Source organism: Ascaphus truei (assembly GCF_040206685.1).
Source record: "Ascaphus truei isolate aAscTru1 chromosome 18 unlocalized genomic scaffold, aAscTru1.hap1 SUPER_18_unloc_1, whole genome shotgun sequence".
Classification (NCBI taxonomy): Eukaryota; Metazoa; Chordata; class Amphibia; order Anura; family Ascaphidae; genus Ascaphus; species Ascaphus truei.
The window spans coordinates 1583561-2147099 of record NW_027453856.1 but is presented as its reverse complement, the minus strand read 5'-3'; positions in this window follow the sequence as shown (position 1 = coordinate 2147099).

Below are 563539 nucleotides of genomic sequence, written 5' to 3'. Positions count from 1 at the left end.
AGAGAGAGAGAAAGAAAGAGCGCAGAGAGAGAAAGAAAGAGCGCAGAGAGAGAAAGATATAGCGCAGAGAGAGAGAAAGAGCGCAGAGAGAGAGAGGAAGAAAGAGCGCAGAGAGAGAGAAAGAAAGAGCGCAGAGAGAAAGAAAGAGCACATAGAGAGAGAAAGAGCGCAGAGAGAGAGAAAAAGCGCAGAAAGAGAAATAAAGAGCGCAGAGAGAGAAAGAAAGAGCGCAGAGAGAGAAAGAAAGAGCGCAGAGAAAGAAAGAGCGCAGAGAGAGAGAAAGAAAGAGCGCAGAGAGAGAAAGAAAGAGAGCAGAGAGAGAAAGAAAGAGCGCAAAGAGAGAAAAAAAGAGCGCAGAGAGAAAGAAAGAAAGAGCGCAGAGAGAAAGAAAGAGCGCAGAGAAAGAGAGCGCAGAGAGAGAAAGAGAAAGAAAGAGCGCAGAGAGAGAAAGAGAAAGAAAGAGCGCAGAGAGAGAGAAAGAGCGCAGAGAGAGAGAGAAAGAGCGCAGAGAGAGAGAAAGAGAAAGAAAGAGCGCTGAGAGAGAAAGAAAAAGCGCAGAGAGAGAAAGAAAGAGCGCAGAGAGAGAGAAAGAGCGCAGAGAGAGAGAAAGAGCGCAGAGAGAGAGAAAGAGCGCAGAGAGAGAGAAAGAGCGCAGAGAGAGAGAAAGAGCACAGAGAGATAGAAAGAAAGAGCGCAGAGAGAGAAATAAAGAGCGCAGAGAGAGAAATAAAGAGCGCAGAGAGAGAAATAAAGAGCGCAGAGAGAGAGAGAAAGAAAGAGCGCAGAGAGAGAGAGAGAAAGAAAGAGCGCAGAGAGAGAGAGGAAGAAAGAGCGCAGAGAGAGAGAAAGAGCGCAGAGAGAGAGAAAGAGCGCAGAGAGAGAGAAAGAGCGCAGAGAGAGAGAAAGAGCACAGAGAGAGAGAAAGAGCACAGAGAGAGAGAAAGAGCACAGAGAGAGAGAAAGAGCACAGAGAGAGAGAAAGAGCACAGAGAGAGAGAAAGAGCACAGAGAGAGAGAAAGAGCACAGAGAGAGAGAAAGAGCACAGAGAGAGAGAGAGAGCACAGAGAGAGAGAAAGAGCACAGAGAGAGAGAAAGAGCACAGAGAGAGAGAAAGAAAGAGCGCAGAGACAGATAAAGAAAGAGCGCAGAGAGAGCGCAGAGAGAGAGAGAGAGCGCAGAGAGAGAAATAAAGAGCGCAGAGAGAGAAATAAAGAGCGCAGAGAGAAATAAAGAGCGCAGAGAGAGAAATAAAGAGCGCAGAGTGAGAAATAAAGAGCGCAGAGAGAGAAATAAAGAGCGCAGAGAGAGAAATAAAGAGCGCAGAGAGAGAAATAAAAAGCGCAGAGAGAGAAATAAAGAGCGCAGAGAAAGAAAGAGCGCAGAGAGAGATAAAGAAAGAGCGCAGAGAGAGAGAAAAAGAGCGCAAAGAGAGAAAAAAAGAGCGCAGAGAGAAAGAAAGAAAGAGCGCAGAGAGAAAGAAAGAGCGCAGAGAGAGAGAGCGCAGAGAGAGAAAGAGAAAGAAAGAGCGCAGAGAGAGAGAGAAAGAGCGCAGAGAGAGAGAGAGAGAAAGAGCGCAGAGAGAGAGAAAGAGAAAGAAAGAGCGCAGAGAGAGAAAGTGCGCAGAGAGAGAAAGAGCGCAGAGAGAAAGAAAGAGCGCAGAGAGAGAGAGAGAGAAAGAGTGCAGAGAGAGAAAGAAATAGCGCAAAGAGAGAAAAAAAGAGCGCAGAAAGAAAGAAAGAGCGCAGAGAGAGAAAGAAAGAGCGCAGAGAGAGAGAAAGAGCGCAGAGAGAGAGAAAGAGCACAGAGAGAGAGAAAGAGCACAGAGAGAGAGAAAGAAAGAGCGCAGAGAGAGAGAAAGAGCGCAGAGAGAGAGAAAGAGCGCAGAGAGAGAGAAAGAGCACAGAGAGAGAGAAATATAGAGCGCAGAGAGAGAAATAAAGAGCGCAGAGAGAGAAATAAAGAGCGCAGAGAGAGAAATAAAGAGCGCAGAGAGAGAGAGAAAGAAAGAGCACAGAGAGAGAGAGGAAGAAAGAGCGCAGAGAGAGAAAGAGCGCAGAGAGAGAGAAAGAGCGCAGAGAGAGAGAAAGAGCGCAGAGAGAGAGAAAGAGCGCAGAGAGAGAGAAAGAGCACAGAGAGAGAGAAAGAGCACAGAGAGAGAGAAAGAGCACAGAGAGAGAGAAAGAGCACAGAGAGAGAGAAAGAGCACAGAGAGAGAGAAAGAAAGAGCGCAGAGAGAGAGAAAGAAAGAGCGCAGAGAGAGAGCGCAGAGAGAGAGAGCGCAGAGAGAGAAATAAAGAGCGCAGAGAGAGAAATAAAGAGCGCAGAGAGAGAAATAAAGAGCGCAGAGAGAGAAATAAAGAGCGCAGAGAGAGAAATAAAGAGCGCAGAGAGAGAAATAAAGAGCGCAGAGAGAGAAATAAAGAGCGCAGAGAGAGAAATAAAAAGCGCAGAGAGAGAAATAAAGAGCGCAGAGAAAGAAAGAGTGCAGAGAGAGAGAAAGAAAGAGCGCAGAGAGAGAGAAAAAGAGCGCAAAGAGAGAAAAAAAGAGCGCAGAGAGAAAGAAAGAAAGAGCGCAGAGAGAAAGAAAGAGCGCAGAGAGAGAGAGCGCAGAGAGAGAAAGAGAAAGAAAGAGCGCAGAGAGAGAGAAAGAGCGCCGAGAGAGAGAGAGAGAAAGAGCGCAGAGAGAAAGAAAGAGCGCAGAGAGAGAGAGAGAGAAAGAGCGCAGAGAGAGAAAGAAAGAGCGCAAAGAGAGAAAAAAAGAGCGCAGAAAGAAAGAAAGAGCGCAGAGAGAAAGAAAGAAAGAGCGCAGAGAGAGAGAAAGAGCGCAGAGAGAGAAAGAGAAAGAAAGAGCGCAGAGAGAGAGAGAGCGCAGAGAGAGAGAGAGAAAGAGCGCAGAGAGAGAGAGAGCGCAGAGAGAGAAAGAGAAAGAAAGAGCGCAGAGAGAGAAAGAGCGCAGAGAGAGAAAGAGCGCAGAGAGAGAAAGAGCGCAGAGAGAAAGAAAGAGCGCAGAGAGAGAAGAGCGCAGAGAGAAAGAAAGCGCGCAGAGAGAGAGAGAAAGAGCGCAGAGAGAGAGAAAGAGCGCAGAGAGAGAGAAAGAGCGCAGAGAGAGAGAAAAAAAGAGTGCAGAGAGAGAAAGAAAAAGCACAGAGAGAGACAAAGAGCGCAGAGAGAGAGAAAGAAAGAGCGCAGAGAGAGAAAGAAAGAGCTCAGAGAGAGAAAGAAAGAGCGCAGAGAGTGAGAGAATAAGAGCGCAGAGAGAAAGAAAGAGCGCAGAGAGAGAGAGAAAGAAAGAGCGCAGAGAGAGAGAGAAAGAAAGAGCGCAGAGAGAGAAAGAAAGAGCGCAGAGAGAGAAAGAAAGAGCGCAGAGAGAGAGAAAGAAAGAGCGCAGAGAGAGAGAAAGAGCGCAGAGAGAGAAATAAAGAGCGCAGAGAGAGAAATAAAGAGCGCAGAGAGAGAAATAAAGAGCGCAGAGAGAGAAATAAAGAGCGCAGAGAGAGAAATAAAGAGCGCAGAGAGAGAAATAAAGAGCGCAGAGAGAGAGAAAAAGCGCAGAGAGAGAAATAAAGAGCGCAGAGAGAGAAAGAAAGAGCGCAGAGAAAGAAAGAGCGCAGAGAGAGAGAAAGAAAGAGCGCAGAGAGAGAAAGAAAGAGCGCAAAGAGAGAAAAAAAGAGTGCAAAGAGAGAAAAAAAGAGCGCAGAGAGAAAGAAAGAGTGCAGCGAGAAAGAAAGAGCGCAGAGAGAGAGCGCAGAGAGAGAAAGAGAAAGAAAGAGCGCAGAGAGAGAAAGAGAAAGAAAGGCGCAGAAAGAGAGAGAGAAAGAGCGCAGAGAGAGAGAAAGAAAGAGCGCAGAGAGAGAGAAAGAAAGAGCGCAGAGAGAGAAAGAAAGAGCGCAGAGAGAGAGAAAGAAAGAGCGCAGAGAGAAAGAGCGCAGAGAGAGAAAGAGAAAGAAAGAGCGCAGAGAGAGAAAGAGAAAGAAAGAGCGCAGAGAGAGAAAGAGAAAGAAAGAGCGCAGAGAGAGAGAAAGAGCGCAGAGAGAAAGAAAGAGCGCAGAGAGAGAGAAAGTAAGAGTGCAGAGAGAAAGAAAGAGTGCAGAGAGAAAGAAAGAAAGAGCGCAGAGAGAGAGAGAAAGAAAGAGCGCAGAGAGAGAGAAAGAGCACAGAGAGAGAGAAAGAAAGAGCGCAGAGAGAGAGAGAGAGAGCGCAGAGAGAGAGAGAGCGCAGAGAGAGAGCGCAGAGAGAGAGAGCGCAGAGAGAGAGAGCGCAGAGAGAGAGAGAGCACAGAGAGAGAGAGAGAGCGCAGAGAGAGAGAGAGCGCAGAGAGGGAGAGAGCGCAGAGAGAGAGAGAGCGCAGAGAGAGAGAGAGCGCAGAGAGAGAGAGAGCGCAGAGAGAGAGAGCGCAGAGAGAGAGAGAGCGCAGAGAGTGAGAGAGTGCAGAGAGAGAGAGAGCGCAGAGAGAGAGAAAGAGCGCAGAGAGAGAGAAAGAGCGCAGAGAGAGAGAAAGAGAGCAGAGAGAAAGAAAGTGCGCAGAGAGAAAGAAAGAGCGCAGAGAGAGAGAAAGAAAGAGCGCAGAGAGAGAAAGAAAGAGCGCAGAGAGAGAGCGCAGAGAGAGAGCGCAGAGAGAGAGAGAGCGCAGAGAGAGAGAGAGCGCAGAAAGAGAGAGAGTGCAGAGAGAGAGAGAGTGCAGAGAGAGAGAGAGCGCAGAGAGAGAGAAAGAGAGCAGAGAGAAAGAAAGTGCGCAGAGAGAAAGAAAGAGCGCAGAGAGAGAGAAAGAAAGAGCGCAGAGAGAGAAAGAAAGAGCGCAGAGAGAGAGAGAAAGAGCGCAGCGAGAGAGAGAGAGAGCGCAGAGAGAGAGAAAGAAAGAGCGCAGAGAGAGAGAGAAAGAAAGAGCGCAGAGAGAGAAAGAAAGAGCGCAGAGAGAGAGAAAGAGCGCAGAGAGAGAGAAAAAGCGCAGAGAGAGAAAGAGCGCAGAGAGAGAAAGAGCGCAGAGAGAGAAAGAGCGCAGAGAGAGAAAGAGCGCAGAGAGAGAAAGAGCGCAGAGAGAGAAAGAGCGCAGAGAGAGAAAGAGCGCAGAGAGAGAAAGAGCGCAGAGAGAAAGAAAGAGCGCAGAGAGAGAGAGAGAGCTCAGAGAGAGAGAAAAAAAGAGCGCAGAGAGAGAAAAAAAGAGCGCAGAGAGAGAGAAAGAAAAAGCGCAGAGAGAGAAAGAAAGAGCGCAGAGAGAGAGAGAAAGAGCGCAGAGAGTGAGAAAGAAAGAGCGCAGAGAGAAAGAAAGAGCGCAGAGAGAGAGAGGAAGAAAGAGCGCAGAGAGAGAGAAAGAGCGCAGAGAGAGAGAAAGAGCGCAGAGAGAGAAAGAGCAGAGAGAGAGAAAGAGCACAGAGAGAGAGAAAGAGCACAGAGAGAGAGAAAGAAACAGCGCAGAGAGAGAAATAAAGGGGCAGAGAGAGAAATAAAGAGCGCAGAGAGAGAGAAAAAGAGCGCAAAGAGAGAAAAAAAGAGCGCAGAGAGAAAGAAAGAAAGAGTGCAGAGAGAAAGAAAGAGCGCAGAGAGAGAGAGCGCAGAGAGAGAAAGAGAAAGAAAGAGCGCAGAGAGAGAGAGAGAGAGAAAGAGCGCCGAGAGAGAGAGAGAAAGAGCGCAGAGAGAGAGAAAGAAAAAGAAAGAGCGCAGAGAGAGAAAGTGCGCAGAGAGAGAAAGAGCGCAGAGAGAAAGAAAGAGCGCAGAGAGAGAGAGAGAGAAAGAGCGCAGAGAGAGAAAGAAAGAGCGCAAAGAGAGAAAAAAAGAGCGCAGAAAGAAAGAAAGAGCGCAGAGAGAAAGAAAGAAAGAGCGCAGAGAGAGAGAAAGAGCGCAGAGAGAGAAAGAGAAAGAAAGAGCGCAGAGAGAGAGAGAGGGCGCAGAGAGAGAGAGAAAGAGCGCAGAGAGAGAGAGAGAGCGCAGAGAGAGAAAGAGAGAGAAAGAGCGCAGAGAGAGAAAGAGCGCAGAGAGAGAAAGAGCGCAGAGAGAGAAAGAGCGCAGAGAGAGAAAGAGCGCAGAGAGAGAAAGAGCACAGAGAGAGAAAGAGCGCAGAGAGAGAAAGAGCGCAGAGAGAGAAAGAGCGCAGAGAGAGAAAGAGCGCAGAGAGAGAAAGAGCGCAGAGAGAAAGAAAGAGCGCAGAGAGAGAAGAGCGCAGAGAGCGAGAGAAAGAGCGCAGAGAGCGAGAGAAAGAGCGCAGAGAGAGAGAAAGAAAGAGCGCAGAGAGAGAGAAAGAAAAAGCGCAGAGAGAGAAAGAAAGAGCGCAGAGAGAGAAAGAAAAAGCGCAGAGAGAGAAAGAAAGAGCGCAGAGAGAGAAAGAAAGAGCGCAGAGAGAGAAAGAAAGAGCGCAGAGAGTGAGAGAGAAAGAGCGCAGAGAGTGAGAGAGAAAGAGCGCAGAGAGAAAGAAAGAGCGCAGAGAGAGAAAGAAAAAGAGCATAGAGAGACAAAGAGCGCAGAGAGAGAGCGCAGAGAGAGAGAGCGCAGAGAGAGAAATAAAGAGCGCAGAGAGAGAAAGAAAGAGCGCAGAGAAAGAAAGAGCGCAGAGAGAGAGAAAGAAAGAGCGCAGAGAGTGAAAGAAAGAGCGCAAAGAGAGAAAAAAAGAGCGCAAAGAGAGAAAAAAAGAGCGCAGAGAGAGAGAGCGCAGAGAGAGAAAGAGAAAGAAAGAGCACAGAGAGAGAAAGAGAAAGAAAGAGCGCAGAGAGAGAGAGAGAAAGAGCGCAGAGAGAGAGAAAGAAAGAGCGCAGAGAGAGAAAGAAAGAGCGCAGAGAGAGAGCGCAGAGAGAAAGAAAGAGCGCAGAGAGAGAGAAAGAGCGCAGAGAGAGAGAAAGAAAGAGCGCAGAGAGAAAGAGCGCAGAGAGAGAAAGAGAAAGAAAGAGCACAGAGAGAGAAAGAGAAAGAAAGAGCGCAGAGAGAGAAAGAAAGAGCGCAGAGAGAGAGAGAGCGCAGAGAGAAAGAAAGAGCGCAGAGAGAAAGAAAGAGCGCAGAGAGAAAGAAAGAGCGCAGAGAGAAAGAAAGAGCGCAGAGAGAGAGAAAGAGCGCAGAGAGAGAGAAAGAAAGTGCGATGAGAGAAAGAAAGAGCACAGAGAGAAAGAGCGCAGAGAGAGAAAGAGAAAGAAAGAGCGCAGAGAGAGAGAGAGAGAAAGAGCGCAGAGAGAGAAAGAGAAAGAGCGCAGAGAGAGAGAAAGAGAAAGAAAGAGCGCAGAGAGAGAGAAAGAGCGCAGAGAGAGAGAAAGAGCGCAGAGAGAGAGAGGAAGAAAGAGCGCAGAGAGAGAGAAAGTAAGAGTGCAGAGAGAAAGAAAGAGCGCAGAGAGAAAGAAAGAAAGAGCGCAGAGAGAAAGAAAGAAAGAGTGCAGAGAGAAAGAAAGAGCGCAGAGAGAGAGAGAGCGCAGAGAGATAGAGAGCGCAGAGAGAGAGAGAGCGCAGAGAGAGAGAGCGCAGAGAGAGAGAGAGCGCAGAGAGAGAGAGAGCGCAGAGAGAGAGAGAGAGCGCAGAGAGATAGAAAGAGCACAGAGAGAGAGAAAAAAAGAGCGCAGAGAGAGAGAAAAAAAGAGCGCAGAGAGAGAGAAAGAAAAAGCGCAGAGAGAGACAAAGAGCGCGGAGAGAGAGGAAGAAAGAGCGCAGAGAGAGAGAGAAAGAGCGCAGAGAAAGAGAAAGAGCGCAGAGAGAGAAAGAGAAAGAAAGAGCGCATAGAGAGAAAGAGCGCAGAGAGAGAAATAGCGCAGAGAGAAGGAAAGAGCGCAGAGAGAGAGAGAGAAAGTGCGCAGAGAGAGAGAAAGAGCGCAGAGAGAGAGAAAGAGCGCAGAGAGAGAGAAAGAAAAAGCGCAGAGAGAGAGAAAGAGCGCAGAGAGAGAGAAAGAGCGCAGAGAGAGAGAAAGAAAAAGCGCAGAGAGAGAAAGAAAGAGCGCAGAGAGAGAAAGAAAGAGCGCAGAGAGAGAAAGAAAGAGCGCAGAGAGTGAGAGAGAAAGAGCGCAGAGAGAAAGAAAGAGCGCAGAGAGAGAGAGAAAGAAAGAGCGCAGAGAGAGAGAGATAGAAAGAGCGCAGAGAGAGAGAGGAAGAAAGAGCGCAGAGAGAGAGAAAGAAAGAGCACAGAGAGAAAGAAAGAGCACATAGAGAGAGAAAGAGCGCAGAGAAAGAGAGAAAGAGCGCAGAGAGAAAAAGAGAGCACAGAGAGAGAGCGCAGACAGAGAGAGAGACGCAGACAGAGAGAGAGACGCAGACAGAGAGAGAGAGCGCAGAGAGAGAGCGCAGAGAGAGAGAGCGCAGAGAGAGAGAGCGCAGAGAGAGAGAGCGCAGAGAGAAAGAGAGCGCAGAGAGAGAGAGAGAAAGAAAGAAAGAGCGCAGAGAGAGAGAAAGAGCGTAGAGAAAAAAAGAGCGCAGAGAGAGAGAGCGCAGAGAGAGAAAGAAAGAGCGCAGAGAGAGAGAGCGCAGAGAGAGAAAGAGCGCAGAGAAAGAAAGAGCACAGAGAGAGAAAGAAAGAGCGCAGAGAGAGAAAGAAAGAAAGAGCGCAGAGAGAGAGAAAGAAAGAGCGCAGAGAGAGAGAAAAAGCGCAGAGAGAGAAATAAAGAGCGCAGAGAGAGAAAGAAAGAGCGCAGAGAAAGAAAGAGCGCAGAGAGAGAGAAAGAAAGAGCGCAGAGAAAGAAAGAGCACATAGAGAGAGAAAGAGCGCAGAGAGAGAGAGAAAGAGCGCAGAGAGAAAAAGAGAGCACAGAAAGAGAGCGCAGACAGAGAGAGAGACGCAGACAGAGAGAGAGACGCAGACAGAGAGAGAGACGCAGACAGAGAGAGAGAGCGCAGAGAGAGAGCGCAGAGAGAGAGCGCAGAGAGAGAGAGCGCAGAGAGAGAGAGCGCAGAGAGAAAGAGAGCGCAGAGAGAGAGAGAGAAAGAAAGAAAGAGCGCAGAGAGAGAGAAAGAGCGTAGAGAAAAAAAGAGCGCAGAGAGAGAGAGCGCAGAGAGAGAAAGAAAGAGCGCAAAGAGAGAGAGCGCAGAGAGAGAAAGAGCGCAGAGAAAGAAAGAGCACAGAGAGAGAAAGAAAGAGCGCAGAAAGAAAAAGAAAGAAAGAGCGCAGAGAGAGAGAAAGAAAGAGCGCAGAGAGAGAGAAAAAGCGCAGAGAGAGAAATAAAGAGCGCAGAGAGAGAAAGAAAGAGCGCAGAGAAAGAAAGAGCGCAGAGAGAGAGAAAGAAAGAGCGCAGAGAAAGAAAGAGCACAGAGAGAGAGAGAAAGAAAGAGCACAGAGAAAGAAAGAGCGCAAAGAGAGAAAAAAAGAGCGCAGAGAGAAAGAAAGAAAGAGCGCAGAGAGAAAGAAAGAGCGCAGAGAGAGAGAGCGCAGAGAGAGAAAGAGAAAGAAAGAGCGCAGAGAGAGAAAGAGAAAGTAAGAGCGCAGAGAGAGATAGAGAAAGAGCGCAGAGAGAGAGAGAAAGAGCGCAGAGAGAGAAAGAGAAAGAAAGAGCGCAGAGAGAGAAAGAAAGAGCGCAGAGAGAGAGAAAGAGAGCAGAGAGAAAGAAAGTGCGCAGAGAGAAAGAAAGAGCGCAGAGAGAAAGAAAGAGCGCAGAGAGAGAGAAAGAAAGAGCGCAGAGAGAGAGAGAAAGAGCGCAGAGAGAAAGAAAGAAAGAGCGCAGAGAGAGAGAGAAAGAAAGAGCGCAGAGAGAGAAAGAAAGAGCGCAGAGAGAGAGAGAGCGCAGAGAGAGAGGAAGAAAGAGCGCAGAGAGAGAGAGAAAGAGCGCAGAGAGAGAGAGAAAGAGCGCAGAGAAAGAGAAAGAGCGCAGAGAGAGAAAGAGAAAGAAAGAGCGCAGAGAGAGAAAGAGCGCAAAGAGAGAAAGAGCGCAGAGAGAAAGAAAGAGCGCAGAGAGAGAGAGAGAAAGAGCGCAGAGAGAGAGAGAGAAAGAGCGCAGAGAGAGAGAAAGAGCGCAGAAAGAAAGAAAGAGCGCAGAGAGAGAGAAAGAAAGTGCGCAGAGAGAAAGAAAGAGCGCAGAGAGAGAGCGCAGAGAGAGAAAGAGAAAGAAAGAGCGCAGAGAGAGAGAGAGAAAGAGCGCAGAGTGAGAGAGAGAAAGAGCGCAGAGAGAGAGAAAGAGAAAGAAAGAGCGCAGAGAGAGAGAAAGAGCTCAGAGAGAGAGAGAGAAAGAGCGCAGAGGGAGAGAAAGAAAGAGCGCAGAGAGAGAGAAAGTAAGAGTGCAGAGAGAAAGAAAGCGCGCAGAGAGAAAGAAAGAAAGAGCGCAGAGAGAGAGAGAGAAAGAAAAAGCGCAGAGAAAGAAAGAGCGCAGAGAGAGGAAGAAAGAGCGCAGAGAAAGAGAGAAAGAAAGATCGCAGAGAGAGAGAAAGAGCGCAGAGAGAGAGAAAGAAAGAGCGCAGAGAGAGAGCGGAGAGAGAGAGCGCAGAGAGAGAGAGAGAGCGCAGAAAGAGAGAGAGTGCAGAGAGAGAGAGAGCGCAGAGAGAGAGAGAGCACAGAAAGAGAGAGAGTGCAGAGAGAGAGAGAGCGCAGAGAGAGAGAATGAGCGCAGAGAGAAAGAAAGAGCGCAGAGAGAGAAAGAAAGAGCGCAGAGAGAGAGAAAGAGCGCAGAGAGAGAGAAAGAGCGCAGAGAGAGAAAGAAAGAGTGCAGAGAGAGAGCGCAGAGAGAGAGAGAGAGTGCAGAGAGAGAAATAAAGAGCGCAGAGAGAGAAATAAAGAGCGCAGAGAGAGAAATAAAGAGCGCAGAGAGAGAAATAAAGAGCGCAGAGAGAGAAATAAAGAGCGCAGAGAGAGAAATAAAGAGCGCAGAGAGAGAGAAAGAAAGAGCGCAGAGAGAGAGAAAAAGAGCGCAAAGAGAGAAAAAAAGAGCGCAGAGAGAAAGAAAGAAAGAGCGCAGAGAGAAAGAAAGAAAGAGCGCAGAGAGAGAGAGCGCAGAGAGAGAAAGAGAAAGAAAGAGCGCAGAGAGAGAGAGAGAGAAAGAGCGCCGAGAGAGAGAGAGAAAGAGCGCAGAGAGAGAGAAAGAGAAAGAAAGAGCGCACAGAGAGAAAGTGCGCAGAGAGAGAAAGAGCGCAGAGAGAAAGAAAGAGCGCAGAGAGAGAGAGAGAGAAAGAGAAAGAAAGAGCGCAGAGAGAGAAAGAAAGAAAGAGCGCAGAGAAAGAAAGAAAGAGCGCAGAGAGAGAGAAAGAGCGCAGAGAGAGAAAGAGAAAGAAAGAGCGCAGAGAGAGAGAGAGAGGGCGCAGAGAGAGAGAATAAGCGCAGAGAGAGAAATAAAGAGCGCAGAGAGAGAAAGAAAGAGCGCAGAGAAAGAAAGAGCGCAGATAGAGAGAAAGAAAGAGCGCAGAGAGAGAAAGAAAGAGAGCAGAGAGAGAAAGAAAGAGCGCAAAGAGAGAAAAAAAGAACGCAAAGAGAGAAAAAAAGAGCGCAGAGAGAAAGAAAGAAAGAGCGCAGAGAGAAAGAAAGAGCGCAGAGAGAGAGAGAGCGCAGAGAGAGAAAGAGAAAGAAAGAGCGCAGAGAGAGAGAGAGAAAGAGCGCAGAGAGAGAAAGAAAGAGCGCAGAAAGAGAGAAAGAGAAAGAAGAGCGCAGAGAGAGAAAGAAAGAGCGCAGAGAGAGAAAGAGCGCAGAGAGAGAGAAAGAGCGCAGAGAGAGAGAAAGAGCGCAGAGAGAGAGAAAGAGCGCAGAGAGAGAGAAAGAAAGAGCGCAGAGAGAGAGCAAGAGCGCAGAGAGAGAAAGAAAGAGCGCAGAGAGAAAGAAAGAGCGCAGAGAGAGAGCGCAGAGAGAGAGAAAGAGCGCAGAGAGAGAAATAAAGAGCGCAGAGAGAGAAATAAAGAGCGCAGAGAGAGAAATAAAGAGCGCAGAGAGAGAAATAAAGAGCGCAGAGAAAGAAAGAGCGCAGAGAGAGAGAAAGAAAGAGCGCAAAGAGAGAAAAAAAGAGCGCAAAGAGAGAAAAAAAGAGCGCAAAGAGAGAAAAAAAGAGCGCAGAGAGAAAGAAAGAAAGAGCGCAGAGAGAAAGAAAGAGCGCAGAGAGAGAGAGCGCAGAGAGAGAAAGAGAAAGAAAGAGCGCAGAGAGAGAGAGAGAGAAAGAGCGCCGAGAGAGAGAAAGAGTGCAGAGAGAGAGAAAGAGCGCAGAGAGAGAGAGAAAAAAAGAGCGCAGAGAGAGAAAGAAAAAGCGCAGAGAGAGAAAGAAAGAGCGCAGAGAGAGAGAAAGAGCGCAGAGAGTGAGAGAGAAAGAGCGCAGAGAGAAAGAAAGAGCGCAGAGAGAGAAAGAAAGAGCGCAGAGAGAGAGAGAAAGAAAGAGCGCAGAGAGAGAAAGAAAGAGCGCAGAGAGAGAAAGATATAGCGCAGAGAGAGAGAAAGAGCGCAGAGAGAGAGAGGAAGAAAGAGCGCAGAGAGAGAGAAAGAAAGAGCGCAGAGAGAAAGAAAGAGCACATAGAGAGAGAAAGAGCGCAGAGAGAGAGAAAAAGCGCAGAAAGAGAAATAAAGAGCGCAGAGAGAGAAAGAAAGAGCGCAGAGAGAGAAAGAAAGAGCGCAGAGAAAGAAAGAGCGCAGAGAGAGAGAAAGAAAGAGCGCAGAGAGAGAAAGAAAGAGAGCAGAGAGAGAAAGAAAGAGCGCAAAGAGAGAAAAAAAGAGCGCAGAGAGAAAGAAAGAAAGAGCGCAGAGAGAAAGAAAGAGCGCAGAGAAAGAGAGCGCAGAGAGAGAAAGAGAAAGAAAGAGCGCAGAGAGAGAAAGAGAAAGAAAGAGCGCAGAGAGAGAGAAAGAGCGCAGAGAGAGAGAGAAAGAGCGCAGAGAGAGAGAAAGAGAAAGAAAGAGCGCAGAGAGAGAAAGAAAAAGCGCAGAGAGAGAAAGAAAGAGCGCAGAGAGAGAAAGAGCGCAGAGAGAGAGAAAGAGCGCAGAGAGAGAGAAAGAGCGCAGAGAGAGAGAAAGAGCGCAGAGAGAGAGAAAGAGCGCAGAGAGAGAGAAAGAGCACAGAGAGAGAGAAAGAAAGAGCGCAGAGAGAGAAATAAAGAGCGCAGAGAGAGAAATAAAGAGCGCAGAGAGAGAAATAAAGAGCGCAGAGAGAGAGAGAAAGAAAGAGCGCAGAGAGAGAGAGAAAGAAAGAGCGCAGAGAGAGAGAGGAAGAAAGAGCGCAGAGAGAGAGAAAGAGCGCAGAGAGAGAGAAAGAGCGCAGAGAGAGAGAAAGAGCACAGAGAGAGAGAAAGAGCACAGAGAGAGAGAAAGAGCACAGAGAGAGAGAAAGAGCACAGAGAGAGAGAAAGAGCACAGAGAGAGAGAAAGAGCACAGAGAGAGAGAAAGAGCACAGAGAGAGAGAGAGAGCACAGAGAGAGAGAAAGAGCACAGAGAGAGAGAAAGAGCACAGAGAGAGAGAAAGAAAGAGCGCAGAGACAGATAAAGAAAGAGCGCAGAGAGAGCGCAGAGAGAGAGAGAGCGCAGAGAGAGAAATAAAGAGCGCAGAGAGAGAAATAAAGAGCGCAGAGAGAAATAAAGAGCGCAGAGAGAGAAATAAAGAGCGCAGAGAGAGAAATAAAGAGCGCAGAGAGAGAAATAAAGAGCGCAGAGAGAGAAATAAAGAGCGCAGAGAGAGAAATAAAGAGCGCAGAGAGAGAAATAAAAAGCGCAGAGAGAGAAATAAAGAGCGCAGAGAAAGAAAGAGCGCAGAGAGAGATAAAGAAAGAGCGCAGAGAGAGAGCAAAAGAGCGCAAAGAGAGAAAAAAAGAGCGCAGAGAGAAAGAAAGAAAGAGCGCAGAGAGAAAGAAAGAGCGCAGAGAGAGAGAGCGCAGAGAGAGAAAGAGAAAGAAAGAGCGCAGAGAGAGAGAGAAAGAGCGCAGAGAGAGAGAGAGAGAAAGAGCGCAGAGAGAGAGAAAGAGAAAGAAAGAGCGCAGAGAGAGAAAGTGCGCAGAGAGAGAAAGAGCGCAGAGAGAAAGAAAGAGCGCAGAGAGAGAGAGAGAGAAAGAGCGCAGAGAGAGAAAGAAAGAGCGCAAAGAGAGAAAAAAAGAGCGCAGAAAGAAAGAAAGAGCGCAGAGAGAGAAAGAAAGAGCGCAGAGAGAGAGAAAAAGCACAGAGAGAGAGAAAGAGCGCAGAGAGAGAGAAAGAGCACAGAGAGAGAGAAAGAGCACAGAGAGAGAGAAAGAAAGAGCGCAGAGAGAGAGAAAGAGCGCAGAGAGAGAGAAAGAGCGCAGAGAGAGAGAAAGAGCACAGAGAGAGAGAAATATAGAGCGCAGAGAGAGAAATAAAGAGCGCAGAGAGAGAAATAAAGAGCGCAGAGAGAGAAATAAAGAGCGCAGAGAGAGAAATAAAGAGCGCAGAGAGAGAGAGAAAGAAAGAGCACAGAGAGAGAGAGGAAGAAAGAGCGCAGAGAGAGAAAGAGCGCAGAGAGAGAGAAAGAGCGCAGAGAGAGAGAAAGAGCGCAGAGAGAGAGAAAGAGCGCAGAGAGAGAGAAAGAGCACAGAGAGAGAGAAAGAGCACAGAGAGAGAGAAAGAGCACAGAGAGAGAGAAAGAGCACAGAGAGAGAGAAAGAAAGAGCGCAGAGAGAGAGAAAGAAAGAGCGCAGAGAGAGAGCGCAGAGAGAGAGAGCGCAGAGAGAGAAATAAAGAGCGCAGAGAGAGAAATAAAGAGCGCAGAGAGAGAAATAAAGAGCGCAGAGAGAGAAATAAAGAGCGCAGAGAGAGAAATAAAGAGCGCAGAGAGAGAAATAAAGAGCGCAGAGAGAGAAATAAAAAGCGCAGAGAGAGAAATAAAGAGCGCAGAGAAAGAAAGAGTGCAGAGAGAGAGAAAGAAAGAGCGCAGAGAGAGAGAAAAAGAGCGCAAAGAGAGAAAAAAAGAGCGCAGAGAGAAAGAAAGAAAGAGCGCAGAGAGAAAGAAAGAGCGCAGAGAGAGAGAGCGCAGAGAGAGAAAGAGAAAGAAAGAGCGCAGAGAGAGAGAAAGAGCGCCGAGAGAGAGAGAGAAAGAGCGCAGAGAGAAAGAAAGAGCGCAGAGAGAGAGAGAGAGAAAGAGCGCAGAGAGAGAAAGAAAGAGCGCAAAGAGAGAAAAAAAGAGCGCAGAAAGAAAGAAAGAGCGCAGAGAGAAAGAAAGAAAGAGCGCAGAGAGAGAGAAAGGGCGCAGAGAGAGAAAGAGAAAGAAAGAGCGCAGAGAGAGAGAGAGCGCAGAGAGAGAGAGAGAAAGAGCGCAGAGAGAGAGAGAGCGCAGAGAGAGAAAGAGAAAGAAAGAGCGCAGAGAGAGAAAGAGCGCAGAGAGAGAAAGAGCGCAGAGAGAGAAAGAGCGCAGAGAGAAAGAAAGAGCGCAGAGAGAGAAGAGCGCAGAGAGAAAGAAAGGGTGCAGAGAGAGAGAGAAAGAGCGCAGAGAGAGAGAAAGAGCGCAGAGAGAGAGAAAGAGCGCAGAGAGAGAGAAAAAAGAGTGCAGAGAGAGAAAGAAAAAGCGCAGAGAGAGACAAAGAGCGCAGAGAGAGAGAAAGAAAGAGCGCAGAGAGAGAAAGAAAGAGCTCAGAGAGAGAAAGAAAGAGCGCAGAGAGTGAGAGAATAAGAGCGCAGAGAGAAAGAAAGAGCGCAGAGAGAGAGAGAAAGAAAGAGCGCAGAGAGAGAGAGAAAGAAAGAGCGCAGAGAGAGAGGAAGAAAGAGCGCAGAGAGAAAGAAAGAGCACATAGAGAGAGAAAGAGCGCAGAGAGAGAGAGAAAGAGCGCAGAGAGAGAGAAATAAAGAGCGCAGAGAGAGAAATAAAGAGCGCAGAGAGAGAAATAAAGAGCGCAGAGAGAGAGAGAAAGAAAGAGCACAGAGAGAGAGAGGAAGAAAGAGCGCAGAGAGAGAAAGAGCGCAGAGAGAGAGAAAGAGCGCAGAGAGAGAGAAAGAGCGCAGAGAGAGAGAAAGAGCGCAGAGAGAGAGAAAGAGCACAGAGAGAGAGAAAGAGCACAGAGAGAGAGAAAGAGCACAGAGAGAGTGAAAGAGCACAGAGAGAGAGAAAGAGCACAGAGAGAGAGAAAGAAAGAGCGCAGAGAGAGAGAAAGAAAGAGCGCAGAGAGAGAGCGCAGAGAGAGAGAGCGCAGAGAGAGAAATAAAGAGCGCAGAGAGAGAAATAAAGAGCGCAGAGAGAGAAATAAAGAGCGCAGAGAGAGAAATAAAGAGCGCAGAGAGAGAAATAAAGAGCGCAGAGAGAGAAATAAAGAGCGCAGAGAGAGAAATAAAAAGCGCAGAGAGAGAAATAAAGAGCGCAGAGAAAGAAAGAGTTCAGAGAGAGAGAAAGAAAGAGCGCAGAGAGAGAGAAAAAGAGCGCAAAGAGAGAAAAAAAGAGCGCAGAGAGACAGAAAGAAAGAGCGCAGAGAGAAAGAAAGAGCGCAGAGAGAGAGAGCGCAGAGAGAGAAAGAGAAAGAAAGAGCGCAGAGAGAGAGAAAGAGCGCCGAGAGAGAGAGAGAAAGAGCGCAGAGAGAAAGAAAGAGCGCAGAGAGAGAGAGAGAGAAAGAGCGCAGAGAGAGAAAGAAAGAGCGCAAAGAGAGAAAAAAAGAGCGCAGAATGAAAGAAAGAGCGCAGAGAGAAAGAAAGAAAGAGCGCAGAGAGAGAGAAAGAGCGCAGAGAGAGAAAGAGAAAGAAAGAGCGCAGAGAGAGAGAGAGCGCAGAGAGAGAGAGAGAAAGAGCGCAGAGAGAGAGAGAGCGCAGAGAGAGAAAGAGAAAGAAAGAGCGCAGAGAGAGAAAGAGCGCAGAGAGAGAAAGAGCGCAGAGAGAGAAAGAGCGCAGAGAGAAAGAAAGAGCGCAGAGAGAGAAGAGCGCAGAGAGAAAGAAAGCGCGCAGAGAGAGAGAGAAAGAGCGCAGAGAGAGAGAAAGAGCGCAGAGAGAGAGAAAAAGCGCAGAGAGAGAGAAAAAAAGAGTGCAGAGAGAGAAAGAAAAAGCACAGAGAGAGACAAAGAGCGCAGAGAGAGAGAAAGAAAGAGCGCAGAGAGAGAAAGAAAGAGCTCAGAGAGAGAAAGAAAGAGCGCAGAGAGTGAGAGAATAAGAGCGCAGAGAGAAAGAAAGAGCGCAGAGAGAGAGAGAAAGAAAGAGCGCAGAGAGAGAGAGAAAGAAAGAGCGCAGAGAGAGAGGAAGAAAGAGCGCAGAGAGAAAGAAAGAGCACATAGAGAGAGAAAGAGCGCAGAGAGAGAGAGAAAGAGCGCAGAGAGAGAGAGAGAAAGAGCGCAGAGAGAAAGAAAGAGCGCAGAGAGAGAGAGAGAGAAAGAGCGCCGAGAGAGAGAGAGAAAGAGCGCAGAGAGAGAGAAAGAGAAAGAAAGAGCGCACAGAGAGAAAGTGCGCAGAGAGAGAAAGAGCGCAGAGAGAAAGAAAGAGCGCAGAGAGAGAGAGAGAGAAAGAGCGCAGAGAGAGAAAGAAAGAGCGCAAAGAGAGAAAAAAAGAGCGCAGAAAGAAAGAAAGAGCGCAGAGAGAAAGAAAGAAAGAGCGCAGAGAGAGAGAAAGAGCGCAGAGAGAGAAAGAGAAAGAAAGAGCGCAGAGAGAGAGAGAGCGCAGAGAGAGAGAGAGAAAGAGCGCAGAGAGAGAGAGAGCGCAGAGAGAGAAAGAGAAAGAAAGAGCGCAGAGAGAGAAAGAGCGCAGAGAGAGAAAGAGCGCAGAGAGAGAAAGAGCGCAGAGAGAAAGAAAGAGCGCAGAGAGAGAAGAGCGCAGAGAGAAAGAAAGCGCGCAGAGAGAGAGAGAAAGAGCGCAGAGAGAGAGAAAGAGCGCAGAGAGAGAGAAAGAGCGCAGAGAGAGAGAAAAAAAGAGTGCAGAGAGAGAAAGAAAAAGCGCAGAGAGAGACAAAGAGCGCAGAGAGAGAGAAAGAAAGAGCGCAGAGAGAGAAAGAAAGAGCTCAGAGAGAGAAAGAAAGAGCGCAGAGAGTGAGAGAATAAGAGCGCAGAGAGAAAGAAAGAGCGCAGAGAGAGAGAGAAAGAAAGAGCGCAGAGAGAGAGAGAAAGAAAGAGCGCAGAGAGAGAGGAAGAAAGAGCGCAGAGAGAAAGAAAGAGCACATAGAGAGAGAAAGAGCGCAGAGAGAGAGAGAAAGAGCGCAGACAGAGAGAGAGCGCAGAGAGAGTGAGCGCAGAGAGAAAGAGAGAGAGAGCGCAGAGAGAGAGAAAGAAAGAGCGCAGAGAGAGAGAAAGAAAGAGCGCAGAGAGAGAAAAAGAGCGTAGAGAAAAAAAGAGCGTAGAGAGAGAGAGAGGAAGAAAGAGCGCAGACAGAGAAAGAAAGAGCGCAGACAGAGAAAGAAAGAGCGCAGAGAGAGAAAGAGCGCAGAGAGAGAGAAAGAGCGCAGAGAGAGAGAAAGAGCGCAGAGAGACAAAGAGCACAGAGAGAGAGAAAGAGCGCAGAGAGAGAAAGAAAGAGCGCAGACAGAGAAAGAAAGAGCGCAGAGAGAGAGAAAGAGCGCAGGAGAGAAAGAAAGAGCGCAGAGAGAGAGAAAGAAAGAGCGCAGAGAGAGAAAAAGAGCATAGAGAAAAAAAGAGCGTAGAGAGAGAGAGAGGAAGAAAGAGCGCAGACAGAGAAAGAAAGAGCGCAGACAGAGAAAGAAAGAGCGCAGAGAGAGAAAGAGCGCAGAGAGAGAGAAAGAGCGCAGAGAGAGAGAAAGAGCGCAGAGAGAGAAAGAGCACAGAGAGAGAGAAAGAGCGCAGAGAGAGAAAGAAAGAGCGCAGACAGAGAAAGAAAGAGCGCAGAGAGAGAGAAAGAGCGCAGGAGAGAAAGAAAGAGCGCAGAGAGAGAGAAAGAAAGAGCGCAGAGAGAGAGAAAGAAAGAGCGCAGAGAGAGAGAAAGAGCGCAGAGAGAGAAATAAAGAGCGCAGAGAGAGAAATAAAGAGCGCAGAGAGAGAAATAAAGAGCGCAGAGAGAGAAATAAAGAGCGCAGAGAGAGAAATAAAGAGCGCAGAGAGAGAAATAAAGAGCGCAGAGAGAGAGAAAAAGCGCAGAGAGAGAAATAAAGAGCGCAGAGAGAGAAAGAAAGAGCGCAGAGAAAGAAAGAGCGCAGAGAGAGAGAAAGAAAGAGCGCAGAGAGAGAAAGAAAGAGCGCAAAGAGAGAAAAAAAGAGTGCAAAGAGAGAAAAAAAGAGCGCAGAGAGAAAGAAAGAGTGCAGCGAGAAAGAAAGAGCGCAGAGAGAGAGCGCAGAGAGAGAAAGAGAAAGAAAGAGCGCAGAGAGAGAAAGAGAAAGAAAGGCGCAGAAAGAGAGAGAGAAAGAGCGCAGAGAGAGAGAAAGAAAGAGCGCAGAGAGAGAGAAAGAAAGAGCGCAGAGAGAGAAAGCAAGAGCGCAGAGAGAGAGAAAGAAAGAGCGCAGAGAGAAAGAGCGCAGAGAGAGAAAGAGAAAGAAAGAGCGCAGAGAGAGAAAGAGAAAGAAAGAGCGCAGAGAGAGAAAGAGAAAGAAAGAGCGCAGAGAGAGAGAGAAAGAGCGCAGAGAGAGAGAGAGAAAGAGCGCAGAGAGAGAGAGAGAAAGAGCGCAGAAAGAGAGAAAGAAAGAGCGCAGAGAGAGAAAGAAAGAGCGCAGAGAGAGAGAGCGCAGAGAGAAAGAAAGAGTGCAGAGAGAGAGAAAGAAAGTGCGCAGAGAGAAAGAAAGAGCGCAGAGAGAAAGAGCGCAGAGAGAGAAAGAGAAAGAAAGAGCGCAGAGAGAGAGAGAGAAAGAGCGCAGAGAGAGAGAGAGAGAAAGAGCGCAGAGAGAGAGAAAGAGAAAGAAAGAGCGCAGAGAGAGAGAAAGAGCGCAGAGAGAGAGAAAGTAAGAGTGCAGAGAGAAAGAAAGAGCGCAGAGAGAAAGAAAGAAAGAGTGCAGAGAGAGAGAAAGAAAGAGCGCAGAGAGAGAAAGAGCGCAGAGAGAGAAAGAGCGCAGAGAGAGAAAGAGCACAGAGAGAGAGAAAGAGCGCAGAGAGAGAGAAAGAACGCAGAGAGAGAAAGAAAGAGCGCAGAGAGAGAAAGAAAGAGCGCAGAGAGAGAGAAAGAAAGAGCGCAGAGAGAGAGCACAGAGAGAGAGAGAGCGCAGAGAGAGAAATAAAGAGCGCAGAGAGAGAAAGAAAGAGCGCAGAGAAAGAAAGAGCGCAGAGAGAGAGAAAGAAAGAGCGCAGAGAGAGAAAGAAAGAGCGCAAAGAGAGAAAAAAAGAGCGCGAAGAGAGAAAAAAAGAGCGCAGAGAGAAAGAAAGAGCGCAGAGAGAGAGAGCGCAGAGAGAGAGAGAAAGAGCGCAGAGAGAGAGAAAGAAAGAGCGCAGAGAGAGAAAGAAAGAGCGCAGAGAGAGAGCGCAGAGAGAAAGAAAGAGCTCAGAGAGAGAGAAAGAGCGCAGAGAGAGAGAAAGAAAGTGCGCAGAGAGAAAGAAAGAGCGCAGAGAGAGAAAGAGAAAGAAAGAGCACAGAGAGAGAAAGAGAAAGAAAGAGCGCAAAGAGAGAGAGAAAGAGCGCACAGAGAGAGAGAGAAAGAGCGCAGAGAGAGAAAGAAAGAGCGCAGAGAGAGAGAGCGCAGAGAGAAAGAAAGAGCGCAGAGAGAAAGAAAGAGAGCAGAGAGAAAGAAAGAAAGAGTGCAGAGAGAGAGAAAGAAAGAGCGCAGAGAGAGAAAGAGCGCAGAGAGAGAAAGAGCGCAGAGAAAGAAAGAGCGCAGAGAGAGAAAGAAAGAGCGCAGAGAGAGAGAAAGAAAGAGCGCAGAGAGAGAGTGCAGAGAGAGAGAGAGCGCAGAGAGAGAGAGAGCGCAGAGAGAGAAATAAAGAGCGCAGAGAGAGAAAGAAAGAGCGCAGAGAGAGAAAGAAAGAGCGCAGAGAAAGAAAGAGCGCAGAGAGAGAGAAAGAAAGAGCGCAGAGAGAGAAAGAAAGAGCGCAAAGAGAGAAAAAAAGAGCGCGAAGAGAGAAAAAAAGAGCGCAGAGAGAAAGAAAGAGCGCAGAGAGAGAGAGCGCAGAGAGAGAAAGAAAGAGCGCAGAGAGAGAGAGAAAGAGCGCAGAGAGAGAGAAAGAAAGAGCGCAGAGAGAGAAAGAAAGAGCGCAGAGAGAGAGCGCAGAGAGAAAGAAAGAGCGCAGAGAGAGAGAAAGAGCGCAGAGAGAGAGAAAGAACGTGCGCAGAGAGAAAGAAAGAGCGCAGAGAGAAAGAGCGCAGAGAGAGAAAGAGAAAGAAAGAGCACAGAGAGAGAAAGAGAAAGAAAGAGCGCAAAGAGAGAGAGAAAGAGCGCACAGAGAGAGAGAGAAAGAGCGCAGAGAGAGAAAGAAAGAGCGCAGAGAGAAAGAAAGAAAGAGTGCAGAGAGAGAGAAAGAAAGAGCGCAGAGAGAGAAAGAGCGCAGAGAGAGAAAGAGCGCAGAGAGAGAAAGAGCGCAGAGAGAGAAAGAGCACAGAGAGAGAGAAAGAGCGCAGAGAGAGAGAAAGAGCGCAGAGAGAGAAAGAAAGAGCGCAGAGAGAGAGAAAGAAAGAGCGCAGAGAGAGAGCGCAGAGAGAGAGAGAGCGCAGAGAGAGAAATAAAGAGCGCAGAGAGAGAAAGAAAGAGCGCAGAGAGAGAAAGAAAGAGCGCAGAGAAAGAAAGAGCGCAGAGAGAGAGAAAGAAAGAGCGCAGAGAGAGAAAGAAAGAGCACAGAGAGAGAAAGAAAGAGCGCAAAGAGAGAAAAAAAGAGCGCGAAGAGAGAAAAAAAGAGCGCAGAGAGAAAGAAAGAGCGCAGAGAGAGAGCGCAGAGAGAGAAAGAAAGAGCGCAGAGAGAGAGAGAAAGAGCGCAGAGAGAGAGAAAGAAAGAGCGCAGAGAGAGAAAGAAAGAGCGCAGAGAGAGAGCGCAGAGAGAAAGAAAGAGCGCAGAGAGAGAGAAAGAGCGCAGAGAGAGAGAAAGAAAGTGCGCAGAGAGAAAGAAAGAGCGCAGAGAGAAAGAGCGCAGAGAGAGAAAGAGAAAGAAAGAGCACAGAGAGAGAAAGAGAAAGAAAGAGCGCAAAGAGAGAGAGAAAGAGCGCACAGAGAGAGAGAGAAAGAGCGCAGAGAGAGAAAGAAAGAGCGCAGAGAGAGAAAGAGAAAGAAAGAGCGCAGAGAGAGAAAGAGAAAGAAAGAGCGCAGAGAGAGAGAGAGAAAGAGCGCAGAGAGAGAGAGAGAAAGAGCGCAGAGAGAGAGAAATAGAAAGAAAGAGCGCAGAGAGAGAGAAAGAGCGCAGAGAGAGAGAAAGTAAGAGTGCAGAGAGAAAGAAAGAGCACAGAGAGAAAGAAAGAAAGAGTGCAGAGAGAGAGAAAGAAAGAGCGCAGAGAGAGAAAGAGCGCAGAGAGAGAAAGAGCACAGAGAGAGAGAAAGAGCGCAGAGAGAGAGAAAGAACGCAGAGAGAGAAAGAAAGAGCGCAGAGAGAGAAAGAAAGAGCGCAGAGAGAGAGAAAGAAAGAGCGCAGAGAGAGAGCGCAGAGAGAGAGAGAGCGCAGAGAGAGAAATAAAGAGCGCAGAGAGAGAAAGAAAGAGCGCAGAGAGAGAAAGAAAGAGCGCAGAGAAAGAAAGAGCACAGAGAGAGAGAAAGAAAGAGCGCAGAGAGAGAAAGAAAGAGCGCAAAGAGAGAAAAAAAGAGCGCGAAGAGAGAAAAAAAGAGCGCAGAGAGAAAGAAAGAGCGCAGAGAGAGAGAGCGCAGAGAGAGAAAGAAAGAGCGCAGAGAGAGAGAGAAAGAGCGCAGAGAGAGAGAAAGAAAGAGCGCAGAGAGAGAAAGAAAGAGCGCAGAGAGAGAGCGCAGAGAGAAAGAAAGAGCGCAGAGAGAGAGAAAGAGCGCAGAGAGAGAGAGAAAGAAAGTGCGCAGAGAGAAAGAAAGAGCGCAGAGAGAAAGAGCGCAGAGAGAGAAAGAGAAAGAAAGAGCACAGAGAGAGAAAGAGAAAGAAAGAGCGCAAAGAGAGAGAGAAAGAGCGCACAGAGAGAGAGAGAAAGAGCGCAGAGAGAGAAAGAAAGAGCGCAGAGAGAGAGAGCGCAGAGAGAAAGAAAGAGCGCAGAGAGAAAGAAAGAGCGCAGAGAGAAAGAAAGAGCGCAGAGAGAGAGAAAGAGCGCAGAGAGAGAGAAAGAAAGTGCGCAGAGAGAAAGAAAGAGCACAGAGAGAAAGAGCGCAGAGAGAGAAAGAGAAAGAAAGAGCGCAGAGAGAGAGAGAGAGAAAGAGCGCAGAGAGAGAGAGAAAGAGCGCAGAGAGAGAGAAAGAGAAAGAAAGAGCACAGAGAGAGAGAAAGAGCGCAGAGAGAGAGAAAGAGCGCAGAGAGAGAGAAAGAAAGAGCGCAGAGAGAGAGAGAAAGAAAAAGCGCAGAGAAAGAAAGAGCGCAGAGAGAGAGAGAGAAAGAAAGAGCGCAGAGAGAGAGAGAGCGCAGAGAGAGAGAGAGCGCAAAGAGAGAGAGAGCGCAGAGAGAGAGAGAGAGCGCAGAGAGAGAGAGAGCGCAGAGAGAGAGAGAGCGCAGAGAGAGAGAGAGCGCAGAGAGAGAGAGAGCGCAGAAAGAGAGAGAGCGCAGAGAGTGAGAGAGCGCAGAGAGAGAGATTGCGCAGAGAGAGAGATTGCGCAGAGAGAGAGAGAGCGCAGAGAGAGAGAAAGAGTGCAGAGAGAGAGAAAGAGTGCAGAGAGAGAGAAAGAGTGCAGAGAGAGAGAAAGAGAGCAGAGAGAAAGAAAGTGCGCAGAGAGAAAGAAAGAGCGCAGAGAGAAAGAAAGAGCGCAGAGAGAGAGAAAGAAAGAGCGCAGAGAGAGAAAGAGCGCAGAGAGAGAGAGAAAGAGCGCGGAGAGAAAGAAAGAAAGAGCGCAGAGAGAGAGAGAAAGAAAGAGCGCAGAGAGAGAAAGAAAGAGCGCAGAGAGAGAGAGAGAGCGCAGAGAGAGAGGAAGAAAGAGCGCAGAGAGAGAGAGAAAGAGCGCAGAGAGAGAGAGAAAGAGCGCAGAGAAAGAGAAAGAGCGCAGAGAGAGAAAGAGAAAGAAAGAGCGCAGAGAGAGAAAGAGCGCAGAAAGAGAAAGAGCGCAGAGAGAAAGAAAGAGCGCAGAGAGAGAGAGAGAAAGAGCACAGAGAGAGAGAAAGAGCGCAGAGAGAGAGAAAGAGCGCAGAGAGAGAGAAAGAGCGCAGAGAGAGAGAAAAAAAAGAGCGCAGAGAGAGAGAAAGAAAAAGCGCAGAGAGAGACAAAGAGCGCGGAGAGAGAGAAAGAAAGAGCGCAGAGAGAGAAAGAAAAAGCGCAGAGAGAGAAAGATAGAGCGCAGAGAGTGAGAGAGAAAGAGCGCAGAGAGAAAGAAAGAGCGCAGAGAGAGAGAGAAAGAAAGAGCGCAGAGAGAGAAAGAAAGAAAGAGCGCAGAGAGAGAGAGAAAGAAAGAGCGCAGAGAGAGAAAGAAAGAGCGCAGAGAGAGAAATAAAGAGCGCAGAGAGAGAAAGAAAGAGCGCAGAGAAAGAAAGAGCGCAAAGAGAGAAAAAAAGAGCGCAAAGAGAGATAAAAAGAGCGCAGAGAGAAAGAAAGAAAGAGCGCAGAGAGAAAGAAAGAGCGCAGAGAGAGAGAGCGCAGAGAGAGAAAGAGAAAGAAAGAGCGCAGAGAGAGAAAGAGAAAGAAAGAGCGCAGAGAGAGAGAGAGAAAGAGCGCAGAGAGAGAGAGAAAGAGCGCAGAGAGAGAGAAAGAGAAAGAAAGAGCGCAGAGAGAGAGAAAGAAAGAGCGCAGAGAGAGAGAAAGAAAGAGCGCAGAGAGAGAGAAAGAGCGCAGAGAGAGAGAAAGAGCGCAGAGAGAGAGAAAGAGCGCAGAGAGAGAGAAAGAGCACAGAGAGAGAGAAAGAGCGCAGAGAGAGAGAAAGAAAGAGCGCAGAGAGAGAGAAAGAGCGCAGAGAGAGAAAGAAAGAGCGCAGAGAGAAAGAAAGAGCGCAGAGAGAGAAAGAGCGCAGAGAGAGAAAGAAAGAGCGCAGAGAGAGAGAAAGAAAGAGCGCAGAGAGAGAGCGCAGAGAGAGAGAGAAAGAGCGCAGAGAGAGAAATAAAGAGCGCAGAGAGAGAAATAAAGAGCGCAGAGAGAGAAATAAAGAGCGCAGAGAGAGAAATAAAGAGCGCAGAGAGAGAAATAAAGAGCGCAGAGAAAGAAAGAGCGCAGAGAGAGAGAAAGAAAGAGCGCAGAGAGAGAAAGAAAGAGCGCAAAGAGAGAAAAAAAGAGCGCAAAGAGAGAAAAAAAGAGCACAGAGAGAAAGAAAGAAAGAGCGCAGAGAGAAAGAAAGAGCGCAGAGAGAGAAAGAGAAAGAAAGTGCGCAGAGAGAAAGAGAGAGAAAGAGCGCCGAGAGAGAGAAAGAGCGCAGAGAGAGAAAGAAATAGCGCAGAGAGAGAGAAAGAGCGCAGAGAGAGAGAAAGAGCGCAGAGAGAGAGAGGAAGAAAGAGCGCAGAGAGAGAGAAAGAAAGAGCGCAGAGAGAGAGAAAGAAAGAGCGCAGAGAGAAAGAAAGAGCACATAGAGATAGAAAGAGCGCAGAGAGAGAGAAAAAGCGCAGAGAGAGAAATAAAGAGCGCAGAGAGAGAAAGAAAGAGCGCAGAGGAAGAAAGAGCGCAAAGAGAGAGAAAGAGCGCAGAGAGAGAGAAAAAGCGCAGAGAGAGAAATAAAGAGCGCAGAGAGAGAAAGAAAGAGCGCAGAGAAAGAAAGAGCGCAAAGAGAGAAAGAAAGAGCGCAAAGAGAGAAAAAAAGAGCGCAGAGAGAAAGAAAGAGCGCAGAGAGAAAGAAAGAGCGCAGAGAGAGAGAGCGCAGAGAGAGAAAGAGAAAGAAAGAGCGCAGAGAGAGAAAGAGAAAGAAAGAGCGCAGAGAGAGAGAAAGAGCGCAGAGAGAGAGAAAGAGCGCAGAGAGAGAGAGGAAGAAAGAGCGCAGAGAGAGAGAAAGAAAGAGCGCAGAGAGAGAGAAAGAAAGAGCGCAGAGAGAAAGAAAGAGCACATAGAGAGAGAAAGAGCGCAGAGAGAGAGAAAAAGCGCAGAGAGAGAAATAAAGAGCGCAGAGAGAGAAAGAAAGAGCGCAGAGAAAGAAAGAGCGCAACGAGAGAAAGAAAGAGCGCAAAGAGAGAAAAAAAGAGCACAGAGAGAAAGAAAGAGCGCAGAGAGAAAGAAAGAGCGCAGAGAGAGAGAGCGCAGAGAGAGAAAGAGAAAGAAAGAGCGCAGAGAGAGAAAGAGAAAGAAAGAGCGCAGAGAGAGAGAGAGAAAGAGCGCAGAGAGAGAGAGAAAGAGCGCAGAGAGAGAGAAAGAGAAAGAAAGAGCGCAGAGAGAGAGAAAGAGCGCAGAGAGAGAGAAAGATCGCAGAGAGAGAGAAAGAGCACAGAGAGAGAGAAAGAGCGCAGAGAGAGAGAAAGAAAGAGCGCAGAGAGAGAGAAAGAGCGCAGAGAGAGAAAGAAAGAGCGCAGAGAGAAAGAAAGAGCGCAGAGAGAGAGCGCAGAGAGAGAGAGAAAGAGCGCAGAGAGAGAGAAAGAGCGCAGAGAGAGAAAGAGCACAGAGAGAGAAAGAAAGAGCGCAGAGAGAGAGCGCAGAGAGAGAAAGAAAGAGCGCAGAGAGAGAAATAAAGAGCGCAGAGAGAGAAATAAAGAGCGCAGAGAGAGAAATAAAGAGCGCAGAGAGAGAAATAAAGAGCGCAGAGAGAGAAATAAAGAGCGCAGAGAAAGAAAGAGCTCAGAGAGAGAGAAAGAAAGAGCGCAGAGAGAGAAAGAAAGAGCGCAAAGAGAGAAAAAAAGAGCGCAAAGAGAGAAAAAAAGAGCGCAGAGAGAAAGAAAGAGCGCAGAGAGAAAGAAAGAGCGCAGAGAGAGAAAGAGAAAGAAAGTGCTCAGAGAGAGAGAGAGAGAAAGAGCGCCGAGAGAGAGAAAGAGCACAGAGAGAGAAAGAAATAGCGCAGAGAGAGAGAAAGAGCGCAGAGAGAGAGAAAGAGCGCAGAGAGAGAGAGGAAGAAAGAGCGCAGAGAGAGAGAAAGAAAGAGCGCAGAGAGATAGAAAGAGCACATAGAGAGAGAAAAAGCGCAGAGAGATAGAAAAAGCGCAGAGAGAGAAATAAAGAGCGCAGAGAGAGAAAGAAAGAGCGCAGAGAAAGAAAGAGCGCAAAGAGAGAAAGAAAGAGCGCAAATAGAGAAAAAAAGAGCGCAGAGAGAAAGAAAGAGCGCAGAGAGAAAGAAAGAGCGCAGAGAGAGAGAGCGCAGAGAGAGAAAGAGAAAGAAAGAGCGCAGAGAGAGAAAGAGAAAGAAAGAGCGCAGAGAGAGAGAGAGAAAGAGCGCAGAGAGAGAGAGAAAGAGCGCAGAGAGAGAGAAAGAGAAAGAAAGAGCGCAGAGAGAGAAAGAAAGAGCGCAGAGAGAGAAAGAAAGAGCGCAGAGAGAGAGAAAGAGCGCAGAGAGAGAAAGAGCACAGAGAGAGAGAAAGAGCACAGAGAGAGAGAAAGAAAGAGCGCAGAGAGAGAGAAAGAGCGCAGAGAGAGAGAAAGAGCGCAGAGAGAGAGAAAGAGCGCAGAGAGAGAGAAAAAAAGAGCGCAGAGAGAGAGAAAGAAAAAGCGCAGAGAGAGAAAGAAAGAGCGCAGAGAGAGAAAGAGCGCAGAGAGAGAGAAAGAGCGCAGAGAGAGAGAAAGAGCGCAGAGAGAGAAAGAGCGCAGAGAGAGAGAAAGAGCGCAGAGAGAGAGAAAAAAAGAGCGCAAAGAGAGAGAAAGAAAAAGCGCAGAGAGAGAGAAAGAAAGAGCGCAGAGAGAGAAAGAAAGAGCGCAGAGAGAGAAAGAAAGAGCACAGAGAGAGAAAGAAAGAGCGCAGAGAGAGAAAGAAAGAGCGCAGAGAGAGAAAGAAAGAGCGCAGAGAGTGAGAGAAAGAAAGAGCGCAGAGAGAGAGAGAAAGAAAGAGCGCAGAGAGAGAGAGAAAGAAAGAGCGCAGAGAGAGAAAGAAATAGCGCAGAGAGAGAGAAAGAGCGCAGAGAGAGAGAAAGAGCGCAGAGAGAGAGAGGAAGAAAGAGCGCAGAGAGAGAGAAAGAAAGAGCGCAGAGAGAAAGAAAGAGAAAGAAAGAGCACAGAGAGAGAGAAAGAAAGAGCGCAGAGAGAGAGAAAAAGCGCAGAGAGAGAAATAAAGAGCGCAGAGAAAGAAAGAGCGCAGAGAGAGAGAAAGAAAGAGCGCAGAGAGAGAGAAAGAAAGAGCGCAGAGAGAGAAAGAAAGAGCGCAGAGAGAGAGGAAGAAAGAGCGCAGAGAGAGAGAAAGAAAGAGCGCAGAGAGAGAAAGAGCGCAGAGAGAGAGAGAAAGAGCGCGGAGAGAAAGAAAGAAAGAGCGCAGAGAGAGAGAGAAAGAAAGAGCGCAGAGAGAGAAAGAAAGAGCGCAGAGAGAGAGGAAGAAAGAGCGCAGAGAGAGAGAGAAAGAGCGCAGAGAGAGAGAGAAAGAGCGCAGAGAAAGAGAAAGAGCGCAGAGAGAGAAAGAGAAAGAAAGAGCGCAGAGAGAGAAAGAGCGCAGAAAGAGAAAGAGCGCAGAGAGAAAGAAAGAGCGCAGAGAGAGAGAGAGAAAGAGCACAGAGAGAGAGAAAGAGCGCAGAGAGAGAGAAAGAGCGCAGAGAGAGAGAAAGAGCGCAGAGAGAGAGAAAAAAAGAGCGCAGAGAGAGAGAAAGAAAAAGCGCAGAGAGAGACAAAGAGCGCGGAGAGAGAGAGAAAGAGCGCAGAGAGAGAAAGAAAAAGCGCAGAGAGAGAAAGATAGAGCGCAGAGAGTGAGAGAGAAAGAGCGCAGAGAGAAAGAAAGAGCGTAGAGAGAGAGAGAAAGAAAGAGCGCAGAGAGAGAGAGAAAGAAAGAGCGCAGAGAGAGAGAGAAAGAAAGAGCGCAGAGAGAGAAAGAAAGAGCGCAGAGAGAGAGAGAGAAAGAGCACAGAGAGAGAGAAAGAGCGCAGAGAGAGAGAAAGAGCGCAGAGAGAGAGAAAGAGCGCAGAGAGAGAGAAAAAAAAGAGCGCAGAGAGAGAGAAAGAAAAAGCGCAGAGAGAGACAAAGAGCGCGGAGAGAGAGAGAAAGAGCGCAGAGAGAGAAAGAGCGCAGAAAGAGAAAGAGCGCAGAGAGAAAGAAAGAGCGCAGAGAGAGAGAGAGAAAGAGCACAGAGAGAGAGAAAGAGCGCAGAGAGAGAGAAAGAGCGCAGAGAGAGAGAAAGAGCGCAGAGAGAGAGAAAAAAAAGAGCGCAGAGAGAGAGAAAGAAAAAGCGCAGAGAGAGACAAAGAGCGCGGAGAGAGAGAGAAAGAGCGCAGAGAGAGAAAGAAAAAGCGCAGAGAGAGAAAGATAGAGCGCAGAGAGTGAGAGAGAAAGAGCGCAGAGAGAAAGAAAGAGCGTAGAGAGAGAGAGAAAGAAAGAGCGCAGAGAGAGAGAGAAAGAAAGAGCGCAGAGAGAGAGAGAAAGAAAGAGCGCAGAGAGAGAAAGAAAGAGCGCAGAGAGAGGAAGAAAGAGCGCAGAGAGAGAGAAAGAAAGAGCACAGAGAGAAAGAAAGAGCACATAGAGAGAGAAAGAGCGCAGAGAGAGAGAGAAAGAGCGCAGAGAGAAAAAGAGAGCACAGAGAGAGAGCGCAGACAGAGAGAGAGCGCAGACAGAGAGAGAGCGCAGAGAGAGAGAGCGCAGAGAGAAAGAGAGAGAGCGCAGAGAGAGAGAAAGAAAGAAAGAGCGCAGAGAGAGAGAAAGAGCGTAGAGAAAAAAAGAGCGCAGAGAGAGAGAGAGGAAGAAAGAGCGCAGACAGAGAAAGAAAGAGCGCAGAGAGAGAGAGCGCAGAGAGAGAAAGAGCGCAGAGAAAGAAAGAGCACAGAGAGAGAAAGAAAGAGCGCAGAGAGAGAAAGAAAGAAAGAGCGCAGAGAGAGAGAAAAAAAGAGCGCAAAGAGAGAGAAAGAAAAAGCGCAGAGAGAGAGAAAGAAAGAGCGCAGAGAGAGAAAGAAAGAGCGCAGAGAGAGAAAGAAAGAGCACAGAGAGAGAAAGAAAGAGCGCAGAGAGAGAAAGAAAGAGCGCAGAGAGAGAAAGAAAGAGCGCAGAGAGTGAGAGAAAGAAAGAGCGCAGAGAGAGAGAGAAAGAAAGAGCGCAGAGAGAGAGAGAAAGAAAGAGCGCAGAGAGTGAAAGAAATAGCGCAGAGAGAGAGAAAGAGCGCAGAGAGAGAGAAAGAGCGCAGAGAGAGAGAGGAAGAAAGAGCGCAGAGAGAGAGAAAGAAAGAGCGCAGAGAGAAAGAAAGAGAAAGAAAGAGCACAGAGAGAGAGAAAGAAAGAGCGCAGAGAGAGAGAAAAAGCGCAGAGAGAGAAATAAAGAGCGCAGAGAAAGAAAGAGCGCAGAGAGAGAGAAAGAAAGAGCGCAGAGAGAGAGAAAGAAAGAGCGCAGAGAGAGAAAGAAAGAGCGCAGAGAGAGAGGAAGAAAGAGCGCAGAGAGAGAGAAAGAAAGAGCGCAGAGAGAGAAAGAGCGCAGAGAGAGAGAGAAAGAGCGCGGAGAGAAAGAAAGAAAGAGCGCAGAGAGAGAGAGAAAGAAAGAGCGCAGAGAGAGAGAGAAAGAAAGAGCGCAGAGAGAGAAAGAAAGAGCGCAGAGAGAGAGAGAGAGCGCAGAGAGAGAGGAAGAAAGAGCGCAGAGAGAGAGAGAAAGAGCGCAGAGAGAGAGAGAAAGAGCGCAGAGAAAGAGAAAGAGCGCAGAGAGAGAAAGAGAAAGAAAGAGCGCAGAGAGAGAAAGAGCGCAGAAAGAGAAAGAGCGCAGAGAGAAAGAAAGAGCGCAGAGAGAGAGAGAGAAAGAGCGCAGAGAGAGAGAGAAAGAGCGCAGAGAGAGAGAGAAAGAGCGCAGAGAAAGAGAAAGAGCGCAGAGAGAGAAAGAGAAAGAAAGAGCGCAGAGAGAGAAAGAGCGCAGAAAGAGAAAGAGCGCAGAGAGAAAGAAAGAGCGCAGAGAGAGAGAGAGAAAGAGCACAGAGAGAGAGAAAGAGCGCAGAGAGAGAGAAAAAAAAGAGCGCAGAGAGAGAGAAAGAAAAAGCGCAGAGAGAGACAAAGAGCGCGGAGAGAGAGAAAGAAAGAGCGCAGAGAGAGAAAGAAAAAGCGCAGAGAGAGAGAGAAAGAAAGAGCGCAGAGAGAGAGAGAAAGAAAGAGCGCAGAGAGAGAGAGAAAGAAAGAGCGCAGAGAGAGAAAGAAAGAGCGCAGAGAGAGGAAGAAAGAGCGCAGAGAGAGAGAAAGAAAGAGCACAGAGAGAAAGAAAGAGCACATAGAGAGAGAAAGAGCGCAGAGAGAGAGAGAAAGAGCGCAGAGAGAAAAAGAGAGCACAGAGAGAGAGCGCAGACAGAGAGAGAGCGCAGACAGAGAGAGAGCGCAGAGAGAGAGAGCGCAGAGAGAAAGAGAGAGAGCGCAGAGAGAGAGAAAGAAAGAAAGAGCGCAGAGAGAGAGAAAGAGCGTAGAGAAAAAAAGAGCGCAGAGAGAGAGAGAGGAAGAAAGAGCGCAGACAGAGAAAGAAAGAGCGCAGAGAGAGAGCGCAGAGAGAGAAAGAGCGCAGAGAAAGAAAGAGCACAGAGAGAGAAAGAAAGAGCGCAGAGAGAGAAAGAAAGAAAGAGCGCAGAGAGAGAGAAAAAAAGAGCGCAAAGAGAGAGAAAGAAAAAGCGCAGAGAGAGAGAAAGAAAGAGCGCAGAGAGAGAAAGAAAGAGCGCAGAGAGAGAAAGAAAGAGCACAGAGAGAGAAAGAAAGAGCGCAGAGAGAGAAAGAAAGAGCGCAGAGAGAGAAAGAAAGAGCGCAGAGAGTGAGAGAAAGAAAGAGCGCAGAGAGAGAGAGAAAGAAAGAGCGCAGAGAGAGAGAGAAAGAAAGAGCGCAGAGAGAGAAAGAAATAGCGCAGAGAGAGAGAAAGAGCGCAGAGAGAGAGAAAGAGCGCAGAGAGAGAGAGGAAGAAAGAGCGCAGAGAGAGAGAAAGAAAGAGCGCAGAGAGAAAGAAAGAGAAAGAAAGAGCACAGAGAGAGAGAAAGAAAGAGCGCAGAGAGAGAGAAAAAGCGCAGAGAGAGAAATAAAGAGCGCAGAGAAAGAAAGAGCGCAGAGAGAGAGAAAGAAAGAGCGCAGAGAGAGAGAAAGAAAGAGCGCAGAGAGAGAAAGAAAGAGCGCAGAGAGAGAGGAAGAAAGAGCGCAGAGAGAGAGAAAGAAAGAGCGCAGAGAGAGAAAGAGCGCAGAGAGAGAGAGAAAGAGCGCGGAGAGAAAGAAAGAAAGAGCGCAGAGAGAGAGAGAAAGAAAGAGCGCAGAGAGAGAAAGAAAGAGCGCAGAGAGAGAGAGAGAGCGCAGAGAGAGAGGAAGAAAGAGCGCAGAGAGAGAGAGAAAGAGCGCAGAGAAAGAGCGCAGAGAAAGAGAAAGAGCGCAGAGAGAGAAAGAGAAAGAAAGAGCGCAGAGAGAGAAAGAGCGCAGAAAGAGAAAGAGCGCAGAGAGAAAGAAAGAGCGCAGAGAGAGAGAGAGAGAAAGAGCACAGAGAGAGAGAAAGAGCGCAGAGAGAGAGAAAGAGCGCAGAGAGAGAGAAAGAGCGCAGAGAGAGAGAAAAAAAAGAGCGCAGAGAGAGAGAAAGAAAAAGCGCAGAGAGAGACAAAGAGCGCGGAGAGAGAGAAAGAAAGAGCGCAGAGAGAGAAAGAAAAAGCGCAGAGAGAGAAAGATAGAGCGCAGAGAGTGAGAGAGAAAGAGCGCAGAGAGAAAGAAAGAGCGCAGAGAGAGAGAGAAAGAAAGAGCGCAGAGAGAGAGAGAAAGAAAGAGCGCAGAGAGAGAGAGAAAGAAAGAGCGCAGAGAGAGAAAGAAAGAGCGCAGAGAGAGGAAGAAAGAGCGCAGAGAGAGAGAAAGAAAGAGCACAGAGAGAAAGAAAGAGCACATAGAGAGAGAAAGAGCGCAGAGAGAGAGAGAAAGAGCGCAGAGAGAAAAAGAGAGCACAGAGAGAGAGCGCAGACAGAGAGAGAGCGCAGACAGAGAGAGAGCGCAGAGAGAGAGAGCGCAGAGAGAAAGAGAGAGAGCGCAGAGAGAGACAAAGAAAGAAAGAGCGCAGAGAGAGAGAAAGAGCGTAGAGAAAAAAAGAGCGCAGAGAGAGAGAGAGGAAGAAAGAGCGCAGACAGAGAAAGAAAGAGCGCAGAGAGAGAGAGCGCAGAGAGAGAAAGAGCGCAGAGAAAGAAAGAGCACAGAGAGAGAAAGAAAGAGCGCAGAGAGAGAAAGAAAGAAAGAGCGCAGAGAGAGAGAAAAAGCGCAGAGAGAGAAATAAAGAGCGCAGAGAGAGAAAGAAAGAGCGCAGAGAGAGAGAGAAAGAAAGAGCGCAGAGAGAGAAAGAAAGAGAGCAGAGAGAGAAAGAAAGAGCGCAAAGAGAGAAAGAAAGAGCGCAAAGAGAGAAAAAAAGAGCGCAAAGAGAGATAAAAATAGCGCAGAGAGAAAGAAAGAAAGAGCGCAGAGAGAAAGAAAGAGCGCAGAGAGAGAGAGCGCAGAGAGAGAAAGAGAAAGAAAGAGCGCAGAGAGAGAAAGAGAAAGAAAGAGCGCAGAGAGAGAGAGAGAAAGAGCGCAGAGAGAGAGAGAAAGAGCGCAGAGAGAGAGAAAGAGAAAGAAAGAGCGCAGAGAGAGAGAAAGAAAGAGCGCAGAGAGAGAGAAAGAGCGCAGAGAGAGAGAAAGAGCGCAGAGAGAGAGAAAGAGCGCAGAGAGAGAGAAAGAGCACAGAGAGAGAGAAAGAGCGCAGAGAGAGAGAAAGAAAGAGCGCAGAGAGAGAGAAAGAGCGCAGAGAGAGAAAGAAAGAGCGCAGAGAGAAAGAAAGAGCGCAGAGAGAGAGAGAAAGAGCGCAGAGAGAGAGAAAGAGCACAGAGAGAGAGAAAGAAAGAGCGCAGAGAGAGAAAGAGCGCAGAGAGAGAAAGAAAGAGCGCAGAGAGAGAGCGCAGAGAGAGAGAGAAAGAGCGCAGAGAGAGAAATAAAGAGCGCAGAGAGAGAAATAAAGAGCGCAGAGAGAGAAATAAAGAGCGCAGAGAGAGAAATAAAGAGCGCAGAGAGAGAAATAAAGAGCGCAGAGAAAGAAAGAGCGCAGAGAGAGAGAAAGAAAGAGCGCAGAGAGAGAAAGAAAGAGCGCAAAGAGAGAAAAAAAGAGCGCAAAGAGAGAAAAAAAGAGCGCAGAGAGAAAGAAAGAAAGAGCGCAGAGAGAAAGAAAGAGCGCAGAGAGAGAAAGAGAAAGAAAGTGCGCAGAGAGAGAGAGAGAGAAAGAGCGCCGAGAGAGAGAAAGAGCGCAGAGAGAGAAAGAAATAGCACAGAGAGAGAGAAAGAGCGCAGAGAGAGAGAAAGAGCGCAGAGAGAGAGAGGAAGAAAGAGCGCAGAGAGAGAGAAAGAAAGAGCGCAGAGAGAGAGAAAGAAAGAGCGCAGAGAGAGAAAGAGCGCAGAGAGAGAGAGAAAGAGCGCGGAGAGAAAGAAAGAAAGAGCGCAGAGAGAGAGAGAAAGAAAGAGCGCAGAGAGAGAAAGAAAGAGCGCAGAGAGAGAGAGAGCGCAGAGAGAGAGGAAGAAAGAGCACAGAGAGAGAGAGAAAGAGCGCAGAGAGAGAGAGAAAGAGCGCAGAGAAAGAGAAAGAGCGCAGAGAGAGAAAGAGAAAGAAAGAGCGCAGAGAGAGAAAGAGCGCAGAAAGAGAAAGAGCGCAGAGAGAAATAAAGAGCGCAGAGAGAGAGAGAGAAAGAGCACAGAGAGAGAGAAAGAGCGCAGAGAGAGAGAAAGAGCGCAGAGAGAGAGAAAGAGCGCAGAGAGAGAGAAAAAAAAGAGCGCAGAGAGAGAGAAAGAAAAAGCGCAGAGAGAGACAAAGAGCGCGGAGAGAGAGAAAGAAAGAGCGCAGAGAGAGAAAGAAAAAGCGCAGAGAGAGAAAGATAGAGCGCAGAGAGTGAGAGAGAAAGAGCGCAGAGAGAAAGAAAGAGCGCAGAGAGAGAGAAAGAAAGAGCGCAGAGAGAGAGAGAAAGAAAGAGCGCAGAGAGAGAGAGAAAGAAAGAGCGCAGAGAGAGAAAGAAAGAGCGCAGAGAGAGGAAGAAAGAGCGCAGAGAGAGAGAAAGAAAGAGCACAGAGAGAAAGAAAGAGCACATAGAGAGAGAAAGAGCGCAGAGAGAGAGAGAAAGAGCGCAGAGAGAAAAAGAGAGCACAGAGAGAGAGCGCAGACAGAGAGAGAGCGCAGACAGAGAGAGAGCGCAGAGAGAGAGAGCGCAGAGAGAAAGAGAGAGAGCGCAGAGAGAGAGAAAGAAAGAGCGCAGAGAGAGAGAAAGAGCGTAGAGAAAAAAAGAGCGCAGAGAGAGAGAGAGGAAGAAAGAGCGCAGACAGAGAAAGAAAGAGCGCAGAGAGAGAGAGCGCAGAGAGAGAAAGAGCGCAGAGAAAGAAAGAGCACAGAGAGAGAAAGAAAGAGCGCAGAGAGAGAAAGAAAGAAAGAGCGCAGAGAGAGAGAAAAAGCGCAGAGAGAGAAATAAAGAGCGCAGAGAGAGAAAGAAAGAGCGCAGAGAAAGAAAGAGCGCAGAGAGAGAGAGAAAGAAAGAGCGCAGAGAGAGAAAGAAAGAGAGCAGAGAGAGAAAGAAAGAGCGCAAAGAGAGAAAGAAAGAGCGCAAAGAGAGAAAAAAAGAGCGCAAAGAGAGATAAAAAGAGCGCAGAGAGAAAGAAAGAAAGAGCGCAGAGAGAAAGAAAGAGCGCAGAGAGAGAGAGAGCAGAGAGAGAAAGAGAAAGAAAGAGCGCAGAGAGAGAAAGAGAAAGAAAGAGCGCAGAGAGAGAGAGAGAAAGAGCGCAGAGAGAGAGAGAAAGAGCGCAGAGAGAGAGAAAGAGCGCAGAGAGAGAGAAAGAGCGCAGAGAGAGAGAAAGAGCACAGAGAGAGAGAAAGAGCGCAGAGAGAGAGAAAGAAAGAGCGCAGAGAGAGAGAAAGAGCGCAGAGAGAGAAAGAAAGAGCGCAGAGAGAAAGAAAGAGCGCAGAGAGAGAGAAAGAGCGCAGAGAGAGAGAAAGAACACAGAGAGAGAGAAAGAAAGAGCGCAGAGAGAGAAAGAAAGAGCGCAGAGAGAGAGAAAGAAAGAGCGCAGAGAGAGAGCGCAGAGAGAGAGAGAAAGAGCGCAGAGAGAGAAATAAAGAGCGCAGAGAGAGAAATAAAGAGCGCAGAGAGAGAAATAAAGAGCGCAGAGAGAGAAATAAAGAGCGCAGAGAGAGAAATAAAGAGCGCAGAGAGAGAAATAAAGAGCGCAGAGAAAGAAAGAGCGCAGAGAGAGAGAAAGAAAGCGCGCAGAGAGAGAAAGAAAGAGCGCAAAGAGAGAAAAAAAGAGCGCAAAGAGAGAAAAAAAGAGCGCAGAGAGAAAGAAAGAAAGAGCGCAGAGAGAAAGAAAGAGCGCAGAGAGAGAAAGAGAAAGAAAGTGCGCAGAGAGAGAGAGAGAGAAAGAGCGCCGAGAGAGAGAAAGAGCGCAGAGAGAGAAAGAAATAGCGCAGAGAGAGAGAAAGAGCGCAGAGAGAGAGAAAGAGCGCAGAGAGAGAGAGGAAGAAAGAGCGCAGAGAGAGAGAAAGAAAGAGCGCAGAGAGAGAGAAAGAAAGAGCGCAGAGAGAGAAAGAGCGCAGAGAGAGAGAGAAAGAGCGCGGAGAGAAAGAAAGAAAGAGCGCAGAGAGAGAGAGAAAGAAAGAGCGCAGAGAGAGAAAGAAAGAGCGCAGAGAGAGAGAGAGCGCAGAGAGAGAGGAAGAAAGAGCGCAGAGAGAGAGAGAAAGAGCGCAGAGAGAGAGAGAAAGAGCGCAGAGAAAGAGAAAGAGCGCAGAGAGAGAAAGAGAAAGAAAGAGCGCAGAGAGAGAAAGAGCGCAGAAAGAGAAAGAGCGCAGAGAGAAATAAAGAGCGCAGAGAGAGAGAGAGAAAGAGCACAGAGAGAGAGAAAGAGCGCAGAGAGAGAGAAAGAGCGCAGAGAGAGAGAAAGAGCGCAGAGAGAGAGAAAAAAAAGAGCGCAGAGAGAGAGAAAGAAAAAGCGCAGAGAGAGACAAAGAGCGCGGAGAGAGAGAAAGAAAGAGCGCAGAGAGAGAAAGAAAAAGCGCAGAGAGAGAAAGATAGAGCGCAGAGAGTGAGAGAGAAAGAGCGCAGAGAGAAAGAAAGAGCGCAGAGAGAGAGAAAGAAAGAGCGCAGAGAGAGAGAGAAAGAAAGAGCGCAGAGAGAGAGAGAAAGAAAGAGCGCAGAGAGAGAAAGAAAGAGCGCAGAGAGAGGAAGAAAGAGCGCAGAGAGAGAGAAAGAAAGAGCACAGAGAGAAAGAAAGAGCACATAGAGAGAGAAAGAGCGCAGAGAGAGAGAGAAAGAGCGCAGAGAGAAAAAGAGAGCACAGAGAGAGAGCGCAGACAGAGAGAGAGCGCAGACAGAGAGAGAGCGCAGAGAGAGAGAGCGCAGAGAGAAAGAGAGAGAGCGCAGAGAGAGAGAAAGAAAGAAAGAGCGCAGAGAGAGAGAAAGAGCGTAGAGAAAAAAAGAGCGCAGAGAGAGAGAGAGGAAGAAAGAGCGCAGACAGAGAAAGAAAGAGCGCAGAGAGAGAGAGCGCAGAGAGAGAAAGAGCGCAGAGAAAGAAAGAGCACAGAGAGAGAAAGAAAGAGCGCAGAGAGAGAAAGAAAGAAAGAGCGCAGAGAGAGAGAAAAAGCGCAGAGAGAGAAATAAAGAGCGCAGAGAGAGAAAGAAAGAGCGCAGAGAAAGAAAGAGCGCAGAGAGAGAGAGAAAGAAAGAGCGCAGAGAGAGAAAGAAAGAGAGCAGAGAGAGAAAGAAAGAGCGCAAAGAGAGAAAGAAAGAGCGCAAAGAGAGAAAAAAAGAGCGCAAAGAGAGATAAAAAGAGCGCAGAGAGAAAGAAAGAAAGAGCGCAGAGAGAAAGAAAGAGCGCAGAGAGAGAGAGAGCAGAGAGAGAAAGAGAAAGAAAGAGCGCAGAGAGAGAAAGAGAAAGAAAGAGCGCAGAGAGAGAGAGAGAAAGAGCGCAGAGAGAGAGAGAAAGAGCGCAGAGAGAGAGATAGAGCGCAGAGAGAGAGAAAGAGCGCAGAGAGAGAGAAAGAGCACAGAGAGAGAGAAAGAGCGCAGAGAGAGAGAAAGAAAGAGCGCAGAGAGAGAGAAAGAGCGCAGAGAGAGAAAGAAAGAGCGCAGAGAGAAAGAAAGAGCGCAGAGAGAGAGAAAGAGCGCAGAGAGAGAGAAAGAACACAGAGAGAGAGAAAGAAAGAGCGCAGAGAGAGAAAGAAAGAGCGCAGAGAGAGAGAAAGAAAGAGCGCAGAGAGAGAGCGCAGAGAGAGAGAGAAAGAGCGCAGAGAGAGAAATAAAGAGCGCAGAGAGAGAAATAAAGAGCGCAGAGAGAGAAATAAAGAGCGCAGAGAGAGAAATAAAGAGCGCAGAGAGAGAAATAAAGAGCGCAGAGAGAGAAATAAAGAGCGCAGAGAAAGAAAGAGCGCAGAGAGAGAGAAAGAAAGCGCGCAGAGAAAGAAAGAGCGCAAAGAGAGAAAAAAAGAGCGCAAAGAGAGAAAAAAAGAGCGCAGAGAGAAAGAAAGAAAGAGCGCAGAGAGAAAGAAAGAGCGCAGAGAGAGAAAGAGAAAGAAAGTGCGCAGAGAGAGAGAGAGAGAAAGAGCGCCGAGAGAGAGAAAGAGCGCAGACAGAGAAAGAAATAGCGCAGAGAGAGAGAAAGAGCGCAGAGAGAGAGAAAGAGCGCAGAGAGAGAGAGGAAGAAAGAGCGCAGAGAGAGAGAAAGAAAGAGCGCAGAGAGAGAGAAAGAAAGAGCGCAGAGAGAAAGAAAGAGCACATAGAGAGAGAAAGAGCGCAGAGAGAGAGAAAAAGCGCAGAGAGAGAAATAAAGAGCGCAGAGAGAGAAAGAAAGAGCGCAGAGAAAGAAAGAGCGCAAAGAGAGAGAAAGAGCGCAGAGAGAGAGAAAAAGCGCAGAGAGAGAAATAAAGAGCGCAGAGAGAGAAAGAAAGAGCACAGAGAAAGAAAGAGCGCAAAGAGAGAAAGAAAGAGCGCAAAGAGAGAAAAAAAGAGCACAGAGAGAAAGAAAGAGCGCAGAGAGAAAGAAAGAGCGCAGAGAGAGAGAGCGCAGAGAGAGAAAGAGAAAGAAAGAGCGCAGAGAGAGAAAGAGAAAGAAAGAGCGCAGAGAGAGAGAAAGAGCGCAGAGAGAGAGAAAGAGCGCAGAGAGAGAGAGGAAGAAAGAGCGCAGAGAGAGAGAAAGAAAGAGCGCAGAGAGAGAGAAAGAAAGAGCGCAGAGAGAAAGAAAGAGCACATAGAGAGAGAAAGAGCGCAGAGAGAGAGAAAAAGCGCAGAGAGAGAAATAAAGAGCGCAGAGAGAGAAAGAAAGAGCGCAGAGAAAGAAAGAGCGCAAAGAGAGAAAGAAAGAGCGCAAAGAGAGAAAAAAAGAGCGCAGAGAGAAAGAAAGAGCGCAGAGAGAAAGAAAGAGCGCAGAGAGAGAGAGCGCAGAGAGAGAAAGAGAAAGAAAGAGCGCAGAGAGAGAAAGAGAAAGAAAGAGCGCAGAGAGAGAGAGAGAAAGAGCGCAGAGAGAGAGAGAAAGAGCGCAGAGAGAGAGAAAGAGAAAGAAAGAGCGCAGAGAGAGAAAGAAAGAGCGCAGAGAGAGAGAAAGAGCGCAGAGAGAGAGAAAGATCGCAGAGAGAGAGAAAGAGCACAGAGAGAGAGAAAGAGCGCAGAGAGAGAGAAAGAAAGAGCGCAGAGAGAGAGAAAGAGCGCAGAGAGAGAAAGAAAGAGCGCAGAGAGAAAGAAAGAGCGCAGAGAGAGAGCGCAGAGAGAGAGAGAAAGAGCGCAGAGAGAGAGAAAGAGCGCAGAAAGAGAAAGAGCGCAGAGAGAGAAAGAAAGAGCGCAGAGAGAGAGCGCAGAGAGAGAAAGAAAGAGCGCAGAGAGAGAGCGCAGAGAGAGAAAGAAAGAGCGCAGAGAGAGAAATAAAGAGCGCAGAGAGAGAAATAAAGAGCGCAGAGAGAGAAATAAAGAGCGCAGAGAGAGAAATAAAGAGCGCAGAGAAAGAAAGAGCTCAGAGAGAGAGAAAGAAAGAGCGCAGAGAGAGAAAGAAAGAGCGCAAAGAGAGAAAAAAAGAGCGCAGAGAGAAAGAAAGAGCGCAGAGAGAGAGCGCAGAGAGAGAAAGAGAAAGAAAGAGCGCAGAGAGAGAAAGAGAAAGAAAGAGCGCAGAGAGAGAGAGAGAAAGAGCGCAGAGAGAGAGAGAAAGAGCGCAGAGAGAGAGAAAGAGAAAGAAAGAGCGCAGAGAGAGAAAGAAAGAGCGCAGAGAGAGAAAGAAAGAGCGCAGAGAGAGAGAAAGAGCGCAGAGAGAGAAAGAGCCCAGAGAGAGAGAAAGCACAGAGAGAGAGAAAGAAAGAGCGCAGAGAGAGAGAAAGAGCGCAGAGAGAGAGAAAGAGCGCAGAGAGAGAGAAAGAGCGCAGAGAGAGAGAAAAAAAGAGCGCAGAGAGAGAGAAAGAAAAAGCGCAGAGAGAGAAAGAAAGAGCGCAGAGAGAGAAAGAGCGCAGAGAGAGAGAAAGAGCGCAGAGAGAGAGAAAGAGCGCAGAGAGAGAAAGAGCGCAGAGAGAGAGAAAGAGCGCAGAGAGAGAGAAAAAAAGAGCGCAAAGAGAGAGAAAAAAAGAGCGCAAAGAGAGAGAAAGAAAAAGCGCAGAGAGAGAGAAAGAAAGAGCGCAGAGAGAGAAAGAAAGAGCGCAGAGAGAGAAAGAAAGAGCGCAGAGAGAGAAAGAAAGAGCGCAGAGAGTGAGAGAGAAAGAGCGCAGAGAGAAAGAAAGAGCGCAGAGAGAGAGAGAAAGAAAGAGCGCAGAGAGAGAGAGAAAGAAAGAGTGCAGAGAGAGAGAGAAAGAAAGAGCGCAGAGAGAGAAAGAAATAGCGCAGAGAGAGAGAAAGAGCGCAGAGAGAGAGAAAGAGCGCAGAGAGAGAGAGGAAGAAAGAGCGCAGAGAGAGAGAAAGAAAGAGCGCAGAGAGAAAGAAAGAGAAAGAAAGAGCACAGAGAGAGAGAAAGAAAGAGCGCAGAGAGAGAGAAAAAGCGCAGAGAGAGAAATAAAGAGCGCAGAGAAAGAAAGAGCGCAGAGAGAGAGAAAGAAAGAGCGCAGAGAGAGAGAAAGAAAGAGCGCAGAGAGAGAAAGAAAGAGAGCAGAGAGAGAAAGAAAGAGCGCAAAGAGAGAAAAAAGGAGCGCAAAGAGAGATAAAAAGAGCGCAGAGAGAAAGAAAGAAAGAGCACAGAGAGAAAGAAAGAGCGCAGAGAGAGAGAGCGCAGAGAGAGAAAGAGAAAGAAAGAGCGCAGAGAGAGAGAGAAAGAGCGCAGAGAGAGAAAGAGCGCAGAGAGTGAAAGAAAGAGCGCAGAGAGAGAGAAAGAAAGAGCGCAGAGAGAGAGCGCAGAGAGAGAGAGAAAGAGCGCAGAGAGAGAAATAGAGCGCAGAGAGAGAAATAAAGAGCGCAGAGAGAGAAATAAAGAGCGCAGAGAGAGAGCGCAGAGAGAGAAAGAGAAAGAAAGAGCGCAGAGAGAGAGAGAGAGAAAGAGCGCCGAGAGAGAGAAAGAGAAAGAGCACCGAGAGAGAGAAAGAGCGCAGAGAGAGAGAAAGAGAAAGAAAGAGCGCAGAGAGAGAGAGAAAGAGCGCAGAGAGAGAGCGCAGAGAGAGAGAAAGAAAAAGCGCAGAGAGAGAAAGAAAGAGCGCAGAGAGAGAAAGAGCGCAGAGAGAGAGAAAGAGCGCAGAGAGAGAGAAAAAAAGAGCGCAAAGAGAGAGAAAGAAAAAGCGCAGAGAGAGAGAAAGAAAGAGCGCAGAGAGAGAAAGAAAGAGCGCAGAGAGAGAAAGAAAGAGCGCAGAGAGAGAAAGAAAGAGCGCAGAGAGTGAGAGAGAAAGAGCGCAGAGAGAAAGAAAGAGCGCAGAGAGAGAGAGAAAGAAAGAGCGCAGAGAGAGAGAGAAAGAAAGAGTGCAGAGAGAGAGAGAAAGAAAGAGCGCAGAGAGAGAAAGAAATAGCGCAGAGAGAGAGAAAGAGCGCAGAGAGAGAGAAAGAGCGCAGAGAGAGAGAGGAAGAAAGAGCGCAGAGAGAGAGAAAGAAAGAGCGCAGAGAGAAAGAAAGAGAAAGAAAGAGCACAGAGAGAGAGAAAGAAAGAGCGCAGAGAGAGAGAAAAAGCGCAGAGAGAGAAATAAAGAGCGCAGAGAGAGAGAAAGAAAGAGCGCAGAGAGAGAGAAAGAAAGAGCGCAGAGAGAGAAAGAAAGAGAGCAGAGAGAGAAAGAAAGAGCGCAAAGAGAGAAAAAAAGAGCGCAAAGAGAGAAAAAAAGAGCGCAGAAAGAAAGAAAGAAAGAAAGAGCGCAGAGAGAAAGAAAGAGCGCAGAGAGAGAGAGCGCAGAGAGAGAAAGAGAAAGAAAGAGCGCATAGAGAGAGAGAAAGAGCGCAGAGAGAGAAAGAGCGCAGAGAGTGAAAGAAAGAGCGCAGAGAGAGAGAAAGAAAGAGCAAAGAGAGAGAGCGCAGAGAGAGAGAGAAAGAGCGCAGAGAGAGAAATAGAGCGCAGAGAGAGAAATAAAGAGCGCAGAGAGAGAAATAAAGAGCGCAGAGAGAGAGCGCAGAGAGAGAAAGAGAAAGAAAGAGCGCAGAGAGAGAGAGAGAGAAAGAGCGCCGAGAGAGAGAAAGAGAAAGAGCGCCGAGAGAGAGAAAGAGCGCAGAGAGAGAGAAAGAGAAAGAAAGAGCGCAGAGAGAGAGAGAGAAAGAGCGCAGAGAGAGAGCGCAGAGAGAGAGAGAGCGCAGAGAGAGAAATAAAGAGCGCAGAGAGAGAAAGAAAGAGCGCAGAGAGAGAAAGAAAGAGCGCAGAGAAAGAAAGAGCGCAGAGAGAGAGAAAGAAAGAGCGCAGAGAGAAAAAAAGAGCGCGAAGAGAGAAAAAAAGAGCGCAGAGAGAAAGAAAGAGCGCAGAGAGAGAGAGCGCAGAGAGAGAAAGAAAGAGCGCAGAGAGAGAGAGAAAGAGCGCAGAGAGAGAGAAAGAAAGAGCGCAGAGAGAGAAAGAAAGAGCGCAGAGAGAGAGCGCAGAGAGAAAGAAAGAGCGCAGAGAGAGAGAAAGAGCGCAGAGAGAGAGAAAGAAAGTGCGCAGAGAGAAAGAAAGAGCGCAGAGAGAAAGAACGCAGAGAGAGAAAGAGAAAGAAAGAGCACAGAGAGAGAAAGAGAAAGAAAGAGCGCAAAGAGAGAGAGAAAGAGCGCACAGAGAGAGAGAGAAAGAGCGCAGAGAGAGAAAGAAAGAGCGCAGAGAGAGAGAGCGCAGAGAGAAAGAAAGAGCACAGAGAGAAAGAAAGAGCGCAGAGAGAAAGAAAGAGCGCAGAGAGAGAGAAAGAGCGCAGAGAGAGAGAAAGAAAGTGCGCAGAGAGAAAGAAAGAGCACAGAGAGAAAGAGCGCAGAGAGAGAAAGAGAAAGAAAGAGCGCAGAGAGAGAGAGAAAGAGCGCAGAGAGAGAGAGAAAGAGCGCAGAGAGAGAGAAAGAGAAAGAAAGAGCGCAGAGAGAGAGAAAGAGCGCAGAGAGAGAGAAAGAGCGCAGAGAGAGAGAAAGAAAGAGCGCAGAGAGAGAGAGAAAGAAAAAGTGCAGAGAAAGAAAGAGCGCAGAGAGAGGAAGAAAGAGCGCAGAGAGAGAGAGAGAAAGAAAGAGCGCAGAGAGAGAGAGAGAGAGCGCAGAGAGAGAGAGAGCGCAGAGAGAGAGCGCAGAGAGAGAGAGAGAGCGCAGAGAGAGAGAGAGCGCAGAGAGAGAGAGAGAGCGCAGAGAGAGAGAGAGCGCAGAGAGAGAGAGCGCAGAAAGAGAGAGAGCGCAGAGAGTGAGAGAGCGCAGAGAGTGAGAGAGCGCAGAGAGAGAGATTGCGCAGAGAGAGAGAGAGCGCAGAGAGAGAGAAAGAGTGCAGAGAGAGAGAAAGAGTGCAGAGAGAGAGAAAGAGTGCAGACAGAGAGAAAGAGAGCAGAGAGAAAGAAAGTGCGCAGAGAGAAAGAAAGAGCGCAGAGAGAAAGAAAGAGCGCAGAGAGAGAGAAAGAAAGAGCGCAGAGAGAGAAAGAGCGCAGAGAGAGAGAGAAAGAGCGCGGAGAGAAAGAAAGAAAGAGCGCAGAGAGAGAGAGAAAGAAAGAGCGCAGAGAGAGAAAGAAAGAGCGCAGAGAGAGAGAGAGCGCAGAGAGAGAGGAAGAAAGAGCGCAGAGAGAGAGAGAAAGAGCGCAGAGAGAGAGAGAAAGAGCGCAGAGAAAGAGAAAGAGCGCAGAGAGAGAAAGAGAAAGAAAGAGCGCAGAGAGAGAAAGAGCGCAGAAAGAGAAAGAGCGCAGAGAGAAAGAAAGAGCGCAGAGAGAGAGAAAGAGCACAGAGAGAGAGAAAGAGCGCAGAGAGAGAGAAAGAGCGCAGAGAGAGAGAAAGAGCGCAGAGAGAGAGAAAAATAAGAGCGCAGAGAGAGAGAAAGAAAAAGCGCAGAGAGAGACAAAGAGCGCGGAGAGAGAGAAAGAAAAAGCGCAGAGAGAGAAAGATAGAGCGCAGAGAGTGAGAGAGAAAGAGCGCAGAGAGAAAGAAAGAGCGCAGAGAGAGAGAGAAAGAAAGAGCGCAGAGAGAGAGAGAAAGAAAGAGCGCAGAGAGAGAGAGAGAAAGAAAGAGCGCAGAGAGAGAAAGAAAGAGCGCAGAGAGAGGAAGAAAGAGCGCAGAGAGAGAGAAAGAAAGAGCACAGAGAGAAAGAAAGAGCACATAGAGAGAGAAAGAGCGCAGAGAGAGAGAGAAAGAGCGCAGAGAGAAAAAGAGAGCACAGAGAGAGAGCGCAGACAGAGAGAGAGCGCAGACAGAGAGAGAGCGCAGACAGAGAGAGAGCGCAGAGAGAAAGAGAGAGAGCGCAGAGAGAGAGAAAGAAAGAAAGAGCGCAGAGAGAGAGAAAGAGCGTAGAGAAAAAAAGAGCGCAGAGAGAGAGAGAGGAAGAAAGAGCGCAGACAGAGAAAGAAAGAGCGCAGAGAGAGAAAGAGAGAGCGCAGAGAGAGAAAGAGCGCAGAGAAAGAAAGAGCACAGAGAGAGAAAGAAAGAGTGCAGAGAGAGAAAGAAAGAAAGAGCGCAGAGAGAGAGAAAAAGCGCAGAGAGAGAAATAAAGAGCGCAGAGAGAGAAAGAAAGAGCGCAGAGAAAGAAAGAGCGCAGAGAGAGAGAGAAAGAAAGAGCGCAGAGAGAGAAAGAAAGAGAGCAGAGAGAGAAAGAAAGAGCGCAAAGAGAGAAAGAAAGAGCGCAAAGAGAGAAAGAAAGAGCGCAAAGAGAGAAAAAAAGAGCGCAAAGAGAGATAAAAAGAGCGCAGAGAGAAAGAAAGAAAGAGCGCAGAGAGAAAGAAAGAGCGCAGAGAGAGAGAGCGCAGAGAGAGAAAGAGAAAGAAAGAGCGCAGAGAGAGAAAGAGAAAGAAAGAGCGCAGAGAGAGAGAGAAAGAGCGCAGAGAGAGAGAGAAAGAGCGCAGAGAGAGAGAAAGAGAAAGAAAGAGCGCAGAGAGAGAGAAAGAGCGCAGAGAGAGAGAAAGAGCGCAGAGAGAGAGAAAGAGCACAGAGAGAGAGAAAGAGCGCAGAGAGAGAGAAAGAAAGAGCGCAGAGAGAGAGAAAGAGCGCAGAGAGAGAAAGAAAGAGCGCAGAGAGAAAGAAAGAGCGCAGAGAGAGAGAGAAAGAGCGCAGAGAGAGAGAAAGAGCACAGAGAGAGAGAAAGAAAGAGCGCAGAGAGAGAAAGAGCGCAGAGAGAGAAAGAAAGAGCGCAGAGAGAGAGAAAGAAAGAGCGCAGAGAGAGAGCGCAGAGAGAGAGAGAAAGAGCGCAGAGAGAGAAATAAAGAGCGCAGAGAGAGAAATAAAGAGCGCAGAGAGAGAAATAAAGAGCGCAGAGAGAGAAATAAAGAGCGCAGAGAGAGAAATAAAGAGCGCAGAGAGAGAAATAAAGAGCGCAGAGAAAGAAAGAGCGCAGAGAGAGAGAAAGAAAGAGCGCAGAGAGAGAAAGAAAGAGCGCAAAGAGAGAAAAAAAGAGCGCAAAGAGAGAAAAAAAGAGCGCAGAGAGAAAGAAAGAAAGAGCGCAGAGAGAAAGAAAGAGCGCAGAGAGAGAAAGAGAAAGAAAGTGCGCAGTGAGAGAGAGAGAGAAAGAGCGCCGAGAGAGAGAAAGAGCGCAGAGAGAGAAAGAAATAGCGCAGAGAGAGAGAAAGAGCGCAGAGAGAGAGAAAGAGCGCAGAGAGAGAGAGGAAGAAAGAGCGCAGAGAGAGAGAAAGAAAGAGCGCAGAGAGAGAGAAAGAAAGAGCGCAGAGAGAAAGAAAGAGCACAAAGAGAGAGAAAGAGCGCAGAGAGAGAGAAAAAGAGCAGAGAGAGAAATAAAGAGCGCAGAGAGAGAAAGAAAGAGCGCAGAGAAAGAAAGAGCGCAAAGAGAGAAAGAAAGAGCGCAGAGAGAGAGAAAGAGCGCAGAGAGAGAGAGAGAAAGAAAGAGCACAGAGAGAGAGAGAAAGAAAGAGTGCAGAGAGAGAGAAAGAGCGCAGAGAGAGAGAAAGAAAGAGCACAGAGAGAGAAAGAAAGAGAGCAGAGAGAGAAAGAAAGAGCGCAAAGAGAGAAAAAAAGAGCGCAGAGAGAAAGAAAGAAAGAGCGCAGAGAGAAAGATAGAGCGCAGAGAGAGAGAGCGCAGAGAGAGAAAGAGAAAGAAAGAGCGCAGAGAGAGAAAGAGAAAGAAAGAGCGCAGAGAGAGAGAGAGAAAGAGCGCAGAGAGAGAGAAAGAGCGCAGAGAGAGAAAGAGAAAGAAAGAGCGCAGAGAGAGAAAGAAAGAGCGCAGAGAGAGAAAGAAAGAGCGCAGAGAGAGAGAAAGAGTGCAGAGAGAGAGAAAGAGCGCAGAGAGAGAGAAAGAGCGCAGAGAGAGAGAAAGAGCACAGAGAGAGAGAAAGAGCACAGAGAGAGAGAAAGAAAGAGCGCAGAGAGAGAAAGAGCGCAGAGAGAGAAAGAAAGAGCGCAGAGAGAGAGAAAGAAAGAGCGCAGAGAGAGAGCGCATAGAGAGAGAGAAAGAGCGCAGAGAGAGAAATAAAGAGCGCAGAGAGAGAAAAAAAGAGCGCAGAGAGAGAAATAAAGAGCGCAGAGAGAGAAATAAAGAGTGCAGAGAAAGAAAGAGCGCAGAGAGAGAAAGAAAGAGCGCAAAGAGAGAAAAAAAGAGCGCAAAGAGAGAAAAAAAGAGCGCAGAGAGAAAGAAAGAAAGAGCGCAGAGAGAGAGAGCGCAGAGAGAGAAAGAGAAAGAAAGAGCGCAGAGAGAGAGAGAGAGAGAAAGAGCGCCGAGAGAGAGAGAGAAAGAAAGAGCGCAAAGAGAGAGAGAGAGAAAGAGCGCAGAGAGAGATAAAGAGCGCAGAGAAAGAAAGAGAAAGAAAGAGCGCAGAGAGAGAAAGAGCGCAGGGAGAGAGAGAGCGCAGAGAGAGAAAGAGCGCAGAGAAAGAAAGAGAAAGAAAGAGCGCAGAGAGAGAAAGAGAGAGCGCAGAGAGAGAAAGAAAGAGCGCAAAGAGAGAAAAAAAGAGCGCAGAAAGAAAGAAAGAGCGAGAGAGAAAGAAAGAAAGAGCGCAGAGAGAGAGAAAGAAAGAGCGCAGAGAGAGAGAAAGAAAGAGCGCAGAGAGAGAGAGAAAGAGCACCGAGAGAGAGAAAGAGCGCAGAGAGAGAGAAAGAGAAAGAAAGAGCGCAGAGAGAGAGAGAGAAAGAGCGCAGAGAGAGAGAAAGAGCGCAGAGAAAGAAAGAGAAAGAAAGAGCGCAGAGAGAGAAAGAGCGCAGAGAGAGAAAGAGCGCAGGGAGAGAGAGAGCGCAGAGAGAGAAAGAGCGCAGAGAGAGAGCGCAGAGAGAGAGAGAGCGCAGAGAGAGAAAGAGCGCAGAGAGAGAGAAAGAGAGCAGAGAGAGAGCGCAGAGAGAGAGAGCGCAGAGAGAGAAAGAGCGCAGAGAGAGAAATAAAGAGCGCAGAGAGAGAAATAAAGAGCGCAGAGAGAGAAATAAAGAGCGCAGAGAGAGAAATAAAGAGTGCAGAGAAAGAAAGAGCGCAGAGAGAGAGAAAGAAAGAGCGCAGAGAGAGAAAGAAAGAGCGCAAAGAGAGAAAAAAAGAGCGCAGAAAGAAAGAAAGAGCGCAGAGAGAAAGAAAGAAAGAGCGCAGAGAGAGAGAAAGAGCGCAGAGAGAGAAAGACAAAGTAAGAGCGCAGTGAGAGAGAGAGAAAGAGCGCAGAGAGAGAGAGAAAGAGCGCAGAGAGAGAGAAAGAGCGCAGAGAAAGAAAGAGAAAGAAAGAGTGCAGAGAGAGAAAGAGTGCAGAGAGAGAAAGAGCGCAGAGAGAGAAAGAGCGCAGAGAGAGAAAGAGCGCAGAGAGAGAGCGCAGAGAGAGAGCGCAGACAGAGAAAGAGCGCAGAGAGAGAGAAAGAGCGCAGAGAGAGAGAAAGAGCGCAGAGAGAGAGAAAGAGCGCAGAGAGAGAGAAAGAAAGAGCGCAGAGAGAGAAAGAAAGAGCGCAAAGAGAGAAAAAAAGAGCGCAAAGAGAGAAAAAAAGAGCGCAGAGAGAAAGAAAGAAAGAGCGCAGAGAGAAAGAAAGAGCGCAGAGAGAGAGAGCGCAGAGAGAGAAAGAGAAAGAAAGAGCGCAGAGAGAGAGAGAGAGAAAGAGCGCCGAGAGAGAGAAAGAGCGCAGAGAGAGAGAAAGAGAAAGAAAGAGCGCAGAGAGAGAGAGAGAAAGAGCGCAGAGAGAGAGAAAGAGCGCAGAGACAGAAAGAGAAAGAAAGAGCGCAGAGAGAGAAAGAGCGCAGGGAGAGAGAGAGCGCAGAGAGAGAAAGAGCGCAGAGAAAGAAAGAGAAAGAAAGAGCGCAGAGAGAGAAAGAGAGAGCGCAGAGAGAGAAAGAAAGAGCGCAAAGAGAGAAAAAAGAGCGCAGAAAGAAAGAAAGAGCGCAGAGAGAAAGAAAGAAAGAGCGCAGAGAGAGAGAAAGAGCGCAGAGAGAGAAAGAGAAAGTAAGAGCGCAGAGAGAGAGAGAGAGAAAGAGCGCAGAGAGAGAAAGAGCGCAGAGAGAGAGAAAGAGCGCAGAGAAAGAAAGAGAAAGAAAGAGTGCAGAGAGAGAAAGAGCGCAGAGAGAGAAAGAGCGCAGAGAGAGAAAGAGCGCAGAGAGAGAGCGCAGAGAGAGAGCGCAGAGAGAGAAAGAGCGCAGAGAGAGAGAGAAAGAGCGCAGAGAGAGAGAAAAAGCGCAGAGAGAGAGAAAGAGCGCAGAGAGAGAGAAAGAGCGCAGAGAGAGAAAGAAAGAGCGCAGAGAGAGAAAGAAAGAGCGCAGAGAGAGAAAGAAAGAGCGCAGAGAGAGAAAGAAAGAGCGCAGAGAGAGAAAGAAAGAGCGCAGAGAGTGAGAGAGAAAGAGCACAGAGAGAAAGAAAGAGCGCAGAGAGAGAGAGAAAGAAAGAGCGCAGAGAGAGAGAGAAAGAAAGAGCGCAGAGAGAGAAAGAGCGCAGAGAGAGAGAGGAAGAAAGAGCACAGAGAGAGAGAAAGAAAGAGTGCAGAGAGAGAGAAAGAGCGCAGAGAGAGAGAAAGAAAGAGCACAGAGAGAGAAAGAAAGAGAGCAGAGAGAGAAAGAAAGAGCGCAAAGAGAGAAAAAAAGAGCGCAGAGAGAAAGAAAGAAAGAGCGCAGAGGGAAAGATAGAGCGCAGAGAGAGAGAGCGCAGAGAGAGAAAGAGAAATAAAGAGCGCAGAGAGAGAAAGAGAAAGAAAGAGCGCAGAGAGAGAGAGAGAAAGAGCGCAGAGAGAGAGAGAGCGCAGAGAGAGAGAAAGAGAAAGAAAGAGCGCAGAGAGAGAAAGAAAGAGCGCAGAGAGAGAAAGAAAGAGCGCAGAGAGAGAGAAAGAGCGCAGAGAGAGAGAAAGAGCGCAGAGAGAGAGAAAGAGCGCAGAGAGAGAGAAAGAAAGAGCGCAGAGAGAAAGAAAGAGCACAAAGAGAGAGAAAGAGCGCAGAGAGAGAGAAAAAGCGCAGAGAGAGAAATAAAGAGCGCAGAGAGAGAAAGAAAGAGCGCAGAGAAAGAAAGAGCGCAAAGAGAGAAAGAAAGAGCGCAGAGAGAGAGAAAGAGCGCAGAGAGAGAGAGAGAGAAAGAAAGAGCACAGAGAGAGAGAGAGAAAGAAAGAGTGCAGAGAGAGAGAAAGAGCGCAGAGAGAGAGAAAGAAAGAGCACAGAGAGAGAAAGAAAGAGAGCAGAGAGAGAAAGAAAGAGCGCAAAGAGAGAAAAAAAGAGCGCAGAGAGAAAGAAAGAAAGAGCGCAGAGAGAAAGATAGAGCGCAGAGAGAGAGAGCGCAGAGAGAGAAAGAGAAAGAAAGAGCGCAGAGAGAGAAAGAGAAAGAAAGAGCGCAGAGAGAGAGAGAGAAAGAGCGCAGAGAGAGAGAAAGAGCGCAGAGAGAGAAAGAGAAAGAAAGAGCGCAGAGAGAGAAAGAAAGAGCGCAGAGAGAGAAAGAAAGAGCGCAGAGAGAGAGAAAGAGTGCAGAGAGAGAGAAAGAGCGCAGAGAGAGAGAAAGAGCGCAGAGAGAGAGAAAGAGCACAGAGAGAGAGAAAGAGCACAGAGAGAGAGAAAGAAAGAGCGCAGAGAGAGAAAGAGCGCAGAGAGAGAAAGAAAGAGCGCAGAGAGAGAGAAAGAAAGAGCGCAGAGAGAGAGCGCATAGAGAGAGAGAAAGAGCGCAGAGAGAGAAATAAAGAGCGCAGAGAGAGAAAAAAAGAGCGCAGAGAGAGAAATAAAGAGCGCAGAGAGAGAAATAAAGAGTGCAGAGAAAGAAAGAGCGCAGAGAGAGAAAGAAAGAGCGCAAAGAGAGAAAAAAAGAGCGCAAAGAGAGAAAAAAAGAGCGCAGAGAGAAAGAAAGAAAGAGCGCAGAGAGAGAGAGCGCAGAGAGAGAAAGAGAAAGAAAGAGCGCAGAGAGAGAGAGAGAGAGAAAGAGCGCCGAGAGAGAGAAAGAGCGCAGAGAGAGAGAAAGAGAAAGAAAGAGCGCAAAGAGAGAGAGAGAGAAAGAGCGCAGAGAGAGATAAAGAGCGCAGAGAAAGAAAGAGAAAGAAAGAGCGCAGAGAGAGAAAGAGCGCAGGGAGAGAGAGAGCGCAGAGAGAGAAAGAGCGCAGAGAAAGAAAGAGAAAGAAAGAGCGCAGAGAGAGAAAGAGAGAGCGCAGAGAGAGAAAGAAAGAGCGCAAAGAGAGAAAAAAAGAGCGCAGAAAGAAAGAAAGAGCGAGAGAGAAAGAAAGAAAGAGCGCAGAGAGAGAGAAAGAAAGAGCGCAGAGAGAGAGAAAGAAAGAGCGCAGAGAGAGAGAGAGAGAGAAAGAGCACCGAGAGAGAGAAAGAGCGCAGAGAGAGAGAAAGAGAAAGAAAGAGCGCAGAGAGAGAGAGAGAAAGAGCGCAGAGAGAGAGAAAGAGCGCAGAGAAAGAAAGAGAAAGAAAGAGCGCAGAGAGAGAAAGAGCGCAGAGAGAGAAAGAGCGCAGGGAGAGAGAGAGCGCAGAGAGAGAAAGAGCGCAGAGAGAGAGCGCAGAGAGAGAGCGCAGAGAGAGAAAGAGCGCAGAGAGAGAGAAAGAGCGCAGAGAGAGAGAGAAAGAGCGCAGAGAGAGAGAAAGAGCGCAGAGAGAGAAATAAAGAGCGCAGAGAGAGAAATAAAGAGCGCAGAGAGAGAAATAAAGAGCGCAGAGAGAGAAATAAAGAGTGCAGAGAAAGAAAGAGCGCAGAGAGAGAGAAAGAAAGAGCGCAGAGAGAGAAAGAAAGAGCGCAAAGAGAGAAAAAAAGAGCGCAGAAAGAAAGAAAGAGCGCAGAGAGAAAGAAAGAAAGAGCGCAGAGAGAGAAAGAGCGCAGAGAGAGAAAGACAAAGTAAGAGCGCAGTGAGAGAGAGAGAAAGAGCGCAGAGAGAGAGAGAAAGAGCGCAGAGAGAGAGAAAGAGCGCAGAGAAAGAAAGAGAAAGAAAGAGTGCAGAGAGAGAAAGAGTGCAGAGAGAGAAAGAGCGCAGAGAGAGAAAGAGCGCAGAGAGAGAAAGAGCGCAGAGAGAGAGCGCAGAGAGAGAGCGCAGACAGAGAAAGAGCGCAGAGAGAGAGAAAGAGCGCAGAGAGAGAGAAAGAGCGCAGAGAGAGAGAAAGAGCGCAGAGAGAGAGAAAGAAAGAGCGCAGAGAGAGAGAGCGCAGAGAGAGAAAGAGAAAGAAAGAGCGCAGAGAGAGAAAGAGAAAGAAAGAGCGCAGAGAGAGAGAGAAAGAGCGCAGAGAGAGAGAGAAAGAGCGCAGAGAGAGAGAAAGAGAAAGAAAGAGCGCAGAGAGAGAGAAAGAGCGCAGAGAGAGAGAAAGAGCGCAGAGAGAGAGAAAGAGCACAGAGAGAGAGAAAGAGCGCAGAGAGAGAGAAAGAAAGAGCGCAGAGAGAGAGAAAGAGCGCAGAGAGAGAAAGAAAGAGCGCAGAGAGAAAGAAAGAGCGCAGAGAGAGAGAGAAAGAGCGCAGAGAGAGAGAAAGAGCACAGAGAGAGAGAAAGAAAGAGCGCAGAGAGAGAAAGAGCGCAGAGAGAGAAAGAAAGAGCGCAGAGAGAGAGAAAGAAAGAGCGCAGAGAGAGAGCGCAGAGAGAGAGAGAAAGAGCGCAGAGAGAGAAATAAAGAGCGCAGAGAGAGAAATAAAGAGCGCAGAGAGAGAAATAAAGAGCGCAGAGAGAGAAATAAAGAGCGCAGAGAGAGAAAAAAAGAGCGCAAAGAGAGAAAAAAAGAGCGCAGAGAGAAAGAAAGAAAGAGCGCAGAGAGAAAGAAAGAGCGCAGAGAGAGAAAGAGAAAGAAAGTGCGCAGAGAGAGAGAGAGAGAAAGAGCGCCGAGAGAGAGAAAGAGCGCAGAGAGAGAAAGAAATAGCGCAGAGAGAGAAAGAGCGCAGAGAGAGAGAAAGAGCGCAGAGAGAGAGAGGAAGAAAGAGCGCAGAGAGAGAGAAAGAAAGAGCGCAGAGAGAGAGAAAGAAAGAGCGCAGAGAGAAAGAAAGAGCACAAAGAGAGAGAAAGAGCGCAGAGAGAGAGAAAAAGCGCAGAGAGAGAAATAAAGAGCGCAGAGAGAGAAAGAAAGAGCGCAGAGAAAGAAAGAGCGCAAAGAGAGAAAGAAAGAGCGCAGAGAGAGAGAAAGAGCGCAGAGAGAGAGAGAGAAAGAAAGAGCACAGAGAGAGAGAGAAAGAAAGAGTGCAGAGAGAGAGAAAGAGCGCAGAGAGAGAGAAAGAAAGAGCACAGAGAGAGAAAGAAAGAGAGCAGAGAGAGAAAGAAAGAGCGCAAAGAGAGAAAAAAAGAGCGCAGAGAGAAAGAAAGAAAGAGCGCAGAGAGAAAGATAGAGCGCAGAGAGAGAGAGCGCAGAGAGAGAAAGAGAAAGAAAGAGCGCAGAGAGAGAAAGAGAAAGAAAGAGCGCAGAGAGAGAGAGAGAAAGAGCGCAGAGAGAGAGAAAGAGCGCAGAGAGAGAAAGAGAAAGAAAGAGCGCAGAGAGAGAAAGAAAGAGCGCAGAGAGAGAAAGAAAGAGCGCAGAGAGAGAGAAAGAGTGCAGAGAGAGAGAAAGAGCGCAGAGAGAGAGAAAGAGCACAGAGAGAGAGAAAGAGCACAGAGAGAGAGAAAGAAAGAGCGCAGAGAGAGAAAGAGCGCAGAGAGAGAAAGAAAGAGCGCAGAGAGAGAGAAAGAAAGAGCGCAGAGAGAGAGCGCATAGAGAGAGAGAAAGAGCGCAGAGAGAGAAATAAAGAGCGCAGAGAGAGAAAAAAAGAGCGCAGAGAGAGAAATAAAGAGCGCAGAGAGAGAAATAAAGAGTGCAGAGAAAGAAAGAGCGCAGAGAGAGAAAGAAAGAGCGCAAAGAGAGAAAAAAAGAGCGCAAAGAGAGAAAAAAAGAGCGCAGAGAGAAAGAAAGAAAGAGCGCAGAGAGAGAGAGCGCAGAGAGAGAAAGAGAAAGAAAGAGCGCAGAGAGAGAGAGAGAGAAAGAGCGCCGAGAGAGAGAAAGAGCGCAGAGAGAGAGAAAGAGAAAGAAAGAGCGCAAAGAGAGAGAGAGAGAAAGAGCGCAGAGAGAGATAAAGAGCGCAGAGAAAGAAAGAGAAAGAAAGAGCGCAGAGAGAGAAAGAGCGCAGGGAGAGAGAGAGCGCAGAGAGAGAAAGAGCGCAGAGAAAGAAAGAGAAAGAAAGAGCGCAGAGAGAGAAAGAGAGAGCGCAGAGAGAGAAAGAAAGAGCGCAAAGAGAGAAAAAAAGAGCGCAGAAAGAAAGAAAGAGCGAGAGAGAAAGAAAGAAAGAGCGCAGAGAGAGAGAAAGAAAGAGCGCAGAGAGAGAGAAAGAAAGAGCGCAGAGAGAGAGAGAGAGAGAAAGAGCACCGAGAGAGAGAAAGAGCGCAGAGAGAGAGAAAGAGAAAGAAAGAGCGCAGAGAGAGAGAGAGAAAGAGCGCAGAGAGAGAGAAAGAGCGCAGAGAAAGAAAGAGAAAGAAAGAGCGCAGAGAGAGAAAGAGCGCAGAGAGAGAAAGAGCGCAGGGAGAGAGAGAGCGCAGAGAGAGAAAGAGCGCAGAGAGAGAGCGCAGAGAGAGAGCGCAGAGAGAGAAAGAGCGCAGAGAGAGAGAAAGAGCGCAGAGAGAGAGAGAAAGAGCGCAGAGAGAGAGAAAGAGCGCAGAGAGAGAAATAAAGAGCGCAGAGAGAGAAATAAAGAGCGCAGAGAGAGAAATAAAGAGCGCAGAGAGAGAAATAAAGAGCGCAGAGAGAGAAATAAAGAGTGCAGAGAAAGAAAGAGCGCAGAGAGAGAGAAAGAAAGAGCGCAGAGAGAGAAAGAAAGAGCGCAAAGAGAGAAAAAAAGAGCGCAGAAAGAAAGAAAGAGCGCAGAGAGAAAGAAAGAAAGAGCGCAGAGAGAGAGAAAGAGCGCAGAGAGAGAAAGACAAAGTAAGAGCGCAGTGAGAGAGAGAGAAAGAGCGCAGAGAGAGAGAGAAAGAGCGCAGAGAGAGAGAAAGAGCGCAGAGAAAGAAAGAGAAAGAAAGAGTGCAGAGAGAGAAAGAGTGCAGAGAGAGAAAGAGCGCAGAGAGAGAAAGAGCGCAGAGAGAGAAAGAGCGCAGAGAGAGAGCGCAGAGAGAGAGCGCAGACAGAGAAAGAGCGCAGAGAGAGAGAAAGAGCGCAGAGAGAGAGAAAGAGCGCAGAGAGAGAGAAAGAGCGCAGAGAGAGAGAAAGAGCGCAGAGAGAGAGAAAGAAAGAGCGCAGAGAGAGAAAGAAAGAGCGCAAAGAGAGAAAAAAAGAACGCAAAGAGAGAAAAAAAGAGCGCAGAGAGAAAGAAAGAAAGAGCGCAGAGAGAAAGAAAGAGCGCAGAGAGAGAGAGCGCAGAGAGAGAAAGAGAAAGAAAGAGCGCAGAGAGAGAGAGAGAGAGAAAGAGCGCCGAGAGAGAGAAAGAGCGCAGAGAGAGAGAAAGAGAAAGAAAGAGCGCAGAGAGAGAGAGAGAAAGAGCGCAGAGAGAGAGAAAGAGCGCAGAGAAAGAAAGAGAAAGAAAGAGCGCAGAGAGAGAAAGAGCGCAGGGAGAGAGAGAGCGCAGAGAGAGAAAGAGCGCAGAGAAAGAAAGAGAAAGAAAGAGCGCAGAGAGAGAAAGAGAGAGCGCAGAGAGAGAAAGAAAGAGCGCAAAGAGAGAAAAAAGAGCGCAGAAAGAAAGAAAGAGCGCAGAGAGAAAGAAAGAAAGAGCGCAGAGAGAGAGAAAGAGCGCAGAGAGAGAAAGAGAAAGTAAGAGCGCAGAGAGAGAGAGAGAGAAAGAGCGCAGAGAGAGAAAGAGCGCAGAGAGAGAGAAAGAGCGCAGAGAAAGAAAGAGAAAGAAAGAGTGCAGAGAGAGAAAGAGCGCAGAGAGAGAAAGAGCGCCGAGAGAGAAAGAGCGCAGAGAGAGAGCGCAGAGAGAGAGCGCAGAGAGAGAAAGAGCGCAGAGAGAGAGAAAGAGCGCAGAGAGAGAGAGAAAGAGCGCAGAGAGAGAGAAAAAGCGCAGAGAGAGAGAAAGAGCGCAGAGAGAGAGAAAGAGCGCAGAGAGAGAAAGAAAGAGCGCAGAGAGAGAAAGAAAGAGCGCAGAGAGAGAAAGAAAGAGCGCAGAGAGAGAAAGAAAGAGCGCAGAGAGTGAGAGAGAAAGAGCACAGAGAGAAAGAAAGAGCGCAGAGAGAGAGAGAAAGAAAGAGCGCAGAGAGAGAGAGAAAGAAAGAGCGCAGAGAGAGAAAGAGCGCAGAGAGAGAGAGAGGAAGAAAGAGCACAGAGAGAGAGAAAGAAAGAGTGCAGAGAGAGAGAAAGAGCGCAGAGAGAGAGAAAGAAAGAGCACAGAGAGAGAAAGAAAGAGAGCAGAGAGAGAAAGAAAGAGCGCAAAGAGAGAAAAAAAGAGCGCAGAGAGAAAGAAAGAAAGAGCGCAGAGGGAAAGATAGAGCGCAGAGAGAGAGAGCGCAGAGAGAGAAAGAGAAAGAAAGAGCGCAGAGAGAGAAAGAGAAAGAAAGAGCGCAGAGAGAGAGAGAGAAAGAGCGCAGAGAGAGAGAGAGCGCAGAGAGAGAGAAAGAGAAAGAAAGAGCGCAGAGAGAGAAAGAAAGAGCGCAGAGAGAGAAAGAAAGAGCGCAGAGAGAGAGAAAGAGCGCAGAGAGAGAGAAAGAGCGCAGAGAGAGAGAAAGAGCGCAGAGAGAGAGAAAGAAAGTGCGCAGAGAGAAAGAAAGAGCGCAGAGAGAGAGAAAGAGCGCAGAGAGAGAAAGAAAGAGCGCAGAGAGAGAAAGAAAGAGCGCAGAGAGAGAAAGAAAGAGCGCAGAGAGAGAAAGAAAGAGCGCAGAGAGAGAAAGAAAGAGCGCAGAGAGTGAGAGAGAAAGAGCACAGAGAAAAAGAAAGAGCGCAGAGAGAGAGAAAGAAAGAGCGCAGAGAGAGAAAGAAAGAGCGCAGAGAGAGAAAGAAATAGCGCAGAGAGAGAGAAAGAGCGCAGAGAGAGAGAGAGGAAGAAAGAGCGCAGAGAGAGAGAAAGAAAGAGCGCCGAGAGAGAGAAAGAGCGCAGAGAGAGAGAAAGAAAGAGCGCAGAGAGAGAAAGAAAGAGCGCAGAGAGAGAAAGAAAGAGCGCAGAGAGTGAGAGAGAAAGAGCACAGAGAGAAAGAAAGAGCGCAGAGAGAGAGAGAAAGAAAGAGCGCAGAGAGAGAAAGAGCGCAGAGAGAGAGAGAGGAAGAAAGAGCGCAGAGAGAGAGAAAGAAAGAGTGCAGAGAGAGAGAAAGAGCGCAGAGAGAGAGAAAGAAAGAGCACAGAGAGAGAAAGAAAGAGAGCAGAGAGAGAAAGAAAGAGCGCAAAGAGAGAAAAAAAGAGCGCAGAGAGAAAGAAAGAAAGAGCGCAGAGAGAAAGATAGAGCGCAGAGAGAGAGAGCGCAGAGAGAGAAAGAGAAAGAAAGAGCGCAGAGAGAGAAAGAGAAAGAAAGAGCGCAGAGAGAGAGAGAGAAAGAGCGCAGAGAGAGAGAGAAAGAGCGCAGAGAGAGAGAAAGAGAAAGAAAGAGCGCAGAGAGAGAAAGAAAGAGCGCAGAGAGAGAAAGAAATAGCGCAGAGAGAGAGAAAGAGCGCAGAGAGAGAGAGAGGAAGAAAGAGCGCAGAGAGAGAGAAAGAAAGAGCGCAGAGAGGAAGAAAGAGCACATAGAGAGAGAAAGAGCGCAGAGAGAGAGAGAGAAAGGGCGCAGAGAGAGAGAGAAAGAGCGCAGAGAGAGAGAGAAAGAGCGCAGAGAGAGAGAGAAAGAGCGCAGAGAGAGAAAGAAAGAGCGCAGAGAGAGAAAGAAAGAGCGCAGAGAGAGAAAGAAAGAGCGCAGAGAGAGAAAGAAATAGCGCAGAGAGAGAGAAAGAGCGCAGAGAGAGAGAGAGGAAGAAAGAGCGCAGAGAGAGAGAAAGAAAGAGCGCAGAGAGAAAGAAAGAGCACATAGAGAGAGAAAGAGCGCAGAGAGAGAGAGAGAAAGAGCGCAGAGAGAGAGAGAAAGAGCGCAGAGAGAGAGAGAAAGAGCGCAGAGAGAGAGAGAAAGAGCGCAGAGAGAGAAATAAAGAGCGCAGAGAGAGAAAGAAAGAGCGCAGAGAAAGAAAGAGCGCAGAGAGAGAAAGAAAGAGCGTAGAGAGAGAAAGAAAGAGAGCAGAGAGAGAAAGAAAGAGAGCAGAGAGAGAAAGAAAGAGCGCAAAGAGAGAAAAAAGGAGCGCAGAGAGAAAGAAAGAAAGAGCGCAGAGAGAAAGAAAGAGCGCAGAGAGAGAGAGAGAGCGCAGAGAGAGAAAGAGAAAGAAAGAGCGCAGAGAGAGACAGAGAAAGAGCGCAGAGAGAGAGAGAAAGAGCGCAGAGAGAGAGAAAGAGAAAGAAAGAGCGCAGAGAGAGAGAAAGAGCACAGAGAGAGAGAAAGAGCGCAGAGAGAGAGAAAGAAAGAGCGCAGAGAGAGAAAGAGCGCAGAGAGAGAAAGAAAGAGCGCAGAGAGAGAGAAAGAAAGAGCGCAGAGAGAGAGCGCAGAGAGAAAAAAAGAGCGCAGAGAGAGAAATAAAGAGCGCAGAGAAAGAAAGAGCGCAGAGAGAGAGAGAAAGAAAGAGCGCAGAGAGAGAAAGAAAGAGCGCAGAGAGAGAAATAAAGAGCGCAAAGAGAGAAAAAAAGAGCGCAAAGAGAGAAAAAAAGAGCGCAAAGAGAGAAAAAAAGAGCGCAGAGAGAAAGAAAGAAAGAGCGCAGAGAGAAAGAAAGAGCGCAGAGAGAAAGAAAGAGCGCAGAGAGAGAGAGAGAGCGCAGATAGAGAAAGAGAAAGAAAGAGCACAGAGAGAGAGAGAGAGAGAGAAAGAGCGCCGAGAGAGAGAGAGCGCAGAGAGAGAGAAAGAGAAAGAAAGAGCGCAGAGAGAGAAAGTGCGCAGAGAGAGAAAGTGCGCAGAGAGAGAAAGTGCGCAGAGAGAGAAAGAGCGCAGAGAGAAAGAAAGAGCGCAGAGAGAGAGAGAGAAAGAGCGCAAAGAGAGAAAAAAAGAGCGCAGAAAGAAAGAAACAGCGCAGAGAGAAAGAAAGAGCGCAGAGAGAAAGAAAGAAAGAGCGCAGAGAGAGAGAAAGAGCGCAGAGAGAGAGAGAGAAAGAAAAAGCGCAGAGAAAGAAAGAGCGCAGAGAGAGGAAGAAAGAGCGCAGAGAGAGAGAAAGAAAGAGTGCAGAGAGAGAGAAAGAGCGCAGAGAGAGAGAAAGAAAGAGCACAGAGAGAGAAAGAAAGAGAGCAGAGAGAGAAAGAAAGAGCGCAAAGAGAGAAAAAAAGAGCACAGAGAGAAAGAAAGAAAGAGCGCAGAGAGAAAGATAGAGCGCAGAGAGAGAGAGCGCAGAGAGAGAAAGAGAAAGAAAGAGCGCAGAGAGAGAAAGAGAAAGAAAGAGCGCAGAGAGAGAGAGAGAAAGAGCGCAGAGAGAGAGAGAAAGAGAGCAGAGAGAGAAAGAGAAAGAAAGAGCGCAGAGAGAGAAAGAAAGAGCGCAGAGAGAGAAAGAAAGAGCGCAGAGAGAGAGAAAGAGCGCAGAGAGAGAGAAAGAGCGCAGAGAGAGAGAAAGAGCACAGAGAGAGAGAAAGAGCACAGAGAGAGAGAAAGAAAGAGCGCAGAGAGAGAAAGAGCGCAGAGAGAGAAAGAAAGAGCGCAGAGAGAGAGAAAGAAAGAGCGCAGAGAGAGAGCACATAGAGAGAGAGAAAGAGCGCAGAGAGAGAAATAAAGAGCGCAGAGAGAGAAATAAAGAGCGCAGAGAGAGAAATAAAGAGCGCAGAGAGAGAAATAAAGAGCGCAGAGAGAGAAATAAAGAGTGCAGAGAAAGAAAGAGCGCAGAGAGAGAAAGAAAGAGCGCAGAGAGAGAAAGAAAGAGCGCAGAGAGAGAAAGAAAGAGCGCAGAGAGTGAGAGAGAAAGAGCACAGAGAGAAAGAAAGAGCGCAGAGAGAGAGAGAAAGAAAGAGCGCAGAGAGAGAGAGAAAGAAAGAGCGCAGAGAGAGAAAGAGCGCAGAGAGAGAGAGAGGAAGAAAGAGCGCAGAGAGAGAGAAAGAAAGAGTGCAGAGAGAGAGAAAGAGCGCAGAGAGAGAGAAAGAAAGAGCACAGAGAGAGAAAGAAAGAGAGCAGAGAGAGAAAGAAAGAGCGCAGAGAGAGAGAGAAAGAAAGAGCGCAGAGAGAGAAAGAGCGCAGAGAGAGAGAGAGGAAGAAAGAGCGCAGAGAGAGAGAAAGAAAGAGTGCAGAGAGAGAGAAAGAGCGCAGAGAGAGAGAAAGAAAGAGCACAGAGAGAGAAAGAAAGAGAGCAGAGAGAGAAAGAAAGAGCGCAGAGAGAGAGAAAGAGCGCAGAGAGAGAGAAAGAGCGCAGAGAGAGAGAAAGAGCGCAGAGAGAGAGAAAGAAAGTGCGCAGAGAGAAAGAAAGAGCGCAGAGAGAGAAAGAAAGAGCGCAGAGAGAGAAAGAAAGAGCCCAGAGAGTGAGAGAGAAAGAGCACAGAGAAAAAGAAAGAGCGCAGAGAGAGAGAAAGAAAGAGCGCAGAGAGAGAAAGAAAGAGCGCAGAGAGAGAAAGAAATAGCGCAGAGAGAAAGAAAGAGCGCAGAGAGAGAGAGAGGAAGAAAGAGCGCAGAGAGAGAGAAAGAAAGAGCGCAGAGAGAAAGAAAGAGCACATAGAGAGAGAAAGAGCGCAGAGAGAGAGAAAGAGCGCAGAGAGAGAGAAAGAGCGCAGAGAGAGAGAAAGAGCGCAGAGAGAGAGAAAGAGCGCAGAGAGAGAGAAAGAGCGCAGAGAGAGAAAGAAAGAGCGCAGAGAGAGAAAGAAAGAGCGCAGAGAGAGAAAGAAAGAGCGCAGAGAGAGAAAGAAAGAGCCCAGAGAGTGAGAGAGAAAGAGCACAGAGAAAAAGAAAGAGCGCAGAGAGAGAGAAAGAAAGAGCGCAGAGAGAGAAAGAAAGAGCGCAGAGAGAGAAAGAAATAGCGCAGAGAGAAAGAAAGAGCGCAGAGAGAGAGAGAGGAAGAAAGAGCGCAGAGAGAGAGAAAGAAAGAGCGCAGAGAGAAAGAAAGAGCACATAGAGAGAGAAAGAGCGCAGAGAGAGAGAGAGAAAGAGCGCAGAGAGAGAGAGAAAGAGCGCAGAGAAAGAAAGAGAAAGAAAGAGCGCAGAGAGAGAAAGAGAGAGCGCAGAGAGAGAAAGAAAGAGCGCAAAGAGAGAAAAAAAGAGCGCAGAAAGAAAGAAAGAGCGCAGAGAGAAAGAAAGAAAGAGCGCAGAGAGAGAGAAAGAGCGCAGAGAGAGAAAGAGAAAGTAAGAGCGCAGAGAGAGAGAGAGAGAAAGAGCGCAGAGAGAGAGAAAGAGCGCAGAGAAAGAAAGAGAAAGAAAGAGCACAGAGAGAGAGAAAGAGCGCAGAGAGAGAGCGCAGAGAGAGAAAGAGCGCAGAGAGAGAGAAAGAGCGCAGAGAGAGAGAAAGAGCGCAGAGAGAGAGAAAGAGCGCAGAGAGAGAGAAAGAGCGCAGAGATAGAGAAAGAGCGCAGAGAGAGAGAAAGAACGCAGAGAGAGAGAAAGAGCGCAGAGAGAGAGAAAGAGCGCAGAGAGAGAAAGAAAGAGCGCAGAGAGAGAAAGAAAGAGCGCAGAGAGAGAAAGAAAGAGCGCAGAGAGAGAAAGAAAGAGCGCAGAGAGTGAGAGAGAAAGAGCACAGAGAGAAAGAAAGAGCGCAGAGAGAGAGAGAAAGAAAGAGCGCAGAGAGAGAGAGAAAGAAAGAGCGCAGAGAGAGAAAGAGCGCAGAGAGAGAGAGAGGAAGAAAGAGCGCAGAGAGAGAGAAAGAAAGAGTGCAGAGAGAGAGAAAGAGCGCAGAGAGAGCGAAAGAAAGAGCACAGAGAGAGAAAGAAAGAGAGCAGAGAGAGAAAGAAAGAGCGCAAAGAGAGAAAAAAAGAGCGCAGAGAGAAAGAAAGAAAGAGCGCAGAGAGAAAGATAGAGCGCAGAGAGAGAGAGCGCAGAGAGAGAAAGAGAAAGAAAGAGCGCAGAGAGAGAAAGAGAAAGAAAGAGCGCACAGAGAGAGAGAGAAAGAGCGCAGAGAGAGAGAGAAAGAGCGCAGAGAGAGAGAAAGAGAAAGAAAGAGCGCAGAGAGAGAAAGAAAGAGCGCAGAGAGAGAAAGAAATAGCGCAGAGAGAGAGAAAGAGCGCAGAGAGAGAGAGAGGAAGAAAGAGCGCAGAGAGAGAGAAAGAAAGAGCGCAGAGAGAAAGAAAGAGAACATAGAGAGAGAAAGAGCGCAGAGAGAGAGAGAGAAAGAGCGCAGAGAGAGAGAGAAAGAGCGCAGAGAGAGAGAGAAAGAGCGCAGAGAGAGAGAGAAAGAGCGCAGAGAGAGAAAGAAAGAGCGCAGAGAGAGAAAGAAAGAGCGCAGAGAGAGAAAGAAAGAGCGCAGAGAGAGAAAGAAATAGCGCAGAGAGAGAGAAAGAGCGCAGAGAGAGAGAGAGGAAGAAAGAGCGCAGAGAGAGAGAAAGAAAGAGCGCAGAGAGAAAGAAAGAGCACATAGAGAGAGAAAGAGCGCAGAGAGAGAGAGAGAAAGAGCGCAGAGAGAGAGAGAAAGAGCGCAGAGAGAGAGAGAAAGAGCGCAGAGAGAGAGAGAAAGAGCGCAGAGAGAGAAATAAAGAGCGCAGAGAGAGAAAGAAAGAGCGCAGAGAAAGAAAGAGCGCAGAGAGAGAAAGAAAGAGCGCAGAGAGAGAAAGAAAGAGAGCAGAGAGAGAAAGAAAGAGAGCAGAGAGAGAAAGAAAGAGCGCAAAGAGAGAAAAAAGGAGCGCAGAGAGAAAGAAAGAAAGAGCGCAGAGAGAAAGAAAGAGCGCAGAGAGAGAGAGAGAGCGCAGAGAGAGAAAGAGAAAGAAAGAGCGCAGAGAGAGAGAGAGAAAGAGCGCAGAGAGAGAGAGAAAGAGCGCAGAGAGAGAGAAAGAGAAAGAAAGAGCGCAGATAGAGAGAAAGAGCACAGAGAGAGAGAAAGAGCGCAGAGAGAGAGAAAGAAAGAGCGCAGAGAGAGAAAGAGCGCAGAGAGAGAAAGAAAGAGCGCAGACAGAGAGAAAGAAAGAGCGCAGAGAGAGAGCGCAGAGAGAGAAAAAAAGAGCGCAGAGAGAGAAATAAAGAGCGCAGAGAAAGAAAGAGCGCAGAGAGAGAGAGAAAGAAAGAGCGCAGAGAGAGAAAGAAAGAGCGCAGAGAGAGAAATAAAGAGCGCAAAGAGAGAAAAAAAGAGCGCAAAGAGAGAAAAAAAGAGCGCAAAGAGAGAAAAAAAGAGCGCAGAGAGAAAGAAAGAAAGAGCGCAGAGAGAGAGAGAGAGCGCAGAGAGAGAAAGAGAAAGAAAGAGCACAGAGAGAGAGAGAGAGAGAAAGAGCGCCGAGAGAGAGAGAGCGCAGAGAGAGAGAAAGAGAAAGAAAGAGCGCAGAGAGAGAAAGTGCGCAGAGAGAGAAAGTGCGCAGAGAGAGAAAGTGCGCAGAGAGAGAAAGTGCGCAGAGAGAGAAAGAGCGCAGAGAGAAAGAAAGAGCGCAGAGAGAGAGAGAGAGAGAAAGAGCGCAAAGAGAGAAAAAAAGAGCGCAGAGAGAGAGAAAGAGAAAGAAAGAGCACAGAGAGAGAGAGAGAGAGAAAGAGCGCCGAGAGAGAGAGAGAGAGCGCAGAGAGAGAGAAAGAGCGCAGAGAAAGAAAGTGCGCAGAGAGAGAAAGTGCGCAGAGAGAGAAAGAGTGCAGAGAGAAAGAAAGAGCGCAGAGAGAGAGAGAGAGAAAGAGCGCAAAGAGAGAAAAAAAGAGCGCAGAAAGAAAGAAACAGCGCAGAGAGAAAGAAAGAAAGAGCGCAGAGAGAGAGAAAGAGCGCAGAGAGAGAGAGAGAAAGAAAAAGCGCAGAGAAAGAAAGAGCGCAGAGAGAAGAAGAAAGAGCGCAGAGAGAGAGAGAAAGAGCGCAGAGAGAGAGAAAGAGCGCAGAGAAAGAAAGAGAAAGAAAGAGCGCAGAGAGAGAAAGAGCGCAGAGAGAGAAAGAGCGCAGAGAGAGAAAGAGCGCAGAGAGAGAAAGAGCGCAGAGAGAGAGAGAGAGCGCAGAGAGAGCGCAGAGAGAAAGAAAGAGCGCAGAGAGAGAGAAAGAGCGCAGAGAGAGAGAAAGAGCGCAGAGAGTGAGAAAGAGCGCAGAGAGAGAGAAAGAGCGCAGAGAGTGAGAAAGAGCGCAGAGAGAGAAAGAAAGAGCGCAGAGAGAGAAAGAAAGAGCGCAGAGAGAGAAAGAAAGAGCGCAGAGAGAGAAAGAAAGAGCGCAGAGAGAGAAAGAAAGAGCGCAGAGAGAGAAAGAAAGAGCGCAGAGAGTGAGAGAGAAAGAGCACAGAGAGAAAGAAAGAGCGCAGAGAGAGAGAGAGAAAGAAAGAGTGCAGAGAGAGAGAGAAAGAAAGAGCGCAGAGAGAGAGAGAAAGAAAGAGCGCAGAGAGAGAAAGAGCGCAGAGAGAGAGAGGAAGAAAGAGCGCAGAGAGAGAGAAAGAAAGAGCGCAGAGAGAAAGAAAGAGCACATAGAGAGAGAAAGAGCGCAGAGAGAGAGAAAGAAAGAGCGCAGAGAGAGAGAAAGAGCGCAGAGAGAGAGAGAAAGAGCGCAGAGAGAGAAATAAAGAGCACAGAGAGAGAAAGAAAGAGCGCAGAGAGAGAGAAAGAAAGAGCGCAGAGAGAGAAAGAAAGAGAGCAGAGAGAGAAAGAAAGAGAGCAGAGAGAGAAAGAAAGAGCGCAAAGAGAGAAAAAAAGAGCGCAGAGAGAAAGAAAGAAAGAGCGCAGAGAGAAAGAAAGAGCGCAGAGAGAGAGAGAGCGCAGAGAGAAAGAGAAAGAAAGAGCGCAGAGAGAGAGAGAGAAAGAGCGCCGAGAGAGAGAGAGAGAGCGCAGAGAGAGAGAAAGAGAAAGAAAGAGCGCAGAGAGAGAAAGTGCGCAGAGAGAGAAAGAGCGCAGAGAGAAAGAAAGAGCGCAGAGAAAGAAAGAGCGCAGAGAGAGGAAGAAAGAGCGCAGAGAGAGAGAGAAAGAAAGAGCGCAGAGAGAGAGAAAGAGTGCAGAGAGAGAGAGAAAGAACGCAGAGAGAGAGAAAAAGCGCAGAGAGAAAGAAAGTGCGCAGAGAGAGAGAAAGAGCGCAGAGAGAGAGAGAGAAAGAAAAAGCGCAGAGAAAGAAAGAGCGCAGAGAGAGGAAGAAAGAGCGCAGAGAGAGAGAGAAAGAAAGAGCGCAGAGAGAGAGAAAGAGCGCAGAGAGAGAGAGAAAGAACGCAGAGAGAGAGAAAGAGCGCAGAGAGAGAGAAAGAGCGCAGAGAGAGAGAAAGAGCGCAGAGAGAGAGAAAGAGCGCAGAGAGAGAGAGAGCGCAGAGAAAGAGAAAGAGCGCAGAGAGAGAGAAAGAGCGCAGAGAGAGAAATAAAGAGCGCAGAGAGAGAAATAAAGAGCGCAGAGAGAGAAATAAAGAGCGCAGAGAGAGAAATAAAGAGCGCAGAGAAATAAAGAGCGCAGAGAAAGAAAGAGCGCAGAGAGAGAGAAAGAAAGAGTGCAGAGAGAGAAAAAAGAGCGCAAAGAGAGAAAAAAAGAGCGCAAAGAGAGAAAAAAAGAGCGCAAAGAGAAAGAAAGAAAGAGCGCAGAGAGAAAGAAAGAGCGCAGATAGAGAGCGCAGAGAGAGAAAGAGAAAGAAAGAGCGCAGAGAGAGAGAGAGAGAAAGAGCGCAGAGAGAGAGAAAGAGCGCAGAGAGAGAGAAAGAGAAAGAAAGAGCGCAGAGAGAGAGAGAGAAAGAGCGCAGAGAGAGAGAAAGAGCGCAGAGAAAGAAAGAGAAAGAAAGAGCGCAGAGAAAGAAAGAGAGCAGAGAGAGAAAGAAAGAGCGCAAAGAGAGAAAAAAAGAGCGCAGAGAGAAAGAAAGAAAGAGCGCAGAGAGAAAGAAAGAGCGCAGATAGAGAGCGCAGAGAGAGAAAGAGAAAGAAAGAGCGCAGAGAGAGAGAGAGAGAAAGAGCGCCGAGAGAGAGAAAGAGCGCAGAGAGAGAGAAAGAGAAAGAAAGAGCGCAGAGAGAGAGAGAGAAAGAGCGCAGAGAGAGAGAAAGAGCGCAGAGAAAGAAAGAGAAAGAAAGAGCGCAGAGAGAGAAAGAGCGCAGAGAGAGAAAGAGCGCAGAGAGAGAGAGCGCAGAGAGAGAAAGAGCGCAGAGAAAGAAAGAGAAAGAAAGAGCGCAGAGAGAGAAAGAGAGAGCGCAGAGAGAGAAAGAAAGAGCGCAGAAAGAAAGAAAGAGCGCAGAGAGAGAGAAAGAAAGAGCGCAGAGAGAGAGAAAGAAAGAGCGCAGAGAGAGAGAAAGAAAGAGCGCAGAGAGAGAGAGAAAGAACGCAGAGAGAGAGAAAGAGCGCAGAGAGAGAGAAAGAGCGCAGAGAGAGAGAAAGAGCGCAGAGAGAGAGAAAGAGCGCAGAGAGAGAGAAAGAGCGCAGAGAGAGAAAGAGAAAGTAAGAGCGCAGAGAGAGAGAGAGAAAAAGCGCAGAGAGAGAGAGAAAGAGCGCAGAGAGAGAGAAAGAGCGCAGAGAGAGAGAAAGAGCGCAGAGAAAGAAAGAGAAAGAAAGAGTGCAGAGAGAGAAAGAGCGCAGAGAGAGAAAGAGCGCAGAGAGAGAGCGCAGAGAGAGAAAGAGCGCAGAGAGAGAGAAAGAGCACAGAGAGAGAGAAAGAGAGCAAAGAGAGAGAAAGAGCGCAGAGAGAGAGAAAGAGCGCAGAGAGAGAGAAAGAGCGCAGAGAGAGAGAAAGAAAGAGCGCAGAGAGAGAAAGAAAGAGCGCAGAGAGAGAAAGAAAGAGCGCAGAGAGAGAAAGAAAGAGCGCAGAGAGAGAAAGAAAGAGCGCAGAGAGAGAAAGAAAGAGCGCAGAGAGTGAGAGAGAAAGAGCACAGAGAGAAAGAAAGAGCGCAGAGAGATAGAGAAAGAAAGAGCGCAGAGAGAGAGAGAAAGAAAGAGCGCAGAGAGAGAGAGAAAGAAAGAGCGCAGAGAGAGAGAGAGAAAGAGCGCAGAGAGAGAGAAAGAGAAAGAAAGAGCACAGAGAGAGAGAGAGAAAGAGCGCCGAGAGAGAGAGAGCGCAGAGAGAGAGAAAGAAAGAGCGCAGAGAGAGAAAGTGCGCAGAGAGAGAAAGTGCGCAGAGAGAGAAAGAGTGCAGAGAGAAAGAAAGAGCGCAGAGAGAGAGAGAGAGAGAAAGAGCGCAAAGAGAGAAAAAAAGAGCGCAGAGAGAGAGAAAGAGAAAGAAAGAGCACAGAGAGAGAGAGAGAGAAAGAGCGCCGAGAGAGAGAGAGAGAGCGCAGAGAGAGAGAAAGAAAGAGCGCAGAGAGAGAAAGTGCGCAGAGAGAGAAAGTGCGCAGAGAGAGAAAGAGTGCAGAGAGAAAGAAAGAGCGCAGAGAGAGAGAGAGAGAAAGAGCGCAAAGAGAGAAAAAAAGAGCGCAGAAAGAAAGAAACAGCGCAGAGAGAAAGAAAGAAAGAGCGCAGAGAGAGAGAAAGAGCGCAGAGAGAGAGAGAGAAAGAAAAAGCGCAGAGAAAGAAAGAGCGCAGAGAGAAGAAGAAAGAGCGCAGAGAGAGAGAGAAAGAGCGCAGAGAGAGAGAAAGAGCGCAGAGAAAGAAAGAGAAAGAAAGAGCGCAGAGAGAGAAAGAGCGCAGAGAGAGAAAGAGCGCAGAGAGAGAAAGAGCGCAGAGAGAGAAAGAGCGCAGAGAGAGAGAGAGCGCAGAGAGAGCGCAGAGAGAAAGAAAGAGCGCAGAGAGAGAAAGAGCGCAGAGAGAGAGAAAGAGCGCAGAGAGAGAGAAAGAGCGCAGAGAGAGAGAAAGAGCGCAGAGAGAGAGAAAGAGCGCAGAGAGAGAGAAAGAGCGCAGAGAGAGAAAGAAAGAGCGCAGAGAGAGAAAGAAAGAGCGCAGAGAGAGAAAGAAAGAGCGCAGAGAGAGAAAGAAAGAGCGCAGAGAGAGAAAGAAAGAGCGCAGAGAGTGAGAGAGAAAGAGCACAGAGAGAAAGAAAGAGCGCAGAGAGAGAGAGAGAAAGAAAGAGCGCAGAGAGAGAGAGAAAGAAAGAGCGCAGAGAGAGAGAGAAAGAAAGAGCGCAGAGAGAGAAAGAGCGCAGAGAGAGAGAGGAAGAAAGAGCGCAGAGAGAGAGAAAGAAAGAGCGCAGAGAGAAAGAAAGAGCACATAGAGAGAGAAAGAGCGCAGAGAGAGAGAAAGAAAGAGCGCAGAGAGAGAGAAAGAGCGCAGAGAGAGAGAGAAAGAGCGCAGAGAGAGAAATAAAGAGCACAGAGAGAGAAAGAAAGAGCGCAGAGAAAGAAAGAGCGCAGAGAGAGAGAAAGAAAGAGCGCAGAGAGAGAAAGAAAGAGAGCAGAGAGAGAAAGAAAGAGAGCAGAGAGAGAAAGAAAGAGCGCAAAGAGAGAAAAAAAGAGCGCAGAGAGAAAGAAAGAAAGAGCGCAGAGAGAAAGAAAGAGCGCAGAGAGAGAGAGAGCGCAGAGAGAAAGAGAAAGAAAGAGCGCAGAGAGAGAGAGAGAAAGAGCGCCGAGAGAGAGAGAGCGCAGAGAGAGAGAAAGAGAAAGAAAGAGCGCAGAGAGAGAAAGTGCGCAGAGAGAGAAAGAGCGCAGAGAGAAAGAAAGAGCGCAGAGAAAGAAAGAGCGCAGAGAGAGGAAGAAAGAGCGCAGAGAGAGAGAGAAAGAAAGAGCGCAGAGAGAGAGAAAGAGCGCAGAGAGAGAGAGAAAGAACGCAGAGAGAGAGAGAAAAAGCGCAGAGAGAAAGAAAGTGCGCAGAGAGAGAGAAAGAGCGCAGAGAGAGAGAGAGAAAGAAAAGGCGCAGAGAAAGAAAGAGCGCAGAGAGAGGAAGAAAGAGCGCAGAGAGAGAGAGAAAGAAAGAGCGCAGAGAGAGAGAAAGAGCGCAGAGAGAGAGAGAAAGAACGCAGAGAGAGAGAAAGAGCGCAGAGAGAGAGAAAGAGCGCAGAGAGAGAGAAAGAGCGCAGAGAGAGAGAAAGAGCGCAGAGAGAGAGAGAGCGCAGAGAAAGAGAAAGAGCGCAGAGAGAGAGAAAGAGCGCAGAGAGAGAAATAAAGAGCGCAGAGAGAGAAATAAAGAGCGCAGAGAGAGAAATAAAGAGCGCAGAGAGAGAAATAAAGAGCGCAGAGAAATAAAGAGCGCAGAGAAAGAAAGAGCGCAGAGAGAGAGAAAGAAAGAGTGCAGAGAGAGAAAAAAGAGCGCAAAGAGAGAAAAAAAGAGCGCAAAGAGAGAAAAAAAGAGCGCAAAGAGAAAGAAAGAAAGAGCGCAGAGAGAAAGAAAGAGCGCAGATAGAGAGCGCAGAGAGAGAAAGAGAAAGAAAGAGCGCAGAGAGAGAGAGAGAGAAAGAGCGCAGAGAGAGAGAAAGAGCGCAGAGAGAGAGAAAGAGAAAGAAAGAGCGCAGAGAGAGAGAGAGAAAGAGCGCAGAGAGAGAGAAAGAGCGCAGAGAAAGAAAGAGAAAGAAAGAGCGCAGAGAGAGAAAGAGCGCAGAGAGAGAAAGAGCGCAGAGAGAGAAAGAGCGCAGAGAGAGAGAGAGCGCAGAGAGAGAGCGCAGAGAGAAAGAAAGAGCGCAGAGAGAGAGAAAGAGCGCAGAGAGAGAGAAAGAGAAGAGCGCAGAGAGAGAGAAAGAGCGCAGAGAGAGAGAAAGAGCGCAGAGAGAGAGAAAGAGCGCATAGAGAGAGAAAGAGCGCAGAGAGAGAGACAGAGCGCAGAGAGAGAAAGAAAGAGCGCAGAGAGAGAAAGAAAGAGCGCAGAGAGAGAAAGAAAGAGCGCAGAGAGAGAAAGAAAGAGCGCAGAGAGAGAAAGAAAGAGCGCAGAGAGAGAAAGAAAGAGCGCAGAGAGTGAGAGAGAAAGAGCACAGAGAGAAAGAAAGAGCGCAGAGAGAGAGAGAGAAAGAAAGAGCGCAGAGAGAGAGAGAAAGAAAGAGCGCAGAGAGAGAGAGAAAGAAAGAGCGCAGAGAGAGAAAGAGCGCAGAGAGAGAAAGAGCGCAGAGAGAGAAAGAGCGCAGAGAGAGAGAGAGAGAGCGCAGAGAGAGAGCGCAGAGAGAAAGAAAGAGCGCAGAGAGAGAGAAAGAGCGCAGAGAGAGAGAAAGAGCGCAGAGAGAGAGAAAGAGCGCAGAGAGAGAGAAAGAGCGCAGAGAGAGAGACAGAGCGCAGAGAGAGAAAGAAAGAGCGCAGAGAGAGAAAGAAAGAGCGCAGAGAGAGAAAGAAAGAGCGCAGAGAGAGAAAGAAAGAGCGCAGAGAGAGAAAGAAAGAGCGCAGAGAGAGAAAGAAAGAGCGCAGAGAGTGAGAGAGAAAGAGCACAGAGAGAAAGAAAGAGCGCAGAGAGAGAGAGAGAAAGAAAGAGCGCAGAGAGAGAGAGAAAGAAAGAGCGCAGAGAGAGAGAGAAAGAAAGAGCGCAGAGAGAGAAAGAGCGCAGAGAGAGAGAGGAAGAAAGAGCGCAGAGAGAGAGAAAGAAAGAGCACAGAGAGAAAGAAAGAGCACATAGAGAGAGAAAGAGCGCAGAGAGAGAGAAAGAAAGAGCGCAGAGAGAGAGAAAGAGCGCAGAGAGAGAGAGAAAGAGCGCAGAGAGAGAAATAAAGAGCACAGAGAGAGAAAGAAAGAGCGCAGAGAAAGAAAGAGCACAGAGAGAGAGAAAGAAAGAGCGCAGAGAGAGAAAGAAAGAGAGCAGAGAGAGAAAGAAAGAGAGCAGAGAGAGAAAGAAAGAGCGCAAAGAGAGAAAAAAAGAGCGCAGAAAGAAAGAAAGAGCGCAGAGAGAAAGAAAGAGCGCAGAGAGAGAGAGAGCGCAGAGAGAAAGAGAAAGAAAGAGCACAGAGAGAGAGAGAGAAAGAGCGCCGAGAGAGAGAGAGAGAGCGCAGAGAGAGAGAAAGAGAAAGAAAGAGCGCAGAGAGAGAAAGTGCGCAGAGAGAGAAAGAGCGCAGAGAGAAAGAAAGAGCGCAGAGAAAGAAAGAGCGCAGAGAGAGGAAGAAAGAGCGCAGAGAGAGAGAGAAAGAACGCAGAGAGAGAGAAAAAGCGCAGAGAGAAAGAAAGTGCGCAGAGAGAGAGAAAGAGCGCAGAGAGAGAGAGAGAAAGAAAAAGCGCAGAGAAAGAAAGAGCGCAGAGAGAGAGAAAGAGCGCAGAGAGAGAGAGAAAGAACGCAGAGAGAGAGAAAGAGCGCAGAGAGAGAGAAAGAGCGCAGAGAGAGAGAAAGAGCGCAGAGAGAGAGAAAGAGCGCAGAGAGAGAGAGCGCAGAGAAAGAGAAAGAGCGCAGAGAGAGAGAAAGAGCGCAGAGAGAGAAATAAAGAGCGCAGAGAGAGAAATAAAGAGCGCAGAGAGAGAAATAAAGAGCGCAGAGAGAGAAATAAAGAGCGCAGAGAAATAAAGAGCGCAGAGAAAGAAAGAGCGCAGAGAGAGAGAAAGAAAGAGTGCAGAGAGAGAAAAAAGAGCGCAAAGAGAGAAAAAAAGAGCGCAAAGAGAGAAAAAAAGAGCGCAAAGAGAAAGAAAGAAAGAGCGCAGAGAGAAAGAAAGAGCGCAGATAGAGAGCGCAGAGAGAGAAAGAGAAAGAAAGAGCGCAGAGAGAGAGAGAGAGAAAGAGCGCAGAGAGAGAGAAAGAGCGCAGAGAGAGAGAAAGAGAAAGAAAGAGCGCAGAGAGAGAGAGAGAAAGAGCGCAGAGAGAGAGAAAGAGCGCAGAGAAAGAAAGAGAAAGAAAGAGCGCAGAGAGAGAAAGAGCGCAGAGAGAGAGAGAGCGCAGAGAGAGAAAGAGCGCAGAGAAAGAAAGAGAAAGAAAGAGCGCAGAGAGAGAAAGAGAGAGCGCAGAGAGAGAAAGAAAGAGCGCAGAAAGAAAGAAAGCGCGCAGAGAGAGAGAAAGAAAGAGCGCAGAGAGAGAGAAAGAAAGAGCGCAGAGAGAGAGAGAAAGAACGCAGAGAGAGAGAAAGAGCGCAGAGAGAGAGAAAGAGCGCAGAGAGAGAGAAAGAGCGCAGAGAGAGAGAAAGAGCGCAGATAAAGAGAAAGAGCGCAGAGAGAGAGAAAGAGCGCAGAGAGAGAAATAAAGAGCGCAGAGAGAGAAATAAAGAGCGCAGAGAGAGAAATAAAGAGCGCAGAGAAATAAAGAGCGCAGAGAAAGAAAGAGCGCAGAGAGAGAAAGAAAGAGCGCAGAGAGAGAAAGAAAGAGCGCAAAGAGAGAAAAAAAGAGCGCAAAGAGAGAAAAAAAGAGCGCAGAGAGAAAGAAAGAAAGAGCGCAGAGAGAAAGAAAGAGCGCAGATAGAGAGCGCAGAGAGAGAAAGAGAAAGAAAGAGCGCAGAGAGAGAGAGAGAGAGAAAGAGCGCCGAGAGAGAGAAAGAGCGCAGAGAGAGAGAAAGAGAAAGAAAGAGCGCAGAGAGAGAGAGAGAGAAAGAGCGCAGAGAGAGAGAAAGAGCGCAGAGAAAGAAAGAGAAAGAAAGAGCGCAGAGAGAGAAAGAGCGCAGAGAGAGCGCAGAGAGAGAAAGAGCGCAGAGAAAGAAAGAGAAAGAAAGAGCGCAGAGAGAGAAAGAAAGAGCGCAGAAAGAAAGAAAGAGCGCAGAGAGAAAGAAAGAAAGAGCGCAGAGAGAGAGAAAGAGCGCAGAGAGAGAAAGAGAAAGAAAGAGCGCAGAGAGAGAGAGAGAAAGAGCGCAGAGAGAGAGAGAAAGAGTGCAGAGAGAGAGAGAAAGAGCGCAGAGAGAGAGAAAGAGCGCAGATAAAGAAAGAGAAAGAAAGAGCGCAGAGAGAGAAAGAGCGCAGAGAGAGAAAGAGCGCAGAGAGAGAGCGCAGAGAGAGAAAGAGCGCAGAGAGAAAGAAAGAGCGCAGAGAGAGAAAGAAAGAGCGCAGAGAGAGAAAGAAAGAGCGCAGAGAGAGAAAGAAAGAGCGCAGAGAGAGAAAGAAAGAGCGCAGAGAGTGAGAGAGAAAGAGCACAGAGAGAAAGAAAGAGCGCAGAGAGATAGAGAAAGAAAGAGCGCAGAGAGAGAGAGAAAGAAAGAGCGCAGAGAGAGAAAGAGCGCAGAGAGAGAGAGAGAAAGAGCGCAGAGAGAGAGAAAGAGAAAGAAAGAGCACAGAGAGAGAGAGAGAGAAAGAGCGCCGAGAGAGAGAGAGAGAGCGCAGAGAGAGAGAAAGAAAGAGCGCAGAGAGAGAAAGTGCGCAGAGAGAGAAAGTGCGCAGAGAGAGAAAGAGTGCAGAGAGAAAGAAAGAGCGCAGAGAGAGAGAGAGAGAAAGAGCGCAAAGAGAGAAAAAAAGAGCGCAGAAAGAAAGAAACAGCGCAGAGAGAAAGAAAGAAAGAGCGCAGAGAGAGAGAAAGAGCGCAGAGAGAGAGAGAGAAAGAAAAAGCGCAGAGAAAGAAAGAGCGCAGAGAGAAGAAGAAAGAGCGCAGAGAGAGAGAGAAAGAGCGCAGAGAGAGAGAGAGCGCAGAGAGAGAGTGCAGAGAGAAAGAAAGAGCGCAGAGAGAGAGAAAGAGCGCAGAGAGAGAGAAAGAGCGCAGAGAGAGAGAAAGAGCGCAGAGAGAGAGAAAGAGCGCAGAGAGAGAGAAAGAGCGCAGAGAGAGAGAAAGAGCGCAGAGAGAGAAAGAAAGAGCGCAGAGAGAGAAAGAAAGAGCGCAGAGAGAGAAAGAAAGAGCGCAGAGAGAGAAAGAAAGAGCGCAGAGAGAGAAAGAAAGAGCGCAGAGAGAGAAAGAAAGAGCGCAGAGAGAGAAAGAAAGAGCGCAGAGAGTGAGAGAGAAAGAGCACAGAGAGAAAGAAAGAACGCAGAGAGTGAGAGAGAAAGAGCACAGAGAGAAAGAAAGAGCGCAGAGAGAGAGAAAGAGCGCAGAGAGAGAGAGAAAGAGCGCAGAGAGAGAAATAAAGAGCACAGAGAGAGAAAGAAAGAGCGCAGAGAAAGAAAGAGCGCAGAGAGAGAGAAAGAAAGAGCGCAGAGAGAGAAAGAAAGAGAGCAGAGAGAGAAAGAAAGAGCGCAAAGAGAGAAAAAAAGAGCGCAGAGAGAAAGAAAGAAAGAGCGCAGAGAGAAAGAAAGAGCGCAGAGAGAGAGAGAGAGCGCAGAGAGAAAGAGAAAGAAAGAGCGCAGAGAGAGAGAGAGAAAGAGCGCCGAGAGAGAGAGAGAGAGCGCAGAGAGAGAGAAAGAGAAAGAAAGAGCGCAGAGAGAGAAAGTGCGCAGAGAGAGAAAGAGCGCAGAGAGAAAGAAAGAGCGCAGAGAAAGAAAGAGCGCAGAGAGAGGAAGAAAGAGCGCAGAGAGAGAAAGAAAGAGCGCAGAGAGAGAGAAAGAGCGCAGAGAGAGAGAGAAAGAACGCAGAGAGAGAGAAAGAGCGCAGAGAGAAAGAAAGTGCGCAGAGAGAGAAAGAGCGCAGAGAGAGAGAGAGAAAGAAAAAGCGCAGAGAAAGAAAGAGCGCAGAGAGAGGAAGAAAGAGCGCAGAGAGAGAGAGAAAGAAAGAGCGCAGAGAGAGAGAAAGAGCGCAGAGAGAGAGAGAAAGAACGCAGAGAGAGAGAAAGAGCGCAGAGAGAGAAAGAGAAAGAAAGAGCGCAGAGAGAGAGAGAGAAAGAGCGCAGAGAGATAGAGAAAGAGTGCAGAGAGAGAGAGAAAGAGCGCAGAGAGAGAGAAAGAGCACAGATAAAGAAAGAGAAAGAAAGAGCGCAGAGAGAGAAAGAGCGCAGAGAGAGAAAGAGCGCAGAGAGAGAGCACAGAGAGAGAAAGAGCGCAGAGAGAAAGAAAGAGCGCAGAGAGAGAAAGAAAGAGCGCAGAGAGAGAAAGAAAGAGCGCAGAGAGAGAAAGAAAGAGCGCAGAGAGAGAAAGAAAGAGCGCAGAGAGTGAGAGAGAAAGAGCACAGAGAGAAAGAAAGAGCGCAGAGAGATAGAGAAAGAAAGAGCGCAGAGAGAGAGAGAAAGAAAGAGCGCAGAGAGAGAAAGAGCGCAGAGAGAGAGAGAGAAAGAGCGCAGAGAGAGAGAAAGAGCGCAGAGAGAGAGAGAGAGAAAGAGCGCAAAGAGAGAAAAAAAGAGCGCAGAAAGAAAGAAACAGCGCAGAGAGAAAGAAAGAAAGAGCGCAGAGAGTGAGAAAGAGCGCAGAGAGAGAGAGAGAAAGAAAAAGCGCAGAGAAAGAAAGAGCGCAGAGAGAAGAAGAAAGAGCGCAGAGAGAGAGAGAAAGAGCGCAGAGAGAGAGAAAGAGCGCAGAGAAAGAAAGAGAAAGAAAGAGCGCAGAGAGAGAAAGAGCGCAGAGAGAGAAAGAGCGCAGAGAGAGAAAGAGCGCAGAGAGAGAAAGAGCGCAGAGAGAGAGAGAGCGCAGAGAGAGAGCGCAGAGAGAAAGAAAGAGCGCAGAGAGAGAGAAAGAGCGCAGAGAGAGAGAAAGAGCGCAGAGAGAGAGAAAGAGCGCAGAGAGAGAGAAAGAGCGCAGAGAGAGAGAAAGAGCGCAGAGAGAGAGAAAGAGCGCAGAGAGAGAGAAAGAGCGCAGAGAGAGAAAGAAAGAGCGCAGAGAGAGAAAGAAAGAGCGCAGAGAGAGAAAGAAAGAGCGCAGAGAGAGAAAGAAAGAGCGCAGAGAGAGAAAGAAAGAGCGCAGAGAGAGAAAGAAAGAGCGCAGAGAGTGAGAGAGAAAGAGCACAGAGAGAAAGAAAGAGCGCAGAGAGAGAGAGAGAGAAAGAGCGCAAAGAGAGAAAAAAAGAGCGCAGAAAGAAAGAAACAGCGCAGAGAGAAAGAAAGAAAGAGCGCAGAGAGTGAGAAAGAGCGCAGAGAGAGAGAGAGAAAGAAAAAGCGCAGAGAAAGAAAGAGCGCAGAGAGAAGAAGAAAGAGCGCAGAGAGAGAGAGAAAGAGCGCAGAGAGAGAGAAAGAGCGCAGAGAAAGAAAGAGAAAGAAAGAGCGCAGAGAGAGAAAGAGCGCAGAGAGAGAAAGAGCGCAGAGAGAGAAAGAGCGCAGAGAGAGAAAGAGCGCAGAGAGAGAGAGAGCGCAGAGAGAGAGCGCAGAGAGAAAGAAAGAGCGCAGAGAGAGAGAAAGAGCGCAGAGAGAGAGAAAGAGCGCAGAGAGAGAGAAAGAGCGCAGAGAGAGAGAAAGAGCGCAGAGAGAGAGAAAGAGGGCAGAGAGAGAGAAAGAGCGCAGAGAGAGAAAGAAAGAGCGCAGAGAGAGAAAGAAAGAGCGCAGAGAGAGAAAGAAAGAGCGCAGAGAGAGAAAGAAAGAGCGCAGAGAGAGAAAGAAAGAGCGCAGAGAGAGAAAGAAAGAGCGCAGAGAGTGAGAGAGAAAGAGCACAGAGAGAAAGAAAGAGCGCAGAGAGAGAGAGAAAGAAAGAGCGCAGAGAGAGAGAGAAAGAAAGAGCGCAGAGAGAGAGAGAAAGAAAGAGCGCAGAGAGAGAAAGAGCGCAGAGAGAGAGAGGAAGAAAGAGCGCAGAGAGAGAGAAAGAAAGAGCGCAGAGAGAAAGAAAGAGCACATAGAGAGAGAAAGAGCGCAGAGAGAGAGAAAGAAAGAGCGCAGAGAGAGAGAAAGAGCGCAGAGAGAGAGAGAAAGAGCGCAGAGAGAGAAATAAAGAGCACAGAGAGAGAAAGAAAGAGCGCAGAGAAAGAAAGAGCGCAGAGAGAGAGAAAGAAAGAGCGCAGAGAGAGAAAGAAAGAGAGCAGAGAGAGAAAGAAAGAGCGAAAAGAGAGAAAAAAAGAGCGCAGAGAGAAAGAAAGAAAGAGCGCAGAGAGAAAGAAAGAGCGCAGAGAGAGAGAGAGAGCGCAGAGAGAAAGAGAAAGAAAGAGCGCAGAGAGAGAGAGAGAAAGAGCGCCGAGAGAGAGAGAGAGAGCGCAGAGAGAGAGAAAGAGAAAGAAAGAGCGCAGAGAGAGAAAGTGCGCAGAGAGAGAAAGAGCGCAGAGAGAAAGAAAGAGCGCAGAGAAAGAAAGAGCGCAGAGAGAGGAAGAAAGAGCGCAGAGAGAGAGAGAAAGAAAGAGCGCAGAGAGAGAGAAAGAGCGCAGAGAGAGAGAGAAAGAACGCAGAGAGAGAGAAAGAGCGCAGAGAGAAAGAAAGTGCGCAGAGAGAGAGAAAGAGCGCAGAGAGAGAGAGAGAAAGAAAAAGCGCAGAGAAAGAAAGAGCGCAGAGAGAGGAAGAAAGAGCGCAGAGAGAGAGAGAAAGAAAGAGCGCAGAGAGAGAGAAAGAGCGCAGAGAGAGAGAGAAAGAACGCAGAGAGAGAGAAAGAGCGCAGAGAGAGAGAAAGAGCGCAGAGAGAGAGAAAGAGCGCAGAGAGAGAGAAAGAGCGCAGAGAGAGAGAGAGCGCAGAGAAAGAGAAAGAGCGCAGAGAGAGAGAAAGAGAAAGAAAGAGCGCAGAGAGAAATAAAGAGCGCAGAGAGAGAAATAAAGAGCGCAGAGAGAGAAATAAAGAGCGCAGAGAGAGAAATAAAGAGCGCAGAGAAAGAAAGAGCGCAGAGAGAGAAAGAAAGAGCGCAGAGAGAGAAAGAAAGAGCGCAAAGAGAGAAAAAAAGAGCGCAAAGAGAGAAAAAAAGAGCGCAGAGAGAAAGAAAGAAAGAGCGCAGAGAAAAAGAAAGAGCGCAGATAGAGAGCGCAGAGAGAGAAAGAGAAAGAAAGAGCGCAGAGAGAGAGAGAGAGAGAAAGAGCGCCGAGAGAGAGAAAGAGCGCAGAGAGAGAGAAAGAGAAAGAAAGAGCGCAGAGAGAGAGAGAGAGAAAGAGCGCAGAGAGAGAGAAAGAGCGCAGAGAAAGAAAGAGAAAGAAAGAGCGCAGAGAGAGAAAGAGCGCAGAGAGAGAGAGCGCAGAGAGAGAAAGAGCGCAGAGAAAGAAAGAGAAAGAAAGAGCGCAGAGAGAGAAAGAAAGAGCGCAGAAAGAAAGAAAGAGCGCAGAGAGAAAGAAAGAAAGAGCGCAGAGAGAGAGAAAGAGCGCAGAGAGAGAAAGAGAAAGAAAGAGCGCAGAGAGAGAGAGAGAAAGAGCGCAGAGAGAGAGAGAAAGAGCGCAGAGAGAGAGAGAAAGAGCGCAGAGAGAGAGAAAGAGCGCAGATAAAGAAAGAGAAAGAAAGAGCGCAGAGAGAGAAAGAGCGCAGAGAGAGAAAGAGCGCAGAGAGAGAGCGCAGAGAGAGAAAGAGCGCAGAGAGAAAGAAAGAGCGCAGAGAGAGAGAGAATGAGCGCAGAGAGAGAGAGAGAGCGCAGAGAGAGAGAAAGAGCGCAGAGAGAGAGAAAGAGCGCAGAGAGAGAGAGAAAGAGTGCAGAGAGAGAGAAAGAGCGCAGAGAGAGAGAAAGAGCGCAGAGAGAAAGAAAGAGCGCAGAGAGAGAGCGCAGAGAGAGAGAGAAAGAGCGCAGAGAGAGAGAGAAAGAGCGCAGAGAGAGAAATAAAGAGCGCAGAGAGAGAAATAAAGAGCGCAGAGAGAGAAATAAAGAGCGCAGAGAAAGAAAGAGCGCAGAGAGAGAGAAAGAAAGAGCGCAGAGAGAGAAAGAAAGAGCGCAAAGAGAGAAAAAAAGAGCGCAAAGAGAGAAAAAAAGAGCGCAGAGAGAAAGAAAGAAAGAGCGCAGAGAGAAAGAAAGAGCGCAGAGAGAGAGCGCAGAGAGAGAAAGAGAAAGAAAGAGCGCAGAGAGAGAGAGAAAGAGCGCCGAGAGAGAGAAAGAGAGCAGAGAGAGAGAAAGAGAAAGAAAGAGCGCAGAGAGAGAAAGTGCGCAGAGAGAGAAAGAGCGCAGAGAGAAAGAAAGAGTGCAGAGAGAGAGAGAGAGCGCAGAGAGAGAAAGAAAGAGCGCAAACAGAGAAAAAAAGAGCGCAGAAAGAAAGAAAAAGCGCAGAGAGAAAGAAAGAAAGAGCGCAGAGAGAGAGAAAGAGCGCAGAGAGAGAAAGAGAAAGAAAGAGCGCAGAGAGAGAGAGAGAAAGAGCGCAGAGAGAGAGAGAAAGAGCGCAGAGAGAGAGAGCGCAGAGAAAGAAAGAGAAAGAAAGAGCGCAGAGAGAGAAAGAGCGCAGAGAGAGAAAGAGCGCAGAGAGAGAGAGAGCGCAGAGAGAGAAAGAGTGCAGAGAGAGAGAGAAAGAGCGCAGAGAGAGAGAGAAAGAGCGCAGAGAGAGAGAGAAAGAGCGCAGAGAGAGAGAAAGAGTGCAGAGAGAGAGAAAGAGCGCAGAGAGAAAGAGCGCAGAGAGAGAGAAAGAGCGCAGAGAAAGAGAAAGAGCGCAGAGAGAGAGAAAGAGCGCAGAGAGAGAAATAAAGAGCGCAGAGAGAGAAATAAAGAGCGCAGAGAGAGAAATAAAGAGCGCAGAGAGAGAAATAAAGAGCACAGAGAGAGAAATAAAGAGCGCAGAGAGAGAAAGAAGAGCGCAAAGAGAGAAAAAAAGAGCGCAAAGAGAGAAAAAAAGAGCGCAGAGAGAAAGAAAGAAAGAGCGCAGAGAGAAAGAAAGAGCGCAGAGAGAGAGAGCGCAGAGAGAGAAAGAGAAAGAAAGAGCGCAGAGAGAGAGAGAGAGAGAAAGAGCGCCGAGAGAGAGAAAGAGCGCAGAGAGAGCGAAAGAGAAAGAAAGAGCGCAGAGAGAGAAAGAGCGCAGAGAGAGAGAAAGAGCGCAGAGAAAGAAAGAGAAAGAAAGAGCGCAGAGAGAGAGAGAGCGCAGAGGGAGAAAGAGCGCAGAGAAAGAAAGAGCGCAGAGAGAGAAAGAGAGAGCGCAGAGAGAGAAAGAAAGAGCGCAGAAAGAAAGAAAGAGCGCAGAGAGAAAGAAAGAAAGAGCGCAGAGAGAGAGAAAGAGCGCAGAGAGAGAAAGAGAAAGAAAGAGCGCAGAGAGAGAGAGAGAAAGAGCACAGAGAGAGAGAGAGAAAGAGCGCAGAGAGAGAGAAAGAGCGCAGAGAAAGAAAGAGAAAGAAAGAGCGCAGAGAGAGAAAGAGCGCAGAGAGAGAGAGAGCGCAGAGAGAGAAAGAGCGCAGAGAGAAAGAAAGAGCGCAGAGAGAGAGAGAAAGAGCGCAGAGAGAGAGAAAGAGCGCAGAGAGAGAGAAAGAGCGCAGAGAGAAAGAAATAGCGCAGAGAGAGAGGGGAAGAAAGAGCGCAGAGAGAGAGAAAGAAAGAGCGCAGAGAGAAAAAAAGAGCACATAGAGAGAGAAAGAGCGCAGAGAGAGAGAAAGAAAGAGCGCAGAGAGAGAGAGAAAGAGCGCAGAGAGAGAGAGAAAGAGTGCAGAGAGAGAAATAAAGAGCGCAAAGAGAGAAAGAAAGAGCGCAGAGAAAGAAAGAGCGCAGAGAGAGAGAAAAAAAGAGCGCAGAGAGAGAAAGAAAGAGAGCAGAGAGAGAGAAAGAGCGCAGAGCGAGAGAGAAAGAGCGCAGAGAGAGAGAAAGAGAAAGAAAGAGCACAGAGAGAGAAAGAAAGAGCACAGAGAGAGAGAAAGAGCGCAGAGAGAGAGAAAGAAAGAGCGCAGAGAGAGAAAGAGCGCAGAGAGAGAAAGAAAGAGCGCAGAGAGAGAGAAAGAAAGAGCGCAGAGAGAGAGCGCAGAGAGAGAAATAAAGAGCGCAGAGAGAGAAATAAAGAGCGCAGAGAAAGAAAGAGCGCAGAGAGAGAGAGAAAGAAAGAGCGCAGAGAGAGAAAGAAAGAGCGCAGGGAGAGAAAGAAAGAGCGCAAAGAGAGAAAAAAAGAGCGCAAAGAGAGAAAAAAAGAGCGCAGAGAGAAAGAAAGAAAGAGCGCAGAGAGAAAGAAAGAGCGCAGAGAGAGAGAGAGAGAGCGCAGAGAGAAAGAGAAAGAAAGAGCACAGAGAGAGAGAGAGAGAAAGAGCGCCGAGAGAGAGAGAGAGAGAGAGCGCAGAGAGAGAGAAAGAGAAAGAAAGAGCGCAGAGAGAGAAAGTGCGCAGAGAGAGAAAGTGCGCAGAGAGAGAAAGAGCGCAGAGAGAAAGAAAGAGCGCAGAGAGAGAGAGAGAAAGAGCGCAAAGAGAGAAAAAAAGAGCGCAGAAAGAAAGAAACAGCGCAGAGAGAAAGAAAGAAAGAGCGCAGAGAGAGAGAAAGAGCGCAGAGAGAGAAAGAGAAAGAAAGAGCGCAGAGAGAGAGAGAAAGAGCACAGAGAGAGAGAGAAAGAGCGCAAAGAGAGAGAAAGAGCGCAGAGAGAGAAAGAGAAAGAAAGAGCGCAGAGAGAGAAAGAGCGCAGAGAGAGAAAGAGCACAGAGAGAGAAAGAGCGCAGAGAGAGAAAGAGCGCAGAGAGAGAAAGAGCGCAGAGAGAGAAAGAGCGCAGAGAGAAAGAAGAGCGCAGAGAGAGAAAGAGCGCAGAGAGAAAGAAAGAGCGCAGAGAGAAAGAAAGAGCGCAGAGAGAGAGAGAAAGAGCGCAGAGAGAGAGAGAAAGAGCTTAGAGAGAGAGAAAAAAGTGCGCAGAGAGAGAGAAAAAAGAGCGCAGAGAGAAAGAAAGAGCGCAGAGAGAGAAAGAAAGAGCGCAGAGAGAGAAAGAAAGAGCGCAGAGAGTGAGAGAGAAAGAGCGCAGAGAGAGAGAGAAAGAAAGAGCGCAGAGAGAGAGAGAAAGAAAGAGCGCAGAGATAGAAAGAAATAGCGCAGAGAGAAAGAAATAGCGCAGAGAGAGAGAAAGAGCGCAGAGAGAGAGGAAGAAAGAGCGCAGAGAGAGAGAAAGAAAGAGCGCAGAGAGAAAGAAAGAGCACATAGAGAGAGAAAGAGCGCAGAGAGAGAGAGAAAGAGCGCAGAGAGAAAGAGAGAGCGCAGAGAGAGAGAGCGCAGACAGAGAGAGCGCAGAGAGAGAGAGCGCAGAGAGAAAGAGAGAGAGCGCTGAGAGAGAGAAAAAAAGAGCGGAGAGAGAGAGAAAGAGCGTAGAGAAAAAAAGAGCGCAGAGAGAGAGAGAGGAAGAAAGAGCGCAGACAGAGAAAGAAAGAGCGCAGAGAGAGAAAGAAAGAGCCACACTGTAATGGGGACCGGTTAGACCACAGGGGCCAATGTGAGATTGGGTGGGTCAGGCCGGGCCAGAAATACCGTTACATTTGGAGGCACTGCTGAGATCAGATCTGTCATCAGGACAGGCTCTAGCTAGGCACACTGGGAAACAGGGAGAGTGTCTGCTGCCACTTTGTGCTGCGTAGGGACGGACCTAGGGGTAGTCAGGGGGCTGACGGGATATTGTCAGTTCGCAGGGACAACCTAGGGGCCTGAAGGGAGTGAGGGGTCTGGAGCCGGGCTATAGCTGACCGAGTCACCTTGAGGCAGTGCTAGTTGGTAGGATGCCTGAAGGGATAGCCTGTTAACATGGTCAGGAATCCTGGAGAGGGTCTGCGCTAGGCTGACCAAGACAGGTAGACGCCCCAAGTACTGCATGGCAGAGCCAGAGTACCTAGCCCATTCCAGACACTCAACCGTAGGGAGCACAGACTGGGAGGAAGGAGTCACAGCAGACACTGAGAGAGTGAGCCTAGCCTGAGGTAGTGCAACACTGGGTCACACCTAGATAAGGTACACATGTGGTGGTGCATCTGAAGCTAATCTTTATTGTACCGGTGTGGTGGCTGCCCCGCAGAGTGGAGCCCCATGTACGATAACTGTTACGAGAGAGTGGAGGATCCGCGTGGTGCGGAGAACATGAAATGGCGGACAGAGGCTGATGGGGAGGGCACCCGTGGCGTGCAACCCACTGAAGAGCAGACTGTCGCCGAATTGTCATTAACGAATCTGCTCTGGAGCGGAGCGAAGGCCGTGGCTGCCCCGTTTTTATCCTGTCTGGAACAGCGAGGGGCCACCCTTGAAGAGTGTGAGGACATTGTAATAATTGGGGGAGAACCTCGTGAGGAGAGCAAACAAATGGACTTTTTGGGCTTAAAAGTCAACCAAAATGGCGGTTCCCGCTTGCTAGGGAAACCGCATGGGCCAGTCGCAGAGAAAATGGCTGACGCAGGACTTGCAAAGAGCTGGCCGGGAATGGCGCGAACAGCAGAGCCCCGCCCTGATGGGGGGCATGGCGCGAAAGCTATAGCTGCGCCGGGATGGACAGTGACTAATTCAGCCCCTGTGCTGAGTCAACCGCTAAGTCTATGGGACCCTCCCCTGATTTCTACCAGGGGGAGTCATTTTCAACTATGGCCTGTGGGGATGCACCCACTGGGCCCAGGGACTGATATCCAGACGGCGCCACTACAAAAAGTAGTTCCGGCCGCGGGAGTGAATTACCAAAAAGAAGGATACTTTGCACGCAAAGCTGCTGCAAGGAGAAGGCGGGAACTAGCCGCGGGAAAAGACTACAGCTCTGAGGAGGAAACTGGCGCGAAAACGCAGACCGCGCCCACCAGGACTGAGAAAGGCGCGGCCTTAATTAAGGGGCATGATATTCCCCTGTGGGACCCGCCCAATATTGCAACCCCTGGGGGCGGGTTTCACTCTCACAACATTATGGCTGGTTGGAGACAGTCCGAACCACAAGTACCGGGTCCATGGTTCTGGCCGTATACTGGGGGGACGGGGACGACTCCCATTAACCCCTGACTATACCGGGGATACGCTTATCACACTGCCTTTCTGGTCTGTGCTGAAGCAGGGCATTCTGGCAGGCAAGTGGCTTGACCTTTATTAGTGAGCCTGGTTACCCCCTCTCGGAACCACAGACTTAGAAATCGCCAGCTCATATACAGTGCATAAAATATATTTACTGTATATATATACCCTTATACACCATTTTAATAAAAAATATCACAAAATTCTTCTAAGTCCCTCGGGAAGAGTGAAAGACGCGTACGTTCATTTTCAGAGCTCCTAGACCTTCCAATAAGAAGTTAGCTAAAAAGTAGCTTCGAAAAACGCTTAGGTTAAGTTTCAGAGTTGCTTCTAATGTTCCAAAGCTGGACTTAGACATAATTTCACTCTCACAACATTATGGCTGGTTGGAGACAGTCCGAACCACAAGTACCGGGTCCATGGTTCTGGCCGTATACTGGGGGGACGGGGACGACTCCCATTAACCCCTGACTATACCGGGGATACGCTTATCACAATGCCTTTCTGGTCTGTGCTGAAGCAGGGCATTCTGGCAGGCAAGTGGCTTGACCTTTATTAGTGAGCCTGGTTACCCCCTCTCGGAACCACAGACTTAGAAATCGCCAGCTCATATACAGTGCATAAAATATATTTATATATATACCCTTATACACCATTTTAATAAAAAAATATCACAAAATTCTTCTAAGTCTCTCGGGAAGAGTGAAAGACGCGCACGTTCATTTTCAGAGCTCCTAGACCTTCCTATAAGAAGTTAGCCAAAAAGTAGCTTCGAAAAACGCTTAGGTTAAGTTTCAGAGTTGCTTCTAATGTACCAAAGCTGGACTTAGACATAATTTCACTCTCACAACATTATGGCTGGTTGGAGAGGGTCCGAACCACAAGTACCGGGTCCATGGTTCTGGCCATATACTGGGGGGACGGGGACGACTCCCATTAACCCCTGACTATACCGGGGATACGCTTATCACAATGCCTTTCTGGTCTGTGCTGAAGCAGGGCATTCTGGCAGCCAAGTGGCTTGACCTTTATTAGTGAGCCTGGTTACCCCCTCTCGGAACCACAGACTTAGAAATCGCCAGCTCATATACAGTGCATAAAATATATTTATATATATACCCTTAAACACCATTTTAATAAAAAAATATCACAAAATTCTTCTAAGTCTCTCGGGAAGAGTGAAAGACGCGCACGTTCATTTTCAGAGCTCCTAGACCTTCCTATAAGAAGTTAGCCAAAAAGTAGCTTCGAAAAACGCTTAGGTTAAGTTTCAGAGTTGCTTCTAATGTACCAAAGCTGGACTTAGACATAATTTCACTCTCACAACATTATGGCTGGTTGGAGAGGGTCCGAACCACAAGTACCGGGTCCATGGTTCTGGCCGTATACTGGGGGGACGGGGACGACTCCCATTAACCCCTGACTATACCGGGGATACGCTTATCACAGTGCCTTTCTGGTCTGTGCTGAAGCACGGCATTCTGGCAGCCAAGTGGCTTGACCTTTATTAGTGAGCCTGGTTACCCCCTCTCGGAACCACAGACTTAGAAATCGCCAGCTCATATACAGTGCATAAAATATATTTATATATATACCCTTATACACCATTTTAATAAAAAAATATCACAAAATTCTTCTAAGTCTCTCGGGAAGAGTGAAAGACGCGCACGTTCATTTTCAGAGCTCCTAGACCTTCCTATAAGAAGTTAGCCAAAAAGTAGCTTCGAAAAACGCTTAGGTTAAGTTTCAGAGTTGCTTCTAATGTACCAAAGCTGGACTTAGACATAATTTCACTCTCACAACATTATGGCTGGTTGGAGACAGTCCGAACCACAAGTACCGGGTCCATGGTTCTGGCCGTATACTGGGGGGACGGGGACGACTCCCATTAACCCCTGACTATACCGGGGATACGCTTATCACAATGCCTTTCTGGTCTGTGCTGAAGCAGGGCATTCTGGCAGGCAAGTGGCTTGACCTTTATTAGTGAGCCTGGTTACCCCCTCTGGAACCACAGACTTAGAAATCGCCAGCTCATATACAGTGCATAAAATATATTTATATATATACCCTTATACACCATTTTAATAAAAAATATCACAAAATTCTTCTAAGTCCCTCGGGAAGAGTGAAAGACGCGCACGTTCATTTTCAGAGCTCCTAGACCTTCCTATAAGAAGTTAGCCAAAAAGTAGCTTCGAAAAACGCTTAGGTTAAGTTTCAGAGTTGCTTCTAATGTACCAAAGCTGGACTTAGACATAATGTCACTCTCACAACATTATGGCTGGTTGGAGACAGTCCGAACCACAAATACCGGGTCCATGGTTCTGGCCGTATACTGGGGGGACGGGGACGACTCCCATTAACCCCTGACTATACCGGGGATACGCTTATCACAATGCCTTTCTGGTCTGTGCTGAAGCAGGGCATTCTGGCAGCCAAGTGACTTGACCTTTATTAGTGAGCCTGGTTACCCCCTCTCGGAACCACAGACTTAGAAATCGCCAGCTCATATACAGTGCATAAAATATATTTATATATATACCCTTATACACCATTTTAATAAAAAATATCACAAAATTCTTCTAAGTCTCTCGGGAAGAGTGAAAGACGCGCACGTTCATTTTCAGAGCTCCTAGACCTTCCTATAAGAAGTTAGCTAAAAAGTAGCTTCGAAAAACGCTTAGGTTAAGTTTCAGAGTTGCTTCTAATGTACCAAAGCTGGACTTAGACATAATTTCACTCTCACAACATTATGGCTGGTTGGAGAGGGTCCGAACCACAAGTACCGGGTCCATGGTTCTGGCCGTATACTGGGGGGACGGGGACGACTCCCATTAACCCCTGACTATACCGGGGATACGCTTATCACAATGCCTTTCTGGTCTGTGCTGAAGCAGGGCATTCTGGCAGGCAAGTGGCTTGACCTTTATTAGTGAGCCTGGTTACCCCCTCTCGGAACCACAGACTTAGAAATCGCCAGCTCATATACAGTGCATAAAATATATTTATATATATACCCTTATACACCATTTTAATAAAAAAATATCACAAAATTCTTCTAAGTCTCTCGGGAAGAGTGAAAGCCGCGCACGTTCATTTTCAGAGCTCCTAGACCTTCCTATAAGAAGTTAGCCAAAAAGTAGCTTCGAAAAACGCTTAGGTTAAGTTTCAGAGTTGCTTCTAATGTACCAAAGCTGGACTTAGACATAATTTCACTCTCACAACATTATGGCTGGTTGGAGAGGGTCCGAACCACAAGTACCGGGTCCATGGTTCTGGCCGTATACTGGGGGGACGGGGACGACTCCCATTAACCCCTGACTATACCGGGGATACGCTTATCACAATGCCTTTCTGGTCTGTGCTGAAGCAGGGCATTCTGGCAGGCAAGTGGCTTGACCTTTATTAGTGAGCCTGGTTACCCCCTCTGGAACCACAGACTTAGAAATCGCCAGCTCATATACAGTGCATAAAATATATTTATATATATACCCTTATACACCATTTTAATAAAAAATATCACAAAATTCTTCTAAGTCTCTCGGGAAGAGTGAAAGACGCGCACGTTCATTTTCAGAGCTCCTAGACCTTCCTATAAGAAGTTAGCTAAAAAGTAGCTTCGAAAAACGCTTAGGTTAAGTTTCAGAGTTGCTTCTAATGTACCAAAGCTGGACTTAGACATAATTTCACTCTCACAACATTATGGCTGGTTGGAGAGGGTCCGAACCACAAGTACCGGGTCCATGGTTCTGGCCGTATACTGGGGGGACGGGGACGACTCCCATTAACCCCTGACTATACCGGGGATACGCTTATCACAATGCCTTTCTGGTCTGTGCTGAAGCAGGGCATTCTGGCAGCCAAGTGGCTTGACCTTTATTAGTGAGCCTGGTTACCCCCTCTCGGAACCACAGACTTAGAAATCGCCAGCTCATATACAGTGCATAAAATATATTTATATATATACCCTTATACACCATTTTAATAAAAAAATATCACAAAATTCTTCTAAGTCTCTCGGGAAGAGTGAAAGACGCGCACGTTCATTTTCAGAGCTCCTAGACCTTCCTATAAGAAGTTAGCCAAAAAGTAGCTTCGAAAAACGCTTAGGTTAAGTTTCAGAGTTGCTTCTAATGTACCAAAGCTGGACTTAGACATAATTTCACTCTCACAACATTATGGCTGGTTGGAGACAATCCGAACCACAAGTACCGGGTCCATGGTTCTGGCCGTATACTGGGGGGACGGGGATGACTCCCATTAACTCCTGACTATACCGGGGATACGCTTATCACAATGCCTTTCTGGTCTGTGCTGAAGCAGGGCATTCTGGCAGCCAAGTGGCTTGACCTTTATTAGTGAGCCTGGTTACCCCCTCTCGGAACCACAGACTTAGAAATCGCCAGCTCATATACAGTGCATAAAATATATTTATATATATACCCTTATACACCATTTTAATAAAAAAATATCACAAAATTCTTCTAAGTCTCTCGGGAAGAGTGAAAGACGCGCACGTTCATTTTCAGAGCTCCTAGACCTTCCTATAAGAAGTTAGCCAAAAAGTAGCTTCGAAAAACGCTTAGGTTAAGTTTCAGAGTTGCTTCTAATGTACCAAAGCTGGACTTAGACATAATGTCACTCTCACAACATTATGGCTGGTTGGAGACAGTCCGAACCACAAGTACCGGGTCCATGGTTCTGGCCGTATACTGGGGGGACGGGGACGACTCCCATTAACCCCTGACTATACCGGGGATACGCTTATCACAATGCCTTTCTGGTCTGTGCTGAAGCAGGGCATTCTGGCAGGCAAGTGGCTTGACCTTTATTAGTGAGCCTGGTTACCCCCTCTGGAACCACAGACTTAGAAATCGCCAGCTCATATACAGTGCATAAAATATATTTATATATATACCCTTATACACCATTTTAATAAAAAATATCACAAAATTCTTCTAAGTCCCTCGGGAAGAGTGAAAGACGCGCACGTTCATTTTCAGAGCTCCTAGACCTTCCTATAAGAAGTTAGCCAAAAAGTAGCTTCGAAAAACGCTTAGGTTAAGTTTCAGAGTTGCTTCTAATGTACCAAAGCTGGACTTAGACATAATGTCACTCTCACAACATTATGGCTGGTTGGAGACAGTCCGAACCACAAGTACCGGGTCCATGGTTCTGGCCGTATACTGGGGGGACGGGGACGACTCCCATTAACCCCTGACTATACCGGGGATACGCTTATCACAATGCCTTTCTGGTCTGTGCTGAAGCAGGGCATTCTGGCAGCCAAGTGGCTTGACCTTTATTAGTGAGCCTGGTTACCCCCTCTCGGAACCACAGACTTAGAAATCGCCAGCTCATATACAGTGCATAAAATATATTTATATATATACCCTTATACACCATTTTAATAAAAAATATCACAAAATTCTTCTAAGTCTCTCGGGAAGAGTGAAAGACGCGCACGTTCATTTTCAGAGCTCCTAGACCTTCCTATAAGAAGTTAGCTAAAAAGTAGCTTCGAAAAACGCTTAGGTTAAGTTTCAGAGTTGCTTCTAATGTACCAAAGCTGGACTTAGACATAATGTCACTCTCACAACATTATGGCTGGTTGGAAACAGTCCGAACCACAAGTACCGGGTCCATGGTTCTGGCCGTATACTGGGGGGACGGGGACGACTCCCATTAACCCCTGACTATACCGGGGATACGCTTATCACAATGCCTTTCTGGTCTGTGCTGAAGCAGGGCATTCTGGCAGGCAAGTGGCTTGACCTTTATTAGTGAGCCTGGTTACCCCCTCTGGAACCACAGACTTAGAAATCGCCAGCTCATATACAGTGCATAAAATATATTTATATATATACCCTTATACACCATTTTAATAAAAAATATCACAAAATTCTTCTAAGTCCCTCGGGAAGAGTGAAAGACGCGCACGTTCATTTTCAGAGCTCCTAGACCTTCCTATAAGAAGTTAGCCAAAAAGTAGCTTCGAAAAACGCTTAGGTTAAGTTTCAGAGTTGCTTCTAATGTACCAAAGCTGGACTTAGACATAATGTCACTCTCACAACATTATGGCTGGTTGGAGACAGTCCGAACCACAAGTACCGGGTCCATGGTTCTGGCCGTATACTGGGGGGACGGGGACGACTCCCATTAACCCCTGACTATACCGGGGATACGCTTATCACAATGCCTTTCTGGTCTGTGCTGAAGCAGGGCATTCTGGCAGCCAAGTGGCTTGACCTTTATTAGTGAGCCTGGTTACCCCCTCTCGGAACCACAGACTTAGAAATCGCCAGCTCATATACAGTGCATAAAATATATTTATATATATACCCTTATACACCATTTTAATAAAAAATATCACAAAATTCTTCTAAGTCTCTCGGGAAGAGTGAAAGACGCGCACGTTCATTTTCAGAGCTCCTAGACCTTCCTATAAGAAGTTAGCTAAAAAGTAGCTTCGAAAAACGCTTAGGTTAAGTTTCAGAGTTGCTTCTAATGTACCAAAGCTGGACTTAGACATAATTTCACTCTCACAACATTATGGCTGGTTGGAGACAGTCCGAACCACAAGTACCGGGTCCATGGTTCTGGCAGTATACTGGGGGGACGGGGACGACTCCCATTAACCCCTGACTATACCGGGGATACGCTTATCACAATGCCTTTCTGGTCTGTGCTGAAGCAGGGCATTCTGACAGGCAAGTGGCTTGACCGTTATTAGTGAGCCTGGTTACCCCCTCTGGAACCACAGACTTAGAAATCGCCAGCTCATATACAGTGCATAAAATATATTTATATATATACCCTTATACACCATTTTAATAAAAAATATCACAAAATCCTTCTAAGTCCCTCGGGAAGAGTGAAAGACGCGCACGTTCATTTTCAGAGCTCCTAGACCTTCCTATAAAAAGTTAGCCAAAAAGTAGCTTCGAAAAACGCTTAGGTTAAGTTTCAGAGTTGCTTCTAATGTACCAAAGCTGGACTTAGACATAATGTCACTCTCACAACATTATGGCTGGTTGGAGACAGTCCGAACCACAAGTACCGGGTCCATGGTTCTGGCCGTATACTGGGGGGACGGGGACGACTCCCATTAACCCCTGACTATACCGGGGATACGCTTATCACAATGCCTTTCTGGTCTGTGCTGAAGCAGGGCATTCTGGCAGGCAAGTGGCTTGACCTTTATTAGTGAGCCTGGTTACCCCCTCTGGAACCACAGACTTAGAAATCGCCAGCTCATATACAGTGCATAAAATATATTTAAATATATACCCTTATACACCATTTTAATAAAAAATATCACAAAATTCTTCTAAGTCCCTCGGGAAGAGTGAAAGACGCGCACGTTCATTTTCAGAGCTCCTAGACCTTCCTATAAGAAGTTAGCCAAAAAGTAGCTTCGAAAAACGCTTAGGTTAAGTTTCAGAGTTGCTTCTAATGTACCAAAGCTGGACTTAGACATAATTTCACTCTCACAACATTATGGCTGGTTGGAGACAGTCCGAACCACAAGTACCGGGTCCATGGTTCTGGCCGTATACTGGGGGGACGGGGACGACTCCCATTAACCCCTGACTATACCGGGGATACGCTTATCACAATGCCTTTCTGGTCTGTGCTGAAGCAGGGCATTCTGGCAGCCAAGTGGCTTGACCTTTATTAGTGAGCCTGGTTACCCCCTCTCGGAACCACAGACTTAGAAATCGCCAGCTCATATACAGTGCATAAAATATATTTATATATATACCCTTATACACCATTTTAATAAAAAAATATCACAAAATTCTTCTAAGTCTCTCGGGAAGAGTGAAAGACGCGCACGTTCATTTTCAGAGCTCCTAGACCTTCCTATAAGAAGTTAGCCAAAAAGTAGCTTCGAAAAACGCTTAGGTTAAGTTTCAGAGTTGCTTCTAATGTACCAAAGCTGGACTTAGACATAATTTCACTCTCACAACATTATGGCTGGTTGGAGACAGTCCGAACCACAAGTACCGGGTCCATGGTTCTGGCCGTATACTGGGGGGACGGGGACGACTCCCATTAACCCCTGACTATACCGGGGATACGCTTATCACAATGCCTTTCTGGTCTGTGCTGAAGCAGGGCATTCTGGCAGGCAAGTGGCTTGACCTTTATTAGTGAGCCTGGTTACCCCCTCTGGAACCACAGACTTAGAAATCGCCAGCTCATATACAGTGCATAAAATATATTTATATATATACCCTTATACACCATTTTAATAAAAAATATCACAAAATTCTTCTAAGTCCCTCGGGAAGAGTGAAAGACGCGCACGTTCATTTTCAGAGCTCCTAGACCTTCCTATAAGAAGTTAGCCAAAAAGTAGCTTCGAAAAACGCTTAGGTTAAGTTTCAGAGTTGCTTCTAATGTACCAAAGCTGGACTTAGACATAATGTCACTCTCACAACATTATGGCTGGTTGGAGACAGTCCGAACCACAAGTACCGGGTCCATGGTTCTGGCCGTATACTGGGGGGATGGGGACGACTCCCATTAACCCCTGACTATACCGGGGATACGCTTATCACAATGCCTTTCTGGTCTGTGCTGAAGCAGGGCATTCTGGCAGGCAAGTGGCTTGACCTTTATTAGTGAGCCTGGTTACCCCCTCTCGGAACCACAGACTTAGAAATCGCCAGCTCATATACAGTGCATAAAATATATTTAAATATATACCCTTATACACCATTTTAATAAAAAATATCACAAAATTCTTCTAAGTCCCTCGGGAAGAGTGAAAGACGCGCACGTTCATTTTCAGAGCTTCTAGACTTTCCTATAAGAAGTTAGCCAAAAAGTAGCTTCGAAAAACGCTTAGGTTAAGTTTCAGAGTTGCTTCTAATGTACCAAAGCTGGACTTAGACATAATGTCACTCTCACAACATTATGGCTGGTTGGAGACAGTCCGAACCACAAGTACCGGGTCCATGGTTCTGGCCGTATACTGGGGGGACGGGGACGACTCCCATTAACCCCTGACTATACCGGGGATACGCTTATCACAATGCCTTTCTGGTCTGTGCTGAAGCAGGGCATTCTGGCAGCCAAGTGGCTTGACCTTTATTAGTGAGCCTGGTTACCCCCTCTCGGAACCACAGACTTAGAAATCGCCAGCTCATATACAGTGCATAAAATATATTTATATATATACCCTTATACACCATTTTAATAAAAAATATCACAAAATTCTTCTAAGTCTCTCGGGAAGAGTGAAAGACGCGCACGTTCATTTTCAGAGCTCCTAGACCTTCCTATAAGAAGTTAGCTAAAAAGTAGCTTCGAAAAACGCTTAGGTTAAGTTTCAGAGTTGCTTCTAATGTACCAAAGCTGGACTTAGACATAATTTTACTCTCACAACATTATGGCTGGTTGGAGACAGTCCGAACCACAAGTACCGGGTCCATGGTTCTGGCCGTATACTGGGGGGACGGGGACGACTCCCATTAACCCCTGACTATACCGGGGATACGCTTATCACAATGCCTTTCTGGTCTGTGCTGAAGCAGGGCATTCTGGCAGCCAAGTGGCTTGACCTTTATTAGTGAGCCTGGTTACCCCCTCTCGGAACCACAGACTTAGAAATCGCCAGCTCATATACAGTGCATAAAATATATTTATATATATACCCTTATACACCATTTTAATAAAAAATATCACAAAATTCTTCTAAGTCTCTCGGGAAGAGTGAAAGACGCGCACGTTCATTTTCAGAGCTCCTAGACCTTCCTATAAGAAGTTAGCTAAAAAGTAGCTTCGAAAAACGCTTAGGTTAAGTTTCAGAGTTGCTTCTAATGTACCAAAGCTGGACTTAGACATAATTTTACTCTCACAACATTATGGCTGGTTGGAGACAGTCCGAACCACAAGTACCGGGTTCATGGTTCTGGCCGTATACTGGGGGGACGGGGACGACTCCCATTAACCCCTGACTATACCGGGGATACGCTTATCACAATGCCTTTCTGGTCTGTGCTGAAGCAGGGCATTCTGGCAGGCAAGTGGCTTGACCTTTATTAGTGAGCCTGGTTACCCCCTCTCGGAACCACAGACTTAGAAATCGCCAGCTCATATACAGTGCATAAAATATATTTATATATATACCCTTATACACCATTTTAATAAACAATATCACAAAATTCTTCTAAGTACCTCGGGAAGAGTGAAAGACGCGCACGTTCATTTTCAGAGCTCCTAGACCTTCCTATAAGAAGTTAGCCAAAAAGTAGCTTCGAAAAACGCTTAGGTTAAGTTTCAGAGTTGCTTCTAATGTACCAAAGCTGGACTTAGACATAATGTCACTCTCACAACATTATGGCTGGTTGGAGACAGTCCGAACCACAAGTACCGGGTCCATGGTTCTGGCCGTATACTGGGGGGACGGGGACGACTCCCATTAACCCCTGACTATACCGGGGATACGCTTATCACAATGCCTTTCTGGTCTGTGCTGAAGCAGGGCATTCTGGCAGCCAAGTGGCTTGACCTTTATTAGTGAGCCTGGTTACCCCCTCTCGGAACCACAGACTTAGAAATCGCCAGCTCATATACAGTGCATAAAATATATTTATATATATACCCTTATACACCATTTTAATAAAAAATATCACAAAATCCTTCTAAGTCCCTCAGGAAGAGTGAAAGACGCGCACGTTCATTTTCAGAGCTCCTAGACCTTCCTATAAGAAGTTAGCCAAAAAGTAGCTTCGAAAAACGCTTAGGTTAAGTTTCAGAGTTGCTTCTAATGTACCAAAGCTGGACTTAGACATAATGTCACTCTCACAACATTATGGCTGGTTGGAGACAGTCCGAACCACAAGTACCGGGTCCATGGTTCTGGCCGTATACTGGGGGGACGGGGACGACTCCCATTAACCCCTGACTATACCGGGGATACGCTTATCACAATGCCTTTCTGGTCTGTGCTGAAGCAGGGCATTCTGGCAGGCAAGTGGCTTGACATTTATTAGTGAGCCTGGTTACCCCCTCTGGAACCACAGACTTAGAAATCGCCAGCTCATATACAGTGCATAAAATATATTTAAATATATACCCTTATACACCATTTTAATAAAAAATATCACAAAATTCTTCTAAGTCCCTCGGGAAGAGTGAAAGACGCGCACGTTCATTTTCAGAGCTCCTAAACCTTCCTATAAGAAGTTAGCCAAAAAGTAGCTTCGAAAAACGCTTAGGTTAAGTTTCAGAGTTGCTTCTAATGTACCAAAGCTGGACTTAGACATAATGTCACTCTCACAACATTATGGCTGGTTGGAGACAGTCCGAACCACAAGTACCGGGTCCATGGTTCTGGCCGTATACTGGGGGGACGGGGACGACTCCCATTAACCCCTGACTATACCGGGGATACGCTTATCACAATGCCTTTCTGGTCTGTGCTGAAGCAGGGCATTCTGGCAGCCAAGTGGCTTGACCTTTATTAGTGAGCCTGGTTACCCCCTCTCGGAACCACAGACTTAGAAATCGCCAGCTCATATACAGTGCATAAAATATATTAATATATATACCCTTATACACCATTTTAATAAAAAATATCACAAAATTCTTCTAAGTCTCTCGGGAAGAGTGAAAGACGCGCACGTTCATTTTCAGAGCTCCTAGACCTTCCTATAAGAAGTTAGCTAAAAAGTAGCTTCGAAAAACGCTTAGGTTAAGTTTCAGAGTTGCTTCTAATGTACCAAAGCTGGACTTAGACATAATTTTACTCTCACAACATTATGGCTGGTTGGAGACAGTCCGAACCACAAGTACCGGGTCCATGGTTCTGGCCGTATACTGGGGGGACGGGGACGACTCCCATTAACCCCTGACTATACCGGGGATACGCTTATCACAATGCCTTTCTGGTCTGTGCTGAAGCAGGGCATTCTGGCAGGCAAGTGGCTTGACCGTTATTAGTGAGCCTGGTTACCCCCTCTGGAACCACAGACTTAGAAATCGCCAGCTCATATACAGTGCATAAAATATATTTATATATATATACACCCTTATACACCATTTTAATAAAAAATATCACAAAATTCTTCTAAGTACCTCGGGAAGAGTGAAAGACGCGCACGTTCATTTTCAGAGCTCCTAGACCTTCCTATAAGAAGTTAGCCAAAAAGTAGCTTCGAAAAACGCTTAGGTTAAGTTTCAGAGTTGCTTCTAATGTACCAAAGCTGGACTTAGACATAATGTCACTCTCACAACATTATGGCTGGTTGGAGACAGTCCGAACCACAAGTACCGGGTCCATGGTTCTGGCCGTATACTGGGGGGACGGGGACGACTCCCATTAACCCCTGACTATACCGGGGATACGCTTATCACAATGCCTTTCTGGTCTGTGCTGAAGCAGGGCATTCTGGCAGCCAAGTGGCTTGACCTTTATTAGTGAGCCTGGTTACCCCCTCTCGGAACCACAGACTTAGAAATCGCCAGCTCATATACAGTGCATAAAATATATTTATATATATACCCTTATACACCATTTTAATAAAAAATATCACAAAATCCTTCTAAGTCCCTCGGGAAGAGTGAAAGACGCGCACGTTCATTTTCAGAGCTCCTAGACCTTCCTATAAGAAGTTAGCCAAAAAGTAGCTTCGAAAAACGCTTAGGTTAAGTTTCAGAGTTGCTTCTAATGTACCAAAGCTGGACTTAGACATAATGTCACTCTCACAACATTATGGCTGGTTGGAGACAGTCCGAACCACAAGTACCGGGTCCATGGTTCTGGCCGTATACTGGGGGGACGGGGACGACTCCCATTAACCCCTGACTATACCGGGGATACGCTTATCACAATGCCTTTCTGGTCTGTGCTGAAGCAGGGCATTCTGGCAGGCAAGTGGCTTGACCTTTATTAGTGAGCCTGGTTACCCCCTCTGGAACCACAGACTTAGAAATCGCCAGCTCATATACAGTGCATAAAATATATTTAAATATATACCCTTATACACCATTTTAATAAAAAATATCACAAAATTCTTCTAAGTCCCTCGGGAAGAGTGAAAGACGCGCACGTTCATTTTCAGAGCTCCTAGACCTTCCTATAAGAAGTTAGCCAAAAAGTAGCTTCGAAAAACGCTTAGGTTAAGTTTCAGAGTTGCTTCTAATGTACCAAAGCTGGACTTAGACATAATGTCACTCTCACAACATTATGGCTGGTTGGAGACAGTCCGAACCACAAGTACCGGGTCCATGGTTCTGGCCGTATACTGGGGGGACGGGGACGACTCCCATTAACCCCTGACTATACCGGGGATACGCTTATCACAATGCCTTTCTGGTCTGTGCTGAAGCAGGGCATTCTGGCAGCCAAGTGGCTTGACCTTTATTAGTGAGCCTGGTTACCCCCTCTCGGAACCACAGACTTAGAAATCGCCAGCTCATATACAGTGCATAAAATATATTTATATATATACCCTTATACACCATTTTAATAAAAAATATCACAAAATTCTTCTAAGTCTCTCGGGAAGAGTGAAAGACGCGCACGTTCATTTTCAGAGCTCCTAGACCTTCCTATAAGAAGTTAGCTAAAAAGTAGCTTCGAAAAACGCTTAGGTTAAGTTTCAGAGTTGCTTCTAATGTACCAAAGCTGGACTTAGACATAATTTTACTCTCACAACATTATGGCTGGTTGGAGACAGTCCGAACCACAAGTACCGGGTCCATGGTTCTGGCCGTATACTGGGGGGACGGGGACGACTCCCATTAACCCCTGACTATACCGGGGATACGCTTATCACAATGCCTTTCTGGTCTGTGCTGAAGCAGGGCATTCTGGCAGGCAAGTGGCTTGACCTTTATTAGTGAGCCTGGTTACCCCCTCTCGGAACCACAGACTTAGAAATCGCCAGCTCATATACAGTGCATAAAATATATTTATATATATACCCTTATACACCATTTTAATAAAAAATATCACAAAATTCTTCTAAGTCCCTCGGGAAGAGTGAAAGACGCGCACGTTCATTTTCAGAGCTCCTAGACCTTCCTATAAGAAGTTAGCCAAAAAGTAGCTTCGAAAAACGCTTAGGTTAAGTTTCAGAGTTGCTTCTAATGTAGCAAAGCTGGACTTAGACATAATGTCACTCTCACAACATTATGGCTGGTTGGAGACAGTCCGAACCACAAGTACCGGGTCCATGGTTCTGGCCGTATACTGGGGGGACGGGGACGACTCCCATTAACCCCTGACTATACCGGGGATACGCTTATCACAATGCCTTTCTGGTCTGTGCTGAAGCAGGGCATTCTGGCAGCCAAGTGGCTTGACCTTTATTAGTGAGCCTGGTTACCCCCTCTCGGAACCACAGACTTAGAAATCGCCAGCTCATATACAGTGCATAAAATATATTTATATATATACCCTTATACACCATTTTAATAAAAAATATCACAAAATTCTTCTAATTCCCTCGGAAAGAGTGAAAGACGCGCACGTTCATTTTCAGAGCTCCTAGACCTTCCTATAAGAAGTTAGACAAAAAGTAGCTTCGAAAAACGCTTAGGTTAAGTTTCAGAGTTGCTTCTAATGTACCAAAGCTGGACTTAGATATAATTTCACTCTCACAACATTATGGCTGGTTGGAGACAGTCCGAACCACAAGTACCGGGTCCATGGTTCTGGCCGTATACTGGGAGGGACGGGGACGACTCCCATTAACCCCTGACTATACCGGGGATACGCTTATCACAATGCCTTTCTGGTCTGTGCTGAAGCAGGGCATTCTGGCAGCCAAGCGGCTTGACCTTTATTAGTGAGCCTGGTTACCCCCTCTCGGAACCACAGACTTAGAAATCGCCAGCTCATATACAGTGCATAAAATATATTTATATATATACCCTTATACACCATTTTAATAAAAAAATATCACAAAATTCTTCTAAGTCTCTCGGGAAGAGTGAAAGACGCGCACGTTTATTTTCAGAGCTCCTAGACCTTCCTATAAGAAGTTAGCCAAAAAGTAGCTTCGAAAAACGCTTAGGTTAAGTTTCAGAGTTGCTTCTAATGTACCAAAGCTGGACTTAGACATAATTTCACTCTCACAACATTATGGCTGGTTGGAGACAGTCCGAACCACAAGTACCGGGTCCATGGTTCTGGCCGTATACTGGGGGGACGGGGACGACTCCCATTAACCCCTGACTATACCGGGGATACGCTTATCACAATGCCTTTCTGGTCTGTGCTGAAGCAGGGCATTCTGGCAGCCAAGTGGCTTGACCTTTATTAGTGAGCCTGGTTACCCCCTCTCGGAACCACAGACTTAGAAATCGCCAGCTCATATACAGTGCATAAAATATATTTATATTTATACCCTTATACACCATTTTAATAAAAAATATCACAAAATCCTTCTAAGTCCCTCGGGAAGAGTGAAAGACGCGCACGTTCATTTTCAGAGCTCCTAGACTTTCCTATAAGAAGTTAGCCAAAAAGTAGCTTCGAAAAACGCTTAGGTTAAGTTTCAGAGTTGCTTCTAATGTACCAAAGCTGGACTTAGACATAATGTCACTCTCACAACATTATGGCTGGTTGGAGACAGTCCGAACCACAAGTACCGGGTCCATGGTTCTGGCCGTATACTGGGGGGACGGGGACGACTCCCATTAACCCCTGACTATACCGGGGATACGCTTATCACAATGCCTTTCTGGTCTGTACTGAAGCAGGGCATTCTGGCAGGCAAGTGGCTTGACCTTTATTAGTGAGCCTGGTTACCCCCTCTGGAACCACAGACTTAGAAATCGCCAGCTCATATACAGTGCATAAAATATATTTAAATATATACCCTTATACACCATTTTAATAAAAAATATCACAAAATTCTTCTAAGTCCCTCGGGAAGAGTGAAAGACGCGCACGTTCATTTTCAGAGCTCCTAGACCTTCCTATAAGAAGTTAGCCAAAAAGTAGCTTCGAAAAACGCTTAGGTTAAGTTTCAGAGTTGCTTCTAATGTACCAAAGCTGGACTTAGACATAATGTCACTCTCACAACATTATGGCTGGTTGGAGACAGTCCGAACCACAAGTACCGGGTCCATGGTTCTGGCCGTATACTGGGGGGACGGGGACGACTCCCATTAACCCCTGACTATACCGGGGATACGCTTATCACAATGCCTTTCTGGTCTGTGCTGAAGCAGGGCATTCTGGCAGCCAAGTGGCTTGACCTTTATTAGTGAGCCTGGTTACCCCCTCTCGGAACCACAGACTTAGAAATCGCCAGCTCATATACAGTGCATAAAATATATTTATATATATACCCTTATACACCATTTTAATAAAAAAATATCACAAAATTCTTCTAAGTCTCTCGGGAAGAGTGAAAGACACGCACGTTCATTTTCAGAGCTCCTAGACCTTCCTATAAGAAGTTAGCTAAAAAGTAGCTTCGAAAAACGCTTAGGTTACGTTTCAGAGTTGCTTCTAATGTACCAAAGCTGGACTTAGACATAATTTTACTCTCACAACATTATGGCTGGTTGGAGACAGTCCGAACCACAAGTACCGGGTCCATGGTTCTGGCCGTATACTGGGGGGACGGGGACGACTCCCATTAACCCCTGACTATACCGGGGATACGCTTATCACAATGCCTTTCTGGTCTGTGCTGAAGCAGGGCATTCTGGCAGGCAAGTGGCTTGACCTTTATTAGTGAGCCTGGTTACCCCCTCTCGGAACCACAGACTTAGAAATCGCCAGCTCATATACAGTGCATAAAATATATTTATATATATACCCTTATACACCATTTTAATAAAAAATATCACAAAATTCTTCTAAGTCCCTCGGGAAGAGTGAAAGACGCGCACGTTCATTTTCAGAGCTCCTAGACCTTCCTATAAGAAGTTAGCCAAAAAGTAGCTTCGAAAAACGCTTAGGTTAAGTTTCAGAGTTGCTTCTAATGTACCAAAGCTGGACTTAGACATAATGTCACTCTCACAACATTATGGCTGGTTGGAGACAGTCCGAACCACAAGTACCGGGTCCATGGTTCTGGCCGTATACTGGGGGGACGGGGACGACTCCCATTAACCCCTGACTATACCGGGGATACGCTTATCACAATGCCTTTCTGGTCTGTGCTGAAGCAGGGCATTCTGGCAGCCAAGCGGCTTGACCTTTATTAGTGAGCCTGGTTACCCCCTCTCGGAACCACAGACTTAGAAATCGCCAGCTCATATACAGTGCATAAAATATATTTATATATATACCCTTATACACCATTTTAATAAAAAAATATCACAAAATTCTTCTAAGTCTCTCGGGAAGAGTGAAAGACGCGCACGTTTATTTTCAGAGCTCCTAGACCTTCCTATAAGAAGTTAGCCAAAAAGTAGCTTCGAAAAACGCTTAGGTTAAGTTTCAGAGTTGCTTCTAATGTACCAAAGCTGGACTTAGACATAATTTCACTCTCACAACATTATGGCTGGTTGGAGACAGTCCGAACCACAAGTACCGGGTCCATGGTTCTGGCCGTATACTGGGGGGACGGGGACGACTCCCATTAACCCCTGACTATACCGGGGATACGCTTATCACAATGCCTTTCTGGTCTGTGCTGAAGCAGGGCATTCTGGCAGCCAAGTGGCTTGACCTTTATTAGTGAGCCTGGTTACCCCCTCTCGGAACCACAGACTTAGAAATCGCCAGCTCATATACAGTGCATAAAATATATTTATATATATACCCTTATACACCATTTTAATAAAAAAATATCACAAAATTCTTCTAAGTCTCTCGGGAAGAGTGAAAGACGCGCACGTTCATTTTCAGAGCTCCTAGACCTTCCTATAAGAAGTTAGCCAAAAAGTAGCTTCGAAAAACGCTTAGGTTAAGTTTCAGAGTTGCTTCTAATGTACCAAAGCTGGACTTAGACATAATGTCACTCTCACAACATTATGGCTGGTTGGAGACAGTCCGAACCACAAGTACCGGGTCCATGGTTCTGGCCGTATACTGGGGGGACGGGGACGACTCCCATTAACCCCTGACTATACCGGGGATACGCTTATCACAATGCCTTTCTGGTCTGTGCTGAAGCAGGGCATTCTGGCAGCCAAGTGGCTTGACCTTTATTAGTGAGCCTGGTTACCCCCTCTCGGAACCACAGACTTAGAAATCGCCAGCTCATATACAGTGCATAAAATATATTTATATATATACCCTTATACACCATTTTAATAAAAAATATCACAAAATTCTTCTAAGTCTCTCGGGAAGAGTGAAAGACGCGCACGTTCATTTTCAGAGCTCCTAGACCTTCCTATAAGAAGTTAGCTAAAAAGTAGCTTCGAAAAACGCTTAGGTTAAGTTTCAGAGTTGCTTCTAATGTACCAAAGCTGGACTTAGACATAATTTTACTCTCACAACATTATGGCTGGTTGGAGACAGTCCGAACCACAAGTACCGGGTCCATGGTTCTGGCCGTATACTGGGGGGACGGGGACGACTCCCATTAACCCCTGACTATACCGGGGATACGCTTATCACAATGCCTTTCTGGTCTGTGCTGAAGCAGGGCATTCTGGCAGGCAAGTGGCTTGACCTTTATTAGTGAGCCTGGTTACCCCCTCTCGGAACCACAGACTTAGAAATCGCCAGCTCATATACAGTGCATAAAATATATTTATATATATACCCTTATACACCATTTTAATAAAAAATATCACAAAATTCTTCTAAGTACCTCGGGAAGAGTGAAAGACGCGCACGTTCATTTTCAGAGCTCCTAGACCTTCCTATAAGAAGTTAGCCAAAAAGTAGCTTCGAAAAACGCTTAGGTTAAGTTTCAGAGTTGCTTCTAATGTACCAAAGCTGGACTTAGACATAATGTCACTCTCACAACATTATGGCTGGTTGGAGACAGTCCGAACCACAAGTACCGGGTCCATGGTTCTGGCCGTATACTGGGGGGACGGGGACGACTCCCATTAACCCCTGACTATACCGGGGATACGCTTATCACAATGCCTTTCTGGTCTGTGCTGAAGCAGGGCATTCTGGCAGCCAAGTGGCTTGACCTTTATTAGTGAGCCTGGTTACCCCCTCTCGGAACCACAGACTTAGAAATCGCCAGCTCATATACAGTGCATAAAATATATTTATATATATACCCTTATACACCATTTTAATAAAAAATATCACAAAATCCTTCTAAGTCCCTCGGGAAGAGTGAAAGACGCGCACGTTCATTTTCAGAGCTCCTAGACCTTCCTATAAGAAGTTAGCCAAAAAGTAGCTTCGAAAAACGCTTAGGTTAAGTTTCAGAGTTGCTTCTAATGTAGCAAAGCTGGACTTAGACATAATGTCACTCTCACAACATTATGGCTGGTTGGAGACAGTCCGAACCACAAGTACCGGGTCCATGGTTCTGGCCGTATACTGGGGGGACGGGGACGACTCCCATTAACCCCTGACTATACCGGGGATACGCTTATCACAATGCCTTTCTGGTCTGTGCTGAAGCAGGGCATTCTGGCAGCCAAGTGGCTTGACCTTTATTAGTGAGCCTGGTTACCCCCTCTCGGAACCACAGACTTAGAAATCGCCAGCTCATATACAGTGCATAAAATATATTTATATATATACCCTTATACACCATTTTAATAAAAAATATCACAAAATTCTTCTAATTCCCTCGGAAAGAGTGAAAGACGCGCACGTTCATTTTCAGAGCTCCTAGACCTTCCTATAAGAAGTTAGACAAAAAGTAGCTTCGAAAAACGCTTAGGTTAAGTTTCAGAGTTGCTTCTAATGTACCAAAGCTGGACTTAGATATAATTTCACTCTCACAACATTATGGCTGGTTGGAGACAGTCCGAACCACAAGTACCGGGTCCATGGTTCTGGCCGTATACTGGGAGGGACGGGGACGACTCCCATTAACCCCTGACTATACCGGGGATACGCTTATCACAATGCCTTTCTGGTCTGTGCTGAAGCAGGGCATTCTGGCAGCCAAGCGGCTTGACCTTTATTAGTGAGCCTGGTTACCCCCTCTCGGAACCACAGACTTAGAAATCGCCAGCTCATATACAGTGCATAAAATATATTTATATATATACCCTTATACACCATTTTAATAAAAAAATATCACAAAATTCTTCTAAGTCTCTCGGGAAGAGTGAAAGACGCGCACGTTTATTTTCAGAGCTCCTAGACCTTCCTATAAGAAGTTAGCCAAAAAGTAGCTTCGAAAAACGCTTAGGTTAAGTTTCAGAGTTGCTTCTAATGTACCAAAGCTGGACTTAGACATAATTTCACTCTCACAACATTATGGCTGGTTGGAGACAGTCCGAACCACAAGTACCGGGTCCATGGTTCTGGCCGTATACTGGGGGGACGGGGACGACTCCCATTAACCCCTGACTATACCGGGGATACGCTTATCACAATGCCTTTCTGGTCTGTGCTGAAGCAGGGCATTCTGGCAGCCAAGTGGCTTGACCTTTATTAGTGAGCCTGGTTACCCCCTCTCGGAACCACAGACTTAGAAATCGCCAGCTCATATATAGTGCATAAAATATATTTATATTTATACCCTTATACACCATTTTAATAAAAAATATCACAAAATCCTTCTAAGTCCCTCGGGAAGAGTGAAAGACGCGCACGTTCATTTTCAGAGCTCCTAGACTTTCCTATAAGAAGTTAGCCAAAAAGTAGCTTCGAAAAACGCTTAGGTTAAGTTTCAGAGTTGCTTCTAATGTACCAAAGCTGGACTTAGACATAATGTCACTCTCACAACATTATGGCTGGTTGGAGACAGTCCGAACCACAAGTACCGGGTCCATGGTTCTGGCCGTATACTGGGGGGACGGGGACGACTCCCATTAACCCCTGACTATACCGGGGATACGCTTATCACAATGCCTTTCTGGTCTGTACTGAAGCAGGGCATTCTGGCAGGCAAGTGGCTTGACCTTTATTAGTGAGCCTGGTTACCCCCTCTGGAACCACAGACTTAGAAATCGCCAGCTCATATACAGTGCATAAAATATATTTAAATATATACCCTTATACACCATTTTAATAAAAAATATCACAAAATTCTTCTAAGTCCCTCGGGAAGAGTGAAAGACGCGCACGTTCATTTTCAGAGCTCCTAGACCTTCCTATAAGAAGTTAGCCAAAAAGTAGCTTCGAAAAACGCTTAGGTTAAGTTTCAGAGTTGCTTCTAATGTACCAAAGCTGGACTTAGACATAATGTCACTCTCACAACATTATGGCTGGTTGGAGACAGTCCGAACCACAAGTACCGGGTCCATGGTTCTGGCCGTATACTGGGGGGACGGGGACGACTCCCATTAACCCCTGACTATACCGGGGATACGCTTATCACAATGCCTTTCTGGTCTGTGCTGAAGCAGGGCATTCTGGCAGCCAAGTGGCTTGACCTTTATTAGTGAGCCTGGTTACCCCCTCTCGGAACCACAGACTTAGAAATCGCCAGCTCATATACAGTGCATAAAATATATTTATATATATACCCTTATACACCATTTTAATAAAAAAATATCACAAAATTCTTCTAAGTCTCTCGGGAAGAGTGAAAGACACGCACGTTCATTTTCAGAGCTCCTAGACCTTCCTATAAGAAGTTAGCTAAAAAGTAGCTTCGAAAAACGCTTAGGTTACGTTTCAGAGTTGCTTCTAATGTACCAAAGCTGGACTTAGACATAATTTTACTCTCACAACATTATGGCTGGTTGGAGACAGTCCGAACCACAAGTACCGGGTCCATGGTTCTGGCCGTATACTGGGGGGACGGGGACGACTCCCATTAACCCCTGACTATACCGGGGATACGCTTATCACAATGCCTTTCTGGTCTGTGCTGAAGCAGGGCATTCTGGCAGGCAAGTGGCTTGACCTTTATTAGTGAGCCTGGTTACCCCCTCTCGGAACCACAGACTTAGAAATCGCCAGCTCATATACAGTGCATAAAATATATTTATATATATACCCTTATACACCATTTTAATAAAAAATATCACAAAATTCTTCTAAGTCCCTCGGGAAGAGTGAAAGACGCGCACGTTCATTTTCAGAGCTCCTAGACCTTCCTATAAGAAGTTAGCCAAAAAGTAGCTTCGAAAAACGCTTAGGTTAAGTTTCAGAGTTGCTTCTAATGTACCAAAGCTGGACTTAGACATAATGTCACTCTCACAACATTATGGCTGGTTGGAGACAGTCCGAACCACAAGTACCGGGTCCATGGTTCTGGCCGTATACTGGGGGGACGGGGACGACTCCCATTAACCCCTGACTATACCGGGGATACGCTTATCACAATGCCTTTCTGGTCTGTGCTGAAGCAGGGCATTCTGGCAGCCAAGCGGCTTGACCTTTATTAGTGAGCCTGGTTACCCCCTCTCGGAACCACAGACTTAGAAATCGCCAGCTCATATACAGTGCATAAAATATATTTATATATATACCCTTATACACCATTTTAATAAAAAAATATCACAAAATTCTTCTAAGTCTCTCGGGAAGAGTGAAAGACGCGCACGTTTATTTTCAGAGCTCCTAGACCTTCCTATAAGAAGTTAGCCAAAAAGTAGCTTCGAAAAACGCTTAGGTTAAGTTTCAGAGTTGCTTCTAATGTACCAAAGCTGGACTTAGACATAATTTCACTCTCACAACATTATGGCTGGTTGGAGACAGTCCGAACCACAAGTACCGGGTCCATGGTTCTGGCCGTATACTGGGGGGACGGGGACGACTCCCATTAACCCCTGACTATACCGGGGATACGCTTATCACAATGCCTTTCTGGTCTGTGCTGAAGCAGGGCATTCTGGCAGCCAAGTGGCTTGACCTTTATTAGTGAGCCTGGTTACCCCCTCTCGGAACCACAGACTTAGAAATCGCCAGCTCATATACAGTGCATAAAATATATTTATATATATACCCTTATACACCATTTTAATAAAAAAATATCACAAAATTCTTCTAAGTCTCTCGGGAAGAGTGAAAGACGCGCACGTTCATTTTCAGAGCTCCTAGACCTTCCTATAAGAAGTTAGCCAAAAAGTAGCTTCGAAAAACGCTTAGGTTAAGTTTCAGAGTTGCTTCTAATGTACCAAAGCTGGACTTAGACATAATGTCACTCTCACAACATTATGGCTGGTTGGAGACAGTCCGAACCACAAGTACCGGGTCCATGGTTCTGGCCGTATACTGGGGGGACGGGGACGACTCCCATTAACCCCTGACTATACCGGGGATACGCTTATCACAATGCCTTTCTGGTCTGTGCTGAAGCAGGGCATTCTGGCAGCCAAGTGGCTTGACCTTTATTAGTGAGCCTGGTTACCCCCTCTCGGAACCACAGACTTAGAAATCGCCAGCTCATATACAGTGCATAAAATATATTTATATATATACCCTTATACACCATTTTAATAAAAAATATCACAAAATTCTTCTAAGTCTCTCGGGAAGAGTGAAAGACGCGCACGTTCATTTTCAGAGCTCCTAGACCTTCCTATAAGAAGTTAGCTAAAAAGTAGCTTCGAAAAACGCTTAGGTTAAGTTTCAGAGTTGCTTCTAATGTACCAAAGCTGGACTTAGACATAATTTTACTCTCACAACATTATGGCTGGTTGGAGACAGTCCGAACCACAAGTACCGGGTCCATGGTTCTGGCCGTATACTGGGGGGACGGGGACGACTCCCATTAACCCCTGACTATACCGGGGATACGCTTATCACAATGCCTTTCTGGTCTGTGCTGAAGCAGGGCATTCTGGCAGGCAAGTGGCTTGACCTTTATTAGTGAGCCTGGTTACCCCCTCTCGGAACCACAGACTTAGAAATCGCCAGCTCATATACAGTGCATAAAATATATTTATATATATACCCTTATACACCATTTTAATAAAAAATATCACAAAATTCTTCTAAGTACCTCGGGAAGAGTGAAAGACGCGCACGTTCATTTTCAGAGCTCCTAGACCTTCCTATAAGAAGTTAGCCAAAAAGTAGCTTCGAAAAACGCTTAGGTTAAGTTTCAGAGTTGCTTCTAATGTACCAAAGCTGGACTTAGACATAATGTCACTCTCACAACATTATGGCTGGTTGGAGACAGTCCGAACCACAAGTACCGGGTCCATGGTTCTGGCCGTATACTGGGGGGACGGGGACGACTCCCATTAACCCCTGACTATACCGGGGATACGCTTATCACAATGCCTTTCTGGTCTGTGCTGAAGCAGGGCATTCTGGCAGCCAAGTGGCTTGACCTTTATTAGTGAGCCTGGTTACCCCCTCTCGGAACCACAGACTTAGAAATCGCCAGCTCATATACAGTGCATAAAATATATTTATATATATACCCTTATACACCATTTTAATAAAAAATATCACAAAATCCTTCTAAGTCCCTCGGGAAGAGTGAAAGACGCGCACGTTCATTTTCAGAGCTCCTAGACCTTCCTATAAGAAGTTAGCCAAAAAGTAGCTTCGAAAAACGCTTAGGTTAAGTTTCAGAGTTGCTTCTAATGTACCAAAGCTGGACTTAGACATAATGTCACTCTCACAACATTATGGCTGGTTGGAGACAGTCCGAACCACAAGTACCGGGTCCATGGTTCTGGCCGTATACTGGGGGGACGGGGACGACTCCCATTAACCCCTGACTATACCGGGGATACGCTTATCACAATGCCTTTCTGGTCTGTGCTGAAGCAGGGCATTCTGGCAGGCAAGTGGCTTGACATTTATTAGTGAGCCTGGTTACCCCCTCTGGAACCACAGACTTAGAAATCGCCAGCTCATATACAGTGCATAAAATATATTTAGATATATACCCTTATACACCATTTTAATAAAAAATATCACAAAATTCTTCTAAGTCCCTCGGGAAGAGTGAAAGACGCGCACGATCATTTTCAGAGCTCCTAGACCTTCCTATAAGAAGTTAGCCAAAAAGTAGCTTCGAAAAACGCTTAGGTTAAGTTTCAGAGTTGCTTCTAATGTACCAAAGCTGGACTTAGACATAATGTCACTCTCACAACATTATGGCTGGTTGGAGACAGTCCGAACCACAAGTACCGGGTCCATGGTTCTGGCCGTATACTGGGGGGACGGGGACGACTCCCATTAACCCCTGACTATACCGGGGATACGCTTATCACAATGCCTTTCTGGTCTGTGCTGAAGCAGGGCATTCTGGCAGCCAAGTGGCTTGACCTTTATTAGTGAGCCTGGTTACCCCCTCTCGGAACCACAGACTTAGAAATCGCCAGCTCATATACAGTGCATAAAATATATTTATATATATACCCTTATACACCATTTTAATAAAAAATATCACAAAATTCTTCTAAGTCTCTCGGGAAGAGTGAAAGACGCGCACGTTCATTTTCAGAGCTCCTAGACCTTCCTATAAGAAGTTAGCAAAAAAGTAGCTTCGAAAAACGCTTAGGTTAAGTTTCAGAGTTGCTTCTAATGTACCAAAGCTGGACTTAGACATAATTTTACTCTCACAACATTATGGCTGGTTGGAGACAGTCCGAACCACAAGTACCGGGTCCATGGTTCTGGCCATATACTGGGGGGACGGGGACGACTCCCATTAACCCCTGACTATACCGGGGATACGCTTATCACAATGCCTTTCTGGTCTGTGCTGAAGCAGGGCATTCTGGCAGGCAAGTGGCTTGACCTTTATTAGTGAGCCTGGTTACCCCCTCTCGGAACCACAGACTTAGAAATCGCCAGCTCATATACAGTGCATAAAATATATTTATATATATACCCTTATACACCATTTTAATAAAAAATATCACAAAATTCTTCTAAGTACCTCGGGAAGAGTGAAAGACGCGCACGTTCATTTTCAGAGCTCCTAGACCTTCCTATAAGAAGTTAGCCAAAAAGTAGCTTCGAAAAACGCTTAGGTTAAGTTTCAGAGTTGCTTCTAATGTACCAAAGCTGGACTTAGACATAATGTCACTCTCACAACATTATGGCTGGTTGGAGACAGTCCGAACCACAAGTACCGGGTCCATGGTTCTGGCCGTATACTGGGGGGACGGGGACGACTCCCATTAACCCCTGACTATACCGGGGATACGCTTATCACAATGCCTTTCTGGTCTGTGCTGAAGCAGGGCATTCTGGCAGCCAAGTGGCTTGACCTTTATTAGTGAGCCTGGTTACCCCCTCTCGGAACCACAGACTTAGAAATCGCCAGCTCATATACAGTGCATAAAATATATTTATATATATACCCTTATACACCATTTTAATAAAAAATATCACAAAATTCTTCTAAGTCTCTCGGGAAGAGTGAAAGACGCGCACGTTCATTTTCAGAGCTCCTAGACCTTCCTATAAGAAGTTAGCAAAAAAGTAGCTTCGAAAAACGCTTAGGTTAAGTTTCAGAGTTGCTTCTAATGTACCAAAGCTGGACTTAGACATAATTTTACTCTCACAACATTATGGCTGGTTGGAGACAGTCCGAACCACAAGTACCGGGTCCATGGTTCTGGCCATATACTGGGGGGACGGGGACGACTCCCATTAACCCCTGACTATACCGGGGATACGCTTATCACAATGCCTTTCTGGTCTGTGCTGAAGCAGGGCATTCTGGCAGGCAAGTGGCTTGACCTTTATTAGTGAGCCTGGTTACCCCCTCTCGGAACCACAGACTTAGAAATCGCCAGCTCATATACAGTGCATAAAATATATTTATATATATACCCTTATACACCATTTTAATAAAAAATATCACAAAATTCTTCTAAGTACCTCGGGAAGAGTGAAAGACGCGCACGTTCATTTTCAGAGCTCCTAGACCTTCCTATAAGAAGTTAGCCAAAAAGTAGCTTCGAAAAACGCTTAGGTTAAGTTTCAGAGTTGCTTCTAATGTACCAAAGCTGGACTTAGACATAATGTCACTCTCACAACATTATGGCTGGTTGGAGACAGTCCGAACCACAAGTACCGGGTCCATGGTTCTGGCCGTATACTGGGGGGACGGGGACGACTCCCATTAACCCCTGACTATACCGGGGATACGCTTATCACAATGCCTTTCTGGTCTGTGCTGAAGCAGGGCATTCTGGCAGGCAAGTGGCTTGACCTTTATTAGTGAGCCTGGTTACCCCCTCTCGGAACCACAGACTTAGAAATCGCCAGCTCATATACAGTGCATAAAATATATTTATATATATACCCTTATACACCATTTTAATAAAAAATATCACAAAATTCTTCTAAGTCTCTCGGGAAGAGTGAAAGACGCGCACGTTCATTTTCAGAGCTCCTAGACCTTCCTATAAGAAGTTAGCCAAAAAGTAGCTTCGAAAAACGCTTAGGTTAAGTTTCAGAGTTGCTTCTAATGTACCAAAGCTGGACTTAGACATAATTTCACTCTCACAACATTATGGCTGGTTGGAGACAGTCCGAACCACAAGTACCGGGTCCATGGTTCTGGCCGTATACTGGGGGGACGGGGACGACTCCCATTAACCCCTGACTATACCGGGGATACGCTTATCACAATGCCTTTCTGGTCTGTGCTGAAGCAGGGCATTCTGGCAGGCAAGTGGCTTGACCTTTATTAGTGAGCCTGGTTACCCCCTCTGGAACCACAGACTTAGAAATCGCCAGCTCATATACAGTGCATAAAATATATTTATATATATACCCTTATACACCATTTTAATAAAAAATATCACAAAATTCTTCTAAGTCCCTCGGGAAGAGTGAAAGATGCGCACGTTCATTTTCAGAGCTCCTAGACCTTCCTATAAAAAGTTAGCCAAAAAGTAGCTTCGAAAAACGCTTAGGTTAAGTTTCAGAGTTGCTTCTAATGTACCAAAGCTGGACTTAGACATAATGTCACTCTCACAACATTATGGCTGGTTGGAGACAGTCCGAACCACAAGTACCGGGTCCATGGTTCTGGCCGTATACTGGGGGGACGGGGACGACTCCCATTAACCCCTGACTATACCGGGGATACGCTTATCACAATGCCTTTCTGGTCTGTGCTGAAGCAGGGCATTCTGGCAGGCAAGTGGCTTGACCTTTATTAGTGAGCCTGGTTACCCCCTCTCGGAACCACAGACTTAGAAATCGCAAGCTCATATACAGTGCATAAAATATATTTATATATATACCCTTATACACCATTTTAATAAAAAATATCACAAAATTCTTCTAATTCCCTCGGAAAGAGTGAAAGACGCGCACGTTCATTTTCAGAGCTCCTAGACCTTCCTATAAGAAGTTAGCCAAAAAGTAGCTTCGAAAAACGCTTAGGTTAAGTTTCAGAGTTGCTTCTAATGTACCAAAGCTGGACTTAGACATAATTTCACTCTCACAACATTATGGCTGGTTGGAGACAGTCCGAACCACAAGTACCGGGTCCATGGTTCTGGCCGTATACTGGGGGGACGGGGACGACTCCCATTAACCCCTGACTATACCGGGGATACGCTTATCACAATGCCTTTCTGGTCTGTGCTGAAGCAGGGCATTCTGGCAGCCAAGTGGCTTGACCTTTATTAGTGAGCCTGGTTACCCCCTCTCGGAACCACAGACTTAGAAATCGCCAGCTCATATACAGTGCATAAAATATATTTATATATATACCCTTATACACCATTTTAATAAAAAAATATCACAAAATTCTTCTAAGTCTCTCGGGAAGAGTGAAAGACGCGCACGTTCATTTTCAGAGCTCCTAGACCTTCCTATAAGAAGTTAGCCAAAAAGTAGCTTCGAAAAACGCTTAGGTTAAGTTTCAGAGTTGCTTCTAATGTACCAAAGCTGGACTTAGACATAATGTCACTCTCACAACATTATGGCTGGTTGGAGACAGTCCGAACCACAAGTACCGGGTCCATGGTTCTGGCCGTATACTGGGGGGACGGGGACGACTCCCATTAACCCCTGACTATACCGGGGATACGCTTATCACAATGCCTTTCTGGTCTGTGCTGAAGCAGGGCATTCTGGCAGCCAAGTGGCTTGACCTTTATTAGTGAGCCTGGTTACCCCCTCTCGGAACCACAGACTTAGAAATCGCCAGCTCATATACAGTGCATAAAATATATTTATATATATACCCTTATACACCATTTTAATAAAAAATATCACAAAATTCTTCTAAGTCTCTCGGGAAGAGTGAAAGACGCGCACGTTCATTTTCAGAGCTCCTAGACCTTCCTATAAGAAGTTAGCTAAAAAGTAGCTTCGAAAAACGCTTAGGTTAAGTTTCAGAGTTGCTTCTAATGTACCAAAGCTGGACTTAGACATAATTTTACTCTCACAACATTATGGCTGGTTGGAGACAGTCCGAACCACAAGTACCGGGTCCATGGTTCTGGCCGTATACTGGGGGGACGGGGACGACTCCCATTAACCCCTGACTATACCGGGGATACGCTTATCACAATGCCTTTCTGGTCTGTGCTGAAGCAGGGCATTCTGGCAGGCAAGTGGCTTGACCTTTATTAGTGAGCCTGGTTACCCCCTCTCGGAACCACAGACTTAGAAATCGCCAGCTCATATACAGTGCATAAAATATATTTATATATATACCCTTATACACCATTTTAATAAAAAATATCACAAAATTCTTCTAAGTACCTCGGGAAGAGTGAAAGACGCGCACGTTCATTTTCAGAGCTCCTAGACCTTCCTATAAGAAGTTAGCCAAAAAGTAGCTTCGAAAAACGCTTAGGTTAAGTTTCAGAGTTGCTTCTAATGTACCAAAGCTGGACTTAGACATAATGTCACTCTCACAACATTATGGCTGGTTGGAGACAGTCCGAACCACAAGTACCGGGTCCATGGTTCTGGCCGTATACTGGGGGGACGGGGACGACTCCCATTAACCCCTGACTATACCGGGGATACGCTTATCACAATGCCTTTCTGGTCTGTGCTGAAGCAGGGCATTCTGGCAGCCAAGTGGCTTGACCTTTATTAGTGAGCCTGGTTACCCCCTCTCGGAACCACAGACTTAGAAATCGCCAGCTCATATACAGTGCATAAAATATATTTATATATATACCCTTATACACCATTTTAATAAAAAATATCACAAAATCCTTCTAAGTCCCTCGGGAAGAGTGAAAGACGCGCACGTTCATTTTCAGAGCTCCTAGACCTTCCTATAAGAAGTTAGCCAAAAAGTAGCTTCGAAAAACGCTTAGGTTAAGTTTCAGAGTTGCTTCTAATGTAGCAAAGCTGGACTTAGACATAATGTCACTCTCACAACATTATGGCTGGTTGGAGACAGTCCGAACCACAAGTACCGGGTCCATGGTTCTGGCCGTATACTGGGGGGACGGGGACGACTCCCATTAACCCCTGACTATACCGGGGATACGCTTATCACAATGCCTTTCTGGTCTGTGCTGAAGCAGGGCATTCTGGCAGCCAAGTGGCTTGACCTTTATTAGTGAGCCTGGTTACCCCCTCTCGGAACCACAGACTTAGAAATCGCCAGCTCATATACAGTGCATAAAATATATTTATATATATACCCTTATACACCATTTTAATAAAAAATATCACAAAATTCTTCTAATTCCCTCGGAAAGAGTGAAAGACGCGCACGTTCATTTTCAGAGCTCCTAGACCTTCCTATAAGAAGTTAGACAAAAAGTAGCTTCGAAAAACGCTTAGGTTAAGTTTCAGAGTTGCTTCTAATGTACCAAAGCTGGACTTAGATATAATTTCACTCTCACAACATTATGGCTGGTTGGAGACAGTCCGAACCACAAGTACCGGGTCCATGGTTCTGGCCGTATACTGGGAGGGACGGGGACGACTCCCATTAACCCCTGACTATACCGGGGATACGCTTATCACAATGCCTTTCTGGTCTGTGCTGAAGCAGGGCATTCTGGCAGCCAAGCGGCTTGACCTTTATTAGTGAGCCTGGTTACCCCCTCTCGGAACCACAGACTTAGAAATCGCCAGCTCATATACAGTGCATAAAATATATTTATATATATACCCTTATACACCATTTTAATAAAAAAATATCACAAAATTCTTCTAAGTCTCTCGGGAAGAGTGAAAGACGCGCACGTTTATTTTCAGAGCTCCTAGACCTTCCTATAAGAAGTTAGCCAAAAAGTAGCTTCGAAAAACGCTTAGGTTAAGTTTCAGAGTTGCTTCTAATGTACCAAAGCTGGACTTAGACATAATTTCACTCTCACAACATTATGGCTGGTTGGAGACAGTCCGAACCACAAGTACCGGGTCCATGGTTCTGGCCGTATACTGGGGGGACGGGGACGACTCCCATTAACCCCTGACTATACCGGGGATACGCTTATCACAATGCCTTTCTGGTCTGTGCTGAAGCAGGGCATTCTGGCAGCCAAGTGGCTTGACCTTTATTAGTGAGCCTGGTTACCCCCTCTCGGAACCACAGACTTAGAAATCGCCAGCTCATATACAGTGCATAAAATATATTTATATTTATACCCTTATACACCATTTTAATAAAAAATATCACAAAATCCTTCTAAGTCCCTCGGGAAGAGTGAAAGACGCGCACGTTCATTTTCAGAGCTCCTAGACTTTCCTATAAGAAGTTAGCCAAAAAGTAGCTTCGAAAAACGCTTAGGTTAAGTTTCAGAGTTGCTTCTAATGTACCAAAGCTGGACTTAGACATAATGTCACTCTCACAACATTATGGCTGGTTGGAGACAGTCCGAACCACAAGTACCGGGTCCATGGTTCTGGCCGTATACTGGGGGGACGGGGACGACTCCCATTAACCCCTGACTATACCGGGGATACGCTTATCACAATGCCTTTCTGGTCTGTACTGAAGCAGGGCATTCTGGCAGGCAAGTGGCTTGACCTTTATTAGTGAGCCTGGTTACCCCCTCTGGAACCACAGACTTAGAAATCGCCAGCTCATATACAGTGCATAAAATATATTTAAATATATACCCTTATACACCATTTTAATAAAAAATATCACAAAATTCTTCTAAGTCCCTCGGGAAGAGTGAAAGACGCGCACGTTCATTTTCAGAGCTCCTAGACCTTCCTATAAGAAGTTAGCCAAAAAGTAGCTTCGAAAAACGCTTAGGTTAAGTTTCAGAGTTGCTTCTAATGTACCAAAGCTGGACTTAGACATAATGTCACTCTCACAACATTATGGCTGGTTGGAGACAGTCCGAACCACAAGTACCGGGTCCATGGTTCTGGCCGTATACTGGGGGGACGGGGACGACTCCCATTAACCCCTGACTATACCGGGGATACGCTTATCACAATGCCTTTCTGGTCTGTGCTGAAGCAGGGCATTCTGGCAGCCAAGTGGCTTGACCTTTATTAGTGAGCCTGGTTACCCCCTCTCGGAACCACAGACTTAGAAATCGCCAGCTCATATACAGTGCATAAAATATATTTATATATATACCCTTATACACCATTTTAATAAAAAAATATCACAAAATTCTTCTAAGTCTCTCGGGAAGAGTGAAAGACACGCACGTTCATTTTCAGAGCTCCTAGACCTTCCTATAAGAAGTTAGCTAAAAAGTAGCTTCGAAAAACGCTTAGGTTACGTTTCAGAGTTGCTTCTAATGTACCAAAGCTGGACTTAGACATAATTTTACTCTCACAACATTATGGCTGGTTGGAGACAGTCCGAACCACAAGTACCGGGTCCATGGTTCTGGCCGTATACTGGGGGGACGGGGACGACTCCCATTAACCCCTGACTATACCGGGGATACGCTTATCACAATGCCTTTCTGGTCTGTGCTGAAGCAGGGCATTCTGGCAGGCAAGTGGCTTGACCTTTATTAGTGAGCCTGGTTACCCCCTCTCGGAACCACAGACTTAGAAATCGCCAGCTCATATACAGTGCATAAAATATATTTATATATATACCCTTATACACCATTTTAATAAAAAATATCACAAAATTCTTCTAAGTCCCTCGGGAAGAGTGAAAGACGCGCACGTTCATTTTCAGAGCTCCTAGACCTTCCTATAAGAAGTTAGCCAAAAAGTAGCTTCGAAAAACGCTTAGGTTAAGTTTCAGAGTTGCTTCTAATGTACCAAAGCTGGACTTAGACATAATGTCACTCTCACAACATTATGGCTGGTTGGAGACAGTCCGAACCACAAGTACCGGGTCCATGGTTCTGGCCGTATACTGGGGGGACGGGGACGACTCCCATTAACCCCTGACTATACCGGGGATACGCTTATCACAATGCCTTTCTGGTCTGTGCTGAAGCAGGGCATTCTGGCAGCCAAGCGGCTTGACCTTTATTAGTGAGCCTGGTTACCCCCTCTCGGAACCACAGACTTAGAAATCGCCAGCTCATATACAGTGCATAAAATATATTTATATATATACCCTTATACACCATTTTAATAAAAAAATATCACAAAATTCTTATAAGTCTCTCGGGAAGAGTGAAAGACGCGCACGTTTATTTTCAGAGCTCCTAGACCTTCCTATAAGAAGTTAGCCAAAAAGTAGCTTCGAAAAACGCTTAGGTTAAGTTTCAGAGTTGCTTCTAATGTACCAAAGCTGGACTTAGACATAATTTCACTCTCACAACATTATGGCTGGTTGGAGACAGTCCGAACCACAAGTACCGGGTCCATGGTTCTGGCCGTATACTGGGGGGACGGGGACGACTCCCATTAACCCCTGACTATACCGGGGATACGCTTATCACAATGCCTTTCTGGTCTGTGCTGAAGCAGGGCATTCTGGCAGCCAAGTGGCTTGACCTTTATTAGTGAGCCTGGTTACCCCCTCTCGGAACCACAGACTTAGAAATCGCCAGCTCATATACAGTGCATAAAATATATTTATATATATACCCTTATACACCATTTTAATAAAAAAATATCACAAAATTCTTCTAAGTCTCTCGGGAAGAGTGAAAGACGCGCACGTTCATTTTCAGAGCTCCTAGACCTTCCTATAAGAAGTTAGCCAAAAAGTAGCTTCGAAAAACGCTTAGGTTAAGTTTCAGAGTTGCTTCTAATGTACCAAAGCTGGACTTAGACATAATGTCACTCTCACAACATTATGGCTGGTTGGAGACAGTCCGAACCACAAGTACCGGGTCCATGGTTCTGGCCGTATACTGGGGGGACGGGGACGACTCCCATTAACCCCTGACTATACCGGGGATACGCTTATCACAATGCCTTTCTGGTCTGTGCTGAAGCAGGGCATTCTGGCAGCCAAGTGGCTTGACCTTTATTAGTGAGCCTGGTTACCCCCTCTCGGAACCACAGACTTAGAAATCGCCAGCTCATATACAGTGCATAAAATATATTTATATATATACCCTTATACACCATTTTAATAAAAAATATCACAAAATTCTTCTAAGTCTCTCGGGAAGAGTGAAAGACGCGCACGTTCATTTTCAGAGCTCCTAGACCTTCCTATAAGAAGTTAGCTAAAAAGTAGCTTCGAAAAACGCTTAGGTTAAGTTTCAGAGTTGCTTCTAATGTACCAAAGCTGGACTTAGACATAATTTTACTCTCACAACATTATGGCTGGTTGGAGACAGTCCGAACCACAAGTACCGGGTCCATGGTTCTGGCCGTATACTGGGGGGACGGGGACGACTCCCATTAACCCCTGACTATACCGGGGATACGCTTATCACAATGCCTTTCTGGTCTGTGCTGAAGCAGGGCATTCTGGCAGGCAAGTGGCTTGACCTTTATTAGTGAGCCTGGTTACCCCCTCTCGGAACCACAGACTTAGAAATCGCCAGCTCATATACAGTGCATAAAATATATTTATATATATACCCTTATACACCATTTTAATAAAAAATATCACAAAATTCTTCTAAGTACCTCGGGAAGAGTGAAAGACGCGCACGTTCATTTTCAGAGCTCCTAGACCTTCCTATAAGAAGTTAGCCAAAAAGTAGCTTCGAAAAACGCTTAGGTTAAGTTTCAGAGTTGCTTCTAATGTACCAAAGCTGGACTTAGACATAATGTCACTCTCACAACATTATGGCTGGTTGGAGACAGTCCGAACCACAAGTACCGGGTCCATGGTTCTGGCCGTATACTGGGGGGACGGGGACGACTCCCATTAACCCCTGACTATACCGGGGATACGCTTATCACAATGCCTTTCTGGTCTGTGCTGAAGCAGGGCATTCTGGCAGCCAAGTGGCTTGACCTTTATTAGTGAGCCTGGTTACCCCCTCTCGGAACCACAGACTTAGAAATCGCCAGCTCATATACAGTGCATAAAATATATTTATATATATACCCTTATACACCATTTTAATAAAAAATATCACAAAATCCTTCTAAGTCCCTCGGGAAGAGTGAAAGACGCGCACGTTCATTTTCAGAGCTCCTAGACCTTCCTATAAGAAGTTAGCCAAAAAGTAGCTTCGAAAAACGCTTAGGTTAAGTTTCAGAGTTGCTTCTAATGTACCAAAGCTGGACTTAGACATAATGTCACTCTCACAACATTATGGCTGGTTGGAGACAGTCCGAACCACAAGTACCGGGTCCATGGTTCTGGCCGTATACTGGGGGGACGGGGACGACTCCCATTAACCCCTGACTATACCGGGGATACGCTTATCACAATGCCTTTCTGGTCTGTGCTGAAGCAGGGCATTCTGGCAGGCAAGTGGCTTGACATTTATTAGTGAGCCTGGTTACCCCCTCTGGAACCACAGACTTAGAAATCGCCAGCTCATATACAGTGCATAAAATATATTTAGATATATACCCTTATACACCATTTTAATAAAAAATATCACAAAATTCTTCTAAGTCCCTCGGGAAGAGTGAAAGACGCGCACGATCATTTTCAGAGCTCCTAGACCTTCCTATAAGAAGTTAGCCAAAAAGTAGCTTCGAAAAACGCTTAGGTTAAGTTTCAGAGTTGCTTCTAATGTACCAAAGCTGGACTTAGACATAATGTCACTCTCACAACATTATGGCTGGTTGGAGACAGTCCGAACCACAAGTACCGGGTCCATGGTTCTGGCCGTATACTGGGGGGACGGGGACGACTCCCATTAACCCCTGACTATACCGGGGATACGCTTATCACAATGCCTTTCTGGTCTGTGCTGAAGCAGGGCATTCTGGCAGCCAAGTGGCTTGACCTTTATTAGTGAGCCTGGTTACCCCCTCTCGGAACCACAGACTTAGAAATCGCCAGCTCATATACAGTGCATAAAATATATTTATATATATACCCTTATACACCATTTTAATAAAAAATATCACAAAATTCTTCTAAGTCTCTCGGGAAGAGTGAAAGACGCGCACGTTCATTTTCAGAGCTCCTAGACCTTCCTATAAGAAGTTAGCAAAAAAGTAGCTTCGAAAAACGCTTAGGTTAAGTTTCAGAGTTGCTTCTAATGTACCAAAGCTGGACTTAGACATAATTTTACTCTCACAACATTATGGCTGGTTGGAGACAGTCCGAACCACAAGTACCGGGTCCATGGTTCTGGCCATATACTGGGGGGACGGGGACGACTCCCATTAACCCCTGACTATACCGGGGATACGCTTATCACAATGCCTTTCTGGTCTGTGCTGAAGCAGGGCATTCTGGCAGGCAAGTGGCTTGACCTTTATTAGTGAGCCTGGTTACCCCCTCTCGGAACCACAGACTTAGAAATCGCCAGCTCATATACAGTGCATAAAATATATTTATATATATACCCTTATACACCATTTTAATAAAAAATATCACAAAATTCTTCTAAGTACCTCGGGAAGAGTGAAAGACGCGCACGTTCATTTTCAGAGCTCCTAGACCTTCCTATAAGAAGTTAGCCAAAAAGTAGCTTCGAAAAACGCTTAGGTTAAGTTTCAGAGTTGCTTCTAATGTACCAAAGCTGGACTTAGACATAATGTCACTCTCACAACATTATGGCTGGTTGGAGACAGTCCGAACCACAAGTACCGGGTCCATGGTTCTGGCCGTATACTGGGGGGACGGGGACGACTCCCATTAACCCCTGACTATACCGGGGATACGCTTATCACAATGCCTTTCTGGTCTGTGCTGAAGCAGGGCATTCTGGCAGCCAAGTGGCTTGACCTTTATTAGTGAGCCTGGTTACCCCCTCTCGGAACCACAGACTTAGAAATCGCCAGCTCATATACAGTGCATAAAATATATTTATATATATACCCTTATACACCATTTTAATAAAAAATATCACAAAATTCTTCTAAGTCTCTCGGGAAGAGTGAAAGACGCGCACGTTCATTTTCAGAGCTCCTAGACCTTCCTATAAGAAGTTAGCAAAAAAGTAGCTTCGAAAAACGCTTAGGTTAAGTTTCAGAGTTGCTTCTAATGTACCAAAGCTGGACTTAGACATAATTTTACTCTCACAACATTATGGCTGGTTGGAGACAGTCCGAACCACAAGTACCGGGTCCATGGTTCTGGCCATATACTGGGGGGACGGGGACGACTCCCATTAACCCCTGACTATACCGGGGATACGCTTATCACAATGCCTTTCTGGTCTGTGCTGAAGCAGGGCATTCTGGCAGGCAAGTGGCTTGACCTTTATTAGTGAGCCTGGTTACCCCCTCTCGGAACCACAGACTTAGAAATCGCCAGCTCATATACAGTGCATAAAATATATTTATATATATACCCTTATACACCATTTTAATAAAAAATATCACAAAATTCTTCTAAGTACCTCGGGAAGAGTGAAAGACGCGCACGTTCATTTTCAGAGCTCCTAGACCTTCCTATAAGAAGTTAGCCAAAAAGTAGCTTCGAAAAACGCTTAGGTTAAGTTTCAGAGTTGCTTCTAATGTACCAAAGCTGGACTTAGACATAATGTCACTCTCACAACATTATGGCTGGTTGGAGACAGTCCGAACCACAAGTACCGGGTCCATGGTTCTGGCCGTATACTGGGGGGACGGGGACGACTCCCATTAACCCCTGACTATACCGGGGATACGCTTATCACAATGCCTTTCTGGTCTGTGCTGAAGCAGGGCATTCTGGCAGGCAAGTGGCTTGACCTTTATTAGTGAGCCTGGTTACCCCCTCTCGGAACCACAGACTTAGAAATCGCCAGCTCATATACAGTGCATAAAATATATTTATATATATACCCTTATACACCATTTTAATAAAAAATATCACAAAATTCTTCTAAGTCTCTCGGGAAGAGTGAAAGACGCGCACGTTCATTTTCAGAGCTCCTAGACCTTCCTATAAGAAGTTAGCCAAAAAGTAGCTTCGAAAAACGCTTAGGTTAAGTTTCAGAGTTGCTTCTAATGTACCAAAGCTGGACTTAGACATAATTTCACTCTCACAACATTATGGCTGGTTGGAGACAGTCCGAACCACAAGTACCGGGTCCATGGTTCTGGCCGTATACTGGGGGGACGGGGACGACTCCCATTAACCCCTGACTATACCGGGGATACGCTTATCACAATGCCTTTCTGGTCTGTGCTGAAGCAGGGCATTCTGGCAGGCAAGTGGCTTGACCTTTATTAGTGAGCCTGGTTACCCCCTCTGGAACCACAGACTTAGAAATCGCCAGCTCATATACAGTGCATAAAATATATTTATATATATACCCTTATACACCATTTTAATAAAAAATATCACAAAATTCTTCTAAGTCCCTCGGGAAGAGTGAAAGATGCGCACGTTCATTTTCAGAGCTCCTAGACCTTCCTATAAAAAGTTAGCCAAAAAGTAGCTTCGAAAAACGCTTAGGTTAAGTTTCAGAGTTGCTTCTAATGTACCAAAGCTGGACTTAGACATAATGTCACTCTCACAACATTATGGCTGGTTGGAGACAGTCCGAACCACAAGTACCGGGTCCATGGTTCTGGCCGTATACTGGGGGGACGGGGACGACTCCCATTAACCCCTGACTATACCGGGGATACGCTTATCACAATGCCTTTCTGGTCTGTGCTGAAGCAGGGCATTCTGGCAGCCAAGTGGCTTGACCTTTATTAGTGAGCCTGGTTACCCCCTCTCGGAACCACAGACTTAGAAATCGCAAGCTCATATACAGTGCATAAAATATATTTATATATATACCCTTATACACCATTTTAATAAAAAATATCACAAAATTCTTCTAATTCCCTCGGAAAGAGTGAAAGACGCGCACGTTCATTTTCAGAGCTCCTAGACCTTCCTATAAGAAGTTAGCCAAAAAGTAGCTTCGAAAAACGCTTAGGTTAAGTTTCAGAGTTGCTTCTAATGTACCAAAGCTGGACTTAGATATAATTTCACTCTCACAACATTATGGCTGGTTGGAGACAGTCCGAACCACAAGTACCGGGTCCATGGTTCTGGCCGTATACTGGGGGGACGGGGACGACTCCCATTAACCCCTGACTATACCGGGGATACGCTTATCACAATGCCTTTCTGGTCTGTGCTGAAGCAGGGCATTCTGGCAGCCAAGCGGCTTGACCTTTATTAGTGAGCCTGGTTACCCCCTCTCGGAACCACAGACTTAGAAATCGCCAGCTCATATACAGTGCATAAAATATATTTATATATATACCCTTATACACCATTTTAATAAAAAAATATCACAAAATTCTTCTAAGTCTCTCTGGAAGAGTGAAAGACGCGCACGTTTATTTTCAGAGCTCCTAGACCTTCCTATAAGAAGTTAGCCAAAAAGTAGCTTCGAAAAACGCTTAGGTTAAGTTTCAGAGTTGCTTCTAATGTACCAAAGCTGGACTTAGACATAATTTCACTCTCACAACATTATGGCTGGTTGGAGACAGTCCGAACCACAAGTACCGGGTCCATGGTTCTGGCCGTATACTGGGGGGACGGGGACGACTCCCATTAACCCCTGACTATACCGGGGATACGCTTATCACAATGCCTTTCTGGTCTGTGCTGAAGCAGGGCATTCTGGCAGCCAAGTGGCTTGACCTTTATTAGTGAGCCTGGTTACCCCCTCTCGGAACCACAGACTTAGAAATCGCCAGCTCATATACAGTGCATAAAATATATTTATATATATACCCTTATACACCATTTTAATAAAAAAATATCACAAAATTCTTCTAAGTCTCTCGGGAAGAGTGAAAGACGCGCACGTTCATTTTCAGAGCTCCTAGACCTTCCTATAAGAAGTTAGCCAAAAAGTAGCTTCGAAAAACGCTTAGGTTAAGTTTCAGAGTTGCTTCTAATGTACCAAAGCTGGACTTAGACATAATTTCACTCTCACAACATTATGGCTGGTTGGAGACAGTCCGAACCACAAGTACCGGGTCCATGGTTCTGGCCGTATACTGGGGGGACGGGGACGACTCCCATTAACCCCTGACTATACCGGGGATACGCTTATCACAATGCCTTTCTGGTCTGTGCTGAAGCAGGGCATTCTGGCAGCCAAGTGGCTTGACCTTTATTAGTGAGCCTGGTTACCCCCTCTCGGAACCACAGACTTAGAAATCGCCAGCTCATATACAGTGCATAAAATATATTTATATATATACCCTTATACACCATTTTAATAAAAAAATATCACAAAATTCTTCTAAGTCTCTCGGGAAGAGTGAAAGACGCGCACGTTCATTTTCAGAGCTCCTAGACCTTCCTATAAGAAGTTAGCCAAAAAGTAGCTTCGAAAAACGCTTAGGTTAAGTTTCAGAGTTGCTTCTAATGTACCAAAGCTGGACTTAGACATAATGTCACTCTCACAACATTATGGCTGGTTGGAGACAGTCCGAACCACAAGTACCGGGTCCATGGTTCTGGCCGTATACTGGGGGGACGGGGACGACTCCCATTAACCCCTGACTATACCGTGGATACGCTTATCACAATGCCTTTCTGGTCTGTGCTGAAGCAGGGCATTCTGGCAGCCAAGTGGCTTGACCTTTATTAGTGAGCCTGGTTACCCCCTCTCGGAACCACAGACTTAGAAATCGCCAGCTCATATACAGTGCATAAAATATATTTATATATATACCCTTATACACCATTTTAATAAAAAATATCACAAAATCCTTCTAAGTCCCTCGGGAAGAGTGAAAGACGCGCACGTTCATTTTCAGAGCTCCTAGACCTTCCTATAAGAAGTTAGCCAAAAAGTAGCTTCGAAAAACGCTTAGGTTAAGTTTCAGAGTTGCTTCTAATGTACCAAAGCTGGACTTAGACATAATGTCACTCTCACAACATTATGGCTGGTTGGAGACAGTCCGAACCACAAGTACCGGGTCCATGGTTCTGGCCGTATACTGGGGGGACGGGGACGACTCCCATTAACCCCTGACTATACCGGGGATACGCTTATCACAATGCCTTTCCGGTCTGTGCTGAAGCAGGGCATTCTGGCAGCCAAGTGGCTTGACCTTTATTAGTGAGCCTGGTTACCCCCTCTCGGAACCACAGACTTAGAAATCGCAAGCTCATATACAGTGCATAAAATATATTTATATATATACCCTTATACACCATTTTAATAAAAAATATCACAAAATTCTTCTAATTCCCTCGGAAAGAGTGAAAGACGCGCACGTTCATTTTCAGAGCTCCTAGACCTTCCTATAAGAAGTTAGCCAAAAAGTAGCTTCGAAAAACGCTTAGGTTAAGTTTCAGAGTTGCTTCTAATGTACCAAAGCTGGACTTAGATATAATTTCACTCTCACAACATTATGGCTGGTTGGAGACAGTCCGAACCACAAGTACCGGGTCCATGGTTCTGGCCGTATACTGGGGGGACGGGGACGACTCCCATTAACCCCTGACTATACCGGGGATACGCTTATCACAATGCCTTTCTGGTCTGTGCTGAAGCAGGGCATTCTGGCAGCCAAGCGGCTTGACCTTTATTAGTGAGCCTGGTTACCCCCTCTCGGAACCACAGACTTAGAAATCGCCAGCTCATATACAGTGCATAAAATATATTTATATATATACCCTTATACACCATTTTAATAAAAAAATATCACAAAATTCTTCTAAGTCTCTCTGGAAGAGTGAAAGACGCGCACGTTTATTTTCAGAGCTCCTAGACCTTCCTATAAGAAGTTAGCCAAAAAGTAGCTTCGAAAAACGCTTAGGTTAAGTTTCAGAGTTGCTTCTAATGTACCAAAGCTGGACTTAGACATAATTTCACTCTCACAACATTATGGCTGGTTGGAGACAGTCCGAACCACAAGTACCGGGTCCATGGTTCTGGCCGTATACTGGGGGGACGGGGACGACTCCCATTAACCCCTGACTATACCGGGGATACGCTTATCACAATGCCTTTCTGGTCTGTGCTGAAGCAGGGCATTCTGGCAGCCAAGTGGCTTGACCTTTATTAGTGAGCCTGGTTACCCCCTCTCGGAACCACAGACTTAGAAATCGCCAGCTCATATACAGTGCATAAAATATATTTATATATATACCCTTATACACCATTTTAATAAAAAAATATCACAAAATTCTTCTAAGTCTCTCGGGAAGAGTGAAAGACGCGCACGTTCATTTTCAGAGCTCCTAGACCTTCCTATAAGAAGTTAGCCAAAAAGTAGCTTCGAAAAACGCTTAGGTTAAGTTTCAGAGTTGCTTCTAATGTACCAAAGCTGGACTTAGACATAATTTCACTCTCACAACATTATGGCTGGTTGGAGACAGTCCGAACCACAAGTACCGGGTCCATGGTTCTGGCCGTATACTGGGGGGACGGGGACGACTCCCATTAACCCCTGACTATACCGGGGATACGCTTATCACAATGCCTTTCTGGTCTGTGCTGAAGCAGGGCATTCTGGCAGCCAAGTGGCTTGACCTTTATTAGTGAGCCTGGTTACCCCCTCTCGGAACCACAGACTTAGAAATCGCCAGCTCATATACAGTGCATAAAATATATTTATATATATACCCTTATACACCATTTTAATAAAAAAATATCACAAAATTCTTCTAAGTCTCTCGGGAAGAGTGAAAGACGCGCACGTTCATTTTCAGAGCTCCTAGACCTTCCTATAAGAAGTTAGCCAAAAAGTAGCTTCGAAAAACGCTTAGGTTAAGTTTCAGAGTTGCTTCTAATGTACCAAAGCTGGACTTAGACATAATGTCACTCTCACAACATTATGGCTGGTTGGAGACAGTCCGAACCACAAGTACCGGGTCCATGGTTCTGGCCGTATACTGGGGGGACGGGGACGACTCCCATTAACCCCTGACTATACCGTGGATACGCTTATCACAATGCCTTTCTGGTCTGTGCTGAAGCAGGGCATTCTGGCAGCCAAGTGGCTTGACCTTTATTAGTGAGCCTGGTTACCCCCTCTCGGAACCACAGACTTAGAAATCGCCAGCTCATATACAGTGCATAAAATATATTTATATATATACCCTTATACACCATTTTAATAAAAAATATCACAAAATCCTTCTAAGTCCCTCGGGAAGAGTGAAAGACGCGCACGTTCATTTTCAGAGCTCCTAGACCTTCCTATAAGAAGTTAGCCAAAAAGTAGCTTCGAAAAACGCTTAGGTTAAGTTTCAGAGTTGCTTCTAATGTACCAAAGCTGGACTTAGACATAATGTCACTCTCACAACATTATGGCTGGTTGGAGACAGTCCGAACCACAAGTACCGGGTCCATGGTTCTGGCCGTATACTGGGGGGACGGGGACGACTCCCATTAACCCCTGACTATACCGGGGATACGCTTATCACAATGCCTTTCCGGTCTGTGCTGAAGCAGGGCATTCTGGCAGGCAAGTGGCTTGACCTTTATTAGTGAGCCTGGTTACCCCCTCTGGAACCACAGACTTAGAAATCGCCAGCTCATATACAGTGCATAAAATATATTTAAATATATACCCTTATACACCATTTTAATAAAAAATATCACAAAATTCTTCTAAGTCCCTCGGGAAGAGTGAAAGACGCGCACGTTCATTTTCAGAGCTCCTAGACCTTCCTATAAGAAGTTAGCCAAAAAGTAGCTTCGAAAAACGCTTAGGTTAAGTTTCAGAGTTGCTTCTAATGTACCAAAGCTGGACTTAGACATAATGTCACTCTCACAACATTATGGCTGGTTGCAGACAGTCCGAACCACAAGTACCGGGTCCATGGTTCTGGCCGTATACTGGGGGGACGGGGACGACTCCCATTAACCCCTGACTATACCGGGGATACGCTTATCACAATGCCTTTCTGGTCTGTGCTGAAGCAGGGCATTCTGGCAGGCAAGTGGCTTGACCTTTATTAGTGAGCCTGGTTACCCCCTCTCGGAACCACAGACTTAGAAATCGCCAGCTCATATACAGTGCATAAAATATCTTTATATATATACCCTTATACACCATTTTAATAAAAAATATCACAAAATTCTTCTAAGTACCTCGGGAAGAGTGAAAGACGCGCACGTTCATTTTCAGAGCTCCTAGACCTTCCTATAAGAAGTTAGCCAAAAAGTAGCTTCGAAAAACGCTTAGGTTAAGTTTCAGAGTTGCTTCTAATGTACGAAAGCTGGACTTAGACATAATGTCACTCTCACAACATTATGGCTGGTTGCAGACAGTCCGAACCACAAGTACCGGGTCCATGGTTCTGGCCGTATACTGGGGGGACGGGGACGACTCCCATTAACCCCTGACTATACCGGGGATACGCTTATCACAATGCCTTTCTGGTCTGTGCTGAAGCAGGGCATTCTGGCAGGCAAGTGGCTTGACCTTTATTAGTGAGCCTGGTTACCCCCTCTCGGAACCACAGACTTAGAAATCGCCAGCTCATATACAGTGCATAAAATATATTTATATATATACCCTTATACACCATTTTAATAAAAAATATCACAAAATTCTTCTAAGTACCTCGGGAAGAGTGAAAGACGCGCACGTTCATTTTCAGAGCTCCTAGACCTTCCTATAAGAAGTTAGCCAAAAAGTAGCTTCGAAAAACGCTTAGGTTAAGTTTCAGAGTTGCTTCTAATGTACCAAAGCTGGACTTAGACATAATGTCACTCTCACAATATTATGGCTGGTTGGAGACAGTCCGAACCACAAGTACCGGGTCCATGGTTCTGGCCGTATACTGGGGGGACGGGGACGACTCCCATTAACCCCTGACTATACCGGGGATACGCTTATCACAATGCCTTTCTGGTCTGTGCTGAAGCAGGGCATTCTGGCAGCCAAGTGGCTTGACCTTTATTAGTGAGCCTGGTTACCCCCTCTCGGAACCACAGACTTAGAAATCGCCAGCTCATATACAGTGCATAAAATATATTTATATATATACCCTTATACACCATTTTAATAAAAAATATCACAAAATTCTTCTAAGTCTCTCGGGAAGAGTGAAAGACGCGCACGTTCATTTTCAGAGCTCCTAGACCTTCCTATAAGAAGTTAGCCAAAAAGTAGCTTCGAAAAACGCTTAGGTTAAGTTTCAGAGTTGCTTCTAATGTACCAAAGCTGGACTTAGACATAATTTCACTCTCACAACATTATGGCTGGTTGGAGACAGTCCGAACCACAAGTACCGGGTCCATGGTTCTGGCCGTATACTGGGGGGACGGGGACGACTCCCATTAACCCCTGACTATACCGGGGATACGCTTATCACAATGCCTTTCTGGTCTGTGCTGAAGCAGGGCATTCTGGCAGGCAAGTGGCTTGACCTTTATTAGTGAGCCTGGTTACCCCCTCTGGAACCACAGACTTAGAAATCGCCAGCTCATATACAGTGCATAAAATATATTTATATATATACCCTTATACACCATTTTAATAAAAAATATCACAAAATTCTTCTAAGTCCCTCGGGAAGAGTGAAAGACGCGCACGTTCATTTTCAGAGCTCCTAGACCTTCCTATAAGAAGTTAGCCAAAAAGTAGCTTCGAAAAACGCTTAGGTTAAGTTTCAGAGTTGCTTCTAATGTACCAAAGCTGGACTTAGACATAATGTCACTCTCACAACATTATGGCTGGTTGGAGACAGTCCGAACCACAAGTACCGGGTCCATGGTTCTGGCCGTATTCTGGGGGGACGGGGACGACTCCCATTGACCCCTGACTATACCGGGGATACGCTTATCACAATGCCTTTCTGGTCTGTGCTGAAGCAGGGCATTCTGGCAGCCAAGTGGCTTGACCTTTATTAGTGAGCCTGGTTACCCCCTCTCGGAACCACAGACTTAGAAATCGCCAGCTCATATACAGTGCATAAAATATATTTATATATATACCCTTATACACCATTTTAATAAAAAATATCACAAAATTCTTCTAATTCCCTCGGAAAGAGTGAAAGACGCGCACGTTCATTTTCAGAGCTCCTAGACCTTCCTATAAGAAGTTAGCCAAAAAGTAGCTTCGAAAAACGCTTAGGTTAAGTTTCAGAGTTGCTTCTAATGTACCAAAGCTGGACTTAGATATAATTTCACTCTCACAACATTATGGCTGGTTGGAGACAGTCCGAACCACAAGTACCGGGTCCATGGTTCTGGCCGTATACTGGGGGGACGGGGACGACTCCCATTAACCCCTGACTATACCGGGGATACGCTTATCACAATGCCTTTCTGGTCTGTGCTGAAGCAGGGCATTCTGGCAGCCAAGTGGCTTGACCTTTATTAGTGAGCCTGGTTACCCCCTCTCGGAACCACAGACTTAGAAATCGCCAGCTCATATACAGTGCATAAAATATATTTATATATATACCCTTATACACCATTTTAATAAAAAAATATCACAAAATTCTTCTAAGTCTCTCGGGAAGAGTGAAAGACGCGCACGTTTATTTTCAGAGCTCCTAGACCTTCCTATAAGAAGTTAGCCAAAAAGTAGCTTCGAAAAACGCTTAGGTTAAGTTTCAGAGTTGCTTCTAATGTACCAAAGCTGGACTTAGACATAATTTCACTCTCACAACATTATGGCTGGTTGGAGACAGTCCGAACCACAAGTACCGGGTCCATGGTTCTGGCCGTATACTGGGGGGACGGGGACGACTCCCATTAACCCCTGACTATACCGGGGATACGCTTATCACAATGCCTTTCTGGTCTGTGCTGAAGCAGGGCATTCTGGCAGGCAAGTGGCTTGACCTTTATTAGTGAGCCTGGTTACCCCCTCTCGGAACCACAGACTTTGAAATCGCCAGCTCATATACAGTGCATAAAATATATTTATATATATACCCTTATACACCATTTTAATAAAAAAATATCACAAAATTCTTCTAAGTCTCTCGGGAAGAGTGAAAGACGCGCACGTTCATTTTCAGAGCTCCTAGACCTTCCTATAAGAAGTTAGCCAAAAAGTAGCTTCGAAAAACGCTTAGGTTAAGTTTCAGAGTTGCTTCTAATGTACCAAAGCTGGACTTAGACATAATTTCACTCTCACAACATTATGGCTGGTTGGAGACAGTCCGAACCACAAGTACCGGGTCCATGGTTCTGGCCGTATACTGGGGGGACGGGGACGACTCCCATTAACCCCTGACTATACCGGGGATACGCTTATCACAATGCCTTTCTGGTCTGTGCTGAAGCAGGGCATTCTGGCAGGCAAGTGGCTTGACCTTTATTAGTGAGCCTGGTTACCCCCTCTGGAACCACAGACTTAGAAATCGCCAGCTCATATACAGTGCATAAAATATATTTATATATATACCCTTATACACCATTTTAATAAAAAATATCACAAAATTCTTCTAAGTCCCTCGGGAAGAGTGAAAGACGCGCACGTTCATTTTCAGAGCTCCTAGACCTTCCTATAAGAAGTTAGCCAAAAAGTAGCTTCGAAAAACGCTTAGGTTAAGTTTCAGAGTTGCTTCTAATGTACCAAAGCTGGACTTAGACATAATTTCACTCTCACAACATTATGGCTGGTTGGAGACAGTCCGAACCACAAGTACCGGGTCCATGGTTCTGGCCGTATACTGGGGGGACGGGGACGACTCCCATTAACCCCTGACTATACCGGGGATACGCTTATCACAATGCCTTTCTGGTCTGTGCTGAAGCAGGGCATTCTGGCAGGCAAGTGGCTTGACCTTTATTAGTGAGCCTGGTTACCCCCTCTCGGAACCACAGACTTTGAAATCGCCAGCTCATATACAGTGCATAAAATATATTTATATATATACCCTTATACACCATTTTAATAAAAAAATATCACAAAATTCTTCTAAGTCTCTCGGGAAGAGTGAAAGCCGCGCACGTTCATTTTCAGAGCTCCTAGACCTTCCTATAAGAAGTTAGCCAAAAAGTAGCTTCGAAAAACGCTTAGGTTAAGTTTCAGAGTTGCTTCTAATGTACCAAAGCTGGACTTAGACATAATTTCACTCTCACAACATTATGGCTGGTTGGAGACAGTCCGAACCACAAGTACCGGGTCCATGGTTCTGGCCGTATACTGGGGGGACGGGGACGACTCCCATTAACCCCTGACTATACCGGGGATACGCTTATCACAATGCCTTTCTGGTCTGTGCTGAAGCAGGGCATTCTGGCAGGCAAGTGGCTTGACCTTTATTAGTGAGCCTGGTTACCCCCTCTCGGAACCACAGACTTAGAAATCGCCAGCTCATATACAGTGCATAAAATATATTTATATATATACCCTTATACACCATTTTAATAAAAAATATCACAAAATTCTTCTAATTCCCTCGGAAAGAGTGAAAGACGCGCACGTTCATTTTTAGAGCTCCTAGACCTTCCTATAAGAAGTTAGCCAAAAAGTAGCTTCGAAAAACGCTTAGGTTAAGTTTCAGAGTTGCTTCTAATGTACCAAAGCTGGACTTAGATATAATTTCACTCTCACAACATTATGGCTGGTTGGAGACAGTCCGAACCACAAGTACCGGGTCCATGGTTCTGGCCGTATACTGGGGGGACGACGACGACTCCCATTAACCCCTGACTATACCGGGGATACGCTTATCACAATGCCTTTCTGGTCTGTGCTGAAGCAGGGCATTCTGGCAGGCAAGTGGCTTGACCTTTATTAGTGAGCCTGGTTACCCCCTCTGGAACCACAGACTTAGAAATCGCCAGCTCATATACAGTGCATAAAATATATTTATATATATACCCTTATACACCATTTTAATAAAAAATATCACAAAATTCTTCTAATTCCCTCGGAAAGAGTGAAAGACGCGCACGTTCATTTTCAGAGCTCCTAGACCTTCCTATAAGAAGTTAGCCAAAAAGTAGCTTCGAAAAACGCTTAGGTTAAGTTTCAGAGTTGCTTCTAATGTACCAAAGCTGGACTTAGACATAATGTCACTCTCACAACATTATGGCTGGTTGGAGACAGTCCGAACCACAAGTACCGGGTCCATGGTTCTGGCCGTATACTGGGGGGACGGGGACGACTCCCATTAACCCCTGACTATACCGGGGATACGCTTATCACAATGCCTTTCTGGTCTGTGCTGAAGCAGGGCATTCTGGCAGGCAAGTGGCTTGACCTTTATTAGTGAGCCTGGTTACCCCCTCTGGAACCACAGACTTAGAAATCGCCAGCTCATATACAGTGCATAAAATATATTTATATATATACCCTTATACACCATTTTAATAAAAAATATCACAAAATTCTTCTAAGTCCCTCGGGAAGAGTGAAAGACGCGCACGTTCATTTTCAGAGCTCCTAGACCTTCCTATAAGAAGTTAGCCAAAAAGTAGCTTCGAAAAACGCGTAGGTTAAGTTTCAGAGTTGCTTCTAATGTACCAAAGCTGGACTTAGACATAATGTCACTCTCACAACATTATGTCTGGTTGGAGACAGTCCGAACCACAAGTACCGGGTCCATGGTTCTGGCTGTATACTGGGGGGACGGGGACGACTCCCATTAACCCCTGACTATACCGGGGATACGCTTATCACAATGCCTTTCTGGTCTGTGCTGAAGCAGGGCATTCTGGCAGCCAAGTGGCTTGACCTTTATTAGTGAGCCTGGTTACCCCCTCTCGGAACCACAGACTTAGAAATCGCCAGCTCATATACAGTGCATAAAATATATTTATATATATACCCTTATACACCATTTTAATAAAAAATATCACAAAATTCTTCTAATTCCCTCGGGAAGAGTGAAAGACGCGCACGTTTATTTTCAGAGGTCCTAGACCTTCCTATAAGAAGTTAGCCAAAAAGTAGCTTCGAAAAACGCTTAGGTTAAGTTTCAGAGTTGCTTCTAATGTACCAAAGCTGGACTTAGACATAATTTCACTCTCACAACATTATGGCTGGTTGGAGACAGTCCGAACCACAAGTACCGGGTCCATGGTTCTGGCCGTATACTGGGGGGACGGGGACGACTCCCATTAACCCCTGACTATACCGGGGATACGCTTATCACAATGCCTTTCTGGTCTGTGCTGAAGCAGGGCATTCTGGCAGGCAAGTGGCTTGACCTTTATTAGTGAGCCTGGTTACCCCCTCTCGGAACCACAGACTTTGAAATCGCCAGCTCATATACAGTGCATAAAATATATTTATATATATACCCTTATACACCATTTTAATAAAAAAATATCACAAAATTCTTCTAAGTCTCTCGGGAAGAGTGAAAGCCGCGCACGTTCATTTTCAGAGCTCCTAGACCTTCCTATAAGAAGTTAGCCAAAAAGTAGCTTCGAAAAACGCTTAGGTTAAGTTTCAGAGTTGCTTCTAATGTACCAAAGCTGGACTTAGACATAATTTCACTCTCACAACATTATGGCTGGTTGGAGACAGTCCGAACCACAAGTACCGGGTCCATGGTTCTGGCCGTATACTGGGGGGACGGGGACGACTCCCATTAACCCCTGACTATACCGGGGATACGCTTATCACAATGCCTTTCTGGTCTGTGCTGAAGCAGGGCATTCTGGCAGGCAAGTGGCTTGACCTTTATTAGTGAGCCTGGTTACCCCCTCTCGGAACCACAGACTTAGAAATCGCCAGCTCATATACAGTGCATAAAATATATTTATATATATACCCTTATACACCATTTTAATAAAAAATATCACAAAATTCTTCTAATTCCCTCGGAAAGAGTGAAAGACGCGCACGTTCATTTTTAGAGCTCCTAGACCTTCCTATAAGAAGTTAGCCAAAAAGTAGCTTCGAAAAACGCTTAGGTTAAGTTTCAGAGTTGCTTCTAATGTACCAAAGCTGGACTTAGATATAATTTCACTCTCACAACATTATGGCTGGTTGGAGACAGTCCGAACCACAAGTACCGGGTCCATGGTTCTGGCCGTATACTGGGGGGACGACGACGACTCCCATTAACCCCTGACTATACCGGGGATACGCTTATCACAATGCCTTTCTGGTCTGTGCTGAAGCAGGGCATTCTGGCAGCCAAGTGGCTTGACCTTTATTAGTGAGCCTGGTTACCCCCTCTCGGAACCACAGACTTAGAAATCGCCAGCTCATATACAGTGCATAAAATATATTTATATATATACCCTTATACACCATTTTAATAAAAAAATATCACAAAATTCTTCTAAGTCTCTCGGGAAGAGTGAAAGACGCGCACGTTCATTTTCAGAGCTCCTAGACCTTCCTATAAGAAGTTAGCCAAAAGGTAGCTTCGAAAAACGCTTAGGTTAAGTTTCAGAGTTGCTTCTAATGTACCAAAGCTGGACTTAGACATAATTTCACTCTCACAACATTATGGCTGGTTGGAGACAGTCCGAACCACAAGTACCGGGTCCATGGTTCTGGCCGTATACTGGGGGGACGGGGACGACTCCCATTAACCCCTGACTATACCGGGGATACGCTTATCACAATGCCTTTCTGGTCTGTGCTGAAGCAGGGCATTCTGGCAGGCAAGTGGCTTGACCTTTATTAGTGAGCCTGGTTACCCCCTCTGGAACCACAGACTTAGAAATCGCCAGCTCATATACAGTGCATAAAATATATTTATATATATACCCTTATACACCATTTTAATAAAAAATATCACAAAATTCTTCTAAGTACCTCGGGAAGAGTGAAAGACGCGCACGTTCATTTTCAGAGCTCCTACACCTTCCTATAAAAAGTTAGCCAAAAAGTAGCTTCGAAAAACGCTTAGGTTAAGTTTCAGAGTTGCTTCTAATGTACCAAAGCTGGACTTAGACATAATGTCACTCTCACAACATTATGGCTGGTTGGAGACAGTCCGAACCACAAGTACCGGGTCCATGGTTCTGGCCGTATACTGGGGGGACGGGGACGACTCCCATTAACCCCTGACTATACTGGGGATACGCTTATCACAATGCCTTTCTGGTCTGTGCTGAATCAGGGCATTCTGGCAGCCAAGTGGCTTGACCTTTATTAGTGAGCCTGGTTACCCCCTCTCGGAACCACAGACTTAGAAATCGCCAGCTCATATACAGTGCATAAAATATATTTATATATATACCCTTATACACCATTTTAATAAAAAATATCACAAAATTCTTCTAAGTCTCTCGGGAAGAGTGAAAGACGCGCACGTTCATTTTCAGAGCTCCTAGACCTTCCTATAAGAAGTTAGCTAAAAAGTAGCTTCGAAAAACGCTTAGGTTAAGTTTCAGAGTTGCTTCTAATGTACCAAAGCTGGACTTAGACATAATTTCACTCTCACAACATTATGGCTGGTTGGAGACAGTCCGAACCACAAGTACCGGGTCCATGGTTCTGGCCGTATACTGGGGGGACGGGGACGACTCCCATTAACCCCTGACTATACCGGGGATACGCTTATCACAATGCCTTTCTGGTCTGTGCTGAAGCAGGGCATTCTGGCAGCCAAGTGGCTTGACCTTTATTAGTGAGCCTGGTTACCCCCTCTGGAACCACAGACTTAGAAATCGCCAGCTCATATACAGTGCATAAAATATATTTATATATATACCCTTATACACCATTTTAATAAAAAATATCACAAAATTCTTCTAAGTACCTCGGGAAGAGTGAAAGACGCGCACGTTCATTTTCAGAGCTCCTACACCTTCCTATAAAAAGTTAGCCAAAAAGTAGCTTCGAAAAACGCTTAGGTTAAGTTTCAGAGTTGCTTCTAATGTACCAAAGCTGGACTTAGACATAATGTCACTCTCACAACATTATGGCTGGTTGGAGACAGTCCGAACCACAAGTACCGGGTCCATGGTTCTGGCCGTATACTGGGGGGACGGGGACGACTCCCATTAACCCCTGACTATACCGGGGATACGCTTATCACAATGCCTTTCTGGTCTGTGCTGAAGCAGGGCATTCTGGCAGCCAAGTGGCTTGACCTTTATTAGTGAGCCTGGTTACCCCCTCTCGGAACCACAGACTTAGAAATCGCCAGCTCATATACAGTGCATAAAATATATTTATATATATACCCTTATACACCATTTTAATAAAAAATATCACAAAATTCTTCTAAGTCTCTCGGAAAGAGTGAAAGACGCGCACGTTCATTTTCAGAGCTCCTAGACCTTCCTATAAGAAGTTAGCCAAAAAGTAGCTTCGAAAAACGCTTAGGTTAAGTTTCAGAGTTGCTTCTAATGTACCAAAGCTGGACTTAGACATAATTTCACTCTCACAACATTATGGCTGGTTGGAGAGGGTCCGAACCACAAGTACCGGGTCCATGGTTCTGGCCGTATACTGGGGGGACGGGGACGACTCCCATTAACCCCTGACTATACCGGGGATACGCTTATCACAATGCCTTTCTGGTCTGTGCTGAAGCAGGGCATTCTGGCAGCCAAGTGGCTTGACCTTTATTAGTGAGCCTGGTTACCCCCTCTCGGAACCACAGACTTAGAAATCGCCAGCTCATATACAGTGCATAAAATATATTTATATATATACCCTTATACACCATTTTAATAAAAAAATATCACAAAATTCTTCTAAGTCTCTCGGGAAGAGTGAAAGACGCGCACGTTCATTTTCAGAGCTCCTAGACCTTCCTATAAGAAGTTAGCCAAAAAGTAGCTTCGAAAAACGCTTAGGTTAAGTTTCAGAGTTGCTTCTAATGTACCAAAGCTGGACTTAGACATAATTTCACTCTCACAACATTATGGCTGGTTGGAGACAGTCCGAACCACAAGTACCGGGTCCATGGTTCTGGCCGTATACTGTGGGGACGGGGACGACTCCCATTAACCCCTGACTATACCGGGGATACGCTTATCACAATGCCTTTCTGGTCTGTGCTGAAGCAGGGCATTCTGGCAGCCAAGTGGCTTGACCTTTATTAGTGAGCCTGGTTACCCCCTCTGGAACCACAGACTTAGAAATCGCCAGCTCATATACAGTGCATAAAATATATTTATATATATACCCTTATACACCATTTTAATAAAAAATATCACAAAATTCTTCTAAGTCTCTCGGGAAGAGTGAAAGACGCGCACGTTCATTTTTAGAGCTCCTAGACCTTCCTATAAGAAGTTAGCCAAAAAGTAGCTTCGAAAAACGCTTAGGTTAAGTTTCAGAGTTGCTTCTAATGTACCAAAGCTGGACTTAGATATAATTTCACTCTCACAACATTATGGCTGGTTGGAGACAGTCCGAACCACAAGTACCGGGTCCATGGTTCTGGCCGTATACTGGGGGGACGACGACGACTCCCATTAACCCCTGACTATACCGGGGATACGCTTATCACAATGCCTTTCTGGTCTGTGCTGAAGCAGGGCATTCTGGCAGCCAAGTGGCTTGACCTTTATTAGTGAGCCTGGTTACCCCCTCTCGGAACCACAGACTTAGAAATCGCCAGCTCATATACAGTGCATAAAATATATTTATATATATGCCCTTATACACCATTTTAATAAAAAAATATCACAAAATTCTTCTAAGTCTCTCGGGAAGAGTGAAAGACGCGCACGTTCATTTTCAGAGCTCCTAGACCTTCCTATAAGAAGTTAGCCAAAAGGTAGCTTCGAAAAACGCTTAGGTTAAGTTTCAGAGTTGCTTCTAATGTACCAAAGCTGGACTTAGACATAATGTCACTCTCACAACATTATGGCTGGTTGGAGACAGTCCGAACCACAAGTACCGGGTCCATGGTTCTGGCCGTATACTGGGGGGACGGGGACGACTCCCATTAACCCCTGACTATACTGGGGATACGCTTATCACAATGCCTTTCTGGTCTGTGCTGAATCAGGGCATTCTGGCAGCCAAGTGGCTTGACCTTTATTAGTGAGCCTGGTTACCCCCTCTCGGAACCACAGACTTAGAAATCGCCAGCTCATATACAGTGCATAAAATATATTTATATATATACCCTTATACACCATTTTAATAAAAAATATCACAAAATTCTTCTAAGTCTCTCGGGAAGAGTGAAAGACGCGCACGTTCATTTTCAGAGCTCCTAGACCTTCCTATAAGAAGTTAGCTAAAAAGTAGCTTCGAAAAACGCTTAGGTTAAGTTTCTGAGTTGCTTCTAATGTACCAAAGCTGGACTTAGACATAATTTCACTCTCACAACATTATGGCTGGTTGGAGACAGTCCGAACCACAAGTACCGGGTCCATGGTTCTGGCCGTATACTGGGGGGACGGGGACGACTCCCATTAACCCCTGACTATACCGGGGATACGCTTATCACAATGCCTTTCTGGTCTGTGCTGAAGCAGGGCATTCTGGCAGGCAAGTGGCTTGACCTTTATTAGTGAGCCTGGTTACCCCCTCTGGAACCACAGATTTAGAAATCGCCAGCTCATATACAGTGCATAAAATATATTTATATATATACCCTTATACACCATTTTAATAAAAAATATCACAAAATTCTTCTAAGTACCTCGGGAAGAGTTAAAGACGCGCACGTTCATTTTCAGAGCTCCTACACCTTCATATAAAAAGTTAGCCAAAAAGTAGCTTCGAAAAACGCTTAGGTTAAGTTTCAGAGTTGCTTCTAATGTACCAAAGCTGGACTTAGACATAATGTCACTCTCACAACATTATGGCTGGTTGGAGACAGTCCGAAACACAAGTACCGGGTCCATGGTTCTGGCCGTATACTGGGGGGATGGGGACGACTCCCATTAACCCCTGACTATACCGGGGATACGCTTATCACAATGCCTTTCTGGTCTGTGCTGAAGCAGGGCATTCTGGCAGCCAAGTGGCTTGACCTTTATTAGTGAGCCTGGTTACCCCCTCTCGGAACCACAGACTTAGAAATCGCCAGCTCATATACAGTGCATAAAATATATTTATATATATACCCTTATACACCATTTTAATAAAAAATATCACAAAATTCTTCTAAGTCTCTCGGGAAGAGTGAAAGACGCGCACGTTCATTTTCAGAGCTCCTAGACCTTCCTATAAGAGGTTAGCTAAAAAGTAGCTTCGCAAAACGCTTAGGTTAAGTTTCAGAGTTGCTTCTAATGTACCAAAGCTGGACTTAGACATAATTTCACTCTCACAACATTATGGCTGGTTGGAAACAGTCCGAACCACAAGTACCGGGTCCATGGTTCTGGCCGTATACTGGGGGGACGGGGACGACTCCCATTAACCCCTGACTATACCGGGGATACGCTTATCACAATGCCTTTCTGGTCTGTGCTGAAGCAGGGCATTCTGGCAGCCAAGTGGCTTGACCTTTATTAGTGAGCCTGGTTACCCCCTCTCGGAACCACAGACTTAGAAATCGCCAGCTCATATGCAGTGCATAAAATATATTTATATATATACCCTTATACACCATTTTAATAAAAAAATATCACAAAATTCTTCTAAGTCTCTCGGGAAGAGTGAAAGACGCGCACGTTCATTTTCAGAGCTCCTAGACCTTCCTATAAGAAGTTAGCCAAAAAGTAGCTTCGAAAAACGCTTAGGTTAAGTTTCAGAGTTGCTTCTAATGTACCAAAGCTGGACTTAGACATAATTTCACTCTCACAACATTATGGCTGGTTGGAGACAGTCCGAACCACAAGTACCGGGTCCATGGTTCTGGCCGTATACTGGGGGGACGGGGACGACTCCCATTAACCCCTGACTATACCGGGGATACGCTTATCACAATGCCTTTCTGGTCTGTGCTGAAGCAGGGCATTCTGGCAGGCAAGTGGCTTGACCTTTATTAGTGAGCCTGGTTACCCCCTCTGGAACCAAAGACTTAGAAATCGCCAGCTCATATACAGTGCATAAAATATATTTATATATATACCCTTATACACCATTTTAATAAAAAATATCACAAAATTCTTCTAAGTCCCTCGGGAAGAGTGAAAGACGCGCACGTTCATTTTCAGAGCTCCTAGACCTTCCTACTGTATAAGAAGTTAGCCAAAAAGTTGCTTCGAAAAACGTTTAGGTTAAGTTTCAGAGTTGCTTCTAATGTACCAAAGCTGGACTTAGACATAATGTCACTCTCACAACATTATGGCTGGTTGGAGACAGTCCGAACCACAAGTACCGGGTCCATGGTTCTGGCCGTATACTGGGGGGACGGGGACGACTCCCATTAACCCCTGACTATACCGGGGATACGCTTATCACAATGCCTTTCTGGTCTGTGCTGAAGCAGGGCATTCTGGCAGCCAAGTGGCTTGACCTTTATTAGTGAGCCTGGTTACCCCCTCTCGGACCCACAGACTTAGAAATCGCCAGCTCATATACAGTGCATAAAATATATTTATATATATACCCTTATACACCATTTTAATAAAAAATATCACAAAATTCTTCTAAGTCTCTCGGGAAGAGTGAAAGACGCGCACGTTCATTTTCAGAGCTCCTAGACCTTCCTATAAGAAGTTAGCTAAAAAGTAGCTTCGAAAAACGCTTAGGTTAAGTTTCAGAGTTGCTTCTAATGTACCAAAGCTGGACTTAGACATAATTTCACTCTCACAACATTATGGCTGGTTGGAGACAGTCCGAACCACAAGTACCGGGTCCATGGTTCTGGCCGTATACTGGGGGGACGGGGACGACTCCCATTAACCCCTGACTATACCGGGGATACGCTTATCACAATGCCTTTCTGGTCTGTGCTGAAGCAGGGCATTCTGGCAGGCAAGTGGCTTGACCTTTATTAGTGAGCCTGGTTACCCCCTCTCGGAACCACAGACTTAGAAATCGCCAGCTCATATACAGTGCATAAAATATATTTAAATATATACCCTTATACACCATTTTAATAAAAAATATCACAAAATTCTTCTAAGTCCCTCGGGAAGAGTGAAAGACGCGCACGTTCATTTTCAGAGCTCCTAGACCTTCCTATAAGAAGTTAGCCAAAAAGTAGCTTCGAAAAACGCTTAGGTTAAGTTTCAGAGTTGCTTCTAATGTACCAAAGCTGGACTTAGACATAATGTCACTCTCACAACATTATGGCTGGTTGGAGACAGTCCGAACCACAAGTACCGGGTCCATGGTTCTGGCCGTATACTGGGGGGACGGGGACGACTCCCATTAACCCCTGACTATACCGGGGATACGCTTATCACAATGCCTTTCTGGTCTGTGCTGAAGCAGGGCATTCTGGCAGCCAAGTGGCTTGACCTTTATTAGTGAGCCTGGTTACCCCCTCTCGGAACCACAGACTTAGAAATCGCCAGCTCATATACAGTGCATAAAATATATTTATATATATACCCTTATACACCATTTTAATAAAAAATATCACAAAATTCTTCTAAGTCTCTCGGGAAGAGTGAAAGACGCGCACGTTCATTTTCAGAGCTCCTAGACCTTCCTATAAGAAGTTAGCTAAAAAGTAGCTTCGAAAAACGCTTAGGTTAAGTTTCAGAGTTGCTTCTAATGTACCAAAGCTGGACTTAGACATAATGTCACTCTCACAACATTATGGCTGGTTGGAGACAGTCCGAACCACAAGTACCGGGTCCATGGTTCTGGCCGTATACTGGGGGGACGGGGACGACTCCCATTAACCCCTGACTATACCGGGGATACGCTTATCACAATGCCTTTCTGGTCTGTGCTGAAGCAGGGCATTCTGGCAGCCAAGTGGCTTGACCTTTATTAGTGAGCCTGGTTACCCCCTCTCGGACCCACAGACTTAGAAATCGCCAGCTCATATACAGTGCATAAAATATATTTATATATATACCCTTATACACCATTTTAATAAAAAATATCACAAAATTCTTCTAAGTCTCTCGGGAAGAGTGAAAGACGCGCACGTTCATTTTCAGAGCTCCTAGACCTTCCTATAAGAAGTTAGCTAAAAAGTAGCTTCGAAAAACGCTTAGGTTAAGTTTCAGAGTTGCTTCTAATGTACCAAAGCTGGACTTAGACATAATTTCACTCTCACAACATTATGGCTGGTTGGAGACAGTCCGAACCACAAGTACCGGGTCCATGGTTCTGGCCGTATACTGGGGGGACGGGGACGACTCCCATTAACCCCTGACTATACCGGGGATACGCTTATCACAATGCCTTTCTGGTCTGTGCTGAAGCAGGGCATTCTGGCAGGCAAGTGGCTTGACCTTTATTAGTGAGCCTGGTTACCCCCTCTCGGAACCACAGACTTAGAAATCGCCAGCTCATATACAGTGCATAAAATATATTTAAATATATACCCTTATACACCATTTTAATAAAAAATATCACAAAATTCTTCTAAGTCCCTCGGGAAGAGTGAAAGACGCGCACGTTCATTTTCAGAGCTCCTAGACCTTCCTATAAGAAGTTAGCCAAAAAGTAGCTTCGAAAAACGCTTAGGTTAAGTTTCAGAGTTGCTTCTAATGTACCAAAGCTGGACTTAGACATAATGTCACTCTCACAACATTATGGCTGGTTGGAGACAGTCCGAACCACAAGTACCGGGTCCATGGTTCTGGCCGTATACTGGGGGGACGGGGACGACTCCCATTAACCCCTGACTATACCGGGGATACGCTTATCACAATGCCTTTCTGGTCTGTGCTGAAGCAGGGCATTCTGGCAGCCAAGTGGCTTGACCTTTATTAGTGAGCCTGGTTACCCCCTCTCGGAACCACAGACTTAGAAATCGCCAGCTCATATACAGTGCATAAAATATATTTATATATATACCCTTATACACCATTTTAATAAAAAATATCACAAAATTCTTCTAAGTCTCTCGGGAAGAGTGAAAGACGCGCACGTTCATTTTCAGAGCTCCTAGACCTTCCTATAAGAAGTTAGCTAAAAAGTAGCTTCGAAAAACGCTTAGGTTAAGTTTCAGAGTTGCTTCTAATGTACCAAAGCTGGACTTAGACATAATTTTACTCTCACAACATTATGGCTGGTTGGAGACAGTCCGAACCACAAGTACCGGGTCCATGGTTCTGGCCGTATACTGGGGGGACGGGGACGACTCCCATTAACCCCTGACTATACCGGGGATACGCTTATCACAATGCCTTTCTGGTCTGTGCTGAAGCAGGGCATTCTGGCAGGCAAGTGGCTTGACCTTTATTAGTGAGCCTGGTTACCCCCTCTCGGAACCACAGACTTAGAAATCGCCAGCTCATATACAGTGCATAAAATATATTTATATATATACCCTTATACACCATTTTAATAAAAAATATCACAAAATTCTTCTAAGTACCTCGGGAAGAGTGAAAGACGCGCACGTTCATTTTCAGAGCTCCTAGACCTTCCTATAATAAGTTAGCCAAAAAGTAGCTTCGAAAAACGCTTAGGTTAAGTTTCAGAGTTGCTTCTAATGTACCAAAGCTGGACTTAGACATAATGTCACTCTCACAACATTATGGCTGGTTGGAGACAGTCCGAACCACAAGTACCGGGTCCATGGTTCTGGCCGTATACTGGGGGGACGGGGACGACTCCCATTAACCCCTGACTATACCGGGGATACGCTTATCACAATGCCTTTCTGGTCTGTGCTGAAGCAGGGCATTCTGGCAGCCAAGTGGCTTGACCTTTATTAGTGAGCCTGGTTACCCCCTCTCGGAACCACAGACTTAGAAATCGCCAGCTCATATACAGTGCATAAAATATATTTATATATATACCCTTATACACCATTTTAATAAAAAAATATCACAAAATTCTTCTAAGTCTCTCGGGAAGAGTGAAAGACGCGCACGTTCATTTTCAGAGCTCCTAGACCTTCCTATAAGAAGTTAGCCAAAAAGTAGCTTCGAAAAACGCTTAGGTTAAGTTTCAGAGTTGCTTCTAATGTACCAAAGCTGGACTTAGACATAATTTCACTCTCACAACATTATGGCTGGTTGGAGACAGTCCGAACCACAAGTACCGGGTCCATGGTTCTGGCCGTATACTGGGGGGACGGGGACGACTCCCATTAACCCCTGACTATACCGGGGATACGCTTATCACAATGCCTTTCTGGTCTGTGCTGAAGCAGGGCATTCTGGCAGGCAAGTGGCTTGACCTTTATTAGTGAGCCTGGTTACCCCCTCTCGGAACCACAGACTTAGAAATCGCCAGCTCATATACAGTGCATAAAATATATTTATATATATACCCTTATACACCATTTTAATAAAAAATATCACAAAATTCTTCTAATTCCCTCGGAAAGAGTGAAAGACGCGCACGTTTATTTTCAGAGCTCCTAGACCTTCCTATAAGAAGTTAGCCAAAAAGTAGCTTCGAAAAACGCTTAGGTTAAGTTTCAGAGTTGCTTCTAATGTACCAAAGCTGGACTTAGATATAATTTCACTCTCACAACATTATGGCTGGTTGGAGACAGTCCGAACCACAAGTACCGGGTCCATGGTTCTGGCCGTATACTGGGGGGACGGGGACGACTCCCATTAACCCCTGACTATACCGGGGATACGCTTATCACAATGCCTTTCTGGTCTGTGCTGAAGCAGGGCATTCTGGCAGCCAAGTGGCTTGACCTTTATTAGTGAGCCTGGTTACCCCCTCTCGGAACCACAGACTTAGAAATCGCCAGCTCATATACAGTGCATAAAATATATTTATATATATACCCTTATACACCATTTTAATAAAAAATATCACAAAATTCTTCTAATTCCCTCGGAAAGAGTGAAAGACGCGCACGTTTATTTTCAGAGCTCCTAGACCTTCCTATAAGAAGTTAGCCTAAAAGTAGCTTCGAAAAACGCTTAGGTTAAGTTTCAGAGTTGCTTCTAATGTACCAAAGCTGGACTTAGATATAATTTCACTCTCACAACATTATGGCTGGTTGGAGACAGTCCGAACCACAAGTACCGGGTCCATGGTTCTGGCCGTATACTGGGGGGACGGGGACGACTCCCATTAACCCCTGACTATACCGGGGATACGCTTATCACAATGCCTTTCTGGTCTGTGCTGAAGCAGGGCATTCTGGCAGGCAAGTGGCTTGACCTTTATTAGTGAGCCTGGTTACCCCCTCTCGGAACCACAGACTTAGAAATCGCCAGCTCATATACAGTGCATAAAATATATTTATATATATACCCTTATACACCATTTTAATAAAAAATATCACAAAATTCTTCTAATTCCCTCGGAAAGAGTGAAAGACGCGCACGTTTATTTTCAGAGCTCCTAGACCTTCCTATAAGAAGTTAGCCAAAAAGTAGCTTCGAAAAACGCTTAGGTTAAGTTTCAGAGTTGCTTCTAATGTACCAAAGCTGGACTTAGATATAATTTCACTCTCACAACATTATGGCTGGTTGGAGACAGTCCGAACCACAAGTACCGGGTCCATGGTTCTGGCCGTATACTGGGGGGACGGGGACGACTCCCATTAACCCCTGACTATACCGGGGATACGCTTATCACAATGCCTTTCTGGTCTGTGCTGAAGCAGGGCATTCTGGCAGCCAAGTGGCTTGACCTTTATTAGTGAGCCTGGTTACCCCCTCTCGGAACCACAGACTTAGAAATCGCCAGCTCATATACAGTGCATAAAATATATTTATATATATACCCTTATACACCATTTTAATAAAAAATATCACAAAATTCTTCTAATTCCCTCGGAAAGAGTGAAAGACGCGCACGTTTATTTTTAGAGCTCCTAGACCTTCCTATAAGAAGTTAGCCTAAAAGTAGCTTCGAAAAACGCTTAGGTTAAGTTTCAGAGTTGCTTCTAATGTACCAAAGCTGGACTTAGATATAATTTCACTCTCACAACATTATGGCTGGTTGGAGACAGTCCGAACCACAAGTACCGGGTCCATGGTTCTGGCCGTATACTGGGGGGACGGGGACGACTCCCATTAACCCCTGACTATACCGGGGATACGCTTATCACAATGCCTTTCTGGTCTGTGCTGAAGCAGGGCATTCTGGCAGCCAAGTGGCTTGACCTTTATTAGTGAGCCTGGTTACCCCCTCTCGGAACCACAGACTTAGAAATCGCCAGCTCATATACAGTGCATAAAATATATTTATATATATACCCTTATACACCATTTTAATAAAAAAATATCACAAAATTCTTCTAAGTCCCTTGGGAAGAGTGAAAGACGCGCACGTTCATTTTCAGAGCTCCTACACCTTCCTATAAGAAGTTAGCCAAAAAGTAGCTTCGAAAAACGCTTAGGTTAAGTTTCAGAGTTGCTTCTAATGTTCCAAAGCTGGACTTAGACATAATGTCACTCTCACAACATTATGGCTGGTTGGAGACAGTCCGAACCACAAGTACCGGGTCCATGGTTCTGGCCGTATACTGGGGGGACGGGGACGACTCCCATTAACCCCTGACTATACCGGGGATACGCTTATCTCAATGCCTTTCTGGTCTGTGCTGAAGCAGGGCATTCTGGCAGGCAAGTGGCTTGACCTTTATTAGTGAGCCTGGTTACCCCCTCTGGAACCACAGACTTAGAAATCGCCAGCTCATATACAGTGCATAAAATATATTTATATATATATACCCTTATACACCATTTTAATAAAACATATCACAAAATTCTTCTAAGTCCCTCGGGAAGAGTGAAAGACGCGCACGTTCATTTTCAGAGCTCCTACACCTTCCTATAAGAAGTTAGCCAAAAAGTAGCTTCGAAAAACGCTTAGGTTAAGTTTCAGAGTTGCTTCTAATGTACCAAAGCTGGACTTAGACATAATGTCACTCTCACAACATTATGGCTGGTTGGAGACAGTCCGAACCACAAGTACCGGGTCCATGGTTCTGGCCGTATACTGGGGGGACGGGGACGACTCCCATTAACCCCTGACTATACCGGGGATACGCTTATCACAATGCCTTTCTGGTCTGTGCTGAAGCAGGGCATTCTGGCAGCCAAGTGGCTTGACCTTTATTAGTGAGCCTGGTGGCCCCCTCTCGGAACCACAGACTTAGAAATCGCCAGCTCATATACAGTGCATAAAATATATTTATATATATACCCTTATACACCATTTTAATAAAAAATATCACAAAATTCTTCTAAGTCTCTCGGGAAGAGTGAAAGACGCGCACGTTCATTTTCAGAGCTCCTAGACCTTCCTATAAGAAGTTAGCTAAAAAGTAGCTTCGAAAAACGCTTAGGTTAAGTTTCAGAGTTGCTTCTAATGTACCAAAGCTGGACTTAGACATAATTTTACTCTCACAACATTATGGCTGGTTGGAGACAGTCCGAACCACAAGTACCGGGTCCATGGTTCTGGCCGTATACTGGGGGGACGGGGACGACTCCCATTAACCCCTGACTATACCGGGGATACGCTTATCACAATGCCTTTCTGGTCTGTGCTGAAGCAGGGCATTCTGGCAGGCAAGTGGCTTGACCTTTATTAGTGAGCCTGGTTACCCCCTCTCGGAACCACAGACTTAGAAATCGCCAGCTCATATACAGTGCATAAAATATATTTATATATATACCCTTATACACCATTTTAATAAAAAATATCACAAAATTCTTCTAAGTACCTCGGGAAGAGTGAAAGACGCGCACGTTCATTTTCAGAGCTCCTAGACCTTCCTATAATAAGTTAGCCAAAAAGTAGCTTCGAAAAACGCTTAGGTTAAGTTTCAGAGTTGCTTCTAATGTACCAAAGCTGGACTTAGACATAATGTCACTCTCACAACATTATGGCTGGTTGGAGACAGTCCGAACCACAAGTACCGGGTCCATGGTTCTGGCCGTATACTGGGGGGACGGGGACGACTCCCATTAACCCCTGACTATACCGGGGATACGCTTATCACAATGCCTTTCTGGTCTGTGCTGAAGCAGGGCATTCTGGCAGCCAAGTGGCTTGACCTTTATTAGTGAGCCTGGTTACCCCCTCTCGGAACCACAGACTTAGAAATCGCCAGCTCATATACAGTGCATAAAATATATTTATATATATACCCTTATACACCATTTTAATAAAAAAATATCACAAAATTCTTCTAAGTCTCTCGGGAAGAGTGAAAGACGCGCACGTTCATTTTCAGAGCTCCTAGACCTTCCTATAAGAAGTTAGCCAAAAAGTAGCTTCGAAAAACGCTTAGGTTAAGTTTCAGAGTTGCTTCTAATGTACCAAAGCTGGACTTAGACATAATTTCACTCTCACAACATTATGGCTGGTTGGAGACAGTCCGAACCACAAGTACCGGGTCCATGGTTCTGGCCGTATACTGGGGGGACGGGGACGACTCCCATTAACCCCTGACTATACCGGGGATACGCTTATCACAATGCCTTTCTGGTCTGTGCTGAAGCAGGGCATTCTGGCAGGCAAGTGGCTTGACCTTTATTAGTGAGCCTGGTTACCCCCTCTCGGAACCACAGACTTAGAAATCGCCAGCTCATATACAGTGCATAAAATATATTTATATATATACCCTTATACACCATTTTAATAAAAAATATCACAAAATTCTTCTAATTCCCTCGGAAAGAGTGAAAGACGCGCACGTTTATTTTCAGAGCTCCTAGACCTTCCTATAAGAAGTTAGCCAAAAAGTAGCTTCGAAAAACGCTTAGGTTAAGTTTCAGAGTTGCTTCTAATGTACCAAAGCTGGACTTAGATATAATTTCACTCTCACAACATTATGGCTGGTTGGAGACAGTCCGAACCACAAGTACCGGGTCCATGGTTCTGGCCGTATACTGGGGGGACGGGGACGACTCCCATTAACCCCTGACTATACCGGGGATACGCTTATCACAATGCCTTTCTGGTCTGTGCTGAAGCAGGGCATTCTGGCAGCCAAGTGGCTTGACCTTTATTAGTGAGCCTGGTTACCCCCTCTCGGAACCACAGACTTAGAAATCGCCAGCTCATATACAGTGCATAAAATATATTTATATATATACCCTTATACACCATTTTAATAAAAAATATCACAAAATTCTTCTAATTCCCTCGGAAAGAGTGAAAGACGCGCACGTTTATTTTCAGAGCTCCTAGACCTTCCTATAAGAAGTTAGCCTAAAAGTAGCTTCGAAAAACGCTTAGGTTAAGTTTCAGAGTTGCTTCTAATGTACCAAAGCTGGACTTAGATATAATTTCACTCTCACAACATTATGGCTGGTTGGAGACAGTCCGAACCACAAGTACCGGGTCCATGGTTCTGGCCGTATACTGGGGGGACGGGGACGACTCCCATTAACCCCTGACTATACCGGGGATACGCTTATCACAATGCCTTTCTGGTCTGTGCTGAAGCAGGGCATTCTGGCAGGCAAGTGGCTTGACCTTTATTAGTGAGCCTGGTTACCCCCTCTCGGAACCACAGACTTAGAAATCGCCAGCTCATATACAGTGCATAAAATATATTTATATATATACCCTTATACACCATTTTAATAAAAAATATCACAAAATTCTTCTAATTCCCTCGGAAAGAGTGAAAGACGCGCACGTTTATTTTCAGAGCTCCTAGACCTTCCTATAAGAAGTTAGCCAAAAAGTAGCTTCGAAAAACGCTTAGGTTAAGTTTCAGAGTTGCTTCTAATGTACCAAAGCTGGACTTAGATATAATTTCACTCTCACAACATTATGGCTGGTTGGAGACAGTCCGAACCACAAGTACCGGGTCCATGGTTCTGGCCGTATACTGGGGGGACGGGGACGACTCCCATTAACCCCTGACTATACCGGGGATACGCTTATCACAATGCCTTTCTGGTCTGTGCTGAAGCAGGGCATTCTGGCAGCCAAGTGGCTTGACCTTTATTAGTGAGCCTGGTTACCCCCTCTCGGAACCACAGACTTAGAAATCGCCAGCTCATATACAGTGCATAAAATATATTTATATATATACCCTTATACACCATTTTAATAAAAAATATCACAAAATTCTTCTAATTCCCTCGGAAAGAGTGAAAGACGCGCACGTTTATTTTTAGAGCTCCTAGACCTTCCTATAAGAAGTTAGCCTAAAAGTAGCTTCGAAAAACGCTTAGGTTAAGTTTCAGAGTTGCTTCTAATGTACCAAAGCTGGACTTAGACATAATGTCACTCTCACAACATTATGGCTGGTTGGAGACAGTCCGAACCACAAGTACCGGGTCCATGGTTCTGGCCGTATACTGGGGGGACGGGGACGACTCCCATTAACCCCTGACTATACCGGGGATACGCTTATCTCAATGCCTTTCTGGTCTGTGCTGAAGCAGGGCATTCTGGCAGGCAAGTGGCTTGACCTTTATTAGTGAGCCTGGTTACCCCCTCTGGAACCACAGACTTAGAAATCGCCAGCTCATATACAGTGCATAAAATATATTTATATATATATACCCTTATACACCATTTTAATAAAACATATCACAAAATTCTTCTAAGTCCCTCGGGAAGAGTGAAAGACGCGCACGTTCATTTTCAGAGCTCCTACACCTTCCTATAAGAAGTTAGCCAAAAAGTAGCTTCGAAAAACGCTTAGGTTAAGTTTCAGAGTTGCTTCTAATGTACCAAAGCTGGACTTAGACATAATGTCACTCTCACAACATTATGGCTGGTTGGAGACAGTCCGAACCACAAGTACCGGGTCCATGGTTCTGGCCGTATACTGGGGGGACGGGGACGACTCCCATTAACCCCTGACTATACCGGGGATACGCTTATCACAATGCCTTTCTGGTCTGTGCTGAAGAAGGCCATTCTGGCAGCCAAGTGGCTTGACCTTTATTAGTGAGCCTGGTTACCCCCTCTCGGAACCACAGACTTAGAAATCGCCAGCTCATATACAGTGCATAAAATATATTTATATATATACCCTTATACACCATTTTAATAAAAAATATCACAAAATTCTTCTAAGTCTCTCGGGAAGAGTGAAAGACGCGCACGTTCATTTTCAGAGCTCCTAGACCTTCCTATAAGAAGTTAGCTAAAAAGTAGCTTCGAAAAACGCTTAGGTTAAGTTTCAGAGTTGCTTCTAATGTACCAAAGCTGGACTTAGACATAATTTCACTCTCACAACATTATGGCTGGTTGGAGACAGTCCGAACCACAAGTACCGGGTCCATGGTTCTGGCCGTATACTGGGGGGACGGGGACGACTCCCATTAACCCCTGACTATACCGGGGATACGCTTATCACAATGCCTTTCTGGTCTGTGCTGAAGCAGGGCATTCTGGCAGGCAAGTGGCTTGACCTTTATTAGTGAGCCTGGTTACCCCCTCTCGGAACCACAGACTTAGAAATCGCCAGCTCATATACAGTGCATAAAATATATTTATATATATACCCTTATACACCATTTTAATAAAAAATATCACAAAATTCTTCTAAGTCCCTCGGGAAGAGAGAAAGACGCGTACGTTCATTTTCAGAGCTCCTAGACCTTCCTATAAGAAGTTAGCTAAAAAGTAGCTTCGAAAAACGCTTAGGTTAAGTTTCAGAGTTACTTCTAATGTACCAAAGCTGGACTTAGACATAATTTCACTCTCACAACATTATGGCTGGTTGGAGACAGTCCGAACCACAAGTACCGGGTCCATGGTTCTGGCCGTATACTGGCGGGACGGGGACGACTCCCATTAACCCCTGACTATACCGGGGATACGCTTATCACAATGCCTTTCTGGTCTGTGCTGAAGCAGGGCATTCTGGCAGCCAAGTGGCTTGACCTTTATTAGTGAGCCTGGTTACCCCCTCTCGGAACCACAGACTTAGAAATCGCCAGCTCATATACAGTGCATAAAATATATTTATATATATATACCCTTATACACCATTTTAATAAAAAAATATCACAAAATTCTTCTAAGTCTCTCGGGAAGAGTGAAAGACGCGCACGTTCATTTTCAGAGCTCCTAGACCTTCCTATAAGACGTTAGCCAAAAAGTAGCTTCGAAAAACGCTTAGGTTAAGTTTCAGAGTTGCTTCTAATGTACCAAAGCTGGACTTAGACATAATTTCACTCTCACAACATTATGGCTGGTTGGAGACAGTCCGAACCACAAGTACCGGGTCCATGGTTCTGGCCGTATACTGGGGGGACGGGGACGACTCCCATTAACCCCTGACTATACCGGGGATACGCTTATCACAATGCCTTTCTGGTCTGTGCTGAAGCAGGGCATTCTGGCAGGCAAGTGGCTTGACCTTTATTAGTGAGCCTGGTTACCCCCTCTGGAACCACAGACTTAGAAATCGCCAGCTCATATACAGTGCATAAAATATATTTATATATATACCCTTATACACCATTTTAATAAAAAATATCACAAAATTCTTCTAAGTCCCTCGGGAAGAGTGAAAGACGCGCACGTTCATTTTCAGAGCTCCTAGACCTTCCTATAAGAAGTTAGCCAAAAAGTAGCTTCGAAAAACGCTTAGGTTAAGTTTCAGAGTTGCTTCTAATGTACCAAAGCTGGACTTAGACATAATTTCACTCTCACAACATTATGGCTGGTTGGAGACAGTCCGAACCACAAGTACCGGGTCCATGGTTCTGGCCGTATACTGGGGGGACGGGGACGACTCCCATTAACCCCTGACTATACCGGGGATACGCTTATCACAATGCCTTTCTGGTCTGTGCTGAAGCAGGGCATTCTGGCAGGCAAGTGGCTTGACCTTTATTAGTGAGCCTGGTTACCCCCTCTCGGAACCACAGACTTAGAAATCGCCAGCTCATATACAGTGCATAAAATATATTTATATATATACCCTTATACACCATTTTAATAAAAAATATCACAAAATTCTTCTAAGTCCCTCGGGAAGAGAGAAAGACGCGTACGTTCATTTTCAGAGCTCCTAGACCTTCCTATAAGAAGTTAGCTAAAAAGTAGCTTCGAAAAACGCTTAGGTTAAGTTTCAGAGTTACTTCTAATGTACCAAAGCTGGACTTAGACATAATTTCACTCTCACAACATTATGGCTGGTTGGAGACAGTCCGAACCACAAGTACCGGGTCCATGGTTCTGGCCGTATACTGGCGGGACGGGGACGACTCCCATTAACCCCTGACTATACCGGGGATACGCTTATCACAATGCCTTTCTGGTCTGTGCTGAAGCAGGGCATTCTGGCAGCCAAGTGGCTTGACCTTTATTAGTGAGCCTGGTTACCCCCTCTCGGAACCACAGACTTAGAAATCGCCAGCTCATATACAGTGCATAAAATATATTTATATATATATACCCTTATACACCATTTTAATAAAAAAATATCACAAAATTCTTCTAAGTCTCTCGGGAAGAGTGAAAGACGCGCACGTTCATTTTCAGAGCTCCTAGACCTTCCTATAAGACGTTAGCCAAAAAGTAGCTTCGAAAAACGCTTAGGTTAAGTTTCAGAGTTGCTTCTAATGTACCAAAGCTGGACTTAGACATAATTTCACTCTCACAACATTATGGCTGGTTGGAGACAGTCCGAACCACAAGTACCGGGTCCATGGTTCTGGCCGTATACTGGGGGGACGGGGACGACTCCCATTAACCCCTGACTATACCGGGGATACGCTTATCACAATGCCTTTCTGGTCTGTGCTGAAGCAGGGCATTCTGGCAGGCAAGTGGCTTGACCTTTATTAGTGAGCCTGGTTACCCCCTCTGGAACCACAGACTTAGAAATCGCCAGCTCATATACAGTGCATAAAATATATTTATATATATACCCTTATACACCATTTTAATAAAAAATATCACAAAATTCTTCTAAGTCCCTCGGGAAGAGTGAAAGACGCGCACGTTCATTTTCAGAGCTCCTAGACCTTCCTATAAGAAGTTAGCCAAAAAGTAGCTTCGAAAAACGCTTAGGTTAAGTTTCAGAGTTGCTTCTAATGTACCAAAGCTGGACTTAGACATAATTTCACTCTCACAACATTATGGCTGGTTGGAGACAGTCCGAACCACAAGTACCGGGTCCATGGTTCTGGCCGTATACTGGCGGGACGGGGACGACTCCCATTAACCCCTGACTATACCGGGGATACGCTTATCACAATGCCTTTCTGGTCTGTGCTGAAGCAGGGCATTCTGGCAGCCAAGTGGCTTGACCTTTATTAGTGAGCCTGGTTACCCCCTCTCGGAACCACAGACTTAGAAATCGCCAGCTCATATAGAGTGCATAAAATATATTTATATATATATACCCTTATACACCATTTTAATAAAAAAATATCACAAAATTCTTCTAAGTCTCTCGGGAAGAGTGAAAGACGCGCACGTTCATTTTCAGAGCTCCTAGACCTTCCTATAAGACGTTAGCCAAAAAGTAGCTTCGAAAAACGCTTAGGTTAAGTTTCAGAGTTGCTTCTAATGTACCAAAGCTGGACTTAGACATAATTTCACTCTCACAACATTATGGCTGGTTGGAGACAGTCCGAACCACAAGTACCGGGTCCATGGTTCTGGCCGTATACTGGGGGGACGGGGACGACTCCCATTAACCCCTGACTATACCGGGGATACGCTTATCACAATGCCTTTCTGGTCTGTGCTGAAGCAGGGCATTCTGGCAGGCAAGTGGCTTGACCTTTATTAGTGAGCCTGGTTACCCCCTCTGGAACCACAGACTTAGAAATCGCCAGCTCATATACAGTGCATAAAATATATTTATATATATACCCTTATACACCATTTTAATAAAAAATATCACAAAATTCTTCTAAGTCCCTCGGGAAGAGTGAAAGACGCGCACGTTCATTTTCAGAGCTCCTAGACCTTCCTATAAGAAGTTAGCCAAAAAGTAGCTTCGAAAAACGCTTAGGTTAAGTTTCAGAGTTGCTTCTAATGTACCAAAGCTGGACTTAGACATAATTTCACTCTCACAACATTATGGCTGGTTGGAGACAGTCCGAACCACAAGTACCGGGTCCATGGTTCTGGCCGTATACTGGGGGGACGGGGACGACTCCCATTAACCCCTGACTATACCGGGGATACGCTTATCACAATGCCTTTCTGGTCTGTGCTGAAGCAGGGCATTCTGGCAGGCAAGTGGCTTGACCTTTATTAGTGAGCCTGGTTACCCCCTCTCGGAACCACAGACTTAGAAATCGCCAGCTCATATACAGTGCATAAAATATATTTATATATATACCCTTATACACCATTTTAATAAAAAATATCACAAAATTCTTCTAAGTCCCTCGGGAAGAGAGAAAGACGCGTACGTTCATTTTCAGAGCTCCTAGACCTTCCTATAAGAAGTTAGCTAAAAAGTAGCTTCGAAAAACGCTTAGGTTAAGTTTCAGAGTTACTTCTAATGTACCAAAGCTGGACTTAGACATAATTTCACTCTCACAACATTATGGCTGGTTGGAGACAGTCCGAACCACAAGTACCGGGTCCATGGTTCTGGCCGTATACTGGCGGGACGGGGACGACTCCCATTAACCCCTGACTATACCGGGGATACGCTTATCACAATGCCTTTCTGGTCTGTGCTGAAGCAGGGCATTCTGGCAGCCAAGTGGCTTGACCTTTATTAGTGAGCCTGGTTACCCCCTCTCGGAACCACAGACTTAGAAATCGCCAGCTCATATACAGTGCATAAAATATATTTATATATATATACCCTTATACACCATTTTAATAAAAAAATATCACAAAATTCTTCTAAGTCTCTCGGGAAGAGTGAAAGACGCGCACGTTCATTTTCAGAGCTCCTAGACCTTCCTATAAGACGTTAGCCAAAAAGTAGCTTCGAAAAACGCTTAGGTTAAGTTTCAGAGTTGCTTCTAATGTACCAAAGCTGGACTTAGACATAATTTCACTCTCACAACATTATGGCTGGTTGGAGACAGTCCGAACCACAAGTACCGGGTCCATGGTTCTGGCCGTATACTGGGGGGACGGGGACGACTCCCATTAACCCCTGACTATACCGGGGATACGCTTATCACAATGCCTTTCTGGTCTGTGCTGAAGCAGGGCATTCTGGCAGGCAAGTGGCTTGACCTTTATTAGTGAGCCTGGTTACCCCCTCTGGAACCACAGACTTAGAAATCGCCAGCTCATATACAGTGCATAAAATATATTTATATATATACCCTTATACACCATTTTAATAAAAAATATCACAAAATTCTTCTAAGTCCCTCGGGAAGAGTGAAAGACGCGCACGTTCATTTTCAGAGCTCCTAGACCTTCCTATAAGAAGTTAGCCAAAAAGTAGCTTCGAAAAACGCTTAGGTTAAGTTTCAGAGTTGCTTCTAATGTACCAAAGCTGGACTTAGACATAATTTCACTCTCACAACATTATGGCTGGTTGGAGACAGTCCGAACCACAAGTACCGGGTCCATGGTTCTGGCCGTATACTGGGGGGACGGGGACGACTCCCATTAACCCCTGACTATACCGGGGATACGCTTATCACAATGCCTTTCTGGTCTGTGCTGAAGCAGGGCATTCTGGCAGGCAAGTGGCTTGACCTTTATTAGTGAGCCTGGTTACCCCCTCTCGGAACCACAGACTTAGAAATCGCCAGCTCATATACAGTGCATAAAATATATTTATATATATACCCTTATACACCATTTTAATAAAAAATATCACAAAATTCTTCTAAGTCTCTCGGGAAGAGTGAAAGACGCGCACGTTCATTTTCAGAGCTCCTAGACCTTCCTATAAGAAGTTAGCTAAAAAGTAGCTTCGAAAAACGCTTAGGTTAAGTTTCAGAGTTGCTTCTAATGTACCAAAGCTGGACTTAGACATAATTTCACTCTCACAACATTATGGCTGGTTGGAGACAGTCCGAACCACAAGTACCGGGTCCATGGTTCTGGCCGTATACTGGGGGGACGGGGACGACTCCCATTAACCCCTGACTATACCGGGGATACGCTTATCACAATGCCTTTCTGGTCTGTGCTGAAGCAGGGCATTCTGGCAGGCAAGTGGCTTGACCTTTATTAGTGAGCCTGGTTACCCCCTCTGGAACCACAGACTTAGAAATCGCCAGCTCATATACAGTGCATAAAATATATTTATATATATACCCTTATACACCATTTTAATAAAAAATATCACAAAATTCTTCTAAGTCCCTCGGGAAGAGTGAAAGACGCGCACGTTCATTTTCAGAGCTCCTAGACCTTCCTATAAGAAGTTAGCCAAAAAGTAGCTTCGAAAAACGCTTAGGTTAAGTTTCAGAGTTGCTTCTAATGTACCAAAGCTGGACGTAGACATAATGTCACTCTCACAACATTATGGCTGGTTGGAGACAGTCCGAACCACAAGTACCGGGTCCATGGTTCTGGCCGTATACTGGGGGGACGGGGACGACTCCCATTAACCCCTGACTATACCGGGGATACGCTTATCACAATGCCTTTCTGGTCTGTGCTGAAGCAGGGCATTCTGGCAGCCAAGTGGCTTGACCTTTATTAGTGAGCCTGGTTACCCCCTCTCGGAACCACAGACTTAGAAATCGCCAGCTCATATACAGTGCATAAAATATATTTATATATATACCCTTATACACCATTTTAATAAAAAATATCTCAAAATTCTTCTAAGTCTCTCGGGAAGAGTGAAAGACGCGCACGTTCATTTTCAGAGCTCCTAGACCTTCCTATAAGAAGTTAGCTAAAAAGTAGCTTCGAAAAACGCTTAGGTTAAGTTTCAGAGTTGCTTCTAATGTACCAAAGCTGGACTTAGACATAATTTCACTCTCACAACATTATGGCTGGTTGGAGACAGTCCGAACCACAAGTACCGGGTCCATGGTTCTGGCCGTATACTGGGGGGACGGGGACGACTCCCATTAACCCCTGACTATACCGGGGATACGCTTATCACAATGCCTTTCTGGTCTGTGCTGAAGCAGGGCATTCTGGCAGCCAAATGGCTTGACCTTTATTAGTGAGCCTGGTTACCCCCTCTCGGAACCACAGACTTAGAAATCGCCAGCTCATATACAGTGCATAAAATATATTTATATATATACCCTTATACACCATTTTAATAAAAAATATCACAAAATTCTTCTAAGTACCTCGGGAAGAGTGAAAGACGCGCACGTTCATTTTCAGAGCTCCTACACCTTCCTATAAAAAGTTAGCCAAAAAGTAGCTTCGAAAAACGCTTAGGTTAAGTTTCAGAGTTGCTTCTAATGTACCAAAGCTGGACTTAGACATAATTTCACTCTCACAACATTATGGCTGGTTGGAAACAGTCCGAACCACAAGTACCGGGTCCATGGTTCTGGCCGTATACTGGGGGGACGGGGACGACTCCCATTAACCCCTGACTATACCGGGGATACGCTTATCACAATGCCTTTCTGGTCTGTGCTGAAGCAGGGCATTCTGGCAGCCAAGTGGCTTGACCGTTATTAGTGAGCCTGGTTACCCCCTCTCGGAACCACAGACTTAGAAATCGCCAGCTCATATACAGTGCATAAAATATATTTATATATATACCCTTATACACCATTTTAATAAAAAATATCACAAAATTCTTCTAAGTCTCTCGGGAAGAGTGAAAGACGCGCACGTTTATTTTCAGAGCTCCTAGACCTTCCTATAAGAAGTTAGCTAAAAAGTAGCTTCGAAAAACGCTTAGGTTAAGTTTCAGAGTTGCTTCTAATGTACCAAAGCTGGACTTAGACATAATTTCACTCTCACAACATTATGGCTGGTTGGAGACAGTCCGAACCACAAGTACCGGGTCCATGGTTCTGGCCGTATACTGGGGGGACGGGGACGACTCCCATTAACCCCTGACTATACCGGGGATACGCTTATCACAATGCCTTTCTGGTCTGTGCTGAAGCAGGGCATTCTGGCAGCCAAATGGCTTGACCTTTATTAGTGAGCCTGGTTACCCCCTCTCGGAACCACAGACTTAGAAATCGCCAGCTCATATACAGTGCATAAAATATATTTATATATATACCCTTATACACCATTTTAATAAAAAAATATCACAAAATTCTTCTACAGTAAGTCTCTCGGGAAGAGTGAAAGACGCGCACGTTCATTTTCAGAGCTCCTAGACCTTCCTATAAGAAGTTAGCTAAAAAGTAGCTTCGAAAAACGCTTAGGTTAAGTTTCAGAGTTGCTTCTAATGTACCAAAGCTGGACTTAGACATAATTTCACTCTCACAACATTATGGCTGGTTGGAGACAGTCCGAACCACAAGTACCGGGTCCATGGTTCTGGCCGTATACTGGGGGGACGGGGACGACTCCCATTAACCCCTGACTATACCGGGGATACGCTTATCACTATGCCTTTCTGGTCTGTGCTGAAGCAGGGCATTCTGGCAGGCAAGTGGCTTGACCTTTATTAGTGAGCCTGGTTACCCCCTCTGGAACCACAGACTTAGAAATCGCCAGCTCATATACAGTGCATAAAATATATTTATATATATACCCTTATACACCATTTTAATAAAAAATATCACAAAATTCTTCTAAGTCTCTCGGGAAGAGTGAAAGACGCGCACGTTCATTTTCAGAGCTCCTAGACCTTCCTATAAGAAGTTAGCCAAAAAGTAGCTTCGAAAAACGCTTAGGTTAAGTTTCAGAGTTGCTTCTAATGTACCAAAGCTGGACTTAGACATAATGTCACTCTCACAACATTATGGCTGGTTGGAGACAGTCCGAACCACAAGTACCGGGTCCATGGTTTTGGCCGTATACTGGGGGGATGGGGACGACTCCCATTAACCCCTGACTATACCGGGGATACGCTTATCACAATGCCTTTCTGGTCTGTGCTGAAGCAGGGCATTCTGGCAGCCAAGTGGCTTGACCTTTATTAGTGAGCCTGGTTACCCCCTCTCGGAACCACAGACTTAGAAATCGCCAGCTCATATACAGTGCATAAAATATATTTATATATATACCCTTATACACCATTTTAATAAAAAATATCACAAAATTCTTCTAAGTCCCTCGGAAAGAGTGAAAGACGCGCACGTTCATTTTCAGAGCTCCTAGACATTCCTATAAGAAGTTAGCCAAAAAGTATCTTCGAAAAACGCTTAGGTTAAGTTTCAGAGTTGCTTCTAATGTACCAAAGCTGGACTTAGATATAATTTCACTCTCACAACATTATGGCTGGTTGGAGACAGTCCGAACCACAAGTACCGGGTCCATGGTTCTGGCCGTATACTGGGGGGACGGGGACGACTCCCATTAACCCCTGACTATACCGGGGATACGCTTATCACAATGCCTTTCTGGTCTGTGCTGAAGCAGGGCATTCTGGCAGCCAAGTGGCTTGACCTTTATTAGTGAGCCTGGTTACCCCCTCTCGGAACCACAGACTTAGAAATCGCCAGCTCATATACAGTGCATAAAATATATTTATATATATACCCTTATACACCATTTTAATAAAAAAAGTTCACAAAATTCTTCTAAGTCTCTCGGGAAGAGTGAAAGACGCGCACGTTCATTTTCACAGCTCCTAGACCTTCCTATAAGAAGTTAGCCAAAAAGTATCTTCGAAAAACGCTTAGGTTAAGTTTCAGAGTTGCTTCTAATGTACCAAAGCTGGACTTAGACATAATGTCACTCTCACAACATTATGGCTGGTTGGAGACAGTCCGAACCACAAGTACCGGGTCCATGGTTTTGGCCGTATACTGGGGGGACGGGGACGACTCCCATTAACCCCTGACTATACCGGGGATGCGCTTATCACAATGCCTTTCTGGTCTGTGCTGAAGCAGGGCATTCTGGCAGCCAAGTGGCTTGACCTTTATTAGTGAGCCTGGTTACCCCCTCTCGGAACCACAGACTTAGAAATCGCCAGCTCATATACAGTGCATAAAATATATTTATATATATACCCTTATACACCATTTTAATAAAAAATATCACAAAATTCTTCTAAGTCTCTCGGGAAGAGTGAAAGACGCGCACGTTCATTTTCAGAGCTCCTAGACCTTCCTATAAGAAGTTAGCTAAAAAGTAGCTTCGAAAAACGCTTAGGTTAAGTTTCAGAGTTGCTTCTAATGTACCAAAGCTGGACTTAGACATAATTTCACTCTCACAACATTATGGCTGGTTGGAGACAGTCCGAACCACAAGTACCGGGTCCATGGTTCTGGCCGTATACTGGGGAGACGGGGACGACTCCCATTAACCCCTGACTATACCGGGGATACGCTTATCACAATGCCTTTTTGGTCTGTGCTGAAGCAGGGCATTCTGGCAGCCAAGTGGCTTGACCTTTATTAGTGAGCCTGGTTACCCCCTCTCGGAACCACAGACTTAGAAATCGCCAGCTCATATACAGTGCATAAAATATATTTATATATATACCCTTATACACCATTTTAATAAAAAATATCACAAAATTCTTCTAAGTCCCTCGGGAAGAGAGAAAGACGCGTACGTTCATTTTCAGAGCTCCTAGACCTTCCTATAAGAAGTTAGCTAAAAAGTAGCTTCGAAAAACGCTTAGGTTAAGTTTCAGAGTTGCTTCTAATGTACCAAAGCTGGACGTAGACATAATTTCACTCTCACAACATTATGGCTGGTTGGAGACAGTCCGAACCACAAGTACCGGGTCCATGGTTCTGGCCGTATACTGGGGGGACGGGGACGACTCCCATTAACCCCTGACTATACCGGGGATACGCTTATCACAATGCCTTTCTGGTCTGTACTGTAGCAGGGCATTCTGGCAGCCAAATGGCTTGACCTTTATTAGTGAGCCTGGTTACCCCCTCTCGGAACCACAGACTTAGAAATCGCCAGCTCATATACAGTGCATAAAATATATTTATATATATACCCTTATACACCATTTTAATAAAAAATATCTCAAAATTCTTCTAAGTCTCTCGGGAAGAGTGAAAGACGCGCACGTTCATTTTCAGAGCTCCTAGACCTTCCTATAAGAAGTTAGCTAAAAAGTAGCTTCGAAAAACGCTTAGGTTAAGTTTCAGAGTTGCTTCTAATGTACCAAAGCTGGCCTTAGACATAATTTCACTCTCACAACATTATGGCTGGTTGGAGACAGTCCGAACCACAAGTACCGGGTCCATGGTTCTGGCCGTATACTGGGGGGACGGGGACGACTCCCATTAACCCCTGACTATACCGGGGATACGCTTATCACAATGCCTTTCTGGTCTGTGCTGAAGCAGGGCATTCTGGCAGGCAAGTGGCTTGACCTTTATTAGTGAGCCTGGTTACCCCCTCTCGGAACCACAGACTTAGAAATCGCCAGCTCATATACAGTGCATAAAATATATTTATATATATACCCTTATACACCATTTTAATAAAAAAATATCACAAAATTCTTCTAAGTCTCTCGGGAAGAGTGAAAGACGCGCACGTTCATTTTCAGAGCTCCTAGACCTTCCTATAAGAAGTTAGCCAAAAAGTAGCTTCGAAAAACGCTTAGGTTAAGTTTCAGAGTTGCTTCTAATGTACCAAAGCTGGACTTAGACATAATTTCACTCTCACAACATTATGGCTGGTTGGAGACAGTCCGAACCACAAGTACCGGGTCCATGGTTCTGGCCGTATACTGGGGGGACGGGGACGACTCCCATTAACCCCTGACTATACCGGTGATACGCTTATCACAATGCCTTTCTGGTCTGTGCTGAAGCAGGGCATTCTGGCAGGCAAGTGGCTTGACCTTTATTAGTGAGCCTGGTTACCCCCTCTGGAACCACAGACTTAGAAATCGCCAGCTCATATACAGTGCATAAAATATATTTATATATATACCCTTATACACCATTTTAATAAAAAATATCACAAAATTCTTCTAAGTCTCTCGGGAAGAGTGAAAGATGCGCACGTTCATTTTCAGAGCTCCTAGACCTTCCTATAAGAAGTTAGCCAAAAAGTAGCTTCGAAAAACGCTTAGGTTAAGTTTCAGAGTTGCTTCTAATGTACCAAAGCTGGACTTAGACATAATGTCACTCTCACAACATTATGGATGGTTGGAGACAGTCCGAACCACAAGTACCGGGTCCATGGTTCTGGCCGTATACTGGGGAGACGGGGACGACTCCCATTAACCCCTGACTATACCGGGGATACGCTTATCACAATGCCTTTCTGGTCTGTGCTGAAGCAGGGCATTCTGGCAGGCAAATGGCTTGACCTTTATTAGTGAGCCTGGTTACCCCCTCTCGGAACCACAGACTTAGAAATCGCCAGCTCATATACAGTGCATAAAATATATTTATATATATACCCTTATACACCATTTTAATAAAAAAATATCACAAAATTCTTCTAAGTCTCTCGGGAAGAGTGAAAGACGCGCACGTTCATTTTCAGAGCTCCTAGACCTTCCTATAAGAAGTTAGCCAAAAAGTAGCTTCGAAAAACGCTTAGGTTAAGTTTCAGAGTTGCTTCTAATGTACCAAAGCTGGACTTAGACATAATTTCACTCTCACAACATTATGGCTGGTTGGAGACAGTCCGAACCACAAGTACCGGGTCCATGGTTCTGGCCGTATACTGGGGGGACGGGGACGACTCCCATTAACCCCTGACTATACCGGTGATACGCTTATCACAATGCCTTTCTGGTCTGTGCTGAAGCAGGGCATTCTGGCAGGCAAGTGGCTTGACCTTTATTAGTGAGCCTGGTTACCCCCTCTGGAACCACAGACTTAGAAATCGCCAGCTCATATACAGTGCATAAAATATATTTATATATATACCCTTATACACCATTTTAATAAAAAATATCACAAAATTCTTCTAAGTCTCTCGGGAAGAGTGAAAGACGCGCACGTTCATTTTCAGAGCTCCTAGACCTTCCTATAAGAAGTTAGCCAAAAAGTAGCTTCGAAAAACGCTTAGGTTAAGTTTCAGAGTTGCTTCTAATGTACCAAAGCTGGACTTAGACATAATGTCACTCTCACAACATTATGGATGGTTGGAGACAGTCCGAACCACAAGTACCGGGTCCATGGTTCTGGCCGTATACTGGGGAGACGGGGACGACTCCCATTAACCCCTGACTATACCGGGGATACGCTTATCACAATGCCTTTCTGGTCTGTGCTGAAGCAGGGCATTCTGGCAGGCAAATGGCTTGACCTTTATTAGTGAGCCTGGTTACCCCCTCTCGGAACCACAGACTTAGAAATCGCCAGCTCATATACAGTGCATAAAATATATTTATATATATACCCTTATACACCATTTTAATAAAAAAATATCACAAAATTCTTCTAAGTCCCTCGGGAAGAGTGAAAGACGCGCACGTTCATTTTCAGAGCTCCTACACCTTCCTATAAGAAGTTAGCCAAAAAGTAGCTTCGAAAAACGCTTAGGTTAAGTTTCAGAGTTGCTTCTAATGTACCAAAGCTGGACGTAGACATAATTTCACTCTCACAACATTATGGCTGGTTGGAGAGGGTCCGAACCACAAGTACCGGGTCCATGGTTCTGGCCGTATACTGGGGGGACGGGGACGACTCCCATTAACCCCTGACTATACCGGGGATACGCTTATCACAATGCCTTTCTGGTCTGTACTGTAGCAGGGCATTCTGGCAGCCAAATGGCTTGACCTTTATTAGTGAGCCTGGTTACCCCCTCTCGGAACCACAGACTTAGAAATCGCCAGCTCATATACAGTGCATAAAATATATTTATATATATACCCTTATACACCATTTTAATAAAAAATATCTCAAAATTCTTCTAAGTCTCTCGGGAAGAGTGAAAGACGCGCACGTTCATTTTCAGAGCTCCTAGACCTTCCTATAAGAAGTTAGCTAAAAAGTAGCTTCGAAAAACGCTTAGGTTAAGTTTCAGAGTTGCTTCTAATGTACCAAAGCTGGCCTTAGACATAATTTCACTCTCACAACATTATGGCTGGTTGGAGACAGTCCGAACCACAAGTACCGGGTCCATGGTTCTGGCCGTATACTGGGGGGACGGGGACGACTCCCATTAACCCCTGACTATACCGGGGATACGCTTATCACAATGCCTTTCTGGTCTGTGCTGAAGCAGGGCATTCTGGCAGGCAAGTGGCTTGACCTTTATTAGTGAGCCTGGTTACCCCCTCTCGGAACCACAGACTTAGAAATCGCCAGCTCATATACAGTGCATAAAATATATTTATATATATACCCTTATACACCATTTTAATAAAAAAATATCACAAAATTCTTCTAAGTCTCTCGGGAAGAGTGAAAGACGCGCACGTTCATTTTCAGAGCTCCTAGACCTTCCTATAAGAAGTTAGCCAAAAAGTAGCTTCGAAAAACGCTTAGGTTAAGTTTCAGAGTTGCTTCTAATGTACCAAAGCTGGACTTAGACATAATTTCACTCTCACAACATTATGGCTGGTTGGAGACAGTCCGAACCACAAGTACCGGGTCCATGGTTCTGGCCGTATACTGGGGGGACGGGGACGACTCCCATTAACCCCTGACTATACCGGTGATACGCTTATCACAATGCCTTTCTGGTCTGTGCTGAAGCAGGGCATTCTGGCAGGCAAGTGGCTTGACCTTTATTAGTGAGCCTGGTTACCCCCTCTGGAACCACAGACTTAGAAATCGCCAGCTCATATACAGTGCATAAAATATATTTATATATATACCCTTATACACCATTTTAATAAAAAATATCACAAAATTCTTCTAAGTCTCTCGGGAAGAGTGAAAGACGCGCACGTTCATTTTCAGAGCTCCTAGACCTTCCTATAAGAAGTTAGCCAAAAAGTAGCTTCGAAAAACGCTTAGGTTAAGTTTCAGAGTTGCTTCTAATGTACCAAAGCTGGACTTAGACATAATGTCACTCTCACAACATTATGGATGGTTGGAGACAGTCCGAACCACAAGTACCGGGTCCATGGTTCTGGCCGTATACTGGGGAGACGGGGACGACTCCCATTAACCCCTGACTATACCGGGGATACGCTTATCACAATGCCTTTCTGGTCTGTGCTGAAGCAGGGCATTCTGGCAGGCAAATGGCTTGACCTTTATTAGTGAGCCTGGTTACCCCCTCTCGGAACCACAGACTTAGAAATCGCCAGCTCATATACAGTGCATAAAATATATTTATATATATACCCTTATACACCATTTTAATAAAAAAATATCACAAAATTCTTCTAAGTCTCTCGGGAAGAGTGAAAGACGCGCACGTTCATTTTCAGAGCTCCTAGACCTTCCTATAAGAAGTTAGCCAAAAAGTAGCTTCGAAAAACGCTTAGGTTAAGTTTCAGAGTTGCTTCTAATGTACCAAAGCTGGACTTAGACATAATTTCACTCTCACAACATTATGGCTGGTTGGAGACAGTCCGAACCACAAGTACCGGGTCCATGGTTCTGGCCGTATACTGGGGGGACGGGGACGACTCCCATTAACCCCTGACTATACCGGTGATACGCTTATCACAATGCCTTTCTGGTCTGTGCTGAAGCAGGGCATTCTGGCAGGCAAGTGGCTTGACCTTTATTAGTGAGCCTGGTTACCCCCTCTGGAACCACAGACTTAGAAATCGCCAGCTCATATACAGTGCATAAAATATATTTATATATATACCCTTATACACCATTTTAATAAAAAATATCACAAAATTCTTCTAAGTCTCTCGGGAAGAGTGAAAGACGCGCACGTTCATTTTCAGAGCTCCTAGACCTTCCTATAAGAAGTTAGCCAAAAAGTAGCTTCGAAAAACGCTTAGGTTAAGTTTCAGAGTTGCTTCTAATGTACCAAAGCTGGACTTAGACATAATGTCACTCTCACAACATTATGGATGGTTGGAGACAGTCCGAACCACAAGTACCGGGTCCATGGTTCTGGCCGTATACTGGGGAGACGGGGACGACTCCCATTAACCCCTGACTATACCGGGGATACGCTTATCACAATGCCTTTTTGGTCTGTGCTGAAGCAGGGCATTCTGGCAGCCAAGTGGCTTGACCTTTATTAGTGAGCCTGGTTACCCCCTCTCGGAACCACAGACTTAGAAATCGCCAGCTCATATACAGTGCATAAAATATATTTATATATATACCCTTATACACCATTTTAATAAAAAATATCACAAAATTCTTCTAAGTCCCTCGGGAAGAGAGAAAGACGCGTACGTTCATTTTCAGAGCTCCTAGACCTTCCTATAAGAAGTTAGCTAAAAAGTAGCTTCGAAAAACGCTTAGGTTAAGTTTCAGAGTTGCTTCTAATGTACCAAAGCTGGACGTAGACATAATTTCACTCTCACAACATTATGGCTGGTTGGAGACAGTCCGAACCACAAGTACCGGGTCCATGGTTTTGGCCGTATACTGGGGGGATGGGGACGACTCCCATTAACCCCTGACTATACCGGGGATACGCTTATCACAATGCCTTTCTGGTCTGTGCTGAAGCAGGGCATTCTGGCAGCCAAGTGGCTTGACCTTTATTAGTGAGCCTGGTTACCCCCTCTCGGAACCACAGACTTAGAAATCGCCAGCTCATATACAGTGCATAAAATATATTTATATATATACCCTTATACACCATTTTAATAAAAAATATCACAAAATTCTTCTAAGTCTCTCGGGAAGAGTGAAAGACGCGCACGTTCATTTTCAGAGCTTCTAGACCTTCCTATAAGAAGTTAGCTAAAAAGTAGCTTCGAAAAACGCTTAGGTTAAGTTTCAGAGTTGCTTCTAATGTACCAAAGCTGGACTTAGACATAATTTCACTCTCACAACATTATGGCTGGTTGGAGAGGGTCCGAACCACAAGTACCGGGTCCATGGTTCTGGCCGTATACTGGGGGGATGGGGACGACTCCCATTAACCCCTGACTATACCGGGGATACGCTTATCACAATGCCTTTCTGGTCTGTGCTGAAGCAGGGCATTCTGGCAGCCAAGTGGCTTGACCTTTATTAGTGAGCCTGGTTACCCCCTCTCGGAACCACAGACTTAGAAATCGCCAGCTCATATACAGTGCATAAAATATATTTATATATATACCCTTATACACCATTTTAATAAAAAAATATCACAAAATTCTTCTAAGTCTCTCGGGAAGAGTGAAAGACGCGCACGTTCATTTTCAGAGCTCCTAGACCTTCCTATAAGAAGTTAGCCAAAAAGTAGCTTCGAAAAACGCTTAGGTTAAGTTTCAGAGTTGCTTCTAATGTACCAAAGCTGGACTTAGACATAATTTCACTCTCACAACATTATGGCTGGTTGGAGACAGTCCGAACCACAAGTACCGGGTCCATGGTTCTGGCCGTATACTGGGGAGACGGGGACAACTCCCATTAACCCCTGACTATACCGGGGATACGCTTATCACAATGCCTTTCTGGTCTGTGCTGAAGCAGGGCATTCTGGCAGCCAAGTGGCTTGACCTTTATTAGTGAGCCTGGTTACCCCCTCTCGGAACCACAGACTTAGAAATCGCCAGCTCATATACAGTGCATAAAATATATTTATATATATACCCTTATACACCATTTTAATAAAAAATATCACAAAATTCTTCTAAGTCCCTCGGGAAGAGGGAAAGACGCGCACGTTCATTTTCAGAGCTCCTAGACCTTCCTATAAGAAGTTAGCCAAAAAGTAGCTTCGAAAAACGCTTAGGTTAAGTTTCAGAGTTGCTTCTAATGTACCAAAGCTGGACTTAGACATAATTTCATTCTCACAACATTATGGCTGGTTGGAGAGGGTCCGAACCACAAGTACCGGGTCCATGGTTCTGGCCGTATACTGGGGGGACGGGGACGACTCCAATTAAACCCTGACTATACCGGGGATACGCTTATCACAATGCCTTTCTGGTCTGTGCTGAAGCAGGGCATTCTGGCAGCCAAGTGGCTTGACCTTTATTAGTGAGCCTGGTTACCCCCTCTCGGAACCACAGACTTAGAAATCGCCAGCTCATATACAGTGCATAAAATATATTTATATATATACCCTTATACACCATTTTAATAAAAAATATCACAAAATTCTTCTAAGTCCCTCGGAAAGAGTGAAAGACGCGCACGTTCATTTTCAGAGCTCCTAGACCTTCCTATTAGAAGTTAGCCAAAAAGTATCTTCGAAAAACGCTTAGGTTAAGTTTCAGAGTTGCTTCTAATGTACCAAAGCTGGACTTAGATATAATTTCACTCTCACAACATTATGGCTGGTTGGAGACAGTCCGAACCACAAGTACCGGGTCCATGGTTCTGGCCGTATACTGGGGGGACGGGGACGACTCCCATTAACCCCTGACTATACCGGGGATACGCTTATCACAATGCTTTTCTGGTCTGTGCTGAAGCAGGGCATTCTGGCAGCCAAGTGGCTTGACCTTTATTAGTGAGCCTGGTTACCCCCTCTCGGAACCACAGACTTAGAAATCGCCAGCTCATATACAGTGCATAAAATATATTTATATATATACCCTTATACACCATTTTAATAAAAAAATATCACAAAATTCTTCTAAGTCTCTCGGGAAGAGTGAAAGACGCGCACGTTCATTTTCAGAGCTCCTAGACCTTCCTATAAGAAGTTAGCCAAAAAGTAGCTTCGAAAAACGCTTAGGTTAAGTTTCAGAGTTGCTTCTAATGTACCAAAGCTGGACTTAGACATAATGTCACTCTCACAACATTATGGCTGGTTGGAGACAGTCCGAACCACAAGTACCGGGTCCATGGTTTTGGCCGTATACTGGGGGGACGGGGACGACTCCCATTAACCCCTGACTATACCGGGGATACGCTTAACACAATGCCTTTCTGGTCTGTGCTGAAGCAGGGCATTCTGGCAGCCAAGTGGCTTGACCTTTATTAGTGAGCCTGGTTACCCCCTCTCGGAACCACAGACTTAGAAATCGCCAGCTCATATACAGTGCATAAAATATATTTATATATATACCCTTATACACCATTTTAATAAAAAATATCACAAAATTCTTCTAAGTCTCTAGGGAAGAGTGAAAGACGCGCACGTTCATTTTCAGAGCTCCTAGACCTTCCTATAAGAAGTTAGCTAAAAAGTAGCTTCGAAAAACGCTTAGGTTAAGTTTCAGAGTTGCTTCTAATGTACCAAAGCTGGACTTAGACATAATTTCACTCTCACAACATTATGGCTGGTTGGAGACAGTCCGAACCACAAGTACCGGGTCCATGGTTCTGGCCGTATACTGGGGAGACGGGGACGACTCCCATTAACCCCTGACTATACCGGGGATACGCTTATCACAATGCCTTTCTGGTCTGTGCTGAAGCAGGGCATTCTGGCAGCCAAGTGGCTTGACCTTTATTAGTGAGCCTGGTCACCCCCTCTCGGAACCACAGATTAGAAATCGCCAGCTCATATACAGTGCATAAAATATATTTATATATATACCCTTATACACCATTTTAATAAAAAAATATCACAAAATTCTTCTAAGTCTCTCGGGAAGAGTGAAAGACGCGCACGTTCATTTTCAGAGCTCCTAGACCTTCCTATAAGAAGTTAGCCAAAAAGTAGCTTCGAAAAACGCTTAGGTTAAGTTTCAGAGTTGCTTCTAATGTACCAAAGCTGGACTTAGACATAATTTCACTCTCACAACATTATGGCTGGTTGGAGACAGTCCGAACCACAAGTACCGGGTCCATGGTTCTGGCCGTATACTGGGGGGACGGGGACGACTCCCATTAACCCCTGACTATACCGGGGATACGCTTATCACAATGCCTTTCTGGTCTGTGCTGAAGCAGGGCATTCTGGCAGGCAAGTGGCTTGACCTTTATTAGTGAGCCTGGTTACCCCCTCTCGGAACCACAGACTTAGAAATCGCCAGCTCATATACAGTGCATAAAATATATTTATATATATACCCTTATACACCATTTTAATAAAAAAATATCACAACATTCTTCTGTCTCTCGGGAAGAGTGAAAGACGCGCACGTTCATTTTCAGAGCTCCTAGACCTTCCTATAAGAAGTTAGCCAAAAAGTAGCTTCGAAAAACGCTTAGGTTAAGTTTCAGAGTTGCTTCTAATGTACCAAAGCTGGACTTAGACATAATGTCACTCTCACAACATTATGGCTGGTTGCAGACAGTCCGAACCACAAGTACCGGGTCCATGGTTTTGGCCGTATACTGGGGGGACGGGGACGACTCCCATTAACCCCTGACTATACCGGGGATACGCTTATCACAATGCCTTTCTGGTCTGTGCTGAAGCAGGGCATTCTGGCAGCCAAGTGGCTTGACCTTTATTAGTGAGCCTGGTTACCCCCTCTCGGAACCACAGACTTAGAAATCGCCAGCTCATATACAGTGCATAAAATATATTTATATATATACCCTTATACACCATTTTAATAAAAAAATATCACAAAATTCTTCTAAGTCTCTCGGGAAGAGTGAAAGACGCGCACGTTCATTTTGAGAGCTCCTAGACCTTCCTAAAAGAAGTTAGCCAAAAAGTAGCTTCGAAAAACGCTTAGGTTAAGTTTCAGAGTTGCTTCTAATGTACCAAAGCTGGACTTAGACATAATGTCACTCTCACAACATTATGGCTGGTTGGAGACAGTCCGAACCACAAGTACCGGGTCCATGGTTTTGGCCGTATACTGGGGGGACGGGGACGACTCCCATTAACCCCTGACTATACCGGGGATACGCTTATCACAATGCCTTTCTGGTCTGTGCTGAAGCAGGGCATTCTGGCAGCCAAGTGGCTTGACCTTTATTAGTGAGCCTGGTTACCCCCTCTCGGAACCACAGACTTAGAAATCGCCAGCTCATATACAGTGCATAAAATATATTTATATATATACCCTTATACAGTACACCATTTTAATAAAAAATATCACAAAATTCTTCTAAGTCTCTAGGGAAGAGTGAAAGACGCGCACGTTCATTTTCAGAGCTCCTAGACCTTCCTATAAGAAGTTAGCTAAAAAGTAGCTTCGAAAAACGCTTAGGTTAAGTTTCAGAGTTGCTTCTAATGTACCAAAGCTGGACTTAGACATAATTTCACTCTCACAACATTATGGCTGGTTGGAGACAGTCCGAACCACAAGTACCGGGTCCATGGTTCTGGCCGTATACTGGGGAGACGGGGACGACTCCCATTAACCCCTGACTATACCGGGGATACGCTTATCACAATGCCTTTCTGGTCTGTGCTGAAGCAGGGCATTCTGGCAGCCAAGTGGCTTGACCTTTATTAGTGAGCCTGGTTACCCCCTCTCGGAACCACAGACTTAGAAATCGCCAGCTCATATACAGTGCATAAAATATATTTATATATATACCCTTATACAGTACACCATTTTAATAAAAAATATCACAAAATTCTTCTAAGTCTCTAGGGAAGAGTGAAAGACGCGCACGTTCATTTTCAGAGCTCCTAGACCTTCCTATAAGAAGTTAGCTAAAAAGTAGCTTCGAAAAACGCTTAGGTTAAGTTTCAGAGTTGCTTCTAATGTACCAAAGCTGGACTTAGACATAATTTCACTCTCACAACATTATGGCTGGTTGGAGACAGTCCGAACCACAAGTACCGGGTCCATGGTTCTGGCCGTATACTGGGGAGACGGGGACGACTCCCATTAACCCCTGACTATACCGGGGATACGCTTATCACAATGCCTTTCTGGTCTGTGCTGAAGCAGGGCATTCTGGCAGCCAAGTGGCTTGACCTTTATTAGTGAGCCTGGTTACCCCCTCTCGGAACCACAGACTTAGAAATCGCCAGCTCATATACAGTGCATAAAATATATTTATATATATACCCTTATACACCATTTTAATAAAAAAATATCACAAAATTCTTCTAAGTCTCTCGGGAAGAGTGAAAGACGCGCACGTTCATTTTCAGAGCTCCTAGACCTTCCTAAAAGAAGTTAGCCAAAAAGTAGCTTCGAAAAACGCTTAGGTTAAGTTTCAGAGTTGCTTCTAATGTACCAAAGCTGGACTTAGACATAATTTCACTCTCACAACATTATGGCTGGTTGGAGACAGTCCGAACCACAAGTACCGGGTCCATGGTTCTGGCCGTATACTGGGGAGACGGGGACGACTCCCATTAACCCCTGACTATACCGGGGATACGCTTATCACAATGCCTTTCTGGTCTGTGCTGAAGCAGGGCATTCTGGCAGCCAAGTGGCTTGACCTTTATTAGTGAGCCTGGTTACCCCCTCTCGGAACCACAGACTTAGAAATCGCCAGCTCATATACAGTGCATAAAATATATTTATATATATACCCTTATACACCATTTTAATAAAAAATATCACAAAATTCTTCTAAGTCTCTCGGGAAGAGAGAAAGACGCGCACGTTCATTTTCAGAGCTCCTAGACCTTCCTATAAGAAGTTAGCTAAAAAGTAGCTTCGAAAAACGCTTAGGTTAAGTTTCAGAGTTGCTTCTAATGTACCAAAGCTGGACTTAGACATAATTTCACTCTCACAACATTATGGCTGGTTGGAGACAGTCCGAACCACAAGTACCGGGTCCATGGTTCTGGCCGTATACTGGGGAGACGGGGACGACTCCCATTAACCCCTGACTATACCGGGGATACGCTTATCACAATGCCTTTCTGGTCTGTGCTGAAGCAGGGCATTCTGGCAGCCAAGTGGCTTGACCTTTATTAGTGAGCCTGGTTACCCCCTCTCGGAACCACAGACTTAGAAATCGCCAGCTCATATACAGTGCATAAAATATATTTATATATATACCCTTATACACCATTTTAATAAAAAAATATCACAAAATTCTTCTAAGTCTCTCGGGAAGAGTGAAAGACGCGCACGTTCATTTTCAGAGCTCCTAGACCTTCCTAAAAGAAGTTAGCCAAAAAGTAGCTTCGAAAAACGCTTAGGTTAAGTTTCAGAGTTGCTTCTAATGTACCAAAGCTGGACTTAGACATAATTTCACTCTCACAACATTATGGCTGGTTGGAGACAGTCCGAACCACAAGTACCGGGTCCATGGTTCTGGCCGTATACTGGGGAGACGGGGACGACTCCCATTAACCCCTGACTATACCGGGGATACGCTTATCACAATGCCTTTCTGGTCTGTGCTGAAGCAGGGCATTCTGGCAGCCAAGTGGCTTGACCTTTATTAGTGAGCCTGGTTACCCCCTCTCGGAACCACAGACTTAGAAATCGCCAGCTCATATACAGTGCATAAAATATATTTATATATATACCCTTATACACCATTTTAATAAAAAATATCACAAAATTCTTCTAAGTCCCTCGGGAAGAGGGAAAGACGCGCACGTTCATTTTCAGAGCTCCTAGACCTTTCTATAAGAAGTTAGCCAAAAAGTAGCTTCGAAAAACGCTTAGGTTAAGTTTCAGAGTTGCTTCTAATGTACCAAAGCTGGACATAGACATAATTTCACTCTCACAACATTATGGCTGGTTGGAGAGGGTCCGAACCACAAGTACCGGGTCCATGGTTCTGGCCGTATACTGGGGGGACGGGGACGACTCCAATTAACCCCTGACTATACCGGGGATACGCTTATCACAATGCCTTTCTGGTCTGTGCTGAAGCAGGGCATTCTGGCAGCCAAGTGGCTTGACCTTTATTAGTGAGCCTGGTTACCCCCTCTCGGAACCACAGACTTAGAAATCGCCAGCTCATATACAGTGCATAAAATATATTTATATATATACCCTTATACACCATTTTAATAAAAAATATCACAAAATTCTTCTAAGTCCCTCGGAAAGAGTGAAAGACGCGCACGTTCATTTTCAGAGCTCCTAGACCTTCCTATTAGAAGTTAGCCAAAAAGTATCTTCGAAAAACGCTTAGGTTAAGTTTCAGAGTTGCTTCTAATGTACCAAAGCTGGACTTAGATATAATTTCACTCTCACAACATTATGGCTGGTTGGAGACAGTCCGAACCACAAGTACCGGGTCCATGGTCCTGGCCGTATACTGGGGGGACGGGGACGACTCCCATTAACCCCTGACTATACCGGGGATACGCTTATCACAATGCCTTTCTGGTCTGTGCTGAAGCAGGGCATTCTGGCAGCCAAGTGGCTTGACCTTTATTAGTGAGCCTGGTTACCCCCTCTCGGAACCACAGACTTAGAAATCGCCAGCTCATATACAGTGCATAAAATATATTTATATATATACCCTTATACACCATTTTAATAAAAAATATCACAAAATTCTTCTAAGTCTCTCGGGAAGAGTGAAAGACGCGCACGTTCATTTTCAGAGCTCCTAGACCTTCCTATTAGAAGTTAGCCAAAAAGTATCTTCGAAAAACGCTTAGGTTAAGTTTCAGAGTTGCTTCTAATGTACCAAAGCTGGACTTAGATATAATTTCACTCTCACAACATTATGGCTGGTTGGAGACAGTCCGAACCACAAGTACCGGGTCCATGGTCCTGGCCGTATACTGGGGGGACGGGGACGACTCCCATTAACCCCTGACTATACCGGGGATACGCTTATCACAATGCCTTTCTGGTCTGTGCTGAAGCAGGGCATTCTGGCAGCCAAGTGGCTTGACCTTTATTAGTGAGCCTGGTTACCCCCTCTCGGAACCACAGACTTAGAAATCGCCAGCTCATATACAGTGCATAAAATATATTTATATATATACCCTTATACACCATTTTAATAAAAAAATATCACAAAATTCTTCTAAGTCTCTCGGGAAGAGTGAAAGACGCGCACGTTCATTTTCAGAGCTCCTAGACCTTCCTATAAGAAGTTAGCCAAAAAGTAGCTTCGAAAAACGCTTGGTTAAGTTTCAGAATTGCTTCTAATGTACCAAAGCTGGACTTAGACATAATGTCACTCTCACAACATTATGGCTGGTTGGAGACAGTCCGAACCACAAGTACCGGGTCCATGGTTTTGGCCGTATACTGGGGGGACGGGGACGACTCCCATTAACCCCTGACTATACCGGGGATACGCTTATCACAATGCCTTTCTGGTCTGTGCTGAAGCAGGGCATTCTGGCAGCCAAGTGTCTTGACCTTTATTAGTGAGCCTGGTTACCCCCTCTCGGAACCACAGACTTAGAAATCGCCAGCTCATATACAGTGCATAAAATATATTTATATATATACCCTTATACACCATTTTAATAAAAAATATCACAAAATTCTTCTAAGTCTCTCGGGAAGAGTGAAAGACGCGCACGTTCATTTTCAGAGCTCCTAGACCTTCCTAAAAGAAGTTAGCCATAAAGTAGCTTCGAAAAACGCTTAGGTTAAGTTTCAGAGTTGCTTCTAATGTACCAAAGCTGGACTTAGACATAATTTCACTCTCACAACATTATGGCTGGTTGGAGACAGTCCGAACCACAAGTACCGGGTCCATGGTTCTGGCCGTATACTGGGGAGACGGGGACGACTCCCATTAACCCCTGACTATACCGGGGATACGCTTATCACAATGCCTTTCTGGTCTGTGCTGAAGCAGGGCATTCTGGCAGCCAAGTGGCTTGACCTTTATTAGTGAGCCTGGTTACCCCCTCTCGGAACCACAGACTTAGAAATCGCCAGCTCATATACAGTGCATAAAATATATTTATATATATACCCTTATACACCATTTTAATAAAAAATATCACAAAATTCTTCTAAGTCCCTCGGGAAGAGGGAAAGACGCGCACGTTCATTTTCAGAGCTCCTAGACCTTCCTATAAGAAGTTAGCCAAAAAGTAGCTTCGAAAAACGCTTAGGTTAAGTTTCAGAGTTGCTTCTAATGTACCAAAGCTGGACTTAGACATAATGTCACTCTCACAACATTATGGCTGGTTGGAGACAGTCCGAACCACAAGTACCGGGTCCATGGTTCTGGCCGTATACTGGGGGGACGGGGACGACTCCCATTAACCCCTGACTATACCGGGGATACGCTTATCACAATGCCTTTCTGGTCTGTGCTGAAGCAGGGCATTCTGGCAGCCAAGTGGCTTGACCTTTATTAGTGAGCCTGGTTACCCCCTCTCGGAACCACAGACTTAGAAATCGCCAGCTCATATACAGTGCATAAAATATATTTATATATATACCCTTATACACCATTTTAATAAAAAATATCACAAAATTCTTCTAAGTCTCTCGGGAAGAGTGAAAGACGCGCACGTTCATTTTCAGAGCTCCTAGACCTTCCTATAAGAAGTTAGCCAAAAAGTATCTTCGAAAAACGCTTAGGTTAAGTTTCAGAGTTGCTTCTAATGTACCAAAGCTGGACTTAGATATAATTTCACTCTCACAACATTATGGCTGGTTGGAGACAGTCCGAACCACAAGTACCGGGTCCATGGTTCTGGCCGTATACTAGGGGGACGGGGACGACTCCCATTAACCCCTGACTATACCGGGGATACGCTTATCACAATGCCTTTCTGGTCTGTGCTGAAGCAGGGCATTCTGGCAGCCAAGTGGCTTGACCTTTATTAGTGAGCCTGGTTACCCCCTCTGGAACCACAGACTTAGAAATCGCCAGCTCATATACAGTGCATAAAATATATTTATATATATACCCTTATACACCATTTTAATAAAAAATATCACAAAATTCTTCTAAGTCTCTCGGGAAGAGTGAAAGACGCGCACGTTCATTTTCAGAGCTCCTAGACCTTCCTATAAGAAGTTAGCTAAAAAGTAGCTTCGAAAAACGCTTAGGTTAAGTTTCAGAGTTGCTTCTAATGTACCAAAGCTGGACTTAGACATAATTTCACTCTCACAACATTATGGCTGGTTGGAGAGGGTCCGAACCACAAGTACCGGGTCCATGGTTCTGGCCGTATACTGGGGGGACGGGGACGACTCCCATTAACCCCTGACTATACCGGGGATACGCTTATCACAATGCCTTTCTGGTCTGTGCTGAAGCAGGGCATTCTGGCAGCCAAGTGGCTTGACCTTTATTAGTGAGCCTGGTTACCCCCTCTCGGAACCACAGACTTAGAAATCGCCAGCTCATATACAGTGCATAAAATATATTTATATATATACCCTTATACACCATTTTAATAAAAAAATATCACAAAATTCTTCTAAGTCTCTCGGGAAGAGTGAAAGACGCGCACGTTCATTTTCAGAGCTCCTAGACCTTCCTATAAGAAGTTAGCCAAAAAGTAGCTTCGAAAAACGCTTAGGTTAAGTTTCAGAGTTGCTTCTAATGTACCAAAGCTGGACTTAGACATAATTTCACTCTCACAACATTATGGCTGGTTGGAGACAGTCCGAACCACAAGTACCGGGTCCATGGTTCTGGCCGTATACTGGGGGGACGGGGACGACTCCCATTAACCCCTGACTATACCGGGGATACGCTTATCACAATGCCTTTCTGGTCTGTGCTGAAGCAGGGCATTCTGGCAGCCAAGTGGCTTGACCTTTATTAGTGAGCCTGGTTACCCCCTCTCGGAACCACAGACTTAGAAATCGCCAGCTCATATACAGTGCATAAAATATATTTATATATATACCCTTATACACCATTTTAATAAAAAATATCACAAAATTCTTCTAAGTCTCTCGGGAAGAGTGAAAGACGCGCACGTTCATTTTGAGAGCTCCTAGACCTTCCTAAAAGAAGTTAGCCAAAAAGTAGCTTCGAAAAACGCTTAGGTTAAGTTTCAGAGTTGCTTCTAATGTACCAAAGCTGGACTTAGACATAATTTCACTCTCACAACATTATGGCTGGTTGGAGACAGTCCGAACCACAAGTACCGGGTCCATGGTTCTGGCCGTATACTGGGGGGACGGGGACGACTCCCATTAACCCCTGACTATACCGGGGATACGCTTATCACAATGCCTTTCTGGTCTGTGCTGAAGCAGGGCATTCTGGCAGCCAAGTGGCTTGAACTTTATTAGTGAGCCTGGTTACCCCCTCTGGAACCACAGACTTAGAAATCGCCAGCTCATATACAGTGCATAAAATATATTTATATATATACCCTTATACACCATTTTAATAAAAAATATCACAAAATTCTTCTAAGTCTCTCGGGAAGAGTGAAAGACGCGTACGTTCATTTTCAGAGCTCCTAGGCCTTCCTATAAGAAGTTAGCTAAAAAGTAGCTTCGAAAAACGCTTAGGTTAAGTTTCAGAGTTGCTTCTAATGTACCAAAGCTGGACTTAGACATAATTTCACTCTCACAACATTATGGCTGGTTGGAGAGGGTCCGAACCACAAGTACCGGGTCCATGGTTCTGGCCGTATACTGGGGGGACGGGGACGACTCCCATTAACCCCTGACTATACCGGGGATACGCTTATCACAATGCCTTTCTGGTCTGTGCTGAAGCAGGGCATTCTGGCAGCCAAGTGGCTTGACCTTTATTAGTGAGCCTGGTTACCCCCTCTCGGAACCACAGACTTAGAAATCGCCAGCTCATATACAGTGCATAAAATATATTTATATATATACCCTTATACACCATTTTAATAAAAAAATATCACAAAATTCTTCTAAGTCTCTCGGGAAGAGTGAAAGACGCGCACGTTCATTTTCAGAGCTCCTAGACCTTCCTATAAGAAGTTAGCCAAAAAGTAGCTTCGAAAAACGCTTAGGTTAAGTTTCAGAGTTGCTTCTAATGTACCAAAGCTGGACTTAGACATAATTTCACTCTCACAACATTATGGCTGGTTGGAGAGGGTCCGAACCACAAGTACCGGGTCCATGGTTCTGGCCGTATACTGGGGGGACGGGGACGACTCCCATTAACCCCTGACTATACCGGGGATACGCTTATCACAATGCCTTTCTGGTCTGTGCTGAAGCAGGGCATTCTGGCAGCCAAGTGGCTTGACCTTTATTAGTGAGCCTGGTTACCCCCTCTCGGAACCACAGACTTAGAAATCGCCAGCTCATATACAGTGCATAAAATATATTTATATATATACCCTTATACACCATTTTAATAAAAAAATATCACAAAATTCTTCTAAGTCTCTCGGGAAGAGTGAAAGACGCGCACGTTCATTTTCAGAGCTCCTAGACCTTCCTATAAGAAGTTAGCCAAAAAGTAGCTTCGAAAAACGCTTAGGTTAAGTTTCAGAGTTGCTTCTAATGTACCAAAGCTGGACTTAGACATAATTTCACTCTCACAACATTATGGCTGGTTGGAGACAGTCCGAACCACAAGTACCGGGTCCATGGTTCTGGCCGTATACTGGGGGGACGGGGACGACTCCCATTAACCCCTGACTATACCGGGGATACGCTTATCACAATGCCTTTCTGGTCTGTGCTGAAGCAGGGCATTCTGGCAGCCAAGTGGCTTGACCTTTATTAGTGAGCCTGGTTACCCCCTCTGGAACCACAGACTTAGAAATCGCCAGCTCATATACAGTGCATAAAATATATTTATATATATACCCTTATACACCATTTTAATAAAAAATATCACAAAATTCTTCTAAGTCTCTCGGGAAGAGTGAAAGACGCGCACGTTCATTTTCAGAGCTCCTAGACCTTCCTATAAGAAGTTAGCCAAAAAGTAGCTTCGAAAAACGCTTAGGTTAAGTTTCAGAGTTGCTTCTAATGTACCAAAGCTGGACTTAGATATAATTTCACTCTCACAACATTATGGCTGGTTGGAGACAGTCCGAACCACAAGTACCGGGTCCATGGTTCTGGCCGTATACTGGGGGGACGGGGACGACTCCCATTAACCCCTGACTATACCGGGGATACGCTTATCACAATGCCTTTCTGGTCTGTGCTGAAGCAGGGCATTCTGGCAGCCAAGTGGCTTGACCTTTATTAGTGAGCCTGGTTACCCCCTCTGGAACCACAGACTTAGAAATCGCCAGCTCATATACAGTGCATAAAATATATTTATATATATACCCTTATACACCATTTTAATAAAAAATATCACAAAATTCTTCTAAGTCTCTCGGGAAGAGTGAAAGACGCGTACGTTCATTTTCAGAGCTCCTAGGCCTTCCTATAAGAAGTTAGCTAAAAAGTAGCTTCGAAAAACGCTTAGGTTAAGTTTCAGAGTTGCTTCTAATGTACCAAAGCTGGACTTAGACATAATTTCACTCTCACAACATTATGGCTGGTTGGAGAGGGTCCGAACCACAAGTACCGGGTCCATGGTTCTGGCCGTATACTGGGGGGACGGGGACGACTCCCATTAACCCCTGACTATACCGGGGATACGCTTATCACAATGCCTTTCTGGTCTGTGCTGAAGCAGGGCATTCTGGCAGCCAAGTGGCTTGACCTTTATTAGTGAGCCTGGTTACCCCCTCTCGGAACCACAGACTTAGAAATCGCCAGCTCATATACAGTGCATAAAATATATTTATATATATACCCTTATACACCATTTTAATAAAAAAATATCACAAAATTCTTCTAAGTCTCTCGGGAAGAGTGAAAGACGCGCACGTTCATTTTCAGAGCTCCTAGACCTTCCTATAAGAAGTTAGCCAAAAAGTAGCTTCGAAAAACGCTTAGGTTAAGTTTCAGAGTTGCTTCTAATGTACCAAAGCTGGACTTAGACATAATTTCACTCTCACAACATTATGGCTGGTTGGAGAGGGTCCGAACCACAAGTACCGGGTCCATGGTTCTGGCCGTATACTGGGGGGACGGGGACGACTCCCATTAACCCCTGACTATACCGGGGATACGCTTATCACAATGCCTTTCTGGTCTGTGCTGAAGCAGGGCATTCTGGCAGCCAAGTGGCTTGACCTTTATTAGTGAGCCTGGTTACCCCCTCTCGGAACCACAGACTTAGAAATCGCCAGCTCATATACAGTGCATAAAATATATTTATATATATACCCTTATACACCATTTTAATAAAAAAATATCACAAAATTCTTCTAAGTCTCTCGGGAAGAGTGAAAGACGCGCACGTTCATTTTCAGAGCTCCTAGACCTTCCTATAAGAAGTTAGCCAAAAAGTAGCTTCGAAAAACGCTTAGGTTAAGTTTCAGAGTTGCTTCTAATGTACCAAAGCTGGACTTAGACATAATGTCACTCTCACAACATTATGGCTGGTTGGAGACAGTCCGAACCACAAGTACCGGGTCCATGGTTCTGGCCGTATACTGGGGGGACGGGGACGACTCCCATTAACCCCTGACTATACCGGGGATACGCTTATCACAATGCCTTTCTGGTCTGTGCTGAAGCAGGGCATTCTGGCAGCCAAGTGGCTTGACCTTTATTAGTGAGCCTGGTTACCCCCTCTCGGAACCACAGACTTAGAAATCGCCAGCTCATATACAGTGCATAAAATATATTTATATATATACCCTTATACACCATTTTAATAAAAAATATCACAAAATTCTTCTAAGTCCCTTGGGAAGAGTGAAAGACGCGCACGTTCATTTTCAGAGCTCCTAGACCTTCCTATAAGAAGTTAGCCAAAAAGTAGCTTCGAAAAACGCTTAGGTTAAGTTTCAGAGTTGCTTCTAATGTACCAAAGCTGGACTTAGACATAATTTCACTCTCACAACATTATGGCTGGTTGGAGAGGGTCCGAACCACAAGTACCGGGTCCATGGTTCTGGCCGTATACTGGGGGGACGGGGACGACTCCCATTAACCCCTGACTATACCGGGGATACGCTTATCACAATGCCTTTCTGGTCTGTGCTGAAGCAGGGCATTCTGGCAGCCAAGTGGCTTGACCTTTATTAGTGAGCCTGGTTACCCCCTCTCGGAACCACAGACTTAGAAATCGCCAGCTCATATACAGTGCATAAAATATATTTATATATATACCCTTATACACCATTTTAATAAAAAAATATCACAAAATTCTTCTAAGTCTCTCGGGAAGAGTGAAAGACGCGCACGTTCATTTTCAGAGCTCCTAGACCTTCCTATAAGAAGTTAGCCAAAAAGTAGCTTCGAAAAACGCTTAGGTTAAGTTTCAGAGTTGCTTCTAATGTACCAAAGCTGGACTTAGACATAATTTCACTCTCACAACATTATGGCTGGTTGGAGAGGGTCCGAACCACAAGTACCGGGTCCATGGTTCTGGCCGTATACTGGGGGGACGGGGACGACTCCCATTAACCCCTGACTATACCGGGGATACGCTTATCACAATGCCTTTCTGGTCTGTGCTGAAGCAGGGCATTCTGGCAGCCAAGTGGCTTGACCTTTATTAGTGAGCCTGGTTACCCCCTCTCGGAACCACAGACTTAGAAATCGCCAGCTCATATACAGTGCATAAAATATATTTATATATATACCCTTATACACCATTTTAATAAAAAAATATCACAAAATTCTTCTAAGTCTCTCGGGAAGAGTGAAAGACGCGCACGTTCATTTTCAGAGCTCCTAGACCTTCCTATAAGAAGTTAGCCAAAAAGTAGCTTCGAAAAACGCTTAGGTTAAGTTTCAGAGTTGCTTCTAATGTACCAAAGCTGGACTTAGACATAATGTCACTCTCACAACATTATGGCTGGTTGGAGACAGTCCGAACCACAAGTACCGGGTCCATGGTTCTGGCCGTATACTGGGGGGACGGGGACGACTCCCATTAACCCCTGACTATACCGGGGATACGCTTATCACAATGCCTTTCTGGTCTGTGCTGAAGCAGGGCATTCTGGCAGCCAAGTGGCTTGACCTTTATTAGTGAGCCTGGTTACCCCCTCTCGGAACCACAGACTTAGAAATCGCCAGCTCATATACAGTGCATAAAATATATTTATATATATACCCTTATACACCATTTTAATAAAAAATATCACAAAATTCTTCTAAGTCTCTCGGAAAGAGTGAAAGACGCGCACGTTCATTTTCAGAGCTCCTAGACCTTCCTATAAGAAGTTAGCCAAAAAGTAGCTTCGAAAAACGCTTAGGTTAAGTTTCAGAGTTGCTTCTAATGTACCAAAGCTGGACTTAGACATAATTTCACTCTCACAACATTATGGCTGGTTGGAGAGGGTCCGAACCACAAGTACCGGGTCCATGGTTCTGGCCGTATACTGGGGGGACGGGGACGACTCCCATTAACCCCTGACTATACCGGGGATACGCTTATCACAATGCCTTTCTGGTCTGTGCTGAAGCAGGGCATTCTGGCAGCCAAGTGGCTTGACCTTTATTAGTGAGCCTGGTTACCCCCTCTCGGAACCACAGACTTAGAAATCGCCAGCTCATATACAGTGCATAAAATATATTTATATATATACCCTTATACACCATTTTAATAAAAAAATATCACAAAATTCTTCTAAGTCTCTCGGGAAGAGTGAAAGACGCGCACGTTCATTTTCAGAGCTCCTAGACCTTCCTATAAGAAGTTAGCCAAAAAGTAGCTTCGAAAAACGCTTAGGTTAAGTTTCAGAGTTGCTTCTAATGTACCAAAGCTGGACTTAGACATAATTTCACTCTCACAACATTATGGCTGGTTGGAGACAGTCCGAACCACAAGTACCGGGTCCATGGTTCTGGCCGTATACTGTGGGGACGGGGACGACTCCCATTAACCCCTGACTATACCGGGGATACGCTTATCACAATGCCTTTCTGGTCTGTGCTGAAGCAGGGCATTCTGGCAGCCAAGTGGCTTGACCTTTATTAGTGAGCCTGGTTACCCCCTCTGGAACCACAGACTTAGAAATCGCCAGCTCATATACAGTGCATAAAATATATTTATATATATACCCTTATACACCATTTTAATAAAAAATATCACAAAATTCTTCTAAGTCTCTCGGGAAGAGTGAAAGACGCGCACGTTCATTTTCAGAGCTCCTAGACCTTCCTATAAGAAGTTAGCCAAAAAGTATCTTCGAAAAACGCTTAGGTTAAGTTTCAGAGTTGCTTCTAATGTACCAAAGCTGGACTTAGATATAATTTCACTCTCACAACATTATGGCTGGTTGGAGACAGTCCGAACCACAAGTACCGGGTCCATGGTTCTGGCCGTATACTGGGGGGACGGGGACGACTCCCATTAACCCCTGACTATACCGGGGATACGCTTATCACAATGCCTTTCTGGTCTGTGCTGAAGCAGGGCATTCTGGCAGCCAAGTGGCTTGACCTTTATTAGTGAGCCTGGTTACCCCCTCTGGAACCACAGACTTAGAAATCGCCAGCTCATATACAGTGCATAAAATATATTTATATATATACCCTTATACACCATTTTAATAAAAAATATCACAAAATTCTTCTAAGTCTCTCGGGAAGAGTGAAAGACGCGTACGTTCATTTTCAGAGCTCCTAGGCCTTCCTATAAGAAGTTAGCTAAAAAGTAGCTTCGAAAAACGCTTAGGTTAAGTTTCAGAGTTGCTTCTAATGTACCAAAGCTGGACTTAGACATAATTTCACTCTCACAACATTATGGCTGGTTGGAGAGGGTCCGAACCACAAGTACCGGGTCCATGGTTCTGGCCGTATACTGGGGGGACGGGGACGACTCCCATTAACCCCTGACTATACCGGGGATACGCTTATCACAATGCCTTTCTGGTCTGTGCTGAAGCAGGGCATTCTGGCAGCCAAGTGGCTTGACCTTTATTAGTGAGCCTGGTTACCCCCTCTCGGAACCACAGACTTAGAAATCGCCAGCTCATATACAGTGCATAAAATATATTTATATATATACCCTTATACACCATTTTAATAAAAAAATATCACAAAATTCTTCTAAGTCTCTCGGGAAGAGTGAAAGACGCGCACGTTCATTTTCAGAGCTCCTAGACCTTCCTATAAGAAGTTAGCCAAAAAGTAGCTTCGAAAAACGCTTAGGTTAAGTTTCAGAGTTGCTTCTAATGTACCAAAGCTGGACTTAGACATAATTTCACTCTCACAACATTATGGCTGGTTGGAGAGGGTCCGAACCACAAGTACCGGGTCCATGGTTCTGGCCGTATACTGGGGGGACGGGGACGACTCCCATTAACCCCTGACTATACCGGGGATACGCTTATCACAATGCCTTTCTGGTCTGTGCTGAAGCAGGGCATTCTGGCAGCCAAGTGGCTTGACCTTTATTAGTGAGCTTGGTTACCCCCTCTCGGAACCACAGACTTAGAAATCGCCAGCTCATATACAGTGCATAAAATATATTTATATATATACCCTTATACACCATTTTAATAAAAAAATATCACAAAATTCTTCTAAGTCTCTCGGGAAGAGTGAAAGACGCGCACGTTCATTTTCAGAGCTCCTAGACCTTCCTATAAGAAGTTAGCCAAAAAGTAGCTTCGAAAAACGCTTAGGTTAAGTTTCAGAGTTGCTTCTAATGTACCAAAGCTGGACTTAGACATAATTTCACTCTCACAACATTATGGCTGGTTGGAGACAGTCCGAACCACAAATACCGGGTCCATGGTTCTGGCCGTATACTGGGGGGACGGGGACGACTCCCATTAACCCCTGACTATACCGGGGATACGCTTATCACAATGCCTTTCTGGTCTGTGCTGAAGCAGGGCATTCTGGCAGCCAAGTGGCTTGACCTTTATTAGTGAGCCTGGTTACCCCCTCTCGGAACCACAGACTTAGAAATCGCCAGCTCATATACAGTGCATAAAATATATTTATATATATACCCTTATACACCATTTTAATAAAAAATATCACAAAATTCTTCTAAGTCTCTCTGGAAGAGTGAAAGACGCGCACGTTCATTTTCAGAGCTCCTAGACCTTCCTATAAGAAGTTAGCTAAAAAGTAGCTTCGAAAAACGCTTAGGTTAAGTTTCAGAGTTGCTTCTAATGTACCAAAGCTGGACTTAGACATAATTTCACTCTCACAATATTATGGCTGGTTGGAGAGGGTCCGAACCACAAGTACCGGGTCCATGGTTCTGGCCGTATACTGGGGGGACGGGGACGACTCCCATTAACCCCTGACTATACCGGGGATACGCTTATCACAATGCCTTTCTGGTCTGTGCTGAAGCAGGGCATTCTGGCAGCCAAGTGGCTTGACCTTTATTAGTGAGCCTGGTTACCCCCTCTCGGAACCACAGACTTAGAAATCGCCAGCTCATATACAGTGCATAAAATATATTTATATATATATACCCTTATACACCATTTTAATAAAAAATATCACAAAATTCTTCTAAGTCTCTCTGGAAGAGTGAAAGACGCGCACGTTCATTTTCAGAGCTCCTAGACCTTCCTATAAGAAGTTAGCTAAAAAGTAGCTTCGAAAAACGCTTAGGTTAAGTTTCAGAGTTGCTTCTAATGTACCAAAGCTGGACTTAGACATAATTTCACTCTCACAACATTATGGCTGGTTGGAGAGGGTCCGAACCACAAGTACCGGGTCCATGGTTCTGGCCGTATACTGGGGGGACGGGGACGACTCCCATTAACCCCTGACTATACCGGGGATACGCTTATCACAATGCCTTTCTGGTCTGTGCTGAAGCAGGGCATTCTGGCAGCCAAGTGCTTGACCTTTATTAGTGAGCCTGGTTACCCCCTCTCGGAACCACAGACTTAGAAATCGCCAGCTCATATACAGTGCATAAAATATATTTATATATATATACCCTTATACACCATTTTAATAAAAAATATCACAAAATTCTTCTAAGTCTCTCGGGAAGAGTGAAAGACGCGCACGTTCATTTTCAGAGCTCCGAGACCTTCCTATAAGAAGTTAGCTAAAAAGTAGCTTCGAAAAACGCTTAGGTTAAGTTTCAGAGTTGCTTCTAATGTACCAAAGCTGGACTTAGACATAATTTCACTCTCACAACATTATGGCTGGTTGGAGAGGGTCCGAACCACAAGTACCGGGTCCATGGTTCTGGCCGTATACTGGGGGGACGGGGACGACTCCCATTAACCCCTGACTATACCGGGGATACGCTTATCACAATGCCTTTCTGGTCTGTGCTGAAGCAGGGCATTCTGGCAGCCAAGTGGCTTGACCTTTATTAGTGAGCCTGGTTACCCCCTCTCGGAACCACAGACTTAGAAATCGCCAGCTCATATACAGTGCATAAAATATATTTATATATATACCCTTATACACCATTTTAATAAAAAATATCACAAAATTCTTCTAAGTCCCTCGGGAAGAGGGAAAGACGCGCACGTTCATTTTCAGAGCTCCTAGACCTTCCTATAAGAAGTTAGCCAAAAAGTAGCTTCGAAAAACGCTTAGGTTAAGTTTCAGAGTTGCTTCTAATGTACCAAAGCTGGACTTAGACATAATGTCACTCTCACAACATTATGGCTGGTTGGAGACAGTCCGAACCACAAGTACCGGGTCCATGGTTCTGGCCGTATACTGGGGGGACGGGGACGACTCCCATTAACCCCTGACTATACCGGGGATACGCTTATCACAATGCCTTTCTGGTCTGTGCTGAAGCAGGGCATTCTGGCAGCCAAGTGGCTTGACCTTTATTAGTGAGCCTGGTTACCCCCTCTCGGAACCACAGACTTAGAAATCGCCAGCTCATATACAGTGCATAAAATATATTTATATATATACCCTTATACACCATTTTAATAAAAAATATCACAAAATTCTTCTAAGTCCCTCGGAAAGAGTGAAAGACGCGCACGTTCATTTTCAGAGCTCCTAGACCTTCCTATAAGAAGTTAGCCAAAAAGTATCTTCGAAAAACGCTTAGGTTAAGTTTCAGAGTTGCTTCTAATGTACCAAAGCTGGACTTAGATATAATTTCACTCTCACAACATTATGGCTGGTTGGAGACAGTCCGAACCACAAGTACCGGGTCCATGGTTCTGGCCGTATACTAGGGGGACGGGGACGACTCCCATTAACCCCTGACTATACCGGGGATACGCTTATCACAATGCCTTTCTGGTCTGTGCTGAAGCAGGGCATTCTGGCAGCCAAGTGGCTTGACCTTTATTAGTGAGCCTGGTTACCCCCTCTGGAACCACAGACTTAGAAATCGCCAGCTCATATACAGTGCATAAAATATATTTATATATATACCCTTATACACCATTTTAATAAAAAATATCACAAAATTCTTCTAAGTCTCTCGGGAAGAGTGAAAGACGCGCACGTTCATTTTCAGAGCTCCTAGACCTTCCTATAAGAAGTTAGCTAAAAAGTAGCTTCGAAAAACGCTTAGGTTAAGTTTCAGAGTTGCTTCTAATGTACCAAAGCTGGACTTAGACATAATTTCACTCTCACAACATTATGGCTGGTTGGAGAGGGTCCGAACCACAAGTACCGGGTCCATGGTTCTGGCCGTATATTGGGGGGACGGGGACGACTCCCATTAACCCCTGACTATACCGGGGATACGCTTATCACAATGCCTTTCTGGTCTGTGCTGAAGCAGGGCATTCTGGCAGCCAAGTGGCTTGACCTTTATTAGTGAGCCTGGTTACCCCCTCTCGGAACCACAGACTTAGAAATCGCCAGCTCATATACAGTGCATAAAATATATTTATATATATACCCTTATACACCATTTTAATAAAAAAATATCACAAAATTCTTCTAAGTCTCTCGGGAAGAGTGAAAGACGCGCACGTTCATTTTCAGAGCTCCTAGACCTTCCTATAAGAAGTTAGCCAAAAAGTAGCTTCGAAAAACGCTTAGGTTAAGTTTCAGAGTTGCTTCTAATGTACCAAAGCTGGACTTAGACATAATTTCACTCTCACAACATTATGGCTGGTTGGAGACAGTCCGAACCACAAGTACCGGGTCCATGGTTCTGGCCGTATACTGGGGGGACGGGGACGACTCCCATTAACCCCTGACTATACCGGGGATACGCTTATCACAATGCCTTTCTGGTCTGTGCTGAAGCAGGGCATTCTGGCAGCCAAGTGGCTTGACCTTTATTAGTGAGCCTGGTTACCCCCTCTCGGAACCACAGACTTAGAAATCGCCAGCTCATATACAGTGCATAAAATATATTTATATATATACCCTTATACACCATTTTAATAAAAAATATCACAAAATTCTTCTAAGTCTCTCGGGAAGAGTGAAAGACGCGCACGTTCATTTTGAGAGCTCCTAGACCTTCCTAAAAGAAGTTAGCCAAAAAGTAGCTTCGAAAAACGCTTAGGTTAAGTTTCAGAGTTGCTTCTAATGTACCAAAGCTGGACTTAGACATAATTTCACTCTCACAACATTATGGCTGGTTGGAAACAGTCCGAACCACAAGTACCGGGTCCATGGTTCTGGCCGTATACTGGGGAGACGGGGACGACTCCCATTAACCCCTGACTATACCGGGGATACGCTTATCACAATGCCTTTCTGGTCTGTGCTGAAGCAGGGCATTCTGGCAGCCAAGTGGCTTGACCTTTATTAGTGAGCCTGGTTACCCCCTCTCGGAACCACAGACTTAGAAATCGCCAGCTCATATACAGTGCATAAAATATATTTATATATATACCCTTATACACCATTTTAATAAAAAATATCACAAAATTCTTCTAAGTCCCTCGGGAAGAGGGAAAGACGCGCACGTTCATTTTCAGAGCTCCTAGACCTTCCTATAAGAAGTTAGCCAAAAAGTAGCTTCGAAAAACGCTTAGGTTAAGTTTCAGAGTTGCTTCTAATGTACCAAAGCTGGACTTAGACATAATGTCACTCTCACAACATTATGGCTGGTTGGAGACAGTCCGAACCACAAGTACCGGGTCCATGGTTCTGGCCGTATACTGGGGGGACGGGGACGACTCCCATTAACCCCTGACTATACCGGGGATACGCTTATCACAATGCCTTTCTGGTCTGTGCTGAAGCAGGGCATTCTGGCAGCCAAGTGGCTTGACCTTTATTAGTGAGCCTGGTTACCCCCTCTCGGAACCACAGACTTAGAAATCGCCAGCTCATATACAGTGCATAAAATATATTTATATATATACCCTTATACACCATTTTAATAAAAAATATCACAAAATTCTTCTAAGTCCCTCGGAAAGAGTGAAAGACGCGCACGTTCATTTTCAGAGCTCCTAGACCTTCCTATAAGAAGTTAGCCAAAAAGTATCTTCGAAAAACGCTTAGGTTAAGTTTCAGAGTTGCTTCTAATGTACAAAAGCTGGACTTAGATATAATTTCACTCTCACAACATTATGGCTGGTTGGAGACAGTCCGAACCACAAGTACCGGGTCCATGGTTCTGGCCGTATACTGGGGGGACGGGGACGACTCCCATTAACCCCTGACTATACCGGGGATACGCTTATCACAATGCCTTTCTGGTCTGTGCTGAAGCAGGGCATTCTGGCAGCCAAGTGGCTTGACCTTTATTAGTGAGCCTGGTTACCCCCTCTGGAACCACAGACTTAGAAATCGCCAGCTCATATACAGTGCATAAAATATATTTATATATATACCCTTATACACCATTTTAATAAAAAATATCACAAAATTCTTCTAAGTCTCTCGGGAAGAGTGAAAGACGCGCACGTTCATTTTCAGAGCTCCTAGACCTTCCTATAAGAAGTTAGCCAAAAAGTAGCTTCGAAAAACGCTTAGGTTAAGTTTCAGAGTTGCTTCTAATGTACCAAAGCTGGACTTAGACATAATTTCACTCTCACAACATTATGGCTGGTTGGAGACAGTCCGAACCACAAATACCGGGTCCATGGTTCTGGCCGTATACTGGGGGGACGGGGACGACTCCCATTAACCCCTGACTATACCGGGGATACGCTTATCACAATGCCTTTCTGGTCTGTGCTGAAGCAGGGCATTCTGGCAGCCAAGTGGCTTGACCTTTATTAGTGAGCCTGGTTACCCCCTCTCGGAACCACAGACTTAGAAATCGCCAGCTCATATACAGTGCATAAAATATATTTATATATATACCCTTATACACCATTTTAATAAAAAATATCACAAAATTCTTCTAAGTCTCTCTGGAAGAGTGAAAGACGCGCACGTTCATTTTCAGAGCTCCTAGACCTTCCTATAAGAAGTTAGCTAAAAAGTAGCTTCGAAAAACGCTTAGGTTAAGTTTCAGAGTTGCTTCTAATGTACCAAAGCTGGACTTAGACATAATTTCACTCTCACAATATTATGGCTGGTTGGAGAGGGTCCGAACCACAAGTACCGGGTCCATGGTTCTGGCCGTATACTGGGGGGACGGGGACGACTCCCATTAACCCCTGACTATACCGGGGATACGCTTATCACAATGCCTTTCTGGTCTGTGCTGAAGCAGGGCATTCTGGCAGCCAAGTGGCTTGACCTTTATTAGTGAGCCTGGTTACCCCCTCTCGGAACCACAGACTTAGAAATCGCCAGCTCATATACAGTGCATAAAATATATTTATATATATATACCCTTATACACCATTTTAATAAAAAATATCACAAAATTCTTCTAAGTCTCTCTGGAAGAGTGAAAGACGCGCACGTTCATTTTCAGAGCTCCTAGACCTTCCTATAAGAAGTTAGCTAAAAAGTAGCTTCGAAAAACGCTTAGGTTAAGTTTCAGAGTTGCTTCTAATGTACCAAAGCTGGACTTAGACATAATTTCACTCTCACAACATTATGGCTGGTTGGAGAGGGTCCGAACCACAAGTACCGGGTCCATGGTTCTGGCCGTATACTGGGGGGACGGGGACGACTCCCATTAACCCCTGACTATACCGGGGATACGCTTATCACAATGCCTTTCTGGTCTGTGCTGAAGCAGGGCATTCTGGCAGCCAAGTGCTTGACCTTTATTAGTGAGCCTGGTTACCCCCTCTCGGAACCACAGACTTAGAAATCGCCAGCTCATATACAGTGCATAAAATATATTTATATATATATACCCTTATACACCATTTTAATAAAAAATATCACAAAATTCTTCTAAGTCTCTCGGGAAGAGTGAAAGACGCGCACGTTCATTTTCAGAGCTCCGAGACCTTCCTATAAGAAGTTAGCTAAAAAGTAGCTTCGAAAAACGCTTAGGTTAAGTTTCAGAGTTGCTTCTAATGTACCAAAGCTGGACTTAGACATAATTTCACTCTCACAACATTATGGCTGGTTGGAGAGGGTCCGAACCACAAGTACCGGGTCCATGGTTCTGGCCGTATACTGGGGGGACGGGGACGACTCCCATTAACCCCTGACTATACCGGGGATACGCTTATCACAATGCCTTTCTGGTCTGTGCTGAAGCAGGGCATTCTGGCAGCCAAGTGGCTTGACCTTTATTAGTGAGCCTGGTTACCCCCTCTCGGAACCACAGACTTAGAAATCGCCAGCTCATATACAGTGCATAAAATATATTTATATATATACCCTTATACACCATTTTAATAAAAAATATCACAAAATTCTTCTAAGTCCCTCGGGAAGAGGGAAAGACGCGCACGTTCATTTTCAGAGCTCCTAGACCTTCCTATAAGAAGTTAGCCAAAAAGTAGCTTCGAAAAACGCTTAGGTTAAGTTTCAGAGTTGCTTCTAATGTACCAAAGCTGGACTTAGACATAATGTCACTCTCACAACATTATGGCTGGTTGGAGACAGTCCGAACCACAAGTACCGGGTCCATGGTTCTGGCCGTATACTGGGGGGACGGGGACGACTCCCATTAACCCCTGACTATACCGGGGATACGCTTATCACAATGCCTTTCTGGTCTGTGCTGAAGCAGGGCATTCTGGCAGCCAAGTGGCTTGACCTTTATTAGTGAGCCTGGTTACCCCCTCTCGGAACCACAGACTTAGAAATCGCCAGCTCATATACAGTGCATAAAATATATTTATATATATACCCTTATACACCATTTTAATAAAAAATATCACAAAATTCTTCTAAGTCCCTCGGGAAGAGGGAAAGACGCGCACGTTCATTTTCAGAGCTCCTAGACCTTCCTATAAGAAGTTAGCCAAAAAGTAGCTTCGAAAAACGCTTAGGTTAAGTTTCAGAGTTGCTTCTAATGTACCAAAGCTGGACTTAGACATAATGTCACTCTCACAACATTATGGCTGGTTGGAGACAGTCCGAACCACAAGTACCGGGTCCATGGTTCTGGCCGTATACTGGGGGGACGGGGACGACTCCCATTAACCCCTGACTATACCGGGGATACGCTTATCACAATGCCTTTCTGGTCTGTGCTGAAGCAGGGCATTCTGGCAGCCAAGTGGCTTGACCTTTATTAGTGAGCCTGGTTACCCCCTCTCGGAACCACAGACTTAGAAATCGCCAGCTCATATACAGTGCATAAAATATATTTATATATATACCCTTATACACCATTTTAATAAAAAATATCACAAAATTCTTCTAAGTCCCTCGGAAAGAGTGAAAGACGCGCACGTTCATTTTCAGAGCTCCTAGACCTTCCTATAAGAAGTTAGCCAAAAAGTATCTTCGAAAAACGCTTAGGTTAAGTTTCAGAGTTGCTTCTAATGTACCAAAGCTGGACTTAGATATAATTTCACTCTCACAACATTATGGCTGGTTGGAGACAGTCCGAACCACAAGTACCGGGTCCATGGTTCTGGCCGTATACTAGGGGGACGGGGACGACTCCCATTAACCCCTGACTATACCGGGGATACGCTTATCACAATGCCTTTCTGGTCTGTGCTGAAGCAGGGCATTCTGGCAGCCAAGTGGCTTGACCTTTATTAGTGAGCCTGGTTACCCCCTCTGGAACCACAGACTTAGAAATCGCCAGCTCATATACAGTGCATAAAATATATTTATATATATACCCTTATACACCATTTTAATAAAAAATATCACAAAATTCTTCTAAGTCTCTCGGGAAGAGTGAAAGACGCGCACGTTCATTTTCAGAGCTCCTAGACCTTCCTATAAGAAGTTAGCTAAAAAGTAGCTTCGAAAAACGCTTAGGTTAAGTTTCAGAGTTGCTTCTAATGTACCAAAGCTGGACTTAGACATAATTTCACTCTCACAACATTATGGCTGGTTGGAGAGGGTCCGAACCACAAGTACCGGGTCCATGGTTCTGGCCGTATACTGGGGGGACGGGGACGACTCCCATTAACCCCTGACTATACCGGGGATACGCTTATCACAATGCCTTTCTGGTCTGTGCTGAAGCAGGGCATTCTGGCAGCCAAGTGGCTTGACCTTTATTAGTGAGCCTGGTTACCCCCTCTCGGAACCACAGACTTAGAAATCGCCAGCTCATATACAGTGCATAAAATATATTTATATATATACCCTTATACACCATTTTAATAAAAAAATATCACAAAATTCTTCTAAGTCTCTCGGGAAGAGTTAAAGACGCGCACGTTCATTTTCAGAGCTCCTAGACCTTCCTATAAGAAGTTAGCCAAAAAGTAGCTTCGAAAAACGCTTAGGTTAAGTTTCAGAGTTGCTTCTAATGTACCAAAGCTGGACTTAGACATAATTTCACTCTCACAACATTATGGCTGGTTGGAGACAGTCCGAACCACAAGTACCGGGTCCATGGTTCTGGCCGTATACTGGGGGGACGGGGACGACTCCCATTAACCCCTGACTATACCGGGGATACGCTTATCACAATGCCTTTCTGGTCTGTGCTGAAGCAGGGCATTCTGGCAGCCAAGTGGCTTGACCTTTATTAGTGAGCCTGGTTACCCCCTCTCGGAACCACAGACTTAGAAATCGCCAGCTCATATACAGTGCATAAAATATATTTATATATATACCCTTATACACCATTTTAATAAAAAATATCACAAAATTCTTCTAAGTCTCTCGGGAAGAGTGAAAGACGCGCACGTTCATTTTGAGAGCTCCTAGACCTTCCTAAAAGAAGTTAGCCAAAAAGTAGCTTCGAAAAACGCTTAGGTTAAGTTTCAGAGTTGCTTCTAATGTACCAAAGCTGTACTTAGACATAATTTCACTCTCACAACATTATGGCTGGTTGGAGACAGTCCGAACCACAAGTACCGGGTCCATGGTTCTGGCCGTATACTGGGGAGACGGGGACGACTCCCATTAACCCCTGACTATACCGGGGATACGCTTATCACAATGCCTTTCTGGTCTGTGCTGAAGCAGGGCATTCTGGCAGCCAAGTGGCTTGACCTTTATTAGTGAGCCTGGTTACCCCCTCTCGGAACCACAGACTTAGAAATCGCCAGCTCATATACAGTGCATAAAATATATTTATATATATACCCTTATACACCATTTTAATAAAAAATATCACAAAATTCTTCTAAGTCCCTCGGGAAGAGGGAAAGACGCGCACGTTCATTTTCAGAGCTCCTAGACCTTCCTATAAGAAGTTAGCCAAAAAGTAGCTTCGAAAAACGCTTAGGTTAAGTTTCAGAGTTGCTTCTAATGTACCAAAGCTGGACTTAGACATAATGTCACTCTCACAACATTATGGCTGGTTGGAGACAGTCCGAACCACAAGTACCGGGTCCATGGTTCTGGCCGTATACTGGGGGGACGGGGACGACTCCCATTAACCCCTGACTATACCGGGGATACGCTTATCACAATGCCTTTCTGGTCTGTGCTGAAGCAGGGCATTCTGGCAGCCAAGTGGCTTGACCTTTATTAGTGAGCCTGGTTACCCCCTCTCGGAACCACAGACTTAGAAATCGCCAGCTCATATACAGTGCATAAAATATATTTATATATATACCCTTATACACCATTTTAATAAAAAATATCACAAAATTCTTCTAAGTCCCTCGGAAAGAGTGAAAGACGCGCACGTTCATTTTCAGAGCTCCTAGACCTTCCTATAAGAAGTTAGCCAAAAAGTATCTTCGAAAAACGCTTAGGTTAAGTTTCAGAGTTGCTTCTAATGTACCAAAGCTGGACTTAGATATAATTTCACTCTCACAACATTATGGCTGGTTGGAGACAGTCCGAACCACAAGTACCGGGTCCATGGTTCTGGCCGTATACTGGGGGGACGGGGACGACTCCCATTAACCCCTGACTATACCGGGGATACGCTTATCACAATGCCTTTCTGGTCTGTGCTGAAGCAGGGCATTCTGGCAGCCAAGTGGCTTGACCTTTATTAGTGAGCCTGGTTACCCCCTCTGGAACCACAGACTTAGAAATCGCCAGCTCATATACAGTGCATAAAATATATTTATATATATACCCTTATACACCATTTTAATAAAAAATATCACAAAATTCTTCTAAGTCCCTCGGGAAGAGGGAAAGACGCGCACGTTCATTTTCAGAGCTCCTAGACCTTCCTATAAGAAGTTAGCCAAAAAGTAGCTTCGAAAAACGCTTAGGTTAAGTTTCAGAGTTGCTTCTAATGTACCAAAGCTGGACTTAGACATAATGTCACTCTCACAACATTATGGCTGGTTGGAGACAGTCCGAACCACAAGTACCGGGTCCATGGTTCTGGCCGTATACTGGGGGGACGGGGACGACTCCCATTAACCCCTGACTATACCGGGGATACGCTTATCACAATGCCTTTCTGGTCTGTGCTGAAGCAGGGCATTCTGGCAGCCAAGTGGCTTGACCTTTATTAGTGAGCCTGGTTACCCCCTCTCGGAACCACAGACTTAGAAATCGCCAGCTCATATACAGTGCATAAAATATATTTATATATATACCCTTATACACCATTTTAATAAAAAATATCACAAAATTCTTCTAAGTCCCTCGGGAAGAGGGAAAGACGCGCACGTTCATTTTCAGAGCTCCTAGACCTTCCTATAAGAAGTTAGCCAAAAAGTAGCTTCGAAAAACGCTTAGGTTAAGTTTCAGAGTTGCTTCTAATGTACCAAAGCTGGACTTAGACATAATGTCACTCTCACAACATTATGGCTGGTTGGAGACAGTCCGAACCACAAGTACCGGGTCCATGGTTCTGGCCGTATACTGGGGGGACGGGGACGACTCCCATTAACCCCTGACTATACCGGGGATACGCTTATCACAATGCCTTTCTGGTCTGTGCTGAAGCAGGGCATTCTGGCAGCCAAGTGGCTTGACCTTTATTAGTGAGCCTGGTTACCCCCTCTCGGAACCACAGACTTAGAAATCGCCAGCTCATATACAGTGCATAAAATATATTTATATATATACCCTTATACACCATTTTAATAAAAAATATCACAAAATTCTTCTAAGTCCCTCGGAAAGAGTGAAAGACGCGCACGTTCATTTTCAGAGCTCCTAGACCTTCCTATAAGAAGTTAGCCAAAAAGTATCTTCGAAAAACGCTTAGGTTAAGTTTCAGAGTTGCTTCTAATGTACCAAAGCTGGACTTAGATATAATTTCACTCTCACAACATTATGGCTGGTTGGAGACAGTCCGAACCACAAGTACCGGGTCCATGGTTCTGGCCGTATACTAGGGGGACGGGGACGACTCCCATTAACCCCTGACTATACCGGGGATACGCTTATCACAATGCCTTTCTGGTCTGTGCTGAAGCAGGGCATTCTGGCAGCCAAGTGGCTTGACCTTTATTAGTGAGCCTGGTTACCCCCTCTGGAACCACAGACTTAGAAATCGCCAGCTCATATACAGTGCATAAAATATATTTATATATATACCCTTATACACCATTTTAATAAAAAATATCACAAAATTCTTCTAAGTCTCTCGGGAAGAGTGAAAGACGCGCACGTTCATTTTCAGAGCTCCTAGACCTTCCTATAAGAAGTTAGCTAAAAAGTAGCTTCGAAAAACGCTTAGGTTAAGTTTCAGAGTTGCTTCTAATGTACCAAAGCTGGACTTAGACATAATTTCACTCTCACAACATTATGGCTGGTTGGAGAGGGTCCGAACCACAAGTACCGGGTCCATGGTTCTGGCCGTATACTGGGGGGACGGGGACGACTCCCATTAACCCCTGACTATACCGGGGATACGCTTATCACAATGCCTTTCTGGTCTGTGCTGAAGCAGGGCATTCTGGCAGCCAAGTGGCTTGACCTTTATTAGTGAGCCTGGTTACCCCCTCTCGGAACCACAGACTTAGAAATCGCCAGCTCATATACAGTGCATAAAATATATTTATATATATACCCTTATACACCATTTTAATAAAAAAATATCACAAAATTCTTCTAAGTCTCTCGGGAAGAGTTAAAGACGCGCACGTTCATTTTCAGAGCTCCTAGACCTTCCTATAAGAAGTTAGCCAAAAAGTAGCTTCGAAAAACGCTTAGGTTAAGTTTCAGAGTTGCTTCTAATGTACCAAAGCTGGACTTAGACATAATTTCACTCTCACAACATTATGGCTGGTTGGAGACAGTCCGAACCACAAGTACCGGGTCCATGGTTCTGGCCGTATACTGGGGGGACGGGGACGACTCCCATTAACCCCTGACTATACCGGGGATACGCTTATCACAATGCCTTTCTGGTCTGTGCTGAAGCAGGGCATTCTGGCAGCCAAGTGGCTTGACCTTTATTAGTGAGCCTGGTTACCCCCTCTCGGAACCACAGACTTAGAAATCGCCAGCTCATATACAGTGCATAAAATATATTTATATATATACCCTTATACACCATTTTAATAAAAAATATCACAAAATTCTTCTAAGTCTCTCGGGAAGAGTGAAAGACGCGCACGTTCATTTTGAGAGCTCCTAGACCTTCCTAAAAGAAGTTAGCCAAAAAGTAGCTTCGAAAAACGCTTAGGTTAAGTTTCAGAGTTGCTTCTAATGTACCAAAGCTGTACTTAGACATAATTTCACTCTCACAACATTATGGCTGGTTGGAGACAGTCCGAACCACAAGTACCGGGTCCATGGTTCTGGCCGTATACTGGGGAGACGGGGACGACTCCCATTAACCCCTGACTATACCGGGGATACGCTTATCACAATGCCTTTCTGGTCTGTGCTGAAGCAGGGCATTCTGGCAGCCAAGTGGCTTGACCTTTATTAGTGAGCCTGGTTACCCCCTCTCGGAACCACAGACTTAGAAATCGCCAGCTCATATACAGTGCATAAAATATATTTATATATATACCCTTATACACCATTTTAATAAAAAATATCACAAAATTCTTCTAAGTCCCTCGGGAAGAGGGAAAGACGCGCACGTTCATTTTCAGAGCTCCTAGACCTTCCTATAAGAAGTTAGCCAAAAAGTAGCTTCGAAAAACGCTTAGGTTAAGTTTCAGAGTTGCTTCTAATGTACCAAAGCTGGACTTAGACATAATGTCACTCTCACAACATTATGGCTGGTTGGAGACAGTCCGAACCACAAGTACCGGGTCCATGGTTCTGGCCGTATACTGGGGGGACGGGGACGACTCCCATTAACCCCTGACTATACCGGGGATACGCTTATCACAATGCCTTTCTGGTCTGTGCTGAAGCAGGGCATTCTGGCAGCCAAGTGGCTTGACCTTTATTAGTGAGCCTGGTTACCCCCTCTCGGAACCACAGACTTAGAAATCGCCAGCTCATATACAGTGCATAAAATATATTTATATATATACCCTTATACACCATTTTAATAAAAAATATCACAAAATTCTTCTAAGTCCCTCGGAAAGAGTGAAAGACGCGCACGTTCATTTTCAGAGCTCCTAGACCTTCCTATAAGAAGTTAGCCAAAAAGTATCTTCGAAAAACGCTTAGGTTAAGTTTCAGAGTTGCTTCTAATGTACCAAAGCTGGACTTAGATATAATTTCACTCTCACAACATTATGGCTGGTTGGAGACAGTCCGAACCACAAGTACCGGGTCCATGGTTCTGGCCGTATACTGGGGGGACGGGGACGACTCCCATTAACCCCTGACTATACCGGGGATACGCTTATCACAATGCCTTTCTGGTCTGTGCTGAAGCAGGGCATTCTGGCAGCCAAGTGGCTTGACCTTTATTAGTGAGCCTGGTTACCCCCTCTGGAACCACAGACTTAGAAATCGCCAGCTCATATACAGTGCATAAAATATATTTATATATATACCCTTATACACCATTTTAATAAAAAATATCACAAAATTCTTCTAAGTCTCTCGGGAAGAGTGAAAGACGCGCACGTTCATTTTCAGAGCTCCTAGACCTTCCTATAAGAAGTTAGCCAAAAAGTATCTTCGAAAAACGCTTAGGTTAAGTTTCAGAGTTGCTTCTAATGTACCAAAGCTGGACTTAGATATAATTTCACTCTCACAACATTATGGCTGGTTGGAGACAGTCCGAACCACAAGTACCGGGTCCATGGTTCTGGCCGTATACTGGGGGGACGGGGACGACTCCCATTAACCCCTGACTATACCGGGGATACGCTTATCACAATGCCTTTCTGGTCTGTGCTGAAGCAGGGCATTCTGGCAGCCAAGTGGCTTGACCTTTATTAGTGAGCCTGGTTACCCCCTCTGGAACCACAGACTTAGAAATCGCCAGCTCATATACAGTGCATAAAATATATTTATATATATACCCTTATACACCATTTTAATAAAAAATATCACAAAATTCTTCTAAGTCTCTCGGGAAGAGTGAAAGACGCGTACGTTCATTTTCAGAGCTCCTAGGCCTTCCTATAAGAAGTTAGCTAAAAAGTAGCTTCGAAAAACGCTTAGGTTAAGTTTCAGAGTTGCTTCTAATGTACCAAAGCTGGACTTAGACATAATTTCACTCTCACAACATTATGGCTGGTTGGAGAGGGTCCGAACCACAAGTACCGGGTCCATGGTTCTGGCCGTATACTGGGGGGACGGGGACGACTCCCATTAACCCCTGACTATACCGGGGATACGCTTATCACAATGCCTTTCTGGTCTGTGCTGAAGCAGGGCATTCTGGCAGCCAAGTGGCTTGACCTTTATTAGTGAGCCTGGTTACCCCCTCTCGGAACCACAGACTTAGAAATCGCCAGCTCATATACAGTGCATAAAATATATTTATATATATACCCTTATACACCATTTTAATAAAAAAATATCACAAAATTCTTCTAAGTCTCTCGGGAAGAGTGAAAGACGCGCACGTTCATTTTCAGAGCTCCTAGACCTTCCTATAAGAAGTTAGCCAAAAAGTAGCTTCGAAAAACGCTTAGGTTAAGTTTCAGAGTTGCTTCTAATGTACCAAAGCTGGACTTAGACATAATTTCACTCTCACAACATTATGGCTGGTTGGAGAGGGTCCGAACCACAAGTACCGGGTCCATGGTTCTGGCCGTATACTGGGGGGACGGGGACGACTCCCATTAACCCCTGACTATACCGGGGATACGCTTATCACAATGCCTTTCTGGTCTGTGCTGAAGCAGGGCATTCTGGCAGCCAAGTGGCTTGACCTTTATTAGTGAGCCTGGTTACCCCCTCTCGGAACCACAGACTTAGAAATCGCCAGCTCATATACAGTGCATAAAATATATTTATATATATACCCTTATACACCATTTTAATAAAAAAATATCACAAAATTCTTCTAAGTCTCTCGGGAAGAGTGAAAGACGCGCACGTTCATTTTCAGAGCTCCTAGACCTTCCTATAAGAAGTTAGCCAAAAAGTAGCTTCGAAAAACGCTTAGGTTAAGTTTCAGAGTTGCTTCTAATGTACCAAAGCTGGACTTAGACATAATTTCACTCTCACAACATTATGGCTGGTTGGAGACAGTCCGAACCACAAATACCGGGTCCATGGTTCTGGCCGTATACTGGGGGGACGGGGACGACTCCCATTAACCCCTGACTATACCGGGGATACGCTTATCACAATGCCTTTCTGGTCTGTGCTGAAGCAGGGCATTCTGGCAGCCAAGTGGCTTGACCTTTATTAGTGAGCCTGGTTACCCCCTCTCGGAACCACAGACTTAGAAATCGCCAGCTCATATACAGTGCATAAAATATATTTATATATATACCCTTATACACCATTTTAATAAAAAATATCACAAAATTCTTCTAAGTCTCTCTGGAAGAGTGAAAGATGCGCACGTTCATTTTCAGAGCTCCTAGACCTTCCTATAAGAAGTTAGCTAAAAAGTAGCTTCGAAAAACGCTTAGGTTAAGTTTCAGAGTTGCTTCTAATGTACCAAAGCTGGACTTAGACATAATTTCACTCTCACAATATTATGGCTGGTTGGAGAGGGTCCGAACCACAAGTACCGGGTCCATGGTTCTGGCCGTATACTGGGGGGACGGGGACGACTCCCATTAACCCCTGACTATACCGGGGATACGCTTATCACAATGCCTTTCTGGTCTGTGCTGAAGCAGGGCATTCTGGCAGCCAAGTGGCTTGACCTTTATTAGTGAGCCTGGTTACCCCCTCTCGGAACCACAGACTTAGAAATCGCCAGCTCATATACAGTGCATAAAATATATTTATATATATATACCCTTATACACCATTTTAATAAAAAATATCACAAAATTCTTCTAAGTCTCTCTGGAAGAGTGAAAGACGCGCACGTTCATTTTCAGAGCTCCTAGACCTTCCTATAAGAAGTTAGCTAAAAAGTAGCTTCGAAAAACGCTTAGGTTAAGTTTCAGAGTTGCTTCTAATGTACCAAAGCTGGACTTAGACATAATTTCACTCTCACAACATTATGGCTGGTTGGAGAGGGTCCGAACCACAAGTACCGGGTCCATGGTTCTGGCCGTATACTGGGGGGACGGGGACGACTCCCATTAACCCCTGACTATACCGGGGATACGCTTATCACAATGCCTTTCTGGTCTGTGCTGAAGCAGGGCATTCTGGCAGCCAAGTGCTTGACCTTTATTAGTGAGCCTGGTTACCCCCTCTCGGAACCACAGACTTAGAAATCGCCAGCTCATATACAGTGCATAAAATATATTTATATATATATACCCTTATACACCATTTTAATAAAAAATATCACAAAATTCTTCTAAGTCTCTCGGGAAGAGTGAAAGACGCGCACGTTCATTTTCAGAGCTCCGAGACCTTCCTATAAGAAGTTAGCTAAAAAGTAGCTTCGAAAAACGCTTAGGTTAAGTTTCAGAGTTGCTTCTAATGTACCAAAGCTGGACTTAGACATAATTTCACTCTCACAACATTATGGCTGGTTGGAGAGGGTCCGAACCACAAGTACCGGGTCCATGGTTCTGGCCGTATACTGGGGGGACGGGGACGACTCCCATTAACCCCTGACTATACCGGGGATACGCTTATCACAATGCCTTTCTGGTCTGTGCTGAAGCAGGGCATTCTGGCAGCCAAGTGGCTTGACCTTTATTAGTGAGCCTGGTTACCCCCTCTCGGAACCACAGACTTAGAAATCGCCAGCTCATATACAGTGCATAAAATATATTTATATATATACCCTTATACACCATTTTAATAAAAAAATATCACAAAATTCTTCTAAGTCTCTCGGGAAGAGTGAAAGACGCGCACGTTCATTTTCAGAGCTCCTAGACCTTCCTATAAGAAGTTAGCCAAAAAGTAGCTTCGAAAAACGCTTAGGTTAAGTTTCAGAGTTGCTTCTAATGTACCAAAGCTGGACTTAGACATAATTTCACTCTCACAACATTATGGCTGGTTGGAGACAGTCCGAACCACAAATACCGGGTCCATGGTTCTGGCCGTATACTGGGGGGACGGGGACGACTCCCATTAACCCCTGACTATACCGGGGATACGCTTATCACAATGCCTTTCTGGTCTGTGCTGAAGCAGGGCATTCTGGCAGCCAAGTGGCTTGACCTTTATTAGTGAGCCTGGTTACCCCCTCTCGGAACCACAGACTTAGAAATCGCCAGCTCATATACAGTGCATAAAATATATTTATATATATACCCTTATACACCATTTTAATAAAAAATATCACAAAATTCTTCTAAGTCTCTCTGGAAGAGTGAAAGATGCGCACGTTCATTTTCAGAGCTCCTAGACCTTCCTATAAGAAGTTAGCTAAAAAGTAGCTTCGAAAAACGCTTAGGTTAAGTTTCAGAGTTGCTTCTAATGTACCAAAGCTGGACTTAGACATAATTTCACTCTCACAATATTATGGCTGGTTGGAGAGGGTCCGAACCACAAGTACCGGGTCCATGGTTCTGGCCGTATACTGGGGGGACGGGGACGACTCCCATTAACCCCTGACTATACCGGGGATACGCTTATCACAATGCCTTTCTGGTCTGTGCTGAAGCAGGGCATTCTGGCAGCCAAGTGGCTTGACCTTTATTAGTGAGCCTGGTTACCCCCTCTCGGAACCACAGACTTAGAAATCGCCAGCTCATATACAGTGCATAAAATATATTTATATATATATACCCTTATACACCATTTTAATAAAAAATATCACAAAATTCTTCTAAGTCTCTCTGGAAGAGTGAAAGACGCGCACGTTCATTTTCAGAGCTCCTAGACCTTCCTATAAGAAGTTAGCTAAAAAGTAGCTTCGAAAAACGCTTAGGTTAAGTTTCAGAGTTGCTTCTAATGTACCAAAGCTGGACTTAGACATAATTTCACTCTCACAACATTATGGCTGGTTGGAGAGGGTCCGAACCACAAGTACCGGGTCCATGGTTCTGGCCGTATACTGGGGGGACGGGGACGACTCCCATTAACCCCTGACTATACCGGGGATACGCTTATCACAATGCCTTTCTGGTCTGTGCTGAAGCAGGGCATTCTGGCAGCCAAGTGCTTGACCTTTATTAGTGAGCCTGGTTACCCCCTCTCGGAACCACAGACTTAGAAATCGCCAGCTCATATACAGTGCATAAAATATATTTATATATATATACCCTTATACACCATTTTAATAAAAAATATCACAAAATTCTTCTAAGTCTCTCGGGAAGAGTGAAAGACGCGCACGTTCATTTTCAGAGCTCCGAGACCTTCCTATAAGAAGTTAGCTAAAAAGTAGCTTCGAAAAACGCTTAGGTTAAGTTTCAGAGTTGCTTCTAATGTACCAAAGCTGGACTTAGACATAATTTCACTCTCACAACATTATGGCTGGTTGGAGAGGGTCCGAACCACAAGTACCGGGTCCATGGTTCTGGCCGTATACTGGGGGGACGGGGACGACTCCCATTAACCCCTGACTATACCGGGGATACGCTTATCACAATGCCTTTCTGGTCTGTGCTGAAGCAGGGCATTCTGGCAGCCAAGTGGCTTGACCTTTATTAGTGAGCCTGGTTACCCCCTCTCGGAACCACAGACTTAGAAATCGCCAGCTCATATACAGTGCATAAAATATATTTATATATATACCCTTATACACCATTTTAATAAAAAAATATCACAAAATTCTTCTAAGTCTCTCGGGAAGAGTGAAAGAGGCGCACGTTCATTTTCAGAGCTCCTAGACCTTCCTATAAGAAGTTAGCCAAAAAGTAGCTTCGAAAAACGCTTAGGTTACGTTTCAGAGTTGCTTCTAATGTACCAAAGCTGGACTTAGACATAATTTCACTCTCACAACATTATGGCTGGTTGGAGACAGTCCGAACCACAAGTACCGGGTCCATGGTTCTGGCCGTATACTGGGGGGACGGGGACGACTCCCATTAACCCCTGACTATACCGGGGATACGCTTATCACAATGCCTTTCTGGTCTGTGCTGAAGCAGGGCATTCTGGCAGCCAAGTGGCTTGACCTTTATTAGTGAGCCTGGTTACCCCCTCTCGGAACCACAGACTTAGAAATCGCCAGCTCATATACAGTGCATAAAATATATTTATATATATACCCTTATACACCATTTTAATAAAAAATATCACAAAATTCTTCTAAGTCTCTCTGGAAGAGTGAAAGACGCGCACGTTCATTTTCAGAGCTCCTAGACCTTCCTATAAGAAGTTAGCTAAAAAGTAGCTTCGAAAAACGCTTAGGTTAAGTTTCAGAGTTGCTTCTAATGTACCAAAGCTGGACTTAGACATAATTTCACTCTCACAATATTATGGCTGGTTGGAGAGGGTCCGAACCACAAGTACCGGGTCCATGGTTCTGGCCGTATACTGGGGGGACGGGGACGACTCCCATTAACCCCTGACTATACCGGGGATACGCTTATCACAATGCCTTTCTGGTCTGTGCTGAAGCAGGGCATTCTGGCAGCCAAGTGGCTTGACCTTTATTAGTGAGCCTGGTTACCCCCTCTCGGAACCACAGACTTAGAAATCGCCAGCTCATATACAGTGCATAAAATATATTTATATATATATACCCTTATACACCATTTTAATAAAAAATATCACAAAATTCTTCTAAGTCTCTCTGGAAGAGTGAAAGACGCGCACGTTCATTTTCAGAGCTCCTAGACCTTCCTATAAGAAGTTAGCTAAAAAGTAGCTTCGAAAAACGCTTAGGTTAAGTTTCAGAGTTGCTTCTAATGTACCAAAGCTGGACTTAGACATCATTTCACTCTCACAACATTATGGCTGGTTGGAGAGGGTCCGAACCACAAGTACTGGGTCCATGGTTCTGGCCGTATACTGGGGGGACGGGGACGACTCCCATTAACCCCTGACTATACCGGGGATACGCTTATCACAATGCCTTTCTGGTCTGTGCTGAAGCAGGGCATTCTGGCAGCCAAGTGGCTTGACCTTTATTAGTGAGCCTGGTTACCCCCTCTCTGAACCACAGACTTAGAAATCGCCAGCTCATATACAGTGCATAAAATATATTTATATATATACCCTTATACACCATTTTAATAAAAAATATCACAAAATTCTTCTAAGTCTCTCGGGAAGAGTGAAAGACGCGCACGTTCATTTTCAGAGCTCCGAGACCTTCCTATAAGAAGTTAGCTAAAAAGTAGCTTCGAAAAACGCTTAGGTTAAGTTTCAGAGTTGCTTCTAATGTACCAAAGCTGGACTTAGACATAATTTCACTCTCACAACATTATGGCTGGTTGGAGACAGTCCGAACCACAAGTACCGGGTCCATGGTTCTGGCCGTATACTGGGGGGACGGGGACGACTCCCATTAACCCCTGACTATACCGGGGATACGCTTATCACAATGCCTTTCTGGTTTGTGCTGAAGCAGGGCATTCTGGCAGCCAAGTGGCTTGACCTTTATTAGTGAGCCTGGTTACCCCCTCTCGGAATCACAGACTTAGAAATCGCCAGCTCATATACAGTGCATAAAATATATTTATATATATATACCCTTATACACCATTTTAATAAAAAATATCACAAAATTCTTCTAAGTCTCTCTGGAAGAGTGAAAGACGCGCACGTTCATTTTCAGAGCTCCTAGACCTTCCTATAAGAAGTTAGCTAAAAAGTAGCTTCGAAAAACGCTTAGGTTAAGTTTCAGAGTTGCTTCTAATGTACCAAAGCTGGACTTAGACATAATTTCACTCTCACAACATTATGGCTGGTTGGAGACAGTCCGAACCACAAGTACCGGGTCCATGGTTCTGGCCGTATACTGGGGGGACGGGGACGACTCCCATTAACCCCTGACTATACCGGGGATACGCTTATCACAATGCCTTTCTGGTCTGTGCTGAAGCAGGGCATTCTGGCAGCCAAGTGGCTTGACCTTTATTAGTGAGCCTGGTTACCCCCTCTCGGAACCACAGACTTAGAAATCGCCAGCTCATATACAGTGCATAAAATATATTTATATATATACCCTTATACACCATTTTAATAAAAAATATCACAAAATTCTTCTAAGTCTCTCTGGAAGAGTGAAAGACGCGCACGTTCATTTTCAGAGCTCCTAGACCTTCCTATAAGAAGTTAGCTAAAAAGTAGCTTCGAAAAACGCTTAGGTTAAGTTTCAGAGTTGCTTCTAATGTACCAAAGCTGGACTTAGACATAATTTCACTCTCACAACATTATGGCTGGTTGGAGACAGTCCGAACCACAAGTACCGGGTCCATGGTTCTGGCCGTATACTGGGGGGACGGGGACGACTCCCATTAACCCCTGACTATACCGGGGATACGCTTATCACAATGCCTTTCTGGTCTGTGCTGAAGCAGGGCATTCTGGCAGCCAAGTGGCTTGACCTTTATTAGTGAGCCTGGTTACCCCCTCTCGGAACCACAGACTTAGAAATCGCCAGCTCATATACAGTGCATAAAATATATTTATATATATACCCTTATACACCATTTTAATAAAAAATATCACAAAATTCTTCTAAGTCTCTCTGGAAGAGTGAAAGACGCGCACGTTCATTTTCAGAGCTCCTAGACCTTCCTATAAGAAGTTAGCTAAAAAGTAGCTTCGAAAAACGCTTAGGTTAAGTTTCAGAGTTGCTTCTAATGTACCAAAGCTGGACTTAGACATAATTTCACTCTCACAATATTATGGCTGGTTGGAGAGGGTCCGAACCACAAGTACCGGGTCCATGGTTCTGGCCGTATACTGGGGGGACGGGGACGACTCCCATTAACCCCTGACTATACCGGGGATACGCTTATCACAATGCCTTTCTGGTCTGTGCTGAAGCAGGGCATTCTGGCAGCCAAGTGGCTTGACCTTTATTAGTGAGCCTGGTTACCCCCTCTCGGAACCACAGACTTAGAAATCGCCAGCTCATATACAGTGCATAAAATATATTTATATATATATACCCTTATACACCATTTTAATAAAAAATATCACAAAATTCTTCTAAGTCTCTCTGGAAGAGTGAAAGACGCGCACGTTCATTTTCAGAGCTCCTAGACCTTCCTATAAGAAGTTAGCTAAAAAGTAGCTTCGAAAAACGCTTAGGTTAAGTTTCAGAGTTGCTTCTAATGTACCAAAGCTGGACTTAGACATAATTTCACTCTCACAACATTATGGCTGGTTGGAGAGGGTCCGAACCACAAGTACCGGGTCCATGGTTCTGGCCGTATACTGGGGGGACGGGGACGACTCCCATTAACCCCTGACTATACCGGGGATACGCTTATCACAATGCCTTTCTGGTCTGTGCTGAAGCAGGGCATTCTGGCAGCCAAGTGCTTGACCTTTATTAGTGAGCCTGGTTACCCCCTCTCGGAACCACAGACTTAGAAATCGCCAGCTCATATACAGTGCATAAAATATATTTATATATATATACCCTTATACACCATTTTAATAAAAAATATCACAAAATTCTTCTAAGTCTCTCGGGAAGAGTGAAAGACGCGCACGTTCATTTTCAGAGCTCCGAGACCTTCCTATAAGAAGTTAGCTAAAAAGTAGCTTCGAAAAACGCTTAGGTTAAGTTTCAGAGTTGCTTCTAATGTACCAAAGCTGGACTTAGACATAATTTCACTCTCACAACATTATGGCTGGTTGGAGAGGGTCCGAACCACAAGTACCGGGTCCATGGTTCTGGCCGTATACTGGGGGGACGGGGACGACTCCCATTAACCCCTGACTATACCGGGGATACGCTTATCACAATGCCTTTCTGGTCTGTGCTGAAGCAGGGCATTCTGGCAGCCAAGTGGCTTGACCTTTATTAGTGAGCCTGGTTACCCCCTCTCGGAACCACAGACTTAGAAATCGCCAGCTCATATACAGTGCATAAAATATATTTATATATATACCCTTATACACCATTTTAATAAAAAAATATCACAAAATTCTTCTAAGTCTCTCGGGAAGAGTGAAAGACGCGCACGTTCATTTTCAGAGCTCCTAGACCTTCCTATAAGAAGTTAGCCAAAAAGTAGCTTCGAAAAACGCTTAGGTTAAGTTTCAGAGTTGCTTCTAATGTACCAAAGCTGGACTTAGACATAATTTCACTCTCACAACATTATGGCTGGTTGGAGACAGTCCGAACCACAAGTACCGGGTCCATGGTTCTGGCCGTATACTGGGGGGACGGGGACGACTCCCATTAACCCCTGACTATACCGGGGATACGCTTATCACAATGCCTTTCTGGTCTGTGCTGAAGCAGGGCATTCTGGCAGCCAAGTGGCTTGACCTTTATTAGTGAGCCTGGTTACCCCCTCTCGGAACCACAGACTTAGAAATCGCCAGCTCATATACAGTGCATAAAATATATTTATATATATATACCCTTATACACCATTTTAATAAAAAATATCACAAAATTCTTCTAAGTCTCTCTGGAAGAGTGAAAGACGCGCACGTTCATTTTCAGAGCTCCTAGACCTTCCTATAAGAAGTTAGCTAAAAAGTAGCTTCGAAAAACGCTTAGGTTAAGTTTCAGAGTTGCTTCTAATGTACCAAAGCTGGACTTAGACATCATTTCACTCTCACAACATTATGGCTGGTTGGAGAGGGTCCGAACCACAAGTACTGGGTCCATGGTTCTGGCCGTATACTGGGGGGACGGGGACGACTCCCATTAACCCCTGACTATACCGGGGATACGCTTATCACAATGCCTTTCTGGTCTGTGCTGAAGCAGGGCATTCTGGCAGCCTAGTGGCTTGACCTTTATTAGTGAGCCTGGTTACCCCCTCTCGGAACCACAGACTTAGAAATCGCCAGCTCATATACAGTGCATAAAATATATTTATATATATACCCTTATACACCATTTTAATAAAAAATATCACAAAATTCTTCTAAGTCTCTCGGGAAGAGTGAAAGACGCGCACGTTCATTTTCAGAGCTCCGAGACCTTCCTATAAGAAGTTAGCTAAAAAGTAGCTTCGAAAAACGCTTAGGTTAAGTTTCAGAGTTGCTTCTAATGTACCAAAGCTGGACTTAGACATAATTTCACTCTCACAACATTATGGCTGGTTGGAGACAGTCCGAACCACAAGTACCGGGTCCATGGTTCTGGCCGTATACTGGGGGGACGGGGACGACTCCCATTAACCCCTGACTATACCGGGGATACGCTTATCACAATGCCTTTCTGGTTTGTGCTGAAGCAGGGCATTCTGGCAGCCAAGTGGCTTGACCTTTATTAGTGAGCCTGGTTACCCCCTCTCGGAATCACAGACTTAGAAATCGCCAGCTCATATACAGTGCATAAAATATATTTATATATATACCCTTATACACCATTTTAATAAAAAATATCACAAAATTCTTCTAAGTCTCTCTGGAAGAGTGAAAGACGCGCACGTTCATTTTCAGAGCTCCTAGACCTTCCTATAAGAAGTTAGCCAAAAAGTAGCTTCGAAAAACGCTTAGGTTAAGTTTCAGAGTTGCTTCTAATGTACCAAAGCTGGACTTAGACATAATTTCACTCTCACAACATTATGGCTGGTTGGAGACAGTCCGAACCACAAGTACCGGGTCCATGGTTCTGGCCGTATACTGGGGGGACGGGGACGACTCCCATTAACCCCTGACTATACCGGGGATACGCTTATCACAATGCCTTTCTGGTCTGTGCTGAAGCAGGGCATTCTGGCAGCCAAGTGGCTTGACCTTTATTAGTGAGCCTGGTTACCCCCTCTCGGAACCACAGACTTAGAAATCGCCAGCTCATATACAGTGCATAAAATATATTTATATATATACCCTTATACACCATTTTAATAAAAAATATCACAAAATTCTTCTATGTCCCTCGGAAAGAGTGAAAGACGCGCACGTTCATTTTCAGAGCTCCGAGACCTTCCTATAAGAAGTTAGCTAAAAAGTAGCTTCGAAAAACGCTTAGGTTAAGTTTCAGAGTTGCTTCTAATGTACCAAAGCTGGACTTAGACATAATTTCACTCTCACAACATTATGGCTGGTTGGAGACAGTCCGAACCACAAGTACCGGGTCCATGGTTCTGGCCGTATACTGGGGGGACGGGGACGACTCCCATTAACCCCTGACTATACCGGGGATACGCTTATCACAATGCCTTTCTGGTTTGTGCTGAAGCAGGGCATTCTGGCAGCCAAGTGGCTTGACCTTTATTAGTGAGCCTGGTTACCCCCTCTCGGAATCACAGACTTAGAAATCGCCAGCTCATATACAGTGCATAAAATATATTTATATATATATACCCTTATACACCATTTTAATAAAAAATATCACAAAATTCTTCTAAGTCTCTCTGGAAGAGTGAAAGACGCGCACGTTCATTTTCAGAGCTCCTAGACCTTCCTATAAGAAGTTAGCTAAAAAGTAGCTTCGAAAAACGCTTAGGTTAAGTTTCAGAGTTGCTTCTAATGTACCAAAGCTGGACTTAGACATAATTTCACTCTCACAATATTATGGCTGGTTGGAGAGGGTCCGAACCACAAGTACCGGGTCCATGGTTCTGGCCGTATACTGGGGGGACGGGGACGACTCCCATTAACCCCTGACTATACCGGGGATACGCTTATCACAATGCCTTTCTGGTCTGTGCTGAAGCAGGGCATTCTGGCAGCCAAGTGGCTTGACCTTTATTAGTGAGCCTGGTTACCCCCTCTCGGAACCACAGACTTTGAAATCGCCAGCTCATATACAGTGCATAAAATATATTTATATATATATACCCTTATACACCATTTTAATAAAAAATATCACAAAATTCTTCTAAGTCTCTCTGGAAGAGTGAAAGACGCGCACGTTCATTTTCAGAGCTCCTAGACCTTCCTATAAGAAGTTAGCTAAAAAGTAGCTTCGAAAAACGCTTAGGTTAAGTTTCAGAGTTGCTTCTAATGTACCAAAGCTGGACTTAGACATAATTTCACTCTCACAACATTATGGCTGGTTGGAGAGGGTCCGAACCACAAGTACCGGGTCCATGGTTCTGGCCGTATACTGGGGGGACGGGGACGACTCCCATTAACCCCTGACTATACCGGGGATACGCTTATCACAATGCCTTTCTGGTCTGTGCTGAAGCAGGGCATTCTGGCAGCCAAGTGCTTGACCTTTATTAGTGAGCCTGGTTACCCCCTCTCGGAATCACAGACTTAGAAATCGCCAGCTCATATACAGTGCATAAAATATATTTATATATATATACCCTTATACACCATTTTAATAAAAAATATCACAAAATTCTTCTAAGTCTCTCTGGAAGAGTGAAAGACGCGCACGTTCATTTTCAGAGCTCCTAGACCTTCCTATAAGAAGTTAGCTAAAAAGTAGCTTCGAAAAACGCTTAGGTTAAGTTTCAGAGTTGCTTCTAATGTACCAAAGCTGGACTTAGACATAATTTCACTCTCACAACATTATGGCTGGTTGGAGACAGTCCGAACCACAAGTACCGGGTCCATGGTTCTGGCCGTATACTGGGGGGACGGGGACGACTCCCATTAACCCCTGACTATACCGGGGATACGCTTATCACAATGCCTTTCTGGTCTGTGCTGAAGCAGGGCATTCTGGCAGCCAAGTGGCTTGACCTTTATTAGTGAGCCTGGTTACCCCCTCTCGGAACCACAGACTTAGAAATCGCCAGCTCATATACAGTGCATAAAATATATTTATATATATACCCTTATACACCATTTTAATAAAAAATATCACAAAATTCTTCTAAGTCTCTCTGGAAGAGTGAAAGACGCGCACGTTCATTTTCAGAGCTCCTAGACCTTCCTATAAGAAGTTAGCTAAAAAGTAGCTTCGAAAAACGCTTAGGTTAAGTTTCAGAGTTGCTTCTAATGTACCAAAGCTGGACTTAGACATAATTTCACTCTCACAATATTATGGCTGGTTGGAGAGGGTCCGAACCACAAGTACCGGGTCCATGGTTCTGGCCGTATACTGGGGGGACGGGGACGACTCCCATTAACCCCTGACTATACCGGGGATACGCTTATCACAATGCCTTTCTGGTCTGTGCTGAAGCAGGGTATTCTGGCAGCCAAGTGGCTTGACCTTTATTAGTGAGCCTGGTTACCCCCTCTCGGAACCACAGACTTTGAAATCGCCAGCTCATATACAGTGCATAAAATATATTTATATATATATACCCTTATACACCATTTTAATAAAAAATATCACAAAATTCTTCTAAGTCTCTCTGGAAGAGTGAAAGACGCGCACGTTCATTTTCAGAGCTCCTAGACCTTCCTATAAGAAGTTAGCTAAAAAGTAGCTTCGAAAAACGCTTAGGTTAAGTTTCAGAGTTGCTTCTAATGTACCAAAGCTGGACTTAGACATAATTTCACTCTCACAACATTATGGCTGGTTGGAGAGGGTCCGAACCACAAGTACCGGGTCCATGGTTCTGGCCGTATACTGGGGGGACGGGGACGACTCCCATTAACCCCTGACTATACCGGGGATACGCTTATCACAATGCCTTTCTGGTCTGTGCTGAAGCAGGGCATTCTGGCAGCCAAGTGCTTGACCTTTATTAGTGAGCCTGGTTACCCCCTCTCGGAACCACAGACTTAGAAATCGCCAGCTCATATACAGTGCATAAAATATATTTATATATATATACCCTTATACACCATTTTAATAAAAAATATCACAAAATTCTTCTAAGTCTCTCGGGAAGAGTGAAAGACGCGCACGTTCATTTTCAGAGCTCCGAGACCTTCCTATAAGAAGTTAGCTAAAAAGTAGCTTCGAAAAACGCTTAGGTTAAGTTTCAGAGTTGCTTCTAATGTACCAAAGCTGGACTTAGACATAATTTCACTCTCACAACATTATGGCTGGTTGGAGACAGTCCGAACCACAAGTACCGGGTCCATGGTTCTGGCCGTATACTGGGGGGACGGGGACGACTCCCATTAACCCCTGACTATACCGGGGATACGCTTATCACAATGCCTTTCTGGTTTGTGCTGAAGCAGGGCATTCTGGCAGCCAAGTGGCTTGACCTTTATTAGTGAGCCTGGTTACCCCCTCTCGGAATCACAGACTTAGAAATCGCCAGCTCATATACAGTGCATAAAATATATTTATATATATATACCCTTATACACCATTTTAATAAAAAATATCACAAAATTCTTCTAAGTCTCTCTGGAAGAGTGAAAGACGCGCACGTTCATTTTCAGAGCTCCTAGACCTTCCTATAAGAAGTTAGCTAAAAAGTAGCTTCGAAAAACGCTTAGGTTAAGTTTCAGAGTTGCTTCTAATGTACCAAAGCTGGACTTAGACATAATTTCACTCTCACAACATTATGGCTGGTTGGAGACAGTCCGAACCACAAGTACCGGGTCCATGGTTCTGGCCGTATACTGGGGGGACGGGGACGACTCCCATTAACCCCTGACTATACCGGGGATACGCTTATCACAATGCCTTTCTGGTCTGTGCTGAAGCAGGGCATTCTGGCAGCCAAGTGGCTTGACCTTTATTAGTGAGCCTGGTTACCCCCTCTCGGAACCACAGACTTAGAAATCGCCAGCTCATATACAGTGCATAAAATATATTTATATATATACCCTTATACACCATTTTAATAAAAAATATCACAAAATTCTTCTAAGTCTCTCTGGAAGAGTGAAAGACGCGCACGTTCATTTTCAGAGCTCCTAGACCTTCCTATAAGAAGTTAGCTAAAAAGTAGCTTCGAAAAACGCTTAGGTTAAGTTTCAGAGTTGCTTCTAATGTACCAAAGCTGGACTTAGACATAATTTCACTCTCACAATATTATGGCTGGTTGGAGAGGGTCCGAACCACAAGTACCGGGTCCATGGTTCTGGCCGTATACTGGGGGGACGGGGACGACTCCCATTAACCCCTGACTATACCGGGGATACGCTTATCACAATGCCTTTCTGGTCTGTGCTGAAGCAGGGCATTCTGGCAGCCAAGTGGCTTGACCTTTATTAGTGAGCCTGGTTACCCCCTCTCGGAACCACAGACTTAGAAATCGCCAGCTCATATACAGTGCATAAAATATATTTATATATATATACCCTTATACACCATTTTAATAAAAAATATCACAAAATTCTTCTAAGTCTCTCTGGAAGAGTGAAAGACGCGCACGTTCATTTTCAGAGCTCCTAGACCTTCCTATAAGAAGTTAGCTAAAAAGTAGCTTCGAAAAACGCTTAGGTTAAGTTTCAGAGTTGCTTCTAATGTACCAAAGCTGGACTTAGACATAATTTCACTCTCACAACATTATGGCTGGTTGGAGACAGTCCGAACCACAAGTACCGGGTCCATGGTTCTGGCCGTATACTGGGGGGACGGGGACGACTCCCATTAACCCCTGACTATACCGGGGATACGCTTATCACAATGCCTTTCTGGTCTGTGCTGAAGCAGGGCATTCTGGCAGCCAAGTGGCTTGACCTTTATTAGTGAGCCTGGTTACCCCCTCTCGGAACCACAGACTTAGAAATCGCCAGCTCATATACAGTGCATAAAATATATTTATATATATACCCTTATACACCATTTTAATAAAAAATATCACAAAATTCTTCTAAGTCTCTCTGGAAGAGTGAAAGACGCGCACGTTCATTTTCAGAGCTCCTAGACCTTCCTATAAGAAGTTAGCTAAAAAGTAGCTTCGAAAAACGCTTAGGTTAAGTTTCAGAGTTGCTTCTAATGTACCAAAGCTGGACTTAGACATAATTTCACTCTCACAATATTATGGCTGGTTGGAGAGGGTCCGAACCACAAGTACCGGGTCCATGGTTCTGGCCGTATACTGGGGGGACGGGGACGACTCCCATTAACCCCTGACTATACCGGGGATACGCTTATCACAATGCCTTTCTGGTCTGTGCTGAAGCAGGGCATTCTGGCAGCCAAGTGGCTTGACCTTTATTAGTGAGCCTGGTTACCCCCTCTCGGAACCACAGACTTAGAAATCGCCAGCTCATATACAGTGCATAAAATATATTTATATATATATACCCTTATACACCATTTTAATAAAAAATATCACAAAATTCTTCTAAGTCTCTCTGGAAGAGTGAAAGACGCGCACGTTCATTTTCAGAGCTCCTAGACCTTCCTACTGTATAAGAAGTTAGCTAAAAAGTAGCTTCGAAAAACGCTTAGGTTAAGTTTCAGAGTTGCTTCTAATGTACCAAAGCTGGACTTAGACATAATTTCACTCTCACAACATTATGGCTGGTTGGAGAGGGTCCGAACCACAAGTACCGGGTCCATGGTTCTGGCCGTATACTGGGGGGACGGGGACGACTCCCATTAACCCCTGACTATACCGGGGATACGCTTATCACAATGCCTTTCTGGTCTGTGCTGAAGCAGGGCATTCTGGCAGCCAAGTGCTTGACCTTTATTAGTGAGCCTGGTTACCCCCTCTCGGAACCACAGACTTAGAAATCGCCAGCTCATATACAGTGCATAAAATATATTTATATATATATACCCTTATACACCATTTTAATAAAAAATATCACAAAATTCTTCTAAGTCTCTCTGGAAGAGTGAAAGACGCGCACGTTCATTTTCAGAGCTCCTAGACCTTCCTACTGTATAAGAAGTTAGCTAAAAAGTAGCTTCGAAAAACGCTTAGGTTAAGTTTCAGAGTTGCTTCTAATGTACCAAAGCTGGACTTAGACATAATTTCACTCTCACAACATTATGGCTGGTTGGAGAGGGTCCGAACCACAAGTACCGGGTCCATGGTTCTGGCCGTATACTGGGGGGACGGGGACGACTCCCATTAACCCCTGACTATACCGGGGATACGCTTATCACAATGCCTTTCTGGTCTGTGCTGAAGCAGGGCATTCTGGCAGCCAAGTGCTTGACCTTTATTAGTGAGCCTGGTTACCCCCTCTCGGAACCACAGACTTAGAAATCGCCAGCTCATATACAGTGCATAAAATATATTTATATATATATACCCTTATACACCATTTTAATAAAAAATATCACAAAATTCTTCTAAGTCTCTCGGGAAGAGTGAAAGACGCGCACGTTCATTTTCAGAGCTCCGAGACCTTCCTATAAGAAGTTAGCTAAAAAGTAGCTTCGAAAAACGCTTAGGTTAAGTTTCAGAGTTGCTTCTAATGTACCAAAGCTGGACTTAGACATAATTTCACTCTCACAACATTATGGCTGGTTGGAGACAGTCCGAACCACAAGTACCGGGTCCATGGTTCTGGCCGTATACTGGGGGGACGGGGACGACTCCCATTAACCCCTGACTATACCGGGGATACGCTTATCACAATGCCTTTCTGGTTTGTGCTGAAGCAGGGCATTCTGGCAGCCAAGTGGCTTGACCTTTATTAGTGAGCCTGGTTACCCCCTCTCGGAATCACAGACTTAGAAATCGCCAGCTCATATACAGTGCATAAAATATATTTATATATATATATACCCTTATACACCATTTTAATAAAAAATATCACAAAATTCTTCTAAGTCTCTCTGGAAGAGTGAAAGACGCGCACGTTCATTTTCAGAGCTCCTAGACCTTCCTATAAGAAGTTAGCTAAAAAGTAGCTTCGAAAAACGCTTAGGTTAAGTTTCAGAGTTGCTTCTAATGTACCAAAGCTGGACTTAGACATAATTTCACTCTCACAACATTATGGCTGGTTGGAGACAGTCCGAACCACAAGTACCGGGTCCATGGTTCTGGCCGTATACTGGGGGGACGGGGACGACTCCCATTAACCCCTGACTATACCGGGGATACGCTTATCACAATGCCTTTCTGGTCTGTGCTGAAGCAGGGCATTCTGGCAGCCAAGTGGCTTGACCTTTATTAGTGAGCCTGGTTACCCCCTCTCGGAACCACAGACTTAGAAATCGCCAGCTCATATACAGTGCATAAAATATATTTATATATATACCCTTATACACCATTTTAATAAAAAATATCACAAAATTCTTCTAAGTCTCTCTGGAAGAGTGAAAGACGCGCACGTTCATTTTCAGAGCTCCTAGACCTTCCTATAAGAAGTTAGCTAAAAAGTAGCTTCGAAAAACGCTTAGGTTAAGTTTCAGAGTTGCTTCTAATGTACCAAAGCTGGACTTAGACATAATTTCACTCTCACAATATTATGGCTGGTTGGAGAGGGTCCGAACCACAAGTACCGGGTCCATGGTTCTGGCCGTATACTGGGGGGACGGGGACGACTCCCATTAACCCCTGACTATACCGGGGATACGCTTATCACAATGCCTTTCTGGTCTGTGCTGAAGCAGGGCATTCTGGCAGCCAAGTGGCTTGACCTTTATTAGTGAGCCTGGTTACCCCCTCTCGGAACCACAGACTTAGAAATCGCCAGCTCATATACAGTGCATAAAATATATTTATATATATATACCCTTATACACCATTTTAATAAAAAATATCACAAAATTCTTCTAAGTCTCTCTGGAAGAGTGAAAGACGCGCACGTTCATTTTCAGAGCTCCTAGACCTTCCTATAAGAAGTTAGCTAAAAAGTAGCTTCGAAAAACGCTTAGGTTAAGTTTCAGAGTTGCTTCTAATGTACCAAAGCTGGACTTAGACATAATTTCACTCTCACAACATTATGGCTGGTTGGAGAGGGTCCGAACCACAAGTACCGGGTCCATGGTTCTGGCCGTATACTGGGGGGACGGGGACGACTCCCATTAACCCCTGACTATACCGGGGATACGCTTATCACAATGCCTTTCTGGTCTGTGCTGAAGCAGGGCATTCTGGCAGCCAAGTGCTTGACCTTTATTAGTGAGCCTGGTTACCCCCTCTCGGAACCACAGACTTAGAAATCGCCAGCTCATATACAGTGCATAAAATATATTTATATATATATACCCTTATACACCATTTTAATAAAAAATATCACAAAATTCTTCTAAGTCTCTCGGGAAGAGTGAAAGACGCGCACGTTCATTTTCAGAGCTCCGAGACCTTCCTATAAGAAGTTAGCTAAAAAGTAGCTTCGAAAAACGCTTAGGTTAAGTTTCAGAGTTGCTTCTAATGTACCAAAGCTGGACTTAGACATAATTTCACTCTCACAACATTATGGCTGGTTGGAGAGGGTCCGAACCACAAGTACCGGGTCCATGGTTCTGGCCGTATACTGGGGGGACGGGGACGACTCCCATTAACCCCTGACTATACCGGGGATACGCTTATCACAATGCCTTTCTGGTCTGTGCTGAAGCAGGGCATTCTGGCAGCCAAGTGGCTTGACCTTTATTAGTGAGCCTGGTTACCCCCTCTCGGAACCACAGACTTAGAAATCGCCAGCTCATATACAGTGCATAAAATATATTTATATATATACCCTTATACACCATTTTAATAAAAAAATATCACAAAATTCTTCTAAGTCTCTCGGGAAGAGTGAAAGACGCGCACGTTCATTTTCAGAGCTCCTAGACCTTCCTATAAGAAGTTAGCCAAAAAGTAGCTTCGAAAAACGCTTAGGTTAAGTTTCAGAGTTGCTTCTAATGTACCAAAGCTGGACTTAGACATAATTTCACTCTCACAACATTATGGCTGGTTGGAGACAGTCCGAACCACAAGTACCGGGTCCATGGTTCTGGCCGTATACTGGGGGGACGGGGACGACTCCCATTAACCCCTGACTATACCGGGGATACGCTTATCACAATGCCTTTCTGGTCTGTGCTGAAGCAGGGCATTCTGGCAGCCAAGTGGCTTGACCTTTATTAGTGAGCCTGGTTACCCCCTCTCGGAACCACAGACTTAGAAATCGCCAGCTCATATACAGTGCATAAAATATATTTATATATATACCCTTATACACCATTTTAATAAAAAATATCACAAAATTCTTCTAAGTCTCTCGGGAAGAATGAAAGACGCGCACGTTCATTTTCAGAGCTCCTAGACCTTCCTATAAGAAGTTAGCTAAAAAGTAGCTTCGAAAAACGCTTAGGTTAAGTTTCAGAGTTGCTTCTAATGTACCAAAGCTGGACTTAGACATCATTTCACTCTCACAACATTATGGCTGGTTGGAGAGGGTCCGAACCACAAGTACTGGGTCCATGGTTCTGGCCGTATACTGGGGGGACGGGGACGACTCCCATTAACCCCTGACTATACCGGGGATACGCTTATCACAATGCCTTTCTGGTCTGTGCTGAAGCAGGGCATTCTGGCAGCCAAGTGGCTTGACCTTTATTAGTGAGCCTGGTTACCCCCTCTCGGAACCACAGACTTAGAAATCGCCAGCTCATATACAGTGCATAAAATATAATTATATATATACCCTTATACACCATTTTAATAAAAAATATCACAAAATTCTTCTAAGTCTCTCGGGAAGAGTGAAAGACGCGCACGTTCATTTTCAGAGCTCCGAGACCTTCCTATAAGAAGTTAGCTAAAAAGTAGCTTCGAAAAACGCTTAGGTTAAGTTTCAGAGTTGCTTCTAATGTACCAAAGCTGGACTTAGACATAATTTCACTCTCACAACATTATGGCTGGTTGGAGACAGTCCGAACCACAAGTACCGGGTCCATGGTTCTGGCCGTATACTGGGGGGACGGGGACGACTCCCATTAACCCCTGACTATACCGGGGATACGCTTATCACAATGCCTTTCTGGTTTGTGCTGAAGCAGGGCATTCTGGCAGCCAAGTGGCTTGACCTTTATTAGTGAGCCTGGTTACCCCCTCTCGGAATCACAGACTTAGAAATCGCCAGCTCATATACAGTGCATAAAATATATTTATATATATACCCTTATACACCATTTTAATAAAAAATATCACAAAATTCTTCTAAGTCTCTCTGGAAGAGTGAAAGACGCGCACGTTCATTTTCAGAGCTCCTAGACCTTCCTATAAGAAGTTAGCTAAAAAGTAGCTTCGAAAAACGCTTAGGTTAAGTTTCAGAGTTGCTTCTAATGTACCAAAGCTGGACTTAGACATAATTTCACTCTCACAACATTATGGCTGGTTGGAGACAGTCCGAACCACAAGTACCGGGTCCATGGTTCTGGCCGTATACTGGGGGGACGGGGACGACTCCCATTAACCCCTGACTATACCGGGGATACGCTTATCACAATGCCTTTCTGGTCTGTGCTGAAGCAGGGCATTCTGGCAGCCAAGTGGCTTGACCTTTATTAGTGAGCCTGGTTACCCCCTCTCGGAACCACAGACTTAGAAATCGCCAGCTCATATACAGTGCATAAAATATATTTATATATATACCCTTATACACCATTTTAATAAAAAATATCACAAAATTCTTCTATGTCCCTCGGAAAGAGTGAAAGACGCGCACGTTCATTTCAGAGCTCCTAGACCTTCCTATAAGAAGTTAGCCAAAAAGTATCTTCGAAAAACGCTTAGGTTAAGTTTCAGAGTTGCTTCTAATGTACCAAAGCTGGACTTAGACATAATTTCACTCTCACAACATTATGACTGGTTGGAGACAGTCCGAACCACAAGTACCGGGTCCATGGTTCTGGCCGTATACTGGGGGGACGGGGACGACTCCCATTAACCCCTGACTATACCGGGGATACGCTTATCACAATGCCTTTCTGGTCTGTGCTGAAGCAGGGCATTCTGGCAGCCAAGTGCTTGACCTTTATTAGTGAGCCTGGTTACCCCCTCTCGGAACCACAGACTTAGAAATCGCCAGCTCATATACAGTGCATAAAATATATTTATATATATATACCCTTATACACCATTTTAATAAAAAATATCACAAAATTCTTCTAAGTCTCTCGGGAAGAGTGAAAGACGCGCACGTTCATTTTCAGAGCTCCGAGACCTTCCTATAAGAAGTTAGCTAAAAAGTAGCTTCGAAAAACGCTTAGGTTAAGTTTCAGAGTTGCTTCTAATGTACCAAAGCTGGACTTAGACATAATTTCACTCTCACAACATTATGGCTGGTTGGAGACAGTCCGAACCACAAGTACCGGGTCCATGGTTCTGGCCGTATACTGGGGGGACGGGGACGACTCCCATTAACCCCTGACTATACCGGGGATACGCTTATCACAATGCCTTTCTGGTTTGTGCTGAAGCAGGGCATTCTGGCAGCCAAGTGGCTTGACCTTTATTAGTGAGCCTGGTTACCCCCTCTCGGAATCACAGACTTAGAAATCGCCAGCTCATATACAGTGCATAAAATATATTTATATATATATACCCTTATACACCATTTTAATAAAAAATATCACAAAATTCTTCTAAGTCTCTCTGGAAGAGTGAAAGACGCGCACGTTCATTTTCAGAGCTCCTAGACCTTCCTATAAGAAGTTAGCTAAAAAGTAGCTTCGAAAAACGCTTAGGTTGAGTTTCAGAGTTGCTTCTAATGTACCAAAGCTGGACTTAGACATAATTTCACTCTCACAACATTATGGCTGGTTGGAGACAGTCCGAACCACAAGTACCGGGTCCATGGTTCTGGCCGTATACTGGGGGGACGGGGACGACTCCCATTAACCCCTGACTATACCGGGGATACGCTTATCACAATGCCTTTCTGGTCTGTGCTGAAGCAGGGCATTCTGGCAGCCAAGTGGCTTGACCTTTATTAGTGAGCCTGGTTACCCCCTCTCGGAACCACAGACTTAGAAATCGCCAGCTCATATACAGTGCATAAAATATATTTATATATATACCCTTATACACCATTTTAATAAAAAATATCACAAAATTCTTCTATGTCCCTCGGAAAGAGTGAAAGACGCGCACGTTCATTTCAGAGCTCCTAGACCTTCCTATAAGAAGTTAGCCAAAAAGTATCTTCGAAAAACGCTTAGGTTAAGTTTCAGAGTTGCTTCTAATGTACCAAAGCTGGACTTAGACATAATTTCACTCTCACAACATTATGACTGGTTGGAGACAGTCCGAACCACAAGTACCGGGTCCATGGTTCTGGCCGTATACTGGGGGGACGGGGACGACTCCCATTAACCCCTGACTATACCGGGGATACGCTTATCACAATGCCTTTCTGGTCTGTGCTGAAGCAGGGCATTCTGGCAGCCAAGTGCTTGACCTTTATTAGTGAGCCTGGTTACCCCCTCTCGGAACCACAGACTTAGAAATCGCCAGCTCATATACAGTGCATAAAATATATTTATATATATATACCCTTATACACCATTTTAATAAAAAATATCACAAAATTCTTCTAAGTCTCTCGGGAAGAGTGAAAGACGCGCACGTTCATTTTCAGAGCTCCGAGACCTTCCTATAAGAAGTTAGCTAAAAAGTAGCTTCGAAAAACGCTTAGGTTAAGTTTCAGAGTTGCTTCTAATGTACCAAAGCTGGACTTAGACATAATTTCACTCTCACAACATTATGGCTGGTTGGAGACAGTCCGAACCACAAGTACCGGGTCCATGGTTCTGGCCGTATACTGGGGGGACGGGGACGACTCCCATTAACCCCTGACTATACCGGGGATACGCTTATCACAATGCCTTTCTGGTTTGTGCTGAAGCAGGGCATTCTGGCAGCCAAGTGGCTTGACCTTTATTAGTGAGCCTGGTTACCCCCTCTCGGAATCACAGACTTAGAAATCGCCAGCTCATATACAGTGCATAAAATATATTTATATATATATACCCTTATACACCATTTTAATAAAAAATATCACAAAATTCTTCTAAGTCTCTCTGGAAGAGTGAAAGACGCGCACGTTCATTTTCAGAGCTCCTAGACCTTCCTATAAGAAGTTAGCTAAAAAGTAGCTTCGAAAAACGCTTAGGTTAAGTTTCAGAGTTGCTTCTAATGTACCAAAGCTGGACTTAGACATAATTTCACTCTCACAACATTATGGCTGGTTGGAGACAGTCCGAACCACAAGTACCGGGTCCATGGTTCTGGCCGTATACTGGGGGGACGGGGACGACTCCCATTAACCCCTGACTATACCGGGGATACGCTTATCACAATGCCTTTCTGGTCTGTGCTGAAGCAGGGCATTCTGGCAGCCAAGTGGCTTGACCTTTATTAGTGAGCCTGGTTACCCCCTCTCGGAACCACAGACTTAGAAATCGCCAGCTCATATACAGTGCATAAAATATATTTATATATATACCCTTATACACCATTTTAATAAAAAATATCACAAAATTCTTCTAAGTCTCTCTGGAAGAGTGAAAGACGCGCACGTTCATTTTCAGAGCTCCTAGACCTTCCTATAAGAAGTTAGCTAAAAAGTAGCTTCGAAAAACGCTTAGGTTAAGTTTCAGAGTTGCTTCTAATGTACCAAAGCTGGACTTAGACATAATTTCACTCTCACAATATTATGGCTGGTTGGAGAGGGTCCGAACCACAAGTACCGGGTCCATGGTTCTGGCCGTATACTGGGGGGACGGGGACGACTCCCATTAACCCCTGACTATACCGGGGATACGCTTATCACAATGCCTTTCTGGTCTGTGCTGAAGCAGGGCATTCTGGCAGCCAAGTGGCTTGACCTTTATTAGTGAGCCTGGTTACCCCCTCTCGGAACCACAGACTTAGAAATCGCCAGCTCATATACAGTGCATAAAATATATTTATATATATATACCCTTATACACCATTTTAATAAAAAATATCACAAAATTCTTCTAAGTCTCTCTGGAAGAGTGAAAGACGCGCACGTTCATTTTCAGAGCTCCTAGACCTTCCTATAAGAAGTTAGCTAAAAAGTAGCTTCGAAAAACGCTTAGGTTAAGTTTCAGAGTTGCTTCTAATGTACCAAAGCTGGACTTAGACATAATTTCACTCTCACAACATTATGGCTGGTTGGAGAGGGTCCGAACCACAAGTACCGGGTCCATGGTTCTGGCCGTATACTGGGGGGACGGGGACGACTCCCATTAACCCCTGACAATACCGGGGATACGCTTATCACAATGCCTTTCTGGTCTGTGCTGAAGCAGGGCATTCTGGCAGCCAAGTGCTTGACCTTTATTAGTGAGCCTGGTTACCCCCTCTCGGAACCACAGACTTAGAAATCGCCAGCTCATATACAGTGCATAAAATATATTTATATATATATACCCTTATACACCATTTTAATAAAAAATATCACAAAATTCTTCTAAGTCTCTCGGGAAGAGTGAAAGACGCGCACGTTCATTTTCAGAGCTCCGAGACCTTCCTATAAGAAGTTAGCTAAAAAGTAGCTTCGAAAAACGCTTAGGTTAAGTTTCAGAGTTGCTTCTAATGTACCAAAGCTGGACTTAGACATAATTTCACTCTCACAACATTATGGCTGGTTGGAGAGGGTCCGAACCACAAGTACCGGGTCCATGGTTCTGGCCGTATACTGGGGGGACGGGGACGACTCCCATTAACCCCTGACTATACCGGGGATACGCTTATCACAATGCCTTTCTGGTCTGTGCTGAAGCAGGGCATTCTGGCAGCCAAGTGGCTTGACCTTTATTAGTGAGCCTGGTTACCCCCTCTCGGAACCACAGACTTAGAAATCGCCAGCTCATATACAGTGCATAAAATATATTTATATATATACCCTTATACACCATTTTAATAAAAAAATATCACAAAATTCTTCTAAGTCTCTCGGGAAGAGTGAAAGACGCGCACGTTCATTTTCAGAGCTCCTAGACCTTCCTATAAGAAGTTAGCCAAAAAGTAGCTTCGAAAAACGCTTAGGTTAAGTTTCAGAGTTGCTTCTAATGTACCAAAGCTGGACTTAGACATAATTTCACTCTCACAACATTATGGCTGGTTGGAGACAGTCCGAACCACAAGTACCGGGTCCATGGTTCTGGCCGTATACTGGGGGGACGGGGACGACTCCCATTAACCCCTGACTATACCGGGGATACGCTTATCACAATGCCTTTCTGGTCTGTGCTGAAGCAGGGCATTCTGGCAGCCAAGTGGCTTGACCTTTATTAGTGAGCCTGGTTACCCCCTCTCGGAACCACAGACTTAGAAATCGCCAGCTCATATACAGTGCATAAAATATATTTATATATATATACCCTTATACACCATTTTAATAAAAAATATCACAAAATTCTTCTAAGTCTCTCTGGAAGAGTGAAAGACGCGCACGTTCATTTTCAGAGCTCCTAGACCTTCCTATAAGAAGTTAGCTAAAAAGTAGCTTCGAAAAACGCTTAGGTTAAGTTTCAGAGTTGCTTCTAATGTACCAAAGCTGGACTTAGACATCATTTCACTCTCACAACATTATGGCTGGTTGGAGAGGGTCCGAACCACAAGTACTGGGTCCATGGTTCTGGCCGTATACTGGGGGGACGGGGACGACTCCCATTAACCCCTGACTATACCGGGGATACGCTTATCACAATGCCTTTCTGGTCTGTGCTGAAGCAGGGCATTCTGGCAGCCAAGTGGCTTGACCTTTATTAGTGAGCCTGGTTACCCCCTCTCGGAACCACAGACTTAGAAATCGCCAGCTCATATACAGTGCATAAAATATATTTATATATATACCCTTATACACCATTTTAATAAAAAATATCACAAAATTCTTCTAAGTCTCTCTGGAAGAGTGAAAGACGCGCACGTTCATTTTCAGAGCTCCTAGACCTTCCTATAAGAAGTTAGCTAAAAAGTAGCTTCGAAAAACGCTTAGGTTAAGTTTCAGAGTTGCTTCTAATGTACCAAAGCTGGACTTAGACATAATTTCACTCTCACAATATTATGGCTGGTTGGAGAGGGTCCGAACCACAAGTACCGGGTCCATGGTTCTGGCCGTATACTGGGGGGACGGGGACGACTCCCATTAACCCCTGACTATACCGGGGATACGCTTATCACAATGCCTTTCTGGTCTGTGCTGAAGCAGGGCATTCTGGCAGCCAAGTGGCTTGACCTTTATTAGTGAGCCTGGTTACCCCCTCTCGGAACCACAGACTTAGAAATCGCCAGCTCATATACAGTGCATAAAATATATTTATATATATATACCCTTATACACCATTTTAATAAAAAATATCACAAAATTCTTCTAAGTCTCTCTGGAAGAGTGAAAGACGCGCACGTTCATTTTCAGAGCTCCTAGACCTTCCTATAAGAAGTTAGCTAAAAAGTAGCTTCGAAAAACGCTTAGGTTAAGTTTCAGAGTTGCTTCTAATGTACCAAAGCTGGACTTAGACATAATTTCACTCTCACAACATTATGGCTGGTTGGAGAGGGTCCGAACCACAAGTACCGGGTCCATGGTTCTGGCCGTATACTGGGGGGACGGGGACGACTCCCATTAACCCCTGACAATACCGGGGATACGCTTATCACAATGCCTTTCTGGTCTGTGCTGAAGCAGGGCATTCTGGCAGCCAAGTGCTTGACCTTTATTAGTGAGCCTGGTTACCCCCTCTCGGAACCACAGACTTAGAAATCGCCAGCTCATATACAGTGCATAAAATATATTTATATATATATACCCTTATACACCATTTTAATAAAAAATATCACAAAATTCTTCTAAGTCTCTCGGGAAGAGTGAAAGACGCGCACGTTCATTTTCAGAGCTCCGAGACCTTCCTATAAGAAGTTAGCTAAAAAGTAGCTTCGAAAAACGCTTAGGTTAAGTTTCAGAGTTGCTTCTAATGTACCAAAGCTGGACTTAGACATAATTTCACTCTCACAACATTATGGCTGGTTGGAGAGGGTCCGAACCACAAGTACCGGGTCCATGGTTCTGGCCGTATACTGGGGGGACGGGGACGACTCCCATTAACCCCTGACTATACCGGGGATACGCTTATCACAATGCCTTTCTGGTCTGTGCTGAAGCAGGGCATTCTGGCAGCCAAGTGGCTTGACCTTTATTAGTGAGCCTGGTTACCCCCTCTCGGAACCACAGACTTAGAAATCGCCAGCTCATATACAGTGCATAAAATATATTTATATATATACCCTTATACACCATTTTAATAAAAAAATATCACAAAATTCTTCTAAGTCTCTCGGGAAGAGTGAAAGACGCGCACGTTCATTTTCAGAGCTCCTAGACCTTCCTATAAGAAGTTAGCCAAAAAGAAGCTTCGAAAAACGCTTAGGTTAAGTTTCAGAGTTGCTTCTAATGTACCAAAGCTGGACTTAGACATAATTTCACTCTCACAACATTATGGCTGGTTGGAGACAGTCCGAACCACAAGTACCGGGTCCATGGTTCTGGCCGTATACTGGGGGGACGGGGACGACTCCCATTAACCCCTGACTATACCGGGGATACGCTTATCACAATGCCTTTCTGGTCTGTGCTGAAGCAGGGCATTCTGGCAGCCAAGTGGCTTGACCTTTATTAGTGAGCCTGGTTACCCCCTCTCGGAACCACAGACTTAGAAATCGCCAGCTCATATACAGTGCATAAAATATATTTATATATATATACCCTTATACACCATTTTAATAAAAAATATCACAAAATTCTTCTAAGTCTCTCTGGAAGAGTGAAAGACGCGCACGTTCATTTTCAGAGCTCCTAGACCTTCCTATAAGAAGTTAGCTAAAAAGTAGCTTCGAAAAACGCTTAGGTTAAGTTTCAGAGTTGCTTCTAATGTACCAAAGCTGGACTTAGACATAATTTCACTCTCACAACATTATGGCTGGTTGGAGAGGGTCCGAACCACAAGTACCGGGTCCATGGTTCTGGCCGTATACTGGGGGGACGGGGACGACTCCCATTAACCCCTGACAATACCGGGGATACGCTTATCACAATGCCTTTCTGGTCTGTGCTGAAGCAGGGCATTCTGGCAGCCAAGTGCTTGACCTTTATTAGTGAGCCTGGTTACCCCCTCTCGGAACCACAGACTTAGAAATCGCCAGCTCATATACAGTGCATAAAATATATTTATATATATATACCCTTATACACCATTTTAATAAAAAATATCACAAAATTCTTCTAAGTCTCTCGGGAAGAGTGAAAGACGCGCACGTTCATTTTCAGAGCTCCGAGACCTTCCTATAAGAAGTTAGCTAAAAAGTAGCTTCGAAAAACGCTTAGGTTAAGTTTCAGAGTTGCTTCTAATGTACCAAAGCTGGACTTAGACATAATTTCACTCTCACAACATTATGGCTGGTTGGAGAGGGTCCGAACCACAAGTACCGGGTCCATGGTTCTGGCCGTATACTGGGGGGACGGGGACGACTCCCATTAACCCCTGACTATACCGGGGATACGCTTATCACAATGCCTTTCTGGTCTGTGCTGAAGCAGGGCATTCTGGCAGCCAAGTGGCTTGACCTTTATTAGTGAGCCTGGTTACCCCCTCTCGGAACCACAGACTTAGAAATCGCCAGCTCATATACAGTGCATAAAATATATTTATATATATACCCTTATACACCATTTTAATAAAAAAATATCACAAAATTCTTCTAAGTCTCTCGGGAAGAGTGAAAGACGCGCACGTTCATTTTCAGAGCTCCTAGACCTTCCTATAAGAAGTTAGCCAAAAAGTAGCTTCGAAAAACGCTTAGGTTAAGTTTCAGAGTTGCTTCTAATGTACCAAAGCTGGACTTAGACATAATTTCACTCTCACAACATTATGGCTGGTTGGAGACAGTCCGAACCACAAGTACCGGGTCCATGGTTCTGGCCGTATACTGGGGGGACGGGGACGACTCCCATTAACCCCTGACTATACCGGGGATACGCTTATCACAATGCCTTTCTGGTCTGTGCTGAAGCAGGGCATTCTGGCAGCCAAGTGGCTTGACCTTTATTAGTGAGCCTGGTTACCCCCTCTCGGAACCACAGACTTAGAAATCGCCAGCTCATATACAGTGCATAAAATATATTTATATATATATACCCTTATACACCATTTTAATAAAAAATATCACAAAATTCTTCTAAGTCTCTCTGGAAGAGTGAAAGACGCGCACGTTCATTTTCAGAGCTCCTAGACCTTCCTATAAGAAGTTAGCTAAAAAGTAGCTTCGAAAAACGCTTAGGTTAAGTTTCAGAGTTGCTTCTAATGTACCAAAGCTGGACTTAGACATCATTTCACTCTCACAACATTATGGCTGGTTGGAGAGGGTCCGAACCACAAGTACTGGGTCCATGGTTCTGGCCGTATACTGGGGGGACGGGGACGACTCCCATTAACCCCTGACTATACCGGGGATACGCTTATCACAATGCCTTTCTGGTCTGTGCTGAAGCAGGGCATTCTGGCAGCCAAGTGGCTTGACCTTTATTAGTGAGCCTGGTTACCCCCTCTCGGAACCACAGACTTAGAAATCGCCAGCTCATATACAGTGCATAAAATATATTTATATATATACCCTTATACACCATTTTAATAAAAAATATCACAAAATTCTTCTAAGTCTCTCGGGAAGAGTGAAAGACGCGCACGTTCATTTTCAGAGCTCCGAGACCTTCCTATAAGAAGTTAGCTAAAAAGTAGCTTCGAAAAACGCTTAGGTTAAGTTTCAGAGTTGCTTCTAATGTACCAAAGCTGGACTTAGACATAATTTCACTCTCACAACATTATGGCTGGTTGGAGACAGTCCGAACCACAAGTACCGGGTCCATGGTTCTGGCCGTATACTGGGGGGACGGGGACGACTCCCATTAACCCCTGACTATACCGGGGATACGCTTATCACAATGCCTTTCTGGTTTGTGCTGAAGCAGGGCATTCTGGCAGCCAAGTGGCTTGACCTTTATTAGTGAGCCTGGTTACCCCCTCTCGGAATCACAGACTTAGAAATCGCCAGCTCATATACAGTGCATAAAATATATTTATATATATACCCTTATACACCATTTTAATAAAAAATATCACAAAATTCTTCTAAGTCTCTCTGGAAGAGTGAAAGACGCGCACGTTCATTTTCAGAGCTCCTAGACCTTCCTATAAGAAGTTAGCTAAAAAGTAGCTTCGAAAAACGCTTAGGTTAAGTTTCAGAGTTGCTTCTAATGTACCAAAGCTGGACTTAGACATAATTTCACTCTCACAACATTATGGCTGGTTGGAGACAGTCCGAACCACAAGTACCGGGTCCATGGTTCTGGCCGTATACTGGGGGGACGGGGACGACTCCCATTAACCCCTGACTATACCGGGGATACGCTTATCACAATGCCTTTCTGGTCTGTGCTGAAGCAGGGCATTCTGGCAGCCAAGTGGCTTGACCTTTATTAGTGAGCCTGGTTACCCCCTCTCGGAACCACAGACTTAGAAATCGCCAGCTCATATACAGTGCATAAAATATATTTATATATATACCCTTATACACCATTTTAATAAAAAATATCACAAAATTCTTCTATGTCCCTCGGAAAGAGTGAAAGACGCGCACGTTCATTTTCAGAGCTCCTAGACCTTCCTATAAGAAGTTAGCCAAAAAGTATCTTCGAAAAACGCTTAGGTTAAGTTTCAGAGTTGCTTCTAATGTACCAAAGCTGGACTTAGACATAATTTCACTCTCACAACATTATGACTGGTTGGAGACAGTCCGAACCACAAGTACCGGGTCCATGGTTCTGGCCGTATACTGGGGGGACGGGGACGACTCCCATTAACCCCTGACTATACCGGGGATACGCTTATCACAATGCCTTTCTGGTCTGTGCTGAAGCAGGGCATTCTAGCAGGCAAGTGGCTTGACCTTTATTAGTGAGCCTGGTTACCCCCTCTGGAACCACAGACTTAGAAATCGCCAGCTCATATACAGTGCATAAAATATATTTATATATATACCCTTATACACCATTTTAATAAAAAATATCACAAAATTCTTCTAAGTCCCTCGGGAAGAGTGAAAGACGCGCACGTTCATTTTCAGAGCTCCTAGACCTTCCTATAAGAAGTTAGCCAAAAAGTAGCTTCGAAAAACGCTTAGGTTAAGTTTCAGAGTTGCTTCTAATGTACCAAAGCTGGACTTAGACATAATGTCACTCTCACAACATTATGGCTGGTTGGAGACAGTCCGAACCACAAGTACCGGGTCCATGGTTCTGGCCGTATACTGGGGGGACGGGGACGACTCCCATTAACCCCTGACTATACCGGGGATACGCTTATCACAATGCCTTTCTGGTCTGTGCTGAAGCAGGGCATTCTGGCAGCCAAGTGGCTTGACCTTTATTAGTGAGCCTGGTTACCCCCTCTCGGAACCACAGACTTAGAAATCGCCAGCTCATATACAGTGCATAAAATATATTTATATATATACCCTTATACACCATTTTAATAAAAAATATCACAAAATTCTTCTAAGTCTCTCGGGAAGAGTGAAAGACGCGCACGTTCATTTTCAGAGCTCCTAGACCTTCCTATAAGAAGTTAGCTAAAAAGTAGCTTCGAAAAACGCTTAGGTTAAGTTTCAGAGTTGCTTCTAATGTACCAAAGCTGGACTTAGACATAATTTCACTCTCACAACATTATGGCTGGTTGGAGAGGGTCCGAACCACAAGTACCGGGTCCATGGTTCTGGCCGTATACTGGGGGGACGGGGACGACTCCCATTAACCCCTGACTATACCGGGGATACGCTTATCACAATGCCTTTCTGGTCTGTGCTGAAGCAGGGCATTCTGGCAGCCAAGTGGCTTGACCTTTATTAGTGAGCCTGGTTACCCCCTCTCGGAACCACAGACTTAGAAATCGCCAGCTCATATACAGTGCATAAAATATATTTATATATATACCCTTATACACCATTTTAATAAAAAAATATCACAAAATTCTTCTAAGTCTCTCGGGAAGAGTGAAAGACGCGCACGTTCATTTTCAGAGCTCCTAGACCTTCCTATAAGAAGTTAGCCAAAAAGTAGCTTCGAAAAACGCTTAGGTTAAGTTTCAGAGTTGCTTCTAATGTACCAAAGCTGGACTTAGACATAATTTCACTCTCACAACATTATGGCTGGTTGGAGACAGTCCGAACCACAAGTACCGGGTCCATGGTTCTGGCCGTATACTGGGGGGACGGGGACGACTCCCATTAACCCCTGACTATACCGGGGATACGCTTATCACAATGCCTTTCTGGTCTGTGCTGAAGCAGGGCATTCTGGCAGCCAAGTGGCTTGACCTTTATTAGTGAGCCTGGTTACCCCCTCTCGGAACCACAGACTTAGAAATCGCCAGCTCATATACAGTGCATAAAATATATTTATATATATATACCCTTATACACCATTTTAATAAAAAATATCACAAAATTCTTCTAAGTCTCTCTGGAAGAGTGAAAGACGCGCACGTTCATTTTCAGAGCTCCTAGACCTTCCTATAAGAAGTTAGCTAAAAAGTAGCTTCGAAAAACGCTTAGGTTAAGTTTCAGAGTTGCTTCTAATGTACCAAAGCTGGACTTAGACATAATTTCACTCTCACAACATTATGGCTGGTTGGAGAGGGTCCGAACCACAAGTACCGGGTCCATGGTTCTGGCCGTATACTGGGGGGACGGGGACGACTCCCATTAACCCCTGACTATACCGGGGATACGCTTATCACAATGCCTTTCTGGTCTGTGCTGAAGCAGGGCATTCTGGCAGCCAAGTGGCTTGACCTTTATTAGTGAGCCTGGTTACCCCCTCTCGGAACCACAGACTTAGAAATCGCCAGCTCATATACAGTGCATAAAATATATTTATATATATACCCTTATACACCATTTTAATAAAAAAATATCACAAAATTCTTCTAAGTCTCTCGGGAAGAGTGAAAGACGCGCACGTTCATTTTCAGAGCTCCTAGACCTTCCTATAAGAAGTTAGCCAAAAAGTAGCTTCGAAAAACGCTTAGGTTAAGTTTCAGAGTTGCTTCTAATGTACCAAAGCTGGACTTAGACATAATTTCACTCTCACAACATTATGGCTGGTTGGAGACAGTCCGAACCACAAGTACCGGGTCCATGGTTCTGGCCGTATACTGGGGGGACGGGGACGACTCCCATTAACCCCTGACTATACCGGGGATACGCTTATCACAATGCCTTTCTGGTCTGTGCTGAAGCAGGGCATTCTGGCAGCCAAGTGGCTTGACCTTTATTAGTGAGCCTGGTTACCCCCTCTCGGAACCACAGACTTAGAAATCGCCAGCTCATATACAGTGCATAAAATATATTTATATATATATACCCTTATACACCATTTTAATAAAAAATATCACAAAATTCTTCTAAGTCTCTCTGGAAGAGTGAAAGACGCGCACGTTCATTTTCAGAGCTCCTAGACCTTCCTATAAGAAGTTAGCTAAAAAGTAGCTTCGAAAAACGCTTAGGTTAAGTTTCAGAGTTGCTTCTAATGTACCAAAGCTGGACTTAGACATCATTTCACTCTCACAACATTATGGCTGGTTGGAGAGGGTCCGAACCACAAGTACTGGGTCCATGGTTCTGGCCGTATACTGGGGGGACGGGGACGACTCCCATTAACCCCTGACTATACCGGGGATACGCTTATCACAATGCCTTTCTGGTCTGTGCTGAAGCAGGGCATTCTGGCAGCCAAGTGGCTTGACCTTTATTAGTGAGCCTGGTTACCCCCTCTCGGAACCACAGACTTAGAAATCGCCAGCTCATATACAGTGCATAAAATATATTTATATATATACCCTTATACACCATTTTAATAAAAAATATCACAAAATTCTTCTAAGTCTCTCGGGAAGAGTGAAAGACGCGCACGTTCATTTTCAGAGCTCCGAGACCTTCCTATAAGAAGTTAGCTAAAAAGTAGCTTCGAAAAACGCTTAGGTTAAGTTTCAGAGTTGCTTCTAATGTACCAAAGCTGGACTTAGACATAATTTCACTCTCACAACATTATGGCTGGTTGGAGACAGTCCGAACCACAAGTACCGGGTCCATGGTTCTATTGCCGTATACTGGGGGGACGGGGACGACTCCCATTAACCCCTGACTATACCGGGGATACGCTTATCACAATGCCTTTCTGGTTTGTGCTGAAGCAGGGCATTCTGGCAGCCAAGTGGCTTGACCTTTATTAGTGAGCCTGGTTACCCCCTCTCGGAATCACAGACTTAGAAATCGCCAGCTCATATACAGTGCATAAAATATATTTATATATATACCCTTATACACCATTTTAATAAAAAATATCACAAAATTCTTCTAAGTCTCTCTGGAAGAGTGAAAGACGCGCACGTTCATTTTCAGAGCTCCTAGACCTTCCTATAAGAAGTTAGCTAAAAAGTAGCTTCGAAAAACGCTTAGGTTAAGTTTCAGAGTTGCTTCTAATGTACCAAAGCTGGACTTAGACATAATTTCACTCTCACAACATTATGGCTGGTTGGAGACAGTCCGAACCACAAGTACCGGGTCCATGGTTCTGGCCGTATACTGGGGGGACGGGGACGACTCCCATTAACCCCTGACTATACCGGGGATACGCTTATCACAATGCCTTTCTGGTCTGTGCTGAAGCAGGGCATTCTGGCAGCCAAGTGGCTTGACCTTTATTAGTGAGCCTGGTTACCCCCTCTCGGAACCACAGACTTAGAAATCGCCAGCTCATATACAGTGCATAAAATATATTTATATATATACCCTTATACACCATTTTAATAAAAAATATCACAAAATTCTTCTATGTCCCTCGGAAAGAGTGAAAGACGCGCACGTTCATTTTCAGAGCTCCTAGACCTTCCTATAAGAAGTTAGCCAAAAAGTATCTTCGAAAAACGCTTAGGTTAAGTTTCAGAGTTGCTTCTAATGTACCAAAGCTGGACTTAGACATAATTTCACTCTCACAACATTATGACTGGTTGGAGACAGTCCGAACCACAAGTACCGGGTCCATGGTTCTGGCCGTATACTGGGGGGACGGGGACGACTCCCATTAACCCCTGACTATACCGGGGATACGCTTATCACAATGCCTTTCTGGTCTGTGCTGAAGCAGGGCATTCTAGCAGGCAAGTGGCTTGACCTTTATTAGTGAGCCTGGTTACCCCCTCTGGAACCACAGACTTAGAAATCGCCAGCTCATATACAGTGCATAAAATATATTTATATATATATACCCTTATACACCATTTTAATAAAAAATATCACAAAATTCTTCTAAGTCTCTCGGGAAGAGTGAAAGACGCGCACGTTCATTTTCAGAGCTCCTAGACCTTCCTATAAGAAGTTAGCTAAAAAGTAGCTTCGAAAAACGCTTAGGTTAAGTTTCAGAGTTGCTTCTAATGTACCAAAGCTGGACTTAGACATAATTTCACTCTCACAACATTATGGCTGGTTGGAGAGGGTCCGAACCACAAGTACCGGGTCCATGGTTCTGGCCGTATACTGGGGGGACGGGGACGACTCCCATTAACCCCTGACTATACCGGGGATACGCTTATCACAATGCCTTTCTGGTCTGTGCTGAAGCAGGGCATTCTGGCAGCCAAGTGGCTTGACCTTTATTAGTGAGCCTGGTTACCCCCTCTCGGAACCACAGACTTAGAAATCGCCAGCTCATATACAGTGCATAAAATATATTTATATATATACCCTTATACACCATTTTAATAAAAAAATATCACAAAATTCTTCTAAGTCTCTCGGGAAGAGTGAAAGACGCGCACGTTCATTTTCAGAGCTCCTAGACCTTCCTATAAGAAGTTAGCCAAAAAGTAGCTTCGAAAAACGCTTAGGTTAAGTTTCAGAGTTGCTTCTAATGTACCAAAGCTGGACTTAGACATAATGTCACTCTCACAACATTATGGCTGGTTGGAGACAGTCCGAACCACAAGTACCGGGTCCATGGTTCTGGCCGTATACTGGGGGGACGGGGACGACTCCCATTAACCCCTGACTATACCGGGGATACGCTTATCACAATGCCTTTCTGGTCTGTGCTGAAGCAGGGCATTCTGGCAGCCAAGTGGCTTGACCTTTATTAGTGAGCCTGGTTACCCCCTCTCGGAACCACAGACTTAGAAATCGCCAGCTCATATACAGTGCATAAAATATATTTATATATATACCCTTATACACCATTTTAATAAAAAATATCACAAAATTCTTCTAAGTCTCTCGGGAAGAGTGAAAGACGCGCACGTTCATTTTCAGAGCTCCTAGACCTTCCTATAAGAAGTTAGCTAAAAAGTAGCTTCGAAAAACGCTTAGGTTAAGTTTCAGAGTTGCTTCTAATGTACCAAAGCTGGACTTAGACATAATTTCACTCTCACAACATTATGGCTGGTTGGAGAGGGTCCGAACCACAAGTACCGGGTCCATGGTTCTGGCCGTATACTGGGGGGACGGGGACGACTCCCATTAACCCCTGACTATACCGGGGATACGCTTATCACAATGCCTTTCTGGTCTGTGCTGAAGCAGGGCATTCTGGCAGCCAAGTGGCTTGACCTTTATTAGTGAGCCTGGTTACCCCCTCTCGGAACCACAGACTTAGAAATCGCCAGCTCATATACAGTGCATAAAATATATTTATATATATACCCTTATACACCATTTTAATAAAAAAATATCACAAAATTCTTCTAAGTCTCTCGGGAAGAGTGAAAGACGCGCACGTTCATTTTCAGAGCTCCTAGACCTTCCTATAAGAAGTTAGCCAAAAAGTAGCTTCGAAAAACGCTTAGGTTAAGTTTCAGAGTTGCTTCTAATGTACCAAAGCTGGACTTAGACATAATTTCACTCTCACAACATTATGGCTGGTTGGAGACAGTCCGAACCACAAGTACCGGGTCCATGGTTCTGGCCGTATACTGGGGGGACGGGGACGACTCCCATTAACCCCTGACTATACCGGGGATACGCTTATCACAATGCCTTTCTGGTCTGTGCTGAAGCAGGGCATTCTGGCAGCCAAGTGGCTTGACCTTTATTAGTGAGCCTGGTTACCCCCTCTCGGAACCACAGACTTAGAAATCGCCAGCTCATATACAGTGCATAAAATATATTTATATATATATACCCTTATACACCATTTTAATAAAAAATATCACAAAATTCTTCTAAGTCTCTCTGGAAGAGTGAAAGACGCGCACGTTCATTTTCAGAGCTCCTAGACCTTCCTATAAGAAGTTAGCTAAAAAGTAGCTTCGAAAAACGCTTAGGTTAAGTTTCAGAGTTGCTTCTAATGTACCAAAGCTGGACTTAGACATAATTTCACTCTCACAACATTATGGCTGGTTGGAGACAGTCCGAACCACAAGTACCGGGTCCATGGTTCTGGCCGTATACTGGGGGGACGGGGACGACTCCCATTAACCCCTGACTATACCGGGGATACGCTTATCACAATGCCTTTCTGGTCTGTGCTGAAGCAGGGCATTCTGGCAGCCAAGTGGCTTGACCTTTATTAGTGAGCCTGGTTACCCCCTCTCGGAACCACAGACTTAGAAATCGCCAGCTCATATACAGTGCATAAAATATATTTATATATATACCCTTATACACCATTTTAATAAAAAATATCACAAAATTCTTCTATGTCCCTCGGAAAGAGTGAAAGACGCGCACGTTCATTTTCAGAGCTCCTAGACCTTCCTATAAGAAGTTAGCCAAAAAGTATCTTCGAAAAACGCTTAGGTTAAGTTTCAGAGTTGCTTCTAATGTACCAAAGCTGGACTTAGACATAATTTCACTCTCACAACATTATGACTGGTTGGAGACAGTCCGAACCACAAGTACCGGGTCCATGGTTCTGGCCGTATACTGGGGGGACGGGGACGACTCCCATTAACCCCTGACTATACCGGGGATACGCTTATCACAATGCCTTTCTGGTCTGTGCTGAAGCAGGGCATTCTAGCAGGCAAGTGGCTTGACCTTTATTAGTGAGCCTGGTTACCCCCTCTGGAACCACAGACTTAGAAATCGCCAGCTCATATACAGTGCATAAAATATATTTATATATATACCCTTATACACCATTTTAATAAAAAATATCACAAAATTCTTCTAAGTCTCTCGGGAAGAGTGAAAGACGCGCACGTTCATTTTCAGAGCTCCTAGACCTTCCTATAAGAAGTTAGCTAAAAAGTAGCTTCGAAAAACGCTTAGGTTAAGTTTCAGAGTTGCTTCTAATGTACCAAAGCTGGACTTAGACATAATTTCACTCTCACAACATTATGGCTGGTTGGAGAGGGTCCGAACCACAAGTACCGGGTCCATGGTTCTGGCCGTATACTGGGGGGACGGGGACGACTCCCATTAACCCCTGACTATACCGGGGATACGCTTATCACAATGCCTTTCTGGTCTGTGCTGAAGCAGGGCATTCTGGCAGCCAAGTGGCTTGACCTTTATTAGTGAGCCTGGTTACCCCCTCTCGGAACCACAGACTTAGAAATCGCCAGCTCATATACAGTGCATAAAATATATTTATATATATACCCTTATACACCATTTTAATAAAAAAATATCACAAAATTCTTCTAAGTCTCTCGGGAAGAGTGAAAGACGCGCACGTTCATTTTCAGAGCTCCTAGACCTTCCTATAAGAAGTTAGCCAAAAAGTAGCTTCGAAAAACGCTTAGGTTAAGTTTCAGAGTTGCTTCTAATGTACCAAAGCTGGACTTAGACATAATTTCACTCTCACAACATTATGGCTGGTTGGAGACAGTCCGAACCACAAGTACCGGGTCCATGGTTCTGGCCGTATACTGGGGGGACGGGGACGACTCCCATTAACTCCTGACTATACCGGGGATACGCTTATCACAATGCCTTTCTGGTCTGTGCTGAAGCAGGGCATTCTGGCAGCCAAGTGGCTTGACCTTTATTAGTGAGCCTGGTTACCCCCTCTCGGAACCACAGACTTAGAAATCGCCAGCTCATATACAGTGCATAAAATATATTTATATATATACCCTTATACACCATTTTAATAAAAAATATCACAAAATTCTTCTAAGTCCCTCGGGAAGAGGGAAAGACGCGCACGTTCATTTTCAGAGCTCCTAGACCTTCCTATAAGAAGTTAGCCAAAAAGTAGCTTCGAAAAACGCTTAGGTTAAGTTTCAGAGTTGCTTCTAATGTACCAAAGCTGGACTTAGACATAATGTCACTCTCACAACATTATGGCTGGTTGGAGACAGTCCGAACCACAAGTACCGGGTCCATGGTTCTGGCCGTATACTGGGGGGACGGGGACGACTCCCATTAACCCCTGACTATACCGGGGATACGCTTATCACAATGCCTTTCTGGTCTGTGCTGAAGCAGGGCATTCTGGCAGCCAAGTGGCTTGACCTTTATTAGTGAGCCTGGTTACCCCCTCTCGGAACCACAGACTTAGAAATCGCCAGCTCATATACAGTGCATAAAATATATTTATATATATACCCTTATACACCATTTTAATAAAAAATATCACAAAATTCTTCTAAGTCTCTCGGGAAGAGTGAAAGACGCGCACGTTCATTTTCAGAGCTCCTAGACCTTCCTATAAGAAGTTAGCTAAAAAGTAGCTTCGAAAAACGCTTAGGTTAAGTTTCAGAGTTGCTTCTAATGTACCAAAGCTGGACTTAGACATAATTTCACTCTCACAACATTATGGCTGGTTGGAGAGGGTCCGAACCACAAGTACCGGGTCCATGGTTCTGGCCGTATACTGGGGGGACGGGGACGACTCCCATTAACCCCTGACTATACCGGGGATACGCTTATCACAATGCCTTTCTGGTCTGTGCTGAAGCAGGGCATTCTGGCAGCCAAGTGGCTTGACCTTTATTAGTGAGCCTGGTTACCCCCTCTCGGAACCACAGACTTAGAAATCGCCAGCTCATATACAGTGCATAAAATATATTTATATATATACCCTTATACACCATTTTAATAAAAAAAATCACAAAATTCTTCTAAGTCTCTCGGGAAGAGTGAAAGACGCGCACGTTCATTTTCAGAGCTCCTAGACCTTCCTATAAGAAGTTAGCCAAAAAGTAGCTTCGAAAAACGCTTAGGTTAAGTTTCAGAGTTGCTTCTAATGTACCAAATCTGGACTTAGACATAATTTCACTCTCACAACATTATGGCTGGTTGGAGAGGGTCCGAACCACAAGTACCGGGTCCATGGTTCTGGCCGTATACTGGGGGGACGGGGACGACTCCCATTAACCCCTGACTATACCGGGGATACGCTTATCACAATGCCTTTCTGGTCTGTGCTGAAGCAGGGCATTCTGGCAGCCAAGTGGCTTGACCTTTATTAGTGAGCCTGGTTACCCCCTCTCGGAACCACAGACTTAGAAATCGCCAGCTCATATACAGTGCATAAAATATATTTATATATATACCCTTATACACCATTTTAATAAAAAAATATCACAAAATTCTTCTAAGTCTCTCGGGAAGAGTGAAAGACGCGCACGTTCATTTTCAGAGCTCCTAGACCTTCCTATAAGAAGTTAGCCAAAAAGTAGCTTCGAAAAACGCTTAGGTGAAGTTTCAGAGTTGCTTCTAATGTACCAAAGCTGGACTTAGACATAATTTCACTCTCACAACATTATGGCTGGTTGGAGACAGTCCGAACCACAAGTACCGGGTCCATGGTTCTGGCCGTATACTGGGGGGACGGGGACGACTCCCATTAACTCCTGACTATACCGGGGATACGCTTATCACAATGCCTTTCTGGTCTGTGCTGAAGCAGGGCATTCTGGCAGCCAAGTGGCTTGACCTTTATTAGTGAGCCTGGTTACCCCCTCTCGGAACCACAGACTTAGAAATCGCCAGCTCATATACAGTGCATAAAATATATTTATATATATACCCTTATACACCATTTTAATAAAAAATATCACAAAATTCTTCTAAGTCTCTCTGGAAGAGTGAAAGACGCGCACGTTCATTTTCAGAGCTCCTAGACCTTCCTATAAGAAGTTAGCTATTAAGTAGCTTCGAAAAACGCTTAGGTTAAGTTTCAGAGTTGCTTCTAATGTACCAAAGCTGGACTTAGACATAATTTCACTCTCACAACATTATGGCTGGTTGGAGACAGTCCGAACCACAAGTACCGGGTCCATGGTTCTGGCCGTATACTGGGGGGACGGGGACGACTCCCATTAACCCCTGACTATACCGGGGATACGCTTATCACAATGCCTTTCTGGTCTGTGCTGAAGCAGGGCATTCTGGCAGCCAAGTGGCTTGACCTTTATTAGTGAGCCTGGTTACCCCCTCTCGGAACCACAGACTTAGAAATCGCCAGCTCATATACAGTGCATAAAATATATTTATATATATACCCTTATACACCATTTTAATAAAAAATATCACAAAATTCTTCTAAGTCCCTCGGGAAGAGTGAAAGACGCGCACGTTCATTTTCAGAGCTCCTAGACCTTCCTATAAGAAGTTAGCCAAAAAGTAGCTTCGAAAAACGCTTAGGTTAAGTTTCAGAGTTGCTTCTAATGTACCAAAGCTGGACTTAGACATAATGTCACTCTCACAACATTATAGCTGGTTGGAGACAGTCCGAACCACAAGTACCGGGTCCATGGTTCTGGCCGTATACTGGGGGGACGGGGACGACTCCCATTAACCCCTGACTATACCGGGGATACGCTTATCACAATGCCTTTCTGGTCTGTGCTGAAGCAGGGCATTCTGGCAGCCAAGTGGCTTGACCTTTATTAGTGAGCCTGGTTACCCCCTCTCGGAACCACAGACTTAGAAATCGCCAGCTCATATACAGTGCATAAAATATATTTATATATATACCCTTATACACCATTTTAATAAAAAATATCACAAAATTCTTCTAAGTCTCTCGGGAAGAGTGAAAGACGCGCACGTTCATTTTCAGAGCTCCTAGACCTTCCTATAAGAAGTTAGCTAAAAAGTAGCTTCGAAAAACGCTTAGGTTAAGTTTCAGAGTTGCTTCTAATGTACCAAAGCTGGACTTAGACATAATTTCACTCTCACAACATTATGGCTGGTTGGAGAGGGTCCGAACCACAAGTACCGGGTCCATGGTTCTGGCCGTATACTGGGGGGACGGGGACGACTCCCATTAACCCCTGACTATACCGGGGATACGCTTATCACAATGCCTTTCTGGTCTGTGCTGAAGCAGGGCATTCTGGCAGCCAAGTGGCTTGACCTTTATTAGTGAGCCTGGTTACCCCCTCTCGGAACCACAGACTTAGAAATCGCCAGCTCATATACAGTGCATAAAATATATTTATATATATACCCTTATACACCATTTTAATAAAAAAATATCACAAAATTCTTCTAAGTCTCTCGGGAAGAGTGAAAGACGCGCACGTTCATTTTCAGAGCTCCTAGACCTTCCTATAAGAAGTTAGCCAAAAAGTAGCTTCGAAAAACGCTTAGGTTAAGTTTCAGAGTTGCTTCTAATGTACCAAAGCTGGACTTAGACATAATTTCACTCTCACAACATTATGGCTGGTTGGAAACAGTCCGAACCACAAGTACCGGGTCCATGGTTCTGGCCGTATACTGGGGGGACGGGGACGACTCCCATTAACCCCTGACTATACCGGGGATACGCTTATCACAATGCCTTTCTGGTCTGTGCTGAAGCAGGGCATTCTGGCAGCCAAATGGCTTGACCTTTATTAGTGAGCCTGGTTACCCCCTCTCGGAACCACAGACTTAGAAATCGCCAGCTCATATACAGTGCATAAAATATATTTATATATATACCCTTATACACCATTTTAATAAAAAAATATCACAAAATTCTTCTAAGTCTCTCGGGAAGAGTGAAAGACGCGCACGTTCATTTTCAGAGCTCCTAGACCTTCCTATAAGAAGTTAGCCAAAAAGTAGCTTCGAAAAACGCTTAGGTTAAGTTTCAGAGTTGCTTCTAATGTACCAAAGCTGGACTTAGACATAATTTCACTCTCACAACATTATGGCTGGTTGGAGACAGTCCGAACCACAAGTACCGGGTCCATGGTTCTGGCCGTATACTGGGGGGACGGGGACGACTCCCATTAACCCCTGACTATACCGGGGATACGCTTATCACAATGCCTTTCTGGTCTGTGCTGAAGCAGGGCATTCTGGCAGCCAAGTGGCTTGACCTTTATTAGTGAGCCTGGTTACCCCCTCTGGAACCACAGACTTAGAAATCGCCAGCTCATATACAGTGCATAAAATATATTTATATATATACCCTTATACACCATTTTAATAAAAAATATCACAAAATTCTTCTAAGTCTCTCGGGAAGAGTGAAAGACGCGCACGTTCATTTTCAGAGCTCCTAGACCTTCCTATAAGAAGTTAGCCAAAAAGTAGCTTCGAAAAACGCTTAGGTTAAGTTTCAGAGTTGCTTCTAATGTACCAAAGCTGGACTTAGACATAATGTCACTCTCACAACATTATGGCTGGTTGGAGACAGTCCGAACCACAAGTACCGGGTCCATGGTTTTGGCCGTATACTGGGGGGATGGGGACGACTCCCATTAACCCCTGACTATACCGGGGATACGCTTATCACAATGCCTTTCTGGTCTGTGCTGAAGCAGGGCATTCTGGCAGCCAAGTGGCTTGACCTTTATTAGTGAGCCTGGTTACCCCCTCTCGGAACCACAGACTTAGAAATCGCCAGCTCATATACAGTGCATAAAATATATTTATATATATACCCTTATACACCATTTTAATATAAAATATCACAAAATTCTTCTAAGTCCCTCGGGAAGAGTGAAAGACGCGCACGTTCATTTTCAGAGCTCCTAGACCTTCCTATAAGAAGTTAGCCAAAAAGTAGCTTCGAAAAACGCTTAGGTTAAGTTTCAGAGTTGCTTCTAATGTACCAAAGCTGGACTTAGACATAATGTCACTCTCACAACATTATAGCTGGTTGGAGACAGTCCGAACCACAAGTACCGGGTCCATGGTTCTGGCCGTATACTGGGGGGACGGGGACGACTCCCATTAACCCCTGACTATACCGGGGATACGCTTATCACAATGCCTTTCTGGTCTGTGCTGAAGCAGGGCATTCTGGCAGCCAAGTGGCTTGACCTTTATTAGTGAGCCTGGTTACCCCCTCTCGGAACCACAGACTTAGAAATCGCCAGCTCATATACAGTGCATAAAATATATTTATATATATACCCTTATACACCATTTTAATAAAAAATATCACAAAATTCTTCTAAGTCTCTCGGGAAGAGTGAAAGACGCGCACGTTCATTTTCAGAGCTCCTAGACCTTCCTATAAGAAGTTAGCTAAAAAGTAGCTTCGAAAAACGCTTAGGTTAAGTTTCAGAGTTGCTTCTAATGTACCAAAGCTGGACTTAGACATAATTTCACTCTCACAACATTATGGCTGGTTGGAGAGGGTCCGAACCACAAGTACCGGGTCCATGGTTCTGGCCGTATACTGGGGGGACGGGGACGACTCCCATTAACCCCTGACTATACCGGGGATACGCTTATCACAATGCCTTTCTGGTCTGTGCTGAAGCAGGGCATTCTGGCAGCCAAGTGGCTTGACCTTTATTAGTGAGCCTGGTTACCCCCTCTCGGAACCACAGACTTAGAAATCGCCAGCTCATATACAGTGCATAAAATATATTTATATATATACCCTTATACACCATTTTAATAAAAAAATATCACAAAATTCTTCTAAGTCTCTCGGGAAGAGTGAAAGACGCGCACGTTCATTTTCAGAGCTCCTAGACCTTCCTATAAGAAGTTAGCCAAAAAGTAGCTTCGAAAAACGCTTAGGTTAAGTTTCAGAGTTGCTTCTAATGTACCAAAGCTGGACTTAGACATAATTTCACTCTCACAACATTATGGCTGGTTGGAAACAGTCCGAACCACAAGTACCGGGTCCATGGTTCTGGCCGTATACTGGGGGGACGGGGACGACTCCCATTAACCCCTGACTATACCGGGGATACGCTTATCACAATGCCTTTCTGGTCTGTGCTGAAGCAGGGCATTCTGGCAGCCAAGTGGCTTGACCTTTATTAGTGAGCCTGGTTACCCCCTCTCGGAACCACAGACTTAGAAATCGCCAGCTCATATACAGTGCATAAAATATATTTATATATATACCCTTATACACCATTTTAATATAAAATATCACAAAATTCTTCTAAGTCCCTCGGAAAGAGTGAAAGACGCGCACGTTCATTTTCAGAGCTCCTAGACCTTCCTATAAGAAGTTAGCCAAAAAGTATCTTCGAAAAACGCTTAGGTTAAGTTTCAGAGTTGCTTCTAATGTACCAAAGCTGGACTTAGATATAATTTCACTCTCACAACATTATGACTGGTTGGAGACAGTCCGAACCACAAGTACCGGGTCCATGGTTCTGGCCGTATACTGGGGGGACGGGGACGACTCCCATTAACCCCTGACTATACCGGGGATACGCTTATCACAATGCCTTTCTGGTCTGTGCTGAAGCAGGGCATTCTAGCAGGCAAGTGGCTTGACCTTTATTAGTGAGCCTGGTTACCCCCTCTCGGAACCACAGACTTAGAAATCGCCAGCTCATATACAGTGCATAAAATATATTTATATATATACCCTTATACACCATTTTAATAAAAAATATCACAAAATTCTTCTAAGTCCCTCGGGAAGAGTGAAAGACGCGCACGTTCATTTTCAGAGCTCCTAGACCTTCCTATAAGAAGTTAGCCAAAAAGTAGCTTCGAAAAACGCTTAGGTTAAGTTTCAGAGTTGCTTCTAATGTACCAAAGCTGGACTTAGACATAATGTCACTCTCACAACATTATAGCTGGTTGGAGACAGTCCGAACCACAAGTACCGGGTCCATGGTTCTGGCCGTATACTGGGGGGACGGGGACGACTCCCATTAACCCCTGACTATACCGGGGATACGCTTATCACAATGCCTTTCTGGTCTGTGCTGAAGCAGGGCATTCTGGCAGCCAAGTGGCTTGACCTTTATTAGTGAGCCTGGTTACCCCCTCTCGGAACCACAGACTTAGAAATCGCCAGCTCATATACAGTGCATAAAATATATTTATATATATACCCTTATACACCATTTTAATAAAAAATATCACAAAATTCTTCTAAGTCTCTCGGGAAGAGTGAAAGACGCGCACATTCATTTTCAGAGCTCCTAGACCTTCCTATAAGAAGTTAGCTAAAAAGTAGCTTCGAAAAACGCTTAGGTTAAGTTTCAGAGTTGCTTCTAATGTACCAAAGCTGGACTTAGACATAATTTCACTCTCACAACATTATGGCTGGTTGGAGAGGGTCCGAACCACAAGTACCGGGTCCATGGTTCTGGCCGTATACTGGGGGGACGGGGACGACTCCCATTAACCCCTGACTATACCGGGGATACGCTTATCACAATGCCTTTCTGGTCTGTGCTGAAGCAGGGCATTCTGGCAGCCAAGTGGCTTGACCTTTATTAGTGAGCCTGGTTACCCCCTCTCGGAACCACAGACTTAGAAATCGCCAGCTCATATACAGTGCATAAAATATATTTATATATATACCCTTATACACCATTTTAATAAAAAAATATCACAAAATTCTTCTAAGTCTCTCGGGAAGAGTGAAAGACGCGCACGTTCATTTTCAGAGCTCCTAGACCTTCCTATAAGAAGTTAGCCAAAAAGTAGCTTCGAAAAACGCTTAGGTTAAGTTTCAGAGTTGCTTCTAATGTACCAAAGCTGGACTTAGACATAATTTCACTCTCACAACATTATGGCTGGTTGGAAACAGTCCGAACCACAAGTACCGGGTCCATGGTTCTGGCCGTATACTGGGGGGACGGGGACGACTCCCATTAACCCCTGACTATACCGGGGATACGCTTATCACAATGCCTTTCTGGTCTGTGCTGAAGCAGGGCATTCTGGCAGCCAAATGGCTTGACCTTTATTAGTGAGCCTGGTTACCCCCTCTCGGAACCACAGACTTAGAAATCGCCAGCTCATATACAGTGCATAAAATATATTTATATATATACCCTTATACACCATTTTAATAAAAAATATCACAAAATTCTTCTAAGTCTCTCGGGAAGAGTGAAAGACGCGCACGTTCATTTTCAGAGCTCCTAGACCTTCCTATAAGAAGTTAGCCAAAAAGTAGCTTCGAAAAACGCTTAGGTTAAGTTTCAGAGTTGCTTCTAATGTACCAAAGCTGGACTTAGACATAATTTCACTCTCACAACATTATGGCTGGTTGGAGACAGTCCGAACCACAAGTACCGGGTCCATGGTTCTGGCCGTATACTGGGGGGACGGGGACGACTCCCATTAACCCCTGACTATACCGGGGATACGCTTATCACAATGCCTTTCTGGTCTGTGCTGAAGCAGGGCATTCTGGCAGCCAAGTGGCTTGACCTTTATTAGTGAGCCTGGTTACCCCCTCTCGGAACCACAGACTTAGAAATCGCCAGCTCATATACAGTGCATAAAATATATTTATATATATACCCTTATACACCATTTTAATAAAAAATATCACAAAATTCTTCTAAGTCTCTCCGGAAGAGTGAAAGACGCGCACGTTCATTTTCAGAGCTCCTAGACCTTCCTATAAGAAGTTAGCTAAAAAGTAGCTTCGAAAAACGCTTAGGTTAAGTTTCAGAGTTGCTTCTAATGTACCAAAGCTGGACTTAGACATAATTTCACTCTCACAACATTATGGCTGGTTGGAGAGGGTCCGAACCACAAGTACCGGGTCCATGGTTCTGGCCGTATACTGGGGGGACGGGGACGACTCCCATTAACCCCTGACTATACCGGGGATACGCTTATCACAATGCCTTTCTGGTCTGTGCTGAAGCAGGGCATTCTGGCAGCCAAGTGGCTTGACCTTTATTAGTGAGCCTGGTTACCCCCTCTCGGAACCACAGACTTAGAAATCGCCAGCTCATATACAGTGCATAAAATATATTTATATATATACCCTTATACACCATTTTAATAAAAAATATCACAAAATTCTTCTAAGTCCCTCGGGAAGAGTGAAAGACGCGCACGTTCATTTTCAGAGCTCCTAGACCTTCCTATAAGAAGTTAGCCAAAAAGTAGCTTCGAAAAACGCTTAGGTTAAGTTTCAGAGTTGCTTCTAATGTACCAAAGCTGGACTTAGACATAATGTCACTCTCACAACATTATAGCTGGTTGGAGACAGTCCGAACCACAAGTACCGGGTCCATGGTTCTGGCCGTATACTGGGGGGACGGGGACGACTCCCATTAACCCCTGACTATACCGGGGATACGCTTATCACAATGCCTTTCTGGTCTGTGCTGAAGCAGGGCATTCTGGCAGCCAAGTGGCTTGACCTTTATTAGTGAGCCTGGTTACCCCCTCTCGGAACCACAGACTTAGAAATCGCCAGCTCATATACAGTGCATAAAATATATTTATATATATACCCTTATACACCATTTTAATAAAAAATATCACAAAATTCTTCTAAGTCTCTCGGGAAGAGTGAAAGACGCGCACGTTCATTTTCAGAGCTCCTAGACCTTCCTATAAGAAGTTAGCTAAAAAGTAGCTTCGAAAAACGCTTAGGTTAAGTTTCAGAGTTGCTTCTAATGTACCAAAGCTGGACTTAGACATAATTTCACTCTCACAACATTATGGCTGGTTGGAGAGGGTCCGAACCACAAGTACCGGGTCCATGGTTCTGGCCGTATACTGGGGGGACGGGGACGACTCCCATTAACCCCTGACTATACCGGGGATACGCTTATCACAATGCCTTTCTGGTCTGTGCTGAAGCAGGGCATTCTGGCAGCCAAGTGGCTTGACCTTTATTAGTGAGCCTGGTTACCCCCTCTCGGAACCACAGACTTAGAAATCGCCAGCTCATATACAGTGCATAAAATATATTTATATATATACCCTTATACACCATTTTAATAAAAAAATATCACAAAATTCTTCTAAGTCTCTCGGGAAGAGTGAAAGACGCGCACGTTCATTTTCAGAGCTCCTAGACCTTCCTATAAGAAGTTAGCCAAAAAGTAGCTTCGAAAAACGCTTAGGTTAAGTTTCAGAGTTGCTTCTAATGTACCAAAGCTGGACTTAGACATAATTTCACTCTCACAACATTATGGCTGGTTGGAAACAGTCCGAACCACAAGTACCGGGTCCATGGTTCTGGCCGTATACTGGGGGGACGGGGACGACTCCCATTAACCCCTGACTATACCGGGGATACGCTTATCACAATGCCTTTCTGGTCTGTGCTGAAGCAGGGCATTCTGGCAGCCAAATGGCTTGACCTTTATTAGTGAGCCTGGTTACCCCCTCTCGGAACCACAGACTTAGAAATCGCCAGCTCATATACAGTGCATAAAATATATTTATATATATACCCTTATACACCATTTTAATAAAAAAATATCACAAAATTCTTCTAAGTCTCTCGGGAAGAGTGAAAGACGCGCACGTTCATTTTCAGAGCTCCTAGACCTTCCTATAAGAAGTTAGCCAAAAAGTAGCTTCGAAAAACGCTTAGGTTAAGTTTCAGAGTTGCTTCTAATGTACCAAAGCTGGACTTAGACATAATTTCACTCTCACAACATTATGGCTGGTTGGAGACAGTCCGAACCACAAGTACCGGGTCCATGGTTCTGGCCGTATACTGGGGGGACGGGGACGACTCCCATTAACCCCTGACTATACCGGGGATACGCTTATCACAATGCCTTTCTGGTCTGTGCTGAAGCAGGGCATTCTGGCAGGCAAGTGGCTTGACCTTTATTAGTGAGCCTGGTTACCCCCTCTGGAACCACAGACTTAGAAATCGCCAGCTCATATACAGTGCATAAAATATATTTATATATATACCCTTATACACCATTTTAATAAAAAATATCACAAAATTCTTCTAAGTCTCTCGGGAAGAGTGAAAGACGCGCACGTTCATTTTCAGAGCTCCTAGACCTTCCTATAAGAAGTTAGCCAAAAAGTAGCTTCGAAAAACGCTTAGGTTAAGTTTCAGAGTTGCTTCTAATGTACCAAAGCTGGACTTAGACATAATGTCACTCTCACAACATTATGGCTGGTTGGAGACAGTCCGAACCACAAGTACCGGGTCCATGGTTTTGGCCGTATACTGGGGGGATGGGGACGACTCCCATTAACCCCTGACTATACCGGGGATACGCTTATCACAATGCCTTTCTGGTCTGTGCTGAAGCAGGGCATTCTGGCAGCCAAGTGGCTTGACCTTTATTAGTGAGCCTGGTTACCCCCTCTCGGAACCACAGACTTAGAAATCGCCAGCTCATATACAGTGCATAAAATATATTTATATATATACCCTTATACACCATTTTAATATAAAATATCACAAAATTCTTCTAAGTCCCTCGGAAAGAGTGAAAGACGCGCACGTTCATTTTCAGAGCTCCTAGACCTTCCTATAAGAAGTTAGCCAAAAAGTATCTTCGAAAAACGCTTAGGTTAAGTTTCAGAGTTGCTTCTAATGTACCAAAGCTGGACTTAGATATAATTTCACTCTCACAACATTATGACTGGTTGGAGACAGTCCGAACCACAAGTACCGGGTCCATGGTTCTGGCCGTATACTGGGGGGACGGGGACGACTCCCATTAACCCCTGACTATACCGGGGATACGCTTATCACAATGCCTTTCTGGTCTGTGCTGAAGCAGGGCATTCTAGCAGGCAAGTGGCTTGACCTTTATTAGTGAGCCTGGTTACCCCCTCTCGGAACCACAGACTTAGAAATCGCCAGCTCATATACAGTGCATAAAATATATTTATATATATACCCTTATACACCATTTTAATAAAAAATATCACAAAATTCTTCTAAGTCCCTCGGGAAGAGTGAAAGACGCGCACGTTCATTTTCAGAGCTCCTAGACCTTCCTATAAGAAGTTAGCCAAAAAGTAGCTTCGAAAAACGCTTAGGTTAAGTTTCAGAGTTGCTTCTAATGTACCAAAGCTGGACTTAGACATAATGTCACTCTCACAACATTATAGCTGGTTGGAGACAGTCCGAACCACAAGTACCGGGTCCATGGTTCTGGCCGTATACTGGGGGGACGGGGACGACTCCCATTAACCCCTGACTATACCGGGGATACGCTTATCACAATGCCTTTCTGGTCTGTGCTGAAGCAGGGCATTCTGGCAGCCAAGTGGCTTGACCTTTATTAGTGAGCCTGGTTACCCCCTCTCGGAACCACAGACTTAGAAATCGCCAGCTCATATACAGTGCATAAAATATATTTATATATATACCCTTATACACCATTTTAATAAAAAATATCACAAAATTCTTCTAAGTCTCTCGGGAAGAGTGAAAGACGCGCACGTTCATTTTCAGAGCTCCTAGACCTTCCTATAAGAAGTTAGCCAAAAAGTAGCTTCGAAAAACGCTTAGGTTAAGTTTCAGAGTTGCTTCTAATGTACCAAAGCTGGACTTAGACATAATTTCACTCTCACAACATTATGGCTGGTTGGAGAGGGTCCGAACCACAAGTACCGGGTCCATGGTTCTGGCCGTATACTGGGGGGACGGGGACGACTCCCATTAACCCCTGACTATACCGGGGATACGCTTATCACAATGCCTTTCTGGTCTGTGCTGAAGCAGGGCATTCTGGCAGCCAAGTGGCTTGACCTTTATTAGTGAGCCTGGTTACCCCCTCTCGGAACCACAGACTTAGAAATCGCCAGCTCATATACAGTGCATAAAATATATTTATATATATACCCTTATACACCATTTTAATAAAAAAATATCACAAAATTCTTCTAAGTCTCTCGGGAAGAGTGAAAGACGCGCACGTTCATTTTCAGAGCTCCTAGACCTTCCTATAAGAAGTTAGCCAAAAAGTAGCTTCGAAAAACGCTTAGGTTAAGTTTCAGAGTTGCTTCTAATGTACCAAAGCTGGACTTAGACATAATTTCACTCTCACAACATTATGGCTGGTTGGAAACAGTCCGAACCACAAGTACCGGGTCCATGGTTCTGGCCGTATACTGGGGGGACGGGGACGACTCCCATTAACCCCTGACTATACCGGGGATACGCTTATCACAATGCCTTTCTGGTCTGTGCTGAAGCAGGGCATTCTGGCAGCCAAATGGCTTGACCTTTATTAGTGAGCCTGGTTACCCCCTCTCGGAACCACAGACTTAGAAATCGCCAGCTCATATACAGTGCATAAAATATATTTATATATATACCCTTATACACCATTTTAATAAAAAAATATCACAAAATTCTTCTAAGTCTCTCGGGAAGAGTGAAAGACGCGCACGTTCATTTTCAGAGCTCCTAGACCTTCCTATAAGAAGTTAGCCAAAAAGTAGCTTCGAAAAACGCTTAGGTTAAGTTTCAGAGTTGCTTCTAATGTACCAAAGCTGGACTTAGACATAATTTCACTCTCACAACATTATGGCTGGTTGGAGACAGTCCGAACCACAAGTACCGGGTCCATGGTTCTGGCCGTATACTGGGGGGACGGGGACGACTCCCATTAACCCCTGACTATACCGGGGATACGCTTATCACAATGCCTTTCTGGTCTGTGCTGAAGCAGGGCATTCTGGCAGCCAAGTGGCTTGACCTTTATTAGTGAGCCTGGTTACCCCCTCTCGGCACCACAGACTTAGAAATCGCCAGCTCATATACAGTGCATAAAATATATTTATATATATACCCTTATACACCATTTTAATAAAAAAATATCACAAAATTCTTCTAAGTCTCTCGGGAAGAGTGAAAGACGCGCACGTTCATTTTCAGAGCTCCTAGACCTTCCTATAAGAAGTTAGCCAAAAAGTAGCTTCGAAAAACGCTTAGGTTAAGTTTCAGAGTTGCTTCTAATGTACCAAAGCTGGACTTAGACATAATGTCACTCTCACAACATTATGGCTGGTTGGAGACAGTCCGAACCACAAGTACCGGGTCCATGGTTTTGGCCGTATACTGGGGGGACGGGGACGACTCCCATTAACCCCTGACTATACCGGGGATACGCTTATCACAATGCCTTTCTGGTCTGTGCTGAAGCAGGGCATTCTGGCAGCCAAGTGGCTTGACCTTTATTAGTGAGCCTGGTTACCCCCTCTCGGAACCACAGACTTAGAAATCGCCAGCTCATATACAGTGCATAAAATATATTTATATATATACCCTTATACACCATTTTAATAAAAAATATCACAAAATTCTTCTAAGTCCCTCGGGAAGAGGGAAAGACGCGCACGTTCATTTTCAGAGCTCCTAGACCTTCCTATAAGAAGTTAGCCAAAAAGTAGCTTCGAAAAACGCTTAGGTTAAGTTTCAGAGTTGCTTCTAATGTACCAAAGCTGGACTTAGACATAATTTCACTCTCACAACATTATGGCTGGTTGGAGAGGGTCCGAACCACAAGTACCGGGTCCATGGTTCTGGCCGTATACTGGGGGGACGGGGACGACTCCAATTAACCCCTGACTATACCGGGGATACGCTTATCACAATGCCTTTCTGGTCTGTGCTGAAGCAGGGCATTCTGGCAGCCAAGTGGCTTGACCTTTATTAGTGAGCCTGGTTACCCCCTCTCGGAACCACAGACTTAGAAATCGCCAGCTCATATACAGTGCATAAAATATATTTATATATATACCCTTATACACCATTTTAATAAAAAATATCACAAAATTCTTCTAAGTCCCTCGGAAAGAGTGAAAGACGCGCACGTTCATTTTCAGAGCTCCTAGACCTTCCTATTAGAAGTTAGCCAAAAAGTATCTTCGAAAAACGCTTAGGTTAAGTTTCAGAGTTGCTTCTAATGTACCAAAGCTGGACTTAGATATAATTTCACTCTCACAACATTATGGCTGGTTGGAGACAGTCCGAACCACAAGTACCGGGTCCATGGTTCTGGCCGTATACTGGGGGGACGGGGACGACTCCCATTAACCCCTGACTATACCGGGGATACGCTTATCACAATGCCTTTCTGGTCTGTGCTGAAGCAGGGCATTCTGGCAGCCAAGTGGCTTGACCTTTATTAGTGAGCCTGGTTACCCCCTCTCGGAACCACAGACTTAGAAATCGCCAGCTCATATACAGTGCATAAAATATATTTATATATATACCCTTATACACCATTTTAATAAAAAAATATCACAAAATTCTTCTAAGTCTCTCGGGAAGAGTGAAAGACGCGCACGTTCATTTTCAGAGCTCCTAGACCTTCCTATAAGAAGTTAGCCAAAAAGTAGCTTCGAAAAACGCTTAGGTGAAGTTTCAGAGTTGCTTCTAATGTACCAAAGCTGGACTTAGACATAATGTCACTCTCACAACATTATGGCTGGTTGGAGACAGTCCGAACCACAAGTACCGGGTCCATGGTTTTGGCCGTATACTGGGGGGACGGGGACGACTCCCATTAACCCCTGACTATACCGGGGATACGCTTATCACAATGCCTTTCTGGTCTGTGCTGAAGCAGGGCATTCTGGCAGCCAAGTGGCTTGACCTTTATTAGTGAGCCTGGTTACCCCCTCTCGGAACCACAGACTTAGAAATCGCCAGCTCATATACAGTGCATAAAATATATTTATATATATACCCTTATACACCATTTTAATAAAAAATATCACAAAATTCTTCTAAGTCTCTCGGGAAGAGTGAAAGACGCGCACGTTCATTTTCAGAGCTCCTAGACCTTCCTATAAGAAGTTAGCTAAAAATTAGCTTCGAAAAACGCTTAGGTTAAGTTTCAGAGTTGCTTCTAATGTACCAAAGCTGGACTTAGACATAATTTCACTCTCACAACATTATGGCTGGTTGGAGACAGTCCGAACCACAAGTACCGGGTCCATGGTTCTGGCCGTATACTGGGGAGACGGGGACGACTCCCATTAACCCCTGACTATACCGGGGATACGCTTATCACAATGCCTTTCTGGTCTGTGCTGAAGCAGGGCATTCTGGCAGCCAAGTGGCTTGACCTTTATTAGTGAGCCTGGTTACCCCCTCTCGGAACCACAGACTTAGAAATCGCCAGCTCATATACAGTGCATAAAATATATTTATATATATACCCTTATACACCATTTTAATAAAAAAATATCACAAAATTCTTCTAAGTCTCTCGGGAAGAGTGAAAGACGCGCACGTTCATTTTCAGAGCTCCTAGACCTTCCTATAAGAAGTTAGCCAAAAAGTAGCTTCGAAAAACGCTTAGGTTAAGTTTCAGAGTTGCTTCTAATGTACCAAAGCTGGACTTAGACATAATTTCACTCTCACAACATTATGGCTGGTTGGAGACAGTCCGAACCACAAGTACCGGGTCCATGGTTCTGGCCGTATACTGGGGGGACGGGGACGACTCCCATTAACCCCTGACTATACCGGGGATACGCTTATCACAATGCCTTTCTGGTCTGTGCTGAAGCAGGGCATTCTGGCAGCCAAGTGGCTTGACCTTTATTAGTGAGCCTGGTTACCCCCTCTCGGAACCACAGACTTAGAAATCGCCAGCTCATATACAGTGCATAAAATATATTTATATATATACCCTTATACACCATTTTAATAAAAAAATATCACAAAATTCTTCTAAGTCTCTCGGGAAGAGTGAAAGACGCGCACGTTCATTTTCAGAGCTCCTAGACCTTCCTATAAGAAGTTAGCCAAAAAGTAGCTTCGAAAAACGCTTAGGTGAAGTTTCAGAGTTGCTTCTAATGTACCAAAGCTGGACTTAGACATAATGTCACTCTCACAACATTATGGCTGGTTGGAGACAGTCCGAACCACAAGTACCGGGTCCATGGTTTTGGCCGTATACTGGGGGGACGGGGACGACTCCCATTAACCCCTGACTATACCGGGGATACGCTTATCACAATGCCTTTCTGGTCTGTGCTGAAGCAGGGCATTCTGGCAGCCAAGTGGCTTGACCTTTATTAGTGAGCCTGGTTACCCCCTCTCGGAACCACAGACTTAGAAATCGCCAGCTCATATACAGTGCATAAAATATATTTATATATATACCCTTATACACCATTTTAATAAAAAATATCACAAAATTCTTCTAAGTCTCTCGGGAAGAGTGAAAGACGCGCACGTTCATTTTCAGAGCTCCTAGACCTTCCTATAAGAAGTTAGCTAAAAATTAGCTTCGAAAAACGCTTAGGTTAAGTTTCAGAGTTGCTTCTAATGTACCAAAGCTGGACTTAGACATAATTTCACTCTCACAACATTATGGCTGGTTGGAGACAGTCCGAACCACAAGTACCGGGTCCATGGTTCTGGCCGTATACTGGGGAGACGGGGACGACTCCCATTAACCCCTGACTATACCGGGGATACGCTTATCACAATGCCTTTCTGGTCTGTGCTGAAGCAGGGCATTCTGGCAGCCAAGTGGCTTGACCTTTATTAGTGAGCCTGGTTACCCCCTCTCGGAACCACAGACTTAGAAATCGCCAGCTCATATACAGTGCATAAAATATATTTATATATATACCCTTATACACCATTTTAATAAAAAAATATCACAAAATTCTTCTAAGTCTCTCGGGAAGAGTGAAAGACGCGCACGTTCATTTTCAGAGCTCCTAGACCTTCCTATAAGAAGTTAGCCAAAAAGTAGCTTCGAAAAACGCTTAGGTTAAGTTTCAGAGTTGCTTCTAATGTACCAAAGCTGGACTTAGACATAATTTCACTCTCACAACATTATGGCTGGTTGGAGACAGTCCGAACCACAAGTACCGGGTCCATGGTTCTGGCCGTATACTGGGGGGACGGGGACGACTCCCATTAACCCCTGACTATACCGGGGATACGCTTATCACAATGCCTTTCTGGTCTGTGCTGAAGCAGGGCATTCTGGCAGCCAAGTGGCTTGACCTTTATTAGTGAGCCTGGTTACCCCAGACTTAGAAATCGCCAGCTCATATACAGTGCATAAAATATATTTATATATATACCCTTATACACCATTTTAATAAAAAAATATCACAAAATTCTTCTAAGTCTCTCGGGAAGAGTGAAAGACGCGCACGTTCATTTTCAGAGCTCCTAGACCTTCCTATAAGAAGTTAGCCAAAAAGTAGCTTCGAAAAACGCTTAGGTTAAGTTTCAGAGTTGCTTCTAATGTACCAAAGCTGGACTTAGACATAATGTCACTCTCACAACATTATGGCTGGTTGGAGACATTCCGAACCACAAGTACCGGGTCCATGGTTTTGGCCGTATACTGGGGGGACGGGGACGACTCCCATTAACCCCTGACTATACCGGGGATACGCTTATCACAATGCCTTTCTGGTCTGTGCTGAAGCAGGGCATTCTGGCAGCCAAGTGGCTTGACCTTTATTAGTGAGCCTGGTTACCCCCTCTCGGAACCACAGACTTAGAAATCGCCAGCTCATATACAGTGCATAAAATATATTTATATATATACCCTTATACACCATTTTAATAAAAAATATCACAAAATTCTTCTAAGTCTCTCGGGAAGAGTGAAAGACGCGCACGTTCATTTTCAGAGCTCCTAGACCTTCCTATAAGAAGTTAGCTAAAAAGTAGCTTCGAAAAACGCTTAGGTTAAGTTTCAGAGTTGCTTCTAATGTACCAAAGCTGGACTTAGACATAATTTCACTCTCACAACATTATGGCTGGTTGGAGACAGTCCGAACCACAAGTACCGGGTCCATGGTTCTGGCCGTATACTGGGGAGACGGGGACGACTCCCATTAACCCCTGACTATACCGGGGATACGCTTATCACAATGCCTTTCTGGTCTGTGCTGAAGCAGGGCATTCTGGCAGCCAAGTGGCTTGACCTTTATTAGTGAGCCTGGTTACCCCCTCTCGGAACCACAGACTTAGAAATCGCCAGCTCATATACAGTGCATAAAATATATTTATATATATACCCTTATACACCATTTTAATAAAAAATATCACAAAATTCTTCTAAGTCTCTCGGGAAGAGTGAAAGACGCGCACGTTCATTTTCAGAGCTCCTAGACCTTCCTATAAGAAGTTAGCCAAAAAGTAGCTTCGAAAAACGCTTAGGTTAAGTTTCAGAGTTGCTTCTAATGTACCAAAGCTGGACTTAGACATAATTTCACTCTCACAACATTATGGCTGGTTGGAGACAGTCCGAACCACAAGTACCGGGTCCATGGTTCTGGCCGTATACTGGGGGGACGGGGACGACTCCCATTAACCCCTGACTATACCGGGGATACGCTTATCACAATGCCTTTCTGGTCTGTGCTGAAGCAGGGCATTCTGGCAGCCAAGTGGCTTGACCTTTATTAGTGAGCCTGGTTACCCCCTCTCGGAACCACAGACTTAGAAATCGCCAGCTCATATACAGTGCATAAAATATATTTATATATATACCCTTATACACCATTTTAATAAAAAATATCACAAAATTCTTCTAAGTCTCTCGGGAAGAGTGAAAGACGCGCACGTTCATTTTCAGAGCTCCTAGACCTTCCTATAAGAAGTTAGCTAAAAAGTAGCTTCGAAAAACGCTTAGGTTAAGTTTCAGAGTTGCTTCTAATGTACCAAAGCTGGACTTAGACATAATTTCACTCTCACAACATTATGGCTGGTTGGAGACAGTCCGAACCACAAGTACCGGGTCCATGGTTCTGGCCGTATACTGGGGAGACGGGGACGACTCCCATTAACCCCTGACTATACCGGGGATACGCTTATCACAATGCCTTTCTGGTCTGTGCTGAAGCAGGGCATTCTGGCAGCCAAGTGGCTTGACCTTTATTAGTGAGCCTGGTTACCCCCTCTCGGAACCACAGACTTAGAAATCGCCAGCTCATATACAGTGCATAAAATATATTTATATATATACCCTTATACACCATTTTAATAAAAAAATATCACAAAATTCTTCTAAGTCTCTCGGGAAGAGTGAAAGACGCGCACGTTCATTTTCAGAGCTCCTAGACCTTCCTATAAGAAGTTAGCCAAAAAGTAGCTTCGAAAAACGCTTAGGTTAAGTTTCAGAGTTGCTTCTAATGTACCAAAGCTGGACTTAGACATAATGTCACTCTCACAACATTATGGCTGGTTGGAGACAGTCCGAACCACAAGTACCGGGTCCATGGTTTTGGCCGTATACTGGGGGGACGGGGACGACTCCCATTAACCCCTGACTATACCGGGGATACGCTTATCACAATGCCTTTCTGGTCTGTGCTGAAGCAGGGCATTCTGGCAGCCAAGTGGCTTGACCTTTATTAGTGAGCCTGGTTACCCCCTCTCGGAACCACAGACTTAGAAATCGCCAGCTCATATACAGTGCATAAAATATATTTATATATATACCCTTATACACCATTTTAATAAAAAATATCACAAAATTCTTCTAAGTCTCTCGGGAAGAGTGAAAAACGCGCACGTTCATTTTCAGAGCTCCTAGACCTTCCTATAAGAAGTTAGCTAAAAAGTAGCTTCGAAAAACGCTTAGGTTAAGTTTCAGAGTTGCTTCTAATGTACCAAAGCTGGACTTAGACATAATGTCACTCTCACAACATTATGGCTGGTTGGAGAGGGTCCGAACCACAAGTACCGGGTCCATGGTTCTGGCCGTATACTGGGGGGACGGGGACGACTCCCATTAACCCCTGACTATACCGGGGATACGCTTATCACAATGCCTTTCTGGTCTGTGCTGAAGCAGGGCATTCTGGCAGCCAAGTGGCTTGACCTTTATTAGTGAGCCTGGTTACCCCCTCTCGGAACCACAGACTTAGAAATCGCCAGCTCATATACAGTGCATAAAATATATTTATATATATACCCTTATACACCATTTTAATAAAAAATATCACAAAATTCTTCTAAGTCTCTCGGGAAGAGTGAAAAACGCGCACGTTCATTTTCAGAGCTCCTAGACCTTCCTATAAGAAGTTAGCCAAAAAGTAGCTTCGAAAAACGCTTAGGTTAAGTTTCAGAGTTGCTTCTAATGTACCAAAGCTGGACTTAGACATAATTTCACTTTCACAACATTATGGCTGGTTGGAGACAGTCCGAACCACAAGTACCGGGTCCATGGTTCTGGCCGTATACTGGGGAGACGGGGACGACTCCCATTAACCCCTGACTATACCGGGGATACGCTTATCACAATGCCTTTCTGGTCTGTGCTGAAGCAGGGCATTCTGGCAGCCAAGTGGCTTGACCTTTATTAGTGAGCCTGGTTACCCCCTCTCGGAACCACAGACTTAGAAATCGCCAGCTCATATACAGTGCATAAAATATATTTATATATATACCCTTATACACCATTTTAATAAAAAATATCACAAAATTCTTCTAAGTCCCTCGGGAAGAGGGAAAGACGCGCACGTTCATTTTCAGAGCTCCTAGACCTTCCTATAAGAAGTTAGCCAAAAAGTAGCTTCGAAAAACGCTTAGGTTAAGTTTCAGAGTTGCTTCTAATGTACCAAAGCTGGACTTAGACATAATGTCACTCTCACAACATTATGGCTGGTTGGAGACAGTCCGAACAACAAGTACCGGGTCCATGGTTCTGGCCGTATACTGGGGGGACGGGGACGACTCCCATTAACCCCTGACTATACCGGGGATACGCTTATCACAATGCCTTTCTGGTCTGTGCTGAAGCAGGGCATTCTGGCAGCCAAGTGGCTTGACCTTTATTAGTGAGCCTGGTTACCCCCTCTGGAACCACAGACTTAGAAATCGCCAGCTCATATACAGTGCATAAAATATATTTATATATATACCCTTATACACCATTTTAATAAAAAATATCACAAAATTCTTCTAAGTCTCTCGGGAAGAGTGAAAGACGCGCACGTTCATTTTCAGAGCTCCTAGACCTTCCTATAAGAAGTTAGCTAAAAAGTAGCTTCGAAAAACGCTTAGGTTAAGTTTCAGAGTTGCTTCTAATGTACCAAAGCTGGACTTAGACATAATTTCACTCTCACAACATTATGGCTGGTTGGAGAGGGTCCGAACCACAAGTACCGGGTCCATGGTTCTGGCCGTATACTGGGGGGACGGGGACGACTCCCATTAACCCCTGACTATACCGGGGATACGCTTATCACAATGCCTTTCTGGTCTGTGCTGAAGCAGGGCATTCTGGCAGCCAAGTGGCTTGACCTTTATTAGTGAGCCTGGTTACCCCCTCTCGGAACCACAGACTTAGAAATCGCCAGCTCATATACAGTGCATAAAATATATTTATATATATACCCTTATACACCATTTTAATAAAAAATATCACAAAATTCTTCTAAGTCCCTCGGGAAGAGGGAAAGACGCGCACGTTCATTTTCAGAGCTCCTAGACCTTCCTATAAGAAGTTAGCCAAAAAGTAGCTTCGAAAAACGCTTAGGTTAAGTTTCAGAGTTGCTTCTAATGTACCAAAGCTGGACTTAGACATAATGTCACTCTCACAACATTATGGCTGGTTGGAGACAGTCCGAACCACAAGTACCGGGTCCATGGTTTTGGCCGTATACTGGGGGGACGGGGACGACTCCCATTAACCCCTGACTATACCGGGGATACGCTTATCACAATGCCTTTCTGGTCTGTGCTGAAGCAGGGCATTCTGGCAGCCAAGTGGCTTGACCTTTATTAGTGAGCCTGGTTACCCCCTCTCGGAACCACAGACTTAGAAATCGCCAGCTCATATACAGTGCATAAAATATATTTATATATATACCCTTATACACCATTTTAATAAAAAATATCACAAAATTCTTCTAAGTCTCTCGGGAAGAGTGAAAAACGCGCACGTTCATTTTCAGAGCTCCTAGACCTTCCTATAAGAAGTTAGCTAAAAAGTAGCTTCGAAAAACGCTTAGGTTAAGTTTCAGAGTTGCTTCTAATGTACCAAAGCTGGACTTAGACATAATTTCACTCTCACAACATTATGGCTGGTTGGAGACAGTCCGAACCACAAGTACCGGGTCCATGGTTCTGGCCGTATACTGGGGAGACGGGGACGACTCCCATTAACCCCTGACTATACCGGGGATACGCTTATCACAATGCCTTTCTGGTCTGTGCTGAAGCAGGGCATTCTGGCAGCCAAGTGGCTTGACCTTTATTAGTGAGCCTGGTTACCCCCTCTCGGAACCACAGACTTAGAAATCGCCAGCTCATATACAGTGCATAAAATATATTTATATATATACCCTTATACACCATTTTAATAAAAAAATATCACAAAATTCTTCTAAGTCTCTCGGGAAGAGTGAAAGACGCGCACGTTCATTTTCAGAGCTCCTAGACCTTCCTAAAAGAAGTTAGCCAAAAAGTAGCTTCGAAAAACGCTTAGGTTAAGTTTCAGAGTTGCTTCTAATGTACCAAAGCTGGACTTAGACATAATTTCACTTTCACAACATTATGGCTGGTTGGAGACAGTCCGAACCACAAGTACCGGGTCCATGGTTCTGGCCGTATACTGGGGAGACGGGGACGACTCCCATTAACCCCTGACTATACCGGGGATACGCTTATCACAATGCCTTTCTGGTCTGTGCTGAAGCAGGGCATTCTGGCAGCCAAGTGGCTTGACCTTTATTAGTGAGCCTGGTTACCCCCTCTCGGAACCACAGACTTAGAAATCGCCAGCTCATATACAGTGCATAAAATATATTTATATATATACCCTTATACACCATTTTAATAAAAAATATCACAAAATTCTTCTAAGTCCCTCGGGAAGAGGGAAAGACGCGCACGTTCATTTTCAGAGCTCCTAGACCTTCCTATAAGAAGTTAGCCAAAAAGTAGCTTCGAAAAACGCTTAGGTTAAGTTTCAGAGTTGCTTCTAATGTACCAAAGCTGGACTTAGACATAATGTCACTCTCACAACATTATGGCTGGTTGGAGACAGTCCGAACAACAAGTACCGGGTCCATGGTTCTGGCCGTATACTGGGGGGACGGGGACGACTCCCATTAACCCCTGACTATACCGGGGATACGCTTATCACAATGCCTTTCTGGTCTGTGCTGAAGCAGGGCATTCTGGCAGCCAAGTGGCTTGACCTTTATTAGTGAGCCTGGTTACCCCCTCTGGAACCACAGACTTAGAAATCGCCAGCTCATATACAGTGCATAAAATATATTTATATATATACCCTTATACACCATTTTAATAAAAAATATCACAAAATTCTTCTAAGTCTCTCGGGAAGAGTGAAAGACGCGCACGTTCATTTTCAGAGCTCCTAGACCTTCCTATAAGAAGTTAGCTAAAAAGTAGCTTCGAAAAACGCTTAGGTTAAGTTTCAGAGTTGCTTCTAATGTACCAAAGCTGGACTTAGACATAATTTCACTCTCACAACATTATGCTGGTTGGAGAGGGTCCGAACCACAAGTACCGGGTCCATGGTTCTGGCCGTATACTGGGGGGACGGGGACGACTCCCATTAACCCCTGACTATACCGGGGATACGCTTATCACAATGCCTTTCTGGTCTGTGCTGAAGCAGGGCATTCTGGCAGCCAAGTGGCTTGACCTTTATTAGTGAGCCTGGTTACCCCCTCTCGGAACCACAGACTTAGAAATCGCCAGCTCATATACAGTGCATAAAATATATTTATATATATACCCTTATACACCATTTTAATAAAAAATATCACAAAATTCTTCTAAGTCTCTCTGGAAGAGTGAAAGACGCGCACGTTCATTTTCAGAGCTCCTAGACCTTCCTATAAGAAGTTAGCTAAAAAGTAGCTTCGAAAAACGCTTAGGTTAAGTTTCAGAGTTGCTTCTAATGTACCAAAGCTGGACTTAGACATAATTTCACTCTCACAACATTATGGCTGGTTGGAGACAGTCCGAACCACAAGTACCGGGTCCATGGTTCTGGCCGTATACTGGGGGGACGGGGACGACTCCCATTAACCCCTGACTATACCGGGGATACGCTTATCACAATGCCTTTCTGGTTTGTGCTGAAGCAGGGCATTCTGGCAGGCAAGTGGCTTGACCTTTATTAGTGAGCCTGGTTACCCCCTCTCGGAACCACAGACTTAGAAATCGCCAGCTCATATACAGTGCATAAAATATATTTATATATATACCCTTATACACCATTTTAATAAAAAATATCACAAAATTCTTCTAAGTTCCTCGGGAAGAGTGAAAGACGCGCACGTTCATTTTCAGAGCTCCTAGACCTTCCTATAAGAAGTTAGCCAAAAAGTATCTTCGAAAAACGCTTAGGTTAAGTTTCAGAGTTGCTTCTAATGTACCAAAGCTGGACTTAGACATCATTTCACTCTCACAACATTATGGCTGGTTGGAGAGGGTCCGAACCACAATTACTGGGTCCATGGTTCTGGCCGTATACTGGGGGGACGGGGACGACTCCCATTAACCCCTGACTATACCGGGGATACGCTTATCACAATGCCTTTCTGGTCTGTGCTGAAGCAGGGCATTCTGGCAGCCAAGTGGCTTGACCTTTATTAGTGAGCCTGGTTACCCCCTCTCGGAACCACAGACTTAGAAATCGCCAGCTCATATACAGTGCATAAAATATATATTTTATATATACCCTTATACACCATTTTAATAAAAAATATCACAAAATTCTTCTAAGTCTCTCGGGAAGAGTGAAAGACGCGCACGTTCATTTTCAGAGCTCCGAGACCTTCCTATAAGAAGTTAGCTAAAAAGTAGCTTCGAAAAACGCTTAGGTTAAGTTTCAGAGTTGCTTCTAATGTACCAAAGCTGGACTTAGACATAATTTCACTCTCACAACATTATGGCTGGTTGGATACAGTCCGAACCACAAGTACCGGGTCCATGGTTCTGGCCGTATACTGGGGGGACGGGGACGACTCCCATTAACCCCTGACTATACCGGGGATACGCTTATCACAATGCCTTTCTGGTTTGTGCTGAAGCAGGGCATTCTGGCAGCCAAGTGGCTTGACCTTTATTAGTGAGCCTGGTTACCCCCTCTCGGAACCACAGACTTAGAAATCGCCAGCTCATATACAGTGCATAAAATATATTTATATATATACCCTTATACACCATTTTAATAAAAAATATCACAAAATTCTTCTAAGTCTCTCTGGAAGAGTGAAAGACGCGCACGTTCATTTTCAGAGCTCCTAGACCTTCCTATAAGAAGTTAGCTAAAAAGTAGCTTCGAAAAACGCTTAGGTTAAGTTTCAGAGTTGCTTCTAATGTACCAAAGCTGGACTTAGACATAACTTCACTCTCACAACATTATGGCTGGTTGGAGACAGTCCGAACCACAAGTACCGGGTTCATGGTTCTGGCCGTATACTGGGGGGACGGGGACGACTCCCATTAACCCCTGACTATACCGGGGATACGCTTATCACAATGCCTTTCTGGTCTGTGCTGAAGCAGGGCATTCTGGCAGCCAAGTGGCTTGACCTTTATTAGTGAGCCTGGTTACCCCCTCTCGGAACCACAGACTTAGAAATCGCCAGCTCATATACAGTGCATAAAATATATTTATATATATACCCTTATACACCATTTTAATATAAAATATCACAAAATTCTTCTAAGTCCCTCAGAAAGAGTGAAAGACGCGCACGTTCATTTTCAGAGCTCCTAGACCTTCCTATAAGAAGTTAGCCAAAAAGTATCTTCGAAAAACGCTTAGGTTAAGTTTCAGAGTTGCTTCTAATGTACCAAAGCTGGACTTAGACATAATTTCACTCTCACAACATTATGACTGGTTGGAGACAGTCCGAACCACAAGTACCGGGTCCATGGTTCTGGCCGTATACTGGGGGGACGGGGACGACTCCCATTAACCCCTGACTATACCGGGGATACGCTTATCACAATGCCTTTCTGGTCTGTGCTGAAGCAGGGCATTCTAGCAGGCAAGTGGCTTGACCTTTATTAGTGAGCCTGGTTACCCCCTCTGGAACCACAGACTTAGAAATCGCCAGCTCATATACAGTGCATAAAATATATTTATATATATACCCTTATACACCATTTTAATAAAAAATATCACAAAATTCTTCTAAGTCCCTCGGGAAGAGTGAAAGACGCGCACGTTCATTTTCAGAGCTCCTAGACCTTCCTATAAGAAGTTAGCCAAAAAGTAGTTACGAAAAACGCTTAGGTTAAGTTTCAGAGTTGCTTCTAATGTACCAAAGCTGGACTTAGACATAATGTCACTCTCACAACATTATGGCTGGTTGGAGACAGTCCGAACCACAAGTACCGGGTCCATGGTTCTGGCCGTATACTGGGGGGACGGGGACGACTCCCATTAACCCCTGACTATACCGGGGATACGCTTATCACAATGCCTTTCTGGTCTGTGCTGAAGCAGGGCATTCTGGCAGCCAAGTGGCTTGACCTTTATTAGTGAGCCTGGTTACCCCCTCTCGGAACCACAGACTTAGAAATCGCCAGCTCATATACAGTGCATAAAATATATTTATATATATACCCTTATACACCATTTTAATAAAAAATATCACAAAATTCTTCTAAGTCTCTCGGGAAGAGTGAAAGACGCGCACGTTCATTTTCAGAGCTCCTAGACCTTCCTATAAGAAGTTAGCTAAAAAGTAGCTTCGAAAAACGCTTAGGTTAAGTTTCAGAGTTGCTTCTAATGTACCAAAGCTGGACTTAGACATAATTTCACTCTCACAACATTATGGCTGGTTGGAGAGGGTCCAAACCACAAGTACCGGGTCCATGGTTCTGGCCGTATACTGGGGGGACGGGGACGACTCCCATTAACCCCTGACTATACCGGGGATACGCTTATCACAATGCCTTTCTGGTCTGTGCTGAAGCAGGGCATTCTGGCAGCCAAGTGGCTTGACCTTTATTAGTGAGCCTGGTTACCCCCTCTCGGAACCACAGACTTAGAAATCGCCAGCTCATATACAGTGCATAAAATATATATTTTATATATACCCTTATACACCATTTTAATAAAAAATATCACAAAATTCTTCTAAGTCTCTCGGGAAGAGTGAAAGACGCGCACGTTCATTTTCAGAGCTCCGAGACCTTCCTATAAGAAGTTAGCTAAAAAGTAGCTTCGAAAAACGCTTAGGTTAAGTTTCAGAGTTGCTTCTAATGTACCAAAGCTGGACTTAGACATAATTTCACTCTCACAACATTATGGCTGGTTGGAGACAGTCCGAACCACAAGTACCGGGTCCATGGTTCTGGCCGTATACTGGGGGGACGGGGACGACTCCCATTAACCCCTGACTATACCGGGGATACGCTTATCACAATGCCTTTCTGGTTTGTGCTGAAGCAGGGCATTCTGGCAGCCAAGTGGCTTGACCTTTATTAGTGAGCCTGGTTACCCCCTCTCGGAACCACAGACTTAGAAATCGCCAGCTCATATACAGTGCATAAAATATATTTATATATATACCCTTATACACCATTTTAATAAAAAATATCACAAAATTCTTCTAAGTCTCTCTGGAAGAGTGAAAGACGCGCACGTTCATTTTCAGAGCTCCTAGACCTTCCTATAAGAAGTTAGCTAAAAAGTAGCTTCGAAAAACGCTTAGGTTAAGTTTCAGAGTTGCTTCTAATGTACCAAAGCTGGACTTAGACATAATTTCACTCTCACAACATTATGGCTGGTTGGAGACAGTCCGAACCACAAGTACCGGGTCCATGGTTCTGGCCGTATACTGGGGGGACGGGGACGACTCCCATTAACCCCTGACTATACCGGGGATACGCTTATCACAATGCCTTTCTGGTCTGTGCTGAAGCAGGGCATTCTGGCAGCCAAGTGGCTTGACCTTTATTAGTGAGCCTGGTTACCCCCTCTCGGAACCACAGACTTAGAAATCGCCAGCTCATATACAGTGCATAAAATATATTTATATATATACCCTTATACACCATTTTAATATAAAATATCACAAAATTCTTCTAAGTCCCTCGGAAAGAGTGAAAGACGCGCACGTTCATTTTCAGAGCTCCTAGACCTTCCTATAAGAAGTTAGCCAAAAAGTATCTTCGAAAAACGCTTAGGTTAAGTTTCAGAGTTGCTTCTAATGTACCAAAGCTAGACTTAGACATAATTTCACTCTCACAACATTATGACTGGTTGGAGACAGTCCGAACCACAAGTACCGGGTCCATGGTTCTGGCCGTATACTGGGGGGACGGGGACGACTCCCATTAACCCCTGACTATACCGGGGATACGCTTATCACAATGCCTTTCTGGTCTGTGCTGAAGCAGGGCATTCTAGCAGGCAAGTGGCTTGACCTTTATTAGTGAGCCTGGTTACCCCCTCTGGAACCACAGACTTAGAAATCGCCAGCTCATATACAGTGCATAAAATATATTTATATATATACCCTTATACACCATTTTAATAAAAAATATCACAAAATTCTTCTAAGTCCCTCGGGAAGAGTGAAAGACGCGCACGTTCATTTTCAGAGCTCCTAGACCTTCCTATAAGAAGTTAGCCAAAAAGTAGTTACGAAAAACGCTTAGGTTAAGTTTCAGAGTTGCTTCTAATGTACCAAAGCTGGACTTAGACATAATGTCACTCTCACAACATTATGGCTGGTTGGAGACAGTCCGAACCACAAGTACCGGGTCCATGGTTCTGGCCGTATACTGGGGGGACGGGGACGACTCCCATTAACCCCTGACTATACCGGGGATACGCTTATCACAATGCCTTTCTGGTCTGTGCTGAAGCAGGGCATTCTGGCAGCCAAGTGGCTTGACCTTTATTAGTGAGCCTGGTTACCCCCTCTCGGAACCACAGACTTAGAAATCGCCAGCTCATATACAGTGCATAAAATATATTTATATATATACCCTTATACACCATTTTAATAAAAAATATCACAAAATTCTTCTAAGTCTCTCGGGAAGAGTGAAAGACGCGCACGTTCATTTTCAGAGCTCCTAGACCTTCCTATAAGAAGTTAGCCAAAAAGTAGCTTCGAAAAACGCTTAGGTTAAGTTTCAGAGTTGCTTCTAATGTACCAAAGCTGGACTTAGACATAATGTCACTCTCACAACATTATGGCTGGTTGGAGACAGTCCGAACCACAAGTACCGGGTCCATGGTTCTGGCCGTATACTGGGGGGACGGGGACGACTCCCATTAACCCCTGACTATACCGGGGATACGCTTATCACAATGCCTTTCTGGTCTGTGCTGAAGCAGGGCATTCTGGCAGCCAAGTGGCTTGACCTTTATTAGTGAGCCTGGTTACCCCCTCTCGGAACCACAGACTTAGAAATCGCCAGCTCATATACAGTGCATAAAATATATTTATATATATACCCTTATACACCATTTTAATAAAAAAAATATCACAAAATTCTTCTAAGTCTCTCGGGAAGAGTGAAAGACGCGCACGTTCATTTTCAGAGCTCCTAGACCTTCCTATAAGAAGTTAGCCAAAAAGTAGCTTCGAAAAACGCTTAGGTTAAGTTTCAGAGTTGCTTCTAATGTACCAAAGCTGGACTTAGACATAATGTCACTCTCACAACATTATGGCTGGTTGGAGACAGTCCGAACCACAAGTACCGGGTCCATGGTTCTGGCCGTATACTGGGGGGACGGGGACGACTCCCATTAACCCCTGACTATACCGGGGATACGCTTATCACAATGCCTTTCTGGTCTGTGCTGAAGCAGGGCATTCTGGCAGCCAAGTGGCTTGACCTTTATTAGTGAGCCTGGTTACCCCCTCTCGGAACCACAGACTTAGAAATCGCCAGCTCATATACAGTGCATAAAATATATTTATATATATACCCTTATACACCATTTTAATAAAAAATATCACAAAATTCTTCTAAGTCTCTCGGGAAGAGTGAAAGACGCGCACGTTCATTTTCAGAGCTCCTAGACCTTCCTATAAGAAGTTAGCTAAAAAGTAGCTTCGAAAAACGCTTAGGTTAAGTTTCAGAGTTGCTTCTAATGTACCAAAGCTGGACTTAGACATAATTTCACTCTCACAACATTATGGCTGGTTGGAGAGGGTCCAAACCACAAGTACCGGGTCCATGGTTCTGGCCGTATACTGGGGGGACGGGGACGACTCCCATTAACCCCTGACTATACCGGGGATACGCTTATCACAATGCCTTTCTGGTCTGTGCTGAAGCAGGGCATTCTGGCAGCCAAGTGGCTTGACCTTTATTAGTGAGCCTGGTTACCCCCTCTCGGAACCACAGACTTAGAAATCGCCAGCTCATATACAGTGCATAAAATATATATTTTATATATACCCTTATACACCATTTTAATAAAAAATATCACAAAATTCTTCTAAGTCTCTCGGGAAGAGTGAAAGACGCGCACGTTCATTTTCAGAGCTCCGAGACCTTCCTATAAGAAGTTAGCTAAAAAGTAGCTTCGAAAAACGCTTAGGTTAAGTTTCAGAGTTGCTTCTAATGTACCAAAGCTGGACTTAGACATAATTTCACTCTCACAACATTATGGCTGGTTGGAGACAGTCCGAACCACAAGTACCGGGTCCATGGTTCTGGCCGTATACTGGGGGGACGGGGACGACTCCCATTAACCTCTGACTATACCGGGGATACGCTTATCACAATGCCTTTCTGGTTTGTGCTGAAGCAGGGCATTCTGGCAGCCAAGTGGCTTGACCTTTATTAGTGAGCCTGGTTACCCCCTCTCGGAACCACAGACTTAGAAATCGCCAGCTCATATACAGTGCATAAAATATATTTATATATATACCCTTATACACCATTTTAATAAAAAATATCACAAAATTCTTCTAAGTCTCTCTGGAAGAGTGAAAGACGCGCACGTTCATTTTCAGAGCTCCTAGACCTTCCTATAAGAAGTTAGCTAAAAAGTAGCTTCGAAAAACGCTTAGGTTAAGTTTCAGAGTTGCTTCTAATGTACCAAAGCTGGACTTAGACATAATTTCACTCTCACAACATTATGGCTGGTTGGAGACAGTCCGAACCACAAGTACCGGGTCCATGGTTCTGGCCGTATACTGGGGGGACGGGGACGACTCCCATTAACCCCTGACTATACCGGGGATACGCTTATCACAATGCCTTTCTGGTCTGTGCTGAAGCAGGGCATTCTGGCAGCCAAGTGGCTTGACCTTTATTAGTGAGCCTGGTTACCCCCTCTCGGAACCACAGACTTAGAAATCGCCAGCTCATATACAGTGCATAAAATATATTTATATATATACCCTTATACACCATTTTAATAAAAAATATCACAAAATTCTTCTAAGTCTCTCGGGAAGAGTGAAAGACGCGCACGTTCATTTTCAGAGCTCCTAGACCTTCCTATAAGAAGTTAGCTAAAAAGTAGCTTCGAAAAACGCTTAGGTTAAGTTTCAGAGTTGCTTCTAATGTACCAAAGCTGGACTTAGACATAATTTCACTCTCACAACATTATGGCTGGTTGGAGAGGGTCCGAACAACAAGTACCGGGTCCATGGTTCTGGCCGTATACTGGGGGGACGGGGACGACTCCCATTAACCCCTGACTATACCGGGGATACGCTTATCACAATGCCTTTCTGGTCTGTGCTGAAGCAGGGCATTCTGGCAGCCAAGTGGCTTGACCTTTATTAGTGAGCCTGGTTACCCCCTCTCGGAACCACAGACTTAGAAATCGCCAGCTCATATACAGTGCATAAAATATATTTATATATATACCCTTATACACCATTTTAATAAAAAATATCACAAAATTCTTCTAAGTCTCTCTGGAAGAGTGAAAGACGCGCACGTTCATTTTCAGAGCTCCTAGACCTTCCTATAAGAAGTTAGCTAAAAAGTAGCTTCGAAAAACGCTTAGGTTAAGTTTCAGAGTTGCTTCTAATGTACCAAAGCTGGACTTAGACATAATTTCACTCTCACAACATTATGGCTGGTTGGAGACGGTCCGAACCACAAGTACCGGGTCCATGGTTCTGGCCGTATACTGGGGGGACGGGGACGACTCCCATTAACCCCTGACTATACCGGGGATACGCTTATCACAATGCCTTTCTGGTCTGTGCTGAAGCAGGGCATTCTGGCAGCCAAGTGGCTTGACCTTTATTAGTGAGCCTGGTTACCCCCTCTCGGAACCACAGACTTAGAAATCGCCAGCTCATATACAGTGCATAAAATATATTTATATATATACCCTTATACACCATTTTAATATAAAATATCACAAAATTCTTCTAAGTCCCTCGGAAAGAGTGAAAGACGCGCACGTTCATTTTCAGAGCTCCTAGACCTTCCTATAAGAAGTTAGCCAAAAAGTATCTTCGAAAAACGCTTAGGTTAAGTTTCAGAGTTGCTTCTAATGTACCAAAGCTGGACTTAGACATAATTTCACTCTCACAACATTATGACTGGTTGGAGACAGTCCGAACCACAAGTACCGGGTCCATGGTTCTGGCCGTATACTGGGGGGACGGGGACGACTCCCATTAACCCCTGACTATACCGGGGATACGCTTATCACAATGCCTTTCTGGTCTGTGCTGAAGCAGGGCATTCTAGCAGGCAAGTGGCTTGACCTTTATTAGTGAGCCTGGTTACCCCCTCTCGGAACCACAGACTTAGAAATCGCCAGCTCATATACAGTGCATAAAATATATATATATATATACCCTTATACACCATTTTAATATAAAATATCACAAAATTCTTCTAAGTCTCTCGGGAAGAGTGAAAGACGCGTACGTTCATTTTCAGAGCTCCTAGACCTTCCTATAAGAAGTTAGCCAAAAAGTAGCTTCGAAAAACGCTTAGGTTAAGTTTCAGAGTTGCTTCTAATGTACCAAAGCTGGACTTAGACATAATGTCACTCTCACAACATTATAGCTGGTTGGAGACAGTCCGAACCACAAGTACCGGGTCCATGGTTCTGGCCGTATACTGGGGGGACGGGGACGACTCCCATTAACCCCTGACTATACCGGGGATACGCTTATCACAATGCCTTTCTGGTCTGTGCTGAAGCAGGGCATTCTGGCAGCCAAGTGGCTTGACCTTTATTAGTGAGCCTGGTTACCCCCTCTCGGAACCACAGACTTAGAAATCGCCAGCTCATATACAGTGCATAAAATATATTTATATATATACCCTTATACACCATTTTAATAAAAAATATCACAAAATTCTTCTAAGTCTCTCGGGAAGAGTGAAAGACGCGCACGTTCATTTTCAGAGCTTCTAGACCTTCCTATAAGAAGTTAGCTAAAAAGTAGCTTCGAAAAACGCTTAGGTTAAGTTTCAGAGTTGCTTCTAATGTACCAAAGCTGGACTTAGACATAATTTCACTCTCACAACATTATGGCTGGTTGGAGAGGGTCCGAACCACAAGTACCGGGTCCATGGTTCTGGCCGTATACTGGGGGGACGGGGACGACTCCCATTAACCCCTGACTATACCGGGGATACGCTTATCACAATGCCTTTCTGGTCTGTGCTGAAGCAGGGCATTCTGGCAGCCAAGTGGCTTGACCTTTATTAGTGAGCCTGGTTACCCCCTCTCGGAACCACAGACTTAGAAATCGCCAGCTCATATACAGTGCATAAAATATATTTATATATATACCCTTATACACCATTTTAATAAAAAAAATATCACAAAATTCTTCTAAGTCTCTCGGGAAGAGTGAAAGACGCGCACGTTCATTTTCAGAGCTCCTAGACCTTCCTATAAGAAGTTAGCCAAAAAGTAGCTTCGAAAAACGCTTAGGTTAAGTTTCAGAGTTGCTTCTAATGTACCAAAGCTGGACTTAGACATAATTTCACTCTCACAACATTATGGCTGGTTGGAGACAGTCCGAACCACAAGTACCGGGTCCATGGTTCTGGCCGTATACTGGGGGGACGGGGACGACTCCCATTAACTCCTGACTATACCGGGGATACGCTTATCACAATGCCTTTCTGGTCTGTGCGGAAGCAGGGCATTCTGGCAGCCAAGTGGCTTGACCTTTATTAGTGAGCCTGGTTACCCCCTCTCGGAACCACAGACTTAGAAATCGCCAGCTCATATACAGTGCATAAAATATATATATATATATACCCTTATACACCATTTTAATATAAAATATCACAAAATTCTTCTAAGTCCCTCGGGAAGAGTGAAAGACGCGTACGTTCATTTTCAGAGCTCCTAGACCTTCATATAAGAAGTTAGCCAAAAAGTAGCTTCGAAAAACGCTTAGGTTAAGTTTCAGAGTTGCTTCTAATGTACCAAAGCTGGACTTAGACATAATGTCACTCTCACAACATTATAGCTGGTTGGAGACAGTCCGAACCACAAGTACCGGGTCCATGGTTCTGGCCGTATACTGGGGGGACGGGGACGACTCCCATTAACCCCTGACTATACCGGGGATACGCTTATCACAATGCCTTTCTGGTCTGTGCTGAAGCAGGGCATTCTGGCAGCCAAGTGGCTTGACCTTTATTAGTGAGCCTGGTTACCCCCTCTCGGAACCACAGACTTAGAAATCGCCAGCTCATATACAGTGCATAAAATATATTTATATATATACCCTTATACACCATTTTAATAAAAAATATCACAAAATTCTTCTAAGTCTCTCGGGAAGAGTGAAAGACGCGCACGTTCATTTTCAGAGCTCCTAGACCTTCCTATAAGAAGTTAGCTAAAAAGTAGCTTCGAAAAACGCTTAGGTTAAGTTTCAGAGTTGCTTCTAATGTACCAAAGCTGGACTTAGACATAATTTCACTCTCACAACATTATGGCTGGTTGGAGAGGGTCCAAACCACAAGTACCGGGTCCATGGTTCTGGCCGTATACTGGGGGGACGGGGACGACTCCCATTAACCCCTGACTATACCGGGGATACGCTTATCACAATGCCTTTCTGGTCTGTGCTGAAGCAGGGCATTCTGGCAGCCAAGTGGCTTGACCTTTATTAGTGAGCCTGGTTACCCCCTCTCGGAACCACAGACTTAGAAATCGCCAGCTCATATACAGTGCATAAAATATATATTTTATATATACCCTTATACACCATTTTAATAAAAAATATCACAAAATTCTTCTAAGTCTCTCGGGAAGAGTGAAAGACGCGCACGTTCATTTTCAGAGCTCCGAGACCTTCCTATAAGAAGTTAGCTAAAAAGTAGCTTCGAAAAACGCTTAGGTTAAGTTTCAGAGTTGCTTCTAATGTACCAAAGCTGGACTTAGACATAATTTCACTCTCACAACATTATGGCTGGTTGGAGACAGTCCGAACCACAAGTACCGGGTCCATGGTTCTGGCCGTATACTGGGGGGACGGGGACGACTCCCATTAACCTCTGACTATACCGGGGATACGCTTATCACAATGCCTTTCTGGTTTGTGCTGAAGCAGGGCATTCTGGCAGCCAAGTGGCTTGACCTTTATTAGTGAGCCTGGTTACCCCCTCTCGGAACCACAGACTTAGAAATCGCCAGCTCATATACAGTGCATAAAATATATTTATATATATACCCTTATACACCATTTTAATAAAAAATATCACAAAATTCTTCTAAGTCTCTCTGGAAGAGTGAAAGACGCGCACGTTCATTTTCAGAGCTCCTAGACCTTCCTATAAGAAGTTAGCTAAAAAGTAGCTTCGAAAAACGCTTAGGTTAAGTTTCAGAGTTGCTTCTAATGTACCAAAGCTGGACTTAGACATAATTTCACTCTCACAACATTATGGCTGGTTGGAGACAGTCCGAACCACAAGTACCGGGTCCATGGTTCTGGCCGTATACTGGGGGGACGGGGACGACTCCCATTAACCCCTGACTATACCGGGGATACGCTTATCACAATGCCTTTCTGGTCTGTGCTGAAGCAGGGCATTCTGGCAGCCAAGTGGCTTGACCTTTATTAGTGAGCCTGGTTACCCCCTCTCGGAACCACAGACTTAGAAATCGCCAGCTCATATACAGTGCATAAAATATATTTATATATATACCCTTATACACCATTTTAATAAAAAATATCACAAAATTCTTCTAAGTCTCTCGGGAAGAGTGAAAGACGCGCACGTTCATTTTCAGAGCTCCTAGACCTTCCTATAAGAAGTTAGCTAAAAAGTAGCTTCGAAAAACGCTTAGGTTAAGTTTCAGAGTTGCTTCTAATGTACCAAAGCTGGACTTAGACATAATTTCACTCTCACAACATTATGGCTGGTTGGAGAGGGTCCGAACAACAAGTACCGGGTCCATGGTTCTGGCCGTATACTGGGGGGACGGGGACGACTCCCATTAACCCCTGACTATACCGGGGATACGCTTATCACAATGCCTTTCTGGTCTGTGCTGAAGCAGGGCATTCTGGCAGCCAAGTGGCTTGACCTTTATTAGTGAGCCTGGTTACCCCCTCTCGGAACCACAGACTTAGAAATCGCCAGCTCATATACAGTGCATAAAATATATTTATATATATACCCTTATACACCATTTTAATAAAAAATATCACAAAATTCTTCTAAGTCTCTCTGGAAGAGTGAAAGACGCGCACGTTCATTTTCAGAGCTCCTAGACCTTCCTATAAGAAGTTAGCTAAAAAGTAGCTTCGAAAAACGCTTAGGTTAAGTTTCAGAGTTGCTTCTAATGTACCAAAGCTGGACTTAGACATAATTTCACTCTCACAACATTATGGCTGGTTGGAGACGGTCCGAACCACAAGTACCGGGTCCATGGTTCTGGCCGTATACTGGGGGGACGGGGACGACTCCCATTAACCCCTGACTATACCGGGGATACGCTTATCACAATGCCTTTCTGGTCTGTGCTGAAGCAGGGCATTCTGGCAGCCAAGTGGCTTGACCTTTATTAGTGAGCCTGGTTACCCCCTCTCGGAACCACAGACTTAGAAATCGCCAGCTCATATACAGTGCATAAAATATATTTATATATATACCCTTATACACCATTTTAATATAAAATATCACAAAATTCTTCTAAGTCCCTCGGAAAGAGTGAAAGACGCGCACGTTCATTTTCAGAGCTCCTAGACCTTCCTATAAGAAGTTAGCCAAAAAGTATCTTCGAAAAACGCTTAGGTTAAGTTTCAGAGTTGCTTCTAATGTACCAAAGCTGGACTTAGACATAATTTCACTCTCACAACATTATGACTGGTTGGAGACAGTCCGAACCACAAGTACCGGGTCCATGGTTCTGGCCGTATACTGGGGGGACGGGGACGACTCCCATTAACCCCTGACTATACCGGGGATACGCTTATCACAATGCCTTTCTGGTCTGTGCTGAAGCAGGGCATTCTAGCAGGCAAGTGGCTTGACCTTTATTAGTGAGCCTGGTTACCCCCTCTCGGAACCACAGACTTAGAAATCGCCAGCTCATATACAGTGCATAAAATATATATATATATATACCCTTATACACCATTTTAATATAAAATATCACAAAATTCTTCTAAGTCTCTCGGGAAGAGTGAAAGACGCGTACGTTCATTTTCAGAGCTCCTAGACCTTCCTATAAGAAGTTAGCCAAAAAGTAGCTTCGAAAAACGCTTAGGTTAAGTTTCAGAGTTGCTTCTAATGTACCAAAGCTGGACTTAGACATAATGTCACTCTCACAACATTATAGCTGGTTGGAGACAGTCCGAACCACAAGTACCGGGTCCATGGTTCTGGCCGTATACTGGGGGGACGGGGACGACTCCCATTAACCCCTGACTATACCGGGGATACGCTTATCACAATGCCTTTCTGGTCTGTGCTGAAGCAGGGCATTCTGGCAGCCAAGTGGCTTGACCTTTATTAGTGAGCCTGGTTACCCCCTCTCGGAACCACAGACTTAGAAATCGCCAGCTCATATACAGTGCATAAAATATATTTATATATATACCCTTATACACCATTTTAATAAAAAATATCACAAAATTCTTCTAAGTCTCTCGGGAAGAGTGAAAGACGCGCACGTTCATTTTCAGAGCTTCTAGACCTTCCTATAAGAAGTTAGCTAAAAAGTAGCTTCGAAAAACGCTTAGGTTAAGTTTCAGAGTTGCTTCTAATGTACCAAAGCTGGACTTAGACATAATTTCACTCTCACAACATTATGGCTGGTTGGAGAGGGTCCGAACCACAAGTACCGGGTCCATGGTTCTGGCCGTATACTGGGGGGACGGGGACGACTCCCATTAACCCCTGACTATACCGGGGATACGCTTATCACAATGCCTTTCTGGTCTGTGCTGAAGCAGGGCATTCTGGCAGCCAAGTGGCTTGACCTTTATTAGTGAGCCTGGTTACCCCCTCTCGGAACCACAGACTTAGAAATCGCCAGCTCATATACAGTGCATAAAATATATTTATATATATACCCTTATACACCATTTTAATAAAAAAAATATCACAAAATTCTTCTAAGTCTCTCGGGAAGAGTGAAAGACGCGCACGTTCATTTTCAGAGCTCCTAGACCTTCCTATAAGAAGTTAGCCAAAAAGTAGCTTCGAAAAACGCTTAGGTTAAGTTTCAGAGTTGCTTCTAATGTACCAAAGCTGGACTTAGACATAATTTCACTCTCACAACATTATGGCTGGTTGGAGACAGTCCGAACCACAAGTACCGGGTCCATGGTTCTGGCCGTATACTGGGGGGACGGGGACGACTCCCATTAACTCCTGACTATACCGGGGATACGCTTATCACAATGCCTTTCTGGTCTGTGCGGAAGCAGGGCATTCTGGCAGCCAAGTGGCTTGACCTTTATTAGTGAGCCTGGTTACCCCCTCTCGGAACCACAGACTTAGAAATCGCCAGCTCATATACAGTGCATAAAATATATATATATATATACCCTTATACACCATTTTAATATAAAATATCACAAAATTCTTCTAAGTCCCTCGGGAAGAGTGAAAGACGCGTACGTTCATTTTCAGAGCTCCTAGACCTTCATATAAGAAGTTAGCCAAAAAGTAGCTTCGAAAAACGCTTAGGTTAAGTTTCAGAGTTGCTTCTAATGTACCAAAGCTGGACTTAGACATAATGTCACTCTCACAACATTATAGCTGGTTGGAGACAGTCCGAACCACAAGTACCGGGTCCATGGTTCTGGCCGTATACTGGGGGGACGGGGACGACTCCCATTAACCCCTGACTATACCGGGGATACGCTTATCACAATGCCTTTCTGGTCTGTGCTGAAGCAGGGCATTCTGGCAGCCAAGTGGCTTGACCTTTATTAGTGAGCCTGGTTACCCCCTCTCGGAACCACAGACTTAGAAATCGCCAGCTCATATACAGTGCATAAAATATATTTATATATATACCCTTATACACCATTTTAATAAAAAATATCACAAAATTCTTCTAAGTCTCTCGGGAAGAGTGAAAGACGCGCACGTTCATTTTCAGAGCTCCTAGACCTTCCTATAAGAAGTTAGCTAAAAAGTAGCTTCGAAAAACGCTTAGGTTAAGTTTCAGAGTTGCTTCTAATGTACCAAAGCTGGACTTAGACATAATTTCACTCTCACAACATTATGGCTGGTTGGAGAGGGTCCGAACCACAAGTACCGGGTCCATGGTTCTGGCCGTATACTGGGGGGACGGGGACGACTCCCATTAACCCCTGACTATACCGGGGATACGCTTATCACAATGCCTTTCTGGTCTGTGCTGAAGCAGGGCATTCTGGCAGCCAAGTGGCTTGACCTTTATTAGTGAGCCTGGTTACCCCCTCTCGGAACCACAGACTTAGAAATCGCCAGCTCATATACAGTGCATAAAATATATTTATATATATACCCTTATACACCATTTTAATAAAAAAAATATCACAAAATTCTTCTAAGTCTCTCGGGAAGAGTGAAAGACGCGCACGTTCATTTTCAGAGCTCCTAGACCTTCCTATAAGAAGTTAGCCAAAAAGTAGCTTCGAAAAACGCTTAGGTTAAGTTTCAGAGTTGCTTCTAATGTACCAAAGCTGGACTTAGACATAATTTCACTCTCACAACATTATGGCTGGTTGGAGACAGTCCGAACCACAAGTACCGGGTCCATGGTTCTGGCCGTATACTGGGGGGACGGGGACGACTCCCATTAACTCCTGACTATACCGGGGATACGCTTATCACAATGCCTTTCTGGTCTGTGCGGAAGCAGGGCATTCTGGCAGCCAAGTGGCTTGACCTTTATTAGTGAGCCTGGTTACCCCCTCTCGGAACCACAGACTTAGAAATCGCCAGCTCATATACAGTGCATAAAATATATATATATATATACCCTTATACACCATTTTAATATAAAATATCACAAAATTCTTCTAAGTCCCTCGGGAAGAGTGAAAGACGCGTACGTTCATTTTCAGAGCTCCTAGACCTTCATATAAGAAGTTAGCCAAAAAGTAGCTTCGAAAAACGCTTAGGTTAAGTTTCAGAGTTGCTTCTAATGTACCAAAGCTGGACTTAGACATAATGTCACTCTCACAACATTATAGCTGGTTGGAGACAGTCCGAACCACAAGTACCGGGTCCATGGTTCTGGCCGTATACTGGGGGGACGGGGACGACTCCCATTAACCCCTGACTATACCGGGGATACGCTTATCAAAATGCCTTTCTGGTCTGTGCTGAAGCAGGGCATTCTGGCAGCCAAGTGGCTTGACCTTTATTAGTGAGCCTGGTTACCCCCTCTCGGAACCACAGACTTAGAAATCGCCAGCTCATATACAGTGCATAAAATATATTTATATATATACCCTTATACACCATTTTAATAAAAAATATCACAAAATTCTTCTAAGTCTCTCGGGAAGAGTGAAAGACGCGCACGTTCATTTTCAGAGCTCCTAGACCTTCCTATAAGAAGTTAGCTAAAAAGTAGCTTCGAAAAACGCTTAGGTTAAGTTTCAGAGTTGCTTCTAATGTACCAAAGCTGGACTTAGACATAATTTCACTCTCACAACATTATGGCTGGTTGGAGAGGGTCCGAACCACAAGTACCGGGTCCATGGTTCTGGCCGTATACTGGGGGGACGGGGACGACTCCCATTAACCCCTGACTATACCGGGGATACGCTTATCACAATGCCTTTCTGGTCTGTGCTGAAGCAGGGCATTCTGGCAGCCAAGTGGCTTGACCTTTATTAGTGAGCCTGGTCACCCCCTCTCGGAACCACAGACTTAGAAATCGCCAGCTCATATACAGTGCATAAAATATATTTATATATATACCCTTATACACCATTTTAATAAAAAAAATATCACAAAATTCTTCTAAGTCTATCGGGAAGAGTGAAAGACGCGCACGTTCATTTTCAGAGCTCCTAGACCTTCCTATAAGAAGTTAGCCAAAAAGTAGCTTCGAAAAACGCTTAGGTTAAGTTTCAGAGTTGCTTCTAATGTACCAAAGCTGGACTTAGACATAATTTCACTCTCACAACATTATGGCTGGTTGGAGAGGGTCCGAACCACAAGTACCGGGTCCATGGTTCTGGCCGTATACTGGGGGGACGGGGACGACTCCCATTAACCCCTGACTATACCGGGGATACGCTTATCACAATGCCTTTCTGGTCTGTGCTGAAGCAGGGCATTCTGGCAGCCAAGTGGCTTGACCTTTATTAGTGAGCCTGGTTACCCCCTCTCGGAACCACAGACTTAGAAATCGCCAGCTCATATACAGTGCATAAAATATATTTATATATATACCCTTATACACCATTTTAATAAAAAAATATCACAAAATTCTTCTAAGTCTCTCGGGAAGAGTGAAAGACGCGCACGTTCATTTTCAGAGCTCCTAGACCTTCATATAAGAAGTTAGCCAAAAAGTAGCTTCGAAAAACGCTTAGGTTAAGTTTCAGAGTTGCTTCTAATGTACCAAAGCTGGACTTAGACATAATTTCACTCTCACAACATTATGGCTGGTTGGAGACAGTCCGAACCACAAGTACCGGGTCCATGGTTCTGGCCGTATACTGGGGGGACGGGGACGACTCCCATTAACTCCTGACTATACCGGGGATACGCTTATCACAATGCCTTTCTGGTCTGTGCGGAAGCAGGGCATTCTGGCAGCCAAGTGGCTTGACCTTTATTAGTGAGCCTGGTTACCCCCTCTCGGAACCACAGACTTAGAAATCGCAAGCTCATATACAGTGCATAAAATATATTTATATATATATACCCTTATACACCATTTTAATAAAAAATATCACAAAATTCTTCTAAGTCTCTCGGGAAGAGTGAAAGACGCGCACGTTCATTTTCAGAGCTCCGAGACCTTCCTATAAGAAGTTAGCTGAAAAGTAGCTTCGAAAAACGCTTAGGTTAAGTTTCAGAGTTGCTTGTAATGTACCAAAGCTGGACTTAGACATAATTTCACTCTCACAACATTATGGCTGGTTGGAGACAGTCCGAACCACAAGTACCGGGTCCATGGTTCTGGCCGTATACTGGGGGGACGGGTACGACTCCCATTAACCCCTGACTATACCGGGGATACGCTTATCACAATGCCTTTCTGGTCTGTGCTGAAGCAGGGCATTCTGGCAGCCAAGTGGCTTGACCTTTATTAGTGAGCCTGGTTACCCCCTCTCGGAACCACAGACTTAGAAATCGCCAGCTCATATACAGTGCATAAAATATATTTATATATATACCCTTATACACCATTTTAATATAAAATATCACAAAATTCTTCTAAGTCCCTCGGAAAGAGTGAAAGACGCGCACGTTCATTTTCAGAGCTCCTAGACCTTCCTATAAGAAGTTAGCCAAAAAGTATCTTCGAAAAACGCTTAGGTTAAGTTTCAGAGTTGCTTCTAATGTACCAAAGCTGGACTTAGACATAATTTCACTCTCACAACATTATGACTGGTTGGAGACAGTCCGAACCACAAGTACCGGGTCCATGGTTCTGGCCGTATACTGGGGGGACGGGGACGACTCCCATTAACCCCTGACTATACCGGGGATACGCTTATCACAATGCCTTTCTGGTCTGTGCTGAAGCAGGGCATTCTAGCAGGCAAGTGGCTTGACCTTTATTAGTGAGCCTGGTTACCCCCTCTCGGAACCACAGACTTAGAAATCGCCAGCTCATATACAGTGCATAAAATATATATATATATATACCCTTATACACCATTTTAATATAAAATATCACAAAATTCTTCTAAGTCCCTCGGGAAGAGTGAAAGACGCGTACGTTCATTTTCAGAGCTCCTAGACCTTCCTATAAGAAGTTAGCCAAAAAGTAGCTTCGAAAAACGCTTAGGTTAAGTTTCAGAGTTGCTTCTAATGTACCAAAGCTGGACTTAGACATAATGTCACTCTCACAACATTATAGCTGGTTGGAGACAGTCCGAACCACAAGTACCGGGTCCATGGTTCTGGCCGTATACTGGGGGGACGGGGACGACTCCCATTAACCCCTGACTATACCGGGGATACGCTTATCACAATGCCTTTCTGGTCTGTGCTGAAGCAGGGCATTCTGGCAGCCAAGTGGCTTGACCTTTATTAGTGAGCCTGGTTACCCCCTCTCGGAACCACAGACTTAGAAATCGCCAGCTCATATACAGTGCATAAAATATATTTATATATATACCCTTATACACCATTTTAATAAAAAATATCACAAAATTCTTCTAAGTCTCTCGGGAAGAGTGAAAGACGCGCACGTTCATTTTCAGAGCTCCTAGACCTTCCTATAAGAAGTTAGCTAAAAAGTAGCTTCGAAAAACGCTTAGGTTAAGTTTCAGAGTTGCTTGTAATGTACCAAAGCTGGACTTAGACATAATTTCACTCTCACAACATTATGGCTGGTTGGAGAGGGTCCGAACCACAAGTACCGGGTCCATGGTTCTGGCCGTATACTGGGGGGACGGGGACGACTCCCATTAACCCCTGACTATACCGGGGATACGCTTATCACAATGCCTTTCTGGTCTGTGCTGAAGCAGGGCATTCTGGCAGCCAAGTGGCTTGACCTTTATTAGTGAGCCTGGTTACCCCCTCTCGGAACCACAGACTTAGAAATCGCCAGCTCATATACAGTGCATAAAATATATTTATATATATACCCTTATACACCATTTTAATAAAAAAAATATCACAAAATTCTTCTAAGTCTCTCGGGAAGAGTGAAAGACGCGCACGTTCATTTTCAGAGCTCCTAGACCTTCCTATAAGAAGTTAGCCAAAAAGTAGCTTCGAAAAACGCTTAGGTTAAGTTTCAGAGTTGCTTCTAATGTACCAAAGCTGGACTTAGACATAATTTCACTCTCACAACATTATGGCTGGTTGGAGAGGGTCCGAACCACAAGTACCGGGTCCATGGTTCTGGCCGTATACTGGGGGGACGGGGACGACTCCCATTAACCCCTGACTATACCGGGGATACGCTTATCACAATGCCTTTCTGGTCTGTGCTGAAGCAGGGCATTCTGGCAGCCAAGTGGCTTGACCTTTATTAGTGAGCCTGGTTACCCCCTCTCGGAACCACAGACTTAGAAATCGCCAGCTCATATACAGTGCATAAAATATATTTATATATATACCCTTATACACCATTTTAATAAAAAAATATCACAAAATTCTTCTAAGTCTCTCGGGAAGAGTGAAAGACGCGCACGTTCATTTTCAGAGCTCCTAGACCTTCATATAAGAAGTTAGCCAAAAAGTAGCTTCGAAAAACGCTTAGGTTAAGTTTCAGAGTTGCTTCTCATGTACCAAAGCTGGACTTAGACATAATTTCACTCTCACAACATTATGGCTGGTTGGAGACAGTCCGAACCACAAGTACCGGGTCCATGGTTCTGGCCGTATACTGGGGGGACGGGGACGACTCCCATTAACTCCTGACTATACCGGGGATACGCTTATCACAATGCCTTTCTGGTCTGTGCGGAAGCAGGGCATTCTGGCAGCCAAGTGGCTTGACCTTTATTAGTGAGCCTGGTTACCCCCTCTCGGAACCACAGACTTAGAAATCGCCAGCTCATATACAGTGCATAAAATATATTTATATATATATACCCTTATACACCATTTTAATAAAAAATATCACAAAATTCTTCTAAGTCTCTCGGGAAGAGTGAAAGACGCGCACGTTCATTTTCAGAGCTCCGAGACCTTCCTATAAGAAGTTAGCTGAAAAGTAGCTTCGAAAAACGCTTAGGTTAAGTTTCAGAGTTGCTTGTAATGTACCAAAGCTGGACTTAGACATAATTTCACTCTCACAACATTATGGCTGGTTGGAGACAGTCCGAACCACAAGTACCGGGTCCATGGTTCTGGCCGTATACTGGGGGGACGGGTACGACTCCCATTAACCCCTGACTATACCGGGGATACGCTTATCACAATGCCTTTCTGGTCTGTGCTGAAGCAGGGCATTCTGGCAGCCAAGTGGCTTGACCTTTATTAGTGAGCCTGGTTACCCCCTCTCGGAACCACAGACTTAGAAATCGCCAGCTCATATACAGTGCATAAAATATATTTATATATATACCCTTATACACCATTTTAATAAAAAATATCACAAAATTCTTCTAAGTCTCTCGGGAAGAGTGAAAGACGCGCACGTTCATTTTCAGAGCTCCTAGACCTTCCTATAAGAAGTTAGCCAAAAAGTATCTTCGAAAAACGCTTAGGTTAAGTTTCAGAGTTGCTTCTAATGTACCAAAGCTGGACTTAGACATAATGTCACTCTCACAACATTATGGCTGGTTGGAGACAGTCCGAACCACAAGTACCGGGTCCATGGTTCTGGCCGTATACTGGGGGGACGGGGACGACTCCCATTAACCCCTGACTATACAGGGGATACGCTTATCACAATGCCTTTCTGGTCTGTGCTGAAGCAGGGCATTCTGGCAGCCAAGTGGCTTGACCTTTATTAGTGAGCCTGGTTACCCCCTCTCGGAACCACAGACTTAGAAATCGCCAGCTCATATACAGTGCATATACGCGATTTCAGAATGTGTTCCTAGAACAGCTGCGAGCAACTTTTTTACTCAACGTTAACAACACATCTGAAGCTCAATATTTCTGGGCTGAAGCGGGGAGGATTAGACAAAGTGTGCACTGTAAAGGGGAAGTCTGTGGCATTAACAGGAAGGGAGAAAAAGTACTTTCTACCCATTTTTAGTTCAGCGGTAAAACTGAAATTTCTATGGAACTGCAGCTCGTCTTGTGACTGTGGTTTTCCCGGTCACACAAAAATGCTGAAATTCGACTTATACAATGTTTGTGCTTATTAAACTTGATGAATTCTCTCCTCTTGACGGTAGAATAGTGTGTAAAGCAAAGCACAATACATTGCTATGTGTAGAAGCAAAGATATACGCGATTTCAGAATGTGTTCCTAGAACAGCTGCGAGCAACTTTTTTACTCAACGTTAACAACACATCTGAAGCTCAATATTTCTGGGCTGAAGCGGGGAAGATTAGACAAAGTGTGCACTGTAAAGGGGAAGTCTGTGGCATTAACAGGAAGGGAGAAAAAGTACTTTCTACCCATTTTTAGTTCAGCGGTAAAACTGAAATTTCTATGGAACTGCAGCTCGGCTTGTGACTCTGGTTTTCCCGGTCACACAAAAATGCTGAAATTCGACTTATACAGTGTTTGTGCTTATTAAACTTGATGAATTCTCTCCTCTTGACGGTAGAATAGTGTGTAAAGCAAAGCACAATACATTGCTATGTGTAGAAGCAAAGATATACGCGATTTCATAATGTGTTCCTAGAACAGCTGCGAGCAACTTTTTTACTCAACGTTAACAACACATCTGAAGCTCAATATTTCTGGGCTGAAGCGGGGAGGATTAGACAAAGTATGCACTGTAAAGGGGAAGTCTGTGGCATTAACAGGAAGGGAGAAAAAGTACTTTCTACCATTTTTAGTTCAGCGGTAAAACTGAAATTTCTATGGAACTGCAGCTCGGCTTGTGACTGTGGTTTTCCCGGTCACACAAAAATGCTGAAATTCGAGTTATACAGTGTTTGTGCTTATTAAACTTGATGAATTCTCTCCTCTTGACGGTAGAATAGTGTGTAAAGCAAAGCACAATACATTGCTATGTGTAGAAGCAAAGATATACGCGATTTCATAATGTGTTCCTAGAACAGCTGCGAGCAACTTTTTTACTCAACGTTAACAACACATCTGAAGCTCAATATTTCTGGGCTGAAGCGGGGAGGATTAGACAAAGTGTGCACTGTAAAGGGGAAGTCTGTGGCATTAACAGGAAGGGAGTAAAAGTACTTTCTACCCATTTTTAGGTTCAGCGGTAAAACTGAAGTTTCTATGGAACTGCAGCTCGGCTTGTGACTGTGGTTTTCCCGGTCACACAAAAATGCTGAAATTCGACTTATACAGTGTTTGTGCTTATTAAACTTGATGAATTCTCTCCTCTTGACGGTAGAATAGTGTGTAAAGCAAAGCACAATACATTGCTATGTGTAGAAGCAAAGATATACGCGATTTCATAATGTGTTCCTAGAACAGCTGCGAGCAACTTTTTTACTAAACGTTAACAACACATCTGAAGCTTAATATTTCTGGGCTGAAGCGGGGAGGATTAGACAAAGTGTGCACTGTAAAGGGGAAGTCTGTGGCATTAACAGGAAGGGAGAAAAAGTACTTTCTACCCATTTCTAGTTCAGCGGTAAAACTGAAATTTCTATGGAACTGCAGCTCGGCTTGTGACTCTGGTTTTCCCGGTCACAGAAAAATGCTGAAATTCGACTGTTACAGTGTTTGTGCTTATTAAACTTGATGAATTCTCTCCTCTTGACGGTAGAATAGTGTGTAAAGCAAAGCACAATACATTGCTATGTGTAGAAGCAAAGATATACGCGATTTCATAATGTGTTCCTAGAACAGCTGCGATCAACTTTTTTACTCAACGTTAACAACACATCTGAAGCTCAATATTTCTGGGCTGAAGCGGGGAGGATTAGACAAAGTGTGCACTGTAAAGGGGAAGTCTGTGGCATTAACAGGAAGGGAGAAAAAGTACTTTCTACCCATTTTTAGTTCAGCGGTAAAACTGAAATTTCTATGGAACTGCAGCTCGGCTTGTGACTGTGGTTTTCCCGGTCACACAAAAATGCTGAAATTCGACTTATACAGTGTTTGTGCTTATTAAACTTGATGAATTCTCTCCTCTTGACGGTAGAATAGTGTGTAAAGCAAAGCACAATACATTGCTATGTGTAGAAGCAAAGATATACGCGATTTCATAATGTGTTCCTAGAACAGCTGCGAGCAACTTTTTTACTCAACGTTAACAACACATCTGAAGCTCAATATTTCTGGGCTGAAGCGGGGAGGATTAGACAAAGTGTGCACTGTAAAGGGGAAGTCTGTGGCATTAACAGGAAGGGAGAAAAAGTACTTTCTACCCATTTTTAGTTCAGCGGTAAAACTGAAATTTCTATGGAACTGCAGCTCGGCTTGTGACTGTGGTTTTCCCGGTCACACAAAAATGCTGAAATTCGACTTATACAGTGTTTGTGCTTATTAAACTTGATGAATTCTCTCCTCTTGACGGTAGAATAGTGTGTAAAGCAAAGCACAATACATTGCTATGTGTAGAAGCAAAGATATACGCGATTTCAGAATGTGTTCCTAGAACAGCTGCGAGCAACATTTTTACTCAACGTTAACAACACATCTGAAGCTCAATATTTCTGGGCTGAAGCGGGGAGGATTAGACAAAGTGTGCACTGTAAAGGCGAAGTCTGTGGCATTAACAGGAAGGGAGAAAAAGTACTTTCTACCCATTTCTAGTTCAGCGGTAAAACTGAAATTTCTATGGAACTGCAGCTCGGCTTGTGACTGTGGTTTTCCCGGTCACACAAAAATGCTGAAATTCGAGTTATACAGTGTTTGTGCTTATTAAACTTGATGAATTCTCTCCTCTTGACGGTAGAATAGTGTGTAAAGCAAAGCACAATACATTGCTATGTGTAGAAGCAAAGATATACGCGATTTCATAATGTGTTCCTAGAACAGCTGCGAGCAACTTTTTTACTCAACGTTAACAACACATCTGAAGCTCAATATTTCTGGGCTGAAGCGGGGAAGATTAGACAAAGTGTGCACTGTAAAGGGGAAGTCTGTGGCATTAACAGGAAGGGAGAAAAAGTACTTTCTACCCATTTTTAGTTCAGCGGTAAAACTGAAATTTCTATGGAACTGCAGCTCGTCTTGTGACTGTGGTTTTCCCGGTCACACAAAAATGCTGAAATTCGACTTATACAGTGTTTGTGCTTATTAAACTTGATGAATTCTCTCCTCTTGACGGTAGAATAGTGTGTAAAGCAAAGCACAATACATTGCTATGTGTAGAAGCAAAGATATACGCGATTTCAGAATGTGTTCCTAGAACAGCTGCGAGCAACTTTTTTACTCAACGTTAACAACACATCTGAAGCTCAATATTTCTGGGCTGAAGCGGGGAAGATTAGACAAAGTGTGCACTGTAAAGGGGAAGTCTGTGGCATTAACAGGAAGGGAGAAAAAGTACTTGCTACCCATTTTTAGTTCAGCGGTAAAACTGAAATTTCTATGGAACTGCAGCTCGGCTTGTGACTCTGGTTTTCCCGGTCACACAAAAATGCTGAAATTCGACTTATACAGTGTTTGTGCTTATTAAACTTGATGAATTCTCTCCTCTTGACGGTAGAATAGTGTGTAAAGCAAAGCACAATACATTGCTATGTGTAGAAGCAAAGATATACGCGATTTCATAATGTGTTCCTAGAACAGCTGCGAGCAACTTTTTTACTCAACGTTAACAACACATCTGAAGCTCAATATTTCTGGGCTGAAGCGGGGAGGATTAGACAAAGTATGCACTGTAAAGGGGAAGTCTGTGGCATTAACAGGAAGGGAGAAAAAGTACTTTCTACCCATTTTTAGTTCAGCGGTAAAACTGAAATTTCTATGGAACTGCAGCTCGGCTTGTGACTGTGGTTTTCCCGGTCACACAAAAATGCTGAAATTCGAGTTATACAGTGTTTGTGCTTATTAAACTTGATGAATTCTCTCCTCTTGACGGTAGAATAGTGTGTAAAGCAAAGCACAATACATTGCTATGTGTAGAAGCAAAGATATACGCGATTTCATAATGTGTTCCTAGAACAGCTGCGAGCAACTTTTTTACTCAACGTTAACAACACATCTGAAGCTCAATATTTCTGGGCTGAAGCGGGGAGGATTAGACAAAGTGTGCACTGTAAAGGGGAAGTCTGTGGCATTAACAGGAAGGGAGTAAAAGTACTTTCTACCCATTTTTAGGTTCAGCGGTAAAACTGAAGTTTCTATGGAACTGCAGCTCGGCTTGTGACTGTGGTTTTCCCGGTCACACAAAAATGCTGAAATTCGACTTATACAGTGTTTGTGCTTATTAAACTTGATGAATTCTCTCCTCTTGACGGTAGAATAGTGTGTAAAGCAAAGCACAATACATTGCTATGTGTAGAAGCAAAGATATACGCGATTTCATAATGTGTTCCTAGAACAGCTGCGAGCAACTTTTTTACTAAACGTTAACAACACATCTGAAGCTTAATATTTCTGGGCTGAAGCGGGGAGGATTAGACAAAGTGTGCACTGTAAAGGGGAAGTCTGTGGCATTAACAGGAAGGGAGAAAAAGTACTTTCTACCCATTTCTAGTTCAGCGGTAAAACTGAAATTTCTATGGAACTGCAGCTCGGCTTGTGACTCTGGTTTTCCCGGTCACAGAAAAATGCTGAAATTCGACTGTTACAGTGTTTGTGCTTATTAAACTTGATGAATTCTCTCCTCTTGACGGTAGAATAGTGTGTAAAGCAAAGCACAATACATTGCTATGTGTAGAAGCAAAGATATACGCGATTTCATAATGTGTTCCTAGAACAGCTGCGATCAACTTTTTTACTCAACGTTAACAACACATCTGAAGCTCAATATTTCTGGGCTGAAGCGGGGAGGATTAGACAAAGTGTGCACTGTAAAGGGGAAGTCTGTGGCATTAACAGGAAGGGAGAAAAAGTACTTTCTACCCATTTTTAGTTCAGCGGTAAAACTGAAATTTCTATGGAACTGCAGCTCGGCTTGTGACTGTGGTTTTCCCGGTCACACAAAAATGCTGAAATTCGACTTATACAGTGTTTGTGCTTATTAAACTTGATGAATTCTCTCCTCTTGACGGTAGAATAGTGTGTAAAGCAAAGCACAATACATTGCTATGTGTAGAAGCAAAGATATACGCGATTTCATAATGTGTTCCTAGAACAGCTGCGAGCAACTTTTTTACTCAACGTTAACAACACATCTGAAGCTCAATATTTCTGGGCTGAAGCGGGGAGGATTAGACAAAGTGTGCACTGTAAAGGGGAAGTCTGTGGCATTAACAGGAAGGGAGAAAAAGTACTTTCTACCCATTTTTAGTTCAGCGGTAAAACTGAAATTTCTATGGAACTGCAGCTCGGCTTGTGACTGTGGTTTTCCCGGTCACACAAAAATGCTGAAATTCGACTTATACAGTGTTTGTGCTTATTAAACTTGATGAATTCTCTCCTCTTGACGGTAGAATAGTGTGTAAAGCAAAGCACAATACATTGCTATGTGTAGAAGCAAAGATATACGCGATTTCAGAATGTGTTCCTAGAACAGCTGCGAGCAACATTTTTACTCAACGTTAACAACACATCTGAAGCTCAATATTTCTGGGCTGAAGCGGGGAGGATTAGACAAAGTGTGCACTGTAAAGGCGAAGTCTGTGGCATTAACAGGAAGGGAGAAAAAGTACTTTCTACCCATTTCTAGTTCAGCGGTAAAACTGAAATTTCTATGGAACTGCAGCTCGGCTTGTGACTGTGGTTTTCCCGGTCACACAAAAATGCTGAAATTCGAGTTATACAGTGTTTGTGCTTATTAAACTTGATGAATTCTCTCCTCTTGACGGTAGAATAGTGTGTAAAGCAAAGTACAATACATTGCTATGTGTAGAAGCAAAGATATACGCGATTTCATAATGTGTTCCTAGAACAGCTGCGAGCAACTTTTTTACTCAACGTTAACAACACATCTGAAGCTCAATATTTCTGGGCTGAAGCGGGGAAGATTAGACAAAGTGTGCACTGTAAAGGGGAAGTCTGTGGCATTAACAGGAAGGGAGAAAAAGTACTTTCTACCCATTTTTAGTTCAGCGGTAAAACTGAAATTTCTATGGAACTGCAGCTCGTCTTGTGACTGTGGTTTTCCCGGTCACACAAAAATGCTGAAATTCGACTTATACAGTGTTTGTGCTTATTAAACTTGATGAATTCTCTCCTCTTGACGGTAGAATAGTGTGTAAAGCAAAGCACAATACATTGCTATGAGTAGAAGCAAATATATACGCGATTTCATAATGTGTTCCTAGAACAGCTGCGAGCAACTTTTTTACTCAACGTTAACAACACATCTGAAGCTCAATATTTCTGGGCTGAAGCGGGGAGGATTAGACAAAGTGTGCACTGTAAAGGGGAAGTCTGTGGCATTAACAGGAAGGGAGAAAAAGTACTTTCTACCCATTTTTAGTTCAGCGGTAAAACTGAAATTTCTATGGAACTGCAGCTCGGCTTGTGACTCTGGTTTTCCCGGTCACACAAAAATGCTGAAATTCGACTTATACAGTGTTTGTGCTTATTAAACTTGATGAATTCTCTCCTCTTGACGGTAGAATAGTGTGTAAAGCAAAGCACAATACATTGCTATGTGTAGAAGCAAAGATATACGCGATTTCAGAATGTGTTCCTAGAACAGCTGCGAGCAACTTTTTTACTCAACGTTAACAACACATCTGAAGTTTAATATTTCTGGGCTGAAGCGGGGAGGATTAGACAAAGTGTGCACTGTAAAGGGGAAGTCTGTGGCATTAACAGGAAGGGAGAAAAAGTACTTTCTACCCATTTCTAGTTCAGCGGTAAAACTGAAATTTCTATGGAACTGCAGCTCGTTTTGTGACTGTGGTTTTCCCGGTCACACAAAAATGCTGAAATTCGACTTATACAGTGTTTGTGCTTATTAAACTTGATGAATTCTCTCCTCTTGACGGGAGAATAGTGTGTAAAGCAAAGCACAATACATTGCTATGTGTAGAAGCAAAGATATACGCGATTTCAGAATGTGTTCCTAGAACAGCTGCGAGCAACTTTTTTACTCAACGTTAACAACACATCTGAAGCTCAATATTTCTGGGCTGAAGCGGGGAGGATTAGACAAAGTGTGCACTGTAAAGGGGAAGTCTGTGGCATTAACAGGAAGGGAGAAAAAGTACTTTCTACCCATTTCTAGTTCAGCGGTAAAACTGAAGTTTCTATGGAACTGCAGCTCGGCTTGTGACTCTGGTTTTCCCGGTCACACAAAAATGCTGAAATTCGACTTATACAGTGTTTGTGCTTATAAAACTTGATGAATTCTCTCCTCTTGACGGTAGAATAGTGTGTAAAGCAAAGCACAATACATTGCTATGTGTAGAAGCAAAGATATACGCGATTTCAGAATGTGTTCCTAGAACAGCTGCGAGCAACTTTTTTACTCAACGTTAACAACACATCTGAAGCTTAATATTTCTGGGCTGAAGCGGGGAGGATTAGACAAAGTGTGCACTGTAAAGGGGAAGTCTGTGGCATTAACAGGAAGGGAGAAAAAGTACTTTCTACCCATTTCTAGTTCAGCGGTAAAACTGAAATGTCTATGGAACTGCAGCTCGGCTTGTGACTGTGGTTTTCCCGGTCACACAAAAATGCTGAAATTCGACTTATACAGTGTTTGTGCTTATTAAACTTGATGAATTCTCTCCTCTTGACGGTAGAATAGTGTGTAAAGCAAAGCACAATACATTGCTATGTGTAGAAGCAAAGATATACGCGATTTCATAATGTGTTCCTAGAACAGCTGCGAGCAACTTTTTTACTCAACGTTAACAACACATCTGAAGCTCAATATTTCTGGGCTGAAGCGGGGAGGATTAGACAAAGTGTGCACTGTAAAGGCGAAGTCTGTGGCATTAACAGGAAGGGAGAAAAAGTACTTTCTACCCATTTCTAGTTCAGCGGTAAAACTGAAATTTCTATGGAACTGCAGCTCGGCTTGTGACTGTGGTTTTCCCAGTCACACAAAAATGCTGAAATTCGACTTATACAGTGTTTGTGCTTATTAAACTTGATGAATTCTCTCCTCTTGACGGTAGAATAGTGTGTAAAGCAAAGCACAATACATTGCTATGTGTAGAAGCAAAGATATACGCGATTTCATAATGTGTTCCTAGAACAGCTGCGAGCAACTTTTTTACTCAACGTTAACAACACATCTGAAGCTCAATATTTCTGGGCTGAAGCGGGGAAGATTAGACAAAGTGTGCACTGTAAAGGGGAAGTCTGTGGCATTAACAGGAAGGGAGAAAAAGTACTTTCTACCCATTTTTAGTTCAGCGGTAAAACTGAAATTTGTATGGAACTGCAGCTCGGCTTGTGACTGTGGTTTTCCCGGTCACACAAAAATGCTGAAATTCGACTTATACAGTGTTTGTGCTTATTAAACTTGATGAATTCTCTCCTCTTGACGGTAGAATAGTGTGTAAAGCAAAGCACAATACATTGCTATGTGTAGAAGCAAAGATATACGCGATTTCAGAATGTGTTCCTAGAACAGCTGCGAGCAACTTTTTTACTCAACGTTAACAACACATCTGAAGCTCAATATTTCTGGGCTGAAGCGGGGAGGATTAGACAAAGTGTGCACTGTAAAGGGGAAGTCTGTGGCATTAACAGGAAGGGAGAAAAAGTACTTTCTACCCATTTTTAGTTCAGCGGTAAAACTGAAATTTCTATGGAACTGCAGCTCGGCTTGTGACTGTGGTTTTCCCGGTCACACAAAAATGCTGAAATTCGACTTATACAGTGTTTGTGCTTATTAAACTTGATGAATTCTCTCCTCTTGACGGTAGAATAGTGTGTAAAGCAAAGCACAATACATTGCTATGTGTAGAAGCAAAGATATACGCGATTTCAGAATGTGTTCCTAGAACAGCTGCGAGCAACATTTTTACTCAACGTTAACAACACATCTGAAGCTCAATATTTCTGGGCTGAAGCGGGGAGGATTAGACAAAGTGTGCACTGTAAAGGCGAAGTCTGTGGCATTAACAGGAAGGGAGAAAAAGTACTTTCTACCCATTTCTAGTTCAGCGGTAAAACTGAAATTTCTATGGAACTGCAGCTCGGCTTGTGACTGTGGTTTTCCCGGTCACACAAAAATGCTGAAATTCGAGTTATACAGTGTTTGTGCTTATTAAACTTGATGAATTCTCTCCTCTTGACGGTAGAATAGTGTGTAAAGCAAAGCACAATACATTGCTATGTGTAGAAGCAAAGATATACGCGATTTCATAATGTGTTCCTAGAACAGCTGCGAGCAACTTTTTTACTCAACGTTAACAACACATCTGAAGCTCAATATTTCTGGGCTGAAGCGGGGAAGATTAGACAAAGTGTGCACTGTAAAGGGGAAGTCTGTGGCATTAACAGGAAGGGAGAAAAAGTACTTTCTACCCATTTTTAGTTCAGCGGTAAAACTGAAATTTCTATGGAACTGCAGCTCGTCTTGTGACTGTGGTTTTCCCGGTCACACAAAAATGCTGAAATTCGACTTATACAGTGTTTGTGCTTATTAAACTTGATGAATTCTCTCCTCTTGACGGTAGAATAGTGTGTAAAGCAAAGCACAATACATTGCTATGAGTAGAAGCAAATATATACGCGATTTCATAATGTGTTCCTAGAACAGCTGCGAGCAACTTTTTTACTCAACGTTAACAACACATCTGAAGCTCAATATTTCTGGGCTGAAGCGGGGAGGATTAGACAAAGTGTGCACTGTAAAGGGGAAGTCTGTGGCATTAACAGGAAGGGAGAAAAAGTACTTTCTACCCATTTTTAGTTCAGCGGTAAAACTGAAATTTCTATGGAACTGCAGCTCGGCTTGTGACTCTGGTTTTCCCGGTCACACAAAAATGCTGAAATTCGACTTATACAGTGTTTGTGCTTATTAAACTTGATGAATTCTCTCCTCTTGACGGTAGAATAGTGTGTAAAGCAAAGCACAATACATTGCTATGTGTAGAAGCAAAGATATACGCGATTTCAGAATGTGTTCCTAGAACAGCTGCGAGCAACTTTTTTACTCAACGTTAACAACACATCTGAAGCTTAATATTTCTGGGCTGAAGCGGGGAGGATTAGACAAAGTGTGCACTGTAAAGGGGAAGTCTGTGGCATTAACAGGAAGGGAGAAAAAGTACTTTCTACCCATTTCTAGTTCAGCGGTAAAACTGAAATTTCTATGGAACTGCAGCTCGTTTTGTGACTGTGGTTTTCCCGGTCACACAAAAATGCTGAAATTCGACTTATACAGTGTTTGTGCTTATTAAACTTGATGAATTCTCTCCTCTTGACGGGAGAATAGTGTGTAAAGCAAAGCACAATACATTGCTATGTGTAGAAGCAAAGATATACGCGATTTCAGAATGTGTTCCTAGAACAGCTGCGAGCAACTTTTTTACTCAACGTTAACAACACATCTGAAGCTCAATATTTCTGGGCTGAAGCGGGGAGGATTAGACAAAGTGTGCACTGTAAAGGGGAAGTCTGTGGCATTAACAGGAAGGGAGAAAAAGTACTTTCTACCCATTTCTAGTTCAGCGGTAAAACTGAAGTTTCTATGGAACTGCAGCTCGGCTTGTGACTCTGGTTTTCCCGGTCACACAAAAATGCTGAAATTCGACTTATACAGTGTTTGTGCTTATAAAACTTGATGAATTCTCTCCTCTTGACGGTAGAATAGTGTGTAAAGCAAAGCACAATACATTGCTATGTGTAGAAGCAAAGATATACGCGATTTCAGAATGTGTTCCTAGAACAGCTGCGAGCAACTTTTTTACTCAACGTTAACAACACATCTGAAGCTTAATATTTCTGGGCTGAAGCGGGGAGGATTAGACAAAGTGTGCACTGTAAAGGGGAAGTCTGTGGCATTAACAGGAAGGGAGAAAAAGTACTTTCTACCCATTTCTAGTTCAGCGGTAAAACTGAAATGTCTATGGAACTGCAGCTCGGCTTGTGACTGTGGTTTTCCCGGTCACACAAAAATGCTGAAATTCGACTTATACAGTGTTTGTGCTTATTAAACTTGATGAATTCTCTCCTCTTGACGGTAGAATAGTGTGTAAAGCAAAGCACAATACATTGCTATGTGTAGAAGCAAAGATATACGCGATTTCATAATGTGTTCCTAGAACAGCTGCGAGCAACTTTTTTACTCAACGTTAACAACACATCTGAAGCTCAATATTTCTGGGCTGAAGCGGGGAGGATTAGACAAAGTGTGCACTGTAAAGGCGAAGTCTGTGGCATTAACAGGAAGGGAGAAAAAGTACTTTCTACCCATTTCTAGTTCAGCGGTAAAACTGAAATTTCTATGGAACTGCAGCTCGGCTTGTGACTGTGGTTTTCCCAGTCACACAAAAATGCTGAAATTCGACTTATACAGTGTTTGTGCTTATTAAACTTGATGAATTCTCTCCTCTTGACGGTAGAATAGTGTGTAAAGCAAAGCACAATACATTGCTATGTGTAGAAGCAAAGATATACGCGATTTCATAATGTGTTCCTAGAACAGCTGCGAGCAACTTTTTTACTCAACGTTAACAACACATCTGAAGCTCAATATTTCTGGGCTGAAGCGGGGAAGATTAGACAAAGTGTGCACTGTAAAGGGGAAGTCTGTGGCATTAACAGGAAGGGAGAAAAAGTACTTTCTACCCATTTTTAGTTCAGCGGTAAAACTGAAATTTGTATGGAACTGCAGCTCGGCTTGTGACTGTGGTTTTCCCGGTCACACAAAAATGCTGAAATTCGACTTATACAGTGTTTGTGCTTATTAAACTTGATGAATTCTCTCCTCTTGACGGTAGAATAGTGTGTAAAGCAAAGCACAATACATTGCTATGAGTAGAAGCAAAGATATACGCGATTTCAGAATGTGTTCCTAGAACAGCTGCGAGCAACTTTTTTACTCAACGTTAACAACACATCTGAAGCTTAATATTTCTGGGCTGAAGCGGGGAGGATTAGACAAAGTGTGCACTGTAAAGGGGAAGTCTGTGGCATTAACAGGAAGGGAGAAAAAGTACTTTCTACCCATTTCTAGTTCAGCGGTAAAACTGAAATTTCTATGGAACTGCTGCTCGGCTTGTGACTGTGGTTTTCCCGGTCACACAAAAATGCTGAAATTCGACTTATACAGTGTTTATGCTTATTAAACTTGATGAATTCTCTCCTCTTGACGGGAGAATAGTGTGTAAAGCAAAGCACAATACATTGCTATGTGTAGAAGCAAAGATATACGCGATTTCAGAATGTGTTCCTAGAACAGCTGCGAGCAACTTTTTTACTCAACGTTAACAACACATCTGAAGCGTAATATTTCTGGGCTGAAGCGGGGAGGATTAGACAAAGTGTGCACTGTAAAGGGGAAGTCTGTGGCATTAACAGGAAGGGAGAAAAAGTACTTTCTACCCATTTCTAGTTCAGCGGTAAAACTGAAATTTCTATGGAACTGCAGCTCGGCTTGTGACTGTGGTTTTCCCGGTCACACAAAAATGCTGAAATTCGACTTATACAGTGTTTGTGCTTATTAACCTTGATGAATTCTCTCCTCTTGACGGTAGAATAGTGTGTAAAGCAAAGCACAATACATTGCTATGTGTAGAAGCAAAGATATACGCGATTTCATAATGTGTTCCTAGAACAGCTGCGAGCAACTTTTTTACTCAACGTTAACAACACATCTGAAGCTCAATATTTCTGGGCTGAAGCGGGGAGGATTAGACAAAGTGTGCACTGTAAAGGGGAAGTCTGTGGCATTAACAGGAAGGGAGAAAAAGTACTTTCTACCCATTTTTAGTTCAGCGGTAAAACTGAAATTTCTATGGAACTGCAGCTCGGCTTGTGACTGTGGTTTTCCCGGTCACACAAAAATGCTGAAATTCGACTTATACAGTGTTTGTGCTTATTAAACTTGATGAATTCTCTCCTCTTGACGGTAGAATAGTGTGTAAAGCAAAGCACAATACATTGCTATGTGTAGAAGCAAAGATATACGCGATTTCAGAATGTGTTCCTAGAACAGCTGCGAGCAACATTTTTACTCAACGTTAACAACACATCTGAAGCTCAATATTTCTGGGCTGAAGCGGGGAGGATTAGACAAAGTGTGCACTGTAAAGGCGAAGTCTGTGGCATTAACAGGAAGGGAGAAAAAGTACTTTCTACCCATTTCTAGTTCAGCGGTAAAACTGAAATTTCTATGGAACTGCAGCTCGGCTTGTGACTGTGGTTTTCCCGGTCACACAAAAATGCTGAAATTCGAGTTATACAGTGTTTGTGCTTATTAAACTTGATGAATTCTCTCCTCTTGACGGTAGAATAGTGTGTAAAGCAAAGCACAATACATTGCTATGAGTAGAAGCAAATATATACGCGATTTCATAATGTGTTCCTAGAACAGCTGCGAGCAACTTTTTTACTCAACGTTAACAACACATCTGAAGCTCAATATTTCTGGGCTGAAGCGGGGAGGATTAGACAAAGTGTGCACTGTAAAGGGGAAGTCTGTGGCATTAACAGGAAGGGAGAAAAAGTACTTTCTATCCATTTTTAGTTCAGCGGTAAAACTGAAATTTCTATGGAACTGCAGCTCGTCTTGTGACTGTGGTTTTCCCGGTCACACAAAAATGCTGAAATTCGACTTATACAGTGTTTGTGCTTATTAAACTTGATGAATTCTCTCCTCTTGACGGTAGAATAGTGTGTAAAGCAAAGCACAATACATTGCTATGTGTAGAAGCAAAGATATACGCGATTTCATAATGTGTTCCTAGAACAGCTGCGAGCAACTTTTTTACTCAACGTTAACAACACATCTGAAGCTCAATATTTCTGGGCTGAAGCGGGGAGGATTAGACAAAGTGTGCACTGTAAAGGGGAAGTCTGTGGCATTAACAGGAAGGGAGAAAAAGTACTTTCTACCCATTTTTAGTTCAGCGGTAAAACTGAAATTTCTATGGAACTGCAGCTCGGCTTGTGACTGTGGTTTTCCCGGTCACACAAAAATGCTGAAATTCGACTTATACAGTGTTTGTGCTTATTAAACTTGATGAATTCTCTCCTCTTGACGGTAGAATAGTGTGTAAAGCAAAGCACAATACATTGCTATGTGTAGAAGCAAAGATATACGCGATTTCAGAATGTGTTCCTAGAACAGCTGCGAGCAACATTTTTACTCAACGTTAACAACACATCTGAAGCTCAATATTTCTGGGCTGAAGCGGGGAGGATTAGACAAAGTGTGCACTGTAAAGGCGAAGTCTGTGGCATTAACAGGAAGGGAGAAAAAGTACTTTCTACCCATTTCTAGTTCAGCGGTAAAACTGAAATTTCTATGGAACTGCAGCTCGGCTTGTGACTGTGGTTTTCCCGGTCACACAAAAATGCTGAAATTCGAGTTATACAGTGTTTGTGCTTATTAAACTTGATGAATTCTCTCCTCTTGACGGTAGAATAGTGTGTAAAGCAAAGCACAATACATTGCTATGTGTAGAAGCAAAGATATACGCGATTTCATAATGTGTTCCTAGAACAGCTGCGAGCAACTTTTTTACTCAACGTTAACAACACATCTGAAGCTCAATATTTCTGGGCTGAAGCGGGGAAGATTAGACAAAGTGTGCACTGTAAAGGGGAAGTCTGTGGCATTAACAGGAAGGGAGAAAAAGTACTTTCTACCCATTTTTAGTTCAGCGGTAAAACTGAAATTTCTATGGAACTGCAGCTCGTCTTGTGACTGTGGTTTTCCCGGTCACACAAAAATGCTGAAATTCGACTTATACAGTGTTTGTGCTTATTAAACTTGATGAATTCTCTCCTCTTGACGGTAGAATAGTGTGTAAAGCAAAGCACAATACATTGCTATGAGTAGAAGCAAATATATACGCGATTTCATAATGTGTTCCTAGAACAGCTGCGAGCAACTTTTTTACTCAACGTTAACAACACATCTGAAGCTCAATATTTCTGGGCTGAAGCGGGGAGGATTAGACAAAGTGTGCACTGTAAAGGGGAAGTCTGTGGCATTAACAGGAAGGGAGAAAAAGTACTTTCTACCCATTTTTAGTTCAGCGGTAAAACTGAAATTTCTATGGAACTGCAGCTCGGCTTGTGACTCTGGTTTTCCCGGTCACACAAAAATGCTGAAATTCGACTTATACAGTGTTTGTGCTTATTAAACTTGATGAATTCTCTCCTCTTGACGGTAGAATAGTGTGTAAAGCAAAGCACAATACATTGCTATGTGTAGAAGCAAAGATATACGCGATTTCAGAATGTGTTCCTAGAACAGCTGCGAGCAACTTTTTTACTCAACGTTAACAACACATCTGAAGCTTAATATTTCTGGGCTGAAGCGGGGAGGATTAGACAAAGTGTGCACTGTAAAGGGGAAGTCTGTGGCATTAACAGGAAGGGAGAAAAAGTACTTTCTACCCATTTCTAGTTCAGCGGTAAAACTGAAATTTCTATGGAACTGCAGCTCGTTTTGTGACTGTGGTTTTCCCGGTCACACAAAAATGCTGAAATTCGACTTATACAGTGTTTGTGCTTATTAAACTTGATGAATTCTCTCCTCTTGACGGGAGAATAGTGTGTAAAGCAAAGCACAATACATTGCTATGTGTAGAAGCAAAGATATACGCGATTTCAGAATGTGTTCCTAGAACAGCTGCGAGCAACTTTTTTACTCAACGTTAACAACACATCTGAAGCTCAATATTTCTGGGCTGAAGCGGGGAGGATTAGACAAAGTGTGCACTGTAAAGGGGAAGTCTGTGGCATTAACAGGAAGGGAGAAAAAGTACTTTCTACCCATTTCTAGTTCAGCGGTAAAACTGAAGTTTCTATGGAACTGCAGCTCGGCTTGTGACTCTGGTTTTCCCGGTCACACAAAAATGCTGAAATTCGACTTATACAGTGTTTGTGCTTATAAAACTTGATGAATTCTCTCCTCTTGACGGTAGAATAGTGTGTAAAGCAAAGCACAATACATTGCTATGTGTAGAAGCAAAGATATACGCGATTTCAGAATGTGTTCCTAGAACAGCTGCGAGCAACTTTTTTACTCAACGTTAACAACACATCTGAAGCTTAATATTTCTGGGCTGAAGCGGGGAGGATTAGACAAAGTGTGCACTGTAAAGGGGAAGTCTGTGGCATTAACAGGAAGGGAGAAAAAGTACTTTCTACCCATTTCTAGTTCAGCGGTAAAACTGAAATGTCTATGGAACTGCAGCTCGGCTTGTGACTGTGGTTTTCCCGGTCACACAAAAATGCTGAAATTCGACTTATACAGTGTTTGTGCTTATTAAACTTGATGAATTCTCTCCTCTTGACGGTAGAATAGTGTGTAAAGCAAAGCACAATACATTGCTATGTGTAGAAGCAAAGATATACGCGATTTCATAATGTGTTCCTAGAACAGCTGCGAGCAACTTTTTTACTCAACGTTAACAACACATCTGAAGCTCAATATTTCTGGGCTGAAGCGGGGAGGATTAGACAAAGTGTGCACTGTAAAGGCGAAGTCTGTGGCATTAACAGGAAGGGAGAAAAAGTACTTTCTACCCATTTCTAGTTCAGCGGTAAAACTGAAATTTCTATGGAACTGCAGCTCGGCTTGTGACTGTGGTTTTCCCAGTCACACAAAAATGCTGAAATTCGACTTATACAGTGTTTGTGCTTATTAAACTTGATGAATTCTCTCCTCTTGACGGTAGAATAGTGTGTAAAGCAAAGCACAATACATTGCTATGTGTAGAAGCAAAGATATACGCGATTTCATAATGTGTTCCTAGAACAGCTGCGAGCAACTTTTTTACTCAACGTTAACAACACATCTGAAGCTCAATATTTCTGGGCTGAAGCGGGGAAGATTAGACAAAGTGTGCACTGTAAAGGGGAAGTCTGTGGCATTAACAGGAAGGGAGAAAAAGTACTTTCTACCCATTTTTAGTTCAGCGGTAAAACTGAAATTTGTATGGAACTGCAGCTCGGCTTGTGACTGTGGTTTTCCCGGTCACACAAAAATGCTGAAATTCGACTTATACAGTGTTTGTGCTTATTAAACTTGATGAATTCTCTCCTCTTGACGGTAGAATAGTGTGTAAAGCAAAGCACAATACATTGCTATGAGTAGAAGCAAAGATATACGCGATTTCAGAATGTGTTCCTAGAACAGCTGCGAGCAACTTTTTTACTCAACGTTAACAACACATCTGAAGCTTAATATTTCTGGGCTGAAGCGGGGAGGATTAGACAAAGTGTGCACTGTAAAGGGGAAGTCTGTGGCATTAACAGGAAGGGAGAAAAAGTACTTTCTACCCATTTCTAGTTCAGCGGTAAAACTGAAATTTCTATGGAACTGCTGCTCTTCTTGTGACTGTGGTTTTCCCGGTCACACAAAAATGCTGAAATTCGACTTATACAGTGTTTGTGCTTATTAAACTTGATGAATTCTCTCCTCTTGACGGGAGAATAGTGTGTAAAGCAAAGCACAATACATTGCTATGTGTAGAAGCAAAGATATACGCGATTTCAGAATGTGTTCCTAGAACAGCTGCGAGCAACTTTTTTACTCAACGTTAACAACACATCTGAAGCGTAATATTTCTGGGCTGAAGCGGGGAGGATTAGACAAAGTGTGCACTGTAAAGGGGAAGTCTGTGGCATTAACAGGAAGGGAGAAAAAGTACTTTCTACCCATTTCTAGTTCAGCGGTAAAACTGAAATTTCTATGGAACTGCAGCTCGGCTTGTGACTGTGGTTTTCCCGGTCACACAAAAATGCTGAAATTCTACTTATACAGTGTTTGTGCTTATTAACCTTGATGAATTCTCTCCTCTTGACGGTAGAATAGTGTGTAAAGCAAAGCACAATACATTGCTATGTGTAGAAGCAAAGATATACGCGATTTCATAATGTGTTCCTAGAACAGCTGCGAGCAACTTTTTTACTCAACGTTAACAACACATCGGAAGCTCAATATTTCTGGGCTGAAGCGGGGAGGATTAGACAAAGTGTGCACTGTAAAGGGGAAGTCTGTGGCATTAACAGGAAGGGAGAAAAAGTACTTTCTACCCATTTTTAGTTCAGCGGTAAAACTGAAATTTCTATGGAACTGCAGCTCGGCTTGTGACTGTGGTTTTCCCGGTCACACAAAAATGCTGAAATTCGACTTATACAGTGTTTGTGCTTATTAAACTTGATGAATTCTCTCCTCTTGACGGTAGAATAGTGTGTAAAGCAAAGCACAATACATTGCTATGTGTAGAAGCAAAGATATACGCGATTTCAGAATGTGTTCCTAGAACAGCTGCGAGCAACATTTTTACTCAACGTTAACAACACATCTGAAGCTCAATATTTCTGGGCTGAAGCGGGGAGGATTAGACAAAGTGTGCACTGTAAAGGCGAAGTCTGTGGCATTAACAGGAAGGGAGAAAAAGTACTTTCTACCCATTTCTAGTTCAGCGGTAAAACTGAAATTTCTATGGAACTGCAGCTCGGCTTGTGACTGTGCTTTTCCCGGTCACACAAAAATGCTGAAATTCGAGTTATACAGTGTTTGTGCTTATTAAACTTGATGAATTCTCTCCTCTTGACGGTAGAATAGTGTGTAAAGCAAAGCACAATACATTGCTATGTGTAGAAGCAAAGATATACGCGATTTCATAATGTGTTCCTAGAACAGCTGCGAGCAACTTTTTTACTCAACGTTAACAACACATCTGAAGCTCAATATTTCTGGGCTGAAGCGGGGAAGATTAGACAAAGTGTGCACTGTAAAGGGGAAGTCTGTGGCATTAACAGGAAGGGAGAAAAAGTACTTTCTACCCATTTTTAGTTCAGCGGTAAAACTGAAATTTCTATGGAACTGCAGCTCGTCTTGTGACTGTGGTTTTCCCGGTCACACAAAAATGCTGAAATTCGACTTATACAGTGTTTGTGCTTATTAAACTTGATGAATTCTCTCCTCTTGACGGTAGAATAGTGTGTAAAGCAAAGCACAATACATTGCTATGAGTAGAAGCAAATATATACGCGATTTCATAATGTGTTCCTAGAACAGCTGCGAGCAACTTTTTTACTCAACGTTAACAACACATCTGAAGCTCAATATTTCTGGGCTGAAGCGGGGAGGATTAGACAAAGTGTGCACTGTAAAGGGGAAGTCTGTGGCATTAACAGGAAGGGAGAAAAAGTACTTTCTACCCATTTTTAGTTCAGCGGTAAAACTGAAATTTCTATGGAACTGCAGCTCGGCTTGTGACTCTGGTTTTCCCGGTCACACAAAAATGCTGAAATTCGACTTATACAGTGTTTGTGCTTATTAAACTTGATGAATTCTCTCCTCTTGACGGTAGAATAGTGTGTAAAGCAAAGCACAATACATTGCTATGTGTAGAAGCAAAGATATACGCGATTTCAGAATGTGTTCCTAGAACAGCTGCGAGCAACTTTTTTACTCAACGTTAACAACACATCTGAAGCTTAATATTTCTGGGCTGAAGCGGGGAGGATTAGACAAAGTGTGCACTGTAAAGGGGAAGTCTGTGGCATTAACAGGAAGGGAGAAAAAGTACTTTCTACCCATTTCTAGTTCAGCGGTAAAACTGAAATTTCTATGGAACTGCAGCTCGTTTTGTGACTGTGGTTTTCCCGGTCACACAAAAATGCTGAAATTCGACTTATACAGTGTTTGTGCTTATTAAACTTGATGAATTCTCTCCTCTTGACGGGAGAATAGTGTGTAAAGCAAAGCACAATACATTGCTATGTGTAGAAGCAAAGATATACGCGATTTCATAATGTGTTCCTAGAACAGCTGCGAGCAACTTTTTTACTCAACGTTAACAACACATCTGAAGCTCAATATTTCTGGGCTGAAGCGGGGAAGATTAGACAAAGTGTGCACTGTAAAGGGGAAGTCTGTGGCATTAACAGGAAGGGAGAAAAAGTACTTTCTACCCATTTTTAGTTCAGCGGTAAAACTGAAATTTGTATGGAACTGCAGCTCGGCTTGTGACTGTGGTTTTCCCGGTCACACAAAAATGCTGAAATTCGACTTATACAGTGTTTGTGCTTATTAAACTTGATGAATTCTCTCCTCTTGACGGTAGAATAGTGTGTAAAGCAAAGCACAATACATTGCTATGAGTAGAAGCAAAGATATACGCGATTTCAGAATGTGTTCCTAGAACAGCTGCGAGCAACTTTTTTACTCAACGTTAACAACACATCTGAAGCTTAATATTTCTGGGCTGAAGCGGGGAGGATTAGACAAAGTGTGCACTGTAAAGGGGAAGTCTGTGGCATTAACAGGAAGGGAGAAAAAGTACTTTCTACCCATTTCTAGTTCAGCGGTAAAACTGAAATTTCTATGGAACTGCTGCTCGGCTTGTGACTGTGGTTTTCCCGGTCACACAAAAATGCTGAAATTCGACTTATACAGTGTTTGTGCTTATTAAACTTGATGAATTCTCTCCTCTTGACGGGAGAATAGTGTGTAAAGCAAAGCACAATACATTGCTATGTGTAGAAGCAAAGATATACGCGATTTCAGAATGTGTTCCTAGAACAGCTGCGAGCAACTTTTTTACTCAACGTTAACAACACATCTGAAGCTCAATATTTCTGGGCTGAAGCGGGGAGGATTAGACAAAGTGTGCACTGTAAAGGGGAAGTCTGTGGCATTAACAGGAAGGGAGAAAAAGTACTTTCTACCCATTTCTAGTTCAGCGGTAAAACTGAAATTTCTATGGAACTGCAGCTCGGCTTGTGACTGTGGTTTTCCCGGTCACACAAAAATGCTGAAATTCTACTTATACAGTGTTTGTGCTTATTAACCTTGATGAATTCTCTCCTCTTGACGGGAGAATAGTGTGTAAAGCAAAGCACAATACATTGCTATGTGTAGAAGCAAAGATATACGCGATTTCATAATGTGTTCCTAGAACAGCTGCGAGCAACTTTTTTACTCAACGTTAACAACACATCTGAAGCTCAATATTTCTGGGCTGAAGCGGGGAGGATTAGACAAAGTGTGCACTGTAAAGGGGAAGTCTGTGGCATTAACAGGAAGGGAGAAAAAGTACTTTCTACCCATTTTTAGTTCAGCGGTAAAACTGAAATTTCTATGGAACTGCAGCTCGGCTTGTGACTGTGGTTTTCCCGGTCACACAAAAATGCTGAAATTCGACTTATACAGTGTTTGTGCTTATTAAACTTGATGAATTCTCTCCTCTTGACGGTAGAATAGTGTGTAAAGCAAAGCACAATACATTGCTATGTGTAGAAGCAAAGATATACGCGATTTCAGAATGTGTTCCTAGAACAGCTGCGAGCAACATTTTTACTCAACGTTAACAACACATCTGAAGCTCAATATTTCTGGGCTGAAGCGGGGAGGATTAGACAAAGTGTGCACTGTAAAGGCGAAGTCTGTGGCATTAACAGGAAGGGAGAAAAAGTACTTTCTACCCATTTCTAGTTCAGCGGTAAAACTGAAATTTCTATGGAACTGCAGCTCGGCTTGTGACTGTGGTTTTCCCGGTCACACAAAAATGCTGAAATTCGAGTTATACAGTGTTTGTGCTTATTAAACTTGATGAATTCTCTCCTCTTGACGGTAGAATAGTGTGTAAAGCAAAGCACAATACATTGCTATGTGTAGAAGCAAAGATATACGCGATTTCATAATGTGTTCCTAGAACAGCTGCGAGCAACTTTTTTACTCAACGTTAACAACACATCTGAAGCTCAATATTTCTGGGCTGAAGCGGGGAAGATTAGACAAAGTGTGCACTGTAAAGGGGAAGTCTGTGGCATTAACAGGAAGGGAGAAAAAGTACTTTCTACCCATTTTTAGTTCAGCGGTAAAACTGAAATTTCTATGGAACTGCAGCTCGTCTTGTGACTGTGGTTTTCCCGGTCACACAAAAATGCTGAAATTCGACTTATACAGTGTTTGTGCTTATTAAACTTGATGAATTCTCTCCTCTTGACGGGAGAATAGTGTGTAAAGCAAAGCACAATACATTGCTATGTGTAGAAGCAAAGATATACGCGATTTCAGAATGTGTTCCTAGAACAGCTGCGAGCAACTTTTTCACTCAACGTTAACAACACATCTGAAGCTCAATATTTCTGGGCTGAAGCGGGGAGGATTAGACAAAGTGTGCACTGTAAAGGGGAAGTCTGTGGCATTAACAGGAAGGGAGAAAAAGTACTTTCTACCCATTTCTAGTTCAGCGGTAAAACTGAAATTTCTATGGAACTGCAGCTCGGCTTGTGACTGTGGTTTTCCCGGTCACACAAAAATGCTGAAATTCTACTTATACAGTGTTTGTGCTTATTAACCTTGATGAATTCTCTCCTCTTGACGGGAGAATAGTGTGTAAAGCAAAGCACAATACATTGCTATGTGTAGAAGCAAAGATATACGCGATTTCATAATGTGTTCCTAGAACAGCTGCGAGCAACTTTTTTACTCAACGTTAACAACACATCTGAAGCTCAATATTTCTGGGCTGAAGCGGGGAGGATTAGACAAAGTGTGCACTGTAAAGGGGAAGTCTGTGGCATTAACAGGAAGGGAGAAAAAGTACTTTCTACCCATTTTTAGTTCAGCGGTAAAACTGAAATTTCTATGGAACTGCAGCTCGGCTTGTGACTGTGGTTTTCCCGGTCACACAAAAATGCTGAAATTCGACTTATACAGTGTTTGTGCTTATTAAACTTGATGAATTCTCTCCTCTTGACGGTAGAATAGTGTGTAAAGCAAAGCACAATACATTGCTATGTGTAGAAGCAAAGATATACGCGATTTCAGAATGTGTTCCTAGAACAGCTGCGAGCAACATTTTTACTCAACGTTAACAACACATCTGAAGCTCAATATTTCTGGGCTGAAGCGGGGAGGATTAGACAAAGTGTGCACTGTAAAGGCGAAGTCTGTGGCATTAACAGGAAGGGAGAAAAAGTACTTTCTACCCATTTCTAGTTCAGCGGTAAAACTGAAATTTCTATGGAACTGCAGCTCGGCTTGTGACTGTGGTTTTCCCGGTCACACAAAAATGCTGAAATTCGAGTTATACAGTGTTTGTGCTTATTAAACTTGATGAATTCTCTCCTCTTGACGGTAGAATAGTGTGTAAAGCAAAGCACAATACATTGCTATGTGTAGAAGCAAAGATATACGCGATTTCATAATGTGTTCCTAGAACAGCTGCGAGCAACTTTTTTACTCAACGTTAACAACACATCTGAAGCTCAATATTTCTGGGCTGAAGCGGGGAAGATTAGACAAAGTGTGCACTGTAAAGGGGAAGTCTGTGGCATTAACAGGAAGGGAGAAAAAGTACTTTCTACCCATTTTTAGTTCAGCGGTAAAACTGAAATTTCTATGGAACTGCAGCTCGTCTTGTGACTGTGGTTTTCCCGGTCACACAAAAATGCTGAAATTCGACTTATACAGTGTTTGTGCTTATTAAACTTGATGAATTCTCTCCTCTTGACGGGAGAATAGTGTGTAAAGCAAAGCACAATACATTGCTATGTGTAGAAGCAAAGATATACGCGATTTCAGAATGTGTTCCTAGAACAGCTGCGAGCAACTTTTTCACTCAACGTTAACAACACATCTGAAGCTCAATATTTCTGGGCTGAAGCGGGGAGGATTAGACAAAGTGTGCACTGTAAAGGGGAAGTCTGTGGCATTAACAGGAAGGGAGAAAAAGTACTTTCTACCCATTTCTAGTTCAGCGGTAAAACTGAAATTTCTATGGAACTGCAGCTCGGCTTGTGACTGTGGTTTTCCCGGTCACACAAAAATGCTGAAATTCTACTTATACAGTGTTTGTGCTTATTAACCTTGATGAATTCTCTCCTCTTGACGGGAGAATAGTGTGTAAAGCAAAGCACAATACATTGCTATGTGTAGAAGCAAAGATATACGCGATTTCATAATGTGTTCCTAGAACAGCTGCGAGCAACTTTTTTACTCAACGTTAACAACACATCTGAAGCTCAATATTTCTGGGCTGAAGCGGGGAGGATTAGACAAAGTGTGCACTGTAAAGGGGAAGTCTGTGGCATTAACAGGAAGGGAGAAAAAGTACTTTCTACCCATTTTTAGTTCAGCGGTAAAACTGAAATTTCTATGGAACTGCAGCTCGGCTTGTGACTGTGGTTTTCCCGGTCACACAAAAATGCTGAAATTCGACTTATACAGTGTTTGTGCTTATTAAACTTGATGAATTCTCTCCTCTTGACGGTAGAATAGTGTGTAAAGCAAAGCACAATACATTGCTATGTGTAGAAGCAAAGATATACGCGATTTCAGAATGTGTTCCTAGAACAGCTGCGAGCAACATTTTTACTCAACGTTAACAACACATCTGAAGCTCAATATTTCTGGGCTGAAGCGGGGAGGATTAGACAAAGTGTGCACTGTAAAGGCGAAGTCTGTGGCATTAACAGGAAGGGAGAAAAAGTACTTTCTACCCATTTCTAGTTCAGCGGTAAAACTGAAATTTCTATGGAACTGCAGCTCGGCTTGTGACTGTGGTTTTCCCGGTCACACAAAAATGCTGAAATTCGAGTTATACAGTGTTTGTGCTTATTAAACTTGATGAATTCTCTCCTCTTGACGGTAGAATAGTGTGTAAAGCAAAGCACAATACATTGCTATGTGTAGAAGCAAAGATATACGCGATTTCATAATGTGTTCCTAGAACAGCTGCGAGCAACTTTTTTACTCAACGTTAACAACACATCTGAAGCTCAATATTTCTGGGCTGAAGCGGGGAAGATTAGACAAAGTGTGCACTGTAAAGGGGAAGTCTGTGGCATTAACAGGAAGGGAGAAAAAGTACTTTCTACCCATTTTTAGTTCAGCGGTAAAACTGAAATTTCTATGGAACTGCAGCTCGTCTTGTGACTGTGGTTTTCCCGGTCACACAAAAATGCTGAAATTCGACTTATACAGTGTTTGTGCTTATTAAACTTGATGAATTCTCTCCTCTTGACGGTAGAATAGTGTGTAAAGCAAAGCACAATACATTGCTATGAGTAGAAGCAAATATATACGCGATTTCATAATGTGTTCCTAGAACAGCTGCGAGCAACTTTTTTACTCAACGTTAACAACACATCTGAAGCTCAATATTTCTGGGCTGAAGCGGGGAGGATTAGACAAAGTGTGCACTGTAAAGGGGAAGTCTGTGGCATTAACAGGAAGGGAGAAAAAGTACTTTCTACCCATTTTTAGTTCAGCGGTAAAACTGAAATTTCTATGGAACTGCAGCTCGGCTTGTGACTCTGGTTTTCCCGGTCACACAAAAATGCTGAAATTCGACTTATACAGTGTTTGTGCTTATTAAACTTGATGAATTCTCTCCTCTTGACGGTAGAATAGTGTGTAAAGCAAAGCACAATACATTGCTATGTGTAGAAGCAAAGATATACGCGATTTCAGAATGTGTTCCTAGAACAGCTGCGAGCAACTTTTTTACTCAACGTTAACAACACATCTGAAGCTTAATATTTCTGGGCTGAAGCGGGGAGGATTAGACAAAGTGTGCACTGTAAAGGGGAAGTCTGTGGCATTAACAGGAAGGGAGAAAAAGTACTTTCTACCCATTTCTAGTTCAGCGGTAAAACTGAAATTTCTATGGAACTGCAGCTCGTTTTGTGACTGTGGTTTTCCCGGTCACACAAAAATGCTGAAATTCGACTTATACAGTGTTTGTGCTTATTAAACTTGATGAATTCTCTCCTCTTGACGGGAGAATAGTGTGTAAAGCAAAGCACAATACATTGCTATGTGTAGAAGCAAAGATATACGCGATTTCATAATGTGTTCCTAGAACAGCTGCGAGCAACTTTTTTACTCAACGTTAACAACACATCTGAAGCTCAATATTTCTGGGCTGAAGCGGGGAAGATTAGACAAAGTGTGCACTGTAAAGGGGAAGTCTGTGGCATTAACAGGAAGGGAGAAAAAGTACTTTCTACCCATTTTTAGTTCAGCGGTAAAACTGAAATTTGTATGGAACTGCAGCTCGGCTTGTGACTGTGGTTTTCCCGGTCACACAAAAATGCTGAAATTCGACTTATACAGTGTTTGTGCTTATTAAACTTGATGAATTCTCTCCTCTTGACGGTAGAATAGTGTGTAAAGCAAAGCACAATACATTGCTATGAGTAGAAGCAAAGATATACGCGATTTCAGAATGTGTTCCTAGAACAGCTGCGAGCAACTTTTTTACTCAACGTTAACAACACATCTGAAGCTTAATATTTCTGGGCTGAAGCGGGGAGGATTAGACAAAGTGTGCACTGTAAAGGGGAAGTCTGTGGCATTAACAGGAAGGGAGAAAAAGTACTTTCTACCCATTTCTAGTTCAGCGGTAAAACTGAAATTTCTATGGAACTGCTGCTCGGCTTGTGACTGTGGTTTTCCCGGTCACACAAAAATGCTGAAATTCGACTTATACAGTGTTTGTGCTTATTAAACTTGATGAATTCTCTCCTCTTGACGGGAGAATAGTGTGTAAAGCAAAGCACAATACATTGCTATGTGTAGAAGCAAAGATATACGCGATTTCAGAATGTGTTCCTAGAACAGCTGCGAGCAACTTTTTTACTCAACGTTAACAACACATCTGAAGCTCAATATTTCTGGGCTGAAGCGGGGAGGATTAGACAAAGTGTGCACTGTAAAGGGGAAGTCTGTGGCATTAACAGGAAGGGAGAAAAAGTACTTTCTACCCATTTCTAGTTCAGCGGTAAAACTGAAATTTCTATGGAACTGCAGCTCGGCTTGTGACTGTGGTTTTCCCGGTCACACAAAAATGCTGAAATTCTACTTATACAGTGTTTGTGCTTATTAACCTTGATGAATTCTCTCCTCTTGACGGGAGAATAGTGTGTAAAGCAAAGCACAATACATTGCTATGTGTAGAAGCAAAGATATACGCGATTTCATAATGTGTTCCTAGAACAGCTGCGAGCAACTTTTTTACTCAACGTTAACAACACATCTGAAGCTCAATATTTCTGGGCTGAAGCGGGGAGGATTAGACAAAGTGTGCACTGTAAAGGGGAAGTCTGTGGCATTAACAGGAAGGGAGAAAAAGTACTTTCTACCCATTTTTAGTTCAGCGGTAAAACTGAAATTTGTATGGAACTGCAGCTCGGCTTGTGACTGTGGTTTTCCCGGTCACACAAAAATGCTGAAATTCGACTTATACAGTGTTTGTGCTTATTAAACTTGATGAATTCTCTCCTCTTGACGGTAGAATAGTGTGTAAAGCAAAGCACAATACATTGCTATGTGTAGAAGCAAAGATATACGCGATTTCAGAATGTGTTCCTAGAACAGCTGCGAGCAACATTTTTACTCAACGTTAACAACACATCTGAAGCTCAATATTTCTGGGCTGAAGCGGGGAGGATTAGACAAAGTGTGCACTGTAAAGGCGAAGTCTGTGGCATTAACAGGAAGGGAGAAAAAGTACTTTCTACCCATTTCTAGTTCAGCGGTAAAACTGAAATTTCTATGGAACTGCAGCTCGGCTTGTGACTGTGGTTTTCCCGGTCACACAAAAATGCTGAAATTCGAGTTATACAGTGTTTGTGCTTATTAAACTTGATGAATTCTCTCCTCTTGACGGTAGAATAGTGTGTAAAGCAAAGCACAATACATTGCTATGTGTAGAAGCAAAGATATACGCGATTTCATAATGTGTTCCTAGAACAGCTGCGAGCAACTTTTTTACTCAACGTTAACAACACATCTGAAGCTCAATATTTCTGGGCTGAAGCGGGGAAGATTAGACAAAGTGTGCACTGTAAAGGGGAAGTCTGTGGCATTAACAGGAAGGGAGAAAAAGTACTTTCTACCCATTTTTAGTTCAGCGGTAAAACTGAAATTTCTATGGAACTGCAGCTCGTCTTGTGACTGTGGTTTTCCCGGTCACACAAAAATGCTGAAATTCGACTTATACAGTGTTTGTGCTTATTAAACTTGATGAATTCTCTCCTCTTGACGGGAGAATAGTGTGTAAAGCAAAGCACAATACATTGCTATGTGTAGAAGCAAAGATATACGCGATTTCAGAATGTGTTCCTAGAACAGCTGCGAGCAACTTTTTTACTCAACGTTAACAACACATCTGAAGCTCAATATTTCTGGGCTGAAGCGGGGAGGATTAGACAAAGTGTGCACTGTAAAGGGGAAGTCTGTGGCATTAACAGGAAGGGAGAAAAAGTACTTTCTACCCATTTCTAGTTCAGCGGTAAAACTGAAATTTCTATGGAACTGCAGCTCGGCTTGTGACTGTGGTTTTCCCGGTCACACAAAAATGCTGAAATTCTACTTATACAGTGTTTGTGCTTATTAACCTTGATGAATTCTCTCCTCTTGACGGGAGAATAGTGTGTAAAGCAAAGCACAATACATTGCTATGTGTAGAAGCAAAGATATACGCGATTTCATAATGTGTTCCTAGAACAGCTGCGAGCAACTTTTTTACTCAACGTTAACAACACATCTGAAGCTCAATATTTCTGGGCTGAAGCGGGGAGGATTAGACAAAGTGTGCACTGTAAAGGGGAAGTCTGTGGCATTAACAGGAAGGGAGAAAAAGTACTTTCTACCCATTTTTAGTTCAGCGGTAAAACTGAAATTTCTATGGAACTGCAGCTCGGCTTGTGACTGTGGTTTTCCCGGTCACACAAAAATGCTGAAATTCGACTTATACAGTGTTTGTGCTTATTAAACTTGATGAATTCTCTCCTCTTGACGGTAGAATAGTGTGTAAAGCAAAGCACAATACATTGCTATGTGTAGAAGCAAAGATATACGCGATTTCAGAATGTGTTCCTAGAACAGCTGCGAGCAACATTTTTACTCAACGTTAACAACACATCTGAAGCTCAATATTTCTGGGCTGAAGCGGGGAGGATTAGACAAAGTGTGCACTGTAAAGGCGAAGTCTGTGGCATTAACAGGAAGGGAGAAAAAGTACTTTCTACCCATTTCTAGTTCAGCGGTAAAACTGAAATTTCTATGGAACTGCAGCTCGGCTTGTGACTGTGGTTTTCCCGGTCACACAAAAATGCTGAAATTCGAGTTATACAGTGTTTGTGCTTATTAAACTTGATGAATTCTCTCCTCTTGACGGTAGAATAGTGTGTAAAGCAAAGCACAATACATTGCTATGTGTAGAAGCAAAGATATACGCGATTTCATAATGTGTTCCTAGAACAGCTGCGAGCAACTTTTTTACTCAACGTTAACAACACATCTGAAGCTCAATATTTCTGGGCTGAAGCGGGGAAGATTAGACAAAGTGTGCACTGTAAAGGGGAAGTCTGTGGCATTAACAGGAAGGGAGAAAAAGTACTTTCTACCCATTTTTAGTTCAGCGGTAAAACTGAAATTTCTATGGAACTGCAGCTCGTCTTGTGACTGTGGTTTTCCCGGTCACACAAAAATGCTGAAATTCGACTTATACAGTGTTTGTGCTTATTAAACTTGATGAATTCTCTCCTCTTGACGGTAGAATAGTGTGTAAAGCAAAGCACAATACATTGCTATGAGTAGAAGCAAATATATACGCGATTTCATAATGTGTTCCTAGAACAGCTGCGAGCAACTTTTTTACTCAACGTTAACAACACATCTGAAGCTCAATATTTCTGGGCTGAAGCGGGGAGGATTAGACAAAGTGTGCACTGTAAAGGGGAAGTCTGTGGCATTAACAGGAAGGGAGAAAAAGTACTTTCTACCCATTTTTAGTTCAGCGGTAAAACTGAAATTTCTATGGAACTGCAGCTCGGCTTGTGACTCTGGTTTTCCCGGTCACACAAAAATGCTGAAATTCGACTTATACAGTGTTTGTGCTTATTAAACTTGATGAATTCTCTCCTCTTGACGGTAGAATAGTGTGTAAAGCAAAGCACAATACATTGCTATGTGTAGAAGCAAAGATATACGCGATTTCAGAATGTGTTCCTAGAACAGCTGCGAGCAACTTTTTTACTCAACGTTAACAACACATCTGAAGCTTAATATTTCTGGGCTGAAGCGGGGAGGATTAGACAAAGTGTGCACTGTAAAGGGGAAGTCTGTGGCATTAACAGGAAGGGAGAAAAAGTACTTTCTACCCATTTCTAGTTCAGCGGTAAAACTGAAATTTCTATGGAACTGCAGCTCGTTTTGTGACTGTGGTTTTCCCGGTCACACAAAAATGCTGAAATTCGACTTATACAGTGTTTGTGCTTATTAAACTTGATGAATTCTCTCCTCTTGACGGGAGAATAGTGTGTAAAGCAAAGCACAATACATTGCTATGTGTAGAAGCAAAGATATACGCGATTTCATAATGTGTTCCTAGAACAGCTGCGAGCAACTTTTTTACTCAACGTTAACAACACATCTGAAGCTCAATATTTCTGGGCTGAAGCGGGGAAGATTAGACAAAGTGTGCACTGTAAAGGGGAAGTCTGTGGCATTAACAGGAAGGGAGAAAAAGTACTTTCTACCCATTTTTAGTTCAGCGGTAAAACTGAAATTTGTATGGAACTGCAGCTCGGCTTGTGACTGTGGTTTTCCCGGTCACACAAAAATGCTGAAATTCGACTTATACAGTGTTTGTGCTTATTAAACTTGATGAATTCTCTCCTCTTGACGGTAGAATAGTGTGTAAAGCAAAGCACAATACATTGCTATGAGTAGAAGCAAAGATATACGCGATTTCAGAATGTGTTCCTAGAACAGCTGCGAGCAACTTTTTTACTCAACGTTAACAACACATCTGAAGCTTAATATTTCTGGGCTGAAGCGGGGAGGATTAGACAAAGTGTGCACTGTAAAGGGGAAGTCTGTGGCATTAACAGGAAGGGAGAAAAAGTACTTTCTACCCATTTCTAGTTCAGCGGTAAAACTGAAATTTCTATGGAACTGCTGCTCGGCTTGTGACTGTGGTTTTCCCGGTCACACAAAAATGCTGAAATTCGACTTATACAGTGTTTGTGCTTATTAAACTTGATGAATTCTCTCCTCTTGACGGGAGAATAGTGTGTAAAGCAAAGCACAATACATTGCTATGTGTAGAAGCAAAGATATACGCGATTTCAGAATGTGTTCCTAGAACAGCTGCGAGCAACTTTTTAACTCAACGTTAACAACACATCTGAAGCTCAATATTTCTGGGCTGAAGCGGGGAGGATTAGACAAAGTGTGCACTGTAAAGGGGAAGTCTGTGGCATTAACAGGAAGGGAGAAAAAGTACTTTCTACCCATTTCTAGTTCAGCGGTAAAACTGAAATTTCTATGGAACTGCAGCTCGGCTTGTGACTGTGGTTTTCCCGGTCACACAAAAATGCTGAAATTCTACTTATACAGTGTTTGTGCTTATTAACCTTGATGAATTCTCTCCTCTTGACGGGAGAATAGTGTGTAAAGCAAAGCACAATACATTGCTATGTGTAGAAGCAAAGATATACGCGATTTCATAATGTGTTCCTAGAACAGCTGCGAGCAACTTTTTTACTCAACGTTAACAACACATCTGAAGCTCAATATTTCTGGGCTGAAGCGGGGAGGATTAGACAAAGTGTGCACTGTAAAGGGGAAGTCTGTGGCATTAACAGGAAGGGAGAAAAAGTACTTTCTACCCATTTTTAGTTCAGCGGTAAAACTGAAATTTCTATGGAACTGCAGCTCGGCTTGTGACTGTGGTTTTCCCGGTCACACAAAAATGCTGAAATTCGACTTATACAGTGTTTGTGCTTATTAAACTTGATGAATTCTCTCCTCTTGACGGTAGAATAGTGTGTAAAGCAAAGCACAATACATTGCTATGTGTAGAAGCAAAGATATACGCGATTTCAGAATGTGTTCCTAGAACAGCTGCGAGCAACATTTTTACTCAACGTTAACAACACATCTGAAGCTCAATATTTCTGGGCTGAAGCGGGGAGGATTAGACAAAGTGTGCACTGTAAAGGCGAAGTCTGTGGCATTAACAGGAAGGGAGAAAAAGTACTTTCTACCCATTTCTAGTTCAGCGGTAAAACTGAAATTTCTATGGAACTGCAGCTCGGCTTGTGACTGTGGTTTTCCCGGTCACACAAAAATGCTGAAATTCGAGTTATACAGTGTTTGTGCTTATTAAACTTGATGAATTCTCTCCTCTTGACGGTAGAATAGTGTGTAAAGCAAAGCACAATACATTGCTATGTGTAGAAGCAAAGATATACGCGATTTCATAATGTGTTCCTAGAACAGCTGCGAGCAACTTTTTTACTCAACGTTAACAACACATCTGAAGCTCAATATTTCTGGGCTGAAGCGGGGAAGATTAGACAAAGTGTGCACTGTAAAGGGGAAGTCTGTGGCATTAACAGGAAGGGAGAAAAAGTACTTTCTACCCATTTTTAGTTCAGCGGTAAAACTGAAATTTCTATGGAACTGCAGCTCGTCTTGTGACTGTGGTTTTCCCGGTCACACAAAAATGCTGAAATTCGACTTATACAGTGTTTGTGCTTATTAAACTTGATGAATTCTCTCCTCTTGACGGGAGAATAGTGTGTAAAGCAAAGCACAATACATTGCTATGTGTAGAAGCAAAGATATACGCGATTTCAGAATGTGTTCCTAGAACAGCTGCGAGCAACTTTTTTACTCAACGTTAACAACACATCTGAAGCTCAATATTTCTGGGCTGAAGCGGGGAGGATTAGACAAAGTGTGCACTGTAAAGGGGAAGTCTGTGGCATTAACAGGAAGGGAGAAAAAGTACTTTCTACCCATTTCTAGTTCAGCGGTAAAACTGAAATTTCTATGGAACTGCAGCTCGGCTTGTGACTGTGGTTTTCCCGGTCACACAAAAATGCTGAAATTCGAGTTATACAGTGTTTGTGCTTATTAAACTTGATGAATTCTTTCCTCTTGACGGTAGAATAGTGTGTAAAGCAAAGCACAATACATTGCTATGTGTAGAAGCAAAGATATACGCGATTTCATAATGTGTTCCTAGAACAGCTGCGAGCAACTTTTTTACTCAACGTTAACAACACATCTGAAGCTCAATATTTCTGGGCTGAAGCGGGGAAGATTAGACAAAGTGTGCACTGTAAAGGGGAAGTCTGTGGCATTAACAGGAAGGGAGAAAAAGTACTTTCTACCCATTTTTAGTTCAGCGGTAAAACTGAAATTTCTATGGAACTGCAGCTCGTCTTGTGACTGTGGTTTTCCCGGTCACACAAAAATGCTGAAATTCGACTTATACAGTGTTTGTGCTTATTAAACTTGATGAATTCTCTCCTCTTGACGGTAGAATAGTGTGTAAAGCAAAGCACAATACATTGCTATGAGTAGAAGCAAATATATACGCGATTTCATAATGTGTTCCTAGAACAGCTGCGAGCAACTTTTTTACTCAACGTTAACAACACATCTGAAGCTCAATATTTCTGGGCTGAAGCGGGGAGGATTAGACAAAGTGTGCACTGTAAAGGGGAAGTCTGTGGCATTAACAGGAAGGGAGAAAAAGTACTTTCTACCCATTTTTAGTTCAGCGGTAAAACTGAAATTTCTATGGAACTGCAGCTCGGCTTGTGACTCTGGTTTTCCCGGTCACACAAAAATGCTGAAATTCGACTTATACAGTGTTTGTGCTTATTAAACTTGATGAATTCTCTCCTCTTGACGGTAGAATAGTGTGTAAAGCAAAGCACAATACATTGCTATGTGTAGAAGCAAAGATATACGCGATTTCAGAATGTGTTCCTAGAACAGCTGCGAGCAACTTTTTTACTCAACGTTAACAACACATCTGAAGCTTAATATTTCTGGGCTGAAGCGGGGAGGATTAGACAAAGTGTGCACTGTAAAGGGGAAGTCTGTGGCATTAACAGGAAGGGAGAAAAAGTACTTTCTACCCATTTCTAGTTCAGCGGTAAAACTGAAATTTCTATGGAACTGCAGCTCGTTTTGTGACTGTGGTTTTCCCGGTCACACAAAAATGCTGAAATTCGACTTATACAGTGTTTGTGCTTATTAAACTTGATGAATTCTCTCCTCTTGACGGGAGAATAGTGTGTAAAGCAAAGCACAATACATTGCTATGTGTAGAAGCAAAGATATACGCGATTTCATAATGTGTTCCTAGAACAGCTGCGAGCAACTTTTTTACTCAACGTTAACAACACATCTGAAGCTCAATATTTCTGGGCTGAAGCGGGGAAGATTAGACAAAGTGTGCACTGTAAAGGGGAAGTCTGTGGCATTAACAGGAAGGGAGAAAAAGTACTTTCTACCCATTTTTAGTTCAGCGGTAAAACTGAAATTTGTATGGAACTGCAGCTCGGCTTGTGACTGTGGTTTTCCCGGTCACACAAAAATGCTGAAATTCGACTTATACAGTGTTTGTGCTTATTAAACTTGATGAATTCTCTCCTCTTGACGGTAGAATAGTGTGTAAAGCAAAGCACAATACATTGCTATGAGTAGAAGCAAAGATATACGCGATTTCAGAATGTGTTCCTAGAACAGCTGCGAGCAACTTTTTTACTCAACGTTAACAACACATCTGAAGCTTAATATTTCTGGGCTGAAGCGGGGAGGATTAGACAAAGTGTGCACTGTAAAGGGGAAGTCTGTGGCATTAACAGGAAGGGAGAAAAAGTACTTTCTACCCATTTCTAGTTCAGCGGTAAAACTGAAATTTCTATGGAACTGCTGCTCGGCTTGTGACTGTGGTTTTCCCGGTCACACAAAAATGCTGAAATTCGACTTATACAGTGTTTGTGCTTATTAAACTTGATGAATTCTCTCCTCTTGACGGGAGAATAGTGTGTAAAGCAAAGCACAATACATTGCTATGTGTAGAAGCAAAGATATACGCGATTTCAGAATGTGTTCCTAGAACAGCTGCGAGCAACTTTTTTACTCAACGTTAACAACACATCTGAAGCTCAATATTTCTGGGCTGAAGCGGGGAGGATTAGACAAAGTGTGCACTGTAAAGGGGAAGTCTGTGGCATTAACAGGAAGGGAGAAAAAGTACTTTCTACCCATTTCTAGTTCAGCGGTAAAACTGAAATTTCTATGGAACTGCAGCTCGGCTTGTGACTGTGGTTTTCCCGGTCACACAAAAATGTTGAAATTCTACTTATACAGTGTTTGTGCTTATTAACCTTGATGAATTCTCTCCTCTTGACGGGAGAATAGTGTGTAAAGCAAAGCACAATACATTGCTATGTGTAGAAGCAAAGATATACGCGATTTCATAATGTGTTCCTAGAACAGCTGCGAGCAACTTTTTTACTCAACGTTAACAACACATCTGAAGCTCAATATTTCTGGGCTGAAGCGGGGAGGATTAGACAAAGTGTGCACTGTAAAGGGGAAGTCTGTGGCATTAACAGGAAGGGAGAAAAAGTACTTTCTACCCATTTTTAGTTCAGCGGTAAAACTGAAATTTCTATGGAACTGCAGCTCGGCTTGTGACTGTGGTTTTCCCGGTCACACAAAAATGCTGAAATTCGACTTATACAGTGTTTGTGCTTATTAAACTTGATGAATTCTCTCCTCTTGACGGTAGAATAGTGTGTAAAGCAAAGCACAATACATTGCTATGTGTAGAAGCAAAGATATACGCGATTTCAGAATGTGTTCCTAGAACAGCTGCGAGCAACATTTTTACTCAACGTTAACAACACATCTGAAGCTCAATATTTCTGGGCTGAAGCGGGGAGGATTAGACAAAGTGTGCACTGTAAAGGCGAAGTCTGTGGCATTAACAGGAAGGGAGAAAAAGTACTTTCTACCCATTTCTAGTTCAGCGGTAAAACTGAAATTTCTATGGAACTGCTGCTCGGCTTGTGACTGTGGTTTTCCCGGTCACACAAAAATGCTGAAATTCGACTTATACAGTGTTTGTGCTTATTAAACTTGATGAATTCTCTCCTCTTGACGGGAGAATAGTGTGTAAAGCAAAGCACAATACATTGCTATGTGTAGAAGCAAAGATATACGCGATTTCAGAATGTGTTCCTAGAACAGCTGCGAGCAACTTTTTTACTCAACGTTAACAACACATCTGAAGCGTAATATTTCTGGGCTGAAGCGGGGAGGATTAGACAAAGTGTGCACTGTAAAGGGGAAGTCTGTGGCATTAACAGGAAGGGAGAAAAAGTACTTTCTACCCATTTCTAGTTCAGCGGTAAAACTGAAATTTCTATGGAACTGCAGCTCGGCTTGTGACTGTGGTTTTCCCGGTCACACAAAAATGCTGAAATTCTACTTATACAGTGTTTGTGCTTATTAACCTTGATGAATTCTCTCCTCTTGACGGTAGAATAGTGTGTAAAGCAAAGCACAATACATTGCTATGTGTAGAAGCAAAGATATACGCGATTTCATAATGTGTTCCTAGAACAGCTGCGAGCAACTTTTTTACTCAACGTTAACAACACATCTGAAGCTCAATATTTCTGGGCTGAAGCGGGGAGGATTAGACAAAGTGTGCACTGTAAAGGGGAAGTCTGTGGCATTAACAGGAAGGGAGAAAAAGTACTTTCTACCCATTTTTAGTTCAGCGGTAAAACTGAAATTTCTATGGAACTGCAGCTCGGCTTGTGACTGTGGTTTTCCCGGTCACACAAAAATGCTGAAATTCGACTTATACAGTGTTTGTGCTTATTAAACTTGATGAATTCTCTCCTCTTGACGGTAGAATAGTGTGTAAAGCAAAGCACAATACATTGCTATGTGTAGAAGCAAAGATATACGCGATTTCAGAATGTGTTCCTAGAACAGCTGCGAGCAACATTTTTACTCAACGTTAACAACACATCTGAAGCTCAATATTTCTGGGCTGAAGCGGGGAGGATTAGACAAAGTGTGCACTGTAAAGGCGAAGTCTGTGGCATTAACAGGAAGGGAGAAAAAGTACTTTCTACCCATTTCTAGTTCAGCGGTAAAACTGAAATTTCTATGGAACTGCAGCTCGGCTTGTGACTGTGGTTTTCCCGGTCACACAAAAATGCTGAAATTCGAGTTATACAGTGTTTGTGCTTATTAAACTTGATGAATTCTCTCCTCTTGACGGTAGAATAGTGTGTAAAGCAAAGCACAATACATTGCTATGTGTAGAAGCAAAGATATACGCGATTTCATAATGTGTTCCTAGAACAGCTGCGAGCAACTTTTTTACTCAACGTTAACAACACATCTGAAGCTCAATATTTCTGGGCTGAAGCGGGGAAGATTAGACAAAGTGTGCACTGTAAAGGGGAAGTCTGTGGCATTAACAGGAAGGGAGAAAAAGTACTTTCTACCCATTTTTAGTTCAGCGGTAAAACTGAAATTTCTATGGAACTGCAGCTCGTCTTGTGACTGTGGTTTTCCCGGTCACACAAAAATGCTGAAATTCGACTTATACAGTGTTTGTGCTTATTAAACTTGATGAATTCTCTCCTCTTGACGGTAGAATAGTGTGTAAAGCAAAGCACAATACATTGCTATGAGTAGAAGCAAATATATACGCGATTTCATAATGTGTTCCTAGAACAGCTGCGAGCAACTTTTTTACTCAACGTTAACAACACATCTGAAGCTCAATATTTCTGGGCTGAAGCGGGGAGGATTAGACAAAGTGTGCACTGTAAAGGGGAAGTCTGTGGCATTAACAGGAAGGGAGAAAAAGTACTTTCTACCCATTTTTAGTTCAGCGGTAAAACTGAAATTTCTATGGAACTGCAGCTCGGCTTGTGACTCTGGTTTTCCCGGTCACACAAAAATGCTGAAATTCGACTTATACAGTGTTTGTGCTTATTAAACTTGATGAATTCTCTCCTCTTGACGGTAGAATAGTGTGTAAAGCAAAGCACAATACATTGCTATGTGTAGAAGCAAAGATATACGCGATTTCAGAATGTGTTCCTAGAACAGCTGCGAGCAACTTTTTTACTCAACGTTAACAACACATCTGAAGCTTAATATTTCTGGGCTGAAGCGGGGAGGATTAGACAAAGTGTGCACTGTAAAGGGGAAGTCTGTGGCATTAACAGGAAGGGAGAAAAAGTACTTTCTACCCATTTCTAGTTCAGCGGTAAAACTGAAATTTCTATGGAACTGCAGCTCGTTTTGTGACTGTGGTTTTCCCGGTCACACAAAAATGCTGAAATTCGACTTATACAGTGTTTGTGCTTATTAAACTTGATGAATTCTCTCCTCTTGACGGGAGAATAGTGTGTAAAGCAAAGCACAATACATTGCTATGTGTAGAAGCAAAGATATACGCGATTTCATAATGTGTTCCTAGAACAGCTGCGAGCAACTTTTTTACTCAACGTTAACAACACATCTGAAGCTCAATATTTCTGGGCTGAAGCGGGGAAGATTAGACAAAGTGTGCACTGTAAAGGGGAAGTCTGTGGCATTAACAGGAAGGGAGAAAAAGTACTTTCTACCCATTTTTAGTTCAGCGGTAAAACTGAAATTTGTATGGAACTGCAGCTCGGCTTGTGACTGTGGTTTTCCCGGTCACACAAAAATGCTGAAATTCGACTTATACAGTGTTTGTGCTTATTAAACTTGATGAATTCTCTCCTCTTGACGGTAGAATAGTGTGTAAAGCAAAGCACAATACATTGCTATGAGTAGAAGCAAAGATATACGCGATTTCAGAATGTGTTCCTAGAACAGCTGCGAGCAACTTTTTTACTCAACGTTAACAACACATCTGAAGCTTAATATTTCTGGGCTGAAGCGGGGAGGATTAGACAAAGTGTGCACTGTAAAGGGGAAGTCTGTGGCATTAACAGGAAGGGAGAAAAAGTACTTTCTACCCATTTCTAGTTCAGCGGTAAAACTGAAATTTCTATGGAACTGCTGCTCGGCTTGTGACTGTGGTTTTCCCGGTCACACAAAAATGCTGAAATTCGACTTATACAGTGTTTGTGCTTATTAAACTTGATGAATTCTCTCCTCTTGACGGGAGAATAGTGTGTAAAGCAAAGCACAATACATTGCTATGTCTAGAAGCAAAGATATACGCGATTTCAGAATGTGTTCCTAGAACAGCTGCGAGCAACTTTTTTACTCAACGTTAACAACACATCTGAAGCTCAATATTTCTGGGCTGAAGCGGGGAGGATTAGACAAAGTGTGCACTGTAAAGGGGAAGTCTGTGGCATTAACAGGAAGGGAGAAAAAGTACTTTCTACCCATTTCTAGTTCAGCGGTAAAACTGAAATTTCTATGGAACTGCAGCTCGGCTTGTGACTGTGGTTTTCCCGGTCACACAAAAATGCTGAAATTCGACTTATACAGTGTTTGTGCTTATTAAACTTGATGAATTCTCTCCTCTTGACGGTAGAATAGTGTGTAAAGCAAATCACAATACATTGCTATGTGTAGAAGCAAAGATATACGCGATTTCAGAATGTGTTCCTAGAACAGCTGCGAGCAACTTTTTTACTCAACGTTAACAACACATCTGAAGCTTAATATTTCTGGGCTGAAGCGGGGAGGATTAGACAAAGTGTGCACTGTAAAGGGGAAGTCTGTGGCATTAACAGGAAGGGAGAAAAAGTACTTTCTACCCATTTCTAGTTCAGCGGTAAAACTGAAATTTCTATGGAACTGCAGCTCGGCTTGTGACTGTGGTTTTCCCGGTCACACAAAAATGCTGAAATTCGACTTATACAGTGTTTGTGCTTATTAAACTTGATGAATTCTCTCCTCTTGACGGTAGAATAGTGTGTAAAGCAAAGCACAATACATTGCTATGTGTAGAAGCAAAGATATACGCGATTTCAGAATGTGTTTCTAGAACAGCTGCGAGCAACTTTTTTACTCAACGTTAACAACACATCTGAAGCTTAATATTTCTGGGCTGAAGCGGGGAGGATTAGACAAAGTGTGCACTGTAAAAGGGAAGTCTGTGGCATTAACAGGAAGGGAGAAAAAGTACTTTCTACCCATTTCTAGTTCAGCGGTAAAACTGAAATTTCTATGGAACTGCAGCTCGGCTTGTGACTGTGGTTTTCCCGGTCACACAAAAATGCTGAAATTCGACTTATACAGTGTTTGTGCTTATTAAACTTGATGAATTCTCTCCTCTTGACGGTAGAATAGTGTGTAAAGCAAAGCACAATACATTGCTATGTGTAGAAGCAAAGATATACGCGATTTCAGAATGTGTTCCTAGAACAGCTGCGAGCAACTTTTTTACTCAACGTTAACAACACATCTGAAGCTCAATATTTCTGGGCTGAAGCGGGGAGGATTAGACAAAGTGTGCACTGTAAAGGGGAAGTCTGTGGCATTAACAGGAAGGGAGAAAAAGTACTTTCTACCCATTTCTAGTTCAGCGGTAAAACTGAAATTTCTATGGAACTGCAGCTCGGCTTGTGACTGTGGTTTTCCCGGTCACACAAAAATGCTGAAATTCGACTTATACAGTGTTTGTGCTTATTAAACTTGATGAATTCTCTCCTCTTGACGGTAGAATAGTGTGTAAAGCAAAGCACAATACATTGCTATGTGTAGAAGCAAAGATATACGCGATTTCAGAATGTGTTCCTAGAACAGCTGCGAGCAACATTTTTACTCAACGTTAACAACACATCTGAAGCTCAATATTTCTGGGCTGAAGCGGGGAGGATTAGACAAAGTGTGCACTGTAAAGGGGAAGTCTGTGGCATTAACAGGAAGGGAGAAAAAGTACTTTCTACCCATTTCTAGTTCAGCGGTAAAACTGAAATTTCTATGGAACTGCAGCTCGGCTTGTGACTGTGGTTTTCCCGGTCACACAAAAATGCTGAAATTCGACTTATACAGTGTTTGTGCTTATTAAACTTGATGAATTCTCTCCTCTTGACGGGAGAATAGTGTGTAAAGCAAAGCACAATACATTGCTATGTGTAGAAGCAAAGATATACGCGATTTCAGAATGTGTTTCTAGAACAGCTGCGAGCAACTTTTTTACTCAACGTTAACAACACATCTGAAGCTTAATATTTCTGGGCTGAAGCGGGGAGGATTAGACAAAGTGTGCACTGTAAAAGGGAAGTCTGTGGCATTAACAGGAAGGGAGAAAAAGTACTTTCTACCCATTTCTAGTTCAGCGGTAAAACTGAAATTTCTATGGAACTGCAGCTCGGCTTGTGACTGTGGTTTTCCTGGTCACACAAAAATGCTGAAATTCGACTTATACAGTGTTTGTGCTTATTAAACTTGATGAATTCTCTCCTCTTGACGGTAGAATAGTGTGTAAAGCAAAGCACAATACATTGCTATGTGTAGAAGCAAAGATATACGCGATTTCATAATGTGTTCCTAGAACAGCTGCGAGCAACTTTTTTACTCAACGTTAACAACACATCTGAAGCTCAATATTTCTGGGCTGAAGCGGGGAAGATTAGACAAAGGGTGCACTGTAAAGGGGAAGTCTGTGGCATTAACAGGAAGGGAGAAAAAGTACTTTCTACCCATTTCTTGTTCAGCGGTAAAACTGAAATTTCTATGGAACTGCAGCTCGGCTTGTGACTGTGGTTTTCCCGGTCACACAAAAATGCTGAAATTCGACTTATACAGTGTTTGTGCTTATTAAACTTGATGAATTCTCTCCTCTTGACGGTAGAATAGTGTGTAAAGCAAAGCACAATACATTGCTATGTGTAGAAGCAAAGATATACGCGATTTCAGAATGTGTTCCTAGAACAGCTGCGAGCAACTTTTTTACTCAACGTTAACAACACATCTGAAGCTCAATATTTCTGGGCTGAAGCGGGGAGGATTAGACAAAGTGTGCACTGTAAAGGGGAAGTCTGTGGCATTAACAGGAAGGGAGAAAAAGTACTTTCTACCCATTTCTAGTTCAGCGGTAAAACTGAAATTTCTATGGAACTGCAGCTCGGCTTGTGACTGTGGTTTTCCCGGTCACACAAAAATGCTGAAATTCGACTTATACAGTGTTTGTGCTTATTAAACTTGATGAATTCTCTCCTCTTGACGGTAGAATAGTGTGTAAAGCAAAGCACAATACATTGCTATGTGTAGAAGCAAAGATATACGCGATTTCAGAATGTGTTCCTAGAACAGCTGCGAGCAACATTTTTACTCAACGTTAACAACACATCTGAAGCTCAATATTTCTGGGCTGAAGCGGGGAGGATTAGACAAAGTGTGCACTGTAAAGGGGAAGTCTGTGGCATTAACAGGAAGGGAGATAAAGTACTTTCTACCCATTTCTAGTTCAGCGGTAAAACTGAAATTTCTATGGAACTGCAGCTCGGCTTGTGACTGTGGTTTTCCCGGTCACACAAAAATGCTGAAATTCGACTTATACAGTGTTTGTGCTTATTAAACTTGATGAATTCTCTCCTCTTGACGGTAGAATAGTGTGTAAAGCAAAGCACAATACATTGCTATGTGTAGAAGCAAAGATATACGCGATTTCAGAATGTGTTTCTAGAACAGCTGCGAGCAACTTTTTTACTCAACGTTAACAACACATCTGAAGCTTAATATTTCTGGGCTGAAGCGGGGAGGATTAGACAAAGTGTGCACTGTAAAAGGGAAGTCTGTGGCATTAACAGGAAGGGAGAAAAAGTACTTTCTACCCATTTCTAGTTCAGCGGTAAAACTGAAATTTCTATGGAACTGCAGCTCGGCTTGTGACTGTGGTTTTCCCGGTCACACAAAAATGCTGAAATTCGACTTATACAGTGTTTGTGCTTATTAAACTTGATGAATTCTCTCCTCTTGACGGTAGAATAGTGTGTAAAGCAAAGCACAATACATTGCTATGTGTAGAAGCAAAGATATACGCGATTTCAGAATGTGTTCCTAGAACAGCTGCGAGCAACTTTTTTACTCAACGTTAACAACACATCTGAAGCTCAATATTTCTGGGCTGAAGCGGGGAAGATTAGACAAAGGGTGCACTGTAAAGGGGAAGTCTGTGGCATTAACAGGAAGGGAGAAAAAGTACTTTCTACCCATTTCTAGTTCAGCGGTAAAACTGAAATTTCTATGGAACTGCAGCTCGGCTTGTGACTGTGGTTTTCCCGGTCACACAAAAATGCTGAAATTCGACTTATACAGTGTTTGTGCTTATAAAACTTGATGAATTCTCTCCTCTTGACGGTAGAATAGTGTGTAAAGCAAAGCACAATACATTGCTATGTGTAGAAGCAAAGATATACGCGATTTCAGAATGTGTTCCTAGAACAGCTGCGAGCAACTTTTTTACTCAACGTTAACAACACATCTGAAGCTCAATATTTCTGGGCTGAAGCGGGGAGGATTAGACAAAGTGTGCACTGTAAAGGGGAAGTCTGTGGCATTAACAGGAAGGGAGAAAAAGTACTTTCTACCCATTTTTAGTTCAGCGGTAAAACTGAAATTTCTATGGAACTGCAGCTCGGCTTGTGACTGTGGTTTTCCCGGTCACACAAAAATGCTGAAATTCGACTTATACAGTGTTTGTGCTTATTAAACTTGATGAATTCTCTCCTCTTGACGGTAGAATAGTGTGTAAAGCAAAGCACAATACATTGCTATGTGTAGAAGCAAAGATATACGCGATTTCAGAATGTGTTCCTAGAACAGCTGCGAGCAACTTTTTTACTCAACGTTAACAACACATCTGAAGCTTAATATTTCTGAGCTGAAGCGGGGAGGATTAGACAAAGTGTGCACTGTAAAGGGGAAGTCTGTAGCATTAACAGGAAGGGAGAAAAAGTACTTTCTACCCATTTTTAGTTCAGCGGTAAAACTGAAATTTCTATGGAACTGCAGCTCGGCTTGTGACTGTGGTTTTCCCGGTCACACAAAAATGCTGAAATTCGACTTATACAGTGTTTGTGCTTATTAAACTTGATGAATTCTCTCCTCTTGACGGTAGAATAGTGTGTAAAGCAAAGCACAATACATTGCTATGTGTAGAAGCAAAGATATACGCGATTTCAGAATGTGTTTCTAGAACAGCTGCGAGCAACTTTTTTACTCAACGTTAACAACACATCTGAAGCTTAATATTTCTGGGCTGAAGCGGGGAGGATTAGACAAAGTGTGCACTGTAAAAGGGAAGTCTGTGGCATTAACAGGAAGGGAGAAAAAGTACTTTCTACCCATTTCTAGTTCAGCGGTAAAACTGAAATTTCTATGGAACTGCAGCTCGGCTTGTGACTGTGGTTTTCCCGGTCACACAAAAATGCTGAAATTCGACTTATACAGTGTTTGTGCTTATTAAACTTGATGAATTCTCTCCTCTTGACGGGAGAATAGTGTGTAAAGCAAAGCACAATACATTGCTATGTGTAGAAGCAAAGATATACGCGATTTCAGAATGTGTTCCTAGAACAGCTGCGAGCAACTTTTTTACTCAACGCTAACAACACATCTGAAGCTCAATATTTCTGGGCTGAAGCGGGGAGGATTAGACAAAGTGTGCACTGTAAAGGGGAAGTCTGTGGCATTAACAGGAAGGGAGAAAAAGTACTTTCTACCCATTTCTTGTTCAGCGGTAAAACTGAAATTTCTATGGAACTGCAGCTCGGCTTGTGACTGTGGTTTTGCCGGTCACACAAAAATGCTGAAATTCGACTTATACAGTGTTTGTGCTTATTAAACTTGATGAATTCTCTCCTCTTGACGGTAGAATAGTGTGTAAAGCAAAGCACAATACATTGCTATGTGTAGAAGCAAAGATATACGCGATTTCAGAATGTGTTCCTAGAACAGCTGCGAGCAACTTTTTTACTCAACGTTAACAACACATCTGAAGCTTAATATTTCTGGGCTGAAGCGGGGAGGATTAGACAAAGTGTGCACTGTAAAGGGGAAGTCTGTAGCATTAACAGGAAGGGAGAAAAAGTACTTTCTACCCATTTTTAGTTCAGCGGTAAAACTGAAATTTCTATGGAACTGCAGCTCGGCTTGTGACTGTGGTTTTCCCGGTCACACAAAAATGCTGAAATTCGACTTATACAGTGTTTGTGCTTATTAAACTTGATGAATTCTCTCCTCTTGACGGTAGAATAGTGTGTAAAGCAAAGCACAATACATTGCTATGTGTAGAAGCAAAGATATACGCGATTTCAGAATGTGTTTCTAGAACAGCTGCGAGCAACTTTTTTACTCAACGTTAACAACACATCTGAAGCTTAATATTTCTGGGCTGAAGCGGGGAGGATTAGACAAAGTGTGCACTGTAAAAGGGAAGTCTGTGGCATTAACAGGAAGGGAGAAAAAGTACTTTCTACCCATTTCTAGTTCAGCGGTAAAACTGAAATTTCTATGGAACTGCAGCTCGGCTTGTGACTGTGGTTTTCCCGGTCACACAAAAATGCTGAAATTCGACTTATACAGTGTTTGTGCTTATTAAACTTGATGAATTCTCTCCTCTTGACGGGAGAATAGTGTGTAAAGCAAAGCACAATACATTGCTATGTGTAGAAGCAAAGATATACGCGATTTCAGAATGTGTTCCTAGAACAGCTGCGAGCAACTTTTTTACTCAACGTTAACAACACATCTGAAGCTCAATATTTCTGGGCTGAAGCGGGGAGGATTAGACAAAGTGTGCACTGTAAAGGGGAAGTCTGTGGCATTAACAGGAAGGGAGAAAAAGTACTTTCTACCCATTTCTAGTTCAGCGGTAAAACTGAAATTTCTATGGAACTGCAGCTCGGCTTGTGACTGTGGTTTTCCCGGTCACACAAAAATGCTGAAATTCGACTTATACAGTGTTTGTGCTTATTAAACTTGATGAATTCTCTCCTCTTGACGGTAGAATAGTGTGTAAAGCAAAGCACAATACATTGCTATGTGTAGAAGCAAAGATAAACGCGATTTCAGAATGTGTTCCTAGAACAGCTGCGAGCAACTTTTTTACTCAACGTTAACAACACATCTGAAGCTCAATATTTCTGGGCTGAAGCGGGGAGGATTAGACAAAGTGTGCACTGTAAAGGGGAAGTCTGTGGCATTAACAGAAAGGGAGAAAAAGTACTTTCTACCCATTTCTAGTTCAGCGGTAAAACTGAAATTTCTATGGAACTGCAGCTCGGCTTGTGACTGTGGTTTTCCCGGTCACACAAAAATGCTGAAATTCGACTTATACAGTGTTTGTGCTTATTAAACTTGATTAATTCTCTCCTCTTGACGGTAGAATAGTGTGTAAAGCAAAGCACAATACATTGCTATGTGTAGAAGCAAAGATATACGCGATTTCAGAATGTGTTTCTAGAACAGCTGCGAGCAACTTTTTTACTCAACGTTAACAACACATCTGAAGCTTAATATTTCTGGGCTGAAGCGGGGAGGATTAGACAAAGTGTGCACTGTAATAGGGAAGTCTGTGGCATTAACAGGAAGGGAGAAAAAGTACTTTCTACCCATTTCTAGTTCAGCGGTAAAACTGAAATTTCTATGGAACTGCAGCTCGGCTTGTGACTGTGGTTTTCCCGGACACACAAAAATGCTGAAATTCGACTTATACAGTGTTTGTGCTTATTAAACTTGATGAATTCTCTCCTCTTGACGGTAGAATAGTGTGTAAACCAAAGCACAATACATTGCTATGTGTAGAAGCAAAGATATACGCGATTTCAGAATGTGTTCCTAGAACAGCTGCGAGCAACTTTTTTACTCAACGTTAACAACACATCTGAAGCTTAATATTTCTGGGCTGAAGCGGGGAGGATTAGACAAAGTGTGCACTGTAAAGGGGAAGTCTGTGGCATTAACAGGAAGGGAGAAAAAGTACTTTCTACCCATTTCTAGTTCAGCGGTAAAACTGAAATTTCTATGGAACTGCAGCTCGGCTTGTGACTGTGGTTTTCCCGGACACACAAAAATGCTGAAATTCGACTTATACAGTGTTTGTGCTTATTAAACTTGATGAATTCTCTCCTCTTGACGGTAGAATAGTGTGTAAAGCAAAGCACAATACATTGCTATGTGTAGAAGCAAAGATATACGCGATTTCAGAATGTGTTTCTAGAACAGCTGCGAGCAACTTTTTTACTCAACGTTAACAACACATCTGAAGCTTAATATTTCTGGGCTGAAGCGGGGAGGATTAGACAAAGTGTGCACTGTAAAAGGGAAGTCTGTGGCATTAACAGGAAGGGAGAAAAAGTACTTTCTACCCATTTCTAGTTCAGCGGTAAAACTGAAATTTCTATGGAACTGCAGCTCGGCTTGTGACTGTGGTTTTCCTGGTCACACAAAAATGCTGAAATTCGACTTATACAGTGTTTGTGCTTATTAAACTTGATGAATTCTCTCCTCTTGACGGTAGAATAGTGTGTAAAGCAAAGCACAATACATTGCTATGTGTAGAAGCAAAGATATACGCGATTTCATAATGTGTTCCTAGAACAGCTGCGAGCAACTTTTTTACTCAACGTTAACAACACATCTGAAGCTCAATATTTCTGGGCTGAAGCGGGGAAGATTAGACAAAGGGTGCACTGTAAAGGGGAAGTCTGTGGCATTAACAGGAAGGGAGAAAAAGTACTTTCTACCCATTTCTAGTTCAGCGGTAAAACTGAAATTTCTATGGAACTGCAGCTCGGCTTGTGACTGTGGTTTTCCCGGTCACACAAAAATGCTGAAATTCGACTTATACAGTGTTTGTGCTTATTAAACTTGATGAATTCTCTCCTCTTGACGGGAGAATAGTGTGTAAAGCAAAGCACAATACATTGCTATGTGTAGAAGCAAAGATATACGCGATTTCAGAATGTGTTCCTAGAACAGCTGCGAGCAACTTTTTTACTCAACGTTAACAACACATCTGAAGCTCAATATTTCTGTGCTGAAGCGGGGAGGATTAGACAAAGTGTGCACTGTAAAGGGGAAGTCTGTGGCATTAACAGGAAGGGAGAAAAAGTACTTTCTACCCATTTTTAGTTCAGCGGTAAAACAGAAATTTCTATGGAACTGCAGCTCGGCTTGTGACTGTGGTTTTCCCGGTCACACAAAAATGCTGAAATTCGACTTATACAGTGTTTGTGCTTATTAAAATTGATGAATTCTCTCCTCTTGACGGTAGAATAGTGTGTAAAGCAAAGCACAATACATTGCTATGTGTAGAAGCAAAGATATACGCGATTTCAGAATGTGTTTCTAGAACAGCTGCGAGCAACTTTTTTACTCAACGTTAACAACACATCTGAAGCTTAATATTTCTGGGCTGAAGCGGGGAGGATTAGACAAAGTGTGCACTGTAAAAGGGAAGTCTGTGGCATTAACAGGAAGGGAGAAAAAGTACTTTCTACCCATTTCTTGTTCAGCGGTAAAACTGAAATTTCTATGGAACTGCAGCTCGGCTTGTGACTGTGGTTTTCCCGGTCACACAAAAATGCTGAAATTCGACTTATACAGTGTTTGTGCTTATTAAACTTGATGAATTCTCTCCTCTTGACGGTAGAATAGTGTGTAAAGCAAAGCACAATACATTGCTATGTGTAGAAGCAAAGATATACGCGATTTCAGAATGTGTTCCTAGAACAGCTGCGAGCAACTTTTTTACTCAACGTTAACAACACATCTGAAGCTCAATATTTCTGGGCTGAAGCGGGGAGGATTAGACAAAGTGTGCACTGTAAAGGGGAAGTCTGTGGCATTAACAGGAAGGGAGAAAAAGTACTTTCTACCCATTTCTAGTTCAGCGGTAAAACTGAAATTTCTATGGAACTGCAGCTCGGCTTGTGACTGTGGTTTTCCCGGTCACACAAAAATGCTGAAATTCGACTTATACAGTGTTTGTGCTTATTAAACTTGATGAATTCTCTCCTCTTGACGGTAGAATAGTGTGTAAAGCAAAGGACAATACATTGCTATGTGTAGAAGCAAAGATATACGCGATTTCAGAATGTGTTCCTAGAACAGCTGCGAGCAACATTTTTACTCAACGTTAACAACACATCTGAAGCTCAATATTTCTGGGCTGAAGCGGGGAGGATTAGACAAAGTGTGCACTGTAAAGGGGAAGTCTGTGGCATTAACAGGAAGGGAGATAAAGTACTTTCTACCCATTTCTAGTTCAGCGGTAAAACTGAAATTTCTATGGAACTGCAGCTCGGCTTGTGACTGTGGTTTTCCCGGTCACACAAAAATGCTGAAATTCGACTTATACAGTGTTTGTGCTTATTAAACTTGATGAATTCTCTCCTCTTGACGGTAGAATAGTGTGTAAAGCAAAGCACAATACATTGCTATGTGTAGAAGCAAAGATATACGCGATTTCAGAATGTGTTTCTAGAACAGCTGCGAGCAACTTTTTTACTCAACGTTAACAACACATCTGAAGCTTAATATTTCTGGGCTGAAGCGGGGAGGATTAGACAAAGTGTGCACTGTAAAGGGGAAGTCTGTGGCATTAACAGGAAGGGAGAAAAAGTACTTTCTACCCATTTCTAGTTCAGCGGTAAAACTGAAATTTCTATGGAACTGCAGCTCGGCTTGTGACTGTGGTTTTCCCGGTCACACAAAAATGCTGAAATTCGACTTATACAGTGTTTGTGCTTATTAAACTTGATGAATTCTCTCCTCTTGACGGTAGAATAGTGTGTAAAGCAAAGCACAATACATTGCTATGTGTAGAAGCAAAGATATACGCGATTTCAGAATGTGTTTCTAGAACAGCTGCGAGCAACTTTTTTACTCAACGTTAACAACACATCTGAAGCTTAATATTTCTGGGCTGAAGCGGGGAGGATTAGACAAAGTGTGCACTGTAAAAGGGAAGTCTGTGGCATTAACAGGAAGGGAGAAAAAGTACTTTCTACCCATTTCTTGTTCAGCGGTAAAACTGAAATTTCTATGGAACTGCAGCTCGGCTTGTGACTGTGGTTTTCCCGGTCACACAAAAATGCTGAAATTCGACTTATACAGTGTTTGTGCTTATTAAACTTGATGAATTCTCTCCTCTTGACGGTAGAATAGTGTGTAAAGCAAAGCACAATACATTGCTATGTGTAGAAGCAAAGATATACGCGATTTCAGAATGTGTTCCTAGAACAGCTGCGAGCAACTTTTTTACTCAACGTTAACAACACATCTGAAGCTCAATATTTCTGGGCTGAAGCGGGGAGGATTAGACAAAGTGTGCACTGTAAAGGGGAAGTCTGTGGCATTAACAGGAAGGGAGAAAAAGTACTTTCTACCCATTTCTAGTTCAGCGGTAAAACTGAAATTTCTATGGAACTGCAGCTCGGCTTGTGACTGTGGTTTTCCCGGTCACACAAAAATGCTGAAATTCGACTTATACAGTGTTTGTGCTTATTAAACTTGATGAATTCTCTCCTCTTGACGGTAGAATAGTGTGTAAAGCAAAGCACAATACATTGCTATGTGTAGAAGCAAAGATATACGCGATTTCAGAATGTGTTCCTAGAACAGCTGCGAGCAACATTTTTACTCAACGTTAACAACACATCTGAAGCTCAATATTTCTGGGCTGAAGCGGGGAGGATTAGACAAAGTGTGCACTGTAAAGGGGAAGTCTGTGGCATTAACAGGAAGGGAGATAAAGTACTTTCTACCCATTTCTAGTTCAGCGGTAAAACTGAAATTTCTATGGAACTGCAGCTCGGCTTGTGACTGTGGTTTTCCCGGTCACACAAAAATGCTGAAATTCGACTTATACAGTGTTTGTGCTTATTAAACTTGATGAATTCTCTCCTCTTGACGGTAGAATAGTGTGTAAAGCAAAGCACAATACATTGCTATGTGTAGAAGCAAAGATATACGCGATTTCAGAATGTGTTTCTAGAACAGCTGCGAGCAACTTTTTTACTCAACGTTAACAACACATCTGAAGCTTAATATTTCTGGGCTGAAGCGGGGAGGATTAGACAAAGTGTGCACTGTAAAAGGGAAGTCTGTGGCATTAACAGGAAGGGAGAAAAAGTACTTTCTACCCATTTCTAGTTCAGCGGTAAAACTGAAATTTCTATGGAACTGCAGCTCGGCTTGTGACTGTGGTTTTCCCGGTCACACAAAAATGCTGAAATTCGACTTATACAGTGTTTGTGCTTATTAAACTTGATGAATTCTCTCCTCTTGACGGTAGAATAGTGTGTAAAGCAAAGCACAATACATTGCTATGTGTAGAAGCAAAGATATACGCGATTTCAGAATGTGTTCCTAGAACAGCTGCGAGCAACTTTTTTACTCAACGTTAACAACACATCTGAAGCTCAATATTTCTGGGCTGAAGCGGGGAAGATTAGACAAAGGGTGCACTGTAAAGGGGAAGTCTGTGGCATTAACAGGAAGGGAGAAAAAGTACTTTCTACCCATTTCTAGTTCAGCGGTAAAACTGAAATTTCTATGGAACTGCAGCTCGGCTTGTGACTGTGGTTTTCCCGGTCACACAAAAATGCTGAAATTCGACTTATACAGTGTTTGTGCTTATAAAACTTGATGAATTCTCTCCTCTTGACGGTAGAATAGTGTGTAAAGCAAAGCACAATACATTGCTATGTGTAGAAGCAAAGATATACGCGATTTCAGAATGTGTTCCTAGAACAGCTGCGAGCAACTTTTTTACTCAACGTTAACAACACATCTGAAGCTCAATATTTCTGGGCTGAAGCGGGGAGGATTAGACAAAGTGTGCACTGTAAAGGGGAAGTCTGTGGCATTAACAGGAAGGGAGAAAAAGTACTTTCTACCCATTTTTAGTTCAGCGGTAAAACTGAAATTTCTATGGAACTGCAGCTCGGCTTGTGACTGTGGTTTTCCCGGTCACACAAAAATGCTGAAATTCGACTTATACAGTGTTTGTGCTTATTAAACTTGATGAATTCTCTCCTCTTGACGGTAGAATAGTGTGTAAAGCAAAGCACAATACATTGCTATGTGTAGAAGCAAAGATATACGCGATTTCAGAATGTGTTCCTAGAACAGCTGCGAGCAACTTTTTTACTCAACGTTAACAACACATCTGAAGCTTAATATTTCTGAGCTGAAGCGGGGAGGATTAGACAAAGTGTGCACTGTAAAGGGGAAGTCTGTAGCATTAACAGGAAGGGAGAAAAAGTACTTTCTACCCATTTTTAGTTCAGCGGTAAAACTGAAATTTCTATGGAACTGCAGCTCGGCTTGTGACTGTGGTTTTCCCGGTCACACAAAAATGCTGAAATTCGACTTATACAGTGTTTGTGCTTATTAAACTTGATGAATTCTCTCCTCTTGACGGTAGAATAGTGTGTAAAGCAAAGCACAATACATTGCTATGTGTAGAAGCAAAGATATACGCGATTTCAGAATGTGTTTCTAGAACAGCTGCGAGCAACTTTTTTACTCAACGTTAACAACACATCTGAAGCTTAATATTTCTGGGCTGAAGCGGGGAGGATTAGACAAAGTGTGCACTGTAAAAGGGAAGTCTGTGGCATTAACAGGAAGGGAGAAAAAGTACTTTCTACCCATTTCTAGTTCAGCGGTAAAACTGAAATTTCTATGGAACTGCAGCTCGGCTTGTGACTGTGGTTTTCCCGGTCACACAAAAATGCTGAAATTCGACTTATACAGTGTTTGTGCTTATTAAACTTGATGAATTCTCTCCTCTTGACGGGAGAATAGTGTGTAAAGCAAAGCACAATACATTGCTATGTGTAGAAGCAAAGATATACGCGATTTCAGAATGTGTTCCTAGAACAGCTGCGAGCAACTTTTTTACTCAACGCTAACAACACATCTGAAGCTCAATATTTCTGGGCTGAAGCGGGGAGGATTAGACAAAGTGTGCACTGTAAAGGGGAAGTCTGTGGCATTAACAGGAAGGGAGAAAAAGTACTTTCTACCCATTTCTTGTTCAGCGGTAAAACTGAAATTTCTATGGAACTGCAGCTCGGCTTGTGACTGTGGTTTTGCCGGTCACACAAAAATGCTGAAATTCGACTTATACAGTGTTTGTGCTTATTAAACTTGATGAATTCTCTCCTCTTGACGGTAGAATAGTGTGTAAAGCAAAGCACAATACATTGCTATGTGTAGAAGCAAAGATATACGCGATTTCAGAATGTGTTCCTAGAACAGCTGCGAGCAACTTTTTTACTCAACGTTAACAACACATCTGAAGCTTAATATTTCTGGGCTGAAGCGGGGAGGATTAGACAAAGTGTGCACTGTAAAGGGGAAGTCTGTAGCATTAACAGGAAGGGAGAAAAAGTACTTTCTACCCATTTTTAGTTCAGCGGTAAAACTGAAATTTCTATGGAACTGCAGCTCGGCTTGTGACTGTGGTTTTCCCGGTCACACAAAAATGCTGAAATTCGACTTATACAGTGTTTGTGCTTATTAAACTTGATGAATTCTCTCCTCTTGACGGTAGAATAGTGTGTAAAGCAAAGCACAATACATTGCTATGTGTAGAAGCAAAGATATACGCGATTTCAGAATGTGTTTCTAGAACAGCTGCGAGCAACTTTTTTACTCAACGTTAACAACACATCTGAAGCTTAATATTTCTGGGCTGAAGCGGGGAGGATTAGACAAAGTGTGCACTGTAAAAGGGAAGTCTGTGGCATTAACAGGAAGGGAGAAAAAGTACTTTCTACCCATTTCTAGTTCAGCGGTAAAACTGAAATTTCTATGGAACTGCAGCTCGGCTTGTGACTGTGGTTTTCCCGGTCACACAAAAATGCTGAAATTCGACTTATACAGTGTTTGTGCTTATTAAACTTGATGAATTCTCTCCTCTTGACGGGAGAATAGTGTGTAAAGCAAAGCACAATACATTGCTATGTGTAGAAGCAAAGATATACGCGATTTCAGAATGTGTTCCTAGAACAGCTGCGAGCAACTTTTTTACTCAACGTTAACAACACATCTGAAGCTCAATATTTCTGGGCTGAAGCGGGGAGGATTAGACAAAGTGTGCACTGTAAAGGGGAAGTCTGTGGCATTAACAGGAAGGGAGAAAAAGTACTTTCTACCCATTTCTAGTTCAGCGGTAAAACTGAAATTTCTATGGAACTGCAGCTCGGCTTGTGACTGTGGTTTTCCCGGTCACACAAAAATGCTGAAATTCGACTTATACAGTGTTTGTGCTTATTAAACTTGATGAATTCTCTCCTCTTGACGGTAGAATAGTGTGTAAAGCAAAGCACAATACATTGCTATGTGTAGAAGCAAAGATAAACGCGATTTCAGAATGTGTTCCTAGAACAGCTGCGAGCAACTTTTTTACTCAACGTTAACAACACATCTGAAGCTCAATATTTCTGGGCTGAAGCGGGGAGGATTAGACAAAGTGTGCACTGTAAAGGGGAAGTCTGTGGCATTAACAGAAAGGGAGAAAAAGTACTTTCTACCCATTTCTAGTTCAGCGGTAAAACTGAAATTTCTATGGAACTGCAGCTCGGCTTGTGACTGTGGTTTTCCCGGTCACACAAAAATGCTGAAATTCGACTTATACAGTGTTTGTGCTTATTAAACTTGATTAATTCTCTCCTCTTGACGGTAGAATAGTGTGTAAAGCAAAGCACAATACATTGCTATGTGTAGAAGCAAAGATATACGCGATTTCAGAATGTGTTTCTAGAACAGCTGCGAGCAACTTTTTTACTCAACGTTAACAACACATCTGAAGCTTAATATTTCTGGGCTGAAGCGGGGAGGATTAGACAAAGTGTGCACTGTAATAGGGAAGTCTGTGGCATTAACAGGAAGGGAGAAAAAGTACTTTCTACCCATTTCTAGTTCAGCGGTAAAACTGAAATTTCTATGGAACTGCAGCTCGGCTTGTGACTGTGGTTTTCCCGGACACACAAAAATGCTGAAATTCGACTTATACAGTGTTTGTGCTTATTAAACTTGATGAATTCTCTCCTCTTGACGGTAGAATAGTGTGTAAACCAAAGCACAATACATTGCTATGTGTAGAAGCAAAGATATACGCGATTTCAGAATGTGTTCCTAGAACAGCTGCGAGCAACTTTTTTACTCAACGTTAACAACACATCTGAAGCTTAATATTTCTGGGCTGAAGCGGGGAGGATTAGACAAAGTGTGCACTGTAAAGGGGAAGTCTGTGGCATTAACAGGAAGGGAGAAAAAGTACTTTCTACCCATTTCTAGTTCAGCGGTAAAACTGAAATTTCTATGGAACTGCAGCTCGGCTTGTGACTGTGGTTTTCCCGGACACACAAAAATGCTGAAATTCGACTTATACAGTGTTTGTGCTTATTAAACTTGATGAATTCTCTCCTCTTGACGGTAGAATAGTGTGTAAACCAAAGCACAATACATTGCTATGTGTAGAAGCAAAGATATACGCGATTTCAGAATGTGTTCCTAGAACAGCTGCGAGCAACTTTTTTACTCAACGTTAACAACACATCTGAAGCTTAATATTTCTGGGCTGAAGCGGGGAGGATTAGACAAAGTGTGCACTGTAAAGGGGAAGTCTGTGGCATTAACAGGAACTGAGAAAAAGTACTTTCTACCCATTTCTAGTTCAGCGGTAAAACTGAAATTTCTATGGAACTGCAGCTCGGCTTGTGACTGTGGTTTTCACGGTCACACAAAAATGCTGAAATTCGACTTATACAGTGTTTGTGCTTATTAAACTTGATGAATTCTCTCCTCTTGACGGGAGAATAGTGTGTAAAGCAAAGCACAATACATTGCTATGTGTAGAAGCAAAGATATACGCGATTTCAGAATGTGTTCCTAGAACAGCTGCGAGCAACTTTTTTACTCAACGTTAACAACACATCTGAAGCTTAATATTTCTGGGCTGAAGCGGGGAGGATTAGACAAAGTGTGCACTGTAAAGGGGAAGTCTGTGGCATTAACAGAAAGGGAGAAAAAGTACTTTCTACCCATTTCTAGTTCAGCGGTAAAACTGAAATTTCTATGGAACTGCAGCTCGGCTTGTGACTGTGGTTTTCCCGGTCACACAAAAATGCTGAAATTCGACTTATACAGTGTTTGTGCTTATTAAACTTGATGAATTCTCTCCTCTTGACGGTAGAATAGTGTGTAAAGCAAAGCACAATACATTGCTATGTGTAGAAGCAAAGATATACGCGATTTCAGAATGTGTTTCTTGAACAGCTGCGAGCAACTTTTTTACTCAACGTTAACAACACATCTGAAGCTTAATATTTCTGGGCTGAAGCGGGGAGGATTAGACAAAGTGTGCACTGTAATAGGGAAGTCTGTGGCATTAACAGGAAGGGAGAAAAAGTACTTTCTACCCATTTCTAGTTCAGCGGTAAAACTGAAATTTCTATGGAACTGCAGCTCGGCTTGTGACTGTGGTTTTCCCGGACACACAAAAATGCTGAAATTCGACTTATACAGTGTTTGTGCTTATTAAACTTGATGAATTCTCTCCTCTTGACGGTAGAATAGTGTGTAAACCAAAGCACAATACATTGCTATGTGTAGAAGCAAAGATATACGCGATTTCAGAATGTGTTCCTAGAACAGCTGCGAGCAACTTTTTTACTCAACGTTAACAACACATCTGAAGCTTAATATTTCTGGGCTGAAGCGGGGAGGATTAGACAAAGTGTGCACTGTAAAGGGGAAGTCTGTGGCATTAACAGGAAGGGAGAAAAAGTACTTTCTACCCATTTCTAGTTCAGCGGTAAAACTGAAATTTCTATGGAACTGCAGCTCGGCTTGTGACTGTGGTTTTCCCGGACACACAAAAATGCTGAAATTCGACTTATACAGTGTTTGTGCTTATTAAACTTGATGAATTCTCTCCTCTTGACGGTAGAATAGTGTGTAAACCAAAGCACAATACATTGCTATGTGTAGAAGCAAAGATATACGCGATTTCAGAATGTGTTCCTAGAACAGCTGCGAGCAACTTTTTTACTCAACGTTAACAACACATCTGAAGCTTAATATTTCTGGGCTGAAGCGGGGAGGATTAGACAAAGTGTGCACTGTAAAGGGGAAGTCTGTGGCATTAACAGGAACGGAGAAAAAGTACTTTCTACCCATTTCTAGTTCAGCGGTAAAACTGAAATTTCTATGGAACTGCAGCTCGGCTTGTGACTGTGGTTTTCACGGTCACACAAAAATGCTGAAATTCGACTTATACAGTGTTTGTGCTTATTAAACTTGATGAATTCTCTCCTCTTGACGGTAGAATAGTGTGTAAAGCAAAGCACAATACATTGCTATGTGTAGAAGCAAAGATATACGCGATTTCAGAATGTGTTCCTAGAACAGCTGCGAGCAACTTTTTTACTCAACGTTAACAACACATCTGAAGCTTAATATTTCTGGGCTGAAGCGGGGAGGATTAGACAAAGTGTGCACTGTAAAGGGGAAGTCTGTGGCATTAACAGGAAGGGAGAAAAAGTACTTTCTACCCATTTCTAGTTCAGCGGTAAAACTGAAATTTCTATGGAACTGCAGCTCGGCTTGTGACTGTGGTTTTCCCGGTCACACAAAAATGCTGAAATTCGACTTATACAGTGTTTGTGCTTATTAAACTTGATGAATTCTCTCCTCTTGACGGTAGAATAGTGTGTAAAGCAAAGCACAATACATTGCTATGTGTAGAAGCAAAGATATACGCGATTTCAGAATGTGTTCCTAGAACAGCTGCGAGCAACTTTTTTACTCAACGTTAACAACACATCTGAAGCTTAATATTTCTGGGCTGAAGCGGGGAGGATTAGACAAAGTGTGCACTGTAAAGGGGAAGTCTGTGGCATTAACAGGAAGGGAGAAAAAGTACTTTCTACCCATTTCTAGTTCAGCGGTAAAACTGAAATTTCTATGGAACTGCAGCTCGGCTTGTGACTGTGGTTTTCCCGGTCACACAAAAATGCTGAAATTCGACTTATACAGTGTTTGTGCTTATTAAACTTGATGAATTCTCTCCTCTTGACGGTAGAATAGTGTGTAAAGCAAAGCACAATACATTGCTATGTGTAGAAGCAAAGATATACGCGATTTCAGAATGTGTTCCTAGAACAGCTGCGAGCAACTTTTTTACTCAACGTTAACAACACATCTGAAGCTTAATATTTCTGGGCTGAAGCGGGGAGGATTAGACAAAGTGTGCACTGTAAAGGGGAAGTCTGTGGCATTAACAGGAAGGGAGAAAAAGTACTTTCTACCCATTTTTAGTTCAGCGGTAAAACTGAAATTTCTATGGAACTGCAGCTCGGCTTGTGACTGTGGTTTTCCCGGTCACACAAAAATGCTGAAATTCGACTTATACAGTGTTTGTGCTTATTAAACTTGATGAATTCTCTCCTCTTGACGGGAGAATAGTGTGTAAAGCAAAGCACAATACATTGCTATGTGTAGAAGCAAAGATATACGCGATTTCAGAATGTGTTCCTAGAACAGCTGCGAGCAACTTTTTTACTCAACGTTAACAACACATCTGAAGCTTAATATTTCTGGGCTGAAGCGGGGAGGATTAGACAAAGTGTGCACTGTAAAGGGGAAGTCTGTGGCATTAACAGGAAGGGAGAAAAAGTACTTTCTACCCATTTCTAGTTCAGCGGTAAAACTGAAATTTCTATGGAACTGCAGCTCGGCTTGTGACTGTGGTTTTCCCGGTCACACAAAAATGCTGAAATTCGACTTATACAGTGTTTGTGCTTATTAAACTTGATGAATTCTCTCCTCTTGACGGTAGAATAGTGTGTAAAGCAAAGCACAATACATTGCTATGTGTAGAAGCAAAGATATACGCGATTTCAGAATGTGTTCCTAGAACAGCTGCGAGCAACTTTTTTACTCAACGTTAACAACACATCTGAAGCTTAATATTTCTGGGCTGAAGCGGGGAGGATTAGACAAAGTGTGCACTGTAAAGGGGAAGTCTGTGGCATTAACAGGAAGGGAGAAAAAGTACTTTCTACCCATTTCTAGTTCAGCGGTAAAACTGAAATTTCTATGGAACTGCAGCTCGGCTTGTGACTGTGGTTTTCCCGGTCACACAAAAATGCTGAAATTCGACTTATACAGTGTTTGTGCTTATTAAACTTGATGAATTCTCTCCTCTTGACGGTAGAATAGTGTGTAAAGCAAAGCACAATACATTGCTATGTGTAGAAGCAAAGATATACGCGATTTCAGAATGTGTTCCTAGAACAGCTGCGAGCAACTTTTTTACTCAACGTTAACAACACATCTGAAGCTTAATATTTCTGGGCTGAAGCGGGGAGTATTAGACAAAGTGTGCACTGTAAAGGGGAAGTCTGTGGCATTAACAGGAAGGGAGAAAAAGTACTTTCTACCCATTTCTAGTTCAGCGGTAAAACTGAAATTTCTATGGAACTGCAGCTCGGCTTGTGACTGTGGTTTTCCCGGTCACACAAAAATGCTGAAATTCGACTTATACAGTGTTTGTGCTTATTAACCTTGATGAATTCTCTCCTCTTGACGGTAGAATAGTGTGTAAAGCAAAGCACAATACATTGCTATGTGTAGAAGCAAAGATATACGCGATTTCAGAATGTGTTCCTAGAACAGCAGCGAGCAACTTTTTTACTCAACGTTAACAACACATCTGAAGCTCAATATTTCTGGGCTGAAGCGGGGAGGATTAGACAAAGTGTGCACTATAAAGGGGAAGTCTGTGGCATTAACAGGAAGGGAGAAAAAGTACTTTCTACCCATTTCTAGTTCAGCGGTAAAACTGAAATTTCTATGGAACTGCAGCTCGGCTTGTGACTGTGGTTTTCCCGGTCACACAAAAATGCTGAAATTCGACTTATACAGTGTTTGTGCTTATTAAACTTGATGAATTCTCTCCTCTTGACGGTAGAATAGTGTGTAAAGCAAAGCACAATACATTGCTATGTGTAGAAGCAAAGATATACGCGATTTCAGAATGTGTTCCTAGAACAGCTGCGAGCAACTTTTTTCCTCAACGTTAACAACACATCTGAAGCTTAATATTTCTGGGCTGAAGCGGGGAGGATTAGACAAAGTGTGCACTGTAAAAGGGAAGTCTGTGGCATTAACAGAAAGGGAGAAAAAGTACTTTCTACCCATTTCTATTTCAGCGGTAAAACTGAAATTTCTATGGAACTGCAGCTCGGCTTGTGACTGTGGTTTTCCCGATCACACAAAAATGCTGAAATTCGACTTATACAGTGTTTGTGCTTATTAACCTTGATGAATTCTCTCCTCTTGACGGTAGAATAGTGTGTAAAGCAAAGCACAATACATTGCTATGTGTAGAAGCAAAGATATACGCGATTTCAGAATGTGTTCCTAGAACAGCTGCGAGCAACTTTTTTACTCAACGTTAACAACACATCTGAAGCTTAATATTTCTGGGCTGAAGCGGGGAGGATTAGACAAAGTGTGCACTGTAAAGGGGAAGTCTGTGGCATTAACAGGAAGGGAGAAAAAGTACTTTCTACCCATTTCTAGTTCAGCGGTAAAACTGAAATTTCTATGGAACTGCAGCTCGGCTTGTGACTGTGGTTTTCCCGGACACACAAAAATGCTGAAATTCGACTTATACAGTGTTTGTGCTTATTAAACTTGATGAATTCTCTCCTCTTGACGGTAGAATAGTGTGTAAAGCAAAGCACAATACATTGCTATGTGTAGAAGCAAAGATATACGCGATTTGAGAATGTGTTCCTAGAACAGCTGCGAGCAACTTTTTTACTCAACGTTAACAACACATCTGAAGCTTAATATTTCTGGGCTGAAGCGGGGAGGATTAGACAAAGTGTGCACTGTAAAAGGGAAGTCTGTGGCATTAACAGAAAGGGAGAAAAAGTACTTTCTACCCATTTCTATTTCAGCAGTAAAACTGAAATTTCTATGGAACTGCAGCTCGGCTTGTGACTGTGGTTTTCCCGGTCACACAAAAATGCTGAAATTCGACTTATACAGTGTTTGTGCTTATTAAACTTGATGAATTCTCTCCTCTTGACGGGAGAATAGTGTGTAAAGCAAAGCACAATACATTGCTATGTGTAGAAGCAAAGATATACGCGATTTCAGAATGTGTTCCTAGAACAGCTGCGAGCAACTTTTTTACTCAACGTTAACAACACATCTGAAGCTTAATATTTCTGGGCTGAAGCGGGGAGGATTAGACAAAGTGTGCACTGTAAAAGGGAAGTCTGTGGCATTAACAGAAAGGGAGAAAAAGTACTTTCTACCCATTTCTATTTCAGCGGTAAAACTGAAATTTCTATGGAACTGCAGCTCGGCTTGTGACTGTGGTTTTCCCGGTCACACAAAAATGCTGAAATTCGACTTATACAGTGTTTGTGCTTATTAAACTTGATGAATTCTCTCCTCTTGACGGGAGAATAGTGTGTAAAGCAAAGCACAATACATTGCTATGTGTAGAAGCAAAGATATACGCGATTTCAGAATGTGTTCCTAGAACAGCTGCGAGCAACTTTTTTACTCAACGTTAACAACACATCTGAAGCTTAATATTTCTGGGCTGAAGCGGGGAGGATTAGACAAAGTGTGCACTGTAAAGGGGAAGTCTGTGGCATTAACAGGAAGGGAGAAAAAGTACTTTCTACCCATTTCTAGTTCAGCGGTAAAACTGAAATTTCTATTGAACTGCAGCTCGGCTTGTGACTGTGGTTTTCCCGGTCACACAAAAATGCTGAAATTCGACTTATACAGTGTTTGTGCTTATTAACCTTGATGAATTCTCTCCTCTTGACGGTAGAATAGTGTGTAAAGCAAAGCACAATACATTGCTATGTGTAGAAGCAAAGATATACGCGATTTCAGAATGTGTTTCTAGAACAGCTGCGAGCAACTTTTTTACTCAACGTTAACAACACATCTGAAGCTTAATATTTCTGGGCTGAAGCGGGGAGGATTAGACAAAGTGTGCACTGTAAAAGGGAAGTCTGTGGCATTAACAGAAAGGGAGAAAAAGTACTTTCTACCCATTTCTATTTCAGCGGTAAAACTGAAATTTCTATGGAACTGCAGCTCGACTTGTGACTGTGGTTTTCCCGGTCACACAAAACTGCTGAAATTCGACTTATACAGTGTTTGTGCTTATTAAACTTGATGAATTCTCTCCTCTTTAAGGGAGAATAGTGTGTAAAGCAAAGCACAATACATTGCTATGTGTAGAAGCAAAGATATACGCGATTTCAGAATGTGTTCCTAGAACAGCTGCGAGCAACTTTTTTACTCAACGTTAACAACACATCTGAAGCTTAATATTTCTGGGCTGAAGCGGGGAGGATTAGACAAAGTGTGCACTGTAAAGGGGAAGTCTGTGGCATTAACAGGAAGGGAGAAAAAGTACTTTCTACCCATTTCTAGTTCAGCGGTAAAACTGAAATTTCTATGGAACTGCAGCTCGGCTTGTGACTGTGGTTTTCCCGGTCACACAAAAATGCTGAAATTCGACTTATACAGTGTTTGTGCTTATTAAACTTGATGAATTCTCTCCTCTTGACGGGAGAATAGTGTGTAAAGCAAAGCACAATACATTGCTATGTGTAGAAGCAAAGATATACGCGATTTCAGAATGTGTTCCTAGAACAGCTGCGAGCAACTTTTTTACTCAACGTTAACAACACATCTGAAGCTTAATATTTCTGGGCTGAAGCGGGGAGGATTAGACAAAGTGTGCACTGTAAAGGGGAAGTCTGTGGCATTAACAGGAAGGGAGAAAAAGTACTTTCTACCCATTTCTAGTTCAGCGGTAAAACTGAAATTTCTATTGAACTGCAGCTCGGCTTGTGACTGTGGTTTTCCCGGTCACACAAAAATGCTGAAATTCGACTTATACAGTGTTTGTGCTTATTAACCTTGATGAATTCTCTCCTCTTGACGGGAGAATAGTGTGTAAAGCAAAGCACAATACATTGCTATGTGTAGAAGCAAAGATATACGCGATTTCAGAATGTGTTTCTAGAACAGCTGCGAGCAACTTTTTTACTCAACGTTAACAACACATCTGAAGCTCAATATTTCTGGGCTGAAGCGGGGAGGATTAGACAAAGTGTGCACTGTAAAGGGGAAGTCTGTGGCATTAACAGGAAGGGAGAAAAAGTACTTTCTACCCATTTTTAGTTCAGCGGTAAAACTGAAATTTCTATGGAACTGCAGCTCGGCTTGTGACTGTGGTTTTCCCGGTCACACAAAAATGCTGAAATTCGACTTATACAGTGTTTGTGCTTATTAAACTTGATGAATTCTCTCCTCTTGACGGTAGAATAGTGTGTAAAGCAAAGCACAATACATTGCTATGTGTAGAAGCAAAGATATACGCGATTTCAGAATGTGTTCCTAGAACAGCTGCGAGCAACTTTTTTACTCAACGTTAACAACACATCTGAAGCTCAATATTTCTGGGCTGAAGCGGGGAGGATTAGACAAAGTGTGCACTGTAAAGGGGAAGTCTGTGGCATTAACAGGAAGGGAGAAAAAGTACTTTCTACCCATTTCTAGTTCAGCGGTAAAACTGAAATTTCTATGGAACTGCAGCTCGGCTTGTGACTGTGGTTTTCCCGGTCACACAAAAATGCTGAAATTCGACTTATACAGTGTTTGTGCTTATTAAACTTGATGAATTCTCTCCTCTTGACGGTAGAATAGTGTGTAAAGCAAAGCACAATACATTGCTATGTGTAGAAGCAAAGATATACGCGATTTCAGAATGTGTTCCTAGAACAGCTGCGAGCAACTTTTTTACTCAACGTTAACAACACATCTGAAGCTCAATATTTCTGGGCTGAAGCGGGGAGGATTAGACAAAGTGTGCACTGTAAAGGGGAAGTCTGTGGCATTAACAGGAAGGGAGAAAAAGTACTTTCTACCCATTTCTAGTTCAGCGGTAAAACTGAAATTTCTATGGAACTGCAGCTCGGCTTGTGACTGTGGTTTTCCCGGTCACACAAAAATGCTGAAATTCGACTTATACAGTGTTTGTCCTTATTAAACTTGATGAATTCTCTCCTCTTGACGGGAGAATAGTGTGTAAAGCAAAGCACAATACATTGCTATGTGTAGAAGCAAAGATATACGCGATTTCAGAATGTGTTCCTAGAACAGCTGCGAGCAACTTTTTTACTCAACGTTAACAACACATCTGAAGCTTAATATTTCTGGGCTGAAGCGGGGAGGATTAGACAAAGTGTGCACTGTAAAAGGGAAGTCTGTGGCATTAACAGGAAGGGAGAAAAAGTACTTTCTACCCATTTCTAGTTCAGCGGTAAAACTGAAATTTCTATTGAACTGCAGCTCGGCTTGTGACTGTGGTTTTCCCGGTCACACAAAAATGCTGAAATTCGACTTATACAGTGTTTGTGCTTATTAACCTTGATGAATTCTCTCCTCTTGACGGGAGAATAGTGTGTAAAGCAAAGCACAATACATTGCTATGTGTAGAAGCAAAGATATACGCGATTTCAGAATGTGTTTCTAGAACAGCTGCGAGCAACTTTTTTACTCAACGTTAACAACACATCTGAAGCTTAATATTTCTGGGCTGAAGCGGGGAGGATTAGACAAAGTGTGCACTGTAAAAGGGAAGTCTGTGGCATTAACAGAAAGGGAGAAAAAGTACTTTCTACCCATTTCTATTTCAGCGGTAAAACTGAAATTTCTATGGAACTGCAGCTCGACTTGTGACTGTGGTTTTCCCGGTCACACAAAACTGCTGAAATTCGACTTATACAGTGTTTGTGCTTATTAAACTTGATGAATTCTCTCCTCTTTACGGGAGAATAGTGTGTAAAGCAAAGCAAAATACATTGCTATGTGTAGAAGCAAAGATATACGCGATTTCAGAATGTGTTCCTAGAACAGCTGCGAGCAACTTTTTTACTCAACGTTAACAACACATCTGAAGCTCAATATTTCTGGGCTGAAGCGGGGAGGATTAGACAAAGTGTGCACTGTAAAGGGGAAGTCTGTGGCATTAACAGGAAGGGAGAAAAAGTACTTTCTACCCATTTTTAGTTCAGCGGTAAAACTGAAATTTCTATGGAACTGCAGCTCGGCTTGTGACTGTGGTTTTCCCGGTCACACAAAAATGCTGAAATTCGACTTATACAGTGTTTGTGCTTATTAAACTTGATGAATTCTCTCCTCTTGACGGTAGAATAGTGTGTAAAGCAAAGCACAATACATTGCTATGTGTAGAAGCAAAGATATACGCGATTTCAGAATGTGTTCCTAGAACAGCTGCGAGCAACTTTTTTACTCAACGTTAACAACACATCTGAAGCTCAATATTTCTGGGCTGAAGCGGGGAGGATTAGACAAAGTGTGCACTGTAAAGGGGAAGTCTGTGGCATTAACAGGAAGGGAGAAAAAGTACTTTCTACCCATTTCTAGTTCAGCGGTAAAACTGAAATTTCTATGGAACTGCAGCTCGGCTTGTGACTGTGGTTTTCCCGGTCACACAAAAATGCTGAAATTCGACTTATACAGTGTTTGTGCTTATTAAACTTGATGAATTCTCTCCTCTTGACGGTAGAATAGTGTGTAAAGCAAAGCACAATACATTGCTATGTGTAGAAGCAAAGATATACGCGATTTCAGAATGTGTTCCTAGAACAGCTGCGAGCAACTTTTTTACTCAACGTTAACAACACATCTGAAGCTCAATATTTCTGGGCTGAAGCGGGGAGGATTAGACAAAGTGTGCACTGTAAAGGGGAAGTCTGTGGCATTAACAGGAAGGGAGAAAAAGTACTTTCTACCCATTTCTAGTTCAGCGGTAAAACTGAAATTTCTATGGAACTGCAGCTCGGCTTGTGACTGTGGTTTTCCCGGTCACACAAAAATGCTGAAATTCGACTTATACAGTGTTTGTGCTTATTAAACTTGATGAATTCTCTCCTCTTGACGGTAGAATAGTGTGTAAAGCAAAGCACAATACATTGCTATGTGTAGAAGCAAAGATATACGCGATTTCAGAATGTGTTCCTAGAACAGCTGCGAGCAACTTTTTTACTCAACGTTAACAACACATCTGAAGCTCAATATTTCTGGGCTGAAGCGGGGAGGATTAGACAAAGTGTGCACTGTAAAGGGGAAGTCTGTGGCATTAACAGGAAGGGAGAAAAAGTACTTTCTACCCATTTCTAGTTCAGCGGTAAAACTGAAATTTCTATGGAACTGCAGCTCGGCTTGTGACTGTGGTTTTCCCGGTCACACAAAAATGCTGAAATTCGACTTATACAGTGTTTGTGCTTATTAAACTTGATGAATTCTCTCCTCTTGACGGTAGAATAGTGTGTAAAGCAAAGCACAATACATTGCTATGTGTAGAAGCAAAGATATACGCGATTTCAGAATGTGTTCCTAGAACAGCTGCGAGCAACTTTTTTACTCAACGTTAACAACACATCTGAAGCTCAATATTTCTGGGCTGAAGCGGGGAGGATTAGACAAAGTGTGCACTGTAAAGGGGAAGTCTGTGGCATTAACAGGAAGGGAGAAAAAGTACTTTCTACCCATTTCTAGTTCAGCGGTAAAACTGAAATTTCTATGGAACTGCAGCTCGGCTTGTGACTGTGGTTTTCCCGGTCACACAAAAATGCTGAAATTCGACTTATACAGTGTTTGTCCTTATTAAACTTGATGAATTCTCTCCTCTTGACGGGAGAATAGTGTGTAAAGCAAAGCACAATACATTGCTATGTGTAGAAGCAAAGATATACGCGATTTCAGAATGTGTTCCTAGAACAGCTGCGAGCAACTTTTTTACTCAACGTTAACAACACATCTGAAGCTTAATATTTCTGGGCTGAAGCGGGGAGGATTAGACAAAGTGTGCACTGTAAAAGGGAAGTCTGTGGCATTAACAGAAAGGGAGAAAAAGTACTTTCTACCCATTTCTATTTCAGCGGTAAAACTGAAATTTCTATGGAACTGCAGCTCGGCTTGTGACTGTGGTTTTCCCGGTCACACAAAAATGCTGAAATTCGACTTATACAGTGTTTGTGCTTATTAAACTTGATGAATTCTCTCCTCTTTACGGGAGAATAGTGTGTAAAGCAAAGCAAAATACATTGCTATGTGTAGAAGCAAAGATATACGCGATTTCAGAATGTGTTCCTAGAACAGCTGCGAGCAACTTTTTTACTCAACGTTAACAACACATCTGAAGCTCAATATTTCTGGGCTGAAGCGGGGAGGATTAGACAAAGTGTGCACTGTAAAGGGGAAGTCTGTGGCATTAACAGGAAGGGAGAAAAAGTACTTTCTACCCATTTTTAGTTCAGCGGTAAAACTGAAATTTCTATGGAACTGCAGCTCGGCTTGTGACTGTGGTTTTCCCGGTCACACAAAAATGCTGAAATTCGACTTATACAGTGTTTGTGCTTATTAAACTTGATGAATTCTCTCCTCTTGACGGTAGAATAGTGTGTAAAGCAAAGCACAATACATTGCTATGTGTAGAAGCAAAGATATACGCGATTTCAGAATGTGTTCCTAGAACAGCTGCGAGCAACTTTTTTACTCAACGTTAACAACACATCTGAAGCTCAATATTTCTGGGCTGAAGCGGGGAGGATTAGACAAAGTGTGCACTGTAAAGGGGAAGTCTGTGGCATTAACAGGAAGGGAGAAAAAGTACTTTCTACCCATTTCTAGTTCAGCGGTAAAACTGAAATTTCTATGGAACTGCAGCTCGGCTTGTGACTGTGGTTTTCCCGGTCACACAAAAATGCTGAAATTCGACTTATACAGTGTTTGTGCTTATTAAACTTGATGAATTCTCTCCTCTTGACGGTAGAATAGTGTGTAAAGCAAAGCACAATACATTGCTATGTGTAGAAGCAAAGATATACGCGATTTCAGAATGTGTTCCTAGAACAGCTGCGAGCAACTTTTTTACTCAACGTTAACAACACATCTGAAGCTCAATATTTCTGGGCTGAAGCGGGGAGGATTAGACAAAGTGTGCACTGTAAAGGGGAAGTCTGTGGCATTAACAGGAAGGGAGAAAAAGTACTTTCTACCCATTTCTAGTTCAGCGGTAAAACTGAAATTTCTATGGAACTGCAGCTCGGCTTGTGACTGTGGTTTTCCCGGTCACACAAAAATGCTGAAATTCGACTTATACAGTGTTTGTCCTTATTAAACTTGATGAATTCTCTCCTCTTGACGGGAGAATAGTGTGTAAAGCAAAGCACAATACATTGCTATGTGTAGAAGCAAAGATATACGCGATTTCAGAATGTGTTCCTAGAACAGCTGCGAGCAACTTTTTTACTCAACGTTAACAACACATCTGAAGCTTAATATTTCTGGGCTGAAGCGGGGAGGATTAGACAAAGTGTGCACTGTAAAAGGGAAGTCTGTGGCATTAACAGAAAGGGAGAAAAAGTACTTTCTACCCATTTCTATTTCAGCGGTAAAACTGAAATTTCTATGGAACTGCAGCTCGGCTTGTGACTGTGGTTTTCCCGGTCACACAAAAATGCTGAAATTCGACTTATACAGTGTTTGTGCTTATTAAACTTGATGAATTCTCTCCTCTTGACGGGAGAATAGTGTGTAAAGCAAAGCACAATACATTGCTATGTGTAGAAGCAAAGATATACGCGATTTCAGAATGTGTTCCTAGAACAGCTGCGAGCAACTTTTTTACTCAACGTTAACAACACATCTGAAGCTTAATATTTCTGGGCTGAAGCGGGGAGGATTAGACAAAGTGTGCACTGTAAAGGGGAAGTCTGTGGCATTAACAGGAAGGGAGAAAAAGTACTTTCTACCCATTTCTAGTTCAGCGGTAAAACTGAAATTTCTATGGAACTGCAGCTCGGCTTGTGACTGTGGTTTTCCCGGTCACACAAAAATGCTGAAATTCGACTTATACAGTGTTTGTGCTTATTAAACTTGATGAATTCTCTCCTCTTGACGGTAGAATAGTGTGTAAAGCAAAGCACAATACATTGCTATGTGTAGAAGCAAAGATATACGCGATTTCAGAATGTGTTCCTAGAACAGCTGAGAGCAACTTTTTTACTCAACGTTAACAACACATCTGAAGCTTAATACTTCTGGGCTGAAGCGGGGAGGATTAGACAAAGTGTGCACTGTAAAAGGGAAGTCTGTGGCATTAACAGAAAGGGAGAAAAAGTACTTTCTACCCATTTCTATTTCAGCGGTAAAACTGAAATTTCTATGGAACTGCAGCTCGACTTGTGACTGTGGTTTTCCCGGTCACACAAAACTGCTGAAATTCGACTTATACAGTGTTTGTGCTTATTAAACTTGATGAATTCTCTCCTCTTTACGGGAGAATAGTGTGTAAAGCAAAGCACAATACATTGCTATGTGTAGAAGCAAAGATATACGCGATTTCAGAATGTGTTCCTAGAACAGCTGCGAGCAACTTTTTTACTCAACGTTAACAACACATCTGAAGCTTAATATTTCTGGGCTGAAGCGGGGAGGATTAGACAAAGTGTGCACTGTAAAGGGGAAGTCTGTGGCATTAACAGGAAGGGAGAAAAAGTACTTTCTACCCATTTCTAGTTCAGCGGTAAAACTGAAATTTCTATGGAACTGCAGCTCGGCTTGTGACTGTGGTTTTCCCGGTCACACAAAAATGCTGAAATTCGACTTATACAGTGTTTGTGCTTATTAAACTTGATGAATTCTCTCCTCTTGACGGGAGAATAGTGTGTAAAGCAAAGCACAATACATTGCTATGTGTAGAAGCAAAGATATACGCGATTTCAGAATGTGTTCCTAGAACAGCTGCGAGCAACTTTTTTACTCAACGTTAACAACACATCTGAAGCTTAATATTTCTGGGCTGAAGCGGGGAGGATTAAACAAAGTGTGCACTGTAAAGGGGAAGTCTGTGGCATTAACAGGAAGGGAGAAAAAGTACTTTCTACCCATTTCTAGTTCAGCGGTAAAACTGAAATTTCTATGGAACTGCAGCTCGGCTTGTGACTGTGGTTTTCCCGGTCACACAAAAATGCTGAAATTCGACTTATACAGTGTTTGTGCTTATTAAACTTGATGAATTCTCTCCTCTTGACGGTAGAATAGTGTGTAAAGCAAAGCACAATACATTGCTATGTGTAGAAGCAAAGATATACGCGATTTCAGAATGTGTTTCTAGAACAGCTGCGAGCAACTTTTTTACTCAACGTTAACAACACATCTGAAGCTTAATATTTCTGGGCTGAAGCGGGGAGGATTAGACAAAGTGTGCACTGTAAAAGGGAAGTCTGTGGCATTAACAGAAAGGGAGAAAAAGTACTTTCTACCAATTTCTATTTCAGCGGTAAAACTGAAATTTCTATGGAACTGCAGCTCGACTTGTGACTGTGGTTTTCCCGGTCACACAAAACTGCTGAAATTCGACTTATACAGTGTTTGTGCTTATTAAACTTGATGAATTCTCTCCTCTTTACGGGAGAATAGTGTGTAAAGCAAAGCACAATACATTGCTATGTGTAGAAGCAAAGATATACGCGATTTCAGAATGTGTTCCTAGAACAGCTGCGAGCAACTTTTTTACTCAACGTTAACAACACATCTGAAGCTTAATATTTCTGGGCTGAAGCGGGGAGGATTAGACAAAGTGTGCACTGTAAAGGGGAAGTCTGTGGCATTAACAGGAAGGGAGAAAAAGTACTTTCTACCCATTTCTAGTTCAGCGGTAAAACTGAAATTTCTATGGAACTGCAGCTCGGCTTGTGACTGTGGTTTTCCCGGTCACACAAAAATGCTGAAATTCGACTTATACAGTGTTTGTGCTTATTAAACTTGATGAATTCTCTCCTCTTGACGGGAGAATAGTGTGTAAAGCAAAGCACAATACATTGCTATGTGTAGAAGCAAAGATATACGCGATTTCAGAATGTGTTCCTAGAACAGCTGCGAGCAACTTTTTTACTCAACGTTAACAACACATCTGAAGCTTAATATTTCTGGGCTGAAGCGGGGAGGATTAAACAAAGTGTGCACTGTAAAGGGGAAGTCTGTGGCATTAACAGGAAGGGAGAAAAAGTACTTTCTACCCATTTCTAGTTCAGCGGTAAAACTGAAATTTCTATGGAACTGCAGCTCGGCTTGTGACTGTGGTTTTCCCGGTCACACAAAAATGCTGAAATTCGACTTATACAGTGTTTGTGCTTATTAAACTTGATGAATTCTCTCCTCTTGACGGTAGAATAGTGTGTAAAGCAAAGCACAATACATTGCTATGTGTAGAAGCAAAGATATACGCGATTTCAGAATGTGTTTCTAGAACAGCTGCGAGCAACTTTTTTACTCAACGTTAACAACACATCTGAAGCTTAATATTTCTGGGCTGAAGCGGGGAGGATTAGACAAAGTGTGCACTGTAAAAGGGAAGTCTGTGGCATTAACAGAAAGGGAGAAAAAGTACTTTCTACCAATTTCTATTTCAGCGGTAAAACTGAAATTTCTATGGAACTGCAGCTCGACTTGTGACTGTGGTTTTCCCGGTCACACAAAACTGCTGAAATTCGACTTATACAGTGTTTGTGCTTATTAAACTTGATGAATTCTCTCCTCTTTACGGGAGAATAGTGTGTAAAGCAAAGCACAATACATTGCTATGTGTAGAAGCAAAGATATACGCGATTTCAGAATGTGTTCCTAGAACAGCTGCGAGCAACTTTTTTACTCAACGTTAACAACACATCTGAAGCTTAATATTTCTGGGCTGAAGCGGGGAGGATTAGACAAAGTGTGCACTGTAAAGGGGAAGTCTGTGGCATTAACAGGAAGGGAGAAAAAGTACTTTCTACCCATTTCTAGTTCAGCGGTAAAACTGAAATTTCTATGGAACTGCAGCTCGGCTTGTGACTGTGGTTTTCCCGGTCACACAAAAATGCTGAAATTCGACTTATACAGTGTTTGTGCTTATTAAACTTGATGAATTCTCTCCTCTTGACGGTAGAATAGTGTGTAAAGCAAAGCAAAATACATTGCTATGTGTAGAAGCAAAGATATACGCGATTTCAGAATGTGTTCCTAGAACAGCTGCGAGCAACTTTTTTACTCAACGTTAACAACACATCTGAAGCTCAATATTTCTGGGCTGAAGCGGGGAGGATTAGACAAAGTGTGCACTGTAAAGGGGAAGTCTGTGGCATTAACAGGAAGGGAGAAAAAGTACTTTCTACCCATTTTTAGTTCAGCGGTAAAACTGAAATTTCTATGGAACTGCAGCTCGGCTTGTGACTGTGGTTTTCCCGGTCACACAAAAATGCTGAAATTCGACTTATACAGTGTTTGTGCTTATTAAACTTGATGAATTCTCTCCTCTTGACGGTAGAATAGTGTGTAAAGCAAAGCACAATACATTGCTATGTGTAGAAGCAAAGATATACGCGATTTCAGAATGTGTTCCTAGAACAGCTGCGAGCAACTTTTTTACTCAACGTTAACAACACATCTGAAGCTCAATATTTCTGGGCTGAAGCGGGGAGGATTAGACAAAGTGTGCACTGTAAAGGGGAAGTCTGTGGCATTAACAGGAAGGGAGAAAAAGTACTTTCTACCCATTTCTAGTTCAGCGGTAAAACTGAAATTTCTATGGAACTGCAGCTCGACTTGTGACTGTGGTTTTCCCGGTCACACAAAAATGCTGAAATTCGACTTATACAGTGTTTGTGCTTATTAAACTTGATGAATTCTCTCCTCTTGACGGTAGAATAGTGTGTAAAGCAAAGCACAATACATTGCTATGTGTAGAAGCAAAGATATACGCGATTTCAGAATGTGTTCCTAGAACAGCTGCGAGCAACTTTTTTACTCAACGTTAACAACACATCTGAAGCTTAATATTTCTGGGCTGAAGCGGGGAGGATTAGACAAAGTGTGCACTGTAAAAGGGAAGTCTGTGGCATTAACAGAAAGGGAGAAAAAGTACTTTCTACCCATTTCTATTTCAGCGGTAAAACTGAAATTTCTATGGAACTGCAGCTCGGCTTGTGACTGTGGTTTTCCCGGTCACACAAAAATGCTGAAATTCGACTTATACAGTGTTTGTGCTTATTAAACTTGATGAATTCTCTCCTCTTGACGGGAGAATAGTGTGTAAAGCAAAGCACAATACATTGCTATGTGTAGAAGCAAAGATATACGCGATTTCAGAATGTGTTCCTAGAACAGCTGCGAGCAACTTTTTTACTCAACGTTAACAACACATCTGAAGCTTAATATTTCTGGGCTGAAGCGGGGAGGATTAGACAAAGTGTGCACTGTAAAGGGGAAGTCTGTGGCATTAACAGGAAGGGAGAAAAAGTACTTTCTACCCATTTCTAGTTCAGCGGTAAAACTGAAATTTCTATGGAACTGCAGCTCGGCTTGTGACTGTGGTTTTCCCGGTCACACAAAAATGCTGAAATTCGACTTATACAGTGTTTGTGCTTATTAAACTTGATGAATTCTCTCCTCTTGACGGTAGAATAGTGTGTAAAGCAAAGCACAATACATTGCTATGTGTAGAAGCAAAGATATACTGTACGCGATTTCAGAATGTGTTCCTAGAACAGCTGAGAGCAACTTTTTTACTCAACGTTAACAACACATCTGAAGCTTAATATTTCTGGGCTGAAGCGGGGAGGATTAGACAAAGTGTGCACTGTAAAAGGGAAGTCTGTGGCATTAACAGAAAGGGAGAAAAAGTACTTTCTACCCATTTCTATTTCAGCGGTAAAACTGAAATTTCTATGGAACTGCAGCTCGTCTTGTGACTGTGGTTTTCCCGGTCACACAAAACTGCTGAAATTCGACTTATACAGTGTTTGTGCTTATTAAACTTGATGAATTCTCTCCTCTTTACGGGAGAATAGTGTGTAAAGCAAAGCACAATTCATTGCTATGTGTAGAAGCAAAGATATACGCGATTTCAGAATGTGTTCCTAGAACAGCTGCGAGCAACTTTTTTACTCAACGTTAACAACACATCTGAAGCTTAATATTTCTGGGCTGAAGCGGGGAGGATTAGACAAAGTGTGCACTGTAAAGGGGAAGTCTGTGGCATTAACAGGAAGGGAGAAAAAGTACTTTCTACCCATTTTTAGTTCAGCGGTAAAACTGAAATTTCTATGGAACTGCAGCTCGGCTTGTGACTGTGGTTTTCCCGGTCACACAAAAATGCTGAAATTCGACTTATACAGTGTTTGTGCTTATTAAACTTGATGAATTCTCTCCTCTTGACGGTAGAATAGTGTGTAAAGCAAAGCACAATACATTGCTATGTGTAGAAGCAAAGATATACGCGATTTCAGAATGTGTTCCTAGAACAGCTGCGAGCAACTTTTTTACTCAACGTTAACAACACATCTGAAGCTTAATATTTCTGGGCTGAAGCGGGGAGGATTAGACAAAGTGTGCACTGTAAAAGGGAAGTCTGTGGCATTAACAGAAAGGGAGAAAAAGTACTTTCTACCCATTTCTATTTCAGCGGTAAAACTGAAATTTCTATGGAACTGCAGCTCGACTTGTGACTGTGGTTTTCCCGGTCACACAAAACTGCTGAAATTCGACTTATACAGTGTTTGTGCTTATTAAACTTGATGAATTCTCTCCTCTTTACGGGAGAATAGTGTGTAAAGCAAAGCACAATACATTGCTATGTGTAGAAGCAAAGATATACGCGATTTCAGAATGTGTTCCTAGAACAGCTGCGAGCAACTTTTTTACTCAACGTTAACAACACATCTGAAGCTTAATATTTCTGGGCTGAAGCGGGGAGGATTAGACAAAGTGTGCACTGTAAAGGGGAAGTCTGTGGCATTAACAGGAAGGGAGAAAAAGTACTTTCTACCCATTTCTAGTTCAGCGGTAAAACTGAAATTTCTATGGAACTGCAGCTCGGCTTGTGACTGTGGTTTTCCCGGTCACACAAAAATGCTGAAATTCGACTTATACAGTGTTTGTGCTTATTAAACTTGATGAATTCTCTCCTCTTGACGGTAGAATAGTGTGTAAAGCAAAGCAAAATACATTGCTATGTGTAGAAGCAAAGATATACGCGATTTCAGAATGTGTTCCTAGAACAGCTGCGAGCAACTTTTTTACTCAACGTTAACAACACATCTGAAGCTCAATATTTCTGGGCTGAAGCGGGGAGGATTAGACAAAGTGTGCACTGTAAAGGGGAAGTCTGTGGCATTAACAGGAAGGGAGAAAAAGTACTTTCTACCCATTTTTAGTTCAGCGGTAAAACTGAAATTTCTATGGAACTGCAGCTCGGCTTGTGACTGTGGTTTTCCCGGTCACACAAAAATGCTGAAATTCGACTTATACAGTGTTTGTGCTTATTAAACTTGATGAATTCTCTCCTCTTGACGGTAGAATAGTGTGTAAAGCAAAGCACAATACATTGCTATGTGTAGAAGCAAAGATATACGCGATTTCAGAATGTGTTCCTAGAACAGCTGCGAGCAACTTTTTTACTCAACGTTAACAACACATCTGAAGCTTAATATTTCTGGGCTGAAGCGGGGAGGATTAGACAAAGTGTGCACTGTAAAGGGGAAGTCTGTGGCATTAACAGGAAGGGAGAAAAAGTACTTTCTACCCATTTCTAGTTCAGCGGTAAAACTGAAATTTCTATGGAACTGCAGCTCGGCTTGTGACTGTGGTTTTCCCGGTCACACAAAAATGCTGAAATTCGACTTATACAGTGTTTGTGCTTATTAAACTTGATGAATTCTCTCCTCTTGACGGTAGAATAGTGTGTAAAGCAAAGCACAATACATTGCTATGTGTAGAAGCAAAGATATACGCGATTTCAGAATGTGTTCCTAGAACAGCTGAGAGCAACTTTTTTACTCAACGTTAACAACACATCTGAAGCTTAATATTTCTGGGCTGAAGCGGGGAGGATTAGACAAAGTGTGCACTGTAAAAGGGAAGTCTGTGGCATTAACAGAAAGGGAGAAAAAGTACTTTCTACCCATTTCTATTTCAGCGGTAAAACTGAAATTTCTATGGAACTGCAGCTCGACTTGTGACTGTGGTTTTCCCGGTCACACAAAACTGCTGAAATTCGACTTATACAGTGTTTGTGCTTATTAAACTTGATGAATTCTCTCCTCTTTACGGGAGAATAGTGTGTAAAGCAAAGCACAATTCATTGCTATGTGTAGAAGCAAAGATATACGCGATTTCAGAATGTGTTCCTAGAACAGCTGCGAGCAACTTTTTTACTCAACGTTAACAACACATCTGAAGCTTAATATTTCTGGGCTGAAGCGGGGAGGATTAGACAAAGTGTGCACTGTAAAGGGGAAGTCTGTGGCATTAACAGGAAGGGAGAAAAAGTACTTTCTACCCATTTCTAGTTCAGCGGTAAAACTGAAATTTCTATGGAACTGCAGCTCGGCTTGTGACTGTGGTTTTCCCGGTCACACAAAAATGCTGAAATTCGACTTATACAGTGTTTGTGCTTATTAAACTTGATGAATTCTCTCCTCTTGACGGTAGAATAGTGTGTAAAGCAAAGCAAAATACATTGCTATGTGTAGAAGCAAAGATATACGCGATTTCAGAATGTGTTCCTAGAACAGCTGCGAGCAACTTTTTTACTCAACGTTAACAACACATCTGAAGCTCAATATTTCTGGGCTGAAGCGGGGAGGATTAGACAAAGTGTGCACTGTAAAGGGGAAGTCTGTGGCATTAACAGGAAGGGAGAAAAAGTACTTTCTACCCATTTTTAGTTCAGCGGTAAAACTGAAATTTCTATGGAACTGCAGCTCGGCTTGTGACTGTGGTTTTCCCGGTCACACAAAAATGCTGAAATTCGACTTATACAGTGTTTGTGCTTATTAAACTTGATGAATTCTCTCCTCTTGACGGTAGAATAGTGTGTAAAGCAAAGCACAATACATTGCTATGTGTAGAAGCAAAGATATACGCGATTTCAGAATGTGTTCCTAGAACAGCTGCGAGCAACTTTTTTACTCAACGTTAACAACACATCTGAAGCTCAATATTTCTGGGCTGAAGCGGGGAGGATTAGACAAAGTGTGCACTGTAAAGGGGAAGTCTGTGGCATTAACAGGAAGGGAGAAAAAGTACTTTCTACCCATTTCTAGTTCAGCGGTAAAACTGAAATTTCTATGGAACTGCAGCTCGGCTTGTGACTGTGGTTTTCCCGGTCACACAAAAATGCTGAAATTCGACTTATACAGTGTTTGTGCTTATTAAACTTGATGAATTCTCTCCTCTTGACGGGAGAATAGTGTGTAAAGCAAAGCACAATACATTGCTATGTGTAGAAGCAAAGATATACGCGATTTCAGAATGTGTTCCTAGAACAGCTGCGAGCAACTTTTTTACTCAACGTTAACAACACATCTGAAGCTTAATATTTCTGGGCTGAAGCGGGGAGGATTAGACAAAGTGTGCACTGTAAAGGGGAAGTCTGTGGCATTAACAGGAAGGGAGAAAAAGTACTTTCTACCCATTTCTAGTTCAGCGGTAAAACTGAAATTTCTATGGAACTGCAGCTCGGCTTGTGACTGTGGTTTTCCCGGTCACACAAAAATGCTGAAATTCGACTTATACAGTGTTTGTGCTTATTAAACTTGATGAATTCTCTCCTCTTGACGGTAGAATAGTGTGTAAAGCAAAGCAAAATACATTGCTATGTGTAGAAGCAAAGATATACGCGATTTCAGAATGTGTTCCTAGAACAGCTGCGAGCAACTTTTTTACTCAACGTTAACAACACATCTGAAGCTCAATATTTCTGGGCTGAAGCGGGGAGGATTAGACAAAGTGTGCACTGTAAAGGGGAAGTCTGTGGCATTAACAGGAAGGGAGAAAAAGTACTTTCTACCCATTTCTAGTTCAGCGGTAAAACTGAAATTTCTATGGAACTGCAGCTCGGCTTGTGACTGTGGTTTTCCCGGTCACACAAAAATGCTGAAATTCGACTTATACAGTGTTTGTGCTTATTAAACTTGATGAATTCTCTCCTCTTGACGGTAGAATAGTGTGTAAAGCAAAGCACAATACATTGCTATGTGTAGAAGCAAAGATATACGCGATTTCAGAATGTGTTCCTAGAACAGCTGAGAGCAACTTTTTTACTCAACGTTAACAACACATCTGAAGCTTAATATTTCTGGGCTGAAGCGGGGAGGATTAGACAAAGTGTGCACTGTAAAAGGGAAGTCTGTGGCATTAACAGAAAGGGAGAAAAAGTACTTTCTACCCATTTCTATTTCAGCGGTAAAACTGAAATTTCTATGGAACTGCAGCTCGACTTGTGACTGTGGTTTTCCCGGTCACACAAAACTGCTGAAATTCGACTTATACAGTGTTTGTGCTTATTAAACTTGATGAATTCTCTCCTCTTTACGGGAGAATAGTGTGTAAAGCAAAGCACAATACATTGCTATGTGTAGAAGCAAAGATATACGCGATTTCAGAATGTGTTCCTAGAACAGCTGCGAGCAACTTTTTTACTCAACGTTAACAACACATCTGAAGCTTAATATTTCTGGGCTGAAGCGGGGAGGATTAGACAAAGTGTGCACTGTAAAGGGGAAGTCTGTGGCATTAACAGGAAGGGAGAAAAAGTACTTTCTACCCATTTCTAGTTCAGCGGTAAAACTGAAATTTCTATGGAACTGCAGCTCGGCTTGTGACTGTGGTTTTCCCGGTCACACAAAATTGCTGAAATTCGACTTATACAGTGTTTGTGCTTATTAAACTTGATGAATTCTCTCCTCTTGACGGTAGAATAGTGTGTAAAGCAAAGCACAATACATTGCTATGTGTAGAAGCAAAGATATACGCGATTTCAGAATGTGTTCCTAGAACAGCTGCGAGCAACTTTTTTACTCAACGTTAACAACACATCTGAAGCTCAATATTTCTGGGCTGAAGCGGGGAGGATTAGACAAAGTGTGCACTGTAAAGGGGAAGTCTGTGGCATTAACAGGAAGGGAGAAAAAGTACTTTCTACCCATTTCTAGTTCAGCGGTAAAACTGAAATTTCTATGGAACTGCAGCTCGGCTTGTGACTGTGGTTTTCCCGGTCACACAAAAATGCTGAAATTCGACTTATACAGTGTTTGTGCTTATTAAACTTGATGAATTCTTTCCTCTTGACGGGAGAATAGTGTGTAAAGCAAAGCACAATACATTGCTATGTGTAGAAGCAAAGATATACGCGATTTCAGAATGTGTTCCTAGAACAGCTGCGAGCAACTTTTTTACTCAACGTTAACAACACATCTGAAGCTCAATATTTCTGGGCTGAAGCGGGGAGGATTAGACAAAGTGTGCACTGTAAAGGGGAAGTCTGTGGCATTAACAGGAAGGGAGAAAAAGTACTTTCTACCCATTTCTATTTCAGCGGTAAAACTGAAATTTCTATGGAAATGCAGCTCGACTTGTGACTGTGGTTTTCCCGGTCACACAAAACTGCTGAAATTCGACTTATACAGTGTTTGTGCTTATTAAACTTGATGAATTCTCTCCTCTTTACGGGAGAATAGTGTGTAAAGCAAAGCACAATACATTGCTATGTGTAGAAGCAAAGATATACGCGATTTCAGAATGTGTTCCTAGAACAGCTGCGAGCAACTTTTTTACTCAACGTTAACAACACATCTGAAGCTTAATATTTCTGGGCTGAAGCGGGGAGGATTAGACAAAGTGTGCACTGTAAAGGGGAAGTCTGTGGCATTAACAGGAAGGGAGAAAAAGTACTTTCTACCCATTTTTAGTTCAGCGGTAAAACTGAAATTTCTATGGAACTGCAGCTCGACTTGTGACTGTGGTTTTCCCGGTCACACAAAACTGCTGAAATTCGACTTATACAGTGTTTGTGCTTATTAAACTTGATGAATTCTCTCCTCTTTACGGGAGAATAGTGTGTAAAGCAAAGCACAATACATTGCTATGTGTAGAAGCAAAGATATACGCGATTTCAGAATGTGTTCCTAGAACAGCTGCGAGCAACTTTTTTACTCAACGTTAACAACACATCTGAAGCTTAATATTTCTGGGCTGAAGCGGGGAGGATTAGACAAAGTGTGCACTGTAAAGGGGAAGTCTGTGGCATTAACAGGAAGGGAGAAAAAGTACTTTCTACCCATTTCTAGTTCAGCGGTAAAACTGAAATTTCTATGGAACTGCAGCTCGGCTTGTGACTGTGGTTTTCCCGGTCACACAAAAATGCTGAAATTCGACTTATACAGTGTTTGTGCTTATTAAACTTGATGAATTCTCTCCTCTTGACGGTAGAATAGTGTGTAAAGCAAAGCAAAATACATTGCTATGTGTAGAAGCAAAGATATACGCGATTTCAGAATGTGTTCCTAGAACAGCTGCGAGCAACTTTTTTACTCAACGTTAACAACACATCTGAAGCTCAATATTTCTGGGCTGAAGCGGGGAGGATTAGACAAAGTGTGCACTGTAAAGGGGAAGTCTGTGGCATTAACAGGAAGGGAGAAAAAGTACTTTCTACCCATTTCTAGTTCAGCGGTAAAACTGAAATTTCTATGGAACTGCAGCTCGGCTTGTGACTGTGGTTTTCCCGGTCACACAAAAATGCTGAAATTCGACTTATACAGTGTTTGTGCTTATTAAACTTGATGAATTCTCTCCTCTTGACGGTAGAATAGTGTGTAAAGCAAAGCAAAATACATTGCTATGTGTAGAAGCAAAGATATACGCGATTTCAGAATGTGTTCCTAGAACAGCTGCGAGCAACTTTTTTACTCAACGTTAACAACACATCTGAAGCTCAATATTTCTGGGCTGAAGCGGGGAGGATTAGACAAAGTGTGCACTGTAAAGGGGAAGTCTGTGGCATTAACAGGAAGGGAGAAAAAGTACTTTCTACCCATTTCTAGTTCAGCGGTAAAACTGAAATTTCTATGGAACTGCAGCTCGGCTTGTGACTGTGGTTTTCCCGGTCACACAAAAATGCTGAAATTCGACTTATACAGTGTTTGTGCTTATTAAACTTGATGAATTCTCTCCTCTTGACGGTAGAATAGTGTGTAAAGCAAAGCACAATACATTGCTATGTGTAGAAGCAAAGATATACGCGATTTCAGAATGTGTTCCTAGAACAGCTGAGAGCAACTTTTTTACTCAACGTTAACAACACATCTGAAGCTTAATATTTCTGGGCTGAAGCGGGGAGGATTAGACAAAGTGTGCACTGTAAAAGGGAAGTCTGTGGCATTAACAGAAAGGGAGAAAAAGTACTTTCTACCCATTTCTATTTCAGCGGTAAAACTGAAATTTCTATGGAACTGCAGCTCGACTTGTGACTGTGGTTTTCCCGGTCACACAAAACTGCTGAAATTCGACTTATACAGTGTTTGTGCTTATTAAACTTGATGAATTCTCTCCTCTTTACGGGAGAATAGTGTGTAAAGCAAAGCACAATACATTGCTATGTGTAGAAGCAAAGATATACGCGATTTCAGAATGTGTTCCTAGAACAGCTGCGAGCAACTTTTTTACTCAACGTTAACAACACATCTGAAGCTTAATATTTCTGGGCTGAAGCGGGGAGGATTAGACAAAGTGTGCACTGTAAAGGGGAAGTCTGTGGCATTAACAGGAAGGGAGAAAAAGTACTTTCTACCCATTTCTAGTTCAGCGGTAAAACTGAAATTTCTATGGAACTGCAGCTCGGCTTGTGACTGTGGTTTTCCCGGTCACACAAAATTGCTGAAATTCGACTTATACAGTGTTTGTGCTTATTAAACTTGATGAATTCTCTCCTCTTGACGGTAGAATAGTGTGTAAAGCAAAGCACAATACATTGCTATGTGTAGAAGCAAAGATATACGCGATTTCAGAATGTGTTCCTAGAACAGCTGCGAGCAACTTTTTTACTCAACGTTAACAACACATCTGAAGCTCAATATTTCTGGGCTGAAGCGGGGAGGATTAGACAAAGTGTGCACTGTAAAGGGGAAGTCTGTGGCATTAACAGGAAGGGAGAAAAAGTACTTTCTACCCATTTCTAGTTCAGCGGTAAAACTGAAATTTCTATGGAACTGCAGCTCGGCTTGTGACTGTGGTTTTCCCGGTCACACAAAAATGCTGAAATTCGACTTATACAGTGTTTGTGCTTATTAAACTTGATGAATTCTCTCCTCTTGACGGGAGAATAGTGTGTAAAGCAAAGCACAATACATTGCTATGTGTAGAAGCAAAGATATACGCGATTTCAGAATGTGTTCCTAGAACAGCTGCGAGCAACTTTTTTACTCAACGTTAACAACACATCTGAAGCTCAATATTTCTGGGCTGAAGCGGGGAGGATTAGACAAAGTGTGCACTGTAAAGGGGAAGTCTGTGGCATTAACAGGAAGGGAGAAAAAGTACTTTCTACCCATTTCTATTTCAGCGGTAAAACTGAAATTTCTATGGAAATGCAGCTCGACTTGTGACTGTGGTTTTCCCGGTCACACAAAACTGCTGAAATTCGACTTATACAGTGTTTGTGCTTATTAAACTTGATGAATTCTCTCCTCTTTACGGGAGAATAGTGTGTAAAGCAAAGCACAATACATTGCTATGTGTAGAAGCAAAGATATACGCGATTTCAGAATGTGTTCCTAGAACAGCTGCGAGCAACTTTTTTACTCAACGTTAACAACACATCTGAAGCTTAATATTTCTGGGCTGAAGCGGGGAGGATTAGACAAAGTGTGCACTGTAAAGGGGAAGTCTGTGGCATTAACAGGAAGGGAGAAAAAGTACTTTCTACCCATTTTTAGTTCAGCGGTAAAACTGAAATTTCTATGGAACTGCAGCTCGACTTGTGACTGTGGTTTTCCCGGTCACACAAAACTGCTGAAATTCGACTTATACAGTGTTTGTGCTTATTAAACTTGATGAATTCTCTCCTCTTTACGGGAGAATAGTGTGTAAAGCAAAGCACAATACATTGCTATGTGTAGAAGCAAAGATATACGCGATTTCAGAATGTGTTCCTAGAACAGCTGCGAGCAACTTTTTTACTCAACGTTAACAACACATCTGAAGCTTAATATTTCTGGGCTGAAGCGGGGAGGATTAGACAAAGTGTGCACTGTAAAGGGGAAGTCTGTGGCATTAACAGGAAGGGAGAAAAAGTACTTTCTACCCATTTCTAGTTCAGCGGTAAAACTGAAATTTCTATGGAACTGCAGCTCGGCTTGTGACTGTGGTTTTCCCGGTCACACAAAAATGCTGAAATTCGACTTATACAGTGTTTGTGCTTATTAAACTTGATGAATTCTCTCCTCTTGACGGTAGAATAGTGTGTAAAGCAAAGCAAAATACATTGCTATGTGTAGAAGCAAAGATATACGCGATTTCAGAATGTGTTCCTAGAACAGCTGCGAGCAACTTTTTTACTCAACGTTAACAACACATCTGAAGCTCAATATTTCTGGGCTGAAGCGGGGAGGATTAGACAAAGTGTGCACTGTAAAGGGGAAGTCTGTGGCATTAACAGGAAGGGAGAAAAAGTACTTTCTACCCATTTTTAGTTCAGCGGTAAAACTGAAATTTCTATGGAACTGCAGCTCGGCTTGTGACTGTGGTTTTCCCGGTCACACAAAAATGCTGAAATTCGACTTATACAGTGTTTGTGCTTATTAAACTTGATGAATTCTCTCCTCTTGACGGTAGAATAGTGTGTAAAGCAAAGCACAATACATTGCTATGTGTAGAAGCAAAGATATACGCGATTTCAGAATGTGTTCCTAGAACAGCTGCGAGCAACTTTTTTACTCAACGTTAACAACACATCTGAAGCTCAATATTTCTGGGCTGAAGCGGGGAGGATTAGACAAAGTGTGCACTGTAAAGGGGAAGTCTGTGGCATTAACAGGAAGGGAGAAAAAGTACTTTCTACCCATTTCTATTTCAGCGGTAAAACTGAAATTTCTATGGAAATGCAGCTCGACTTGTGACTGTGGTTTTCCCGGTCACACAAAACTGCTGAAATTCGACTTATACAGTGTTTGTGCTTATTAAACTTGATGAATTCTCTCCTCTTTACGGGAGAATAGTGTGTAAAGCAAAGCACAATACATTGCTATGTGTAGAAGCAAAGATATACGCGATTTCAGAATGTGTTCCTAGAACAGCTGCGAGCAACTTTTTTACTCAACGTTAACAACACATCTGAAGCTTAATATTTCTGGGCTGAAGCGGGGAGGATTAGACAAAGTGTGCACTGTAAAGGGGAAGTCTGTGGCATTAACAGGAAGGGAGAAAAAGTACTTTCTACCCATTTTTAGTTCAGCGGTAAAACTGAAATTTCTATGGAACTGCAGCTCGACTTGTGACTGTGGTTTTCCCGGTCACACAAAACTGCTGAAATTCGACTTATACAGTGTTTGTGCTTATTAAACTTGATGAATTCTCTCCTCTTTACGGGAGAATAGTGTGTAAAGCAAAGCACAATACATTGCTATGTGTAGAAGCAAAGATATACGCGATTTCAGAATGTGTTCCTAGAACAGCTGCGAGCAACTTTTTTACTCAACGTTAACAACACATCTGAAGCTTAATATTTCTGGGCTGAAGCGGGGAGGATTAGACAAAGTGTGCACTGTAAAGGGGAAGTCTGTGGCATTAACAGGAAGGGAGAAAAAGTACTTTCTACCCATTTCTAGTTCAGCGGTAAAACTGAAATTTCTATGGAACTGCAGCTCGGCTTGTGACTGTGGTTTTCCCGGTCACACAAAAATGCTGAAATTCGACTTATACAGTGTTTGTGCTTATTAAACTTGATGAATTCTCTCCTCTTGACGGTAGAATAGTGTGTAAAGCAAAGCAAAATACATTGCTATGTGTAGAAGCAAAGATATACGCGATTTCAGAATGTGTTCCTAGAACAGCTGCGAGCAACTTTTTTACTCAACGTTAACAACACATCTGAAGCTCAATATTTCTGGGCTGAAGCGGGGAGGATTAGACAAAGTGTGCACTGTAAAGGGGAAGTCTGTGGCATTAACAGGAAGGGAGAAAAAGTACTTTCTACCCATTTTTAGTTCAGCGGTAAAACTGAAATTTCTATGGAACTGCAGCTCGGCTTGTGACTGTGGTTTTCCCGGTCACACAAAAATGCTGAAATTCGACTTATACAGTGTTTGTGCTTATTAAACTTGATGAATTCTCTCCTCTTGACGGTAGAATAGTGTGTAAAGCAAAGCACAATACATTGCTATGTGTAGAAGCAAAGATATACGCGATTTCAGAATGTGTTCCTAGAACAGCTGCGAGCAACTTTTTTACTCAACGTTAACAACACATCTGAAGCTCAATATTTCTGGGCTGAAGCGGGGAGGATTAGACAAAGTGTGCACTGTAAAGGGGAAGTCTGTGGCATTAACAGGAAGGGAGAAAAAGTACTTTCTACCCATTTCTAGTTCAGCGGTAACTCTGAAATTTCTATGGAACTGCAGCTCGGCTTGTGACTGTGGTTTTCCCGGTCACACAAAAATGCTGAAATTCGACTTATACAGTGTTTGTGCTTATTAAACTTGATGAATTCTCTCCTCTTGACGGTAGAATAGTGTGTAAAGCAAAGCACAATACATTGCTATGTGTAGAAGCAAAGATATACGCGATTTCAGAATGTGTTCCTAGAACAGCTGAGAGCAACTTTTTTACTCAACGTTAACAACACATCTGAAGCTTAATATTTCTGGGCTGAAGCGGGGAGGATTAGACAAAGTGTGCACTGTAAAAGGGAAGTCTGTGGCATTAACAGAAAGGGAGAAAAAGTACTTTCTACCCATTTCTATTTCAGCGGTAAAACTGAAATTTCTATGGAACTGCAGCTCGTCTTGTGACTGTGGTTTTCCCGGTCACACAAAACTGCTGAAATTCGACTTATACAGTGTTTGTGCTTATTAAACTTGATGAATTCTCTCCTCTTTACGGGAGAATAGTGTGTAAAGCAAAGCACAATTCATTGCTATGTGTAGAAGCAAAGATATACGCGATTTCAGAATGTGTTCCTAGAACAGCTGCGAGCAACTTTTTTACTCAACGTTAACAACACATCTGAAGCTTAATATTTCTGGGCTGAAGCGGGGAGGATTAGACAAAGTGTGCACTGTAAAGGGGAAGTCTGTGGCATTAACAGGAAGGGAGAAAAAGTACTTTCTACCCATTTTTAGTTCAGCGGTAAAACTGAAATTTCTATGGAACTGCAGCTCGGCTTGTGACTGTGGTTTTCCCGGTCACACAAAAATGCTGAAATTCGACTTATACAGTGTTTGTGCTTATTAAACTTGATGAATTCTCTCCTCTTGACGGTAGAATAGTGTGTAAAGCAAAGCACAATACATTGCTATGTGTAGAAGCAAAGATATACGCGATTTCAGAATGTGTTCCTAGAACAGCTGCGAGCAACTTTTTTACTCAACGTTAACAACACATCTGAAGCTTAATATTTCTGGGCTGAAGCGGGGAGGATTAGACAAAGTGTGCACTGTAAAAGGGAAGTCTGTGGCATTAACAGAAAGGGAGAAAAAGTACTTTCTACCCATTTCTATTTCAGCGGTAAAACTGAAATTTCTATGGAACTGCAGCTCGACTTGTGACTGTGGTTTTCCCGGTCACACAAAACTGCTGAAATTCGACTTATACAGTGTTTGTGCTTATTAAACTTGATGAATTCTCTCCTCTTTACGGGAGAATAGTGTGTAAAGCAAAGCACAATACATTGCTATGTGTAGAAGCAAAGATATACGCGATTTCAGAATGTGTTCCTAGAACAGCTGCGAGCAACTTTTTTACTCAACGTTAACAACACATCTGAAGCTTAATATTTCTGGGCTGAAGCGGGGAGGATTAGACAAAGTGTGCACTGTAAAGGGGAAGTCTGTGGCATTAACAGGAAGGGAGAAAAAGTACTTTCTACCCATTTCTAGTTCAGCGGTAAAACTGAAATTTCTATGGAACTGCAGCTCGGCTTGTGACTGTGGTTTTCCCGGTCACACAAAAATGCTGAAATTCGACTTATACAGTGTTTGTGCTTATTAAACTTGATGAATTCTCTCCTCTTGACGGTAGAATAGTGTGTAAAGCAAAGCAAAATACATTGCTATGTGTAGAAGCAAAGATATACGCGATTTCAGAATGTGTTCCTAGAACAGCTGCGAGCAACTTTTTTACTCAACGTTAACAACACATCTGAAGCTTAATATTTCTGGGCTGAAGCGGGGAGGATTAGACAAAGTGTGCACTGTAAAGGGGAAGTCTGTGGCATTAACAGGAAGGGAGAAAAAGTACTTTCTACCCATTTCTAGTTCAGCGGTAAAACTGAAATTTCTATGGAACTGCAGCTCGGCTTGTGACTGTGGTTTTCCCGGTCACACAAAAATGCTGAAATTCGACTTATACAGTGTTTGTGCTTATTAAACTTGATGAATTCTCTCCTCTTGACGGTAGAATAGTGTGTAAAGCAAAGCACAATACATTGCTATGTGTAGAAGCAAAGATATACGCGATTTCAGAATGTGTTCCTAGAACAGCTGAGAGCAACTTTTTTACTCAACGTTAACAACACATCTGAAGCTTAATATTTCTGGGCTGAAGCGGGGAGGATTAGACAAAGTGTGCACTGTAAAAGGGAAGTCTGTGGCATTAACAGAAAGGGAGAAAAAGTACTTTCTACCCATTTCTATTTCAGCGGTAAAACTGAAATTTCTATGGAACTGCAGCTCGACTTGTGACTGTGGTTTTCCCGGTCACACAAAACTGCTGAAATTCGACTTATACAGTGTTTGTGCTTATTAAACTTGATGAATTCTCTCCTCTTTACGGGAGAATAGTGTGTAAAGCAAAGCACAATTCATTGCTATGTGTAGAAGCAAAGATATACGCGATTTCAGAATGTGTTCCTAGAACAGCTGCGAGCAACTTTTTTACTCAACGTTAACAACACATCTGAAGCTTAATATTTCTGGGCTGAAGCGGGGAGGATTAGACAAAGTGTGCACTGTAAAGGGGAAGTCTGTGGCATTAACAGGAAGGGAGAAAAAGTACTTTCTACCCATTTCTAGTTCAGCGGTAAAACTGAAATTTCTATGGAACTGCAGCTCGGCTTGTGACTGTGGTTTTCCCGGTCACACAAAAATGCTGAAATTCGACTTATACAGTGTTTGTGCTTATTAAACTTGATGAATTCTCTCCTCTTGACGGTAGAATAGTGTGTAAAGCAAAGCAAAATACATTGCTATGTGTAGAAGCAAAGATATACGCGATTTCAGAATGTGTTCCTAGAACAGCTGCGAGCAACTTTTTTACTCAACGTTAACAACACATCTGAAGCTCAATATTTCTGGGCTGAAGCGGGGAGGATTAGACAAAGTGTGCACTGTAAAGGGGAAGTCTGTGGCATTAACAGGAAGGGAGAAAAAGTACTTTCTACCCATTTTTAGTTCAGCGGTAAAACTGAAATTTCTATGGAACTGCAGCTCGGCTTGTGACTGTGGTTTTCCCGGTCACACAAAAATGCTGAAATTCGACTTATACAGTGTTTGTGCTTATTAAACTTGATGAATTCTCTCCTCTTGACGGTAGAATAGTGTGTAAAGCAAAGCACAATACATTGCTATGTGTAGAAGCAAAGATATACGCGATTTCAGAATGTGTTCCTAGAACAGCTGCGAGCAACTTTTTTACTCAACGTTAACAACACATCTGAAGCTCAATATTTCTGGGCTGAAGCGGGGAGGATTAGACAAAGTGTGCACTGTAAAGGGGAAGTCTGTGGCATTAACAGGAAGGGAGAAAAAGTACTTTCTACCCATTTCTAGTTCAGCGGTAAAACTGAAATTTCTATGGAACTGCAGCTCGGCTTGTGACTGTGGTTTTCCCGGTCACACAAAAATGCTGAAATTCGACTTATACAGTGTTTGTGCTTATTAAACTTGATGAATTCTCTCCTCTTGACGGTAGAATAGTGTGTAAAGCAAAGCACAATACATTGCTATGTGTAGAAGCAAAGATATACGCGATTTCAGAATGTGTTCCTAGAACAGCTGAGAGCAACTTTTTTACTCAACGTTAACAACACATCTGAAGCTTAATATTTCTGGGCTGAAGCGGGGAGGATTAGACAAAGTGTGCACTGTAAAAGGGAAGTCTGTGGCATTAACAGAAAGGGAGAAAAAGTACTTTCTACCCATTTCTATTTCAGCGGTAAAACTGAAATTTCTATGGAACTGCAGCTCGACTTGTGACTGTGGTTTTCCCGGTCACACAAAACTGCTGAAATTCGACTTATACAGTGTTTGTGCTTATTAAACTTGATGAATTCTCTCCTCTTTACGGGAGAATAGTGTGTAAAGCAAAGCACAATACATTGCTATGTGTAGAAGCAAAGATATACGCGATTTCAGAATGTGTTCCTAGAACAGCTGCGAGCAACTTTTTTACTCAACGTTAACAACACATCTGAAGCTTAATATTTCTGGGCTGAAGCGGGGAGGATTAGACAAAGTGTGCACTGTAAAGGGGAAGTCTGTGGCATTAACAGGAAGGGAGAAAAAGTACTTTCTACCCATTTCTAGTTCAGCGGTAAAACTGAAATTTCTATGGAACTGCAGCTCGGCTTGTGACTGTGGTTTTCCCGGTCACACAAAATTGCTGAAATTCGACTTATACAGTGTTTGTGCTTATTAAACTTGATGAATTCTCTCCTCTTGACGGTAGAATAGTGTGTAAAGCAAAGCACAATACATTGCTATGTGTAGAAGCAAAGATATACGCGATTTCAGAATGTGTTCCTAGAACAGCTGCGAGCAACTTTTTTACTCAACGTTAACAACACATCTGAAGCTCAATATTTCTGGGCTGAAGCGGGGAGGATTAGACAAAGTGTGCACTGTAAAGGGGAAGTCTGTGGCATTAACAGGAAGGGAGAAAAAGTACTTTCTACCCATTTCTAGTTCAGCGGTAAAACTGAAATTTCTATGGAACTGCAGCTCGGCTTGTGACTGTGGTTTTCCCGGTCACACAAAAATGCTGAAATTCGACTTATACAGTGTTTGTGCTTATTAAACTTGATGAATTCTCTCCTCTTGACGGGAGAATAGTGTGTAAAGCAAAGCACAATACATTGCTATGTGTAGAAGCAAAGATATACGCGATTTCAGAATGTGTTCCTAGAACAGCTGCGAGCAACTTTTTTACTCAACGTTAACAACACATCTGAAGCTCAATATTTCTGGGCTGAAGCGGGGAGGATTAGACAAAGTGTGCACTGTAAAGGGGAAGTCTGTGGCATTAACAGGAAGGGAGAAAAAGTACTTTCTACCCATTTCTATTTCAGCGGTAAAACTGAAATTTCTATGGAAATGCAGCTCGACTTGTGACTGTGGTTTTCCCGGTCACACAAAACTGCTGAAATTCGACTTATACAGTGTTTGTGCTTATTAAACTTGATGAATTCTCTCCTCTTTACGGGAGAATAGTGTGTAAAGCAAAGCACAATACATTGCTATGTGTAGAAGCAAAGATATACGCGATTTCAGAATGTGTTCCTAGAACAGCTGCGAGCAACTTTTTTACTCAACGTTAACAACACATCTGAAGCTTAATATTTCTGGGCTGAAGCGGGGAGGATTAGACAAAGTGTGCACTGTAAAGGGGAAGTCTGTGGCATTAACAGGAAGGGAGAAAAAGTACTTTCTACCCATTTTTAGTTCAGCGGTAAAACTGAAATTTCTATGGAACTGCAGCTCGACTTGTGACTGTGGTTTTCCCGGTCACACAAAACTGCTGAAATTCGACTTATACAGTGTTTGTGCTTATTAAACTTGATGAATTCTCTCCTCTTTACGGGAGAATAGTGTGTAAAGCAAAGCACAATACATTGCTATGTGTAGAAGCAAAGATATACGCGATTTCAGAATGTGTTCCTAGAACAGCTGCGAGCAACTTTTTTACTCAACGTTAACAACACATCTGAAGCTTAATATTTCTGGGCTGAAGCGGGGAGGATTAGACAAAGTGTGCACTGTAAAGGGGAAGTCTGTGGCATTAACAGGAAGGGAGAAAAAGTACTTTCTACCCATTTCTAGTTCAGCGGTAAAACTGAAATTTCTATGGAACTGCAGCTCGGCTTGTGACTGTGGTTTTCCCGGTCACACAAAAATGCTGAAATTCGACTTATACAGTGTTTGTGCTTATTAAACTTGATGAATTCTCTCCTCTTGACGGTAGAATAGTGTGTAAAGCAAAGCAAAATACATTGCTATGTGTAGAAGCAAAGATATACGCGATTTCAGAATGTGTTCCTAGAACAGCTGCGAGCAACTTTTTTACTCAACGTTAACAACACATCTGAAGCTCAATATTTCTGGGCTGAAGCGGGGAGGATTAGACAAAGTGTGCACTGTAAAGGGGAAGTCTGTGGCATTAACAGGAAGGGAGAAAAAGTACTTTCTACCCATTTCTAGTTCAGCGGTAAAACTGAAATTTCTATGGAACTGCAGCTCGGCTTGTGACTGTGGTTTTCCCGGTCACACAAAAATGCTGAAATTCGACTTATACAGTGTTTGTGCTTATTAAACTTGATGAATTCTCTCCTCTTGACGGTAGAATAGTGTGTAAAGCAAAGCAAAATACATTGCTATGTGTAGAAGCAAAGATATACGCGATTTCAGAATGTGTTCCTAGAACAGCTGCGAGCAACTTTTTTACTCAACGTTAACAACACATCTGAAGCTCAATATTTCTGGGCTGAAGCGGGGAGGATTAGACAAAGTGTGCACTGTAAAGGGGAAGTCTGTGGCATTAACAGGAAGGGAGAAAAAGTACTTTCTACCCATTTTTAGTTCAGCGGTAAAACTGAAATTTCTATGGAACTGCAGCTCGGCTTGTGACTGTGGTTTTCCCGGTCACACAAAAATGCTGAAATTCGACTTATACAGTGTTTGTGCTTATTAAACTTGATGAATTCTCTCCTCTTGACGGTAGAATAGTGTGTAAAGCAAAGCACAATACATTGCTATGTGTAGAAGCAAAGATATACGCGATTTCAGAATGTGTTCCTAGAACAGCTGCGAGCAACTTTTTTACTCAACGTTAACAACACATCTGAAGCTCAATATTTCTGGGCTGAAGCGGGGAGGATTAGACAAAGTGTGCACTGTAAAGGGGAAGTCTGTGGCATTAACAGGAAGGGAGAAAAAGTACTTTCTACCCATTTCTAGTTCAGCGGTAAAACTGAAATTTCTATGGAACTGCAGCTCGGCTTGTGACTGTGGTTTTCCCGGTCACACAAAAATGCTGAAATTCGACTTATACAGTGTTTGTGCTTATTAAACTTGATGAATTCTCTCCTCTTGACGGTAGAATAGTGTGTAAAGCAAAGCACAATACATTGCTATGTGTAGAAGCAAAGATATACGCGATTTCAGAATGTGTTCCTAGAACAGCTGAGAGCAACTTTTTTACTCAACGTTAACAACACATCTGAAGCTTAATATTTCTGGGCTGAAGCGGGGAGGATTAGACAAAGTGTGCACTGTAAAAGGGAAGTCTGTGGCATTAACAGAAAGGGAGAAAAAGTACTTTCTACCCATTTCTATTTCAGCGGTAAAACTGAAATTTCTATGGAACTGCAGCTCGACTTGTGACTGTGGTTTTCCCGGTCACACAAAACTGCTGAAATTCGACTTATACAGTGTTTGTGCTTATTAAACTTGATGAATTCTCTCCTCTTTACGGGAGAATAGTGTGTAAAGCAAAGCACAATTCATTGCTATGTGTAGAAGCAAAGATATACGCGATTTCAGAATGTGTTCCTAGAACAGCTGCGAGCAACTTTTTTACTCAACGTTAACAACACATCTGAAGCTTAATATTTCTGGGCTGAAGCGGGGAGGATTAGACAAAGTGTGCACTGTAAAGGGGAAGTCTGTGGCATTAACAGGAAGGGAGAAAAAGTACTTTCTACCCATTTCTAGTTCAGCGGTAAAACTGAAATTTCTATGGAACTGCAGCTCGGCTTGTGACTGTGGTTTTCCCGGTCACACAAAAATGCTGAAATTCGACTTATACAGTGTTTGTGCTTATTAAACTTGATGAATTCTCTCCTCTTGACGGTAGAATAGTGTGTAAAGCAAAGCAAAATACATTGCTATGTGTAGAAGCAAAGATATACGCGATTTCAGAATGTGTTCCTAGAACAGCTGCGAGCAACTTTTTTACTCAACGTTAACAACACATCTGAAGCTCAATATTTCTGGGCTGAAGCGGGGAGGATTAGACAAAGTGTGCACTGTAAAGGGGAAGTCTGTGGCATTAACAGGAAGGGAGAAAAAGTACTTTCTACCCATTTTTAGTTCAGCGGTAAAACTGAAATTTCTATGGAACTGCAGCTCGGCTTGTGACTGTGGTTTTCCCGGTCACACAAAAATGCTGAAATTCGACTTATACAGTGTTTGTGCTTATTAAACTTGATGAATTCTCTCCTCTTGACGGTAGAATAGTGTGTAAAGCAAAGCACAATACATTGCTATGTGTAGAAGCAAAGATATACGCGATTTCAGAATGTGTTCCTAGAACAGCTGCGAGCAACTTTTTTACTCAACGTTAACAACACATCTGAAGCTCAATATTTCTGGGCTGAAGCGGGGAGGATTAGACAAAGTGTGCACTGTAAAGGGGAAGTCTGTGGCATTAACAGGAAGGGAGAAAAAGTACTTTCTACCCATTTCTAGTTCAGCGGTAAAACTGAAATTTCTATGGAACTGCAGCTCGGCTTGTGACTGTGGTTTTCCCGGTCACACAAAAATGCTGAAATTCGACTTATACAGTGTTTGTGCTTATTAAACTTGATGAATTCTCTCCTCTTGACGGTAGAATAGTGTGTAAAGCAAAGCACAATACATTGCTATGTGTAGAAGCAAAGATATACGCGATTTCAGAATGTGTTCCTAGAACAGCTGAGAGCAACTTTTTTACTCAACGTTAACAACACATCTGAAGCTTAATATTTCTGGGCTGAAGCGGGGAGGATTAGACAAAGTGTGCACTGTAAAAGGGAAGTCTGTGGCATTAACAGAAAGGGAGAAAAAGTACTTTCTACCCATTTCTATTTCAGCGGTAAAACTGAAATTTCTATGGAACTGCAGCTCGACTTGTGACTGTGGTTTTCCCGGTCACACAAAACTGCTGAAATTCGACTTATACAGTGTTTGTGCTTATTAAACTTGATGAATTCTCTCCTCTTTACGGGAGAATAGTGTGTAAAGCAAAGCACAATACATTGCTATGTGTAGAAGCAAAGATATACGCGATTTCAGAATGTGTTCCTAGAACAGCTGCGAGCAACTTTTTTACTCAACGTTAACAACACATCTGAAGCTTAATATTTCTGGGCTGAAGCGGGGAGGATTAGACAAAGTGTGCACTGTAAAGGGGAAGTCTGTGGCATTAACAGGAAGGGAGAAAAAGTACTTTCTACCCATTTCTAGTTCAGCGGTAAAACTGAAATTTCTATGGAACTGCAGCTCGGCTTGTGACTGTGGTTTTCCCGGTCACACAAAAATGCTGAAATTCGACTTATACAGTGTTTGTGCTTATTAAACTTGATGAATTCTCTCCTCTTGACGGTAGAATAGTGTGTAAAGCAAAGCACAATACATTGCTATGTGTAGAAGCAAAGATATACGCGATTTCAGAATGTGTTCCTAGAACAGCTGCGAGCAACTTTTTTACTCAACGTTAACAACACATCTGAAGCTCAATATTTCTGGGCTGAAGCGGGGAGGATTAGACAAAGTGTGCACTGTAAAGGGGAAGTCTGTGGCATTAACAGGAAGGGAGAAAAAGTACTTTCTACCCATTTTTAGTTCAGCGGTAAAACTGAAATTTCTATGGAACTGCAGCTCGGCTTGTGACTGTGGTTTTCCCGGTCACACAAAAATGCTGAAATTCGACTTATACAGTGTTTGTGCTTATTAAACTTGATGAATTCTCTCCTCTTGACGGTAGAATAGTGTGTAAAGCAAAGCACAATACATTGCTATGTGTAGAAGCAAAGATATACGCGATTTCAGAATGTGTTCCTAGAACAGCTGCGAGCAACTTTTTTACTCAACGTTAACAACACATCTGAAGCTCAATATTTCTGGGCTGAAGCGGGGAGGATTAGACAAAGTGTGCACTGTAAAGGGGAAGTCTGTGGCATTAACAGGAAGGGAGAAAAAGTACTTTCTACCCATTTCTAGTTCAGCGGTAAAACTGAAATTTCTATGGAACTGCAGCTCGGCTTGTGACTGTGGTTTTCCCGGTCACACAAAAATGCTGAAATTCGACTTATACAGTGTTTGTGCTTATTAAACTTGATGAATTCTCTCCTCTTGACGGGAGAATAGTGTGTAAAGCAAAGCACAATACATTGCTATGTGTAGAAGCAAAGATATACGCGATTTCAGAATGTGTTCCTAGAACAGCTGCGAGCAACTTTTTTACTCAACGTTAACAACACATCTGAAGCTTAATATTTCTGGGCTGAAGCGGGGAGGATTAGACAAAGTGTGCACTGTAAAGGGGAAGTCTGTGGCATTAACAGGAAGGGAGAAAAAGTACTTTCTACCCATTTCTAGTTCAGCGGTAAAACTGAAATTTCTATGGAACTGCAGCTCGGCTTGTGACTGTGGTTTTCCCGGTCACACAAAAATGCTGAAATTCGACTTATACAGTGTTTGTGCTTATTAAACTTGATGAATTCTCTCCTCTTGACGGTAGAATAGTGTGTAAAGCAAAGCAAAATACATTGCTATGTGTAGAAGCAAAGATATACGCGATTTCAGAATGTGTTCCTAGAACAGCTGCGAGCAACTTTTTTACTCAACGTTAACAACACATCTGAAGCTCAATATTTCTGGGCTGAAGCGGGGAGGATTAGACAAAGTGTGCACTGTAAAGGGGAAGTCTGTGGCATTAACAGGAAGGGAGAAAAAGTACTTTCTACCCATTTCTAGTTCAGCGGTAAAACTGAAATTTCTATGGAACTGCAGCTCGGCTTGTGACTGTGGTTTTCCCGGTCACACAAAAATGCTGAAATTCGACTTATACAGTGTTTGTGCTTATTAAACTTGATGAATTCTCTCCTCTTGACGGTAGAATAGTGTGTAAAGCAAAGCACAATACATTGCTATGTGTAGAAGCAAAGATATACGCGATTTCAGAATGTGTTCCTAGAACAGCTGAGAGCAACTTTTTTACTCAACGTTAACAACACATCTGAAGCTTAATATTTCTGGGCTGAAGCGGGGAGGATTAGACAAAGTGTGCACTGTAAAAGGGAAGTCTGTGGCATTAACAGAAAGGGAGAAAAAGTACTTTCTACCCATTTCTATTTCAGCGGTAAAACTGAAATTTCTATGGAACTGCAGCTCGACTTGTGACTGTGGTTTTCCCGGTCACACAAAACTGCTGAAATTCGACTTATACAGTGTTTGTGCTTATTAAACTTGATGAATTCTCTCCTCTTTACGGGAGAATAGTGTGTAAAGCAAAGCACAATACATTGCTATGTGTAGAAGCAAAGATATACGCGATTTCAGAATGTGTTCCTAGAACAGCTGCGAGCAACTTTTTTACTCAACGTTAACAACACATCTGAAGCTTAATATTTCTGGGCTGAAGCGGGGAGGATTAGACAAAGTGTGCACTGTAAAGGGGAAGTCTGTGGCATTAACAGGAAGGGAGAAAAAGTACTTTCTACCCATTTCTAGTTCAGCGGTAAAACTGAAATTTCTATGGAACTGCAGCTCGGCTTGTGACTGTGGTTTTCCCGGTCACACAAAATTGCTGAAATTCGACTTATACAGTGTTTGTGCTTATTAAACTTGATGAATTCTCTCCTCTTGACGGTAGAATAGTGTGTAAAGCAAAGCACAATACATTGCTATGTGTAGAAGCAAAGATATACGCGATTTCAGAATGTGTTCCTAGAACAGCTGCGAGCAACTTTTTTACTCAACGTTAACAACACATCTGAAGCTCAATATTTCTGGGCTGAAGCGGGGAGGATTAGACAAAGTGTGCACTGTAAAGGGGAAGTCTGTGGCATTAACAGGAAGGGAGAAAAAGTACTTTCTACCCATTTCTAGTTCAGCGGTAAAACTGAAATTTCTATGGAACTGCAGCTCGGCTTGTGACTGTGGTTTTCCCGGTCACACAAAAATGCTGAAATTCGACTTATACAGTGTTTGTGCTTATTAAACTTGATGAATTCTCTCCTCTTGACGGGAGAATAGTGTGTAAAGCAAAGCACAATACATTGCTATGTGTAGAAGCAAAGATATACGCGATTTCAGAATGTGTTCCTAGAACAGCTGCGAGCAACTTTTTTACTCAACGTTAACAACACATCTGAAGCTCAATATTTCTGGGCTGAAGCGGGGAGGATTAGACAAAGTGTGCACTGTAAAGGGGAAGTCTGTGGCATTAACAGGAAGGGAGAAAAAGTACTTTCTACCCATTTCTATTTCAGCGGTAAAACTGAAATTTCTATGGAAATGCAGCTCGACTTGTGACTGTGGTTTTCCCGGTCACACAAAACTGCTGAAATTCGACTTATACAGTGTTTGTGCTTATTAAACTTGATGAATTCTCTCCTCTTTACGGGAGAATAGTGTGTAAAGCAAAGCACAATACATTGCTATGTGTAGAAGCAAAGATATACGCGATTTCAGAATGTGTTCCTAGAACAGCTGCGAGCAACTTTTTTACTCAACGTTAACAACACATCTGAAGCTTAATATTTCTGGGCTGAAGCGGGGAGGATTAGACAAAGTGTGCACTGTAAAGGGGAAGTCTGTGGCATTAACAGGAAGGGAGAAAAAGTACTTTCTACCCATTTTTAGTTCAGCGGTAAAACTGAAATTTCTATGGAACTGCAGCTCGACTTGTGACTGTGGTTTTCCCGGTCACACAAAACTGCTGAAATTCGACTTATACAGTGTTTGTGCTTATTAAACTTGATGAATTCTCTCCTCTTTACGGGAGAATAGTGTGTAAAGCAAAGCACAATACATTGCTATGTGTAGAAGCAAAGATATACGCGATTTCAGAATGTGTTCCTAGAACAGCTGCGAGCAACTTTTTTACTCAACGTTAACAACACATCTGAAGCTTAATATTTCTGGGCTGAAGCGGGGAGGATTAGACAAAGTGTGCACTGTAAAGGGGAAGTCTGTGGCATTAACAGGAAGGGAGAAAAAGTACTTTCTACCCATTTCTAGTTCAGCGGTAAAACTGAAATTTCTATGGAACTGCAGCTCGGCTTGTGACTGTGGTTTTCCCGGTCACACAAAAATGCTGAAATTCGACTTATACAGTGTTTGTGCTTATTAAACTTGATGAATTCTCTCCTCTTGACGGTAGAATAGTGTGTAAAGCAAAGCAAAATACATTGCTATGTGTAGAAGCAAAGATATACGCGATTTCAGAATGTGTTCCTAGAACAGCTGCGAGCAACTTTTTTACTCAACGTTAACAACACATCTGAAGCTCAATATTTCTGGGCTGAAGCGGGGAGGATTAGACAAAGTGTGCACTGTAAAGGGGAAGTCTGTGGCATTAACAGGAAGGGAGAAAAAGTACTTTCTACCCATTTTTAGTTCAGCGGTAAAACTGAAATTTCTATGGAACTGCAGCTCGGCTTGTGACTGTGGTTTTCCCGGTCACACAAAAATGCTGAAATTCGACTTATACAGTGTTTGTGCTTATTAAACTTGATGAATTCTCTCCTCTTTACGGGAGAATAGTGTGTAAAGCAAAGCACAATACATTGCTATGTGTAGAAGCAAAGATATACGCGATTTCAGAATGTGTTCCTAGAACAGCTGCGAGCAACTTTTTTACTCAACGTTAACAACACATCTGAAGCTCAATATTTCTGGGCTGAAGCGGGGAGGATTAGACAAAGTGTGCACTGTAAAGGGGAAGTCTGTGGCATTAACAGGAAGGGAGAAAAAGTACTTTCTACCCATTTCTAGTTCAGCGGTAACTCTGAAATTTCTATGGAACTGCAGCTCGGCTTGTGACTGTGGTTTTCCCGGTCACACAAAAATGCTGAAATTCGACTTATACAGTGTTTGTGCTTATTAAACTTGATGAATTCTCTCCTCTTGACGGTAGAATAGTGTGTAAAGCAAAGCACAATACATTGCTATGTGTAGAAGCAAAGATATACGCGATTTCAGAATGTGTTCCTAGAACAGCTGCGAGCAACTTTTTTACTCAACGTTAACAACACATCTGAAGCTCAATATTTCTGGGCTGAAGCGGGGAGGATTAGACAAAGTGTGCACTGTAAAGGGGAAGTCTGTGGCATTAACAGGAAGGGAGAAAAAGTACTTTCTACCCATTTCTAGTTCAGCGGTAAAACTGAAATTTCTATGGAACTGCAGCTCGGCTTGTGACTGTGGTTTTCCCGGTCACACAAAAATGCTGAAATTCGACTTATACAGTGTTTGTGCTTATTAAACTTGATGAATTCTCTCCTCTTGACGGGAGAATAGTGTGTAAAGCAAAGCACAATACATTGCTATGTGTAGAAGCAAAGATATACGCGATTTCAGAATGTGTTCCTAGAACAGCTGCGAGCAACTTTTTTACTCAACGTTAACAACACATCTGAAGCTTAATATTTCTGGGCTGAAGCGGGGAGGATTAGACAAAGTGTGCACTGTAAAGGGGAAGTCTGTGGCATTAACAGGAAGGGAGAAAAAGTACTTTCTACCCATTTCTAGTTCAGCGGTAAAACTGAAATTTCTATGGAACTGCAGCTCGGCTTGTGACTGTGGTTTTCCCGGTCACACAAAAATGCTGAAATTCGACTTATACAGTGTTTGTGCTTATTAAACTTGATGAATTCTCTCCTCTTGACGGTAGAATAGTGTGTAAAGCAAAGCACAATACATTGCTATGTGTAGAAGCAAAGATATACGCGATTTCAGAATGTGTTCCTAGAACAGCTGCGAGCAACTTTTTTACTCAACGTTAACAACACATCTGAAGCTCAATATTTCTGGGCTGAAGCGGGGAGGATTAGACAAAGTGTGCACTGTAAAGGGGAAGTCTGTGGCATTAACAGGAAGGGAGAAAAAGTACTTTCTACCCATTTTTAGTTCAGCGGTAAAACTGAAATTTCTATGGAACTGCAGCTCGGCTTGTGACTGTGGTTTTCCCGGTCACACAAAATTGCTGAAATTCGACTTATACAGTGTTTGTGCTTATTAAACTTGATGAATTCTCTCCTCTTGACGGTAGAATAGTGTGTAAAGCAAAGCACAATACATTGCTATGTGTAGAAGCAAAGATATACGCGATTTCAGAATGTGTTCCTAGAACAGCTGCGAGCAACTTTTTTACTCAACGTTAACAACACATCTGAAGCTCAATATTTCTGGGCTGAAGCGGGGAGGATTAGACAAAGTGTGCACTGTAAAGGGGAAGTCTGTGGCATTAACAGGAAGGGAGAAAAAGTACTTTCTACCCATTTCTATTTCAGCGGTAAAACTGAAATTTCTATGGAACTGCAGCTCGTCTTGTGACTGTGGTTTTCCAGGTCACACAAAACTGCTGAAATTCGACTTATACAGTGTTTGTGCTTATTAAACTTGATGAATTCTCTCCTCTTTACGGGAGAATAGTGTGTAAAGCAAAGCACAATACATTGCTATGTGTAGAAGCAAAGATATACTGTACGCGATTTCAGAATGTGTTCCTAGAACAGCTGCGAGCAACTTTTTTACTCAACGTTAACAACACATCTGAAGCTTAATATTTCTGGGCTGAAGCGGGGAGGATTAGACAAAGTGTGCACTGTAAAGGGGAAGTCTGTGGCATTAACAGGAAGGGAGAAAAAGTACTTTCTACCCATTTTTAGTTCAGCGGTAAAACTGAAATTTCTATGGAACTGCAGCTCGTCTTGTGACTGTGGTTTTCCCGGTCACACAAAAATGCTGAAATTCGACTTATACAGTGTTTGTGCTTATTAAACTTGATGAATTCTCTCCTCTTGACGGTAGAATAGTGTGTAAAGCATAGCACAATACATTGCTATGTGTAGAAGCAAAGATATACGCGATTTCAGAATGTGTTCCTAGAACAGCTGCGAGCAACTTTTTTACTCAACGTTAACAACACATCTGAAGCTCAATATTTCTGGGCTGAAGCGGGGAGGATTAGACAAAGTGTGCACTGTAAAGGGGAAGTCTGTGGCATTAACAGGAAGGGAGAAAAAGTACTTTCTACCCATTTCTAGTTCAGCGGTAAAACTGAAATTTCTATGGAACTGCAGCTCGGCTTGTGACTGTGGTTTTCCCGGTCACACAAAAATGCTGAAATTCGACTTATACAGTGTTTGTGCTTATTAAACTTGATGAATTCTCTCCTCTTGACGGTAGAATAGTGTGTAAAGCAAAGCACAATACATTGCTATGTGTAGAAGCAAAGATATACGCGATTTCAGAATGTGTTCCTAGAACAGCTGCGAGCAACTTTTTTACTCAACGTTAACAACACATCTGAAGCTCAATATTTCTGGGCTGAAGCGGGGAGGATTAGACAAAGTGTGCACTGTAAAGGGGAAGTCTGTGGCATTAACAGGAAGGGAGAAAAAGTACTTTCTACCCATTTCTAGTTCAGCGGTAAAACTGAAATTTCTATGGAACTGCAGCTCGGCTTGTGACTGTGGTTTTCCCGGTCACACAAAAATGCTGAAATTCGACTTATACAGTGTTTGTGCTTATTAAACTTGATGAATTCTCTCCTCTTGACGGGAGAATAGTGTGTAAAGCAAAGCACAATACATTGCTATGTGTAGAAGCAAAGATATACGCGATTTCAGAATGTGTTCCTAGAACAGCTGCGAGCAACTTTTTTACTCAACGTTAACAACACATCTGAAGCTTAATATTTCTGGGCTGAAGCGGGGAGGATTAGACAAAGTGTGCACTGTAAAAGGGAAGTCTGTGGCATTAACAGAAAGGGAGAAAAAGTACTTTCTACCCATTTCTATTTCAGCGGTAAAACTGAAAATTCTATGGAACTGCAGCTCGGCTTGTGACTGTGGCTTCCCGGTCACACAAAAATGCTGAAATTCGACTTATACAGTGTTTGTGCTTATTAAACTTGATGAATTCTCTCCTCTTGACGGGAGAATAGTGTGTAAAGCAAAGCACAATACATTGCTATGTGTAGAAGCAAAGATATACGCGATTTCAGAATGTGTTCCTAGAACAGCTGCGAGCAACTTTTTTACTCAACGTTAACAACACATCTGAAGCTTAATATTTCTGGGCTGAAGCGGGGAGGATTAGACAAAGTGTGCACTGTAAAGGGGAAGTCTGTGGCATTAACAGGAAGGGAGAAAAAGTACTTTCTACCCATTTCTAGTTCAGCGGTAAAACTGAAATTTCTATGGAACTGCAGCTCGGCTTGTGACTGTGGTTTTCCCGGTCACACAAAAATGCTGAAATTCGACTTATACAGTGTTTGTGCTTATTAAACTTGATGAATTCTCTCCTCTTGACGGTAGAATAGTGTGTAAAGCAAAGCACAATACATTGCTATGTGTAGAAGCAAAGATATACGCGATTTCAGAATGTGTTCCTAGAACAGCTGAGAGCAACTTTTTTACTCAACGTTAACAACACATCTGAAGCTTAATATTTCTGGGCTGAAGCGGGGAGGATTAGACAAAGTGTGCACTGTAAAGGGGAAGTCTGTGGCATTAACAGGAAGGGAGAAAAAGTACTTTCTACCCATTTCTAGTTCAGCGGTAAAACTGAAATTTCTATGGAACTGCAGCTCGGCTTGTGACTGTGGTTTTCCCGGTCACACAAAAATGCTGAAATTCGACTTATACAGTGTTTGTGCTTATTAAACTTGATGAATTCTCTCCTCTTGACGGTAGAATAGTGTGTAAAGCAAAGCACAATACATTGCTATGTGTAGAAGCAAAGATATACGCGATTTCAGAATGTGTTCCTAGAACAGCTGCGAGCAACTTTTTTACTCAACGTTAACAACACATCTGAAGCTCAATATTTCTGGGCTGAAGCGGGGAGGATTAGACAAAGTGTGCACTGTAAAGGGGAAGTCTGTGGCATTAACAGGAAGGGAGAAAAAGTACTTTCTACCCATTTCTATTTCAGCGGTAAAACTGAAATTTCTATGGAACTGCAGCTCGTCTTGTGACTGTGGTTTTCCAGGTCACACAAAACTGCTGAAATTCGACTTATACAGTGTTTGTGCTTATTAAACTTGATGAATTCTCTCCTCTTTACGGGAGAATAGTGTGTAAAGCAAAGCACAATACATTGCTATGTGTAGAAGCAAAGATATACGCGATTTCAGAATGTGTTCCTAGAACAGCTGCGAGCAACTTTTTTACTCAACGTTAACAACACATCTGAAGCTTAATATTTCTGGGCTGAAGCGGGGAGGATTAGACAAAGTGTGCACTGTAAAGGGGAAGTCTGTGGCATTAACAGGAAGGGAGAAAAAGTACTTTCTACCCATTTTTAGTTCAGCGGTAAAACTGAAATTTCTATGGAACTGCAGCTCGTCTTGTGACTGTGGTTTTCCCGGTCACACAAAAATGCTGAAATTCGACTTATACAGTGTTTGTGCTTATTAAACTTGATGAATTCTCTCCTCTTGACGGTAGAATAGTGTGTAAAGCATAGCACAATACATTGCTATGTGTAGAAGCAAAGATATACGCGATTTCAGAATGTGTTCCTAGAACAGCTGCGAGCAACTTTTTTACTCAACGTTAACAACACATCTGAAGCTCAATATTTCTGGGCTGAAGCGGGGAGGATTAGACAAAGTGTGCACTGTAAAGGGGAAGTCTGTGGCATTAACAGGAAGGGAGAAAAAGTACTTTCTACCCATTTCTAGTTCAGCGGTAAAACTGAAATTTCTATGGAACTGCAGCTCGGCTTGTGACTGTGGTTTTCCCGGTCACACAAAAATGCTGAAATTCGACTTATACAGTGTTTGTGCTTATTAAACTTGATGAATTCTCTCCTCTTGACGGTAGAATAGTGTGTAAAGCAAAGCACAATACATTGCTATGTGTAGAAGCAAAGATATACGCGATTTCAGAATGTGTTCCTAGAACAGCTGCGAGCAACTTTTTTACTCAACGTTAACAACACATCTGAAGCTCAATATTTCTGGGCTGAAGCGGGGAGGATTAGACAAAGTGTGCACTGTAAAGGGGAAGTCTGTGGCATTAACAGGAAGGGAGAAAAAGTACTTTCTACCCATTTCTAGTTCAGCGGTAAAACTGAAATTTCTATGGAACTGCAGCTCGGCTTGTGACTGTGGTTTTCCCGGTCACACAAAAATGCTGAAATTCGACTTATACAGTGTTTGTGCTTATTAAACTTGATGAATTCTCTCCTCTTGACGGGAGAATAGTGTGTAAAGCAAAGCACAATACATTGCTATGTGTAGAAGCAAAGATATACGCGATTTCAGAATGTGTTCCTAGAACAGCTGCGAGCAACTTTTTTACTCAACGTTAACAACACATCTGAAGCTTAATATTTCTGGGCTGAAGCGGGGAGGATTAGACAAAGTGTGCACTGTAAAAGGGAAGTCTGTGGCATTAACAGAAAGGGAGAAAAAGTACTTTCTACCCATTTCTATTTCAGCGGTAAAACTGAAAATTCTATGGAACTGCAGCTCGGCTTGTGACTGTGGCTTCCCGGTCACACAAAAATGCTGAAATTCGACTTATACAGTGTTTGTGCTTATTAAACTTGATGAATTCTCTCCTCTTGACGGGAGAATAGTGTGTAAAGCAAAGCACAATACATTGCTATGTGTAGAAGCAAAGATATACGCGATTTCAGAATGTGTTCCTAGAACAGCTGCGAGCAACTTTTTTACTCAACGTTAACAACACATCTGAAGCTTAATATTTCTGGGCTGAAGCGGGGAGGATTAGACAAAGTGTGCACTGTAAAGGGGAAGTCTGTGGCATTAACAGGAAGGGAGAAAAAGTACTTTCTACCCATTTCTAGTTCAGCGGTAAAACTGAAATTTCTATGGAACTGCAGCTCGGCTTGTGACTGTGGTTTTCCCGGTCACACAAAAATGCTGAAATTCGACTTATACAGTGTTTGTGCTTATTAAACTTGATGAATTCTCTCCTCTTGACGGTAGAATAGTGTGTAAAGCAAAGCACAATACATTGCTATGTGTAGAAGCAAAGATATACGCGATTTCAGAATGTGTTCCTAGAACAGCTGAGAGCAACTTTTTTACTCAACGTTAACAACACATCTGAAGCTTAATATTTCTGGGCTGAAGCGGGGAGGATTAGACAAAGTGTGCACTGTAAAGGGGAAGTCTGTGGCATTAACAGGAAGGGAGAAAAAGTACTTTCTACCCATTTCTAGTTCAGCGGTAAAACTGAAATTTCTATGGAACTGCAGCTCGGCTTGTGACTGTGGTTTTCCCGGTCACACAAAAATGCTGAAATTCGACTTATACAGTGTTTGTGCTTATTAAACTTGATGAATTCTCTCCTCTTGACGGTAGAATAGTGTGTAAAGCAAAGCACAATACATTGCTATGTGTAGAAGCAAAGATATACGCGATTTCAGAATGTGTTCCTAGAACAGCTGCGAGCAACTTTTTTACTCAACGTTAACAACACATCTGAAGCTCAATATTTCTGGGCTGAAGCGGGGAGGATTAGACAAAGTGTGCACTGTAAAGGGGAAGTCTGTGGCATTAACAGGAAGGGAGAAAAAGTACTTTCTACCCATTTCTAGTTCAGCGGTAAAACTGAAATTTCTATGGAACTGCAGCTCGGCTTGTGACTGTGGTTTTCCCGGTCACACAAAAATGCTGAAATTCGACTTATACAGTGTTTGTGCTTATTAAACTTGATGAATTCTCTCCTCTTGACGGGAGAATAGTGTGTAAAGCAAAGCACAATACATTGCTATGTGTAGAAGCAAAGATATACGCGATTTCAGAATGTGTTCCTAGAACAGCTGCGAGCAACTTTTTTACTCAACGTTAACAACACATCTGAAGCTTAATATTTCTGGGCTGAAGCGGGGAGGATTAGACAAAGTGTGCACTGTAAAGGGGAAGTCTGTGGCATTAACAGGAAGGGAGAAAAAGTACTTTCTACCCATTTCTAGTTCAGCGGTAAAACTGAAATTTCTATGGAACTGCAGCTCGGCTTGTGACTGTGGTTTTCCCGGTCACACAAAAATGCTGAAATTCGACTTATACAGTGTTTGTGCTTATTAAACTTGATGAATTCTCTCCTCTTGACGGTAGAATAGTGTGTAAAGCAAAGCACAATACATTGCTATGTGTAGAAGCAAAGATATACGCGATTTCAGAATGTGTTCCTAGAACAGCTGCGAGCAACTTTTTTACTCAACGTTAACAACACATCTGAAGCTCAATATTTCTGGGCTGAAGCGGGGAGGATTAGACAAAGTGTGCACTGTAAAGGGGAAGTCTGTGGCATTAACAGGAAGGGAGAAAAAGTACTTTCTACCCATTTCTAGTTCAGCGGTAAAACTGAAATTTCTATGGAACTGCAGCTCGGCTTGTGACTGTGGTTTTCCCGGTCACACAAAAATGCTGAAATTCGACTTATACAGTGTTTGTGCTTATTAAACTTGATGAATTCTCTCCTCTTGACGGTAGAATAGTGTGTAAAGCAAAGCACAATACATTGCTATGTGTAGAAGCAAAGATATACGCGATTTCAGAATGTGTTCCTAGAACAGCTGCGAGCAACTTTTTTACTCAACGTTAACAACACATCTGAAGCTCAATATTTCTGGGCTGAAGCGGGGAGGATTAGACAAAGTGTGCACTGTAAAGGGGAAGTCTGTGGCATTAACAGGAAGGGAGAAAAAGTACTTTCTACCCATTTTTAGTTCAGCGGTAAAACTGAAATTTCTATGGAACTGCAGCTCGGCTTGTGACTGTGGTTTTCCCGGTCACACAAAATTGCTGAAATTCGACTTATACAGTGTTTGTGCTTATTAAACTTGATGAATTCTCTCCTCTTGACGGTAGAATAGTGTGTAAAGCAAAGCACAATACATTGCTATGTGTAAAAGCAAAGATATTCGCGATTTCAGAATGTGTTCCTAGAACAGCTGCGAGCAACTTTTTTACTCAACGTTAACAACACATCTGAAGCTCAATATTTCTGGGCTGAAGCGGGGAGGATTAGACAAAGTGTGCACTGTAAAGGGGAAGTCTGTGGCATTAACAGGAAGGGAGAAAAAGTACTTTCTACCCATTTCTAGTTCAGCGGTAAAACTGAAATTTCTATGGAACTGCAGCTCGGCTTGTGACTGTGGTTTTCCCGGTCACACAAAAATGCTGAAATTCGACTTATACAGTGTTTGTGCTTATTAAACTTGATGAATTCTCTCCTCTTGACGGGAGAATAGTGTGTAAAGCAAAGCACAATACATTGCTATGTGTAGAAGCAAAGATATACGCGATTTCAGAATGTGTTCCTAGAACAGCTGCGAGCAACTTTTTTACTCAACGTTAACAACACATCTGAAGCTTAATATTTCTGGGCTGAAGCGGGGAGGATTAGACAAAGTGTGCACTGTAAAGGGGAAGTCTGTGGCATTAACAGGAAGGGAGAAAAAGTACTTTCTACCCATTTCTAGTTCAGCGGTAAAACTGAAATTTCTATGGAACTGCAGCTCGGCTTGTGACTGTGGTTTTCCCGGTCACACAAAAATGCTGAAATTCGACTTATACAGTGTTTGTGCTTATTAAACTTGATGAATTCTCTCCTCTTGACGGTAGAATAGTGTGTAAAGCAAAGCACAATACATTGCTATGTGTAGAAGCAAAGATATACGCGATTTCAGAATGTGTTCCTAGAACAGCTGCGAGCAACTTTTTTACTCAACGTTAACAACACATCTGAAGCTCAATATTTCTGGGCTGAAGCGGGGAGGATTAGACAAAGTGTGCACTGTAAAGGGGAAGTCTGTGGCATTAACAGGAAGGGAGAAAAAGTACTTTCTACCCATTTTTAGTTCAGCGGTAAAACTGAAATTTCTATGGAACTGCAGCTCGGCTTGTGACTGTGGTTTTCCCGGTCACACAAAATGGCTGAAATTCGACTTATACAGTGTTTGTGCTTATTAAACTTGATGAATTCTCTCCTCTTGACGGTAGAATAGTGTGTAAAGCAAAGCACAATACATTGCTATGTGTAGAAGCAAAGATATACGCGATTTCAGAATGTGTTCCTAGAACAGCTGCGAGCAACTTTTTTACTCAACGTTAACAACACATCTGAAGCTCAATATTTCTGGGCTGAAGCGGGGAGGATTAGACAAAGTGTGCACTGTAAAGGGGAAGTCTGTGGCATTAACAGGAAGGGAGAAAAAGTACTTTCTACCCATTTCTATTTCAGCGGTAAAACTGAAATTTCTATGGAACTGCAGCTCGACTTGTGACTGTGGTTTTCCCGGTCACACAAAACTGCTGAAATTCGACTTATACAGTGTTTGTGCTTATTAAACTTGATGAATTCTCTCCTCTTTACGGGAGAATAGTGTGTAAAGCAAAGCACAATACATTGCTATGTGTAGAAGCAAAGATATACGCGATTTCAGAATGTGTTCCTAGAACAGCTGCGAGCAACTTTTTTACTCAACGTTAACAACACATCTGAAGCTTAATATTTCTGGGCTGAAGCGGGGAGGATTAGACAAAGTGTGCACTGTAAAGGGGAAGTCTGTGGCATTAACAGGAAGGGAGAAAAAGTACTTTCTACCCATTTTTAGTTCAGCGGTAAAACTGAAATTTCTATGGAACTGCAGCTCGGCTTGTGACTGTGGTTTTCCCGGTCACACAAAAATGCTGAAATTCGACTTATACAGTGTTTGTGCTTATTAAACTTGATGAATTCTCTCCTCTTGACGGTAGAATAGTGTGTAAAGCAAAGCACAATACATTGCTATGTGTAGAAGCAAAGATATACGCGATTTCAGAATGTGTTCCTAGAACAGCTGCGAGCAACTTTTTTACTCAACGTTAACAACACATCTGAAGCTCAATATTTCTGGGCTGAAGCGGGGAGGATTAGACAAAGTGTGCACTGTAAAGGGGAAGTCTGTGGCATTAACAGGAAGGGAGAAAAAGTACTTTCTACATATTTCTAGTTCAGCGGTAAAACTGAAATTTCTATGGAACTGCAGCTCGGCTTGTGACTGTGGTTTTCACGGTCACACAAAAATGCTGAAATTCGACTTATACAGTGTTTGTGCTTATTAAACTTGATGAATTCTCTCCTCTTGACGGTAGAATAGTGTGTAAAGCAAAGCACAATACATTGCTATGTGTAGAAGCAAAGATATACGCGATTTCAGAATGTGTTCCTAGAACAGCTGCGAGCAACTTTTTTACTCAACGTTAACAACACATCTGAAGCTTAATATTTCTGGGCTGAAGCGGGGAGGATTAGACAAAGTGTGCACTGTAAAGGGGAAGTCTGTGGCATTAACAGGAAGGGAGAAAAAGTACTTTCTACCCATTTCTAGTTCAGCGGTAAAACTTAAATTTCTGTGGAACTGCAGCTCGGCTTGTGACTGTGGTTTTCCCGGTCACACAAAAATGCTGAAATTCGACTTATACAGTGTTTGTGCTTATTAAACTTGATGAATTCTCTCCTCTTGACGGTAGAATAGTGTGTAAAGCAAAGCACAATACATTGCTATGTGTAGAAGCAAAGATATACGCGATTTCAGAATGTGTTCCTGAAACAGCTGCGAGCAACTTTTTTACTCAACGTTAACAACACATCTGAAGCTCAATATTTCTGGGCTGAAGCGGGGAGGATTAGACAAAGTGTGCACTGTAAAGGGGAAGTCTGTGGCATTAACAGGAAGGGAGAAAAAGTACTTTCTACATATTTCTAGTTCAGCGGTAAAACTGAAATTTCTATGGAACTGCAGCTCGGCTTGTGACTGTGGTTTTCCCGGTCACACAAAAATGCTGAAATTCGACTTATACAGTGTTTGTGCTTATTAAACTTGATGAATTCTCTCCTCTTGACGGTAGAATAGTGTGTAAAGCAAAGCACAATACATTGCTATGTGTAGAAGCAAAGATATACGCGATTTCAGAATGTGTTCCTAGAACAGCTGCGAGCAACTTTTTTACTCAACGTTAACAACACATCTGAAGCTCAATATTTCTGGGCTGAAGCGGGGAGGATTAGACAAAGTGTGCACTGTAAAGGGGAAGTCTGTGGCATTAACAGGAAGGGAGAAAAAGTACTTTCTACCCATTTCTAGTTCAGCGGTAAAACTTAAATTTCTGTGGAACTGCAGCTCGGCTTGTGACTGTGGTTTTCCCGGTCACACAAAAATGCTGAAATTCGACTTATACAGTGTTTGTGCTTATTAAACTTGATGAATTCTCTCCTCTTGACGGTAGAATAGTGTGTAAAGCAAAGCACAATACATTGCTATGTGTAGAAGCAAAGATATACGCGATTTCAGAATGTGTTCCTGAAACAGCTGCGAGCAACTTTTTTACTCAACGTTAACAACACATCTGAAGCTCAATATTTCTGGGCTGAAGCGGGGAGGATTAGACAAAGTGTGCACTGTAAAGGGGAAGTCTGTGGCATTAACAGGAAGGGAGAAAAAGTACTTTCTACATATTTCTAGTTCAGCGGTAAAACTGAAATTTCTATGGAACTGCAGCTCGGCTTGTGACTGTGGTTTTCCCGGTCACACAAAAATGCTGAAATTCGACTTATACAGTGTTTGTGCTTATTAAACTTGATGAATTCTCTCCTCTTGACGGTAGAATAGTGTGTAAAGCAAAGCACAATACATTGCTATGTGTAGAAGCAAAGATATACGCGATTTCAGAATGTGTTCCTAGAACAGCTGCGAGCAACTTTTTTACTCAACGTTAACAACACATCTGAAGCTCAATATTTCTGGGCTGAAGCGGGGAGGATTAGACAAAGTGTGCACTGTAAAGGGGAAGTCTGTGGCATTAACAGGAAGGGAGAAAAAGTACTTTCTGCCCATTTTTAGTTCAGCGGTAAAACTGAAATTTCTATGGAACTGCAGCTCGGCTTGTGACTGTGGTTTTCCCGGTCACACAAAAATGCTGAAATTCGACTTATACAGTGTTTGTGCTTATTAAACTTGATGAATTCTCTCCTCTTGACGGTAGAATAGTGTGTAAAGCAAAGCACAATACATTGCTATGTGTAGAAGCAAAGATATACGCGATTTCAGAATGTGTTCCTAGAACAGCTGCGAGCAACTTTTTTACTCAACGTTAACAACACATCTGAAGCTTAATATTTCTGGGCTGAAGCGGGGAGGATTAGACAAAGTGTGCACTGTAATGGGGAAGTCTGTGGCATTAACAGGAAGGGAGAAAAAGTACTTTCTACCCATTTTTAGTTCAGCGGTAAAACTGAAATTTCTATGGAACTGCAGCTCGGCTCGTGACTGTGGTTTTCCCGGTCACACAAAAATGCTGAAATTCGACTTATACAGTGTTTGTGCTTATTAAACTTGATGAATTCTCTCCTCTTGACGGTAGAATAGTGTGTAAAGCAAAGCACAATACATTGCTATGTGTAGAAGCAAAGATATACGCGATTTCAGAATGTGTTCCTAGAACAGCTGCGAGCAACTTTTTTACTCAACGTTAACAACACATCTGAAGCTCAATATTTCTGGGCTGAAGCGGGGAGGATTAGACAAAGTGTGCACTGTAAAGGGGAAGTCTGTGGCATTAACAGGAAGGGAGAAAAAGTACTTTCTACCCATTTTTAGTTCAGCGGTAAAACTGAAATTTCTATGGAACTGCAGCTCGGCTTGTGACTGTGGTTTTCCCGGTCACACAAAAATGCTGAAATTCGACTTATACAGTGTTTGTGCTTATTAAACTTGATGAATTCTCTCCTCTTGACGGTAGAATAGTGTGTAAAGCAAAGCACAATACATTGCTATGTGTAGAAGCAAAGATATACGCGATTTCATAATGTGTTCCTAGAACAGCTGCGAGCAACTTTTTTACTCAACGTTAACAACACATCTGAAGCTCAATATTTCTGGGCTGAAGCGGGGAGGATTAGACAAAGTGTGCACTGTAAAGGGGAAGTCTGTGGCATTAACAGGAAGGGAGAAAAAGTACTTTCTACCCATTTTTAGTTCAGCGGTAAAACAGAAATTTCTATGGAACTGCAGCTCGGCTTGTGACTGTGGTTTTCCCGGTCACACAAAAATGCTGAAATTCGACTTATACAGTGTTTGTGCTTATTAAACTTGATGAATTCTCTCCTCTTGACGGTAGAATAGTGTGTAAAGCAAAGCACAATACATTGCTATGTGTAGAAGCAAAGATATACGCGATTTCAGAATGTGTTCCTAGAACAGCTGCGAGCAACTTTTTTACTCAACGATAACAACACATCTGAAGCTCAATATTTCTGGGCTGAAGCGGGGAGGATTAGACAAAGTGTGCACTGTAAAGGGGAAGTCTGTGGCATTAACAGGAAGGGAGAAAAAGTACTTTCTACCCATTTCTAGTTCAGCGGTAAAACTGAAATTTCTATGGAACTGCAGCTCGGCTTCAAAATGAACGTGCGCGGCTTTCACTCTTCCCGAGAGACTTAGAAGAATTTTGTGATATTTTTTTATTAAAATGGTGTATAAGGGTATATATATAAATATATTTTATGCACTGTATATGAGCTGGCGATTTCAAAGTCTGTGGTTCCGAGAGGGGGTAACCAGGCTCACTAATAAAGGTAAAGCCACTTGCCTGCCAGAATGCCCTGCTTCAGCACAGACCAGAAAGGCATTGTGATAAGCGTATCCCCGGTATAGTCAGGGGTTAATGGGAGTCGTCCCCGTCCCCCCAGTATACGGCCAGAACCATGGACCCGGTACTTGTGGTTCGGACTGTCTCCAACCAGCCATAATGTTGTGAGAGTGACATTATGTCTAAGTCCAGCTTTGGTACATTAGAAGCAACTCTGAAACTTAACCTAAGCGTTTTTCGAAGCTACTTTTTGGCTAACTTCTTATAGGAAGGTTTAGGAGCTCTGAAAATGAACGTGCGCGTCTTTCACTCTTCCCGAGGGACTTAGAAGAATTTTGTGATATTTTTTATTAAAATGGTGTATAAGGGTATATATTTAAATATATTTTATGCACTGTATATGAGCTGGCGATTTCTAAGTCTGTGGTTCCAGAGGGGGTAACCAGGCTCACTAATAAATGTCAAGCCACTTGCCTGCCAGAATGCCCTGCTTCAGCACAGACCAGAAAGGCATTGTGATAAGCGTATCCCCGGTATAGTCAGGGGTTAATGGGAGTCGTCCCCGTCCCCCCAGTATACGGCCAGAACCATGGACCCGGTACTTGTGGTTCGGACTGTCTCCAACCAGCCATAATGTTGTGAGAGTGACATTATGTCTAAGTCCAGCTTTGGTACATTAGAAGCAACTCTGAAACTTAACCTAAGCGTTTTTCGAAGCTACTTTTTGGCTAACTTCTTATAGGAAGGTCTAGGAGCTCTGAAAATGAACGTGCGCGTCTTTCACTCTTCCTGAGGGACTTAGAAGGATTTTGTGATATTTTTTATTAAAATGGTGTATAAGGGTATATATATAAATATATTTTATGCACTGTATATGAGCTGGCGATTTCTAAGTCTGTGGTTCCGAGAGGGGGTAACCAGGCTCACTAATAAAGGTCAAGCCACTTGGCTGCCAGAATGCCCTGCTTCAGCACAGACCAGAAAGGCATTGTGATAAGCGTATCCCCGGTATAGTCAGGGGTTAATGGGAGTCGTCCCCGTCCCCCCAGTATACTGCCAGAACCATGGACCCGGTACTTGTGGTTCGGACTGTCTCCAACCAGCCATAATGTTGTGAGAGTGAAATTATGTCTAAGTCCAGCTTTGGTACATTAGAAGCAACTCTGAAACTTAACCTAAGCGTTTTTCGAAGCTACTTTTTAGCTAACTTCTTATAGGAAGGTCTAGGAGCTCTGAAAATGAACGTGCGCGTCTTTCACTCTTCCCGAGAGACTTAGAAGAATTTTGTGATATTTTTTATTAAAATGGTGTATAAGGGTATATATATAAATATATTTTATGCACTGTATATGAGCTGGCGATTTCTAAGTCTGTGGTTCCGAGAGGGGGTAACCAGGCTCACTAATAAAGGTCAAGCCACTTGGCTGCCAGAATGCCCTGCTTCAGCACAGACCAGAAAGGCATTGTGATAAGCGTATCCCCGGTATAGTCAGGGGTTAATGGGAGTCGTCCCCATCCCCCCAGTATACGGCCAGAACCATGGACCCGGTACTTGTGGTTCGGACTGTCTCCAACCAGCCATAATGTTGTGAGAGTGACATTATGTCTAAGTCCAGCTTTGGTACATTAGAAGCAACTCTGAAACTTAACCTAAGCGTTTTTCGAAGCTACTTTTTGGCTAACTTCTTATAGGAAGGTCTAGGAGCTCTGAAAATGAACGTGCGCGTCTTTCACTCTTCCCGAGGGACTTAGAAGAATTTTGTGATATTTTTTATTAAAATGGTGTATAAGGGTATATATATAAATATATTTTATGCACTGTATATGAGCTGGCGATTTCTAAGTCTGTGGTTCCGAGAGGGGGTAACCAGGCTCACTAATAAAGGTCAAGCCACTTGCCTGCCAGAATGCCCTGCTTCAGCACAGACCAGAAAGGCATTGTGATAAGCGTATCCCCGGTATAGTCAGGGGTTAATGGGAGTCGTCCCCGTCCCCCCAGTATACGGCCAGAACCATGGACCCGGTACTTGTGGTTCGGACTGTCTCCAACCAGCCATAATGTTGTGAGAGTGACATTATGTCTAAGTCCAGCTTTGGTACATTAGAAGCAACTCTGAAACTTAACCTAAGCGTTTTTCGAAGCTACTTTTTGGCTAACTTCTTATAGGAAGGTCTAGGAGCTCTGAAAATGAACGTGCGCGTCTTTCACTCTTCCCGAGAGACTTAGAAGAATTTTGTGATATTTTTTTATTAAAATGGTGTATAAGGGTATATATATAAATATATTTTATGCACTGTATATGAGCTGGCGATTTCTAAGTCTGTGGTTCCAGAGGGGGTAACCAGGCTCACTAATAAAGGTCAAGCCACTTGCCTGCCAGAATGCCCTGCTTCAGCACAGACCAGAAAGGCATTGTGATAAGCGTATCCCCGGTATAGTCAGGGGTTAATGGGAGTCGTCCCCGTCCCCCCAGTATACGGCCAGAACCATGGACCCGGTACTTGTGGTTCGGACTGTCTCCAACCAGCCATAATGTTGTGAGAGTGACATTATGTCTAAGTCCAACTTTGGTACATTAGAAGCAACTCTGAAACTTAACCTAAGCGTTTTTCGAAGCTACTTTTTGGCTAACTTCTTATAGGAAGGTCTAGAAGCTCTGAAAATGAACGTGCGCGTCTTTCACTCTTCCCGAGGGACTTAGAAGGATTTTGTGATATTTTTTATTAAAATGGTGTATAAGGGTATATATATAAATATATTTTATGCACTGTATATGAGCTGGCGATTTCTAAGTCTGTGGTTCCAGAGGGGGTAACCAGGCTCACTAATAACGGTCAAGCCACTTGCCTGCCAGAATACCCTGCTTCAGCACAGACCAGAAAGGCATTGTGATAAGCGTATCCCCGGTATAGTCAGGGGTTAATGGGAGTTGTCCCCGTCCCCCCAGTATACTGCCAGAACCATGGACCCGGTACTTGTGGTTCGGACTGTCTCCAACCAGCCATAATGTTGTGAGAGTGAAATTATGTCTAAGTCCAGCTTTGGTACATTAGAAGCAACTCTGAAACTTAACCTAAGCGTTTTTCGAAGCTACTTTTTGGCTAACTTCTTATAGGAAGGTCTAGGAGCTCTGAAAATGGACGTGCGCGTCTTTCACTCTTCCCGAGGGACTTAGAAGAATTTTGTGATATTTTTTATTAAAATGGTGTATAAGGGTATATATTTAAATATATTTTATGCACTGTATATGAGCTGGCGATTTCTAAGTCTGTGGTTCCAGAGGGGGTAACCAGGCTCACTAATAAAGGTCAAGCCACTTGCCTGCCAGAATGCCCTGCTTCAGCACAGACCAGAAAGGCATTGTGATAAGCGTATCCCCGGTATAGTCAGGGGTTAATGGGAGTCGTCCCCGTCCCCCCAGTATACGGCCAGAACCATGGACCCGGTACTTGTGGTTCGGACTGTCTCCAACCAGCCATAATGTTGTGAGAGTGACATTATGTCTAAGTCCAACTTTGGTACATTAGAAGCAACTCTGAAACTTAACCTAAGCGTTTTTCGAAGCTACTTTTTGGCTAACTTCTTATAGGAAGGTCTAGAAGCTCTGAAAATGAACGTGCGCGTCTTTCACTCTTCCCGAGGGACTTAGAAGGATTTTGTGATATTTTTTATTAAAATGGTGTATAAGGGTATATATATAAATATATTTTATGCACTGTATATGAGCTGGCGATTTCTAAGTCTGTGGTTCCAGAGGGGGTAACCAGGCTCACTAATAACGGTCAAGCCACTTGCCTGCCAGAATACCCTGCTTCAGCACAGACCAGAAAGGCATTGTGATAAGCGTATCCCCGGTATAGTCAGGGGTTAATGGGAGTCGTCCCCGTCCCCCCAGTATACTGCCAGAACCATGGACCCGGTACTTGTGGTTCGGACTGTCTCCAACCAGCCATAATGTTGTGAGAGTGAAATTATGTCTAAGTCCAGCTTTGGTACATTAGAAGCAACTCTGAAACTTAACCTAAGCGTTTTTCGAAGCTACTTTTTAGCTAACTTCTTATAGGAAGGTCTAGGAGCTCTGAAAATGAACGTGCGCGTCTTTCACTCTTCCCGAGAGACTTAGAAGAATTTTGTGATATTTTTTATTAAAATGGTGTATAAGGGTATATATATAAATATATTTTATGCACTGTATATGAACTGGCGATTTCTAAGTCTGTGGTTCCGAGAGGGGGTAACCAGGCTCACTAATAAAGGTCAAGCCACTTGGCTGCCAGAATGCCCTGCTTCAGCACAGACCAGAAAGGCATTGTGATAAGCGTATCCCCGGTATAGTCAGGGGTTAATGGGAGTCGTCCCCGTCCCCCCAGTATACGGCCAGAACCATGGACCCGGTACTTGTGGTTCGGACTGTCTCCAACCAGCCATAATGTTGTGAGAGTGACATTATGTCTAAGTCCAGCTTTGGTACATTAGAAGCAACTCTGAAACTTAACCTAAGCGTTTTTCGAAGCTACTTTTTGGCTAACTTCTTATAGGAAGGTCTAGGAGCTCTGAAAATGAACGTGCGCGTCTTTCACTCTTCCCGAGGGACTTAGAAGAATTTTGTGATATTTTTTATTAAAATGGTGTATAAGGGTATATATATAAATATATTTTATGCACTGTATATGAGCTGGCGATTTCTAAGTCTGTGGTTCCAGAGGGGGTAACCAGGCTCACTAATAAAGGTCAAGCCACTTGCCTGCCAGAATGCCCTGCTTCAGCACAGACCAGAAAGGCATTGTGATAAGCGTATCCCCGGTATAGTCAGGGGTTAATGGGAGTCGTCCCCGTCCCCCCAGTATACGGCCAGAACCATGGACCCGGTACTTGTGGTTCGGACTGTCTCCAACCAGCCATAATGTTGTGAGAGTGACATTATGTCTAAGTCCAACTTTGGTACATTAGAAGCAACTCTGAAACTTAACCTAAGCGTTTTTCGAAGCTACTTTTTGGCTAACTTCTTATAGGAAGGTCTAGGAGCTCTGAAAATGAACGTGCGCGTCTTTCACTCTTCCCGAGGGACTTAGAAGGATTTTGTGATATTTTTTATTAAAATGGTGTATAAGGGTATATATATAAATATATTTTATGCACTGTATATGAGCTGGCGATTTCTAAGTCTGTGGTTCCAGAGGGGGTAACCAGGCTCACTAATAACGGTCAAGCCACTTGCCTGCCAGAATGCCCTGCTTCAGCACAGACCAGAAAGGCATTGTGATAAGCGTATCCCCGGTATAGTCAGGGGTTAATGGGAGTCGTCCCCGTCCCCCCAGTATACTGCCAGAACCATGGACCCGGTACTTGTGGTTCGGACTGTCTCCAACCAGCCATAATGTTGTGAGAGTGAAATTATGTCTAAGTCCAGCTTTGGTACATTAGAAGCAACTCTGAAACTTAACCTAAGCGTTTTTCGAAGCTACTTTTTAGCTAACTTCTTATAGGAAGGTCTAGGAGCTCTGAAAATGAACGTGCGCGTCTTTCACTCTTCCCGAGAGACTTAGAAGAATGTTGTGATATTTTTTATTAAAATGGTGTATAAGGGTATATATATAAATATATTTTATGCACTGTATATGAGCTGGCGATTTCTAAGTCTGTGGTTCCGAGAGGGGGTAACCAGGCTCACTAATAAAGGTCAAGCCATTTGGCTGCCAGAATGCCCTGCTTCAGCACAGACCAGAAAGGCATTGTGATAAGCGTATCCCCGGTATAGTCAGGGGTTAATGGGAGTCGTCCCCGTCCCCCCAGTATACTGCCAGAACCATGGACCCGGTACTTGTGGTTCGGACTGTCTCCAACCAGCCATAATGTTGTGAGAGTGAAATTATGTCTAAGTCCAGCTTTGGTACATTAGAAGCAACTCTGAAACTTAACCTAAGCGTTTTTCGAAGCTACTTTTTAGCTAACTTCTTATAGGAAGGTCTAGGAGCTCTGAAAATGAACGTGCGCGTCTTTCACTCTTCCCGAGAGACTTAGAAGAATGTTGTGATATTTTTTATTAAAATGGTGTATAAGGGTATATATATAAATATATTTTATGCACTGTATATGAGCTGGCGATTTCTAAGTCTGTGGTTCCGAGAGGGGGTAACCAGGCTCACTAATAAAGGTCAAGCCACTTGGCTGCCAGAATGCCCTGCTTCAGCACAGACCAGAAAGGCATTGTGATAAGCGTATCCCCGGTATAGTCAGGGGTTAATGGGAGTCGTCCCCGTCCCCCCAGTATACGGCCAGAACCATGGACCCGGTACTTGTGGTTCGGACTGTCTCCAACCAGCCATAATGTTGTGAGAGTGACATTATGTCTAAGTCCAGCTTTGGTACATTAGAAGCAACTCTGAAACTTAACCTAAGCGTTTTTCGAAGCTACTTTTTGGCTAACTTCTTATAGGAAGGTCTAGGAGCTCTGAAAATGAACGTGCGCGTCTTTCACTCTTCCCGAGGGACTTAGAAGAATTTTGTGATATTTTTTATTAAAATGGTGTATAAGGGTATATATATAAATATATTTTATGCACTGTATATGAGCTGGCGATTTCTAAGTCTGTGGTTCCAGAGATGGTAACCAGGCTCACTAATAAAGGTCAAGCCACTTGCCTGCCAGAATGCCCTGCTTCAGCACAGACCAGAAAGGCATTGTGATAAGCGTATCCCCGGTATAGTCAGGGGTTAATGGGAGTCGTCCCCGTCCCCCCAGTATACGGCCAGAACCATGGACCCGGTACTTGTGGTTCGGACTGTCTCCAACCAGCCATAATGTTGTGAGAGTGACATTATGTCTAAGTCCAACTTTGGTACATTAGAAGCAACTCTGAAACTTAACCTAAGCGTTTTTCGAAGCTACTTTTTGGCTAACTTCTTATAGGAAGGTCTAGGAGCTCTGAAAATGAACGTGCGCGTCTTTCACTCTTCCCGAGGGACTTAGAAGGATTTTGTGATATTTTTTATTAAAATGGTGTATAAGGGTATATATATAAATATATTTTATGCACTGTATATGAGCTGGCGATTTCTAAGTCTGTGGTTCCAGAGGGGGTAACCAGGCTCACTAATAACGGTCAAGCCACTTGCCTGCCAGAATGCCCTGCTTCAGCACAGACCAGAAAGGCATTGTGATAAGCGTATCCCCGGTATAGTCAGGGGTTAATGGGAGTCGTCCCCGTCCCCCCAGTATACTGCCAGAACCATGGACCCGGTACTTGTGGTTCGGACTGTCTCCAACCAGCCATAATGTTGTGAGAGTGAAATTATGTCTAAGTCCAGCTTTGGTACATTAGAAGCAACTCTGAAACTTAACCTAAGCGTTTTTCGAAGCTACTTTTTAGCTAACTTCTTATAGGAAGGTCTAGGAGCTCTGAAAATGAACGTGCGCGTCTTTCACTCTTCCCGAGAGACTTAGAAGAATGTTGTGATATTTTTTATTAAAATGGTGTATAAGGGTATATATATAAATATATTTTATGCACTGTATATGAGCTGGCGATTTCTAAGTCTGTGGTTCCGAGAGGGGGTAACCAGGCTCACTAATAAAGGTCAAGCCACTTGGCTGCCAGAATGCCCTGCTTCAGCACAGACCAGAAAGGCATTGTGATAAGCGTATCCCCGGTATAGTCAGGGGTTAATGGGAGTCGTCCCCGTCCCCCCAGTATACGGCCAGAACCATGGACCCGGTACTTGTGGTTCGGACTGTCTGCAACCAGCCATAATGTTGTGAGAGTGACATTATGTCTAAGTCCAGCTTTTGTACATTAGAAGCAACTCTGAAACTTAACCTAAGCGTTTTTCGAAGCTACTTTTTGGCTAACTTCTTATAGGAAGGTCTAGGAGCTCTGAAAATGGACGTGCGCGTCTTTCACTCTTCCCGAGGGACTTAGAAGAATTTTGTGATATTTTTTATTAAAATGGTGTATAAGGGTATATATATAAATATATTTTATGCACTGTATATGAGCTGGCGATTTCTAAGTCTGTGGTTCCAGAGGGGGTAACCAGGCTCACTAATAAAGTTCAAGCCACTTGCCTGCCAGAATGCCCTGCTTCAGCACAGACCAGAAAGGCATTGTGATAAGCGTATCCCCGGTATAGTCAGGGGTTAATGGGAGTCGTCCCCGTCCCCCCAGTATACGGCCAGAACCATGGACCCGGTACTTGTGGTTCGGACTGTCTCCAACCAGCCATAATGTTGTGAGAGTGACATTATGTCTAAGTCCAGCTTTGGTACATTAGAAGCAACTCTGAAACTTAACCTAAGCGTTTTTCGAAGCTACTTTTTGGCTAACTTCTTATAGGAAGGTCTAGGAGCTCTGAAAATGAACGTGCGCGTCTTTCACTCTTCCCGAGAAACTTAGAAGAATTTTGTGATATTTTTTTTATTAAAATGGTGTATAAGGGTATATATATAAATATATTTTATGCACTGTATATGAGCTGGCGATTTCTAAGTCTGTGGTTCCGAGAGGGGGTAACCAGGCTCACTAATAAAGGTCAAGCCACTTGGCTGCCAGAATGCCCTGCTTCAGCACAGACCAGAAAGGCATTGTGATAAGCGTATCCCCGGTATAGTCAGGGGTTAATGGGAGTCGTCCCCGTCCCCCCAGTATACGGCCAGAATTATGGACCCGTTACTTGTGGTTCGGACCCTCTCCAACCAGCCATAATGTTGTGAGAGTGAAATTATGTCTAAGTCCAGCTTTGGTACATTAGAAGCAACTCTGAAACTTAACCTAAGCGTTTTTCGAAGCTACTTTTTGGCTAACTTCTTATAGGAAGGTCTAGGAGCTCTGAAAATGAACGTGCGCGTCTTTCACTCTTCCCGAGAGACTTAGAAGAATTTTGTGATATTTTTTTATTAAAATGGTGTATAAGGGTATATATATAAATATATTTTATGCACTGTATATGAGCTGGCGATTTCTAAGTCTGTGGTTCCGAGAGGGGGTAACCAGGCTCACTAATAAAGGTCAAGCCACTTGGCTGCCAGAATGCCCTGCTTCAGCACAGACCAGAAAGGCATTGTGATAAGCGTATCCCCGGTATAGTCAGGGGTTAATGGGAGTCGTCCCCGTCCCCCCAGTATACGGCCAGAATTATGGACCCGGTACTTGTGGTTCGGACCCTCTCCAACCAGCCATAATGTTGTGAGAGTGAAATTATGTCTAAGTCCAGCTTTGGTACATTAGAAGCAACTCTGAAACTTAACCTAAGCGTTTTTCGAAGCTACTTTTTGGCTAACTTCTTATAGGAAGGTCTAGGAGCTCTGAAAATGAACGTGCGCGTCTTTCACTCTTCCCGAGAGACTTAGAAGAATTTTGTGATATTTTTTATTAAAATGGTGTATAAGGGTATATATATAAATATATTTTATGCACTGTATATGAGCTGGCGATTTCTAAGTCTGTGGTTCCAGAGGGGGTAACCAGGCTCACTAATAACGGTCAAGCCACTTGCCTGCCAGAATGCCCTGCTTCAGCACAGACCAGAAAGGCATTGTGATAAGCGTATCCCCGGTATAGTCAGGGGTTAATGGGAGTCGTCCCCGTCCCCCCAGTATACTGCCAGAACCATGGACCCGGTACTTGTGGTTCGGACTGTCTCCAACCAGCCATAATGTTGTGAGAGTGAAATTATGTCTAAGTCCAGCTTTGGTACATTAGAAGCAACTCTGAAACTTAACCTAAGCGTTTTTCGAAGCTACTTTTTAGCTAACTTCTTATAGGAAGGTCTAGGAGCTCTGAAAATGAACGTGCGCGTCTTTCACTCTTCCCGAGAGACTTAGAAGAATGTTGTGATATTTTTTATTAAAATGGTGTATAAGGGTATATATATAAATATATTTTATGCACTGTATATGAGCTGGCGATTTCTAAGTCTGTGGTTCCGAGAGGGGGTAACCAGGCTCACTAATAAAGGTCAAGCCACTTGGCTGCCAGAATGCCCTGCTTCAGCACAGACCAGAAAGGCATTGTGATAAGCGTATCCCCGGTATAGTCAGGGGTTAATGGGAGTCGTCCCCGTCCCCCCAGTATACGGCCAGAACCATGGACCCGGTACTTGTGGTTCGGACTGTCTGCAACCAGCCATAATGTTGTGAGAGTGACATTATGTCTAAGTCCAGCTTTTGTACATTAGAAGCAACTCTGAAACTTAACCTAAGCGTTTTTCGAAGCTACTTTTTGGCTAACTTCTTATAGGAAGGTCTAGGAGCTCTGAAAATGGACGTGCGCGTCTTTCACTCTTCCCGAGGGACTTAGAAGAATTTTGTGATATTTTTTATTAAAATGGTGTATAAGGGTATATATATAAATATATTTTATGCACTGTATATGAGCTGGCGATTTCTAAGTCTGTGGTTCCAGAGGGGGTAACCAGGCTCACTAATAAAGTTCAAGCCACTTGCCTGCCAGAATGCCCTGCTTCAGCACAGACCAGAAAGGCATTGTGATAAGCGTATCCCCGGTATAGTCAGGGGTTAATGGGAGTCGTCCCCGTCCCCCCAGTATACGGCCAGAACCATGGACCCGGTACTTGTGGTTCGGACTGTCTCCAACCAGCCATAATGTTGTGAGAGTGACATTATGTCTAAGTCCAGCTTTGGTACATTAGAAGCAACTCTGAAACTTAACCTAAGCGTTTTTCGAAGCTACTTTTTGGCTAACTTCTTATAGGAAGGTCTAGGAGCTCTGAAAATGAACGTGCGCGTCTTTCACTCTTCCCGAGAAACTTAGAAGAATTTTGTGATATTTTTTTTATTAAAATGGTGTATAAGGGTATATATATAAATATATTTTATGCACTGTATATGAGCTGGCGATTTCTAAGTCTGTGGTTCCGAGAGGGGGTAACCAGGCTCACTAATAAAGGTCAAGCCACTTGGCTGCCAGAATGCCCTGCTTCAGCACAGACCAGAAAGGCATTGTGATAAGCGTATCCCCGGTATAGTCAGGGGTTAATGGGAGTCGTCCCCGTCCCCCCAGTATACGGCCAGAATTATGGACCCGTTACTTGTGGTTCGGACCCTCTCCAACCAGCCATAATGTTGTGAGAGTGAAATTATGTCTAAGTCCAGCTTTGGTACATTAGAAGCAACTCTGAAACTTAACCTAAGCGTTTTTCGAAGCTACTTTTTGGCTAACTTCTTATAGGAAGGTCTAGGAGCTCTGAAAATGAACGTGCGCGTCTTTCACTCTTCCCGAGAGACTTAGAAGAATTTTGTGATATTTTTTTATTAAAATGGTGTATAAGGGTATATATATAAATATATTTTATGCACTGTATATGAGCTGGCGATTTCTAAGTCTGTGGTTCCGAGAGGGGGTAACCAGGCTCACTAATAAAGGTCAAGCCACTTGGCTGCCAGAATGCCCTGCTTCAGCACAGACCAGAAAGGCATTGTGATAAGCGTATCCCCGGTATAGTCAGGGGTTAATGGGAGTCGTCCCCGTCCCCCCAGTATACGGCCAGAATTATGGACCCGGTACTTGTGGTTCGGACCCTCTCCAACCAGCCATAATGTTGTGAGAGTGAAATTATGTCTAAGTCCAGCTTTGGTACATTAGAAGCAACTCTGAAACTTAACCTAAGCGTTTTTCGAAGCTACTTTTTGGCTAACTTCTTATAGGAAGGTCTAGGAGCTCTGAAAATGAACGTGCGCGTCTTTCACTCTTCCCGAGAGACTTAGAAGAATTTTGTGATATTTTTTATTAAAATGGTGTATAAGGGTATATATATAAATATATTTTATGCACTGTATATGAGCTGGCGATTTCTAAGTCTGTGGTTCCAGAGGGGGTAACCAGGCTCACTAATAAAGGTCAAGCCACTTGCCTGCCAGAATGCCCTGCTTCAGCACAGACCAGAAAGGCATTGTGATAAGCGTATCCCCGGTATAGTCAGGGGTTAATGGGAGTCGTCCCCGTCCCCCCAGTATACGGCCAGAACCATGGACCCGGTACGTGTGGTTCGGACCCTCTCCAACCAGCCATAATGTTGTGAGAGTGAAATTATGTCTAAGTCCAGCTTTGGTACATTAGAAGCAACTCTGAAACTTAACCTAAGCGTTTTTCGAAGCTACTTTTTGGCTAACTTCTTATAGGAAGGTCTAGAAGCTCTGAAAATGAACGTGCGCGTCTTTCACTCTTCCCGAGGGACTTAGAAGGATTTTGTGATATTTTTTATTAAAATGGTGTATAAGGGTATATATATAAATATATTTTATGCACTGTATATGAGCTGGCGATTTCTAAGTCTGTGGTTCCAGAGGGGGTAACCAGGCTCACTAATAACGGTCAAGCCACTTGCCTGCCAGAATACCCTGCTTCAGCACAGACCAGAAAGGCATTGTGATAAGCGTATCCCCGGTATAGTCAGGGGTTAATGGGAGTCGTCCCCGTCCCCCCAGTATACTGCCAGAACCATGGACCCGGTACTTGTGGTTCGGACTGTCTCCAACCAGCCATAATGTTGTGAGAGTGAAATTATGTCTAAGTCCAGCTTTGGTACATTAGAAGCAACTCTGAAACTTAACCTAAGCGTTTTTCGAAGCTACTTTTTAGCTAACTTCTTATAGGAAGGTCTAGGAGCTCTGAAAATGAACGTGCGCGTCTTTCACTCTTCCCGAGAGACTTAGAAGAATTTTGTGATATTTTTTATTAAAATGGTGTATAAGGGTATATATATAAATATATTTTATGCACTGTATATGAACTGGCGATTTCTAAGTCTGTGGTTCCGAGAGGGGGTAACCAGGCTCACTAATAAAGGTCAAGCCACTTGGCTGCCAGAATGCCCTGCTTCAGCACAGACCAGAAAGGCATTGTGATAAGCGTATCCCCGGTATAGTCAGGGGTTAATGGGAGTCGTCCCCGTCCCCCCAGTATACGGCCAGAACCATGGACCCGGTACTTGTGGTTCGGACTGTCTCCAACCAGCCATAATGTTGTGAGAGTGACATTATGTCTAAGTCCAGCTTTGGTACATTAGAAGCAACTCTGAAACTTAACCTAAGCGTTTTTCGAAGCTACTTTTTGGCTAACTTCTTATAGGAAGGTCTAGGAGCTCTGAAAATGAACGTGCGCGTCTTTCACTCTTCCCGAGGGACTTAGAAGAATTTTGTGATATTTTTTATTAAAATGGTGTATAAGGGTATATATATAAATATATTTTATGCACTGTATATGAGCTGGCGATTTCTAAGTCTGTGGTTCCAGAGGGGGTAACCAGGCTCACTAATAAAGGTCAAGCCACTTGCCTGCCAGAATGCCCTGCTTCAGCACAGACCAGAAAGGCATTGTGATAAGCGTATCCCCGGTATAGTCAGGGGTTAATGGGAGTCGTCCCCGTCCCCCCAGTATACGGCCAGAACCATGGACCCGGTACTTGTGGTTCGGACTGTCTCCAACCAGCCATAATGTTGTGAGAGTGACATTATGTCTAAGTCCAACTTTGGTACATTAGAAGCAACTCTGAAACTTAACCTAAGCGTTTTTCGAAGCTACTTTTTGGCTAACTTCTTATAGGAAGGTCTAGGAGCTCTGAAAATGAACGTGCGCGTCTTTCACTCTTCCCGAGGGACTTAGAAGGATTTTGTGATATTTTTTATTAAAATGGTGTATAAGGGTATATATATAAATATATTTTATGCACTGTATATGAGCTGGCGATTTCTAAGTCTGTGGTTCCAGAGGGGGTAACCAGGCTCACTAATAACGGTCAAGCCACTTGCCTGCCAGAATGCCCTGCTTCAGCACAGACCAGAAAGGCATTGTGATAAGCGTATCCCCGGTATAGTCAGGGGTTAATGGGAGTCGTCCCCGTCCCCCCAGTATACTGCCAGAACCATGGACCCGGTACTTGTGGTTCGGACTGTCTCCAACCAGCCATAATGTTGTGAGAGTGAAATTATGTCTAAGTCCAGCTTTGGTACATTAGAAGCAACTCTGAAACTTAACCTAAGCGTTTTTCGAAGCTACTTTTTAGCTAACTTCTTATAGGAAGGTCTAGGAGCTCTGAAAATGAACGTGCGCGTCTTTCACTCTTCCCGAGAGACTTAGAAGAATGTTGTGATATTTTTTATTAAAATGGTGTATAAGGGTATATATATAAATATATTTTATGCACTGTATATGAGCTGGCGATTTCTAAGTCTGTGGTTCCGAGAGGGGGTAACCAGGCTCACTAATAAAGGTCAAGCCACTTGGCTGCCAGAATGCCCTGCTTCAGCACAGACCAGAAAGGCATTGTGATAAGCGTATCCCCGGTATAGTCAGGGGTTAATGGGAGTCGTCCCCGTCCCCCCAGTATACGGCCAGAACCATGGACCCGGTACTTGTGGTTCGGACTGTCTCCAACCAGCCATAATGTTGTGAGAGTGACATTATGTCTAAGTCCAGCTTTGGTACATTAGAAGCAACTCTGAAACTTAACCTAAGCGTTTTTCGAAGCTACTTTTTGGCTAACTTCTTATAGGAAGGTCTAGGAGCTCTGAAAATGAACGTGCGCGTCTTTCACTCTTCCCGAGGGACTTAGAAGAATTTTGTGATATTTTTTATTAAAATGGTGTATAAGGGTATATATATAAATATATTTTATGCACTGTATATGAGCTGGCGATTTCTAAGTCTGTGGTTCCAGAGATGGTAACCAGGCTCACTAATAAAGGTCAAGCCACTTGCCTGCCAGAATGCCCTGCTTCAGCACAGACCAGAAAGGCATTGTGATAAGCGTATCCCCGGTATAGTCAGGGGTTAATGGGAGTCGTCCCCGTCCCCCCAGTATACGGCCAGAACCATGGACCCGGTACTTGTGGTTCGGACTGTCTCCAACCAGCCATAATGTTGTGAGAGTGACATTATGTCTAAGTCCAACTTTGGTACATTAGAAGCAACTCTGAAACTTAACCTAAGCGTTTTTCGAAGCTACTTTTTGGCTAACTTCTTATAGGAAGGTCTAGGAGCTCTGAAAATGAACGTGCGCGTCTTTCACTCTTCCCGAGGGACTTAGAAGGATTTTGTGATATTTTTTATTAAAATGGTGTATAAGGGTATATATATAAATATATTTTATGCACTGTATATGAGCTGGCGATTTCTAAGTCTGTGGTTCCAGAGGGGGTAACCAGGCTCACTAATAACGGTCAAGCCACTTGCCTGCCAGAATGCCCTGCTTCAGCACAGACCAGAAAGGCATTGTGATAAGCGTATCCCCGGTATAGTCAGGGGTTAATGGGAGTCGTCCCCGTCCCCCCAGTATACTGCCAGAACCATGGACCCGGTACTTGTGGTTCGGACTGTCTCCAACCAGCCATAATGTTGTGAGAGTGAAATTATGTCTAAGTCCAGCTTTGGTACATTAGAAGCAACTCTGAAACTTAACCTAAGCGTTTTTCGAAGCTACTTTTTAGCTAACTTCTTATAGGAAGGTCTAGGAGCTCTGAAAATGAACGTGCGCGTCTTTCACTCTTCCCGAGAGACTTAGAAGAATGTTGTGATATTTTTTATTAAAATGGTGTATAAGGGTATATATATAAATATATTTTATGCACTGTATATGAGCTGGCGATTTCTAAGTCTGTGGTTCCGAGAGGGGGTAACCAGGCTCACTAATAAAGGTCAAGCCACTTGGCTGCCAGAATGCCCTGCTTCAGCACAGACCAGAAAGGCATTGTGATAAGCGTATCCCCGGTATAGTCAGGGGTTAATGGGAGTCGTCCCCGTCCCCCCAGTATACGGCCAGAACCATGGACCCGGTACTTGTGGTTCGGACTGTCTGCAACCAGCCATAATGTTGTGAGAGTGACATTATGTCTAAGTCCAGCTTTTGTACATTAGAAGCAACTCTGAAACTTAACCTAAGCGTTTTTCGAAGCTACTTTTTGGCTAACTTCTTATAGGAAGGTCTAGGAGCTCTGAAAATGGACGTGCGCGTCTTTCACTCTTCCCGAGGGACTTAGAAGAATTTTGTGATATTTTTTATTAAAATGGTGTATAAGGGTATATATATAAATATATTTTATGCACTGTATATGAGCTGGCGATTTCTAAGTCTGTGGTTCCAGAGGGGGTAACCAGGCTCACTAATAAAGTTCAAGCCACTTGCCTGCCAGAATGCCCTGCTTCAGCACAGACCAGAAAGGCATTGTGATAAGCGTATCCCCGGTATAGTCAGGGGTTAATGGGAGTCGTCCCCGTCCCCCCAGTATACGGCCAGAACCATGGACCCGGTACTTGTGGTTCGGACTGTCTCCAACCAGCCATAATGTTGTGAGAGTGACATTATGTCTAAGTCCAGCTTTGGTACATTAGAAGCAACTCTGAAACTTAACCTAAGCGTTTTTCGAAGCTACTTTTTGGCTAACTTCTTATAGGAAGGTCTAGGAGCTCTGAAAATGAACGTGCGCGTCTTTCACTCTTCCCGAGAGACTTAGAAGAATTTTGTGATATTTTTTTTATTAAAATGGTGTATAAGGGTATATATATAAATATATTTTATGCACTGTATATGAGCTGGCGATTTCTAAGTCTGTGGTTCCGAGAGGGGGTAACCAGGCTCACTAATAAAGGTCAAGCCACTTGGCTGCCAGAATGCCCTGCTTCAGCACAGACCAGAAAGGCATTGTGATAAGCGTATCCCCGGTATAGTCAGGGGTTAATGGGAGTCGTCCCCGTCCCCCCAGTATACGGCCAGAATTATGGACCCGTTACTTGTGGTTCGGACCCTCTCCAACCAGCCATAATGTTGTGAGAGTGAAATTATGTCTAAGTCCAGCTTTGGTACATTAGAAGCAACTCTGAAACTTAACCTAAGCGTTTTTCGAAGCTACTTTTTGGCTAACTTCTTATAGGAAGGTCTAGGAGCTCTGAAAATGAACGTGCGCGTCTTTCACTCTTCCCGAGAGACTTAGAAGAATTTTGTGATATTTTTTTATTAAAATGGTGTATAAGGGTATATATATAAATATATTTTATGCACTGTATATGAGCTGGCGATTTCTAAGTCTGTGGTTCCGAGAGGGGGTAACCAGGCTCACTAATAAAGGTCAAGCCACTTGGCTGCCAGAATGCCCTGCTTCAGCACAGACCAGAAAGGCATTGTGATAAGCGTATCCCCGGTATAGTCAGGGGTTAATGGGAGTCGTCCCCGTCCCCCCAGTATACGGCCAGAATTATGGACCCGGTACTTGTGGTTCGGACCCTCTCCAACCAGCCATAATGTTGTGAGAGTGAAATTATGTCTAAGTCCAGCTTTGGTACATTAGAAGCAACTCTGAAACTTAACCTAAGCGTTTTTCGAAGCTACTTTTTGGCTAACTTCTTATAGGAAGGTCTAGGAGCTCTGAAAATGAACGTGCGCGTCTTTCACTCTTCCCGAGAGACTTAGAAGAATTTTGTGATATTTTTTATTAAAATGGTGTATAAGGGTATATATATAAATATATTTTATGCACTGTATATGAGCTGGCGATTTCTAAGTCTGTGGTTCCAGAGGGGGTAACCAGGCTCACTAATAAAGGTCAAGCCACTTGCCTGCCAGAATGCCCTGCTTCAGCACAGACCAGAAAGGCATTGTGATAAGCGTATCCCCGGTATAGTCAGGGGTTAATGGGAGTCGTCCCCGTCCCCCCAGTATACGGCCAGAACCATGGACCCGGTACGTGTGGTTCGGACCCTCTCCAACCAGCCATAATGTTGTGAGAGTGAAATTATGTCTAAGTCCAGCTTTGGTACATTAGAAGCAACTCTGAAACTTAACCTAAGCGTTTTTCGAAGCTACTTTTTGGCTAACTTCTTATAGGAAGGTCTAGGAGCTCTGAAAATGAACGTGCGCGTCTTTCACTCTTCCCGAGAGACTTAGAAGAATTTTGTGATATTTTTTTATTAAAATGGTGTATAAGGGTATATATATAAATATATTTTATGCACTGTATATGAGCTGGCGATTTCTAAGTCTGTGGTTCCGAGAGGGGGTAACCAGGCTCACTAATAAAGGTCAAGCCACTTGGCTGCCAGAATGCCGTGCTTCAGCACAGACCAGAAAGGCACTGTGATAAGCGTATCCCCGGTATAGTCAGGGGTTAATGGGAGTCGTCCCCGTCCCCCCAGTATACGGCCAGAACCATGGACCCGGTACTTGTGGTTCGGACCCTCTCCAACCAGCCATAATGTTGTGAGAGTGAAATTATGTCTAAGTCCAGCTTTGGTACATTAGAAGCAACTCTGAAACTTAACCTAAGCGTTTTTCGAAGCTACTTTTTGGCTAACTTCTTATAGGAAGGTCTAGGAGCTCTGAAAATGAACGTGCGCGTCTTTCACTCTTCCCGAGAGACTTAGAAGAATTTTGTGATATTTTTTTATTAAAATGGTGTATAAGGGTATATATATAAATATATTTTATGCACTGTATATGAGCTGGCGATTTCTAAGTCTGTGGTTCCGAGAGGGGGTAACCAGGCTCACTAATAAAGGTCAAGCCACTTGCCTGCCAGAATGCCCTGCTTCAGCACAGACCAGAAAGGCATTGTGATAAGCGTATCCCCGGTATAGTCAGGGGTTAATGGGAGTCGTCCCCGTCCCCCCAGTATACGGCCAGAACCATGGACCCGGTACTTGTGGTTCGGACTGTCTCCAACCAGCCATAATGTTGTGAGAGTGAAATTATGTCTAAGTCCAGCTTTGGTACATTAGAAGCAACTCTGAAACTTAACCTAAGCGTTTTTCGAAGCTACTTTTTAGCTAACTTCTTATAGGAAGGTCTAGGAGCTCTGAAAATGAACGTACGCGTCTTTCACTCTTCCCGAGGGACTTAGAAGAATTTTGTGATATTTTTTATTAAAATGGTGTATAAGGGTATATATATAAATATATTTTATGCACTGTATATGAGCTGGCGATTTCTAAGTCTGTGGTTCCGAGAGGGGGTAACCAGGCTCACTAATAAAGGTCAAGCCACTTGCCTGCCAGAATGCCCTGCTTCAGCACAGACCAGAAAGGCATTGTGATAAGCGTATCCCCGGTATAGTCAGGGGTTAATGGGAGTCGTCCCCGTCCCCCCAGTATACGGCCAGAACCATGGACCCGGTACTTGTGGTTCGGACTGTCTCCAACCAGCCATAATGTTGTGAGAGTGAAACCCGCCCCCAGGGGTTGCAATATTGGGCGGGTCCCACAGGGGAATATCATGCCCCTTAATTAAGGCCGCACCTTTCTCAGTCCTGGTGGGCGCGGTCTGCGTTTTCGCGCCAGTTTCCTCCTCAGAGCTGTAGTCTTTTCCCGCGGCTAGTTCCCGCCTTCTCCTTGCAGCAGCTTTGCGTGCAAAGTATCCTTCTTTTTGGTAATTCACTCCCGCGGCCGGAACTACTTTTTGTAGTGGCGCCGTCTGGATATCAGTCCCTGGGCCCAGTGGGTGCATCCCCACAGGCCATAGTTGAAAATGACTCCCCCTGGTAGAAATCAGGGGAGGGTCCCATAGACTTAGCGGTTGACTCAGCACAGGGGCTGAATTAGTCACTGTCCATCCCGGCGCAGCTATAGCTTTCGCGCCATGCCCCCCATCAGGGCGGGGCTCTGCTGTTCGCGCCATTCCCGGCCAGCTCTTTGCAAGTCCTGCGTCAGCCATTTTCTCTGCGACTGGCCCATGCGGTTTCCCTAGCAAGCGGGAACCGCCATTTTGGTTGACTTTTAAGCCCAAAAAGTCCATTTGTTTGCTCTCCTCACGGGGTTCTCCCCCAATTATTACAATGTCCTCACACTCTTCAAGGGTGGCCCCTCGCTGTCCCAGACAGGATAAAAACGGGGCAGCCACGGCCTTCGCTCCGCTCCAGAGCAGATTCGTTAATGACAATTCGGCGACAGTCTGCTCTTCAGTGGGTTGCACGCCACGGGTGCCCTCCCCATCAGCCTCTGTCCGCCATTTCATGTTCTCCGCACCACGCGGATCCTCCACTCTCTCGTAACAGTTATCGTACATGGGGCTCCACTCTGCGGGGCAGCCACCACACCGGTACAATAAAGATTAGCTTCAGATGCACCACCACATGTGTACCTTATCTAGGTGTGACCCAGTGTTGCACTACCTCAGGCTAGGCTCACTCTCTCAGTGTCTGCTGTGACTCCTTCCTCCCAGTCTGTGCTCCCTACGGTGAGTGTCTGGAATGGGCTAGGTACTCTGGCTCTGCCATGCAGTACTTGGGGCGTCTACCTGTCTTGGTCAGCCTAGCGCAGACCCTCTCCAGGATTCCTGACCATGTTAACAGGCTATCCCTTCAGGCATCCTACCAACTAGCACTGCCTCAAGGTGACTCGGTCAGCTATAGCCCGGCTCCAGACCCCTCACTCCCTTCAGGCCCCTAGGTTGTCCCTGCGAACTGACAATATCCCGTCAGCCCCATGACTACCCCTAGGTCCGTCCCTACGCAGCACAAAGTGGCAGCAGACACTCTCCCTGTTTCCCAGTGTGCCTAGCTAGAGCCTGTCCTGATGACAGATCTGATCTCAGCAGTGCCTCCAAATGTAACGGTATTTCTGGCCCGGCCTGACCCACCCAATCTCACATTGGCCCCTGTGGTCTAACCGGTCCCCATTACAGTGTGGCTCTTTCTTTCTCTCTCTGCGCTCTTTCTTTCTCTGTCTGCGCTCTTTCTTCCTCTCTCTCTCTCTGCGCTCTTTTTTTCTCTACGCTCTTTCTCTCTCTCTGCGCTCTTTTTTTCTCTCTCTCTGCGCTCTCTCTCTTTCTCTCTGCGCTCTCTCTCTCTGCGCTCTCTCTGTCTGCGCTCTCTCTCTCTGCGCTCTCTCTTTCTCTCTGCGCTCTTTCTCTCTCTCTCTGCGCTCTTTCTCTCTCTATGTGCTCTTTCTTTCTCTCTGCGCTCTTTCTTTCTCTCTCTCTGCGCTCTTTCTTCCTCTCTCTCTCTGCGCTCTTTCTCTCTCTCTGCGCTATTTCTTTCTCTCTCTGCGCTATTTCTTTCTATCTCTGCGCTCTTTCTTTCTCTCTCTCTCTGCGCTCTTTCTTTCTCTCTCTCTCTGCGCTCTTTCTCTCTCACTCTCTGCGCTCTTTCTTTCTCTCTCTGCGCTCTTTCTTTCTCTCTCTGCGCTCTTTCTTTCTCTCTGCGCTCTTTTTTCTCTCTCTCTGCGCACTTTTTTCTCTCTCTCTAAGCTCTTTCTCTCTCTCTGCGCTCTTTCTCTCTCTCTCTGCGCTCTTTCTTTCTCTCTGCGCTCTTTCTTTCTCTCTGCGCTCTTTCTCTCTCTGCGCTCTTCTTTCTCCCTGCGCTCTTTCTCTCTCTGCGCTCTTTCTCTCTCTGCGCTCTTTCTCTCTCTGCGCTCTTTCTCTCTCTGTGCTCTTTCTCTCTCTGCGCTCTTTCTCTCTCTGCGCTCTTTCTTTCTCTTTCTCTCTCTGCGCTCTTTCTCTCTCTTTGCGCTCTTTCTCTCTCTCTCTGTGCTCTTTCTCTCTCTCTCTGCGCTCTTTCTTTCTCTTTCTCTCTCTGCGCTCTTTCTCTCTCTCTGCGCTCTTTCTTTCTTTCTCTCTGCGCTGTTTCTTTCTTTCTGCGCTCTTTTTTTCTCTCTTTGCGCTCTTTCTCTCTCTCTCTCTGCGCTCTTTCTTTCTCTCTGCGCTCTTTCTCTCTCTGCGCACTTTCTCTCTCTGCGCACTTTCTCTCTCTGCGCTCTTTCTCTCTCTGTGCTCTTTCTCTCTCTGCGCTCTTTCTCTCTCTGCGCTCTTTCTTTCTCTTTCTCTCTCTGCGCTCTTTCTCTCTCTTTGCGCTCTTTCTCTCTCTCTCTGTGCTCTTTCTCTCTCTCTCTGCGCTCTTTCTTTCTCTTTCTCTCTCTGCGCTCTTTCTCTCTCTCTGCGCTCTTTCTTTCTTTCTCTCTGCGCTGTTTCTTTCTTTCTGCGCTCTTTTTTTCTCTCTTTGCGCTCTTTCTCTCTCTCTCTCTGCGCTCTTTCTTTCTCTCTGCGCTCTTTCTCTCTCTGCGCACTTTCTCTCTCTGCGCACTTTCTCTCTCTGCGCTCTTTCTTTCTCTTTCTCTCTCTCTGCGCTCTCTCTCTCTCTCTCTCTCTCGGCGCTCTTTCTCTCTCTCTCTCTCTGTGCTCTTTCTTTCTCTTTCTCTCTCTGCGCTCTCTCTCTCTCTCTCTGCACTCTTTCTTTCTCTCTGCGCTCTTTCTTTCTTTCTCTCTGCGCTCTTTTTCTCTCTCTTTGCGCTCTTTTTTTCTCTCTTTGCGCTCTTTCTTTCTCTCCCTGCGCTCTTTCTTTCTCTCTCTGCGCTCTTTCTTTCTCTCTCTCTCTGTGCTCTTTCTTTCTCTGCGCTCTTTCTTTCTCTCTCTGCGCTCTTTATTTCTCTCTCTGCGCTCTCTCTCTGCGCTCTTTCTTTCTCTCTCTCTGCGCTCTTTCTTTCTCTCTCTGCGCTCTTTCTCTCTCTGCGCTCTTTCTTTCTCTCTCTCTGCGCTCTTTCTCTCTCTCTGTGCTCTTTCTTTCTCTCTCTGTGCTCTTTCTTTCTCTTTCTCTCTCTCTGCGCTCTTTCTCTCTCGCTCTGCGCTCTTTCTCTCTCTCTCTGCTCTCTTTCTTTCTCTCTCTGCGCTCTTTTTTTCTCTCTCTCTGCGCTCTTTCTTTCTCTGCGCTCTTTCTTTCTCTCTCTGCGCTCTTTATTTCTCTCTCTGCACTCTTTCTCTCTCTCTCTGCGCTCTTTCTCTCTCTCTCTGCGCTCTTTCTTTCTCTCTCTCTGCGCTCTTTCTCTCTCTATGTGCTCTTTTTTTCTCTCTGCGCTCTTTCTTTCTCTCTCTCTGCGCTCTTTCTTCCTCTCTCTCTCTGCGCTATTTCTTTCTCTCTGCGCTATTTCTTTCTCTCTGCGCTCTTTCTCTCTCTCTGCGCTCTTTCTCTCTCTCTGCGCTCTTTCTCTCTCTCTCTGCGCTCTTTCTTTCTCTCTGCGCTCTTTCTCTCTCTGCGCTCTCTCTCTCTCTGCGCTCTTTCTCTCTCTGCGCTCTTTCTCTCTCTGCGCTCTTTCTTTCTCTTTCTTTCTCTGCGCTCTTTCTCTCTCTCTGCGCTCTTTCTCTCTCTCTCTCTGCGCTCTTTCTCTCTCTCTCTCTGCGCTCTTTCTTTCTCTTTCTCTCTCTGCGCTCTTTCTCTCTCTCTGCGCTCTTTCTTTCTTTCTCTCTGCGCTCTTTCTTTCTTTCTGCGCTCTTTCTTTCTCTCTCTGCGCTCTTTCTCTCTCTCTCTGCGCTCTTTCTTTCTCTCTGCGCTCTTTCTCTCTCTGCGCTCTCTCTCTCTCTGCGCTCTTTCTTTCTCTTTCTTTCTCTGCGCTCTTTCTCTCTCTCTGCGCTCTTTCTCTCTCTCTCTCTGCGCTCTTTCTTTCTCTTTCTCTCTCTCTGCGCTCTTTCTCTCTCTCGGCGCTCTTTCTCTCTCTCTCTCTCTCTGCGCTCTTTCTTTCTCTTTCTCTCTCTGCGCTCTCTCTCTCTGCGCTCTTTCTTTCTCTCTGCGCTCTTTCTTTCTTTCTCTCTGCGCTCTTTTTTTCTCTCTTTGCGCTCTTTTTTTCTCTCTTTGCGCTCTTCTTTCTCTCTCTGCGCTCTTTATTTCTCTCTCTGCGCTCTTTATTTCTCTCTCTGCGCTCTTTATTTCTCTCTCTGCGCTCTTTATTTCTCTCTCTGCGCTCTTTCTCTCTCTCTGCGCTCTTTCTCTTTCTCTGCGCTCTTTCTCTCTCTCTCTGCGCTCTTTCTCTCTCTCTCTGCGCTCTTTCTCTCTCTCTCTGCACTCTTTCTCTCTCTGCGCTCTCTCTCTCTCTGCGCTCTTTCTCTCTCTGCGCTCTTTCTCTCTCTGCGCTCTTTCTCTCTCTGCGCTCTTTCTTTCTCTTTCTTTCTCTGCGCTCTCTCTCTCTGCGCTCTTTCTCTCTCTCTCTGCGCTCTTTCTCTCTCTCTCTCTGCGCTCTTTCTTTCTCTTTCTCTCTCTGCGCTCTTTCTCTCTCTCTGCGCTCTTTCTTTCTTTCTCTCTGCGCTTTTTCTTTCTTTCTGCGCTCTTTTTTTCTCTGTTTGCGCTCTTTCTTTCTCTCTCTGCGCTCTCTCTCTCTCTGCGCTCTTTCTTTCTCTCTGCGCTCTTTCTCTCTCTGCGCACTTTCTCTCTCTGCGCTCTTTCTTTCTCTTTCTCTCTCTCTGCGCTCTTTCTCTCTCTCGGCGCTCTTTCTCTCTCTCTCTGCGCTCTTTCTTTCTCTTTCTCTCTCTGCGCTCTCTCTCTCTGCGCTCTTTCTTTCTCTCTGCGCTCTTTCTTTCTTTCTCTCTGCGCTCTTTTTTTCTCTCTTTGCGCTCTTTTTTTCTCTCTTTGCGCTCTTTCTTTCTCTCACTGCGCTCTTTCTATCTCTCTCTCTGCGCTCTTTCTTTCTCTGCGCTCTTTATTTCTCTCTCTGCGCTCTTTATTTCTCTCTCTGCGCTCTTTATTTCTCTCTCTGCGCTCTTTCTCTCTCTCTCTGCGCTCTATCTCTCTCTCTCTGCGCTCTCTCTCTGCGCTCTTTCTTTCTCTCTGCGCTCTTTCTCTCTCTCTGCGCTCTTTCTCTCTCTCTGCGCTCTTTCTCTCTCTCTCTGCGCTCTTTCTCTCTCTCTGCGCTCTTTCTCTCTCTCTGCGTTCTCTCTCTCTCTCTGCGCTCATTCTCTCTCTCTCTGCGCTCTTTCTTTCTCTCTGCGCTCTTTCTCTCTCTGCGCTCTCTCTCTGCGCTCTTTCTCTCTCTGCGCTCTTTCTCTCTCTGCGCTCTTTCTTTCTCTTTCTTTATCTGCGCTCTTTCTCTCTCTCTGCGCTCTTTCTCTCTCTCTCTGCGCTCTTTCTCTCTCTCTCTGCGCTCTTTCTCTCTCTCTCTCTGCGCTCTTTCTTTCTCTTTCTCTCTCTGAGCTCTTTCTCTCTCTCTGCGCTCTTTCTTTCTTTCTCTCTGCGCTCTTTCTTTCTTTCTGCGCTCTTTCTTTCTCTCTCTGCGCTCTTTCTTTCTCTTTCTTTCTCTGCGCTCTTTCTCTCTCTGCGCTCTCTCTCTCTGCGCTCTTTCTCTCTCTGCGCTCTTTCTTTCTCTTTCTTTCTCTGCGCTCTTTCTCTCTCTCTGCGCTCTTTCTCTCTCTCTCTCTCTGCGCTCTTTCTTTCTCTTTCTCTCTCTCTGCGCTCTTTCTCTCTCTCGGTGCTCTTTCTCTCTCTCTCTCTCTGCGCTCTTTCTTTCTCTTTCTCTCTCTGCGCTCTCTATCTGCGCTCTTTCTTTCTCTCTGCGCTCTTTCTTTCTTTCTCTCTGCGCTCTTTTTTTCTCTCTTTGCGCTCTTTTTTTCTCTCTTTGCGCTTTTTCTTTCTCTCTCTGCGCTCTTTCTTTCTCTCTCTGCGCTCTTTCTTTCTCTGCGCTCTTTATTTCTCTCTCTGCGCTCTTTATTTCTCTCTCTGCGCTCTTTATTTCTCTCTCTGCGCTCTTTCTCTCTCTCTCTGCGCTTTTTCTCTCTCTCTCTGCGCTCTCTCTCTGCGCTCTTTCTTTCTCTCTGCGCTCTTTCTCTCTTTCTGCGCTCTTTCTCTCTCTCTGCGCTCTTTCTCTCTCTCTCTGCGCTCTTTCTCTCTCTCTGCGCTCTTTCTCTCTCTCTGCGCTCTCTCTCTCTCTCTGCGCTTATTCTCTCTCTCTCTGCGCTCTTTCTTTCTCTCTGCGCTCTTTCTCTCTCTGCGCTCTCTCTCTGTGCTCTTTCTCTCTCTGCGCTCTTTCTCTCTCTGCGCTCTTTCTTTCTCTTTCTTTATCTGCGCTCTTTCTCTCTCTCTGCGCTCTTTCTCTCTCTCTCTGCACTCTTTCTCTCTCTCTCTGCGCTCTTTCTCTCTCTCTCTCTCTCTGCGCTCTTTCTCTCTCTCTCTGCGCTCTTTCTTTCTCTCTGCGCTCTTTCTCTCTCTGCGCTCTCTCTCTCTCTGCGCTCTTTCTTTCTCTTTCTTTCTCTGCGCTCTTTCTCTCTCTCTGCGCTCTTTCTCTCTCTCTCTCTGCGCTCTTTCTTTCTCTTTCTCTCTCTCTGCGCTCTTTCTCTCTCTCGGCGCTCTTTCTCTCTCTCTCTCTCTCTGCGCTCTTTCTTTCTCTTTCTCTCTCTGCGCTCTCTCTCTCTGCGCTCTTTCTTTCTCTCTGCGCTCTTTCTTTCTTTCTCTCTGCGCTCTTTTTTTCTCTCTTTGCGCTCTTTTTTTCTCTCTTTGCGCTCTTCTTTCTCTCTCTGCGCTCTTTATTTCTCTCTCTGCGCTCTTTATTTCTCTCTCTGCGCTCTTTATTTCTCTCTCTGCGCTCTTTATTTCTCTCTCTGCGCTCTTTCTCTCTCTCTGCGCTCTTTCTCTTTCTCTGCGCTCTTTCTCTCTCTCTGCGCTCTTTCTCTCTGCGCTCTTTCTCTCTCTCTGCGCTCTTTCTCTCTCTCTGCGCTCTTTCTCTCTCTCTCTGCGCTCTTTCTCTCTCTCTCTGCGCTCTTTCTCTCTCTCTCTGCACTCTTTCTCTCTCTGCGCTCTCTCTCTCTCTGCGCTCTTTCTCTCTCTGCGCTCTTTCTCTCTCTGCGCTCTTTCTCTCTCTGCGCTCTTTCTTTCTCTTTCTTTCTCTGCGCTCTCTCTCTCTGCGCTCTTTCTCTCTCTCTCTGCGCTCTTTCTCTCTCTCTCTCTGCGCTCTTTCTTTCTCTTTCTCTCTCTGCGCTCTTTCTCTCTCTCTGCGCTCTTTCTTTCTTTCTCTCTGCGCTTTTTCTTTCTTTCTGCGCTCTTTTTTTCTCTGTTTGCGCTCTTTCTTTCTCTCTCTGCGCTCTCTCTCTCTCTGCGCTCTTTCTTTCTCTCTGCGCTCTTTCTCTCTCTGCGCACTTTCTCTCTCTGCGCTCTTTCTTTCTCTTTCTCTCTCTCTGCGCTCTTTCTCTCTCTCGGCGCTCTTTCTCTCTCTCTCTGCGCTCTTTCTTTCTCTTTCTCTCTCTGCGCTCTCTCTCTCTGCGCTCTTTCTTTCTCTCTGCGCTCTTTCTTTCTTTCTCTCTGCGCTCTTTTTTTCTCTCTTTGCGCTCTTTTTTTCTCTCTTTGCGCTCTTTCTTTCTCTCACTGCGCTCTTTCTTTCTCTCTCTCTGCGCTCTTTCTTTCTCTGCGCTCTTTATTTCTCTCTCTGCGCTCTTTATTTCTCTCTCTGCGCTCTTTATTTCTCTCTCTGCGCTCTTTCTCTCTCTCTGCGCTCTTTCTCTTTCTCTGCGCTCTTTCTCTCTCTCTGCGCTCTTTCTCTCTGCGCTCTTTCTCTCTCTCTGCGCTCTTTCTCTCTCTCTGCGCTCTTTCTCTCTCTCTCTGCGCTCTTTCTCTCTCTCTCTGCGCTCTTTCTCTCTCTCTCTGCACTCTTTCTCTCTCTGCGCTCTCTCTCTCTCTGCGCTCTTTCTCTCTCTGCGCTCTTTCTCTCTCTGCGCTCTTTCTCTCTCTGCGCTCTTTCTTTCTCTTTCTTTCTCTGCGCTCTCTCTCTCTGCGCTCTTTCTCTCTCTCTCTGCGCTCTTTCTCTCTCTCTCTCTGCGCTCTTTCTTTCTCTTTCTCTCTCTGCGCTCTTTCTCTCTCTCTGCGCTCTTTCTTTCTTTCTCTCTGCGCTTTTTCTTTCTTTCTGCGCTCTTTTTTTCTCTGTTTGCGCTCTTTCTTTCTCTCTCTGCGCTCTCTCTCTCTCTCTCTGCGCTCTTTCTTTCTCTCTGCGCTCTTTCTCTCTCTGCGCACTTTCTCTCTCTGCGCTCTTTCTTTCTCTTTCTCTCTCTCTGCGCTCTTTCTCTCTCTCGGCGCTCTTTCTCTCTCTCTCTGCGCTCTTTCTTTCTCTTTCTCTCTCTGCGCTCTCTCTCTCTGCGCTCTTTCTTTCTCTCTGCGCTCTTTCTTTCTTTCTCTCTGCGCTCTTTTTTTCTCTCTTTGCGCTCTTTTTTTCTCTCTTTGCGCTCTTTCTTTCTCTCACTGCGCTCTTTCTTTCTCTCTCTCTGCGCTCTTTCTTTCTCTGCGCTCTTTATTTCTCTCTCTGCGCTCTTTATTTCTCTCTCTGCGCTCTTTATTTCTCTCTCTGCGCTCTTTCTCTCTCTCTCTGCGCTCTATCTCTCTCTCTCTGCGCTCTCTCTCTGCGCTCTTTCTTTCTCTCTGCGCTCTTTCTCTCTCTCTGCGCTCTTTCTCTCTCTCTGCGCTCTTTCTCTCTCTCTCTGCGCTCTTTCTCTCTCTCTGCGCTCTTTCTCTCTCTCTGCGTTCTCTCTCTCTCTCTGCGCTCATTCTCTCTCTCTCTGCGCTCTTTCTTTCTCTCTGCGCTCTTTCTCTCTCTGCGCTCTCTCTCTGCGCTCTTTCTCTCTCTGCGCTCTTTCTCTCTCTGCGCTCTTTCTTTCTCTTTCTTTATCTGCGCTCTTTCTCTCTCTCTGCGCTCTTTCTCTCTCTCTCTGCGCTCTTTCTCTCTCTCTCTGCGCTCTTTCTCTCTCTCTCTCTGCGCTCTTTCTTTCTCTTTCTCTCTCTGAGCTCTTTCTCTCTCTCTGCGCTCTTTCTTTCTTTCTCTCTGCGCTCTTTCTTTCTTTCTGCGCTCTTTCTTTCTCTCTCTGCGCTCTTTCTTTCTCTTTCTTTCTCTGCGCTCTTTCTCTCTCTGCGCTCTCTCTCTCTGCGCTCTTTCTCTCTCTGCGCTCTTTCTTTCTCTTTCTTTCTCTGCGCTCTTTCTCTCTCTCTGCGCTCTTTCTCTCTCTCTCTCTCTGCGCTCTTTCTTTCTCTTTCTCTCTCTCTGCGCTCTTTCTCTCTCTCGGTGCTCTTTCTCTCTCTCTCTCTCTGCGCTCTTTCTTTCTCTTTCTCTCTCTGCGCTCTCTATCTGCGCTCTTTCTTTCTCTCTGCGCTCTTTCTTTCTTTCTCTCTGCGCTCTTTTTTTCTCTCTTTGCGCTCTTTTTTTCTCTCTTTGCGCTTTTTCTTTCTCTCTCTGCGCTCTTTCTTTCTCTCTCTGCGCTCTTTCTTTCTCTGCGCTCTTTATTTCTCTCTCTGCGCTCTTTATTTCTCTCTCTGCGCTCTTTATTTCTCTCTCTGCGCTCTTTCTCTCTCTCTCTCTGCGCTTTTTCTCTCTCTCTCTGCGCTCTCTCTCTGCGCTCTTTCTTTCTCTCTGCGCTCTTTCTCTCTTTCTGCGCTCTTTCTCTCTCTCTGCGCTCTTTCTCTCTCTCTCTGCGCTCTTTCTCTCTCTCTGCGCTCTTTCTCTCTCTCTGCGCTCTCTCTCTCTCTGCGCTCTCTCTCTGTGCTCTTTCTCTCTCTGCGCTCTTTCTCTCTCTGCGCTCTTTCTTTCTCTTTCTTTATCTGCGCTCTTTCTCTCTCTCTGCGCTCTTTCTCTCTCTCTCTGCACTCTTTCTCTCTCTCTCTGCGCTCTTTCTCTCTCTCTCTCTCTCTGCGCTCTTTCTCTCTCTCTCTGCGCTCTTTCTTTCTCTCTGCGCTCTTTCTCTCTCTGCGCTCTCTCTCTCTCTGCGCTCTTTCTTTCTCTTTCTTTCTCTGCGCTCTTTCTCTCTCTCTGCGCTCTTTCTCTCTCTCTCTCTGCGCTCTTTCTTTCTCTTTCTCTCTCTCTGCGCTCTTTCTCTCTCTCGGCGCTCTTTCTCTCTCTCTCTCTCTCTGCGCTCTTTCTTTCTCTTTCTCTCTCTGCGCTCTCTCTCTCTGCGCTCTTTCTTTCTCTCTGCGCTCTTTCTTTCTTTCTCTCTGCGCTCTTTTTTTCTCTCTTTGCGCTCTTTTTTTCTCTCTTTGCGCTCTTCTTTCTCTCTCTGCGCTCTTTATTTCTCTCTCTGCGCTCTTTATTTCTCTCTCTGCGCTCTTTATTTCTCTCTCTGCGCTCTTTATTTCTCTCTCTGCGCTCTTTCTCTCTCTCTGCGCTCTTTCTCTTTCTCTGCGCTCTTTCTCTCTCTCTGCGCTCTTTCTCTCTGCGCTCTTTCTCTCTCTCTGCGCTCTTTCTCTCTCTCTGCGCTCTTTCTCTCTCTCTCTGCGCTCTTTCTCTCTCTCTCTGCGCTCTTTCTCTCTCTCTCTGCACTCTTTCTCTCTCTGCGCTCTCTCTCTCTCTGCGCTCTTTCTCTCTCTGCGCTCTTTCTCTCTCTGCGCTCTTTCTCTCTCTGCGCTCTTTCTTTCTCTTTCTTTCTCTGCGCTCTCTCTCTCTGCGCTCTTTCTCTCTCTCTCTGCGCTCTTTCTCTCTCTCTCTCTGCGCTCTTTCTTTCTCTTTCTCTCTCTGCGCTCTTTCTCTCTCTCTGCGCTCTTTCTTTCTTTCTCTCTGCGCTTTTTCTTTCTTTCTGCGCTCTTTTTTTCTCTGTTTGCGCTCTTTCTTTCTCTCTCTGCGCTCTCTCTCTCTCTCTCTGCGCTCTTTCTTTCTCTCTGCGCTCTTTCTCTCTCTGCGCACTTTCTCTCTCTGCGCTCTTTCTTTCTCTTTCTCTCTCTCTGCGCTCTTTCTCTCTCTCGGCGCTCTTTCTCTCTCTCTCTGCGCTCTTTCTTTCTCTTTCTCTCTCTGCGCTCTCTCTCTCTGCGCTCTTTCTTTCTCTCTGCGCTCTTTCTTTCTTTCTCTCTGCGCTCTTTTTTTCTCTCTTTGCGCTCTTTTTTTCTCTCTTTGCGCTCTTTCTTTCTCTCACTGCGCTCTTTCTTTCTCTCTCTCTGCGCTCTTTCTTTCTCTGCGCTCTTTATTTCTCTCTCTGCGCTCTTTATTTCTCTCTCTGCGCTCTTTATTTCTCTCTCTGCGCTCTTTCTCTCTCTCTCTGCGCTCTATCTCTCTCTCTCTGCGCTCTCTCTCTGCGCTCTTTCTTTCTCTCTGCGCTCTTTCTCTCTCTCTGCGCTCTTTCTCTCTCTCTGCGCTCTTTCTCTCTCTCTCTGCGCTCTTTCTCTCTCTCTGCGCTCTTTCTCTCTCTCTGCGTTCTCTCTCTCTCTCTGCGCTCATTCTCTCTCTCTCTGCGCTCTTTCTTTCTCTCTGCGCTCTTTCTCTCTCTGCGCTCTCTCTCTGCGCTCTTTCTCTCTCTGCGCTCTTTCTCTCTCTGCGCTCTTTCTTTCTCTTTCTTTATCTGCGCTCTTTCTCTCTCTCTGCGCTCTTTCTCTCTCTCTCTGCGCTCTTTCTCTCTCTCTCTGCGCTCTTTCTCTCTCTCTCTCTGCGCTCTTTCTTTCTCTTTCTCTCTCTGAGCTCTTTCTCTCTCTCTGCGCTCTTTCTTTCTTTCTCTCTGCGCTCTTTCTTTCTTTCTGCGCTCTTTCTTTCTCTCTCTGCGCTCTTTCTTTCTCTTTCTTTCTCTGCGCTCTTTCTCTCTCTGCGCTCTCTCTCTCTGCGCTCTTTCTCTCTCTGCGCTCTTTCTTTCTCTTTCTTTCTCTGCGCTCTTTCTCTCTCTCTGCGCTCTTTCTCTCTCTCTCTCTCTGCGCTCTTTCTTTCTCTTTCTCTCTCTCTGCGCTCTTTCTCTCTCTCGGTGCTCTTTCTCTCTCTCTCTCTCTGCGCTCTTTCTTTCTCTTTCTCTCTCTGCGCTCTCTATCTGCGCTCTTTCTTTCTCTCTGCGCTCTTTCTTTCTTTCTCTCTGCGCTCTTTTTTTCTCTCTTTGCGCTCTTTTTTTCTCTCTTTGCGCTTTTTCTTTCTCTCTCTGCGCTCTTTCTTTCTCTCTCTGCGCTCTTTCTTTCTCTGCGCTCTTTATTTCTCTCTCTGCGCTCTTTATTTCTCTCTCTGCGCTCTTTATTTCTCTCTCTGCGCTCTTTCTCTCTCTCTCTGCGCTTTTTCTCTCTCTCTCTGCGCTCTCTCTCTGCGCTCTTTCTTTCTCTCTGCGCTCTTTCTCTCTCTCTGCGCTCTTTCTCTCTCTCTGCGCTCTTTCTCTCTCTCTCTGCGCTCTTTCTCTCTCTCTGCGCTCTTTCTCTCTCTCTGCGCTCTCTCTCTCTCTCTGCGCTTATTCTCTCTCTCTCTGCGCTCTTTCTTTCTCTCTGCGCTCTTTCTCTCTCTGCGCTCTCTCTCTGTGCTCTTTCTCTCTCTGCGCTCTTTCTCTCTCTGCGCTCTTTCTTTCTCTTTCTTTATCTGCGCTCTTTCTCTCTCTCTGCGCTCTTTCTCTCTCTCTCTGCACTCTTTCTCTCTCTCTCTGCGCTCTTTCTCTCTCTCTCTCTCTCTCTGCGCTCTTTCTTTCTCTTTCTCTCTCTGCGCTCTTTCTCTCTCTCTGCGCTCTTTCTTTCTTTCTCTCTGCGCTCTTTCTTTCTTTCTGCGCTCTTTCTTTCTCTCTCTGCGCTCTTTCTTTCTCTTTCTTTCTCTGCGCTCTTTCTCTCTCTGCGCTCTCTCTCTCTCTGCGCTCTTTCTCTCTCTGCGCTCTTTCTTTCTCTTTCTTTCTGTGCGCTCTTTCTCTCTCTCTGCGCTCTTTCTCTCTCTCTCTCTCTGCGCTCTTTCTTTCTCTTTCTCTCTCTCCGCGCTCTTTCTCTCTCTCGGCGCTCTTTCTCTCTCTCTCTCTCTCTCTGCGCTCTTTCTCTCTCTCTCTCTCTGCGCTCTTTCTTTCTCTTTCTCTCTCTCTGCGCTCTTTCTCTCTCTCGGCGCTCTTTCTCTCTCTCTCTATCTGCGCTCTTTCTTTCTCTCTGCGCTCTTTCTTTCTTTCTCTCTGCGCTTTTTTTCTCTCTTTGCGCTCTTTTTTTCTCTCTTTGCGCTCTTTCTTTCTCTCTCTGCGCTCTTTCTTTCTCTCTCTGCGCTCTTTCTTTCTCTGCGCTCTTTATTTCTCTGCGCTCTTTAATTCTCTCTCTGCGCTCTTTATTTCTCTCTCTGCGCTCTTTATTTCTCTCTCTGCGCTCTTTCTCTCTCTCTGCGCTCTTTCTCTTTCTCTGCGCTCTTTCTCTCTCTCTGCGCTCTTTCTCTCTCTCTGCGCTCTTTCTCTCTCTCTGCGCTCTTTCTTTCTCTCTCTCTGCGCTCTTTCTTTCTCTCTCTCTGCGCGCTTTCTTTCTTTCTGCGCTCTTTCTTTCTCTCTCTGCGCTCTCTCTTTCTCTCTCTGCGCTCTTTCTTTCTCTTTCTTTCTCTGCGCTCTTTCTCTCTCTGCGCTCTCTCTCTCTCTGCGCTCTTTCTCTCTCTGCGCTCTTTCTTTCTCTTTCTTTCTCTGCGCTCTTTCTCTCTCTCTGCGCTCTTTCTCTCTCTCTCTGCGCTCTTTCTTTCTCTTTCTCTCTCTCTGCGCTCTTTCTCTCTCTCGGCGCTCTTTCTCTCTCTCTCTCTCTGCGCTCTTTCTTTCTCTTTCTCTCTCTGCGCTCTCTATCTGCGCTCTTTCTTTCTCTCTGCGCTCTTTCTTTCTTTCTCTTTGCACTCTTTTTTTCTCTCTTTGCGCTCTTTTTTTCTCTCTTTGCGCTCTTTTTTCTCTCTCTGCGCTCTTTCTTTCTCTCTCTCTGCGCTCTTTCTTTCTCTGCGCTCTTTATTTCTCTGCGCTCTTTATTTCTCTCTCTGCGCTCTTTATTTCTCTCTCTGCGCTCTTTATTTCTCTCTCTGCGCTCTTTATTTCTCTCTCTGCGCTCTTTCTCTCTCTCTGCGCTTTTTCTCTTTCTCTGCGCTCTCTCTCTCTCTGCGCTCTTTCTCTCTCTCTGCGCTCTTTCTCTCTCTCTGCGCTCTTTCTCTCTCTCTGTGCTCTTTCTCTCTCTCTGCGTTCTTTCTCTCTCTCTCTGCGCTCTTTCTCTCTCTCTGCGCTCTTTCTTTCTCTCTCTCTCTGCGCTCTTTCTTCCTCTCTCTGCGCTCTTTCTTTCTCTGCGCTTTTTCTTTCTCTCTCTCTCTCTGCGCTCTTTCTCTCTCTCTGCGCACTTTCTTTCTCTCTGCGCTCTTTCTCTCTCTCTGCGTTCTTTCTCTCTCTCTCTGCGCTCTTTCTCTCTCTCTGCGCTCTTACTTTCTCTCTCTCTCTGCGCTCTTTCTTCCTCTCTCTGCGCTCTTTCTTTCTCTGCGCACTTTCTCTCTCTGCGCTCTTTCTTTCTCTTTCTCTCTCTCTGCGCTCTCTCTCTCTCTCTCGGCGCACTTTCTCTCTCTCTCTCTGCGCTCTTTCTTTCTCTTTCTCTCTGCGCTCTCTCTCTCTCTCTGCGCTCTTTCTTTCTCTCTGCGCTCTTTCTTTCTTTCTCTCTGCGCTCTTTTTTTCTCTCTTTGCGCTCTTTCTTTCTCTCTCTGCTCTCTTTCTTTCTCTCTCTGCGCTCTTTCTTTCTCTCTCTCTGCGCTCTTTCTTTCTCTGCGCTCTTTCTTTCTCTCTCTGTGCTCTTTATTTCTCTCTCTGCGCTCTTTCTCTCTCTCTCTGCGCTCTTTCTCTCTCTCTGCGCTCTTTCTTTCTCTCTCTCTGCGCTCTTTCTTCCTCTCTCTCTCTGCGCTCTTTCTCTCTCTGCGCTCTTTCTTTCTCTCTCTCTCTGCGCTCTTTCTTTCTCTCTCTCTCTGCGCTCTTTCTTTCTCTCTCTCTCTGCGCTCTTTCTTTCTCTCTGTGCTCTTTCTCTCTCACTCTCTGCGCTCTTTCTTTCTCTCTCTGCGCTCTTTCTTTCTCTCTCTGCGCTCTTTCTTTCTCTCTCTGCGCTCTTTCTTTCTCTCTCTGCGCTCTTTCTTTCTCTCTCTGCGCTCTTTCTTTCTCTCTCTGCGCTCTTTCTCTCTCTCTGCGCTCTTTCTCTCTCTCTGCGCTCTTTCTCTCTCTCTGCGTTCTTTCTCTCTCTCTGCGCTCTTTCTCTCTCTCTGCGCTCTTTCTCTCTCTCTGCGCTCTTTCTTTCTCTCTGCGCTCTCTCTCTGCGCTCTCTCTCTCTGCGCTCTTTCTCTCTCTGCGCTCTTTCTCTCTCTGCGCTCTTTCTCTCTCTGCGCTCTTTCTCTCTCTGCGCTCTTTCTTTCTCTTTCTTTCTCTGCGCTCTTTCTCTCTCTCTGCGCTCTTTCTCTCTCTCTCTGCGCTCTTTCTTCTTCTCTCTGCGCTCTTTCTTTCTCTGCGCTTTTTCTTTCTCTCTCTCTCTCTGCGCTCTTTCTCTCTCTCTGCGCTCTTTCTTTCTTTCTCTCTGCGCTGTTTCTTTCTTTCTGCGCTCTTTTTTTCTCTCTTTGCGCTCTTTCTCTCTCTCTCTCTCTCTGCGCTCTTTCTTTCTCTCTGCACTCTTTCTCTCTCTGCGCTCTTTCTTTCTCTCTCTCTGCGCTCTCTCTCTCTCTCTCGGCGCTCTTTCTCTCTCTCTCTCTCTGTGCTCTTTCTTTCTCTTTCTCTCTCTCTGCGCTCTTTCTCTCTCTCTCTCTGCGCTCTTTCTCTCTCTGCGCTCTTTCTTTCTCTCTCTGCGCTCTTTCTTTCTCTATCTCTCTGCGCTCTTTCTTTCTCTCTGTGCTCTTTCTCTCTCACTCTCTGCGCTCTTTCTTTCTCTCTCTGCGCTCTTTCTTTCTCTCTCTGCGCTCTTTCTTTCTCTCTCTGCGCTCTTTCTTTCTCTCTCTGCGCTCTTTCTTTCTCTCTGCGCTCTTTCTCTCTCTGCGCTCTCTCTCTGCGCTCTTTCTCTCTCTGCGCTCTTTCTCTCTCTGCGCTCTTTCTTTCTCTTTCTTTATCTGCGCTCTTTCTCTCTCTCTGCGCTCTTTCTCTCTCTCTCTGCACTCTTTCTCTCTCTCTCTGCGCTCTTTCTCTCTCTCTCTCTGCGCTCTTTCTTTCTCTTTCTCTCTCTGCGCTCTTTCTCTCTCTCTGCGCTCTTTCTTTCTTTCTCTCTGCGCTCTTTCTTTCTTTCTGCGCTCTTTCTTTCTCTCTCTGCGCTCTTTCTTTCTCTTTCTTTCTCTGCGCTCTTTCTCTCTCTGCGCTCTCTCTCTCTCTGCGCTCTTTCTCTCTCTGCGCTCTTTCTTTCTCTTTCTTTCTCTGCGCTCTTTCTCTCTCTCTGCGCTCTTTCTCTCTCTCTCTCTCTGCGCTCTTTCTTTCTCTTTCTCTCTCTCTGCGCTCTTTCTCTCTCTCGGCGCTCTTTCTCTCTCTCTCTCTCTGCGCTCTTTCTTTCTCTTTCTCTCTCTGCGCTCTCTATCTGCGCTCTTTCTTTCTCTCTGCGCTCTTTCTTTCTTTCTCTCTGCGCTCTTTTTTTCTCTCTTTGCGCTCTTTTTTTCTCTCTTTGCGCTCTTTCTTTCTCTCTCTGCGCTCTTTCTTTCTCTCTCTGCGCTCTTTCTTTCTCTGCGCTCTTTATTTCTCTGCGCTCTTTATTTCTCTCTCTGCGCTCTTTATTTCTCTCTCTGCGCTCTTTATTTCTCTCTCTGCGCTCTTTCTCTCTCTCTGCGCTCTTTCTCTTTCTCTGCGCTCTTTCTCTCTCTCTGCGCTCTTTCTCTCTCTCTGCGCTCTTTCTCTCTCTCTGCGCTCTTTCTCTCTCTCTGCGTTCTTTCTCTCTCTCTTTGCGCTCTTTCTTTCTCTCTCTCTGCGCTCTTTCTTTCTCTCTCTCTGCGCTCTTTCTTTCTCTTTCTTTCTCTGCGCTCTTTCTCTCTCTGCGCTCTCTCTCTCTGCGCTCTTTCTCTCTCTGCGCTCTTTCTTTCTCTTTCTTTCTCTGCGCTCTTTCTCTCTCTCTGCGCTCTTTCTCTCTCTCTCTCTCTGCGCTCTTTCTTTCTCTTTCTCTCTCTCTGCGCTCTTTCTCTCTCTCGGCGCTCTTTCTCTCTCTCTCTCTCTGCGCTCTTTCTTTCTCTTTCTCTCTCTGCGCTCTCTATCTGCGCTCTTTCTTTCTCTCTGCGCTCTTTCTTTCTTTCTCTCTGCGCTCTTTTTTTCTCTCTTTGCGCTCTTTTTTTCTCTCTTTGCGCTTTTTCTTTCTCTCTCTGCGCTCTTTCTTTCTCTCTCTGCGCTCTTTCTTTCTCTGCGCTCTTTATTTCTCTCTCTGCGCTCTTTATTTCTCTCTCTGCGCTCTTTATTTCTCTCTCTGCGCTCTTTCTCTCTCTCTCTGCGCTTTTTCTCTCTCTCTCTGCGCTCTCTCTCTGCGCTCTTTCTTTCTCTCTGCGCTCTTTCTCTCTCTCTGCGCTCTTTCTCTCTCTCTGCGCTCTTTCTCTCTCTCTCTGCGCTCTTTCTCTCTCTCTGCGCTCTTTCTCTCTCTCTGCGCTCTCTCTCTCTCTCTGCGCTTATTCTCTCTCTCTCTGCGCTCTTTCTTTCTCTCTGCGCTCTTTCTCTCTCTGCGCTCTCTCTCTGTGCTCTTTCTCTCTCTGCGCTCTTTCTCTCTCTGCGCTCTTTCTTTCTCTTTCTTTATCTGCGCTCTTTCTCTCTCTCTGCGCTCTTTCTCTCTCTCTCTGCACTCTTTCTCTCTCTCTCTGCGCTCTTTCTCTCTCTCTCTCTGCGCTCTTTCTTTCTCTTTCTCTCTCTGCGCTCTTTCTCTCTCTCTGCGCTCTTTCTTTCTTTCTCTCTGCGCTCTTTCTTTCTTTCTGCGCTCTTTCTTTCTCTCTCTGCGCTCTTTCTTTCTCTTTCTTTCTCTGCGCTCTTTCTCTCACTGCACTCTCTCTCTCTCTGCGCTCTTTCTCTCTCTGCGCTCTTTCTTTCTCTTTCTTTCTCTGCGCTCTTTCTCTCTCTCTGCGCTCTTTCTCTTTCTCTCTCTCTGCGCTCTTTCTTTCTCTTTCTCTCTCTCTGCGCTCTTTCTCTCTCTCGGCGCTCTTTCTCTCTCTCTCTCTCTGCGCTCTTTCTCTCTCTCTCTCTCTGCGCTCTTTCTTTCTCTTTCTCTCTCTCTGCGCTCTTTCTCTCTCTCGGCGCTCTTTCTCTCTCTCTCTATCTGCGCTCTTTCTTTCTCTCTGCGCTCTTTCTTTCTTTCTCTGCGCTCTTTATTTCTCTGCGCTCTTTATTTCTCTCTCTGCGCTCTTTATTTCTCTCTCTGCGCTCTTTATTTCTCTCTCTGCGCTCTTTCTCTCTCTCTGCGCTCTTTCTCTTTCTCTGCGCTCTTTCTCTCTCTGCGCTCTTTCTCTCTCTCTGCGCTCTTTCTCTCTCTCTGCGCTCTTTCTTTCTCTCTCTCTGCGCTCTTTCTTTCTCTCTCTCTGCGCGCTTTCTTTCTTTCTGCGCTCTTTCTTTCTCTCTCTGCGCTCTCTCTTTCTCTCTCTGCGCTCTTTCTTTCTCTTTCTTTCTCTGCGCTCTTTCTCTCTCTGCGCTCTCTCTCTCTCTGCGCTCTTTCTCTCTCTGCGCTCTTTCTTTCTCTTTCTTTCTCTGCGCTCTTTCTCTCTCTCTGCGCTCTTTCTCTCTCTCTCTCTGCGCTCTTTCTTTCTCTTTCTCTCTCTCTGCGCTCTTTCTCTCTCTCGGCGCTCTTTCTCTCTCTCTCTCTCTGCGCTCTTTCTTTCTCTTTCTCTCTCTGCGCTCTCTATCTGCGCTCTTTCTTTCTCTCTGCGCTCTTTCTTTCTTTCTCTTTGCGCTCTTTTTTTCTCTCTTTGCGCTCTTTTTTTCTCTCTTTGCGCTCTTTTTTCTCTCTCTGCGCTCTTTCTTTCTCTCTCTCTGCGCTCTTTCTTTCTCTGCGCTCTTTATTTCTCTGCGCTCTTTATTTCTCTCTCTGCGCTCTTTATTTCTCTCTCTGCGCTCTTTATTTCTCTCTCTGCGCTCTTTATTTCTCTCTCTGCGCTCTTTCTCTCTCTCTGCGCTCTTTCTCTTTCTCTGCGCTCTCTCTCTCTCTGCGCTCTTTCTCTCTCTCTGCGCTCTTTCTCTCTCTCTGCGCTCTTTCTCTCTCTCTGTGCTCTTTCTCTCTCTCTGCGTTCTTTCTCTCTCTCTCTGCGCTCTTTCTCTCTCTCTGCGCTCTTTCTTTCTCTCTCTCTCTGCGCTCTTTCTTCCTCTCTCTGCACTCTTTCTTTCTCTGCGCTTTTTCTTTCTCTCTCTCTCTCTGCGCTCTTTCTCTCTCTCTGCGCACTTTCTTTCTCTCTGCGCTCTTTCTCTCTCTCTGCGTTCTTTCTCTCTCTCTCTGCGCTCTTTCTCTCTCTCTGCGCTCTTACTTTCTCTCTCTCTCTGCGCTCTTTCTTCCTCTCTCTGCGCTCTTTCTTTCTCTCTGCGCTCTTTCTCTCTCTGCGCACTTTCTCTCTCTGCGCTCTTTCTTTATCTTTCTCTCTCTCTGCGCTCTCTCTCTCTCTCTCGGCGCTCTTTCTCTCTCTCTCTCTGCGCTCTTTCTTTCTCTTTCTCTCTGCGCTCTCTCTCTCTCTCTGCGCTCTTTCTTTCTCTCTGCGCTCTTTCTTTCTTTCTCTCTGCGCTCTTTTTTTCTCTCTTTGCGCTCTTTCTTTCTCTCTCTGCTCTCTTTCTTTCTCTCTCTGCGCTCTTTCTTTCTCTCTCTCTGCGCTCTTTCTTTCTCTGCGCTCTTTCTTTCTCTCTCTGTGCTCTTTATTTCTCTCTCTGCGCTCTTTCTCTCTCTCTCTGCGCTCTTTCTCTCTCTCTGCGCTCTTTCTTTCTCTCTCTCTGCGCTCTTTCTTCCTCTCTCTCTCTGCGCTCTTTCTCTCTCTGCGCTCTTTCTTTCTCTCTCTCTCTGCGCTCTTTCTTTCTCTCTCTCTCTGCGCTCTTTCTTTCTCTCTCTCTCTGCGCTCTTTCTTTCTCTCTGTGCTCTTTCTCTCTCACTCTCTGCGCTCTTTCTTTCTCTCTCTGCGCTCTTTCTTTCTCTCTCTGCGCTCTTTCTTTCTCTCTCTGCGCTCTTTCTTTCTCTCTCTGCGCTCTTTCTTTCTCTCTCTGCGCTCTTTCTCTCTCTCTGCCCTCTTTCTCTCTCTCTGCGCTCTTTCTCTCTCTCTGCGTTCTTTCTCTCTCTCTGCGCTCTTTCTCTCTCTCTGCGCTCTTTCTCTCTCTCTGCGCTCTTTCTTTCTCTCTGCGCTCTCTCTCTGCGCTCTCTCTCTCTCTGCGCTCTTTCTCTCTCTGCGCTCTTTCTCTCTCTGCGCTCTTTCTCTCTCTGCGCTCTTTCTCTCTCTGCGCTCTTTCTTTCTCTTTCTTTCTCTGCGCTCTTTCTCTCTCTCTGCGCTCTTTCTCTCTCTCTCTGCGCTCTTTCTTCTTCTCTCTGCGCTCTTTCTTTCTCTGCGCTTTTTCTTTCTCTCTCTCTCTCTGCGCTCTTTCTCTCTCTCTGCGCTCTTTCTTTCTTTCTCTCTGCGCTGTTTCTTTCTTTCTGCGCTCTTTTTTTCTCTCTTTGCGCTCTTTCTCTCTCTCTCTCTCTGCGCTCTTTCTTTCTCTCTGCACTCTTTCTCTCTCTGCGCTCTTTCTTTCTCTCTCTCTGCGCTCTCTCTCTCTCTCTCGGCGCTCTTTCTCTCTCTCTCTCTCTGTGCTCTTTCTTTCTCTTTCTCTCTCTCTGCGCTCTTTCTCTCTCTCTCTCTGCGCTCTTTCTCTCTCTGCGCTCTTTCTTTCTCTCTCTGCGCTCTTTCTTTCTCTATCTCTCTGCGCTCTTTCTTTCTCTCTGTGCTCTTTCTCTCTCACTCTCTGCGCTCTTTCTTTCTCTCTCTGCGCTCTTTCTTTCTCTCTCTGCGCTCTTTCTTTCTCTCTCTGCGCTCTTTCTTTCTCTCTCTGCGCTCTTTCTTTCTCTCTGCGCTCTTTCTCTCTCTGCGCTCTCTCTCTGCGCTCTTTCTCTCTCTGCGCTCTTTCTCTCTCTGCGCTCTTTCTTTCTCTTTCTTTATCTGCGCTCTTTCTCTCTCTCTGCGCTCTTTCTCTCTCTCTCTGCACTCTTTCTCTCTCTCTCTGCGCTCTTTCTCTCTCTCTCTCTGCGCTCTTTCTTTCTCTTTCTCTCTCTCTGCGCTCTTTCTCTCTCTCTCTCTGCGCTCTTTCTCTCTCTGCGCTCTTTCTTTCTCTCTCTGCGCTCTTTCTTTCTCTATCTCTCTGCGCTCTTTCTTTCTCTCTGTGCTCTTTCTCTCTCACTCTCTGCGCTCTTTCTTTCTCTCTCTGCGCTCTTTCTTTCTCTCTCTGCGCTCTTTCTTTCTCTCTCTGCGCTCTTTCTTTCTCTCTCTGCGCTCTTTCTTTCTCTCTGCGCTCTTTCTCTCTCTGCACTCTCTCTCTGCGCTCTTTCTCTCTCTGCGCTCTTTCTCTCTCTGCGCTCTTTCTTTCTCTTTCTTTATCTGCGCTCTTTCTCTCTCTCTGCGCTCTTTCTCTCTCTCTCTGCACTCTTTCTCTCTCTCTCTGCGCTCTTTCTCTCTCTCTCTCTGCGCTCTTTCTTTCTCTTTCTCTCTCTGCGCTCTTTCTCTCTCTCTGCGCTCTTTCTTTCTTTCTCTCTGCGCTCTTTCTTTCTTTCTGCGCTCTTTCTTTCTCTCTCTGCGCTCTTTCTTTCTCTTTCTTTCTCTGCGCTCTTTCTCTCTCTGCGCTCTCTCTCTCTCTGCGCTCTTTCTCTCTCTGCGCTCTTTCTTTCTCTTTCTTTCTCTGCGCTCTTTCTCTCTCTCTGCGCTCTTTCTCTCTCTCTCTCTCTGCGCTCTTTCTTTCTCTTTCTCTCTCTCTGCGCTCTTTCTCTCTCTCGGCGCTCTTTCTCTCTCTCTCTCTCTGCGCTCTTTCTTTCTCTTTCTCTCTCTGCGCTCTCTATCTGCGCTCTTTCTTTCTCTCTGCGCTCTTTCTTTCTTTCTCTCTGCGCTCTTTTTTTCTCTCTTTGCGCTCTTTTTTTCTCTCTTTGCGCTCTTTCTTTCTCTCTCTGCGCTCTTTCTTTCTCTCTCTGCGCTCTTTCTTTCTCTGCGCTCTTTATTTCTCTGCGCTCTTTATTTCTCTCTCTGCGCTCTTTATTTCTCTCTCTGCGCTCTTTATTTCTCTCTCTGCGCTCTTTCTCTCTCTCTGCGCTCTTTCTCTTTCTCTGCGCTCTTTCTCTCTCTCTGCGCTCTTTCTCTCTCTCTGCGCTCTTTCTCTCTCTCTGCGCTCTTTCTCTCTCTCTCTGCGCTCTTTCTCTCTCTCTGCGCTCTTTCTCTCTCTGCGCTCTCTCTCTCTCTGCGCTCTTTCTCTCTCTGCTCTCTTTCTTTCTCTTTCTTTCTCTGCGCTCTTTCTCTCTCTCTGCGCTCTTTCTCTCTCTCTCTCTGCGCTCTTTCTTTCTCTTTCTCTCTCTCTGCGCTCTTTCTCTCTCTCTGCGCTCTTTCTCTCTCTCTCTGCGCTCTTTCTTTCTCTTTCTCTCTCTGCGCTCTCTATCTGCGCTCTTTCTTTCTCTCTGCGCTCTTTCTTTCTTTCTCTTTGCGCTCTTTTTTTCTCTCTTTGCGCTCTTTTTTTCTCTCTTTGCGCTCTTTTTTCTCTCTCTGCACTCTTTCTTTCTCTCTCTCTGCGCTCTTACTTTCTCTGCGCTCTTTATTTCTCTGTGCTTTTTATTTCTCTCTCTGCTCTCTTTCTTTCTCTCTCTGCGCTCTTTATTTCTCTCTCTGCGCTCTTTATTTCTCTCTCTGCGCTCTTTCTCTCTCTCTGCGCTCTTTCTCTTTCTCTGCGCTCTCTCTCTCTCTGCGCTCTTTCTCTCTCTCTGCACTCTTTCTCTCTCTCTGCGCTCTTTCTCTCTCTCTGCGCTCTTTCTCTCTCTCTGCGTTCTTTCTCTCTCTCTCTGCGCTCTTTCTCTCTCTCTGCGCTCTTTCTTTCTCTCTCTCTCTGCGCTCTTTCTTCCTCTCTCTGCGCTCTTTCTTTCTCTGCGCTTTTTCTTTCTCTCTCTCTCTCTGCGCTCTTTCTCTCTCTCTGCGCACTTTCTTTCTCTCTGCGCTTTTTCTCTCTCTCTGCGTTCTTTCTCTCTCTCTCTGCGCTCTTTCTCTCTCTCTGCGCTCTTTCTTTCTCTCTCTCTCTGCGCTCTTTCTTCCTCTCTCTGCGCTCTTTCTTTCTCTGCGCTCTTTCTTTCTCTCTGCGCTCTTTCTCTCTCTGCGCACTTTCTCTCTCTGCGCTCTTTCTTTCTCTTTCTCTCTCTCTGCGCTCTCTCTCTCTCGGCGCTCTTTCTCTCTCTCTCTCTGCGCTCTTTCTTTCTCTTTCTCTCTGCGCTCTCTCTCTCTCTGCGCTCTTTCTTTCTCTCTGCGCTCTTTCTTTCTTTCTCTCTGCGCTCTTTTTTTCTCTCTTTGCGCTCTTTCTTTCTCTCTCTGCTCTCTTTCTTTCTCTCTCTGCTCTCTTTCTTTCTCTCTCTGCGCTCTTTCTTTCTCTCTCTCTGCGCTCTTTCTTTCTCTGCGCTCTTTCTTTCTCTCTCTGTGCTCTTTATTTCTCTCTCTGCGCTCTTTCTCTCTCTCTCTGCGCTCTTTCTCTCTCTCTGCGCTCTTTCTTTCTCTCTCTCTGCGCTCTTTCTCTCTCTATGTGCTCTTTCTTTCTCTCTGCGCTCTTTCTTTCTCTCTCTCTGCGCTCTTTCTTCCTCTCTCTCTGCGCTCTTTCTCTCTCTGCGCTCTTTCTTTCTCTCTCTCTCTGCGCTCTTTCTTTCTCTCTCTCTCTCTCTGCGCTCTTTCTTTCTCTCTGTGCTCTTTCTCTCTCACTCTCTGCGCTCTTTCTTTCTCTCTCTGCGCTCTTTCTTTCTCTCTCTGCGCTCTTTCTTTCTCTCTCTGCGCTCTTTCTTTCTCTCTCTGCGCTCTTTCTTTCTCTCTCTGCGCTCTGTCTCTCTCTCTGCGCTCTTTCTCTCTCTCTGCGCTCTTTCTCTCTCTCTGCGCTCTTTCTCTCTCTCTGCGCTCTTTCTCTCTCTCTGCACTCTTTCTTTCTCTCTGCGCTCTCTCTCTGCGCTCTCTCTCTCTCTGCGCTCTTTCTCTCTCTGCACTCTTTCTCTCTCTGCGCTCTTTATCTCTCTGCGCTCTTTCTTTCTCTTTCTTTCTCTGCGCTCTTTCTCTCTCTCTGCGCTCTTTCTCTCTCTCTCTCTGCGCTCTTTCTTTCTCTTTCTCTCTCTCTGCGCTCTTTCTCTCTCTCTGCGCTCTTTCTCTCTCTCTCTCTCTGCGCTCTTTCTTTCTCTTTCTCTCTCTGCGCACTCTATCTGCGCTCTTTCTTTCTCTCTGCGCTCTTTCTTTCTTTCTCTTTGCGCTCTTTTTTTCTCTCTTTGCGCTCTTTTTTTCTCTCTTTGCGCTCTTTTTTCTCTCTCTGCACTCTTTCTTTCTCTCTCTCTGCGCTCTTTCTTTCTCTGCGCTCTTTATTTCTCTGCGCTCTTTATTTCTCTCTCTGCGCTCTTTATTTCTCTCTCTGCGCTCTTTATTTCTCTCTCTGCGCTCTTTATTTCTCTCTCTGCGCTCTTTCTCTCTCTCTGCGCTCTTTCTCTTTCTCTGCGCTCTCTCTCTCTCTGCGCTCTTTCTCTCTCTCTGCGCTCTTTCTCTCTCTCTGCGCTCTTTCTCTCTCTCTGCGCTCTTTCTCTCTCTCTGCGTTCTTTCTCTCTCTCTCTGCGCTCTTTCTCTCTCTCTGCGCTCTTTCTTTCTCTCTCTCTCTGCGCTCTTTCTTCCTCTCTCTGCGCTCTTTCTTTCTCTGCGCTTTTTCTTTCTCTCTCTCTCTCTGCGCTCTTTCTCTCTCTCTGCGCACTTTCTTTCTCTCTGCGCTTTTTCTCTCTCTCTGCGTTCTTTCTCTCTCTCTCTGCGCTCTTTCTCTCTCTCTGCGCTCTTTCTTTCTCTCTCTCTCTGCGCTCTTTCTTCCTCTCTCTGCGCTCTTTCTTTCTCTGCGCTCTTTCTTTCTCTCTGCGCTCTTTCTCTCTCTGCGCACTTTCTCTCTCTGCGCTCTTTCTTTCTCTTTCTCTCTCTCTGCGCTCTTTCTCTCTCTCTCTCTGCGCTCTTTCTTTCTCTTTCTCTCTGCGCTCTCTCTCTCTCTGCGCTCTTTCTTTCTCTCTGCGCTCTTTTTTTCTCTCTTTGCGCTCTTTCTTTCTCTCTCTGCTCTCTTTCTTTCTCTCTCTGCTCTCTTTCTTTCTCTCTCTGCGCTCTTTCTTTCTCTCTCTCTGCGCTCTTTCTTTCTCTGCGCTCTTTCTTTCTCTCTCTGTGCTCTTTATTTCTCTCTCTGCGCTCTTTCTCTCTCTCTCTGCGCTCTTTCTCTCTCTCTGCGCTCTTTCTTTCTCTCTCTCTGCGCTCTTTCTCTCTCTATGTGCTCTTTCTTTCTCTCTGCGCTCTTTCTTTCTCTCTCTCTGCGCTCTTTCTTCCTCTCTCTCTCTGCGCTCTTTCTCTCTCTGCGCTCTTTCTTTCTCTCTCTCTCTGCGCTCTTTCTCTCTCTCTCTGCGCTCTTTCTTTCTCTCTCTCTCTCTGCGCTCTTTCTTTCTCTCTGTGCTCTTTCTCTCTCACTCTCTGCGCTCTTTCTTTCTCTCTCTGCGCTCTTTCTTTCTCTCTCTGCGCTCTTTCTTTCTCTCTCTGCGCTCTTTCTTTCTCTCTCTGCGCTCTTTCTTTCTCTCTCTGCGCTCTTTCTCTCTCTCTGCGCTCTTTCTCTCTCTCTGCGCTCTTTCTCTCTCTCTGCGCTCTTTCTCTCTCTCTGCGCTCTTTCTCTCTCTCTGCACTCTTTCTTTCTCTCTGCGCTCTCTCTCTGCGCTCTCTCTCTCTCTGCGCTCTTTCTCTCTCTGCGCTCTTTCTCTCTCTGCGCTCTTTCTCTCTCTGCGCTCTTTCTCTCTCTGCGCTCTTTCTTTCTCTTTCTTTCTCTGCGCTCTTTCTCTCTCTCTGCGCTCTTTCTCTCTCTCTCTGCGCTCTTTCTTCTTCTCTCTGCGCTCTTTCTTTCTCTGCGCTTTTTCTTTCTCTCTCTCTCTCTGCGCTCTTTCTCTCTCTCTCTCTCTGTGCTCTTTCTTTCTCTTTCTCTCTCTCTGCGCTCTTTCTCTCTCTCTCTCTGCGCTCTTTCTCTCTCTGCGCTCTTTCTTTCTCTCTCTCTCTGCGCTCTTTCTTTCTCTATCTCTCTGCGCTCTTTCTTTCTCTCTGTGCTCTTTCTCTCTCACTCTCTGCGCTCTTTCTTTCTCTCTCTGCGCTCTTTCTTTCTCTCTCTGCGCTCTTTCTTTCTCTCTCTGAGCTCTTTCTTTCTCTCTCTGCGCTCTTTCTTTCTCTCTCTGCGCTCTTTCTTTCTCTCTCTGCGCTCTTTCTTTCTCTCTCTCTGCACTCTTTCTCTCTCTCTGCGCTCTTTCTCTCTCTCTGCGCTCTTTCTCTCTCTCTGCGCTCTTTCTCTCTCTTTGCTCTCTTTCTCTCTCTCTGCGCTCTTTCTCTCTCTCTGCGCTCTTTCTCTCTCTGCGCTCTCTCTCTGCGCTCTCTCTCTGCGCTCTTTCTCTCTCTGCACTCTTTCTTTCTCTTTCTTTCTCTGCGCTCTTTCTCTCTCTCTGCGCTCTTTCTCTCTCTCTGCGCTCTTTCTCTCTCTCTCTGCGCTTTTTCTCTCTCTCTCTCTGCGCTCTTACTTTCTCTTTCTCTCTCTGCGCTCTTTCTCTCTCTCTGCGCTCTTTCTCTCTCTCTGCGCTCTTTCTCTCTCTCTGCGCTCTTTCTCTCTCTCTGCGCTCTTTCTCTCTCTCTGCGTTCTTTCTCTCTCTCTCTGCGCTCTTTCTTTCTCTCTATCTGCGCTCTTTCTTTCTCTCTCTCTGCGCTCTTTCTTTCTCTCTCTCTGCGCTCTTTCTTTCTTTCTGCGCTCTTTCTTTCTCTCTCTGCGCTCTCTCTTTCTCTCTCTGCGCTCTTTCTTTCTCTTTCTTTCTCTGCGCTCTTTCTCTCTCTGCGCTCTCTCTCTCTCTGCGCTCTTTCTCTCTCTGCGCTCTTTCTCTCTCTGCGCTCTTTCTTTCTCTTTCTTTCTCTGCGCTCTTTCTCTCTCTCTGCGCTCTTTCTCTCTCTCTCTCTGCGCTCTTTCTTTCTCTTTCTCTCTCTCTGCGCTCTTTCTCTCTCTCGGCGCTCTTTCTCTCTCTCTCTCTCTGCGCTCTTTCTTTCTCTTTCTCTCTCTGCGCTCTCTATCTGCGCTCTTTCTTTCTCTCTGCGCTCTTTCTTTCTTTCTCTTTGCGCTCTTTCTTTCTCTCTCTGCGCTCTTTCTTTCTCTCTCTGCGCTCTTTCTTTCTCTCTCTGCGCTCTTTCTTTCTCTCTCTGCGCTCTTTCTTTCTCTCTCTGCGCTCTTTCTCTCTCTCTGCGCTCTTTCTCTCTCTGCGCTCTTTCTCTCTCTCTGCGCTCTTTCTCTCTCTCTGCGCTCTTTCTCTCTCTCTGCGCTCTTTCTTTCTCTCTGCGCTCTCTCTCTGCGCTCTCTCTCTCTCTGCGCTCTTTCTCTCTCTGCGCTCTTTCTCTCTCTGCGCTCTTTCTCTCTCTGCGCTCTTTCTCTCTCTGCGCTCTTTCTTTCTCTTTCTTTCTCTGCGCTCTTTCTCTCTCTCTGCGCTCTTTCTCTCTCTCTCTGCGCTCTTTCTTCTTCTCTCTGTGCTCTTTCTTTCTCTGCGCTTTTTCTTTCTCTCTCTCTCTCTGCGCTCTTTCTCTCTCTCTCTCTCTGTGCTCTTTCTTTCTCTTTCTCTCTCTCTGCGCTCTTTCTCTCTCTCTCTCTGCGCTCTTTCTCTCTCTGCGCTCTTTCTTTCTCTCTCTCTCTGCGCTCTTTCTTTCTCTATCTCTCTGCGCTCTTTCTTTCTCTCTGTGCTCTTTCTCTCTCACTCTCTGCGCTCTTTCTTTCTCTCTCTGCGCTCTTTCTTTCTCTCTCTGCGCTCTTTCTTTCTCTCTCTGCGCTCTTTCTTTCTCTCTCTTTGCTCTCTTTCTCTCTCTCTCTGCGCTCTTTCTCTCTCTCTGCGCTCTTTCTCTCTCTGCGCTCTCTCTCTGCGCTCTCTCTCTGCGCTCTTTCTCTCTCTGCGCTCTTTCTCTCTCTGCACTCTTTCTTTCTCTTTCTTTCTCTGCGCTCTTTCTCTCTCTCTGCGCTCTTTCTCTCTCTCTGCGCTCTTTCTCTCTCTCTCTGCGCTTTTTCTCTCTCTCTCTCTGCGCTCTTACTTTCTCTTTCTCTCTCTGCGCTCTTTCTCTCTATCTGCGCTCTTTCTCTCTCTCTGCGCTCTTTCTCTCTCTCTGCGCTCTTTCTCTCTCTCTGCGTTCTTTCTCTCTCTCTCTGCGCTCTTTCTTTCTCTCTATCTGCGCTCTTTCTTTCTCTCTCTCTGCGCTCTATCTTTCTTTCTGCGCTCTTTCTTTCTCTCTCTGCGCTCTCTCTTTCTCTCTCTGCGCTCTTTCTTTCTCTTTCTTTCTCTGCGCTCTATCTCTATCTGCGCTCTCTCTCTCTCTGCGCTCTTTCTCTCTCTGCGCTCTTTCTCTCTCTGCGCTCTTTCTTTCTCTTTCTTTCTCTGCGCTCTTTCTCTCTCTCTGCGCTCTTTCTCTCTCTCTCTCTGCGCTCTTTCTTTCTCTTTCTCTCTCTCTGCGCTCTTTCTCTCTCTCGGCGCTCTTTCTCTCTCTCTCTCTCTGCGCTCTTTCTTTCTCTTTCTCTCTCTGCGCTCTCTATCTGCGCTCTTTCTTTCTCTCTGTGCTCTTTCTTTCTTTCTCTTTGCGCTCTTTTTTTCTCTCTTTGCGCTCTTTTTTTCTCTCTTTGCGCTCTTTTTTCTCTCTCTGCGCTCTTTCTTTCTCTCTCTCTGCGCTCTTTCTTTCTCTGCGCTCTTTATTTCTCTGCGCTCTTTATTTCTCTCTCTGCGCTCTTTATTTCTCTCTCTGCGCTCTTTATTTCTCTCTCTGCGCTCTTTATTTCTCTCTCTGCGCTCTTTATTTCTCTCTCTCTCTCTGCGCTCTTTCTTTCTCTTTCTCTCTCTGCGCTCTCTCTCTCTGCGCTCTATCTTTCCCTCTGTGCTCTTTCTTTCTCTCTCTCTGCGCTCTTTCTCTCTCTCTGCACTCTTTCTTTCTCTCTCTCTGCGCTCTTTCTTCCTCTCTGCGCTCTCTCTCTCTCTGCGCTCTTTCTCTCTCTCTGCGCTCTTTCTCTCTCTCTGCGCTCTTTCTCTCTCTCTGCGCTCTTTCTCTCTCTCTGCGTTCTTTCTCTCTCTCTCTGCGCTCTTTCTCTCTCTCTGCGCTCTTTCTTTCTCTCTCTCTCTGCGCTCTTTCTTCTTCTCTCTGCGCTCTTTCTTTCTCTGCGCTTTTTCTTTCTCTCTCTCTCTCTGCGCTCTTTCTCTCTCTCTCTCTCTGTGCTCTTTCTTTCTCTTTCTCTCTCTCTGCGCTCTTTCTCTCTCTCTCTCTGCGCTCTTTCTCTCTCTGCGCTCTTTCTTTCTCTCTCTCTCTGCGCTCTTTCTTTCTCTATCTCTCTGCGCTCTTTCTTTCTCTCTGTGCTCTTTCTCTCTCACTCTCTGCGCTCTTTCTTTCTCTCTCTGCGCTCTTTCTTTCTCTCTCTGCGCTCTTTCTTTCTCTCTCTGCGCTCTTTCTTTCTCTCTCTTTGCTCTCTTTCTCTCTCTCTCTGCGCTCTTTCTCTCTCTCTGCGCTCTTTCTCTCTCTGCGCTCTCTCTCTGCGCTCTCTCTCTGCGCTCTTTCTCTCTCTGCGCTCTTTCTCTCTCTGCACTCTTTCTTTCTCTTTCTTTCTCTGCGCTCTTTCTCTCTCTCTGCGCTCTTTCTCTCTCTCTGCGCTCTTTCTCTCTCTCTCTGCGCTTTTTCTCTCTCTCTCTCTGTGCTCTTACTTTCTCTTTCTCTCTCTGCGCTCTTTCTCTCTATCTGCGCTCTTTCTCTCTCTCTGCGCTCTTTCTCTCTCTCTGCGCTCTTTCTCTCTCTCTGCGTTCTTTCTCTCTCTCTCTGCGCTCTTTCTTTCTCTCTATCTGCGCTCTTTCTTTCTCTCTCTCTGCGCTCTTTCTTTCTTTCTGCGCTCTTTCTTTCTCTCTCTGCGCTCTCTCTTTCTCTCTCTGCGCTCTTTCTTTCTCTTTCTTTCTCTGCGCTCTATCTCTATCTGCGCTCTCTCTCTCTCTGCGCTCTTTCTCTCTCTGTGCTCTTTCTCTCTCTGCGCTCTTTCTTTCTCTTTCTTTCTCTGCGCTCTTTCTCTCTCTCTGCGCTCTTTCTCTCTCTCTCTCTGCGCTCTTTCTTTCTCTTTCTCTCTCTCTGCGCTCTTTCTCTCTCTCGGCGCTCTTTCTCTCTCTCTCTCTCTGCGCTCTTTCTTTCTCTTTCTCTCTCTGCGCTCTCTATCTGCGCTCTTTCTTTCTCTCTGTGCTCTTTCTTTCTTTCTCTTTGCGCTCTTTTTTTCTCTCTTTGCGCTCTTTTTTTCTCTCTTTGCGCTCTTTTTTCTCTCTCTGCGCTCTTTCTTTCTCTCTCTCTGCGCTCTTTCTTTCTCTGCGCTCTTTATTTCTCTGCGCTCTTTATTTCTCTCTCTGCGCTCTTTATTTCTCTCTCTGCGCTCTTTATTTCTCTCTCTGCGCTCTTTATTTCTCTCTCTGCGCTCTTTATTTCTCTCTCTCTCTCTGCGCTCTTTCTTTCTCTTTCTCTCTCTGCGCTCTCTCTCTCTGCGCTCTATCTTTCCCTCTGCGCTCTTTCTTTCTTTCTCTCTGCGCTCTTTTTTTCTCTCTTTGCGCTCTTTCTTTCTCTCTCTGCTCTCTTTCTTTCTCTCTCTGTGCTCTTTCTTTCTCTCTCTCTGCGCTCTTTCTCTCTCTCTGCACTCTTTCTTTCTCTCTCTCTGCGCTCTTTCTTCCTCTCTGCGCTCTCTCTCTCTCTGCGCTCTTTCTCTCTCTCTGCGCTCTTTCTCTCTCTCTGCGCTCTTTCTCTCTCTCTGCGCTCTTTCTCTCTCTCTGCGTTCTTTCTCTCTCTCTGCGCTCTTTCTCTCTCTCTGCGCTCTTTCTTTCTCTCTCTCTCTGTGCTCTTTCTTCCTCTCTCTGCCCTCTTTCTTTCTCTGCGCTTTTTCTTTCTCTCTCTCTCTCTGCGCTCTTTCTCTCTCTCTGCGCACTTTCTTTCTCTCTGCGCTCTTTCTCTCTCTCTGCGTTCTTTCTCTCTCTCTCTGCGCTCTTTCTCTCTCTCTGCGCTCTTTCTTTCTCTCTCTCTCTGCGCTCTTTCTTCCTCTCTCTGCGCTCTTTCTTTCTCTGCGCTCTTTCTTTCTCTCTGCGCTCTTTCTCTCTCTGCGCACTTTCTCTCTCTGTGCTCTTTCTTTCTCTTTCTCTCTCTCTGCACTCTCTCTCTCTCTCTCAGCGCTCTTTCTCTCTCTCTCTCTGCGCTCTTTCTTTCTCTTTCTCTCTGCGCTCTCTCTCTCTCTCTGCGCTCTTTCTTTCTCTCTTCGCTCTTTCTTTCTTTCTCTCTGCGCTCTTTTTTTCTCTCTTTGCGCTCTTTCTTTCTCTCTCTGCTCTCTTTCTTTCTCTCTCTGCTCTCTTTCTTTCTCTCTCTGCGCTCTTTCTTTCTCTCTCTCTGCGCTCTTTCTTTCTCTGCGCTCTTTCTTTCTCTCTCTGTGCTCTTTATTTCTCTCTCTGCGCTCTTTCTCTCTCTCTCTGCGCTCTTTCTCTCTCTCTGCGCTCTTTCTTTCTCTCTCTCTGCGCTCTTTCTCTCTCTATGTGCTCTTTCTTTCTCTCTGCGCTCTTTCTTTCTCTCTCTCTGCGCTCTTTCTTCCTCTCTCTCTCTGCGCTCTTTCTCTCTCTGCGCTCTTTCTTTCTCTCTCTCTCTGCGCTCTTTCTTTCTCTCTCTCTCTGCGCTATTTCTTTCTCTCTCTCTCTGCGCTCTTTCTTTCTCTCTGTGCTCTTTCTCTCTCACTCTCTGCGCTCTTTCTTTCTCTCTCTGCGCTCTTTCTTTCTCTCTCTGCGCTCTTTCTTTCTCTCTCTGCGCTCTTTCTTTCTCTCTCTGCGCTCTTTCTCTCTCTCTGCGCTCTTTCTCTCTCTCTGCGCTCTTTCTCTCTCTCTGCGCTCTTTCTCTCTCTCTGCGCTCTTTCTCTCTCTCTGCGCTCTTTCTTTCTCTCTGCGCTCTCTCTCTGCGCTCTCTCTCTCTGCGCTCTTTCTCTCTCTGCGCTCTTTCTCTCTCTGCGCTCTTTCTCTCTCTGCGCTCTTTCTCTCTCTGCGCTCTTTCTCTCTCTGCGCTCTTTCTTTCTCTTTCTTTCTCTGCGCTCTTTCTCTCTCTTTGCGCTCTTTCTCTCTCTCTCTGCGCTCTTTCTTCTTCTCTCTGCGCTCTTTCTTTCTCTGCGCTTTTTCTTTCTCTCTCTCTCTCTGCGCTCTTTCTCTCTCTCTGCACTCTTTCTTTCTTTCTCTCTGCGCTGTTTCTTTCTTTCTGCGCTCTTTTTTTCTCTCTTTGCGCTCTTTCTCTCTCTCTCTCTCTGCGCTCTTTCTTTCTCTCTGCACTCTTTCTCTCTCTGCGCACTTTCTCTCTCTGCGCACTTTCTCTCTCTGCGCTCTTTCTTTCTCTCTCTCTGCGCTCTCTCCCTCTCTCTCGGCGCTCTTTCTCTCTCTCTCTCTCTGTGCTCTTTCTTTCTCTTTCTCTCTCTCTGCGCTCTTTCTCTCTCTCTCTGCGCTCTTTCTCTCTCTGCGCTCTTTCTTTCTCTCTCTCTGCGCTCTTTCTTTCTCTATCTCTCTGCGCTCTTTCTTTCTCTCTGTGCTCTTTCTCTCTCACTCTCTGCGCTCTTTCTTTCTCTCTCTGCGCTCTTTCTCTCTCTCTGCGCTCTTTCTCTCTCTTTGCTCTCTTTCTCTCTCTCTGCGCTCTTTCTCTCTCTCTGCGCTCTTTCTCTCTCTGCGCTCTCTCTCTGCGCTCTCTCTCTGCGCTCTTTCTCTCTCTGCGCTCTTTCTCTCTCTGCACTCTTTCTTTCTCTTTCTTTCTCTGCGCTCTTTCTCTCTCTCTGCGCTCTTTCTCTCTCTCTCTGCGCTTTTTCTCTCTCTCTCTGCGCTCTTACTTTCTCTTTCTCTCTCTGCGCTCTTTCTCTCTCTCTGCGCTCTTTCTTTCTCTCTCTGCGCTCTTTCTTTCTTTCTATCTCTGCGCTCTTTCTCTCTCTGCGCTCTCTCTTTCTCTCTCTGCGCTCTTTCTTTCTCTTTCTTTCTCTGCGCTCTTTCTCTCTCTGCGCTCTCTCTCTCCCTGCGCTCTTTCTCTCTCTGCGCTCTTTCTCTCTCTGCGCTCTTTCTTTCTCTTTCTTTCTCTGCGCTCTTTCTCTCTCTCTGCGCTCTTTCTCTCTCTCTCTCTGCGCTCTTTCTTTCTCTTTCTCTCTCTCTGCGCTCTTTCTCTCTCTCGGCGCTCTTTCTCTCTCTCTCTCTCTGCGCTCTTTCTTTCTCTTTCTCTCTCTGCGCTCTCTCTCTCTGCGCTCTTTCTTTCTCTCTGCGCTCTTTCTTTCTTTCTCTCTGCGCTCTTTTTTTCTCTCTTTGCGCTCTTTTTTTCTCTCTTTGCGCTCTTTCTTTCTCTCTCTGCGCTCTTTCTTTCTCTCTCTCTGCGCTCTTTCTTTCTCTGCGCTCTTTATTTCTCTCTCTGCCCTCTTTATTTCTCTCTCTGCGCTCTTTATTTCTCTCTCTGCGCTCTTTCTCTCTCTCTATGCGCTCTCAATCTGCGCTCTTTCTTTCTCTCTCTCTGCACTCTTTCTTTCTCTCTCTGCGCTCTTTCTTTCTCTCTCTCTGTGCTCTTTCTTTCTCTCTGCGCTCTTTCTCTCTCTCTGCGCTCTTTCTCTCTCTCTGCGCTCTTTCTCTCTCTGCGCTCTTTCTCTCTCTCTGCGCTCTTTCTTTCTCTTTCTCTCTCTGCGCTCTTTCTTTCTCTTTCTCTCTCTGCGCTCTCTCTCTCTGCGCTCTATCTTTCTCTCTGCGCTCTTTCTTTCTTTCTCTCTGCGCTCTTTTTTTCTCTCTTTGCGCTCTTTCTTTCTCTCTCTGCTCTCTTTCTTTCTCTCTCTGTGCTCTTTCTTTCTCTCTCTCTGCGCTCTTTCTCTCTCTCTGCGCTCTTTCTTTCTCTCTCTCTGCGCTCTTTCTTCCTCTCTCTCTCTCTGCGCTCTTTCTCTCTCTGCGCTCTTTCTTTCTCTCTCTCTCTGCGCTCTTTCTTTCTCTCTCTCTCTGCGCTCTTTCTTTCTCTCTGTGCTCTTTCTCTCACTCTCTGCGCTCTTTCTTTCTCTCTCTGCGCTCTTTCTTTCTCTCTCTGCGCTCTTTCTTTCTCTCTCTGCGCTCTTTCTTTCTCTCTCTGCGCTCTTTCTTTCTCTGTCTGCGCTCTTTCTTTCTCACTCTCTGCGCTCTTTCTTTCTCTCTCTGCGCTCTTTCTTTCTCTCTCTGCGCTCTTTCTTTCTCTGTCTGCGCTCTTTCTTTCTCTCTCTCTGCGCTCTTTCTCTCTCTCTGCGCTCTTTCTCTCTCTCTGCGCTTTTTCTCTCTCTCTGCGCTCTTTCTCTCTCTGCACTCTCTCTCTGCGCTCTCTCTCTGCGCTCTTTCTCTCTCTGCGCTCTTTCTCTCTCTGCGCTCTTTCTCTCTCTGCGCTCTTTCTCTCTCTGCGCTCTTTCTCTCTCTGCACTCTTTCTTTCTCTTTCTTTCTCTGCGCTCTTTCTCTCTCTCTCTCTGCGCTCTTTCTCTCTCTGCACTCTTACTTTCTCTTTCTCTCTCTGCGCTCTTTCTCTCTCTCTGCGCTCTTTCTTTCTTTCTCTCTGCGCTCTTTCTTTCTTTCTGCGCTCTTTTTTTCTCTCTTTGCGCTCTTTCTTTCTCTCTCTGCGCTCTCTCTTTCTCTCTCTGCGCTCTTTCTTTCTCTTTCTTTCTCTGCGCTCTTTCTCTCTCTGCGCTCTCACTCTCCCTGCGCTCTTTCTCTCCCTGCGCTCTTTCTCTCTCTGCGCTCTTTCTTTCTCTTTCTTTCTCTGCGCTCTTTCTCTCTCTCTGCGCTCTTTCTCTCTCTCTCTCTGCGCTCTTTCTTTCTCTTTCTCTCTCTCTGCGCTCTTTCTTTCTCTCTCTCTCTGCGCTCTTTCTTTCTCTCTGTGCTCTTTCTCTCTCACTCTCTGCGCTCTTTCTTTCTTTCTCTCTGCGCTGTTTCTTTCTTTCTGCGCTCTTTTTTTCTCTCTTTGCGCTCTTTCTCTCTCTCTCTCTCTGCGCTCTTTCTTTCTCTCTGCACTCTTTCTCTCTCTGCGCACTTTCTCTCTCTGCGCACTTTCTCTCTCTGCGCTCTTTCTTTCTCTTTCTCTGCGCGCTCTCTCTCTCTCTGTGCTCTTTCTTTCTCTTTCTCTCTCTCTGCGCTCTTTCTCTCTCTCTCTCTGCGCTCTTTCTTTCTCTTTCTCTCTGCGCTCTTTCTTTCTCTTTCTCTCTGCGCTCTCTCTCTCTCTGCGCTCTTTCTTTCTCTCTGCGCTCTTTCTTTCTTTCTCTCTGCGCTCTTTTTTTCTCTCTTTGCGCTCTTTCTTTCTCTCTCTGCTCTCTTTCTTTCTCTCTCTGCTCTCTTTCTTTCTCTCTCTGCGCTCTTTCTTTCTCTCTCTCTGCGCTCTTTCTTTCTCTGCGCTCTTTCTTTCTCTCTCTGCGCTCTTTATTTCTCTCTCTGCGCTCTTTCTCTCTCTCTCTGCGCTCTTTCTCTCTCTCTGCGCTCTTTCTTTCTCTCTCTCTGCGCTCTTTCTCTCTCTATGTGCTCTTTCTTTCTCTCTGCGCTCTTTCTTTCTCTCTCTCTGCGCTCTTTCTTCCTCTCTCTCTCTGCGCTCTTTCTCTCTCTGCGCTCTTTCTTTCTCTCTCTCTCTGCGCTCTTTCTTTCTCTATCTCTCTGCGCTCTTTCTTTCTCTCTGTGCTCTTTCTCTCTCACTCTCTGCGCTCTTTCTTTCTCTCTCTGCGCTCTTTCTTTCTCTCTCTGCGCTCTTTCTTTCTCTCTCTGCGCTCTTTCTTTCTCTCTCTGCGCTCTTTCTTTCTCTCTCTCTGCGCTCTTTCTCTCTCTCTGCGCTCTTTCTCTCTCTCTGCGCTCTTTCTCTCTCTCTGCGCTCTTTCTCTCTCTTTGCTCTCTTTCTCTCTCTCTGCGCTCTTTCTCTCTCTCTGCGCTCTTTCTCTCTCTGCGCTCTCTCTCTCTGCGCTCTCTCTCTGCGCTCTTTCTCTCTCTGCGCTCTTTCTCTCTCTGCACTCTTTCTTTCTCTTTCTTTCTCTGCGCTCTTTCTCTCTCTGCGCTCTTTCTCTCTCTCTGCGCTCTTTCTCTCTCTCTCTGCGCTCTTTCTCTCTCTCTCTCTGCGCTCTTACTTTCTCTTTCTCTCTCTGCGCTCTTTCTCTCTCTCTGCGCTCTTTCTTTCTCTCTCTGCGCTCTTTCTTTCTTTCTATCTCTGCGCTCTTTCTCTCTCTGCGCTCTCTCTTTCTCTCTCTGCGCTCTTTCTTTCTCTTTCTTTCTCTGCGCTCTTTCTCTCTCTGCGCTCTCTCTCTCCCTGCGCTCTTTCTCTCTCTGCGCTCTTTCTCTCTCTGCGCTCTTTCTTTCTCTTTCTTTCTCTGCGCTCTTTCTCTCTCTCTGCGCTCTTTCTCTCTCTCTCTCTGCGCTCTTTCTTTCTCTTTCTCTCTCTCTGCGCTCTTTCTCTCTCTCGGCGCTCTTTCTCTCTCTCTCTCTGCGCTCTTTCTTTCTCTTTCTCTCTCTGCGCTCTCTCTCTCTGCGCTCTTTCTTTCTCTCTGCGCTCTTTCTTTCTTTCTCTCTGCGCTCTTTTTTTCTCTCTTTGCGCTCTTTCTTTCTCTCTCTGCGCTCTTTCTTTCTCTCTCTCTGCGCTTTTCTTTCTCTGCGCTCTTTATTTCTCTCTCTGCCCTCTTTATTTCTCTCTCTGCGCTCTTTATTTCTCTCTCTGCGCTCTTTCTCTCTCTCTATGCGCTCTCTCTCTGCGCTCTTTCTCTCTCTCTCTCTCTGCGCTCTTTCTTTCTCTCTCTGCGCTCTTTCTCTCTCTGCGCTCTTTCTTTCTCTCTCTCTGTGCTCTTTCTCTCTCTCTGTGCTCTTTCTCTCTCTCTGCGCTCTTTCTCTCTCTCTGCGCTCTTTCTCTCTCTCTGCGCTCTTTCTTTCTCTCTCTGCGCTCTTTCTTTCTCTCTCTGCGCTCTTTCTTTCTCTTTCTCTCTCTCTGCGCTCTTTCTCTCTCTCTCTGCGCTCTTTCTCTCTCTCTCTCTGCGCTCTTTCTTTCTCTTTCTCTCTCTGCGCTCTTTCTTTCTCTTTCTCTCTCTGCGCTCTCTCTCTCTGCGCTCTATCTTTCTCTCTGCGCTCTTTCTTTCTTTCTCTCTGCGCTCTTTTTTTCTCTCTTTGCGCTCTTTCTTTCTCTCTCTGCTCTCTCTGCTCTCTTTCTTTCTCTCTCTGTGCTCTTTCTTTCTCTCTCTCTGCGCTCTTTCTTTCTCTCTGCGCTCTTTCTTTCTCTCTCTCTGCGCTCTTTCTTCCTCTCTCTCTCTCTGCGCTCTTTCTCTCTCTGCGCTCTTTCTTTCTCTCTCTCTCTGCGCTCTTTCTTTCTCTCTCTCTCTGTGCTCTTTCTTTCTCTCTGTGCTCTTTCTCTCACTCTCTGCGCTCTTTCTTTCTCTCTCTGCGCTCATTCTTTCTCTCTCTGCGCTCTTTCTTTCTCTCTCTGCGCTCTTTCTTTCTCTCTCTGCGCTCTTTCTTTCTCTCTCTGCGCTCTTTCTTTCTCTCTCTGCGCTCTTTCTTTCTCTCTCTCTGCGCTCTTTCTCTCTCTCTGCGCTCTTTCTCTCTCTCTGCGCTCTTTCTCTCTCTCTGCGCTCTTTATCTCTCTCTGCGCTCTTTCTCTCTCTTTGTGCTCTTTCTCTCTCTCTGCGCTCTTTCTCTCTCTCTGCGCTCTTTCTCTCTCTGCGCTCTCTCTCTGCGCTCTCTCTCTGCGCTCTTTCTCTCTCTGCGCTCTTTCTCTCTCTGCGCTCTTTCACTCGCTGCGCTCTTTCTCTCTCTGCGCTCTTTCTCTCTCTGCACTCTTTCTTTCTCTTTCTTTCTCTGCGCTCTTTCTCTCTCTCTGCGCTCTTTCTCTCTCTCTCTCTGCGCTCTTTCTCTCTCTCTCTCTGCGCTCTTACTTTCTCTTTCTTTCTTTCTGCGCTCTTTCTCTCTCTCTGCGCACTTTCTTTCTTTCTCTCTGCGCTCTTTCTTTCTTTCTGCGCTCTTTTTTTCTCTCTTTGCGCTCTTTCTTTCTCTCTCTGCGCTCTCTCTTTCTCTCTCTGCGCTCTTTCTTTCTCTTTCTTTCTCTGCGCTCTTTCTCTCTCTGCGCTCTCTCTCTCCCTGCGCTCTTTCTCTCCCTGCGCTCTTTCTCTCTCTGCGCTCTTTCTTTCTCTTTCTTTCTCTGCGCTCTTTCTCTTTCTCTGCGCTCTTTCTCTCTCTCTCTCTGCGCTCTTTCTTTCTCTTTCTCTCTCTCTGCGCTCTTTCTCTCTCTCGGCGCTCTTTCTCTCTCTCTCTCTCTGCGCTCTTTCTTTCTCTTTCTCTCTCTGCGCTCTCTCTCTCTCTGCGCTCTTTCTTTCTCTCTGCGCTCTATCTTTCTATCTCTCTGCGCTCTTTTTTTCTCTCTTTGCGCTCTTTTTTTCTCTCTTTGCGCTCTTTCTTTCTCTCTCTGCGCTCTTTCTTTCTCTCTCTCTGCGCTCTTTCTTTCTCTGCGCTCTTTATTTCTCTCTCTGCGCTCTTTATTTCTCTCTCTGCGCTCTATATTTCTCTCTCTGCGCTCTTTATTTCTCTCTCTGCGCTCTTTATTTCTCTCTCTGCGCTCTTTCTCTCTCTCTATGCGCTCTCTCTCTGCGCTCTTTCTCTCTCTCTCTCTGCGCTCTTTCTTTCTCTCTCTCTGCGCTCTTTCTTTCTCTCTCTGCGCTCTTTCTCTCTCTGCGCTCTTTCTTTCTCTCTCTCTGTGTGCTCTTTCTCTCTCTCTGTGCTCTTTCTCTCTCTCTGCGCTCTTTCTCTCTCTCTGCGCTCTTTCTCTCTCTCTGCGCTCTTTCTCTCTCTCTGCGCTCTTTCTTTCTCTCTCTGCGCTCTTTCTTTCTCTCTCTGCGCTCTTTCTTTCTCTTTCTCTCTCTCTGCGCTCTTTCTCTCTCTCTCTGCGCTCTTTCTCTCTCTCTCTCTGCGCTCTTTCTTTCTCTTTCTCTCTCTGCGCTCTTTGTTTCTCTTTCTCTCTCTGCGCTCTCTCTCTCTGCGCTCTTTCTTTCTCTCTGCGCTCTTTCTTTCTTTCTCTCTGCGCTCTTTTTTTCTCTCTTTGCGCTCTTTCTTTCTCTCTCTGCTCTCTTTCTTTCTCTCTCTGTGCTCTTTCTTTCTCTCTCTCTGCGCTCTTTCTCTCTCTCTGCGCTCTTTCTTTCTCTCTCTCTCTGCGCTCTTTCTTTCTCTCTCTCTCTGCGCTCTTTCTTCCTCTCTCTGCGCTCTTTCTTTCTCTGCGCTTTTTCTTTCTCTCTCTCTCTGCGCTCTTTCTCTCTCTCTGCGCTCTTTCTTTCTTTCTCTCTGCGCTCTTTCTTTCTTTCTCTCTGCGCTCTTTCTTTCTTTCTCTCTGCGCTGTTTCTTTCTTTCTGCGCTCTTTCTTCCTCTCTCTGCGCTCTTTCTCTCTCTGCGCTCTCTCTCTCTCTCTCTGCGCTCTTTCTTTCTCTCTGCGCTCTTTCTTTCTTTCTCTCAGCGCTCTTTTTTTCTCTCTTTGCGCTCTTTTTTTCTCTCTTTGCGCTCTTTCTTTCTCTCTCTGCGCTCTTTCTTTCTCTCTCTGCGCTCTTTCTTTCTCTCTCTCTCTGCGCTCTTTCTTTCTCTGCGCTCTTTATTTCTCTCTCTGCGCTCTTTTTTTCTCTCTCTGCGCTCTCTCTCTGCGCTCTTTCTTTCTCTCTCTCTGCGCTCTTTCTTTCTCTCTCTGCGCTCTTTCTCTCTCTGCGCTCTTTCTTTCTCTCTCTCTGCGCTCTTTCTCTCTCTCTGTGCTCTTTCTCTCTCTCTGCGCTCTTTCTTTCTCTCTCTGTGCTCTTTCTTTCTCATTCTCTCTCTCTGCGCTCTTTATCTCTCTCTCTGCGCTCTTTCTCTCTCTCTCTCTGCGCTCTTTCTTTCTCTTTCTCTCTCTGCGCTCTCTCTCTCTCTCTGCGCTCTTTCTTTCTCTCTGCGCTCTTTCTTTCTTTCTCTCTGCGCTCTTTCTTCTCTCTCTGCTCTCTTTCTTTCTCTCTCTGCTCTCTTTCTTTCTCTCTCTGCGCTCTTTCTTTCTCTCTCTGCGCTCTTTCTTTCTCTCTCTGCGCTCTTTCTCTCTCTGAGCTCTTTATTTCTCTCTCTGCGCTCTTTATTTCTCTCTCTGCGCTCTTTCTCTCTCTCTCTGCACTCTTTCTCTTTCTCTCTGCGCTCTTTCTTTCTCTCTCTCTGCGCTCTTTCTCTCTCTATGTGCTCTTTCTTTCTCTCTGCGCTCTTTCTTTCTCTCTCTCTGCGCTCTTTCTTCCTCTCTCTCTCTCTGCACTCTTTCTCTCTCTCTGCGCTATTTCTTTCTCTCTCTGCGCTCTTTCTTTCTCTCTCTCTCTGCGCTCTTTCTTTCTCTCTGTGCTCTTTCTCTCTCACTCTCTGCGCTCTTTCTTTCTCTCTCTGCGCTCTTTCTTTCTCTCTCTGCGCTCTTTCTTTCTCTCTCTGCGCTCTTTCTCTCTCTCTGCGCTCTTTCTCTCTCTCTGCGCTCTTTCTCTCTCTCTGCGCTCTTTCTCTCTCTCTGCGCTCTTTCTCTCTCTCTGCGCTCTTTCTCTCTCTCTGCGCTCTTTCTCTCTCTCTCTCTGCGCTCTTTCTTTCTCTCTGCTCTCTTTCTCTCTCTGCGCTCTCTCTCTCTGCGCTCTTTCTCTCTCTGCGCTCTTTCTCTCTCTGCGCTCTTTCTCTCTCTGCGCTCTTTCTTTCTCTTTCTTTCTCTGCGCTCTTTCTCTCTCTCTGCGCTCTTTCTCTCTCTCTGCGCTCTTTCTCTCTCTCTCTGCGCTCTTTCTTTCTCTTTCTCTCTCTGCGCTCTTTCTCTCTCTCTGCGCTCTTTCTTTCTTTCTTTCTCTCTGCGCTATTTCTTTCTTTCTGCGCTCTTTTTTTCTCTCTTTGCGCTCTTTCTTTCTCTCTCTGCGCTCTCTCTTTCTCTCTCTGCGCTCTTTCTTTCTCTTTCTTTCTCTGCGCTCTTTCTCTCTCTGCGCTCTCTCTCTCTCTGCGCTCTTTCTCTCTCTGCGCTCTTTCTCTCTCTGCGCTCTTTCTTTCTCTTTCTTTCTCTGCGCTCTTTCTCTCTCTCTGCGCTCTTTCTCTCTCTCTGCGCTCTTTCTCTCTCTCTCTCTCTGTGCTCTTTCTTTCTCTTTCTCTCTCTGCGCTCTCTCTCTGCGCTCTTTCTTTCTCTCTGCGCTCTTTCTTTCTTTTTCTCTGCGCTCTTTTTTTCTCTCTCTCTGCGCTCTTTATTTCTCTCTCTGCGCTCTTTCTCTCTCTCTCTGCGCTCTTTCTCTCTCTCTCTGCGCTCTTTCTTTCTCTCTCTCTGCGCTCTTTCTCTCTCTATGTGCTCTTTCTTTCTCTCTGCGCTCTTTCTTTCTCTCTCTCTGCGCTCTTTCTTCCTCTCTCTCTCTCTGCACTCTTTCTCTCTCTCTGCGCTATTTCTTTCTCTCTCTGCGCTCTTTCTTTCTCTCTCTCTCTGTGCTCTTTCTTTCTCTCTGTGCTCTTTCTCTCTCACTCTCTGCGCTCTTTCTTTCTCTCTCTGCGCTCTTTCTTTCTCTCTCTGCGCTCTTTCTTTCTCTCTCTGCGCTCTTTCTCTCTCTCTGCGCTCTTTCTCTCTCTCTGCGCTCTTTCTCTCTCTCTGCGCTCTTTCTCTCTCTCTGCGCTCTTTCTCTCTCTCTGCGCTCTTTCTCTCTCTCTGCGCTCTTTCTCTCTCTCTGCGCTCTTTCTCTCTCTCTCTCTGCGCTCTTTCTTTCTCTCTGCTCTCTTTCTCTCTCTGCGCTCTCTCTCTCTGCGCTCTTTCTCTCTCTGCGCTCTTTCTCTCTCTGCGCTCTTTCTCTCTCTGCGCTCTTTCTTTCTCTTTCTTTCTCTGCGCTCTTTCTCTCTCTCTGCGCTCTTTCTCTCTCTCTCTGCGCTCTTTCTCTCTCTCTCTCTGCGCTCTTTCTTTCTCTTTCTCTCTCTGCGCTCTTTCTCTCTCTCTGCGCTCTTTCTTTCTTTCTTTCTCTCTGCGCTCTTTCTTTCTTTCTGCACTCTTTTTTCTCTCTTTGCGCTCTTTCTTTCTCTCTCTGCGCTCTCTCTTTCTCTCTCTGCGCTCTTTCTTTCTCTTTCTTTCTCTGCGCTCTTTCTCTCTCTGCGCTCTCTCTCTCCCTGCGCTCTTTCTCTCCCTGCGCTCTTTCTCTCTCTCTGCGCTCTTTCTTTTTCTTTCTTTCTCTGCGCTCTTTCTCTCTCTCTGCGCTCTTTCTCTCTCTCTCTCTGCGCTCTTTCTTTCTCTTTCTCTCTCTCTGCGCTCTTTCTTTCTCTCTCTCTCTGCGCTCTTTCTTTCTCTCTGTGCTCTTTCTCTCTCACTCTCTGCGCTCTTTCTTTCTTTCTCTCTGCGCTGTTTCTTTCTTTCTGCGCTCTTTTTTTCTCTCTTTGCGCTCTTTCTCTCTCTCTCTCTCTGCGCTCTTTCTTTCTCTCTGCACTCTTTCTCTCTCTGCGCACTTTCTCTCTCTGCGCACTTTCTCTCTCTGCGCTCTTTCTTTCTCTTTCTCTGCGCTCTCTCTCTCTCTCTGTGCTCTTTCTTTCTCTTTCTCTCTCTCTGCGCTCTTTCTCTCTCTCTCTCTGCGCTCTTTCTTTCTCTTTTGTCTCTGCGCTCTTTTTTTCTCTCTTTGCGCTCTTTCTTTCTCTCTCTGCTCTCTTTCTTTCTCTCTCTGCTCTCTTTCTTTCTCTCTCTGCGCTCTTTCTTTCTCTCTCTCTGTGCTCTTTCTTTCTCTGCGCTCTTTCTTTCTCTCTCTGCGCTCTTTATTTCTCTCTCTGTGCTCTTTCTCTCTCTCTCTGCGCTCTTTCTCTCTCTCTGCGCTCTTTCTTTCTCTCTCTCTGCGCTCTTTCTCTCTCTATGTGCTCTTTCTTTCTCTCTGCGCTCTTTCTTTCTCTCTCTCTGCGCTCTTTCTTCCTCTCTCTCTCTGCGCTCTTTCTCTCTCTGCGCTCTTTCTTTCTCTCTCTCTCTGCGCTCTTTCTTTCTCTCTGTGCTCTTTCTCTCTCACTCTCTGCGCTCTTTCTTTCTCTCTCTGCGCTCTTTCTTTCTCTCTCTGCGCTCTTTCTTTCTCTCTCTGCGCTCTTTCTTTCTCTCTCTGCGCTCTTTCTTTCTCTCTCTCTGCGCTCTTTCTCTCTCTCTGCGCTCTTTCTCTCTCTCTGCGCTCTTTCTCTCTCTCTGCGCTCTTTCTCTCTTTTGCTCTCTTTCTCTCTCTCTGCGCTCTTTCTCTCTCTCTGCGCTCTTTCTCTCTCTGAGCTCTCTCTCTCTGCGCTCTCTCTCTGCACTCTTTCTCTCTCTGCGCTCTTTCTCTCTCTGCACTCTTTCTTTCTCTTTCTTTCTCTGCGCTCTTTCTCTCTCTCTGCGCTCTTTCTCTCTCTCTGCGCTCTTTCTCTCTCTCTCTGCGCTCTTTCTCTCTCTCTCTCTGCGCTCTTACTTTCTCTTTCTCTCTCTGCGCTCTTTCTCTCTCTCTGCACTCTTTCTTTCTCTCTCTGCGCTCTTTCTTTCTTTCTATCTCTGCGCTCTTTCTCTCTCTGCGCTCTCTCTTTCTCTCTCTGCGCTCTTTCTTTCTCTTTCTTTCTCTGCGCTCTTTCTCTCTCTGCGCTCTCTCTCTCCCTGCGCTCTTTCTCTCTCTGCGCTCTTTCTCTCTCTGCGCTCTTTCTTTCTCTTTCTTTCTCTGCGCTCTTTCTCTCTCTCTGCGCTCTTTCTCTCTCTCTCTCTGCGCTCTTTCTTTCTCTTTCTCTCTCTCTGCGCTCTTTCTCTCTCTCGGCGCTCTTTCTCTCTCTCTCTCTGCGCTCTTTCTTTCTCTTTCTCTCTCTGCGCTCTCTCTCTCTGCGCTCTTTCTTTCTCTCTGCGCTCTTTCTTTCTTTCTCTCTGCGCTCTTTTTTTCTCTCTTTGCGCTCTTTCTTTCTCTCTCTGCGCTCTTTCTTTCTCTCTCTCTGCGCTTTTCTTTCTCTGCGCTCTTTATTTCTCTCTCTGCCCTCTTTATTTCTCTCTCTGCGCTCTTTATTTCTCTCTCTGCGCTCTTTCTCTCTCTCTATGCGCTCTCTCTCTGCGCTCTTTCTCTCTCTCTCTCTGCGCTCTTTCTTTCTCTCTCTGCGCTCTTTCTCTCTCTGCGCTCTTTCTTTCTCTCTCTCTGTGCTCTTTCTCTCTCTCTGTGCTCTTTCTCTCTCTCTGCGCTCTTTCTCTCTCTCTGCGCTCTTTCTCTCTCTCTGCGCTCTTTCTTTCTCTCTCTGCGCTCTTTCTTTCTCTCTCTGCGCTCTTTCTTTCTCTTTCTCTCTCTCTGCGCTCTTTCTCTCTCTCTCTGCGCTCTTTCTCTCTCTCTCTCTGCGCTCTTTCTTTCTCTCTCTCTGTGCTCTTTCTTTCTCTGCGCTCTTTCTTTCTCTCTCTGCGCTCTTTATTTCTCTCTCTGTGCTCTTTCTCTCTCTCTCTGCGCTCTTTCTCTCTCTCTGCGCTCTTTCTTTCTCTCTCTCTGCGCTCTTTCTCTCTCTATGTGCTCTTTCTTTCTCTCTGCGCTCTTTCTTTCTCTCTCTCTGCGCTCTTTCTTCCTCTCTCTCTCTGCGCTCTTTCTCTCTCTGCGCTCTTTCTTTCTCTCTCTCTCTGCGCTCTTTCTTTCTCTCTGTGCTCTTTCTCTCTCACTCTCTGCGCTCTTTCTTTCTCTCTCTGCGCTCTTTCTTTCTCTCTCTGCGCTCTTTCTTTCTCTCTCTGCGCTCTTTCTTTCTCTCTCTGCGCTCTTTCTTTCTCTCTCTCTGCGCTCTTTCTCTCTCTCTGCGCTCTTTCTCTCTCTCTGCGCTCTTTCTCTCTCTCTGCGCTCTTTCTCTCTTTTGCTCTCTTTCTCTCTCTCTGCGCTCTTTCTCTCTCTCTGCGCTCTTTCTCTCTCTGAGCTCTCTCTCTCTGCGCTCTCTCTCTGCACTCTTTCTCTCTCTGCGCTCTTTCTCTCTCTGCACTCTTTCTTTCTCTTTCTTTCTCTGCGCTCTTTCTCTCTCTCTGCGCTCTTTCTCTCTCTCTGCGCTCTTTCTCTCTCTCTCTGCGCTCTTTCTCTCTCTCTCTCTGCGCTCTTACTTTCTCTTTCTCTCTCTGCGCTCTTTCTCTCTCTCTGCACTCTTTCTTTCTCTCTCTGCGCTCTTTCTTTCTTTCTATCTCTGCGCTCTTTCTCTCTCTGCGCTCTCTCTTTCTCTCTCTGCGCTCTTTCTTTCTCTTTCTTTCTCTGCGCTCTTTCTCTCTCTGCGCTCTCTCTCTCCCTGCGCTCTTTCTCTCTCTGCGCTCTTTCTCTCTCTGCGCTCTTTCTTTCTCTTTCTTTCTCTGCGCTCTTTCTCTCTCTCTGCGCTCTTTCTCTCTCTCTCTCTGCGCTCTTTCTTTCTCTTTCTCTCTCTCTGCGCTCTTTCTCTCTCTCGGCGCTCTTTCTCTCTCTCTCTCTGCGCTCTTTCTTTCTCTTTCTCTCTCTGCGCTCTCTCTCTCTGCGCTCTTTCTTTCTCTCTGCGCTCTTTCTTTCTTTCTCTCTGCGCTCTTTTTTTCTCTCTTTGCGCTCTTTCTTTCTCTCTCTGCGCTCTTTCTTTCTCTCTCTCTGCGCTTTTCTTTCTCTGCGCTCTTTATTTCTCTCTCTGCCCTCTTTATTTCTCTCTCTGCGCTCTTTATTTCTCTCTCTGCGCTCTTTCTCTCTCTCTATGCGCTCTCTCTCTGCGCTCTTTCTCTCTCTCTCTCTGCGCTCTTTCTTTCTCTCTCTGCGCTCTTTCTCTCTCTGCGCTCTTTCTTTCTCTCTCTCTGTGCTCTTTCTCTCTCTCTGTGCTCTTTCTCTCTCTCTGCGCTCTTTCTCTCTCTCTGCGCTCTTTCTCTCTCTCTGCGCTCTTTCTTTCTCTCTCTGCGCTCTTTCTTTCTCTCTCTGCGCTCTTTCTTTCTCTTTCTCTCTCTCTGCGCTCTTTCTCTCTCTCTCTGCGCTCTTTCTCTCTCTCTCTCTGCGCTCTTTCTTTCTCTTTCTCTCTCTGCGCTCTTTCTTTCTCTTTCTCTCTCTGCGCTCTCTCTCTCTGCGCTCTATCTTTCTCTCTGCGCTCTTTCTTTCTTTCTCTCTGCGCTCTTTTTTTCTCTCTTTGCGCTCTTTCTTTCTCTCTCTGCTCTCTTTCTTTCTCTATCTGTGCTCTTTCTTTCTCTCTCTCTGCGCTCTTTCTTTCTCTCTGCGCTCTTTCTTTCTCTCTCTCTGCGCTCTTTCTTCCTCTCTCTCTCTGCGCTCTTTCTCTCTCTGCGCTCTTTCTTTCTCTCTCTCTCTGCGCTCTTTCTTTCTCTCTCTCTCTGCGCTCTTTCTTTCTCTCTGTGCTCTTTCTCTCACTCTCTGCGCTCTTTCTTTCTCTCTCTGCGCTCTTTCTTTCTCTCTCTGCGCTCTTTCTTTCTCTCTCTGCGCTCTTTCTTTCTCTCTCTGCGCTCTTTCTTTCTCTCTCTGCGCTCTTTCTTTCTCTCTCTGCGCTCTTTCTTTCTCTCTCTCTGCGCTCTTTCTCTCTCTCTGTGCTCTTTCTCTCTCTCTGCGCTCTTTCTCTCTCTCTGCGCTCTTTCTCTCTCTCTGCGCTCTTTCTCTCTCTTTGCACTCTTTCTCTCTCTCTGCGCTCTTTCTCTCTCTCTGCGCTCTTTCTCTCTCTGCGCTCTCTCTCTGCGCTCTCTCTCTGCGCTCTTTCTCTCTCTGCGCTCTTTCTCTCTCTGCGCTCTTTCTCTCTCTGCGCTCTTTCTCTCTCTGCGCTCTTTCTCTCTCTGCACTCTTTCTTTCTCTTTCTTTCTCTGCGCTCTTTCTCTCTCTCTGCGCTCTTTCTCTCTCTCTCTCTGTGCTCTTTCTCTCTCTCTCTCTGCGCTCTTACTTTCTCTTTCTTTCTTTCTGCGCTCTTTCTCTCTCTCTGCGCTCTTTCTTTCTTTCTCTCTGCGCTCTTTCTTTCTTTCTGCGCTCTTTTTTTCTCTCTTTGCGCTCTTTCTTTCTCTCTCTGCGCTCTCTCTTTCTCTCTCTGCGCTCTTTCTTTCTCTTTCTTTCTCTGCGCTCTTTCTCTCTCTGCGCTCTCTCTCTCCCTGCACTCTTTCTCTCCCTGCGCTCTTTCTCTCTCTGCGCTCTTTCTTTCTCTTTCTTTCTCTGCGCTCTTTCTCTCTCTCTGCGCTCTTTCTCTCTCTCTCTCTGCGCTCTTTCTTTCTCTTTCTCTCTCTCTGCGCTCTTTCTCTCTCTCGGCGCTCTTTCTCTCTCTCTCTCTCTGCGCTCTTTCTTTCTCTTTCTCTCTCTGCGCTCTCTCTCTCTCTGCGCTCTTTCTTTCTCTCTGCGCTCTTTCTTTCTTTCTCTCTGCGCTCTTTTTTTCTCTCTTTGCGCTCTTTTTTTCTCTCTTTGCGCTCTTTCTTTCTCTCTCTGCGCTCTTTCTTTCTCTCTCTCTGCGCTCTTTCTTTCTCTGCGCTCTTTATTTCTCTCTCTGCGCTCTTTATTTCTCTCTCTGCGCTCTATATTTCTCTCTCTGCGCTCTTTATTTCTCTCTCTGCGCTCTTTATTTCTCTCTCTGCGCTCTTTCTCTCTCTCTATGCGCTCTCTCTCTGCGCTCTTTCTCTCTCTCTCTCTGCGCTCTTTCTTTCTCTCTCTCTGCGCTCTTTCTTTCTCTCTCTGCGCTCTTTCTCTCTCTGCGCTCTTTCTTTCTCTCTCTCTGTGCTCTTTCTCTCTCTCTGTGCTCTTTCTCTCTCTCTGCGCTCTTTCTCTCTCTGCGCTCTTTCTCTCTCTCTGCGCTCTTTCTCTCTCTCTGCGCTCTTTCTTTCTCTCTCTGCGCTCTTTCTTTCTCTCTCTGCGCTCTTTCTTTCTCTTTCTCTCTCTCTGCGCTCTTTCTCTCTCTCTCTGCGCTCTTTCTCTCTCTCTCTCTGCGCTCTTTCTTTCTCTTTCTCTCTCTGCGCTCTTTCTTTCTCTTTCTCTCTCTGCGCTCTCTCTCTCTGCGCTCTTTCTTTCTCTCTGCGCTCTTTCTTTCTCTCTGCGCTCTTTTTTTCTCTCTTTGCGCTCTTTCTTTCTCTCTCTGCTCTCTTTCTTTCTCTCTCTGTGCTCTTTCTTTCTCTCTCTCTGCGCTCTTTCTCTCTCTCTGCGCTCTTTCTTTCTCTCTCTCTCTGCGCTCTTTCTTTCTCTCTCTCTCTGCGCTCTTTCTTCCTCTCTCTGCGCTCTTTCTTTCTCTGCGCTTTTTCTTTCTCTCTCTCTCTGCGCTCTTTCTCTCTCTCTACGCTCTTTCTTTCTTTCTCTCTGCGCTCTTTCTTTCTTTCTCTCTGCGCTCTTTCTTTCTTTCTCTCTGCGCTCTTTCTTTCTTTCTGCGCTCTTTCTTCCTCTCTCTGCGCTCTTTCTCTCTCTGCGCTCTCTCTCTCTCTCTCTGCGCTCTTTCTTTCTCTCTGCGCTCTTTCTTTCTTTCTCTCTGCGCTCTTTTTTTCTCTCTTTGCGCTCTTTTTTTCTCTCTTTGCGCTCTTTCTTTCTCTCTCTGCGCTCTTTCTTTCTCTCTCTGCGCTCTTTCTTTCTCTCTCTCTCTGCGCTCTTTCTTTCTCTGCGCTCTTTATTTCTCTCTCTGCGCTCTTTTTTTCTCTCTCTGCGCTCTCTCTCTGCGCTCTTTCTTTCTCTCTCTCTGCGCTCTTTCTTTCTCTCTCTGCGCTCTTTCTCTCTCTGCGCTCTTTCTTTCTCTCTCTCTGCGCTCTTTCTCTCTCTCTGTGCTCTTTCTCTCTCTCTGCGCTCTTTCTTTCTCTCTCTGTGCTCTTTCTTTCTCATTCTCTCTCTCTGCGCTCTTTATCTCTCTCTCTGCGCTCTTTCTCTCTCTCTCTCTGCGCTCTTTCTTTCTCTTTCTCTCTCTGCGATCTCTCTCTCTCTCTGCGCTCTTTCTTTCTCTCTGCGCTCTTTCTTTCTTTCTCTCTGCGCTCTTTCTTCTCTCTCTGCTCTCTTTCTTTCTCTCTCTGCTCTCTTTCTTTCTCTCTCTGCGCTCTTTCTTTCTCTCTCTGCGCTCTTTCTTTCTCTCTCTGCGCTCTTTCTCTCTCTGAGCTCTTTATTTCTCTCTCTGCACTCTTTCTTTCTCTCTGTGCTCTTTCTCTCACTCTCTGCGCTCTTTCTCTCTCTGCGCTCTTTCTCTCTCTGCACTCTTTCTTTCTCTTTCTTTCTCTGCGCTCTTTCTCTCTCTCTGCGCTCTTTCTCTCTCTCTCTCTGTGCTCTTTCTCTCTCTCTCTCTGCGCTCTTACTTTCTCTTTCTTTCTTTCTGCGCTCTTTCTCTCTCTCTGCGCTCTTTCTTTCTTTCTCTCTGCGCTCTTTCTTTCTTTCTGCGCTCTTTTTTTCTCTCTTTGCGCTCTTTCTTTCTCTCTCTGCGCTCTCTCTTTCTCTCTCTGCGCTCTTTCTTTCTCTTTCTTTCTCTGCGCTCTTTCTCTCTCTGCGCTCTCTCTCTCCCTGCGCTCTTTCTCTCCCTGCGCTCTTTCTCTCTCTGCGCTCTTTCTTTCTCTTTCTTTCTCTGCGCTCTTTCTCTCTCTCTGCGCTCTTTCTCTCTCTCTCTCTGCGCTCTTTCTTTCTCTTTCTCTCTCTCTGCGCTCTTTCTCTCTCTCGGCGCTCTTTCTCTCTCTCTCTCTCTGCGCTTTTTCTTTCTCTTTCTCTCTCTGCGCTCTCTCTCTCTCTGCGCTCTTTCTTTCTCTCTGCGCTCTTTCTTTCTTTCTCTCTGCGCTCTTTTTTTCTCTCTTTGCGCTCTTTTTTTCTCTCTTTGCGCTCTTTCTTTCTCTCTCTGCGCTCTTTCTTTCTCTCTCTCTGCGCTCTTTCTTTCTCTGCGCTCTTTATTTCTCTCTCTGCGCTCTTTATTTCTCTCTCTGCGCTCTATATTTCTCTCTCTGCGCTCTTTATTTCTCTCTCTGCGCTCTTTATTTCTCTCTCTGCGCTCTTTCTCTCTCTCTATGCGCTCTCTCTCTGCGCTCTTTCTCTCTCTCTCTCTGCGCTCTTTCTTTCTCTCTCTCTGCGCTCTTTCTTTCTCTCTCTGCGCTCTTTCTCTCTCTGCGCTCTTTCTTTCTCTCTCTCTGTGCTCTTTCACTCTCTCTGTGCTCTTTCTCTCTCTCTGCGCTCTTTCTCTCTCTGCGCTCTTTCTCTCTCTCTGCGCTCTTTCTTTCTCTCTCTGCGCTCTTTCTTTCTCTCTCTGCGCTCTTTCTTTCTCTTTCTCTCTCTCTGCGCTCTTTCTCTCTCTCTCTGCGCTCTTTCTCTCTCTCTCTGCGCTCTTTCTTTCTCTTTCTCTCTCTGCGCTCTTTCTTTCTCTTTCTCTCTCTGCGCTCTCTCTCTCTGCGCTCTTTCTTTCTCTCTGCGCTCTTTCTTTCTTTCTCTCTGCGCTCTTTTTTTCTCTCTTTGCGCTCTTTCTTTCTCTCTCTGCTCTCTTTCTTTCTCTCTCTGTGCTCTTTCTTTCTCTCTCTCTGCGCTCTTTCTCTCTCTCTGCGCTCTTTCTTTCTCTCTCTCTCTGCGCTCTTTCTTTCTCTGCGCTTTTTCTTTCTCTCTCTCTCTGCGCTCTTTCTCTCTCTCTACGCTCTTTCTTTCTTTCTCTCTGCGCTCTTTCTTTCTTTCTCTCTGCGCTCTTTCTTTCTTTCTCTCTGCGCTCTTTCTTTCTTTCTGCGCTCTTTCTTCCTCTCTCTGCGCTCTTTCTCTCTCTGCGCTCTCTCTCTCTCTCTCTGCGCTCTTTCTTTCTCTCTGCGCTCTTTCTTTCTTTCTCTCTGCGCTCTTTTTTTCTCTCTTTGCGCTCTTTTTTTCTCTCTTTGCGCTCTTTCTTTCTCTCTCTGCGCTCTTTCTTTCTCTCTCTGCGCTCTTTCTTTCTCTCTCTCTCTGCGCTCTTTCTTTCTCTGCGCTCTTTATTTCTCTCTCTGCGCTCTTTTTTTCTCTCTCTGCGCTCTCTCTCTGCGCTCTTTCTTTCTCTCTCTCTGCGCTCTTTCTTTCTCTCTCTGCGCTCTATCTCTCTCTGCGCTCTTTCTTTCTCTCTCTCTGCGCTCTTTCTCTCTCTCTGTGCTCTTTCTCTCTCTCTGCGCTCTTTCTTTCTCTCTCTGTGCTCTTTCTTTCTCATTCTCTCTCTCTGCGCTCTTTATCTCTCTCTCTGCGCTCTTTCTCTCTCTCTCTCTGCGCTCTTTCTTTCTCTTTCTCTCTCTGCGCTCTCTCTCTCTCTCTGTGCTCTTTCTTTCTCTCTGCGCTCTTTCTTTCTTTCTCTCTGCGCTCTTTCTTCTCTCTCTGCTCTCTTTCTTTCTCTCTCTGCTCTCTTTCTTTCTCTCTCTGCGCTCTTTCTTTCTCTCTCTGCGCTCTTTCTTTCTCTCTCTGCGCTCTTTCTCTCTCTGAGCTCTTTATTTCTCTCTCTGCGCTCTTTATTTCTCTCTCTGCGCTCTTTCTCTCTCTCTCTGCGCTCTTTCTCTATCTCTCTGCGCTCTTTCTTTCTCTCTCTCTGCGCTCTTTCTCTCTCTATGTGCTCTTTCTTTCTCTCTGCGCTCTTTCTTTCTCTCTCTCTGCGCTCTTTCTTCCTCTCTCTCTCTCTGCACTCTTTCTCTCTCTCTGCGCTATTTCTTTCTCTCTCTGCGCTCTTTCTTTCTCTCTCTCTCTGCGCTCTTTCTTTCTCTCTGTGCTCTTTCTCTCTCACTCTCTGCGCTCTTTCTTTCTCTCTCTGCGCTCTTTCTTTCTCTCTCTGCGCTCTTTCTTTCTCTCTCTGCGCTCTTTCTCTCTCTCTGCGCTCTTTCTCTCTCTCTGCGCTCTTTCTCTCTCTCTGCGCTCTTTCTCTCTCTCTGCGCTCTTTCTCTCTCTCTGCGCTCTTTCTCTCTCTGCGCTCTTTCTCTCTCTGCGCTCTTTCTTTCTCTTTCTTTCTCTGCGCTCTTTCTCTCTCTCTGCGCTCTTTCTCTCTCTCTCTGCGCTCTTTCTCTCTCTCTCTCTGCGCTCTTTCTTTCTCTTTCTCTCTCTGCGCTCTTTCTCTCTCTCTGCGCTCTTTCTTTCTTTCTTTCTCTCTGCGCTCTTTCTTTCTTTCTGCGCTCTTTTTTTCTCTCTTTGCGCTCTTTCTTTCTCTCTCTGCGCTCTCTCTTTCTCTCTCTGCGCTCTTTCTTTCTCTTTCTTTCTCTGCGCTCTTTCTCTCTCTGCGCTCTCTCTCTCTCTGCGCTCTTTCTCTCTCTGCGCTCTTTCTCTCTCTGCGCTCTTTCTTTCTCTTTCTTTCTCTGCGCTCTTTCTCTCTCTCTGCGCTCTTTCTCTCTCTCTGCGCTCTTTCTTTCTCTTTCTCTCTCTCTGCGCTCTTTCTCTCTCTCGGCGCTCTTTCTCTCTCTCTCTCTCTGCGCTCTTTCTTTCTCTTTCTCTCTCTGCGCTCTCTCTCTGCGCTCTTTCTTTCTCTCTGCGCTCTTTCTTTCTTTTTCTCTGCGCTCTTTTTTTCTCTCTCTCTGCGCTCTTTTTTTCTCTCTTTGCGCTCTTTCTTTCTCTCTCTGCGCTCTTTCTTTCTCTCTCTCTGCGCTCTTTCTTTCTCTGCGCTCTTTATTTCTTTCTCTGCGCTCTTTATTTCTCTCTCTGCGCTCTTTATTTCTCTCTCTGCGCTCTTTATTTCTCTCTCTGCGCTCTTTATTTCTCTCTCTGCGCTCTTTATTTCTCTCTCTGCGCTCTTTATTTCTCTCTCTGCGCTCTTTATTTCTCTCTCTGCGCTCTTTCTTTCTCTCTCTGCGCTCTTTATTTCTCTCTCTGCGCTCTTTATTTCTCTCTCTGCGCTCTTTATTTCTCTTTCTCTCTCTCTGCGCTCTTTCTCTCTCTCGGCGCTCTTTCTCTCTCTCTCTCTCTCTGCGCTCTTTCTTTCTCTTTCTCTCTCTGCGCTCTCTCTCTCTGCGCTCTTTATTTCTCTCTCTGCGCTCTTTATTTCTCTCTCTGCGCTCTTTATTTCTCTCTCTGCGCTCTTTCTCTCTCTCTCTGCGCTCTCTCTCTCTCTCTCTGCGCTCTCTCTCTGCGCTCTTTCTTTCTCTCTCTCTGCGCTCTTTCTTTCTCTCTCTGCGCTCTTTCTCTCTCTGCGCTCTTTCTTTCTCTCTCTCTGTGCTCTTTCTCTCTCTCTGTGCTCTTTCTCTCTCTCTGCGCTCTTTCTCTCTCTCTGCGCTCTTTCTCTCTCTCTGCGCTCTTTCTCTCTCTCTGCGCTCTTTCTTTCTCTCTCTGCGCTCTTTCTTTCTCTCTCTGTGCTCTTTCTTTCTCTTTCTCTCTCTCTGCGCTCTTTCTCTCTCTCTGCGCTCTTTCTTTCTCTTTCTCTCTCTGCGCTCTCTCTCTCTGCGCTCTTTCTTTCTCTCTGCGCTCTTTCTTTCTTTCTCTCTGCGCTCTTTTTTTCTCTCTTTGCGCTCTTTTTTTCTCTCGTTGCGCTCTTTCTTTCTCTCTCTGCTCTCTTTCTTTCTCTCTGCGCTCTTTCTTTCTCTCTCTGCGCTCTTTCTCTCTCTGCGCTCTTTCTTTCTCTCTCTCTGTGCTCTTTCTCTCTCTCTGCGCTCTCTCTCTCTCTCTGTGCTCTTTCTCTCTCTCTGCGCTCTTTCTCTCTCTCTGCGCTCTTTCTCTCTCTCTGCGCTCTTTCTCTCTCTCTGCGCTTTTTCTTTCTCTCTCTACGCTCTTTCTTTCTCTCTCTGTGCTCTTTCTTTCTCTTTCTCTCTCTCTGCGCTCTTTCTCTCTCTCTGCGCTCTTTCTTTCTCTTTCTCTCTCTGCGCTCTCTCTCTCTCTGCGCTCTTTCTTTCTCTCTGCGCTCTTTCTTTCTTTCTCTCTGCGCTCTTTTTTTCTCTCTTTGCGCTCTTTTTTTCTCTCTTTGCGCTCTTTCTTTCTCTCTCTGCTCTCTTTCTTTCTCTCTCTGCGCTCTTTCTTTCTCTCTCTCTGCGCTATTTCTTTCTCTGCGCTCTTTATTTCTCTCTCTGCGCTCTTTCTCTCTCTCTGCGCTCTTTCTCTCTCTCTCTCTGTGCTCTTTCTTTCTCTTTCTCTCTCTCTGCGCTCTTTTCTCTCTCGGCGCTCTTTCTCTCTCTCTCTCTCTCTCTCTGCGCTCTTTCTTTCTCTTTCTCTCTCTGCGCTCTCTCTCTCTGCGCTCTTTATTTCTCTCTCTGCGCTCTTTATTTCTCTCTCTGCGCTCTTTATTTCTCTCTCTGCGCTCTTTCTCTCTCTCTCTGCGCTCTCTCTCTGCGCTCTTTCTTTCTCTCTGCGCTCTTTCTTTTTCTCTCTGCGCTCTTTCTCTCTCTGCGCTCTTTCTTTCTCTCTCTCTGTGCTCTTTCTCTCTCTCTGCGCTCTCTCTCTCTCTCTCTGCGCTCTTTCTCTCTCTCTGTGCTCTTTCTTTCTCTCTCTGCGCTCTTTCTTTCTCTCTCTGTGCTCTTTCTTTCTCTTTCTCTCTCTCTGCGCTCTTTCTCTCTCTCTCTGCGCTCTTTCTTTCTCTTTCTCTCTCTGCGCTCTCTCTCTCTCTGCGCTCTTTCTTTCTCTCTGCGCTCTTTCTTTCTTTCTCTCTGCGCTCTTTTTTTCTCTCTCTGCGCTCTCTCTCTCTGCGCTCTTTCTTTCTCTCTCTCTGTGCTCTTTCTCTCTCTCTGCGCTCTCTCTCTCTCTCTCTGCGCTCTTTCTCTCTCTCTGTGCTCTTTCTTTCTCTCTCTGCGCTCTTTCTTTCTCTTTCTTTCTCTCTGCGCTCTTTTTTTCTCTCTTTGCGCTCTTTTTATCTCTCTCTCTGCGCTCTTTCTTTCTCTGCGCTCTTTATTTCTCTCTCTGCGCTTTTTCTCTCTCTCTGCGCTCTTTCTCTCTCTATGTGCTCTTTCTTTCTCTCTGCGCTCTTTCTTTCTCTCTCTCTGCGCTCTTTCTTCCTCTCTCTCTCTGCGCTCTTTCTCTCTCTCTGCGCTCTTTCTCTCTCTCTGCGCTATTTCTTTCTCTCTCTGCGCTCTTTCTTTCTCTCACTCTCTGCGCTCTTTCTTTCTCTCTCTGCGCTCTTTCTTTCTCTCTCTGCGCTCTTTCTTTCTCTCTCTGCGCTCTTTCTTTCTCTCTCTGCGCTCTTTCTTTCTCTCTCTCTGCGCTTTTTCTTTCTCTCTCTCTGCGCTCTTTTTTTCTCTCTCTCTGCGCTCTTTCTCTCTCTCTGCGCTCTTTCTCTCTCTCTGCGCTCTTTCTCTCTCTGCGCTCTTTCTTTCTCTCTCTGCGTTTTTTCTTTCTCTCTCTCTGCGCTCTTTTTTTCTCTCTCTCTGCGCTCTTTCTCTCTCTCTGCGCTCTTTCTCTCTCTGCGCTCTTTCTCTCTCTGCGCTCTTTCTCTCTCTGCGCTCTTTCTTTCTCTCTCTCTGTGCTCTTTCTCTCTCTCTGTGCTCTTTCTCTCTCTCTGCGCTCTTTCTCTCTCTCTGCGCTCTTTCTCTCTCTCTGCGCTCTTTCTTTCTCTCTCTGCGCTCTTTCTTTCTCTCTCTGCGCTCTTTCTTTCTCTCTCTCTCTGCGCTCTCTCTCTGCGCTCTTTCTTTCTCTCTGCGCTCTTTCTTTTTCTCTCTGCGCTCTTTCTCTCTCTGCGCTCTTTCTTTCTCTCTCTCTGTGCTCTTTCTCTCTCTCTGCGCTCTCTCTCTCTCTCTCTGCGCTCTTTCTCTCTCTCTGTGCTTTTTCTTTCTCTCTCTGCGCTCTTTCTTTCTCTCTCTGTGCTCTTTCTTTCTCTTTCTCTCTCTCTGCGCTCTTTCTCTCTCTCTCTGCGCTCTTTCTTTCTCTTTCTCTCTCTGCGCTCTCTCTCTCTGCGCTCTTTCTTTCTCTCTGCGCTCTTTCTTTCTTTCTCTCTGCGCTCTTTTTTTCTCTCTTTGCGCTCTTTTTATCTCTCTTTGCGCTCTTTCTTTCTCTCTCTGCTCTCTTTCTTTCTCTTTCTGCGCTCTTTCTTTCTCTCTCTCTGCGCTCTTTCTTTCTCTGCGCTCTTTATTTCTCTCTCTGCGCTTTTTCTCTCTCTCTGCGCTCTTTCTCTCTCTATGTGCTCTTTCTTTCTCTCTGCGCTCTTTCTTTCTCTCTCTCTGCGCTCTTTCTTCCTCTCTCTCTCTGCGCTCTTTATCTCTCTCTGCGCTCTTTCTCTCTCTCTGCGCTATTTCTTTCTCTCTCTGCGCTCTTTCTTTCTCACTCTCTGCGCTCTTTCTTTCTCTCTCTGCGCTCTTTCTTTCTCTCTCTGCGCTCTTTCTTTCTCTCTCTGCGCTCTTTCTTTCTCTCTCTGCGCTCTTTCTTTCTCTCTCTCTGCGCTTTTTCTTTCTCTCTCTCTGTGCTCTTTTTTTCTCTCTCTCTGCGCTCTTTCTCTCTCTCTGCGCTCTTTCTCTCTCTCTGCGCTCTTTCTCTCTCTGCGCTCTTTCTTTCTCTCTCTGCGTTTTTTCTTTCTCTCTCTCTGCGCTCTTTTTTTCTCTCTCTCTGCGCTCTTTCTCTCTCTCTGCGCTCTTTCTCTCTCTGCGCTCTTTCTCTCTCTGCGCTCTTTCTCTCTCTGCGCTCTTTCTTTCTCTCTCTCTGTGCTCTTTCTCTCTCTCTGTGCTCTTTCTCTCTCTCTGCGCTCTTTCTCTCTCTCTGCGCTCTTTCTCTCTCTCTGCGCTCTTTCTTTCTCTCTCTGCGCTCTTTCTTTCTCTCTCTGCGCTCTTTCTTTCTCTTTCTCTCTCTCTGCGCTCTTTCTCTCTCTCTCTGCGCTCTTTCTCTCTCTCTCTCTGCGCTCTTTCTTTCTCTTTCTCTCTCTGCGCTCTTTCTTTCTCTTTCTCTCTCTGCGCTCTCTCTCTCTGCGCTCTTTCTTTCTCTCTGCACTCTTTCTTTCTCTCTGCACTCTTTCTTTCTCTCTTTGCGCTCTTTCTTTCTCTCTTTGCGCTCTTTCTTTCTCTGCGCTCTTTCTTTCTCTCTCTGCGCTCTTTATTTCTCTCTCTGTGCTTTTTCTCTCTCTCTGCGCTCTTTCTTTCTCTCTGCGCTCTTTCTTTCTCTCTCTCTGCGCTCTTTCTTCCTCTCTCTCTCTGCGCTCTTTCTCTCTCTCTCTCTGCGCTCTTTCTTTCTCTTTCTCTCTCTCTGCGCTCTTTCTCTCTCTCGGCGCTCTTTCTCTCTCTCTCTCTCTCTCTCTCTCTGCACTCTTTCTTTCTCTTTCTCTCTCTGCGCTCTCTCTCTCTGCGCTCTTTATTTCTCTCTCTGCGCTCTTTCTTTCTCTCTCTCTGTGCTCTTTCTCTCTCTCTGCGCTCTCTCTCTCTCTCTGCGCTCTTTCTCTCTCTCTGTGCTCTTTCTTTCTCTCTCTGCGCTCTTTCTTTCTCTCTCTGTGCTCTTTCTTTCTCTTTCTCTCTCTCTGCGCTCTTTCACTCTCTCTGCGCTCTTTCTTTCTCTTTCTCTCTCTGCGCTCTCTCTCTCTGCGCTCTTTCTTTCTCTCTGCGCTCTTTCTTTCTTTCTCTCTGCGCTCTTTTTTTCTCTCTTTGCGCTCTTTTTATCTCTCTTTGCGCTCTTTATTTCTCTCTCTGCTCTCTTTCTTTCTCTCTCTGCGCTCTTTCTTTCTCTCTCTCTGCGCTCTTTCTTTCTCTGCGCTCTTTATTTCTCTCTCTGCGCTTTTTCTCTCTCTCTGCGCTCTTTCTCTCTCTATGTGCTCTTTCTTTCTCTCTGCGCTCTTTCTTTCTCTCTCTCTGCGATCTTTCTTCCTCTCTCTCTCTGCGCTCTTTCTCTCTCTCTGCGCTCTTTCTCTCTCTCTGCGCTATTTCTTTCTTTCTCTGCGCTCTTTCTTTCTCTCTCTCTCTGCGCTCTTTCTTTCTCTCTCTCTCTGCGCTCTTTCTTTCTCTCTGCGCTCTTTCTCTCTCACTCTCTGCGCTCTTTCTTTCTCTCTCTGCGCTCTTTCTTTCTCTCTCTGCGCTCTTTCTTTCTCTCTCTGCGCTCTTTCTTTCTCTCTCTGCGCTCTTTCTTTCTCTCTCTCTGCGCTTTTTCTTTCTCTCTCTCTGCGCTCTTTTTTTCTCTCTCTCTGCGCTCTTTCTCTCTCTCTGCGCTCTTTCTCTCTCTCTGCGCTCTTTCTCTCTCTGCGCTCTTTCTTTCTCTCTCTGCGTTTTTTCTTTCTCTCTCTCTGCGCTCTTTTTTTCTCTCTCTCTGCGCTCTTTCTCTCTCTCTGCGCTCTTTCTCTCTCTCTGCGCTCTTTCTCTCTCTGTGCTCTTTCTCTCTCTCTGCGCTCTTTCTCTCTCTCTGCGCTCTTTCTTTCTCTCTCTGCGCTCTTTCTTTCTCTCTCTGCGCTCTTTCTTTCTCTTTCTCTCTCTCTGCGCTCTTTCTCTCTCTCTCTGCGCTCTTTCTCTCTCTCTCTCTCTGCGCTCTTTCTTTCTCTTTCTCTCTCTGCTCTCTTTCTTTCTCTTTCTCTCTCTGCGCTCTATCTCTCTGCGCTCTTTCTTTCTCTCTGCACTCTTTCTTTCTCTCTGCACTCTTTCTTTCTCTCTTTGCGCTCTTTCTTTCTCTCTTTGCGCTCTTTCTTTTTCTGCGCTCTTTCTTTCTCTCTCTGCGCTCTTTATTTCTCTCTCTGTGCTTTTTCTCTCTCTCTGCGCTCTTTCTCTCTCTATGTGCTCTTTCTTTCTCTCTGCGCTCTTTCTTTCTCTCTCTCTGCGCTTTTTCTTCCTCTCTCTCTCTGCGCTCTTTCTCTCTCTCTGCGCTCTTTCTTTCTTTCTCTCTGCGCTCTTTTTTTTCTCTCTTTGCGCTCTTTTTTTCTCTCTTTGCGCTCTTTCTTTCTCTCTCTGCGCTCTTTCTTTCTCTCTCTCTGTGCTCTTTCTTTCTCTGCGCTCTTTATTTCTCTCTCTGCGCTCTTTATTTCTCACTCTGCGCTCTTTATTTCTCTCTCTGCGCTCTTTATTTCTCTCTCTGCGCTCTTTATTTCTCTCTCTGCGCTCTTTCTCTCTCTCTCTGTGCTCTCTCTCTGCGCTCTTTCTTTCTCTCTCTCTGCGCTCTTTCTTTCTCTCTCTGCGCTCTTTCTCTCTCTGCGCTCTTTCTTTCTCTCTCTCTGTGCTCTTTCTCTCTCTCTGCGCTCTTTCTCTCTCTCTCTCTCTGCGCTCTCTCTCTGCGCTCTTTCTTTCTCTCTCTCTGCGCTCTTTCTTTCTCTCTCTGCGCTCTTTCTCTCTCTGCTCTCTTTCTTTCTCTCTCTCTGTGCTCTTTCTCTCTGTCTGTGCTCTTTCTCTCTCTCTGCGCTCTTTCTCTCTCTGCGCTCTCTCTCTGTCTGCGCTCTCTCTCTGCGCTCTTTCTCTCTCTCTCTGCGCTCTTTCTCTCTCTATGTGCTCTTTCTTTCTCTCTGCGCTCTTTCTTCCTCTCTCTCTGCGCTCTTTCTTTCTCTCTCTCTCTGCGCTCTTTCTTTCTCTCTCTCTCTGCGCTCTTTCTTTCTCTCTGCGCTCTTATTCTCTCACTCTCTGCGCTCTTTCTTTCTCTCTCTGCGCTCTTTCTCTCTCTCTCTGCGCTCTTTGTCTCTCTCTGCGCTTTTTCTTTCTCTCTCTGCACTCTTTTTTTCTCTCTCTCTGCGCTCTTTCTCTCTCTCTGCGCTCTTTCTCTCTCTCTGCGCTCTTTCTCTCTCTCTCTGCGCTCTTTCTTTCTCTCTGCGCTCTTCTCTCTCTGCGCTCTTTCTTTCTCTCTGCGCTCTTTCTCTCTCTGCGCTCTTTCTCTCTCTGCGCTCTTTCTCTCTCTGCGCTCTTTCTCTCTCTGCGCTCTTTCTTTCTCTTTCTCTCTCTGCGCTCTCTCTCTCTCTGCGCTCTTTCTCTCTCTCTCTCTGCGCTCTCTCTCTCTCTGCGCTCTTTCTTTCTCTTTCTCTCTCTGCGCTCTTTCTCTCTCTCTGCGCTCTTTCTTTCTTTCTCTCTGCGCTCTTTCTTTCTTTCTGCGCTCTTTTTTTCTCTCTTTGCGCTCTTTCTTTCTCTCTCTCCGCTCTTTCTCTCTCTCTCTCTCTGCGCTCTTTCTTTCTCTCTGCGCTCTTTCTCTCTCTCTCTCGGCGCTCTTTCTCTCTCTCTGCGCTCTTTCTTTCTCTTTCTCTCTCTGCGCTCTCTCTCTCTGCGCTCTTTCTTTCTCTCTGCGCTCTTTCTTTCTTTCTCTCTGCGCTCTTTTTTTCTCTCTTTGCGCTCTTTTTCTCTCTCTCTGCGCTCTTTCTTTCTCTCTCTCTGCACTCTTTCTTTCTCTGCGCTCTTTATTTCTCTCTCTGCGCTTTTTATTTCTCTCTCTGCGCTCTTTATTTCTCTCTCTGCGCTCTTTATTTCTCTCTCTGCGCTCTTTATTTCTCTCTCTGCGCTCTTTATTTCTCTCTCTGCGCTCTTTATTTCTCTCTCTGCGCTATTTCTTTCTCTCTCTGCGCTCTTTCTTTCTCTCTCTCTCTGCGCTCTTTCTTTCTCTCTCTCTCTGCGCTCTTTCTTTCTCTCTGCGCTCTTTCTCTCTCACTCTCTGCGCTCTTTCTCTCTCTCTGCGCTCTTTCTTTCTCTCTCTGCGCTTTTTCTTTCTCTCTCTGCGCTCTTTTTTTCTCTCTCTCTCTGCGCTCTTTCTCTCTCTCTGCGCTCTTTCTCTCTCTCTGCGCTCTTTCTCTCTCTCTCTGCGCTCTTTCTCTCTCTCTCTGCGTTCTTTCTCTCTCTCTCTGCACTCTTTCTCTCTCTGCGCTCTCTCTCTCTCTGCGCTCTTTCTCTCTCTGCGCTCTTTCTCTCTCTGCGCTCTTTCTCTCTCTCTCTGCGCTCTTTCTCTCTCTCTCTCTGCGCTCTTTCTTTCTCTCTCTCTGCGCTCTTTCTTTCTTTCTGCGCTCTTTTTTCTCTCTTTGCGCTCTTTCTTTCTCTCTCTGCGCTCTCTCTCTCTCTTTCTCTGCGCTCTTTCTCTCTGCGCTCTTTCTCTCTCTGCGCTCTTTCTTTCTCTTTCTCTCTCTCTGCGCTCTTTCTCTCTCTCGGCACTCTTTCTCTCTCTCTCTCTCTGCGCTCTTTCTTTCTCTTTCTCTCTCTGCGCTCTCTCTCTCTGCGCTCTTTCTTTCTCTCTGCGCTCTTTCTTTCTTTCTCTCTGCGCTCTTTTTTTCTCTCTTTGCGCTCTTTTTTTCTCTCTTTGCGCACTTTTTTTCTCTCTTTGCGCTCTTTTTTTCTCTCTTTGCGGTCTTTCTTTCTCTCTCTGCGCTCTTTCTTTCTCTCTCTCTGCGCTCTTTCTTTCTCTGCGCTCTTTATTTCTCTCTCTGTGCTCTTTATTTCTCTCTCTGCGCTCTTTATTTCTCTCTCTGCGCTCTTTTTTCTCTCTCTGCGCTCTTTCTCTCTCTCTGCGCTCTCTCTCTGCGCTCTTTCTTTCTCTCTCTGCGCTCTTGCTCTCTCTCTGCGCTCTTTCTTTCTCTCTTTCTGCGCTCTTTCTCTCTCTCTGTGCTCTTTCTCTCTCTCTGCGCTCTTTCTCTCTCTCTGCGCTCTTTCTCTCTCTCTGCGCTCTTTCTCTCTCTCTGCGCTCTTTCTTTCTCTCTCTGCGCTCTTCTTTCTCTTTCTCTCTTTCTGCGCTCTTTCTTTCTCTCTCTGCGCTCTTTCTCTCTCTCTGCGCTCTTTCTTTCTTTCTCTCTGCGCTCTTTCTTTCTTTCTGCGCTCTTTTTTTCTCTCTTTGCGCTCTTTCTTTCTCTCTCTGCGCTCTTTCTCTCTCTCTCTCTCTGCGCTCTTTCTTTCTCTCTGCGCTCTTTCTCTCTCTGCGCACTTTCTCTCTGTGCGCTCTTTCTTTCTCTTTCTCTCTCTCTGCGCTCTTTCTCTCTCTCTCTCGGCGCTCTTTCTCTCTCTCTCTCTCTGCGCTCTTTCTTTCTCTTTCTCTCTTTGCGCTCTCTCTCTCTGCGCTCTTTCTTTCTTTCTCTCTGCGCTCTTTCTTTCTTTCTCTCTGCGCTCTTTTTTTCTCTCTTTGCGCTCTTTTTCTCTCTCTCTGCGCTCTTTCTTTCTCTCTCTCTGCGCTCTTTATTTCTCTCTCTGCGCTCTTTATTTCTCTCTCTGCGCTCTTTATTTCTCTCTCTGCGCTCTTTATTTCTCTCTCTGCGCTCTTTATTTCTCTCTCTGCGCTCTTTATTTCTCTCTCTGCACTCTCTCTCTCTCTCTGCGCTCTCTCTCTGCACTCTTTCTTTCTCTCTCTGCGCTCTTTCTTTCTCTCTCTCTGTGCTCTTTCTTTCTCTCTCTCTCTGTTCTCTTTCTCTCTCTCTGTGCTCTTTCTCTCTCTCTGCTCTTTCTCTCTCTGCGCTCTTTCTCTCTCTCTCTGCGCTCTTTCTCTCTCTCTGCGCTATTTCTTCCTCTCTCTCTCTGCGCTCTTTCTTTCTCTCTCTGCGCTCTTTCTTTCTCTCTCTCTCTGCGCTCTTTCTTTCTCTCTGCGCTCTTTCTTTCTCACTCTCTGCGCTCTTTCTCTCTCTCTCTGCGCTCTTTCTTTCTCTCTCTGCACTTTTTCTTTCTCTCTCTCTGCGCTCTTTTTTTCTCTCTCTCTGCGCTCTTTTTTTCTCTCTCTCTGAGCTCTCTCTCTCTCTCTGCGCTCTTTCTTTCTCTCTGCGCTCTTTCTCTCTCTGCGCTCTTTCTCTCTCTCTGCGCTCTTTCTCTCTCTCTGCGCTCTTTCTTTCTCTCTCTGCGCTCTTTCTTTCTCTCTCTCTCTGCGCTCTTTCTTTCTCTCTCTCTGCGCTCTCTCTCTCTCTCGCTGCGCTCTTTCTCTCTCTCTCTGCGCTCTTTCTTTCTCTCTCTGTGCTCTTTCTTTCTCTCTCTCTGCGCTCTTTCTTTCTCTCTGCGCACTTTCTTTCTCTCTGCTCTCTTTCTCTCTCTCTGCGCTCTTTCTTTCTCTCTGCGCTCATTCTCTCTCTCTGCGCTCTCTCTCTCTCTGCACTCTCTCTCTTTCTGCGCTCTCTCTCTCTCTGCGCTCTCTCTCTCTCTGCACTCTCTCTCTTTCTGCGCTCTCTCTCTCTCTCTGCGCTCTCTCTCTCCGCTCTCTCTCTGCGCTCTTTCTTTCTCTCTCTCTGCGCTCTTTCTCTCTCTCTGCGATCTTTCTTTCTCTCTTTCTCTGCGCTCTTTCTTCCTCTCTCTGCGCTCTTTCTTTCTCTGCGCTTTTTCTTTCTCTCTCTCTCTCTGCGCTCTTTCTTTCTTTCTCTCTGCGCTCTTTCTTTCTCTCTGCACTCTTACTTTCTCTCTCTCTGCGCTCTTTCTTTCTCTCCCTCTGCGCTCTTTCTCTCTCTCTCTCTGCGCTCTTTCTCTCTCTCTGCGCTCTTTCTTTCTCTTTCTCTCTCTCTGCGCTCTTTCTCTCTCTCACTCTGCGCTCTTTCTCTGTCTCTCTCTGCGCTCTTTCTTTCTCTTTCTCTCTCTGCGCTCTCTCTCTGCGCTCTTTCTTTCTCTCTGCGCACTTTCTTTCTCTCTCTCTGCGCTCTTTCTTTCTTTCTGCGCTCTTTCTCTCTCTCTGCGCTCTTTCTCTCTCTCTCTCTGCGCTCTTTCTCTCTCTCTCTCTGCGCTCTTTCTTTCTCTCTGCGCTCTTTCTCTCTTTGCGCTCTTTCTCTCTCTGCGCTCTTTCTTTCTCTTTCTCTCTCTGCGCTCTTTCTCTTTCTCTGCGCTCTTTCTCTCTCTCTCTGCGCTCTTTCTCTCTCTCTCTGCGCTCTTTCTTCCTCTCTCTCTGCGCTCTCTCTCTCTCTCTCTGCGCTCTTTCTTTCTCTCTCTGCGCTCTTTCTTTCTCTCTCTCTCTGCGCTCTTTCTTTCTTTCTCTCTGCGCTCTTTCTCTCTCTCTCTGCGCTCTTTCTTTCTCTCTCTCTGCGCTCTTTCTTTCTCTCTGCGCTCTTTCTTTCTCTCTGCGCACTTTCTTTCTCTCTGCTCTCTTTCTCTCTCTCTGCGCTCTTTCTTTCTCTCTCTGCGCTCTTTCTTTCTCTTTCTCTCTCTGCGCTCTTTCTCTCTCTCTCTGCGCTCTTTCTCTATCTCTCTCTGCGCTCTTACTTTCTCTTTCTCTCTCTGCGCTCTTTCTTTCTCTTTCTCTCTCTGCGCTCTCTCTCTCTGCGCTCTTTCTTTCTCTCTGCGCTCTTTCTTTCTTTCTCTCTGCGCTCTTTTTTTCTCTCTTTGCGCTCTTTCTTTCTCTCTCTGCACTCTTTCTTTCTCTCTCTCTGCGCTCTTTCTTTCTCTGCGCTCTTTCTTTCTCTCTCTCTGTGCTCTTTCTTTCTCTGCGCTCTTTCTTTCTCTCTCTGCGCTCTTTATTTCTCTCTCTGCGCTCTTTCTTTCTTTCTCTCTCTGCGCTCTTTCTTTCTCTCTCTGTGCTCTTCTTTCTCTGCGCTATTTCTCTCTCTGCGCTCTCTCTCTCTGCGCTCTTTCTTTCTCTCTCTGCGCTCTCTCTCTCTGCGCTCTTTTTTTCTCTACGCTCTTTCTCTCTCTCTGCGCTCTTTCTTTCTTTCTCTCTCTCTCTCTGCGCTCTCTTTCTCTCTGCGCTCTCTCTCTCTGCGCTCTCTCTCTCTGCACTCTCTCTCTCTGCGCTCTCTCTCTGCGCTCTCTCTCTCTGTCTGCGTCTCTCTCTCTGTCTGCATCTCTCTCTCTGTCTGCGCTCTCTCTCTTTGCTCTCTTTTTCTCTCTGCGCTCTTTCTCTCTCTCTCTGCGCTCTTTCTCTCTCTATGTGCTCTTTCTTTCTCTCTGTGCTCTTTCTTTCTCTCTCTCTGCGCTCTTTCTTCCTCTCTCTCTCTGCGCTCTTTCTTTCTCTCTCTCTCTGCGCTCTTTCTTTCTCTCTCTCTCTGCGCTCTTTCTTTCTCTCTCTCTCTGCGCTCTTTCTTTCTCTCTCTCTCTGCGCTCTTTCTTTCTCTCTGCGCTCTTTCTTTCTCTCTCTCTCTGCGCTCTTTCTTTCTCTCTCTCTGCGCTCTCTCTCTCTCTCGCTGCGCTCTTTCTCTCTCTCTCTGCGCTCTTTCTTTCTCTCTCTGTGCTCTTTCTTTCTCTCTCTCTGCGCTCTTTCTTTCTCTCTGCGCACTTTCTTTCTCTCTGCTCTCTTTCTCTCTCTCTGCGCTCTTTCTTTCTCTCTGCGCTCATTCTCTCTCTCTGCGCTCTCTCTCTCTCTGCACTCTCTCTCTTTCTGCGCTCTCTCTCTCTCTGCGCTCTCTCTCTCTCTGCACTCTCTCTCTTTCTGCGCTCTCTCTCTCTCTCTGCGCTCTCTCTCTCCGCTCTCTCTCTGCGCTCTTTCTTTCTCTCTCTCTGCGCTCTTTCTCTCTCTCTGCGATCTTTCTTTCTCTCTTTCTCTGCGCTCTTTCTTCCTCTCTCTGCGCTCTTTCTTTCTCTGCGCTTTTTCTTTCTCTCTCTCTCTCTGCGCTCTTTCTTTCTTTCTCTCTGCGCTCTTTCTTTCTCTCTGCACTCTTACTTTCTCTCTCTCTGCGCTCTTTCTTTCTCTCCCTCTGCGCTCTTTCTCTCTCTCTCTCTGCGCTCTTTCTCTCTCTCTGCGCTCTTTCTTTCTCTTTCTCTCTCTCTGCGCTCTTTCTCTCTCTCACTCTGCGCTCTTTCTCTGTCTCTCTCTGCGCTCTTTCTTTCTCTTTCTCTCTCTGCGCTCTCTCTCTGCGCTCTTTCTTTCTCTCTGCGCACTTTCTTTCTCTCTCTCTGCGCTCTTTCTTTCTTTCTGCGCTCTTTCTCTCTCTCTGCGCTCTTTCTCTCTCTCTCTCTGCGCTCTTTCTCTCTCTCTCTCTGCGCTCTTTCTTTCTCTCTGCGCTCTTTCTCTCTTTGCGCTCTTTCTCTCTCTGCGCTCTTTCTTTCTCTTTCTCTCTCTGCGCTCTTTCTCTTTCTCTGCGCTCTTTCTCTCTCTCTCTGCGCTCTTTCTCTCTCTCTCTGCGCTCTTTCTTCCTCTCTCTCTGCGCTCTCTCTCTCTCTCTCTGCGCTCTTTCTTTCTCTCTCTGCGCTCTTTCTTTCTCTCTCTCTCTGCGCTCTTTCTTTCTTTCTCTCTGCGCTCTTTCTCTCTCTCTCTGCGCTCTTTCTTTCTCTCTCTCTGCGCTCTTTCTTTCTCTCTGCGCTCTTTCTTTCTCTCTGCGCACTTTCTTTCTCTCTGCTCTCTTTCTCTCTCTCTGCGCTCTTTCTTTCTCTCTCTGCGCTCTTTCTTTCTCTTTCTCTCTCTGCGCTCTTTCTCTCTCTCTCTGCGCTCTTTCTCTATCTCTCTCTGCGCTCTTACTTTCTCTTTCTCTCTCTGCGCTCTTTCTTTCTCTTTCTCTCTCTGCGCTCTCTCTCTCTGCGCTCTTTCTTTCTCTCTGCGCTCTTTCTTTCTTTCTCTCTGCGCTCTTTTTTTCTCTCTTTGCGCTCTTTCTTTCTCTCTCTGCACTCTTTCTTTCTCTCTCTCTGCGCTCTTTCTTTCTCTGCGCTCTTTCTTTCTCTCTCTCTGTACTCTTTCTTTCTCTGCGCTCTTTCTTTCTCTCTCTGCGCTCTTTATTTCTCTCTCTCTGCGCTCTTTCTTTCTCTCTGCGCACTTTCTTTCTCTCTGCTCTCTTTCTCTCTCTCTGCGCTCTTTCTTTCTCTCTGCGCTCTTTCTCTCTCTCTGCGCTCTCTCTCTCTCTGCACTCTCTCTCTCTCTGCACTCTCTCTCTTTCTGCGCTCTCTCTCTCCCTGCGCTCTCTCTCTCTCTCTGCGCTCTCTCTCTGCGCTCTCTCTCTGCGCTCTTTCTTTCTCTCTCTGCGCTCTTTCTTTCTCTCTCTCTGCGCTCTTTCTTTCTCTCTGCGCACTTTCTTTCTCTCTGCTCTCTTTCTCTCTCTCTGCGCTCTTTCTCTCTCTCTGCGCTCTCTCTCTCTCTGCACTCTCTCACTCTCTGCACTCTCTCTCTCTCTCTGCGCTCTCTCTCTCTGCGCTCTCTCTCTCTGCACTCTCTCTCTCTCTGCGCTCTCTCTCTCTGCGCTCTCTCTCTCTCTGCGCTCTCTCTCTCTCTCTCTGCGCTCTCTCTCTCTCTGCGCTCTCTCTCTCTGCGCTCTCTCTCTCTCTGCGCTCTCTCTCTCTCTGCGCTCTCTCTCTCTCTCTCTGCGCTATTTCTTTCTCTCTCTCTGCGCTCTTTCTCTCTCTCTGCGCTCTTTCTTTCTCTCTCTCTCTGCGCTCTTTCTTCCTCTCTCTGCGCTCTTTCTTTCTCTGCGCTTTTTCTTTCTCTCTCTCTCTCTCTGCGCTCTTTCTTTCTTTCTCTCTGCACTCTTTCTTTCTCTCTGCACTCTTACTTTCTCTCTCTCTGCGCTCTTTCTTTCTCTCTGCGCTCTTTCTCTCTCTCTGCGCTCTTTCTCTCTCTCTGCGCTCTTTCTTTCTCTTTCTCTCTCTCTGCGCTCTTTCTCTCTCTCTCTCGGCGCTCTTTCTCTCTCTCTCTCTCTGCGCTCTTTCTTTCTCTTTCTCTCTCTGCGCTCTTTCTCTCTGTGCTCTTTCTTTCTCTCTGCGCACTTTCTTTCTCTCTCTCTGCGCTCTTTCTCTCTCTCTGCGCTCTTTCTTTCTTTCTCTCTGCACTCTTTCTTTCTCTCTGCACTCTTACTTTCTCTCTCTCTGCGCTCTTTCTTTCTCTCTGCGCTCTTTCTCTCTCTCTGCGCTCTTTCTCTCTCTCTGCGCTCTTTCTTTCTCTTTCTCTCTCTCTGCGCTCTTTCTCTCTCTCTCTCGGCGCTCTTTCTCTCTCTCTCTCTCTGCGCTCTTTCTTTCTCTTTCTCTCTCTGCGCTCTTTCTCTCTGTGCTCTTTCTTTCTCTCTGCGCACTTTCTTTCTTTCTCTCTGCGCTCTTTCTTTCTCTCTGCGCTCTTTCTTTCTCTCTGCGCTCTCTCTCTCTGCGCTCTTTCTTTCTCTCTCTGCGCTCTTTCTCTCTCTCTCTGTGCGCTCTTTCTCTCTCTCTCTGCGCTCTTTCTTTCTCTTTCTCTCTCTGCGCTCTTTCTTTCTCTTTCTCTCTCTGCGCTCTTTCTCTCTGCGCTCTTTCTTTCTCTCTGCGCTCTCTCTCTGCGCTCTTTCTTTCTCTCTCTGCGCTCTTTCTCTCTCTCTCTGCGCTCTTTCTCTCTCTCTCTCTGCGCTCTTTCTTTCTCTTTCTCTCTCTGTGCTCTCTCTCTCTGCGCTCTTTCTTTCTCTCTGCACTCTTTTTTTCTCTCTTTGCGCTCTTTTTTTCTCTCTTTGCGCTCTTTCTTTCTCTCTCTGCGCTCTTTCTTTCTCTATGCGCTCTTTCTTTCTCTGCGCTCTTTCTTTCTCTCTGCGCTCTTTATTTCTCTCTCTGCGCTCTCTCTCTCTCTCTGCGCTCTCTCTGCGCTCTTTCTTTCTCTCTCTCTGCGCTCTTTCTTTCTCTCTGCGCTCTTTCTTTCTCTTTCTCTCTCTCTGCGCTCTTTCTCTTTCTCTCTCTGCGCTCTTTCTCTCTCTCTCTCTCTGCGCTCTTTCTTTCTCTTTCTCTCTCTGCGCTCTTTCTCTCTGCGCTCTTTCTTTCTCTCTGCGCACTTTCTTTCTCTCTCTCTGCGCACTTTCTCTCTCTCTGCGCTCTTTCTTTCTCTCTGCGCTCTTTCTTTCTCTCTCTGCGCTCTTTCTTTCTCTCTTTCTGCGCTCTTTCTCTCTCTCTCTGCGCTCTTTCTCTCTCTCTCTCTCTGCACTCTTTCTCTCTCTCTCTCTGCGCTCTTTCTTTCTCTTTCTCTCTCTGCGCTCTTTCTTTCTCTTTCTCTCTGCGCTCTTTCTTTCTCTCTGCGCACTTTCTTTCTCTCTCTTTGCGCTCTTTCTCTCTCTCTGCGCACTTTCTTTCTCTCTCTCTGCGCTCTTTCTTTCTCTCTGCGCTCTTTCTCTCTCTGCGCACTTTCTCTCTCTGCGCTCTTTCTTTTTCTTTCTCTCTCTCTGCGCTCTTTCTCTCTCTCTCTCGGCGCTCTTTCTCTCTCTCTCTCTCTGCGCTCTTTCTTTCTCTTTCTCTCTCTGCGCTCTCTCTCTCTGCGCTCTTTCTTTCTCTCTGCACTCTTTCTTTCTTTCTCTCTGCGCTCTTTTTTTCTCTCTTTGCGCTCTTTTTCTCTCTCTCTGCGCTCTTTATTTCTCTCTCTGCGCTCTTTATTTCTCTCTCTGCGCTCTTTCTTTCTCTCTCTCTGTGCTCTTTCTCTCTCTCTGTGCTCTTTCTCTCTCTCTGCTCTTTCTCTCTCTGCGCTCTTTCTCTCTCTCTGCGATCTTTCTCTCTCTCTGCGCTCTTTCTTCCTCTCTCTCTCTGCGCTCTTTCTTTCTCTCTGCGCTCTTTCTTTCTCACTCTCTGCGCTCTTTCTCTCTCTGCGCTCTTTCTTTCTCTCTCTCTGCGCTCTTTTTTTCTCACTCTCTGCGCTCTTTTTTTCTCTCTCTCTGAGCTCTCTCTCTCTCTCTGCACTCTTTCTTTCTCTCTGCGCTCTTTCTCTCTCTGCGCTCTTTCTCTCTCTGCGCTCTTTCTCTCTCTGCGCTCTTTCTCTCTCTGCGCTCTTTCTCTCTCGGCGCTCTTTCTCTCTCTCTCTCTCTGCGCTCTTTCTTTCTCTTTCTCTCTCTGCGCTCTTTCTCTCTGTGCTCTTTCTTTCTCTCTGCGCACTTTCTTTCTCTCTCTCTGCGCTCTTTCTCTCTCTCTGCGCTCTTTCTCTCTGCGCTCTTTCTTTCTCTCTGCGCTCTTTCTTTCTCTCTGCGCTCTTTCTTTCTCTCTGCGCTCTCTCTCTCTGCGCTCTTTCTTTCTCTCTCTGCGCTCTTTCTCTCTCTCTCTGTGCGCTCTTTCTCTCTCTCTCTGCGCTCTTTCTTTCTCTTTCTCTCTCTGCGCTCTTTCTTTCTCTTTCTCTCTCTGCGCTCTTTCTCTCTGCGCTCTTTCTTTCTCTCTGCGCTCTCTCTCTGCGCTCTTTCTTTCTCTCTCTGCGCTCTTTCTCTCTCTCTCTGCGCTCTTTCTCTCTCTCTCTCTGCGCTCTTTCTTTCTCTTTCTCTCTCTGTGCTCTCTCTCTCTGCGCTCTTTCTTTCTCTCTGCACTCTTTTTTTCTCTCTTTGCGCTCTTTTTTTCTCTCTTTGCGCTCTTTCTTTCTCTCTCTGCGCTCTTTCTTTCTCTATGCGCTCTTTCTTTCTCTGCGCTCTTTCTTTCTCTCTGCGCTCTTTATTTCTCTCTCTGCGCTCTCTCTCTCTCTCTGCGCTCTCTCTGCGCTCTTTCTTTCTCTCTCTCTGCGCTCTTTCTTTCTCTCTGCGCTCTTTCTTTCTCTTTCTCTCTCTCTGCGCTCTTTCTCTTTCTCTCTCTGCGCTCTTTCTCTCTCTCTCTCTCTGCGCTCTTTCTTTCTCTTTCTCTCTCTGCGCTCTTTCTCTCTGCGCTCTTTCTTTCTCTCTGCGCACTTTCTTTCTCTCTCTCTGCGCACTTTCTCTCTCTCTGCGCTCTTTCTTTCTCTCTGCGCTCTTTCTTTCTCTCTCTGCGCTCTTTCTTTCTCTCTTTCTGCGCTCTTTCTCTCTCTCTCTGCGCTCTTTCTCTCTCTCTCTCTCTGCACTCTTTCTCTCTCTCTCTCTGCGCTCTTTCTTTCTCTTTCTCTCTCTGCGCTCTTTCTTTCTCTTTCTCTCTGCGCTCTTTCTTTCTCTCTGCGCACTTTCTTTCTCTCTCTTTGCGCTCTTTCTCTCTCTCTGCGCACTTTCTTTCTCTCTCTCTGCGCTCTTTCTTTCTCTCTGCGCTCTTTCTCTCTCTGCGCACTTTCTCTCTCTGCGCTCTTTCTTTTTCTTTCTCTCTCTCTGCGCTCTTTCTCTCTCTCTCTCGGCGCTCTTTCTCTCTCTCTCTCTCTGCGCTCTTTCTTTCTCTTTCTCTCTCTGCGCTCTCTCTCTCTGCGCTCTTTCTTTCTCTCTGCACTCTTTCTTTCTTTCTCTCTGCGCTCTTTTTTTCTCTCTTTGCGCTCTTTTTCTCTCTCTCTGCGCTCTTTATTTCTCTCTCTGCGCTCTTTATTTCTCTCTCTGCGCTCTTTCTTTCTCTCTCTCTGTGCTCTTTCTCTCTCTCTGTGCTCTTTCTCTCTCTCTGCTCTTTCTCTCTCTGCGCTCTTTCTCTCTCTCTGCGATCTTTCTCTCTCTCTGCGCTCTTTCTTCCTCTCTCTCTCTGCGCTCTTTCTTTCTCTCTGCGCTCTTTCTTTCTCACTCTCTGCGCTCTTTCTCTCTCTGCGCTCTTTCTTTCTCTCTCTCTGCGCTCTTTTTTTCTCACTCTCTGCGCTCTTTTTTTCTCTCTCTCTGAGCTCTCTCTCTCTCTCTGCACTCTTTCTTTCTCTCTGCGCTCTTTCTCTCTCTGCGCTCTTTCTCTCTCTGCGCTCTTTCTCTCTCTGCGCTCTTTCTCTCTCTGCGCTCTTTCTCTCTCTGCGCTCTTTCTCTCTCTGCGCTCTTTCTCTCTCTGCTATCTTTCTCTCTCTGCGCTCTTTCTCTCTCTCAGCGCTCTTTCTCTCTCTCTGCGCTCTTTCTTTCTCTCTCTGCGCTCTTTCTTTCTCTCTCTCTCTGCGCTCTTTCTTTCTCTCTCTCTGCGCTCTCTCTCTCTCTCGCTGCGCTCTTTCTCTCTCTCTCTGCGCTCTTTCTTTCTCTCTCTGCGCTCTTTCTTTCTCTCTCTCTGCGCTCTTTCTTTCTCTCTGCGCACTTTCTTTCTCTCTGCTCTCTTTCTCTCTCTCTGCGCTCTTTCTTTCTCTCTGCGCTCTTTCTCTCTCTCTGCGCTCTCTCTCTCTCTGCACTCTCTCTCTTTCTGCGCTCTCTCTCTCTGCGCTCTCTCTCTGCGCTCTCTCTCTGCGCTCTCTCTCTGCGCTCTTTCTTTCTCTCTCTCTGCGCTCTTTCTCTCTCTCTGCGCTCTTTCTTTCTCTCTCTCTGCGCTCTTTCTTCCTCTCTCTGCGCTCTTTCTTTCTCTGCGCTTTTTCTTTCTCTCTCTCTCTCTGCGCTCTTTCTTTCTTTCTCTCTGCGCTCTTTCTTTCTCTCTGCACTCTTACTTTCTCTCTCTCTGCGCTCTTTCTTTCTCTCCCTCTGCGCTCTTTCTCTCTCTCTCTCTGCGCTCTTTCTCTCTCTCTGCGCTCTTTCTTTCTCTTTCTCTCTCTCTGCGCTCTTTCTCTCTCTCTCTCTGCGCTCTTTCTCTCTCTCTCTCTGCGCTCTTTCTTTCTCTTTCTCTCTCTGCGCTCTCTCTCTGCGCTCTTTCTTTCTCTCTGCGCACTTTCTTTCTCTCTCTCTGCGCTCTTTCTTTCTCTCTGCGCTCTTTCTCTCTCTCTGCGCTCTTTCTCTCTCTCTCTCTGCGCTCTTTCTCTCTCTCTCTCTGCGCTCTTTCTTTCTCTCTGCGCTCTTTCTCTCTTTGCGCTCTTTCTCTCTCTGCGCTCTTTCTTTCTCTTTCTCTCTCTGCGCTCTTTCTCTTTCTCTGCGCTCTTTCTCTCTCTCTCTGCGCTCTTTCTCTCTCTCTCTGCGCTCTTTCTTCCTCTCTCTCTGCGCTCTCTCTCTCTCTGCTCTTTCTTCCTCTCTCTCTGCGCTCTCTCTCTCTCTCTACGCTCTTTCTTTCTCTCTCTGCGCTCTTTCTTTCTCTCTCTCTCTGCGCTCTTTCTTTCTTTCTCTCTGCGCTCTTTCTCTCTCTCTCTGCGCTCTTTCTTTCTCTCTCTCTGCGCTCTTTCTTTCTCTCTGCGCTCTTTCTTTCTCTCTGCGCACTTTCTTTCTCTCTGCTCTCTTTCTCTCTCTCTGCGCTCTTTCTTTCTCTCTCTGCGCTCTTTCTTGCTCTTTCTCTCTCTCTGCGCTCTTTCTCTCTCTCTCTGCGCTCTTTCTCTATCTCTCTCTGCGCTCTTTCTTTCTCTTTCTCTCTCTGCGCTCTTTCTTTCTCTTTCTCTCTCTGCGCTCTCTCTCTCTGCGCTCTTTCTTTCTCTCTTTGCGCTCTTTCTTTCTCTCTCTGCGCTCTTTCTTTCTCTCTCTCTGCGCTCTTTCTTTCTCTGCGCTCTTTCTTTCTCTCTCTCTGCGCTCTTTCTTTCTCTGCGCTCTTTCTTTCTCTCTCTGCGCTCTTTATTTCTCTCTCTGCGCTTTTTCTCTCTCTCTGCGCTCTTTCTTTCTCTCTGCGCTCTTTCTTTCTTTCTCTCTCTGCGCTCTTTCTTTCTCTCTCTGCTCTTTCTTTCTCTCTGCGCTCTTTATTTCTCTCTCTGCGCTCTCTCTCTCTCTCTGCGCTCTCTCTGCGCTCTTTCTTTCTCTCTCTCTGCGCTCTTTCTTTCTCTCTGCGCTCTTTCTTTCTCTTTCTCTCTCTCTGCGCTCTTTCTCTTTCTCTCTCTGCGCTCTTTCTCTCTCTCTGCGCTCTTTCTTTCTCTCTGCGCTCTTTCTTTCTCTCTCTGCGCTCTTTCTTTCTCTCTTTCTGCGCTCTTTCTCTCTCTCTCTGCGCTCTTTCTCTCTCTCTCTCTCTGCACTCTTTCTCTCTCTCTCTCTGCGCTCTTTCTTTCTCTTTCTCTCTCTGCGCTCTTTCTTTCTCTTTCTCTCTGCGCTCTTTCTTTCTCTCTGCGCACTTTCTTTCTCTCTCTTTGCGCTCTTTCTCTCTCTCTGCGCACTTTCTTTCTCTCTCTCTGCGCTCTTTCTTTCTCTCTGCGCTCTTTCTCTCTCTGCGCACTTTCTCTCTCTGCGCTCTTTCTTTTTCTTTCTCTCTCTCTGCGCTCTTTCTCTCTCTCGGCGCTCTTTCTCTCTCTCTCTCTCTGCGCTCTTTCTTTCTCTTTCTCTCTCTGCGCTCTCTCTCTCTGCGCTCTTTCTTTCTCTCTGCACTCTTTCTTTCTTTCTCTCTGCGCTCTTTTTTTCTCTCTTTGCGCTCTTTTTCTCTCTCTCTGCGCTCTTTATTTCTCTCTCTGCGCTCTTTATTTCTCTCTCTGCGCTCTTTCTTTCTCTCTCTCTGAGCTCTCTCTCTCTCTCTGCGCTCTTTCTTTCTCTCTGCGCTCTTTCTCTCTCTGCGCTCTTTCTCTCTCTCTGCGCTCTTTCTCTCTCTCTGCGCTCTTTCTTTCTCTCTCTGCGCTCTTTCTTTCTCTCTCTCTCTGCGCTCTTTCTTTCTCTCTCTCTCTGCGCTCTTTCTTTCTCTCTGCGCTCTTTCTCTCTCACTCTCTGCGCTCTTTCTTTCTCTCTCTGCGCTCTTTCTTTCTCTCTCTGCGCTCTTTCTTTCTCTCTCTGCGCTCTTTCTTTCTCTCTCTGCGCTCTTTCTTCCTCTCTCTGCGCTCTTTCTTTCTCTCTCTCTGCGCTTTTTCTTTCTCTCTCTTTGCGCTCTTTTTTTCTCTCTCTCTGCGCTCTTTCTCTCTCTCTGCGCTCTTTCTCTCTCTGCGCTCTTTCTCTCTCTCTGCGCTCTTTCTCTCTCTCTGCGCTCTTTCTCTCTCTGCACTCTTTCTTTCTCTCTCTGCGCTTTTTCTTTCTCTCTCTCTGCGCTCTTTTTTTCTCTCTCTCTGCGCTCTTTCTCTCTCTCTGCGCTCTTTCTCTCTCTCTGCGCTCTTTCTCTCTCTCTGCGCTCTTTCTTTCTCTCTCTCTGTGCTCTTTCTCTCTCTCTGTGCTCTTTCTCTCTCTGCGCTCTTTCTCTCTCTCTGCGCTCTTTCTTTCTCTCTCTGCGCTCTTTCTTTCTCTCTCTGCGCTCTTTCTTTCTCTTTCTCTCTCTCTGCGCTCTTTCTCTCTCTCTCTGCGCTCTTTCTCTCTCTCTCTCTGCGCTCTTTCTTTCTCTTTCTCTCTCTGTGCTCTTTCTTTCTCTTTCTCTCTCTGCGCTCTCTCTCTCTGCGCTCTTTCTTTCTCTCTGCGCTCTTTCTTTCTCTCTGCGCTCTTTTTTTCTCTATTTGCGCTCTTTCTTTCTCTCTTTGCGCTCTTTCTTTCTCTGCGCTCTTTCTTTCTCTCTCTGCGCTCTTTATTTCTCTCTCTGCGCTTTTTCTCTCTCTCTGCGCTTTTTCTCTCTCTCTGCGCTCTTTCTTTCTCTCTCTCTGCGCTCTTTCTTCCTCTCTCTCTCTGCGCTCTTTCTTCCTCTCTCTCTCTGCGCTCTTTCTCTCTCTCTGCGCTCTTTCTCTCTCTCTGCGCTATTTCTTTCTCTCTCTGCGCTCTTTCTCTCTCTCGGCGCTCTTTCTCTCTCTCTTTCTCTGCGCACTTTCTTTCTCTTTCTCTCTCTGCGCTCTTTCTTTCTCTCTGCGCTCTTTCTTTCTCTCTGCGCTCTTTTTTTCTCTCTTTGCGCTCTTTTTTTCTCCCTTTGCGCTCTTTCTTTCTCTCTCTGCGCTCTTTCTTTCTCTCTCTCTGAGCTCTTTCTTTCTCTGCGCTCTTTATTTCTCTCTCTGCGCTCTTTATTTCTCTCTCTGCGCTCTTTATTTCTCTCTCTGCGCTCTTTATTTCTCTCTCTGCGCTCTTTATTTCTCTCTCTGCGCTCTCTCTCTGCGCTCTTTCTTTCTCTCTCTGCGCTCTTTCTCTCTCTGCGCTCTTTCTCTCTCTCTGTGCTCTTTCTCTCTCTCTCTGCGCTCTCTCTGTGCGCTCTTTCTTTCTCTCTGCGCTCTTTCTTTCTCTCTCTGCGCTCTTTCTCTCTCTCTGCGCTCTTTCTTTCTCTCTCTCTGCGCTCTTTCTCTCTCTCTGTGCTCTTTCTCTCTCTCTTCGATCTTTCTCTCTCTCTGCGCTCTTTCTCTCTCTCTGCGCTCTTTCTTTCTCTCTCTGCGCTCTTTCTTTCTCTTTCTCTCTCTCTGCGCTCTTTCTCTCTCTCTCTGCGCTCTTTCTCTCTCTCTCTCTCTGCGCTCTTTCTTTCTCTTTCTCTCTCTGCGCTCTTTCTTTCTCTTTCTCTCTCTGCGCTCTCTCTCTCTGCGCTCTTTCTTTCTCTCTGTGCTCTTTCTTTCTCTCTGCGCTCTTTTTTTCTCTCTTTGCGCTCTTTCTTTCTCTCTTTGCGCTCTTTCTTTCTCTGCGCTCTTTCTTTCTCTCTCTGCGCTCTTTATTTCTCTCTCTGCGCTTTTTCTCCCTCTCTGCGCTCTTTCTCTCTCTATGTGCTCTTTCTTTCTCTCTGCGCTCTTTCTTTCTCTCTCTCTGCGCTCTTTCTTTCTCTCTCTCTGCGCTCTTTCTTCCTCTCTCTCTCTGCGCTCTTTCTCTCTCTCTGCGCTCTTTCTCTCTCTCTGCGCTCTTTCTTTCTCTTTCTCTCTCTGCGCTCTTTCTTTCTCTTTCTCTCTCTGCGCTCTCTCTCTCTGCGCTCTTTCTTTCTCTCTGCGCTCTTTCTTTCTCTCTGCGCTCTTTTTTTCTCTCTTTGCGCTCTTTCTTTCTCTCTTTGCGCTCTTTCTTTCTCTGCGCTCTTTCTTTCTCACTCTGCGCTCTTTATTTCTCTCTCTGCGCTTTTTCTCTCTCTCTGCGCTCTTTCTCTCTCTTTGCGCTCTTTCTTTCTCTGCGCTCTTTCTTTCTCTCTCTGCGCTCTTTATTTCTCTCTCTGCGCTTTTTCTCTCTCTCTGCGCTCTTTCTCTCTCTATGTGCTCTTTCTTTCTCTCTGCGCTCTTTCTTTCTCTCTCTCTGCGCTCTTTCTTTCTCTCTCTCTGCGCTCTTTCTTCCTCTCTCTCTCTGCGCTCTTTCTCTCTCTCTGCGCTCTTTCTCTCTCTCTGCGCTATTTCTTTCTCTCTCTGCGCTCTTTCTCTCTCTCGGCGCTCTTTCTCTCTCTCTCTCTCTGCGCACTTTCTTTCTCTTTCTCTCTCTGCGCTCTTTCTTTCTCTCTGCGCTCTTTCTTTCTTTCTCTCTGCGCTCTTTTTTTCTCTCTTTGCGCTCTTTTTTTCTCTCTTTGCGCTCTTTCTTTCTCTCTCTGCGCTCTTTCTTTCTCTCTCTCTGCGCTCTTTCTTTCTCTGCGCTCTTTATTTCTCTCTCTGCGCTCTTTATTTCTCTCTCTGCGCTCTTTATTTCTCTCTCTGCGCTCTTTATTTCTCTCTCTGCGCTCTTTATTTCTCTCTCTGCGCTCTTTCTCTCTCTCTCTGCGCTCTCTCTCTGCGCTCTTTCTTTCTCTCTCTCTGCGCTCTTTCTTTCTCTCTCTGCGCTCTTTCTCTCTCTGCGCTCTTTCTTTCTCTCTCTCTGTGCTCTTTCTCTCTCTCTGCGCTCTTTCTCTCTCTCTCTGCGCTCTTTCTTTCTCTCTGCGCTCTTTCTTTCTCTCTCTGCGCTCTTTCTCTCTCTCTGCGCTCTTTCTTTCTCTCTCTCTGCGCTCTTTCTCTCTCTCTGTGCTCTTTCTCTCTCTCTGCGCTCTTTCTCTCTCTCTGCGCTCTTTCTCTCTCTCTGCGCTCTTTCTTTCTCTCTCTCTGCGCTCTTTCTTTCTCTTTCTCTCTCTCTGCGCTCTTTCTCTCTCTCTCTGCGCTCTTTCTCTCTCTCTCTCTGCGCTCTTTCTTTCTCTTTCTCTCTCTGCGCTCTTTCTTTCTCTTTCCCTCTCTGCGCTCTCTCTCTCTGCGCTCTTTCTTTCTCTCTGCGCTCTTTCTTTCTTTCTCTCTGCGCTCTTTTTATCTCTCTTTGCGCTCTTTTTTTCTCTCTTTGCGCTCTTTCTTTCTCTCTTTGCGCTCTTTCTTTCTCTCTCTGCTCTCTTTCTTTCTCTCTCTGCGCTCTTTCTTTCTCTCTCTCTCTGCGCTCTTTCTTTCTCTGCGCTCTTTCTTTCTCTCTCTGCGCTCTTTATTTCTCTCTCTGCGCTTTTTCTCTCTCTCTGCGCTCTTTCTTTCTTTCTCTCTCTGCGCTCTTTCTTTCTCTCTCTGTGCTCTTTCTCTCTCTGCGCTCTTTCTCTCTCTGCGCTCTTTCTCTCTCTGCGCGCTCTTTCTCTCTCTCTGCGCTCTTTCTCTCTATCTGCGCTCTTTCTTTCTCTCTGCGCTCTCTCTCTCTGCGCTCTTTCTTTCTCTGTCTGCGCTCTTTCTTCCTCTCTCTCTCTCTGCGCTCTTTTTTTCTCTACGCTCTTTCTCTCTCTCTGCGCTCTTTCTTTCTTTCTCTCTCTCTGCGCTCTCTCTCTTTCTCTCTGCGCTCTCTCTCTCTGCGCTCTCTCTCTGTCTGCGCTCTCTCTCTGTCTGCGCTCTCTCTCTGTGCTCTCTTTTTCTCTCTGCGCTCTTTCTCTCTCTCTCTGCGCTCTTTCTCTCTCTATGTGCTCTTTCTTTCTCTCTGTGCTCTTTCTTTCTCTCTCTCTGCGCTCTTTCTTCCTCTCTCTGCGCTCTTTCTTTCTCTCTCTGCGCTCTTTCTTTCTCTCTCTCTCTGCGCTCTTTCTTTCTCTCTCTCTGCGCTCTTTCTTTCTCTCTGCGCTCTTTCTCTCTCACTCTCTGCGCTCTATCTTTCTCTCTCTGCGCTTTTTCTTTCTCTCTCTGCGCTCTTTCTTTCTCTCTCTCCGCGCTCTTTGTCTCTCTCTGCGCTTTTTCTTTCTCTCTCTCTGCGCTCTTTTTTTTCTCTCTCTCTGCGCTCTTTCTCTCTCTCTGCGCTCTTTCTCTCTCTCTGCGCTCTTTCTCTCTCTCTGTGCTCTTTCTCTCTCTCTCTCTGCGCTCTTTCTTTCTCTCTGCGCTTTTTCTCTTTCTGCGCTCTTTCTCTCTCTGCGCTCTTTCTTTCTCTTTCTCTCTCTGCGCTCTTTCTCTTTCTCTGCGCTCTTTCTCTCTCTCTGCGCTCTTTCTCTCTCTCTGCGCTCTTTCTTCCTCTCTCTCTGCGCTCTCTCTCTCTCTCTGCGCTCTTTCTTTCTCTCTCTGCGCTCTTTCTTTCTCTCTCTCTCTGCGCTCTTTCTTTCTTTCTCTCCACGCTCTTTCTCTCTCTCTCTGCGCTCTTTCTCTCTCTGCGCTCTTTCTTTCTCTCTCTCTGCGCTCTTTCTTTCTCTCTGCGCTCTTTCTTTCTCTCTGCACTCTTTCTCTCTCTCTGCACTCTTTCTCTCTCTCTGCACTCTTTCTCTCTCTCTGCGCTCTCTCTCTCTCTGCGCAATCTCTCTCTCTGCGCAATCTCTCTCTCTGCGCTCTCTCACTCTCTGCGCTCTCTCTCTTTCTGCGCTCTCTCTCTCTGCGCTCTCTCTCTCTCTGCGCTCTCTCTCTCTCTGCGCTCTCTCTCTCTCTGCGCTCTCTCTCTCTCTCTCTGCGCTCTCTCTCTCTTTGCGCTCTCTCTCTCTCTGCGCTCTCTCTCTCTCTCTCTGCGCTCTTTCTTTCTCTCTCTCTCTCTGCGCTCTTTCTTCCTCTCTCTGCGCTATTTCTTTCTCTGCGCTTTTTCTTTCTCTCTCTCTCTGCGCTCTTTCTTTCTCTCTCTCTGCGCTCTTTCTCTCTCTCTGCGCTCTTTCTCTCTCTCTGCGCTCTTTCTTTCTCTTTCTCTCTCTCTGCGCTCTTTCTCTCTCTCTCTGCGCTCTTTCTCTCTCTCTCTCTCTGCGCTCTTTCTTTCTCTTTCTCTCTCTGCGCTCTTTCTCTCTGTGCTCTTTCTTTCTCTCTGAGCACTTTCTTTCTCTCTCTCTGCGCTCTTTCTCTCTCTCTGCGCTCTTTCTTTCTCTCTGCGCTCTTTCTTTCTCTCTGCGCTCTTTCTTTCTCTCTGCGCTCTCTCTCTCTCTGCGCTCTTTCTTTCTCTCTCTGCGCTCTTTCTCTCTCTCTCTGTGCGCTCTTTCTCTCTCTCTTTGCGCTCTTTCTTTCTCTTTCTCTCTCTGTGCTCTTTCTTTCTCTTTCTCTCTCTGCGCTCTTTCTCTCTGCGCTCTTTCTTTCTCTCTGCGCTCTCTCTCTCTCTGCGCTCTTTCTTTCTCTCTCTGCGCTCTTTCTCTCTCTCTCTGTGCGCTCTTTCTCTCTCTCTTTGCGCTCTTTCTTTCTCTTTCTCTCTCTGTGCTCTTTCTTTCTCTTTCTCTCTCTGCGCTCTTTCTCTCTGCGCTCTTTCTTTCTCTCTGCGCACTTTCTTTCTCTCTCTCTGCGCTCTTTCTCTCTCTCTGCGCTCTTTCTTTCTCTCTGCGCTCTCTCTCTGCGCTCTTTCTTTCTCTCTCTGCGCTCTTTCTTTCTCTCTCTCTGCGCTCTTTCTCTCTCTCTCTGCGCTCTTTCTTTCTCTCTCTGCGCTCTCTCTCTCTGCGCTCTTTCTTTCTCTCTGCGCTCTTTTTTTCTCTCTTCGCGCTCTTTTTTTCTCTCTTTGCGCTCTTTCTTTCTCTCTCTGCGCTCTTTCTTTCTCTCTCTCTGCGCTCTTTCTTTCTCTGCGCTCTTTCTTTCTCTCTCTGCGCTCTTTCTTTCTCTCTCTGCGCTCTTTATTTCTCTCTCTGCGCTCTCTCTCTCTCTGCGCTCTCTCTCTGCGCTCTTTCTTTCTCTCTCTCTGCGCTCTTTCTTTCTCTCTCTGCGCTCTTTCTTTCTCTCTCTGCGTTCTTTCTCTCTCTCTGCGCTCTTTCTCTCTCTCTGTGCTCTTTCTCTCTCTGCGCTCTTTCTCTCTCTGCGCTCTTTCTCTCTCTGCGCTCTTTCTCTCTCTGCGCTCTTACTTTCTCTCTCTCTGCGCTCTTTCTCTCTCTCTGCACTCTTACTTTCTCTCTCTCTGCGCTCTTTCTCTCTCTCTGCGCTCTTTCTTTCTCTTTCTCTCTCTCTGCGCTCTTTCTCTCTCTCTCTCTGCGCTCTTTCTCTCTCTCTCTCTGCGCTCTTTCTTTCTCTTTCTCTCTCTGCGCTCTTTCTTTCTCTTTCTCTCTCTGCGCTCTTTCTTTCTCTCTCTGCGCTCTTTCTCTCTCTCTCTGTGCGCTCTTTCTCTCTCTCTTTGCGCTCTTTCTTTCTCTTTCTCTCTCTGTGCTCTTTCTTTCTCTTTCTCTCTGTGCGCTCTTTCTCTCTGCGCTCTTTCTTTCTCTCTGCGCACTTTCTTTCTCTCTCTCTGCGCTCTTTCTCTCTCTCTGCGCTCTTTCTTTCTCTCTGCGCTCTTTCTTTCTCTCTGCGCTCTTTCTTTCTCTCTGCGCTCTCTCTCTCTCTGCGCTCTTTCTTTCTCTCTCTGCGCTCTTTCTCTCTCTCTCTCTGCGCTCTTTCTCTATCTCTCTCTGCGCTCTTTCTTTCTCTTTCTCTCTCTGCGCTCTTTCTTTCTCTTTCTCTCTCTGCGCTCTCTCTCTCTGCGCTCTTTCTTTCTCTCTTTGCGCTCTTTCTTTCTCTCTCTGCGCTCTTTCTTTCTCTCTCTCTGCGCTCTTTCTTTCTCTGCGCTCTTTCTTTCTCTCTCTCTGCGCTCTTTCTTTCTCTGCGCTCTTTCTTTCTCTCTCTGCGCTCTTTATTTCTCTCTCTGCACTTTTTCTCTCTCTCTGCGCTCTTTCTTTCTCTCTGCGCTCTTTCTTTCTTTCTCTCTCTGCGCTCTTTCTTTCTCTCTCTGCGCTCTTTCTTTCTCTATGCGCTCTTTCTTTCTCTGCGCTCTTTCTTTCTCTCTGCGCTCTTTATTTCTCTCTCTGCGCTCTCTCTCTCTCTCTGCGCTCTCTCTGCGCTCTTTCTTTCTCTCTCTCTGCGCTCTTTCTTTCTCTCTGCGCTCTTTCTTTCTCTTTCTCTCTCTCTGCGCTCTTTCTCTTTCTCTCTCTGCGCTCTTTCTCTCTCTCTCTCTGCGCTCTTTCTTTCTCTTTCTCTCTCTGCGCTCTTTCTCTCTGCGCTCTTTCTTTCTCTCTGCGCACTTTCTTTCTCTCTCTCTGCGCTCTTTCTCTCTCTCTGCGCTCTTTCTTTCTCTCTGCGCTCTTTCTTTCTCTCTCTGCGCTCTTTCTTTCTCTCTTTCTGCGCTCTTTCTCTCTCTCTCTGCGCTCTTTCTCTCTCTCTCTCTCTGCACTCTTTCTCTCTCTCTCTCTGCGCTCTTTCTTTCTCTTTCTCTCTCTGCGCTCTTTCTTTCTCTTTCTCTCTGCGCTCTTTCTTTCTCTCTGCGCACTTTCTTTCTCTCTCTTTGCGCTCTTTCTCTCTCTCTGCGCACTTTCTTTCTCTCTCTCTGCGCTCTTTCTTTCTCTCTGCGCTCTTTCTCTCTCTGCGCACTTTCTCTCTCTGCGCTCTTTCTTTTTCTTTCTCTCTCTCTGCGCTCTTTCTCTCTCTCTCTCGGCGCTCTTTCTCTCTCTCTCTCTCTGCGCTCTTTCTTTCTCTTTCTCTCTCTGCGCTCTCTCTCTCTGCGCTCTTTCTTTCTCTCTGCACTCTTTCTTTCTTTCTCTCTGCGCTCTTTTTTTCTCTCTTTGCGCTCTTTTTCTCTCTCTCTGCGCTCTTTATTTCTCTCTCTGCGCTCTTTATTTCTCTCTCTGCGCTCTTTCTTTCTCTCTCTCTGAGCTCTCTCTCTCTCTCTGCGCTCTTTCTTTCTCTCTGCGCTCTTTCTCTCTCTGCGCTCTTTCTCTCTCTCTGCGCTCTTTCTCTCTCTCTGCGCTCTTTCTTTCTCTCTCTGCGCTCTTTCTTTCTCTCTCTCTCTGCGCTCTTTCTTTCTCTCTCTCTCTGCGCTCTTTCTTTCTCTCTGCGCTCTTTCTCTCTCACTCTCTGCGCTCTTTCTTTCTCTCTCTGCGCTCTTTCTTTCTCTCTCTGCGCTCTTTCTTTCTCTCTCTGCGCTCTTTCTTTCTCTCTCTGCGCTCTTTCTTCCTCTCTCTGCGCTCTTTCTTTCTCTCTCTCTGCGCTTTTTCTTTCTCTCTCTTTGCGCTCTTTTTTTCTCTCTCTCTGCGCTCTTTCTCTCTCTCTGCGCTCTTTCTCTCTCTGCGCTCTTTCTCTCTCTCTGCGCTCTTTCTCTCTCTCTGCGCTCTTTCTCTCTCTGCACTCTTTCTTTCTCTCTCTGCGCTTTTTCTTTCTCTCTCTCTGCGCTCTTTTTTTCTCTCTCTCTGCGCTCTTTCTCTCTCTCTGCGCTCTTTCTCTCTCTCTGCGCTCTTTCTCTCTCTCTGCGCTCTTTCTTTCTCTCTCTCTGTGCTCTTTCTCTCTCTCTGTGCTCTTTCTCTCTCTGCGCTCTTTCTCTCTCTCTGCGCTCTTTCTTTCTCTCTCTGCGCTCTTTCTTTCTCTCTCTGCGCTCTTTCTTTCTCTTTCTCTCTCTCTGCGCTCTTTCTCTCTCTCTCTGCGCTCTTTCTCTCTCTCTCTCTGCGCTCTTTCTTTCTCTTTCTCTCTCTGCGCTCTTTCTTTCTCTTTCTCTCTCTGCGCTCTCTCTCTCTGCGCTCTTTCTTTCTCTCTGCGCTCTTTCTTTCTCTCTGCGCTCTTTTTTTCTCTATTTGCGCTCTTTCTTTCTCTCTTTGCGCTCTTTCTTTCTCTGCGCTCTTTCTTTCTCTCTCTGCGCTCTTTATTTCTCTCTCTGCGCTTTTTCTCTCTCTCTGCGCTTTTTCTCTCTCTCTGCGCTCTTTCTTTCTCTCTCTCTGCGCTCTTTCTTCCTCTCTCTCTCTGCGCTCTTTCTTCCTCTCTCTCTCTGCGCTCTTTCTCTCTCTCTGCGCTCTTTCTCTCTCTCTGCGCTATTTCTTTCTCTCTCTGCGCTCTTTCTCTCTCTCGGCGCTCTTTCTCTCTCTCTCTCTCTGCGCACTTTCTTTCTCTTTCTCTCTCTGCGCTCTTTCTTTCTCTCTGCGCTCTTTCTTTCTCTCTGCGCTCTTTTTTTCTCTCTTTGCGCTCTTTTTTTCTCTCTTTGCGCTCTTTCTTTCTCTCTCTGCGCTCTTTCTTTCTCTCTCTCTGAGCTCTTTCTTTCTCTGCGCTCTTTATTTCTCTCTCTGCGCTCTTTATTTCTCTCTCTGCGCTCTTTATTTCTCTCTCTGCGCTCTTTATTTCTCTCTCTGCGCTCTTTATTTCTCTCTCTGCGCTCTCTCTCTGCGCTCTTTCTTTCTCTCTCTGCGCTCTTTCTCTCTCTGCGCTCTTTCTCTCTCTCTGTGCTCTTTCTCTCTCTCTCTGCGCTCTCTCTGTGCGCTCTTTCTTTCTCTCTGCGCTCTTTCTTTCTCTCTCTGCGCTCTTTCTCTCTCTCTGCGCTCTTTCTTTCTCTCTCTCTGCGCTCTTTCTCTCTCTCTGTGCTCTTTCTCTCTCTCTGCGATCTTTCTCTCTCTCTGCGCTCTTTCTCTCTCTCTGCGCTCTTTCTTTCTCTCTCTGCGCTCTTTCTTTTTCTTTCTCTCTCTCTGCGCTCTTTCTCTCTCTCTCTGCGCTCTTTCTCTCTCTCTCTCTCTGCGCTCTTTCTTTCTCTTTCTCTCTCTGCGCTCTTTCTTTCTCTTTCTCTCTCTGCGCTCTCTCTCTCTGCGCTCTTTCTTTCTCTCTGCGCTCTTTCTTTCTCTCTGCGCTCTTTTTTTCTCTCTTTGCGCTCTTTCTTTCTCTCTTTGCGCTCTTTCTTTCTCTGCGCTCTTTCTTTCTCTCTCTGCGCTCTTTATTTCTCTCTCTGCGCTTTTTCTCCCTCTCTGCGCTCTTTCTCTCTCTATGTGCTCTTTCTTTCTCTCTGCGCTCTTTCTTTCTCTCTCTCTGCGCTCTTTCTTTCTCTCTCTCTGCGCTCTTTCTTCCTCTCTCTCTCTGCGCTCTTTCTCTCTCTCTGCGCTCTTTCTCTCTCTCTGCGCTCTTTCTTTCTCTTTCTCTCTCTGCGCTCTTTCTTTCTCTTTCTCTCTCTGCGCTCTCTCTCTCTGCGCTCTTTCTTTCTCTCTGCGCTCTTTCTTTCTCTCTGCGCTCTTTTTTTCTCTCTTTGCGCTCTTTCTTTCTCTCTTTGCGCTCTTTCTTTCTCTGCGCTCTTTCTTTCTCACTCTGCGCTCTTTATTTCTCTCTCTGCGCTTTTTCTCTCTCTCTGCGCTCTTTCTCTCTCTTTGCGCTCTTTCTTTCTCTGCGCTCTTTCTTTCTCTCTCTGCGCTCTTTATTTCTCTCTCTGCGCTTTTTCTCTCTCTCTGCGCTCTTTCTCTCTCTATGTGCTCTTTCTTTCTCTCTGCGCTCTTTCTTTCTCTCTCTCTGCGCTCTTTCTTTCTCTCTCTCTGCACTCTTTCTTCCTCTCTCTCTCTGCGCTCTTTCTCTCTCTCTGCGCTCTTTCTCTCTCTCTGCGCTATTTCTTTCTCTCTCTGCGCTCTTTCTCTCTCTCGGCGCTCTTTCTCTCTCTCTCTCTCTGCGCACTTTCTTTCTCTTTCTCTCTCTGCGCTCTTTCTTTCTCTCTGCGCTCTTTCTTTCTTTCTCTCTGCGCTCTTTTTTTCTCTCTTTGCGCTCTTTTTTTCTCTCTTTGCGCTCTTTCTTTCTCTCTCTGCGCTCTTTCTTTCTCTCTCTCTGCGCTCTTTCTTTCTCTGCGCTCTTTATTTCTCTCTCTGCGCTCTTTATTTCTCTCTCTGCGCTCTTTATTTCTCTCTCTGCGCTCTTTATTTCTCTCTCTGCGCTCTTTATTTCTCTCTCTGCGCTCTTTCTCTCTCTCTCTGCGCTCTCTCTCTGCGCTCTTTCTTTCTCTCTCTCTGCGCTCTTTCTTTCTCTCTCTGCGCTCTTTCTCTCTCTGCGCTCTTTCTTTCTCTCTCTCTGTGCTCTTTCTCTCTCTCTGCGCTCTTTCTCTCTCTCTCTGCGCTCTTTCTTTCTCTCTGCGCTCTTTCTTTCTCTCTCTGCGCTCTTTCTCTCTCTCTGCGCTCTTTCTTTCTCTCTCTCTGCGCTCTTTCTCTCTCTCTGTGCTCTTTCTCTCTCTCTGCGCTCTTTCTCTCTCTCTGCGCTCTTTCTCTCTCTCTGCGCTCTTTCTCTCTCTCTGCGCTCTTTCTTTCTCTCTCTCTGCGCTCTTTCTTTCTCTTTCTCTCTCTCTGCGCTCTTTCTCTCTCTCTCTGCGCTCTTTCTCTCTCTCTCTCTGCGCTCTTTCTTTCTCTTTCTCTCTCTGCGCTCTTTCTTTCTCTTTCTCTCTCTGCGCTCTCTCTCTCTGCGCTCTTTCTTTCTCTCTGCGCTCTTTCTTTCTTTCTCTCTGCGCTCTTTTTATCTCTCTTTGCGCTCTTTTTTTCTCTCTTTGCGCTCTTTCTTTCTCTCTTTGCGCTCTTTCTTTCTCTCTCTGCTCTCTTTCTTTCTCTCTCTGCGCTCTTTCTTTCTCTCTCTCTCTGCGCTCTTTCTTTCTCTGCGCTCTTTCTTTCTCTCTCTGCGCTCTTTATTTCTCTCTCTGCGCTTTTTCTCTCTCTCTGCGCTCTTTCTTTCTTTCTCTCTCTGCGCTCTTTCTTTCTCTCTCTGTGCTCTTTCTTTCTCTGCGCTCTTTCTCTCTCTGCGCTCTCTCTCTCTGCGCTCTTTCTTTCTCTGTCTGCGCTCTTTCTTCCTCTCTCTCTCTCTGCGCTCTTTTTTTCTCTACGCTCTTTCTCTCTCTCTGCGCTCTTTCTTTCTTTCTCTCTCTCTGCGCTCTCTCTCTTTCTCTCTGCGCTCTCTCTCTCTGCGCTCTCTCTCTGTCTGCGCTCTCTCTCTGTCTGCGCTCTCTCTCTGTGCTCTCTTTTTCTCTCTGCGCTCTTTCTCTCTCTCTCTGCGCTCTTTCTCTCTCTATGTGCTCTTTCTTTCTCTCTGTGCTCTTTCTTTCTCTCTCTCTGCGCTCTTTCTTCCTCTCTCTGCGCTCTTTCTTTCTCTCTCTGCGCTCTTTCTTTCTCTCTCTCTCTGCGCTCTTTCTTTCTCTCTCTCTCTGCGCTCTTTCTTTCTCTCTGCGCTCTTTCTCTCTCACTCTCTGCGCTCTATCTTTCTCTCTCTGCGCTTTTTCTTTCTCTCTCTGCGCTCTTTCTTTCTCTCTCTCCGCGCTCTTTGTCTCTCTCTGCGCTTTTTCTTTCTCTCTCTCTGCGCTCTTTTTTTTTCTCTCTCTGCGCTCTTTCTCTCTCTCTGCGCTCTTTCTCTCTCTCTGCGCTCTTTCTCTCTCTCTGTGCTCTTTCTCTCTCTCTCTCTGCGCTCTTTCTTTCTCTCTGCGCTTTTTCTCTTTCTGCGCTCTTTCTCTCTCTGCGCTCTTTCTTTCTCTTTCTCTCTCTGCGCTCTTTCTCTTTCTCTGCGCTCTTTCTCTCTCTCTGCGCTCTTTCTCTCTCTCTGCGCTCTTTCTTCCTCTCTCTCTGCGCTCTCTCTCTCTCTCTGCGCTCTTTCTTTCTCTCTCTGCGCTCTTTCTTTCTCTCTCTCTCTGCGCTCTTTCTTTCTTTCTCTCCACGCTCTTTCTCTCTCTCTCTGCGCTCTTTCTCTCTCTGCGCTCTTTCTTTCTCTCTCTCTGCGCTCTTTCTTTCTCTCTGCGCTCTTTCTTTCTCTCTGCACTCTTTCTCTCTCTCTGCACTCTTTCTCTCTCTCTGCACTCTTTCTCTCTCTCTGCGCTCTCTCTCTCTCTGCGCAATCTCTCTCTCTGCGCAATCTCTCTCTCTGCGCAATCTCTCTCTCTGCGCTCTCTCACTCTCTGCGCTCTCTCTCTTTCTGCGCTCTCTCTCTCTCTGCGCTCTCTCTCTCTCTGCGCTCTCTCTCTCTCTGCGCTCTCTCTCTCTCTGCGCTCTCTCTCTCTCTGCGCTCTCTCTCTCTTTGCGCTCTCTCTCTCTCTGCGCTCTCTCTCTCTCTCTCTGCGCTCTTTCTTTCTCTCTCTCTCTCTGCGCTCTTTCTTCCTCTCTCTGCGCTATTTCTTTCTCTGCGCTTTTTCTTTCTCTCTCTCTCTGCGCTCTTTCTTTCTCTCTCTCTGCGCTCTTTCTCTCTCTCTGCGCTCTTTCTCTCTCTCTGTGCTCTTTCTTTCTCTTTCTCTCTCTCTGCGCTCTTTCTCTCTCTCTCTGCGCTCTTTCTCTCTCTCTCTCTCTGCGCTCTTTCTTTCTCTTTCTCTCTCTGCGCTCTTTCTCTCTGTGCTCTTTCTTTCTCTCTGAGCACTTTCTTTCTCTCTCTCTGCGCTCTTTCTCTCTCTCTGCGCTCTTTCTTTCTCTCTGCGCTCTTTCTTTCTCTCTGCGCTCTTTCTTTCTCTCTGCGCTCTCTCTCTCTCTGCGCTCTTTCTTTCTCTCTCTGCGCTCTTTCTCTCTCTCTCTGTGCGCTCTTTCTCTCTCTCTTTGCGCTCTTTCTTTCTCTTTCTCTCTCTGTGCTCTTTCTTTCTCTTTCTCTCTCTGCGCTCTTTCTCTCTGCGCTCTTTCTTTCTCTCTGCGCTCTCTCTCTCTCTGCGCTCTTTCTTTCTCTCTCTGCGCTCTTTCTCTCTCTCTCTGTGCGCTCTTTCTCTCTCTCTTTGCGCTCTTTCTTTCTCTTTCTCTCTCTGTGCTCTTTCTTTCTCTTTCTCTCTCTGCGCTCTTTCTCTCTGCGCTCTTTCTTTCTCTCTGCGCACTTTCTTTCTCTCTCTCTGCGCTCTTTCTCTCTCTCTGCGCTCTTTCTTTCTCTCTGCGCTCTCTCTCTGCGCTCTTTCTTTCTCTCTCTGCGCTCTTTCTTTCTCTCTCTTTGCGCTCTTTCTCTCTCTCTCTGCGCTCTTTCTTTCTCTCTCTGCGCTCTCTCTCTCTGCGCTCTTTCTTTCTCTCTGCGCTCTTTTTTTCTCTCTTCGCGCTCTTTTTTTCTCTCTTTGCGCTCTTTCTTTCTCTCTCTGCGCTCTTTCTTTCTCTCTCTCTGCGCTCTTTCTTTCTCTGCGCTCTTTCTTTCTCTCTCTGCGCTCTTTCTTTCTCTCTCTGCGCTCTTTATTTCTCTCTCTGCGCTCTCTCTCTCTCTGTGCTCTCTCTCTGCGCTCTTTCTTTCTCTCTCTCTGCGCTCTTTCTTTCTCTCTCTGCGCTCTTTCTTTCTCTCTCTGCGTTCTTTCTCTCTCTCTGCGCTCTTTCTCTCTCTCTGTGCTCTTTCTCTCTCTGCGCTCTTTCTCTCTCTGCGCTCTTTCTCTCTCTGCGCTCTTTCTCTCTCTGCGCTCTTACTTTCTCTCTCTCTGCGCTCTTTCTCTCTCTCTGCACTCTTACTTTCTCTCTCTCTGCGCTCTTTCTCTCTCTCTGCGCTCTTTCTTTCTCTTTCTCTCTCTCTGCGCTCTTTCTCTCTCTCTCTCTGCGCTCTTTCTCTCTCTCTCTCTGCGCTCTTTCTTTCTCTTTCTCTCTCTGCGCTCTTTCTTTCTCTTTCTCTCTCTGCGCTCTTTCTTTCTCTCTCTGCGCTCTTTCTCTCTCTCTCTGTGCGCTCTTTCTCTCTCTCTTTGCGCTCTTTCTTTCTCTTTCTCTCTCTGTGCTCTTTCTTTCTCTTTCTCTCTGTGCGCTCTTTCTCTCTGCGCTCTTTCTTTCTCTCTGCGCACTTTCTTTCTCTCTCTCTGCGCTCTTTCTCTCTCTCTGCGCTCTTTCTTTCTCTCTGCGCTCTCTCTCTGCGCTCTTTCTTTCTCTCTCTGCGCTCTTTCTTTCTCTCTCTCTGCGCTCTTTCTTTCTCTCTGCGCACTTTCTTTCTCTCTCTCTGCGCTCTTTCTCTCTCTCTGCGCTCTTTCTTTCTCTCTGCGCTCTCTCTCTGCGCTCTTTCTTTCTCTCTCTGCGCTCTTTCTTTCTCTCTCTCTGCGCTCTTTCTCTCTCTCTCTGCGCTCTTTTTTTCTCTCTTCGCGCTCTTTTTTTCTCTCTTTGCGCTCTTTCTTTCTCTCTCTGCGCTCTTTCTTTCTCTCTCTCTGCGCTCTTTCTTTCTCTGCGCTCTTTCTTTCTCTCTCTGCGCTCTTTCTTTCTCTCTCTGCGCTCTTTATTTCTCTCTCTGCGCTCTCTCTCTCTCTGCGCTCTCTCTCTGCGCTCTTTCTTTCTCTCTCTCTGCGCTCTTTCTTTCTCTCTCTGCGCTCTTTCTTTCTCTCTCTGCGTTCTTTCTCTCTCTCTGCGCTCTTTCTCTCTCTCTGTGCTCTTTCTCTCTCTGCGCTCTTTCTCTCTCTGCGCTCTTTCTCTCTCTGCGCTCTTTCTCTCTCTGCGCTCTTTCTTTTTCTCTCTCTGCACTCTTTCTTTCTTTCTCTCTGCGCTCTTTCTTTCTCTCTCTGCGCTCTTTCTCTCTCTCTCTGTGCGCTCTTTCTCTCTCTCTTTGCGCTCTTTCTTTCTCTTTCAATCTCTGTGCTCTTTCTTTCTCTTTCTCTCTCTGCGCTCTTTCTCTCTGCGCTCTTTCTTTCTCTCTGCGCACTTTCTTTCTCTCTCTCTGCGCTCTTTCTCTCTCTCTGCGCTCTTTCTTTCTCTCTGCGCTCTCTCTCTGCGCTCTTTCTTTCTCTCTCTGCGCTCTTTCTTTCTCTCTCTCTGCGCTCTTTCTCTCTCTCTCTGCGCTCTTTCTTTCTCTCTCTGCGCTCTCTCTCTCTGCGCTCTTTCTTTCTCTCTGCGCTCTTTTTTTCTCTCTTCGCGCTCTTTTTTTCTCTCTTTGCGCTCTTTCTTTCTCTCTCTGCGCTCTTTCTTTCTCTCTCTCTGCGCTCTTTCTTTCTCTGCGCTCTTTCTTTCTCTCTCTGCGCTCTTTCTTTCTCTCTCTGCGCTCTTTATTTCTCTCTCTGCGCTCTCTCTCTCTCTGCGCTCTCTCTCTGCGCTCTTTCTTTCTCTCTCTCTGCGCTCTTTCTTTCTCTCTCTGCGCTCTTTCTTTCTCTCTCTGCGTTCTTTCTCTCTCTCTGCGCTCTTTCTCTCTCTCTGTGCTCTTTCTCTCTCTGCGCTCTTTCTCTCTCTGCGCTCTTTCTCTCTCTGCGCTCTTTCTCTCTCTGCGCTCTTTCTTTCTCTCTCTCTGCACTCTTTCTTTCTTTCTCTCTGCGCTCTTTCTTTCTCTCTGCGCTCTTTCTTTCTCTCTGCGCTCTCTCTCTCTGCGCTCTTTCTTTCTCTCTCTGCGCTCTTTCTCTCTCTCTCTGTGCGCTCTTTCTCTCTCTCTTTGCGCTCTTTCTTTCTCTTTCTCTCTCTGTGCTCTTTCTTTCTCTTTCTCTCTCTGCGCTCTTTCTCTCTGCGCTCTTTCTTTCTCTCTGCGCACTTTCTTTCTCTCTCTCTGCGCTCTTTCTCTCTCTCTGCGCTCTTTCTTTCTCTCTGCGCTCTCTCTCTGCGCTCTTTCTTTCTCTCTCTGCGCTCTTTCTTTCTCTCTCTCTGCGCTCTTTCTCTCTCTCTCTGCGCTCTTTCTTTCTCTCTCTGCGCTCTCTCTGTCTGCGCTCTTTCTTTCTCTCTGCGCTCTTTTTTTCTCTCTTCGCGCTCTTTTTTTCTCTCTTTGCGCTCTTTCTTTCTCTCTCTGCGCTCTTTCTTTCTCTCTCTCTGCGCTCTTTCTTTCTCTGCGCTCTTTCTTTCTCTCTCTGCGCTCTTTCTTTCTCTCTCTGCGCTCTTTATTTCTCTCTCTGCGCTCTCTCTCTCTCTGTGCTCTCTCTCTGCGCTCTTTCTTTCTCTCTCTCTGCGCTCTTTCTTTCTCTCTCTGCGCTCTTTCTTTCTCTCTCTGCGTTCTTTCTCTCTCTCTGCGCTCTTTCTCTCTCTCTGTGCTCTTTCTCTCTCTGCGCTCTTTCTCTCTCTGCGCTCTTTCTCTCTCTGCGCTCTTTCTCTCTCTGCGCTCTTTCTCTCTCTCTCTCTGCACTCTTTCTCTCTCTCTCTGCGCTCTTTCTTTCTCTTTCTCTCTCTGCGCTCTTTCTCTCTGCGCTCTTTCTTTCTCTCTGCACTCTTACTTTCTCTCTCTCTGCACTCTTTCTCTCTCTCTGCGCTCTTTCTTTCTCTTTCTCTCTCTCTGCGCTCTTTCTCTCTCTCTCTCTGCGCTCTTTCTCTCTCTCTCTCTGCGCTCTTTCTTTCTCTTTCTCTCTCTGCGCTCTTTCTCTCTGCGCTCTTTCTTTCTCTCTGCGCACTTTCTTTCTCTCTCTCTGCGCTCTTTCTTTCTCTCTGCGCTCTCTCTCTCTGCGCTCTTTCTTTCTCTCTCTGCGCTCTTTCTTTCTCTCTTTCTGCGCTCTTTCTCTCTCTCTCTCTGCGCTCTTTCTCTCTCTCTCTCTGCGCTCTTTCTCTCTCTCTCTGCGCTCTTTCTCTCTCTCTCTGCGCTCTTTCTTTCTCTTTCTCTCTCTGCGCTCTTTCTTTCTCTTTCTCTCTCTGCGCTCTTTCTTTCTCTTTCTCTCTCTGCGCTCTTTCTCTCTGCGCTCTTTCTTTCTCTCTCTCTGCGCTCTTTCTTTCTCTCTCTGCGCTCTTTCTTTCTCTCTCTCTGCGCTCTTTCTTTCTCTCTCTGCGCTCTTTCTTTCTCTCTCTCTGCGCTCTTTCTCTCTCTCTTTCTGCGCCTTTCTTTCTCTTTCTCTCTCTGCGCTCTTTCTTTCTCTTTCTCTCTCTGCGCTCTCTCTCTGCGCTCTTTCTTTCTCGCTGCACTCTTTCTTTCTCTCTGCGCTCTTTTTTTCTCTCTTTGCACTCTTTTTTTCTCTCTTTGCGCTCTTTCTTTCTCTCTCTGCGCTCTTTCTTTCTCTCTCTCTGCGCTCTTTCTTTCTCTGCGCTCTTTCTTTCTCTCTCTGCGCTCTTTATTTCTCTCTCTGCGCTCTCTCTCTGCGCTCTTTCTTTCTCTCTCTCTGCGCTCTTTCTTTCTCTCTCTGCGCTCTTTCTTTCTCTCTCTGCGCTCTTTCTTTCTCTCTCTGCGCTCTTTCTCTCTCTCTGTGCTCTTTCTCTCTCTGTGCTCTTTCTCTCTCTGCGCTCTTTCTCTCTCTGTGCTCTTTCTCTCTCTGCGCTCTTTCTCTCTCTCTGCGCTCTTTCTCTCTCTCTGCGCTCTTTCTCTCTCTCTGCGCTCTTTCTTTCTCTGTCTGCGCTCTTTCTTTCTCTGTCTGCGCTCTTTCTTCCTCTCTCTCTCTCTACGCTCTTTTTTTCTCTACGCTCTTTCTCACTCTCTGCGCTCTTTCTTTCTCTCTCTCTGCGCTATTTCTTTCTCTCTCTCTGCGCTCTCTCTCTCTTTCTCTCTGCGCTCACTCTCTCTGCGCTCTCTCTCTGTCTGCGCTCTCTCTCTGCGCTCTTTCTCTCTCTCTCTGCGCTCTTTCTCTCTCTATGTGCTCTTTCTTTCTCTCTGCGCTCTTTCTTCCTCTCTCTCTGCGCTCTTTCTTTCTCTCTCTCTCTGCGCTCTTTCTTTCTCTCTCTCTCTGCGCTCTTTATTTCTCTCTCTGCGCTCTCTCTCTGCGCTCTTTCTTTCTCTCTCTCTGCGCTCTTTCTTTCTCTCTCTGCGCTCTTTCTTTCTCTCTCTGCGCTCTTTCTTTCTCTCTCTCTGCGCTCTTTCTTTCTCTCTCTGCGCTCTTTCTTTCTCTCTCTCTGCGCTCTTTCTCTCTCTCTTTCTGCGCCTTTCTTTCTCTTTCTCTCTCTGCGCTCTTTCTTTCTCTTTCTCTCTCTGCGCTCTCTCTCTGCGCTCTTTCTTTCTCGCTGCACTCTTTCTTTCTCTCTGCGCTCTTTTTTTCTCTCTTTGCACTCTTTTTTCTCTCTTTGCGCTCTTTCTTTCTCTCTCTGCGCTCTTTCTTTCTCTCTCTCTGCGCTCTTTCTTTCTCTGCGCTCTTTCTTTCTCTCTCTGCGCTCTTTATTTCTCTCTCTGCGCTCTCTCTCTGCGCTCTTTCTTTCTCTCTCTCTGCGCTCTTTCTTTCTCTCTCTGCGCTCTTTCTTTCTCTCTCTGCGCTCTTTCTTTCTCTCTCTGCGCTCTTTCTCTCTCTCTGTGCTCTTTCTCTCTCTGTGCTCTTTCTCTCTCTGCGCTCTTTCTCTCTCTGCGCTCTTTCTCTCTCTGCGCTCTTTCTCTCTCTCTGCGCTCTTTCTCTCTCTCTGCGCTCTTTCTCTCTCTCTGCGCTCTTTCTTTCTCTGTCTGCGCTCTTTCTTTCTCTGTCTGCGCTCTTTCTTCCTCTCTCTCTCTCTACGCTCTTTTTTTCTCTACGCTCTTTCTCTCTCTCTGCGCTCTTTCTTTCTCTCTCTCTGCGCTATTTCTTTCTCTCTCTCTGCGCTCTCTCTCTCTTTCTCTCTGCGCTCACTCTCTCTGCGCTCTCTCTCTGTCTGCACTCTCTCTCTGCGCTCTTTCTCTCTCTCTCTGCGCTCTTTCTCTCTCTATGTGCTCTTCCTTTCTCTCTGCGCTCTTTCTTCCTCTCTCTCTGCGCTCTTTCTTTCTCTCTCTCTCTGCGCTCTTTCTTTCTCTCTCTCTCTGCGCTCTTTCTTTCTCTCTGCGCTCTTATTCTCTCACTCTCTGCGCTCTTTCTTTCTCTCTCTGCGCTCTTTCTTTCTCTCTCTGCGCTCTTTCTTTCTCTCTCTCTGCGCTCTTTGTCTCTCTCTGCGCTTTTTCTTTCTCTCTCTGCACTCTTTTTTTCTCTCTCTCTGCGCTCTTTCTCTCTCTCTGCGCTCTTTCTCTCTCTCTGCGCTCTTTCTCTCTCTCTCTGCGCTCTTTCTTTCTCTCTGCGCTCTTCTCTCTCTGCGCTCTTTCTTTCTCTCTGCGCTCTTTCTCTCTCTGCGCTCTTTCTCTCTCTGCGCTCTTTCTCTCTCTGCGCTCTTTCTCTCTCTGCGCTCTTTCTTTCTCTTTCTCTCTCTGCGCTCTCTCTCTCTCTGCGCTCTTTCTCTCTCTCTCTCTGCGCTCTCTCTCTCTCTGCGCTCTTTCTTTCTCTTTCTCTCTCTGCGCTCTTTCTCTCTCTCTGCGCTCTTTCTTTCTTTCTCTCTGCGCTCTTTCTTTCTTTCTGCGCTCTTTTTTTCTCTCTTTGCGCTCTTTCTTTCTCTCTCTGCGCTCTTTCTCTCTCTCTCTCTCTGCGCTCTTTCTTTCTCTCTGCGCTCTTTCTCTCTCTCTCTCGGCGCTCTTTCTCTCTCTCTGCGCTCTTTCTTTCTCTTTCTCTCTCTGCGCTCTCTCTCTCTGCGCTCTTTCTTTCTCTCTGCGCTCTTTCTTTCTTTCTCTCTGCGCTCTTTTTTTCTCTCTTTGCGCTCTTTTTCTCTCTCTCTGCGCTCTTTCTTTCTCTCTCTCTGCACTCTTTCTTTCTCTGCGCTCTTCATTTCTCTCTCTGCGCTTTTTATTTCTCTCTCTGCGCTCTTTATTTCTCTCTCTGCGCTCTTTATTTCTCTCTCTGCGCTCTTTCTTTCTCTCTGCACTCTTACTTTCTCTCTCTCTGCGCTCTTTCTCCCTCTCTGCGCTCTTTCTTTCTCTTTCTCTCTCTCTGCGCTCTTTCTCTCTCTCTCTCTGCGCTCTTTCTCTCTCTCTCTCTGCGCTCTTTCTTTCTCTTTCTCTCTCTGCGCTCTTTCTCTCTGCGCTCTTTCTTTCTCTCTGCGCACTTTCTTTCTCTCTCTCTGCGCTCTTTCTTTCTCTCTGCGCTCTCTCTCTCTGCGCTCTTTCTTTCTCTCTCTGCGCTCTTTCTTTCTCTCTTTCTGCGCTCTTTCTCTCTCTCTCTCTGCGCTCTTTCTCTCTCTCTCTCTGCGCTCTTTCTCTCTCTCTCTGCGCTCTTTCTTTCTCTTTCTCTCTCTGCGCTCTTTCTTTCTCTTTCTCTCTCTGCGCTCTTTCTTTCTCTTTCTCTCTCTGCGCTCTTTCTCTCTGCGCTCTTTCTTTCTCTCTCTCTGCGCTCTTTCTTTCTCTCTCTGCGCTCTTTCTTTCTCTCTCTCTGCGCTCTTTCTTTCTCTCTCTGCGCTCTTTCTTTCTCTCTCTCTGCGCTCTTTCTCTCTCTCTCTTTCTGCGCCTTTCTTTCTCTTTCTCTCTCTGCACTCTTTCTTTCTCTTTCTCTCTCTGCGCTCTCTCTCTGCGCTCTTTCTTTCTCGCTGCACTCTTTCTTTCTCTCTGCGCTCTTTTTTTCTCTCTTTGCACTCTTTTTTTCTCTCTTTGCGCTCTTTCTTTCTCTCTCTGCGCTCTTTCTTTCTCTCTCTCTGCGCTCTTTCTTTCTCTGCGCTCTTTCTTTCTCTCTCTGCGCTCTTTATTTCTCTCTCTGCGCTCTCTCTCTGCGCTCTTTCTTTCTCTCTCTCTGCGCTCTTTCTTTCTCTCTCTGCGCTCTTTCTTTCTCTCTCTGCGCTCTTTCTTTCTCTCTCTGCGCTCTTTCTCTCTCTCTGTGCTCTTTCTCTCTCTGTGCTCTTTCTCTCTCTGCGCTCTTTCTCTCTCTGCGCTCTTTCTCTCTCTGCGCTCTTTCTCTCTCTCTGCGCTCTTTCTCTCTCTCTGCGCTCTTTCTCTCTCTCTGCGCTCTTTCTTTCTCTGTCTGCGCTCTTTCTTTCTCTGTCTGCGCTCTTTCTTCCTCTCTCTCTCTCTACGCTCTTTTTTTCTCTACGCTCTTTCTCTCTCTCTGCGCTCTTTCTTTCTCTCTCTCTGCGCTATTTCTTTCTCTCTCTCTGCGCTCTCTCTCTCTTTCTCTCTGCGCTTACTCTCTCTGCGCTCTCTCACTGTCTGCGCTCTCTCTCTGCGCTCTTTCTCTCTCTCTCTGCGCTCTTTCTCTCTCTATGTGCTCTTTCTTTCTCTCTGCGCTCTTTCTTCCTCTCTCTCTGCGCTCTTTCTTTCTCTCTCTCTCTGCGCTCTTTCTTTCTCTCTCTCTCTGCGCTCTTTCTTTCTCTCTGCGCTCTTATTCTCTCACTCTCTGCGCTCTTTCTTTCTCTCTCTGCGCTCTTTCTTTCTCTCTCTGCGCTCTTTCTTTCTCTCTCTCTGCGCTCTTTGTCTCTCTCTGCGCTTTTTCTTTCTCTCTCTGCACTCTTTTTTTCTCTCTCTCTGCGCTCTTTCTCTCTCTCTGCGCTCTTTCTCTCTCTCTGCGCTCTTTCTCTCTCTCTCTGCGCTCTTTCTTTCTCTCTGCGCTCTTCTCTCTCTGCGCTCTTTCTTTCTCTCTGCGCTCTTTCTCTCTCTGCGCTCTTTCTCTCTCTGCGCTCTTTCTCTCTCTGCGCTCTTTCTCTCTCTGCGCTCTTTCTTTCTCTTTCTCTCTCTGCGCTCTCTCTCTCTCTGCGCTCTTTCTCTCTCTCTCTCTGCGCTCTCTCTCTCTCTGCGCTCTTTCTTTCTCTTTCTCTCTCTGCGCTCTTTCTCTCTCTCTGCGCTCTTTCTTTCTTTCTCTCTGCGCTCTTTCTTTCTTTCTGCGCTCTTTTTTTCTCTCTTTGCGCTCTTTCTTTCTCTCTCTGCGCTCTTTCTCTCTCTCTCTCTCTGCGCTCTTTCTTTCTCTCTGCGCTCTTTCTCTCTCTCTCTCGGCGCTCTTTCTCTCTCTCTGCGCTCTTTCTTTCTTTTTCTCTCTCTGCGCTCTCTCTCTCTGCGCTCTTTCTTTCTCTCTGCGCTCTTTCTTTCTTTCTCTCTGCGCTCTTTTTTTCTCTCTTTGCGCTCTTTTTCTCTCTCTCTGCGCTCTTTCTTTCTCTCTCTCTGCACTCTTTCTTTCTCTGCGCTCTTCATTTCTCTCTCTGCGCTTTTTATTTCTCTCTCTGCGCTCTTTATTTCTCTCTCTGCGCTCTTTATTTCTCTCTCTGCGCTCTTTATTTCTCTCTCTGCGCTCTTTATTTCTCTCTCTGCGCTCTTTATTTCTCTCTCTGCGCTCTCTCTCTCTGCGCTCTCTCTCTGCGCTCTTTCTTTCTCTCTCTCTGCGCTCTTTCTTTCTCTCTCTCTGTGCTCTTTCTCTCTCTCTGTGCTCTTTCTCTCTCTCTGTGCTCTTTCTCTCTCTCTGTGCTCTTTCTCTCTCTCTGCGCTCTTTCTCTCTCTCTGCGCTCTTTCTCTCTCTCTCTGCGCTCTTTCTTTCTCTCTGCGCTCTTCTCTCTCTGCGCTCTTTCTTTCTCTCTGCGCTCTTTCTCTCTCTGCGCTCTTTCTCTCTCTGCGCTCTTTCTCTCTCTGCGCTCTTTCTCTCTCTGCGCTCTTTCTTTCTCTTTCTCTCTCTGCGCTCTCTCTCTCTCTGCGCTCTTTCTCTCTCTCTCTCTGCGCTCTCTCTCTCTCTGCGCTCTTTCTTTCTCTTTCTCTCTCTGCGCTCTTTCTCTCTCTCTGCGCTCTTTCTTTCTTTCTCTCTGCGCTCTTTCTTTCTTTCTGCGCTCTTTTTTTCTCTCTTTGCGCTCTTTCTTTCTCTCTCTGCGCTCTTTCTCTCTCTCTCTCTCTGCGCTCTTTCTTTCTCTCTGCGCTCTTTCTCTCTCTCTCTCGGCGCTCTTTCTCTCTCTCTGCGCTCTTTCTTTCTCTTTCTCTCTCTGCGCTCTCTCTCTCTGCGCTCTTTCTTTCTCTCTGCGCTCTTTCTTTCTTTCTCTCTGCGCTCTTTTTTTCTCTCTTTGCGCTCTTTTTCTCTCTCTCTGCGCTCTTTCTTTCTCTCTCTCTGCACTCTTTCTTTCTCTGCGCTCTTCATTTCTCTCTCTGCGCTTTTTATTTCTCTCTCTGCGCTCTTTATTTCTCTCTCTGCGCTCTTTATTTCTCTCTCTGCGCTCTTTCTTTCTCTCTGCACTCTTACTTTCTCTCTCTCTGCGCTCTTTCTCCCTCTCTGCGCTCTTTCTTTCTCTTTCTCTCTCTCTGCGCTCTTTCTCTCTCTCTCTCTGCGCTCTTTCTCTCTCTCTCTCTGCGCTCTTTCTTTCTCTTTCTCTCTCTGCGCTCTTTCTCTCTGCGCTCTTTCTTTCTCTCTGCGCACTTTCTTTCTCTCTCTCTGCGCTCTTTCTTTCTCTCTGCGCTCTCTCTCTCTGCGCTCTTTCTTTCTCTCTCTGCGCTCTTTCTTTCTCTCTTTCTGCGCTCTTTCTCTCTCTCTCTCTGCGCTCTTTCTCTCTCTCTCTCTGCGCTCTTTCTCTCTCTCTCTGCGCTCTTTCTTTCTCTTTCTCTCTCTGCGCTCTTTCTTTCTCTTTCTCTCTCTGCGCTCTTTCTTTCTCTTTCTCTCTCTGCGCTCTTTCTCTCTGCGCTCTTTCTTTCTCTCTCTCTGCGCTCTTTCTTTCTCTCTCTGCGCTCTTTCTTTCTCTCTCTCTGCGCTCTTTCTTTCTCTCTCTGCGCTCTTTCTTTCTCTCTCTCTGCGCTCTTTCTCTCTCTCTCTTTCTGCGCCTTTCTTTCTCTTTCTCTCTCTGCACTCTTTCTTTCTCTTTCTCTCTCTGCGCTCTCTCTCTGCGCTCTTTCTTTCTCGCTGCACTCTTTCTTTCTCTCTGCGCTCTTTTTTTCTCTCTTTGCACTCTTTTTTTCTCTCTTTGCGCTCTTTCTTTCTCTCTCTGCGCTCTTTCTTTCTCTCTCTCTGCGCTCTTTCTTTCTCTGCGCTCTTTCTTTCTCTCTCTGCGCTCTTTATTTCTCTCTCTGCGCTCTCTCTCTGCGCTCTTTCTTTCTCTCTCTCTGCGCTCTTTCTTTCTCTCTCTGCGCTCTTTCTTTCTCTCTCTGCGCTCTTTCTTTCTCTCTCTGCGCTCTTTCTCTCTCTCTGTGCTCTTTCTCTCTCTGTGCTCTTTCTCTCTCTGCGCTCTTTCTCTCTCTGCGCTCTTTCTCTCTCTGCGCTCTTTCTCTCTCTCTGCGCTCTTTCTCTCTCTCTGCGCTCTTTCTCTCTCTCTGCGCTCTTTCTTTCTCTGTCTGCGCTCTTTCTTTCTCTGTCTGCGCTCTTTCTTCCTCTCTCTCTCTCTACGCTCTTTTTTTCTCTACGCTCTTTCTCTCTCTCTGCGCTCTTTCTTTCTCTCTCTCTGCGCTATTTCTTTCTCTCTCTCTGCGCTCTCTCTCTCTTTCTCTCTGCGCTCACTCTCTCTGCGCTCTCTCTCTGTCTGCACTCTCTCTCTGCGCTCTTTCTCTCTCTCTCTGCGCTCTTTCTCTCTCTATGTGCTCTTTCTTTCTCTCTGCGCTCTTTCTTCCTCTCTCTCTGCGCTCTTTCTTTCTCTCTCTCTCTGCGCTCTTTCTTTCTCTCTCTCTCTGCGCTCTTTCTTTCTCTCTGCGCTCTTATTCTCTCACTCTCTGCGCTCTTTCTTTCTCTCTCTGCGCTCTTTCTTTCTCTCTCTGCGCTCTTTCTTTCTCTCTCTCTGCGCTCTTTGTCTCTCTCTGCGCTTTTTCTTTCTCTCTCTGCACTCTTTTTTTCTCTCTCTCTGCGCTCTTTCTTTCTCTCTGCGCTCTTTCTCTCTCTCTGCGCTCTTTCTCTCTCTCTCTGCGCTCTTTCTTTCTCTCTGCGCTCTTCTCTCTCTGCGCTCTTTCTTTCTCTCTGCGCTCTTTCTCTCTCTGCGCTCTTTCTCTCTCTGCGCTCTTTCTCTCTCTGCGCTCTTTCTCTCTCTGCGCTCTTTCTTTCTCTTTCTCTCTCTGCGCTCTCTCTCTCTCTGCGCTCTTTCTCTCTCTCTCTCTGCGCTCTCTCTCTCTCTGCGCTCTTTCTTTCTCTTTCTCTCTCTGCGCTCTTTCTCTCTCTCTGCGCTCTTTCTTTCTTTCTCTCTGCGCTCTTTCTTTCTTTCTGCGCTCTTTTTTTCTCTCTTTGCGCTCTTTCTTTCTCTCTCTGCGCTCTTTCTCTCTCTCTCTCTCTGCGCTCTTTCTTTCTCTCTGCGCTCTTTCTCTCTCTCTCTCGGCGCTCTTTCTCTCTCTCTGCGCTCTTTCTTTCTCTTTCTCTCTCTGCGCTCTCTCTCTCTGCGCTCTTTCTTTCTCTCTGCGCTCTTTCTTTCTTTCTCTCTGCGCTCTTTTTTTCTCTCTTTGCGCTCTTTTTCTCTCTCTCTGCGCTCTTTCTTTCTCTCTCTCTGCACTCTTTCTTTCTCTGCGCTCTTCATTTCTCTCTCTGCGCTTTTTATTTCTCTCTCTGCGCTCTTTATTTCTCTCTCTGCGCTCTTTATTTCTCTCTCTGCGCTCTTTCTTTCTCTCTGCACTCTTACTTTCTCTCTCTCTGCGCTCTTTCTCCCTCTCTGCGCTCTTTCTTTCTCTTTCTCTCTCTCTGCGCTCTTTCTCTCTCTCTCTCTGCGCTCTTTCTCTCTCTCTCTCTGCGCTCTTTCTTTCTCTTTCTCTCTCTGCGCTCTTTCTCTCTGCGCTCTTTCTTTCTCTCTGCGCACTTTCTTTCTCTCTCTCTGCGCTCTTTCTTTCTCTCTGCGCTCTCTCTCTCTGCGCTCTTTCTTTCTCTCTCTGCGCTCTTTCTTTCTCTCTTTCTGCGCTCTTTCTCTCTCTCTCTCTGCGCTCTTTCTCTCTCTCTCTCTGCGCTCTTTCTCTCTCTCTCTGCGCTCTTTCTTTCTCTTTCTCTCTCTGCGCTCTTTCTTTCTCTTTCTCTCTCTGCGCTCTTTCTTTCTCTTTCTCTCTCTGCGCTCTTTCTCTCTGCGCTCTTTCTTTCTCTCTCTCTGCGCTCTTTCTTTCTCTCTCTGCGCTCTTTCTTTCTCTCTCTCTGCGCTCTTTCTTTCTCTCTCTGCGCTCTTTCTTTCTCTCTCTCTGCGCTCTTTCTCTCTCTCTCTTTCTGCGCCTTTCTTTCTCTTTCTCTCTCTGCACTCTTTCTTTCTCTTTCTCTCTCTGCGCTCTCTCTCTGCGCTCTTTCTTTCTCGCTGCACTCTTTCTTTCTCTCTGCGCTCTTTTTTTCTCTCTTTGCACTCTTTTTTTCTCTCTTTGCGCTCTTTCTTTCTCTCTCTGCGCTCTTTCTTTCTCTCTCTCTGCGCTCTTTCTTTCTCTGCGCTCTTTCTTTCTCTCTCTGCGCTCTTTATTTCTCTCTCTGCGCTCTCTCTCTGCGCTCTTTCTTTCTCTCTCTCTGCGCTCTTTCTTTCTCTCTCTGCGCTCTTTCTTTCTCTCTCTGCGCTCTTTCTTTCTCTCTCTGCGCTCTTTCTCTCTCTCTGTGCTCTTTCTCTCTCTGTGCTCTTTCTCTCTCTGCGCTCTTTCTCTCTCTGCGCTCTTTCTCTCTCTGCGCTCTTTCTCTCTCTCTGCGCTCTTTCTCTCTCTCTGCGCTCTTTCTCTCTCTCTGCGCTCTTTCTTTCTCTGTCTGCGCTCTTTCTTTCTCTGTCTGCGCTCTTTCTTCCTCTCTCTCTCTCTACGCTCTTTTTTTCTCTACGCTCTTTCTCTCTCTCTGCGCTCTTTCTTTCTCTCTCTCTGCGCTATTTCTTTCTCTCTCTCTGCGCTCTCTCTCTCTTTCTCTCTGCGCTTACTCTCTCTGCGCTCTCTCTCTGTCTGCGCTCTCTCTCTGCGCTCTTTCTCTCTCTCTCTGCGCTCTTTCTCTCTCTATGTGCTCTTTCTTTCTCTCTGCGCTCTTTCTTCCTCTCTCTCTGCGCTCTTTCTTTCTCTCTCTCTCTGCGCTCTTTCTTTCTCTCTCTCTCTGCGCTCTTTCTTTCTCTCTGCGCTCTTATTCTCTCACTCTCTGCGCTCTTTCTTTCTCTCTCTGCGCTCTTTCTTTCTCTCTCTGCGCTCTTTCTTTCTCTCTCTCTGCGCTCTTTGTCTCTCTCTGCGCTTTTTCTTTCTCTCTCTGCACTCTTTTTTTCTCTCTCTCTGCGCTCTTTCTCTCTCTCTGCGCTCTTTCTCTCTCTCTGCGCTCTTTCTCTCTCTCTCTGCGCTCTTTCTTTCTCTCTGCGCTCTTCTCTCTCTGCGCTCTTTCTTTCTCTCTGCGCTCTTTCTCTCTCTGCGCTCTTTCTCTCTCTGCGCTCTTTCTCTCTCTGCGCTCTTTCTCTCTCTGCGCTCTTTCTTTCTCTTTCTCTCTCTGCGCTCTCTCTCTCTCTGCGCTCTTTCTCTCTCTCTCTCTGCGCTCTCTCTCTCTCTGCGCTCTTTCTTTCTCTTTCTCTCTCTGCGCTCTTTCTCTCTCTCTGCGCTCTTTCTTTCTTTCTCTCTGCGCTCTTTCTTTCTTTCTGCGCTCTTTTTTTCTCTCTTTGCGCTCTTTCTTTCTCTCTCTGCGCTCTTTCTCTCTCTCTCTCTCTGCGCTCTTTCTTTCTCTCTGCGCTCTTTCTCTCTCTCTCTCGGTGCTCTTTCTCTCTCTCTGCGCTCTTTCTTTCTTTTTCTCTCTCTGCGCTCTCTCTCTCTGCGCTCTTTCTTTCTCTCTGCGCTCTTTCTTTCTTTCTCTCTGCGCTCTTTTTTTCTCTCTTTGCGCTCTTTTTCTCTCTCTCTGCGCTCTTTCTTTCTCTCTCTCTGCACTCTTTCTTTCTCTGCGCTCTTCATTTCTCTCTCTGCGCTTTTTATTTCTCTCTCTGCGCTCTTTATTTCTCTCTCTGCGCTCTTTATTTCTCTCTCTGCGCTCTTTATTTCTCTCTCTGCGCTCTTTATTTCTCTCTCTGCGCTCTTTATTTCTCTCTCTGCGCTCTCTCTCTCTGCGCTCTCTCTCTGCGCTCTTTCTTTCTCTCTCTCTGCGCTCTTTCTTTCTCTCTCTCTGTGCTCTTTCTCTCTCTCTGTGCTCTTTCTCTCTCTCTGTGCTCTTTCTCTCTCTCTGTGCTCTTTCTCTCTCTCTGCGCTCTTTCTCTCTCTCTGCGCTCTTTCTCTCTCTCTCTGCGCTCTTTCTTTCTCTCTGCGCTCTTCTCTCTCTGCGCTCTTTCTTTCTCTCTGCGCTCTTTCTCTCTCTGCGCTCTTTCTCTCTCTGCGCTCTTTCTCTCTCTGCGCTCTTTCTCTCTCTGCGCTCTTTCTTTCTCTTTCTCTCTCTGCGCTCTCTCTCTCTCTGCGCTCTTTCTCTCTCTCTCTCTGCGCTCTTTCTCTCTCTCTGCGCTCTTTCTTTCTTTCTCTCTGCGCTCTTTCTTTCTTTCTGCGCTCTTTTTTTCTCTCTTTGCGCTCTTTCTTTCTCTCTCTGCGCTCTTTCTCTCTCTCTCTCTCTGCGCTCTTTCTTTCTCTCTGCGCTCTTTCTCTCTCTCTCTCGGCGCTCTTTCTCTCTCTCTGCGCTCTTTCTTTCTCTTTCTCTCTCTGCGCTCTCTCTCTCTGCGCTCTTTCTTTCTCTCTGCGCTCTTTCTTTCTTTCTCTCTGCGCTCTTTTTTTCTCTCTTTGCGCTCTTTTTCTCTCTCTCTGCGCTCTTTCTTTCTCTCTCTCTGCACTCTTTCTTTCTCTGCGCTCTTCATTTCTCTCTCTGCGCTTTTTATTTCTCTCTCTGCGCTCTTTCTCTCTCTCTCTCGGCGCTCTTTCTCTCTCTCTGCGCTCTTTCTTTCTCTTTCTCTCTCTGCGCTCTCTCTCTCTGCGCTCTTTCTTTCTCTCTGCGCTCTTTCTTTCTTTCTCTCTGCGCTCTTTTTTTCTCTCTTTGCGCTCTTTTTCTCTCTCTCTGCGCTCTTTCTTTCTCTCTCTCTGCACTCTTTCTTTCTCTGCGCTCTTCATTTCTCTCTCTGCGCTTTTTATTTCTCTCTCTGCGCTCTTTATTTCTCTCTCTGCGCTCTTTATTTCTCTCTCTGCGCTCTTTCTTTCTCTCTGCACTCTTACTTTCTCTCTCTCTGCGCTCTTTCTCCCTCTCTGCGCTCTTTCTTTCTCTTTCTCTCTCTCTGCGCTCTTTCTCTCTCTCTCTCTGCGCTCTTTCTCTCTCTCTCTCTGCGCTCTTTCTTTCTCTTTCTCTCTCTGCGCTCTTTCTCTCTGCGCTCTTTCTTTCTCTCTGCGCACTTTCTTTCTCTCTCTCTGCGCTCTTTCTTTCTCTCTGCGCTCTCTCTCTCTGCGCTCTTTCTTTCTCTCTCTGCGCTCTTTCTTTCTCTCTTTCTGCGCTCTTTCTCTCTCTCTCTCTGCGCTCTTTCTCTCTCTCTCTCTGCGCTCTTTCTCTCTCTCTCTGCGCTCTTTCTTTCTCTTTCTCTCTCTGCGCTCTTTCTTTCTCTTTCTCTCTCTGCGCTCTTTCTTTCTCTTTCTCTCTCTGCGCTCTTTCTCTCTGCGCTCTTTCTTTCTCTCTCTCTGCGCTCTTTCTTTCTCTCTCTGCGCTCTTTCTTTCTCTCTCTCTGCGCTCTTTCTTTCTCTCTCTGCGCTCTTTCTTTCTCTCTCTCTGCGCTCTTTCTCTCTCTCTCTTTCTGCGCCTTTCTTTCTCTTTCTCTCTCTGCACTCTTTCTTTCTCTTTCTCTCTCTGCGCTCTCTCTCTGCGCTCTTTCTTTCTCGCTGCACTCTTTCTTTCTCTCTGCGCTCTTTTTTTCTCTCTTTGCACTCTTTTTTTCTCTCTTTGCGCTCTTTCTTTCTCTCTCTGCGCTCTTTCTTTCTCTCTCTCTGCGCTCTTTCTTTCTCTGCGCTCTTTCTTTCTCTCTCTGCGCTCTTTATTTCTCTCTCTGCGCTCTCTCTCTGCGCTCTTTCTTTCTCTCTCTCTGCGCTCTTTCTTTCTCTCTCTGCGCTCTTTCTTTCTCTCTCTGCGCTCTTTCTTTCTCTCTCTGCGCTCTTTCTCTCTCTCTGTGCTCTTTCTCTCTCTGTGCTCTTTCTCTCTCTGCGCTCTTTCTCTCTCTGCGCTCTTTCTCTCTCTGCGCTCTTTCTCTCTCTCTGCGCTCTTTCTCTCTCTCTGCGCTCTTTCTCTCTCTCTGCGCTCTTTCTTTCTCTGTCTGCGCTCTTTCTTTCTCTGTCTGCGCTCTTTCTTCCTCTCTCTCTCTCTACGCTCTTTTTTTCTCTACGCTCTTTCTCTCTCTCTGCGCTCTTTCTTTCTCTCTCTCTGCGCTATTTCTTTCTCTCTCTCTGCGCTCTCTCTCTCTTTCTCTCTGCGCTTACTCTCTCTGCGCTCTCTCTCTGTCTGCGCTCTCTCTCTGCGCTCTTTCTCTCTCTCTCTGCGCTCTTTCTCTCTCTATGTGCTCTTTCTTTCTCTCTGCGCTCTTTCTTCCTCTCTCTCTGCGCTCTTTCTTTCTCTCTCTCTCTGCGCTCTTTCTTTCTCTCTCTCTCTGCGCTCTTTCTTTCTCTCTGCGCTCTTATTCTCTCACTCTCTGCGCTCTTTCTTTCTCTCTCTGCGCTCTTTCTTTCTCTCTCTGCGCTCTTTCTTTCTCTCTCTCTGCGCTCTTTGTCTCTCTCTGCGCTTTTTCTTTCTCTCTCTGCACTCTTTTTTTCTCTCTCTCTGCGCTCTTTCTCTCTCTCTGCGCTCTTTCTCTCTCTCTGCGCTCTTTCTCTCTCTCTCTGCGCTCTTTCTTTCTCTCTGCGCTCTTCTCTCTCTGCGCTCTTTCTTTCTCTCTGCGCTCTTTCTCTCTCTGCGCTCTTTCTCTCTCTGCGCTCTTTCTCTCTCTGCGCTCTTTCTCTCTCTGCGCTCTTTCTTTCTCTTTCTCTCTCTGCGCTCTCTCTCTCTCTGCGCTCTTTCTCTCTCTCTCTCTGCGCTCTCTCTCTCTCTGCGCTCTTTCTTTCTCTTTCTCTCTCTGCGCTCTTTCTCTCTCTCTGCGCTCTTTCTTTCTTTCTCTCTGCGCTCTTTCTTTCTTTCTGCGCTCTTTTTTTCTCTCTTTGCGCTCTTTCTTTCTCTCTCTGCGCTCTTTCTCTCTCTCTCTCTCTGCGCTCTTTCTTTCTCTCTGCGCTCTTTCTCTCTCTCTCTCGGCGCTCTTTCTCTCTCTCTGCGCTCTTTCTTTCTTTTTCTCTCTCTGCGCTCTCTCTCTCTGCGCTCTTTCTTTCTCTCTGCGCTCTTTCTTTCTTTCTCTCTGCGCTCTTTTTTTCTCTCTTTGCGCTCTTTTTCTCTCTCTCTGCGCTCTTTCTTTCTCTCTCTCTGCACTCTTTCTTTCTCTGCGCTCTTCATTTCTCTCTCTGCGCTTTTTATTTCTCTCTCTGCGCTCTTTATTTCTCTCTCTGCGCTCTTTATTTCTCTCTCTGCGCTCTTTATTTCTCTCTCTGCGCTCTTTATTTCTCTCTCTGCGCTCTTTATTTCTCTCTCTGCGCTCTCTCTCTCTGCGCTCTCTCTCTGCGCTCTTTCTTTCTCTCTCTCTGCGCTCTTTCTTTCTCTCTCTCTGTGCTCTTTCTCTCTCTCTGTGCTCTTTCTCTCTCTCTGTGCTCTTTCTCTCTCTCTGTGCTCTTTCTCTCTCTCTGTGCTCTTTCTCTCTCTCTGCGCTCTTTCTCTCTCTGCGCTCTTTCTCTCTCTCTGCGCTCTTTCTCTCTCTCTGCGCTCTTTCTCTCTCTGCGCTCTTTCTTCCTCTCTCTCTCTGTGCTCTTTCTTTCTCTCTCTCTCTGCGCTCTTTATTTCTCTCTCTGCGCTCTTTATTTCTCTCTCTGCGCTCTTTATTTCTCTCTCTGCGCTCTTTATTTCTCTCTCTGCGCTCTATATTTCTCTCTCTCTGTGCTCTTTCTCTCTCTCTGCGCTCTTTCTCTCTCTCTGTGCTCTTTCTCTCTCTCTGCGCTCTTTCTTTCTCTCTCTCTGTGCTCTTTCTCTCTCTCTGTGCTCTTTCTCTCTCTCTGCGCTCTTTCTCTCTCTCTGTGCTTTTTCTCTCTCTCTGCGCTCTTTCTTTCTCTCTCTGCGCTCTTTCTTTCTCTCTCTGCGCTCTTTCTTTCTCTTTCTCTCTCTCTGCGCTCTTTCTTTCTTTCTCTCTGCGCTCTTTCTTTCTTTCTGCGCTCTTTTTTTCTCTCTTTGCGCTCTTTCTTTCTCTCTCTGCGCTCTTTCTCTCTCTCTCTCTCTGCGCTCTTTCTTTCTCTCTGCGCTCTTTCTCTCTCTGCGCACTTTCTCTCTCTGCGCTCTTTCTTTCTCTTTCTCTCTCTCTGCGCTCTTTCTCTCTCTCTCTCTCTGCGCTCTTTCTCTCTCTCTCTGCGCTCTTTCTTTCTCTTTCTCTCTCTGCGCTCTCTCTCTCTCTGCGCTCTTTCTTTCTCTCTGCGCTCTTTCTTTCTTTCTCTCTGCGCTCTTTTTTTCTCTCTTTGCGCTCTTTTTCTCTCTCTCTGCGCTCTTTCTTTATCTCTCTCTGCGCTCTTTCTTTCTCTGCGCTCTTTATTTCTCTCTCTGCGCTTTTTATTTCTCTCTCTGCACTCTTTATTTCTCTCTCTGTGCTCTTTATTTCTCTCTCTGCGCTCTTTATTTCTCTCTCTGCGCTCTTTATTTCTCTCTCTGCGCTCTTTATTTCTCTCTCTGCGCTCTTTATTTCTCTCTGCGCTCTTTATTTCTCTCTCTGCGCTCTTTATTTCTCTCTCTGCGCTCTCTCTCTCTCTCTGCGCTCTCTCTCTGCGCTCTTTCTTTATCTGTCTCTGCACTCTTTCTTTCTCTCTCTCTGTGCTCTTTCTCTCTCTCTCTGTGCTCTTTCTCTCTCTCTGTGCTCTCTCTCTCTCTCTGTGCTCTTTCTCTCTCTCTGTGCTCTTTCTCTCTCTCTATGCTCTTTCTCTCTCTCTGTGCTCTTTCTCTCTCTCTGTGCTCTTTCTCTCTCTCTGTGCTCTTTCTCTCTCTCTGTGCTCTTTCTCTCTCTCTGCGCTCTTTCTCTCTCTCTGCGCTCTTTCTCTCTCTCTGCGCTCTTTCTCTCTCTCTGCGCTCTTTCTTCCTCTCTCTCTCTGCGCTCTTTCTTTCTCTCTCTCTGCGCTCTTTCTTTCTCTCTCTCTCTGCACTCTTTATTTCTCTCTCTGCGCTCTTTATTTCTCTCTCTGCGCTCTTTATTTCTCTCTCTGCGCTCTTTCTTTCTCTCTCTCTGTGCTCTTTCTCTCTCTCTGCGCTCTTTCTCTCTCTCTGCGCTCTTTCTCTCTCTCTGCGCTCTTTCTCTCTCTCTGCGCTCTTTCTCTCTCTCTGCGCTCTTTCTCTCTCTCTGCGCTCTTTCTTTCTCTCTCTGCGCTTTTTCTTTCTCTCTCTGCGCTCTTTCTTTCTCTTTCTCTCTCTCTGCGCTCTTTCTCTCTCTCTCTGCGCTCTTTCTCTCTCTCTGCGCTCTTTCTTTCTCTTTCTCTCTCTGCGCTCTTTCTTTCTCTTTCTCTCTCTGCGCTCTCTTTCTCTGCGCTCTTTCTTTCTCTCTGCGCTCTTTCTTTCTTTCTCTCTGCGCTCTTTTTTTCTCTCTTTGCGCTCTTTCTTTCTCTCTCTGCTCTCTTTCTTTCTCTCTCTGCGCTCTTTCTTTCTCTCTCTCTGCGCTCTTTCTTTCTCTGCGCTCTTTCTTTCTCTCTCTGCGCTCTTTCTTTCTCTCTTTCTGCGCTCTTTCTCTCTCTCTCTCTGCGCTCTTTCTCTCTCTCTCTCTGCGCTCTTTCTCTCTCTCTCTGCGCTCTTTCTTTCTCTTTCTCTCTCTGCGCTCTTTCTTTCTCTTTCTCTCTCTGCGCTCTTTCTTTCTCTTTCTCTCTCTGCGCTCTTTCTCTCTGCGCTCTTTCTTTCTCTCTCTCTGCGCTCTTTCTTTCTCTCTCTGCGCTCTTTCTTTCTCTCTCTCTGCGCTCTTTCTTTCTCTCTCTGCGCTCTTTCTTTCTCTCTCTCTGCGCTCTTTCTCTCTCTCTTTCTGCGCCTTTCTTTCTCTTTCTCTCTCTGCGCTCTTTCTTTCTCTTTCTCTCTCTGCGCTCTCTCTCTGCGCTCTTTCTTTCTCGCTGCACTCTTTCTTTCTCTCTGCGCTCTTTTTTTCTCTCTTTGCACTCTTTTTTTCTCTCTTTGCGCTCTTTCTTTCTCTCTCTGCGCTCTTTCTTTCTCTCTCTCTGTGCTCTTTCTCTCTCTGTGCTCTTTCTCTCTCTGCGCTCTTTCTCTCTCTGCGCTCTTTCTCTCTCTCTGCGCTCTTTCTCTCTCTCTGCGCTCTTTCTCTCTCTCTGCGCTCTTTCTCTCTCTCTGCGCTCTTTCTTTCTCTGTCTGCGCTCTTTCTTTCTCTGTCTGCGCTCTTTCTTCCTCTCTCTCTCTCTACGCTCTTTTTTTCTCTATGCTCTTTCTCTCTCTCTGCGCTCTTTCTTTCTCTCTCTCTGCGCTCTTTCTTTCTCTCTCTCTGCGCTCTCTCTCTCTTTCTCTCTGCGCTCACTCTCTCTGCGCTCTCTCTCTGTCTGCGCTCTCTCTCTGCGCTCTTTCTCTCTCTCTCTGCGCTCTTTCTCTCTCTATGTGCTCTTTCTTTCTCTCTGCGCTCTTTCTTCCTCTCTCTCTGCGCTCTTTCTTTCTCTCTCTCTCTCTCTGCGCTCTCTCTCTCTCTGCGCTCTTTCTTTCTCTTTCTCTCTCTGCGCTCTTTCTCTCTCTCTGCGCTCTTTCTTTCTTTCTCTCTGCGCTCTTTCTTTCTTTCTGCGCTCTTTTTTTCTCTCTTTGCGCTCTTTCTTTCTCTCTCTGCGCTCTTTCTCTCTCTCTCTCTCTGCGCTCTTTCTTTCTCTCTGCGCTCTCTCTCTCTCTGCGCTCTTTCTCTCTCTCTCTCTCTCTCTGCGCTCTCTCTCTCTCTGCGCTCTTTCTTTCTCTTTCTCTCTCTGCGCTCTTTCTCTCTCTCTGCGCTCTTTCTTTCTTTCTCTCTGCGCTCTTTCTTTCTTTCTGCGCTCTTTTTTTCTCTCTTTGCGCTCTTTCTTTCTCTCTCTGCGCTCTTTCTCTCTCTCTCTCTCTGCGCTCTTTCTTTCTCTCTGCGCTCTTTCTCTCTCTCTCTCGGCGCTCTTTCTCTCTCTCTGCGCTCTTTCTTTCTCTTTCTCTCTCTGCGCTCTCTCTCTCTGCGCTCTTTCTTTCTCTCTGCGCTCTTTCTTTCTTTCTCTCTGCGCTCTTTTTTTCTCTCTTTGCGCTCTTTTTCTCTCTCTCTGCGCTCTTTCTTTCTCTCTCTCTGCACTCTTTCTTTCTCTGCGCTCTTTATTTCTCTCTCTGCGCTTTTTATTTCTCTCTCTGCGCTCTTTATTTCTCTCTCTGCGCTCTTTATTTCTCTCTCTGCGCTCTTTATTTCTCTCTCTGCGCTCTTTATTTCTCTCTCTGCGCTCTTTATTTCTCTCTCTGCGCTCTCTCTCTCTGCGCTCTCTCTCTGCGCTCTTTCTTTCTCTCTCTCTGCGCTCTTTCTTTCTCTCTCTCTGTGCTCTTTCTCTCTCTCTGCGCTCTTTCTCTCTCTCTGCGCTCTTTCTCTCTCTGCGCTCTTTCTTCCTCTCTCTCTCTGTGCTCTTTCTTTCTCTCTCTCTCTGCGCTCTTTATTTCTCTCTCTGCGCTCTTTATTTCTCTCTCTGCGCTCTTTATTTCTCTCTCTGCGCTCTTTATTTCTCTCTCTGCGCTCTATATTTCTCTCTCTCTGTGCTCTTTCTCTCTCTCTGCGCTCTTTCTCTCTCTCTGCGCTCTTTCTCTCTCTCTGCGCTCTTTCTTTCTCTCTCTCTGTGCTCTTTCTCTCTCTCTGTGCTCTTTCTCTCTTTCTGCGCTCTTTCTCTCTCTCTGTGCTTTTTCTCTCTCTCTGCGCTCTTTCTTTCTCTCTCTGCGCTCTTTCTTTCTCTCTCTGCGCTCTTTCTTTCTCTTTCTCTCTCTCTGCGCTCTTTCTTTCTTTCTCTCTGCGCTCTTTCTTTCTTTCTGCGCTCTTTTTTCTCTCTTTGCGCTCTTTCTTTCTCTCTCTGCGCTCTTTCTCTCTCTCTCTCTCTGCGCTCTTTCTTTCTCTCTGCGCTCTTTCTCTCTCTGCGCACTTTCTCTCTCTGCGCTCTTTCTTTCTCTTTCTCTCTCTCTGCACTCTTTCTCTCTCTCTCTCTCTGCGCTCTTTCTTTCTCTTTCTCTCTCTGCGCTCTCTCTCTCTGCGCTCTTTCTTTCTCTCTGCGCTCTTTCTTTCTTTCTCTCTGCGCTCTTTTTTTCTCTCTTTGCGCTCTTTTTCTCTCTCTCTGCGCTCTTTCTTTATCTCTCTCTGCGCTCTTTCTTTCTCTGCGCTCTTTATTTCTCTCTCTGCGCTTTTTATTTCTCTCTCTGCGCTCTTTATTTCTCTCTCTGCGCTCTTTATTTCTCTCTCTGCGCTCTTTATTTCTCTCTCTGCGCTCTTTATTTCTCTCTCTGCGCTCTTTATTTCTCTCTGCGCTCTTTATTTCTCTCTCTGCGCTCTTTATTTCTCTCTCTGCGCTCTCTCTCTCTCTCTGCGCTCTCTCTCTGCGCTCTTTCTTTATCTGTCTCTGCGCTCTTTCTTTCTCTCTCTCTGTGCTCTTTCTCTCTCTCTGTGCTCTTTCTCTCTCTCTGTGCTCTCTCTCTCTCTCTGTGCTCTTTCTCTCTCTCTGTGCTCTTTCTCTCTCTCTATGCTCTTTCTCTCTCTCTGTGCTCTTTCTCTCTCTCTGTGCTCTTTCTCTCTCTCTGTGTTCTTTCTCTCTCTCTGTGCTCTTTCTCTCTCTCTGCGCTCTTTCTCTCTCTCTGCGCTCTTTCTCTCTCTCTGCGCTCTTTCTCTCTCTCTGCGCTCTTTCTTCCTCTCTCTCTCTGCGCTCTTTCTTTCTCTCTCTCTCTGCGCTCTTTCTTTCTCTCTCTCTGCGCTCTTTATTTCTCTCTCTGCGCTCTTTATTTCTCTCTCTGCGCTCTTTATTTCTCTCTCTGCGCTCTTTCTTTCTCTCTCTCTGTGCTCTTTCTCTCTCTCTGCGCTCTTTCTCTCTCTCTGCGCTCTTTCTCTCTCTCTGCGCTCTTTCTCTCTCTCTGCGCTCTTTCTTTCTCTCTCTGCGCTTTTTCTTTCTCTCTCTGCGCTCTTTCTTTCTCTTTCTCTCTCTCTGCGCTCTTTCTCTCTCTCTCTGCGCTCTTTCTCTCTCTCTGCGCTCTTTCTTTCTCTTTCTCTCTCTGCGCTCTTTCTTTCTCTCTCTCTCTCTGCGCTCTCTTTCTCTGCGCTCTTTCTTTCTCTCTGCGCTCTTTCTTTCTTTCTCTCTGCGCTCTTTTTTTCTCTCTTTGCGCTCTTTCTTTCTCTCTCTGCTCTCTTTCTTTCTCTCTCTGCGCTCTTTCTTTCTCTCTCTCTGCGCTCTTTCTTTCTCTGCGCTCTTTCTTTCTCTCTCTGCGCTCTTTCTTTCTCTCTCTGCGCTCTTTATTTCTCTTTCTGCGCTTTTTCTCTCTCTCTGCGCTCTTTCTCTCTCTATGTGCTCTTTCTTTCTCTCTGCGCTCTTTCTTTCTCTCTCTCTGCGCTCTTTCTTCCTCTCTCTCTCTGCGCTCTTTCTCTCTCTCTGCGCTATTTCTTTCTCTCTCTGCGCTATTTCTTTCTCTCTCTGCGCTCTTTCTTTCTCTCTCTCTCTGCGCTCTTTCTTTCTCTCTCTCTCTGCGCTCTTTCTTTCTCTCTGCGCTCTTTCTCTCTCACTCTCTGCGCTCTTTCTCTCTCTCTGCGCTCTTTCTTTCTCTCTCTGCGCTTTTTCTTTCTCTCTCTGCGCTCTTTTTTTCTCTCTCTCTCTGCGCTCTTTCTCTCTCTCTGCGCTCTTTCTCTCTCTCTGCGCTCTTTCTCTCTCTCTCTGCGCTCTTTCTCTCTCTCTCTGTGTTCTTTCTCTCTCTCTCTGCACTCTTTCTCTCTCTGCGCTCTCTCTCTCTCTGCGCTCTTTCTCTCTCTGCGCTCTTTCTCTCTCTGCGCTCTTTCTCTCTCTCTCTGCGCTCTTTCTCTCTCTCTCTCTGCGCTCTTTCTTTCTCTCTCTCTGCGCTCTTTCTTTCTTTCTGCGCTCTTTTTTCTCTCTTTGCGCTCTTTCTTTCTCTCTCTGCGCTCTCTCTCTCTCTTTCTCTGCGCTCTTTCTCTCTGCGCTCTTTCTCTCTCTGCGCTCTTTCTTTCTCTTTCTCTCTCTCTGCGCTCTTTCTCTCTCTCGGCGCTCTTTCTCTCTCTCTCTCTCTGCGCTCTTTCTTTCTCTTTCTCTCTCTGCGCTCTCTCTCTCTGCGCTCTTTCTTTCTCTCTGCGCTCTTTCTTTCTTTCTCTCTGCGCTCTTTTTTTCTCTCTTTGCGCTCTTTTTTTCTCTCTTTGCGCTCTTTTTTTCTCTCTTTGCGCTCTTTTTTTCTCTCTTTGCGCTCTTTCTTTCTCTCTCTGCGCTCTTTCTTTCTCTCTCTCTGCGCTCTTTCTTTCTCTGCGCTCTTTATTTCTCTCTCTGCGCTCTTTATTTCTCTCTCTGCGCTCTTTATTTCTCTCTCTGCGCTCTTTATTTCTCTCTCTGCGCTCTTTCTCTCTCTCTGCGCTCTCTCTCTGCGCTCTTTCTTTCTCTCTGCGCTCTTTCTTTCTCTCTCTGCGCTCTTGCTCTCTCTCTGCGCTCTTTCTTTCTCTCTCTCTGCGCTCTTTCTCTCTCTCTGTGCTCTTTCTCTCTCTCTGCGCTCTTTCTCTCTCTCTGCGATCTTTCTCTCTCTCTGCGCTCTTTCTCTCTCTCTGCGCTCTTTCTTTCTCTCTCTGCGCTCTTCTTTCTCTTTCTCTCTTTCTGCGCTCTTTCTTTTTCTCTGCGCTCTTTCTCTCTCTCTGCGCTCTTTCTTTCTTTCTCTCTGCGCTCTTTCTTTCTTTCTGCGCTCTTTTTTTCTCTCTTTGCGCTCTTTCTTTCTCTCTCTGCGCTCTTTCTCTCTCTCTCTCTCTGCGCTCTTTCTTTCTCTCTGCGCTCTTTCTCTCTCTGCGCACTTTCTCTCTGTGCGCTCTTTCTTTCTCTTTCTCTCTCTCTGCGCTCTTTCTCTCTCTCTGCGCTCTTTCTCTCTCTCTCTGCGCTCTTTCTCTCTCTCTCTGTGTTCTTTCTCTCTCTCTCTGCACTCTTTCTCTCTCTGCGCTCTCTCTCTCTCTGCGCTCTTTCTCTCTCTGCGCTCTTTCTCTCTCTGCGCTCTTTCTCTCTCTCTCTGCGCTCTTTCTCTCTCTCTCTCTGCGCTCTTTCTTTCTCTCTCTCTGCGCTCTTTCTTTCTTTCTGCGCTCTTTTTTCTCTCTTTGCGCTCTTTCTTTCTCTCTCTGCGCTCTCTCTCTCTCTTTCTCTGCGCTCTTTCTCTCTGCGCTCTTTCTCTCTCTGCGCTCTTTCTTTCTCTTTCTCTCTCTCTGCGCTCTTTCTCTCTCTCGGCGCTCTTTCTCTCTCTCTCTCTCTGCGCTCTTTCTTTCTCTCTGCGCTCTTTCTCTCTCTCTCTCGGCGCTCTTTCTCTCTCTCTGCGCTCTTTCTTTCTTTTTCTCTCTCTGCGCTCTCTCTCTCTGCGCTCTTTCTTTCTCTCTGCGCTCTTTCTTTCTTTCTCTCTGCGCTCTTTTTTTCTCTCTTTGCGCTCTTTTTCTCTCTCTCTGCGCTCTTTCTTTCTCTCTCTCTGCACTCTTTCTTTCTCTGCGCTCTTCATTTCTCTCTCTGCGCTTTTTATTTCTCTCTCTGCGCTCTTTATTTCTCTCTCTGCGCTCTTTATTTCTCTCTCTGCGCTCTTTATTTCTCTCTCTGCGCTCTTTATTTCTCTCTCTGCGCTCTTTATTTCTCTCTCTGCGCTCTTTATTTCTCTCTCTGCGCTCTATATTTCTCTCTCTCTGTGCTCTTTCTCTCTCTCTGCGCTCTTTCTCTCTCTCTGTGCTCTTTCTCTCTCTCTGCGCTCTTTCTTTCTCTCTCTCTGTGCTCTTTCTCTCTCTCTGTGCTCTTTCTCTCTCTCTGCGCTCTTTCTCTCTCTCTGTGCTTTTTCTCTCTCTCTGCGCTCTTTCTTTCTCTCTCTGCGCTCTTTCTTTCTCTCTCTGCGCTCTTTCTTTCTCTTTCTCTCTCTCTGCGCTCTTTCTTTCTTTCTCTCTGCGCTCTTTCTTTCTTTCTGCGCTCTTTTTTTCTCTCTTTGCGCTCTTTCTTTCTCTCTCTGCGCTCTTTCTCTCTCTCTCTCTCTGCGCTCTTTCTTTCTCTCTGCGCTCTTTCTCTCTCTGCGCACTTTCTCTCTCTGCGCTCTTTCTTTCTCTTTCTCTCTCTCTGCGCTCTTTCTCTCTCTCTCTCTCTGCGCTCTTTCTCTCTCTCTCTGCGCTCTTTCTTTCTCTTTCTCTCTCTGCGCTCTCTCTCTCTGCGCTCTTTCTTTCTCTCTGCGCTCTTTCTTTCTTTCTCTCTGCGCTCTTTTTTTCTCTCTTTGCGCTCTTTTTCTCTCTCTCTGCGCTCTTTCTTTATCTCTCTCTGCGCTCTTTATTTCTCTCTCTGCGCTCTTTATTTCTCTCTCTGCGCTCTTTATTTCTCTCTCTGCGCTCTTTATTTCTCTCTCTGCGCTCTTTATTTCTCTCTGCGCTCTTTATTTCTCTCTCTGCGCTCTTTATTTCTCTCTCTGCGCTCTCTCTCTCTCTCTGCGCTCTCTCTCTGCGCTCTTTCTTTATCTGTCTCTGCGCTCTTTCTTTCTCTCTCTCTGTGCTCTTTCTCTCTCTCTCTGTGCTCTTTCTCTCTCTCTGTGCTCTCTCTCTCTCTCTGTGCTCTTTCTCTCTCTCTGTGCTCTTTCTCTCTCTCTATGCTCTTTCTCTCTCTCTGTGCTCTTTCTCTCTCTCTGTGCTCTTTCTCTCTCTCTGTGCTCTTTCTCTCTCTCTGTGCTCTTTCTCTCTCTCTGCGCTCTTTCTCTCTCTCTGCGCTCTTTCTCTCTCTCTGCGCTCTTTCTCTCTCTCTGCGCTCTTTCTTCCTCTCTCTCTCTGCGCTCTTTCTTTCTCTCTCTCTGCGCTCTTTCTTTCTCTCTCTCTGCGCTCTTTATTTCTCTCTCTGCGCTCTTTATTTCTCTCTCTGCGCTCTTTATTTCTCTCTCTGCGCTCTTTCTTTCTCTCTCTCTGTGCTCTTTCTCTCTCTCTGCGCTCTTTCTCTCTCTCTGCGCTCTTTCTCTCTCTCTGCGCTCTTTCTCTCTCTCTGCGCTCTTTCTCTCTCTCTGCGCTCTTTCTCTCTCTCTGCGCTCTTTCTTTCTCTCTCTGCGCTTTTTCTTTCTCTCTCTGCGCTCTTTCTTTCTCTTTCTCTCTCTCTGCGCTCTTTCTCTCTCTCTCTGCGCTCTTTCTCTCTCTCTGCGCTCTTTCTTTCTCTTTCTCTCTCTGCGCTCTTTCTTTCTCTTTCTCTCTCTGCGCTCTCTTTCTCTGCGCTCTTTCTTTCTCTCTGCGCTCTTTCTTTCTTTCTCTCTGCGCTCTTTTTTTCTCTCTTTGCGCTCTTTCTTTCTCTCTCTGCTCTCTTTCTTTCTCTCTCTGCGCTCTTTCTTTCTCTCTCTCTGCGCTCTTTCTTTCTCTGCGCTCTTTCTTTCTCTCTCTGCGCTCTTTCTTTCTCTCTTTCTGCGCTCTTTCTCTCTCTCTCTGCGCTCTTTCTCTCTCTCTCTCTGCGCTCTTTCTCTCTCTCTCTGCGCTCTTTCTTTCTCTTTCTCTCTCTGCGCTCTTTCTTTCTCTTTCTCTCTCTGCGCTCTTTCTTTCTCTTTCTCTCTCTGCGCTCTTTCTCTCTGCGCTCTTTCTTTCTCTCTCTCTGCGCTCTTTCTTTCTCTCTCTGCGCTCTTTCTTTCTCTCTCTCTGCGCTCTTTCTTTCTCTCTCTGCGCTCTTTCTTTCTCTCTCTCTGCGCTCTTTCTCTCTCTCTTTCTGCGCCTTTCTTTCTCTTTCTCTCTCTGCGCTCTTTCTTTCTCTTTCTCTCTCTGCGCTCTCTCTCTGCGCTCTTTCTTTCTCGCTGCACTCTTTCTTTCTCTCTGCGCTCTTTTTTTCTCTCTTTGCACTCTTTTTTTCTCTCTTTGCGCTCTTTCTTTCTCTCTCTGCGCTCTTTCTTTCTCTCTCTCTGTGCTCTTTCTCTCTCTGTGCTCTTTCTCTCTCTGCGCTCTTTCTCTCTCTGCGCTCTTTCTCTCTCTCTGCGCTCTTTCTCTCTCTCTACGCTCTTTCTCTCTCTCTGCGCTCTTTCTCTCTCTCTGCGCTCTTTCTTTCTCTGTCTGCGCTCTTTCTTTCTCTGTCTGCGCTCTTTCTTCCTCTCTCTCTCTCTACGCTCTTTTTTTCTCTATGCTCTTTCTCTCTCTCTGCGCTCTTTCTTTCTCTCTCTCTGCGCTCTTTCTTTCTCTCTCTCTGCGCTCTCTCTCTCTTTCTCTCTGCGCTCACTCTCTCTGCGCTCTCTCTCTGTCTGCGCTCTCTCTCTGCGCTCTTTCTCTCTCTCTCTGCGCTCTTTCTCTCTCTATGTGCTCTTTCTTTCTCTCTGCGCTCTTTCTTCCTCTCTCTCTGCGCTCTTTCTTTCTCTCTCTCTCTGCGCTCTTTCTTTCTCTCTCTCTCTGCGCTCTTTCTTTCTCTCTGCGCTCTTATTCTCTCACTCTCTGCGCTCTTTCTTTCTCTCTCTGCGCTCTTTCTCTCTCTCTCTGCGCTCTTTGTCTCTCTCTGCGCTTTTTCTTTCTCTCTCTGCACTCTTTTTTTCTCTCTCTCTGCGCTCTTTCTCTCTCTCTGCGCTCTTTCTCTCTCTCTGCGCTCTTTCTCTCTCTCTCTGCGCTCTTTCTTTCTCTCTGCGCTCTTCTCTCTCTGCGCTCTTTCTTTCTCTCTGCGCTCTTTCTCTCTCTGTGCTCTTTCTCTCTCTGCGCTCTTTCTCTCTCTGCGCTCTTTCTCTCTCTGCGCTCTTTCTTTCTCTTTCTCTCTCTGCGCTCTCTCTCTCTCTGCGCTCTTTCTCTCTCTCTCTCTCTCTCTGCGCTCTCTCTCTCTCTGCGCTCTTTCTTTCTCTTTCTCTCTCTGCGCTCTTTCTCTCTCTCTGCGCTCTTTCTTTCTTTCTCTCTGCGCTCTTTCTTTCTTTCTGCGCTCTTTTTTTCTCTCTTTGCGCTCTTTCTTTCTCTCTCTGCGCTCTTTCTCTCTCTCTCTCTCTGCGCTCTTTCTTTCTCTCTGCGCTCTTTCTCTCTCTCTCTCGGCGCTCTTTCTCTCTCTCTGCGCTCTTTCTTTCTCTTTCTCTCTCTGCGCTCTCTCTCTCTGCGCTCTTTCTTTCTCTCTGCGCTCTTTCTTTCTTTCTCTCTGCGCTCTTTTTTTCTCTCTTTGCGCTCTTTTTCTCTCTCTCTGCGCTCTTTCTTTCTCTCTCTCTGCACTCTTTCTTTCTCTGCGCTCTTTATTTCTCTCTCTGCGCTTTTTATTTCTCTCTCTGCGCTCTTTATTTCTCTCTCTGCGCTCTTTATTTCTCTCTCTGCGCTCTTTATTTCTCTCTCTGCGCTCTTTATTTCTCTCTCTGCGCTCTTTATTTCTCTCTCTGCGCTCTCTCTCTCTGCGCTCTCTCTCTGCGCTCTTTCTTTCTCTCTCTCTGCGCTCTTTCTTTCTCTCTCTCTGTGCTCTTTCTCTCTCTCTGCGCTCTTTCTCTCTCTCTGCGCTCTTTCTCTCTCTGCGCTCTTTCTTCCTCTCTCTCTCTGTGCTCTTTCTTTCTCTCTCTCTCTGCGCTCTTTATTTCTCTCTCTGCGCTCTTTATTTCTCTCTCTGCGCTCTTTATTTCTCTCTCTGCTCTCTTTATTTCTCTCTCTGCGCTCTATATTCCTCTCTCTCTGTGCTCTTTCTCTCTCTCTGCGCTCTTTCTCTCTCTCTGCGCTCTTTCTCTCTCTCTGCGCTCTTTCTTTCTCTCTCTCTGTGCTCTTTCTCTCTCTCTGTGCTCTTTCTCTCTTTCTGCGCTCTTTCTCTCTCTCTGTGCTTTTTCTCTCTCTCTGCGCTCTTTCTTTCTCTCTCTGCGCTCTTTCTTTCTCTTTCTCTCTCTCTGCGCTCTTTCTTTCTTTCTCTCTGCGCTCTTTCTTTCTTTCTGCGCTCTTTTTTCTCTCTTTGCGCTCTTTCTTTCTCTCTCTGCGCTCTTTCTCTCTCTCTCTCTCTGCGCTCTTTCTTTCTCTCTGCGCTCTTTCTCTCTCTGCGCACTTTCTCTCTCTGCGCTCTTTCTTTCTCTTTCTCTCTCTCTGCACTCTTTCTCTCTCTCTCTCTCTGCGCTCTTTCTTTCTCTTTCTCTCTCTGCGCTCTCTCTCTCTGCGCTCTTTCTTTCTCTCTGCGCTCTTTCTTTCTTTCTCTCTGCGCTCTTTTTTTCTCTCTTTGCGCTCTTTTTCTCTCTCTCTGCGCTCTTTCTTTATCTCTCTCTGCGCTCTTTCTTTCTCTGCGCTCTTTATTTCTCTCTCTGCGCTTTTTATTTCTCTCTCTGCGCTCTTTATTTCTCTCTCTGCGCTCTTTATTTCTCTCTCTGCGCTCTTTATTTCTCTCTCTGCGCTCTTTATTTCTCTCTCTGCGCTCTTTATTTCTCTCTCTGCGCTCTTTATTTCTCTCTGCGCTCTTTATTTCTCTCTCTGCGCTCTTTATTTCTCTCTCTGCGCTCTCTCTCTCTCTGCGCTCTCTCTCTGCGCTCTTTCTTTATCTGTCTCTGCGCTCTTTCTTTCTCTCTCTCTGTGCTCTTTCTCTCTCTCTGTGCTCTTTCTCTCTCTCTGTGCTCTCTCTCTCTCTCTGTGCTCTTTCTCTCTCTCTGTGCTCTTTCTCTCTCTCTATGCTCTTTCTCTCTCTCTGTGCTCTTTCTCTCTCTCTGTGCTCTTTCTCTCTCTCTGTGTTCTTTCTCTCTCTCTGTGCTCTTTCTCTCTCTCTGCGCTCTTTCTCTCTCTCTGCGCTCTTTCTCTCTCTCTGCGCTCTTTCTTCCTCTCTCTCTCTGCGCTCTTTCTTTCTCTCTCTCTCTGCGCTCTTTCTTTCTCTCTCTCTGCGCTCTTTATTTCTCTCTCTGCGCTCTTTATTTCTCTCTCTGCGCTCTTTATTTCTCTCTCTGCGCTCTTTCTTTCTCTCTCTCTGTGCTCTTTCTCTCTCTCTGCGCTCTTTCTCTCTCTCTGCGCTCTTTCTCTCTCTCTGCGCTCTTTCTCTCTCTCTGCGCTCTTTCTCTCTCTCTGCGCTCTTTCTTTCTCTCTCTGCGCTTTTTCTTTCTCTCTCTGCGCTCTTTCTTTCTCTTTCTCTCTCTCTGCGCTCTTTCTCTCTCTCTCTGCGCTCTTTCTCTCTCTCTGCGCTCTTTCTTTCTCTTTCTCTCTCTGCGCTCTTTCTTTCTCTTTCTCTCTCTGCGCTCTCTTTCTCTGCGCTCTTTCTTTCTCTCTGCGCTCTTTCTTTCTTTCTCTCTGCGCTCTTTTTTTCTCTCTTTGCGCTCTTTCTTTCTCTCTCTGCTCTCTTTCTTTCTCTCTCTGCGCTCTTTCTTTCTCTCTCTCTGCGCTCTTTCTTTCTCTGCGCTCTTTCTTTCTCTCTCTGCGCTCTTTCTTTCTCTCTCTGCGCTCTTTATTTCTCTTTCTGCGCTTTTTCTCTCTCTCTGCGCTCTTTCTCTCTCTATGTGCTCTTTCTTTCTCTCTGCGCTCTTTCTTTCTCTCTCTCTGCGCTCTTTCTTCCTCTCTCTCTCTGCGCTCTTTCTCTCTCTCTGCGCTATTTCTTTCTCTCTCTGCGCTATTTCTTTCTCTCTCTGCGCTCTTTCTTTCTCTCTCTCTCTGCGCTCTTTCTTTCTCTCTCTCTCTGCGCTCTTTCTTTCTCTCTGCGCTCTTTCTCTCTCACTCTCTGCGCTCTTTCTCTCTCTCTGCGCTCTTTCTTTCTCTCTCTGCGCTTTTTCTTTCTCTCTCTGCGCTCTTTTTTTCTCTCTCTCTCTGCGCTCTTTCTCTCTCTCTGCGCTCTTTCTCTCTCTCTGCGCTCTTTCTCTCTCTCTCTGCGCTCTTTCTCTCTCTCTCTGTGTTCTTTCTCTCTCTCTCTGCACTCTTTCTCTCTCTGCGCTCTCTCTCTCTCTGCGCTCTTTCTCTCTCTGCGCTCTTTCTCTCTCTGCGCTCTTTCTCTCTCTCTCTGCGCTCTTTCTCTCTCTCTCTCTGCGCTCTTTCTTTCTCTCTCTCTGCGCTCTTTCTTTCTTTCTGCGCTCTTTTTTCTCTCTTTGCGCTCTTTCTTTCTCTCTCTGCGCTCTCTCTCTCTCTTTCTCTGCGCTCTTTCTCTCTGCGCTCTTTCTCTCTCTGCGCTCTTTCTTTCTCTTTCTCTCTCTCTGCGCTCTTTCTCTCTCTCGGCGCTCTTTCTCTCTCTCTCTCTCTGCGCTCTTTCTTTCTCTTTCTCTCTCTGCGCTCTCTCTCTCTGCGCTCTTTCTTTCTCTCTGCGCTCTTTCTTTCTTTCTCTCTGCGCTCTTTTTTTCTCTCTTTGCGCTCTTTTTTTCTCTCTTTGCGCTCTTTTTTTCTCTCTTTGCGCTCTTTTTTTCTCTCTTTGCGCTCTTTCTTTCTCTCTCTGCGCTCTTTCTTTCTCTCTCTCTGCGCTCTTTCTTTCTCTGCGCTCTTTATTTCTCTCTCTGCGCTCTTTATTTCTCTCTCTGCGCTCTTTATTTCTCTCTCTGCGCTCTTTATTTCTCTCTCTGCGCTCTTTCTCTCTCTCTGCGCTCTCTCTCTGCGCTCTTTCTTTCTCTCTGCGCTCTTTCTTTCTCTCTCTGCGCTCTTGCTCTCTCTCTGCGCTCTTTCTTTCTCTCTCTCTGCGCTCTTTCTCTCTCTCTGTGCTCTTTCTCTCTCTCTGCGCTCTTTCTCTCTCTCTGCGCTCTTTCTCTCTCTCTGCGCTCTTTCTCTCTCTCTGCGCTCTTTCTTTCTCTCTCTGCGCTCTTCTTTCTCTTTCTCTCTTTCTGCGCTCTTTCTTTCTCTCTCTGCGCTCTTTCTCTCTCTCTGCGCTCTTTCTTTCTTTCTCTCTGCGCTCTTTCTTTCTTTCTGCGCTCTTTTTTTCTCTCTTTGCGCTCTTTCTTTCTCTCTCTGCGCTCTTTCTCTCTCTCTCTCTCTGCGCTCTTTCTTTCTCTCTGCGCTCTTTCTCTCTCTGCGCACTTTCTCTCTGTGCGCTCTTTCTTTCTCTTTCTCTCTCTCTGCGCTCTTTCTCTCTCTCTCTCGGCGCTCTTTCTCTCTCTCTCTGTGCTCTTTCTTTCTCTTTCTCTCTCTGCGCTCTCTCTCTCTGCGCTCTTTCTTTCTTTCTCTCTGCGCTCTTTCTTTCTTTCTCTCTGCGCTCTTTTTTTCTCTCTTTGCGCTCTTTTTCTCTCTCTCTGCGCTCTTTCTTTCTCTCTCTCTGCGCTCTTTATTTCTCTCTCTGCGCTCTTTATTTCTCTCTCTGCGCTCTTTATTTCTCTCTCTGCGCTCTTTATTTCTCTCTCTGCGCTCTTTATTTCTCTCTCTGCGCTCTTTATTTCTCTCTCTGCACTCTCTCTCTCTCTCTGCGCTCTCTCTCTGCACTCTTTCTTTCTCTCTCTGCGCTCTTTCTTTCTCTCTCTCTGTGCTCTTTCTTTCTCTCTCTCTCTGTTCTCTTTCTCTCTCTCTGTGCTCTTTCTCTCTCTCTGCTCTTTCTCTCTCTGCGCTCTTTCTCTCTCTCTCTGCGCTCTTTCTCTCTCTCTGCGCTCTTTCTTCCTCTCTCTCTCTGCGCTCTTTCTTTCTCTCTCTGCACTCTTTCTTTCTCTCTCTCTCTGCGCTCTTTCTTTCTCTCTGCGCTCTTTCTTTCTCACTCTCTGCGCTCTTTCTCTCTCTCTCTGCGCTCTTTCTTTCTCTCTCTGCACTTTTTCTTTCTCTCTCTCTGCGCTCTTTTTTTCTCTCTCTCTGCGCTCTTTTTTTCTCTCTCTCTGCGCTCTCTCTCTCTGCGCTCTTTCTTTCTCTCTGCGCTCTTTCTTTCTTTCTCTCTGCGCTCTTTTTTTCTCTCTTTGCGCTCTTTTTTTCTCTCTTTGCGCTCTTTTTTTCTCTCTTTGCGCTCTTTTTTTCTCTCTTTGCGCTCTTTCTTTCTCTCTCTGCGCTCTTTCTTTCTCTCTCTCTGCGCTCTTTCTTTCTCTGCGCTCTTTATTTCTCTCTCTGCGCTCTTTATTTCTCTCTCTGCGCTCTTTATTTCTCTCTCTGCGCTCTTTATTTCTCTCTCTGCGCTCTTTCTCTCTCTCTGCGCTCTCTCTCTGCGCTCTTTCTTTCTCTCTGCGCTCTTTCTTTCTCTCTCTGCGCTCTTGCTCTCTCTCTGCGCTCTTTCTTTCTCTCTCTCTGCGCTCTTTCTCTCTCTCTGTGCTCTTTCTCTCTCTCTGCGCTCTTTCTCTCTCTCTGCGCTCTTTCTCTCTCTCTGCGCTCTTTCTCTCTCTCTGCGCTCTTTCTTTCTCTCTCTGCGCTCTTCTTTCTCTTTCTCTCTTTCTGCGCTCTTTCTTTCTCTCTCTGCGCTCTTTCTCTCTCTCTGCGCTCTTTCTTTCTTTCTCTCTGCGCTCTTTCTTTCTTTCTGCGCTCTTTTTTTCTCTCTTTGCGCTCTTTCTTTCTCTCTCTGCGCTCTTTCTCTCTCTCTCTCTCTGCGCTCTTTCTTTCTCTCTGCGCTCTTTCTCTCTCTGCGCACTTTCTCTCTGTGCGCTCTTTCTTTCTCTTTCTCTCTCTCTGCGCTCTTTCTCTCTCTCTCTCGGCGCTCTTTCTCTCTCTCTCTGTGCTCTTTCTTTCTCTTTCTCTCTCTGCGCTCTCTCTCTCTGCGCTCTTTCTTTCTTTCTCTCTGCGCTCTTTCTTTCTTTCTCTCTGCGCTCTTTTTTTCTCTCTTTGCGCTCTTTTTCTCTCTCTCTGCGCTCTTTCTTTCTCTCTCTCTGCGCTCTTTATTTCTCTCTCTGCGCTCTTTATTTCTCTCTCTGCGCTCTTTATTTCTCTCTCTGCGCTCTTTATTTCTCTCTCTGCGCTCTTTATTTCTCTCTCTGCGCTCTTTATTTCTCTCTCTGCACTCTCTCTCTCTCTCTGCGCTCTCTCTCTGCACTCTTTCTTTCTCTCTCTGCGCTCTTTCTTTCTCTCTCTCTGTGCTCTTTCTTTCTCTCTCTCTCTGTTCTCTTTCTCTCTCTCTGTGCTCTTTCTCTCTCTCTGCTCTTTCTCTCTCTGCGCTCTTTCTCTCTCTCTCTGCGCTCTTTCTCTCTCTCTGCGCTCTTTCTTCCTCTCTCTCTCTGCGCTCTTTCTTTCTCTCTCTGCGCTCTTTCTTTCTCTCTCTCTCTGCGCTCTTTCTTTCTCTCTGCGCTCTTTCTTTCTCACTCTCTGCGCTCTTTCTCTCTCTCTCTGCGCTCTTTCTTTCTCTCTCTGCACTTTTTCTTTCTCTCTCTCTGCGCTCTTTTTTTCTCTCTCTCTGCGCTCTTTTTTTCTCTCTCTCTGAGCTCTCTCTCTCTCTCTGCGCTCTTTTTTTCTCTCTCTCTGAGCTCTCTCTCTCTCTCTGCGCTCTTTCTTTCTCTCTGCGCTCTTTCTCTCTCTGCGCTCTTTCTCTCTCTCTGCGCTCTTTCTCTCTCTCTGCGCTCTTTCTTTCTCTCTCTGCGCTCTTTCTTTCTCTCTCTCTCTGCGCTCTTTCTTTCTCTCTCTCTGCGCTCTCTCTCTCTCTCGCTGCGCTCTTTCTCTCTCTCTCTGTGCTCATTCTCTCTCTCTGCGCTCTCTCTCTCTCTGCACTCTCTCTCTTTCTGCGCTCTCTCTCTCTCTGCGCTCTCTCTCTCTCTGCACTCTCTCTCTTTCTGCGCTCTCTCTCTCTCTCTCTGCGCTCTCTCTCTCCGCTCTCTCTCTGCGCTCTTTCTTTCTCTCTCTCTGCGCTCTTTCTCTCTCTCTGCGATCTTTCTTTCTCTCTTTCTCTGCGCTCTTTCTTCCTCTCTCTGCGCTCTTTCTTTCTCTGCGCTTTTTCTTTCTCTCTCTCTCTCTGCGCTCTTTCTTTCTTTCTCTCTGCGCTCTTTCTTTCTCTCTGCACTCTTACTTTCTCTCTCTCTGCGCTCTTTCTTTCTCTCCCTCTGCGCTCTTTCTCTCTCTCTCTCTGCGCTCTTTCTTTCTCTTTCTCTCTCTGCGCTCTCTCTCTCTGCGCTCTTTCTTTCTTTCTCTCTGCGCTCTTTCTTTCTTTCTCTCTGCGCTCTTTTTTTCTCTCTTTGCGCTCTTTTTCTCTCTCTCTGCGCTCTTTCTTTCTCTCTCTCTGCACTCTTTCTTTCTCTGCGCTCTTTATTTCTCTCTCTGCGCTTTTTATTTCTCTCTCTGCGCTCTTTATTTCTCTCTCTGCGCTCTTTATTTCTCTCTCTGCGCTCTTTATTTCTCTCTCTGCGCTCTTTATTTCTCTCTCTGCGCTTTTTATTTCTCTCTCTGCGCTCTATATTTCTCTCTCTGCACTCTTTCTTTCTCTGCGCTCTTTATTTCTCTCTCTGCGCTTTTTATTTCTCTCTCTGCGCTCTTTATTTCTCTCTCTGCGCTCTTTATTTCTCTCTCTGCGCTCTTTATTTCTCTCTCTGCGCTCTTTATTTCTCTCTCTGCGCTCTTTATTTCTCTCTCTGCGCTCTCTCTCTCTGCGCTCTCTCTCTGCGCTCTTTCTTTCTCTCTCTCTGCGCTCTTTCTTTCTCTCTCTCTGTGCTCTTTCTCTCTCTCTGCGCTCTTTCTCTCTCTGCGCTCTTTCTTCCTCTCTCTCTCTGTGCTCTTTCTTTCTCTCTCTCTCTGCGCTCTTTATTTCTCTCTCTGCGCTCTTTATTTCTCTCTCTGCGCTCTTTATTTCTCTCTCTGCGCTCTTTATTTCTCTCTCTGCGCTCTATATTTCTCTCTCTCTGTGCTCTTTCTCTCTCTCTGCGCTCTTTCTCTCTCTCTGCGCTCTTTCTCTCTCTCTGCGCTCTTTCTTTCTCTCTCTCTGTGCTCTTTCTCTCTCTCTGTGCTCTTTCTCTCTCTCTGCGCTCTTTCTCTCTCTCTGTGCTTTTTCTCTCTCTCTGCGCTCTTTCTTTCTCTCTCTGCGCTCTTTCTTTCTCTCTCTGCGCTCTTTCTTTCTCTTTCTCTCTCTCTGCGCTCTTTCTTTCTTTCTCTCTGCGCTCTTTCTTACTTTCTGCGCTCTTTTTTATCTCTTTGCGCTCTTTCTTTCTCTCTCTGCGCTCTTTCTCTCTCTCTCTCTCTGCGCTCTTTCTTTCTCTCTGCGCTCTTTCTCTCTCTGCGCACTTTCTCTCTCTGTGCTCTTTCTTTCTCTTTCTCTCTCTCTGCACTCTTTCTCTCTCTCTCTCTCTGCGCTCTTTCTCTCTCTCTCTGCGCTCTTTCTTTCTCTTTCTCTCTCTGCGCTCTCTCTCTCTGCGCTCTTTCTTTCTCTCTGCGCTCTTTCTTTCTTTCTCTCTGCGCTCTTTTTTTCTCTCTTTGCGCTTTTTTTCTCTCTCTCTGCGCTCTTTCTTTATCTCTCTCTGCGCTCTTTCTTTCTCTGCGCTCTTTATTTCTCTCTCTGCGCTTTTTATTTCTCTCTCTGCGCTCTTTATTTCTCTCTCTGCGCTCTTTATTTCTCTCTCTGCGCTCTTTATTTCTCTCTCTGCGCTCTTTATTTCTCTCTCTGCGCTCTTTATTTCTCTCTCTGCGCTCTTTATTTCTCTCTGCGCTCTTTATTTCTCTCTCTGCGCTCTTTATTTCTCTCTCTGCGCTCTCTCTCTCTCTCTGCGCTCTCTCTCTGCGCTCTTTCTTTATCTGTCTCTGCGCTCTTTCTTTCTCTCTCTCTGTGCTCTTTCTCTCTCTCTGTGCTCTTTCTCTCTCTCTGTGCTCTCTCTCTCTCTCTGTGCTCTTTCTCTCTCTCTGTGCTCTTTCTCTCTCTCTATGCTCTTTCTCTCTCTCTGTGCTCTTTCTCTCTCTCTGTGCTCTTTCTCTCTCTCTGTGTTCTTTCTCTCTCTCTGTGCTCTTTCTCTCTCTCTGCGCTCTTTCTCTCTCTCTGCGCTCTTTCTCTCTCTCTGCGCTCTTTCTCTCTCTCTGCGCTCTTTCTTCCTCTCTCTCTCTGCGCTCTTTCTTTCTCTCTATCTCTGCGCTCTTTCTTTCTCTCTCTCTCTGCGCTCTTTATTTCTCTCTCTGCGCTCTTTATTTCTCTCTCTGCGCTCTTTATTTCTCTCTCTGCGCTCTTTCTTTCTCTCTCTCTGTGCTCTTTCTCTCTCTCTGCGCTCTTTCTCTCTCTCTGCGCTCTTTCTCTCTCTCTGCGCTCTTTCTCTCTCTCTGCGCTCTTTCTCTCTCTCTGCGCTCTTTCTCTCTCTCTGCGCTCTTTCTTTCTCTCTCTGCGCTTTTTCTTTCTCTCTCTGCGCTCTTTCTTTCTCTTTCTCTCTCTCTGCGCTCTTTCTCTCTCTCTCTGCGCTCTTTCTCTCTCTCTGCGCTCTTTCTTTCTCTTTCTCTCTCTGCGCTCTTTCTTTCTCTTTCTCTCTCTGCGCTCTCTTTCTCTGCGCTCTTTCTTTCTCTCTGCGCTCTTTCTTTCTTTCTCTCTGCGCTCTTTTTTTCTCTCTTTGCGCTCTTTCTTTCTCTCTCTGCTCTCTTTCTTTCTCTCTCTGCGCTCTTTCTTTCTCTCTCTCTGCGCTCTTTCTTTCTCTGCGCTCTTTCTTTCTCTCTCTGCGCTCTTTCTTTCTCTCTCTGCGCTCTTTATTTCTCTTTCTGCGCTTTTTCTCTCTCTCTGCGCTCTTTCTCTCTCTATGTGCTCTTTCTTTCTCTCTGCGCTCTTTCTTTCTCTCTCTCTGCGCTCTTTCTTCCTCTCTCTCTCTGCGCTCTTTCTCTCTCTCTGCGCTATTTCTTTCTCTCTCTGCGCTATTTCTTTCTCTCTCTGCGCTCTTTCTTTCTCTCTCTCTCCGCGCTCTTTCTTTCTCTCTCTCTCTGCGCTCTTTCTTTCTCTCTGCGCTCTTTCTCTCTCACTCTCTGCGCTATTTCTCTCTCTCTGCGCTCTTTCTTTCTCTCTCTGCGCTTTTTCTTTCTCTCTCTGCGCTCTTTTTTTCTCTCTCTCTCTGCGCTCTTTCTCTCTCTCTGCGCTCTTTCTCTCTCTCTGCGCTCTTTCTCTCTCTCTCTGCGCTCTTTCTCTCTCTCTCTGCGTTCTTTCTCTCTCTCTCTGCACTCTTTCTCTCTCTGCGCTCTCTCTCTCTCTGCGCTCTTTCTCTCTCTGCGCTCTTTCTCTCTCTGCGCTCTTTCTCTCTCTCTCTGCGCTCTTTCTCTCTCTCTCTCTGCGCTCTTTCTTTCTCTCTCTCTGCGCTCTTTCTTTCTTTCTGCGCTCTTTTTTCTCTCTTTGCGCTCTTTTTTTCTCTCTTTGCGCTCTTTTTTTCTCTCTTTGCGCTCTTTTTTTCTCTCTTTGCGCTCTTTCTTTCTCTCTCTGCGCTCTTTCTTTTTCTCTCTCTGCGCTCTTTCTTTCTCTGCGCTCTTTATTTCTCTCTCTGCGCTCTTTATTTCTCTCTGCGCTCTTTCTCTCTCTCTGCGCTCTCTCTCTGCGCTCTTTCTTTCTCTCTGCGCTCTTTCTTTCTCTCTCTGCGCTCTTTCTTTCTCTCTCTCTGCGCTCTTTCTCTCTCTCTGTGCTCTTTCTCTCTCTCTGCGCTCTTTCTCTCTCTCTGCGCTCTTTCTTTCTCTCTCTGCGCTCTTCTTTCTCTTTCTCTCTTTCTGCGCTCTTTCTTTCTCTCTCTGCGCTCTTTCTCTCTCTCTGCGCTCTTTCTTTCTTTCTCTCTGCGCTCTTTCTTTCTTTCTGCGCTCTTTTTTTCTCTCTTTGCGCTCTTTCTTTCTCTCTCTGCGCTCTTTCTCTCTCTCTCTCTCTGCGCTCTTTCTTTCTCTCTGCGCTCTTTCTCTCTCTGCGCACTTTCTCTCTGTGCGCTCTTTCTTTCTCTTTCTCTCTCTCTGCGCTCTTTCTCTCTCTCTCTCGGCGCTCTTTCTCTCTCTCTCTCTCTGTGCTCTTTCTTTCTCTTTCTCTCTCTGCGCTCTCTCTCTCTGCGCTCTTTCTTTCTTTCTCTCTGCGCTCTTTCTTTCTTTCTCTCTGCGCTCTTTTTTTCTCTCTTTGCGCTCTTTTTCTCTCTCTCTGCGCTCTTTCTTTCTCTCTCTCTGCGCTCTTTATTTCTCTCTCTGCGCTCTTTATTTCTCTCTCTGCGCTCTTTATTTCTCTCTCTGCGCTCTTTATTTCTCTCTCTGCGCTCTTTATTTCTCTCTCTGCGCTCTTTATTTCTCTCTCTGCACTCTCTCTCTCTCTCTGCGCTCTCTCTCTGCACTCTTTCTTTCTCTCTCTGCGCTCTTTCTTTCTCTCTCTCTGTGCTCTTTCTTTCTCTCTCTCTCTGTTCTCTTTCTCTCTCTCTGTGCTCTTTCTCTCTCTCTGCTCTTTCTCTCTCTGCGCTCTTTCTCTCTCTCTCTGCGCTCTTTCTCTCTCTCTGCGCTATTTCTTCCTCTCTCTCTCTGCGCTCTTTCTTTCTCTCTCTGTGCTCTTTCTTTCTCTCTCTCTCTGCGCTCTTTCTTTCTCTCTGCGCTCTTTCTTTCTCACTCTCTGCGCTCTTTCTCTCTCTCTCTGCGCTCTTTCTTTCTCTCTCTGCACTTTTTCTTTCTCTCTCTCTGCGCTCTTTTTTTCTCTCTCTCTGCGCTCTTTTTTTCTCTCTCTCTGAGCTCTCTCTCTCTCTCTGCGCTCTTTCTTTCTCTCTGCGCTCTTTCTCTCTCTGCGCTCTTTCTCTCTCTCTGCGCTCTTTCTCTCTCTCTGCGCTCTTTCTTTCTCTCTCTGCGCTCTTTCTTTCTCTCTCTCTCTGCGCTCTTTCTTTCTCTCTCTCTGCGCTCTCTCTCTCTCTCGCTGCGCTCTTTCTCTCTCTCTCTGCGCTCTTTCTTTCTCTCTCTGTGCTCTTTCTTTCTCTCTCTCTGCGCTCTTTCTTTCTCTCTGCGCACTTTCTTTCTCTCTGCTCTCTTTCTCTCTCTCTGCGCTCTTTCTTTCTCTCTGCGCTCATTCTCTCTCTCTGCGCTCTCTCTCTCTCTGCACTCTCTCTCTTTCTGCGCTCTCTCTCTCTCTGCGCTCTCTCTCTCTCTGCACTCTCTCTCTTTCTGCGCTCTCTCTCTCTCTCTGCGCTCTCTCTCTCCGCTCTCTCTCTGCGCTCTTTCTTTCTCTCTCTCTGCGCTCTTTCTCTCTCTCTGCGATCTTTCTTTCTCTCTTTCTCTGCGCTCTTTCTTCCTCTCTCTGCGCTCTTTCTTTCTCTGCGCTTTTTCTTTCTCTCTCTCTCTCTGCGCTCTTTCTTTCTTTCTCTCTGCGCTCTTTCTTTCTCTCTGCACTCTTACTTTCTCTCTCTCTGCGCTCTTTCTTTCTCTCCCTCTGCGCTCTTTCTCTCTCTCTCTCTGCGCTCTTTCTTTCTCTTTCTCTCTCTGCGCTCTCTCTCTCTGCGCTCTTTCTTTCTTTCTCTCTGCGCTCTTTCTTTCTTTCTCTCTGCGCTCTTTTTTTCTCTCTTTGCGCTCTTTTTCTCTCTCTCTGCGCTCTTTCTTTCTCTCTCTCTGCGCTCTTTATTTCTCTCTCTGCGCTCTTTATTTCTCTCTCTGCGCTCTTTATTTCTCTCTCTGCGCTCTTTATTTCTCTCTCTGCGCTCTTTATTTCTCTCTCTGCACTCTCTCTCTCTCTCTGCGCTCTCTCTCTGCACTCTTTCTTTCTCTCTCTGCGCTCTTTCTTTCTCTCTCTCTGTGCTCTTTCTTTCTCTCTCTCTCTGTTCTCTTTCTCTCTCTCTGTGCTCTTTCTCTCTCTCTGCTCTTTCTCTCTCTGCGCTCTTTCTCTCTCTCTCTGCGCTCTCTCTCTCTCTCTGCGCTCTTTCTTCCTCTCTCTCTCTGCGCTCTTTCTTTCTCTCTCTGCGCTCTTTCTTTCTCTCTCTCTCTGCGTTCTTTCTCTCTCTCTCTGCACTCTTTCTCTCTCTGCGCTCTCTCTCTCTCTGCGCTCTTTCTCTCTCTGCGCTCTTTCTCTCTCTGCGCTCTTTCTCTCTCTCTCTGCGCTCTTTCTCTCTCTCTCTCTGCGCTCTTTCTTTCTCTCTCTCTGCGCTCTTTCTTTCTTTCTGCGCTCTTTTTTCTCTCTTTGCGCTCTTTCTTTCTCTCTCTGCGCTCTCTCTCTCTCTTTCTCTGCGCTCTTTCTCTCTGCGCTCTTTCTCTCTCTGCGCTCTTTCTTTCTCTTTCTCTCTCTCTGCGCTCTTTCTCTCTCTCGGCGCTCTTTCTCTCTCTCTCTCTCTGCGCTCTTTCTTTCTCTTTCTCTCTCTGCGCTCTCTCTCTCTGCGCTCTTTCTTTCTCTCTGCGCTCTTTCTTTCTTTCTCTCTGCGCTCTTTTTTTCTCTCTTTGCGCTCTTTTTTTCTCTCTTTGCGCTCTTTTTTTCTCTCTTTGCGCTCTTTTTTTCTCTCTTTGCGCTCTTTCTTTCTCTCTCTGCGCTCTTTCTTTTTCTCTCTCTGCGCTCTTTCTTTCTCTGCGCTCTTTATTTCTCTCTCTGCGCTCTTTATTTCTCTCTCTGCGCTCTTTATTTCTCTCTCTGCGCTCTTTATTTCTCTCTCTGCGCTCTTTCTCTCTCTCTGCGCTCTCTCTCTGCGCTCTTTCTTTCTCTCTGCGCTCTTTCTTTCTCTCTCTGCGCTCTTTCTTTCTCTCTCTCTGCGCTCTTTCTCTCTCTCTGTGCTCTTTCTCTCTCTCTGCGCTCTTTCTCTCTCTCTGCGCTCTTTCTCTCTCTCTGCGCTCTTTCTCTCTCTCTGCGCTCTTTCTTTCTCTCTCTGCGCTCTTCTTTCTCTTTCTCTCTTTCTGCGCTCTTTCTTTCTCTCTCTGCGCTCTTTCTCTCTCTCTGCGCTCTTTCTTTCTTTCTCTCTGCGCTCTTTCTTTCTTTCTGCGCTCTTTTTTTCTCTCTTTGCGCTCTTTCTTTCTCTCTCTGCGCTCTTTCTCTCTCTCTCTCTCTGCGCTCTTTCTTTCTCTCTGCGCTCTTTCTCTCTCTGCGCACTTTCTCTCTGTGCGCTCTTTCTTTCTCTTTCTCTCTCTCTGCGCTCTTTCTCTCTCTCTCTCGGCGCTCTTTCTCTCTCTCTCTCTCTGTGCTCTTTCTTTCTCTTTCTCTCTCTGCGCTCTCTCTCTCTGCGCTCTTTCTTTCTTTCTCTCTGCGCTCTTTCTTTCTTTCTCTCTGCGCTCTTTTTTTCTCTCTTTGCGCTCTTTTTCTCTCTCTCTGCGCTCTTTCTTTCTCTCTCTCTGCGCTCTTTATTTCTCTCTGCGCTCTTTATTTCTCTCTCTGCGCTCTTTATTTCTCTCTCTGCGCTCTTTATTTCTCTCTCTGCGCTCTTTATTTCTCTCTCTGCGCTCTTTATTTCTCTCTCTGCACTCTCTCTCTCTCTCTGCGCTCTCTCTCTGCACTCTTTCTTTCTCTCTCTGCGCTCTTTCTTTCTCTCTCTCTGTGCTCTTTCTTTCTCTCTCTCTCTGTTCTCTTTCTCTCTCTCTGTGCTCTTTCTCTCTCTCTGCTCTTTCTCTCTCTGCGCTCTTTCTCTCTCTCTCTGCGCTCTTTCTCTCTCTCTGCGCTATTTCTTCCTCTCTCTCTCTGCGCTCTTTCTTTCTCTCTCTGCGCTCTTTCTTTCTCTCTCTCTCTGCGCTCTTTCTTTCTCTCTGCGCTCTTTCTTTCTCACTCTCTGCGCTCTTTCTCTCTCTCTCTGCGCTCTTTTTTTCTCTCTCTCTGCGCTCTTTTTTTCTCTCTCTCTGAGCTCTCTCTCTCTCTCTGCGCTCTTTCTTTCTCTCTGCGCTCTTTCTCTCTCTGCGCTCTTTCTCTCTCTCTGCGCTCTTTCTCTCTCTCTGCGCTCTTTCTTTCTCTCTCTGCGCTCTTTCTTTCTCTCTCTCTCTGCGCTCTTTCTTTCTCTCTCTCTGCGCTCTCTCTCTCTCTCGCTGCGCTCTTTCTCTCTCTCTCTGCGCTCTTTCTTTCTCTCTCTGTGCTCTTTCTTTCTCTCTCTCTGCGCTCTTTCTTTCTCTCTGCGCACTTTCTTTCTCTCTGCTCTCTTTCTCTCTCTCTGCGCTCTTTCTTTCTCTCTGCGCTCATTCTCTCTCTCTGCGCTCTCTCTCTCTCTGCACTCTCTCTCTTTCTGCGCTCTCTCTCTCTCTGCGCTCTCTCTCTCTCTGCACTCTCTCTCTTTCTGCGCTCTCTCTCTCTCTCTGCGCTCTCTCTCTCCGCTCTCTCTCTGCGCTCTTTCTTTCTCTCTCTCTGCGCTCTTTCTCTCTCTCTGCGATCTTTCTTTCTCTCTTTCTCTGCGCTCTTTCTTCCTCTCTCTGCGCTCTTTCTTTCTCTGCGCTTTTTCTTTCTCTCTCTCTCTCTGCGCTCTTTCTTTCTTTCTCTCTGCGCTCTTTCTTTCTCTCTGCACTCTTACTTTCTCTCTCTCTGCGCTCTTTCTTTCTCTCCCTCTGCGCTCTTTCTCTCTCTCTCTCTGCGCTCTTTCTTTCTCTTTCTCTCTCTGCGCTCTCTCTCTCTGCGCTCTTTCTTTCTTTCTCTCTGCGCTCTTTCTTTCTTTCTCTCTGCGCTCTTTTTTTCTCTCTTTGCGCTCTTTTTCTCTCTCTCTGCGCTCTTTCTTTCTCTCTCTCTGCGCTCTTTATTTCTCTCTCTGCGCTCTTTATTTCTCTCTCTGCGCTCTTTATTTCTCTCTCTGCGCTCTTTATTTCTCTCTCTGCGCTCTTTATTTCTCTCTCTGCACTCTCTCTCTCTCTCTGCGCTCTCTCTCTGCACTCTTTCTTTCTCTCTCTGCGCTCTTTCTTTCTCTCTCTCTGTGCTCTTTCTTTCTCTCTCTCTCTGTTCTCTTTCTCTCTCTCTGTGCTCTTTCTCTCTCTCTGTGCTCTTTCTCTCTCTCTGCTCTTTCTCTCTCTGCGCTCTTTCTCTCTCTCTCTGCGCTCTTTCTCTCTCTCTGCGCTCTTTCTTCCTCTCTCTCTCTGCGCTCTTTCTTTCTCTCTCTGCGCTCTTTCTTTCTCTCTCTCTCTGCGCTCTTTCTTTCTCTCTGCGCTCTTTCTTTCTCACTCTCTGCGCTCTTTCTCTCTCTCTCTGCGCTCTTTCTTTCTCTCTCTGCACTTTTTCTTTCTCTCTCTCTGCGCTCTTTTTTTCTCTCTCTGTGCTCTTCTTTCTCTGCGCTCTTTCTCTCTCTGCGCTCTCTCTCTCTGCGCTCTTTCTTTCTCTCTCTGCGCTCTCTCTCTCTGCGCTCTTTTTTTCTCTACGCTCTTTCTCTCTCTCTGCGCTCTTTCTTTCTTTCTCTCTCTCTCTCTGCGCTCTCTTTCTCTCTGCGCTCTCTCTCTCTGCGCTCTCTCTCTCTGCACTCTCTCTCTCTGCGCTCTCTCTCTGCGCTCTCTCTCTCTGTCTGCGTCTCTCTCTCTGTCTGCATCTCTCTCTCTGTCTGCGCTCTCTCTCTGTGCTCTCTTTTTCTCTCTGCGCTCTTTCTCTCTCTATGTGCTCTTTCTTTCTCTCTGTGCTCTTTCTTTCTCTCTCTCTGCGCTCTTTCTTCCTCTCTCTCTCTGCGCTCTTTCTTTCTCTCTCTCTCTGCGCTCTTTCTTTCTCTCTCTCTCTGCGCTCTTTCTTTCTCTCTCTCTCTGCGCTCTTTCTTTCTCTCTCTCTCTGCGCTCTTTCTTTCTCTCTGCGCTCTTTCTCTCTCACTCTCTGCGCTCTTTCTTTCTCTCTCTGCGCTCTTTCTTTCTCTCTCTGCGCTCTCTCTTTCTCTCTCTGCGCTTTTTCTTTCTCTCTCTCTGCACTCTTTCTCTCTCTCTGCGCTCTTTCTCTCTCTCTGCGCTTTTTCTTTCTCTCTCTCTGCGCTCTTTCTCTCTCTCTGCGCTCTTTCTCTCTCTCTGCGCACTTTCTCTCTCTCTCTCTGCGCTCTTTCCTACTCTCTGCGCTATTTCTCTCTCTGCGCTCTTTCTCTCTCTGCGCTCTTTCTTTCTCTTTCTCTCTCTGCGCTCTTTCTCTTTCTCTGCGCTCTTTCTCTCTCTCTGCGCTCTTTGTCTCTCTCTCTGCGCTCTTTCTTCCTCTCTCTCCGCGCTCTTTGTCTCTCTCTGCGCTTTTTCTTTCTCTCTCTCTGCGCTCTTTTTTTCTCTCTCTCTGTGCTCTTTCTATCTCTCTGCGCTCTCTCTCTCTCTGCGCTCTCTCTCTCTCTGCGCTCTCTCTCTCTCTGCGCTCTCTCTCTCTGCGCTCTCTCTCTCTCTGCGCTCTCTCTCTCTCTGCGCTCTCTCTCTCTCTGCGCTCTCTCTCTCTGTGCTCTCTCTCTCTGCGCTCTTTCTTTCTCTCTCTGCGCTCTTTCTTTCTCTCTCTCTGCGCTCTTTCTCTCTCTCTGCGCTCTTTCTCTCTCTCTGCGCTCTTTCTTTCTCTCTCTCTCTGCGCTCTTTCTTCCTCTCTCTGCGCTCTTTCTTTCTCTGCGCTTTTTCTTTCTCTCTCTCTCTCTGCGCTCTTTCTTTCTTTCTCTCTGCGCTCTTTCTTTCTCTCTGCACTCTTACTTTCTCTCTCTCTGCGCTCTTTCTTTCTCTCTCTGCGCTCTTTCTCTCTCTCTGCGCTCTTTCTCTCTCTCTGCGCTCTTTCTCTCTCTCTGCGCTCTTTCTCTCTCTCTGCGCTCTTTCTTTCTCTTTCTCTCTCTCTGCGCTCTTTCTCTCTCTCTGCGCTCTTTCTCTCTCTCTCTCTGCGCTCTTTCTCTCTCTCTCTCTCTGCGCTCTTTCTTTCTCTTTCTCTCTCTGCGCTCTTTCTCTCTGTGCTCTTTCTTTCTCTCTGCCCACTTTCTTTCTCTCTCTCTGCACTCTTTCTCTCTCTCTGCGCTCTTTCTTTCTCTCTGCGCTCTTTCTTTCTCTCTGCGCTCTTTCTTTCTCTCTGCGCTCTTTCTTTCTCTCTGCGCTCTTTCTTTCTCTCTGCGCTCTCTCTCTCTCTGCGCTCTTTCTTTCTCTCTCTGCGCTCTTTCTTTCTCTTTCTCTCTCTGTGCTCTTTCTTTCTCTTTCTCTCTCTGCGCTCTTTCTCTCTGCGCTCTTTCTTTTTCTCTCTCTGCGCTCTTTCTTTCTCTCTGCGCGCTCTCTCTGCGCTCTTTCTTTCTCTCTCTGCGCTCTTTCTTTCTCTCTCTCTGCGCTCTTTCTCTCTCTCTCTCTGCGCTCTTTCTTTCTCTTTCTCTCTCTGTGCTCTTTCTTTCTCTTTCTCTCTCTGCGCTCTCTCTCTCTGCGCTCTTTTTTTCTCTCTTTGCGCTCTTTTTTTCTCTCTTTGCGCTCTTTCTTTCTCTCTCTGCGCTCTTTCTTTCTCTCTCTCTGCGCTCTCTCTCTCTCTCTCTGCGCTCTTTCTTTCTCTTTCTCTCTCTGCGCTCTTTCTTTCTCTGCGCTCTTTCTTTCTCTCTCTGCGCTCTTTATTTCTCTCTCTGCGCTCTCTCTCTCTGCGCTCTCTCTCTGCGCTCTTTGTCTCTCTATGCTCTTTTTCTTTCTCTCTCTGCGCTCTTTCTTTCTCTCTGCGCTCTTTCTCTCTCACTCTCTGCGCTCTTTCTCTCTCACTCTCTGCGCTCTTTCTTTCTCTCTCTGCGCTCTTTCTTTCTCTCTCTGCGCTCTTTCTTTCTCTCTCTGCGCTCTTTCTTTCTCTCTCTGCGCTCTTTCTTTCTCTCTCTGCGCTTTTTCTTTCTCTCTCTCTGCGCTCTTTCTTTCTCTCTCTCTGCGCTCTTTCTCTCGCTCTCTGCGCTCTTTCTCTCGCTCTCTGCGCTCTTCTCTCTCTGCGCTCTTTCTTTCTCTCTGCGCTCTTTCTCTCTCTGCGCTCTTTCTCTCTCTGCGCTCTTTCTCTCTCTGCGCTCTTTCTCTCTCTGCGCTCTTTCTCTCTCTGTGCTCTTTCTCTCTCTGCGCTCTTTCTCTCTCTGCGCTCTTTCTCTCTCTGCGCTCTTTCTCTCTCTGCGCTCTTTCTTTCTCTTTCTCTCTCTGCGCTCTTTCTCTCTCTCTGCGCTCTTTCTTTCTTTCTCTCTGCGCTCTTTCTTTCTTTCTGCGCTCTTTTTTCTCTCTCTGCGCTCTTTCTTTCTCTCTCTGCGCTCTTTCTTTCTCTCTCTGCGCTTTTTCTTTCTCTCTCTCTGCGCTCTTTCTTTCTCTCTCTCTGCGCTCTTTCTCTCGCTCTCTGCGCTCTTTCTCTCGCTCTCTGCGCTCTTCTCTCTCTGCGCTCTTTCTTTCTCTCTGCGCTCATTCTCTCTCTGCGCTCTTTCTCTCTCTGCGCTCTTTCTCTCTCTGCGCTCTTTCTCTCTCTGCGCTCTTTCTCTCTCTGTGCTCTTTCTCTCTCTGCGCTCTTTCTCTCTCTGCGCTCTTTCTCTCTCTGCACTCTTTCTCTCTCTGCGCTCTTTCTCTCTCTGCGCTCTTTCTCTCTCTTTCTCTCTCTGCGCTCTCTCTCTCTCTCTGCGCTCTTTCTCTCTCTCTCTGCGCCCTCTCTCTCTCTCTCTGCGCTCTTTCTTTCTCTTTCTCTCTCTGCGCTCTTTCTCTCTCTCTGCGCTCTTTCTTTCTTTCTCTCTGCGCTCTTTCTTTCTTTCTGCGCTCTTTTTTTCTCTCTTTGCGCTCTTTCTTTCTCTCTCTGCGCTCTTTCTCTCTCTCTCTCTCTGCGCTCTTTCTTTCTCTCTGCGCTCTTTCTCTCTCTGCGCACTTTCTCTCTCTGCGCTCTTTCTTTTTCTTTCTCTCTCTCTGCGCTCTTTCTCTCTCTCTCTCGGCGCTCTTTCTCTCTCTCTCTCTGCGCTCTTTCTTTCTCTTTCTCTCTCTGCGCTCTCTCTCTCTGCGCTCTTTCTTTCTCTCTGCACTCTTTCTTTCTTTCTCTCTGCGCTCTTTTTTTCTCTCTTTGCGCTCTTTTTCTCTCTCTCTGCGCTCTTTATTTCTCTCTCTGCGCTCTTTTTTCTCTCTCTGCGCTCTTTCTTTCTCTCTCTCTGTGCTCTTTCTCTCTCTCTGTGCTCTTTCTCTCTCTCTGCTCTTTCTCTCTCTGCGCTCTTTCTCTCTCTCTGCGCTCTTTCTCTCTCTCTGCGCTCTTTCTTCCTCTCTCTCTCTGCGCTCTTTCTTTCTCTCTGCGCTCTTTCTTTCTCACTCTCTGCGCTCTTTCTCTCTCTCTCTGTGCTCTTTCTTTCTCTCTCTCTGCGCTCTTTTTTTCTCTCTCTCTGCGCTCTTTTTTTCTCTCTCTCTGAGCTCTCTCTCTCTCTCTGCGCTCTTTCTTTCTCTCTGCGCTCTTTCTCTCTCTGCGCTCTTTCTCTCTCTGCGCTCTTTCTCTCTCTGCGCTCTTTCTCTCTCTGCGCTCTTTCTCTCTCTGCGCTCTTTCTCTCTCTGCGCTCTTTCTCTCTCTGCGCTTTTTCTCTCTCTCTGCGCTCTTTCTCTCTCTCTGCGCTCTTTCTTTCTCTCTCTGCGCTCTTTCTTTCTCTCTCTCTGCGCTCTTTCTTTCTCTCTGCGCACTTTCTTTCTCTCTGCTCTCTTTCTCTCTCTCTGCGCTCTTTCTCTCTCTCTGCGCTCTCTCTCTCTCTGCACTCTCTCACTCTCTGCGCTCTCTCTCTCTCTGCGCTCTCTCTCTCTGTGCTCTCTGCGCTCTCTCTCTCTCTGCGCTCTCTCTCTCTGCGCTCTCTCTCTCTCTGCGCTCTCTCTCTCTCTGCGCTCTCTCTCTCTCTGCGCTCTCTCTCTCTCTCTCTCTGCGCTCTCTCTCTCTCTGCGCTCTCTCTCTCTGCGCTCTCTCTCTCTCTGCGCTCTCTCTCTCTCTGCGCTCTCTCTCTCTCTCTGCGCTCTTTCTTTCTCTCTCTCTGCGCTCTTTCTCTCTCTCTGCGCTCTTTCTTTCTCTCTCTCTCTGCGCTCTTTCTTCCTCTCTCTGCGCTCTTTCTTTCTCTGCGCTTTTTCTTTCTCTCTCTCTCTCTCTGCGCTCTTTCTTTCTTTCTCTCTGCACTCTTTCTTTCTCTCTGCACTCTTACTTTCTCTCTCTCTGCGCTCTTTCTTTCTCTCTGCGCTCTTTCTCTCTCTCTGCGCTCTTTCTCTCTCTCTGCGCTCTTTCTTTCTCTTTCTCTCTCTCTGCGCTCTTTCTCTCTCTCTCTCGGCGCTCTTTCTCTCTCTCTCTCTCTGCGCTCTTTCTTTCTCTTTCTCTCTCTGCGCTCTTTCTCTTTCTCTGCGCTCTTTCTCTCTCTCTGCGCTCTTTGTCTCTCTCTCTGCGCTCTTTCTTCCTCTCTCTCCGCGCTCTTTGTCTCTCTCTGCGCTTTTTCTTTCTCTCTCTCTGCGCTCTTTTTTTCTCTCTCTCTGCGCTCTTTTTTTCTCTCTCTCTGTGCTCTTTCTATCTCTCTGCGCTCTCTCTCTCTCTGCGCTCTCTCTCTCTCTGCGCTCTCTCTCTCTCTGCGCTCTCTCTCTCTGCGCTCTCTCTCTCTCTGCGCTCTCTCTCTCTCTGCGCTCTCTCTCTCTCTGCGCTCTCTCTCTCTGTGCTCTCTCTCTCTGCGCTCTTTCTTTCTCTCTCTGCGCTCTTTCTTTCTCTCTCTCTGCGCTCTTTCTCTCTCTCTGCGCTCTTTCTCTCTCTCTGCGCTCTTTCTTTCTCTCTCTCTCTGCGCTCTTTCTTCCTCTCTCTGCGCTCTTTCTTTCTCTGCGCTTTTTCTTTCTCTCTCTCTCTCTGCGCTCTTTCTTTCTTTCTCTCTGCGCTCTTTCTTTCTCTCTGCACTCTTACTTTCTCTCTCTCTGCGCTCTTTCTTTCTCTCTCTGCGCTCTTTCTCTCTCTCTGCGCTCTTTCTCTCTCTCTGCGCTCTTTCTCTCTCTCTGCGCTCTTTCTCTCTCTCTGCGCTCTTTCTTTCTCTTTCTCTCTCTCTGCGCTCTTTCTCTCTCTCTGCGCTCTTTCTCTCTCTCTCTCTGCGCTCTTTCTCTCTCTCTCTCTCTGCGCTCTTTCTTTCTCTTTCTCTCTCTGCGCTCTTTCTCTCTGTGCTCTTTCTTTCTCTCTGCCCACTTTCTTTCTCTCTCTCTGCACTCTTTCTCTCTCTCTGCGCTCTTTCTTTCTCTCTGCGCTCTTTCTTTCTCTCTGCGCTCTTTCTTTCTCTCTGCGCTCTTTCTTTCTCTCTGCGCTCTTTCTTTCTCTCTGCGCTCTCTCTCTCTGCGCTCTTTCTTTCTCTCTCTGCGCTCTTTCTTTCTCTTTCTCTCTCTGTGCTCTTTCTTTCTCTTTCTCTCTCTGCGCTCTTTCTCTCTGCGCTCTTTCTTTTTCTCTCTCTGCGCTCTTTCTTTCTCTCTGCGCGCTCTCTCTGCGCTCTTTCTTTCTCTCTCTGCGCTCTTTCTTTCTCTCTCTCTGCGCTCTTTCTCTCTCTCTCTCTGCGCTCTTTCTTTCTCTTTCTCTCTCTGTGCTCTTTCTTTCTCTTTCTCTCTCTGCGCTCTCTCTCTCTGCGCTCTTTTTTTCTCTCTTTGCGCTCTTTTTTTCTCTCTTTGCGCTCTTTCTTTCTCTCTCTGCGCTCTTTCTTTCTCTCTCTCTGCGCTCTCTCTCTCTCTCTCTGCGCTCTTTCTTTCTCTTTCTCTCTCTGCGCTCTTTCTTTCTCTGCGCTCTTTCTTTCTCTCTCTGCGCTCTTTATTTCTCTCTCTGCGCTCTCTCTCTCTGCGCTCTCTCTCTGCGCTCTTTGTCTCTCTATGCTCTTTTTCTTTCTCTCTCTGCGCTCTTTCTTTCTCTCTGCGCTCTTTCTCTCTCACTCTCTGCGCTCTTTCTCTCTCACTCTCTGCGCTCTTTCTTTCTCTCTCTGCGCTCTTTCTTTCTCTCTCTGCGCTCTTTCTTTCTCTCTCTGCGCTCTTTCTTTCTCTCTCTGCGCTCTTTCTTTCTCTCTCTGCGCTTTTTCTTTCTCTCTCTCTGCGCTCTTTCTTTCTCTCTCTCTGCGCTCTTTCTCTCGCTCTCTGCGCTCTTTCTCTCGCTCTCTGCGCTCTTCTCTCTCTGCGCTCTTTCTTTCTCTCTGCGCTCTTTCTCTCTCTGCGCTCTTTCTCTCTCTGCGCTCTTTCTCTCTCTGCGCTCTTTCTCTCTCTGCGCTCTTTCTCTCTCTGTGCTCTTTCTCTCTCTGCGCTCTTTCTCTCTCTGCGCTCTTTCTCTCTCTGCGCTCTTTCTCTCTCTGCGCTCTTTCTTTCTCTTTCTCTCTCTGCGCTCTTTCTCTCTCTCTGCGCTCTTTCTTTCTTTCTCTCTGCGCTCTTTCTTTCTTTCTGCGCTCTTTTTTCTCTCTCTGCGCTCTTTCTTTCTCTCTCTGCGCTCTTTCTTTCTCTCTCTGCGCTTTTTCTTTCTCTCTCTCTGCGCTCTTTCTTTCTCTCTCTCTGCGCTCTTTCTCTCGCTCTCTGCGCTCTTTCTCTCGCTCTCTGCGCTCTTCTCTCTCTGCGCTCTTTCTTTCTCTCTGCGCTCATTCTCTCTCTGCGCTCTTTCTCTCTCTGCGCTCTTTCTCTCTCTGCGCTCTTTCTCTCTCTGCGCTCTTTCTCTCTCTGTGCTCTTTCTCTCTCTGCGCTCTTTCTCTCTCTGCGCTCTTTCTCTCTCTGCACTCTTTCTCTCTCTGCGCTCTTTCTCTCTCTGCGCTCTTTCTCTCTCTTTCTCTCTCTGCGCTCTCTCTCTCTCTCTGCGCTCTTTCTCTCTCTCTCTGCGCCCTCTCTCTCTCTCTCTGCGCTCTTTCTTTCTCTTTCTCTCTCTGCGCTCTTTCTCTCTCTCTGCGCTCTTTCTTTCTTTCTCTCTGCGCTCTTTCTTTCTTTCTGCGCTCTTTTTTTCTCTCTTTGCGCTCTTTCTTTCTCTCTCTGCGCTCTTTCTCTCTCTCTCTCTCTGCGCTCTTTCTTTCTCTCTGCGCTCTTTCTCTCTCTGCGCACTTTCTCTCTCTGCGCTCTTTCTTTTTCTTTCTCTCTCTCTGCGCTCTTTCTCTCTCTCTCTCGGCGCTCTTTCTCTCTCTCTCTCTGCGCTCTTTCTTTCTCTTTCTCTCTCTGCGCTCTCTCTCTCTGCGCTCTTTCTTTCTCTCTGCACTCTTTCTTTCTTTCTCTCTGCGCTCTTTTTTTCTCTCTTTGCGCTCTTTTTCTCTCTCTCTGCGCTCTTTATTTCTCTCTCTGCGCTCTTTTTTCTCTCTCTGCGCTCTTTCTTTCTCTCTCTCTGTGCTCTTTCTCTCTCTCTGTGCTCTTTCTCTCTCTCTGCTCTTTCTCTCTCTGCGCTCTTTCTCTCTCTCTGCGCTCTTTCTCTCTCTCTGCGCTCTTTCTTCCTCTCTCTCTCTGCGCTCTTTCTTTCTCTCTGCGCTCTTTCTTTCTCACTCTCTGCGCTCTTTCTCTCTCTCTCTGTGCTCTTTCTTTCTCTCTCTCTGCGCTCTTTTTTTCTCTCTCTCTGCGCTCTTTTTTTCTCTCTCTCTGAGCTCTCTCTCTCTCTCTGCGCTCTTTCTTTCTCTCTGCGCTCTTTCTCTCTCTGCGCTCTTTCTCTCTCTGCGCTCTTTCTCTCTCTGCGCTCTTTCTCTCTCTGCGCTCTTTCTCTCTCTGCGCTCTTTCTCTCTCTGCGCTCTTTCTCTCTCTGCGCTTTTTCTCTCTCTCTGCGCTCTTTCTCTCTCTCTGCGCTCTTTCTTTCTCTCTCTGCGCTCTTTCTTTCTCTCTCTCTGCGCTCTTTCTTTCTCTCTGCGCACTTTCTTTCTCTCTGCTCTCTTTCTCTCTCTCTGCGCTCTTTCTCTCTCTCTGCGCTCTCTCTCTCTCTGCACTCTCTCACTCTCTGCGCTCTCTCTCTCTCTGCGCTCTCTCTCTCTGTGCTCTCTGCGCTCTCTCTCTCTCTGCGCTCTCTCTCTCTGCGCTCTCTCTCTCTCTGCGCTCTCTCTCTCTCTGCGCTCTCTCTCTCTCTGCGCTCTCTCTCTCTCTCTCTCTGCGCTCTCTCTCTCTCTGCGCTCTCTCTCTCTGCGCTCTCTCTCTCTCTGCGCTCTCTCTCTCTCTGCGCTCTCTCTCTCTCTCTGCGCTCTTTCTTTCTCTCTCTCTGCGCTCTTTCTCTCTCTCTGCGCTCTTTCTTTCTCTCTCTCTCTGCGCTCTTTCTTCCTCTCTCTGCGCTCTTTCTTTCTCTGCGCTTTTTCTTTCTCTCTCTCTCTCTCTGCGCTCTTTCTTTCTTTCTCTCTGCACTCTTTCTTTCTCTCTGCACTCTTACTTTCTCTCTCTCTGCGCTCTTTCTTTCTCTCTGCGCTCTTTCTCTCTCTCTGCGCTCTTTCTCTCTCTCTGCGCTCTTTCTTTCTCTTTCTCTCTCTCTGCGCTCTTTCTCTCTCTCTCTCGGCGCTCTTTCTCTCTCTCTCTCTCTGCGCTCTTTCTTTCTCTTTCTCTCTCTGCGCTCTTTCTCTCTGTGCTCTTTCTTTCTCTCTGCGCACTTTCTTTCTCTCTCTCTGCGCTCTTTCTCTCTCTCTGTGCTCTTTCTCTCTCTCTGTGCTCTTTCTCTCTCTCTGCGCTCTTTCTTTCTCTCTCTGCGCTCTTTCTTTCTCTCTCTGCGCTCTTTCTTTCTCTTTCTCTCTCTCTGCGCTCTTTCTTTCTTTCTCTCT